Source organism: Paralichthys olivaceus, chromosome 13, assembly GCF_024713975.1.
Source record: "Paralichthys olivaceus isolate ysfri-2021 chromosome 13, ASM2471397v2, whole genome shotgun sequence".
Lineage (NCBI taxonomy): Eukaryota > Metazoa > Chordata > Actinopteri > Pleuronectiformes > Paralichthyidae > Paralichthys > Paralichthys olivaceus.
This window is the reverse complement of record NC_091105.1, coordinates 11,373,940-11,934,117: the sequence shown is the minus strand read 5'-3', so window position 1 is coordinate 11,934,117 and position 560,178 is coordinate 11,373,940. Positions and strand designations below refer to the sequence as shown.

At 41.2% G+C, this 560,178-nt stretch overlaps 32 protein-coding genes, 5 long non-coding RNA genes and 1 pseudogene across 114 annotated transcripts; 15 read left to right on the top strand and 23 right to left on the bottom strand.

Annotated features, from left to right (window-relative positions):
• Positions 1 to 14,143: 14,143 nt before the first annotated feature.
• twist1b (twist family bHLH transcription factor 1b) lies at positions 14,144 to 15,533 on the bottom strand. Its single transcript, XM_020092743.2, has 2 exons — positions 14,831 to 15,533; positions 14,144 to 14,660 (listed from the first exon to the last, which is right to left on the bottom strand). The coding sequence occupies exon 1, from the start codon at positions 15,359 to 15,361 to the stop codon at positions 14,849 to 14,851; it is 513 nt and encodes a 170-aa protein (XP_019948302.1). The 5' UTR covers positions 15,362 to 15,533; the 3' UTR covers positions 14,144 to 14,660; positions 14,831 to 14,848.
• A 13,107-nt stretch (positions 15,534 to 28,640) lies between these two features.
• On the bottom strand, positions 28,641 to 35,085 carry macc1 (MET transcriptional regulator MACC1). Of its 2 annotated transcripts, XM_020092555.2 has the most exons (5): positions 34,928 to 35,085; positions 33,153 to 33,275; positions 31,012 to 33,059; positions 30,587 to 30,775; positions 28,641 to 30,509 (listed from the first exon to the last, which is right to left on the bottom strand). In XM_020092555.2, the coding sequence occupies exons 2-5, from the start codon at positions 33,265 to 33,267 to the stop codon at positions 30,306 to 30,308; spliced, it is 2,556 nt and encodes an 851-aa protein (XP_019948114.2). In that variant the 5' UTR covers positions 33,268 to 33,275; positions 34,928 to 35,085; the 3' UTR covers positions 28,641 to 30,305. The 2 variants fall into 2 exon arrangements, with proteins under 2 accessions (XP_019948114.2, XP_069393610.1); XM_069537509.1 differs by lacking the exon at positions 34,928 to 35,085 and having other exon boundaries at positions 33,153 to 33,294.
• Positions 35,086 to 35,170: 85 nt separating this feature from the next.
• LOC109633517 (uncharacterized) lies at positions 35,171 to 66,137 on the top strand. 3 transcript variants are annotated; one of them, XR_011245899.1, is made up of 4 exons: positions 35,171 to 35,305; positions 39,067 to 39,254; positions 47,404 to 49,002; positions 63,801 to 66,137. It is a non-coding gene; the product is annotated as an uncharacterized lncRNA (long non-coding RNA). The 3 variants fall into 3 exon arrangements; XR_011245900.1 differs by lacking the exons at positions 47,404 to 49,002; positions 63,801 to 66,137 and adding an exon at positions 45,036 to 47,060; XR_002203004.2 differs by lacking the exons at positions 47,404 to 49,002; positions 63,801 to 66,137 and adding an exon at positions 41,701 to 41,861.
• On the bottom strand, positions 41,963 to 47,186 carry sp8b (sp8 transcription factor b). 3 transcript variants are annotated; one of them, XM_020093453.2, is made up of 2 exons: positions 47,067 to 47,186; positions 41,963 to 44,401 (listed from the first exon to the last, which is right to left on the bottom strand). In XM_020093453.2, exon 2 carries the CDS (start codon positions 44,366 to 44,368, stop codon positions 43,070 to 43,072), a length of 1,299 nt encoding a protein of 432 aa, XP_019949012.1. In that variant the 5' UTR covers positions 44,369 to 44,401; positions 47,067 to 47,186; the 3' UTR covers positions 41,963 to 43,069. The 3 variants fall into 3 exon arrangements, with proteins under 3 accessions (XP_019949012.1, XP_019949010.1, XP_019949011.1); XM_020093451.2 differs by lacking the exon at positions 47,067 to 47,186 and adding an exon at positions 44,869 to 45,029; XM_020093452.2 differs by lacking the exon at positions 47,067 to 47,186 and adding an exon at positions 44,585 to 44,860.
• A 22,755-nt stretch (positions 66,138 to 88,892) lies between the features above and the next one.
• On the bottom strand, positions 88,893 to 91,174 carry LOC138413489 (uncharacterized). The gene is made up of 4 exons (XR_011245848.1): positions 91,039 to 91,174; positions 90,043 to 90,120; positions 89,886 to 89,943; positions 88,893 to 89,766 (listed from the first exon to the last, which is right to left on the bottom strand). It is a non-coding gene; the product is annotated as an uncharacterized lncRNA (long non-coding RNA).
• Positions 91,175 to 91,268: 94 nt separating this feature from the next.
• si:dkey-233k19.3 (dynein axonemal heavy chain 11) lies at positions 91,269 to 150,232 on the top strand. 4 transcript variants are annotated; one of them, XM_069536979.1, is made up of 83 exons: positions 91,269 to 91,640; positions 91,768 to 91,911; positions 92,456 to 92,649; positions 92,749 to 92,935; positions 93,027 to 93,126; positions 93,252 to 93,463; positions 93,567 to 93,788; positions 93,872 to 94,039; positions 94,165 to 94,281; positions 94,399 to 94,536; positions 94,628 to 94,743; positions 94,872 to 95,082; positions 95,795 to 95,899; positions 95,979 to 96,374; positions 96,769 to 97,101; positions 97,302 to 97,556; positions 97,643 to 97,812; positions 97,887 to 98,109; positions 98,236 to 98,352; positions 98,473 to 98,559; positions 98,648 to 98,806; positions 99,021 to 99,104; positions 99,233 to 99,391; positions 99,475 to 99,597; positions 100,191 to 100,313; positions 100,774 to 100,998; positions 101,081 to 101,172; positions 101,267 to 101,393; positions 101,501 to 101,653; positions 101,749 to 101,982; positions 102,514 to 102,645; positions 102,984 to 103,144; positions 103,246 to 103,402; positions 103,512 to 103,657; positions 103,739 to 103,855; positions 103,935 to 104,073; positions 104,279 to 104,371; positions 104,457 to 104,651; positions 104,733 to 104,810; positions 104,918 to 105,050; positions 105,195 to 105,322; positions 105,597 to 105,745; positions 105,921 to 106,071; positions 106,171 to 106,302; positions 106,965 to 107,138; positions 107,732 to 107,936; positions 108,589 to 108,754; positions 108,885 to 108,987; positions 109,522 to 109,761; positions 109,844 to 110,005; positions 110,109 to 110,302; positions 110,537 to 110,699; positions 111,065 to 111,188; positions 111,331 to 111,473; positions 112,260 to 112,421; positions 114,087 to 114,320; positions 114,480 to 114,626; positions 114,732 to 114,845; positions 114,931 to 115,074; positions 115,798 to 115,980; positions 116,078 to 116,179; positions 116,269 to 116,403; positions 117,607 to 117,780; positions 117,936 to 118,171; positions 118,275 to 118,397; positions 120,684 to 120,888; positions 121,013 to 121,177; positions 121,391 to 121,531; positions 122,206 to 122,376; positions 122,800 to 122,922; positions 123,006 to 123,199; positions 123,278 to 123,426; positions 123,505 to 123,632; positions 124,242 to 124,469; positions 124,554 to 124,745; positions 125,695 to 125,823; positions 126,353 to 126,595; positions 126,892 to 127,074; positions 127,158 to 127,273; positions 127,709 to 127,821; positions 127,902 to 128,042; positions 128,157 to 128,273; positions 150,094 to 150,232. In XM_069536979.1, exons 1-83 carry the CDS (start codon positions 91,425 to 91,427, stop codon positions 150,138 to 150,140), a joined length of 13,314 nt encoding a protein of 4,437 aa, XP_069393080.1. In that variant the 5' UTR covers positions 91,269 to 91,424; the 3' UTR covers positions 150,141 to 150,232. The 4 variants fall into 4 exon arrangements, with proteins under 4 accessions (XP_069393080.1, XP_069393079.1, XP_069393082.1 ...); XM_069536978.1 differs by lacking the exon at positions 150,094 to 150,232 and having other exon boundaries at positions 128,157 to 133,497; XM_069536981.1 differs by lacking the exons at positions 91,269 to 91,640; positions 91,768 to 91,911; positions 92,456 to 92,649; ... (61 more) ...; positions 118,275 to 118,397; positions 150,094 to 150,232 and adding exons at positions 119,689 to 119,837; positions 119,969 to 120,048 and having other exon boundaries at positions 128,157 to 133,497.
• On the bottom strand, positions 131,925 to 150,234 carry LOC109633202 (rap guanine nucleotide exchange factor 5-like). 3 transcript variants are annotated; one of them, XM_020092844.2, is made up of 18 exons: positions 150,055 to 150,234; positions 145,754 to 145,893; positions 144,949 to 145,049; positions 140,995 to 141,073; positions 140,581 to 140,725; positions 140,408 to 140,505; positions 137,893 to 137,923; positions 137,613 to 137,691; positions 137,206 to 137,355; positions 136,549 to 136,646; positions 136,038 to 136,160; positions 135,580 to 135,758; positions 135,268 to 135,358; positions 135,113 to 135,163; positions 134,715 to 134,802; positions 134,542 to 134,606; positions 134,381 to 134,435; positions 131,925 to 133,866 (listed from the first exon to the last, which is right to left on the bottom strand). In XM_020092844.2, the coding sequence occupies exons 1-18, from the start codon at positions 150,232 to 150,234 to the stop codon at positions 133,748 to 133,750; spliced, it is 1,872 nt and encodes a 623-aa protein (XP_019948403.1). In that variant the 3' UTR covers positions 131,925 to 133,747. The 3 variants fall into 3 exon arrangements, with proteins under 3 accessions (XP_019948403.1, XP_069393093.1, XP_019948405.1); XM_069536992.1 differs by having other exon boundaries at positions 144,949 to 145,081; positions 145,768 to 145,893; XM_020092846.2 differs by lacking the exons at positions 145,754 to 145,893; positions 150,055 to 150,234 and adding an exon at positions 145,392 to 145,733.
• A 5,417-nt stretch (positions 150,235 to 155,651) lies between these two features.
• LOC109633024 (ferroportin) lies at positions 155,652 to 161,790 on the bottom strand. The gene is made up of 9 exons (XM_069536993.1): positions 161,638 to 161,790; positions 160,898 to 161,003; positions 160,734 to 160,801; positions 160,424 to 160,583; positions 160,044 to 160,159; positions 159,708 to 159,834; positions 159,262 to 159,516; positions 158,249 to 158,929; positions 155,652 to 157,284 (listed from the first exon to the last, which is right to left on the bottom strand). Exons 2-9 carry the CDS (start codon positions 160,998 to 161,000, stop codon positions 157,025 to 157,027), a joined length of 1,770 nt encoding a protein of 589 aa, XP_069393094.1. The 5' UTR covers positions 161,001 to 161,003; positions 161,638 to 161,790; the 3' UTR covers positions 155,652 to 157,024.
• Positions 161,791 to 163,009: 1,219 nt separating this feature from the next.
• On the bottom strand, positions 163,010 to 167,725 carry LOC109633025 (sodium-dependent neutral amino acid transporter B(0)AT3-like). The gene is made up of 12 exons (XM_020092612.2): positions 167,541 to 167,725; positions 166,530 to 166,670; positions 166,219 to 166,356; positions 165,938 to 166,119; positions 165,689 to 165,799; positions 165,493 to 165,605; positions 165,283 to 165,411; positions 164,830 to 164,986; positions 164,542 to 164,746; positions 163,560 to 163,719; positions 163,308 to 163,470; positions 163,010 to 163,198 (listed from the first exon to the last, which is right to left on the bottom strand). The coding sequence occupies exons 1-12, from the start codon at positions 167,713 to 167,715 to the stop codon at positions 163,025 to 163,027; spliced, it is 1,848 nt and encodes a 615-aa protein (XP_019948171.2). The 5' UTR covers positions 167,716 to 167,725; the 3' UTR covers positions 163,010 to 163,024.
• A 628-nt stretch (positions 167,726 to 168,353) lies between these two features.
• LOC138413488 (sodium-dependent neutral amino acid transporter B(0)AT1-like) lies at positions 168,354 to 175,548 on the bottom strand. Its single transcript, XM_069536988.1, has 12 exons — positions 173,546 to 175,548; positions 172,825 to 172,965; positions 172,444 to 172,581; positions 172,174 to 172,355; positions 171,942 to 172,052; positions 171,324 to 171,436; positions 171,104 to 171,232; positions 170,842 to 170,998; positions 170,527 to 170,731; positions 170,290 to 170,449; positions 169,886 to 170,048; positions 168,354 to 169,787 (listed from the first exon to the last, which is right to left on the bottom strand). Exons 1-12 carry the CDS (start codon positions 173,742 to 173,744, stop codon positions 169,578 to 169,580), a joined length of 1,908 nt encoding a protein of 635 aa, XP_069393089.1. The 5' UTR covers positions 173,745 to 175,548; the 3' UTR covers positions 168,354 to 169,577.
• Positions 175,549 to 175,765: 217 nt separating this feature from the next.
• LOC109633026 (sodium-dependent neutral amino acid transporter B(0)AT1-like) lies at positions 175,766 to 185,241 on the bottom strand. 2 transcript variants are annotated; one of them, XM_069536991.1, is made up of 13 exons: positions 185,128 to 185,241; positions 183,576 to 183,793; positions 182,995 to 183,135; positions 180,686 to 180,823; positions 180,416 to 180,597; positions 180,184 to 180,294; positions 179,401 to 179,513; positions 179,181 to 179,309; positions 178,919 to 179,075; positions 178,604 to 178,808; positions 178,367 to 178,526; positions 177,918 to 178,080; positions 175,766 to 177,819 (listed from the first exon to the last, which is right to left on the bottom strand). In XM_069536991.1, the coding sequence occupies exons 2-13, from the start codon at positions 183,772 to 183,774 to the stop codon at positions 177,616 to 177,618; spliced, it is 1,902 nt and encodes a 633-aa protein (XP_069393092.1). In that variant the 5' UTR covers positions 183,775 to 183,793; positions 185,128 to 185,241; the 3' UTR covers positions 175,766 to 177,615. The 2 variants fall into 2 exon arrangements, with proteins under 2 accessions (XP_069393092.1, XP_069393090.1); XM_069536989.1 differs by lacking the exon at positions 185,128 to 185,241 and having other exon boundaries at positions 183,576 to 184,944.
• Positions 185,152 to 272,340, top strand: fhod3b (formin homology 2 domain containing 3b). Of its 6 annotated transcripts, XM_069536983.1 has the most exons (30): positions 185,152 to 185,633; positions 194,054 to 194,160; positions 200,304 to 200,368; positions 237,609 to 237,676; positions 239,467 to 239,572; positions 251,393 to 251,487; positions 252,592 to 252,703; positions 253,372 to 253,466; positions 253,670 to 253,813; positions 253,979 to 254,226; positions 255,508 to 255,663; positions 256,500 to 256,667; positions 257,750 to 257,812; positions 258,220 to 258,327; positions 258,426 to 258,560; positions 258,923 to 258,973; positions 259,579 to 259,769; positions 260,418 to 260,990; positions 261,101 to 262,026; positions 262,627 to 262,785; positions 263,678 to 263,860; positions 264,702 to 264,821; positions 266,191 to 266,352; positions 266,644 to 266,834; positions 267,001 to 267,193; positions 268,477 to 268,500; positions 269,022 to 269,208; positions 269,526 to 269,687; positions 269,782 to 269,858; positions 270,027 to 272,340. In XM_069536983.1, exons 1-30 carry the CDS (start codon positions 185,469 to 185,471, stop codon positions 270,030 to 270,032), a joined length of 5,040 nt encoding a protein of 1,679 aa, XP_069393084.1. In that variant the 5' UTR covers positions 185,152 to 185,468; the 3' UTR covers positions 270,033 to 272,340. The 6 variants fall into 6 exon arrangements, with proteins under 6 accessions (XP_069393084.1, XP_069393087.1, XP_069393085.1 ...); XM_069536986.1 differs by lacking the exon at positions 256,500 to 256,667 and having other exon boundaries at positions 185,153 to 185,633; XM_069536984.1 differs by lacking the exon at positions 268,477 to 268,500 and having other exon boundaries at positions 185,153 to 185,633.
• A 332-nt stretch (positions 272,341 to 272,672) lies between these two features.
• On the bottom strand, positions 272,673 to 280,178 carry rxrbb (retinoid x receptor, beta b). Of its 7 annotated transcripts, none has more exons than XM_020092847.2 (12): positions 279,372 to 280,178; positions 278,181 to 278,374; positions 277,401 to 277,554; positions 276,948 to 277,139; positions 276,606 to 276,659; positions 275,887 to 276,047; positions 275,582 to 275,711; positions 274,962 to 275,088; positions 274,817 to 274,858; positions 274,612 to 274,703; positions 274,413 to 274,518; positions 272,673 to 274,301 (listed from the first exon to the last, which is right to left on the bottom strand). In XM_020092847.2, exons 2-12 carry the CDS (start codon positions 278,319 to 278,321, stop codon positions 274,154 to 274,156), a joined length of 1,347 nt encoding a protein of 448 aa, XP_019948406.1. In that variant the 5' UTR covers positions 278,322 to 278,374; positions 279,372 to 280,178; the 3' UTR covers positions 272,673 to 274,153. The 7 variants fall into 7 exon arrangements, with proteins under 7 accessions (XP_019948406.1, XP_019948408.1, XP_019948407.1 ...); XM_020092849.2 differs by having other exon boundaries at positions 276,960 to 277,139; XM_020092848.2 differs by lacking the exon at positions 279,372 to 280,178 and adding an exon at positions 279,129 to 279,329.
• A 1,500-nt stretch (positions 280,179 to 281,678) lies between these two features.
• LOC109633008 (macrophage mannose receptor 1-like) lies at positions 281,679 to 285,374 on the top strand. Of its 2 annotated transcripts, XM_020092589.2 has the most exons (6): positions 281,679 to 282,090; positions 282,632 to 282,991; positions 283,097 to 283,435; positions 283,560 to 283,634; positions 283,734 to 283,907; positions 284,001 to 285,374. In XM_020092589.2, exons 1-6 carry the CDS (start codon positions 282,021 to 282,023, stop codon positions 284,360 to 284,362), a joined length of 1,380 nt encoding a protein of 459 aa, XP_019948148.1. In that variant the 5' UTR covers positions 281,679 to 282,020; the 3' UTR covers positions 284,363 to 285,374. The 2 variants fall into 2 exon arrangements, with proteins under 2 accessions (XP_019948148.1, XP_019948149.1); XM_020092590.2 differs by having other exon boundaries at positions 281,801 to 282,090; positions 283,560 to 283,907.
• A 3,123-nt stretch (positions 285,375 to 288,497) lies between these two features.
• On the top strand, positions 288,498 to 302,979 carry c4b (complement C4B (Chido/Rodgers blood group)). The gene is made up of 41 exons (XM_020093531.2): positions 288,498 to 288,981; positions 289,174 to 289,363; positions 289,446 to 289,623; positions 289,730 to 289,800; positions 289,889 to 289,977; positions 290,066 to 290,148; positions 290,244 to 290,331; positions 290,466 to 290,589; positions 290,695 to 290,836; positions 291,500 to 291,612; positions 291,698 to 291,856; positions 291,936 to 292,103; positions 292,200 to 292,391; positions 292,710 to 292,853; positions 292,971 to 293,094; positions 293,429 to 293,500; positions 293,596 to 293,808; positions 293,910 to 294,024; positions 294,240 to 294,310; positions 294,408 to 294,547; positions 294,632 to 294,847; positions 294,984 to 295,035; positions 295,131 to 295,220; positions 295,304 to 295,507; positions 296,828 to 296,903; positions 297,634 to 297,826; positions 297,943 to 298,038; positions 298,397 to 298,559; positions 299,239 to 299,432; positions 299,528 to 299,683; positions 299,774 to 299,839; positions 299,912 to 300,002; positions 300,075 to 300,246; positions 300,358 to 300,448; positions 300,555 to 300,626; positions 300,698 to 300,800; positions 300,896 to 300,985; positions 301,422 to 301,526; positions 302,224 to 302,307; positions 302,417 to 302,549; positions 302,625 to 302,979. Exons 1-41 carry the CDS (start codon positions 288,911 to 288,913, stop codon positions 302,764 to 302,766), a joined length of 5,136 nt encoding a protein of 1,711 aa, XP_019949090.2. The 5' UTR covers positions 288,498 to 288,910; the 3' UTR covers positions 302,767 to 302,979.
• Positions 302,980 to 306,595: 3,616 nt separating this feature from the next.
• On the top strand, positions 306,596 to 313,301 carry tnxba (tenascin XBa). 2 transcript variants are annotated; one of them, XM_069536974.1, is made up of 15 exons: positions 306,596 to 306,716; positions 307,678 to 308,862; positions 308,958 to 309,056; positions 309,320 to 310,492; positions 310,598 to 310,720; positions 310,810 to 310,953; positions 311,050 to 311,169; positions 311,428 to 311,583; positions 311,673 to 311,785; positions 311,877 to 312,009; positions 312,105 to 312,256; positions 312,360 to 312,456; positions 312,556 to 312,717; positions 312,807 to 312,970; positions 313,064 to 313,301. In XM_069536974.1, the coding sequence occupies exons 2-15, from the start codon at positions 307,803 to 307,805 to the stop codon at positions 313,160 to 313,162; spliced, it is 3,795 nt and encodes a 1,264-aa protein (XP_069393075.1). In that variant the 5' UTR covers positions 306,596 to 306,716; positions 307,678 to 307,802; the 3' UTR covers positions 313,163 to 313,301. The 2 variants fall into 2 exon arrangements, with proteins under 2 accessions (XP_069393075.1, XP_069393073.1); XM_069536972.1 differs by having other exon boundaries at positions 308,958 to 309,089.
• A 423-nt stretch (positions 313,302 to 313,724) lies between these two features.
• Positions 313,725 to 317,213, top strand: cyp21a2 (cytochrome P450, family 21, subfamily A, polypeptide 2). The gene is made up of 12 exons (XM_020092799.2): positions 313,725 to 313,945; positions 314,128 to 314,298; positions 314,383 to 314,472; positions 314,561 to 314,715; positions 314,861 to 314,956; positions 315,202 to 315,312; positions 315,415 to 315,501; positions 315,748 to 315,831; positions 315,910 to 316,023; positions 316,110 to 316,276; positions 316,634 to 316,737; positions 316,823 to 317,213. The coding sequence occupies exons 1-12, from the start codon at positions 313,831 to 313,833 to the stop codon at positions 317,083 to 317,085; spliced, it is 1,557 nt and encodes a 518-aa protein (XP_019948358.1). The 5' UTR covers positions 313,725 to 313,830; the 3' UTR covers positions 317,086 to 317,213.
• Positions 317,214 to 319,290: 2,077 nt separating this feature from the next.
• On the top strand, positions 319,291 to 321,561 carry LOC138413487 (uncharacterized). The gene is made up of 6 exons (XR_011245847.1): positions 319,291 to 319,479; positions 319,562 to 319,846; positions 320,297 to 320,569; positions 320,677 to 320,768; positions 320,870 to 320,895; positions 321,357 to 321,561. It is a non-coding gene; the product is annotated as an uncharacterized lncRNA (long non-coding RNA).
• Positions 321,534 to 323,808, bottom strand: LOC109633199 (uncharacterized). Its single transcript, XM_020092840.2, has 8 exons — positions 323,668 to 323,808; positions 323,111 to 323,431; positions 322,763 to 323,029; positions 322,629 to 322,673; positions 322,378 to 322,560; positions 322,245 to 322,292; positions 322,082 to 322,141; positions 321,534 to 321,986 (listed from the first exon to the last, which is right to left on the bottom strand). The coding sequence occupies exons 1-8, from the start codon at positions 323,729 to 323,731 to the stop codon at positions 321,976 to 321,978; spliced, it is 999 nt and encodes a 332-aa protein (XP_019948399.2). The 5' UTR covers positions 323,732 to 323,808; the 3' UTR covers positions 321,534 to 321,975.
• A 531-nt stretch (positions 323,809 to 324,339) lies between these two features.
• On the top strand, positions 324,340 to 325,905 carry LOC109633200 (allograft inflammatory factor 1-like). Of its 2 annotated transcripts, XM_069536977.1 has the most exons (6): positions 324,340 to 324,438; positions 324,542 to 324,603; positions 324,680 to 324,746; positions 324,998 to 325,039; positions 325,155 to 325,320; positions 325,669 to 325,905. In XM_069536977.1, the coding sequence occupies exons 1-6, from the start codon at positions 324,420 to 324,422 to the stop codon at positions 325,754 to 325,756; spliced, it is 444 nt and encodes a 147-aa protein (XP_069393078.1). In that variant the 5' UTR covers positions 324,340 to 324,419; the 3' UTR covers positions 325,757 to 325,905. The 2 variants fall into 2 exon arrangements, with proteins under 2 accessions (XP_069393078.1, XP_069393077.1); XM_069536976.1 differs by lacking the exon at positions 324,340 to 324,438 and having other exon boundaries at positions 324,505 to 324,603.
• A 232-nt stretch (positions 325,906 to 326,137) lies between these two features.
• On the top strand, positions 326,138 to 329,354 carry LOC109633363 (casein kinase II subunit beta-like). Of its 2 annotated transcripts, none has more exons than XM_020093165.2 (7): positions 326,138 to 326,277; positions 326,661 to 326,736; positions 327,759 to 327,861; positions 327,949 to 328,064; positions 328,154 to 328,229; positions 328,328 to 328,517; positions 328,788 to 329,354. In XM_020093165.2, exons 2-7 carry the CDS (start codon positions 326,665 to 326,667, stop codon positions 328,876 to 328,878), a joined length of 648 nt encoding a protein of 215 aa, XP_019948724.1. In that variant the 5' UTR covers positions 326,138 to 326,277; positions 326,661 to 326,664; the 3' UTR covers positions 328,879 to 329,354. The 2 variants fall into 2 exon arrangements, with proteins under 2 accessions (XP_019948724.1, XP_019948725.1); XM_020093166.2 differs by having other exon boundaries at positions 326,140 to 326,277; positions 326,664 to 326,736.
• A 252-nt stretch (positions 329,355 to 329,606) lies between these two features.
• Positions 329,607 to 364,563, bottom strand: LOC109633361 (uncharacterized). 20 transcript variants are annotated; one of them, XM_069536950.1, is made up of 37 exons: positions 364,412 to 364,563; positions 359,015 to 359,185; positions 351,769 to 353,108; positions 351,097 to 351,381; positions 350,894 to 350,998; positions 350,363 to 350,481; positions 349,905 to 350,123; positions 349,632 to 349,719; positions 349,194 to 349,346; positions 348,551 to 348,648; positions 348,017 to 348,189; positions 347,821 to 347,928; positions 347,019 to 347,216; positions 346,678 to 346,803; positions 345,722 to 346,528; positions 344,852 to 345,082; positions 344,577 to 344,762; positions 344,267 to 344,491; positions 343,896 to 344,129; positions 343,555 to 343,785; positions 343,190 to 343,417; positions 342,849 to 343,079; positions 342,003 to 342,194; positions 341,632 to 341,865; positions 341,427 to 341,519; positions 341,209 to 341,307; positions 340,800 to 340,991; positions 340,020 to 340,225; positions 339,699 to 339,767; positions 339,534 to 339,578; positions 338,791 to 338,853; positions 337,288 to 337,467; positions 333,046 to 333,402; positions 332,431 to 332,553; positions 332,101 to 332,214; positions 331,931 to 332,011; positions 329,607 to 331,358 (listed from the first exon to the last, which is right to left on the bottom strand). In XM_069536950.1, coding segments are annotated over exons 2-37 (7,464 nt in total). In that variant the 5' UTR covers positions 359,016 to 359,185; positions 364,412 to 364,563; the 3' UTR covers positions 329,607 to 331,328. The 20 variants fall into 20 exon arrangements, with proteins under 20 accessions (XP_069393051.1, XP_069393053.1, XP_069393066.1 ...); XM_069536952.1 differs by having other exon boundaries at positions 359,011 to 359,185; positions 364,412 to 364,490; XM_069536965.1 differs by lacking the exon at positions 333,046 to 333,402.
• Positions 364,564 to 367,202: 2,639 nt separating this feature from the next.
• On the top strand, positions 367,203 to 371,869 carry kcnk5b (potassium channel, subfamily K, member 5b). The gene is made up of 5 exons (XM_020093454.2): positions 367,203 to 367,633; positions 368,233 to 368,344; positions 369,630 to 369,796; positions 369,886 to 370,054; positions 370,172 to 371,869. The coding sequence occupies exons 1-5, from the start codon at positions 367,448 to 367,450 to the stop codon at positions 370,843 to 370,845; spliced, it is 1,308 nt and encodes a 435-aa protein (XP_019949013.1). The 5' UTR covers positions 367,203 to 367,447; the 3' UTR covers positions 370,846 to 371,869.
• An 18-nt stretch (positions 371,870 to 371,887) lies between these two features.
• Positions 371,888 to 375,931, bottom strand: LOC109633519 (serum paraoxonase/arylesterase 2-like). The gene is made up of 9 exons (XM_020093455.2): positions 375,750 to 375,931; positions 375,590 to 375,660; positions 375,460 to 375,515; positions 374,480 to 374,642; positions 373,931 to 374,057; positions 373,625 to 373,828; positions 373,447 to 373,528; positions 372,484 to 372,612; positions 371,888 to 372,306 (listed from the first exon to the last, which is right to left on the bottom strand). Exons 1-9 carry the CDS (start codon positions 375,824 to 375,826, stop codon positions 372,145 to 372,147), a joined length of 1,071 nt encoding a protein of 356 aa, XP_019949014.1. The 5' UTR covers positions 375,827 to 375,931; the 3' UTR covers positions 371,888 to 372,144.
• Positions 375,932 to 378,297: 2,366 nt separating this feature from the next.
• LOC109633504 (casein kinase II subunit alpha-like) lies at positions 378,298 to 383,579 on the bottom strand. Of its 2 annotated transcripts, XM_020093423.2 has the most exons (15): positions 383,530 to 383,579; positions 382,699 to 382,790; positions 382,381 to 382,456; positions 382,122 to 382,250; positions 381,910 to 382,021; positions 381,703 to 381,804; positions 381,566 to 381,616; positions 381,421 to 381,480; positions 381,207 to 381,290; positions 380,979 to 381,089; positions 380,731 to 380,832; positions 379,870 to 379,970; positions 379,610 to 379,758; positions 379,402 to 379,491; positions 378,298 to 379,165 (listed from the first exon to the last, which is right to left on the bottom strand). In XM_020093423.2, exons 4-15 carry the CDS (start codon positions 382,220 to 382,222, stop codon positions 379,050 to 379,052), a joined length of 1,179 nt encoding a protein of 392 aa, XP_019948982.1. In that variant the 5' UTR covers positions 382,223 to 382,250; positions 382,381 to 382,456; positions 382,699 to 382,790; positions 383,530 to 383,579; the 3' UTR covers positions 378,298 to 379,049. The 2 variants fall into 2 exon arrangements, with proteins under 2 accessions (XP_019948982.1, XP_019948985.1); XM_020093426.2 differs by lacking the exon at positions 383,530 to 383,579 and having other exon boundaries at positions 382,587 to 382,727.
• Positions 382,664 to 387,908, top strand: LOC109633150 (uncharacterized). 7 transcript variants are annotated; one of them, XM_020092781.2, is made up of 10 exons: positions 382,675 to 382,804; positions 384,748 to 385,299; positions 385,782 to 385,843; positions 386,189 to 386,236; positions 386,410 to 386,460; positions 386,540 to 386,572; positions 386,683 to 387,075; positions 387,164 to 387,202; positions 387,319 to 387,387; positions 387,584 to 387,908. In XM_020092781.2, the coding sequence occupies exons 2-9, from the start codon at positions 385,292 to 385,294 to the stop codon at positions 387,363 to 387,365; spliced, it is 681 nt and encodes a 226-aa protein (XP_019948340.1). In that variant the 5' UTR covers positions 382,675 to 382,804; positions 384,748 to 385,291; the 3' UTR covers positions 387,366 to 387,387; positions 387,584 to 387,908. The 7 variants fall into 7 exon arrangements, with proteins under 7 accessions (XP_069393417.1, XP_069393419.1, XP_069393418.1 ...); XM_069537316.1 differs by lacking the exon at positions 384,748 to 385,299 and having other exon boundaries at positions 382,664 to 382,804; XM_020092783.2 differs by lacking the exon at positions 386,189 to 386,236 and having other exon boundaries at positions 382,676 to 382,804.
• A 4-nt stretch (positions 387,909 to 387,912) lies between these two features.
• On the bottom strand, positions 387,913 to 390,986 carry tyrobp (transmembrane immune signaling adaptor TYROBP). The gene is made up of 5 exons (XM_020092786.2): positions 388,867 to 390,986; positions 388,750 to 388,770; positions 388,517 to 388,660; positions 388,373 to 388,440; positions 387,913 to 388,264 (listed from the first exon to the last, which is right to left on the bottom strand). Exons 1-5 carry the CDS (start codon positions 388,901 to 388,903, stop codon positions 388,208 to 388,210), a joined length of 327 nt encoding a protein of 108 aa, XP_019948345.1. The 5' UTR covers positions 388,904 to 390,986; the 3' UTR covers positions 387,913 to 388,207.
• Positions 390,823 to 392,205, bottom strand: hcst (hematopoietic cell signal transducer). The gene is made up of 5 exons (XM_069537321.1): positions 392,048 to 392,205; positions 391,714 to 391,784; positions 391,502 to 391,522; positions 391,175 to 391,306; positions 390,823 to 390,986 (listed from the first exon to the last, which is right to left on the bottom strand). The coding sequence occupies exons 2-5, from the start codon at positions 391,757 to 391,759 to the stop codon at positions 390,943 to 390,945; spliced, it is 243 nt and encodes an 80-aa protein (XP_069393422.1). The 5' UTR covers positions 391,760 to 391,784; positions 392,048 to 392,205; the 3' UTR covers positions 390,823 to 390,942.
• A 3,427-nt stretch (positions 392,206 to 395,632) lies between these two features.
• On the top strand, positions 395,633 to 403,053 carry LOC109633028 (NF-kappa-B inhibitor delta). 4 transcript variants are annotated; one of them, XM_020092616.2, is made up of 12 exons: positions 395,633 to 395,819; positions 398,058 to 398,194; positions 398,309 to 398,342; positions 399,453 to 399,640; positions 399,719 to 399,894; positions 400,242 to 400,347; positions 400,435 to 400,581; positions 400,665 to 400,716; positions 400,826 to 400,983; positions 401,263 to 401,379; positions 401,484 to 401,648; positions 401,738 to 403,053. In XM_020092616.2, exons 1-12 carry the CDS (start codon positions 395,804 to 395,806, stop codon positions 401,807 to 401,809), a joined length of 1,368 nt encoding a protein of 455 aa, XP_019948175.1. In that variant the 5' UTR covers positions 395,633 to 395,803; the 3' UTR covers positions 401,810 to 403,053. The 4 variants fall into 4 exon arrangements, with proteins under 4 accessions (XP_019948175.1, XP_069393500.1, XP_069393498.1 ...); XM_069537399.1 differs by having other exon boundaries at positions 395,653 to 395,819; positions 398,312 to 398,342; XM_069537397.1 differs by having other exon boundaries at positions 395,655 to 395,819; positions 399,716 to 399,894.
• Positions 403,054 to 404,712: 1,659 nt separating this feature from the next.
• Positions 404,713 to 405,946, bottom strand: LOC109633018 (uncharacterized). Its single transcript, XR_011245875.1, has 4 exons — positions 405,807 to 405,946; positions 405,022 to 405,057; positions 404,825 to 404,899; positions 404,713 to 404,740 (listed from the first exon to the last, which is right to left on the bottom strand). It is a non-coding gene; the product is annotated as an uncharacterized lncRNA (long non-coding RNA).
• Positions 405,947 to 406,674: 728 nt separating this feature from the next.
• On the bottom strand, positions 406,675 to 414,705 carry LOC109633006 (FXYD domain-containing ion transport regulator 6-like). 4 transcript variants are annotated; one of them, XM_069537400.1, is made up of 10 exons: positions 414,486 to 414,705; positions 412,452 to 412,511; positions 412,280 to 412,306; positions 410,783 to 410,806; positions 410,514 to 410,537; positions 409,110 to 409,184; positions 407,377 to 407,413; positions 407,131 to 407,168; positions 407,013 to 407,046; positions 406,675 to 406,924 (listed from the first exon to the last, which is right to left on the bottom strand). In XM_069537400.1, exons 2-9 carry the CDS (start codon positions 412,501 to 412,503, stop codon positions 407,042 to 407,044), a joined length of 282 nt encoding a protein of 93 aa, XP_069393501.1. In that variant the 5' UTR covers positions 412,504 to 412,511; positions 414,486 to 414,705; the 3' UTR covers positions 406,675 to 406,924; positions 407,013 to 407,041. The 4 variants fall into 4 exon arrangements, with proteins under 4 accessions (XP_069393501.1, XP_069393503.1, XP_069393502.1 ...); XM_069537401.1 differs by having other exon boundaries at positions 406,787 to 406,924; positions 412,452 to 412,508; positions 414,486 to 414,621; XM_069537402.1 differs by lacking the exon at positions 412,280 to 412,306.
• Positions 414,706 to 418,768: 4,063 nt separating this feature from the next.
• On the bottom strand, positions 418,769 to 435,218 carry LOC109633394 (IgGFc-binding protein). Of its 2 annotated transcripts, none has more exons than XM_069537927.1 (23): positions 435,009 to 435,218; positions 433,450 to 433,497; positions 431,202 to 432,443; positions 430,761 to 431,095; positions 429,634 to 430,213; positions 428,937 to 429,535; positions 428,257 to 428,824; positions 427,738 to 428,003; positions 426,920 to 427,261; positions 426,176 to 426,749; positions 425,876 to 426,075; positions 425,388 to 425,529; positions 424,951 to 425,279; positions 424,278 to 424,857; positions 423,590 to 424,188; positions 422,702 to 423,269; positions 421,997 to 422,595; positions 421,343 to 421,910; positions 421,053 to 421,252; positions 420,508 to 420,888; positions 420,106 to 420,389; positions 419,205 to 419,254; positions 418,769 to 419,103 (listed from the first exon to the last, which is right to left on the bottom strand). In XM_069537927.1, the coding sequence occupies exons 1-22, from the start codon at positions 435,085 to 435,087 to the stop codon at positions 419,245 to 419,247; spliced, it is 9,093 nt and encodes a 3,030-aa protein (XP_069394028.1). In that variant the 5' UTR covers positions 435,088 to 435,218; the 3' UTR covers positions 418,769 to 419,103; positions 419,205 to 419,244. The 2 variants fall into 2 exon arrangements, with proteins under 2 accessions (XP_069394028.1, XP_069394027.1); XM_069537926.1 differs by lacking the exon at positions 435,009 to 435,218 and adding an exon at positions 433,584 to 433,785.
• A 3,995-nt stretch (positions 435,219 to 439,213) lies between these two features.
• Positions 439,214 to 445,681, bottom strand: LOC138413591 (zonadhesin). Of its 3 annotated transcripts, XR_011245970.1 has the most exons (8): positions 445,540 to 445,681; positions 444,940 to 445,459; positions 444,334 to 444,865; positions 443,944 to 444,140; positions 443,372 to 443,492; positions 441,191 to 441,706; positions 439,887 to 440,013; positions 439,214 to 439,351 (listed from the first exon to the last, which is right to left on the bottom strand). XR_011245970.1 is itself a non-coding variant. In XM_069537929.1 (7 exons), exons 3-6 carry the CDS (start codon positions 444,707 to 444,709, stop codon positions 441,192 to 441,194), a joined length of 1,209 nt encoding a protein of 402 aa, XP_069394030.1. In that variant the 5' UTR covers positions 444,710 to 444,865; positions 444,940 to 445,459; positions 445,540 to 445,681; the 3' UTR covers positions 439,875 to 440,013; position 441,191. The 3 variants fall into 3 exon arrangements, 2 of the variants coding, with proteins under 2 accessions (XP_069394030.1, XP_069394029.1); XM_069537929.1 differs by lacking the exon at positions 439,214 to 439,351 and having other exon boundaries at positions 439,875 to 440,013; XM_069537928.1 differs by lacking the exons at positions 439,214 to 439,351; positions 439,887 to 440,013 and adding an exon at positions 440,742 to 441,000.
• A 33-nt stretch (positions 445,682 to 445,714) lies between these two features.
• On the bottom strand, positions 445,715 to 448,815 carry LOC138413593 (uncharacterized). Its single transcript, XR_011245971.1, has 4 exons — positions 448,676 to 448,815; positions 446,544 to 447,684; positions 446,138 to 446,434; positions 445,715 to 446,045 (listed from the first exon to the last, which is right to left on the bottom strand). It is a non-coding gene; the product is annotated as an uncharacterized lncRNA (long non-coding RNA).
• On the top strand, positions 447,866 to 460,249 carry LOC138413592 (uncharacterized). Of its 4 annotated transcripts, XM_069537935.1 has the most exons (9): positions 447,923 to 448,017; positions 449,909 to 450,108; positions 453,834 to 453,894; positions 454,337 to 454,369; positions 454,869 to 454,895; positions 456,249 to 456,326; positions 456,450 to 456,518; positions 456,717 to 456,759; positions 457,923 to 460,249. In XM_069537935.1, exons 3-9 carry the CDS (start codon positions 453,843 to 453,845, stop codon positions 457,966 to 457,968), a joined length of 348 nt encoding a protein of 115 aa, XP_069394036.1. In that variant the 5' UTR covers positions 447,923 to 448,017; positions 449,909 to 450,108; positions 453,834 to 453,842; the 3' UTR covers positions 457,969 to 460,249. The 4 variants fall into 4 exon arrangements, with proteins under 4 accessions (XP_069394034.1, XP_069394036.1, XP_069394037.1 ...); XM_069537933.1 differs by lacking the exon at positions 449,909 to 450,108 and having other exon boundaries at positions 447,866 to 448,017; XM_069537936.1 differs by lacking the exons at positions 447,923 to 448,017; positions 449,909 to 450,108 and adding an exon at positions 448,754 to 448,893.
• Positions 460,250 to 460,527: 278 nt separating this feature from the next.
• On the bottom strand, positions 460,528 to 467,917 carry fxyd5 (FXYD domain containing ion transport regulator 5). 2 transcript variants are annotated; one of them, XM_069537931.1, is made up of 10 exons: positions 467,600 to 467,917; positions 466,213 to 466,258; positions 464,033 to 464,104; positions 463,358 to 463,477; positions 463,211 to 463,261; positions 462,572 to 462,634; positions 462,131 to 462,160; positions 461,469 to 461,543; positions 461,318 to 461,363; positions 460,528 to 460,963 (listed from the first exon to the last, which is right to left on the bottom strand). In XM_069537931.1, the coding sequence occupies exons 1-10, from the start codon at positions 467,651 to 467,653 to the stop codon at positions 460,945 to 460,947; spliced, it is 576 nt and encodes a 191-aa protein (XP_069394032.1). In that variant the 5' UTR covers positions 467,654 to 467,917; the 3' UTR covers positions 460,528 to 460,944. The 2 variants fall into 2 exon arrangements, with proteins under 2 accessions (XP_069394032.1, XP_069394033.1); XM_069537932.1 differs by having other exon boundaries at positions 467,483 to 467,645.
• Positions 467,918 to 469,090: 1,173 nt separating this feature from the next.
• Positions 469,091 to 532,498, bottom strand: nphs1 (NPHS1 adhesion molecule, nephrin). Of its 13 annotated transcripts, none has more exons than XM_069537918.1 (35): positions 532,108 to 532,498; positions 531,469 to 531,555; positions 530,033 to 530,122; positions 529,123 to 529,390; positions 524,881 to 524,970; positions 510,973 to 511,102; positions 508,339 to 508,432; positions 505,193 to 505,387; positions 501,803 to 501,925; positions 493,333 to 493,455; positions 492,591 to 492,672; positions 491,548 to 491,651; positions 489,167 to 489,288; positions 488,827 to 488,998; positions 487,384 to 487,541; positions 485,993 to 486,134; positions 485,494 to 485,618; positions 485,227 to 485,395; positions 484,576 to 484,705; positions 484,217 to 484,389; positions 483,362 to 483,502; positions 482,657 to 482,797; positions 481,011 to 481,132; positions 480,273 to 480,432; positions 479,998 to 480,154; positions 479,493 to 479,644; positions 475,944 to 476,055; positions 475,195 to 475,376; positions 475,001 to 475,051; positions 474,565 to 474,687; positions 473,939 to 473,987; positions 473,456 to 473,588; positions 472,351 to 472,432; positions 472,093 to 472,256; positions 469,091 to 471,994 (listed from the first exon to the last, which is right to left on the bottom strand). In XM_069537918.1, the coding sequence occupies exons 7-35, from the start codon at positions 508,400 to 508,402 to the stop codon at positions 471,902 to 471,904; spliced, it is 3,744 nt and encodes a 1,247-aa protein (XP_069394019.1). In that variant the 5' UTR covers positions 508,403 to 508,432; positions 510,973 to 511,102; positions 524,881 to 524,970; positions 529,123 to 529,390; positions 530,033 to 530,122; positions 531,469 to 531,555; positions 532,108 to 532,498; the 3' UTR covers positions 469,091 to 471,901. The 13 variants fall into 13 exon arrangements, 12 of the variants coding, with proteins under 12 accessions (XP_069394019.1, XP_069394016.1, XP_069394021.1 ...); XM_069537915.1 differs by having other exon boundaries at positions 531,676 to 532,495; XM_069537920.1 differs by having other exon boundaries at positions 532,125 to 532,224.
• LOC138413490 (uncharacterized) lies at positions 496,480 to 498,709 on the top strand (annotated as a pseudogene).
• Positions 532,499 to 560,178: the final 27,680 nt, after the last annotated feature.

Below are 560,178 nucleotides of genomic sequence, written 5' to 3'. Positions count from 1 at the left end.
GGTGTTAAACTAACTAAAACAGGACATTTCGCTTCTGTATTACGTGGCGCCTTCTTTGAGTCACAAGTTTAGGTCAAGGCTTATTTGATGGGTCGCCACATGAGGAAAATCTTCACATCAGAAACATCAAAAAACATGTGATTAGTGACAGTGAGCAGGTCTGGAGTGGTTATTGTCACAAACGGCATTATTTTAGCTGTGGTAGCGTGTGTTGAAACCCAGGTTCTTTACACTAATGGACACAGTCAGGTGTCAGTCAACGATACGCAGACAGAGGGGGGGAGTCGTGGCAGCTCCACTCCTCTGGTGCTGCACTTGGACGGAGATGAGAGGCTGCGGGGAGAAAGAGAGAGATGGAGGTCTGCTTTCCATAAAGTTCTGGTGTCCTGTGAGGCAGCTCCACGTCATAATCATAAATCGCAGGGATGGAAATTGGGGGTTCGTCATATCCCAACATAACAGCGAAATTTCAAAATCAAAAGATGGACTGGCAGCTCTCGTGACAGTTTAATATCAAAGGAAAAAATGTTGAAATTTCCCAAGGTTTCTGTTAGGTTTCATTTGAAGTTTTGCAACAACAGAAGGCGGCTAAGGAGTGTTTGGAGTTCACAGCAGGTTCACTTTGCTAAAACCATTTTCTCCTGATGATGGACTACTATTTCAGCTCATGTTCTTTTTTGCTCTTTTCCCGCAGAACTAATGGATGTTAAAAAAAAAAAAAAAAAGTTAATATATATGATTTGAGGTTGTGATAGACCCACTAGCTCCTTCATCTCTCTCCTGGAGGCTGTGGAGGACTGAAGTCCCCCGGCCTCTCCCTGGTTTGTGCTCCGGCCAGCTCCAGCCCATGCGTGTAATGCTGTTTGTAATGAGAAATCTAAACAGGGAACCGCAGTGAGGCATGACAGGAATGTGTTTCCATTGGAGGGAGCTCCATGCAAGAAAAAGAGAAGAGGGAGGAAAAAAAAAAGAATAAGAAGAAACGTCGAGGCAGAGATGTGTCCAGAAGGAGTGCTCACTTGGGCCAAAGCGGAAGACTAATGTTATTGTACACTGGCTGTCACTCTGCCAGCCCTCCCTCACCAATCGGTTCCTCGTCTCCCTACCAGTTTCTCCCCCGCCTTCATCCCTCCCTCCCTCTCTCTCTCTGCTTCCCCCAAGACTGTGTTTGCTCAGGTGGACAGTGACACAGTTGCTGAATGAGCCCCAGTCGCCCCCCCCTTTCTGCACGCATGGCTGTAGACTGTGTCATCGAGTCAGAGTCCGGAGGGGCCTGCAGAGAGCTGGAAGTGGAGGCTGAAACCTGGGATCACACTGGACGGGGAGGGAGCAGGAAGTCGAGGGACAAACACTAGGAGGAACAAAACAAAAACGGAGGGTAAATGCAAAGACATTAGGAGAATGATGGGTATAAACAGAAGGAGCACGGCCGGAGGAGAAAAGACAAAGAATGAGCGAGGGTGAAAAAATCCGACCACCCATTTTGAAAATTAGAGAGGGGTGGTTGTAGACTGCGGAGGCCGTCTTAGTTTATGGTCCATGGAGGATGTCTTGAAACAGTGCTGTTTAGAGTTTATTTTATCATGCCACGCTGTTTCAGAGCCTCTGTCAGGAATCTCATTCTGCAAAGACTAATTACAGTGTAAACACTACATTAAAGTCTGTGGGCCACTCCACTTCACTATTTACCCTTTCCTCCAAACAATCCTGACATCCCTGCACAGATTGATTTTGTCCACAGAAACCGCCTCTGCCGGTGCTTATTTGTTTTGAAGCCGGCTACGATTCCCGCCGAACTGCATGGATACAGATTTGAGCGAGAACGTGATTAACATATCTGGGTTTGAAAGATGGCAGAGTTGGTTCCCACCTGCATTTGCAACTTTATTTCACTCACTTCACATCTGAGCATAACCAGGTTTTTCCAGGAAAGAAAGAAGAAAATACCAGTGTTCACGTTACCAAAACATTCAACAGATACTGGACGTTTCATAACTGGTGACTGTCAAAGTGCTCCGGCACTCAGGGGAGGCAACTGAAAACAAAACTGAATATCTCAGTCCCAACATAAAAAAGAAAAGAAAAGTCAACCAGGAAACTGTGCTTCATTAGCACATGCATGGGTGCTGAGGAGTGGTCACTCAGTGTCAGTCACCTGCGAGGCCGAGCCAGAGAACTTAATTACTACCACATGGGCCCAAAGGGCCGGAAGAGGACGCTTTTAAGGCAGATGGAGAATTATGGCCTCCCAGATCTTTTAGCATATAAAACAAACAAGGGAACTGCTACTGCGTGCAAGTGTGTGTTCACGTCAGTTTGTTGCCTTTGCATTTTCTTCTTTTTTTCATGATAACTGTGCAGCACGCCTGAACGTGAACCCCCCCCACTCCTTCTAGAAGAATGCAGTTTACACTTTGTCATTACAAAAAACTGTATCACAGAAATACTGTATTACAAATAATAATCCTGCATTTGTATTGTACACAAATACAAAAGTGTCATCTGCAATTTGTATAATAATGATGAAAAGTAAGTATAAGTGTATTTGACAGTGTTGTGATTGACTTGCTATAACTTATGCAATGCGTTAGCAGTAATTTAATATTTTATTTGGCTTGTGTTTGTAATATATCTCATTGATTAATTAATGTATACACAATTTTTTTATACACGTGTCTATATTCCCATCAACCTGCCAGGGACTGCAGATGAAAACTAGCCTGCATGACCAAATCCCTGGCTCATTTACACGTTGGACTTATGTATTTTAATTTGCATTGTGCCTTTAAAATGAATAAACATACTTTAATTGGAGCGTAGGTTAACTGCCTTATGCTCTTAACAGTGTAATTTGTAACAATACATTACATCAGATGATTGATTGATATTCTAGCAACCACAGCTGTCAATACAGTTTAATAAAAAGCACAATATTTAAATATGAAATGTAGAACTATAAAACAGCATAAAATGGACATACTCAAAGTACAAGTACCTCATAGTTGCAGGTATTAGTTGCACTCTATAATACAGGTGCCAGTGTAATTTTAATGGACTAAAATAGGAAACACAGTTCACACGGAATCCTCTCGTATCCAACAATGTATGACCTAAAAAATGTGGGCCGAGCGTTTGCGTGTGTGTTGTGTGATTCCTGCCCTGACACCTGAGGAGTGTTGATATTCAGGCTGGGCCAGTATACCCAGCAGCTGCCTGGGAGGTGTAATAGGTTGTCTTACAAAGAACAGAGAGGAAATGAACCCTGGTATCTCGCTTGAATCAGCTCCATCTGGACCCAATTATTCATCTGGGTTGTTTTTGGCCAGTGATAAATGATTTAGTCACACTGCTGACACCATTTTTCAAGTATAAATATAAGTATGATATAGCTTAATGTGTTAGAAAAGAAAATCAGTTTTTTTGTCATTACATAGGGAGACTGTTGCAGTAATTCACCTGCAGCTGTGAGAACTATTAAATTATAGAGGAGGAAAAAATCATATCGCTATTCTCTTTGGACTGCATGGCTTATGGATGATTTAAATGTTTATTGGGTTGGATCATCACAATGCATTCTTTTTGCTTAATTCATCTCCATTTTGCGTTTTTTATCTCTTTCTATTATATCCACACTATTCCTCCTGTAATTTCAAACCAAAGCGAACACATTATTATCCTTATCTTGACACCGTGATCTGACGTCGAGGAGTATTCTGTTGCACTTGCATGCAGGGTGGAGGAGAGAAGAAACATTCAAATATCTTTCCAGGCCAAATAAAACACGGGCATTTCTGGTGTGACCACAGGAGAAAGCTTAATAGCTCCTTGGAGGTTATGAACTGTTGACAGTTAATAAGTCATAAAATTTCCCCTCTAAGAGGATGCTAGATTCCATCTGCAGGGCACCCAGTACAAAGAGGCGGAAAGCAAATATCTCGCCGTAGAAGTGGACTGGAATCTCTCACTGGCTGCTCGTGGAGAGTCTCTAGAGCATGTCCTTCAAGGTTTCCTGATTTCTGCACAGATGGAGGAAAAATGACCAAATTACTGAATAATTTTCCAACTTCTTCCTTTTTTTTGTTACTGTTGGAGAATATGTGGCCTTGAGAGCGGAGGCAAAGACACTGCATGCAACTGACCTTCATGATTACACCTCATATTATTGTGCTTGTCATCTATTTTCTTTGGCCCTTGGGATGTTTGCCATGGTAACAGCACACAGCGGGCTGTCTGAGCTGACCCATGCTGTCCTCCGCATTTCCCAGCTTGGCTGTGATGAAGGGAAGTCTCTGCCCATGATCCCTAACCCCTGATGAGGAGGGTTCTCAATTTCAGCTCCGGGTCTAGTGTGGGCCTCATATCCCTCTCAGAGTGCTCTGCCACCCCCTCCCCACTTTTCAACCACAAAGGGCATCCATTCCTTGCATAAGCAGCGATTTTTTAAATGTATTTATTTGGCAAACTGTTCCAGATTACTTAAGCTGCACCTTCTGCCCTCTCATAGAAATCAAGTGCTCGGTATTTAGTTTAAAAATGTAGTTTATAGACATTTTGGGGAAATACGCTTATTTTCCTTCTTGTTGAGATCATAGCACTTGTAGCTTTGCTTCTAGCAGTAAGACTGGAAACAGAAGGAGACAGCTTGCAAACCTTTGCCACATAACAAGTCACAAATTCCACTTTCTAATATCAATAATATGTTTAATCTGTACAATAGCCGAAGAATAAAAATGACACTTTTTCTTTGCCAGTAACTTTCTACATGTTTTGTCGTCACCATAAAGTTGCCAGTTCACAATCACAGATTAAATGTTTGAATCGAGTTGTTTGAAGTGTTAAACCAAAGTGCTTAAATATTACCCTTACAAAATTCAGTGATGCTTTAGTTGCCACTAATACATTGTCAGTGACTCATTAGCAGACACAATTGCCATCAAAATGTTGTCTTTCAAGATACATTAATTAACAATGTTTCCTAAATATGCTGATAAAATAATTATCTAAAAAAGTCTGTAACACAACATCAAATGTGTTGTTGCTTCATATCATTAAATGTATATTAAGATGGACGACCTGCCAGCTCCCCAAAAGTGGTGACTCGATGCTCTGGCTTCATTTCAACTGCAGGGATGAGAGAGGAGGATCAATCTTTTCATCTAAAACTCATCCAGAAAATGACTGAGGGCTTCTGCTCTAATTTAATTTAATAGTGCCTCCTGGTGAGCATAACTATCTGACATTATTTCCAGAGCAGAGTTTTCCAGCAAAGCAGTTGAAACTGTCTGTACTGTATAAGCTGCTTTGACAGGTGTCCTTGCCAAATGCCGTGACACAGCCTCAACAAGGCGTCCAGGCTACATATTGATGATGAAGTACAGACACGCTCACGCAGCTTCACCTAAGAGCAAAGCTAACAAATGTTTTGGCTGACTCTCTGCAAAATTGAGGGCATCCTTATCGTGGGACATCCAGAGAAGAAAAGTTGTGTTTTTTATGTCCTGTGGGGTTGAAAGAAGAAAATCTATTTACAAAAGCATGAAAATATTTTATCACTAGCAGCAGGGGCAGGAGTGTTTTAATGACCTGATCCGCAGGCCTCTGGCTGGCTGCAGGCTTTCTCAAACTGCAAAGAGCCCACTGGTCTGCCTGCCAACCCTTGGGGCAGCATTGAGATGAAACAGATAAGATAATTGTCTCTAATGAAATCCAGATCTCTCGGTCCGTCTGGACCAGGTCTCGCTAGGCCCTTTTCTCCTTTTTCTCCTTTTCTGAAGGGGGTGCTCCATATTGATCTTGAATTTGACGAGAGGCTGTGGAAGTCGCTCCCTAATTCAAACCAGAGCTCGTGCACGGGCCCTGGTGGAGCTTTGATACCGTTTGAAGTTCTGCAAGCGAACACGGCACCGTCAGCCTGCTGGACCCTGTTGTCATGACAACCCCAATTATCTTCCTTTACGGCCTTGTTTTTACACAGGAAGGGAGCCATTATGTTCTTTGGGCATTTGCATCTCTCTGGGGCAAGTGTTAAAGGTCAGGGAAATGAACCCAAATAACACATAATATGAATACAACACGGCACATGCATGTGTGTGGGAAACGGTGACTTGCTGCAACACATGGAATGGGCACCTCTTCTGTTAAACATTTCTTGAATTACTCACTTGAACATATGTTCCCAAGAACCTGGAAGCTCCCGCTCTCTGCAGCATTTGTCAGGTTTACATTAAAACTTTCTTCATATCAACTTTTTAAGTTGTCTTGCACAATTTCAACAAGTTCATCTTTCTCTTCCAAACGTGTATAAAAAGCACAAGAAGGAAAGTGCACGCATTGTGAAATAATTCACCGTCCTTTATGTTATTATTACTTTGAATTTTCTCCTGAGAAAACAGCAGCTTAATCACGATACATTACTCATTCTTATAATGTGATAATACACTCGTAACACAGAATAAACTCAGAGCTGTTTTTCCTGATGGGTTTCCAGTCGTGTCCGTGGAAAGTTAATGTGCCACATGTATTTCTTTGCTTTTGGACCGTGTGTGCTGGTACCAGACTGTTTGGTTCAAAAACAGCAGAACACGGCCCAGACTAAACTGCCGCTCTCGCACACGAGACGCTGCGGTTCTGACATCTTGTTCATATATTTTAAAAAGGGAAAAGTGAACGACTGCCAATCAGCTGCACCAAAGTGAGTCTTTGAAACGATAAACAAAGATTTGATTCATTGCATCAGAGATTTAAGCTTCATTTCCTCTTTTACATCCGTGGGATAAATACAGGCGAAACACGTGCCAGCCACTGGAGTGAGTTGTGCACAGGATGGTTTTATACGGTCGTGCTGGAGTGTTGTCGCAGGTACAAGTGGATTGAAACTCAAACAACCTTTCAACATTTGGAGCAGAATAAAATGTATTTCTGTCTATGAGAAGTTAAACTTGTTAACATTCACATAAGCTAAACTCTGCTGTAATAAATGAAGGTCTGAGTGAATGACTCTTTCAGTGACAGAGTGGGCTCTGACCTCTGGTTTCCAACTCTTTTTTACTTTCACTCGACTGTTCTTATTGTTTTTTTTTCCTGCTGTGCAACCGTGCATGAAAAGAGATGTGATCTTTGTTTTGAAATGCAAACTAATAAAAATAATTTAGTTTACTACACAAAGACTGAAAGTGGAGTCAGTTATCACCCAGATCTTATCAGATTGACCAGTGCGAGCTAAATGAGCGGCCTTAAGTGGTGTCGCTCTGCCAGTGGGGTCACGGAGAGCTGCGAATCAAAGGGGGAGCCAGAGGTTGACCAAACACACTGTTCTCCCTCTGCCCTCGTGTAAAACTATCTGTCAAACACCAGCGCTCCTCTTTGAACTTGATTTAGCACCGAGGTCACAAACAGCCGCTCCTCTGTTGAGGAGGATGAAGCCAGCGTCCCGATGACACCGAGACAAGAGCAGATAAGATGAGGTTTACGTTGTCTTACGCTGAGATTATCTTTGGGCTCTTAATGGGGGTCTCTCTTAATGGCGGTCTCTCTTAATGGGGTCTCCGACTGGAAGCATGTGTACAAACAGGCACACGCCGTTGACAACAGTTAAGACCTAATAACAGCTTAGACAGTTAAATAGAGAACTGCAAACATTTGTATTTTTTCACTGTTAAGGTCACAGAAAGTCACAAAATTTCATGTATATGAACATACAAACATTTACTTATTCACTTTAATATTACTTATGATACTTAAATATACTGGTTGATATTAAGTAATAAAGTAATTTTCTTGAAAAAAAAGAGAAAACTTACAACAGCAAACTTTTAATGTGCTGTTTGTTTTTTGATTTTTTAATTTCTGTACATCATGTATTTTAACTGTACAGTACAATTTCTGTAGAACATGCACCTCACTCTGACACGCTGCTTTTCAGTAATTGACATAAACTCTGACTTTATCAGTTTATCACAGTAAGACGCATCAGAAGTTATTGTACAAAAACACACATGTTGTTGTTGTTGTTGACGTCTTGGCTGTTTTCTGATCACATGGCTCCTCTGTTGTAGGACTGAAGGATCCTAACGACGCTCCTGCTGGGACATGAGGAAACACGATAAGTCATAACTTATATGAAACATTCAAGCCAGGAGAGAACATTAAGTTATACAAACTAAAATTAACCCTGTTTACGACCCAGCGCGACAAGATGATTCAACAAGTATCTTGATCAGAGAATGTAAGATTTATTCAGTCTTAGTTACATTAACTTCTAAACTTAACTGTAATATTTTACAGCTCTATAGTTAAAAATTAACTATATTTGATTTCTGTGTCATTATACCTCATTGTGTTTTGTTTCAGCCAAATAAATATGAAGCTGCAAACATTATCTTCAGGTCTAATAAGAAACAGGAAGGACATTTGAATAATAAAACATTTTCCATGCTGCTCGGGAAAACAATTGATTTCATTCAAATACACTTAACTCTCTCATTTCTGTATTTTATGCATAAAACAAAGTATCCACATAAAACTGAAGAATGTTGTATTTTCTGCAAAAAGGTTTTTCAGTGATGTGCAATCGCATTTTCTCTGCTTCCACCAAAACACCCTATGTGTGAAGAATCTACTTAAGTTGATGAGAATAAAGCGTTTGAGATGGCGCAGGGGGGAATAAGGAGATCATTGTGACTCGAGGTAACAACACATCAATTATCAGTGTACTGGTATTCAGTGTTGGTGGGACTGGTGGGCCAGCAGGTTAATGAAGGCAATGGGATTAATACCCGGGGAGTGGAGCGCCCTCAGGGACAGGAGCAGGGACCCTGCATCATTAGAGCTGTATTAGCCCCCAGGCGATACACAGGGACCCGCATGTTTCACTCAGGGCCTCAATAAGGGACAAATTGTGCTCTGACTCCGTTCACATCCAAAAAGAAGTTACTTAGAATTTGTTTCCTACAACTTCTATATTGACACTCGAGTCATAAACATGTTTATATTATAATTAAAATGTAGATAAGTTTAACATTTCACAGTGTACTGGTACATTTAGTCAATAGATGAGTAGTACAAGCTTCACTAGATGCTCAAATTCCAGAATAAGTGAGACACTTTTTTTTTGTTCTGAGGTTTTCTTTTCTCCTCTACCCTCAGAAAAGAATCTATTGTTTCAATGCTGAAGCTTGGGCTGCAGTTATATACACATATATTTGTCTACACACACACACACACACACACATACACACACATATATAAATATATATATATACTCCATGTTGATTGAACATAAACAGGTATGTTTGAAATCACTGCTCTGGACTCTGACCGCCCTCCACTCCATCTGTATGTTTATACTTCCTGTGAGAGGCCCTCTATTTACGGACAACTGAAGAACACAAATAATCATCCCCCTGCAGTGAAAAACCTGCTGTTATTATCTGCAAACTTTTGCAATGCCTTTGTGTACGCTCACGCTGCCTCCTGATTGCCTGTTTATTATTGCACTCTTTCTGCCGAGCCAATGGGGATCCAGCCAACTCCTAAAGGTGCCAAGCCCTCCTCCCAGTCTCTTTCCTGTCTGTGACATCATTGTGTATTCCTCTAAAACAAACTGATGCGTGTCTTGTCTGCTGCCTGGGTGGCACGCATCACACGCAACAAAAGGTTAAACACAAGGCGCACACGTTTCGACTCTGCCCTTTGGACATGCATCAAAGATCACTTTGGGTGCTGCAAGCAATCAGATGGCATGCCGGAATCATGGCGTCATTCTTCACGACCAGTGTACCTTTCCCTGTGATGAAGCACTGACCTGTTATGGCTCTGCATTTTCATTTGATATCTTCAATGTGCCAATTTAAACATGGCGTGTGTGTCCACAAGCCTTCAGCCAGCTTTAAACAGCCATTAGACATTTTCTCCAACAGCGTGCGATGTCCACTTTTTTCCAAATATCTTGAGATAATTTTACAAGGCTGAGGCTCTGACATTGATTATTTACCTCCAGGCTCATTCAGTTTTTCAGACAAGGCTTTATGTTGTTATATAATCTCTGGATCTGAATCTTTAAATCTGGATAATGAAGGTTTCTCTAAAACAAAGGAGACAATTCATTCAGTGTGTTTGTTCTTCCTTCTGCAACATGCCTGTTAACATATCTACACTTTAAAGGTCAAAAGAAGAAGAGAAGAGGATAATAGATTATGAGAAACGAAAAAGCAGAAATCAGGAAATCAAACATAAAATAAATTTCAGTTAATTTTACCAGTTTCTTTTTAAACCTAATCCCTCTCATCTTTTTATTCTCATGTATTGACTGAATCAATTCAGTGCATCACAGGTGTCATTTAAACATCAAATGCGGATGAAGCTGCACCAAAACTGTTTTTTTGGGCAGGAACACATCTTCAGTTCTCTGTCAGGTCACAGACGCTGTCTCTGATGAAACTGATTTACAGTTTATAAAGACCATGTTTTATTTTTAGGTAGAACATCTCTCTAAAGTTAGTTCCCCATTAGTTTGCACAGTGATGTTGATCAGTGTTATCCCCTGATGATGGTAATCTATACAAGGCCTTAAAGAATTAAGTTTTGGTTGGTTTTAATTCATTGAAAAATAAAATCGTAAGACCTTAGAAAGGCTTCTTAAGTTTCTGTGTTGTATTCATGAATGTATGATATGGTGGAATATAAAATTAGATCCTTTTTTCTATGATACAATTATTCATAGGTGCTTTCATCTGAAGTAAGTGCTGCTCATTCACAACAGCAGTAAAGGTCAGTGGACCCAACAGGTGCTGCCATATGTAAAGAGATGCACAACACTGATGGATGATGATATATTTTTAAGATTCATATTTTTCATGATTTAAATCAATTTACTTCAGCATTTTTATAATATGTTAAATAAAAGTACTTTTTTTCATTCATATTACAGGTAAAGAAGTCAGTGCTGCTATGATAAAGTCCCAAAACAATAAGTTTCCATGTTGCACCAAAAATCATGATGTTCCATTTTGAAGTCGTCTTTATAAGTCAAATGTAATGAGAGATCGGGCACAGACATTTAGATCCTTATGAACTGTTGCTCAACTGGTTTCCTCTTGATCTAAGTTGTCTTCGACTGATCTGACTTCTCACATGTGTGATGGATAAAATGCCCTCTCAACAAAGAACTGCATTAAAGATGCTAATGTATTCAATAATCAACAGAGTCCAGATGCAGGAGGAATGTTTGTCTGTTTCTGTTTAGTTCCCCTCTTTACTTCCCTGCCTCAAGTGCAGCAGTGTTGTCTGATCTTGTCTCTGTGCAGCTGAACTTCTCCTGAGTTTAACATTCCCTTTCTGAGACACTGTTAAAGATGTGGATCAAACCTCAAAACATTTCATTGTACTAACAGGAGGGACTTAGATTCTAAATGTAAAATCTGCTAATGCATTTAAAATGACTGAACAGGCCGTGAAGGTTGCACCTGCTCCTTTTCCTTTTAAGTTCAGAAATAAACCAAACAAAATAAAACAACATTTAATTTATCTGGTGCAGTAATTAATTCCACGGTGCTCTTACCTAATAAATTACTATAGTTTAATTTTATTTAAGCTGTGCTTGCAAAAAACTACGTTTTCTGAAATTTTATGAATACAAAAAAGTATGTATTTATTAAAATACTTTTTAACTGTAATACAGTACAAAACGTAAACAAATTTTTTAAAGAGGCAAAATTTGTAGAAAAGTCTGTTCTTGTCATTTAATTGAATGAAAAACGTGTGAGACATGATATATCACCTGTTAGCTGCTGGAGCCATGGGAATGGACTGTGGTTAAAAAACATATAATAATAATAATAATAATAATGATACTAATACTACTACTACTTATATTATTAATAATAATAATATTCTACTACTACTACTACTACTACTAATAATAATAATAATAATAATAATAATGGGGCTAGTACATTTTTTAAATAAACGTTTTCAAACAATTGTTTTTATACAAAAACTAATTTAAATTTAAATAACTGTTCACCAACACAACCTACATATTAAATAAATCAACGTTATTCTGTCTGAGCCGCACATAAGAGCAAATTATTCATTTGCAAACATTTGAACATTTCAGCCATAAAAAGGAACAAAGTAAAACAACAATGCGATAAAGTTCATTTGATCCATTTTCGCTGTTCATTCCTTTTTCAATTCTATTCGTCTCTAATGATACATCCTCGTTCATCTCTGACATACTGCTCTCTTTTGAGCCTCCTCCCTACACACACACACAAACACACACACACACACACACACACACACACACACACACACACACACACACACACACACACACACACACACACACACACACACACACACACACACTTTGAAGTGGTCAGAAACTTTGACGGTGTAGGCCTGTCAGTGTTTGACCGCTTTAAAAACACATCCCCACACATGATTTTACAGTTAAATAATAAAGCCTACACAGTCATAACTGACCGACTACAGACTGTCTGTAGCTTCATATATAACCCACCTTTGTCTGAGCACCATCCTCAGCCTGATCCACACTATTCCCCGCGGGGTGGCCCTCTTTTAAATCCACTTGGATCAGACCTGCTCTGGAGGATCGTGGATGTGGGACCGGGCAGCCTCTCGGTTCGTGTCCGTGTGAGAGCAGCTCTGCTCGGTGCTCGCTCTCGCTCTTGCTCTCGCTCTGTCTGCGGAGCTGCTGCACCGCTGAGTCCCTGCACCGTCTGAACATCTGCTCATTTCACGTGACCTTTTTTAAAAATACTAACATCTGTTCTAAATAGGTTTCATTCTGTGCCTCTGCATCGCGTCAATTGCCAACTCCTCTCCTCTGCAAAAGGAGCAGAGGGAACTTATTGAAGGATTTAGTGTTGCATAAGGACTGGATTCCAATTTCTTTCTTGAAAGAAGAAAAACTTGTTGTTTTTGTGATTATCACGAGGATGGTGCAGCTTTTATTTCTCGTGCAGCCTCTGTTTGTTGATGTGCTGCTGAGTAGAACCTTAAAACGTTTTCAGGAAATGTGTTTATTGATCTTCGGGCCTATGGACAGTGTTTGTGCAGCATTTCTCCAAACTCAGTCAGAATAGCCTCTGCAGCCTGTGTTACCTTCACGGCCTCCTTGAATTTCATAGACATCTGGGAATTCCATACATGCCTCGCAAGCCAATTACACACCTTCAAACGGACGCACACTTTGATTTGGACAGTGAGAAACACTTCTGAGGTCCATCAGTGGGGAAGATTTATTTAGTGATGAAAACAATACAAGGATGCAGAAAGTCTCTTTTGGAAAGTATTGTCTATAGCCCTATAATCCACCACATCATCCCTTTCCTGGTTCAGGTTCATTCTTGTTGGATATTATTTGCAGTGAAAGTGCAAGAATAAAACCAGTCATACGACTTCTTCAATGATAGACTATAATTAAATTTAATCTGTAGTATCATGAATAAAATGCACCAATAATAATAATAATAAAAACAACAAACTTTATTCTTATAGCACCTTTAAAAACACAAACAAGGGGCTTTTGATATTAAATGAAAAATGTAAGACAAACAATAGTTTGGTTGTTCAGCATGGATTTATAACTGCAGGTTGACTTGACGCCAGTTGTACTTATTTACTCATAATGTTGAGTTTCATGCCCAGACCTTAATCTAACTGTAAACAACCCCAGGAAACCAGAGGTTTTTTCATCTTAATTAAAAATCGTATTTTAGTCTGACTGTGAGTTTTGTTCTCCACAGTTTTTATTTTTCAGAAACCTTCACATTTTTATCACTGTATGTGTGAACAATTGAATTTCCTTTTATCACTTGTGTATATTAATAAGGAGTTAGGAATTTATCAAATCCTGGTTTATATATTATTTTTGGAATGTGTAACTTTACTATAAGCAAAAAAAACGAAGCTGTATGTTTTTCTAACGTTTTTACTGGAGCCAATAAAAACTCCATCTGTTTTCCCATGTGACTGCTGGCGGTATATTGTGGAAGCCTTTGTCATTAACGTTGTTTTGAAGTTGAAGCAATGTGTTGACATTTAAAAGTCACATTGGTTATATTTATTTTAATATATAAAAAACAAAAAAGTGACAAAAAAACAACCAAAAATGCAATTTCGTGTAATTGTCTTTAATGCAAAACAATATACAAACATTTACAAAAAAAACGATAATAAAAATAAGGAATGTGTTTGCATTTTTCAGACACAGGATCCATTCCTCAATGTTACACGTTTCCCCAATAAATAAATAAATGTTTTCTGAAAATATTTTTTTTTTGCACAGGTTAGATCCACACAGTCTGAAATGTGAGCTTCGCCACCAGTTGACAGCCTCACACCACAAGAACACTGCTTCAATAATGCACTTTGACCTCTGCAGAAATTAGTCCAAAGGCATGTAGTAAAAAAAGAAACACATGGCAATTTCAACATTCGTCGTCAACAACATGGAAACACATCAGAATGAGGTGTATGGAGCGAACACGCGGTGTCGGGCCTCTGCAAAAAAAACAAAACATCCCCGGACCCTTTCCTGTCGTCTTTGGTTTTAAATAGAGTGATCCCATGTATCCAGCATTGGACTCCAGGCTTGTCCCGTCAGAATGTGATGAAGTAGATTCAGCAGTCACCTGTGGGTTATAGACGAGGCACCAATTATCTCTGAGCTCTGCAGGAGAATTACGCACAATTGCGCCAAATAGACACCAGGCTGCATTAGGCGCAGAGAAAGCATTTTTCTTATAGTGTTATTTCTCCCACAGTGGAACCAGTTCTCTGGATTAAACAAAGACATTCGTACCATCGTTAGAAGGCACAGTTAGTGAGATGTTGACATGGACCAGGCGCCCTCCATCCTCCACACAGAGAAGGCGTAGCTCAGCCTCTCGTGCGCCACATAACTGCAGCTTGACATCTTGGAGTCCAGCTCGTCGCTCTGCAGCACCTGGTAGAGGAAGTCGATGTATCTGGCCGCGAGTTTCAGCGTCTGTATTTTACTGAGCTTGTCCGAGGGCAGCGTGGGGATGATTTTACGCAGCGACGCGAACGCCTCGTTCAGGGACTGGGTCCTCTGGCGCTCCCGCACGTTGGCCATGACGCGCTGCGACTGGAGCTCCTCGAAGGACTGCGGGCTGTCGCTGCTGCTGGACTTCTTCCCTCGTTTCCCCCCGGGGGTCGGGCTGTCCGAGTCCTCTCCACTCTTCCTGCTGGGCCTCCTCTTCCTCCCACACCTCTTGGGCTGCCTGTCCTGCTCCCCCTCGCTGTTGCTCAGACTGTCCACGGGAGAGACGGGCGAGCTGCTCGACTCTTCCCCCATATTTTCCTCAGACATCTCCACTCGGGCAGATGGCGGACTGAAAGTGTCCCCCCACCAAATAAAATTATTTCCCTCTCATGAAGTCAAAGAGTTAGTCCCCTTGTAGGTGCAGTGCGCGGCTTGGAGGAAACCAAAGTATCCATAGATAGAGTTCCTGGGAGGACAAGACTTTTTCTGATACTTGAGAAACTTAGGCAGTTCTTATAGGCTGCACGGCGTAAACTTTTTGGGGAGGGACAGGATTGGTCACGAAGATGAATTACGCGAGGAGAGGGGTGGGAGCATCTAAAGGAACCATCAGAAAGCCTCCTAATACTAAATCAGAGGAGGGAGAGATAACAAGGGAATGCTGCTCTGTCATGCCAACATTAGAAACTGAAATATGTTTCTGTATGAGAACAATAATTATAACTCCAGTTCGATTTTTATTAGACTTCTCAGACATGACATTATAAACTAAAATATATTTTTTTATATAAAAGTAATGATTTTACTCTAATAAGATTTTTATTACTTCTGAGACATTACACTGTTTTACAAAAATAATAAACATTTTATATAATGAAAATCTCCAATAAGATTCTTGCTAAATTGCTTTGTCATGACATTGCACTTTTAGTCACTTCTGACAGTTATGAGTTCACAGGGGAAATCGAAAAGTACATGGACTTAATACAATTATGCTAAAATTACTTTTTGAACCAAAACCACCTTAAAAACCATGCAAATAAAATGAAATTAAAATCTCATAACTACATTTATTTCCAGCAAGTCTGAGTGGATCCAATGCATTTTTCTATTTTTTCATCCACTAATCAAGATCCAAATAAAATGCCTGTTCCTTCATATCAATGCTTTATGTTTGCTGTAATTTCCAGTAAGTGCATGCAGCTCACACTTCTTTTTTAAGCCCAGTATTATGCAAACTTGGCACATCTCTGCAGAACCAACCCACATGGATTTTGGATTTATATTTCCATCTAGTCTTACTTAAACCAAGTGAGATCAAAAGGCTTTTATATAGGCAACACATGATCCCAATCTTACGTTTTTTGACATGTAGCCAGTGCTGCAAAGTTTCAAACTTTTCCTTGGGGGAGCACTGCATGCTCTAATTATGTTTCCCCACAAGAGGGCATTTGTTTTCTATACTGTAATACACCACAAAATGTATGTAAACTGTTGGGAAATAAAGTTTGTGTCTCTTTGTTCATCCATAAAACAATACAAGACGTGGTTATTCCCCGCTGTTTGCAGTCAGGAATGAGAAAAGGGGGCAGCTCTGTGGGTAAGGCCCTCTGGTATTTACTGGGTTGGTGATACAATATCCATCTTGTTTAGTGGAGGATTACTTTGTTTAGGTTTAGAAGGCTGTGGTCCACAGGAGCAGCATCTGGTTCAGGAAACAGGGGGGCAGCCGGGGTCAGGGGTCACAACACCAGCGAACATCCATTTACATCTTCGCGGAGGCCTGAGAGTGAGGTATTGTTCCAGGGGAAACACAGGCTTGTGTAAGTGACACTGTTTCTTTGTCAGTCAAACATTTCAAATCTCAACCGAAGACACGGTCACCTCTATCGCACTTTTCTGCATGCTCTCAAAGAGAATTCCAAACTTAGATTTCAGATCTTTCATGTATATTGATATGTTTCTGATGATACTGACTGAGAGAACCTGAGCGTGAGCAGCTCTGCACTCTTGAAGGTGAGCTTACCTGTCTGCTGGCCCTGTCCATGGTGCTGATCTCTACCTGCTGCTCCTCACAGGTTATCAGACCACCGGCCTTTTCTTCACTCTTCTATCTAACGGCAAGAGAAATAGATTTTATTTTAATATTTGCTTCTAATCTTAAACGTGTGGTATAGTTCATATAGAGAGTAAACAAAGTATTAATATTTCACAATAACGTGTAATTCCATAAGTACTTATCTAGCTTTAATGTTGCCTTACAGTTATGAAAGGTAAATATATTTACTCAAGTACTGGACTTAAGTACTTGTAGTTTACATGAGTATTTCCTCTTTACACCCCATGGTGCCTCTCCTCCACTACATTTCAGAGGACAATGCTTTTTAATCCACTACAATCATGTAACATTAACTCTTACTGTATGACCCTTCTGTGATAATGTCACAGATAAGGAGAGAAATTGCCTAAAATATAAAAAACAGAAAGAAGGAACAAGTTACTTTACAAATCACATACAAAACATATAATTCTTTTACAAATGATGAAACCTCTTTTGTAGATTTATAGGTTTCCTTTTTATAGATTAGAGCCTCACACAATATTGTACTGTATAATCAACTACGTCTCTTTACCAGCTTCTTCTACATTTAGAAGTTAAATCTCGACCAACTATGTGAGCTCTGCTTACAAGCATCACTGAGAATGATCCAGTAATGGTTATTAAGACTATCAGGGTTTCAGTTGCTGGACTTTTACTTGGAATGGATAATTTAGATTGTGCTGTAATGTATATACTATGAAGTTAAATAAGTCTGAGTGAATTTTAACCAGGTTTATTGCGATTTCATGGTCAGCGTCTCAGACCCTGGTCCTGAAGGACACGCCATCATACTCTATTTTAAAAAAACAATAATGCAAGAGAAAGTATTTACACCCACTCCACATTTACATTTCTTGGCAGATTTCTCTGTGGAGTTCTGCACTTTGCTGCTGAAGTGACTCTGAGAAAACACAGCTGCTTCTCTGGAATATGATGTCACCACAGGACAACTTCTCCAGTGTTGATCTTTAATAAAGACGAAACCTTCATCAGTCACTTACGGACTGTCGGGGCCTGACAATTACAAGAACATGAAGACGAGATAAACAGCGCTGATTGTTTTTCGGAGGGATTGGCCCCATGATGCTGTCCGCCTGGCCCGTCGCAGTGGCAGAGAACAGATGAAGAAAGCCTTTGTCCTTATCAATGAGCAGTGAGTGGGTGTTTTGATAAAGTCAAGTGTATATTACTGACTCATGCAACTTGACACACCAGTCATGAGAGACCCCAGAGCGTCATTAACCACCCCTCCCCGAGGTCACATCAAGGCAGACACTACTCAGGCTCTCACTCACTAAGCCCAGAGTCGGAGCCAGATCCACAGAGACCTGTCTATTTTCTCTGCTGCGGCCTTGGAAAGCAGTGTTTCTCTATCAGCCTACTCATATCTATTGAAATAACAAACCACAGTCCCCCACATGTACAAGGCTCCCACAATTGACAGTGATATTCATGTTCACTCCATTAAAGCTGAACCGCAATGAGTCCAATGCCAGCCAGCCAAGATGGATCAACTGCATGAGATGAGAAAAGACAGGGGTGCGCTCTTCAAAGAGAAAGTCCCAGATAGCCTCCAATCAACCCTCGGGACTAACAAGGTCAAGCAGCAGAGTTGGATGACAGTGTTTTCCCTCAGAAATAACTTCAAAATGTCCCATTCTGCAGAGAAATCCAGACGTTATATCAGGGGGTTATTTTCTGATAAGAGCAGTGGTGAGGAGAGAGGATTTGAAGTGTTGAATTGGCCTTTATATGCTGTCTGGACACATAGGAGCCAGGACTCCTGAAGTTAGCTGTAAAAAGAAAGCCTTTGAAAGCCTCATGCTTTGATGCTGCAGGTTTTTATCGTGGTTCAAGTCGGTTTTCCTGCAGCAAAGCACAATTTGACTTTGTCTGAGCAAATCCAGCAAGACTGCCAATTTTTATATAGTCTTCTATCATAAAAATTAATGATTTTTGCAGCACGAATGGTTGATTTAGTTCAAAAAGTGTAGTTGCACATGAGTATCTTCACGTGTTCGCGTGTAACAAATGAACTGCTAAATCCATTCATGTCATCCTAATGACTCTTTGGGATGTCAGACGGCTCCACCGCACAATGACACCTTATTAGCCACTAAGAACCAACAAACCTCCGGTATGTTTTCACAGCTTGGAAGCTCGGGGTGATGTGGGGTCGGTGGAAGAACTGGCATCCCAGCAGTATAATCTCTGTTTAAACACACACACACACACACACACACACACACACACACACACACACACACACACACACACACACACACACACACACACACACACAAAGCAAACACAGGGCTTCCTCCACGAGTTTCATTGGTCAAACTTTACTCACAAAACAACAACACAATATATACTACCCAGTGAGGAATAACCAAAGCATGCAGGACCCCTGAATTCTGCGTTCAACCCCTGTAGCTTTATTTCTGTCTTTCATCGAAGACTGCAAGATGAATATCAGCTCAAATACTTTGCTGTTGAATCTTAAACCCCATCGTCACTGAGCCGTGCCTTTTGCTGCCCGTAAAGCTTGCTGCCACCCAGCAGACCACACACACTTTCACCCAGGCTGCTGCAGCATGGAGACCAGTGCAATGACCCCCACATTCAAAATATCTGCTCAGACAGTTACAGTAGTTTTATCATGTCAGACCGTGAGAGCTCGACAGGTGCTGCTGTGAGTTTAAAGAGTACTGCCTTTGTTCAGCACACAAAGAAATACATCATTCTTTAAGGTTTTGTTGAAGGTTATAGAAAGTTGTTCAGTTTAAACTTTATTGTTGTTTTGTAATTTTTGGAGCACTGTTCTTATTCTATGCATTATTTTTACTGTTTGGTTCACCACACTGATGATGGAAGATGAAACTGAATTCTGGTAGCCATCACTTCAAATAGGTTCATATTGTACTTGACATTATTAAAGGGTATGTGCAGAAAGTTTTATGATTTATCTATTACTATGATTTCTATGGCAACCATTGTGGAATTCATTTTGTTTTGCTCTTTTGTTTATAACATGAAAGACTAGTATGGCACTCAGAAGAGCACATACCTCCATAGGCCCAACAGTCCCCTCAAATCCACTTACACACTCATAGATGTCAGTTCTAAATGTCTTTTTTTACCTCAAATAATTCTGTATTTGCCCATTTTTATAGATCTGAGCAAAAACGTAATGGGTTTTTCTTGGCCCATGACCCATCCTTACACCAAGTTTCATGTTAATCCGTTTAGTAGTTTTTGCATAATACTGACTAACTAACTAACTAACTAACTAACTAACTAACTAACTAACTAACTAACTAACTAACTAACTAACAAATGAACATGGGTGAAGAAGGTCAAGTGGAGATTTTGACCATCTTGAGAGGGGCGGGTCTAAACTCTGAACCTGGGGACTGTAAACACGCCCACCTACATGGCAACTGACAACACCATGCTCCTGACATCAGAACTAAGAACTGTAGCTGCTAACACAGTTAGCCTCCATAATCTCAGATAAAGTTCATGTCTCTTTCTTTATACAGTCCCTGGTGGAAGTGGTACATTCATGAAATTCAGCAACAAATTACCAGTCTCCAGATTTTTTATGATGTTCAGCTGATAAAATAGTCCCATTGAGCTAAGAATCAAAATATAAAACATGTGGTTCATCTGATGCAGAACGTAACAGCTCTCAAATAAAAGCTGCAAGTCACCTTGACCCCATTGTTGCTGCTTTTCATTACCAGATCAACTGTGCTGGAACCAACACAACAGAAAATAGGTCACGTTGCTACTTTGTGACTGAACTGAAGATAAACTGACCCACATGTGTTGTAGTGTAACATTATAAAAGTCATATTATTAGATTGATGTGCATGCAGATAAACAATGGGAATTCTGGGTAAACAATAATCACAATTACACCGCTGTCATTTCCCCATGAGCTTTTATTGTTTTTAATCTACTGAACATAACTGACTTGGCGAAGATGAAAACTTCGGCTGGAATCAATCATCAGTCATGTGCACAATATGAAATAATAAAGGAAGAACCTTTTTATCATTAGTTATGGCTTGAAACTCATTCGCCAATAAGCCTGGCAGTGGAGGAGAGCAGCGTAACACGACATGTCACATTGACTTATATATGTGATGAGCAGAACATCAGTCGTCCAGCGGCGGTTCTTCACTCCAACCACAAGTGCTGCGAGGAGTCCCACCACAGTCCCTGTTAATAAAGGGGTCTGTGAGGAGAGGGGAGGTCAAACAGAGTGCTGCAGCTGCACATGAGGATAAATATGCAGGGATGATGGGCAGAGGTGTGGGGGTGGCGACGCAAGGACCTGGGGAGTAATCAGGACGGAGAGAGGTCTCCCATCACTCGCCAAAACCAACAGAAGAGGAGTGAGGAGGATCACATCAGCTGCTGATACATGGACAGATGATCTATTTAGGTAGCTTTCAACCCAACAAGTGAACTGTGTATTAAATGCAACAAGTCATTTCTGAATTATGTGAGGTTGTAAGGACACCAACTCTCCTCCTGAACCACAGCTGTGTTCCCATCTCCCCGGATTTCTACTCACCTCTGCTCCTCCCAGTGTGTCAGTAAAAGGCGACCTCCTCTTCCTCCTCCTCCTCCTCCTTGAGTCAGGCAGGCCAATCTGTCAGGACACAATAAGCTACCTCTCCAGTTGTGTTGTTTTTGGATTGGGGACCCTCCGGCCCTGCTTGTTCTCCCTCTTGGTTGACAGAAATTTGCCAAGAAGAAACTTCTTTGACAGATTTATCTCCCCTCCCTGATCTTGGCTGGATTTGAACCCCCGCTCTCTCTCTCTCATGGGTGTTTACTTTTACTCATCAATGTGGAAGTTGTGTGATCATGGATGGTCTTTTCCGTCCACCCGGCATGATTTTCGCCTTCAGTATTTCCAATTACATGTGCATGTACAAAGTTGTTGGCGAGACTCTAAACATGCTGATGAGTCTGACAGTTAATAACTTCCGTATGAGGATGACCTACAGAGCTGTCAGGACAGAGCAAAGGATGAATAAATAGAGATCGATGACTCCATTTCTGTTCCACTGTCCAGAAATGAATCCAAAATATCTTGAAGTGAATGCTGCCATTTTGAGAATTTGGAGCCAGAGTCCGCGTGGCAGAGATCAGTAATGGAGCCACGGTAGTGAGGTCCCGCTGATACAATCCATACTAATCGTGAGCCAGTCTCAGCTGTTATTCACAACGTTTCACACCCGATTTATCACAATAAATATCACATTATAGCCAAACATACCTGACAGATTATCACATGAACAAACATCAGTGTGATAAAACTTACTTGACAGCTATATTGACTTCCTGGTTGGGTCCACGTCCCATCTGCTAACATAGATGTGGTGGGGTTTATGACCTATACTGCAGCCAGCCACCAGGTGGCAATCAAGAAGCTTTGGCTTCACAATTTGGGAAGCTGCCAAGTTGTCCATATCGCAAACAGACTATGGCAACATGCTGGGTATTTGCAACTTGCCTTACAATTTCGAGGGGGAATATTTAACTCGACCTAGCGCCTGAGATTTGAAGGTGCGTTGCATATTTTTTTATTGTTAGCTTTTGTTTTCAGGATAATGCCACTTTTAAAAGCAGGAAATTATTACTAGAAACTCAGTGATGTGGTCATTATGAAAATGTTATGCTACATTCCCATGTCTCATTCTCAGTCCTTCACCATCTGGTTTTTAGATTCTTGTCAAACTGGGAGTGTCAGGGTTGGTACATCAGACACACTCCTCGCACCTCCCCCGCACCATCATGGCACACCTGACAAAACTCTGTGTCAGATAGGATGTGATCACAACAGCAAAAATAAACAGACTCGAGGGGATCTGGACAAATCCTCTGTCATGGTTCCACTGAAGGTGAAGTAACCGAGCTGAATCGGAGGCTTTGTTGTGGTCGGAGGTGCAGATGCAGATGTTTATCAAAAAAATCCTGGGTTTATTTGTGTATTCTAAATTTCCTTTTATCACAGTTCTCTCCTATGACGACATTTGAGTCTCTGCGAGGCTGCTTGATGGAAAAAATGAGAGTGAGAGCAGAGTGAGGTGTCCAAGGATGTGGAGGGTGATTACTCACAAAGCTGCTCTGAACGCTGCCAAACACTTCAGGTTGTTTTCTCTCTCTCTCTCTGTGAGTCATTTGCTAACAGAGCTTCCTCCTTCTCAGTGGTGGTCATGGGAAGAGGCTCCAACTCGGCTGTTAGTCAGAAGAAAGGCATTGAACTCTGGGCAAAAAATCGACACCTTGTAACGCACACCACAAACATTTTCATCTAAAAGTGGAAACACAACAAACCAGCGCAGGTTTACTCACTACAACAACCTCTCTTGTTGTAGTGACCGAAAAGAAACACAAGCTGAAGTCCTGAATTTAGATTTTATTGTTTTAAACATCTTGTCTTCGATATTGTGCTTGAGTATGTGTGTGCCAAATCTAATACAATTGAAGTAAATGGTGACCGATTCTTCAAACAAAAAAAAGAAAACAGAAAATGCCTCCATACTGCTCGTGTGGTGACACCCAAGCCCTGATATTCAAATTAAATTTGAAACAGCATCATTCACACCATGTTTTTAGCCTAAAGGTTCTCTGTGATCCTTCTCTGGAGCCACGTGCTCGTGTGGAGCACAGCGGACATTTTGGCTAAAACGTGGTGTAAATTACACCATTTTGAGCCGAATTCAAATGTTGGGGCTTTCGGACTCTTGCATGACACCACACGAGCAGTATGAAGGCATTTTCAATTTTTTTTTCTGTTGTTTTTTTACATTTGAAGAAGTGGTCACCATTTACTTCAATTGTATTGGATTTGGCTTCAACACTGTTTACCCCTGAAACTCCAAAAGTGTTTTGTGGAATCAAACACTTCACCCACCCCTTCATAGGGATGAGTAGATAATGAAGGAGAAAAATCTGTGAACTATCCCTTTAAGTGTTACTGAGATTGAGAGTTTATTTATTTCAACTTTTGAACCTGAACATTAGATCATCAGCGACAACTTAGTGTGCTGGTGTGGCTGGTTTCCTCTCCCCTGGATATCTGCAGTGCTGGATGCTGTGCCTGGTCTCATGTGTTTTAATCCTTTCCTGAGTGACTAAAACAGCAGTGATAGATGAAGTGCAGCCACAGAAACAGTCGCATCTAACTGCTGAAATTTCTCTGCTTTCACATCATCTATTACCAAATTATTAGTGTCAATCTGAAAAGGGTGGCGGGTGGAGGACTGTGGTGGGTGGTGGTGGGCCATGGGAGACACCACCGCTACCTCTGCAGCACGCATAAATCACCAGGCTAATAAATTGAAAGCTAAATGACTTCTTGCCCTCAACATATATCATGGAGGCAAATCAAATGAAGCCTTATATACCCCAGAGGACAGAGGAATGCTTCTGTTCATAATAGTGATTTGTGGATGGCTCGCAGGGCTGCTGGCCTCAGGACCCTGTTTGGACTCTAAAGCACTTTCTTATAGTGACATGGTTCTAGACGTGCCTGTTGAATTTGTTTATTGGTAAAATAAAACTTGTAGTTATTATGTCTTTTGTCTTTTGGACAATACTTTTAATACCTAGCTAATTCTTTTGATTGTCACAATTCTGCAAAATTGAGTGAACGGATAAAGTGAGATAAAGTGTGTTGACAATGTTCACACTCTATTTCTCTGACATTTTACAATGTTGGGGGAGAAATTTTTTTTTATTGAAATTATTGAGTCTTATATTTTTCCATTAGATTGTTTCCTTGACAGATGGATGACATGTTGAGAGTATATTATATTTATATTTCTTTACTGAATTGTGATATTGGAAAAACATTTGAAATTTGGCACAATTGAACAAATGTTGACCAGCACTGAAATCATCCCAACATCAATACAATGGCGCCACCCAGTGGATTAAAAGTGTCCAGTTCTTGGTGGTGGCCTTTGTTTTTGTAGACAATAAGAACACAAAATGTAACATTAGAGATGTAACTTGTTTTAATGTGAAATATGTGTTATCTTGATTAAATGAAGACTTCAGAGTCATTTCATTTTATTAGGTTTACTGGGAAAAGATTAAAACATTTAGATTAAAGCAACAAAGTAATGGTAAAAGTAATCAAAACAACAGAAAGATAAATCCGTTTAAGAGAATGAAATAAATACCATAAGAAACATGTTTTAAGAGATTTAAAAGAGACTAAGGATGTTGCCTGTCTGATGAGCTGCTCCACAGCAAAAGCCCTGTCACCCTTAGACATCGTCTGTGATCTGGGAATAACCAGCAGAAAAAAACACTGTAATATAAAGCTTAGTTAATGTACAAATTCACATTCCTGGGAAAAAAATGTGCACAAAAGTACAAAATTGTTCTTGGCTGATTTCTGGGTTTAGAGCCAAATGAAACAGAACCGTCAGCATTTTTCCTCTTAAATTAAAATCCTGTTAACCTCTGTAATCCCACCTGGATCGAGCAGCTCAGATCCGTCAGGGACACTTCTTGAAATGCAATCTGCAGTGAGTGTGTGCCTAGAATGACATGAAGTTTGCAATGCAAACATGTCCTTCTCTGCACAGAGCAGAAAAAAAACCTTGGTGTCTTGGCTGTTTGCCTTGTTTGAAGCATTATGGGAATTTTAATGCTGGGGTTGGAGATACAGTTCAGCATGTGCAAATCTGAGAACATTTTCAGTGTCACATTTTGTTCTGCAAACAATCTACAGGAAACAGGAGGCTCTTTTCTTCAATACACTGCACACAATAAAAAGCTGGACCTTTGTGTTGATACAGGTTTATTGATTATTGATTCATTATGTTAATGTGTTGAGGAACAGCAGATGGAGCTCTGAGTGAAAAACGTCAACAGTCTTGAGAAGATAGATAGATGGTGAGATGTTGCAGCCTTTAAAGAGTAATAACTTTAAAAACTACATCAAAGTATGGACATGTATAGACACTGTGCTGACTGTGTTCATCTTTGTTTTGATCTTATGATTTAAAAGAAAGGAACCCATCCAAAATTTAGAGGAAAGATGTCAGAGTTTGCTTTTGCAACTGTAAGAGTTGGGCAGTGGAACATAGATGACGATGAGAGAAGTCGTACTTCAGCAAGTGGATAAGTGAATGTGGTCTGTGAAACATTGGCTGCTTAGGGCGCATTGTTGTGGTGGCTCTGTTGCGGTTTAGACTCTGGCATGTACGTAGACTGGGTAAATACCAGAAAAATCAGAGAAAGCAAAAATAGTTCTCTCCAAATGAGAGCGGAGTTATTCAGCATGGCAGTCTGTAATTATAGAGAGCAAAGGCTCACTTAATGGTAAAAAAACAAAGTACAGTGTCACAATTTTAGAACAATTACAAATATTTTAACACCACCAACGTCAGAAGGCATAATGGAAATTAATATATGAGAAAAGTTCTAATTTAATGTATGCAGATTTGTTTTTGATGAAACAGATAAAGAGGCACATAGAAGAGTTAGAGGAGTCCTGTCACTTAACATCCTTGTCTTTTGGATGAAAAACATTTGCTCCAAAAAGTCGAGGGTGACACAACTTTAACTTCTCCAATTCTTTCAGGTGATCTCAACATGCAGAGGTTTCTCTGTCCAGCTCAGCAACACAGAAACTGCACTCAGAACTTCAAGATCATCCAGATATAATAATATGATATGACGGTTTACATTTAACTTTAGGTTCTAACATGCTCTCAAAACTAATACCCTGGACATTTTCTCCATTTGAACCAATCACCTTCTTTTTAGTTATTTTTTTAAATTTGTCCTCAGAGTTAGAATTACTTTAATGAAGCACAAAAACATAGTGATGATGGTCATTCCACGGTATATAATGGTAATAATAAGCAGATTCCTTTAGGTTGTTATATAGATGTTTTTTTTTTCCTATTCCTCTGTTTGTGGGGAAGTAGAATTACATTATTAGCAGTTAAATGCTGTCTAAATAATCAACTGGTGAACCAGGTGAACTGCAGAGGCCAAAAATATCAAGAATGTGTTGTAAAATGTTGTTCATCCTGTTTTTCAGACTTAGAGCAAAGTGAAAGATATCAATACACTGCAGCTTTAAATAAATCTTAACAAGTGATTGTTAATGTCAGAGCACGGAATATTCTCCAAAACTCTTAACAGGCCTCAGTATTCATAAAACGGATCTGCTCTCTCACTGCGCTGCTGTGAAAACCTCCCAAAACAAAAGTGGTCACTTTTCATTAGTCACAAATTTAATGCCTCGCTGCATCTGAAAAACAGGGACATGAAAAGACAGTGTCCATTATAATTGAGATGGCCCAGACATAGTTTTTGTTTTCAACCTAATTCTTCAGTCTCTATCTGACAGCATCATGCACAACATATACAGACTTTTGTCACTGTTGTAACAGAGTAGTACATGATTTTACGGTCACAGAAACTGTGTTCAGTACTGATATTGAATCTGATTTTCTCTGTTTTCGCTGCTGTCCTCTATGTGTCCCCTGCACTGAGCAGAACTGGCTAGAGGACATCTAAATGTTGCAGAAGTCAGTTATTTAAAGCTAAAACCGGACAAGTGACTTCTGGAATTTCTCAGTGTGGTAAATGTGAACGCTTTTGTAAAAGAAAGATTGTTCAGTATCACAGTAGCTTTGTGCTATAATCACAAATTCTCTATATTTGAGGAAGAACATCACGTCCAGTTAATCTGACACTATTTGCCAAACTCAGCAAAATATGCTTTTCCAAACATTCAGTGTAGCACTAAGTATAGCTGCCTGATTTGTATTCACTTCCTGGCTGAGAAGTGAGGAACTGGGAAGGAGGTGTTACAGATTAATGAGGTAAAACGATATGACTACTTATCAGACAAAATATTTTACTGAAAAAAAACCCTCAGACTTGATGTGAAAAGAATTTCTTGTTTGACTTCACACTAAACACCAGATCTCATGTTTCACATCACTGATTCTGCCCTTGATATTCCTGCTCAACTCCTCCATGTTAAATTATCCCACACTGTTTATCACCAGCCTTTAAAAGAAATCTCTTTAAGTGCATTCTCGTACAATCAGTCTCATGTCGGAGATTGAATCAGTTCACCCTGTTGATATCGTTTTCTTTATTTGATTTACTTTTCCCAAGGTGCTTTCAGTGAGCCAAAGTAAAGTGGGTTCAGCGTCTGTTTGATAGAGAACCGGCATACAATGCTCTCGGCTGAAACTACCTTAAACAAACAGTGTGGGGAAAAGCAAACAGCCAGAGAAAATCAATGGAAAAGCTTCAGTGAGCAGACATTTGTTTCTATCAGATGATTAAACATACTAAAATTAAAAGTCTCACAGAGGCTGAAATGTATTAAAATAAGATTTTATATAACAAATATAGCAGATGGACCTGCACAAGTTTTAATGACAATTGGATTAGCTCAATGTAGCTGTTATATTTAACACCATCTTTAATTAGATATCTTAATGCAAGTTATATTTATTTATATTTCATGTAATACATCTCCATTTCAGTATCAACATCAATCTTAGTCTGTACTTCCAGTGACTGAACGCACAGTGAACTCTAATTACTCTAAATACTGAGGTTTTCATTTGGCAATAAAAACATGATGCTACAAATAAATATATAATGCTCACATTGTACACCCCATGAAATTGTCTGCTTTTTACATATATATAATTTTACATAACCGTATAAAAATAACAAATACACTAAAACAAAACAACAATAGTTTTTGACACATGCACAGTAAATCACCATCTTAACAATTTGTTTACTGGCATCAGGGAAACTTAAAAAGCGTGTTTCACTTTGGAAGAATATCGTCACCTTCAACACAAAACTACAGTAAATATTTATTTAAGTCAATGTATTGAAACCCATGAGGTTGTTGGTCAGTAATAGTGTTCACAGTGTCTATTGGGTTTCTGGCTCTGAATACATGTGGTGCAGAAAACTAGTGCTTGCAGCTCCCTCTCATACTTTAAGATCAGTAATGGTGACGTGTTTTGTGAGGTCACAGTGACCTTAACCATCAAAATCGAATCAGTTCATCAGTTTAAGTCAAAGTGGACCTTTGTGACAGACATAATGAAATTTCCTTCCTGGCAATCCCGAGATTTCTCATTTATGAGAATGGGACAGACATGTGGACGTACATACGTATGGAGAGACAGTTCTACAACCCCAAAACACTCTGAAGCACTTAAGCACTTTAGGCATATATGGTCAGACGTGTTTTGTAAGGTCACAGTGACCATAACGTCTGATCTCCAAATTTAAACCATCACTATTTTTAACCACCGTTCAAGTGGATGTTTGTGCCAGATGTAATGAAATTCCCTCCAGGCATTTTGGATATACTGTATCATTAGAAGAGAACAGCAGCAGCTGTTGACAGCACAGAGGCATGAAAAAAATTCTGATATCGAGAGAAAGGTTGCAAACGTGTAACAGTCACAAAAAGTAACTCATGGGTCCCTACTTTTGTAATTTTAACAGTCATAAAACAAGCATCTATAATAGTTAAGTTTGACTGGAGGGTGAACCAAACTTCTGAACAAAACATTTTAGGGTGAACGTTACTTTAACAATTAATTTCATAATGTATTTCACAATGTTTTAAGAGGCTCCAATCTGTCTGACAAGCAAAGTAGCTTTATGGTTGGCGGGCTAGCTCAATCTGTAACGTTATGAGACTGACAAACTATAGCTTATACCCAGGATGTACTGCAGAAATAAGTTTAAGAACGATAGCATTTTCAAACACTGTAAACTATCTACCAAAATGAAATTTTACTTTTAGTCTCTTTTACATTGGCACAATAAGGTAGACAAACGCCTTAATATTCATCTGATTGCAAGATGAAATGACGTTCCTTCACAGCTCAAGTGTATACTCATCGAGTGAGGTCTGGAGATTTAGTGCAAGAACCTGGCTGAATGTCAATGAAGTTGTATCTAATGCTCTTTGAAGACAAACATGAACACAAAGCTATGACAGACAACAGAAAGATTTTAACATCTTCATTAAATCCTTACGGCAGCGTAACAAAACCTCTGTCTCTGTTTACCAAAGTGCGTGGAGGTTGACGTCATCACTAGAGTGAATTTGCAGAAGGTTTAGCTTTTTGGGTACGCGGAGGCTCGAAAGAGATCCAGAGAGTTTGCTGTGATGAGGGCACCGGTCAGCTGCCTCCACTGTCTGGTGGCGGGGCTTTTCATTTTGTCTAGCAGCAGGTGCAGATCCTGGATCATGTCCCTGTAGCTGTCTCCATAGTGCAGACTCCAGGAGTACAGAAAGTCATAGGCAGGCTTCCACATTGACTGCAACAGAGCAGGACATAGTTAATTGATGTGTACAGTAACACGTAGATCACATTCAATGTATACAGTACGCTCACCTGGGGGCCGACGTCTCCACTCTTCCCTCGATGTGGTGATTCGTAGCCGGCGATCTGAGCACTGGAGAGTTTCCCCATCTTCTCTGCGAGCTCCCGCCACCGGACCCCGAGCTCCACAGCAGTGGACAGGATGACAGTGTTCTGAATGAGCTGAGCCACCAGCTTCACAGAGTCCATCTTGAGCAGGCCCTAGGATGAAAAACGCAGGAATGCTCATAAAAATGCATGGAAAACACAATCAGAACATATGAGCTGTGAAATTGCTGTAGCATGAGTGGCTCAATAACTGTAGATCACACCTTCAGAAAGAAAACTGGCCAAGCAAACAGCCCATTCCAAACAAGCGGGTTTCGAACAAGCACTACACTAGTTCTTCTTTCATTTGTATTTCTCAGAATTTAAAACACATGATTTTCTCTACTCACCACCATTAGTTCATGCAAAAACTTCCTGCTCTTCTCTGCGTGACAATCTTCCTTAAGCTTCTCCAGAACACACGCCACCTTATCCTCCTCGGTTTCAGCGTGTCTTCGTGTGATGGTGTCCAGCGACAGGTTGCTGTACCCTAAAGCATCAGCTAAACCCCTCCAGCTGGTGATGTGCTCAGTGACTAGCGTCTGGATGGCAGAGTACATGTAAGTGAGCTTCTTGAAGGGCAATGACATGTTGTCCAGGAGCACCTCTGTGGTGACCTTGATGCCGGTGAAGTCAATCACCTGGTCTCTGGTTATGATCTTGACGTTCTTGCAGTGAATCAAACCGGTCCTACCGCGCAGAAATCCAATATACCACTCTTTTACTTTCGAGTTACCAACTGACCTGACGGTATCTCTGGAGAGAAGAGCCATGGTGTCGCCCTTGAAGTACTCCAGTAAGTAGTCCACACGTGGCTGACGGAGGACTGACTTTAGGGCAACACCGTACCACTGCAGATTCACAGGTTTGTTTTCAAATTTGGGGAGATCTGGAACTCTCTCCTCTGGGATGGATACTGTTCTCGCTATTTCGGGTCGCCTTTCCAGCTGCCTCGACCCCCGCTTTTCTAATCGGATGGGTGGTGCGGGAGGGGAGGGCACCTGGAAATGTGCAACAGTCACAGTGTTTGATTCCTTCACTTGTAGATCTAATTCAAAGGGAGTCATTTCTGAATTACCGGCACAAGATAATGCAACAGGCAGATTCAAAACCGACCCTATTTTGAGCTGACTCTGTCTCACTTCTTTCAATTTGTCCTCAGGTTTGATTTTAAATGCTGAGCCTTTGATGTTGACTCTGACACGCAGGTCGTTCACTTTGTCGGGTTTAAACCGATGTTTTCCCCACAGCTGCAGCACAAGCGGAGGCAGGTTTTTGTTGCCTCGACATATATCTGAAAATGGAAGCTTTGGTGGAACGTTCTCATGACAGCAAACCACTATTACTACTTTGAATGATGGATGAATGTACCTGGGACCATAAACTGCTACAGTGATATGCCGGTCAAGGTAATCCCACACGGATGTAGCGGGCGACTGAATTGCAGAGGCCTCTGCGACTGCAATCACATAAAAATGTGTCTTCAGGTTCTGGAGCTTCATCTGCATCACGTTTTTGTAAATGTAACAATCGTCCACTTTTACATAGGGCCCCTCTCTTTTGTTGGACAACAGCCCGACCACGGTGGTCATCACTTGACTTAACGAGTCACTCTTCACCTCTCCGGACAGTTTCACCTCCAGAGACATACACGTCTTTGTGTTAATGTTCGTGAGAACTACCTCCAAAAGCAGACTCATGGTTGTCATGTAGTTGTTATTGAGTCCGGGAGGAGGGTCTAGCATTGCTTTCAAAGTAACTTCTTGTACTTCTCCAGGAGGAACGTGGCCCTCTGGGATATGCATGCTAACATCTGAGTCTGGTAATTGTACCGTGCCTCCAGCGTGGCCGATCCTGCAAATAACCTGAAAACCAGTGGCCTGGGTCTGAGCCCATCCGGGGCTCTGGCTCATCAGATTTAAGTCCAGGCACGAGCGGGTAAGCTGCCTGTGGCTCAGCCAGGCCATCTTATACGCCTCTCTGTCATTTTTCAGCCACTCAAAGTCTGGGTTCAGCACTGGCGTGGGCGGTTTGAAGCTGTCCTCCCGTTTTGGCACTTTTCTCTCCAGATCATCCAGGATGTCTGAAGCACTCCTCCATCTCCCTGATCTATTGGTGACTTTGTGTTTGTTTTGCAAAAAGTTTCCCACGTTGCCTTCATCGGACGACGTGCTGATGGCATCATCGATATTTGTGTCCTGATGTTTTTCGTTGTCTTGTTTTACATCTGATGTGTTGAAAATGTGTTTGTCTGTGCTGCTGTGCAAAATGTCATCTAAGAACGGGTTTGATCCAGACAGTTTGTTCCAGAAGGGATTGTTTGTCTGAGATGGTTGAGCAACTTCTGGCTGTAGAAGTGGCCACTCAGAGTTCTGTGGGATTCGTGTCACATGCCCACCTGTGAAAAAAATTGTTTGGTTCTGTTAACAGTACAAATATACTGGGATTTCACATTTAGAGCAAAACCAGCTTGAGGTTCAGAGGGATTTACCATTCAGGTTGTTGCTTGTTGATGTATTGTCACCCAGGTCAATCAGTGTCCCCTCAGATTTACTCCGCATAAGACTACCGGCACGACGGAAGGACGTTAATCTTCCAGATGCCATATTTTCATCTGTAAACATTAAACAATGTAGTTTTAATTTATCTGTATTTTGCCTTTTACTAGCAGCTTTTACTAATCTAAACATTATTATAATTCTAAGACTGGGCAATAAAACAATGACAATAAGTATTGCGATATATACCTTTCATCAATCCCAACATAACATAGGTGTAATATATATATAAAGCTTATGCAAGAAAAGTTAGGAGGTATTGAAGATAATTGATCAACTTCAGATTTGTAAAATGTTTTGCTGCTTATCAAATCACAACCTCCATTCCAGAGTCACTCTTTAAGAATTGTAATGTAAAATAAATAATATTTGATACTTGATAAAGTGATAATTATTATCTGACATGATCTTGTTAGCATTTTTGGCCATATCGCCCAGCTCTACTTTATTCCTTATATTACATTATTCCTTTATCAATCTTACCAAGAGTCCTGAAGTAGAATAAAAAGAATACATAATATCCTGAATAAAGATATTTCATACTTATTATAATAACTCATAAAGAGATTAAACAATTTGTCGACAATTTACTTAATCAACATTGATCCACAATATGTTCTTGGATAGATAGATATTAATCTTATATAAGTATATTAATAACAAATCAGAATATGTCAAATGGGACTCCTGGCAACTGATGGCATTTCTACATTTTCTACTTTTAAATAATTGTTACATGAATTGACCACAGTCATAGTTCCCTGAAGCCCAGAAACATCTGTAAGCAGCCATATATTTTGAAATGCTGTGACACATGTCACAACAGCTCCCTGCACAGCAATGAGACTAGCGAGCAAAGTTATTGTTCTGTCTCAGCTACATTTCCTTCAGCATAGTTGAGCCTCAGGGTTTCTGCAGGTCTCCTCTGTGTGTGTGTTTCACAGAAAACTGTTCCAACTGCAGAATAAAGCCTGAACTCTTCAGCCTGTCACTTGTTTGCGTAAAAGGACACAACCCATTCATGACTTGTCACAGTGAGTCAGTCATTAATAATGTGGTCTCTTACACCAGTGCACAAAAACAGGTTGGTCTTGTCAGGCCTATGACACAGTGTAGCTCTCCCAGCGTTGCTTGCTACTATCAAAGTGGCTACTGTACTACTGACAGGGGAGATGTCTGTCCTTCGTACGCCTACTGTATCTCCTGTGGTGCTGCACAAACAGGTTTCATGGTTTTAATTTAATCAGAAGTAAATATTCTGAAGCAAAGCTTACATTCATTTGTTGCTTTGGAGATCCATGCATGGGGAGGTTGGACGTTACCTGTTTTAAATCACTGCACATAGAAAAGTCTTTTTAATGTCTGTCTTTTTAACTGGTTGTAGTGGAAGATGTTTGTTCTTTTATGTCATCTTTATTATCTTTGTTTTGGTCTGTGTTGTTTCATTCTCCTGAACTTTGTAAAGCATTCTGTGACCCTGTTTATAAGAGTTATGGAAACAATGTGCTATTATTACATATTACAATAATAATCCAGATTATCAGCAGCACAGATTTAGACTTTAATATCTTTAACTTTAGCTACAGGTGTATGTTTATACACTGCGTACTTACATATTAATAAAGTACAACTTCTTAGCGTACTTTCTATTTATAAGAGTTAAAAACACATTCAACACGAGACGAAAGGAAGCAAAGTGTGATCTCACCGTCGGCATGAGATGTTTGTAGTTTTCCTCAGGCGCGTTGACAGGAGAAGAAACCAGTCCTCTGTCATTGACTCTTTTTTCTACCGAGTATCTACGAGCTTCACCTCCTCAGGTTACTCTGTTTGCTCTCCGACACGGAGAATCTCGGGACTGGGAGTTTTACTCGACTCAGGAAGCCCCTTCTGGAGGAGTGGCCTCTCTGGCTCGGCAGACTACAACTCCCACAATGCAACCGCTTTGTTTGCGCAGGTGATTTAGCCGCACCTCGAACTGAGTGATACTGCATGCCGGTTTCGACAGGGGCCGATGAGCGTGCTGCTAGTTGTTAGCTGCTACTGCTAGCTGCAAACTCAAAGAGGACGTCCACGAGAAGCGAGGGTGATTTACACAGTTAGCATTTAACATACAGATCCAACATTAAGCTGAAGTTATTTGAGACGACACAACTCTGGGAGGTTGTGGTTGTGTTAGCTAACGATTTGCTAATTACGAATAAATTGTTGTGGTGTATTATTGAGACAGATAAAACAACACGAAGCCTAGAAGTCATGCTAGTCCCTCTGATACTTGGTTATAATGGTGTTTGTTGGGTATTTATTGATTTCACTGTTTGCCGTTATCACTGCTGCTGTTTTTCCTGTGTAGATCAAAGCCAACAGGAACAGAGAGGTTGACATGTTAATCTGGTCAAGGACGAGTGACTATCTCACTGAACAGGTTGTGTACACATCTGCTGAGATGAGAGCCTGAATAGATCACTAACTGAGCCTGTTAGCGTCATATTTGATCCTTGTGGAAAAAATGCACAACAGGAAACCACTATTTTGACTACTGAAAGCTTAACCCTATAGCACAATAGTGTATGAAAAGTTATAACCAGAAGTTTACTATCTGTCTTAATGAAATGTCCTTTCAAAAGGATTTTCACAGGCTCTTAAAACGTCTAAAATTCAATAATCTAAATTTTATGCCTTGAAAGGCTTTTATGGTTAAACGTGTGTGTGTGTGTGTGTCCTGATAACTTAGAACACGGAACTGATAACCACAAACATCCTGGTTAGAATTTATCTCACTTTGGCTGTGAGAAAGACACCATTACATACTGTTTTTGCTTGTAGTTTTGTGAGATATAATGAGAGAGTGTACAATGATGGGACATTCTTCATATTTGCCGTACTTGACATGGCTCTTAACATTAATTACTATGGTCTCAAAAACATCTTAAAGTCTTTAATTGAACTTGTTGAAACCTGCAGAAACCCTCTGTCAGAGTTCTCGTGTTTCTTGAATGTAAGTCTTGGTATTCAAAAGGCAGTTGCTCTTAAGGAATGTCACTAAGCACCTCTGAGTAGATTATGAATTTTCATGTAACAAATATGGTCAGTGGCTGCAGCAGCATGGACTTTAGCATGACTTATTAACATGACTGCAAAAGTGGTTCTTTGTAGACTATATGATTTAACATGATATCCCATTATATTAAAATTATATTTACTTGTAGCTGGATTTCCTAATCACATTTGCATATTGTCCCGTGCTGTGCATGAAGGCAGAAGGTGATGTTTACTTTGTAAATTTGAAATGGACAAACCCTGCATACCTCACATAGTCTGCCAGTTAAGAATTATCTCAGTGTCTGATAACCAGTATCAAAAGACATCAGTGAGCATATTCTGCTCTCTTGTGGCAGCTTTTGAGAATGTTGTCAGCAGTCACCATTTTTCTTACAAATCCAATGAAATGGTCACAACTAACAATGAACTTGTTTGTACAATAAAGTGTCGGCTGTGGATCTGAAGCTTGATAAAGCTTATTCATCTGTGCCCTAAAAACAGTCTGAGAAATGTTTGCTTAAAACTACTTGACGTTTAGTAGACAACTTGTTTGACAACAGTAGAATAAGTCAGAAAGTATCAAGACCTCAGTTTGTTTGTTCAGAAGAATGTTGAATAATGGCACTTTAATGTTTTAATGCGATACGTTTTTTTTTTTTAAATACATTTATGTTGGAGCAGGAAAACCACAGATGCACATAATAAAATGAACATTGGCTTAATTCCTGCTTCAGTTCAAGGCTCCCAGTGTCACACATTATTGATAATACCTGTGCTTTTCATAGTATGTATGGCATGCCAGACTATCTGCTGTGAAAAAGGCCTTTTGTCAGTGTAAAGTTTGTTCTGAACCAATTATGTGGTTGAAAAAGAATGTTGTTTGAAATTGTGCTGTCACCCCACTGTCATGTTGCCTGTGAAAAGATAAGAAGATTTAAATAGCTTAACATGTTTGCAATATTTCAAAGCTGCACAAATCAGATCATCTGAATGAGGCTGTCACTATTTCTTTTATTTTTTTAATATTCTCATTTATTTGACATTGGCCCTTATTTTATCACTATTTTCTATAAGTCTTTTCTCTCTGCAACAACATTCACACATTAGAAACAGGCCTTTTACTACTAATTTATATCAGTACAAATTATGGATGTGTCTTGTATCAGCCAGTCTTTCCCTCACCAGTGCTTCCATTTCCCATTCCCCATGCACTGTAGATACATACATTTTTACAAGTAAATAGAATTTCAGGTTCAAAGTTACTAATGGTGGCTGCAGTTTATATTTGACACCACTTGGTGGCGCCGTTCCTCTACCCTTGAATCAGTGTGTTGTATTCTTCCTCCAGAGAGTGGGTTGAGGTTGCATTTTTCACCAATCCAACAAGAGAGAGAGCTGCAGAACTGTTGCACATAGACCAAACTGGAGCTGCTGAGTAAAACTTCATCACTGATGAAGATAAGCTTGTACTTAGCTGCTAAGAAGCTTTTTGATGAGCAAACAATCTAATTCTAAGCAACATTTCAATGTTATTCTACAGCAAAGAAATATAAATCATATTAGAATTATTTTGTCATCATTTAGACTTATTGTTTCATTATTAGTCAATCTATCGTTGGATCCAGAATAGACAATGGTGAAGAAAGTCGATCACAGTTTCACAAACATGGTTCCTTAAAGTTTCTTTTTGTGTCTGCAGATAATATCCAAAAAGAATAGATGTGTAATTCCCACTCTTGTAAGACAAGGGAAAGCAGAAAATCTTCATATTTGAAAAGCTTGAAGCATCCACTCTTTGACATCTTGCTTGTAAATTAACTTGAATTTGATTAATCAAATATCAAAACAGTCTCCAAATATGTCTGTTTAGGAATTGATTAATCAGCTAATTGTTGCTGTAATCGTAATATTTGATGTTACAGATCTTCCAGTATATATTGTAGTATTGCATCTGTCGGGGTCATGGTGAAAGAGAAGCTCAAGACCTGAAGTGTTGAGGCAAAAGAATCAGTGAAAGCTCCCATCACCCTCATCAGCTCGGCCTCACCTGCTGACTTGAATTTTCATCATGGGCGGACATGTTTGTCACTTCCTGTGTTTGTCACTTCCTGTTATCTTCTTTAGATAAACTTTTGGGAAAACCATGGCTGCGTTGAATGTGATCTTGTCTTTTGATCTCAAATCCTGGTTTATTCTTGAGGAATTAGATTTACATTGATCCCACAGGAGGTAAAGTACATGTATTTCCCTCCCTTTCATTGCAGATGTTTGTTTTCAGGCAGCAAAAGTGTTCATTTTGATTCTGCTGTGGACTTCAACGTATTGATTTTGTGGACATTGATGTAATGAAGTCATTAAACTGAGGTTACAATTCCTGCAAACCCACAGAGCTTTTTCTACATTGAGCCTGAATCTGTGCGTATTCCACTCAGACAGGTGAAACTCAGTCTGTGACATAAACGAATTGAAATTGCTGGACGCATTGTGTGAGGGCACCACTGTCAGTGTTACACCAATTACTGTTAATTATTTTGACTAAACTGTGAACCATGTCAAATTGCCGTTCACCGGAGATTGGCTGTTTTGATGACAATGACAGTGCGGTCAGGGTATTAACCACAAAATTGACCACAGATGCATCATTGCAACGTGTGACCACAACACTGTGATTTGCTGTTAGAGCAAGAAAATCCAATACCTCTCTTCATATCTGCTATTCAGCAGAATACCACCTCAAAACCACAGATGCATCTAAACTTCTATTATCCAGCAGAGAATACTAATATTTGTCTTATTATTTTCTAGATGACTGCGGGACAGCTGGATCATCGTGCTCCGACCGTGGCTGTTTCTGTGGCCTTCATCCACAGTTGGCAGCTCGTCCTCCTCATCCTGGCGTCCATGCTCTTCCTCTCCGGGGCCTGTTTGATTCAAATGAGGGCAGCGGCGGGACATTCCTCATGGACCATGTGATGTTGCAACAGTGAGGCAAGGTACTAATGACATGACAACAAAGAGCCATGCAGTCTGACACATTAACTCTATATTTAATGGTTAATATTTGATTATATTAGTAATCTGTTCAGATTGCTGAAATGTTCAAGACTCAAGTTTTTGGTTCCTTTTTCTTTTTGTAAGAAAAGTGTTTCTCTCACATGTTCAGGGCCTAAATCTAATCCTAGATCTCATCACACATTTTAATAGCAGATCATATAGATACAAAATACTGAGTGACTCTTTCCTGGAATTTGAAGATGCTTTCTTTAAATGCTTAAATAAACCATTGTGAAATTAACAACAATTATTTATCACACGTTATGAGATAAAGAGAACACTTGACTGTATAGTTATGTTTTGCCCTCAGTCCTATTCGTCTGAGTATATTTACTGCGATGAATTATGACTATCTTGTGACAGTCAGAGCAAAGACAACATCAAGCCTGTAGGTTCAAGGCAACAGACAAAACATTTGAGTTTGATATCTTTGTATTAAATTAAATTTTTGTGAATATTCAAACTGCCATTATTCAAGAGCCTTTTGAGCTCCTCTGTCTACTGCCATCGACTGTGCTGAAGTATCTACATAAGGGTCTCTTTAACACAATCCTTAATTTCAGAGAAAGCAAATGTGGAATTACTTTAGTCAAACACTTTTTTTTAACTTTATATACCTTCTGAATTAGGCTGAATTTCACTTCAAACTTTTCGTGCAGCATTTTCTGTCTAACTCCATGGGTCATCGCAAGAACATGTACGAAGGTGGAACTGTAGTGCATTAAGATGATGCATTTAAAGGGATTATTTTGTCATCATGGGGATTTTTTCAGTAATTCCAACAAAACTGTTGTAGACAATAGTGATGGACGCAGAGATTATCTAATATCTGCACCGCTAAATGAGGGTGAGTGACACCTGTATGTATTCAATTTCTTATTTGAATTTAATCTGAGTTAAAGCATATTAGGCTACATATAGAAGTTTGTATGCGCCTCAGTTTCCAGATGGTCCATCATCTCTGACCAACACATTTAAGTCAGACCTGCAGCACTTTGTCTCCTTATGATGCCCATACGGGTGAACCAGGCACTCTTTATTAATACACATTTAGAATTATGAAAATTATTTGGTGCTGCAGCACTGAGAGGTTCCCTGAAATAATTCACTGAAACTTTTTAAGTGACACATAATATTACCAGATTCTCAAAGCACAAGTTCCTCAGGACAAGTGGATTTCAAAGCAGGGAAAGCATTTGAAATTGCAGTTGGTTTTACTGCAAGCGCTAGATGGCGCTACAAAGCCGTGCGTAAAAAGCAGACTCAAAAAGTTGGAAAGATAGTGGTTTTAGTTCACTTCTCACTGTGAGCTCATGAAACAAAAAACACCAAATATCCCTAACATGTTAAAACACAAGTAGATAGAGAAATTATTGTATCTATATTTTCCTTCTAACGCAGTTAAAATGATCCATCAGTGGCGCTTCAGGACGCACGGCACCGTATCACTGCACGCGCAAATCTGATGAGTCAAAAACAGCAGAGATAAGGAGGTAATAACTTAGATCGGACAAACTTTTATCCGGGTTGCAATATTTTGATTTCTATTGTAAATGACAGAAAAACTAAATCGCTCGCACAAAAGAAAAAAGGCCGAACTCTGTTGGTTATATCAAAACGCATATAATAAAGAAAAAAAATACTATTTTCATTATTATTTGAATCAATTGATTAAACACTTGATATGTGTTGCAGCCCAGTGTGTAAATGCTCGCGGCCTCAGTTTTGATGCCAGTAATGAGAAAGTGATTTCCACGAACTTTTGCTCAGGTCAAATGATGCGCAGCCTGAAGGGGAACAGTATTCCTCAAGTTACACAAAGTCTGTTTCCTCCCTAATTGTTTTTATACTTTTTAATTATGAACAGACTCGTGTCAATAGTGGTCTAGTGTTAATCCTGCTACGCATTTTTTGACAGCACAATTTCAAATAAACGAAACTCGAGTATGATTCAGGAGAATGTCCGGTGAGTGAGGATTTGATTACAAAAAGTGTGTGGTTTTGTTATTTTGTAGAATAATGATGATTAAGAATTAAATAAAGAGCAAAAATAAAAATATGAATCTCGGCTATTCACCTTTGCACTTGTTAATTATAGTGATATTTATCCTACCACACCGTCATTGGGGATTAATGAAACAGCGGTTTAACACAGTTCGACGTGTAGTTTAGTTTGCGTGTTTGTGGCCTCAGAGAAATGTAAGTTTTATTTTCACGCTCAATTGAAGAAAATACATAACGAAAGAATAATGTGATTTAACCCTTAATTTAAATTGTGCAACAGATGATTTCCTTCCCTTGTTTTTTAAAACAGGTTCTCCATTAAATTGCTTGATTGTATTTTTCCTTAATATCTTGATTAAACCAATTTACATGTATTTCTAGCTGAGGCCTTCCTGTTGCTGGAGGCCCTTTTCCTCCTCGGCCTGAAGAACCTGTAAAAACCAGCAGCTGAACACGGAGATTTAAAAAAAAAAAAAAACTCAACATCTCTAATATTTCAATTTTAAAGCAGAAAATAAATGTCTAAGAAGATAAGATAATAAACTGTTGGTTAGCAAACTCTGATTTTAAAAGTTTCTGGTCTGCCGGTGGGAAAAAAGATGTTATCGACTCAACAATCAAATAAAGTGAGTCGATCAACTGCTTCTGAATTCATACTGACTTTATTGAGTGGCTTCCATAAAAAGCCATTCTCGGAGGAGGAAAAAAATATCATTGTAAAATTAAAGTCACTTTACAACATGCTTACTTAAATTAAAATGAGTGGGTAAACAGTAAATGATTTCAAAACCTTACAAATAAATTCAAAGTGCGCCTAATGATAGACCCCTAAATACAAGAAAACTCGTGGTTAAATATAACTCCCCACAAATACATTTTCATATCATGTCAAAGAAAAATCCAAGTACATATTCCGTATATTTTCAAATATTTACTAGAGTCCATATACAACTAGAAATACCTATACAAAATCGTCTCCTGGACAAATACATTACTCACCTTTACATCGGGCTGTAATTATTCTAACCTACATGTCTCATTCTATACAACACGTTTGAAGAGAAGTGTAAGTTTAACCTCGACTGGCCTACTTACAAATTTAGAGAGCACACTGTATAGGCTGTGGAGTGAACAGCAATATATGACAACCTTATGAACCTACAACTGCTCCTCCATTATGGGATCAGACGCACATAATGAAAACCACCCCTGTCCCATATCCTACCACACTCCACAGGTATTTGTTCCAACCGAGCAGTCCGTCCACAGGGGACAAAAAAAACGAATTCTCACTGCCAGATAATAAAGTGCCAGAGTTTGTTTTTTGAACAATATGAATGACAGCAGTTACACAACTTTGCAGGCCCTACATTTTTCACAGCAGTGTTTTCTAATATTTTGTGTCTCACATAAACCAAACAGTGCAGAGTGAGGATCAGGCTGCAGGGGAGTTTGAGTTGTGTCTCCCTGTCCCAGTGTGCCCACAGTTACTTGATTACACTTTCACACCGCAGATGTATTAATGGGAAGTTTCTGGTGGCAACAGCTATGAAATAATGCAGTTAGTATAGTCTTAAACACTTGGAAAAACAGTCAAAGAAACGCATAGGCCTATTTTCTCATTAAATGACAACACCCAGGGTGAAGCTTTGCGCATACACCAAAGTATGTCCACTCTCATGTCCTCAGGGACGAGTCCACCGCGACCACTTTGCTGTTTCACAGTTTCTGACTTCACTGAGGGGAGTTTTTAGAGGCCGTTCATGCCCACTCCCTGGGTGGACTCAGGTGGGTGCAACAGGTCGGGGGAATGGCACGGTGGGCTTCCCGGCGCGCTGTGCTCGCTGTCGGTATCGCTCCCCCTCTTCCCTCCGCTGCCCCCGGAGCCAGAACCGGCGGATCCCCCGGCGCTGTGAGTTTTTACATGTTTACTCAGGTGATCGCTACGCATAAATCTCTTGTTGCACACCGGGCAAGCGAATCTCTTCTCCCCGGTGTGTGTGCGTAAGTGTCGCTGGAGCTCGTCGGAGCGCGTAAACCTCTTCCCGCAAAAGAGCCAGTTGCACACAAACGGCCTCTCGCCGGTGTGCCACCTCAAATGCGCCTTGAGGTGCGACGTTTTCCCGTAAACCTTCCCACAGCCGGGGATGTGACAGCTGTGGAGGCCCTTTCTCCGGAGGCTGGCGCCCGCCGGTCCTAGTCTCTCCGCCTCCTGGCAGTTTGGACAGTCGCAGGTGGCTCTGCCCGAATACCGGCGGGCAGATGACCTCGGTGACCCCGCTAAAGATGCAGGTGGACCCCCGGAGAGCATAGTCCCCCCTGCCCCGGCTAATGGAGAGGGGCTTGTGTCCGGATAAGAGGATAACACCGGCTTGTAGCCGTCCATCAGGTGCTGGCCGGTTGTCAACAGGTGTGGAGAGGGACTTGTACTGAAAGCAGAGTGACTTAAAGTGGAATAATCAGAATTATATCCGCCCAGGGGAGAGTGCAAGGAAGTCTGGAGTCCACCGGAATGTAAGGACGTCTGTAGTGCTGCTCCATTAGGGTTTTGAACATCAATCCATCCCGCTCCCACGTCCCACCAAGCAGAGGCTCCGGTGGTCCCGACGTCACCGGTGGGGATACCGGGATGGGACGATTTGAACCAGGAATCGTAGGGATGCGCGACGCTCATCCTCGGATAGATGCCCTGCAAACTGTCGGTGTGCACCTTGGAGATGAAGACCGGCTGGTGGCTGGACTCCTGGGAGCTGCTGGAGACGGACGCTTGGAAAACAGAGTAATCGTTTCCAAAGTGGGAACTGGACGAGGTGCCTGACGTGAGGGAAAAAGCGCTGGATCCACTGGAGCTGTTGGGGGCAAAAGAGTCCGAGATGCCGGCTCCGTTGCGGGACACCCCGAAACCGGACAGGCCGGACCCGAGGCTGCAGCTGCTCGCGGCGGCTCTTTTCCACGGGTGGAAGCCTTTTCCAAAGGACGAGGAGTTATCCGAAATAGCCGACGGCGAAGGGCTCGGACTCCCTATTTTGTTGCATGTTGCAGCTAACATGGCTAAAGGAGTCGATCCTAACCTCGGCTCCTCCTGGAAGGGACAAGAAAAGCTGTAAGTGACAGGGTCAGTCCAACAAGTTTAACGGGTTCATCACAGACACTGAAACGCAGCATTTCACCTCCGAAGAGACGCTCGAAGCGGGAATGCGCGGAGGACTCAACAATCTTTCTCCTCACAAAGTCTAGAAATCATAAGATCGTGAACACTTCCTACCTGGACGAACAGAAAGCAGACAAACGCGACACACAGCGCCTACAAACGCACGCCAGACAAGACACCAAGGACAACATGCGTGTTTTTCTGCACCGGCGTGAACTTCTTATCGCATCTACGCAGCCTCGGCTCTCTGTCTCGTACACGAAGCGCTTGCAGGGAATAAAACAACCGACGCACTGGCTTCGCTGCAGCAGGCTGCTTTCTGCAAGTTTAATCCCCCCTCCGCCGGACAATGACAAGAACTAATTAAACCCGCAAGAAAAGTCCTTTTTAGAACTCACCCCTAGAAGTGAAGTTGCCATCCCACAAAAAAACCACTGCCCTCCTCAGAGGATCTTTTTATATTTATGAATCACAGCGCTGGGTTTTTTTTTTTCTTCTTTTTTTTTTTTTTTTTTAGAGGTGTGCAATACAATGACGCGTTCCGCCCATTCTTCCACAATTGTAGGCTCCTCTCCGGCTTTGAAGTGGCGCTGTGACACGGGCGACCAATCAGCGGCTCTGTCCCCGCACCGCCGCCGCACACTCACCGTGAGGTCATCAGCAGAGCGCCTCAGACATCAGCTCCACACCCACCCACCGCCCCCTCCATCATATAAGACAGCGGAAGGAAGGTAGAGTTAAATGAGAGTGAATTAGGAAGGAGGAATTAAGGGGCCACTTATTGAAATTTTTTTTTTTTTTTTTTTACAGAACATCACATTCCATAAATTTAGAGACAAGAGGGAGGAGGAGGAGGAGGAGGGTGATAATCCTGTGTCTACAGGGGGATAGTACATAACAGTAATAATTAAATAAATACAAACAGGCACCAACAAAAAGCTAAACTCACTTCAAAGTATTTATTTTTTGGCAATCTTTTAAGATCTCTTAAATTATTCTCAACAAGAAGAGTGTTTTTATTTGAACTCTTCTCCACGGTAAAAGGAGAGTAAAGTTTATGTGGACTTTCACCTATTCCACATTTATTTTTTAAAATCAGCTCAGAAGTTTTATTTTACAATATCTTAATTATCTTATTTTCACTTTTTCTTTCATCTTGGTCCTATTTGAAACTATATTCTGCGACTGCAGGCACAAGTTACCCCGCTGCATTTTCTTTTAAAAACTCCTTAAAGAGTTAATATACACAAACTATTACACAACATATAAAGGCTGCATTGTTCTGGTCGCGGGCCCATATTACCCCGTGCACTAACTTTCACATGACTGTAATTGTGTTCAATTATCCTGACAGTTTTGATTAAAAACTTGTAGATGGTGCATTCCGCAGGAGGATGATTCGTTTTTATTACGCGCTGTGTTTGTCATGAGGCAGAAGAGGATGAGGAAGATGAAGAGTTAGTGTGTGTGTGGTATATTGGCCTTAGGGGGGAAAAAAATCTGCCTTGTAAAAATTCAAAAATGTAGATTTCTTTTAGGTCTTATTGGCAATATAGATAATGTTGGAGGGGCACATTAACTGTGACTATTTATTAGAGTGGAGTGTGTCAGGCTGAAAATGAAATGATAAGCTGGTTATATTGAATAGGTTCATCACTTTGCCCGCTGACATTTGTTAAATCCATAGAGGAAGCTGCTGTTACATAATAAGAAGTTGTGCGTAAAAAGCAGCGTTGAACCCTGGGACTGTCTCTGCGTTTGAGTGTGTGTGTGCGTGTGTGTGCGCGCTATTAGCATGCAGTGTGCACTGGACGCATAAATTTCATTTGAATTTCAAATTTAATAACGCAGGAGGTTTTTTAATCATCCGCACTTTTATTTGTTTGATATTAACATGCTTATTGACCGGGTCTGTTGACCAGCGTGGTCATTACAGGACAGGGAAAAGTTAATTAAAACGACCAGGGATTATTCATCACATCATCTGCCTAACCCGTGTCGCTTCCTTTATTACACAGCGTGATCGATGGACTATCTGATTAATTCTTGTGTTTCTAGGATTGGACAACAGCTTTTTTTGGATTAATTTGCGCTGCATTGCCTTCAGCTGCAGGAGGAGTGAAAGGACGAAATCGTGCACATTTTACATGCAGTTATATTAATTATTACTCTTATAGCACATGTGGTATTTATATTTAGAAATGATGAGACGATTTTAGCAATTTGCCCGCATGCAGCAATTAAACGGATAATTCAATGATCCTATTTATTTTTAAATGATTCTGCTCTCTAACTCATCAAGTGCAATTATTTAAGGAAAAAATAGAAAATCACAATGAGCCATTAATGCATGTAGCCTAAAAGAGCAGGAGCAGATTTAAGATAACATGAAAACACACACACACCCTCTCTCTCTCTCTCTCTCACACACACACACACACATGTCCACATGTCTGATTGACGCTGTATCGATCCGTTCGTCTCTCGTTAATTATTTTATTTCCCCCCAAAACTGATCAGTCGCACAACATGGAAAAGCACAACATCATGTCGCAGAGAATGAAATGTGACACAGTGAGAATAAAAACAAACCTACCTATCGTGCTGCTCCGCTCCGCAGTGCACTGACTGACCCTCGACGTTTGCTCTCAGCAGAATAAAAACACATCTCCATGCAGCCGCTCTCACTCAGGACCACAGTGATGTTACACTCTCAGCCCTGTTGGGATTAAGTTTGGGAATAATCCACCAACCTCCTGTTTCCACAATAAACTCCTATAAAGACGCTCACATTATTTATTCAAACAGAATTTAAAGCTTATATTTCAGCAGAACACCAGATTGTAATTGTGGTAAAACTGGTTTCCCTTATGTCCTCTTCCTTCCTGTTCATTCTATATTATGATTTTCTTTTTTCTTTTTTTTTTTGGAAGGAGGGTGGGAGGACATTTGGATATCATCAGTGTATATGTGCTGCAGCTACAGGGGACATGTTGGCCTCTGGTGACAAATTACCAAGTGATCATATACCAGCAAAACTGATGTCAGAGGTCAGTGCGATAACCCACCACCACCACCACCACCACCACCCCACCCCTGCTGCTGAAGCCTCACAGCTACAAGAGATATTTAATCCACATCACTTTCAAAAATCTGATAATCTTATTTATTCCTAGGGCACCACTTTTCTTTAATAATAAAAAAAGGACCTTCCTTTGTGGCCTGTTGCGCTCAGCAGCCACACACACACACACAGACACACACCATACACAGAGAGAGAGAGGGTCGGTGCGAGTTCATATGGAGCATGTGCACAGGTTGTTCTTATCGGGCGGCTGTAACTGTAAGCCGCACCGAACAGATGTCCCCATTGAAGGCTTTCTTCTCCTACGCACATGGGCTATATTACCATCATGAAATCAAACTCAAAACCTGTCCCTTTCGCCACCATAATGACCGAGTTATTCTGGGCCGCTGAGCACGAACAAAGTGTGCTCAATATTGCGTGCTGCAGAATCACTGCGCTCACACAGGAGACCGGGGGAGAAAGGAGTCAGGCCATGAGATGCAGAGAGAACTATACTTTTTTTTTTAATGTGGAGGTTTACAAAGCCACTCGATTTAGTGTGAGAGGGCCTTCTCCTCTTCATAGGTTATTTCTGGAGGAAGACCGTGAGATGAAGGAAATCACTTGTGGCTTTTCCTCAGCAATTAAAAGACTAGGATGTGGTTTAGGCTGCACACTCATATATATATATTTTAGCCGTTTTTAAAAAAATACACAGGGTGTATTATTAAAATGCTGGTAATGATTTACAGCAATAATGTATTATTGCAGTTTATCCTGAAGTGTCCCAACAGATGCTATGAAACTATGCTATAGATAGATGCATACGTAGATAAATAGATAGATAAATTGAAATTGACCCAGCAGGGGCTATGAAACTGTATGCGATGGATGGATAGAAGGATTTGCAGGTAGATATAATTGTCTCCCAACAGATGCTATGAAAATATACGATAGATAGAAAAAAATGGTCTCAGAGACTATGTTACTCTGAGCAATAAATAGATGGACTATATAACTTTATGCAGTAAATAATGTCCCAACCAATACTGTTTAACTGTATGAGATAAATAGATAGATAGATAGATAGATAGATAGATAGATAGATAGATAGATAGATAGATAGATGGATAGAGATAGCAACTGTCTCAGCAGACACTGTAACTGTATAGACTAAAGTGTGCAGAGCAGGGTCTGTTGCTTGTTGTTTTCTCTATTCACCAGGAGGTTGGAAGAGAGCAGATGTCCGTCTGCGCGGTGAGCTGCCAAGTGGGTCCGGAGCAGGAGCAGGGGCAGCCACAGACACAAGGGCCCAAATGGTGAGACAAAAGATGCGCAGGAAGCCCCTCTCCGCCTGGGTGAGCCGCACAGAGAGTCTCCCCTTCTCTGCCAGCCTGCAGGGACACTCACAACACGAGCCAGAGTGGTGGCAGCAGAGCCATGTGTTACCGGCTGGGATGCACTGGTAACACCAACAACAACACTTGAGCTCACACAAACGTAAACACATGCATGTATATGCAGGAATGTGCACGTCTACATATATACAAGCAGGTCCATCCCGTCCTCCACTAATATTAGTTCATCTGCATGTGGCAAAAACACATACATGCTTCCTGTAAAACCTTTTTCTATTGCTCTATCGCTCTCATCTCTATCTCTTTCTGTACATCTATATCTTTTTTTTATCTCTATCTCAAAATCTCTTTATCTCCCTTTTATCTCTATATCTCTATCTCTGTCTTTATAAATATATGTATCTCCCTATCTCTGTCAGTGTCCCTATATCTATCTCTATTACTCTCTGTATCTGTCTCTTTATCTGTCTCTCTGTCTCTATATATCTCTCTATATCTCTGTCCCTCTCTCTATCTATCTCAGCATCTTTTGGGATTCAGAGACATGGCCTTATTTTTTTCCCTCTGCCCATGAGGTCATGAAAAGTGGGTGAAGAGGCCCTGAAAGTGTTCCAAGCACAGGTGTGCAGCATGGCCAGTACTGAAGATGTGCACTGAACCATAAACAATGATATAAATGTCTGGCAAATAAAATGGCTAGTTAACAATCTTTTGACTGCTCTAACCTCTGAGCTTTTGTCGGGTATCGATCAGCCAGCTGTTCCTGGCTTTGTCTGGAGAAGCCTCTGGTTCCTCCTGGGATGAATAGAGAGAGAGAGAGAGCCACTGGAATACTTTGCTTTTCAAGTTGTGTCTCTTTGCATAAAAAAAAAATCAAAACAAGACATAGTAAATCACCACCAGTAAATTGAAATCTATATATTTATCAAAATCACATCAGATAAAATCAGAAAATTAGCATTTGTGTGGTTGTTTAGAGATTTTGATTTAAAATGGATTTATTCAACAACACTGATCGCTGGCTTCTTTGTTCACAGTTCCTATGTTGCTGGTTTACATGGAAACCATGTAAATGGTAATTTGGATGGGCATAATTTGTCTCCCTATATTAAGATAATTGTATGTTAAATAACGAACATCCTGAGAATTGCAGTGGGTCTTGTCACGCAAATATGTCAGGGCAGGGTGCTAATGATCTGTCTCAGCGCCTGTCAGTCACAGCCCGGCTGACAGCAGCAGCAGTGACAGTCAGGACTTTTTATTTCAGGTTGTGTCGTAGCTCTTACTGCAGCCCTCCTGCCTGTGTTGGATCCCTCAGTAATGTGTGGGGATTGTTTGCTCTCCTCTCACCAAACGACTTTCTGACTATTATTAAAAAAAGAATTTGAATAATTTATTTTAGAAATTGTTGGGTAGCCTCGTTGGATGTTGTGCTCTGTTTTTCCCCAGGCCACTTGTTTGCTCGGAGGTGATAGATTACAGTGTTCCAAACACAGGCTGCTTATGATAAACAGAGACAACAGTGTATTTTGCCGCCATTTGGCTCGACCGCTACATCTGTGGGCCATGAGGTCTTCTTATTGACTTTCACTGAGCCCAACATTGCACTTTGTCAGTATGAGCGGCAGTCTAAGAGACAGGCGGGCGAGGCAGTCATACAAAGTGAAGTACTTAGGATTAGCCCTGGCTCTTCAAGTTTCAGTAATTATCCTCCTGGAGGCATTCTTGCTGTGTTGGATAATAATGGAAGTCTGGGTGCACGCCTGTCACCTCTCAAGTGTGGGTGGAGGAAGCCAACGAGAGGCGCAGGACAGAGAAATGTTTGCTTTTTTGTTATGTCATCCGAGGAGCACAAGAGTAAGGCAAACTCGTATTGTTCCCCGAGCACAGAGGAAGCCGCACAACAAACATTGATTTAACACGTTACACACAACTTGAATCTTTTCCGCTGCAGATGTGATAATGAAACATTCTCCGGAGGTGATAATGTGTCTTTTTTTGATCACGTGTAATCAACCAAGTGTCAGAGATGTGTTTTTTGATTTGAACCAATCTGTTAAAACACACAGTGGCATCATTTGTTCAGGGTGATTGACGTTGATTGTATTTGTAAGCTGCTCAAATACATCATACTTTGCATGCAGGAAGAAGAACTATGTATATTTTTTCCCATCCTGACTTATCTGTCACATTATCATTAAAGTTTCTCTCAAGTGCATGTTGGAATAACAGAAAGGTGCTTCTACCCAGCAGAGAAAACACAACGCTTTAATTAAGAGTCACTCCGATTTCCCAGAGGGGAGATTGTCTTCTTCCATTAACTTAGTTTATCATACAATAAAGAGGTTGCCTTGTCCTTCCCTACCCAGACAATTGGTTTTAATCAGCCCGCGGGCCTTTCATGGCTGATAATTTATGCTAAATTGACAAGGGTGGAGGATATCACAGAAAATCATTATGACAGGGCTCAGGTCACTGCCTGTCACCGTCTTGTTTTATCCTGTCCATCGCGCTCACGGACAACAAGGAAATTCAGAAAAGAATAGAGAAAAGAAAAAAAAGAGTGTGATTGAAATATTAGCCCTAGAGACTGCTCACCTTCGTCATGTCAAAGTATTGGACACATGCTGTCACCTTAAAGATTATAGGCCTGTTAAGAATTAAGATATGCTCAGAATCTTAAGAGGAAACGACACCTTAACAACAGGGTACAACCGAAAAGTGTAGCAACTATCGGTTTTTAAAATGCGAACCCGAATAATCCATTAAGAATCAACCGATTTTTCCTATAAAATACAATAATATCATGAAAGACAAATTTATGTTTTTTAGGTTTTTAAAGGAAAGCCACAACAAACAAACCAAAAATGTCAGTTTTTACTTTGCTGTTTAAGTGCAGACTGTGCAAGCGAGAAAGTACAAATTGTGATTTGAAGTAAGAGGGGGTGGGGATGAGGGTGGTGGTGGTGGGGGGCAGGATGAGCACGGGGAGGAAGCCGGGACACACTTCTCGCCTTGCAATTTAATCACTGTATACCCAGGGAAGTATTGACAGTTGTCCTGTGGAAGCTATTAAAGTTGCTGTCCAAGGTTAAATGAAATTGCAGTTTATCAAGGCAGCATTGAGAAAATAAGGGAATCTGTTCATGGCCGTTGATTAATGTGGAGCGTGATCAACACAAGGGGTTCATTAAGCTATACATCACCAGGGTAATTTAACATGTCATCGCGCCTACTGTCGCTCCCCTTCACACATTTTGTGCATTGTGTAGGTTCGGTGGACGCGTGCGTGTGTGTGTTGAAATCATGGACTTCTGACCTCACTTTCTGAGATGTGGATGTATCTGCATGCTTTTGTTTTTACATATTCAAACTTCAAGAAAAATGCAAAAATATCTCCAGAGACTCACATAAGACGGATCACTTATGTTGTACGAGAGTTCAATAAAAAAAAAAAGGTGATAGGCATATTTTAATTCCTGTGCCTATATTCAATAAGTTCAGCCAGATGGCGTTTCCTGCAGAATCACAACAAATCACGTTTTGCCGTTTACTCAAATCAAACGTTAACATGACCCCTTATCTTTCTTCATCCTGATCCTCATCTCAGGTTATCCCTTCATCAGCTGGCTGTTCACCTCATCACTTCCCTGCTCTGGTCCCTTGTAGTTGAACAGCAGCTGACAAGCATACATAGAGGTATGCTAATCAGGCCGGGGACTTGGAGCTGTGGATTTTCTTTTTTTTTTTTTTTTGCCTGGTGGATTTGTTTACTGGTGGATAATTGATGGTGCTTGAGGGACAGGCGTGAGTCGGACATGAATCACAGGCGACATGGCTCATGATAAGGAGCTGAAAGTCGCCTGTAATTAAGCCGGGCACTAGAGACCAATTGTTTGCGGAATGATTTGGTTGGGGCTAATTGACACTAATTGTTTAATCAGATTTTCTTCCCCGACCATACTACGAGCAAGTGTGCTCTCGCAGCACTTCATCCAACAATGAGGAGAGAGACGCCAAATCCTTGATGTCAGCTTGTAGAGGAGGGTGGGGGTGGCTGGAAAACATAGATGTGTGTTTACGATGTTTTATCACGTGAGTTATCATATGACTACAATACACATGCACACGAGCCATTTTTTACTCTTTATCTATCATGTATCCCTTCATACAGGATCTGATGTCACTCTCACTATGATTAACTATTACAGCGAATGAGAAACACAAGATTGACGGCTCTCCAGCAGCTCTTTATGGTGACACCACCCAAAAGTATCTCTGGATGAAGAGTACTTGATTGATCTTGTGTGCACAGTTACCAGATACTGTTCTATAACTGCAGTGGTGTTGATGAGCTGTTGAGCAGAGCAGATTTATGACATGTGGAGGAGGCTCATAAATTAGCACAGTAATACCCACGGTCCTCCCACACCGACTACAGGAACTGTCCCGTTCAGTGTACACTTGCTCATTGGCTCGTTTTGCACTCTTACATCGCAGTGCATACTGTAGGGAGGCCATTTTTGGAAGAAAGGGGGATAATTAGTTTTTAATATCTGTAAAACTTGATGAGTGTGGGTGAGCATCAAGTCCTGGAAAAGACATTTACGGCTCATTTACCAAAACTGTTGCAGCAAAATGACTTCAGATGGCTCACGCACTGGAGTTTAACATTTGGTAAACCAAGATCAAGCTGTTGTTTACTGGTGAACTAATAATTTGAGTAATGCTGTACATCAAATTCTGCATTTGACATTATATTGTTCCGCTTTTCCTTGTGTGGTTGCTTTTGTTGATATAGTAACACACAAAATAATGTTTTTTAAGTTTGTGCTAATATAACGTAACTTTCTTTTGTCTCCACTTTGCATTTAACGTTTATTTCTCTGAATTTTCTTTTTAAGTAACAGATATAGCAAATATCAATATTCAAGAAATAAACAGTGTCTAAATAAACACACAATAAAGCACATGTAAGCAATTAATTGCATTGGCAGAACACTTAATTGCTGCGTTTCATCATCAACGCTCATTTATTGTAAGTTGAGGCTGCGGCACGTGCAGGGAGCTGTTTTAGTAAGATTAAATGATAAAGTGGAGCAGATAATTAGAGACAAGTCTTCCTTCTCGATCTGATTAAATCCAGCGAGTCTGAGTAACGAGCTGCTGATGGCGGCAGCTGAACACGTGAACATGAGATCTAACATCATTACATTTAACGGCAATTAAACCTGTAGCTTTTTTAATTAACACAAACTATGATGGGAAATTAATGGTTATTACTCTGGAGCCAGCAGAGGGGAACAGTGGCTGTTTCCCTCCTCTGATGTATACGCCACAATGAGCAATAGAAAAAAACCTGACTGTCCTGAGAGGTACACATGCAGCTGGTCATGGTGTCAAACTGAAAGATGTAGTTATATAGACTTCTATTCATCCAATTTGTTGTTGATGCATTTGGTCTGTTCATGAAATGTCAGAGAAAACCCAGAGATCATTTGACCACATAAAAGAGAAGTGGAGGGCTGGGGGCCGTCTTACAAGACGCAGGGATGAATTATTAAAGGATCAGTTCACTAAAAACATACTTTGTCACTTACCACTATGAAACACTTGCCATTGGGTTTGCATTGGGTTTTATTACCTCCACCAAAGAGGTTATGTTTTCACCCCTGTCCATTGATTTGTTTGTCAGCAGGTTTACAAAAAAACTATTCAACGGATTTCAAAAATAATTGGTGGAAGGACGAGACATGAGGTGGATCTGGACAGATGCAGGATTTTTTTATTTTATTTGAGAAAGCATTTTTTTGGCTTTTTAGCTGCAACAATTCATGGCTCTTGAGAAAAAATCAGGCATTTTTAGGGGACTGATATCTATGTGTGTGAAAGTTGGTGCAGCTCTATCGACAGCTGGGCCTTGGCTGAGCTATGCCCTCTATTGACTGCTGTAGTTCCTAGAAGCCTGTCAGAACTACAGCAGTCACCCTAATGTGATGGAAGTTTATGGAGTTTCATTTGTGGTTCTCTTCAAATCTGTGTTTTTCTGTTGAAACCAAGACTGAAATCTTTCTTTATCTTAGTATTGAATCGCTAAATGGAACCATAAAAAAGTTTAGTAACTATAATCAAGTTGTCTGGGGGTATTTTCTGTCCTTTAGATTGAGTAGTCATAATTCATGTTTCTGCATGATATTGATAAAACAAAGTCCAGGTGGCATTACGTTTTTTCCAGCTACAAATCTCATTAGAGACAAGAATGCAGAGAAAAATAAACCCAAACCTGGATAAATCCAAGATAACTGACACTACAGGCATGTTTTTGGTCAAAGAAAAGTATGAACCAGTTTAATAATATCTTGTATATGTGCAGCTTGCTAGACTGAAATTTGTTTTCAGATCCGATTTGAGATTAATTGGATTTATCAATTACTGTATTTCGATGATGAGTTTGAATTGAATATTGTTTGAAATTTATGGGGAATGATTTTTAATTAAATACCAAAATGATCACAGTATTCTTCCCATGAGATGCAACCCAAGTTGGAAACATCCTTTCTGATTGTTTTAATAGTAATGTTTTTTAGTGTCACACATTATTCACATTCCAATTAGCATTCATCTTGTCTGTGACCCTCTTCAATAAAGTTTTCTGATTTATCGTGGAAGGCTGCCTTTACTTTGTGCTAATAATTGGATGCTATTGAAAGGATGAGTTTCATTGATTTTGTGGATGACTGGGAGCATCACTGGCCCAGACCATAGATTGTCAGCAAGGTCTGTGTTGAGCTGGGATCGATGCCGGTGAATCTTCCCCTCTGGTTTTTATTTACTTCTGTCTCCATTGATTGAAACATGCAATAGTTCAGGGGCCATTATCACACTGATGCTAAGTTTCTCTGTCTGCCCGTTGAAATAGCTCCCTCTGTTCCCCTGCAATATCTCACTCCAGCAAGTGCTCCCATCTTTCCCTTTCTAACTAATGAGTTAAGAGTATTGCTATGACCTGTAAACATCAATCATGGAGAAAGAGGGAGACAGTGACTAACTGCACCAGCAGGAGGTGGACAAAATGAAATGAAAGTGTACAATAAAAGAAACATTCAGCTCGTTGTAGAAGCTGAAATAAACAATAACAGAAATGAAGGTAATCGTGGAATGATTGCTGGTTTGTCGATTTACGCTAAATCGTCTCATATAAGCAGAAGAAACTGGAACTGTCCTATCAATTTAATGGAGGGAGACTAATAATGCCCTGAGACGTTGGCTGTATGAAACTGGAGACAAAGACACTGAAACGTTTTTGTTCACTCATTGTGAATTCAGTGGTGTGCTCTTAATCCAATTCAGGGCTCCTGGAGTTTGAAAAAAAGCCATGAATTTCCATTCAACTGTTAAAATTAAACTTCTTTCAAACAGATAACTTGCACAATCGGCCTTGTAGTGGCTGCCTCGCCAGATTGTTTCCACAATACAACATAGAGATGGCCCAGTGTAAGTGGTCTGTCCTGCGTTTACATATCTTATTCCCTGACAAGACGGCAGAAAGGTCAGCATCCTATCCAACTGGGACTGTCATGATTGAATGTAATCAGTATGTACTTGTTATTCTGAGTGCCGGGCCTTTCTTTTATTTGCTGGCCCAGAAGTTAATTTCCCTGGTGACCTTTGTGTAATAAAACAGTATTATCTGTTTCTGGAGCCACAACAAGGAAGCAAATTAGCTTCCTCAGCAGTGTTTTGTCACGGACGAGATCAGTTATAAGTTTATTTACTTTAATTAAATTAAGGGTGCAGTAAAGGCATGTGTCTGTGTGGGCATCATCCCTTGACTCCCTGCATTATCTGATTGTCCCAGCCCGTGGATCGGACAATGGTTACGCATTTAAATGGTTATTCACTCGACGCAGTCACTGGAGACACTTGCTTGAATTGGATAAGTGATATTTTGTGCAGCAAAATAAAAAGGAGAGAAAACAACCACTTTCTGAAAACCAACAGGCTTAGGAAATTATTTTGAATCAAGCTGGACGCTTTGCAGAACTTTTTGTGTAGACTCATTGCGAGAGCGTAGACCTTTAAAGGGAAATCATCAAGGTGTTGATTTCTCACACTTCTGCACGAACATGTGTCACTCGATACTGTGGAATTCCTCTAATCCTTCCCGAACGTTCAGTGGGAGTGACACTTTCCCTTTTAACCTGGATCTCTTTTTCTTAAGTGCACTCAAACAAGCTCCGATGAACGCCTTACATTTCCTCTTCATACCATCATGTACAATGCAACTTCTGACTCACATTAGTTATTATAAATCAGCAGGAGCTTTGATATTTGCCTTTTCAACAAGTTTCTCTTTAAAAAGTGATAATAATGATTTAAAAATGTTGATTTATTTTTTATACCTGGATTTATTTCTATACAGTACAACAACATTAACACTTCACTGATAGATTTGCTGTTTTAAATATATTCTATAGCAAGCTGTTGCAGTTTAGTCTAAAGGTGAATGTGAGAGGAGAGGCTGTGAGCTGTGGAGGCCAAAGTGAATGCAATGCTTTACTGACCCGAGGAATCTCTTTTATTACGGGCTCTTTGTGCCTCTCCCTCCGCTGCTCTGTCAGGCCATTCAGACCCAGTGGCAGCCACCTACATTATATCCTGGATAGGCAGGACATTCATGCCTTTTTAACCCATTGTCCTTCCCCCTGGGGTGAGGGCCCAGAGCGGGATGTGAGAACCCCAGGCTGGGTATTGTGTCCCTCTGCGCTCTTCACACACCCGGCGGGGGACTTCCTTTCTGGTGTCACCGAAACCTGTGTGGTGTAATCCGCAGCTCCCTGCTGAGCAGGATGGGAAGGTTATTAAAAGTGCCTCTAATGTCTCGTTAATAAATCGCTTCCATTTTCCGCTTCATTTCTAAGTAATCGTGTTGGGAGTGTGGATAGGAAGGAATGTGTACCCGTTCCCGTGTTTTCAGTATCAAAGCAGCATCAAAAAAATTAGCATTTCTTTTTATTGTCAGCAACACGTAGCACTGATGCACAAATACAGATCCATTAGAGAGGTGACCCAAGCATTAAAGATCGAGTATCTGGGCTCCATGTGTGACGGGGTCAGCCAGCAAGGTGTTGATGCTGCTGTGATTGCCGGAGGAGAGATTTTTAAATGTACTGAGTCCAGCCTAGGGGTTTCGGGTTAATGGTGTCTTATACTGTGACCCGGTGGATTCTGCGTTTAGGTCTCCTCTGGGGGTAGCTCTATAAAGCAGCAGAGGTCACTCCAGTTAGAGTGCTGCTGTGTTAAGAGGTTAGAGAGCAGAGATCCCCACGGCGTGGTATCACAAGCACTCTCCATGATGCGTTAAGGATGCTGATGGCTCTGATTGCCACAGTGGGACCTGGAGGTGAGGTTAGGGATGGCTGAGGACTGCTGGGGTAATCCCATTAACTGAGACTCCTGTAGCCCGCTCTCCCCGTGGGTGTGTGTGTGTCAGAGAGAATGATGGAGACAGTGTCGGTGTGTGTGAGTGTGCAGGGGGTGACCCGAAAGACATTAGCCAGCCCTGGAGGTCAAAGGACAGACGGAATTAAAATACATGTGAATCATTTATCAAATATGAGCGTCTCCTCTGTTTTTAGTGACCGCTAACAGCCAACGTGAACAATAAGGCCGTTTGCAGTGACCACATTCACGCATTCATTCTCCTGAAATTGTTTAATATCTCACTTTGAACCCACATTTCTTCTCACTGATGTTTCAACCTTTATTTCCTGCAAATTTGTGCATAGTTATTCATGAAAGCCTCTTTGTGTTCTATTTCTTTTTATAGTCATAAGTATTGGTCGTTTGCTTGTGGACAGTTTTTTGACAGATGGACGTGAGAGTGGCACAGAGGTGAAAAGAATCAGGTTTGTCAGTTTCATGTGTTGCTGCATAACTTAGTCATTAGTTAAGGAACAAATAAAAATAGAATAGAGAATGAATTTCAACATGTCCACCCTGACTCGTACAAGGACAAAGACCTCGTCGTCGGGTAATTGGCAGCAATTATCACGTGTCTCTCATTTTGGTGCACAACAATTAGTTTAAGTTGTGACGAGACTTGGAACAAAATATGTATTGACATCCCTGACAGGTGCTAAGATGTCACCATTGAGCTGGTTTTAACAGCATTGTTAAAGGCTTATAGATGGTGGCGATTATGCACTAAACACCACGAGGCTATCTGCGATGCTCTCAGTGAGTGAGTGAGTGAGTCAATGCAAGAGTGACTGTGGAAATATAAGTGGGGCAGTTGTGGCAAACAAAAAGCTAGCAGTGATTCTGAATAGAGGAAAATATACCGAGGGGGTCAGACGTCAATGGCAGGGAGTAGGAGAGTGTTTAGCATTGTCCATAATGGATTCTCACAGTGAAAAGCTTTCGGTGGGCGGGATGTGGTGGGCCAGAGTCATTCATGCAACAACACTATATCATGTACATACTGATAAACCACAGCAAACACATGATTAAGATGGAGGAGACAGTGTCTTCCTTTCCTCTGTGAACGTGGAAAATGTTTCTTTCAATATTTTGATTTTCACCATTTTTTTTTCCTTCAAGAACATTGTTTCTTTGAAAACCACAAACTGAAGGGTTGCTGTGCAATCGGTCACAATCAAAGTTTGTTTCTAAGCCTCTTCAGAATCAGAATCAGAATCTTCTTTATTGCCAAGTAAGTAACAGGTTACACACGAGGAATTTGACTTGGTGTTGGTAGGTGCATAGCCGTCAATAAGAAAATAATAATAATAATAAAGTATATATACATTAAGTAATCATAATGTTTTTACAGTAAAAGTAATTGGTGGTTGCCAAATCCCCTTAATTTGACCAGAAATGTATTCAAAAGAGAAATTTCAAAGCTATATTTTTGCTCAATATTTCTGAATTTTTTATCATTGCAATGACAATGATATTTTCCATATATGAGGATCTTTGTTATTTGAACCAAAAATAGTTTTTTTTTAAAATAATTACAGTGACACACAAACTCATCCATAGTTAAAAGGGCACATTTAATTATTTGACTGTAACTAATGCAGTGAAGACGGATATTCGGAGTTATTGGTATTTGGAACAATATGGTGAGTGTGTGTATTGATCAGACTGGAGTCTTGTCACGTCTGTCAATAACAGTAGATGAATCTAATTATAGTTCTTTTCTGTCTACTCAGTTAACTGTCAGCATGGGAGCCCTTAGTCTGTGTATGTGCTCTCACACATACACACATATACACACACACACACACACACACACACAGATCTATCACAACATTAGGGCCATTGACTTAGGGTCCCACCTCCTTCCTTAACATCCCACCATAAAGCCTTAACATTGGTGCCAAAGCATCAGCTGCTGTGATGCATCCCACTCATATACGGATGTAAATTAACCTGGAGACACACACTGAAGTTTTCGATCCATGGATGTTTTTTTTAAAGATATTAATCCTGTATCTTTTCTGAGAAACAAAATGATTCTCTGGACAGACAGCAAAATCATTCGCTCTGGAATCAGAAATCAAACATTTAACAATTCGTCATGCTTCAACATTTAATTTCCTGTGAGACTTTAGCTCAGGTTGTGTTTGGATACGACACAAGTTGTTGTGAGCAGATAGATTTTAACACATCCACTAAAAGGAGACCTACAGGTGGAGTCTGAATCTCTGTATCTTTGTGCAACTCCAACTAATTCGTTTTCTTGATTTTTAATTTTAGCTATACCTGCCCTTTGCCTTTTCATAGAGCATTATCAGCTCTATATTGTCATGATAATGTGTCAGTCTTATATAGGATTGTGCATTTGATAAAACTGTGTATTTGTATTTTCGTGCACACACATGGAAAAGAGAAATGGATCCTCTAAAGGCCCCTTTTAAACAAGGGGAGGAAATAAACTCTTTGGTCCTTTTATACAGAGATATAATGCAAGCGACAAAGTGCCACTGAGTTACAAAGTGACCTGTTACCAACATGTCACATAAACATCACTGCCCCATTTTCAGGGATTATTTATTTTCTGTAGAATCCATGCTTTCTCACACAAACTAGAAAAAAACAAGTTTTACACACAAGCCTGTGTCTTTGTTTGTGCAGCTTGTCATTCCACGCGGCTGCACGCGGCCGCTCAGGGACTCCCATATCTCCGCGGGTTTTGCGAGGGACAGTCATTTGAGTTCGAAATCTTCTTTGGCAAGTGCAGCACTTCATCAAGGGTGAAGACTCCCTGGCTATCAGAGATGTATCAGTTGGTCTGATAAAGCCCCTGCGCTGGTCCCCACACAGCAACATCCCATCATAAATAAAAGCAGCAGAAAAGGGGCCTTTGTCACTGTTTATCTGGACTGCTTTTCTTCCTCGCCCTTGATTTCCTCTTCAGAAAATTGATGCACCCTTAAATTGAAGCGGAGGGCTTGACAGGTAATGGTTAGTGTGATAACTGCTCAGATTTCATCAGCCTGGGCTTTTTTTTTTTCCTTTGTGTGCAATTGTTGGAACTTTCAGCTAGATTACCTGTCATCCAGTGCATCAGATAAAAATGCAGAGTTGAGGAGATACAGCAAACACTGGAGCAGATAGGAAGAAAAAGATCTGGATGGAGAATGTTGGATGTGAAAGGAACAGTGAGGAAACACGTTTACATTTATCTGGTGGTCTGGCAAATAGCACATATTATTACCATCACAATCACTTTCCTCTGGGCATAGAGATCTGTATTTATAGAATGTGCTTTAAATGGTGTAGATAATGATTAGCAGTTTGCAGTGGGGGTAAAAAAAAACATGGCTGAATTGGCCTTTGTGGCCTCCAAGCTTTAATTTCCACCGACATTTAAATGCAAATTACTATGAAACTATAATGTTTAAAGTCAGTCATTTTCAGGGGGTTGTGTCTTAAAAACAGGGGAATATGTTTCAGTTCTTTTTAAAAAAGCAGTTGTTGATTTATTTGCAGATAAAATCTTTATTGCTGCATGTTACCGTATTGATTATTTGTCAGAGAGAGAAAAATATTCAAGTCTCAAAAAAAAATCTGCATTTGCTCTCTTGCTCCATCGGTGTTATGGTAACCGATAGAGCTGAAATCTTTGGCAGATGTGTGGCAGCAATTTTTTCTCAGCTATTATAGCATTATAATCACTCGGTTAGAGTTACATAAAACATGCATATTTTTGACTGGGAAATTTTCTGATGAGGGAAACAGCTGTGCTGGCCTTACAATGCATTAAGTATTTCATCCCTTCTAGATGGTTAAATTGTGCATGAAATGTTGCTGGCGCAGGGTTCTCCCGAGCTGGACTGATTAGGCAACATCTGTTACATTGGGAGAAATCCGTGTCGTTTCTAATTAGCTGTCAGACTGCGGCTACGTTGTGCCTGATGGTGCCGAGGATCTGCCACAGGTTCCTCTCCTCGTCCTGTCACCTGCTTGTGCCCCCACCCTCCTCCTCCCTCTCTCCTTTCCCAGTACCCCTCCCCCTCTCCCCCCTTACTCTCCCACACACACACACACACACACACACACACACACACACACACACACACACACAGTCATCAGCTGTAATTAGAGAGCAGGGTCCATACAAAGGAGCGAGCTGGGAGCCAGGCTCGAGCCCATCTGTGCAACCCCATCATCAGGGAGCTCACAACTCCTCCAACACTGGGGGCCGCTCCCGAGCCGGGCCCCTGCACACTGATCATCTGATCACACAAACTTTCTTCCTCTGCCTCCCTCCCCCTCCCCTCCCTGCCTTCATCTTTCTGCTCCACTTTGCTCTCTTTCACTCTCGGGCACTGAAAGAAAATCTATTGCAGCCAGGCTAATTCATCTTGCTTTAATAAGGCTCGGATGCTGGTAAATATTAAATGTAGCTTCAGTGAGGAAGAGACAACACTGAGCAGCTATTGACAGAAGTCGAGCATTAGAGAGATGGAATGAGCTGAAATCCATATGGACAAATTAACAGACACAGGAGATGCTTACAACCTGTCGTGTTTTCATTCACACACACTGTGACTTGTTGTTTTAATACAGTTTACTGTTAAGACTGCAGCATCAAACCCAACTTTCTTAATCCTCTTATAGTTTATTTTTATCAGGATGTTAAACGTTTTCTTCCTCTTCAACATTTCATCGACCCTCTGGACTTTATCAGTTTCATTTCATTCACTACTAATCGTGTACACAATATGCCATCGCTATAGGTCAACTCCTGTACTGGTCATCACAATGTGTCAGGTAATTCATTTCAGTAGCTAATCAATGATTCGTGTTAATGTTTCACAATGAGAACAAATAAACAGAGCAACATTTTTATTTTCCAAGCTTTATGCTCTGAACAATAAAAAATTATGTAAATTTTTTCCCTGAATGCAAACGTGGTAAAACAATGTAGAGTCTTTTTTTAATGGAGACGTGGCCAAGAGGGCAGAATTCAAACAATATAACATCTCTAGAATGATACTCAGTATAGTGCATAACTTCACCAGGGCCCGGCAGTCCCCTTAAATTCATTCAAGCTGCACCAAATTGCACACACAGCTAGATATCAGTCACCGTGCCTAATTTCTTTCATCAAGATCCATGAATTATTCCCTGGGAAATCAGTGAAAAATGTCAAATCTCTCAATGATCTGACCCCTGATCCGTATCCGTGCCAAAATTCAGTGGGTTCTTTTCTACACTACATCCTTCCTATAGAAGAAATTGCATGAAAACTTGAGTCTTATTTTAGTTGCAAGTGTCTGCAGGAAAAGAAACTCTTCATCTGCCCTGATTGACACGTTTTTTATTATTATTATTTACCAAAATTCACACTTCTTCATTCAAATAAACGAAAAACCCTTTTTTGTCATTACAGCTCTGAAACAGAGTCAAACTTCCTCCCTCCACTCCTCAAGCTCTCAGTCTGACTCCTGCTCTGTCATGACATAGTCAGACAGCCGACACATCTGTCACCTTTGGCAATCTCCCTGACAAGTTCAACTGGAGAGCCCGCGAGCTGAGAGGAGGGGCTGCTGGCCAGAGCTAGAAGTTCTGCTTGAGTGGTGCCTTAAGGCGCCATGTGAGACACAAAGACAACGCTGAGTGGTTATCATAGACACTCAACCACAACTGAGAGATGTCCTCGCCTTGCCACCTTTAAAATCGAGAGGTTAATTTGAAAGCTGACAGGTACGACCTGTCATGTGCGGTGGAGTGTTAGTAACTCGTGTCCTTTCAGGTGCCAGAAACGTCAGATGTGCTCTTCAAAACCTCAAACCCATGACTTCCCGTCAACTCCGAGACAATTTGATGAGTGACTAATCCAATCCATATCATGTTCTGTCTGTTAGCTACATTGTATTGTGAGCTGTAGCTGAAAAACATTAAATACTGGATGTGACACAGACTTTTAAGCTATAAATTAAAAACCTCTGTTTTAACAATGTTTTCCTGTGGTTGAGGTTTCCCTTAGTGTATTCATATAATGAATTAGGTTGTCCTGAGCTGATTTATTAATAAGATAAATGCACCAGGTATATTTATTTCACAGACTCATTTAAAATATTCTTCATAAAGTGAGTAAACATTTTACACTGGCAGAAAACAAGTATTTCAGTTAAATGATCTGCATAGGAAGGAAAAATATTATAAATACGTAAGTAAACATATTGTTTACCATTTGTTTATTGATATTTATCAAATATTACATCAGGTCATCGTAGGATCCACAAGGTTTGCTCCCGTCCCTGCTGTATTTCCATTTCACATCTTCTATGTGAGAAATCAGTGAACCCACAAAATTGAAATGGAAGATATCTAAACCCAGACCTGACCCTGAGATACATAATAGTCCTCCGCTGAGTGGAGACGATGAAGAAAAAGTTAAGAGGAGGAAAAAAAAATTAGACTTTGAAATAGACGCGAGGCTGTCGCAATTCTGCAGCGAGAAATCAAGGCAGAGAGGAAAAACACTCTGTGACCAAGAATGACAGGCCTGAGAGAATGTCACAGCAATTGTGGGGTCATCACCGGCAAGAGATGATGGGTGATTGCTTTGCGTTCCACGGCAAGTCCATCCTGGAGGACATTGCACACCCTTGCTCCTCTGCGGCCCAACCTTTGGCGCTGACATTTAAAGTGTTGATTTTGGAGCACTTATGCTAATTGTTGTAATTTTCCTGATGAAGCGCCATTCTGATACCTTGATGTGGCCAAGATAGTTTTACATTTTCTATGTGGTCCTCTTTGCCATTTGCACTGTGTAGTGTCAGCTCGGAGTACTACTGAAAGCAGACAAAATTGCAAGCAAATTGCATCAGATTGCCAACATTGTGAAAAGGTAAATTGCTTGCAAATCTATTTAAACCACTGGCCTATTTTCATCAGCTATGGTACTTGGTATTCATGATTGCTTAATTGGCGACCTTTTCTATTGTGTAGTGCTTTATGGTGTGATGGAAAACGATCTTTACCAAACCAATTACCCTTTTTTTCCCTCCTCACTACTACATTAGAGCTGTGATTGCAACAGCTAGTCCTTTGTAAATGAACTTTCTGGTTTCACAGAATAAAGTGTCATTTGCGTGCATATGATGTTGTTGAGCGTGTTAGCTGTTTTTTCATTTGATTTTTTTTTGTGTATAGAAAGCCCTGCTAAAACGATGGACTGTTTTAGTTATACCCTGTCCAAGTGTGACAGTAATAAGCTTATAATAGCCTTATCCATGTGAGAGCCTTGCTTAAAAATATTTTGTCACCCTATCAATCATGTTCATTTACCTACGGTGTGGGCTTTATAATGCTTTGGATGTGGCCATTCAGATTTAAACAATCGTGGCCATTATAGCAGGTGGAATTAATAATAAACAGAAAACAGAATTTCAACTGTGAGTCCTGATGCTAAGATCCTGAATTCACTGACACTTCTGAGATGCACCAACACTAGACTTATTATTCATTTACATCACCAGGGTAACTGTTCTAAACCTCAGCGTTATTCCTTGTCATTAGTGAGTCCTCCTCGAACTGTTCTACAACATACTGTCACTTTTTTATTGTTTGCGTGGACATTGTGTGCAGAGCTTTCCATAAACAGTTTATGCAGAGTGAAGTTGTGTTAATCCTACCTGGTTTATCTGCAATGAAAATGTTATAGTCTAAAGGTTGAATTTGCTTTATTGTTTAGATATAAGTTTGAATGATTATCATAAATTGCACGTTGGCCATTTCAGAGCTCTGTTCAGCAATTGACACAATCTTCAGACCCACATTCAGAACTTTTCAAAATAAAAGTTTAAAGACAACTTGTTAAAGAGGAAGTGAATATATTAATGTTGCTGCCATGATGCAGATCAGCATCCGCGACATGTGAGAATGTCTGTGATTGTCCGGTTATATAAATATAACCAGATTATAAAGTCTGGAAGAAGACACTTTCAAACAAGTTTATTCATATTGAACGTATCTCGCAACCTTGGGCCCTTAACAATACACATGCGAGGTGTGAGGCAGATAAGAGGATATGCATTCAACATAAAGATATTTGTAGAATTAATGGGAAGATAATTAGTTTGGATCCATTTGTCTGTTGGTTTATAAAACACTGTCCAAGTCAAAACTTTGATAATCTCCTGAATACAGAGAAATTCATTTTTTTTCTTTTCCAACTAACATTTCTCATCTGACCACTCATCAGCTACAAACTTCCATTTTCATTCATCACTGTCTCAAAAGCATGATTATGAGAGGGAGCCCTCCTCCCCAGACAGACTCAGTATTCCTCTATTGAATGTACTGAAGTGCTGTCAGTCTGCTCGCTTCTCCTCTGCCAGACAGGCCAATAGAATTAACCCTGGATTAACCCGCCAGGCCTGAGTGCAAAGCAATGGCCTTGGCTAATGGCCGTCCGCGTCCGGTGCCAGGTACCACTGACTCTCGCTGGCACCCTTTGCTCCATCTGAGAGGGCAGCCTGACAGCATGGCCATCTCCTTACAGCTGGCGTCCGCGTGCCCCTGCCAGGCGGGGATAATGCTGCAGCCGTGCCATCCCGCCAGGATCATAAGTACCGCTGCTCTCGGCTCTTGACAAACGCGGATGGTACATTTATTTAATCTTTTTTGACTGATCTGACATATGTTAACTCTTCTCAAAAAAAGGTTGTGTGCCGCACACCCAAAACAGTTTGTCATCTATTCCTCTGATTGATTCTACACTTATGGGACTTTGAGGTATTACAGTCAATCATCTAAAGCAGGAAATGGGCACTTTGAGGCTGTGACAGGCTTTATTTCAGCCCAGTCATATTCTGCTCTGGCAGCTCTCTGCCTGCAGTTGCCTTCATATACAAACAGCTCTCATCCTCAGTTCTTTTGTGCACACGTCTTTTTCCTGAGGTGAGGGAGTATAATGCAGGCTAGAGGGGGTGGATGGGGGTGTTGAGAAAGAGGATTCAAATCAGTCTGAGCAAGGAAGCGGTCTCCTCCTCTCCTGTAGATTAGCTTATTTTAACTGCGGTCAGGCTTTCACTCCGACAGAGGATGGGTTTTAGTGTGTGTATATGTGGGTGTGGGGGGTGGAGGGGTCATATAAACCCTCCTGCCATTTTAGTGGACCAAGAGCTCACTGAATGGGAATGTGGAGGTTGGGGAGAGGGGGGGGCTATAAATTTCCTCTGAGTCAGGGCAAAGCTTGATTGATCTCTGAGTGTAAAATCAATACGGAGACACTGTCATTTTTGTAAAGGATGAGTTGGAAAGAGAAAATAAATTAAGACTCCCCAGATCGGGCTGGATGTGCACATGCTGGAGCGGTCGGTCTCATTAATTCAGTGCAGTCTGTATTTTGGTAATGTTGCGTCCACGGCTTCAATCTCACAGGTGCCTGCAGCCGTGGCAGCAGCAGACCCTTGATTATACTATGTGTATTTCATCGCAGCCGCCAAGAGGAATAAGACGCTCGCCCTTGCGCCTCCTCCACGTCTTGATTCCTGATGAATCTATTTTGTTTTCAGAAGTACGCCATGCCAGCAGCTGATTAAATCAGGAATTGAAAGCCATTGTCTTTGTTGCATGTCCTTTATCAGAACTATGTACCGGCTGTGGTCATTTGTCTTGAGTTGTTATAAGAAATAAAGACTGGTGCACTTTTCTCTTCCGCAAGATATTGCCAGAAGATTAATTTACTACCTCTCATCTCTTAGCTCCTCAGTTAACTGTCTGCTGTGATATTCCCTGTGCTTAGATATGCTGTTTTTACTTATTCATTCCTGTTTCACCTTGAACTTATCATCTTTTATATTACACTTCTTCCAAGTACTGAGAGCACAGTCCTCCAATCCCTGCTGGATTGATGGTTATAGAAACCATTGCATAATATCAACTTTCAGGAGGCCATTTTTCAACATTGTGCCCACCTATGTTTCGTTTGATCAGCGCTCGTGGTCTTCTTCGTGCTCACACCTCCAGCTGGTGTCTTTGTTTATATCCTTGTGCCTTGTGTCATGTAGGACATCATTGCCTGAGGCTGTGTATGCATGAGCGTGTGTGTGTGTGTGTGTAGCTTTTATCAGTTGGTTTCAGTTATTGTTGTGGATCCACTCATCACACCGCTGTCTGTGCTGTTTAGTGGGGCCATTAAGGACACATCAGGCTATCAGGAGGCAGCTCTTGGGGACTGGCAGGCATAAAATACACCCTTTGGCCTCACACCGAATAATCTACAGGTCAGAGGGGCTTTGTGTTTAGCTGGAGGCTTTAGAGTGAGCACTGCAGAACAGAAACCTGACAGACTGAAGGCTCGAACAGTCGCACATCATATGTGAGGGTCAACATTTTCAGTCGACTGACCTTTGAGAGTTTTTTTAACAGCGTAACCTTGTGGACGGACAATGTGTGGCGTTTGCCCTGAGCTTCATAACTCTCTTAACTACACTTCAGAGGAAGAAGACTAACTGGGGCAGATTCATCTGGAAACGTAAAACAAAGCAAATCAGAAATGCCCAAGAGATGCGGTGACATCTGTGTTTTGCCAAAAGAGTAATTCTTGAAATCAGGGGCAATGAAAGGAGATAATTTGTATGTGAAATACTCATTTAATTCACATTCACTAAGCAGGTTATCAAATTAAATCAGGGCTCTGTTAGGCCTGCCACTTGGGCTTTTGGGCCCAGCTTCATGTGTAAAATTGGCCAACAAGAGATTTGGGGGAGCGCTTTGCACGCCCCTGTCACGTCATCTCTTGGCTCCCCTCAGGAGGCCGATCCCAGGGTCAGTGCTTGTGGGGAGATGCCTGTATGGACTGCCGCAGAGCGACAGGGCCACAACACCACCTCCAGCTGGGCAACTTATTACAGCCCCAGTCTTTCTCACCCCCTCCTCACCTGCCCCAGCCATTCACAACATCATCAAGCCATCACTTATTCATGAAGCTGTGGCCTGGTGGAGTGTGTGTTTGTGAGGGATGGGTGGATGGGTGGGTGGGTGCAGGGTTACCAGTGCGGCGACACTGTGCGGTGGTTGTGGCGATGGTGCGGTGGTTGGGAGAGAGCAGTTGGAGACTGTAGGGGGGTGAGTCTGCAGGTGGCTGTCACATCCGTAATTGCCTCATACTTCCCTCTGCAGCGTAAAATTGTTTTCATTATGTGTCATGCACACAGTGCCAGGCAAGGGCCCCTTGAGAGCATTCCCAAGAGCCAGAGGGAGGAGGCACTCCACTTAAACAGCCGCTTAGCTTCAAACAAGAAAGGAGAAAAGCAGCGGAGAGAGGAGGTGGAGGAGGAGGAGGACAGGAGAGAGGGAAGGGGTGTGGAAAAAACAGAGGAAGCTCATCATTAACTGTGTTCGAACAACAGCAGACAAGTGTGAGCTCATGCACAAAAACCAGGCAGAGCTTATCCCAAACATCTCAGTTACCAGGGGGGTGTTGTGTGGCTTCAACCACACTGTGAGCTCCTGGAGGGCTTCCGTGGTCAGAGGGGGGGGGAGAAAAAACAAGGAGCGGGAAAAGAAAAGGAGAAAAAGTTTCCACCTGACTGGAGTTCCCATGGTTTGCCATGCAGGAGGGTAAGCAGGTTTCAGCAATAAACTCAGGCATTGTCAGGCAATAATGCTCAGTCAGGTCCCTCCATTGGGATTCAAGGGTGTCTTTTTCTCTGCTCCCTGTGCTGCACTAATCACAGGCCTACTTTGTTTAATTGCAGCAAAAGGGAGAAAATGTGTTCAAGAAGTCATCCTAATCCCTCCCCTTTACCCCCTGCTCCCTCAACAGCCCCCAGCTTTGCCTCTTCATACTCTGTCGCTCTCTTCTGCTCCCCACCCCCTTTTCCTTTTTTAATGAATTGTGGAACCTTACAGAGACAACAAACAACAGAACTGTGATAAATAAAGAGTAGAGCAGAGGGGGAAGTGTGGTAGGTAAGGGCCTGAGGTGTTGGCTGCTTATCTATGAAAAAAAACAACAACACTTCCGCTGAATTTAAGCGCTTGCAACATGTGCCACTGCACTACTTTTTGGATGCTGCTGCTGATGCGCGGGAGGTGGGAGGGCAGGAGGATCATTTGGAGAATAAATCCTGCATGCAGATAGCTGCTGGTAGCCCGCTGGGCATGCGGTCTCAGAGTAATCACCGCTGTAAAAGCACGTCAAGGCTCCTTCAATGGACACGAATTCGCTCCTTCTATTTTTCAATCGCAGATTTAGAAACTTAAGGTGCTGTGTATTGTACTTGATGACTCTGGGGTCACAGGCGCCAGGGGGGCCAGGGAGGGGGTTTATCAATCAGGACTCCTCGTCTTTCTAAAGCTGAATAAAAAGCGAACCATGAAGAGACAAACCAGTCCCCTTTTAACCAAAGGCTTTTCTTATTCATTAGATCCGGATTCTGGCTTCTCCCTTTACCTCCCTCTCTAGAGAACGAGGTATCTCAACCATAGAAAACCACTGAGTGGAAGGACACAAGATTCAAAAAGATCCATGAACCAAAGTTTAGCATAATGCCATTGACAATCAGTCTCTATGACTGACTGAGGGAAAACAATAATTATAATGATATAATTATAAGAGTAACAATATTTGATCAGATATCAAACAAATGGAAGACAACTCTACAAATGTTGATATACAATAAGCCATCCAAAATATGGCCACTAGATACCAGAGGATTTCAAGATAAATTTGATTTTAGAAGATAGCCTGTTGTCATTATCTGCTTATTGTTGGTTGTCAATCACTTTCATTTTGAATACGTTTAGCATCACATAAGAAAAGTTGAAATGCCAATTTTCTGTTTGTCAATCGGAGAAATACTTAAGACAATAATGTCTTAAGTATTTTCTACAAGCAGCCAGGCAATCACACAACTTTCACCATCAAGTGATTAATGGCAAAAACTAAGTACACTCAGTACAAGTTAATACACTCGCTTTAAACAACTCTCAAACTTTAAGCATTTAATCAATTTCAACAGTCTCAGTGATTTTTCATGTTCTTGACTAATTAAATACAAGTTATCCCAAACTTATGCACATATAGTCCCCATAATTAAAGAAAAGATATAATTCTATTCAACACTTTAAAATGTTATTCTCAATTTTATACTGACATCAAACGTTTAGGTGTAACAGAAAATGTAGTATTTATTTGGATTTACTTTCTGGCCTAAGTGGATAAGGGTTTAGGTGAGAAAATCCACCCTAAGTAAACGACTTCCAATGTGACCTGGGGCAAGTCACTTAACCTCTGTCCTCATGCCCACCACCCAAGTTTAAACAAGAGGATTGCTCAGTTTCATCCCCATACACTCCTCAGGTCCCCTCAGACCAAATCATTTTGCTGCGGGTGAAAAGCCCTCCAAACACAGCTCTCAAGAGTAAACAAATATACTGTTTTTATCACAATACCCAACATTTGACTACACTTGGAAGTCCCATCTGAAGCTTAACACAAATAAAACCCAGTTGAAATGGCTGCATTTATGGATTGTTCGTTTAAAAAATTCAACAACTGCTCCTTTGCTGGTTGAAGATTTTGGAGCAAACATTTTAAGTCAGTGTCCTCTGGTGCTCGGATATTCCCATTGTCTTAGTTTTGTGATTCTTTCCCTGGTTTGTCCCTTAACTATTGTGAACCCACCAGAGACTGTTGTGAGCCAATGAGGACCACCGATGCCTCTGAATGTAGCATTATGGTCCAATCTCTTTCTCACTCCCTGAAAGACTGTTTAAATGGTTTGGTTTATTATTGCCCAAGGAAGGCTAAAGGCTTCTGTCAGCATTTGGGAGAGGGAATCACTGCCTCTTTACTGGACAGCTGTTCCGGCCTTACCCCACTTTTCATATGGATATGTATGTTAATGACAGGCAATGGACTGGAGATGAAGAGGCCTGAGCGCTAGGCCCTCTCTTCAGCGCACTTCTAAAGCGTCCACAAAAGGAGCAGTAAAAGAGGCTGCAATGGTGAAGCTCCCACTTTTGTGCCCTGAATTAGTTCTGCAAGCAATGAAAGTGATCTTTTCTGGACGACAGGGGAAGTCTGCCGATGGCTGGACCGGCTCATTAGCACAAAAGTCTGTTGGGACATATAATTGACTGACACAGATCCCCCGCCTGTCACAACACAGCACAGGCTGTGGGACAAGGCACATACAGAAAAATACCTATCCTCTTCAAAACATACCTAACAGTTTACATTGGAGGTGCCCGCCCCCGTCTGTAGGTGCTGCTGTGTTTACTTCCTTCATGCAAATGTTGCATCCTGCCGACGGCTATGGAGCACTACTTCCTGTTGCTGTCGACACTGTTGATATCACATCTATTTACTTTACCCAGTGGGAAGAGAAAAACAGATATCACAGTGTTTGTGTGCTCCATCTAAAGACCTCTACATTTAGAACTCCTACAAATTAAGAGCGCAAAATTTAGCTATTTTAAATTATTATAACATTTTACCAGCATTACAGCGCTCTTTTATTTGCCAGTGCAATAATTGCGTTTGCAACAAATTGACTGAATTTTGTTTTCTTGTTTTTTGTGGACACTTTCTGTTTTAAGAGGATAAATTTGCTAGCGTGTGCAAATACTGGAATATATATGATATATAGCAGGACTTTCTCCCCCTCTTTCTCTCTCTTTGTGTCATTTATAGACCGGAGAGCCTGGAGTAACAAACATGCTCAGCACACCAGAAGCCTCTAATGGCTGCATCATGGTTAAATTGACTGGAAAATGCTGTTTTAATTTCCATGTTAATTGAAATGGACTAATTGTTAATATATTCTGAGCGCAAAGTACCAAAATGGAATAATTTCCCCAAAATTGAATCCATTTAGAAATGGCTCTGGAACTGACTGTGGTTGCAGAGTGTTTGCCTGGCTGGGCATTAAACAAATGAATTGCAGACAAAATAGTTCAATCACATAAAGTAACTTTTTGCATGGCAGATTTTTTTCTAGTAAAATTCAGAGACTTGGACAGTGTATAGGAGTCCACTTGAAAACAATTGCCATTGTTTTTCCATTTTAGAGCAAAAGAATTTTGTCAAGCAGCTAAATAGGGTATTCTTCATGGTCTCCCTTCTTCACAGCCAACTATAGAAATTAGCCCTACGTTTCTCGGCTCTCACACATGGATACACACGCTTGCATGGACACAAGAAAAATTTCTTTTCTTCTGTCAGCATTCCTGGCCAACAATGGCTAGATTAGTGGACGTGAGGGCCCCCTCGGGGGCACGTATTGTGGCACAGAATACCCTCGGCAGGAACAGCTGGTAGGGGTTAATGGCTACTGAACCTCTCAGCCGGAGCCCTTTCTCTATTGTGTGTTCCGCTCATGGGAAGGAAGGAGGCCACTGACAGCTTCTGGGGTGTGAGGAACCCTCAGAACAGCACCCGGGTCACCCCCAAATGGGGAGCAGGGCAGAGGGTGGGGGAAGCAATAAGGGGGAGGGGGACCTTGATGCCGAGGGTGGTAGGATGGTGGCAATAGGCAAGTCTCTGTGGACCACGAAACCAAAAGCTGCACATCGACGCAGCCAACAGTGGAATTAGCATCAGTGTATATTCAGCAGATAACAATAAGGGCCGCACAATGGGAGGGGCAAACTGTACACAAGGAGGGGGCGTGATGATGACAGTGGGGAGGGCAGGGGGCAGCTCTGCGGAGGCTGAGTGACATCAACTCATCATGTGATGTGATGTTTACACGAGACAAACCCACAACCAGTATCAATTTCAACTGCTACTTACCGTCTTCACCAAAAAATCTAAATCCGAATGACTAAGTTAATACATTTTCACTGTTAAAGGGTTTTTTAATCATCTTCTTAATACCGTTCAGAGGAAAGCTCCCGACAATTTGTATGTAAATATATACTGGAAAGAAAAAATCCCGCTGAAGAGGAAAGCATTGTGAAAGCTTCCTCTCACACACGATGTCTGCTCCAGCGTCTCAGTGCTTCCTAATGATGCTGTTGCCTCATTTCGGTGATAGCCCGATGTGATCTAGGGCTGGGGTCACTCTACCAGGGCTTCTCTTCTCCTGTAATGGCCCCATGCATTAGTATTCAGAGCTTAAGATACACAGGGGTAAGCAGTCCTTAGATGCTGTGTGTGTGTGTGTGTGTGTGTGTGTGTGTGTGTGTGTGTGTGTATGTGTGTGTGTGTGTGTGTGTGTGTGTGTGTGTGTGTGTGTGTGTGTGTGTGTGTGTGTGTGTGTGTGTGTGTTTGTGTGTGTGTGTGTGTGTGTGTGTGTGTGTGTGTGAGCCATAAGAGCAGCTCCTTCCTCTAGTCCTTCGGCTGTGTGTGTGTGTGTGGCCTGTCACCATGTCCCGTCAGCATCATAGAGCTCGAGCCTCGCCACCCAGAGGAGCCCCTCTGTCAGGGCCTTGAGGGACCGCACCTCGGATTTTAATCCCTCACTTACTCACCCCCCGCTGGGCAGCGTGGAGAAGCCCTTCTCCCTGATCCATCCAAGCCTCTCACACCATCGGCCACACTCATTAGACGGCTGATTATGATAGTGCGCCGGTGTAATGTTTAATCGAGTCTGACACCTGATTCGCCATGTTACAAATCCTGTCATGCAAATTGAGCCATTTGTGTTGTTTGATATGGAGAGATGGGCTATGAAATGAAAGATTAGCCCTGAAATGAGGCACGGGGGACGTGTGCCCTCTGCTCCTGCCGCTGTGATTACAAAGATGAGAACAAGCATCTTTTTCCCGTGCGTCGTGTGTCGTATGTGTAGGGCCAGGACACATTAAATGAGTGTTTTTCTCCCTGCAGGAGTCAGAGCAGCAGCCTATCAGTGAAAACGTGTCTCTCTATATAATGGGTCTCTGGGAGCTTTCTTTGAAATCACACCAGTCTGTGACAACTGATGTAAATAATTCAAATGTCTTGGTCCTCATGACTGAAACGATACAGCATCTTCTGTGGCTCCAGCTGTGTACATGAAATATTTCTGTGGCAAAACAAATGTAATTTCAATCTTTTCAGGAGTGGCAGAAGAATCACTGATATGCTGTGGGAAAGTATTTCAGTTTCATTGTGCAGACAGAACAAATTGCTGATCTGAGCGCCGCATTGAATTGAAATTGCAGGGGGTTGGTTGACATACAGATGGGGGGGGGTGAATTAAACGGGGGAGCGCACAAGTTGCCATTTTTCACTGGCCCGTAATGACACCTGTTTTAAGAGTGACCACTCCTCATGTGGAGCAAAAAAAGTGACAGTCTGAACAAGTGCCCTCGGATGTGTCATGTGGTCCCACTTATCAGCCCCCTTACCGCAAACATTTCATTTCCTCATCCTGTCAGAAACGTCTTTGTTGTCGGCTGTTGCTCGGGGCTTTAATCTGAAAGACAAAGTCAGCCAGATAGCTTCCCCCCCCCCCCCCCCGCTTTCTATTTGTCTTTTGCTTCCTCCTCTCTCATCTCTTGTGACAACCTTGTCTTTACAGCGACTTGAGTTCATGTTCCAGTATTTCTTGGCCTTGGCTCAGAGTGCAAAGGTCCTTTAAAATATGCTCTTTTAAGCGGTTGACTGTTTGTCTCTTTGTCAATCTGAGGTTACAGTGCCGATGTGAATGTCGCGGTCAACAATGGATTACATTACCGCAAACACTGTCAGATGCTTTCTCCCGCGTGCCGGGGTTTTTTTCTGTATTCGCCCCTGTGAGGATATTCGTGCAAATTAAACACTGCTATGATTTCAGTGTCTCTTGGCAGGCGGCCAGCGCTTGGTTGTGAGTTATTGCAGCAGCAGAAGGCTTTTATGTGAGTCAATTCTCGTCTCAGTGGAAATCTACCTGTTTTTACAAGTCGCCTCCTCTGAGAAACACCTGTACTGAGCAACAGGCTCATTGTTTTCCTCTCAGCTACGTCGTAAAGATTGAGAGACCAGAGAGACAACACCGGGCAGGTTTGCTGAATCACTCATCCTTCCTGGCGCCACTCGGCTGACTGAAGAGTTCCTGTCAGTAACACTCCATCATGACTGTTGTTGGAGCGGCGATGGTGCAACCTGTTAGTGCTGTTTATATTGGGCTGTTTTGCGCCACAGAAAACATAAGCTCATCTTCTGTAACCACTGCGACATGACGTCACTTTGATTGATGAGTGCTAAATTACCATTTTTTTCATTACTCACACGTTTATGTGACAAAACGCAAATGATTTATCTATTGATTGGCAGGCGTTTGATGGGTCTGTGCACATGATTTGAATGCATAAAGAATAATAATATAATTTAAAGCATTTCTGTTTATTTGTGGTAGAAAAACAGGTTTTGTCAGAAATCATTTTTTTGAAAGTTACTGTGAAGGACAAAAACGTGTCTCCAGCCAGAAGAGCAAACACAGTGTGACTTATTTTCAGTCTAAGTTACAGTCAAGCTCCTCTTATCCATAGTTTGAGTATAAAAGAGTGACTTGCTCTTTTCTGTTAAATATAAATGTTACTGTTTTCCCAAACTGCCTGGAATATTGCAAAGTTATTGATTAGTTGTCATGTTTGGCGCCTCTTATTGATGGCACAAGAATGTGAAAGTAGCTCGCAACCTGGATGTAAAGATCAGGATTTATTGCCCAGAATCTCTCGAACAATTTTATCAAAAGCCCATTCCACTGTGACATTTTTTTTCTCCCATAAATCAGCGAGGGGAAATCTATCAGTGGACAGTAGTGAGAGATAGATGAGCAGAGGGATGAGAGGGTCAGCAGAGATTTTTCACTGGTCCTCCCCGTCACAGCCGCTGCCCCATTTTTTCACCTTTATGAATTGGTCTTTTACTGACTGTCTGGGCTTTTAATTTGTTCCACACACTCTGGGAAAAAAAAACCCACAGAAAATTTAGACTTTGCACATAAGATAATGTATTGATTGTTAAAGCACTGGTGCATTGGGTTTCTGGCTCATATTTAGATAGCACAAACTTTAGATGAATGGTCCTCTAGATGCGGATCAACCCCCGTATTATTAATATCCAGGATATATTCCATTTTGGCAGCAAAGATATGAAGCATCAGGAGTTCTAATATGTGTAATTTGTAAAATCACCTCGGTGCAAATTCAAGCGGCTCGCATGAAGAAAAGAGCAAACAGACGCAGTTTGTGTTGCAGTCAACATTTTGCAGTCATGACAAGATGGTAATGTATGACATTATTAGTCAGAGATGCATCTGTGTCCTCAGGCACATGCAGGAAAGTTGCATTTCTCAATACAAGGGAGGTATGTAGGGTGAGGCATCGCTAGAAAAATAAAGGGAAAGCAAACTTACAACTGTTTTTTTGCTCAGTTTGTTTTAAATTATTTATTTAAATTATATATTTCAATGTTTAAGCATTCAGCCATGTAAACTGTTTTAAAAACAGTTTTTAATGGGAACAATAAGGATGTGAAAGCATGACTTTAACCTATTTGTTTCATTAAAGGTTGTTCTAACAGAGTATTACATGGTCTCTCTAGAAACGCTGTTGTATTAACCCCTGAATTTTTTCACCCTTTTATGTGATGGATTTATTCCTTTGTCATTACTCTCAGTGCAGTGTGCTGGTGCACCTATAGTCCATCCACCCAATCTGACTTGATTGAAGGCCTTCATTTGCTATGCGGCCATGTAAAGTAGGAGCCTTGAAATATCACACTGACCTTGGTGTTCCTTTCTGATTCATTTTTCCCTGACAACCTATCCTCAGATGGAATTTCTCAATACTTAGTCATCCGACTGACACACCGCTACTGTAACTCTTCCCGTAATTTTCTAAAAAATATAGTTGGGCAATGAAATACTATGAAGTTGTTGAGTGCAATCACAATTTAGTTCCGGCTTATTTTGTGTATTACACTGCTAAAATGTGTTTTGTGTGTTAAAATAAAGGATTTTCAATGCATAGTCTTTCATTTATTCTGCAGAGCACAACAAATACAATATTGTTGATAAAATCACCTTAATTAAAAAAAGAACATTAAATATCCAAAGTAGTTTTATTCCCTGACCCCTACTGGGAATTTTTTTGTGACATAACTTTATATATTTACATTATTAATTGTACTGGACGTTTTGTAAAAGGCCACAAAACTATCATTCACTGGAATATTTATGGGTTTTTTTACCTTTTAAAAAACAGTGCTACATGGACATTTGTTGATATGAATGATAATAAGGATTTAAGCAAAAACATGTGTAGAAATCGTCAAGTTAGACCAGAATGATTCAATGCATTGTTCTCTGATGTTGAGATTTTAGTGGTAAATATGTAAACAAACCTTAAAACACAACATATGTGCAAAGAACAACATTTTCTAAAAAACATTTCCTAAATATTACCACTTCTGATGATGTTGGAAGCAGAATTGTTAAGTATAATGTACATTTAATAGTAAATTAAGCAGTTAAATATTGAAGGAAATTGCACTCATAAGTTTGACTTTGTATAATATGTTTATATTATACTGTTCTGATTTACTTTCCAACATGTTACTTAATTGTGGAAGAATTGATCTTCTGTAAGTTTTGGAGAATGTCTTTCTGCGGTCGCACAGCTCCACAGCAGCAGCAGCAGCAGCCGTGTAAAATGGTTTTGTGGTAAAATGGCTCCACGGATGTTGTCAGGTGACATTGTTGGCATACTTCTCTGCTGTGCCCTGAGGGACCCGAGCGGGGAGCACAAGGGATGAGTGAGCCGCCTTGTGTCGTCTACCTGTCTGATTTACTGTCCTGCTGCGTTTGAAGTCCAACAGGCGGAATTCACTGCGCTCTGCTTCTTTGTGATCAGTCCTCCCAGATTACAGCCCAGGTGAGGCCCCTCGCTATCAACCACAGGATATAGGAAGTACCTGTCTCTCATAGCCCCTGGACATTGCCCCTGTACTAGCTTTCCAAATGTCAGCATGTTTAACGTTGCACTTATGTTCAAATGTACAAGATCCTTCTGCTCGTACATGAAGACTTGTACGTGTGTTGATCGACGGCAAAGACTGCAGTGTAGCTATCTCACAGTCCGTGATGGGTTAAAGTATGCACGCGGCATGAGAATAGCCTGGAGCTTTGGCACTGTTGTGTTTTAACGTGTTGTCGACCCAGACAGTACAACATTAGCCTGGCGTCAACAATGTTTTCTCTTTTGTTTTGTCAGACCTGTTCAGCTCATGGATACACAAGCCAATACTTGTGATGTATTTGGCTGTAGCTCTTTTTAACAAGATGAAATTTGACAGCAGTAACATTCACTGCTGCTGGCACCAGAATCTTCAGTGTTTATGTTAACAAACTGTTTATGTTTCTGAATCGACTGTTGGTGACGACACAGTGGAAACAATTTGAACATAAACAAAAGAGGCTGACCTGTTTTGGTTGTTTTTTGGGGAGGGTGCTGATACAGAGTGAAACATTTCCAATAGCGAGATGTTGGCCAATACATTCATACATGTGAAAAAATTGGATTTTGCAATCAAACCTTTAAAACAAGGAAATGTGATTAAGTCTTGATATTTTACAGGTTAACCACACCCAAACGTTAGAATAAAAAAAAATAATAAAGAGACATTTCTGCACTGTTCATCCCATAAAATATACGTTTTCATATTGGTGCATAGCAGCAAACATTAATGCAGATAGCGTCTCGATTTGGGAGACTTTTTTCACCCCGTGGATAAATAGGTTGGGCTCTACTCAAGACAGCAATTTGACATTATAGAGATTCAGTCACTATAGGCCCTGCAGCCCACATATGACATGTGTGCATCAAAACAGCCTTTCCTGCTGTTTATACAGCGTCCAACCGTTACTAAATATTTATGTTCTTTTCAATTCCCCACTCTTCCCACCTAATCAGTCGCCAGTGTACATGGGCTGCAGGGCAGAGTGATGCTGGCACGGTTTGGCTGATTAGAGTCAATCAACAGGGGGTGAAACCAACATTTCCTTCGAAATAACCACATAGATAGAGGTCTGGAATTTCTCCTCTCCGCAGATCTACTAATGGCGCGGCCAAATTTTCATAGACCAAATGACAGCTTGATTGTGAGCAGCACGTTGGTGTGAAATTGGGACACTGATTTGGTGCTGTTAGAGGAAATCCAGAGAAGGAAAAAAAAAGAGGCTGAATATTTCAATGATTGGAGGAAGAGGTTGTAACGGAGCTGATCCGTCCCAAGGACAAAAACAGCCTTAAATCTGACATTTTGAGGTGCAGCAGCACAATCAGACTGTTGAATCAACAGCATCTTACGTTGTCATTATGTCAAATTTGAAACATTGCAAGAAGCTGATATTCAGATGTGATTATGCCAAGTACAGGCAGGGAATTCAGTGTCATTCAATACAGAACCAAAGAAAACACTTCAACTAAAGGAAATACTGGAGTCAGTGCATGAGTCTGTGCAGTTAAAATGCTGGAGTTATTATTAACTCTGCCAAAGAGGTTCTGTCCCTTTGTTGGTCGTCTGTTTGTGTTTGTAAGCAAGAATGCACAAAACACATTAAAGGATTACAATGTCACTTTGTGGAAGGATATGATTTGTGTCAGGAAAGACCTCATTCAATTTTGGTGCAGATCTGGATCAGGGGGCAAATCAAGGATTTTACTTTCTTTAACTCTGGAAGACAAGGTGTTTCTCAACATTTTCATGGATCCTAATGTACAAACTGAGCCACATTTAGGAAAGTGATATAAGTGTGTTGAATTTGGTGCAGCTTGATTGAATTTAAAGGGACTGTTGAGCCTTGGTGGAGGTATTTATTCTCCTGCATGACATTCTAGTTATACTGTTGTGTTCCATGTGTTCCTGCATCTGCAAAATTACATAAAAATGTATTTCAGTTGAAGAAATGTAAATATCTAGAATGAAATACAGAATACTTCATGATTCCACCATGGCCAAACAAACATATATTTCTGTCTGGATCTTATAGAAAAATGTACATTCATGATACTCACAAGTATGTCCAAAAAAAATTTATTAATATTAATGAAAGTGACTAAAATAAGTTCATGGGTCCTTCACCGGCCTGTTTCACTTTCCTCCACTGAGTTTAGTGCAAATTGAATTTTTGTCGAATCCTGCTGACAAATGAGCAAACACACAAACCAGCAAACAGACAAGGCTGCAAACATCACCTCCTCAGCAGTATGAGCATTATTTACAGCAGAGTATTGGATTTGTGTAAAATATATTGCGATAACAGGGTCAATCTAGTTTGTCAGTGAGTTTCTCTATCTGAACCAAAACTGGTTTGAAGTGTTATTTATAGAATCCACATTACTTTCTGACACTTGCGTTACATGCAACTATTTATCGTCAAACTGGTTTTTTAAGCCACTCAGATGTTTTATCTGCCCATTTTTGTCTCAAGCCAATATTGCGTTCTTTACAGTTTAGCCCAAATCATGTTTTTTCAATGACAAAATGAGATATTACAAAACAAGTCATACGTTTTGAGGTCAGGGGTCAAATTGGGAATAAGGAGTTGAGATTTCACATGCAAACACGGCCACTCATTCAGCGGTGAAGTGGGTGACTGCTGGGAGATAAACATCACTGCAGTGACTGACATTACCATGTGTCAGATAAGAGACTTTCAAGTGTCTTTAGAGAACTAAATAACTGCCATTGATGTTTTAGCATCTCAATGGCCACCTTAACTCTCCGAGCTGTCATTGTTTTTATTTAAGACTCGGACCTTTTGCCGCCGGTATCAGTTAAGTTTCCCCATTGAAGAGGAAATCAAGGAGAAACCAACATTTAAATGAGGGATAAGAGGTTCCATCGTGTCAAGAGCTAAAAGGAGCTGTTTTTTTGTCTTGCAGCACTGTATTGCCTTTTCAATGAATGACCTCAGGGGGGAAAACAAAGTAATAGTGACCTCTCTCACTTTGTGCAGCCAATGAATATTTAAAAAAAAGACATACTTCTGCATAATTGATAACTCTCCCTTTTAATTTTTTTTTTCGTTTGGTAAAATTTAAGAGACACTTATTTGCTCTTATCATTAGTGGTAAAAGTTCTAATGGACTTGTGATTAAATATTTGTCTCATTATCTTCCCTAAGATGACCTTTTAAAATAAATGCATATTTTGTTTTTTGAGTGCATTCCACTTCACCTCATCCAGTTTTATAATGTTTGGTTAGAACAAAGGTTCACACACTTTGGGAGACAGAAAAAGGTCAAATCATATGAGGTTGTTTTAGGTCGAAGCTTGTTTTTTTTGTTTCACTTTTCCATCTGTAACTCTGCTAAACAGTCATTTGTTGTTGACTGTATCAAAATAAAACGTTTTTTTATTTGTTTGTTTTATTGATTATTGGAAGTGAAGTACTGCTGTTATTACAATCAATTCATTTCTTAGCCTATCTTTCAAAATGATCCTTTACACACTTATACACATCTAGATCACGGTTTTAATCATTTTCACAAGACAAAATTCAGTGAGCGGAGTCAGCTTCGTCGATGTCAGTTGTCTGATATCAGTGTGTATGAACTTACAGTGGATTGACGAATCTTTGTGTGGGGTTCTTGAGGCAGCAGCGATTCCCAAATTGAATTACATGCACATTTCTCAGCCACAAAGGGGAGCCATCACTAATTAAAACCATGTGATTGATGACACTGACGCTCCATGCCAGCGCAGGATAAATCACTCTCACAGTCACTTTGCTGCATTGGTTCCTGTGTCCACACCACAAGCTACTGTAAGTTCAACACTTTCTCAGCTCAGAGGAATAAACAACTGGAGGGACACGGCTTGTTTTTCAAATGTTTTGTTGTGCATTATGTCTTTAAGTCTGTAGCTTCTTATATGTGAAACAATCAGAGGAAGGCCAACACTGTTGTATGAATCTCTGTGTAATGTATATGAATTTGTCCCTGTATGAGCAGAGAGTACATGCTCTTGATTATGTTAAGGCGAGGGAAACTTTGACCTGTTAAAAGGGAAGCTGTCAACCTATCCATCCAGGGACAGCACTTTGTGAGTAATCGCAGTCTAATGGCTTTTGCACTGAATCAGTGTATTATACACACAAACCTATATGCACCTACACACACTCCTGCAGCTTCTGATCCTTCAAACCAGTCATTTTTATTTCCCGATCAGTTTTGTTTTGGCCTTTATAGAAAATCCATAACAGATTCAGCACAGGTTTGTGTTTTTTGACACAAACAGAGCTAAAGTGATTTGTCTTTACAAAATTAAATACAATATAATATCAAATGTGTTGCATTTTAGAAAATAAATATGGTAGATAAGTGATTAAAGTACAAATATTCAATGAGTATTCTTTAGCTGTATGTCAAGCAATTAAGTTTGAAATCTTGTTTATTGTTCAACTTTTAATTTTTTTTAATTTTCCAAAGAAGATATTTAAAATAAAATAGTAAGAAAATATTAGTCAGACCACCATAATGCTTGAATAGAGCATTTCCATACTAGTTCCACAGTTACATAATATATTTCAAATGTAAGTCTGACAGAAAACAGAGACCTGGCAAAAATAATGAGATGAAAATGTAACTACAGCTGTTTCTGTTAGAATTGGAAAAAAATCCTTCTAAATATGACCACACGTCTGCTGCCACATGGCAGTCAGAAAGTGGACCCCCTCTATAGGTGGACTATTACAGGGGTTTTGAAACTGCTGTCTTTGGCCAGGAACAATTTTGCACTCTTAAGCTGCATACAAGTCAGATCCTGTCAGTGGGTTAGTTTTGTTCAAAGGACCAATTAGTGGGTCCTACCTTAGCCTGCAGCTAAAAGGCCTAATGGTGGGGGCATCCACCTGAGAGGTGCAGAGCTCTCCCCACTGGGCTTTAATTTGAGAGAGGGGTGGGTGGCAGCTTCTGAGGCTTTTACCATTACACAGGACTTCATTGTGGCTGCTGACCGTTTGATCTTAAAATAATTTACTTAATGATCTCACCACGGGAGCAATTGGTGCTGCTCGATTAGTCTGCAAGGTCTAATGGACATGGGAAAGAAAAAGGAGGAGGAGGAGAGGGAGAAGGAGAAGGGGGTGGCAAAGTGGGGACTAAATGAATCTGCTGTGTAACCTTGGGGAGGTACATCTTTAGCACAAATTCAGAGGTGAAATTCTGACAGTACGACAGACATTTGGGGGATGTGACAATATGAGTATAAACAGTAGGTCAATACACTAAAGCAACACGGAAATGAATGGATAATTAAGTTGTGTATTTGATGCTTTAGCTTATAAAAATAAAAAGCAACAATCTACAAAATCACAGTTTCCATTTGTGTTTACTTAGATATAATGGTCACTGTATATATTGATAAGGTACAAGTTTTAATTCAAATTCTGAATGAATTAAACCCTAAACATTTATTTTTTGTATCCAACATACTATTTAAAATATTAACTTTTTATGTTAACATGGCTGTCTGTTTAATTGTAATGAATAAGTCATATTAATAAATATATAAATATAACATATTTCAGTATATTACACCAGTTAGTGAAACACTTGAAATACTTTGTCCCTTCCTATTGAAATATTATCTAACACAACTAACTATGAGGGTATAGAAGCCTAAACCAGATTGGCTTCAGGGATTCACTGTAAAGAGCAGAGTTGAAAAGGTCACTCCACTTTCAGCAAACTCTCTCACACAGCTACACGACTGTAAGCACTTCCTGACCGCTGCACCTAGGTAACAAGTCGGAGATTGGGGTGGGGGGTCTAATGCAGCCATTAGAAGACAAGACAGTGGCTGTTATAGGTGAGTTGGTAACAGTAATCCCTCTGGCAAGGCTGGAGAAGCGGAACAGGGAGGCTGGGTGATTAATACAGATCACTGTTATTAAATCATGCAAGAAGGTTGTTACTGCACATGAAGTTGTCTGTGACATGTCATGACAAAATACGGCTCGCTGCATAGCAGGAAGAACACAAATAAATGTCTGAATGGAAACATTTTTCTTCTATTCGCAAAGATACAACATAATTAGTGTCATCACATTTAATGACAAACTGTAGCTGGTTCTCATGTCAGCATTTAAACCTTATTCAGAAAAAATGTCTGATTAAAATCATAAATGAGAGCAGCTTGTGCCTTTGGAGATTGGCTATCTGTTTTCTTTTCCTTACACATTCCTAAACTTAAGACACATATGAAGGAAATTTGGCACATCTGAAAGAAGCAAAGTGTCATTTTCATTCATTCACATGATTATGAATCTGAAATTGGAGTAAACCACTTTTTCCCCTTTTTCATTTTTCAAAATCTATGAATCAATAACTTCAAAAGCATTATCTCCCAAAGCTTTGATTAAAAATATAAGTGTGTGTTAAATAATTTGTGGTGGCTGCAAAGAGAACAAACACTCGAGCTGTGAGTGAGGGGCATTCACTTTGCTCTTTGCATTTTATGCTGAGACTTTTATTGGGACATGAGCAAAGGTCGACCTCTTCACTTTAAAGTGGGCATTAACCACCCGGTCAACAGTGCCATAATTAACAGCCAATATAAGCTTTTATTTTGTACATTCATTTGTATGTATCCATAAGAATAGTGATTTTTATGAATTCTTTTTTAATTTGAATTTAAAGTGACAATATTTAAATAAACCACACAGTGTGTATCGTGATATTAATCCACATTGTTACTGTACCTCTGCTGGAAAAACACACACATGGATGTTTGTATAATAGCTCTCCAACTGTAAGGCCTCGGATGAATTTTAAACATTTATTGACCCACCCCCCCACCACTGAATGGCAGTAATCCTTGTGCCGTACTCTGCCAGAGACCACGAGGTGTGCATATTAAAAGTTTTTACTGAGGCTCCACAACACCTGTGATCTCTTACCATTGAGCCTTGCACCACGAGAACATAAATCACAGCTTGTGAGTGGAATATCTCACGGCGCGCCAGCATTCCCCAGCTCGTGCTGGGATTAGGAAATCAAAAGGGCACGCGCTCTGCAACTGCTCCACAAGGCCCCAAGGAAGCCAGCGTGTTGAGAAACAGCCAAGGAGGCTCACTCAGCTCTGTCATTTATAATGGTGCCGGACTGACAGAAGCCCGTGGGACATTACCGCTACAAACCCCAAACCACTGACTGCATGTGCCATCCAAACAAGTACAAATTATGGTCTAAACGAAGCGGAAGAGCTACTGCAAATTGCAGGAAGCGTTCTCCAGTGTCTTCATTATCCTGTTAGTTTTTAGATAAATGTATTTTCAGCAACATGTGGCTATGATCATCACTCCATAGGAGCAGTTAATCTTCCCACAGGGACAAGCAGAATTTCCCCGTTTTACTTCACATCATATGTGACAAAAATAATTTAAGAGGATATGTTTGCTCGTCATATATGAAAATATATAATCATATCTCAGTGTGTGTGTGTGAATAATGTTGCATGGAGGACATTTGTGATTTGCCCTCCATTATGCAGTTCCCTATGAAGGGAAACTGTACTGTGAGAAATCCAAGTATTTGATATGCAAAAATGCTCTCTATGTATCCTTGCCTTGTGTTAGTCAAAACATTGATGAGATTAATTTGCATTTATGGAGTGAAAGATTACACAAGTACACTATATGAGGAATAAAGGGCCCAGCTCAGGTTAAGGCTGATTGACAGCTGCATTGTCTGGCGGGGCTTCACTTCATTTTGAGGAGCCCACAGTGACCTCAGGCATTATGGCCGTGGGGGCAGTGCCAGTCTCTCAGGATGCTGATTAAGTGGGATCAACCAGTCACCCTCAGAGACACAAGTGGCCTGGCCGTCCTCAGGGGAGTCCTACCTACAAGCGGCCAGCTTCCTTCACAACACACTCACACCGCCACACCACACAAGCTGCACATTAGACACAAAAAGTGTTATGTGCCTTTTCATGATGCAGAATTTAATCCATTTACACATAAGAGCTACACCAAAAATGCTTCTCACAGATTGGATTTTATTTGGCTATTTTCATCCAAGGCTTAAACCTAGGCCTAATTCCTGCCATATGCTCCAGTTGGCTACGTATGTGTGTGTGAACTAACCAAACAATGGGGATTGTACTACAATTGTAGGGTAATGGGTGCCCTTAAAGCCTTTGTTTCCCTGCAGAGGAACACTTAAAACAAGCCTTTCATGATAAGCGGCCGGCTGTTGTGCTGCGGCCTCCACAGTCCCACAGGACAACATATCCATCACCAGATGCCCTCGGGTGTGGGCTAACAAATTTGTTCACTCTGGTGCTTACATAACACCCCAAGAGCTTTAGCACTATCTGGTAGGATTTTTTTGTTTGTGTGTGATCTGCCCACATGAGATCTCACCGTCAGGTTGAGCACTCAGCAGTCCAATGATTTTTTTTTTTACATTTCATTACAGGGGCGTTAATTCACTATACAGTACTAAAAATTCTCCACATGCAGGCTATTATTTGCCACCAACACATGGAAACTAGTTTATTGTGTCCTTGTATTTCCGGAGACAGGTGGAGCAATGACTTGTGACGGGATGACTGACAAGATATTATTATTTAGTCAATGTGATCAATTATTATACGGACGGGAGGTCACCAAACAACAGACGCACCCAGCGTGCTGCACCCGACATGTCTGTGTTTTTAAATGTGGCTTACAAATTGATTTTAGGACCTTTTTCAACCAGATGGTCCTCACAGACAGGCCTATAAAGATAATAATAATGAAAATAATAATAATAAAAAGTATTAAACCAAAAAGATCATATAATTTTATCTATCTATCTACATGAAAATAAATATATTTGATTTGACCAACTGTCTCAAAGTGTCCTCTGTTTTTCCAAGTCCCTCAGACCTCGGCCTCCATGAGGATCTGCCAAAAGAGACAAGCCAGTGCCCTCTACAGGCCGCAGCTGATGGTGACGCATGAACCACAGCAGAAACTCTCATACACCATGATTCTCTCTGTTGTTGTATTAAGTCAATGTTTGATGGATTTTCATCATCAGGGAATAAAAGAGTAAAGTATAAAATAAGAAGATCATGTCAGGCTGTTGAATGTTGTTCACTCTGAGATGAATGTGTGTCTCTTAAAATATAATATTACTTTAAAATGCATATATTTTATTTGCAAAAATAATAATGACCCACATTGAGAGTATTACCCAAGCTTAACTGAGCCCTGTGGAGGGCGTTCCTGTGGTGTGGACCTTCTGACATCCAGGGGTCAGATGTTATATGGACAATGCAGGGTACTGTTGGCATCCACTATATACTATACTATACTATACTATAATATATTATATGTGGTATAGAACTTCAATTTGCCTTATTTTCAGGGTTTTATTACATCTACTGAACAAATCAAGGATAAACAAATAGCTTCATTGTTTTGGCTGATAATTGTAAATCAATGTGATTTGGTAAATAGACGGACTAACTTCAATTCTTTAATACCACATCCAAAAAAATATAGCAGGACCCCTTCCAGACCCATTCAGTGGCTTTTCAGTGAACCCCCCCCCCCGAAACACAACATTTGTTCCAAATATGAACTAGTAAAAAGAAAATAACTGGTCTGCCCCTACATTGAGTCACTGCTCTGATATTTCTGGTTATTAACTTTTATATAAATCCACTGATCCCACTTCTCCTATAATTAGAAATAAAAGCCAATGTCTGTTTATATAAGAGCTTTTGGGAAAAACCTAAACTGTGATGTACTGATGTTTATACACAGTTGAGGTTCTCGTACAACAGAGACAACTTATCTCTGAAAGAAAAGTGCACATCATTAAACAAACATAACTGATTTCAAGTCTCAGATAATACATTTGCTCGCTCACCGCCGCTTGTTGGATTGACTGGGCCGTCGTGATGGAGTGTTGCTTTGTGATTCGGTTTGGGAATCAATACGGCATCATCAACACAGCTCTGTTGACACTGCCAGTCATTGATGAGCTGCTACATATTACAAATGTACAGCGTATAGTGATGCCTGAAGGCCAAGGTAAAGCAACATATACAATACAGCACAGACCATTATCTATTCTAATGTGTTATAGAGTATTATTAGTAGAATCCGAGAAAATATCAGTTTTAATACCGATGACAATGGCTGCAAGTGATCAATGAACTTGAATGTTCGCAGTCAGACTGCAGCACATTCGTTGTCATGGCAGACTGCACAACAAGCAGCGGATGGAGATGATAGGAGGGCCAGCTCAGCAGTGTAACAAGCCTTGGCAGTAAAATGGTTGAGGTGGCGGGTATAGTGCCAGGTTTGAACAGCAGTGTTTGCTCAGGAATAGTTTGGGGTTGCTTGGTAGGGCACAATTACAGCAGTCTGTCTTACACGCTTTGTGATGTTGAAGCTGCTGGATCGGAGGCAGGCAATGCACTGACAGGAAGTAAAATAGAAAAATGTATTTGTTTCTTTTTTTCAAACTATTATGAAAACAATAAAAAGCATATTCTTAACAATTCTCCATCCGTATTGTGATGATAGTTGTCTCATACCATTCGAGGCCATGGTGGTCTCCTTGGCCACGACTCCTGTTCTCGACCATGTTAACACCTGTACAGATTTTCAGAGTAAAATAAGCGTGTGGATTACATCAGGAGCCATTTTCATCTTAACTGCTTGAATGCATTGCTTCCAACTTGTTATTAACACCATAGCAACAGGCAGGCAATCTCCTCCCTGTAGGTGGTCCTGTCATTGCATGTGATGAGGTCCAAAACATACAGCCACCTGCAAATGCATGTTTGTCTCATTCTCATGTCCTCTGTTTCTTGACTTGAAATAAATAAATATCAAAGAGATAGACAGATAGGAAAGGATAAAACTCATGCTGCAGGAAGAAATGCAGTTATTGTACAAATATCTATCTATCAGTGCTTAAGGATAATAATAATAAAATGTTAAAAGATAAAACACCTTGCTTTAAGTCTGCAGAGTTATATCAGGATATCAGTCAGTTAGCTACATTTCTAAACTGCTTCAAAAGTACCGTCTTGTTATTTACACTAAGCAGTCAGACCCCTCTGAAATGAGGGGCAGTAAAGGGTCTTGTAAATGGCAGTTGCTGGGTACGGTGCTGTGCTGCTAAGACAACAGACAAACTAGTCACATTTTACTAGTCTATGGTTCCAACACATATGGGCCACACTGGGGGAAACACATATGCATCTGTTTAAACCTGAAATGTTTGAATTTTAAAAACTAAGAGGGGAAACATTTTTGCATCATGTATCTTTTCATTTTGACTATTTTAATGTTACTTCAATTGAGTTCCATCAGTGAGACTTGTATGTAGCCTATACCAAAGCAATTCAAGTTTACAACACATCCCAAACATTTCTTAGAGGACTCAGCCTACCTGATTACACCTTATTCACAATAGGTTATCTTCTATTCTTTACACATTCTAATTCTGCTGTTTTTGTATATTGTAGGTTACTAAATTTCTGTTCCTGGCTGGAGCGACTCTAACAAAACCCAATTTCCCCCCAGGAATAAATCAAGTATTTCTGATTCTGATTGAGTTATACTAATTAACTTTCAATCACAAAGCAGAAATGAAGTAAATTAAAGCACAACAGGACAGGGTACAGCTAAAGACCACTTTTAAAACCCCATATGGAAATGTAAATTTTTTGTTGATTTTACCTCAAGCAAAGGCCCATAATCCTCATTCTGGATATCCTCCTGCTCTAAAATAAGGTAGAATAGTAGATACAGTAAAATAATATCGAGGTAAATGAGCTGTTATATAAAGCTTAATGGTTTAAACTGTGAAAATAATCCTAGAATAAAGTTTTTTCAAACTTTTCATTGACTGGCAGTGATTGACGGTTTCGGCTGTTGCTTGGCAACGGGACGCGGAACCGCCCCTGTCACTGTGCAGCTCGAGCTCTCAGCAAACCCACGAACACAGGTTTCACTTTTCACACACGATGTTCACTCTGTAGAGGAAATCACCCACTTGTGACTCTCTCCCTCTTCCCTTCTCGTCTTGTCGGAGGAAGCGACGGTGTCATGGTCGCACAGGAATCATGTCCGACGACGAGAGCGCGCCCAGTTTCCTCGAAGACGTCAGGGTGAAGTTTGTGGAGGAGAAAGTTTGTGTTGTCCTGCGGCTGCAGCGTCACACATGGCAGAAGACAGCTGTCAACGAAGACTTTCAGACTCTGCTCGCACACTTCTTCGAAAAGGAGCCTGTTATATTTTTCTCCTCGGCGAAAAAAGGTGGCCTGGTTGCTTCTAAAGAGGTATGGCTCCAAAATCACCTACATGATCAAGCTAGCTCGCTACTGACGAGTAAGCTAGCTTTTGGAGATGTATGTTTGATGGTTGGTAAGTGACATGTTCCTGTGTGTCGTACGATTTCAAATCCAGGCCCTGTCTGATGGCCAGAACAAGAAGATCTATTTCCTGAAGAAGAGATGTGACCCTGTCAGCTGTGAGAACTACAGGGAGCTCCTGCTGTTCGGCCTCCTGTCTCCATTTCCACTTCTGCAGCTGTCAACCATAGTCGAGCAGGTGACTATTACACCCTCCATCACACATCTACCTCATATTATAGACATTTTACTGTATGTGCAGGAAGTGGAGATCTTCCCAAATCCATTTTCCCTTCCCGATACTGGTTCCCATACATTTTGCGTATTTGCCACAACCAAGTACCTATAAAACCAAATCAAATATACCTAGTTTAAATTTGTCTTGGACCAGAGTGCTAGAGCAGCTGCAGAACAGAAGATAGTACAACAAACAGCAAAAAACAGCACACAAGGACATATCATGTAAGACCAGGAATATTAATGCAGAATAAAAGTGAGTTGAATATTGCACCTGCTCTAAAAACACTTTAAAATGATAAAACTCTAAAGGTATATTACCTATCTGATACTGGTGCATTAAAAAAACAACAACAATGTTTGCATTTTAAGCAATCATTCTGGCATCAGTTTGATTTTGCATCAGGAATTTCCAATGCTGGTATCAGTATCGAAACATTTTATCTGTAAGTTGTGTTTGTTTATAGTTTGCTTTTTTGAAGGTTTCAAATTATTTTCTTTGCAAGGTATGCGTCCCTCTGCTGTCAAACAAAAATAACCATCAGAAGTGGCCAAAGGTGATGTCTGAAGATATCATTCGACATGTGGAGAGCATGTGCAGCACGATATCAGTTGTACGAGGACAGGTCTTAGGGAAAACCGTCCTCCCTGTCCCAACCGCAAAAGACTGGATGGAAGATTCAAACAGAACCATCAAAATGTAAGAAAAAAACATATTTAGATTTTCTTTAATATGCTGTGATCTTAGTTGATAGATATAGTATTAACCAACACTGCAAACATGAATTTTTACACTCAGGTTTACCTATGACCGGGCAGTGGCCCACACCTTAGAGACCCATGTCATCAACTGGAGCAATCTAATCCAGAAAATTTTAAAGGAGGATTCATCAGATCTACTCAGGACAGGCAGTAATCCAGGGCCCAGTGCAGAGCTGAAGTTTTGGGCATCCAGGGAGAGCAATGTACAGAATATCTATCATCAGGTATCATCTCTCTTTTCCTGATAATCTTCAATAAAGTTATTGTGTAATTTATCATTCTCCTTGTTAAAGTGTTTGGATCTTTTACTTGTAGCTTCAGAGCCCCATTGTTCAAAAGATGGCAAAGGTGTTAGAGATGATGGACAGCAGCTATCATCCAGCAATCAACATTCTAGTTGGAAATGTATCTGATGGTAAGAATAGCTGATTTCTTCCCAAAGTGAAAGTGTAGTTTGCAGCTTGTCATATTTCTGATGAACAGCATAATGTGATTACCAGAACTCATTAAGAGTGTCAGTTTGATTTCCTTATTCAAAAGCTCTACGAGAAGCACAGGACATTAACCTCTATATCCAGCCACTACATGCACATCTCTCTCAGCTGGAAAAGGAAGGATTTCCTCACCTGAAAAAATCCATCCCTGCACTGTTTCACACACTTTTTCTGATCTGGACCAACTGCCAGTCTTATCGAAGGCCGAAACGCATTGTGGTGTTGCTGCAGGAACTCTGCAATCTACTTATTGAACTGGTAAGAATCCTCATTTGATACTACGCATTCACCATAACATTGACATCAGTTGAGGGTTGTGAATGTGAACAAATTCAAATTGCTATATGTTTTCACCCTGTAGGCGTCCACATACCTCTCAGCAGATCTGCTACTCAGAGAGGACCCATTGGAAAGCCTGCAGATGGTAAAGAGAGTAATATTAGTCTTCAGGTGTTTCAGAGACAGTTACCAGACCCAGAGGGAGAGGTTGACCAACCATGTCAAACATGCACCCTGGGATTTCCCATCTGCCATGATTTTTGCACGTTTCAACCAGTTCCTTGATCGTATGCTACAGCTGGAGGTGGGGATGAGGCTTTTTCTATTCAGGTGTCACAGCAAGGCTGAATCTGCAGTTTTGTTTCAAATGCAGTGTTATCTTTGCAGGGCTTGTTTGAAATCACGCTGGACTTTCAGAGGATGGAAAAGCTGGAATTTGGTGGACTTCAGGGAAAACTCTACAGTGAGCAGGTCGCTCAGATGTATAAAGACTTCTGTAATCGCTGCCAAATGTTGAAGCACAGTGAAAACAGCCCATTCGACTTAAACTCTCAGGTGAAATGGTCTTATGATGGCATTTATAATGTTAATAATGACACATTCAGCCCAAGATTGATGATGCACAAATCTAAACTTCTGTTCATTTATAAACACTGTTGATTTCTTGAATTTGTCAAAAGGGTTTTGAACACGAGTACAAGGATTTCAAAGAGTGGATTGTGAACTTTGAATGCCACCTTGCCAGCCTTCTATGTTTGGCTTTTAAGGATTGTTCGGGACTGGAATCAGCCTCCAAAGTAAGCAAGACTGGGTAACACTGTGATACCAATGACATACTGTAGATACTCAAGTGACTAGCCAGTGATAGTGCTACAAAGTGGGACAACAACATCTTTTTGTTTTTTGTCCTGAAGCTCCTGACTGTTATTGGACCATTTCTGGTGAGAAAACAAGTTAGACAGATATTCAGCCCTAACTTCCTCGTGCTGCAGCAATATTTCAGAGAAGAGCTGGAGAAATGTAAATGGCTTTTTAAATCCCAGATCAATCAGGTAGGTTAAGTTAAACTTGGATGTTAGTAATATCAATTCAGGGCACATGAACAGAAACATAATTCCTTTTCTATTATTTTTTTGTTTACAGATAGAAAGTGGTCTGACCAAGAACATGACTCACACATCCGAAGCTTTGAAGTGGGCCAAAATGCTCAGAGAACGTATTCAAACACCATGGGAAAAAATCAGATCGCTATTTGATATGTTAGTAAAACATTTGACTGGTTCTTGTGAGTTGATTACCAACACAATACAAGAGCAAGCCAGGATGATTAAAAGTATCAACAGTATTATTATTGTGTCAGGCTTTAAAATGACAAATTATTCTCCAGGCCTGCAGGAGGCATGGAGATGGTGAGCGTGGAGATGGTGAACGAGAACAACATGTACATGGAGATGTTGCGTCTCCTGGACCATTATGAGGAGGGCCTCTACTCTGACTGGTGTGATGGTTTGGAACAGACCTGCTTGATGAACCTGAACCAGCCCCTTCTCTCCAGAAATGCCTCATCTGGCCTGGTCTCAGTCAACTTCAATCCAAAGGTAACTGATCCAATGTCCCTGCAAACCATATGCACAGTGTATAGGTTCTCCAATGCGGAATAATTATTCAACTTACTGTTTGACTGATGTAGTCTTTTCAAAGTTAGGTTCCCTCACAGTGGTGACGTGTGCTCAAAGTCCCTCAAAACTGGGAATATTGTTTCATATTTGAATAATATCCCTTGTATGGTGCAAAAATCAGATGAAGGTCAGTCGTCCCTTGGCTCAAGATGTATCCTCTTTTAATTTGAAAAATATTTATTCATACCTTTTTAGGCTGCAGACAGAAAAATTACGTTACCATCATAGCAGAGGGAATAGTTATTACGTCTGCCAAGAAGGTTATGTTTATTTGATGGTTGGTTGGGTTGTCTTTTAGCACTGTTACATAAAAACTACCACTTGGATATCCACAAAACCTGATAGAAGGCTGGGACATGGGCCAAGAAAGAACCTATTCAATTTTGTCTTGGATTTGATCAAGTGTTCGTAATTTGGTGCAGATCCAAATAAAAATCTGGTGCTTGAAGATTTAAATGTGTTTTCATAAGGGAACTGTTTAGCCTTGGCGGATGTATTAGCTCTACTGAGTGCCAATCTAATTTTAGTAACTGTATTCTCAAATGATTTATTTTAGCTAGAACAAACCATTTCCCCACCACCCTGCTGTGTTTATATATTGAGTTAATCACTGTTTCTTTTCACTCCTCAGCTGACTGAAGTCTTGAAAGATGTGAAATATATTCAGAGTCTCAGTAAGATCCAAATCCCTGCAGCTGCAACGACTGTTTTTGATAAGCGTGACATGTTAACAAAGGTAAGAAGCAAGCAAGTTACGCCATGGCCCCATTTACTCACATGTATTTATGTTTGAGGTAAACAATATGTCTTTCTAGTATGTGAGCAGTCTGCAGCTGTTAGTACAATGGTACAACAACCTCAAGCAGACTGTGCTAGAGGTCGAGCTTCCCCTAGTTCGTGCTGAGCTGGAATCCGTAGACCTGCAGCTGACAAGAGCGGAGAGTGACCTGACGTGGCAGGACCTGGACTGCGGGAGCTTCATCAGCACGACCAAAGACCTGGTCCAAGACCTTGTATGTCGAGTCAGCAGAGCAAAGGAGAACTGTGAAGCCATTCAGTCACTGATGAAAGGATGGGGTAAACAAGCCATGTTTCACAGGAAAGACAACAAGAGAGGTTCACTCATACAGTTGGAGGATAGAGGAGAGTGGGTCAACAGAAAGTACAACGGCATGAAGAAGGATGGAGATTCAATCCACATGCTGGTGCAGGTACATAGAACTGAATTTATAATAGAATTCACTCTTGTGTGTGAGAGATTTTTCTATACAATGCTTGTGTTGCTACACTGTTAGTAAAATCAAGCCACGAAAGTATTGCCATTAAAGACTTTGGCAGAGATATTGCTCTTCTTCTGATTACAGCACTTTTAAAAGACTCTTTTTACAAAATTTATTTTTTAGATTCATTTCAATTGTTATTTTTGTTTGGCTTTAGATTTTGTTTTCCAAAATGATACAAATAATAACCATTATCTCTCTGGTTAAATTCAAAGTACATTTATATATATATATATTTTGGATATCATCAGTTTTGAGTTTTGTGATCGTATCGATAAATGTATTTATTTATTCTCATAAAAACTTCAAATAAAAATGTCCCCAGGAAAATATGGTTCTTTTCCATGCTGACCCTGCTTCAGAAGTGTGGCAGTCGTACCTGGAGTACGTGGATGAGATGGTGGTTGAGGGGCTCTTCAGCTACATCAGCCTCTCTCTTCAGTTCTTTGTGGACAACATGGAGTCGTGGCCAAAACTGGCGCCTCTGTTCGCGTCTCAGTTGATGCTGAGTGGCTCAGAATTGGTCTTCCTCCCCTCACTGGAGCGAGATGCAGGGGACGGCCTCTATGAGCTGATAGAGGGACTGGTAGGAGACATATTCAAGACATCCGTGAATATCAATAGAGTGGCTGCTCATCTGAGCACGGAGACCTACCAGGTATTTTGGGATATTAAAAACCCTTTGTACACTTTTATAAACATATATCTTATCACCCTCCCAGGGATGGTTTGGTATTTAAACACATATTAAAAAGTATTCTGTATTGATCAAAAAGAGTATTCTCATGATTTACATGTATTCCTTTACAAATAGTACATACTCCAGATGTTATATGTTGTGTAATACACCTTTTACAGGATGTAATGGATGACATGCTAGATTTGTTGCACCTGAGGCATGAAATAATGGAGCGAGTGGAGAGCGTCCTGAAGAAAGCAATGAATTACCAGCGAAAGTTTGACTGCTACACTCATCTGTGGCAAGATGACAGGGCTGAGTTTCTCAGCCAGTTTCTCCTGTATGGACGTGCACTCACAGCTGAGGAGCTGGAGGCTCACAGAGCAGAAGTACTCCCAGAGCGTCCGCCTACGATTGATAACTTCAAAGAGCAGGTAGAAATCATAAAATCATAAATCACATTTTCCCGTGTATAACAAATGTCCTCATTTTAATCTTGTTTGTGATCTTACTTTTACAGATAGATTATTTTGAGGATCTCTATACTGAAATTTCCAAGCTGGAAGATTTCCGAGTTTTCAACGGATGGTTTAGGGTGGACATCAAGTTTTTCAAAGTCAGCCTCCTTAACATTGTGATGAAGTGGAGCTGGCTTTTCAAAGAGCACCTCCTGACATTTGTGACAAACAGGTACAATTCTGCATGTTATGAAATCCAGATGGAACTATCACATCGGCCGATCTCACACATGCTTTTCCACTCAGTCTCGATGAGCTGCAGATGTTTGTCCGAGCCACCGTTGAAGGGCTGAACCATCCTGTAGCTGAAGGAGACCAGCATAACTTGACAGAAGTTATGAGTCACCTGCTGGCTGTGAGAGACAGACAAACAGCCACAGACAAGATGTTTGAGCCTCTTAGAGACACGATAATCCTCCTGGAACGATACGGAGTGACCATACCAGACCAGGTCTTCTCTCAGATGGAGGTAAAGAAAGGAGTTAGGTTAATGCTAATACTCTTTCCTTAAATATCAATTGAAATGATATGACAACAAGGGCTACTTTATTCTGAGACAAATAGTCATAATGTCTTAAATCAATTCTCTCTTTAGGAACTCCCTGAGAAATGGTGTTCAGCTAAAAAACTGGCCTTAAAAGTGAGACATGAAGTGGCACCCATGCAGAATACAGAGGTGATGGTGTTACGGAGACGATGCATGGCGTTTGAGGTAAAAATTGCTTTAGATTTTTTTTATTCCAGAGAAAATTATAAAAATCTTTAAGCACTCTTTTGAAACTATTGTATTGTATATGCCAGTGTAAGGCGTTTTAAGACCATTATTTTTTAGGTCAAACAAACCAAATTCCGGGAGATGTTCGGAGCAACTGCACCCTTCACTTACAATGCACTGCATCCCTACATCAGTCTGGAGAAAGTAAGAGTTCAGCTGTTGTTTGATTATAGCATTAAAAGAACACAGTATTCTTCAGCATGAATAACAGATGTCACATGTTGTTTCCTAGTCAGAAAAAGCAATTCAAAACATGGAGAAAGAAGTAGCTGAACTTCAGGAGTCCACAAATCTGTTTGATGTTACTATTCCTGAGTACAGAGACATCAAGCTCTGCAGAAAAGAGATCACCATCCTCAAAGAACTGTGGGACATTATTGTATTTGTGCAGGTAAGTGGCTAATTGGGCTTTTTTACTTCAATTTTGCTATTCTTGAAAAAATGTGAATGCAGCTGAAGGCCTCCTCACCTTACCATGTCAGCCTTGAAAGAATGATTTGACCAGCGTGTCCTTGTGGAGGCTATCATTGATTCTTTTACCCTGAAGACTCTAAATGTCCCCATCAAGCCCATTGACCCCTCAGCATGCGACTTTATCTAAACAGAGCAGTGTGAAAAACTGGACAATGACCAAATGGAGGCAGATAAACGTGGACCAGATGGATGCAGAATTGGGGAGGTTTGCCAAGGTGAGGTCACCAACAGTGCTACATCACACCAGCACATCTCTCCTGCTGTCTTGCTGTCATGCACCATTGCTGTTTGTAACAGATGCCCCTAATAACTAATTATGTTTACCTACCTTCTGTTTGTGTAGGACATGCGGAAGCTTGACAAGGAGGCTCGTGTGTGGGATGTGTATTCCGGGTTGGACCTTTATGTAAAGAACCTGTTGACATCACTACGGGCCGTGAGTCATCTTCAGAACCTGGCAATACGAGAGCGCCACTGGGCGCAGCTTGTTAGGACCACACAGGTACACACAGTAGAGGTGCATGTACATAATTTTTACATGACAGAACTTTTCATTCTCACCATTATAATCTAATTCTCTAATAGATGGACATCACTGTTACTGACACTACCACCTTGGACGACCTCTTGGCCCTGAAGCTCCATTTGTTCGAAGATGAAGTTCGCAACATAGTGGATAAGGCGGTCAAAGAAATGACCACAGAGAAGGTTCTTCTTTATTTATATTTAATGGGGAAACACATCAAAAGCTCTGTTTTAATGATCTAATCCAGTGAAAAACATAGCTGGATAGTACTGTGTGTCTTAATTAATTTTTCATATATCTTTGTATTGCATGCAATAAACCAATTTAGCTAGCCATCTCCCATTCCCTTTAAAAGCCAGGTGAGCTTTGACGATGGCAGATTGCTATTACCAGGGCAGATTTTCCAGATAGTTTACAGAAGAAACTGCTTCACTTGACGAACAAGCAGATCATCTTTGTGTGTGACAAATAATTAAACAACTTGGGTGCTGAATGGTAAAATTACTGAAATCTGCAAAGACCTCTCATGCATCATGCTTGGAGCCACTTTATACTGGGTGTAGGCCCTCAAAAGTGTTTAATTCATAATGACAAATTATACAATGTAACATGCTGCAGTTTGTTGAATGAAGAAACATTGCTCAACATCATGATTGTTTCAGATAAACTGGAAATTTAGTTCAGGAATTGTTCACATACTCCAAATATTGTTGTAAATAAGGTAAGTTTATTTTTAACACTGTTATCATTAGGCTGTCCATTATTTGCATTTCAGGTTGTAACAGAAATTAGTGAAACCTGGGCATCAATGGAGCTTTCATATGAAGACCATTACCAGACCTCTGTGCCTCTTCTTAAATGTGATGAGGATCTTATTGAAGCTCTTGAGGATCATCAGGTAAATATTGAAGTTACTGAACTCGATCTTAGAATGAGTTGTCTGTGAGAAGCAGTAGTACTGAATAGAGATGAGAGTGCAGAAAGGGGCGCCCCATTGACTGTCTGACAGCACAGCTGTGGGTAGAGAGGTCCCTATTGAGACCTTTGATTTATAGCTGCTGTAGGACACAGGGCATTGTTTGGCTGTGGCACTCTTTGTACATGTACACCAGATGTATTGGGGGGTTATAGCCAGCAATTAGAAGTCTTGCCACTTCAGTGCCTCCATCTTTGTTTAAAAAGAGCCCTTTCCTCCCCCACTTTTTATTGTACGGCATGCTGGTGAGGGGGAATGTGTCTGACACGTTATGATGTCTGGTTATCAAGTGAGGACTTTTTCTTTGGTATATTTGAGTTTTACATCAGAGCAAATCCTTTCAGATGAGCTAAGCTAATGTCTCCATGTTCTCATCCTCAAGGTTCAGCTCCAGGGCATCTCGCAGAGCAAACACATAAATCACTTCCTGATCCAGGTGCTGGAACTACAGAAGCAGCTCTCTGTGGCTGACTCGGTGCTGATGGTCTGGATGGAGGTGCAAAGGACATGGGCCTACCTGGAAAGCATCTTTAAAGGCTGTGATGACATCTGCCAACAGCTGCCTGCAGACGCACACAGGTTCCAAGCTATAGATGGAGAATTCAAAGTATGGACTTACATGTCAGTCATGCAGTCATTATAAGTATGTTATTCTCATGATAATAAAAATGGTTGTTTGGCTCTTTCAGGAACTAATGTTGGACAGTGCCAAGACCAAAAATGTCATAGAGGCCACCAACAAACCTCATCTATTTGAGAAGTTAGAAGATCTACAAAAAAGGTTGATGCTTAGATTGACATACGCCTTTCATTGCATTTCATTGTTTTCAGTTAAAAGGTTTTTGATCTCTGTGGTGGAAACGTTTTTCCAACAGGCTGGCTCTGTGTGAAAAAGCTCTTGCTGAATACCTGGAGACAAAGAGACTTGCGTTTCCACGATTCTACTTTATTTCATCTGCAGATTTGTTGGACATCCTTTCTAAAGGGAGTCGCCCCAAACAGGTACACCGATGCAGAAGATGCATTCATTTTTATTTTTACCGTATTAATGTCGCTGTTGTTTCTCACTATTTCTCATGGGAAATGTAATGACGTTTTGTGTTTTGCAGGTAACCGTCCACCTCTCAAAACTGTTTGACAACTTGTCAGATCTCGAGTTTGCAGAAAATGATCGGGTGGACAATCCTAAACTTGCGGTGGGCATGTACAGCAAAGAGAGGGAACATGTCCCGTTCCAGACTGAATGTTGCTGTTATGGCCCAGTAAGACACTACATACATTCAGAATCGGATAGTTTAAATTATGTAATCACATTTACAATTATAAGTTTACTAACGGTTGAAATACTTTGTGTAAGGTGGAGGCATGGCTGGCTTGTCTTGAAGAGTCTATGAAGGAGTGTGTCAGGGGTCACTTATCTGAGGCTGTGTCCACGTACGAGGACAAGCTCAGAGACCAGTGGATTCTTGACTTCCCCGCCCAAGTGGCTCTGACTGGATCTCAGATCTGGTGGAGCAATGATATGGAGCTTGTATTTAAAAGACTGGAGGAAGGTTTTGAATCTGCACTAAAAGACTGCAACAAGAAGCAGGTATGTACAGTATGTCATGTTTAACACACACACACACACACACACACACACACACACACACACAATATATACTGTATATACACATATATATAACCTGAGCCGGGCTTGTGGAGCCTCAGTAGTGTTATCATTCTTGTCAGTTTCATCAGCACCCTTTAGGTTAGCATGTCCTTGGCTGCTGTTTGAATAATCTCTCTCACCCTTCAAGCGACTGTACTGCACTGATTGGATCTGCTGTTATACACGACCAGTGACAAATACAAGCCATCCAGTGATGTTTTAGTCCCAGTCTTTGATTAGTGTACACCGCTGTGTCTGTCATATCGTCTACAAGGTCCATGTTCATGTAATGAATGTATGTTGTTCTGCATGGATTGAACTTTTAACAGCTTTGACTGATTAACAATACAAATAATAGGAATTTGAACCAATTTGACTTTTGCCAATTCAGTCGTATGTGTGATTTTTAGATGAGCTCTCTTCTCTATTTCCTCAACATTGCTCTAAAGCGGTTATTCTTTCCTACTGCAGATTTCTCAACTCAACTCATTGATCAGCATGCTACTGGGAGAGCTGAGCCCGGGCGACAGACAGAAGATCATGACTATATGCACGATTGACGTCCATGCTAGAGACGTTGTTACAAGCCTCATTGCCCAAAAGGTTAACACAACTGCCAAAATTAGTGTTTCATTTAGTGATTTAACTTTGGAATTATGAAAAGGTGCTACTGAATAATTGTGTAGCATAAATGCAATGTTGTTTTATTTTTGCTTGTTTGCCGCTAATCAAGCTGCACTAAATTCCACACACAGATATTAGTCCCATAAACATAAAAAAATAAGTTCAGGAGGTAACAATGTGCCTTAATATGAACAATTAATGTCCTAATTTACACTGCTTACATCACAATGAAATAAATACACAAACTATAGTCTTAGACTAAAACTATTTTCATTCGTTATCACCATCACTCTTCTCACTGCGTTCTCTGTTCACAGGTCACCACCTCACAAGCCTTCCAGTGGCTCTCCCAGCTCCGACATTGCTGGAATGAGCAGCAGTGCCACTGCTATGTTAACATCTGTGATGCTCAGTTCCTTTACTCTTATGAGTACCTGGGAAATACTCCACGTCTAGTCATCACCCCCCTCACAGACCGGTAATGGTGCTATTTATCTGTTTAGTGTATGCATGTAATATTTCAACACCGTTGCTAAATTCAGCCTTGCTAACCAGTACTCATGTTCCTCTGTGGTTTAGCTGCTACATTACATTGACTCAGTCACTCCACTTGACTATGAGTGGAGCCCCAGCAGGTCCTGCTGGAACCGGGAAGACTGAGACCACTAAGGATCTTGGGAGAGCCATGGGCATCATGGTGTACATCTTCAACTGTTCTGAACAGATGGACTATAAGGTGTGAAATTCCATGTTCATACTATAATTATTTTCCTCACAGTTCAGCGCTTGATTAGATGTTTTAGTGTATGTTTGGATGCAAAATGTAATTTTCTTGTTATGTTCAGTCAATCGGAAATATCTACAAGGGTCTGGCTCAGACTGGAGCATGGGGCTGCTTTGATGAGTTCAATCGTATCGCTGTGGATGTTCTGTCAGTTGTAGCAGTGCAAGTCAAAACAATACAGGACGCCGTTCGCTCTAAAAAGAAAAGGTTGGAAATCAAAGCTCAGTACTTGAAACCTTAAATGTTGTAACAGTTAAACATTTATTAACACTTTGTGACATTTCACAGGTTCTTTTTCCTTGATAAGGAAATTGTCTTAAATCCCTCTGTGGGGATTTTTATCACGATGAACCCTGGGTATGCAGGAAGGACAGAGCTACCTGAGAACCTCAAGGCTCTTTTCAGGTGGGAATGATACAATAAGTTACCTTACACACCTTATGTACCTTCAACATGAAGATAACTGTCTGCATCTGTGTCCTAGACCCTGTGCCATGGTGGTGCCTGACACTGAGCTTATTTGTGAGATAATGTTGGTGGCAGAGGGCTTCCGAGGTGCTAAGCTTCTAGCCAGGAAGTTTATCAGCCTGTATACTCTCTGCAAAGAGCTGCTCTCCAAGCAGGTAGGAGAAAAGCACTCAGTAGCACTGTTACATTTCATAATGTTGGCTTAGAAGACATCATCAACAATAAATCTTTCCAGCTACACCTCAGCAGCTCAATGATGCATGAAACCATTCAATAACTCTCAGTGCTTTGTATGACATGATTTATGGTAAGCATAAACACTGGAGTACACATCTTCACTCTCCATCCTCACTCTATTAGGACCACTATGATTGGGGTTTGCGTGCCGTCAAGTCTGTTCTGCTTGTGGCAGGGACACTGAGAAGAAGAGACAAGACAAGACCAGAGGATCAGGTGACTTATTTGTGTCACAGCTGCAGGAGGAAGAAGCTTTGTTTTATAAGTTTTATACAAACTGAAAGTGACATTTACTTTACAGGTGCTGATGCGTGCTCTGAGGGACTTCAACATGCCGAAAATTGTGACGGAGGACGTGACCATCTTCTTGGGACTGCTGGGAGACCTGTTCCCAGGCCTAGAGGTGGAGAGAGAGAGGAGCTGTGAATTTGAAAAGGCAATCCGGAAGACTACACTGGAGCTCCGACTTCAGCCTGAGGAGACATTCATCCTTAAGGTTTGTCAATATGCTTTGTATAACTTTGCAAGAAATACTTCCAATGAAAGAGTATTTTTATAAACAACTACCTTTAATCAGGTGGTGCAGTTGGAGGAACTCATGTCCGTGCGTCATTCCGTCTTTGTTGTTGGAAATGCAGGAACTGGGAAAAGCCAGGTTGGAATGTTTTCATAATTTTTAATTATCAGTTGTTTTCAAAGTAAATGCTAAATTACATTTTGTGAAGCAGATGTTTAATATCAGGTGTACATACATTTTAACAGATATTGAGAGTTCTCCATAAAACCTATGTAAACTTGAAGAGGAGGCCTGTTTGGAATGACCTCAATCCGAAGGCAGTAGACAGAGATGAATTGTTTGGCTTCATCCATCCTGCAACTCGAGAGTGGAAAGATGGTAAGAAGAGCTGGTTTCAAATCAAAAAACTAAATTATAAAAAAAATTAGAAGACAAGAAACTGCTCTAAATCATACTGGGTGTAAAAAGTGCTTATACACTGCAATCTCCGTTGTTGTTTACATCCCTCAATCTCTGTGTAAGGTTTGCTTTCATCACTGATGCGAGAGCAGGCAAACATCTCCCACCGAGGGCCTAAGTGGATTGTGTTGGATGGAGACATTGATCCGATGTGGATTGAATCACTCAACACGGTGATGGATGACAACAAGGTACCTCCCCTCTGTTCACTCATACACTATTCTACAACACATAGCAACTAAGGTGGTATAGAGGGAAAAAGATGTTTCTTTACCCCTCCTTCAACAATCACTTCCTGGTGTGTGAGTACTTGGATGTATTTTTACAGAGCAATCAATCATGTCACAGTAATCTTGTGCCTTTTACCATTTACCTTATCGTCTGGGTAGAGTCTTATCCATCGCATTCACCATTTGAATGTTGTGATATTTGGAAATCATAACGTTACATGACAATTTTTTTCAGGTCCTGACTCTGGCCAGTAATGAACGTGTGCCACTTACCACGTCCATGAGACTGGTGTTTGAGATCAGTCACCTAAGAACAGCCACTCCTGCCACCGTGTCCAGAGCAGGAATCCTTTATGTGAACCAGCAGGACCTGGGCTGGAATCCGTGAGTTTGTATTCACATATCATCAAAAAAAAATTTGTGTTTCAATGCAATGCTGCTTTTATCTTATCTTCTATATCATGCTGTTTATATATTTGTGTTAATCTCTTCTACTTAAAAGCCTGATTGTGATCAGATCAACCCAGCATTTTAAATTGATTCCTGGATTGTTGCTCAGGTATGTTGCCAGCTGGATTGACCAACGTGAACGGCAGACAGAAAGGGCTCACCTCACCATACTCTTTGAAAAATATGTTCCTCGTTGTCTAGAAAAAATGAGAAACACCTTTAAGACCATCACTCCCATCCCAGAGAACTCGATGGTGCAGGTACACAACACACAAACATCCACAGTGGATTTATTTCCTCTTTTTTATCCTTATATAGTCTGAAAATCACTCTTAAATAAAAAATTTCTTCTTCTTTAGACACTCTGCGCTTTGCTTGACTGCCTTCTAACGCCAGGAGATATTCCATCAGACTCTCCACGTGAGCTCTATGAGACCTACTTCACCTTTGCCTGCATCTGGGCTTTTGGTGGGGCCATGTATCAAGATCAGGTATAAGTACCTCCTTCAAGGAGGTTATGTTTTCTTCATTGTTTATTTGTCTGTCTGTTTGTTAGCAGAATTAGATAAAAACTACTGGACCAATTACCACAAAATCTGCTGGAAGGAGTGTGTAATTTGGTGCAGATCAGATTAAATATCCGGATTGAGTGAATTTAAATGCAGTATTATAAGGGGACTGTTGGGCCTTGGTGGATGACTGTGCTTTGTAAGTGCCCTTTTAGTTTTGTTTGAATTCGAAATAAGTGTGGTTATTTTCTTTGCCATATGAACTTATTCACTATACAGCAACTAAAAGGGCCAATCCACAGAAGTGTTTATGTGTAAATGAGGGTATTAAACTTAATATTTTGGGTATTCAAACCTGAGCAATGGTCCCTCAACATAAATTGTGCACTTTCCACATAAAAAAAGTAACTGGCCATTACACCACTTAGTTATAACTCTAAATACTCCTTGCTTTGTCTCAAAGGTATAAATATAGCGGGCGGTGCGACACAGTGCCTTTTGTTAGGAGGCATGTCAAGAATGTCAAATGACCATGAATAATATATACTTAGCCGTCAGTCATTTGGACTAATAGTGGGGTTGTTCATCGGCATTGAAATAATATGAATTACTGCATGATTTTATATCTTGGATGGTTTGTCCAGCTCTGTGATTATCGGGTCGAGTTCAGTCAGTGGTGGACCAAAGAAATGAAGACGGTGAAGCTGCCGGCACAAGGGACGGTGTTTGACTACTACCTTGACCCTCTAACCAGACGCTTCCTACCCTGGACTGATACTGTACCGCCGTTTGAAATGGAAACTTGTACGCCATTACAGGTAAGAACACACAAACTAGGATCGACGTGAGAGTAATCCCCTTCATGTAACTCCTGAAACTTTTCAAATCAGTTTGACAAATAATCACATACACGTCCACAAGAAGCAATCTTCTATAAGAAGCAAAGAAAATAAGCAAAAATGAACAATACAGTCATACTGTGTGCCTCAGTGAGCATAATAAGAGAGGGTAAAGTCACGTCATGAGGTTATGGCAGGGGTGCTAAAATGGATGATAGGCTTGCCACTGTGTCTGATTACCATCTACTACACCCCATACCAGACTGTGTGGGGGTGAAGGCATGAGCAACAAGGCTTGCGCTATCACCCACGCTCTATTGTCTTTCTTTATGCTCCTGCGTACAGCTGTGAATGCTCCAAAGGCTCTTGCTGGGCCATAATTAGTGGGGTTTTGTTCTGAGCAAATGATGCTATTATGACAGAATAGTTGTGGTCTACTTGGGAAATACAAGAAATTATAAATCACATACAATTCACTGAACACATGTCTGTCAATAAATCACACTCAAAGAAAGCCATAATAACCATGTATGTTTCTGCTCTGTGTCTTCCTGCTGTTTCTATGATTGCAGGCTGTTCTGGTACACACAGCAGAGACTGTGCGACTCCGCTACTTCATGAACTTGTTGCTGGAGAGGAGACAGCCGCTGATGCTTGTGGGGAATGCAGGAGTGGGGAAGACTGCAGTTGTCAGGAACAAGTTAGACTGTCTGCCCGAGAATTACATGACCACAAATGTACCTTTCAACTACTACACAACCTCCCTCATGCTGCAGGGTGAGTGGGGGATTACTTTGTTTGCTCTGTGGTAGAACATCAGGTAAACTGCAGCACCATCTGCTGGTAATTTTCAGGTTGAAAAAGGTGGAAGGAGAGAAAACTTAGTATTAAAGGTACAGTGTGTAGAATTTTGTGATATCTAGTGTTGAAATTGCATGTTGCAGCTGAACACCCCTCATCTCACCCTCTCCTTCCAAACATAAAAAGGAAACTGTGGTAGACTTTAATTGTCATAAAAACTCAAAAGGTGTTTAGTTTGTCCAGTCTGGACTAATGTAAAAAACATGGCGGCCTCCGTAGAGAGGGTCCCCTCGATGTAAATGTAAAATATTTAAATATAAAGGACCTTTTCTGGGGTAAAGAAAACTACAATTCATACAATTTAGATGAAGCGAACTAGTAAAAACATCATGAGGATTATTCTACATTAAATAAATAGTTCCCTTTCACCTAAATCTTACACACTAATGCAATTATTACCTTAGTAATAAGACATTTCTGCATTTCCAAACTTTTTATTGACTGGGGTAAGTTCATTCTAGCATTTTTTAACCAGATATTTTTTCATGGTTTATGTGTTAGGATAGTAGTTTAGTTTATGTTCTTTGGTTGTTGATTCATGATGTTTCACTGTTTCTTTCTCTTGTAGGGATCTTGGAGCAACCGTTAGAGAAAAGAGCAGGTAGACGTTACTCCCCCGTAGGCAACAGAAGGCTGATATATTTTATAGACGACATGAACATGCCAGCTGTTGACAGTTATGGAACAGTGCAGCCTCATACACTTATACGACAACATCTGGATTATGGGCACTGGTGAGAATGTCCCTCACACATAGAAATCTACCAGCTCTCATTTGTGATTCTGTATCTACTGCCACAGCATAAAAGATTTTACCAAACTATAGTGAGTTTATTAAACTAAGCCTTTTTCCATTTCATGTAGGTATGACAGACAAAAACTGACCCTAAAAGAAATACACAACACCCAGTATGTTGCCTGTATGAATCCAACCGCTGGGAGCTTCAAAATCAACCCCAGACTACAGGTGTGTTTTCCAAAATATCTAGTGATGAAGATAAATTGTGCCATGATTATTTATTTTCCATTGCAAAACTCATCACATGTGTTGACAGATTCACACCAGCAACTTTTAAGTTTGAAGTGTAATTTAACTTAAGATAAATATCAATGAATTTCTGTGTGAATTAGCGCACAGGTTATCCAACGTTTTCCTGAAGCACAGTTCGGTCTTCTTCTGCAGAAACTCCCCCGTCCTTTCATCAAAGAAAAGGCATGAAGAAGAAAAATTTTCAGCTGCACAATGTCACAAGGAAAACTTATCTTAAATCTCCTGTGTGTTTTGGAGTATAAATAAATCATGCAACAGATTTTAAAACTTATACCCAAGTGCCAGCATGATGAGGGTGTACATTAATGATGTAGCAACTAATGCTACTTTTACAAAAACAAGCCTGTAGTGTGTTGTTAAAGTTTTTGTGGTCAACCTCAAACTAGTGTCTTTTAATAATTAAAATTGTTCACTGTTTCTGAAATGTGGTTGTTCATGTCCTCTCTACAGAGACATTTCTCAGTGTTTGCAGTGAACTTCCCTTCAGCTGAAACTCAGATGTCGATCTTCAGTCAGATCCTCTGCAGCCACCTGAACCAGCAGCTTTTCAATCCGCTGGTTCAGAAGACCGCCCCGACTGTGGTCCAAGCTGCCATAACTCTTCATCACAGGATGGTTCACGGCTTTCTGCCCACAGCAATCAAATTTCACTACACATTTAATCTACGAGATTTGTCCAATGTCTTTCAGGTAGCCTTGATAGTAAGAAAGTTCTGCAATTGGACTTTTGAATGAAATATGTAATATTAATTGTATTACCTGTGTTGTTCAGGGAATTCTCTTCGCTGGACCTGAATGTGTGAAGGACAGCACTGACCTGGCTCTGCTGTGGCTTCACGAGTCCTGCAGGGTGTACTCGGACAGACTCGTAGATGACAGGGACCTGCGGCTCTTCAGGAAGCTCCAGATGGAGACTGTGCATGAATACTTTGAGGTAAAACACAGATTTTGATGAACAGTGTTCACACATTGCAGTTCTTAACACTCAGATAACAACACTGACTGAAAGATTGTAATGCTTTGCTATGCTTATGCAGGGACTGGACGTCAAGAAGGTGACAAAGGAGCCTCTCCTGTATTGCCACTTTCATCAGAAGAGTGAAGAACCCTCGTATGCTCCTGTTACAGACTGGTCTGTGCTCAGGACCGTCCTCACTGATGCACTGGAGAACTACAATGAGCTTAATGCAGCAATGAATCTGGTGCTGTTCGAAGATGCAATACAACATGTGTAAGTATAGATGGTTCACATTTTATGTAACAATGACATTAAAATGATCACAGAAACTTACATGTCTTTAATAAAGGAGGGGATATCATATGAGTCATAGAAATATATTTAAATAGATGTGGATTATTGTTGTGGATAAATCATAGCACTATTTTAAGAGTTGTTCAGTGTAGATTTTAATATTTGCAGAGCAACATGTATTTAGTGGGATCCCATTGATTGTGTTGTTACCAGCTGTCGCATCAGTCGCATCCTGGAGTCTCCAAGGGGTCACGGCTTACTGGTCGGGGTCGGGGGCAGTGGGAAGCAGAGCTTGACTCGTCTGGCTGCCTACATGTCCTCTGTGGACGTCTTCCAAATCACTCTCAGTAAAGGTTATAGCATCCAGCACCTCAAGGTAAATATTGATGCCATGAACAGAATTAATTAAATATGCATTCATGAAAATGCAATTTATAGCTTGCTATGCAAATATATAAATATTTTCTCTTTCATCAATTTTTCTTGCGACTGAATTCAGTATATTGATGAAATTCAGTTTTGTTCTGCTTTTCCACTGATGCAGGAAATAATTGTCAGATACTATTAAAAGCCACTGAGTAATATTTCAATATCTCATTGATGAATCAAGTTTGTCAATTCAATCTTTTAATAGCCTATTATCAAGGCGTTATCATGGGAGTTGTGCTTTCTCACAGATTATTATTGGACAATTAGAAACTCTGTAGTAGAAACAGCACAGATTCATGTTATTTTCTGTAGATGGATCTGGCAAGTTTGTTCCTGAAGACCGGAGTGAAGAACCAGCGTGTGGCTTTGCTCCTGACTGATGCACAGATTCCTGATGAGCGGTTCCTGGTCATCATTAATGACTTACTGGCATCAGGTTAGAGACAAACTCCATGACAGTGGTGCTGTGTAGCCTGATAGACCACGGGTCGTACCTCTCTGTAAATTGATTCAGGATTAAAGTGATTACTGATTTCTACAACATCAGTTTGTGATTATTGCTACATTTTTCCTTCTAGGAGAAATCCCCGAGCTCTTCAGCGAGGAGGAGATTGAAAGTATTGTGTTGGGTGTGAGAGCTGAAGTCCGAGCCCTTGGAGTGCTGGACAACAGAGAGAACTGCTGGAGGTTCTTTACTGATCGAGTCCGACTACAGCTCAAGGTCTTGCATTCCAAATTTTCTCCGATATCTTTAATAATCCACCAGTGTCTCCCACATTATCAGTCTGAATATAATGATATTTTATTGGTCTTTAGATATTTGTCTTTATAAGTTGTTCAATTATGTCATCACTGTTCTGTGATAATTCCTAGGTGACCTGCTTTTGATCATCATCTTATTTTTTCTTTTAATATTCCCACATTTAGAAGGGAACCTAATGTAGCTCAGTTTGAGCCTGTGGAAATAGAGAAAGAGGTAGAAGGATTGTTTTTAAAGAGAAAGAGAAAACTGATTTTTTTTCATTATGGCTGCAACATTTGCCACTTTAGAAATTAGCAGCTGAAAAACAGCTGCTACTCTAAGGAGGACATCTTTGATCACACTTGAATGTGCTATCACAGCCGACAGTCAAAGCAAGAAATTAATGAGAAAATCTGATACACACACTTAAGTGTTTGAGAGAGAAAATTAAAAGCACAGCTGCTGTTTAATATTATTACATATGTTTGACAAGCAAACACACAACATACACACATGCCGCCAAGCTAATCTTTGCACTACGGCTTCTTGTAGCATCACCGTCTGCTCAGGCCAAGTGGGAATGCAGCTACTTGTCCACATGCCAGTCTGACGTGGGGCCACAGTAGGCCGTCAGTTATGGGTTCCCTTCTTCAGTGAATCTGTGATATCAAGGATCTTTGTTTTATTAAGAATGGAGATGCACATTTTTTCATTGATTTATGTGTTTCTTGGTGACTCTTTGTGTCCCTGCTCCTTTGTTTGTAGGTGGTATTGTGTTTGTCTCCCGTCGGCAATGTCCTTCGCGTTAGAGCCCGTCGATTCCCGGCCCTCGTCCAATGCACCACCATCGACTGGTTCCACCCTTGGACCACTGATGCTCTGCAGTCGGTCAGCCACAGGTTCATCCAAGAGATCGAAGGCATTGAGGTCAGGCCTCTGAATTTACTACTTTATGTCACCATTTCTAAATAAAATTATAATTTTTGGCTCAGTGTTTCCCACCACACATGTATTAACTGTCATAGATGCATCTGTGGATGTGATATACAACATTTCCCTCGGTTTGCCATGTACCAGCATACTCCAGACATAGTTAGACGTTAATGAACACCTTTTAATTACTACAGTGCAGCTGGATTAACTTTTCCATAGATCCCTCATCATTAGTTCTCTGCTGAGCTACTGACAAATTGCTGAACACATGCCTGGAGACTCACAGTGAGTGCAGGCATATCATTGTTTTCCATCATAGCAGTGGAACCATCACCACCCAGGATCATTTATGTTAATGAGAGAAGAGTGATTAAGCACATAACGACCCTCTAAGGAGGCACAGCTGTCACAACCAGGAAGTGTCATCACATATGTGAACATGTGCCAGACTGTTACTCTCCTCTCTGTCTGTGTGTGTGTGTGTGTGTGTGTGTGTGTGTGTGTGTGTGTGTGTGTGTGTGTGTGTGTGTGTGTGTCTGTCTGTCTGTCTGTCTGTCTGCCTGTCTCAATAGTACTGATAAAACTGTGGCATTGGTATGAGTATTTATTTTATTGTCATTTGTTTATTTATCATTTATCTTTCTTTTTGACATGCTTCTTTGCATCTCCTTAAGCACTTACATATACATTGTTTATATGGAAAGTGCTATACAAATAAAATCTGATTGATTAATAATAGTTGTACAGGTAACTTCTGCGTGAATGTCATAGAGAATAAGAAGTAGAGTCGTACTAGTACATAGGGTTAATAGTAAAACTGAGTAATAGAATTATACAAACATTTATAATTAATACACTTTTGTGGAAAATAAAAGAATGTGTGTGAGTTTAAATGAAGCGTGCATCATTAGCAAACTATTTTGAAAGGTTGAAACACATTAATATGTAAGACCTTATATCTAAAATCATTAATGATTGTTCATCTTCTTAAAGAGGCAGGAATACAAGAAATGAAATGATCATTTATTTAAAGTTAGAAACGCACAACCCACTAATAGTTGTTACACGAGGCCAATCAATGAGCAACTTCTTTCGCATCTCAACTGAATACTGCATGCTTTGTCAAAAACCATTATGTCAGATCTTAATTAATAATGATTTTTTTTCCTACTGGCTCCCTGATCATTAACAATGGCTTTTTGTGAATTATGGTTCGGCTTGATCCTCGTATTCTCCGCTCATTTGTTTTTGCTTTAATTGATTGCTAACTGTGTGATTAATGAAGGCTGTGTGTCATTGAGCACCATAAGATGAATACCTTGTTGGACTGTGGTGCAACAGCAACTGAAGACCGTGTTTAGAAAGTTGGAGGGCATCAGAGATAATGTAAACATTGTGTATGTCTTACAAGCTGCACATCAGAGGTCTAAACACATTATTTTCATAGAGGTTTCAAAGCATAATCATTCCTGGTAGCTGCACCTAAATTTCAGATTGAGTAAGTCAGGGCCAGCCAAGTAAGATGGCAAAACTTGTAGATGAATTCAAAATTTATGAAGATAATATTTCAGTCCCCATCAGGTTGGGGATGTTAAACTCTACTCAATCCACCTCGCCCTCTTCTCCCCTCTCCCCCCGCTTGTCTGCTTATTTTTACAGCCTGCCGTCCAGGAATCCATCAGTCTTTTCATGGCCTACGTTCACACTAGTGTCAACCAGGCAAGTGAAAAATACCAGCGCAATGAGAAGAGGTACAATTACACCACCCCCAAGAGTTTTCTCCAGCAAATCACCCTGTACAGAAACCTTCTGGAGAAGAGCCGTGCTCAGCTCCAGCACAAGATGAACCGGCTTGACAGCGGCCTTCAAAAACTCCAAACCACTGCTGCTCAGGTACATGTCTTTATTGTATACTGTTGTGGGATAATATCAGGGTTTACGGTGCAAGGTAGGATAATTAGAAATAGTACTCCTCTCTTATTTAATCAGTTTTTCCCTGACATTAAGCAAATCACCCACTGAAGTACATATAAGGATTTGTTCCTGTTTTAGGTTGAGGATCTTCAAGCAAAACTGGCGTCACAAGAAGCCGAATTGACCTTAAAGAACCAGAATATTGAAGCTCTAATTACAAAGATCGGACTGCAAACTGAGAGGGTTAGAAACAAAAGAGAGGCTGCAGATGTCGAGGCACAGAAGGTGAGATATCATGTCTCATGGTGGCTTTCATACTCTTTTCAGCATTGTTCTCTATTACTACATAATATGTTGATGATTTACCTCAAAATGTTTGCTTTTGAACAGGTTGCTGTAATCCAAGCAGAAGTATCAGTCAAACAGAAAGATTGTGAAAACGACCTCGCCAAAGCAGAGCCGTCACTGACGGCAGCCACAGCAGCACTGGACACCCTCAACAAGGTGCGTCATTTTATCAGACTGCACAAAATTCCTTCAAATGCTCAGTTAATCTAATGATTACGCAATGTTTATTATTGTTTTTTAGATGAATATCACTGAGCTGAAGGCCTTTCCAAACCCTTCAGGGGCAGTGATCAATGTGGCAGCAGCTGTGATGGTGCTGCTGGCCCCCCGCGGTCGAGTGCCTAAGGATCGGAGCTGGAAGGCGGCGCGGGCCTTCATGGGCAAGGTTAAGCTGTCACCGTGTCAATCACATCTGCCTGATTAATGCCAAACTAATTTGTGCGTGGGCCTTGACCCTGGCCCTGCCCAGCATCTCAGCAATGCTCACATTACAGCTGGATGGCTCTATGAATATGCTCACTCACTAGCAGAGCCAGCGTGTTAACCGTTTCTCACCCTCTGAGTGACTGTTAATACAAGTTTCAACATATAATGGTGTATTTAAAAAAAAAAAAGAGCTTTATTACTACTTTATTTAGTATGAATTTTTTTTTTAATTTCTAAAAGTGTACTTTGGCATAAAATATATATTAAATGTTTGAATTTGTTAAAAATACATGTACATCTGATACCTGCTTCTTATATACATTATTGACAAAAATGGCAGCATGAGATAAAAAACATATTTTTACTGTGGCCCTTAATGGCTCGTTGATAGGCATATAGTTTACATACGGATTCAAAATAATTATACATATAACATATATTATATAAATACATTCACATAGTGTTACCAGTATGCTCAATCTGTGAGTGTATTGCTGCAGATTCTTAAGTCTTTTTTGTAGAACATGGCATGAAATCATATCAAGTTGTTGAGATTTTAACCCCTGTCTTATTTAGTAAGGGATTTTTTGTGACAGTATCTCATGTAAAGTAAATAAATATCAGCACAAATTTCCAGTGTTTATATTAATGTATCCCGTGCATTTGTGTTTTTGTCTGTCAGGTGGATGATTTCCTACAGGCCTTAGTGTCATATGACAAGGAGCACATCCCTGAGTCCTGTTTGACTGTGGTGAAACAAGAGTATCTGAGAAAACCTGAATTTAACCCTGATCTAGTTCGGACCAAATCCACAGCTGCAGCTGGTCTCTGTGCCTGGACTATTAACATTGTCAAATACTATGAGGTCAGACAACATCTTCAGACCAGTTGTTACTATCTCTCGGATGCATTTTCTGCAAAAAGTTTGGTTCTTGTTTCTCATTTTTCCTCCTTTTTTGCAGATTTATTGCGAGGTCATTCCAAAGAGACATGCATTATCACAAGCTAATGCAGAGCTAGAAACAGCAACAACCAAACTGTTGTCGGTTCAAAAGAAACTGGCGGTGAGTGAATTCTTATTATTATACTTTAGCCACTTTTTTCAATTTTAGGTGTATCATTTCCATGGCCTCATTTTGCTTTGTTCCTCCAGGATCTTGATGCCAACGTCCAGAGCCTAACAGCACAGTTTGAAAGGGCTACAGCTGAGAAAATCAGTTGTCAGGAGGAGGTGGCGCGCACCAACCAGACCATAGAGCTCGCCAATCGACTAGTCAAGGGCTTAGAGGTAAACAAGGAGAAATAGAGGATGTTCGGTGGGGTCACTGGGGCTGACCTGGCATAAAGTAAACCGTTAATTTACCGGAGGCATGCATGGAGAGGTGCTGGTAAATCGAACTGCATCAATAATCTGGACTAGAAGTTGTTATGTCTTGGCAGGATGAGCTGACAGTTGTATGAGTAGATCAGGCAATGGGAGATTTTACAGCCTGGCCCAGCAGCATACTGGGGACTTGTGAGACAGGTAGAGAGGGCTGGACCACAGACAACGCATGGCTGAACTGGGCAACTGGCTCACTGAACGCTTTCCAAATGGAGAAAGGAAGAGAGATGGCAAGAACGCTACACTAACACCGCTCTCTGTCAGTGTGTGTCTGTGTGCGTACATGTCCTTGCACAAGCTCTAGTTTATCTTTGGTGTGACAATAATTCATTCTCCAAAAATGTTTTAACAAATTGTTATGGAATATAAATGTACGGAATATATAAATGTGCAATGCTGCACATTTTAATGATTTGTTGAAAATGATATTTAAGACTTTTGCGTCTCTGTGCCTGACTTTTTCCAGGCTGCAGCATCTATTATATTTATGGATGCTAATATGAAATAAAAGATGGCCATTTCAGTGGCTATTCTGCAAGTTCGACTTTCTTATTCTGCAAAATAAATGTGGTTTGCATGGAACAGCTTGGCTTTTAAGCATATCAAGATAAATGTTTTGTCTTTATGGCATTGACCTGGAAGCAATAGTGTTCAGACTAATAAATCAGGCCGTCTATATTTAATCATTAACTTACCTCAAAGCCTCAACAGCTGTTGGAAATTAACAGTGTCTCACCCCGGACTGAGTGATATTACAGGCAATCCATAATACATTAGAGTAAAATTATAGTGATTTTTAACTGTCTGAGAATTTATTATGTGACATATTCTACATCCACAGCCCCTTGTAAGAAAATGCCATGTGTGATTTATTGTTGTTGGGCTGTCACAGTCTTGGTATTGAAGGTTTAAATGAATGCTAAATTGATGCTGAGTGAGTCAAACTTCCAAAGCTATTCTAAGTGGATTGCAGCTGTATGCAGGTTGCCCAGCTTGTAAATTTCCCTGCATTGTAGATTCTGCTTTATTCCTTTCGTTTTAAGTGTTTTCATATGAATACCCTTTATTTTTTAAATGATACTGACGGCTGTTCTTTGTGTGTTGCAGTCAGAGAGGGAGCGATGGTCCCAAGCAATTGTTCAGTATGAAAAGCAACAGAAAACCCTGTGTGGTGATGTCCTGCTCACTTCAGCATTCGTGTCTTACATGGGATATTTTACCAGGCAGTATCGTGTGGAGCTTCTGAACAATTCATGGATCCCTTTCCTTCAGTCTCAAAAGGTAATGCCAGTATTTTTTAAACAGTTTTAGACTTATAATTGGGTTTAGAGTCAAATGTTTCTCTTTACAAACATCCACTGTGAAGTCTGTGAGCTGAAGCTCATCTGTCTCAGTTGTGCCTCAGGAGTGACATCACTCCCTTGTTTCTGTTCCAGGTCTCCGCACCCCTGACAGACGGCCTGGATCCCATCCTCATGCTTACAGATGATGCCACCGTGGCTGCCTGGCAAAACCAGGGCCTGCCAAACGATCGGATGTCCACCGAGAACGCTGCCATCCTGACCACCAGTGAGCGTTGGCCACTCATCATTGACCCACAGCAGCAGGGCATCAAGTGGATCAGAAAGCGGCTAGGGTCAGAGCTGAGGGTGGTGCAGCTAGGACAGAAGGGGTGAGAAGCAGCTATCTGTCTATTTGCAACCCCATTCTCTTATTTTAATATGCCAGGGAGTGCTAATATACCATAAATTCATTTTTATTTTGTTTCTTTGCAGATATATAGATGTGATAGAACAAGCCCTGACTTGTGGTGAAACAGTTCTGATAGAGAATCTACCAGAAAAGGTAGATCCCATCCTGGAGCCGCTGCTGGGCAGAAACACGATCAAAAGAGGAAGGTTAGTAGAAGATCTGCAACATTACATTAACATTATTGTTCTAAGATAAAAAACAAAAAATACATATAAGAAGCATCAAACCAGCTCATTTACCAAGAGTAAATACTTTGTTTTTCTGTTGCTCAACAAAAACAATTTGAATCAATGTTGCAGTGGTCTTTATATCCCTGTTGATACACAAGTCGATATGTCCACAGCCCATCACAAAGTGTCTGTGGTGTGAGACAATAGGAGCAGATTTGCCAGATGGTTGAATCTCAGTGAGCGCTGAAACACCAGTAAGACATGACTGAATGCATTATTATTGCCCACTCTTTAGATTATAAATGAATTTGCGGCACGTGCTCTGAATCCCTGTGGCCAGCATATTGATTGGCCCATCAAGACGGGTGATAGATGTATATTTGTGTGTTCATATTCTTTAGGTGTGATGAATATTGAACAGCTGGGCCTCAGTGTAAAAAGCCGAATTGAGGACAGTCATGGTTATGTATAAGGACTCCTGTCTGCCACAGAAAGCTGGCATGTAACACACTTAATTCACGGGTCCTCCATCATTATGGCAAACTCAATTCAGCTTCAATAATTTCACAACCCTGAGAGGTGATCCGTTGCCGTTTGTCTGCATTTATTTATCTGGAAACAGAATAATAAAATGACTGAATCAGCTTTATACTCGGTAACATGACTCATTGCCTGTGGATTATCCTTAAATCATAACTTGATGTCATTTGTCAAGTAGTGGGGACACATTTAGGAATTTTTTGTCATTTAATTAGAAATAAGGCTTCACCACTAACGCTACTTGATTTCAAATCTTTATCCGTAAGTCACACATTACGTCCATAATGAGAACTTGATTTTTAAACAAAACTGCTGCTGCCCACTCAAATCCCCATTCTTTTTTCAGTTCACACTTAACCCTAAACACACAAAAAAATTCTAAACCGGATAATTTACAGAAAGTAATTGTTAATACTCAATATTGACATTCTGTCTTCCTCACCCTGATCTCTGTATGACATGCATATCGAGCCTCTTGGTGCATGAGCTTCTTCTGAAGTCCTGTCCGTCCAGACGTAACAATTCATCACGGTAAATCTGATTATAAGTTTATCCCTTGTAGATGACCCACACACTTGTTTCTGTCGATGATTAATACAACCTGCTGGGGCAGCCATGATGGATCTGGTAGGGCTCCACAGCTGAAGTTCATTAATAATTGGAATGTTGTAGAGTGTGAAGTAATGAATACTAATTATTCCTTTCATGGCTGACGGAAGACTACAAGCCAATCCATCAGCAAGGACTTTAATTTGGTGGAGTAATGGTTCTATCAATAGTACATTAATTCTGGCTTGTGAAGATATAGAGTTGAACCAGACCCAGGCCATGAGGAACCTGTGCTGTAAAATTGGGGCCTTGCCTGACATCTAAGGGGTAATTAGAGAAAAATGAAAAGCCACCAAGTTCGTCAAGCCAGTGCTAATTTAATTGAAATGCAGGAACAGATAAAAATTGGCTCCTGCTCTGGCAATCTGTCATATTTATTCAAGATTATTTGTCAACAGTTAAGAGTGAAGTTCTGTCGCCTGTCGGAAGTTGGGGCGCACGAGTGTGAGGTCAACGAGCTCTGATGGACAGGTTTCAGGTTAGAGAGGGAGCGCACTGCCACAGTTCAAATGTTTATCGGCATCATGGTTATCATCATCATCGACATGGTTGTCATTAACACCGTTATTATCTGATTTGATAAATCAGCTGTTCTGTCCTTTTACTGGTGATATTTCTGATCACCCCTCACTTTGAAAGTTGAAATGCATTAATAACTGGAAAACCAAAAGAAACTGAATCAGATTTAACTTTGTTGTCATATTTGCAGATTTTCTTTGTATTATTTTCCATAATTAATGTTTTTGGTAAGTTTGCTTGTAATTACTTATTCGATGCTGGTTGTCAGGACTTCGATACCCCTGATCTCTACTGTGCAGATTTTGGCTCAAAATGGCAAAGATGGCAGCATTTGTATTTGGGATGTTTTAGCTTTATTTCTAGATAGTGTGAGGAAGTGGAGGCACTTCGTCCATTCTATGTTCCAAAAAACGAAAGGTCACTGTTTTTATTAGAGATAACAGACTTTCTCTACTGTATCAGCCTCACTACAAAATGTGGTTATGTACTTTTTGTCCATAACATTTATCATCAGTGACCTTTAGGAATATAACAAGATGGCGGTTATGTCAATATTTAGCTAATTTAAGAAACATGTACTTTTCTGTTTTCCAGGTACATTCAAATTGGGGGAAAGTTGTGTGAATACAACAATAACTTCCAGCTCATACTGCACACCAAGTTGGCCAATCCGCATTTTCCACCTGAGCTCCAAGCCCAGACCACCCTCATTAACTTCACAGTGACCCCTGTGGGCCTGGAGGAACAGCTGCTGGGACAGGTAGTGTCCCAGGAAAGGCCCGACCTGGAGGCCCTAAAGGTGACCCCCTTAAGCATCTCATGAAAGATTCCTACCATTTTCATTTTTCTGTATTTTAAATGCACAATCACAGTCTGTAATATAGAATAGTAAAATCTCAATTATTCTGTGTATGTTACCCAAGATGGAGCTGACCACACAACAGAACCACTTCAAGATTGAGCTGAAGAGGTTGGAGGACGACCTGTTGAGTCGCCTCTCTGCGGCCTGTGGTAATTTCCTGGGCGATATTTCTCTCGTGGAGCAACTTGAGAACACCAAGACCACAGCCGCTCACATTCAGTACAAGGTGACGCTTTTACACTAACAGGGTCCTTGCAGTTGTCGGACAGTAGTTTAGTTTTTTTTGTCACTCAAGTGTTTTTGAATGTCATGCAACAGCAAGCGCCTCATTTTATTGCATTAGCTACAAATGATATGTAGTTAGGAATATGTGTAATGAGAGGGTTTTGGAGCGTGACTGAGAGCCTAATAGCTCATTTTGTGCAATTGGCACACGCAGGTGGTGGAGGCCAGAGAGAACGAGACAAAGATCAACGAGGCTCGAGAACTATACCGCCCAGCAGCTGAGAGAGCGTCACTCCTCTTCTTCATCATCAGTGACCTCAGCAAGATTAACCCCATGTACCAGTATTCTCTCAAGGTGAAACCTTTGGGCTTGAAATGCTCTCAGGGAGCAAACACTACAGTTCTCAATATGCTTGACCAGTGTTATTAAATCTGTGCTGTTTGTTCTTCTTGTTTCTTTGGATGAGTAAAGCTGCTTCTTACATTGGAGTTTTTCCTGCCAGTCCCCTATAGTAAAAACCTGAATATCCAGATGAGCCCATGTAAGAAAAGAGCAGGATATTGTCCGCAAGATTCACAGCTAGCAAGGGTTGATGACTTTTCTAACACGACGGAAACAAAACTGAAAAAACAGATAAGAATACAGATATATATATATAAAAGAGGAGCCACACACGTTGAGGGTGCAGAAGACGCTGTCCACTTGGAAGAGATTTTGGTGATATGTGCCAACAGCACGTTTGATGTGCTGTAAACATAAACACTCAAAGAATCTCCTGCTGCCTTCTTTATATGTGAAAGGCAAACTCCGGAAAATGTCCAGACCCCATTTTTCCAGACTTCATGTCAGAAAATGGCTTGAGATTTTACTTATCAGAAAAAATCAGCTTAAATGTGTTTCTTTGCCCCAAAACATCAGTATTTGTTATGTGTTTACTCCTCAGCCGAGTGCAGAGCTTGGGTTCACGGCTTTATGTTTGCGTGATACTCCTTGTGAAAGCACTGATCCTCCCTTTTGTTGTGTTTCAGACCTTTAACTCGGTGTTTAACAAAGCGATGGAGCGTGCAGAATGGGACGAGGATGTGAGGACCAGAGTGCACACCCTCACAGAGGCCATCACCTATTATGTATTCCTGTACACCTGCCAGGGCCTGTTTGAGAGAGACAAGTTAACCTTCTTGTCACACACCGCCTTCCAGGTGAGGGACTCAGGGCCGCCCTGAAAGGTGGGGCCTCCTGTCATCCTCATCAATCAAAGCACTTTTCTGCCCCCACATTAACTTCAATTAAAAGAAGTCAGGAGGGCCATACGCTGCCATTGATTACCTCTCACACATTCCATCCATGGCTGCGGTTCAGACAGTTGGTTCTGACAAGGGGGTTGGTTCCGATGGCATAATGCAATTATCTGTCATTGCGGCAACTGTTTTTCGCCTTAGAAGTGGTGCTCTGACGTCTGTCCTTCATGTGGCTTTTTCACATTCACAGGTACTTTTTCAGCCTGTACGAGTTTACCCGATCCCCTTGTCAGTTTTCTTGTCATCTTCAGTTGTTGTGGAAATGATTGAACGGAGATCAATGCTACATTGATCAACACAAACTGCTCTCTGTTTTTTTATCAGATTCTACTCAAACAGGACCTGATTGATGCTGAGGAATTTGACTTCCTTCTGCGTTTTCCTGTGGAAGCGAGCAAACATAGTCCCGTGTCCTTCCTCTCTCCACATAGCTGGGGAGCCATCAAGGTACAGTACAGACTAACATATCACCGTATATAGCATTTCACACTGTCGAGAGAGGTCTTACAGTGTTTGTTCTTTGAGTTCAGACAATATCTACGATGGAGAACTTCAGTGGACTGAACAGAGACATGGAGAGTTCACCAAAGCGCTGGAGGAAGGTTGTAGAATCCAGTTGTCCTGAAAAGGAAAGACTTCCCCAGGACTGGAAGAACAAGAGCTTCTTGCAGAAGCTCATTATCCTCAGAGCGCTTCGCCCTGACAGGATGACCTATACTCTGAGGTGAGTAAATGACCGCGTTGCATTTGTAAGTGTTGAACAGTTCATCTATCTGATATAAGAAAAAACATTTACTGACAGGAACTTTGTGGAGGAGAACATGGGAACAAAATACGTGGATGCTGCCCGAGTGGAATTTGAAAAGTTGTTTGAGGAAAGTGGCCCTTCCACCCCTGTGTTCTTTATCCTCTCACCTGGAGTGGATCCACTGAAAGATGTGGAGAAACTAGGTACCATGCTTGTTGCTTGATATTTACACATCCTGATCACTTGGCTGGGTACATTTTCACAATTTTCTTTCTTTGCAGGTTTGAAGCTGGGGTTTTCCATCGACCAGGGCACTTTGCACAATGTGTCTCTGGGACAGGGGCAGGAAGAGGTGGCGGAGCGGGCTCTGAGGAACGCTTCTAAACTGGGCCACTGGGTCATTCTGCAGGTAGGGAGTTTTCATATTTAGTGACTAGATTACTGAGGTGACATCGGGCTAATCTTCAAGCCAGCTGGTACTAATGCATATAATCATATTATCTCACCCCCTGAGCAAATGAAATAAACTCAATTTGGTTCAATAAAACTCATAATTGGGTACATTAGCTCCATTAAAGTCTGCAGCCAAGTCACTTCGTACTTACTCAGAACACAGGGAGATTTTCATAATGAATCTTCCTCATAGGAAAAAAATATAACTTTAAACCAAAAGTAACTATATTTACGTATAATATAATATCCCTGATCTCCACCCAGGAGGTTATGTATTCATCAGTGTCTATTGGTTAGTTAGCAGGATTACGCAAAAACGACTGGATGTACTACCACGAATGAGGTATTCGCCAGGAAAGAACCCATTTATTTCTGGTGCGGATCCCGATCATGGGGTGCATCCAGGATTTGTCAGAGAATAATTCATGGATCTTGATGAAAAGAAATCAGGAACGTTTTGGGGACTGATATTTAGAAGTGTGAGCAATTTGGTGTAGATCCCCAAAAAAATCTATATCTAGTGCTCCTCTACTTTTCTTAACGTTTTTGAATTTCTGTTTTCCAGAACGTACACCTCGTGGCTTGCTGGCTGCCCTCTCTAGATTCTCTTCTGGAGACAGCAGCAGTCGACAGTCACCCCAACTACAGAGTTTTCATCACCGGGGAACCAGCGTCAAGTCCTGAGAAGCACGTGATCCCTAGAGGAATACTGGAGAACTCCATCAAAATCACCAATGAGCCACCCACCGGCATGAACGCCAGTCTGCACGCGGCCCTAAACAACTTCAGTCAAGTGCGTTGAAAATTTTAAATAATGTCTTAAAAACTGTAACATTCAATTGCATTCAGTGTAATGTTTCTCTCTTTCTCTTTCCAGGACACTTTGGATCTGTGTTCCAGGGAACAGGAGTTCAACTCAATGTTTTTCTCCCTCTGCTTTTTTCACGCTTGTGTCACAGAGCGCCGTAAATTTGGTTCCCAAGGGTGGAACCATAACTACCCAATCAGCACAGGAGACCTCACCATCTCAGCAAACATCTTGTACAACTACTTAGAAGCCAACAGCAAAGTATTTTTTGCCAATATTTTTCAATATTTTATTCACATTCACAAAAGTTTAAGTTTTTTTCTTTTCCCACTTTCTTACCCCCTGTAAATGTATTTTAATAATGGTGCTGGCGGTAGCATTATTGGCAGAGATGCTAAATTACAGTACAGTGTCTCATTATTTATTGAAATCTTTTGTTCAACTGTTATTTGTGAAGAAAAAGTTCATTCCTTATCTTTTTTTTCCCCTTGTCTTACAACACAACCTATAATTTAGCTTTATTTCATGAAGACAAAAAATCCATTCGGAGGGTGCTGCACCCCTCACAGCTCCTAATGCATTTCTCTTACAACTCCTATTACTCTGGTCACAACCAATTATGTCTCAGAGGTATTCTGCCCTCCAAAAACGAATGTCCTTCATTATGTTAACCAAACAGTAACCTGTATGTGCGTATACAGAGAATTCATTAGGAGGGCAATGAAGCGTTATCCTAAATGTAATTACATGCAGCCAATGTGACAGTTCACAACGCTACATAAGTGATCACTGCAATTAGAGCTGATGAAGGAAGCAATTTGCAAAACAATACAGGTACAAATGATTGTGAACCTCCAGCTTTTGTAATTTGTTATGAATCACAGATTCTTTTCTTCCTCCTTCACCCTCACGGATCATAATCTCCCACTGAGGAAAAGACACTTCTGTCATACCTCAGATCAGTTTGTGTAAAGAAACATAATTTTGTTACATTCCCCAGTTATCTTTATTTAAAGAGCTCATTTGATGTAAGAGATCATATAGTTACTGCTTGAAGTTTCAAAGAAGTGGAATAATGCAGAACAAATTGATATGACAAAGGTTTGTCCTTAGTCTTAAAAATTAGAGATGCTCCTAATTATTTAAACTCTATTATTATTATTATTATTATTCTAATTTTAATTTTATATTTGGCTCCAAACTATTACAGTCCATGCAGGTGCCGTGGGAGGACTTGTGTTTCCTGTTTGGAGAGATCATGTATGGAGGACACATCACCGACGACTGGGACAGAAGACTGTGTAAAACCTACCTGAAAGAATTCATGCATCCCAAAATGGTGAGTTGGTTTTCATGTTGTAGTCCACGAAAAATCTATTTTGGTTTTAACAAATCGAATGCACTATTAATTCAAACCAGTTTCACTTTATTATTTTCAACATTTAAAAAAAATGTTGATTTTATTCAACTCATTAATTTTTGATACAGACTTAATGTAGGATCGTGTTCAGTTTTGTGGTGAAGAAAATGTGCAGGTTTAAGTTTCTCTGTGGTGTTGTCAAGGTAAATGGTGCCCTCTTGAGATGTAAACCTAAACTGCAGTGTTGCACTTCAAGTCTTTGCTGTTGCTCTTGTTTCTGCCCTCATGACAAACGACTGTAACAGGCAGTAATAGAGGATTATTGGGTACTTTTACTTTGTAGGAGCTTCAACTGTAGCTGATGGAATTCAAACACACTGGATAAACTATTTACGAGGGCTGTTTAAGTTTAAATTTCACCATGTCAATTGTGGCTATGAGTAATATTTTAAATATTAAAATGTGCTTTCTCGCTAAATGTTTGTTTTCTTAAATTTTAATTTCTCAGTTCGAAGGGGAGCTCTTTCTGTGTCCTGGGTTCTTGGCCCCTCCGTTCACGGACTACAGTGGTTACCACAGTTACATTGACGAGCATCTTCCCTCTGAGAATCCCACTCTGTACGGGCTCCATCCAAACGCTGAGCTGGACTGCCTGACTGTCACCTCAGACAACCTCCTCAGGACTCTGCTGGAACTGCAGCCGCAGGACTCCTCCAGAGGAGAGGGGGCGGCTCAGAGCTCAGAGGAGAGGGTGAGACTATTACGAGAAAAAAGCAACGCTGACCTTTAGCAATCACTCACATTTTATTTGTATAGCCCATATTCACAAATCACAATTTGTCTCATAGGGCTTAACAAGTTGTGACATCCTCTGTCCTTAACCCTCAACAAGAGTGAGGAAGAACTAACAAAAAAAACTATTAACAGGGGAAAAACATAGAAAGCTCAGAGAGAGCCACATGTGAGGGATCCCTCTCCCAGGACAGACAGAAGTGCAACAGATGCTGCATGTATATACATACCTAACCATGTTTGTTGTATTTTTAGGTCAAGTCTGTCATCGAAGACATTCTGGAGAGGCTTCCAGAGGAGTACAATATGGGAGAGATGCTCACAAAGGCGACAGAGCGAAGCCCCTATGTTTTAGTGTGTCTCCAGGAGTGTGAAAGAATGAATCTCCTGCTCGCAGAAATGAGGAAGTCCCTCAATGAGCTGGATCTTGGTCTGAAGGTACAGTCTGCTGTAAATCTGCTGCTAACACGCATCTGTTCTATGAACAGTGAAATCTTTAATGAGGATTTCTCTGATCACAGGGAGACCTCACGATCTCTTCCAGTATGGAGACTCTGCAGTCGGCCCTGTTCAGTGATTCTGTCCCAGGCTCTTGGGCTCGACTGGCTTATCCCTCTACTAAAACACTTGCACAATGGTAACTGCTCTGTCCACATAAAACTGTGGTTTAAAATAACGGTACATTTACTTTATTTATAAAGCAAAGTCACAAGGTGCTTTACAAGTCTGAAACAGAAGATTGATAAATTGACTCAATAAAACCAAGCAATACAAACTCCAGAGAATTTATGGAATTGACTAAAAAGAAATAAAAACCCCAACAATGAAGATAAATGCTAAGTTGAGGAGCTGAGGGGCCCTGACCTCAACCTGAAGTGGGAGTCAGGAGCAGGCAGCAGAGTCCTGGCTGAGGATCAGAGGCTGAGCCCAGACACATAGAGGAGGAGCAATTCAGCAATAAGCCGTGAAGTAAAATCTGAAAATATATTTTAGATTAAAACAATGTTAGCATGACCCTTGTGTTGTAACAGCTTCAGGCACAATAGATTGAATTTATGTTTGTTTCCATTAGGTTTGGTGATTTGATAATCAGCTGCCATGAGCTGGACAGCTGGACTCAGGACTTTGTTCTCCCGGCAGTTGTTTGGCTCCCAGGTCTCTTCAATCCTCAGTCCTTTCTCACAGGTGAGGCCCCACTTTGTGACAGTGAATGAAGATGTGTGCACCAGAAATATTAACATGCAGATTGATTGATTCGTCTCTAGCTGTGCTGCAGAGCATCGCACGGAAGAATCAGTGGCCTCTGGATAAGATGACTCTGACTGTGGATGTGACAAAAAAGACGAAAGACGACTTTGGACATCCGCCGCGGGAGGGAGCCTACATCCACGGACTGTTCATGGAAGGTTAGAACTACCTCACAACCTCCAATACGTTCTACTGAATTCTATGATATCATATCGATTTTAAAAAAATATTTACACTGGTAAAATGAGAATCTGTGTCCTGTGTCCCTCCAGGAGCATGCTGGGACACTCAGGATGGCATTATCTCGGAGGCGGTTTTGAGGGATCTGACCCCGGCCATGCCAGTGCTGTACGTTAGAGCTGTGCCCGCGGAGGAGCAGGAACTCGAAGGTACTTACGAGTGTCCGGTGTACCGCACTAAGCAGCGCGGGTCCACGTATGTGTGGACGCTCCACCTCCGAACCAAACAGCCTCCTGCGAAATGGATTGTTGCCGGCGTGGCTCTGCTGCTGTCTGTGTGAGACGTCATGTGTGGCAGGCAGTGAGTCCCTCAGAGTTTCATACATACACAGTATATAAACTGGATTTAGACTCTGGGTGTAGAAAATGAAGCCAATGTGGAATTGCGTGAAACCGATGTTCACTTGAATGACCAGCAGAGGGCGACTGCACTGGTCAGTTTCTATCGAAGTCTGAGAAAATAACCCGACTTCAAGCATTGACCAAAGTGTCACAATTGCCCCCTGGTGGCTGGCTAAAATGTATCATCAACTCCTCCATGTTAGTGGATGGGACATGGACCAAACGAAAAAGTCAAAGTACATGTCTAATACATTAGAGATAGTTCTTATCCCACATGTATGATTTTCAAGTGTTGTTTTTTCTGGTAGGTTTCATTTGAAATGAGTTATTTGATGCTATGAAAATGAGGTGAAAGGTCATGACGGACAGCTGAGACTGACCCAGGATTGGTCTTGGCAAGACCTTGCTGCTATGACTCCCCCCCCGATCACTACTGGAAGGTTCTGGCTTGACATGCAGCGTTTGTATCAGGGATATTTTGGCTTCATTCTGGATAGTGGGAGGAAGCAGAGACACATCGTCCATCTTTAAAATCCAAACTCAGTGTGATTTTCTTCAGTATTTACCAACAGTATTCTGATATAAAGTTTTTTTTATATATATTAAAAACAAGGATGTTATAAAAATAGTAATTTTTAAACAGAATTGAATTATGTATTAGAAAAAAGTTCCCCTTATTCATGTGTGATAATTACAAATATATATAAAAAAAATAAAGATTGTTAATCTTGGTTTATGTATAACAACAGTTTTTGAATGTATGTTTGTGTTTTAGATTCAAAGATAAAGTAGAGATGATGAAGCGGAGATCCGTGTCGAACCTGTTGTGTCTGTTGTGCGACACTGTTGAACCTCTCCCTCGAGATGGTTCAGTCTCAGCATGATTTGTTGGGAGCTTATGTCTCCATTTGAGACCATGTAATTCTGGATAGGGAGCATATTTTATTGGAAGGTCAAGATTAAAAAAGCTCCCTGGCTGCCCTCTGCTAACTGAATGATACACAATGCCGTCTGGAGGGTTCCCGGACAGAATTCCCAGGAGATGATGTGCATGGTCGCTATTGACTTTTAAATGAGGTGCATTTGACATTGACCTTTTGTACGGCAGCGGCAGAATACTAACAGACTAGTGTAATTCATTCAGCCGGGGCCTGTTGGAGAAAAACCTATTCAAAGACTCTGATTGGGTTCCATGAGAAAGCAACACATTAGATTACCCATCCTTTATCTGTCTGCGGTCTCTGTTAGCATCTGATGAACTTAATAAGAACCAAATAAAACCTCTACAGACACAGTTTCCTTATCTGTTCTCACATGTTGTTTTTTATCTGATGTGGTCGAGTTTAATTAAAAACCAAGATGTTCAGATCAAAGTTTGACTGTTATGTAGATATTCTAAAGAAGTTGTGCATTGGAAGTTTATGCTTTAAGGTCCACAGGCAAGGTGGAGATCCAGGGTTCCTGCAGGGTCTTAAAAAGTCTTAAACTCAATCATCTCAATTTGAGGCCTTTAATATGTTCACATTCATTTAATGCTTCTTCTGTTGTGCTTTAGAGTTTTAAATGTTTTGGCGACATTGGCTCGGCTGTGGGAGTGAATACCATCTGTCTTTGCCTGAAGTTTGAGAGATAACGTGGGATTTCAAGTGGAAGTAATTTTAGGACTCCAATATTCCTTCATATCCCCGACACTGCTCATAACTCTAATTCATTATGGTCTTTAAAAGTCTTAAATATAAGTTGCTGCTTCCTGCAGAAACGCTGAGATCAAACCGCTCAGGAGAGAAAGTGTCAGAACCAATCATTTGCATTTAGGAAACAAAGCAAGTTTATTTTATTCCCTTTGTTTTGGTTTTTGCAAACAGACTGTGTGAGAGTCGTAGAAGCATCATGATGTTTACACCCGTGAAGAAACAGGTGCGATGTTATCTGCTGCGATAAACAAGTGACAATATGATGTACAATTTGGGGGGGGAGGGGGGCTTAGTCTTATCTCCTCAAATGAGATTTTCTCCTCCAGCACTAATAACACTGCTGTGCTGCTCTTAATTTCTCCCTGCAGCCAAAGTGGCTCCAGACAGACAAGTGGAGGACGGAGGATTGATTCCGTGTATTGTATTGCGCTGGGGAAATGAAGAACCAGTCTTCCTGTAGCGTCTCTTCATCTGCCCTCTCTTCCCCTCATTAGCGCACCATAGCAGCTAGCCAGTCATTTGGTGACAGGGAAATGATACAGTGCCGGCGGTGTTTGGGAGGAAATGGCAGGGTGCGGGGCGCGGCGCAGCAGGGGTTGTGCCACAGATAGTCATGTTAAAGGCCAAGCAGGACACCTGGTTAAAGGCAGCAAAGGGCATCTGGGTCACACCTCCGCCTCGCTGCAGCTGAGGAGGGAGCATTGTGTTCCGATGGTTTGATAATCCAAAAAAAAAAAGAAGAGAACAAAGATCTCACGTCTTTAGCTTTTTAGAAGTCGCTGATTATGTGAAGAAACTGGTTCTCACCATGTGCATTGACAGTGCAGGCCTCCAGCTGTAGTATTTTAATATACAAGAGTCCAACTGAAACCACATTTAGATTTACTAGACCTGGATTTTTATCTGTATCTGCACCAAATTACACACACTCATAAATATCAGTGCCTTAAATATGCCTGATTTTTTCCATCAACATCCATGAATTATTCTCTTAGAAGCCACAACGACCCTGCATGTTAAAGAGAGTGTAAACAAACCCTGGGTCTTTTCCCTGATCTGGATCTGCACCAAATTTGAATTTGATCTGTCTGACCCATATGACATCTTTCCACCAAGTTTCATGGTAAACTCTCCGTACGAGCTGGTACGGTTTCATATCATGGGAAATGAAATATCTTTCCTCATTATAAATTAGTACTATTACCAAAACCAGTATTTATTTTTAGAATAGTATATTCATACTTAAAAACTATTTTAGATTCTGAGGACCTCCTTGGAGCTGCAGTTAAAATAAAACATCTTCCCCTCTCTCTTTGTTGCATGTATTAGCAATTTGTTTGTGGTAACTCGTTTAGTAAAATGCACAATGTAAGCACGACATATAGATCCTACTTTTTCTCACTCACTCCCTTCAGTTTTCCTTTGTGTCACTACTGACTCTCTGTTAACTACATTAACTTTATATGTCTTAGCCTTTACCTCATTAAAAACCACAACACGAGAAGTTACTGATTTTACAAACTTCAGATTGTGATGATGTGGAATTACAACATTCACTGTTTTAATGGTCAAGATTATTCTAAATATAATTAAATTGTGATAGTTGATTTTGCATTTTGAATTAGCATCAGACAGTGGAATCAATCTCTAAAAAGACTGTGAGCTTTAACTACAAACATCTGATCTGTTTACCTGGATTCATCTTATAAATTCAGAATTGTGAATGTCATATCATATTCAACATGGAGAAAAAAGCTTTTACTCATGATGATGAAAAATATTTTATTGCATGCACAGTGGACAGCGGTGGTCGATCCATGGTTTGACCACTTCATGCAGACCAACCCAAACAGTGCTTACAAGAAAACAAATCAAACAGAAATGAAACTGTAATATCTGTAGAACAAATAAATAATTCTGAAATAAATAAATATCCGTATCCAGAATTTAAACATGTATATAAATATATACAGTATAAATAAAATGAACTGTACATTGTTGATGATAAAAATGGTAATTAAGGATAAAGTTCACCATCGGCTTTAAAATGCAAAAATATACAAAGAAAATAAAGAAGAATTTCACTGACACCTCAATTCTTCACCTCAGAATGACCTCATGTTGGAGCAAGAACATTTCTACTGATCAACTTAGAGACTAAACACCATCTTATGACTACGAGCTCTCCAGGTGTAAACAGTAAAACACATTGTTCACGAACAAATGGCTTCGATATTTTCTCCAGAAGGTGCTGCAGTTTTGATTTCGCTATTGCTCTTCAATCATAGACAGTTTGCTGTTGGCAAAGCTGTGTGTCTGTCTGCTGTCCCACATGTCGCTGCACCCCCTCAGTCCAAAAGCAAAAGCGAAACCTGAACGGATCAAAACAAAACTTCCTGCACGTCTGAACCTTTGAAACAAGGAAAAAATCCATATTGTGTTTAAATCTGAAGCCAATATAAAGAAACAAGATGTCACTGCTGTTTAATTTCACTGATTGTCCAAAGCTCAACTACATGGATCCTAATGTCGATAATGTCGCTAAAAGATTAGCAGGTATTTTTAATTTTGAATGAGCATTTTTATGGTATTTGGCACTAATGTACATGATTAGAACACACACACATTTGACGGACACTCATACACCAAACTATCTGAACTATCTGACCTGTGTAAAGGCTCAAAAACTTCACTGCACCTCAAACAAAAGGAAACCGTTTGAATAAATAATGAAAATGTTTGATAGAATGTTTAATAATAATAATATGTGTTGGTTTGATACTTTTCTCTGTGTCTTAAGTCTCGAGACGTCAGCTTGTAATACAAACACTGTGCTGATTGGGAGGTGACTGCACGTCCAGCTTCAGGCCGAGGGGAACATCTGGGTTGTACGACACTCTGAGGAAACAGAGGTGTGTGCACAGCACAGGACTGAAATACTCTTTGGTTAAATCTTGTGACTTTCTGTTGTCGCCAAATTCATTCACACAGTCTGTGGAAACATAAAGATGCAACATGTCTGATAGAGTCGTGTCTGTGACGTGGTCTGTTGTAAAGGCTCTGAAAAGGCAGGCGATCGGTCGAGAATGATCCAACTCGTTTTGTCCACATTCATTTTTTGTTGCTTTTTATTGGATGTGAGGGACTTGACCTGCCAACACTTCTTTGTGCAGGCCACTGGTTCACCACAGAGGGGCGCTGTTGGGCTATTTTCAGACCAGTACTCCTCTGTAGGACAGAGAAGCAGCAGCAGAGCAACACACACACACACACACACACACACACACACACACACACACACACACACACACACACACACACACACACACACACACACACACACACACACACCCACGGATCAACACCTGCTGCTTGTGTTGAATGTTCTCAGCAGGTTTACACAAGTCAAACCTAAGATGCGTCTTCTTCATCTTCCTGTCTCTGGTGAGAGATTCCTGATTGAGCGGCTCCCTCCTGTGGTCGGTCAGGGTCACGCAGTGCTCCTCTGACTGAGTCCTGAGAGATAGAGGAGATGGAAGGGGGGAGGATTGTTTCCGTGGCGATGAGAAGCACAGTGGGAGCTGCTGTCTAAGCACGAGGCTCCAGCCTGTGTGACAGTTCAAACTGAGTCTGCTGATTGTCGATGATATGAAGGTAATCGATGTAGGCTCGCACCTCAGGGCTGCTCTTCTGAGTGATGCCGTTTCCTGGAAGAAGAAGAAAAGGTGTTTTTAAGTGTTTCTTCCAGGGAAGCATTTCCTCTTCTTCTCCCACTTTTCTTAGGAAAGGATAAATTAATACTTAGTTTGTTATTAGCTCCGGCAAAGAGGTTATATTTCCCCCTGTGCATTTGTTTCTTGGTTCTTTAAGAAAGATTAAGCAAAAACTGCAGGACAGATTATCACTTAACTTGGTGGAAGAATGAGTCAAGAAACAACCCATTACATTATGGAGCGGATCTGGATTTGGGGATGCGAGATAATTTTCACTGAGAATAAAATTTATAAATCTTGATTTTTAAAAATCCCACATATTTAGGGAAGTGATTTCTATAATCTGTGAAATTTGAGAAAAGATATATAACTTATATACAGTACTTTTAACATGTACAATTTATATTTTACACATTTTATTTATACTGTATATATTTTGAAACATTACTTCACACAAAGTTGTGGTGTGTGGTTCCTGAGTATCTCACACCGTGACCTGAATACTGACCCATGTGATCTCTCTGACACTGTCGAATGAGCCGCACTGCGTCTGCGATCATGTGCTGGAAATAAAGATGAACACAGGCGTCATTAAACATGACATCTTCAATTCAGCACTCCTGTATGTTTCCTGCGCTGTTTCCATGCAGTGCTATAAAAATCACTCACCAGCTTTTCAAAATTGACCAGATTATCGTGAAACGTCTTGTTTCCCTCGTGGATGAATGTGATGTCTGAAACAGATGAATATTTTGTTAGTGTATTAGAAGTGTGGGTTTGTTTCTCCGGTCAGTTCTGCCAGATGTTGAGTAGTGAGCGAGGTGACAGAATAATGAGCGCACCTTTCAGTAGCAGAGGAAGAAAGGGGATCTTTGGCGCCTTCATCTTCTTGAAGGAGTCCCTGTAGGCCTTGTGGTTGAGCGAGGGATCCTGTGAAGACATTTTCAGAACGAATGAGTCTAATCCTCTGGGGGGGATGTGTGTGCCTGTGCATACATGCTTTGTTAGAGCTGAATTATGGCCGCGCTGGGAACTAATGATCATCTAAAACACCAGATGTTTCGCCTGATGTTTCCAAATGAAAAAAATGTTTGCTTCACCTTATATACACTGAAACACGGCTGCGTGTTCGCTGTTACACTGTAGATTAATGTCATTGATTTTCATTTCATGTCTTCTAAAGGCAACAGATGCGTTGTACTGTGTATTGTACGAACTGTGTGTCATGAGTCACACTTACTGTAACTGCCTCCAGCTCCGAAAAGAGCTTTTTGAATTTCCCCGGAATTTTCTGCAGAGGGAAAAGAAGGATCAGACGTCATGCAGTAAAGATTTACAGTGGTGCAGATGAAAAAGAATTCCTTCCCGTCAGGAGAAAAAAAAGGACATTCTCACCTCCCATGTCTGACTGAGGCGGCCGACCGCTGCAGCGTTCAGGCCCATTATAATGGCGAAGAAACAGTTGAGGTTCTTCTGTGCTTTACAGCTATAAAAGATCAATGGGCACACATTGCAGTTACTTCCAGGGGCTCGACAGCATATCCAGTTTATTGATCTGCCACTGGAGGGTGCAGCGTTCCCATGCAAATCTAAACCTCTCACCCTCCAGATCAGAGTTTTGGTCAGCAGCGAGAGGAGCAGCGGGTTTATGATCACAATCAATACAATACTAATCAAAATGCACAGGGATGTGAGCGTGCTACTCACTGGGCGGCGATCTTGATGAACTTCTTGATGAGTTGGACCCTCTTGCAGAGCGTCTGGCACAGCAGCACCTCAGTGACCACCCACAGCTGGACCTCATTGCAGCGCTGCAGCAGCAGCTCTAACGCCACAGTGTGGTGACTGCTGGCATGGCGGCTGAAGGTGAAGTAGACCAGTTCTTGCTGGAAAAAGAAGGATAAGTACGAGATGAACAAACAGGGAATGTGCTTCTGACAGTCAGGACCCTTAAGGACTGCAGGGATTTTAAGTCAGGACACTTTTGTCAAGATTTATTTGATTTCAATCATTTCAATAAGTTCTTTTTGGCGTTCATCCTTGGGTCATTTCCCACCCCTCCATGAAATGTCTCCGAAAATGGTTAATTACTTTTTGAATAGTCCTACTAACTAAGATACAAACAGGAATGAAAAAAAACCAATGTTTTCAACAGTGGGACAAACCTCATGTATTGAGTCAAAGATGGACCAGTCGAAGTTGGTCAGAGCGACGGCCACGTCCCATGTGTTTAACGTGAACATGCGAGCCGTCCTCTGCTGCAGCTCTGAGTTGTCTGTGAATGGATACTGGAAGAGGAAAATAAATGATTTCAATCAACGATCAAAGCTGTTATTCACAAATGTCACCTAAAAGAATGAAATGATCATCCAAAGAAACATTTTGACATAAAATTGCTCAAGTTTCATGTTACATTTTATGACCATGAAGTTATTAAGCTTCTAGCAGAACCTCAATTAAATACTATGTACACTGTCTGTATATTGTGTTGTATTTGTAGAGTGTCACCATCGCCCAGAACCAGTGTCCTGTCTTCTTACTCACTTGGCCAAATAAACCAGATTCTGATTTTGAAATATCATTATTCCTTGCCTCTAAGCAAACAGAGGTCACTACTTTGACACTACAGTAAATGCGTGTTGGGGTTGAAGTGACACGGAGCAGTGATGTTCCTACCTGAACTTCTCCCAGGTCCTTCCTGCATATGTGCAACCTCCCCACCGGCCGTAGAGAATCAGAGAAAACTCGGTCCTGAGGCTGCAGGAGGAGTCGACCTGCGGGGGGAGAAAAACACATCACAAACAACAGCGTGCTGTTAAAAAATAGTTGATGGCGTGTACGCAGTTATCAGCAGTTAGAGATAAGACTCTGTGTGTGTGTCAGGTACCGCTATGAGGTCGCCATGTCATTTCAAAAGCTGATAACAGACTGAGTTTGTATTACTGTGCCCTTTAAACGGTTTCCTCCTCAGGATATATTTAGGTCAGCTCTGTTGATTGCAATCACATACATACATGTCTGGGCTCAATATAGGAAAACAAGTGTGAAACATTGTGAGGAAGTGAGCGGTGTAATGACTTTTCTGTCGTGTCGGAGCCGATTTAAACAGGATTGCTGATGACTTGTCCCTCCAGTGTTGCTTATTGTGATTGATTATAGACTGGATAGTACATTAGCATTAAAATGTCATTCCGTGTTTTGTTTTTTATAAGAATATATAATGAAATCCACCAGGAAACACACACTTCATGTCTACATCATCAAATATGCATTACATTGTAGTTGTATGTAGGGTTCAGTGGTGTGTATGTGGTTGAGTAGAATGGTATCTACCTCCAGTATAAGTCACAGCTACAAGTACTAGTTCCCCCTGGGGGACATCCATCCTCTCTGCCAGCGCCTGCAGCAGCTCCTCGGCCACTACTCCAGCATGGGCCTTCGTGCTCAGGTACGAGTCCATAGTGATGTACACATGACACAGCACTGCAACAGAGACCAAACATACTTTCAGTACAGTCAATTATAAAATACAGAGCAGGTGAATCTGGCCTTTAAAAGAAGCCTTATCTGAAAAGGAAAGGGGAATTCAGAAGTCATAACTGAGGTATTTGCATTTTTTAAACCTTCTCTGGAAAGACTCCCATTGTTCTAATGTTCAGACTAAATGTCTCCCCTCAAGAGCCTCAGGAACAACGTATGACAGGAGGAATGTGCGAAGAACGCCATGTTTTACGACTTACCATCCTTGGTCTCCCTCTGTATGCTTCTGGACTGGAGCCCGTTCTCTTTCAGGCTCAATTGGTGGAAAAGTGCTTTGCTCTGAAAAGAAGGGAAATGCGTGGATTTTGACTTACATCCATGCTTCGTGGGAACTGTGACTTCAGCGGTTGAACCGCAGAACAATGTCTTCAGCAGGAAATGTGAGGACAATGGGCTCAACACCCAATTCTGAGGAACAGCCAGCTCTGTTCAATAAATTCCTTCTGTATTAGTGTCAAAAAAAGAGATTTTTTAACTCACCTTTCTCTGCGGTGAATATTCATCTACCGTACTGGAAAAAGAAGAAGAAATACATTAGTGACGTGCACCATGATGTACCTGTAATGTGCCTTGAAAAACCCGATCTGGTGATTAGTATAAAGTCATCATGCAGCCTTCAAGTAAAGTGAATATACATACAGTATGTACTCTTCTGCAGAGTCCATTATTTAAGCCCATGTGTTGAGGCGAGATTAGAGTGCACTGCAGATTTTAGACCTCTTCATTTAATCACCGTATTCTCATCAGTTACTCCCCGCTAGCATGATGGATAGCACTGTGTCCATTATCATCCCTCAGCTTTTACTGGGCCCTGCATCACAATAGGCATGTTGGCACAAAGCCTGCCCTGAGGGATCCCCCCCACTCTCCGGCCAGCAGCAGACCTGCACTAATGAAAAACCTGACTCCCCACGTCATGTCAACACGCGGCTCAAGATCACATTCGCTGGGTTTCTCTTCAAAAAGCAGAGTCACTGTGGATGTCGATAAGCTCGGTGAATTAAAAGGCCACGGGACGAGAGAGCGAAAGAGAAACGAGTGGTGGTGTGGTTTCAGGAGCTTTCAGGAACATTTCGACCTTTATTTCTTTTGCACCAGATGGAAGTCAGTGAGAGGATTAAAAGAGTCCTCTCTCCATGAAAAATGACACCTTTTAGCTTTCACTCAGCGGCAGATTGCCACAAAGCAGTTCGGCCTCGTCCTCCCACGGGATGAGGTTGATTGTGAAAAGCTCATAAATAGTAGTGTATGTCAGTTAGCAACACCCACACTATGTCCACTACTTTATAAGGAGTGGGTGTTGCAGAGCTCCCACCCTGGACATAAACATGAATAAAGCAGAATCAGACAATAGCGGCAGAGCCAGGTTGAATTATCTGCACTGTTTTCTAATGGGTGGCAGGTTGGGGCGTCCCCGGGGACACGGAGGATGGAGGATTGGAGGATGCAGTTGAGGGAAGGGGAGTTGGACAGGGGTGTGGCAATGTGTCTGGGGACTGGGGGGGTGATGATGTTATTTATTTTATTAAAACAAGGAAGCTGTAGCTAAGCAACAAAACAGATCAATATTTTAGATTGTTTGATGCCAATTGAAAGATCTGTTTGCTTGAATGTTACAGTGTTACATATCTGTTGTTATGAAGGACTGGTTGATGCAGTGATGTTTCTATCTGTTCTTTGTCTTGTCTATTTGTGAACAAGACTTATCTATACAGTACATATATAGTTCATATATATAATCTCCTCTGATATAGTGACCAATCTATAACTTGAAAATCATTCCTTTCTCTTCATGTGGTAATAAGAATTAAACATAGTGAAGGTGCAGATAGATTTAAATAGGTTTGATCGACACTAGATTATGTTTTCATCAGCATTACACAGAACTACTGGGTGATTATCAGGAACGTTGATGGAAGGATGTTTTATGAGTCAGGGAATAATTAACTTTTTTTTTCAATATTACATAGATCTTAAAGAGCATATCAGGCACATTCAGATCACATTTTGTGGCATGTGAGCGCCTGGTTACACTTCTGATTTTGGTTTTTATTCTTTATTTAAACTGAAATAAAGATAAACTGAATCTAAGAGTCCAGTGTGCATTTTATGAAGGCGTGGCACACTCTGGTCTCTCTCAGTAAAACAGAAGCTAAGATTAACTCAGCACAAAATCTGCAAAAGTGATTATTATCAGTATTACTTGATGGTAATATTTTGTATTACATCTGTCTGTATGTCCCCCGATACTAAATCAACTCAGTGTATCTACCACAGAGCATCGATAGTTTCTTTTTCCTAAACTGAAAATCTGTAAACCTCATTGTGTGTTTCTCCCTGGGATCATTTTCATGGAAGGTAACATTGCTGAGTTAGCGACCAGTCATAAGTGAATCAATATAAATGACAGTGGGAATGATGATGTTAATGTGGACCGGTCACATTACAGCCAGAACACATTCTGTTTTGAAAGGTCAGTAACAGAGCTGATAACAACCCAGTACATTAGATCAGTGCTGTGTGGGGATTATATTAGATTAAGGACTAAATCACACAATGATTTTATTATTATTACTATTTATAGTGATTAATACATTTGTGACCAATAACAACCAGCAGAAATGAATTTGTGTCCAGTAAACAATTGGTGGCGCTCTTTCCCTCTCATGGCAAGTGACTCATTTCTTACGGCTTTTAATTAATTCTCACAATTCCTGTATTTCTTCGACTTTTAATTCAAGATGAAAAGATCCATGACCTTCATATTTCAGCTCATGAACACTGCGATTACTCTTCAATGTCTGAAAGGATTCATTGATGAGGAGCTAAATAAAAGCACCAAGCAGAGAAGAAGCTCCTTCTTTGTATTCAGGGAGCAGCCAGTGTCTCTGCTTCTTTGCAGACTTCCAACAGTTACAGTTCTTATACTGGATATTTTACCCACCCAGACATTTCTGGATTTATATCTTATGTGAGTTTTAACATGGCCACTTACTGTCTGCGATGCAACTGGTAGAGTTTCTGCAGCTCCATCACATCTGTCTCCAGGGCTGGGTGCTCGTAGAGGTCGTCCAACACGTAACGGCACAAAGTCTGGAAGGAAATGACAGTTTTTGTTTCTCCTCACGCCCAGTTTCCACCCGTTTCCTTGAACATTACGTTCCCTACCTTCATGAAGAGTTTGACGTGCTCGTCGTCTCTCAGGAAGTCTTTGCAGAGAGACATCCACTGCGACGCCAGGTGCAGGACTTTTCGTTTCCTCTCCAGCGCCTCCTTCCTGTCCTCTTTCCCTCTGCATTTCTTGGTGCAATAGGTGGGGTTGGGTTAAGGCTTCAGCACAAGTGGAATACAGTGAGCGAGCTCTAGCAAATGCAGAATGTGAAGCCTGAATAGATCTAGTGTGTGTGATGTTGATGTAAACGCAGGTGGAAAGAAAGACAGTTTGCTTTCAGTCAGTGAAGAGTTGATTTTGCTTGTATAAAACATCCATTTGTGTGTGCAGCATCCTCTCATGAGGGTTTATACAGTCTGTGTGAATCTTTGTAATAATGTTCCCATAAAACCTCTCGTGTTCAAGGATATTGTCCCAGCAGAGCTTGACATAAATCACTGGTTGACATGAACACTGGGTAGGTCAGCAGAAGGTCATCCAGAAGTGTGTCTGCAAAGAGAAACACGTTATTAAACATGGAAAAAGAAATATGGTAAAACTTATTCTGATATAACTTATAACTATATTTCAACAGCCACCAGTTTCATGGATTTTAGAATGTGTCACTCTCTGTAAACCATTTGAATCCCATACACACAGCCTCATTAGGTTTGTACTGTGTTACAGGATGATAAAAGGAAAGTACATCAGTAAACTTCATGACAGCATGATTAATGTTTGCTGAGCTGTACGCCTGAACTTTAAACTGACTCTGCAGCTCAGAGACGTGGTTTCAGTTTCGTCTGTTCCATCTTAATAATATCAGAAGGTGAAACCATTCTTCGCTGTCAAATATCAGTTAACAAGCAGGGACATTTCAGAGGCATGCGTAATGTGAGGGACCTTTTGATGGCACATTATTCTTCATGGCTTTGTCTGGAGATAATGACTTGTGCGGATTCTTCCATCCAAACGAACCTTTACTTGCTTTTATCTTCAATCTCACACAGTCACTGTCGCAGGCAGTATGACTGACGATAAGCCAATATTGTTGATGTGTCAGCCGACTCTTGCTGACCTGTGATGAAGTCTAACATTTTCATTGTGATTATCTCGCTCACAGAAAAGTGATCTGATATTGCTTGGCCGTCACTTCAATGCATTTACAAGCAGCATTTTCTGACGCTGTATACTGTATTCCAAGGTTACACACACGAGAGGTGTTGGTAAATGGATGAACTCTAAGCTGTCACTGTCACTCGCTTTGACCCCATAACATATAATGCACTTATACTTTATTTATTTATTTTCACAGCAAAAAAACTAATTGTGACTTTCTTCATCCCATCTTCTCTTTTTTAAGCATACCAAGTCCCTGCCTCCCAGAAGTAATTATTCAAAGTAAATTATAAAAGTTTGTTTCGGAAATTGACATCATAGTTGCTAAAACACATTTCCAAAGGGACAAAAGAAAAAGAGAAGGACAGTAGCTCCCAGACGTGATGAACGGCCAGAAGTGCAAAGCTTTACAAATCCTATTAGGGCCGACCTCCTCTCAGCCACTCTGTAAGTGTGCCCCACACCCAGAATTGTAAATTCTTCCCCTTTAGTTTCACACTGGCTTCCCAGAGCCTTTGTGTGCGTTCTGGTCCAGAGGAGTCACTGACATCATAATGTTAATCCGTGCAGAGCAGCTGTGGGTGCATCACTCACTGCTTATGAGTGGTTAAAAACTAATACACATGTACAGTAGCTCTCGCAAAGAACAACGCAACAAACCCTCACACAAAGCCATGAAAACAGCACACATACTCCCTCCCATCCAGTGGTACACATGCTGATCACTCACGCTGCTGTGTGTTTGAGTGTTTTTTTTCAAGCTGTCTTAACTGAAGCACTTTCTCATGCTTACATACAACTCCCCAGGCAGTAAATGCTGTAAAGTTTTCTGAAGCTGGGAAACGGTGTAAATATTTAATTTTAAGACCCTGAGACATGTTCTCAAGGGTTTTCTTGGTAATACAGCAAAAGAGAAGCTTGTGTTTTGCAGAGTAAAGATTAAATACAAACTGTCTGGTGGACTATTCCACTAATAAACATATATATATATATATATATATGTGCATGGATTGTGCTTTATAGATTTACTATAAACTATCTATTATATCCACATATTAAATAATTTCTATTCAGGATTTTCAGTAAACATCATTGGTTGCACTGGAATATAAAATGCACAAATGTGTCTGTATTCTGCTTCCCTGTATAATACTCTGATACCTAATCCCAATTCCATGCAACGAAACCAGAGGAAATGCAGAATAGATTCATTGATCTAATGTCTCAATCTATCATGAAATCAATCAACCCGTCGATCCACCTGCCAATCCCTTTAGCATTTTAAATACTTGTACAATGGATCAATGCAGCCTTTGAAAATAAGCATGTTAATGTGTCACTTATTGACTCAGTAACCACCAGAAGCCATCACTTGATATAAAAGCCTTAAATTAATACAACAGTCTGTATTTAGACATTTAAAACCGTTGTACCCACTCGCTTAATGTAATTAGTTTAACACTACCAATAAAGGAGCTGGAACATCCTCTCATTATGAACACAAATGTTCCATTACATGTCTTTCAGAGTTGGTAGCGTGCAGTGAGAATCTGTGCAGAGCACGAATCAATAGCTGCACTTGGGCACAGGGAAGAAGCTGAACACTGAACATTACCCACAATGCTAACCCACAGAAGGATTGCCTAACATATGAGAGGTCTTGGCATTGCATTGGTCCCTGTTTGCTTCCCCTCAAACATGCCTGTGGTGCTTTCATAAAAGTGCAATCTCTTGCAGAAAGATATAAAGCAACTCTGCATTGTTAATGTTGAGTAAAGATGGAAGTTGGTGCAACCATGATGAGATACATTTGGCTTTCTAATGTTCTGTACTGCATGTAAATCATAAACACAATATCAATACATTGCCGCAATCATCAGTCATGTTGCTGCACGATCTTTCTGATTGATCTCCCTCAGAGAGACCAAGCAGACGCGTCAACTTCGTGGACGTTGAAATAAATCTGTTCTTGAAGAAATCAAGGATGTTGTGCCGTCGTGCTTCTGCTGGGCGGAACCTCTAAGGACACACTGTGCAGTAGCATGGGAGCATACAGAGCTTCAGTGCTCACAGAGACCACCACCGCCAGCTGGACTATTAAAAGTCACTGAGCGCAGATCAATTCCTGCTAAGGACTCAGTTCAGTCTGCTCGTCAGGTCTCTGGCTCTTTGACCCTGGGATATCGCACAGCATGATGATCCCTATGGAGACTTAACTTCAATACACTCATTGCAAATTGAATGATTCATCAACAACACACTGCCTATCGAGCCTATAGGAAATTAGCTAAAAGGTACAGCACAGATTGGTTTGTTTTATAGAAACCAAACCCAGACGCTTGCAGACATCTCCCTGCTAATGCAGCTCCATTGATATTAAATACTCGATTGTAGCAATAAAATATGCAATTCAATTTAAGACATAACTTGTGAATGTAAAATGCCTGATTTTGCAAATACAGGCACATCTCCTGAGAGACTATTTAAATCAATTCCCTTCACTTCCCCATCAGAATGAGTAACGACCTCTGGTATTGGGTTAGCCTGTTTCCATCACAATGAGAGATCATCTGTGACCACCTCCATCTCCAAGGAAAAATATGAACATTTATCTTCCATCTTCCACTTTCCTCCCTTTCACATTGTTTCTTTCTTCCTCGTGCTTCCCCTCTCCTTGACTGACTGTGTTGCTGCTCTCATTCATCACCTCTCATCAAGTCATCTTTTCCAGCTCCAGCAAAAGAGTCTCCTCTGCCTTGGCAACAGTGGCACATTATCATGTTCCTGCTGGGATAAGAGGAAATGTGCTGGTTTGTGGTCTGTGAGGCTTGACCTCACGTAACACAGTCAATTACAGCCTCAGACAATTGATACGAGTAACGTTTATATCTGTCACAGGCTTTTACATGAACAGGCTCAAACTTAGTGGCATTCTGGGAATGACAGCGCATGAACGGCCAAGTCATATAGTCTGAGGGGGGGGGGGGCTGCTGTCTCAGCTCCTTTGTGAAAAGGAGGAGAGAGGAGGGGAGGGAGTAAAAACAAAGAATAAAGGGAGGTATCCCTCTCACCACACACAAACAAAACATCTGTCGGACACAACATCAAACTAATCCATTCTTAAAGTTTTTCTGATGACCCGCCCACTCAATACAGCTGACAGATTATTTTTAATTTGACACCGAAATAAGAGAAACATGTTAATAAACTAAAAACATGCACTAAAAAACATATTTGTTGCAGGACATGAAAGTATATATGCTGACCTGACTCTTTGACCTGTGTCGTCCCCTGGTCATCGTCCAGTGTCAGATCATTCAGCAAGTGCTCCAGGATCTTCTCCGGGGTCCCTGATACCACCATGAACCTGTCGGACACAACAGAGTCAGTGGACGAGTCCTCCTCGATAGAGGACAGAGAGCGGCTACTGCTCCACTCCTCCTCTCCCTCCGTCCCCTCGTCGTCTATGTAGCGAAAGTAGGGGACGTCAAAGGTGGGCATCGTCACCGGCTCTGCCCGGCTCGTGCAGTCACTGCTGCTCTCCCCGGAGCCCTCCTCATCATCCTCGTCCTCCTCCTGCTCCACCAAGGCAGCGTGGAGCAGCCTGCCCTCCTCTTGCCATAGGTTCAGGGGCTGTGGCCGAGATCCCATCCTCACAGAGTCCCCTGTGCCCTATGTTGCTGTGGTTACTGTTGCATGCTCTGTTTACCTATCCATCCAGCCATCCGTCCACCAGCAGCTGATACAGTCCAGAGTCCACTGCTGTCTGTCTCTCAAGCACACTGAGATATCCCAGTATGATCACAGTGTAAAGCTCCTGAATGGGATGAAGGGGAGGGAAGCCAGCAGGGCTCTGCCTCACAGCCCAATGCTGCTTACTAACATGTATATGATGTAGTCATTTATGTGTAGAGAGTTGTGATGTAAGCATGCCTGAGTGAGTGTGATCCGGAGAGAGAGAGAGAGGGAGAATGATAAGAGGGAGACTGCTGAGGGAGAGACACACAGATGAGTGAGAGAGGGGAGGGAGAGAGAGAGGGAATCTAGAAAGGAGAGAGTGGGGAGGCTTACCTCCTGTTCCTCGCCTCCTCCCTCCCTCCAGCCCTCGCCGATGCGGAGAGGGCTGGCCGCTCTGACGACACTCTCTGGAGAACGAGCACATCGTGGCCCCTCTCCCGCAGACACACACGGACTGCCTCGTCACTCTGGGGCTGGAGAGAGAGAGTGAGAGAGACGGGGGGAGGGAGGGATGGAGCAAATGTGTTATCACCAAGGAGATTTCCCTGTATTTTCTCCCATCCACACAAATCACTGGTGATTTCCATTATAAAGCTCTGTGAAAGCCAGCACTGTAAATGAAAGAGGATTTCCATATATCTTTATTCAGTCCTTATCGGTGGAGCCCATTCAGGGATTAACATAAAAGACTCATACATATTTTAATTACTGAATCTTATGGCGAGCCTATTAAATTATGGGTGGTGTCTAGAGACAATCTGTTCATAAACCAACACAGGGTTCAACTCTGCAAGCAAACAATGGTTTAGTGGTTTAGAGTTTATAGTAGCTCCTTTTTGACTAACATAAGGTCTGTGAATTCATACAGTCAGTCCACTGTCTCCCTCTTCTCTCTCTGTCTCCCTCAGTCACACAATGTCACCCTTATCAATCACCTTCTTATCAGTCTAAGCCTCGGTAGGGGACAGTCTCCTCCATGTGACTCCTTAGACATATTTTAGATTTACTGACAAGCTGATTATTAATATGGTCATTGAATCATTTTAATCAGTTTAACAGTAGTCTCATAATTACACATGCACACGGGGGTGGTACCCATTGTAGGCTACAATGCTGGAAAGCTGAAATATAAAGCAGCAGTACTTACATTCAGCTTTTTAGCTTAAAGCAAACTCTAGTTTAAAGGGTCTGAAGCCGTACATTACCTGTCCGTGTGAACATTTAATTACTTTTTTACCTATACATTGTAAACACAATGGCTTGTTTGTTGCAGCATCTCTGAAGAGCAAAGATGGCTGCTTGACAATGGAGAGTGTGGATCAGAAATATTGGTCTTAATGAGGAGTTCACTGTACGGTGCACGCACCCTCCCCCCCAGTCACTTCACCCTCCCTCTCCTCAGCCATCAGTCAATGCTACACAAGCCGCTGTGCGTGCAATTAGCCAGGCAGACAGGCTGGAAGTGGTTGCAGTTTTCTGCCCTAATTGCCTTTTTGCAAAGAAGCGTCCCGAGACCTTCAGTTCAGCATGACTTCCCCTGCACACAAACACTTATCTGTGATCTGTGGACGTGTATACACAAACAGACATGCATATAGTTCTCACACACATTAAGACAACATACTCAGATCTAATACAACTAAAGACACACTATTGTGTCCATCCCTGGGTTGGCCACATGCAGTCACATCTATAAACAGGAGAGAGGCATTCAAAGACTCAGATAGGACCATTAATGGCAATGTTTGCTGGAGATTCCTTCTCTGCAGTGACTCATAATTCAAAGCAACGTTTAGATGTCTGTTAGCGGCATCTCATTAACTCCTTCCCTCTCTAAAACCACATGCACAGACAAAATTGCTTTCATGTACTAAGAATGTGTCCTGTGTAATAAAAGTATTATCTGGACAATATGACATAAGGTTGGAGTCTTGACAAAGGCCAAAGACCTAGAAAAGTTCCCAGAGAAGGAAGGCAGTGCTGATTAGCTTCCTGGTTCTTGGAAAAAAAAGACACTGGTGGTTCTGTCTTTATCCAGACATGACATACAGTGTACGCTTCATCCTAGTTTTGTTATTTTTTTTACTATAATTAACAGTGTCTGAGTACAACGCTAGGAGGTCAAACAGCAAACAAACCTCTCCAAACAATGAATTATTGATCCTGACGTGGCTGCTGCAGGCCACTACTCAGTATGCCTAGAGCTTTGTGGTTGCCACTCGCCAGTGTCCTGATAGTAAGAAACAATCAGGCCACTAGAGTGGATAATGGTAATGACACAGCACCGTGGAAGTAGAGTTCCTACTCGAGCCGAGAGGTGACCTTAACTCACTGGACTGGAGTCCTCCCAACATGGACACTGTTAGCAATAGAGTAAACACTACTTATCAGGCGTCTGCACAAAGTCATGCGGTCAAATGGTTTACTGTCTCTCTCAGGGTTCCAGAGGCATTCCGCTGGCTCGGGGGACACTTTCTGTTTTCAGTGTCTGTCTTTGTACTGCTGCTGCAGCTCTGGCACGTATGGTATGGAACATTTACTGGGACCTGGAAGACGTCAGTCCTGACAGGATGCAGATGTAATTTATCTCAAGGAATAGTGTGGATCATACAGGACTCAAAGTTCACTTCATTATAGTTATATCCAGCAATAATATGCTTGAATACCTTTTAAAAGCATTAAGCTCTGCTAATACACTGTAAACAAGTATAGGACTGTTAAGTAAAACAGCTTTCTTACTCTTCATGCTCTATTTTCCACACATATGTACAGAGCCAAGTCAAATGTAGCTGATGAAATAATCATAAGTCAAATCTTATGTAAGATATCAAAAGATGTCACCCGAAAATAATTCAAAAATTGCCAACAATTAAAAAGACAAAGGAACATACATGGGGCATTTATTGTGACAATATTGTTTGTGTGTGTGGAGAGTTGTGTAACTGTAGTTCAATCTGTGTGCGTAATCAGGTATGTAAGCATGTAAAAATTTTTATGTGACATTAGATGTGCAAGTGTATTGAAATTTGTTGAATTGCGTGCAAAGAACTGTTTTTTCTAGAAATCTGTAAATGCACACACAGATTCTGAATACACAAGTAATATTCTCACAGATTTAAAGTGACAGTGATGATAGTTTGGTAAAAAACATTTGTTATTATTTTAAAGTGGATTACATAACATCCATGATCTCCCTGCTTTAGAATTGCTCGTATCTTTCCACTGACATGCAGCCTACTGTATATTAAGCATCCCTGTTTCTAGCAGCTGGGAATTAACTGAATGCTAAGGTCGTTGATGTCTGGGCTTAGATATTTGCATCATGAGTCACATGTAATAAGAGTATTGGATTACTTTTTACTGCTATATAATCTCAGTAATCTTAATATTTCGAGATAATGGTAAGTATTAAATACAGGGGCAGCATTTCTGGCCATTACTGCTAGGATTACGCAAATGACACATGCACGTGTTGTCGGTACACTCCATTTTCTTTTGAATTCCCAGTATGAGAAGTGTGGTCCAAAGCATGTGACTGAAACTATAAAAGTGAGACAGATTGTTGAATGATGCAGCACTAACATTTGATCACACACAGATTAGCAGAGGCCTAATGCAGACAAAAGGTCATTATATTAAATGACAACATAGACAAAGAGATCGGGCCTTGTGTTCTGAGAAAAAAGGTCAGAGACCTGATGCACTGGAATCCACCCTGAAACCACACAATGTCTTGGCGTGGTGCTCTGGACACTTGCGTCAACTCTTCCTGCCATTGTTGAACAGGGTAGCATGCAGATACAGCTGGCAGGAAGGGAGTAGCTGAGCCCGCTGTGAGGTCAGCCAATCAGATGTCTCCTACGCAGCTAACTGGCAGGTGATGTAATGTTTTTATAAAGTGTACTTGAACATACAGTACTTGTAGTTACACTTTCAATAATGACAGATGGCACTCTGAAATGAAACCTAGAATACCAACTGCACCCTAATGCACATTCAGTTTCTGTATAGTGCATTTATAATGTACATCTTTTTACATTTGAATACACTGCACTCTAAAGTGTACTGTTCTGATATTTTCTATACAGTTGTGTAATTATAATGGGTTTTTTTGCAGCAGTCTTTTTGTGTTATCTTTTTATATTTGCATAAAGTGTAGAAAGGTTTGTTGGTTTGTCTGGACAGAATCTTAATAACAGCAGTTGCCCTCAGAGAAGGCAGAGGCATTATAGAATGTATATAGAGCAATAAACACAAACAATAACCTAACATCAGTTTGATTAATGAGACACTGCAGGGGGGGTTGCAAGAGAGGATGCTCAGGCTCAATGCTCTCAAAGCAGTAAAGCGTTAAAACACCACAGTGCAGCCCAGGGTAAAACAGACTATCTAATGTCCTCTCACTGAATATTCAAGGAGAAACTATGCTAATTGAGGAGGGTTCATAATGACTAACAGAGCACTATGTGATAAGCAGCTTGACTGATGTTTTCTCTCTTACAAGGCCACTGTTCAGTGAAACGCTTCAGAGTAGGTTTTCAAACTGTGGCTGCAGTTTTGTATCAATACAATTTAGATGTAGGAAACTTTAAAAGCATCTGTAATGAGTGCATCATTGTTGTTGTGTATCTCACCTCGCATGTCCTCTCCGGGCCCTTGCTGTGGTTCTGCAGGAAGCGGCAGCCATCCTTGGCCAGTCTCTGGACCATCTCCAATCTAGACAGGTCCTCCTTGTCATGAAGGATGCACATGCTCCCCGGCTGCAGCACGGGGGGCACAGAGAACATGTACCTTAGGCCACAATCCCACGACATCGCTGGCTGTCCACCAGAGCAAAACAGCAGGAAACTCTCAAAAAGTGCAAGAGGAGGTGAGCAGCTCAAAAATGACTGTATGTGTAGTGTGTGTCTCTGTGTGTGTGAGTCTTCTGTCCTTGTAGCCAAAGTAAATCTCTGCTGCTGTACACCTTGATCAGCTCTGAAGCAGAGAGGCTAACGCAGAAAAAAACTTGATCACTAGGACTCCAGGTATCTTTCTGTGTGTGTGTTTGGCTTTACTGAGAGTGAGTGACACAGTTCCTTTCTCTCTCTCCGTCCTTCTCTCGCCTTTTCAGTACCGGGGAGGGGAGTGAGTTATGAACACCGTGAGTTCAGGAAACATCTGGTTGAGCCAGACAGCCCCAAAAAGGAAGTTTCAAAATCTCACGAAAGCAGGAGACATTTGGGACCGAGCAGGATACTTAACACTGGAAGGTCAAACACTTGTTCGGGTGGAGCTGAATTACGTGAGAGGGGGTTTAAGGTCATTTGGGCACAAGCACTAAAGCAACACAACTGTTGTGAGTAGATACAATACAGTAAACGAAGCAAGTCGTAGAGTAAAAGCACAGAAAGGGGCATAGATCTAAGAATATTATCAATTTAGTAATGAAAATTTGTTAAATTATCTGAAGAATGATCAGCAAATATGTAACTAACTATTACAGTTGATCAGCCCAGTTTGAGTTGATGTTTTTTCCTTTTTTCCTCTTATAACCTGAACATCTGCAGGGTTTATGATATATCGGCACTTTAATATTTAAAAATTCAGTGAAATTTAATAGACAAAAATATTAGTAGATTCAGATTAAGGGCTTTTGATTAATCTTTAATGAATCAAATGAACAACAGTTTCCCAAGGCAAAGTCTATGATATCAAACTGCTAATTTTTTCAGACCAAGATTTCCAACACTACATTACACTACATTTTTATAACATAAGACATCAAACTTTAATGATTGATGATGTTAAATTATTATTATAACATTTGCTGATTAATTTGTGGGTGATTTATCAAGTTGTCTTGGCACTACACTAATCAACTCTAAATTTAATCAACCTTTTTCACAGCAGACACTTGTCACTGTAGCCCAGGTCTCCCTGATAACATTTAAGATGGCTCTGTTGTGTTCAAGAGCCCCAGTGATTCATTTCATTATTTACACTTGTGCTTTTCCTACTGTGACATGTCAAAATGTCCTCTGTGACACTGATAGAATAATACATTATGAAAATAACTGGCTGCCACTAGTGGTGCTGCAGAGGAATGTTTTATTAAGCTGGTGTACGAGCACAAAGGGTCTGTTTTTATTTAAATTCACAGAGTTGTCAAACACTTACTAATTAAATAAAACTTGTCAGTCACTCAGCGTGCTCACAGAGGGACCGGTGTGATCGTGAATGTATCGATCAGGGTGAGGCAAGGACATTCATTCTTCATATGAACACTTTCTCTATTATCATTATATCCTTTTCCTCCTCTGTCAGCAGTGTGACGCTTGACTGGCTCCTGGCAAAGCCATTCAATTGTGCTGCTGTTGCAAACTGCTGATGCAGCAAACTGCTGGATGAGAAAAGGTCCCCATCTCTAGATGGTGTTTCTCTTTCATATGAGGTGAGTCTCATCATTCCACTATATCCTCCTCTGTTGTTCCAAAGTAACTGGTTAGGAATGCCCTCACATTCAACATATATATTTGAAGGAGAATATAAGACTAATTCAGTTCTCCCACTTTCCTTACCCTTGTATTCTTTCTCCTCTCTCCCCTGTGTTTCTCTTTTAAACTCAAACCATTGAGGCAGATGTCCGACCATCCTGTGTCTAGTTCTGCTAGAGGTTTCTTCCTGTTAAAAGGGAGGTATTTTTTTCTCTCTCCGCATCGTGGAAACTGTTGTGTTTATCTCTACATATTGTAAGGTCTTGACCTATACTCTATAAAGTGCCTTTTGATTTGGCGCTATTGACACAAAACATTTGAATGGAAGGGAATAGCTAATATCTTTTAATCTTTATTGGAACATGTTCTTGAAAGGTCAGAATGAGCGCGTGAAGAATTCCCAATCAGTTGCAACTTCATTCCCTTACAACTATCAGCTCACTCATTCCACAAAAGTGACTTGTATTGATTGAGAATTAATCTTACCACATCCCATTTATAGATAGTAAACTTTAGCAAGTGAACTACCTACAAGTATTGTCTTTAGTTCACGTTATTCCACCATTGCTCTATGAGAGGTAAACTAAGGAAAAGCAATGGCCATGAATGTCTAAAAACAACTTTGTCCTCCTTCCTGCTGCTTCCTAGAGAACATCACACAAAGCCAGGAGGACAACTCCAGCTTTAATATGCTACCACTGACCCACTTTCTCAAGTAAATTAATTGCAAAGTGAGAACGCCTAAAGACTTGTTAGCAAGCTTGCTCTAATATGAATACCGTCTTTAACCAGGGACTACCATGACAACCACTCTCCTGCAAAACAGCAAAAGACTTAAATGGTGATGAAACTCTGGTGATCTTGTTACACTGTCTCCTTTACAAGACACCAATACCCAGCCAAGTACAGATATTCAGAAGCTGCACTGTCTTATAAAAAATTTAAAAAGGATGCTTAACAAACAAGAGACACAATAACAAAACCACACAGTGTAGGGATGATGAATGCAGGCTAATCTTTGTTTTCTACATTAGTGCATTACTGTATTTTGTAAGCACCAATCAAACTTACATACAAGAGACCAAGTGGAGACCATGTTGGGGACATCTATGAGGTTATACGTCAAAACAAGGAGGCACTAATGAAACAAAAACGTTTCTATCGATCTGGAATAAAAATATTTAACCTGTTTTCTACAGTAAATATAATGGAAGGTGACATACTGTATAATGCATTGGCAGTATAGGTGCACCTAAATGTAGTTTAATAAGCTAAATCTGTATTTTCATTAATGTTATAAACTAATTATAATAACTGATGGATCCATCAATTTTCTCTCCATCAAAATTAGTTTTTATAATTTCTACAGATGCCACAGTCATCTTCACCAGTTATTTAGATAAACGGTCTAAAATAATAATTTACCAGCATATGACAAAGAAAAGCAGATCACATTTGAAAACGAGACATTGTGGCAACTTTTAGTTCATTTCGGTCAATCGACTCATGTACTCGTTGATTTTTTGTTTTATAGGAAGCTGATATTTTAAGAAACAATTCGAAGGGAAATGTAAATGGACAAAAAAATATAGACAAAAAAAACCCTAATAATAAATTGATAATGGTGGATCAACAACCACACTTCTGTAACACACCTGAGAGCTGGTTCTGTCACTTCCGCTTCCATCGTACAAAAGAAGAGACGTGAAAAGTCTCCCGCCATGGATCCTGTTGATGTTTCTCATGGAAGCAGAAGAGTGTTTGTGAAAGTGAGTTTGTCTTCGTCAGTGAATTGTTGGGTAAGTGCTGCTTCCTCGTGTTGTTGTTGTCACATTAGCTCCGTGTTGCAACGGAGTTAGCGTGGCTAACGTTTAGCTAGTTAGCACTAGCGCGTGTTAGCTAGCTAGCAACAACATGTAAACAAAGCAGTCCTGCCCATCACGTACCATGAGCCACAAACACAACATCACCAATGGCAGCTGCCTTGTCTTGCTTTGGGTTGAAGTAGCATTTAGCTCCCGCCTCTCCTGTGGGTAGAGCAGAGGTGTAAACCTCACCTGTAGATTTAGGGATCACCTCCATCACTGTAAAAAACCTTCTTCATCTTGATAGACATGTGGTGAGAAGGTTTTTGGGCTGGAGCTCAGTCAAAGCTACAACCAACTGGCTACAGCTTAATCCCAAAAGCCTGTAGGAGACCTAAGGTGAGGCATTTGTGAATAGTAATAATAATAAAGTATGTTTATATAGCACTTTTAAAAAAACACTGTTTACTTTCCTTGCTTCAACATCAAACCATACCATAAAAGATTTTATAGTGGCACAAATATAAACCCAGATTTGGATTTGTCGATTTTTTTATTTTATTTTACTTTTTCACCAGCCAACTGATAAGTCAGTCAAATTTTCTTCTGTGGAATTGTTTTAGTATCGCTCTGGCTTTAGATGGAATTCTTTCTGTGAGCTTCAGATTTTAATGCAGAAAAAGATATTAGCAGATGACAATATCATTTCTTTTTAGTTCAATAGGAATTGTATTGACTGTAACAGACAACCTAGATCTCTCAAGTGGCTGAGGGATAAAATGAATGACTGACTGACTGACTGATTGTTGTAATTCATTTTCCAGCTTGATATCTATCAGGTCTGCAGTGATGTATAATACAGCATCAGCTCTAAGACAGTCCACTTGCATTTACCAGCCTAATCATGGCTTCTGTATATTGCCAAGGTAATGCTCCCACATACTGCCAGAGACTGTGATGGAAGCATTACATGCTTCATTTAGTGTAACATTTTTATAGATTTACAATGGTGGCAGGAGCTGGCAGTCAATATCATCATTATCATCATAGAAGCAGCCTTTAAGAATATGAGAAGCTTGCAACAGAAATGTAAACTCAGACAACTCCTGATTATAAACATAATTTCTCAGCTTTCTGTACATACTCGTGTGCTGTATTGATATCTTTATATACAGTCTGTGATAGAATCAATTCTGCTGGTGCACCAGTATTGAAAATACGACTAATGTGGGCTCTCACCAAAGTGATATTGGGACACTGTGTAGTGGATTCACGTCCTTCCTCTCGTAATGATTTCCCTTTTGTTGAACATTTTTACTGATTATTCTGTCCACCCTTGTGTATCCTCATTTGTCCTCCCCTGGATGATTGTCAAAAGTATTCAAATTACTCTTGGTTGATGATGGTATTTTTAATATAATTTTAGGATGAAGATACTATATTGCACCAAGGAAGCTTTGCTATACTGGCACAGTGATGACCCTCTAATGTGACATTGACCTCTACTGGCCACATAAAGCCATTACATTTGCATCTACTTTATCCTCCCTGGCTCCTTCACTATCCTTTACACTGCAGGTATTTCTGCCAACAACCATGAGAGCAATCTGGGTACTATAGCTCAATTCTGACCGATAAGGATTTTACTCCAACTCTGGCACTATATCTCAGATTATATAATATCTGTAGTAGTTTGACTGGAGCAAAATGTTAAGCAACTACTTGCAAGTTATAGGGATGTGTTTGTTTGTATTGAAACATCAAATATCTAGAGTCCACAAGGACAGAATGAAACCACATGGCTGTCCTTTTTATTGGAATGATTCCAGTAACATTAACTCATGAAGGTTGAAATGTTGACTTTACTTTGAATTAATAGAGCCTTTGTGCATTTGCTATGTCAAAAAAGACATTTAGCTGTGTAAAATAAATAGCAAGTCATCCAGCACAGCATGTGTAACACTTTATTTTACTTTACAAATATGCATTTGTTTATTATTTAGGTCACAGGACTTGAGGCCAAATCCTCCTCAGTCATCTTTATTATCATAAAAGTCAGTCTGACAACATACGATACAGAGATTTCACAGGGAAATTATACAAATATATTGAGATGTGTTGCTGGTTGTATGACAGACTTTGATGTTTTTTCCACTGTACATGAAGGAGATATGAAAACACAGAGTAGCTGAGAGTGATTCCCAAGTCATATTCCCAACAGTGTTCTTGTTCTTAGTTGAGGTAAGGTAAAGTTTAGTTCATCAGAACTACAAAAGAATAAAGCAAAGTCTAATACAATACTGCCAATAGCAGGGATGGACATTTGCTATCAACACATAGCTCTCACTGGTTTCAAACATGTCACACAATGAAGATCACTTTCCTCTTAGGTTTCTATAAAACTATTAATATCACTCTTTATATGGGAAGGAAAGAAAGTTTGGAAACTATTCTTATTTATCCAAGTACACAAGCAATTAGAATAAAATAGTTTTTATTGACTCAAGTACATGATGTAGTGTGATCTTTCGTTGTAATCCATAACATGCATAAAAGAAAGGCAAACGCTTGCTTGATTCATCCACAGAGAAACAAACCAGGGGAAGGAAATACTTCATCCTTTCACTTCTGTCCATCAAAAGGGGGCTGCCTCTCTGATTTTTCTTTTATAAATCAAACAATCTCACATCACGTTCCCTTTATTTTCCTTTCTGGACATCCTGGAATATTTCCAAGTGGACGGATCAGTAACATCGATGCCACTTGTAAAAGTCTGTCTCGTCTTGTTTTGTATTTTTGTGTATCACTGCTAAGTTTTTCTCACAACACCAGTTCCTAACTGAGTGAGTAGAAAAATCTCTCCATCCATCCACCCTCCCATCCAAAAAGCTATGTAAGTTAACAGACTTGTCTGATGAAGGTCTTGCGGTAATCCTACAGGGTTCGCAAAGGCATGTGCTGGAGCCTAAGCCTTAACCTTTTTGTACTGTTGTACGAGTAGAGTAGGACAGTTCACCTGGAGGTACCATTGCTGCATTTATTGTAGCCACCTCAACGTATGTACACATAGGGAGAGCGTGTCTCCCACTCTACTTCACCTGAGGTCTTGTTTGCTGCTGTGGCGCTTGGCCCTGCAGGAAGAAAGCAACCGAGGTGGGATAGGCACTCGCTGTGTTATGCTGAAATGAATGGCTACGTCAGGAGTGGAGTGTTGCAATAAGATTGCTGAAGGAACAGGAGGGAGACATTCATTTCACAGGTGCAGAGTGGAGTCAGTGCTGGTAGGCATCTCACACGTGAAGGTGTGGGGCCACGTCTGCTCCTTATGTGTTGAGGCGGCGTTTTCTCTTGGCTTGGTGTGCATACACGAAGTACATGGTGTGCCCGGTGGTGATGAATAACACAGAAATGATAACTAGGATGCCAAAGTGCTGTGGCTGTGGAGCGGAGATGACCATGATGAAGTGAAGCAGATCCATCAGGTAATTCATAGAGCTCTGCACACCGTTTACCACACCCCTCTCTGACTCACAGATGTTCTCCTGCAGGAGCTGGGTCACTGTCAGGTCAAAGGACCATAGACCTGAAACACAGATGTCATTGAGGTTTAAATGACATTAAATTAGTCAGTATTTTGTACAGCTTGGTGTTTTTTTTGTCCTTCAAACTAAAATTAATTGATTGAAAAAGTTAATGGGTGTTTTGGCTGATACCGACATTGATATTTTTATTTTTAATCGAGACTGACAGATATACAGATTGGCCAATAATACTAGCCTAATACCAACCAACCAGATCAAGGACATATCATCATCTGCGATTGTGTTTGCCAATGTGCTAAGAACACTTTTATTTTACATAACAAACAATACAGAAAAGATTTGCATTTATGTGAACATTTTACATAAAAAAGTATGTTTATTTTCTTAATTCAGGTTCTATATTTTTTGGGGATATCTTTTTTCTATTTAGTTGTTGTTAGTAAGTTTGATTAAACTGTTAAATATCAGGCCTGAATTACATTTCTTTGTCGTAAGGGTTTGATAATAACATTTTAGGATTGATTTACAATTTTTTGAATATATCTGCTGATATTGTTTTTTAATCCCTAATATCGGTCTTAAAACCTTTAAGTATGATCATTAAATATTGTAAGTGAAGGGCAATCTAGTTGCCACTATGTTGCATTGCATATATAAACATTGCATTTACAAAGTTGACTGTCACTCTCTGGTTTAAGTAAGAAACAAAAAGAAATAGGCCTAGATGTACTGTAATTTTCACCAATATATGAACTGAGTGGTAGATTGTACAGTGTATTGTCAGCGCTCTCTGGTGGATAAACTATGTAACTGTTAAACTTACTAAACCTTACATCTTTTGACAGTTTTTGTTATGCAGTTTTTAACGTATTGGCCAAGATAGATAGATAGTCCTGATAGGCTACCCATGTAATGACCATGCTTTACAGTTGACAGTATTCTCATTCATTGCATATTAATATATTGTATGCACTTGGTGTCTGCTTTAGATGTCTATCCACTCACCGATGCGTGCTGTGATGACGCCCAAGAACAACAGGATAATGGAGATATAGGACTCTGGTGCTGTGCCGGAGGGAACGTTGTCAAAAAGCACGGTGTTGTTGGTCCAATGAATGGAGGAGCGGTCAGGAAGCAGTGGTTGATTGCTTCCTCCCCTCAGTGGAAATGTGTGTTTTTGCCTTTGGCTTGCCATCCCTCCGAGCTCCGTAGAGGAGTTGGAGGTAAAGTAGGGCATCAGCAAGCTAAGATCCATAGGGCTGCCAGGGGCAAACACGGAGCACACACACAGCAGCAAGCAGCCGAGGTGGATGCAGCTCGAGATGATGCCTGTGTTAACCAGGCCATATGTCTTCCTGAGTCTGGTGAACATCACAGTGCCCAACAGCCCCGTGATCGCTGAAACACCCATCAGTAGACTAAGGAGAGAGCCGCTTATACCCTGAGTGTAGGCATAGCCAGTGGTAATGCAGTCAAAGCCCAGCACTGTTGTGTAGAGGAAAGCCAGACCCATTCCTGCCAGGAAGACAGGCTGCCGATAGTAGGCCCTCCAGCCGTCCTTACAGGTGCTCAACAACCAGCGAAACCTCCGGAAACACAGAGGCAGGTTTGTGATTTCTTTCAGATTCAGGCCTGTGTTGCAGTTGCCTTCTGTCAGAGGCTGAGGTTGTGCAACGATACCTTCCCCTGATGAGAGAAAGGAGTTTCATCCATCATTACTGTCCATCAGTAAGAATGAATGCTCTTATTAGGATTTGGCGATAGATCATTTTCATACTGTAATGAATACACAATACCTCTGGCACAATTTTTCTTTTTAATTTCAAAGGTCACATTTGAGTTGATCTCTCATAGCAGCTGTATTTTCATCTTTGTCAACAACAAGCAGGCCATGGTAGCATATTTAGTCAAATAAATTGTTGTAGTGTATATCTACAAGGTGTTGGTAATATTGAAATCTTGGTTATGTTGGTGATGGTAAGATGTATGAACACAGAAAAAAACATGTTTATCCATACCTAGTGACATTCTCCTCTCCAATCTCTGCAGATACACCTGATCCACCTCCACCACTGGTGGTTTGATCGAGAGAGCCGGGACGATGCGGTATACTCGTGACAAGAAGAAGAACTCCACAATGAGAGACACAAGGTTCCAGCCCAGGATGAAGCCACAGCCTACTACATTGGAGGCCAGGGTCATGACCTGTCCTACTGCTAGTGGGGCCAGGATGTTAGTCACCTGATCTATCCGCCTCATGGTTGCATTCATTCCTTTTGTTAAGATCAAACACACAGAGGTTAACCAGTGTCTACTAGAGGGTGTTCAGCAAAAATCAAAAATGGACCAGTGCCCAATATTCTCTATAATTCACATATTTATCATGAATTACCAGTGATACAAGCCCCTGAGAAACATGGACTATAAACCAACACGAGCATAAACAGAAATCAAATCTGCTCACCAGCTAGGTGACCTCGGTTGTAGCCTGTAATAACCACAATCCAGTCCCTCTGAATGGCAATGGTCAGCGCTGTGCTTGCAAGGTTTGCCACATCTGCCAGGACGATCACCACCGTATAACAAACCACCTTGTGTAAGTTTTGCGATGCAACATGTTACTATGACAGCACAGAGTTAGCCACAAGCTCAGCAGCAGAGACAACAGGGACACAGGACAGAGGGAACAACAACAGCAGCCATAACTCTGTGTGACAATCATGGTGTGCATCCCATTTGCAGATCAATAAAATATCAATGTATGAAATGTGATTATTAGTCAAGTGAAGTGTCTACTCACAGTGAGCCAGCCATCCCAGATCTGTTCAATCCTTTGCTTATATGAGAACACCAACATGAGCACAATGCTACATACTGTCACTGAGATGTTCTGAATGAAAAGAGATGCATGTGCAACTATAATAGGGAACAAAACAAAAACACTTTAAGAACATAGAAAATCTATTAATAAAATGAATGCTAGCTTTGGCAAATATGAGTCAGTGGTTGTGAATCTTGATGATGACACCTGAAACCTCAGGTGAGTATAATTTAGCACCTAGTTCCAGAGGAAACCAGCACACTTCTAGGCCCAAGATTGAAATCCACTGATCCATATCTCTGTTCTGTCATGTACCGCATGCTAAAATGTTCAGATTTGTGTTAAATCGCAGCACGTACCTTTATTCCTTGGATTGCGATCAACCCAGTCTCCAATCAAAGCTCCAAGCAGGAGCACTGACCCAGCCACTACCAATCCAAACACCGCTGTCAACAGCAGGTTACGGCCATAAAGCTCAATCAGGAACACGGAGATAGCAAAGTGCCACATGCGGTCACCCTGTTTAACATAACATAAAAGGTTATCATTATATGTTGTGTTAAAAAAGAGGCGGCCCGTACGTTTACAGTCAAAGTTTACAGTAATTCAAGTGTTCGATGTCTTAGCTGTTGCTCCGGCAATCTGCTTCTTCGGGGAAATGATTCTTACCCACATTGACAATGCTCCACTGACATAGATGAGAAACTTGGGGCCTTTGAGGTAGATCAGAGCTGAACCTAATGGGGGGAAATGCATGAAAATGGAATAATCACACATTATATTTGCTGCAAACGCACAACACAAATTCCCATAGGATATGAAATTGAGTTCACCTGGTATACTCCTTGCTTTCTTAGCTCTTGCTTCCCTGATGTCGTCAGACTCGAATTCGACCACAACCCCACCACACTGGGAGGCATCTGCTCGCTGGGACATTGCCTATAGAGTAGAATTCGGAGGTCTGAAAACCTGTTGAACTTGTCGCACTCTTCTTCCACAGTTAGTGTAACGATACTCTACGTCACAGTATTCACTCACTTATTTTTCAAAGACAGTTGTCCTACTACAGTAATTTTCTTATTTATCGCTACAAGAATTTATAAGTCACTTTTCAAAGTACTGGTTATTTAGCTGAAAACATACAAGTTAGTAATCTAGAACAATAGTAAAAACCACTACACTAAAAACTACACTTTAGTAATTCATTGAATACACCATTTATTTACTCAGCAGGAAACAAAGAGCAACAAATAATGGAACTTAATGTCCTTTTGAACTCAACAAACCACTTTAACCTCCACGTCATGACTGCAACACCATGATATTGTTAAGTCTAACATATAAAGTAATTGGTCACATTAGAATTTTGTTTTCAATTATACATTAAGGATAGATAATGGCTGCAAAGGCTCAACAAATCAGATTGTAAAGAATCAAGATAGAATAAAACATTTAAAGATGTGGATCACAATACTGGAAGTAGCATTAGCATGACACCTTGCACAGCTCTATAAATGCAGTGTAAAACTGACAATAACTAGTGCTCATACATCAGTGCAGGGTCAGTCATCACCTTTGTTCTGATGTTACGCTCAATCCTCGCAGTTGTTTCTTGACGATGAATCTTGTGCCATGTATCCTATATTGGGATGCTAGTCTTTCCTGAGAGCTGGAATTCAAGCTGTAGTAGTTTGAAAGGCTTAATAACATAGCAGTGTTCAAGTGCACCATTGTATGAAAGTGCCAGAAAAGCAGAACGGGCAGAGGGACAACAAAGGCAGCCAGCATATTCCAAAGCACGTGACACTGGGGGGCACAATATCACTGTCCACCCACACCACAAAATACACACACATGAGTGTGGCCAGTGAGCACATGCATGCGCCCTCACACATACACTAGGTGCTACTCATACACCCGCATGTTGACGTGCAAAAAAAAGTCAGACAAAGGACACATCATGCAACACTACATCCCTCTTTATGCTTGCATGTAACAGAGGGTCAAAAGCAGAAAGCTATATTATATCACAAAATGAAATAAGTTGCTTAGGCAAGATGATGCATAATGTTCATAAAAGACAGACAATTATTGTAATTGAACATACAAACAAAACATTTCTACAAACATCAGTCCGTGCACCATTTCTAGTAGAGATTTGTAATGAAAATCATTTGATTATTTTTATTGTGTGTATCGCAAACCATTTAGAAAAGTCAACACAGGAAATTAACTGTTTCTTTTAATAACACAAATCACACAAATCATTTCTTTCTTTCTCAAGGATATTGTCTGCCTGATTCGATCTGGCTGACCATGTTTGCATCGCCTTCCCCAATATAAATACACTTGTGTCAATTATGACAAAATGTGTGTTTTAATTTAGCAAATATACTGAAATTACAGCTGCTGCTGCCAGTGGAATATAGTAATAATGTGATTTAAAATTTCATAAAATGAGAAGCTTACAATATTGAACCATACAAAGATGAAAAATAATTGAAAAACAACTTTGTGTTTGTATTTTCAAAAAAATACAGTTTATACACCTAGAATGGTACCCAGTAGAGTGCATACCTCCTCCGAGGGCCACCAGTCCCCTTAAATTCAGTTAAGCTGCACCAAATTGCACACACTAAGTTCCCCTAATATATCTGGTGTCATCAAGCTCTTTGCATTGTCTCTTGAAAACGCAATGTTATAGGAGGTAAAAACTAATCTAGATTAGAGCTAGATCCGCTCCCTTAATCAAATCCACTCAAAAAGTTAATACCCAACCCTTCCACCATGTTTTAATTTAATAGTCTCAGTAGTTTTTGCATAATCCTGCAAACAGAAACAGCAATTAGTCCCTTGGCGGAGGTAATAAGATATTATTAAATGACAAAATTTCTGTAGCTCTGAACAAATGTCTGATAGAACAAAAAAAAAAGGTTTACATGTACAACTCCATTACAGAATTAATTTTCATATGGGTTTTGATTGTTCCTGTTCATGATGTAATTCTTCAGGAAGCCACTGAATCTGTAGAGAGCCACGAGAGGAATGGATACAACAGGAAGGACGGATAAGAGCACACTAATAACAAACACCCATTCAGGATAGTGAAGAACATCAGCGAGGGGGAAGTTTACCTGTGGGGGTAATGGAGTCGAAAATCAATGTTATGGTTTTTTTGACCCTTTGTGCTAGACACACCAAAATTTATGCTGTGGTGTTGTAGAGCTAAAAAACCTGTCTTACATAATCTGGGTTCCAGGATTTATATGTTGGTTGCTTTTCAGCCTCAACCACAACATATGCAATGAAAACCAGCAGTAACATTAAAGGGCTGATGAAGCGCCAGGTAGCCTGCCAGTAAAGGTTCGGCCTGTGACCTGTCATCCATTCAATGTCGTCATTAAACCTGTGGGTGCACAGAAACACCATGTTAAATCGGTCACATATGTTGTCATGCTGCAAGTATAAACTCAGTATAATTAAGTCCAACATCACCTATTTATTCCGTAGACATATACCACACTGATGATCTCAAAGAAAGCTATGACGAGCAGAGGCATGGATCCCACGTAACTGTTGAAAATCTCCAGCCAGTAGTTTCCAGATTCCAAAGTAAAGATTAGAGCCACAGTAAAGGAGGTAAGACAAATTAAACCTATGAGGAAAAAAATGAAAATATATATGGTATTTGTTATTCTTTCATTCTCAGGTGATCAATAAGCCAAAGTCACTAAAAGGAAACTAACAATCTACCCTCCTACCAGTCAAAAGAACACCTTGTTTTTTCTACTGAAGAACAATTAAAATATAATGAAAGCATAGAACAAATACATAATAAATGTTTTGAAAAGTAATCTTAAATCCTAAATTTAATCTAAATAGTCTCATTCAGCAGCCAAACACACTTGTGGAAAGTTCTTCCAACACTGTTGCAGAAGTTCCCATGTGTTTTGCTTTAACCTTCAGTTCATCTTCAACCAGCTCAATGGAGTCTAATTCTGGAGATTGTACTGCTCTTGCATTGTCTGGTTCTTTTTTTCTAATGCTTTGGGCCTTTGCCTTAGGATGAGCCCCTGACCAACCAGTCCCTCTTCCTTTGTTCCTTGTCTGGGCAGGTCCAGAGGGAATTCACTAGACTAGAACGGCTTACTTCTCAATAAAAACAGGAAAATTGAGTGTTAGTGTTCTAAAACTTTTGAATTTATAATAATCTGAAAAGCCCATTTGTGTCTGAAGGAATTGTGTGCTGCTTGAACAGATGCTGGTGTCCTGTGGGAACAGGCTCTGTTCACATTCTTCACATGTTATTTATTTCACATGGAAAAAATCTACATGGGAAAAATGAATATTTCCCAAAGGCACATTTGCTGTGAAACATCAGGTGTGCTGTGTGTTGTGACACTTAACTAGAGTTATCATTGCTGCAAAATACAATTATTGCAAGTGTCATATGAAGTTATTGGATCTTTCAGTTTACCTGTGAAAACCTCCTTAGGAATCCAGGGTGGAACCATGTGCAGGTCCAGCAGAGGAGTGAGGACTCCCTCTAGATTTCCAAACATAGAGGACAGGCCCAGGCTGAAGAGCATTACAAAGAACAGCACCGCCCACACCTGAGAGCCTGGCATCTTTATCACCACCTCAGTGAACACAATGAAGGCCAGTCCAGTCCCAGACGCACTCTACAGGTAGGATGTGATGTGTAAACTCACTCAAAACTTTGTTTGGATAACTGTTATCAGAGGTGATAAAATAATAGCTGTACCTGGTCAAGGAAAGTCTGAAGATTGCAGGTTTTTAGACTGAGGCTTTCAACCTCTGAGGGATCAGTTGTGTTGAGATAGTTAAACCAGTCATCGTAGTTTTCAAGAGTTATGTTTTCATCCCCAATGTTAAAGGCATTTGTCAAATGTAGAATGTTCCTAAAATCAACAAGAAATTCAGTCAGTCCATTAATAATACTATTTAAAACATCATGCTTCATATTATTAACTGATTTGAAATTGTTGACTGACACTTTAATCTAATAATACAATATAGTTCTGGAAAACACATACAAAACTATAATGTGATAAAGTCACAAGGGCAGATTAGTTTGGGATCTGACAAATTCTTGTGAAATCAGTTGCACATTAAATAATAATAATACTGTATAATTGTATAATTATAGATATGTATATGTACTGTGCAGCACCAAAATTACTTCAATGGTACATACCAATATCTGCAGTCATTATAGTTTTCATTGGCTTTAAATCCAAGAATGGCAAAAATAGGAATTGCCGCATATATCGATGTAAAGCTGTTTACACAGCCAACAATCAGGGCATCCCTCTCGCAATTATTCCTACAAAGATAAAATACTATCTCAGTTTTTTTTCATTTGTTCAATATCCTGTGAATGAACATTAGTTTAGAATTGTCTTACTTCTGGGGGTTATAACTGGAAAAAGCAATAAGTCCCCCAAAGGCCAAAGACAAAGAGAAAAATATCTGAGTGGCAGCATCCAACCACACCCTTGGATTCTTGAGGGTTTCCCACTGCGAGAAAAGTCATATGTGTACAGATTTCAGATCTTGCATTTTGTGAAAATATTTCAGTAAGATGCCAACAGCAAACTCACATTTGGAGTGAAGAGATATATTAAGCCATCACTTGCTCCAGACAGAGTCATGGCTCTTATCAGGAAGATGGTCAGAACAAGATATGGAAACGTGGCTGTGACATAAATAGCCTGTTGACAAAGTATAGACATTGATTTACTATTTAATATCCAACCTTAAAATATGACTTTCATGTGCAGATCTTTATCTGAATTCTGGCAATGAACCTGCTGGTTATCTTTAGACAGATACAGATAAACATGTTTTACCTTCCCAATAGTCTCGATTCCACGTATGAAGCAGATGTACACGAGGCACCAAGCAGATGCAAGACACAACACGAGCCCCCACTGTAAAGACCCACTGGTTTCGATATCTGGTGTTATGTTGAGTGTTTCACGATACCAAAAGTAGTTCACTGGTGAGCTCTTTTCACATTCAGTCACATACCCTGCATCAAAGACATTATATTATTAAATCAAGATGAATTAATTCTTTGGACTTTTTACCTCAGCTATAAAAATTTTTATTATTATGATGCAACCATTACCAGTATGATTCAAGTTTACTGGACAGCTCTTCCAGGGAAGAGGACTTTGAAAAGAGTGGAAGAAGTACCAGAGGATCCAAGCCAAGATCATGTTGTAGAACAGACCAACTAGGAAGGAAACTACCAAGGAAGCCACACCTGTGTATAAAACATAGATATCATCCATCATAAATTAATTTGCAGTAGAGATGGCATTGATCCCAATTCATTAAAAATTTAAGTTATATTACGTTCTGTTCTTTATTCCCCCATTTGGGCATCTTGAGTGAATCCAAAATCGGGCCAAGTTCATTGTTACCAAACATTCTCACCTAAACCTCCCAGATATGGGGAGATTGAGTTCCACACTCCAACACTTCCCATGCGGAGCCGTTGTCCGATGGCCAGCTCCATGTGCAACAGAGGAAGGCCCTCAAACACGAAGGCGATGACGTAAGGAATAAGAAATGCCCCTCGAAATAAAAATGGACATATAATTCTTTAGTAAGGTATTGACTTTACCTTCAAAAAATTAAAAGACATTGCCATTGGCTTTAAGGTCATACTGTTTCTGATTACTGAGCATTTTATTATCAACAGTCTGAGCTTTATCTGCCCTGGGGGGGGGGCAGATAAAGCTCAGTTGCTAGTCAATCACAAGAGAAGATTAGTTGAGCAACAACACTTGCATGAGCTACATTCACTTAATCACTCTCATCGGTGATATCATAAAATCCCTTTGGTTTGACGTGTTTTTGGATTCAATAATCATACAGGCTGGGTTAAGACATGTCAAGAATCATATCCAAACTATTAAAATCATACAGGATGAGTAAGTAATGTAGTGAATTGCAAACATAATTTCTGCGCATGGCAAATAAGACACTGCACGAAAATAGGGAAGTCATAACTGTTAAGTCATTTCTGCATCATATCTTCAGCCTTGTCTCATGCCCACTATTGAAATTTAGAGTAAGACTATTAACTGAGTCAGACAATGATAGTTAAATAAAGGCTAAGGAGGAAACTAAATGTAAAAACAAGGTTCACATTGCAGTAGAACGTATTCTGGAGAATATGAATAAATCATTTTCCAAAAGAAAAGTTTTTTTCATACTTATAATTGTTGTTATTGTCATAAAAATAATCAAATATAACTTATTTATAGGAGGGTTTTTTTCCAAGTTTGCTAATTTTGTGGAGAGAGCCTTTTGATAATCAAAATGTTTCTTGACATGGGAATCAGCCCAAGTGAAAAAACATGTTTTGGCCAGACGGTCAAACCTTACTTTTTTTTTCAACATTACAAAGTGCATTAGAAAATGTAAATCAAATGTTCTTACCTCCACCATACGTTTGACACAAATATGGAAATCTCCACACATTGCCAAGTCCCACAGCAAAACCTATGCAGCTCAGCAAATATTGAACTTTATTGTCCCATTTTGGCCTTTCGGTGATCTCTTTCTCTTCTGCACGTCCATCTTCTCTATCCACCACTTTTTTGTTTCTTGTCATTTTGGTATATTATATGAGGCAAGCACACATCTGTTCTTGCCTGTTTGACCTTCCCCTACCTGTTCTAAACAAAACCTGGTGACTTGTTACCAGTTTGTATCATGAAACGAGGGGCTGATATTTGCTTTATCAGCCTTATATTTCTTGCTGACTCTTGAAACTGTGGGAACAATTTGACTTGTTAGTTTAATAAAAAGCCTTTGTGTAAAGCCAGATATCAGATGCTGATAACAGAGGCTGTTGATTGTAACTCAAAGGAGTTAAATCAGGAACCCAGTGTGATAGTACACGTCTTTTAATCACTGTGTGAGTGTGTGTGCGTGCGTTGTGTGTTGGGAATTGTTAAGCTAAGGTCTGCCTGCTGCTGACAATTGTGCGCTTGTTGCATGAACGCCTACAATGTGAGCATTCTCTTGAGTTTATGCTTTGTTCTGTCTGCTGCAGAGGACGATTATTTTTTTTGGGGATGTTTTAAGGGGACGCAGACGGGGGCCATATTTCTCTTGTTGTTGCCGATTGTGAGCGTCCTTGTGTGAGAGCAAGAAAGAAAAGGGGGGAAATAGAATGAGTGAGCACTAAACGCAACTTTACACTTAAGCAATGATTAAAAACAACTATTCAGACATCCGTCATGTTGTGTAAACAAATTTATCTTCATTATGATATTTCGGCAGGACGAATACATTGCATATATACTGTATATATATATATATATAGTGTTTATATAGTGACCTATACCAGTATTTTTCAACGTGGGGGCCGCGGTTCCCTGGGAGGCCACCAGGTGGCGCTAGGGGGGCTTCAGAAAATTGGAGGGAAGATAAAAAAAAAAGCAAAAATAAAAAAATTGAATCTTATAAATTTTTTGAATCATTATCATAAAATATAATCTAATTATTATGTTTTAATCATTATTATAAAATATAATTTATAATAATATATCATATCGAAATGTTATTTGCCATGCTCATCTTTCTGATTGCCTGCCCGTCAAAACATCATTCATGACGTCATGTGTAGTATGACCTGGCGGTTTGTGCCATTTATCAAGCTGCTTTGCTCCTCAAGCTAGCGTAGCAAGCGCAAATTGGACAGGTTTTTGACAAGAAAGAGACCGAAGGAACAGACCAACAGCCCTGCTGTGGAGGACACTGCTGCAAAAAAAACTAAGAACTCCTGGCCAACTAAATCAGAAAGTATGAGGCAGCAAACATTAAGTATGGCTTTAGAGCCATACAGAAAAATGGCACACACACACACACTTGAGAGAGGTTTGATTTCATTTGTTCTGTTCTTATTGTCAACAGTTTGTTGAAAAGTTTGTTATTCAGTGGGAATATAATACATTGTTGAAAACATGTTAGTTGATAATATTCTTATACTAAACAAATGTAATAATTATTGAATAGTGAATAAAAGTAAGAAAAAACATTCTAAAAGTTGATGTTTCTTTACATATTTTGTAGAATTGTCTGTGGGTTTGCAAAGGGGGTCCCCAGCCAGAAGCTAATGCTGTTTGGGGGGCCAAGGCATGGAAAAGTTTGGGAACTCCTGACCTATACAATCTTAGACAGTTATTTAAGTCAATAACAATATCAAACATTACCTATACTACAGATAAAAATATTAAACTGGAAAAAATGGAATTCCTTCTCAGAAGTAGTCACAAAAAAACCCAATTCAAAATCAGTCAAATCTATTATTCTTTACTGATAATCAGAAAATAGTGTATCCTTTGGTTCACAGTAGTGTAGTTCACTTTACAAATCAGAGGTGAATGCAGTTAAAAGTTGATTAAAAATAAAAATTTTCATATATTAATCAATATATGATATCCTTCACTTCAATCTTTTTTAAGTATATCACACTGAGATTTTTTTTGGTTCACTGGTGGCTTCAATTTCATCTGACATATCGAAGATGCGTGACTGTTCAGTTTTTTTTGTCTTAGTCCTGATACATTTCCAGACTGCAACAAAAGGTATAGCAAGACTGGGTATTCCTGCCAAAATAAAAATGATTACATTGATCCAGACTGGATATGGCTTGTCCTCCAGTACCGGGAATTTCTCCTGCAAAGACAGACAGAGAATTTTTAACAAATCAACTCATAACAAATAATCAATACATTATGCTAGGTAGATTATCTCAAAGTAAAATTCATATTTACAGATTCCGGATCCCAAACTTTGTAGAGGAGCTTTTCAGAAACTTCAGTGATGAAGTAAAAGACCAAGATGAAAAACATGATGAGCGGACTGATGACTCTCCATGATGCCTGCCAGAAGAAGTTGGGTTTGTGTCCAATCATGAACTCAATGTCTTTATTGAACCTATAGGAGGACAGTGACACACATGGGACATTGTCATATGCAAAACAACAATTTATACTTACAAAGGGGACAATGACTAAGTCAAAGCTGGTGTTCATTCTCTAGGTTTATCAAAGCTTAGTCTGTTCAGGGGCACTACTGTCGCCTGGATTGAAAAAATGTCTTTGACTTCACAACATAGCTTGAAAAATGTAATTCCTCACATGGCATCAATGCACAAATGACTTTAATGGTATATTACCTATCTATCCCATATATGTATACCACTGAGAACATTTCAAAGAAGGCAACAACTAGCAGGGGGATGGATCCTCCGTAAGAGTCAAAGAGTGACAGCCAGTAGTTTCCTGAGCCTTGGATAAATATCAGACCCACCAGACAGCAGATCAGGCACGTTACACCTGAAGGAGAGAAATAAATTGACATATGTACCAGAATGCCTTGTTGATTGAGAATGACAGAACAGATGCAGACTTACCAGTGATGGCCTCCTTTGGCCATGACTTTGGGAAAACTTTGAGATCTTGCAATGGCACTAGAACTCCTTCAATGTTACCAAACATAGAAGAGAGACCAAGGCAGAAGAGCATGATGAAAAAAAGGACGGCCCACACTGGTGAGACCGGCATCTTGGTGATAGCCTCGGTGAACACAATGAAGGCTAAACCAGTTCCTTCAACTCCCTAGACAGAAACACAACACTGTGATATAGTTAAACATTACATGCATCATTTGAAGCTGCCGTCCTCGTGCATTAATAATTGTACTCCGACCTGCTCTGAGAAAATCTTACCTCACTGAGAAAATTATCCAAATTGCAGGTTTTTAGATCCATCTCTTGAACAACACTAGGGTTTGTTTCATTGAAATATTGAAGTGCCTCATTGTAGTTGCTTTCAGTGACAGCGCCCTCAGCCAGATTAAATGTATTTAGCAATTCTAGGATGTTTCTGAAACCCAAAAGTCATGAGGTAGAAGATATTTTACTGCTGAAGAAAAAATACTATATATTAGCTGCTATAATGTATAATCACGCAAAAAAGACAGAAACATACCCAGAAAGACAGCTGTCGAATCTCTCTGTTGCTCTGAAGCCGATAATGGTGTAAATGACAGTTGCAGAAAAAACGGAGGTGAAACCATTGATGATGGAGATGATCACTGCGTCCTGTTCACAGTTGTTACTAAAGGAGAGATGGATTCTTTTTATTCAAGGAACAGTACATATACCTTTAACTTGAAATGATGGAGAGTTAAACGAGATGATGAACTTACTGCACTGAGTTGTAGCTGGAGAAGGAAATGAGACCACCAAAAGCCAGAGAGAAGGAATAGAAAACCTGAGCACCTGCATCAAGCCATGTTGTTGGTTTTGCCAGCTCTGCAACCTGGAAGCGGTAGTATGTTAGGAAAATATGACATCATATGGCAGCTCTCGTTGTACAGAATGTAAGGTACATTTAGAAATATGTAATAAGCTCTGTTAAAAATACTACTGTATAAAATACCCCTGTAATTGCCAAACAGCTTTAGAACATGGTCTTTTTGAATGCTGCATATTCAGTTCATTCGGATTTGTTATCCAAAGGGAGACCAGTGTTTTATATCTACTAACTCCAGAAATCTGTGTCTGTCTGTCTGTGGCTCACATGTCTTGAGAGCCATTCATCTTATCTGCTTCACTATTAGCCTTTTGTATTGTTAAGGGCCTAGAACAAAATATAAACAGCGCTTTACAGCAGGGTGGATGGGGCTCATCAACAGAAGTTACGTTCATGAGTCCAACAGGTGGTCTTTACTTGTTACTTGTAAAGCAAACTCTAAACAGGATTAACACAGGCCAAGCAATGAACCCAAAAGGCATTGTACTAGGATTATAAAAGTACAACTTACATCTGGTGTAAAGAGAAACTTTAGTCCATTCAAAGATCCTTTCAGAGTCAGTCCTCTGATCAGAAAGATTGTCAGCACCACATAAGGAAGGGTTGAAGTCACATACACAGCCTTGGGAAAAATGAGATATTTACATAATTATTATTTAGCAAAATAAAAAATCTTATTCTTATAAAAATATGAATCTTGTAAAAATCTCTTCTTTGACATTGCAGTAAGCATTGATCCATACCTTTCCTGTGGTCTCAATCCCACGAATGATGCAGACATAGAGCATGGCCCATGCACAAATATGGCACAACAATATCCACCACTGCAGCCCACCGTCGTTCTCAATCCCAGGAGTTGTGTTCAAGGTCTCCCTGTACCAGAAATAATCCACGGGGGAGCTCTTCCCACACTCTGGGATATATCCTGACAGAATTTAAGAACAGTGTGTAACACCATGCCTAAAGCCACACTCTCTAACCCTTCTGCACAAGTACAGATGTATAGCACTAACCTGTTAAATTGGCATTCATGGGACATTGACTCCATGGCAGAGGCTCTTGGAATGAGTTGAAGAAATACCACATAATCCAGGCAAGGATGGTGTTGTAGTAGAGACTGATTGTAAGAGAAACACACATGGATGCAATTCCTGCAAAAGAAGGGTTTAATTGTTTTGCAATGGTTTCATCTGCAGGGTCTGTCTGTATGTACTGTATGTGTGAGTTAGCTGGATTACACAAAATCTACCAGAGAGATTACCACAGAATTTAATGGAAGGCTGTGGTATGGGTCAGGAAAGAAACCATAAATTTTTTTGTGTGAGATAAGTGCCAGTCTAGTTTTTAATTGCTTCTTTCTACTTGTAGTAATTATCAGGCAAAATGTCGCTTACCAATACCAACTAAATAAGGATGAATTGTAGCCCACAACTTCAAGTTCCCTTTTCTTATCCGTTGGCCGATAGCGAACTCGAGATGCAGAAGTGGGATTCCTTCAAGGACCAGTAGGATCAGAAACGGTATCATAAATGCACCTGGAGGAGAAACCAAGGAAATGTTAGCATTGTGACACTCAAACATTTCTGTACCTTTCGAAAACATCATTATCTGTTTTTTAAATCTTGGAAAAAAATATCAGAGAGCTGAGTAAGAATGTATTCCTGATGTAAGAGATACATTACAAAACCTTGTTAATTATTCATAGTGATTGCATGTGGAGTTATTATGCAATTCAATCCATTCAAGCTTTTGCAGCACTTTTTCAAGGATTTCCTGCCAGTAAATATTTTTTATGTGAACAAATCAGTAACAAGCCCACGTTTTGAGCTCAACCGCAAATATGAAACTAAAAACAGAAACACAGAAAAATCAATGTAACGATAGAGAATATACGAGAAGAACTTTCTTTTTTTTAAATTTTCTTTCTCTTTCTCACAAGCTGGCAACTGAAAATGTAATCCTGGTGGCATTAGCGGACACATACTTCATGCTCTTCCAGTTTGTCCTGAATTTGACTTAATGAGGCATGAATTCTTTTAAATCTACTCCAGCTGTATTGTTGAAAAAATAGTTGAATATGGAAGAAGTGCAGAAAACTATGAAAACATCACTAACCTCCTCCGTGACTCTGACACAGATAGGGGAAGCGCCAGACATTTCCGAGCCCCACACAAAACCCCACACAGGTCAGCATGTACTGCGTCTTGTTTTCCCATTTTGGTCGGTCTCCAGCCTCTTCTACCTCCAGCTTTTCCAGCTGCTCGTAGGACAGTAACCTTTCCTCCAGGCCCGGATTGGGGATTTGTAGCTTCATGATCGAGGAAACACTGGACCTGTAGTTGTTTTTTTGTGATAATGTGCTAAAATGTAAATTGTATTGCTCACACTGCGAGATGTACTGGACCACTGTAATAGACTGACTCAACTGTGCTGTCAGAGAGCATCAGCAGGAAGTGTGCAGCCTTTTAAGTGTGTCCCAGCAAGAACACATGGCAATCAACCAGTGTCTTATCTAATAGGGAAGGGTTGTATTACAGAGTTCACTGTTCCTGTGAGGCTTACTGGAGATAAGAATGATTTTTATAGGATTTATTGTATACGAGCACCTGTATCAGTCACCTCATCCAAATGACAAAAATATTTTTACTTCCTGTAAGCATTAAAGTATGTAATCTTGAGTTGGATATCGAGCCTAATGTGATATTTTATGATAAATGAGACAAAGACTTAATCTCTAACATCATAATCTAAAATAAGAGTTGTAATAACTGCAAAATAATTTGAGCTACGTAGACAGTTTAGTTTTATTTGCTCAACTCTTCAGTTGTCTATCTGATCTATCCTGGTTTATGATATATCAAACATTATTACTTCTCCCATAACAACCTGCGTATAAAGAGTTACCCAAATCTCATGCAATGTACACAAACATAGATGAAATTGATCAAACAAATACTTCCAAAACAAATGATTCCAGCATTTTATTAAACAATTATCACTTATTCACAGGTACGACTCATTCACAGACACTGATAAGAAAAATTAATATAATAAAGACATGTTCAAGGTTCACTCTAGATCACAAAACTCTTAGCTCACTACATTTTAACGTGTCATAGTGTCATAAACTCATTAATTATTTATTCTCTATCACTTATATGCTCAATGGGGTGCTTTTCATATTTAACCGTAAATCATCTATTGTGGCCTTTGAAGTGCTTTTTACTTTGATTTGTTGTTGCGTTTTGTGATTTGTCATTGGGTCTCTTGATTTGCTGTGTTTCGGGATTTCTTGTTTCTCATTTGCAACTGTGTTTTTTTTATTTGCCATTTTGTTGTTGAGTTTGGTGATTTGCTATTGTGGAGGTGAAGGGGCGGAGAGAGCACCTTCACCTGCACCACAGAGGATCAGTCAGCACAGGTGAGAGCTGTTAGCTGATTGATCCTCAGACTTGAAAAGGCAGCAGCAGAGCTGCCTCTAGAGAACACACACTGGGGAAGAGAGACTTGGTGAAGCCAAAGGTTAAGTTCCATGTTTTGTATGTTCTGTTGGCTGCAATAAAAAGATGTTGCTGAGCAAGCAATGGGTGGACTGGTTTGTCTCTGGCTGTCGTGATGGGAACCCCGTGGCATGGTCAACTGCCACAGCTATGTTTTGTGAGTTACAGATGGGGATTTGTATTAGAACCCATCGAATCTCAGCACAACTTGACCTGTGACCAAACTGTCATTGCCTTATATTTCCATACAGTTATTTCCACCGTCAAAAGCAGAATGCATTTTACTGTATCTCTGCATTGTTGTGTTTTCCCATTTGCTTTTATAATTTGCACTTCAGGGCCACCGTGGTCATCTGTTTTTTTAGCCATTTAACTAATCTCCAGCTTCTGTATTTGTCTAATATCTATCTGACCGCGTCTCTCACGGAGTTTTCCCTGAATGTTACTTCAGTGCGCACTGTCCCGAGTCCTCTTCGCTGCTTGTCCCTTATAAGAGGTTGCAGGATTTCAGTGCTGCAGGAGACCTGCCAGCAGTCCGCTGGCCGGGGAGGGCTGTCTGTCACAGGCTGCAGCCATTCATTTATTCTGATCATCTCCAAAACTGCTGTGCATGGATACATCATGGCTACGTTCATGTGCAGGGTACAGTTCTTAGATGATACTGATCCATTCAACAGCACCAATTTCCCCGAGCCCACCAGACCACCTCTGTACACTTTCAGGGAAGATATTCCTCTGATCAATCAGATTGCTGGATTTCACAGGCTGCTGAAAGCCCCACAGAAGGTATGCACTTTACTTTTCACTCTCATGATTATGTTCATTTGTCTTTAAAGGAACAAAAGATATCACCTGTAAAATTAATAATTAGCCTGAACATGTTGAGATTTCCACCAAACAAACCCAATGGACCATTGGTAGAGTAAATGACTGTGATGCTGATGCAGCTTCAAAACAAAGGAAAGAAAGCAAAACAGGAGGATTTCCTGATTAAGACACGTAGAGTGTAATTAAACTATTGAAATTGTACATTATTATTGTTAATAATGTTTATGTTTGACTGTCAGTGTAATTATCAGTGAGTTACAAACATCTTTCCTGCACATGGTAAATAAGATACAGCATGAAAATCAGGCTGTCACATCTGTTCAGTCCTATCTTTAGCCGTGTGATGTGTGACGGCCACATCAGCAGCTGCCCACCAGTGTTAGTATTTATTTAGATTTCATCACATTCTAAACCCAAACATTGTCAAAAAATGACAAAACTTTTCTTTTCTTTTTTATGTCCTTTATTTTCAAATGTAACACTCTTTATTCAGTTTGTTTTCTAATTTTGCACAATCAATTGAGTTACCATTCTGTCACATGGTCTTTTGATTGTTGCCAACACTTACCTTTTTGTTTGTCTCACTCAGCTCCTCTGGTAAAAAGCCTGAAGCCTGGAAAAGAGGGGGGGGACTTTGATTTAAGATTTCTCAAATCCTTTCTTTTTATGGTGTCTCTATTATTAGCTTAACACTAAAATGTCTTTGTATATAGTTTTCTTTTAATAATTTATGTTTGCACATCTTGAGTTTGTTAGTTAATTAATGTTAGTAGTTAGTACAGTCCCCCTTTGTTTGTCTAGGACTAGTCCATGTCTTTATAAACTGCCTGGGTCATTTGTGAGGAGGTCAGTTTGGTTATGTTTGGTTGAGTTAAACTTGTGTTCTTTATTACTTAAATGACCTCTTTTTGAGTAAGTTCCCTTAATTCTGTAGCTCTTTTCAACTTTCTTATGTTACACAGAATTTATTTACTTCTGTAACTTGCTAGAAATGTTTGAACACTTCCAATATTAAAGGAGAAAATGTCCTTTTTTATATGTGCCTTTTGGAATGGTCTCTAACATCATGCCACCTATTGAAATTTATAGAGTCAGACTATTAACTGAGTCAGACAATGATGGTTAAATAAAGGCTGAAGAAAAAACTATGTAAAAACAAGGTTCACGTTGCAGTAGAACGTATTCTGTAGAATATGAATGAATCATTTTCCAACAGGAATGTTGTTTTGTATTGCCATAATTATTATTGTCATAAAAATAATAAAATATAACTTCTTTCAAAGGTTTTATTTTCCATGGTTGCTAATTTTGTGGAGAGAGCCTTTTGATGACCGTAAAATGTTTCCTCACATCGGAAACACAGCCCAAGTGAAAAGCCACGTTTTGGCCAGACTGTCCAACTTTTGTGTCAACATGGCAAAGTGCATTAGAAAATGTTCTTACCTCCACCATTATTATTGATGAATCAATATATGAAACAGTTCAACAGAGAGGTGTATCTTTTTATTATATGGCTACAAGTCAGATTCCTTCTGAGGCAGAACTTCCCTCCAGTCTTAGAATCAAATTGTTTGATTACATGACTGTAGCTATCAGATCATATGTCATCTTATGTTCATTAGATTTATCATTTATCAATTCCTCTAGTGTAGTTAAACATTAAATATAATTAAACACAGTTAATGAAGTCTAAGTCAGAATTATTGGGTCCTAAGTTACACAGGGCTATACAACATAATACCACCCATTATAATAGCCAATACAATATTGCCTTTTTGAAGCTATGCCTTCTATTTAAAAATGTCATGGATAAAATCATGATATACTTCACTTCAGTTTTTTTTAAAGTATATCAGACTAAGATTTTTTTGGTTCAATGGTGGCTTCAATTTCATCTGACATATCGAAGATGTGTGACTGTTCACTTTTCTTTGTCTTAGTCCTGATACATTTCCAGACAGCTACAAAAGGTATAGCAAGACTGGGTATTCCTGCCAAAATAAAAATGATTACATTGATCCAGACTGGATATGGCTTGTCCTCCAGTACCGGGAATTTCTCCTGCAAAGACAGACAGAGAATTTTTAACAAATCAACTCATAACAAATAATCAATACATTATGCTAGGTAGATTATCTCAAAGTAAAATTCATATTTACAGATTCCGGATCCCAAACTTTGTAAGAGGGCATTTCAGAAACTGTATTGATGAAGTAAAAGACCAAGATGAAAAACATGATGAGCGGACTGATGACTCTCCATGATGCCTGCCAGAAGAAGTTGGGTTTGTGTCCAATCATGAACTCAATGTCGTCATTGAACCTATAGGAGGACAGTGACACACATGGGACATTGTCAACAATATGCAAAACAACATTTCGCCTTACAAAGGGGACAATGACTAAGTCAAAGCTCATGATCATTCTCAAGGTTTATGTAAAAAAGACTTAACATCACTGAAGTAGTTGAGATCTCAATTTAAAAACATTTGTTCCTATTCTAAAAAGGCAACAGTAGTGCAGCTATATCACTAGACCTATTATTATAATGTTCACATCCTGGTACATGATATATAAACAAAGTTTTCAAACTACTATTTCAATATTACCTATCTATTCCATATATGTATACCACTGAGAACATTTCACAAAAGCCAACAATTAGCAGGGTGATGGATCCTCCGTAAGAGTCAAAGAGTGACAGCCAGTAGTTTCCTGAGCCTTGGATAAATATCAGACCCACCAGACAGCACATCAGGCACGTTACACCTGAAGGAGAGAAATAAATTGACATACGTACCAGAATGCCTTGTTGATTGAGAATGACAGAAAAGATGCAGACTTACCAGTGATGGCCTCCTTTGGCCATGACTTTGGGAAAACTTTGAGATCTTGCAATGGCACTAGAACTCCTTCAATGGTACCAAACATAGAAGAGAGACCAAGGCAGAAGAGCATGAGGAAAAAAAGGACGGCCCACACTGGTGAGACCGGCATCTTGGTGATAGCCTCGGTGAACACAATGAAGGCTAAACCAGTTCCTTCAACTCCCTAGACAGAAACACAACACTGTGATAAAGTAAAACATTACATGCATCATTTGAAGCTGCCGTCCTCGTGCATTAATAATTGTACTCCGACCTGCTCTGAGAAAATCTTACCTCACTGAGAAAATTATCCAAATTGCAGGTTTTTAGATCCATCTCTTGAACAACACTAGGGTTTGTTTCATTGAAATGTTGAAGTGCCTCATTGTAGTTGCTTTCAGTGACAGTGCCCTCAGCCAGATTAAATGTATTTAGCAATTCTAGGATGTTTCTGAAACCCAAAAGTCATGAGGTAGAAGATATTTTACTGCTGAAGAAAAAATACTGTATATTAGCTGCTATAATGTATAATCACGCAAAAAAGACAGAAACATACCCAGAAAGACAGCTGTCGAATCTCTCTGTTGCTCTGAAGCCGATAATGGTGTAAATGACAGTTGCAGAAAAGACACAGGTGAAACCATTGATGATGGCGATGATAATTGTGTCCTGTTCACAGTTGTTACTAAAGGAGAGATGGATTCTTTTTATTCAAGGAACAGTACATATACCTTTAACTTGAAATGACAGAGAGTTAAACAAGATGATAAACTTACTGCAATGAGTTGTAGCTGGAGAAGGAAATGAGACCACCACTACCCATACAGAAGGAATAGAAAACCTGAGCACCTGCATCAAGCCATGTTGTTGGTTTTGCCAGCTCTGCAACCTGGAAGAGGTAGTATGTTAGGAAAATATGACATCATATAGCAGCTCTCGTTGTACAGAATGTAAGGTACATTTAGAAATATATAATAAGCTCTGTTAAAAATACTACTGTATAAAATACCCCTGTAATTGCCAAACAGCTTTAGAACATGGTCTTTTTGAATGCTGCATATTCAGTTCATTCGGATTTGTTATCTAAAGGGAGACCAGTGTTTTATATCTACTAACTCCAGAAATCTGTGTCTGTCTGTCTGTGGCTCACATGTCTTGAGAGCCATTCATCTTATCTGCTTCACTATTAGCCTTGTGTATTGTTAAGGGCCTAGAACGAAATATGAACAGCGCTCTGCAGCAGCTGCGGATAGGGCTCATCAACAGAAGTGACGTTCATGACAAGTATAGTGACTATGGGAAGTTTTTGAGATGACCAGTTCACTATAGGACACTTTAAATATCGTGTGTCTACATGTTAATTGATGAGAAGAAAGAACTCAGGCCAGTACTCTTTATGCAGGAAAGGAAATGAAAACAATTACAGTACTTCTTGGTACAGTGTTGAGTGTGAAGCTGTTTGGATGATGTGCCCGAAAACCAAACTCTAAACAGGATTAACACAGGCCAAGCAATGAACCCAAAAGGCATTGAACTAGGATTATAAAAGTACAACTTACATCTGGTGTAAAGAGAAGCTTTAGTCCATTCAAAGATCCTTTCAGAGTCAGTCCTCTGATCAGAAAGATTGTCAACACCACATAAGGAAGGGTTGAAGTCACATACACAGCCTTGGGAAAAATGAGATATTTACATAATTATTATTTAGCTAAATAAAAAATCTTATTCTTATAAAAATATGAATCTTTTAAAAATCTCTTCTTTGACATTGCAGTAAGCATTGATCCATACCTTTCCTGTGGTCTCAATCCCATGAATGATGCAGACATAGAGCATGGCCCATGCACAAATATGGCACAACAATATCCACCACTGCAGCCCACCGTCGTTCTCAATCCCAGGAGTTGTGTTCAAGGTCTCCCTGTACCAGAAATAATCCACGGGGGAGCTCTTCCCACACTCTGGGATATATCCTGACAGAATTTAAGAACAGTGTGTAACACCATGCCTAAAGCCACACTCTCTAACCCTTCTGCACAAGTACAGATGTATAGCACTAACCTGTTAAATTGGCATTCATGGGACATTGACTCCATGGCAGAGGCTCTTGGAATGAGTTGAAGAAATACCACATAATCCAGGCAAGGATGGTGTTGTAGTAGAGACAGATTGTAAGACACACACACATGGATGCAATTCCTGCAAAAGAAGGGTTTAATTGTTTTGCAATGGTTTCATCTCCGTTGGTCTATCTGTCTGTGTTAGCTGGATTACACAAAAATCTACGAGAGCGGTAACCAAGAAATTTAGAGGCAGGATATGGTTTGGGTCAGAAAGGAAACCATAAAATGTCTGTGTGTTACACCCACTACACATGATTAGCACAAGCAATAAGGCTCAAAAAGCCAAAGGGATTGATAAGCAATGATATTATCATTGGTTACAAACATATAAAGATCATTTGGCCCTGCTTTCACCTACTCAGAGTCTTATCTCAGTCTTTGGAGTAACAGGTCATGGGCTAAATGCCACTACACAGCACACTGGTGCACACTGAGTGAATTAACACATTTAAAGGTCGCACGTGTAATCATTTCATGGCAAACCTTTTGAACCCAACATTCCTGTAGAACCCCTCCACACTCCAGGCCCACCCCGACTGCCCAGCTGAGACTTGACCCACGCACAGCTCAGCAGTGGAAGCAGGAAAACAAAAAAACAAAGGAAAGAAAATTAATCCGCTCCAAGAGCAATCCCCACCTTTTTACTGCCCGTTACCGGCTCACTTGCCAGGGTGGACTAAACAAACAAAAACAGACAAACAAAAAAATGTCCTACAGCAAGAGCAGAAAATGGTCCCCCTGCCCTGTTATGGCGACTATTGGCCGCTTTCCACCCAGCGGGGAAGCATGTCAGTTGTTCCTCTCCTCTCTTGATGCTTCATCGGCGCTCTGATGATGTACTAGTTCTAGACAACAATAAAATTGACTAAATCCTTACATCAGTAACCCCCCAAAGAATAATACAGTAAGTAGAATAACAATTCATGATATTGATTCCTAAATTACTGATCGTGGCAGTCGAGACAGATTGGTATGTTTTCCTGCAGTACTCCTAGTAGACCTACGAAGGCCCCACATCACCCCTAAGGGCTCTTCTGTCTCTATGTCCTCCTCCTCTTCTCCCACAAACACCTCAGCTCCTGACATCGACTCCTCACAGTCAGACCCCACCAACAGCACTTTTTGGATGTTAAACGCTTTCCCAATATCTCCCCTCTCCACCTGTTCTTCTACCGAATCCTGGCCGGCATCTGACCTCAGTCCACCTGCAGGCAATTCTCTTAACTCAGTTCAATGCACTTGCCTTACCAACCCACCCTGTACTACCAGAGTGATAGAATAAATGACACCACGGTCCGGGGGCTACAGTACCACCTGGTAGGGGATCGGGTCCAACGCATGCTGAATCTTATTGCAACACTTCAACCCATGATTGCTGACATAAACAAGGTCTCCCTCATTTAAGGAAGGATCTTTGACTCAGGGCTCCTGCTTCTGGTCCAAGTACTGCCTCCTCACAGCCAACCACTGGCGTACATGGCCTCCTCGAGTGACTCTTGGTGCTCCTGCATCCAGTCCTGCCCCTGGCCCTCTTCCCCCTCTTATGCCTCTGCCCTTTACAAAGAATCTACAGGCAAGCGAGGCTCCCACCCAAACAGAGTCATGCAAGTCCAAGGTGACATGGCAAATATCTCTTCTGGTCCGGGGGTAGTTCACACTGGTCATTGCCATGAGGTTGCTAAGGAGTTGTTGGATTTTTTCTAACTTTATAGACCTTGTATAACTGGCACTCTGATCCTTGGTGGGAATGGCCTGGGTATATTTAGAAAACACATCTCTCAGGAGCAATACATTCTCTCTGAAATTTGAGGCTGGTTCTAAGACAGTGAAGTCTATTGCCAAGAGCTCATGCGGGCGAGAAGCCTGCAGACTGCCCATATAAGGTTTAATCTTTGCTATACAGCTTTAGCCAAGACACATCTTCAGCAGTTCTGACACCATTTATCCACATCTCTATGCATATTGGGATAGTAGCAATGGGAATGTACTAGTTTCAGAATAGGTTCCACCCCCCCTGATGGCACCGCAACTGGTGAACCAGCTCCTTAGTGCCAATTACATATTGATGAATCCCAGTTTTGATCATCAAAAGTTAGTACACACAGTTTAAGCCACTTTTATGTGTGTGCACTGTTTTTGAATGAGTCCCATTATTGGGCCTTGGTGGATAGTACCCCACTGAGTGCCATTCTAGTTTTTAATGGCTTCTTTCTACTTGTAGTAATCATCATGCAAAATGTCGCTTACCAATACCAACTAAATAAGGATGAATTGTAGCCCACAACTGCAAGTTCCCTCTTTTTATACGCTGACCGATGGCGAACTCGAGAAGCAGAAGTGGGATTCCTTCAAGGACCAGTAGGATCAGAAACGGTATCATAAATGCACCTGGAGGAGAAACCAAGGAAATGTTAGCATTGTGACACTCAAACATTTCTGTACCTTTCGAATACATCATTATCTGTTTTTTTTAAATCTTGGAAAAAAATATCAGAGAGCTGAGTAAGAATGTATTCCTGATGTAAGAGATACATTACAAAACCTTGTTAATTATTCATAGTGATTGCATGTGGAGTTATTATGCAATTCAATCCATTCAAGCTTTTGCAGCACTTTTTCAAGGATTTCCTGCCAGTAAATATTTGGAGCTCTATTGAACAAGCAATATCAAACAAAAAACCCACAGCAAATGATTTTTCTCACAAGCTGGCAACTTAATGCTCTTCCAGATTGTCCTGAATTGGACTTAATGAGGCATGAATTCTTTTACATCTACTCAAACAATATTGTTGAAAAAAATAGCATAAAACTATGAAAGCATCACTTACCTCCTCCGTGATTCTGACACAGATAGGGGAAGCGCCAGACATTTCCGAGCCCCACACAAAACCCCACACAGGTCAGCATGTACTGCGTCTTGTTTTCCCATTTTGGTCGGCCTCCAGCATCTTCCTCCTCCAGCTTTTCCAGCTGCTCGTAGGACAGTAACCTTTCCTCCAGGCCCGGATTGGGGATTTGTAGCTTCATGATCGAGGAAACACTGGACCTGTAGTTGTTTTTTTGTGATAATGTGCTGAAATGTAAATTGTATTGCTCACACTGCGAGATGTACTGGACCACTGTAATAGACTGACTCAACTGTGCTGTCAGAGAGCATCAGCAGGCTTTTAAATGTGTCCGAGCCAGGACACATGGCAATCAAACAGTGTCTTATCTGATAGGGAGGGGTGGTATTACAGAGTTCACTGTTCCTGTGATTCTTACTGGAGATAAAACAGATTATTAAAGGATTTATTGTATACCTGTATCAGTCTCTTCATCCAAATGACAAAAATATTTTTACTTCCTGTCGGTGTAAATAAATATAACAGACATGTTCAAGGTTCACTCTAGATCAAAAAACTGACTATCATCTATTGTGTTGCTGTCGTGTTTTTGATTTGTTGTCTAATTTTCTCATTTGCAGCTGTGTTTTTTTATTTGCTGTTGTGTTTTTTAGTTTTTTGTGATTTACAGATCTAGGGATTTGTATTAGAACCCATGAAATCTCAACACAACTTGTGAATTCAAGTTTGTCCAAACTGTGATTGCATTATATTTCCATAACGTTGTATCTTGACATCATACATTTCCTGCGTAGTCTGTTATTTCTGCTGACAAAAGCAGAAAAGCAATGCTTTTAACTGTACCTCCACATTGTTGTGTTTTCCCATTTGCCTTTGTGATTTGTACTTCAGGGCCACCGTAGTCATCTGTTTTTTCAGCTATGTATCTACTCTCTAGCGTCTGTATTTGTCTAATATCTATTATCTAACACCCACTGTATCTATCTAACATCCACTGTATCTATCTAACATCCACTGTATCTGCGGTGGCTCAGAGAGCTCAACACGCTGCAAATTAAGAACGAAAAAACACTTAACAAATTAATTTGATGACACATGCGCTGCAAAAAGTTGTGAAGTTTGTAATGTTTTTAAAGGCTGCTACTCCTCAGTGGTGATGGAACTTCACAAAGCATTGAACTACAGCCGGGTTCTTTTTTGTGTCCGGTGGAAACATTTCTGTTCTCCCAATTTGCAGAGCTTCTGTATTTGCACGTGTTGTGACTTTTTGCAGCGCGTGTGTTGTCGAATTGATGAAGTTTTTTTCTCAATTTTTTTGTCTATTTCCCTTTGTTTTTTTTATTTGCAGATCGTTGAGCTCTCCGGGCCACCGTATGTATCTCTCCACGCATCCTTCGTTGACCGCTCTCTGCTTGCTTCAGTGCAGTGTGCGCTCTGTACTGCTTCTCTTTGACCACTGGAGGTCGACATTGTTGTATCAGTAGCTGGCCCTGCAGAGCTCTGGCACAGTTCTCTGGAGGAGGGAGCTGCTCACCATCGCTGTCACAGGGCGCCAAGTGTTGCAGTCCCGTCCGCAGTCTGCCTCAGCACCGCCCGCAATGCCCTTGGACACCGCCGCCCCGCACACTCCCGCAGCGCCCTGACTGACTACGTCTCTCACGGAGGTTTCCCTGGATGTTACTTCAGTGCGCACTGTCCCGAGTCCTCTGCGCTGCGTGACGCGAATGGAGAAGGTCCAAGGATAACAAGAGGCTGCAGGGTTTCGCTACTGCAGGAGACCTGCCGGCATCCGCTGGCCGGGGAGGGCTGTCTGTCACAGGCTGCGGTCATCCATTTATTCTGATCATCTCCAAAACGCCTGTGCATGGATACATCATGGCTACGTTCATGTGCAGGGTACAGTTCTTAGATGATACTGATCCATTCAACAGCACCAATTTCCCCGAGCCCACCAGACCACCTCTGTACACTTTCAGGGAAGATATTCCTCTGATCAATCAGATTGCTGGAGTCCACAGGCTGCTGAAAGCCCCACAGAAGGTATGCACTTTACTTTTCACTCTCATGATTATGTTCATTTGTCTTTAAAGGAACAAAAGATATCACCTGTAAAATTAATAATTAGCCTGAACATGTTGAGGTTACCACCAAACAAACCGAATGGACCATTGGTAGAGTAAATGACTGTGATGCTGATGCAGCCTCAATATACAAATAAGTTATTGCATGTACTGTCAGTACAGGACAGGCCCATGATATGACATTATGTTAATAATAATATGAATAATTTGTGGCTTTAAATTATATTGGAGTTGAAAAGACATCCATTATTTGTCTTGGGGGAGGCAGGCATCTGTTAATGTTTACCTTAACCACAACACTAATCCCCTTTCAGCTGAAACTTCTCACTATTCATTATCCAGACTATGAGACCTTTCAAAACCTGGAAAAGTTTTTGTGTGTGAGAGAAAATAAAGAACCAAGGAAACAGAACACTGAATATATTAATAATGATTAGTTGGCTTCACTAAAAAGCTGAATACCCCTTCAAACTTAAATTAAATTCTTATTATGTTCACTATGTTCTACTTTGCAATTGTGCTAATCATGAATGGGCAGACTGAAGTCTATGTAAGGAACCACTTCTGCTGCTGTCACGACACAACCCCAGTCAGAGTGCATGGGGTCAAATGGCCAGTTGGTCAGTTGTTGAGGGATGGATGAGGGTAATTTCTGACCTGGATTGACCTAGATCTGGGGATTTGTTCTAGAACCCATCTGATCCCATAACAACCTCTGAATCATGTGTCTAAACTTTCTTTGCATATGTTGCCATTACATTGTATTTTGACATCATGTATTTTCAGCATATCAACGTTTTCCATCGCAAAAGCAGAAAGCATTTCCTATTTTGTTATGTTTAATCAGCACTATCACGTCAGGCTTCATTTATTCCTAAATCTTTGAGAAGGTGAAACTTTACACATTGTTTTTGTCCTTCCCAAGATCCACAACTGCATGGCCAATTTGTAGACGCTCAAAATAACTGAATGTTCCTCTTTGGTATGGTGTAATTGCTGTGTTTAAGTTTCCCCAAAGAAACCCAGTGACAAATATTGTATTCTATTTTTCTTCACCTAGAGCCTCTGATGGCTTATCTTGAGAAAGTATCAATTCCAAACACATTTTCATAAGGCCTCATCTACTGTCCTTTAATTTAAACAAAGCAGAGGGGCCATAGCATATGAGGTTAAGTCTTTTATTGAGCATTCATCTTGGTCTGGTCAGGAAGTTGAGTAAATAGAAAGTTAATTTGGGTCTTTCTTCACTCTGTCTGATCAGGGGCATCTTGTTGGAGTATAGAGTGGGTAAGATAAGTCATGGATTCCTTAGGATGCTGTGGATCACCACAAGCCTGGCTCTGGTAGAGCAGGCCACTCAGCCGGACCGGCAGGATGGGATGGGAATGCTGTTTGAGCGAGGAGAGGGAAGCGGGATGGAATTAAAAACACAAACAAAGATCAGATGTACTTTGAGCAGTCGTCATGTCTCAGTTTAGCAGAAGGCCAGCTGGACCGCAAAACTAGACAGAGAGGGAGAACCAGTGGTGGGCTCAGTGCCTGGTGAGGGAGATCTGGTCTCATGGGCTTTATTGGTTTGCATTAACTTGAAGAGCAGCTTGTGTTTTTCAAAAATAAAAATAACAGGTGGATGACGAGACTGTGTCGCCACATTTGAGCAATGAGTTCTCCGATTGACACCCTCAGACGTTTGTGCGTTTGGTGTCAAAGTGAAAAGACCTCTGACAACAAACCTGTTGTCTTTGAGCTCCGTCTCTATGGTGCAAGTCAATCCGGTATAAATAGCACACTGCTAACACATGGTGCCGAGGGAGTCAAAACAGCTAGCATATGCTGTCCCTGGGCTGGTGCTGTCAGTTCAGTCTGCAGTCTGCAGTCTCAAGAGGGAAGTGTGTGCGTGTGTGTGTGTACTTGTTTTTGTCACTTCCTGAGGACCTTTTCCAGCATAAACACTGACCTTGTCAGGACCAGTAGACCACATGGAGACCAAAGCCCAGTGTTAATGAGGCAATTTCTTTTTTTTTTTTTTCACATCTTTTTATTCGTTTTTTCGTTCATTTACAGCAATAAATCACACATACAGTATATGCAGTATATATATGCAGAAATTCTTAGCAGTAGACAATAGTGGTAGGATGCCCTACACGATGTATGGTGATAACAACAATGTGATTGAGCTGAGCCAAAATGGCTTCTATGAACCACATTTAACCCTTAACCCTTCCCACCCACTGACCAAAAACAAAACAAAGGAAAAGTTAACTAATTGCATAATTAGACCATACATACTTTATATTACCAAAACAAAAAAAAAATAATAAAAAAAATAAATAAATAAAAATAAAAGATAGGAAAGGGGGGGGGGGGGGGGGGGGGCATCTAGTCGCTTTCTGGGTGAATAGTGGATCTGTTTAAGTACTCTAGGAAAGGCTGCCAGGTTTTGTTAAAAGCAGTATCAGAACCCGCCAACGAGGATCGAATCTTCTCGAGTTTGATATGTGTGAGGACCTCCCTAAGCCAGCTATTGTGTGAAGGTGGAGTAACTTGTTTCCATTTAAGCAAAATAAGGCGTCTGGCCAATAGAGTAGTGAAGGCCAGTACCCGGCGTTTCGATGCAGGGAGACAAAGTGTCATAGGTGGGGGCAGGCCAAACAGGGCCGTGTAAGGCTCGGGGTTAAGATCTACTTCAAGTACAGTTGCAAGTGTATCAAAAATTTGGTACCAAAAGCTGGTGAGGTTCGAACAGGACCAAAACATATGTGTGTGATTAGCAGGCGACTGCTTACATCTATTACAACTGTCATTGGTGCCCGGGTAAATCTTCGCCAATCGGACGTTTGTGTAGTGCACTCTGAAAAGAACCTTACATTGTAATAAGCTGTGCCTGGCACATATAGAGGACGTGTGAACCAGCTCAAGGATTTGGACCCATTGGTCGTCTGAAACTGGAACTCCCATCTCCTGCTCCCAGGTCTGCTTCAGGCGAGTTGTTTGGTCAGGGTTGAGGGAGTCAATGGAATTGTAAATCACAGAGATGGAGCGCTTTTGAGAAGGATCGAGGGCGAGCAAGGAGTCACTCAGAGACCCGGGCGGGTGGTTAGGGAAGTGTGGATAAGCAGTTTGGACAAAGTGCCTGACTTGAAGGTAACGAAAAAAGTGAGAGTTAGGTAATTCAAACCTGGCTGCGAGCTCTGTAAAATCAGTAAATTTATTTTCCTTGTAGAGGTCTTTGACATATAATAAACCTTTGTCTCGCCAGATAGTAAAGGTGGGGTCAGATGAGGAGGGAGGGAATAGATGGTTTTTAACAACCGGGGCCAAAGTTGAGGGTTCATTCAAGCCATAATGTTTACGAAATTGATTCCAGATTTTCAGCGAGTTAGTAACAACAGGGTTCTGTGAGACGTTGTGGATCTTGAGGGGGAGCCGCGCGGTAAGGAGGGACGGTAAGGAAAATTTTGAGGACCGTAGTTCTGTCAGAACCCATGATGGGCCTGCGTCGGCTCCTCTGTCCAGCCAATGACCGATTTTGTTAATATTACATGCCCAATAGTATTGGATAGGATTGGGTAGTGCGAGACCGCCCTGCTTTTTGGGGAGCTGTAGAACAGCTTTTCTAATGCGGGGCGGCTTATTCAACCACAGAAACGACGATATCGTCCGGTCCAGTTGCTGAAAGAAGGACCGTCTAATAAAAATCGGAATGTGTTGGAACAAATAAAGAAATTTGGGGAGAATCACCATCTTAACCAGGTTAACTCTGCCAGTTAGGGAGAGAGGGAGGGAGGACCAGCGAGTCAGATCAAGCTTACACTTGTCAATGAGAGGGCGGAAATTTTTATTAAAAAGGTCCCTGAAAGATGCAGTCACAAATATGCCAAGATATCGAAACCCCTCTGAAACAACTCTAAATGGGAAGGAGGATGGCGGCATCTTCTTAGATAGCTCGTTTATAGGAAGAAGTTCACTTTTATTAAAATTTAACTTGTAACCAGAGTATCTGCCAAATTGGGTTAAAATGTCTGAGATAACAGGGATGGATGAGGCTGGGTTAGACACATATAATAACAGATCGTCGGCATAAAGGGACAGCTTGTGGGTGGCATCATTAATGAGGCAATTTCTGAGGTCCTGGTGAAGGTTAGGGTTAAGATGTGAATTGTGGTGCAGTTAAGGTTAGAGTTAGGCATGAATTAGATTGATTGAGGTAAGGGACAAGGTTTTGGTTTGGCTGCAATGAAGTGACTGCAAGGTCCTATTAGGGATGGCTGCACAAACCATTGTGTGTGGGTGTTTGTGTGGATATTTTTGACTCTTTGTGAGTGCTGGATTATGTTGTACAAAGAATGGCACAGTGACTGTGCTACTTCACCAACTCAAACATCAATTAGTATCAACTCTGTTAGTGTTATGCATCAAAAGCTTTGTATGTGGAGTTTAACTGTGACACAACATGCTTGTTTGTCAGCACATTTTACACCTACTTTGAGTTTTTCATCTCTGGGGGGGGTGATGACCTTCAAAACACATCATTTTCAGTATAGCTGCAGCATCGCATCTTTAAACAAGCTTTACTGTTGTTATTGTTGGTAGAAAGTGCTATTAATCACTCACTACCTCACTCAGCTATATGACTTTGTCATGAATATTACATCGTCCTTGTCAGATGACGAAATGTGCATGCTGTTCAAGATCTGTTGGAGTAAGTCCAAGTCTGCAGTTTTTCTCCACACACATCAATAGACCCCTCGTCCTGCTTGTGCTTTCCTCTCTGCTTTGCTCAGTCTGCGTCTCTGTGGCCTTGAGGCCCTGCATCAGTTTGCAAAGCAAAATGGGAAAATGTGACCTTGGAGAATGGACTCTCACTTTACCAATTTCAATTTCAGCCCAGTTGTTTTCCTGCATTTTTTTGCTTCTTTCTTGAGAAATTACAGAGTTTCATTTTGAGAAGTTATGTTAAATGCTGTAAAATACAGGTTTTTCCTTTATGCCTGTCCAAGCTCCTTTGAATTCCTTTACACATTGTTATGCAGAACTGAGGTTTTGCTGGACTCTGTGTTTCAGAGGGTTTTCTTTGCAGAAGAATGCTGCATCTGTGGACAGACTCATCTTCTGAATGATTCACAGGAAGTTTAGATTACTGTTGCGGTTTCTCATTCATGCATCAAGTTTGTTTTAATGCTTTTTAAATCACTTTTCTTCAGAGAAACATCACAAATACTACGCTCACCTGTATCACTCTTTAACCACTCTTTGTGATTTAACGTCACAGAAACACATAGTTAATATTTTTTTTAAATATGCACAATCCAGTGTTGTTGTTATTATTTCGTTATTATGAGTTTCAAATCTAGAAGTTGCACACAATATATATGCTTTCACAAATCTGTGTTCCCTTGTGGAAGACAAAGACATTTGAAGTGAGATAGCAGTTTTAAAATGGAAATTGCATGGTGTTTATTTTTAGTCCTTTCTGCCTTAACTGCCTCCCCGGTCAGTGGACCACAGTATGGTGGTTGAAGGGAGAGGCCAGACCTCAGTGTGTGAGCAGAGCACTTGTGGTTACTTCTGGACTTGGCCATCACAGGGCCACCGTGGGTTCACGTCCTGGGTGCAGGGACAGCTAAGGAAGCCTCTGCTGCTTGTAATCTCTTAGTACTGTTCCTGGATTAAAGACCATTTATGCGTATCAACCTGACCTGGTTGTACATGGCATGACCTGCAATCAGTAATCCAGGTTGCTTATATAATGAGAACCTAAAGTGACACAAGTTAAAGGATGGATGAATGCACAGCTCAGTCGATAGTTAAACAGATGGGATTTGATTAATGGACAGACCTGCGTAGTTCACATAGATTTTTCTGTCCTTTCGTGCTTTTGGTCTGTGAGTTAAAACCCTGTGTGGAGAAATGCATTTCTTGGTTCCACAGCTTGCTAATTACTGGTTACAGCTGCAAATTCTGCCCAATGTTTTGTCTATTTCAGGTTGTGACACAGAGCGTGAAGCTTGAGAAGTACAAACATTTTTCCTCTTCCTTTTATCCAAGGAATTTCAAAAAATACTTTTAATTGAATGTGCATATAGTAAAAATAGCAACTTTAACTAAGATATTAAATCAGATTACAATTCATAAATTGACAGGTTTGAAAGCTTTTACACTTGCAAAATACTTGGATACTGGATTGTAAGTGATTTTATTTCTGCCACAAGCATTTTATTTTGAGTAAACAGAAGAAGAAGAAGAAGCTAGTGGAGACTTAGAATAAGCAGTGATGCACAGAGAACAACAAACAAGACAAACAAGAGGGTTTAATTTAAATTGACAAAGTGGATTTTTGATTCAGACATTAGGAGAACTCCTGGTTGTACTAAACTGACAAGTTTTCCGTGGTTTAAAAAGTTTTCCTTGGTTTAAAAAGTTTTCCTTGGTTGAGTGTCTCCCAGGTTATGCAGGGCCAAGCAACTGGTCAACGTATATGATTTAGCATGTCTCCTCCGTCACGCTACATTTCATATTACTGTCACACCCATTATTTTCAAAGGCATGTCAGTCCATATAGGCATAAAAATAGTGGGCCTAACTTTGGCTCCTATGCCTGGATTTCCTGTCAGTCTAAAATCTGTCCTGTAATCTGGAGAAGCACTTGCCTCCCCCCATCTGCCTCTGTACAGTAAAGCTTTGTTTCTTTGGCTTCTGCTCTGTCTACCTGTCTCACTTTCTCTCTATCTTTGTCTCTTCCTATCTCTCAGTCTGCCTTACTGTAAGAGCATAAACAACAACCTTTAAATAAGTCCTGTCACTGTCTTAGAAACAATAGGATTACTTGAGCAATTGAAGTTCTTGCCTACTGGATCAGCCTCATGCTTTGCTCATCTCTTGTGTCCTCTAATGAAGATACGCAATCCTATAATCTGTCCAACTATTATATCACCAGCAAACTTCTGGTTTAGCATGGAAAGTAAACAAGATGTCACAGAGTCGTAAGCTGCCTTCAGACATGCACTGAACTCCGGATAATCACCCATAACGATCTGGGGCATTTCTTACAAGCGACCGACACAAAAACTGAAAAAAAAGATAAAAAGAATATAAATATATCAGGATGAAAAAGATGTTCCAAACATGTAGAAGATGCTGATGAGGATGTCAACATGGAAAGATAAATGTATTTGAGAGCTTTGGGTTATAAGGGACGACGCCAATGTTGAAGCCCTGCCTCCTGCTTGCTCTACCCAGGCGTCACCCCTCACCTGAATGCTCTGGAGATTTTCCAGTTGCTGTGAGCATGTCTGACCCAAACAATCTCCTAATGCGTTGTTCATATGTGAAGAGTAAAGTCTGGATTATGTCCGGACCCAATTGTCAGGACATTTTCCGCAGGTCATAAAAACAGGTTATCCTAACTAACCACATGTTTTGTTTCACTTCTCAAATATGACACATGCAGTCTTTAAGTGGTGTAGTGCAGTAACACAAACAGAGTGGCTGAACACATCAAAGCCCTCTGACCCATAATGTGTTTTCCAGCTTTTTTTCCTTCAGGTTCAATTAAGTTACTATCGTATGTGGGAGGAAATTGAACTACATGGCAGTAACTGGTCTGATTAAAAAAACACATGGTTTTTGCATGTTACATATATGTTTGCTTATGTTCTTTACAGAGAAATAAAAAGTCTAATGCTAATGCTAATTAATCCAGGTGTATCACAAGCTTTGATGCCCCACAAAGTCATCAGAGTGGGACTGATGAGAACAGACAAATTCAAGGGGTTCAGTGACAGTCATATGCTGTCGTTTTACACACCCTGACTGTTGATGGAGTGCTCCCTCAACTTAAGTCATATTTTTGCCCTACTGTGATGGTATTTTGTTTTCCCTGTCCACTCCTCCACTGTCGGAGCCGCTGTCCTGCAGAGCTGACAACCCCGGGATATAAATTGGTTAATATCTCCAATTTGGAGGTCAGGCAGACACACGTGACGAGACAGGCTCATTCTTCATCTCCTTGACCGGAGACGGCCGATGACAGCCAGTCAAGCCCAGACAAATCATAGCTCCTCTGAAAAATCTTCACGTGTGATGATAGTTTATCAGACAAGGAGTGCAGGGAGACGAGAGGCACCAGACTCTCAATGCTGCTCCAGATCTGCTTGACTCCTCTCCAACCCTGCACAGCTCGTCATTCCAGAGTGCTGACAGGAGCTGATAGAAGAGAGAACACCCAATGGTCCAGTGCAGACTAAAGCTCAACACACTGCATTTAGGCAATGATACATAAAGGAATCACCTTCTACTTATTTACTTTTCAAGCATTGTCTTTCCACTTTAATGCACTGAAGACTAATCAATGTGTAACTGTGTCTTCTCGCTGTTTAGCCTGATGACTGTGCCCTTCAGCTGTCCCATAATGGAAGCTACCTGGACTTGGAGTCTACCCTTGCAGAGCAGAGGGATGAACTGGAGGGATTTCAGGAGGAAGGAGGGTAAGGTCACTTCTGTCTCTCTCTTTTTTCCATTTCAAAGCATTATCCAACTCTGCTCTAATCTTAAAAAACAACTAAAATTAGACACTTTATATTAAAAGAAATTTGGTCATGAAATTCCATCACTTCAAAAGGTATAGTTGAGACTGGAGGCAGAACAGCTTGGATTGAAAACACATGACGGACCGGCAGGTGGATACTCGGTTGTCTCTGATTGGCCAGGAATAGATTATTCACATTGTTGTGGTCAAATGAGTAAATGATTAGAAAACTTATGGTTAGAACAATCAGGCTTTTATAAATACTCAAAATATTTCTTCTGCTTTTAACAGTCGGACATAATCAGAACAATGTGATTTTTGGAGAAAGACAAATTCAGGCAAGTCAAGAAGGAAAAGATAGTCTTTAAATCTTTGGCCATGGGGTATGTATTCATTTCCTGCTTGCTTTATTTGCTTTGCCTAATTTGATTCTATTACAGCGATTGGAATCATAATGATACCCATTTCATTCCAGGATGATTTAGTGAAATAATCCCCTTTCCGGGCCACAGCAGATTGAGCTCTACTGCATAAAAGCTTCTCACAGGAGGTGGTTGGTCTGTGGAAGAGCTGAGGGGACTAGCTTTACCCCAATGTAGGAAATCTCCATTTTAAAATCCTTGAAATTTTACAGTGAATCAGTGTCAACCCAACAACAAGTGTCCCAACAACAATGTCACTGAACAAGGAAAGATCATACAAGTCAGTAGAAGCACGTGTTGCATTTTTATACATCCGTCCTGGCATGTGACGTTGATGTGGTCGTGAAGCATGAACTCAGAGTTTGGTATGTTTTTGTCATAGCCGATGATTACCACCTGGTGGCTAAATAAAGACCATAAATCCTGCCTTCTCCATGTTAGTGGATGGGACATGAATCAAACCTAAAAGTACACGTCAAATAAAATGTTGATGTTCGATGATTTTATCAGTCCTATGGTTTTATTCATGCCCTTTTTCGTAATAAACTAAATGCCTCTGTGTTTCCCATCCACTCGTGCACTGTACCTGGCCAACCATGCAGAGTAGCAGCAGTGATGTCATCTAAACCACTTATGATATGATATACTAAGTGTAGCCACGTCTCATGAGTAATCTCCCTCATCTCTATTGAATGTTACCTCAGTGCTTTCATTAGAAGTGGCTGAGCTACAGTTGCACGTACGCACTACACCATACGTCTCTCAGCTTTTAATTTAACTCTGTTGTTTCCCCGTAATATGAGGCTTTGTCTCGTCACAACCCCAGACCTGGATGAAGAAGAGAAAGGTTTATAATTGTGTTAGTTTCATTTCAGTTTCATACACTTTCCTTGGCCAGTCACTTTATTGACTCCATATGTTTTTTCATGTACTGTGGACGATGTTGATATATCATTCATGTGCTGCCCACTTAAGACGATCACAAACCAAAGGTTGGCATGAGAGTTCCTGGTTGGCTGGACCACAAACTTGTATGGATTTATTTGTCTAACTTGGAATTCATAAGCTCGCTCTCTGGCGTGGTGTTTCTATTGGACGTCGAGAGAGCCGTCCTTTCCCAGTTCCATCTGAAATTGTTAGGAGCTTATGGGAGGCTATTGAGAGCTGTGAGGTTAAAGTGGTCCACTTCTTCGCTTGTCGAAGAGCGAGCCTGCCAGGGCGCGTGTCGTGCCAGCTGGCACGGGGTGGTATGGATGTGTGTCATTAAACCCACACAGTGTTGTCTGAGGAGGAGGCTGGGGGTGAAGGTGGTTAGCCAATTATTTTTTAAAAATAGGGTAGTTCTGCTTGCTGACTTTTTATGGTGCTGATGTGCCCAGGATTGCATCCCACATTGCTTGGTGTTGTCGATTTGATGATTATCGAGCTAATAAAATTTCTGCTGAGGCATTTCACCTCTACTTGTTGCATTTAATTTTGTTTTCTCTCCCACTTTCACTGCATAAGATCTGTCAACAGCAGTCTCCAACTCCAAAACATTAAGAAGTTGTGTTTTTCCAGTATTCTTTTCATGATTTTTACAGCATGATGTCAAAGTAACAACCCTCCACTAAGTTCAGATAACAAGCTTCAAAATGGTGCTTTCATTATTTTTGAAATTTTCACGATTTTGAGCGCAGCCACCTACTTCTTGGCAGGAGAATTGTACCATATTCGTCTTCTGCCTGAGCAGCTGAACTCTCCCGATCATTGGACACTGAATCCAACTGTAATTAATATTAATGACAGGTTACATTCCTGAGGCGCCTGTGTCATATAGTGTCTTTACAATCAGATTAAAGTATGATCCTCTGACAGAGCACTGCAGAGCCTGGAGATATCCATGTCACGGGAGCTTAAGGGCCCTAATCACTTCCACACCGTGTTATGAAGCCGAGCTATAGGAGATTGTGACTAATAAATCCCCTGTCCCATCTCTGATATAGTCTCACTTTAAGTGATAAACTGACCACACAGCCCAAACATGTGCTTGGACATATCTGCACAGTTTTACGTAGTTGGTGTGTCATTCAAGTTCTTAGCTGTGATGGATTGATTGACCCCATACACACAATTTCCTGCATTCGTGGCCCTGAGCTGAGGTGGAGTATGGGGGACATAGTTAAGATCAAATGTCCCGGCATGTGCTTACAGACATTTATAACCCTTGAATATTTGTGTGGATTACATGGATTGAAGAGCAGGAGCCTGCTGGAGCATTTCATGGGAATTTGGGTCTGAAGTTGGAGAAAGAATGTTGTATTGACTTCATGTGTGGACTTAATGTGTGGGGCGTGATGTTGTTTTTACTCATTATGTGACAGTGATTTGCAGATGATTAGTAAAGTAAGGCATCAAGGACTTGCTTGTCTTTAGAAGACTGTTGTTTAGAAAGTGGATTTAGCGTGTGAAATCCACAGCAGAGAAAACGCGTTTTGATATTTCATTGTCCTGTTTGACACAACATCTGTACTCCCACATTAATGATCTGGATATGCCCTTCTTGGTTTTAGTGCATGCTCTTGATGTGTGCTACAACAAGTCAGAAGTCAAGCATATTAAAATCCAACTGTTCTTGCTCTGCTGGCCTCAACTATTCAGAGTTTCTCGTCTCATCCTTTCTTCTTTCGCAGGACAGCTCCTCTTTCATTATTTTAATTTTTTTCCGACCCACTTGGACAATGTGTCATAGACTTCCACAGCACATGAGATTCTCATTTGAGAAGAAGAAGCGCATTTGAAAAGAACCAGAGAAATTGTCCAACACAGAGCAGCTTAAACTTCAAGGAGGGAAATAAAACACCAGTTGTCCTCTTTGTGTTTGCACAGAGCAGTTTAAGGGTATTATTAACAGAATAGAACAGCTTGGTGATTGTTCCGTGTGTAAGTGTGTGTGTGTGTGTGTGTGTGTGTGCGTGTGTGTGTGTGTGTGTGTGTCTGTGTGTGTGTATATAGACGTTTGAGTTTGAGACCTGGTCAATGGTTAGTGAAGCCCCTCAGAGGGAAATTAACCCTGTAGATAGTACTCGCATCGTTCTCCAGCCCCTTTACCCCACTAGGCTCACTCAGGCACTGAACGTCCTTTCCCTACACACTGATGCAGAACTCCCTGCAGGGCACGGGGGGTCACAGAGAAGTGCTGAGTCAGCAGACCTTCTGTGGGGCCTTCTTGTCTGGCATTAATTGGCCTTCAAGGGGAAATACTGGCTTTTACTGTATCCCAACTATGTGTGTTCACTTTCTGTGGGTACACATTTTGTGTTGTTTTATAAACAGAGCCAGTAATGCTGCCTTAGATAAAGTCAGAGAGGATGGAGCTGGCAGGAGTCCACTGGTCCAGTTGCTGCTGCTCTGGGTATTAAGACAGAGACAGATCTTTATGAGGGCGCTGCACAGCTGAATAGCACAGGGTAAATAATTGGCATGTTCAGTTTGTAAGGTTTGACGGGCAAACTGATGGCGATAAATATCTGCTTCATGCTATTTAGAAATGGTTTATTGTCTCACTCTTTCTCATCATTTACAGTTAGAATGAAAATGGCCATATGTTTTCATTCAATATCCTATAAAGCAACCTAATTTTGACCAGTTGCCTTGGCTTATGGTCAGGAAGTAAGACGTAAGTAAGAGGTAATGTGTTTTGGGTAACCGTCAAGTTTATTCATTTCATTATTAAAAATAGTCATGGTTATTCAAATGGTAGCAACTGGGGAAAATCCGAAGCCTGATGTTCCTCTTGATGAATCAGGTTTAATATGAGCTTGGCTTAAGTTAATTATACGGTACCACAGCTGGAAGAAACCCAAAAACTCTGGCTCTGAAGAACATAGACCCAGGGATTCAGCAGGTATTATATCCCAACATGTAGCCAATTTGTTATATGGCCCACATTTTTTTACAGTCTGATTATTTCTGTAACGTCCCTGCATGTAGGAGTGTCGAATTTTCATGTTTAATTGTTGAAGGTGCGGGGGGGTCCTGAAAACCTTACTTATATTCCAGGCACGTTTGTTTAATTTGATAATGAGCATGTTGGCCTGCGTTGCCTCAGGTCTTGGTTAAGCACAGGGATACTGTTACAGCGAGGCGGAGAGAAAGCAGACGTTCGTGACAAAACAGCATCACAGAGGATTAAGTTCCTGTTCGCCGTCTCATCTCACCAGCGAAAGTCCATGTTGACAGATGTTGCTCCCGCGTCACCTCTGCTTGTTTCTGGATATTACATTTGATAAGAAGTGAGCATATGCAGACTTCCGCAGCCATGTTATCTACTTGTGTGTGTATGTCAGCACAGTTTCCGGCTGACTGGTCAGGACAGGAGAGATGTCAGTGTGTCTGTCTGTCTGGATGTGTGGGGCTGTCATACAGTGTTGCTGCTTGTTGATGGCGAGACAGTGGCATAATCTGCCTTCTGTGCCAATTTCCTCTCTCTGTCAGACCCTCTGCGGCCTGATTGTGACTGACAGTGACAGTCTGCTGCGGCGCTGCACCAGTCTGAACCGTCGCACTGCCTTTGTGCAGGAAGCATAAAGGCCCATTTGTCAGGGAGCTGAATTAGAAGAGGGGGGTGTTGCGCAACTCTACCTGCTGTGAGCTTGTTCCAAGTTGTGTCTACTGGGTTTGTTTGTGTGCTTCTTTAGCCAGTCAGGTGGTTGAAGGCACAATCTGCGATTCCTGTCGTAAACAAAAGGGCAGACACAACGTGAAAATATTCAAAACACTTGATTGGAATGTGATTTCTCTGTCAAATGCATTTAGATGACAAAAAACTACAGGGTCATTATTAATCCCTAACGTTTTTACATTTTGGATGCACAGGCAGAAATTGATGAACAACAATTAGATATTCTTTAGAGAACCTCACCCATTCTTCACCTTGAACATGAGTAGTGTAGTTAATTTTGTGTCAGTTCCATATACACTTTCCCACTTTTTTAAATACCCACTCATGTATTGTTGGTCTTTTCGTGAGATTTGTTGACACGTTTTTCTTAATCCATTAAAACCTCACATTTCACTGATTTCAGATTTCACACACAGCAGACACTGGCCTTCTCAGTTGGCAAATGTTGCGTTGTATGACTACAAACTACACTGCTCTCACATTAACGTCCCCGAATGAATAGAATGGAGACGCATTGTTGCCATCTTTGTTTGGGATTGTCATTCAGACATTGTAAGCAGTTGACAGGATGGTGATAGGGTCTTGGCATATCTCCATTAACACAGGGGGCGGAGTTGACCTCTGACTTGCTCCCATTCTTCTTTTGCACCTATGGAAACCTTTCCCCTGATCTGTTCCATGACCCGTTCCCTGTTCACACTGCAAATATTGATGGGTCTGGTAAATGGTATTATTTGGAGAGCAAGGATTCAGGCTGAAGATAATTTTGCACCTCTGCACAGTAGCCATTCAGTTTAATGTTCTTGTCAGCACTTGTCTGCTGCTGGCATATTGATGGCTGCCTTAGATTCTCTTTCCTTATCTCTATACAATCTGTGTGTGCACCCCTAACCCCAGTGCACACACAGCATGTATGCGCACACACACACACACACAGATTGAAACAATCACAGTAGTCCAAATGTCCACACACACTAACATTTGTCTTTTCTCCATTTGTCTTTTTGTTCTTCACAGGAGAGGGAAGAAACACAGCATTATTCTCCGAACTCAGTTATCAGTCAGAGTTCACGCCTGCATCGGTGAGTAATAAACTGCACCATAATCTAAACTGTCTGTTTGTAACGTCTCGCTTATGGTCAATTATTCTTCCTATATCACCAGTGAGGTTTGGGGCTTTAATTACCTCTAATACCTGTGGATTATTTTATTAAGGTCCTTGTTATACTTACACAGTGGCAGTTTTGGGAAATTGCCTAGAATCTAAATTTGAGTGCAAATGAACATCATTTCAACAACACGGTGAAACGACAGCACTGGCACCCAGCAGAGACTGAAAACATTTTATGGGGTACTGTGTCTGTCACTTTGTTTTATTGAGCCCCCTGGTGTCTTTGAATAATGTGAGGGGAACTGGCACAAAGAGCTGAGTGAAAACATATTAAACATGCATGTATGTAGTCTGTGTGTCAAATCTTCCTGTTTCAGGCTAAATATGTGTTAATCATTGTGATCTAAGAAATGCACATCAGCCCTAGTAAAGTAACTCGCCAGAGACTTAAAGGGAAATTTAGGAAAGGCTACTGTGGTTGACAGCAGGAGAATGTAGAGAAGCCCACATTCTCACACAAAGACACACAGTGCCTCCTCTGCAGCCTTCAAGCGCAAAAATAACCTGATGCCTGGAAAAGCTATTAGGTTGTAAATAGTTCGATTTTAAATTTGGGCTCTTTTTTTGTACTCGTAGAAGTCGACTAAAAGCCCAGACATTTTTCAGTCAAGTCACTATGATCTGAGAACTATCTTCGAAAGTCGTCCCTGATTATTATTCAACCTACTGATGCAAGACATGTAATGGAATGGTTTAAAAAGTAATTGGTGCTCTGAGACTATTGGTGAGATGCACAAGGAATTACAAAGACAGAACTTGATGAGGTCTAGTTTTACTTGTTGGTTGTGCAGGATTTCTTCCTAATGCTCTTGCCACTGTAATTATGTAACTGATACATTAAGCTACCACGTATCGGCAGTTTTTTTTTCCATTCGTTGCTAAGTACCTTTTGTTACCTCTGCCAAGGAGGTTATGTTTTCTCCTCTGTCCTTTTGTCTGTGTTTTTTTTTCTATGCAAGGTTACACTAAAACTTAACGAATCTCCACAAACCTTGGTGGAAGGATGTGGCATGGATCAGGATCAGGGGGAGGATTAAGGAGTTTTTATTTTCACTTTCTTTAACATTGTTAGTTAAGGCGTTTTTCAACATTTCCGTTTGATTTCTCAGAAAATAATTCAATGATCTTGATGGGAAAAAACGCACATTTAGGGGACTGATATTTATAATTTTGTGATAAAAATCTGGATCTAGTGGATTTACATATGGTTTCATAAGGGGACTGTTTGGTATGCACTCTACTGAGTGTCATTTGAGTATATTATATCGCTATGTGATGCTCCCTGATTTTATAACACTGAACAGAGAAAAAGACATCCCCATGTCTGATTTAGCAAGTCACATCCTGAGCATGGCTGTACCTGGGAATGTTTGTATGAACATTGACCACACTCTGCTCTGAACTGACTTTACCTTATTCTCTTCTCCTGCTGGTGCTTGGCTCAGCTTAGCGGAGCCTGGGGAGTGGCAGACAGACCTGCTGCTCTTCTCTAAGTGGATGATGACCCTCTCTTTCTCTAAGTTGACAGCCACCTGTCGCCCTTAGTCTCCCTCAGCGACTTGCCCGTGTGGCCAGCTGATTTATTTCCTCCGAGTGAGGTGGTCACTGTTACTGTAACTTCTCTAGACATTTGAGCCTAATTGTATCTGACTTGAGGGCTTACCTCGCAGCCCCATGTGTGCAGAATTACTGGGTGATTTTCCTGCTCTGCACAAGGAGATAATTCTTTAGTCTTCCAAAGACAAATGGCATGGTTTTCTTTAGGCTCGCACTTGCTGTGTATTAAGGGATTGAGCATTTCCCTGCTGTCAGTTCATGGAGGCCAAAGTCTCCCCAAAGAGAAGCCCCCTTCTTGCAATACTCTTTTGTCTCTCTGTGATGAGAGATGTCATGCAATGAAAAAAAAGCCACACTTACAATATGTGTTTGAAGAAGAGCCAGTACACAATGTACAGAGGAATCAGATTGGCTTTGACACCATGATTTTCCAAATCTCTGGAGATCTTTTTTTTAATGCTCCTTTTGTTTAAGTCAGGCAAGCTCAAAATAATAGGGATAATTATGGAAACAGAGTAAAACATGCTGTTTGGACACAAGCTGTTAAGAGTTTACTAACATATCCCATTTTGAATTTATCCTCCCTTGAGGTTAGATACTGAGTGAGCACACCCATGTTGTTAAGATTTTATTCATCCCAGAGGTTCCCTCCATGATTACGAGTGATGAGTTGGTTACAGTAATCTTTGTCATTTATCTCTAATTTATGGAAAATCCATTGTGTGTGTGTTTCAGCTTTTAATAGAGCAGCAACATAACTTTGTTTAGGTCTTCTGGTTTTAGAGGTTTTCTTCAAATTAACACATCACACGGACAGCCTTCAGTTTTTCTGCGTGTGTATGTGTGCGTCTGTGCAACAGTGTACATGTGTCACGAACCACAGCGAGACCTAATCCAGGCTTGTCTAATCACAGTCATTAGCTCTCACACACATATGGCTCTGCGTGGCCAAGGCAGAAACCTTTGCTGCAGAGTCACAGGAGGAATCGAAATGCTCACCCACAAGAACTAATGGTTCATTAAACTGCTTTTTACCGATCCACCTCTGGCACAGTGATTTGTTGTAATCACACAGTGAAGCAGTCCAGGTTTTCTGTCTACTAAAAGAGTCTGTCAGGTACCACACAAAGGTTTATACATGGGTGTTCTGCACAGTGCAGCCTCATTACCTTGACCTGTTTTATTATCACTAACCCAAACCTAAATGAAGCCCTAATTTTGTCTTCCTATATGAACCCTCTTGGAGCTCAAAGGGCAAAATCACTGCTCCCAGATGAGAGATGTGAGGAAACATGTACTGTAACATGATGCCCGGTGGATATTGCATGTTATACAGTGTTACATGATCCAATGTGCATGCATCCTTTAGGGACAAAAAAAGAAAATGGGATTTATTTTGTCTCAAGATAACTTGATTTGTGTTTGTCTGACCGGCACAACATCCTGGGATGTAGAAAATAAACTCAACTTGTCCCTGCATGCGTGTCAGCTTCGGCCACAGCCTGTTTACTTTGTCGGGCTGTTATTGTTGTCGGTGGAGTAGATGCGGTAGCGAGGGCCTGATTAAAGCAGCTCCGTGCTCATTTTGGTGTTGTCTACAAGTACAGTAGGTCCTCTTTATATGTGCCATTTAGTGTCTGAGGTTGCACGAGTTGCGTGAGGTGGTGGTGTGCGGAGTTTGAAGACGGGGAGAGAGGCGACAGTGTGGGCTGCAGAATGTTTAAATGGGGACACCAAGTTAAGAATTAACAAATGTCACATGTAATTATCAGCAGCTCCTGCAAAGTGACGCATCCAAGCAGGATTTTGTAGAGGTCGTACAGAAGTACAGTCAGAAGCTGCTCCTCTGAGAATTAATGGCATTTATGTTGGACAAACATCTGATGTAGCAAATCTATCTATTGCAAATTCTCCTTGATCTCCTGAAAATCCTCTTGACATTGTCCTTGTTATTTAAATCACGCCAGAATAGACAGATTGTTTTTTTATTTTCTGTTTAGAAGTTCTTATTCACAAATGTATAAATCGCACTTTTGAAAGTTATGTTTCGATTGTATTCCCCATTAATCAGAAGGTTCATCTGTCCACACATTGATCCTGGCTGAGGGGTGACAGCCATAATCCGAGGTGAAACATTCTAAGTGGATTATCTACCTTGTCTTTTACAACCTCTTATAATCCAGGCTCAGAGCTTGATTCATGATTGTGGCCACTGTTGAACTGTGTTTCTCCTTTGCGCCATAATTTTTTGACAAATTGATAGTTTTGATCCTCATGGTGACAACAGAAAACTCTGTGGTTGTTCAAATGGAAGATGCTGAGCAGTAAATTCTCCCTCCCTCTGCGAACTGTGTTGGAATATGTTCCTGGCAGTAAACTGCATGGCTGCATTCAAATACTCTTGTCACAAGTGTGGGCTTTTCACTGCTTGCTGATCTAATCTATGCATTATTATGTATATGCATCTGTGTGGGATGTCAGCACGTTGATTTAAGGTGATAACATCACCTGTGGGTTGCGGTGCTCCCAACCACAGTGTCTTTTCCACACACTCTGCCAAATCTCTGCTAAGACATGTGCACTTTTGTAAGCACACGAAAAAATAATTCCAGTAGTTACCTATTAAATAGATGAACTAGAAATGTCTGCTATCAATTTTAAAAGTGCCAAGTGAGGTGATTATAGCCAAAGTTATGGGTCTTATCCAAATCTTTGCATGAGCTAAAATGAATTCAGGGAAAATATACATTTATGTGACATTTATATCAGGGTTATATCTGCATACTGAGGATCCTCAGAATTCCACTACACTTTAGAGTCATATTGAAGCATTCAGATCAAATCCAGTCGTGCTTCTGTGACCAGAGAGTGCCAAGCAAGTGCGGAATAATAAAAACATGCACATCACGTGGCACCTGTGAGACACGCTGGAAGAACAAATGACCTCTGCTCTCGTCTCCTCGACTCCCCTCAAAGACACTCCAAAATGGGATCAGGGACTTAGACTCACCCCTGGAGGCCAAACTAAACAACACTGTGCCAAATAGGAGAAATCTGAGGCAGCAAAACATCTGATAGCAAAAGTGGATCAGGGAACAGTTTGATGGTATCACTCACCTCACACTTTGGCTTGCTCTTATGTACTTAATGTTTGGGTATGAGCCCAACAACCCCATGCAGAGAGATATTATCAGCATAGCTTAGGTTAATGCTTCATTTATGTGCAACAGAACAGGATGATGTTTCCCCTCATTTTGTTCTCGTATCCTCTCAACAACTAAAACACAGCATTTTCCATCGTTTGGCAGAATTACAGCTAATTGTTTGCACTTTTGTAGATTTGTTTCACATACCGCATGAGGCTGTAGACAACTAACATTAATTTGTGTGAGCACACTCACACGCTCACATGCACACACTCATGCAAAGGCATGCACATATTAAGTAGCCATCTGGTTCCAGTTGTGGAGCCCCTCAGCACTTCTCCTGAACCCGTCCAAAAAGAAGAGAGCTATCTCCGTTTTCACCCAAGAGGGGAGTATTTTTTTCCTCGGCATGTTTATAAGACGGAGGGAGAAGGGTGAGCGTGCAGCCGGACCAGGGGATGAAACTGTTTTCTTCTAGACAACTAGGGATTCTATAGCCACATTATTGAGTTTCATGGCTGTAAATAATGATCCTCTGTCTCTTTTTATAGTGTCAGAGAAAAAAGCCCCTGTTAGAAAATTTGATGATTGGTTCAAAATTGGAATAACGTACACTTTATAGTCAGCTCATAAGAAAATATAGCTTTTCAAGGTGGCACATGGTGACATATGAGTTGGGCTGCTAAAAGTGGATTCTATGTGAACCAGAGCCGCTCTGGGGTTTACCACTGCTGTGAGACTGCAGCAGGCTCTTGTTGAAGTGGACAGGTGTGTAACCCAAGTAGCCACAGACTTTAAACAGCTGACTGCTCGCAGGGAAGAAGATTTGGAAGGAATCCGTGTTTGCTTTCGCTCAAACTAACATTTATTTGATGTCTGCAGTGTGTTGTTTATTGTATATTTACACAGGGGTCTGTGATGGTTTAGAACTGAGGTTTGAGGTGCCTCTGTCACCGTGGGCGTTTGCCCTCGTGCTGTGTCCTTGATGGAGGGGGGGGGGGGATGAGGAAGAGCAGATGGGAAGAAAATACACACATGGAGTAGTTGCATTTTTCTGAATGATTTTGAACAATACTGACTGATTTGAATTCAATGAAAGTAAATAATCTGTTCTCTTTTTTTTTTCTTTATTAATTCTAACAGCACAGTATAGTTGAAAAAGGTCATAATATCCTCAATCATAGGGTCACTTCCACCACAAGGTGTTCCACCTTTGGGAGAGGATTTCGGTTTCTTTGGTCAGTGTCTTTTTATGCCTTAAGGATTTTTCTCTAAGTTGACATGTGCCACCTGTGTGTGAACTTTTTGCAGAGTTTCAGAAATTGCTTAATTCATCACCTCTGTCATAGTCCAGTTTTTAGTGGGGGTTAGACCAGTGTCATATGTATAGTGTTATACTACAGTATATGGGCAGGAAGACGTTGAGTACCAGTATTAACTTGAAAAAAAGACTGACCTCTAACTCAGTACCCCACTGGCCTGCAGCAAATCCTAGTGTGCCATGGAATTCCTCCTCACATCCTCTCACATGTCACGCTGGCTCCTTTTCTTCACTTCAGCTTTGATGTCCATGTCTTTGTTAGGAAACATCTATTTCCCTCTCTCTGCATCCATCAGGAGAATATGAGCAATGCTCACGAGAACCAAAACACTTCTCGTTTTCTCCGTTTGCCGTTACATTAACTGTCACTCATCCAACGTGCTATGAAGCAGTGTTGTTATTCCTTCTCTCACCTTGGATCAAATACTGTTGCCACAGCTGGCTAGCTTTGAATCATTTACGATGGCTGTTTTGCTTTGAAGGAGGATTTATTGGATTTTTGTCACATTCATGTGCAGTGATTGATTTAGTCTTTAAGCTGACGTCGGCTGGAAAAATAAAGATTGATGACCTCATTAGGTTTAAGTTTCGAGGGAAGTGACAGTCCCTTTTGCACAGTAAAAGAACTTGATCTCAAACGTGTGGAGAGACATTGTTTTGGTATTGAAGAGCCTGACACAATCATGGTGGAGAATTTGAACAGTCTCTCATCATGCACAGCTAAAAATACATGAGAAGTTGTCTTCCACTCTTTACCTGTCATCGGAATCTGTAGCGCAGGAGAGCGACATTTGTGCGCATGCACATGCACATAGATTGTATGGGTTCTCTGGGAAGCACTGCTATGTCTCGTTATTTATTTTTTTTGCTTTTGTCCTAAATAAAGGACTCACAGTGGTTTCCTTGTGCCTTCCACTTTAGTTTGCCTTTGCATCTCTCTGCATCCCTCTGGCTTGTCATCTTTTCATGCCCCGGGCTCATGTAATTTTGCAAACAGAAGAGCCTTTCAGATTTTATGTCTCTATTTTATCAGGTAAACAGTAGCGTTTTCATTTCACTGCATAAGACAAATTAATACTGTCTTTTTAAAATCTCTCTATGACTCCTTATGGTGCTGTAGCTCTGGAACACCTGTGGCGTACCATGTTTCATATTGCATTGTGGTAACTGGCTGCGAACCAACAGAAACTCAAGGCATATTCATCATGAGCCATTTGGCAAAGGTAGAAAGTATGTGGCGTTTTGTGGTGACGTGTTAATGCTTTGAGAGCCGTCCACTCGAGTTCTGGTTCACAACAGTGTACCCGGAGGGGAGACGTGATCCACAGCTGTGGGGTTATTATGGATATTGTAGACAATACTGTGATCTATTGTTAATATTAGCAAGACCAACAGGTATCTGTTTCTTCTTATCAGCTTCAAACATGTTCAAGGCCAAGGAACAACTACACTTGTTATTTTTAGAGCTGATGTAAGCTCAAACACAGGCCAGAAGTGGGATAAGTAATATTTATCTTGCAGAGCCTTTAATGAAACATAATATTCCTTTCACCATAAACCTCACAACAAGTCATTTTCTATTCAGTGTATACCAAACAATGAGGTGAAGGAGAGATTCAGGAGATTTTGTCAAGCATGTAAAACACAAAGTAAATAAAAGCAATACAAATGAAAGACGTTACGGCAGTGCTCTCACTTTGCTTTAGATTTAGCCCACAACCGAAGCTGAAATACTTGATCCCCTTAACACCATTCCAGGCGTTGTTGGGTGACTGAAGAGCCCAGCTGAAATAAAGAACTCAAGCACCAGGAGAATCTCTTCCAGGCCACCCATGGCTCTCAGGGGGACCACTCAGAGTGGCCTTAACAGGAGAAGATTGGACAACCTTTGTTACGTTCTTTAAAGCAGAAGAAAAGAGCCATAGATAGAGAAAAGAGAGAAGAGGCCCCAGTGCCTTGTATGCATTTCAGCCGAAGAGCCTCATTAATCGGTTCAGGCATGTTGGGCAGTGGGATGGCTCCATCTGAACTGCAGGTTACAAGAGGATTCAGTGTGTCTACCTGAAACGTGTGTCACACGTGTTGGTAAATGTCTCAACGCAGAATGCTAATGCAGAGCAGATGAGCACATGTACGTGTGCATAATAGAGCCAAACCAATATAGCTTTTATTTTACAGAATATACAATGCAGTAAAGACCTGCTTCATTTTTCCAATTTACCTACAAATGTAGTTCATTTTCCTAATTCAAGCTCTGTATTTTTGGTTTTATTTGATTTATTTTTTAATTATTTATTGTAAAGTTTATATAAATATAAAATATCTAGCCTCAGTTATATTACTTTGCCATAAGGGTTTGATTAAATTGGCCACCAAAATCTGCATGGTCAGGCTGTAGTTAATGGCACTGATGGAACTGTGAGAATTTTTGTGAGAAGAATGTTCTTAAATTAATGATTTCTCAAATTTCGTGGGTAAAAATAAATTCCTTTCTAATTATGTTTGAACAAACATCTTACCCAATGTTTCTCCGTGGTGACAGCAAAAGAAACAATGTCTGTTTTTGCTTAGTCTAGGTTATAAAGAGGAGTGAAAATCTCCACTGGTATAAACCATAAGTGATGTTTCCCAAAGCTGTGAGGAAAGCGAGCCATGTTTGCATCATTGTTGTGGTTAAAGCTGTGTAAAGTTAAGTCTCATCTTTCAGTGAATATGTCAGACGTTGTTGTGATCCATTCAGATCTATTCATATATGTTGTGCGGTGGTTTTCTCGGTGGTCACTTAAGGATCATTGAACACACAAAACTCTAAAATGTTTTGCTTAGACCTCTTGTTTATAAGATAAAAGCCTGTACATAAGCCTTTAATCTCTGTGTTTGGAAATGTGAAAAATGTTTGAATCTCTCTCTTCAGTGTCTGAACCTCAGAATCCAGTGACATCAGCGGCTGATCTCGCCTCTTGTTCTCAGCTTGTTCTGTGATGAAGGCCTTTTGTATAAGTGAGGTTCAACACAAAGCTAAGAGAGGCTGGGTTTCATTCAGAACTTGCTGTTTCCAGACAATGCAGGGGGCGGACGATATACACACATCTTTGAAATACAAGTGGAGGCATTATAAGCTTACTATCTTTATTTTATTTTTTTCCCCAAAGGTGGTTAGTAAGTAAATGGTAATAGACATTATATGTCTTTATATATATGTGCCATTCTAGTTTTATGGACCCTTCAAAGTACTTTACAGTCGCATACAGTTCATACATTTTAGACACAGCCCTCAGGAGCCATTTGGGGTTCAGTATCTTGACCAAGGTAACATCAGACACTGCAGACTAAAGGTGCGAGGAATCGAACCCTTATCACTCTTGTTAGTGGATGAGAAGAAACATCACCACAATCAACTGTCCCAATTAACAGCTTTCTAACACAGTGCCAACAAATATTATACAAAGTTTTATAAAAGTAATAAAAACATGAGCAAGCAACAAGATTTAAGACGTGCATAAAGTTTAAAGTTTAAAAAGGGAACATGAGGCAATAATGCTTCTTGATGAATAAAAGCTCAATAAAGTGCAACATTCTCATGCAAAAATTATTTGCAGTCTATAGGTCCATTTTTGTTTCAAGATAGGCAGGGAGTTTAATCCATGCACATACGTTATGCCGTTGACCACTGGTAACCTTATATGGCAAAGATGGCAAGTATTTTCATTTGGGCACTTAATGCAAAGAATGCAATAAGTGCACATTTTGTTCCATGTTGTGTCATCGTGAACCACATTTTAGCTGCAGACTCCTTCCTAACTTTCCACTCCTGCAGCTGAGCACAGCCCATTGTGGCAGGCAACAGACACGACTGTGCTGGAATAGAGTCATGGAGTCAAAGAGAATGATTTCCTCTGTTCCTAGCTGTTTTCTTCTCTTGGAATAAAAAGAGCCCGCTAGGTGAAGCTTTGACCCTGGAAATGAATTGCTTTTGCTCAGGTGCAGTGGATGATTAACGGTGCTGAATTTGGTGATTCATTTTTTTGAGAGAGGATATAATTAATACAAAAAAAGAATTAGAATGCAGTTACTTGTCACCCTGATGCCTGAACACAACAATGTATTTACATGGTCTCAGTAATGCGCTTCACACTGATCGGTTAAGTCAGGCCTGTGCCATGTGCTCTTCATCTACCAACAGTCACTTGCACCCAGACTACCTAAAATTACTGTAAGGAGACCCCCCCCCCCCATCCCTGCCATGTGCTGCCATCTGAGACATTTGTGTCTCAGCATTTAGAGGAAGTGTTTAAACTCAGCCTGCCACGGCAGACGTGTGCTTCTGCTGAGGCTTGTCTGAGAAAGAGATGCTATTGTTTCACTTTACTGGAACAAATACAACTTCTATTTCAAACCTGGCGTAGACTAATAGGAGCTACATTGAAACAAAATGTTCCGGCATGATGACAAGTTGATATAATGACATTTAATACCATGACAATGTGTAGAAGTCGGTGTAATTCAAACACAGTTAGGATTAGAGGGTTCTGGTTAGAGCTCAAGCTATGACGATACTGATATGAGGGGTTAAAACGTCTCTGATACCAATATATCGGCCAATACATGTGTGTTAAAACAATTTGGCAATGATTCCTAAGAGGTCTACTTTATGACAAAGAAATGTAATTGAGGCTTGAAATCTTACAGTTTAACTATAAACTCTATAAACACTGATACCGATTTGTCTGTGACTGGCAGATTTTGTTGACCGATGAACCAGACAGGCTGTATTCTTGATGCAAGGCAGTTTAGTTTCATACCAAAGTCTATGATGATGCATGTTTGCATAGACAAAATACACACAACAGGCTCTGGTCAGGAGCCTTCATTATGATGGACATGCAACATTGTTCTAGTTTCCTTGACAGGCTAAGGGTAGATCTACTTCTGACAGCGGAGAGCCAGGGTCGACTGGGGTTAACCCTGTCTATCCTTCTGGGCCACCTGGAGGACCCCCCCCCCCCAGCTCTCCAGGATTATCCCACACCCCTGCGCACATATTACAGGTCATCGAGGTCAATGCTAGCTGGCTTGCTCTCTCTCCCTCTTTCTGTCTGTCTCTCTCACCCTCACATACACTCCGTCTCGGTCTTTGATGCCAGTGTTCGAGGATGCTGATGCTGTAAATGCTATAGGATGAAAGGTCTGGTTTGGCGCAGGCCTTCCTTGACCTCTATAGCTTCTGCTATGGGAGCTGGCTGCACCCCTTTTTGTTTGGGTTGACGCTTGAGGGAAGCTGTCACCCCCGAGGTCAGCCAGTGGCGGTGGGCTGACTGACTAGAGGACCACCTCCTGTCACTATGGAGTGATTTATGGAAACAAGACAATCCCAGCTGCTGTAAGCAACGCTGAATAGTAAAGCAATAACATCATTTCACTCCTCCGCTGTCCTCTTTGGTGTTTAGTATGGCATAGTTGGAAGGAAAGTATTTTAAAAGAGGCATGACTTGTATCGACTCTCTTCCAAACTACCTTTATTGGAGATACAGTTCCTGCTACCCTCAGAGATTCTGATCGGTAATGTTCAGCAATGGTAACTTTCAACAATTTTTAAACTTCTTTTTCTTCGGCACACAGGAAAAGAGGAGATTAAGTGGAATTCGGTCTCATGTATTTCTTCCTGTGGAAAGTTCCTGAATAGGAGAAGTGATTTTTCATCCCGTCAGTCTGAGGCATTTCACATAGGTCGGGTTTTTTATGGCTTTATTTTGCATTAATCTACCGCCCAATAATTTTTGCCCTAAACCACTTTTCGTGCCCCCCGTTTCTAAATCGAGAAAGATGGTTTTCGATGGAGAGAAAAAGACATGGAAGAATGTTCCCCTGCTAAGACGTCATGTGGTGTGTGACTGTGCACACCGCGAGGCCATGCAGGCGTTCCAGGGCCCTCTCAGAGAGACAAGCTTTTCCTGGAATTCTCAATTTACCTCTGAATAAAAATAAAGGGACAATAAATCACAGATTTGCACGTCGACATGAAACAGGGAGCTAATGGGGAACAGGAGCTATTAGTGAAGAGTTACAGTCAGATGAGGAAATGCAATTGATTTGTTCACGTTTTTGTATTCGATGACATCTTTATTTTTCTTTACATTTGATAACATGCTTGAGAGTCAGCAGAACACGCTACATCTGCTTCTTGTGCATTAAAGGAATGCACTCCTCCACAACTGTTGGTTCCTGGTTCTCTCATCTATATTGACTAACTGTAGACCTTAAAGACATATCACGTAGTACAGTGCTATGGATCTGAGGGGCTGTCTTGAGCCAGCTCTTTTTGGTCTGTTCCCCATCAGGCAGGCTGCCTCAGCAGGGCCTCAGCCTGCCTGTGAGTGGAAATCTTTGGCCCATGTTATCTTTGGAAAGTGTCGAGTCCACAGAAACCCGGGAGCGAGGAGTCCAGTGTCAGCTAGACATCCCATGCTCACTATTAGTAAGGAAGGATGGAGACATTGTGCTGCAGCAGAATGAAGATGAATGGAAATATAAGCTGCTGAAAATCAGTATACAGTTGCACAGCAGCACGAGGACTATCTGTACACATGTGTGGTCGTGTCACTGTTCTTGATGAACACTGGTCAGTGTTGAAGTTTACTGACCATTTTTTGGAATCACACAAGACCACAGCCATGTTTAAGATGGTAGGACACGATAAGCACTCTCTGACATTGAGAGCTGCATTGTCCATTCACATGGTCTAATATCAGACGTTGCTTTCAGCTGACACAGGCTGGGGTTTTATTTTTTTCTTGTCATGAAAAAGCTGAGGGAATGTGGGACAAAGAGCTCCATATGTGTAGTAGACTGTAGCGTAACCCAAGTCCTGTAGCGAGGAGGGCCTCATCCACTTAATGCAGGAATCCATCTCATTCTGTCTTTCTATATTGCTGTGATTTTTTTTTTCACCCCCTTCATAATGACCCCCAAGAGCCAGCAGGAGATTGGATGGCCTCCTACACATTCTGCATGTTGTGGCGGTGCATGACAAATTAGCACCCTGCAGAAATGCTGAATTTCTAAGGATGTTTGTCTCATCAAAACAGCATGGCCATTTCCTGACTTGGCAAACAGTGGTTTTTGGTATAATGAAACATTCATAAGGCTTTAAGGCAGAGACAGTTTCTCATCAGATACTCTGTTTCCTGTTGATACATGATATTCATTATTTATATTATAAGACACTTTGATACTTTGATCATTTAGTGTCAAATCTGAACCATGAAGTAAACCAACATACACTGAACACCGCTCCGTGTCCCTTCTCCAAGTGTCTAGTATCACTTTTTACCTCAGGCACTACAAACCTGAATATTTTGATGTGGTATTACTTTAACCTTATTGTTTAGCTCTGTGATAATATATTGTGTTACTCTTAATGTATGAGATTAAATATCTATTCACGTCATGAAAACTGATTTCAGACATACATCTGTAAAGTAATACAGCTATGTTTCTAAACAGATACAAAATGATATATACTGGATTACCAAAGATGCCAACTCCAAATGGGGAACAAGTTTAGAGTCAAGTTTACGATTAAGTGTGTGATAAATAAATGTAAAAACTAATGACAAATGCTTATCTCAAGTTAGATGAGTAAGACTAAAATTGAACAGAGCCTCAAAGTTTCTACTCCACCTTTATCACCGCAGGATTCCCTTTTCCCTGGAGGACTTATTTAAAGAGGCAAGAAATTAAATGTGACTATTACTCTTATCATCACCAGACCCAGCGGTCTGTGTCACTTGATCAGCTTTCCTGACCAAAATAACACATCAGCTGTGCTCATAATAGAGTAGATATGCTTCTAAAGATAATCTGAGTTAGATAAAGAGCAGTAATGAAAGAGGGAGCTGAATATTAACTACAGGGCTTTGTCATTTGTTGTTTGCCTTTTTAAGAAAAGCTGGTGATTAACAAGCTAATCAAAACTGCCACATGTCTAATGCAACATACTGTATTTTTATCTCAGCTTTTTTTTACGTGTGCTTGTGTTTATATTTAGCGTAACTCCCCGCATCTGTTTTTACTGCTCAGCTGGTGAGTCATTACAAATGTTTGCAATGGTGCTAATTTATTTCTTGAACTAACCCATATATAATCTTGGTGTCTCACTTTCCTCTCACATGCATACGGCATGTCTTAACCGTATCAGCTCTCTCCAGCTGATCAGTTTAGTAACGTGCTCTATGTATAGCCAGTCATTTTATCAATAGGTCATGGTGATGTGTGCAACCCCATGTATAAACTAGATTGGCACTCAGTTGAGCGCATAACTTCTCCAAGGCCCAACTGTCCCCTTATGAAACAAGATCGAATTTCACTATCTCTGGATTTTTATTTGGATCTGCACCAAATTACACACGTAGAGATATGAGTCTTCTAAATGTGCCAGATTTTTTTTTATCTCAACAAGATCCTTGCATTGGTCTTTGGGAAATTGGTGAAAATGTCAAAATACATCTCACACTGTCAAAGAAATATAAAAGTAAATACCAGAAAAAATCCTGGCCCAGCCCGTTAGTCCAGATCCATGCCAAATGTGTTCATTCTTAGCCAAGAGTGGTTCCATAATATTAGCTTAATCCTGCTAACAGACAAACAAACAGTAATGAAAACACTGGAAGGTCACTCAGGAGAGCGTAGACCTCCGTTAAGGATGCAATGTTTAGAAACTGAAAAAGAAATCCTGGAATTCCCCCAATTAAAAGAATCTGCCCCAAAATTGTATGGAGTCTTCCTCAGCCCATACCCCCTCCCTTCCACCACGTTTCAATAAAATCGGTTCTGTTGTGTAATCCTGTTAAAGGACAAACAGACAAAAAGACAACAATGGAAATGAAAACATAATTTCCTAGGTAAAAGCAAAGATGAAAACTTTACACAAATGACGGTGTGATGTCTTCAAATAGTTGCTTATCATGTCCTCCTGTCCACAATCCATTCCACCCATATATACATTATATAGCACTGTAATGTAGGACTGGTATGTGTTTGAGAGTTTGTACTTCATATTCTCTTTTGAGTCAGAATTCCGACTTTTCTGCCATTTTCAGTATTATGTAACACAGCATCTGTCTCCAGTCACATACCTTTGCCAAGGTGTAGCACAAAGTTGCTTACGCTGCTGTTCGGGGGGCCAGTGAGTGAGGCAGTGTTTTCTCTCTGCCTGGATGGGTTATGCTACAGTATTCCTCTACCCGTTGAATGTGACATGAGGGGAAATCAGGTTGATGGCTTTACAGGATGTCTGAGGAATTTTCGGTCATGCTCAGTAAAGCTCAGGAACAGAGGAGAGCAGGGAAAATCATTTTTGAGACCTGTCTTCCGTTTTGCATATTGTCTACATGTGGCAGGTGTCTGTCAGTAATAGACACATCTTCGATTGCTTTAAAGGTACAGTGTGTTGAATTTTATGGTATCTAGTGTTGAAATTGCATGTTGCAGCTGAACACCCCTCACCTCACCCTCTCCTTCTAAACATGAGAGAGAAACTGTGGTAGCTTCAGTTGTCATAAAAACTCAAAAGGTGTTTAGTTTGTCCAGTCAGGACTACTGTAAAAAACATGGCGGCCTCCGTAGAGAGGGTCCCCTCGATGTAAATATAAAGTCTTTGAATATAAAGGGCCTTTTCTGGGGTAAAGAAAACTACAATTCATACAATTTAGATGAAACAAACTAGTGAAAACATCATGAGAATTATTCTACATTAAATTTCTGCCAATAGTTCCCTTTCACCTAAATCTTACTCACTGGACCTTTAAAGTATTCCCAACTTTTTTAAGTGGAGCCAATTGTATTCCACTCATTTGTTCAGCTCACTTAGTGTGCAGATTGTTTTTTGTGAGCAGATTCAATATGAAAGTGCAGGGAAATGTGTTTTCACTCTCCACTGAAGCGTTGGGATTGTTGGGACAACTAAAATCCTTACTAATATTGATTACCTTAGAGGGACTGGGGCCATTTTTCAGTCTTTCTAACAGCATTAATTCTCCATGCAATGCTGCAATACAAGCAGTGAGCCGTGTGCATGGGGAGATTTGACCGTGAAGGTGTAGGAATTCTCCCTGGTATTCATGAAACCACTTTTGAATTTGTCTAGCTGTGTGTATAGGGGCTTTGCCATCTCTTAACATACTGGGGGAACAATGCATCAAAAGTGCACCTGGTCCTGCAGAAACACATATTTCTTGGTGGTTGCACCAGGATGAAGAAGTCACACCAGACCTAATGCCTGGCATGAGGTGGCTACAGATCCACGACTTGTCGGACCATATTACTTTTTCCATCTTTCTGGGGTTACAGATTTGTACGTCAGTGTGAGCTAACCTTGGATTTAGGCCTATAGAAAGTAGGTCCAAATGGGAGTACAACTGTAAATATATTTTTGGTGTAGCTGATGATATTTTTTGTTTAGAAATGCAAATATATACACCTTTCAATATGTAAAAACAACTTGACCTATGTTATAGAAATTTCATCGGCAAAGGGGGTGAAGACAACAACTCCCATGATCCTACGCTCCTTCACCACATTGTTAGTTTTGATTGAGAGACCTCTTGTGGCTGAAGTTAACCCTCCAATGATATTTGCATTATTGACTGAAGCTGCTTGTACACATTTGACACGTGATTTCTTTCTTATTGCCATTTAAAATACTTAGGTAGGCTTGTTGACAGATGTAAATTGCAGTTTGTACACAGCTCACTGGTGCTGGGTTAAGTTGTGTTGAACACTCATAAGAAATTGCTGATTGTCAAACCTCTCGTTGACTCTCTAGTAATTAGCATTCAGCACACCACTGCCATTTGTAGCTACATTTTATGACTGTAATTTAGTTACTCCAAAGGTAACATCCTCTCCCTGTGATGATTCCAGTGTTGTGTACCAACAGAATCAGCTCATCGCCTTGACAACACCAAGCACACAGGGTGCAACATGTCGTCACCTTGGAGCGTTGCAGTCTCCCCCGGGCCAGCCCATCACAAGCATGTCACATTGAACTCGAGCTTTAATTGTACCTCTGCAGTTATGAGAAATTCCCCTTAAAAATCTTGTCAGTAGAGTTTGTTTGTGATAGACGGATGGGGAGGTGAACAGATGGAACTGACACATTTCACTGCAACACAAAACAATGCAACAACACAAAAATATGGGTCAGCAGAATCAGATTGTGTCCCATGGCTCACAGTATCGTATGAACCGATCCAGCTGTTTGGAACAGTCCGTGGTGTCCAGAGGGGAGATGGTGGGACACAAACTCAGACTCCACACCCAGCGTTGCTACTGACAGTCAGATTTAATTTTCCCTTAAAACATTTAAACTTGCTTGAATTAGGCAAGTGTAAGTAACTCATCACCTTCATCATCGTCAAGAGGTAACAACTGTAAAGCAGTCAAATTACTGCTAGCAAGCAGTTTGAGTTCTAAACGTGTCTGCAGCTTCGTGCCAAAGAACTTTGTTTTACAAAGAAACCAGCACAGCTTCCAACAACTGTTTCACACAAAGAGAATTCACATGTCCATTTCCTTAATTCCGTGGGAGTTTATTGGTGTTATTTGTGGTTTTGTACATGTCAGTTAGATGTAATGAATATGATCTTTGTAATTTTTTAAACCATTTTATTGTTTGTTTGTTATACTGTTGTGGTCACATATTGCTGGGGCGAACATTTTTGCTATGTTAACCATGCACTGAAGAATACATGAGGTTGTCATTATGTCTTGATCTGTTGGGTATTTAGTATAAACTTGTCAAACAAATATAGCACTTTGTACTTTAATGATTATTTAGATATTTCCCTTGACATTGTCTAATTTTTGGGTGTGTTGCAGTAGTGGGTATTCATATAAATGTGACAGGATGAACAAATTGACTCAACGTGGGCTTTTTGACTTTTTGGAAGGCAGCTCTGTGGTTTTGTGGTTTGCATTCACATTCACAGAAATATGTCAATGTTAAACTAATCGAACCCAACCCAAAATGGTGCTTTCCATGAATTTACCACCAGACTGCTTCACAATGTTGTGTTGAGGTACGGTCATACGGTGACAACTGGTCATGTAGAGCAGGTAAAATAATAATACGAGTGATAAAAACAGTATTACATGGAGCTTTAGTTTGTAAAGCATCATATGGTTGTCTTACTCATATGCATTTTGTTTTGCTCTGAGATGCCCTCAGAAAGAGAATGTGCCTCTGACAAGGGAAACTGCACCTGATTAGATTTTGCCACTTGCTACAGCGATATGGCGACACACTCCATTCATGTCAATAGTCTTTGTAATTTTAGATCTCACCTCATATACATACTTTTATTGTAGCTTTTAGAATAAAGATGCCGTTCATACAGTTTTGATGTCGATTGGTGATTTGGAACTTCTTAAAAATGAGAACATGGCATCGGTCCTGCTGACTTACACCAGAAAACGTATGTGTTTGATACCAGCCACGTCTGTCCATCGTCTCTCTCTGCAGTGTTTGTATGTTCTGTCTGTGTGTTTGTGTGGGTTTCCTTTGGGTGCAGATATATGGGTCAGATGAATGAGAAACTCTAAACCTCACACAGGTGTGAATGTGGCTGGAGCTGTGTTTGTCTGCTTGTGTTATCCCGTCCAGAGTTTCCCTGCCTGTAGTGCATACGCTCCAGTTCACCACAACTGTGAGCAAAACAAAGACACAATAGGCAGAATGTGTTAAATTCAAAAAATGTTCAGTATAAGTATTACAAAAGTGCCACAACTATATTTTTGCGGATTTACCCCCCAGTGTCAGTAAACAGAGGAGAGAGAATCAGGCAGATGAGGAGTTTAAGGTTCCTGGGATCAGATATTCACCTGTAGCAGCTCTCGACTTGGCAGTTTGGATAAACAGTGGAGGACTCGCTCTGACCTTCCTGTCAAACAGACTGATATGAATCACCTCAAACTCCTGTGAGCACTTCCAGCCTTCTCTGTAGGCACCAAACGCATCTCATTACCTCTTATGTTCACTGAGATTTTTACCGTTTCTATCCACAAATAGTGATGTTTAAAACCCCCGCCCAGATTTAACCCCTAGATAATATTATACTGCCACTTTCAAATGACTTTCTGCTACTTCGCAGAAAATGTGACTTCCATTATTATAATTATATCATATATATATTTGCTAAATACATAGACAAGACTAAAGCGCAAACACGGAGCGATTATAATAAAAATCTCACCATAAATGCTAATTACAGTTGCAGGTTTTTTGGCTGGTATGATAGAGTGGGCCACAGGGGCCCTGTGAACCAGGATTGCAGCTGTCACATAGATTGCACACATGCAGACTTTACTTTTCTCCTTCTCTTTGCCCACTGATGTGGCCCAGTCATCCCAGAGACAAATGGGCCCAGACATGGAAGACATTAAGACTAGCTAAAAACAACATGCTAAGTACAGACTTGCTCTCCCGCAATGCAAACACAAAGTGTTCACTCTGCGGCAATTATACACATTTCGACATGGACAGCAGGGCAGACAGTTTTCTTTATATTTATGTAAAACGATTGCTTCGGGGAAGATGTGGCGACAGTTTGTGGCATCAAGTGTCTTAACATTACAATAAAAGGGTTGAAAAAAACAAATTATCTGAGCATTAACCATGGAGATATGGTGGGTTATTCAATAACAAGATGCCATGGGCTGCAGTATTCCTGTTTCCTGCATTCAGGCTGCATGGAAAGAGGAGACACATGCAAGTTGGCCCTCTAGAATAAATCTCCTAAACCCAAAGCCAGCAGTGTGAGGAATGCCCCCTGACCCTTCTCCAGTTTCTCCAGTCTGACCTTTGTAAATACATCTATTCTTAACACCTAAATTGATTCTAAATCTGAGAGTGCAGCTGGCTGGCATGATGTTGCACTTTGCAGACTGCAGAGCACATTTTGCCAGCACTAGATTATCTGGTTATCTAGTGTGTCAAATCAAAAAGCAAATCTGACTCTGGATTTTACGTTTGGTGAAAATGCTCCGGAGGACATGCCAGAGTAGTTCAATCAATCTATGCTTTACAGTTGTGGGGGGGCAAGAGCTTGCTGACATGATCGGTAACAAATTACTTACTGTGGCACTGGGTGGAGAAGGGGGGGCTTCCCCCTGTGGATCCTCTAACATAGTGTATTTTCTTAAGGGAGACAATTAGCTCTTGATGAGGCAGCCTGCTGCTAGGAGCTGCTGGTTTCAGGGAGTCAAAGGTCACTATTTGAAGCGGAAAAGCCAGTGGCATGGACCTGCTACTCCACTGGGAAAACATACCTTTTCTGTCTTATTTACATGCTGAGAATTTTGGGAGTAGTACCAGATGCTGATGGGATGTTAATTGTTATATATGGGTGACACATTTAGGTCAATGCAATAATATTGGTCGTATCTATAAATAGATTTTTGCAAATTGTATTTTTTTATATTTAAGAAAAAAAATCACATCCCGATTCACAAAAATTAAGTTTATATAAAGCAATAAAACATGTATTTTTAACCAATGCTACCGGTGTGACTCTAGGAGGTGCAGTGTCTGTTGTGCCACCACTTTGGGCTCAATGATTTATGATTGGATTCCCACTAATTTTTATTCGTAGTCATGGTTCTCAAGCAATCTTTGGACTTTTTCTCTTATGCCACCATGAAGTTCACTTTGCAATGAAATTTTGTACAAATGTTTACGGTGCCCAGAGGATGAATCCTAATGACTTCAAAAATCACAAGACTTTTGTTGTGTAACCATGAGGTTGATATATGTTGTGGTTTTGAGTAAAGGTTTGAAGGATGGATCGACATGAAATTTCATTCAGACATTGGTGTCTCCCATTGTTATCTTTGGTGATCAATATAACTGCCATCTTTGGAACAAATTAAGTCCTTTCCAGTGCTTGTGAGAAAAAATAATCAAATACAGACACAAATAAATGTCTGTTTTTCAATAACATTATCTGATACAGAGGATTTTACAAAGTTCCATCAGCAAAACCATTTTATGTTGAATAAACAGATGTAAATAACATAACCAACAAAGGGCAGATCAGGACTTGGTTTCAGAAGTCAAAATATGCCACATGCTGATACTGTTTAAACACAAGCACCTGCAATCTACCAACAAACCATCACATGAAACACCATCTTCCAAATGATAGCTTTATCTACAGCAGGCACCTCTTAATGTTCTATTTAACTTTAAAATTAGCTGGCCAACAACTTACTTGGGTTGGCAGTTATAATATATACCTAATAGCAGCAACTTATATGCTACTATTAGTTATGTATTATAACTATTGTTATAATATACTCCCCTCTTTCCAGACATGAATATTACAGCAATAATAAATGAATAAATAATCATAAAAAATCCAATCTTCCCCAATCTTCAAACATATCACCAACAGTCCACTTGAAGGAGAGCAAATGAAATAGTGCAGCCATTACCAGAACACAAACATGTCTGTTTCCCGCTCTGGATGCCATTAGAATGTTTCAATGTTTGTTTTAGTCATTGAGCAGAATGTGTTCTTTCTTCCTCTTCATTTTTCAACAGTATGCAAATCATAGCATTCATCCACAGGCCGCCATTGTTCTCCATCCAAACACAGCTTGTGTTTGTAAGTCTGTAATTGTGTGGTGTACCCTGCTCTGCTTATCTAACCTCCCCTCTTTCTAATCATGTAATATTTAGAATATATAAAAGTTATGTTGTCCGCCGGTTACATCCTGCGGCTTTCACAGAGAGTGCAAAGGCCGCTTTGAGGCCTTTATGAAATCCAGCTGGCTTGGTCCAACATTTCCAAAGTTCCACATTTATCTGAACCAGACCGGAGCCAAGCTCAGTCCAGTCCAGACATCCACCTCTGCGGCCTTGAGAACAGAAAGAGCATATTTTTCGAGAGAACATGAACACATTTGTAAAGATTAAACACTGGGATCTTAAAGTTGTTTTCATTCCAGTATCTATCGTACCTTATAGTGGTCTGACATGCTGACAGAGGCTTCTGGAAGCTGAAATGTGACTCATTCTAAATCCTGAACAGTGAAATTTGATCTTAATCAGCGAAATAACACCATTCATTGTCTGTGATACGGCAGCTGGTGAATATGAACATGCACCCCCCACACACACACACACACAGAATCCTTCCTACCCTGACTCCACCTAAAGTGCTTTAACCCTCCAACACCCGTCAGCAGGTGTGGGGCAAACCTTTTACAAGAACCTCATTCTGTAATAATTCCTGTTCATCGTTTATCATCGTATAATACTACCCCCTGAATGTGGGTCACACTCAGACTTACTTTAGAACTATTGTTTCTAACAGGGGCTCTGCAACATAAAATAAAAAAAATAATAGATGTGCATTCCACTGATGCATGACAGGTTGTCAAGTGCTCCCATTTACATGCATCTAACTCCACCATGAAACACATTAATGAGAACGCCCTTTCTGTCAGGTTCTTCCTGTCCTCTGCAGCAGCTCCCAGAAGCTTTGTGCCGTGATTGAGTGTAAGCACTACCAGGTGTACTTGGAAAGGTTTTGGTGAAACTGGCACAGGGTCAACATGGGGTGGAAGAAGTAGTGGGGGGGTTGAGTAGCCTACAGATGAGTGGAGTTGTATGAAAACATCAAACGGTCTAAGTCTGGCACAAGACTGTTAGGCTAAGGTGTCTGAACTTGTTATAGTGCGATTGTGCAGGGCTGTTGAAGTCTTGTCTCACGCAGTCCCAGAAACCCAGAGAGCCCCCCAGAAAAAAAACCTAAGCATGGGGGGCGGGGGTCGTGTGGAGTCGTAAATATTGTTTTCAAGAATTGGCTCCCAAATCTGGGCTGATTTTTACGGGTTAATCAAAATGAAAGACAAATGAGGTGAGTTGCAAGATTTACAATCCATCATATTCTGTGTGAGCGAGCCCAGTGGGGCAAAAAAAACAAATCTTTTTCTAATCTAAAACAATATTAAATTTTTAAAGAGCTAAAAATTCTTCCATTATGACTTTGTTCTGGCAATAATCAGTTTGTTGGTGAAATTAGAACAGTTCGGTCATAAAGAAGCTTATTCCTAATCGACAGCAGCAAACTTTATTTTCTATTGTTCAGACACACATTAAATATACAAAACATTCATGTACTGCATCCTTTTTATTTTCATATCTGCCAACATGTGCAGATGTGGTATATCTGTGATATGTCAATTTATTATAACCCAAAATATATTGAGCTCTACCTTTTCAGGGGGATAAGTTGAAACAGCAGAACCACACTGTGACCTCATCAGCAGTATTATGCAGGAGCTTGGTCTGAATAGACGTAGATGCAGCCATGCATTGAGCATACCCCCTGCTGTGCACAGAGCAAGGTCCCTCCCTTTTTTTTTCTCTGGCTTTATTACATGGGCCTCCCGTCCTGTTGGGAGAGTTAAACCTGTTAACTCGTGCACGGTAATGCTTGGGGGGGAAAAGAACACCAGACAGAGACCTCTAGGGGAAAGGATGGTAAAGACACCCACTCTGCATGGATCAGTGATAACCAAGGTAGTGGAAACATTTCAGCTATTTTACTTTGTTGAGCTTTTAATCAAGTTCTCTTTCATTTTATTTACTGTAACATGTTTAGTTTCCAGTCCCACATGTCAGTAGTTTTCCTTTTAAAGGACTGCCAGGAATCTCTTATCTCTGTCATCCTGGGAGATGCACAAACAAAGTCCTCACACGAAAACACACTCTTACACAAGTAACAGACTTGATGCCATTGGACAAAACAGCAGTTACATAAGGAGTATGACTGCGTCGGTAATATGAATGAGGTCGTTTTAACCATTAGTGTTGAAATCTGATCCATCATTAGCTGGGAAGTGAGAGATTAAAGTTAAACTGCTCATTCTGTCTTTTGTCATGTTTGAGTGTCAGATTCATACACTTGGGAGCAGATTAAATGAATCTGGCATTAATCTTTAAATACGTCTCCCACTTACTAGAGTAAGAGGTGCCATTTATCTGCTCCATCCACTCCATGTGGTTCCTCCCTAAATAATGTTAGTGTTTGGCTCTGCACACCCCTTGTCATCCTCATACCACAAATATCTTTTCATTACTTCAAGGTATGTTTTGTTGACATTGTTTTTTATAGCTCCGGATCATAATCTTGACATCACTCCTCCTTTTCTATTGCCTGCTCTGTGATGTGATGGCTGGCTTTGGCTAAATAAGGCAAGAAAGCACTTTGCATTCTTTCTTGCCAGAAGACGGCTGATCCTCTGTAGTGCTGCGAGCCAGAACGCCTTTTTATCCTCTCAGAAATTGAGGGTTCTGTGGGTGTGCCAGCCAGTCCCTCTCCACCTTGACACTGTCATGCTACAGGGATGCATGACTGGCTCCTAATGGTGGTTTTCAAAAATCTCTTAGTGTGATTTATACTGCTAGGGCATGTTTTGCTGAGAGCCAGGTATGTCTCTCTTCAAAGTGAGCAGCAGTTGCTGGTAAAGCACACCTTCTCTCATCTCACCTGCAGTGAGGCAGTCATTTTTCTCTTTTGTTATGCACTAAGGATACGGGCCTTGTTTAATTTTCCATGCATGCATATTTTCCAAAAATAAGGGGAAGTCATTGGTTGGTACATCAAAATAAGAAACGGATAAATAAAGTAACATAACTATTTCTTCTTTTGTTTTTATATATAGCTGAGATCTGCCGTAACAGATGGTTTCCCTGGTCTTTTTCAGGTCAAGTTTTCCACCAGAGAAATGTGATTTGCTATTTGCAGAAAAGTGAATTCAGGAAAGTAATTCTTTTAGAAACATTAAACTCTAAACTGTTTCTCATCAACATTAGAGCAAAATGAACCCAACAATGCAGGTCATGGCTGAATTGGCACATAAAGGATTGTGCACAGTGGAAAGGCCTGAGTTTCCTCCACACAGCTGACCGGCACTTAAATACTCTCTAATGTGACAGATGATTGATGAGCAAGAGACCCAGCTTGTTGCTGAAAAACGTCGACATGGAGCCTCCTTTCAAAATACTGGACCAGCTCTTCTTTACTTTCCCTTTTACAAGAGAGGGCACTCATATCTATCAAAAGGGCTATTATCATATTTTATCTCAAATTTGGAGACGCCCTGTATCTCCTTTCTTCATAATGTGGATGAATGTATCTGTGTGTGTGTGTGAGAGTTTGATGGATTTGAGCTGCAGTTACCTTTCCTCTCAGAGACAGGCCCGATGTGGTACAGTGGGTACTGTATCACTATATTTGTTAACACCAGTCCACATATGTCAGGGGTGCAATGAGGCCCAATGACAGTGGAGAATGATGATATCTGACCCTCCCCAACAAGGTGACAGGGAGGATGGCAGGCTGGAACATTATATATTATATAACAACAACAAGAGAAAACAGCGAACATGTTTTGGGATTTGGTAAAATGTGGATTTGATGGTATTAGTGCTTTATTGTGTTGAATTGAATTACAGTTAACATTTTTATGAGTATATTGAGCAACATGTGTGCATTACACCAGTTTGTACTGAAGCAGGCCAACAAAGGTTAAATCAAGGCCCACATGAAAACAAAAACATTATTATGCCAATACTCTTTCGTTGACTGTACTCACTTGTCTTGCCAAGCAAATATTTAATCCTTATCTGCTGGCACAATCTCATGGGTTTAAAACCTCATGAGGAATAGAACAGTGAACACATGAGTCATTTGGCCTTGTTAGGTTGGATCTTTGAAGAGAAAGCACTCCGTCATGTTGATTGTGAGTTTGTTCCAGTCGGGCAAACATGTTGGCCCCAGAGGACAAACCAGTCCTTTGAGTCTCTTGACTATCTGTGCCAAACGAGGATTATATTCATTTCAGTGGCACCTCAGAATAAAGAAGTGTCTATCCAAACAAAACACCTCCTCAACAACAGAGATAATTAAGGATTCAGGTTGAAACTGTCACCTCTGAAGTAAAAGAAATGTTCTGTTTTAGTCCATTTGAACAAGTGTTGGACTGCATCTCGTCTTTAATATTGACAGCGTTAAATCTAAGTCGGGGCCACAAGCATATATTGCACGTGTCTAATGACAGTATTTCCATTGGCTTTCATTATATCTTTGCATCTTTGGTCGTCAATAGAAGTGCTGACTCGACCCTTTCCCAGGCTCTGCCACCTGTCAGCAGTTAGATCACGCTTCACACCCAGCGTGGCATAGCAAAGTCTGTGCCAAGGTACAACATGACAGGGCAGTCACGTTATCATGATGTTTATGATCTCTGAGTTGCGTTTGTGCTCCATTTTATGTCCACCAACACCTATTAAAGCTTAACAGATAAAATTCCTTCCCCCTTGCATGTCCTCCCTGATTTAGAAATCATTTGACTGTGAAAACTTTGAAGGCCAGATTCTAATGGGAGAGATTACTCACACACACACACACACACTCACTGTAGAAGCAGTCTCATGCACTGGCTTGTTTGATGATCGTACTGTAGGCCACATCTGTGCCAGTCTGATTGTGGAGCTGGATCAAACATAATGAAGCTCTCACAGCCAAGAAATGAGTCGTGTTTGGAGATGTTACACAGAATGTGAGAGAGTGAGAGCCAGGTGTTGCTGTTGTTTCTGTCTACAGTACTTAACTTTCCACACGAACCTCTGCTACATTCAGAGCCTTTGTTTTCTTCATTCTGGAAAACTTTGGAGCACTTCTCGGCCCAGGCTTCGTTTTACTTTGTACCTAGAAAAATAAAATATGTTTTCATATGTTGCTTGTTTCCTTTGTGATATTTGGGTAATATACACAGAGCAACATATTAAAACCCCCAAATCCTCAAAATTGGAAATATATATAGTTTTCAATACTCTGAAGAAAAAAATTCTGAAGCTCAGATTGTCCTCCCTTCTTGTCAAATGTCAATCTGACTGGTGGAAGTAATTACCTGGGGTCATTATGGATTGAGAGCAACACTGATGACAGGGGGCTGCTCTTATTAGTCTGGATGTCAGGTTAACTAGATTGTGTCCTCACCCAAACCACTGACAGATGGGTGCCAAAGGTCTCCCTCTTCTACTGAGACAACAGGAGGAAAAACATTTTGAAGAAGGGTGCTCACCAAGGCTAATAACCTATCTCTCCATGTTAAAGAAAAAGGTTGTCATGCCCTTCCTCTGACAGCATACACTAAAATCAAGATCCATGCATTTGTCTTGTTCTCAAATTTAAAAAGAAATCTAGATCCAAGTAAAAACTTCATGCTTTCTGTCTCGGCCCCTGTCTCATCCTTCCACCAAGTTTCATGGAAATACGTTGTTTTGTTGTTGAGTAATTCTGCTGACAAACAAACAAATGGACAGGGGACGAAAACATAACCTTGGAGGTAAAAATAAGGAATTGGATTTAGATAGTAATGGGTCCCATTTGGAAACAAATCAGGTGTTTTGACAGAAGGACTGTGAGAGATGGAAGAGCTTTTTCCTCATCTCTTTTCCATTAAATACAGTCACAGCGTGGCCAGAATGGAAACGAGACGGTGTACTGTCACAGCTGTGTGTGGGTCCACATCGGTCTGCTTCCTATTCCAAGAGCTGAGTCTAAAATAGATGTGGTCTCAGCACAACTGTGTTTATTGGACAGAGTTTGCACTCGTGCATTCCCCCACATGTCAGGTTGTCGAGTGGAGGAGGGAGCGGAGAAAGTCAGAGGTAGAGACACGGCCAAGGGGAGTGAGCAGGAGGAGTGAAGTAGGTTAGGTGGAAAGTCACTGAGGTCATTGTTGACAATATTTTCCAACTCGAACGAAAAAAGAAAAGAGCTTTTTGAAAACTTGTTTAATTTTTGAACTTGAAATGAAACTATTTTGATGTTAGGGATAATGGAGTCTAAATTGAGAAGAACACTTAGCTTTGTGGAGCTGTCTTTTATGGATAATAAGATACAAAATAGAACCACAGCATGTGTACACGCATGTGATAGTAGGGGAATATAAGGACTGAGATTTTAGACCTTTTTAAGGATCTGGTCTTGCATCTATATGCACATGGCTGGTTTTTACTACAGAAAGAAAAGCTGTTTGGCTGCAGCAGCTGCCAAGCAACATATGGGGAACGGCCTTGGCTAAACCTTCATCCATCTTAGAGTTTAAGTTTTATAAACAGACTACTACATGAACGTTCATCAACAAAATCACAGATGTAACACTAGTAACCAGATTCAGAAATGTACTCTCAATCACTGCGCCTCTGTGACTTAGGGATATAACGGTGCACACGCAATGAAAATGTTCAGTATGGGCCTTTCTGTTCAGCACCCATGTGTACCGAGCAAATGCAGCCACTGCACATGAAGAACTTGTTTTGTGTATGGAACCGAGTGCAATGCAAACCCAGCGACCAATGCCATTTAAGCAGCCTTTGCTAACAATTAAGACTGGGCCAAAGCACAAATAACAGAGTATAGCTCGGGTCCCAATTTTCTGTCTGAACCAGCTTTTAAAGACTTAAATCGAGCCCAATGATGCATTTTGTGATTTGAAGCCAGGTGCAATGGTGATAATGCATGACACCCATTGTCTGTTAAGTATAGAGTTTTATATTGTTTTTAATATTCAGCCAAATGTTTCTTGTTTTTTGCTTTAGCAAAAGCATAACCTCAAAACTGAGGAAATTCCCAACATGCTTTTTGTCTACCCTCTACCCTTTGACTGCATTATAGCAGATTTTGTGACCACCACCCCGACCAGACCAACTTCAGTCTGTTGATCCCCTTGTTTATATCTGTGTCAGGTCTTTGTCTGGTCTGCTGAATGAGAACATGCCTTCAGTCTCCTCTCCGCTCCAATACGTATCTGTGTCAGCGGTGGCGACTGTAGGGAAACCCTGCTGAGGAGGTGAAAGGGGGGCAATGGCTACAAAAAAGCAGAGAGAAGAAAAGCAGGCTATTTACTAGGGGGATGCAGTGAGGGGTCACCCCACCTGGTAGCTAAGGAATGACTCATTAGACAGGCAGGCACTAATGAAAGATTTGTCTGTCCTCACATTGGCCTCGCTGTCATGACTCTCTCCTCATCTGGAATTCTGCAGATTCCACCTTCGCTTTCCTCTACTGTTTCTCTTTGACAGCATTAGATATTATCTTGATGGCTGGTTTAACGTAGAGTTTATTGAAGAAACTTACCAGGAGATAATTAGCCTGGCCTTTAAGTGCTCAGCTCAACATGTTAAATCTCTCTGGAATAATAAAAGGGTGCACAAGGCTAAACAGTGGGATTGTGCCCCGAAATACTTAACCACCCAAAACTGGGGGGGATGATTGCAACTGACAAAAACATAAACTTTCACTGAATGTCCTGTGTAAACACATCAATAAACACAACAACCCCCACCCACCCCTCTTTCCATCAGGGGACAATGAGCGCTGTTGAACTCTTGGAGCCAGGTTTTGTGTTTATTGGAGCTTGGTATGCCATGTTATCGAATGCCTCTGCCAGGATCGTGTGTCACAGGCCAGAAACCTGATCTCCTCACTGCTCCCGCGAGACACGATGTGTAGAGGAAGTCCAGGTATAACATCCGTGAAGGAAATCAGAATGAGTTAGCGTGGTTTATTTGCATGTTCCTTACAGGGCTAGTAACGTAAGAACATAGTCCAAGCATGCTTTACCACAAAGTTTTTGTTAAAGCTCTTCATGAAGCAGGTATCTGTGTTAAAGATGGCAAAACACACACACAAAGGCAGCAGTCCTACACTGCAGGTTAACTGTTTTTCTCATCTCTAGATTAATCCCAGATTTACGAGCTGTTTTAGTGATTTTGTTCCCGTCCCATGCCTTGGATGTGTGTCTGCTTAGAGACTTTCACGCCCTGTGGGTCTTCGCCTTCCTGTGGGCTCTGCTCCCAACGACAGAGGCTTCTTCACTCTGTGTGGCCCTGGACTCAGTTTTCTCTAATCTAAACCATGATCTCCATATGTCTTCCATCACAACTTCCAAAGCATTTGAATAAACTCCAGGCAACAGGAACAAATTAATTAATGTCTGTATTCCTCTGTGCACTTTGCAGACAGGCCAGTGTGCAGCGGGTGCGTATCCTTGCATGTGTGCAGCGTGCGCAGGCACACGCCCACTCACATTTTCCACATAATTGTCTTGATCAACCGATTGGTTGCACTCAAAACCCAAACATGTTGAAAGTGATCTCATTCTTACCTGCATTCCCGCTTAATGATTTACACCTGAGTGCTATAATCTGCCTTTATTGACCCATCACTCACCTCGTGTTTTTGTTCACGGAGAAGGGGATAAAAAGAGCAAAAGAAAAGCCCAGTCCATAAAGTAGCATGTTACAAGCCGATGCACACGTTGTGAGGTCTCTCACCTTAATAACTTGTGTTTCCTCTTCATAAATTTTTTCATAAAGTTTGAACAGGAGTTTCCCCTAACAGAGCGAGAAAGGAGACAGGGGAAACAAAATGAGAAGGAACTTTGTCTATGCTGCCGTTTCCTGGCTGTGTGCAGAAGGCCATTACACATACTGTAAACTCAAGCATTTCTCATGAAAATGGGTCTCTGTATCCTGACACATGGAAGACAGTGATGTGGCAATGCTAGCTCACACGACACTGTGCTCTCACAGATGGCTACAGTTTGCCTGACCTCAGTCTGACCACCAGTACCTCTCACAGACTCTGTGGCCTTCACTGTCCAGTAGAGCAGCCTCGAATTGCTTTAGGACACAGCTAAATGCAGACATGGGCAGGGCACTGGCTCGGGGCTGAAGTTCCTGACCAGACCAGGGGCCATATTCCCATAGCTTCATTTTACAAACTGTTGCACCAAGTGACAAAACTATTTTTGTAGAATGACGAGACTAGATCCTAGTAAAGATACAAGTTATTCATAAACCATCTTAAGAGATCTTCAAAGGAGAAAGGAGGACTTTTATGAGATGAGAAAATTGCATTATTTATTTATTTACAATTTGACATTCCCCTGCAGATTTAAATAACTGGTATATCATCCATCCATCCATCCATTATCTGCTTATCCTTTTGAGGGCCAATCCCAGCTGACTTTGGGCAAGAAGCAGTTTACACCCTACACGGGTGCCAGCGTTTTACAGAGTCAACATATAGAGACAAACAACCATTTACAGAACATGCAAACTCCAAACAGAAAGGACCCGGGCAAACTCAGCATCAAACCAAGAACTTTCTTGCTCTGAGCTGACAGCACTAAACACTGGTATAGCCCTCACCAGAAAATTTTAGGCTTAGTTAGAATCTTTCTTAGAATATTCTCCGGAGTTTTGCAACTGAACCACCTAAGCGTATCTTTTCCTGAAGGGTTAAATGCTGAGCAAAGAAGCAGCACCAGTTATGCTGCCATGTGAGAAATTCTACTTGCATGCTTGCAGTACTGTATATCCTAAGGATTGGGTATATACCGTATACTGTATATTTATTTCAACTGACAATCTTCTACCCCCTATATTTATTCTGCTTGCAGATAATGGTGCGATGCTGCTTCTGTCACTCCTGCACCTCATTTAAGTTTTTTCCAGGTTGTAAAGTTTTACTGTCATCACTGCCGATGCCTGTGGGCGTGATAAAGTCGAATAAACTGGGATTATCTGTGGAATCATCGCTGAAATAATTTGATTGGATGCAACAACATCTCGATTACTCTCAGTGTTTTTTATTTTATCCCATGTTAGTTTGCCAGTTGCCACAGCGATGGCAACAGACCACATGCAAGGACTGGCAAAGTGGGTGATGACAGACTGACGACTTTGCGTACCGCTGACCTACTTTACTTCAATATCAGTACCCTGCTGTGGTGGGTGTGACAGATAATGATGAGGAAAGATGCAGCACAGATAGAGCACATCCACATTTAAGCCTTGCAGCTATTTTCTAAATCATTGTTTTGCTGTTTCCTCTCAGCCTGGTAGTAAATGCCCCATAGTCTCATTCGTTGTGTTTTCTTCTCAACCTCAACTTCATATACAATCACCAATATGATGCAGGGATCCTCCTTCCTGTTTGAGCTACTGAAAGCAAACCCAGTGAAAAAACCCTGCTGCATGAAGGATGAGTAATGGTAGTCATCCCTTTCATTTTATGGCACTTTCTGGAAATAATGGAAACAGAAGAGCAACCGAGCATCACGGATATGTTTGTATGCGGAAAATGAGCAAGGCTAATGCTGGAAACCAATTTTGTTAGCTGTCCAGCATTGAGTGGCAGGGACTGGTCTCAGGTTGAGATCGGCATGTGGAGATAAACAAAAAGCCACCCATGACTCGAACAGGCCAGCATTACCGGAATGTGCTAGCACTGACATTGACAATAAGAAGGTGTCTGAAGCAGCACAAAACACATTTGCTTTTAAAAGTTGTCTTCGTAGCAGTCGCACAACTGTCACGTCTGAATGTTTTCAGGCCCCCACAGCAGGTTTTTCTTCACTCTCCGGGCATTAGAGCACATTCCTGATGATTATAGAAATTCCATGAGTACTTTTATGATTGTTATAATTATGAGAGCATTACATCCCTGTAGCTGTTCCAGCTGAGAAAACGTGACAGTGTATTGCAATTTTAAGAGGAGAAAACAGCTGCTCTCTGTGGCACATCAATACAAGCCATCAAAGAAACACTTTCACTCTGTTGAGTCATTCCACTGTCAGGTAAAAAATGTGCTGCTTGTCCTTAGTTGCACTCCTGCGTTCTTTTGTGGTAAGAGGAGTGACTGACAACATGATTTGACGTCTCAATCGACATTTACAGAGTATATTGAATTAACTTAGCTGCTGCAAACTGTTGGTATTGTTACTTTAGCTGGATCATGTTTTGCGGTGCCTCAACTTTATCCATCCTACCTTCCTTTGTTCTTCTAGTCCTACGTTTGCTTTGGCCCAACAACGAATCCATGACAAATGTAGTGAGCTATTGGGTTTGAAGTTTCAGGTGGCTTTTAGGGTTTCAGGTGAATGTGATTTTGAGAGTTGGGGTTCACAAGCATTTCCTCTCAATAAATAAGTGCCTGGGATCTTTTCCTAAATAGGGAAATGAAAAAGACCGACTTTTTGGGTGCATATCTGTGCCAAATGGTATGGAACTAATCTCCACTGAGATATTTCTCATTAGAGGGAGGTGCAGTGGAGTGTGGACCACGTACAGGGAGAGGGAAGGAACTTTGTGTTCCAGCAGATGGGCTTCATTTAGAGGAATAACTTTCTGACAGTTTTTTGCTTACTACAAAGCTAAGCAGAGGAACTCAAGCTCTTTGAGAATGGCAGTAGAACTGAGTCTTCGTGGAGGAGTTTCTCTGCAATGTTGTTGCTGATTAACACATACCTGCACCATAGACTGTAATGATGGACAATATGATGGCTCCCAAACGTAAAGCAAGATGGAAGTATTCATATTCGGAAATGTAATATTTAATTGCTATATTTATGGAAAGCGAGAGGAATGTCGTCCATCCATCTTTATATTTAAATCCAAGATGCATTGTTGTTGTGCTGCTCTGCTGTGAATGACACAGAACTATCACTGAGCACTGCTGAGTGTAATTTATCTGTTGCCTGATAAACATCTAGTGTCCGTGAGGAAACTCAGTTTAGAGGAAAAAGTGAACACTGATTCAAGACCTGTGTTGAAGTTGCAGCACAAATCAAGTTTGGTTTTTATGGTGAAGGTGTGATGAGTAACACAGAGTATCTCCCATCTGTCTTTCCGCTCCAGTGATCTGAGAGATTGTCTGTTTGGAGATCTCTAACCTAATGTCTGAGTCTTCTTCCTGACCACAGAGCCGTGCGACCATAGAAGAGGGTCCAGTATTAAAAAGCTTTAGTTTCTTGGTGACTGAGCTGTTACTTTGTCCAAGCCAGAATCGTGGAAATTGGTTTCAGTACCTGTCAGCTGCATAGACCTCAAATTAAAATGTTAAACGATATATAAACATGTCCAAGGAATTTATTTTAGATACATAAAAAATGACAAAACATTATTTTGTTTTCTACATTTTCCATCCAAGAAACTGAATGTACTGATGATTAATAAGTTATATATGCTTTTTATCAGTAGATCATTTACAAAGTGCTTTATCACACACAGCTATGATGATTAATATAATCAGAAGTTTATAAAAGAATAAATAAAATACAACTATCTTCAAAAATGTGTCTGTTTTGAGAAGCCGACTTTGGCAACCTCGATTTGCTCAAGCTGGGAGTTCCACAGTGGGGGGGCCAAACTGGAGTCCCAGTCACAGCTCCTTCCTGTTATTTATAAACGCATAAATCACCAATATCGTGCTGCTTCCCCTCCTAATACCTCTGGACTTGTTGAGATTTACTCCTTGAGGATGTGGGTGCCAGTGACTTACCAGTACTCTTCCATAAAAGACCAACACTCATCTACTCAACATGTGTCTGAACCATGTACGGCGCGGAGTGCACGAAACATATAAAGCTGAGCTTCACTCATACCAAATACCACCAGAGTCATAAATTAGAAACGAGACATCTCCTATAGATAAGGGACTCTGTTGTAACTGGATTGCGAGGTGTTTGATTTCAGCAGGCAACATCAAATCTGAGCCAGTTAACCACATATGGCTCAGTCCCAAGCTGTGTGTGACACAGATGCATCTCCAGTGTCTTGTATGTCTTTGGCAGAATGGATTACACCAATAATATGTATGTGTAGTGTGACACTGCGGTGGATGTCCTTTCCCTGCAATAACATGCCCTGGGAAAATTTAACCCCAAGTTTGACTCATATTTAAAGAATATTATTTAACAATTCTTCATAAATATGTCTAAATTAATTTATATTGTTGACTTTAACCTGCATTTATATCAGCATCGAACGATCCTAGCCAGTTAGCCAGTCGGCTGTTTTTTCTTTCCACTGTTTGTATTGGCCACTCGTAATAGATCATGATTATTCACTGCCGCTTGCGAACTGCGTGTTCTGTCCCAGTAAAGCACAAACACACAGTGAAACCCAGCGACCCAAGAAGACTATGGTACAAGAAAGGGTGCTGAAGACAACAACCCCCATGAGTGGGTCTTTTCTTTTATTCAGGGGTCTTTTGTTATTGTTTTGATCGAGAGACCCCTAGTGGCAGAAGTTACATAATGTTTGTTTAACACCATGAAAACACAACCTTATGTCAAGCTTGTTGAGCTGTTTTCTGTGAAAAAGATTTGTCTTTTCATGAAGATTTTTTATTTTTATTTTTACGTAGTGAAGCTTGAGTCTGTTGGCCGCAGGTTCATTCTGTAATGGGCCCTCTGCTGTCTCACTCTCTCGTCCTTTCACACTTAGATTCTGTGCTTTCAAAAAATAAAAAACATTTTACAAAGCAGAATGATTGTTGCCTCACTGGACCCACATATACCAGCTGTCAGTATGTGTGAAGTTTGAAGTGTGTTGTGAATATGTTGTGTGTCACCCTGTTCCGGTGTCTAGAAGTAGCCTGTGCGTGTCCACAGAACTGCCAACACACTCCTTGTTTCTCTCCCTCTCTCCATCCATCTCTCAGTTCATCAGCTGAGGGGATTTACTCTTTGGCTGAGGAGGAGGAGGCCAACAACAATAATGAATAGAGGCTTGTTGCTCTGAATCCCAAGCGAACGCACACATCAGTGTGTGTTTCTCACACTTCTGAATAGAAGTAGCAGCAGCTGTTTGTAAAGACAAGGAGCTCATCGGTACAACTGTGTGCTCTTGTGTGCATGAAGGGTGTACTCAAGGCAATATGCACCTCTGTTTAGCTGCCTGTTGGTTTCTTTCAATTGCATGTTTGGGTGTAAAAGTTGTAACTCATCCACACTCATGCACCAACAGTGATAAATCATTTCCCTGCCCATCTGGATAGGATTGTAACATCTGCAAGGCTGCAACACATAGCGACATGCTAGTCATGTCTTAATGTAGCGATATGGAGGGAAAGAAAGAAAGAAAGGCCTAATATCCTGATTAATTGATTACCTAATCAACATTAATCTCAACAATTTAGTTTTATTTTAAATGCCCACAAGTCAGTAGCATCTGCTACATAGATAAATAGGTAGGTGGGTGGGTGGGTGGATAGACAGGCGGTTGGGTAGGTAGGTCGGTTGACCTAGGTAGGTAGGAAGGTAGGTAGGTAAGTTGGTAGGTAGGTATGTAGGTGGATAGGAAGGTAGGTAGGCAGGCAGATGCACACTAAACATAGTAATTTGAAAGTGAGGGAATAAAAAGAAATGTTCAGAGAAACAAACTGTTTCATTGTGTTCTTCAAGCAATAAAGTATCTGTCAAATACAATAAAAACAATTTACCATCTAAATAAAAAGCAGGCATGTATAACAGCGTAACACAGAGAGTGGCTGTACTGAACTGTAACACTCCTCTGCATTGGACTGGAGTGTTGCTGTATGTTGCTGTATCTGCAGCAGTAGGTTTTGCTGAGTCAGAGAGAGAGAGTGTCAGCGAGCTACTGAGATTGTGCTCAATGCTGCCCCTCCCTGGCAGACTCTAGCGCCTGCACATAGGGCATAGGATTGTCAGGCAGTTGCAGGAAATGTTTGCCTCCATCACAAGCATCTGTCATCAGCCTCGTCCCCTCCTATATTTCTCTTTGGAGCTGCCATAGCTCATTAATGGGTGTATTGTGTATCACAGCCGTTGTGGTGGCTATTGGCTTGAAGTTTCCTCAATGACTTTGGATGATGGTAAACTGCAGATATGACTTTGTCAGCAGAAAACATCCTCTGTTTGCTAATTCTCTACAGATGTGCTCTGAGTTTCTCCTACTGTTCTTTCCCTTTCACTGTTCCTCTTTTAGGTTATTTTTTCTGATTCAGCTAGTCGGGAAAATTGCAGCCAATGATGCAGATCACCAAGTGATTTTTAAGGAGAAATGTGTGAATGATCCATTAAAACACTAGCAGCTATGCACTTATTTTTCAAGAAAAGTTACAGTCATCCTAAATCTCCTCCAGGATTAGTGTTATTTTCTTTTTGTGTGACAGTATCACAGAAAGATGTGTGACTTGTCAACTCATCTCTCCATTCTCTCCTTTTCTCTCTCCACACAGAAAAACTCTACAACTCAACTGGACGGGAGCTACGAAGAGCCCTCTTCTCACTCAAGCAGATTTTTCAGGTATTTATTTCCTCTCTCCTAGTTCTCATTAAAACAGCAGCTCACAAGATCTAGTGTGTTTTGTCATAATCTCAGCAGCAGTTCTTGTGAAGTTTACCTAACAATGCTTTTTCCAGGGGAACTGAGTGTTCATGTTCACATTAACGTGAAAGGGCGAAGTGTTACGTTCACTCAAACTTGGACATGGTATTGTTTTCCCGAGGCAGAGTCTGCCTTCGTGGCACACACACACACACACACACACACACACACACGCACACACAGTGGGCTGGGCTGAACTGTTGGGCAGTCGACTGTAGAGGGGGAGGGTTAAGTGACAGTTGGATAAAAAAGAAAGCAACAGATTCAGAACACATTAGAATGGCTCACTTTTAACATGTGGCTCTGCAGGGTTTCAGTTTAACAGAATACTGATCATTCTTGTTTTTTAATAAAATGTCCACTCGGTTTGATTTATTTCAGTAATATTTCTCTACAATACATCACAGACTTGTAAATGTAGGAGTCTCAGAGCTGCTGTTCATTCTATTTCTGTAGTTGCACCCCTGTATATTTAGAGCGTTTGCCAAATGACTGGAGTCTCCATCACAGATCTACGGTAAAGCTCTTCTGCAAGCACTTACACATCCTCCTGGGAGAGAAGGAGCCCTGACCAGCTCCCTGTGTTTATTGCTCCTCTTCCTCTGTTTCCCATCTGAACAGTAGAATATCAGAAAATGTTTAAACCTGTAGAAAGCCTCCTGCTTGGCCTTAAATTACCAAGTCATGGGCAGGTGTGACAGATGCAGGTGGTTTTGTCATTGAGGGCTAAATGTGGGATGAAGTGTGGAGAGCCAAAACAACAGGAATCCATCTGAACAAGCTGCAGGCAGATCGCATCACTCAATGCACTTTCAGTGGCTGTTGGTTAATTTAAAAAGTTTAAGTTAGATTAGATTTATTCAGCTGAGGAGGGAGGAATGAGAAGTGTGCTCGAGCCCTCTGGCAAACCAGAGAACACATAAAGAAGTGTGAAAGCACGTTCCCTACATTACCACTTTTAGACTCCTTAATAATACTGTGGTAAAATGTAACACATGTTGTGTAGCATTGTTTAAGTTAAAAAACAGAAACTTCAGTTTTTAGTTATCTATATATAATTTATGAATAATTGGTCATATTTATAAGCTGTGAACATTGGTGTAAGTAAAAATCACGACAGCAATTCTGGAGTTTTTTTTGGGTTGATTTACTTCTTTACCACAACTCTTAAAGTAAACATGTCTGTTTGGAATGGGCTGTGGTGATGCAGGTTAAAGCTTTCTCTCTGAAACTGTAAAAGTGACCTGCAGTAATTAGCCTCGGCAACTAAAGACCGACTGCAGGACTCAGTACGCAGAACCCTGAAGCTGCTTCACTGCTGCTGCACAAAGAGCTGCTTATTCAAAGTTCGGTGAAGTGCGAGAATCAGTTGATGTCGTGAACGCACTGTTGTTATGATCGACAACATCACTTGGATTGAATAGCGCCTGTTTATTAAAAGTTTTGAACATTAATCAGATCACTTGTCCACATTTGACCAAATTTCGACTCTGCACTTAATTGTCTCTCAACAATACTCATGACAAGTGTGGAGCCGATAAGACGAACAGTTCTCGGGTTCTGTGTTCCACACACACACAAGATTTCTGGAAATACTAGACAGATCATCAGACAGATTGTCAAGAGTTGCGTGAGCTATTAAACAACAGGTTTCAGTTTGTTTTTTCTCTGCAGGCTCTTATATTCTTAACCTACTTGCTTCTTCCCAGGATGACAAGGACCTGGTGCACGAGTTTGTGGTGGAAGAGGGCCTGACATGTTTGATAAAAGTGGGAGCTGAAGCCGACCAGAACTACCAGAATTACATCCTCAGGGGTATGTCAGCTGCAGAAGTGCACCTATAAACAACACAGCATGCTTTCCTCTCTTGTACTTTCTCACACCTCAGTTCTCCTCGCCGCTGAATCGAGGATGTTATTAATCAATCCAGTAACACTTTCCTTTCCATAAACCTATCCAGAACCACATGTGTTTACATGCACCATGTGAATTGATGATTCTGCTTGATGACCTCACACTCACACTCTTATGGTAGATAAACAAACTCCAATGTGTGTCTCAGTTAAGACTGAAGTTAGGCCAAGGGTTAATTTATCTGTCCCATGTCGGTGAGGTGAAAGATCATACGTGTTGAGGTCGGGGAGGGCAGCATGTTCGGGGACACTCGAGGACAATAGCAGTCCAAGGTCACAGCCATTTAACAGCCTGTTGTGAAGCGGCGGGCTACACACTTAAGTGGCTAATAAAATTTCTGGCAGGATATTGCAGATCATAAAACTAATTTTCCCTCCTCTCCCTCTTTTTTAAAAAAAATCTTTCACTCATGTTTTATTTTTTCTTGTGTGTTCCCTCAACTGTCGATGAACATTTGTTGCACTTCTGTTTTTTTACCTGGTGTTATTGCAGGTTGTCTGTCTGTTGGCAGGATTACACAAAAGCTACTAAACCTTATTTTTCAAACTTGGTGGAAGTGTGGGATATGGGCCAAGGAAGAACCTGTTCACCTCCGGTGCAGATTCAATTTAGGGTTCAGGATTTTTCACTTTCTGAGACATTATGAGATCCGTCATTTGTTTTGGTATTTTTGTGAATTTCTCAAGAAATAATGCAGAATTTGGTGCAGAACTGATAATGATCCAGATTTTGTGAATCAAAATAAATACTTTTAGGGCTGTGATCTTTATTAAGTTACAATAACAAATAATACTTTCAATCTTAATCAAAAAATCAACATTTTGCCTCCATTCTATGTAAGATGGCCAAATTTATGAGTACATAGTACTAGCCTATATTTATCTGACCTCAATTCATGTTTATGTGATGTGATGTGGCAAATCAGCCCAGGGGAAGGCATTTGCTCTCCGAGTGACCTTATAGTTAATTCCTGTTTTTATGAACAGAATATAGTATCAGATGTAAACATTGAAATATGCAGAAGCTTGTATTCAGCTTTTTCATTTAACTAGTTTCATTTAGTTAATCACTTATTTATTTCTTCATTAAGCTAAATTGAGTCACAGTGTAGTTGACCACCATGATTTGGTTGTACGTTTCAATCAGATGTCAGCCCCAGTCATCTTTAAATAATTAGGTGCTTCATGTCCCTAAATACTTGTAAATAATGCTGTAATTTGTGAACTTCGATGATCTTTTCTGTCACTGAACAACATGAAAGTGCAAAGGACGGACGTCTGTGACAAAGTAATGTTGTTGCCTCCTGAGCAGGATATAAACATGAACATGAACCATGCCTGGACGGCCTCCGTTGGCTCTGATCTTTTAATGTTTGATGCTTCATCTGAACTTGGCCTGGTCTCTGACTCAGACAGATAAATCACACAGGTTAAGTGGCCAAAAACAGTGAGAGAGCAGGAGAAGCACAGGCTTTTCTCCAAACTTCAGAATTGACCACATTCTCATCAAGCTTGTTGTATCTTTTCACTCCTCCTCATTGTTCGGTACTTTTCCCCCTTCACCTCCCAGAGAATTCTGATAAAACATCTGTCAGTACCTTTCTGTCTGACTTTTTTTATTCTTTCATGTGCTAATTTATGGTTTAATCTCTGCAGGCTGCACCATTTTCCCTTGTGTGTCTCCACATCACCACAAGAAACTAAACCAGGCTGCCCCTCTCCCAAAAGCCCTTTTAACCTGCTTCAACCCTGTTTCAACCCTTGAACTAATTTCTCCTGACCAGCTGAGGAAATGTGGGGTGTAGTAGATCACCCTCCCTCGTGAGCCATGTGTTGGAGAACACAAGTCGAGCATGTGCTGGAACGCAGATGCACGGGTCAGAAATGTATATAGATCTGGCTGCTTTACTCTTGATGACTTCCAAGAGGAGCTATGTCATAAGGATTCCCCGGAGGAAAGTAAATTAGCTGCCTGAAATTTTCACACGTGCACACAGAGAGGAGAAGAAGAGAGCAAAGCATCTTTAGTAACTGCTTTGGTATCAAACTCTGATCATTTCTAATATGGTATGTTTTTTTGCTGTACTGTCTTTCAAGTTGAGGCCAGTAAAAAAGAAAAAAAGGAATGCAGCCTTGAACCCATCTGTCTGGTGTACATTAACCTCACCCCCTCCTCGACAAAACAATCTTGCTGTCTTTCATGAATAAAATTCAATCTTATGGGTCTTTTGTAGTTGAAAAAGGCACAAGTCACACGTGCACGCCACTCATAATGCATTTTACAAGAACAGGTTCCCAGCCTTCGCTCCCTGGAACATTGCCGTCATTGGTACAGTTCCTGCAGCTCTCCCAGTAATCTACACCATGTCACTTTTTTCTTTCTCCTCATTTTTTCACTCAGTCTTCTCAAAGACCCTGGAGGTGTCTGTGGCCAGTTAGTGCTCCCTCAGTGATGTGGGTATTTTCTGGGTCTGCCTGGCTGGGCTCTGGCCCCTCTCTGGGGCCCCTCGCACCTGGCTCGGAGGGCTTCCAGACCTGGACTTAGCTCTTTGGAGGCCTGAGTTTCTTTTTCTTTTTGGGCCCAGGGGAAGGCTTGTATGCCTTTATCACCCCATCAGAGGGGCAGGGTGTGAGGTCACTGTTCCAGAGGTGCCTTTGCCATCTGGAACTCCTGTAAGCTTCACACTCAGCCTTAAGTAAGGTGGGTAATGAAGGGTTGGTAGTGACATTCATTTTTCATTTTAAAGTCAGCATTTGCATTTCTTCGTTTTAGGAACTAATAACAGGTTATGCTAGAATATTTTTTTAGGGGGGGGGTGGTATAAAACAAATTTGGTCACGATGAATAAGTTTGCCCATCTGTGGCTCCACTCTTAAACCAAAACTTTAGTAAAGACCTTGAAAGCCTCTTTAAGTTAGTGGTATAGACCAAATTGCAGATGCTTCAGGTGCTCGCACTGCAAAATATTTGGGGGGGTTCTGATATTTTGTGCACCCAAAATATCTTTTTTTTGCCATTTTTATTGTAGATTTTCTACTTTTTTTGTTTTAAGGCACAAAATAACACCAGCAGCTTGTGCAAAAGGTCAACAAGGTTTTGGCACAAAGCTCAAACTTTTTTCATTGTGGTTATAAGAAAAAAGAGGCCTATAGTCATAATTTTCCTGAGTGAAACAGGGAAATGAGGTGGAATAACAAATAACAAGTTTCCTGGATTGTCGTTCCACTTGCAGTATTTACAGGAAGAGCTGTGACAAAAGTAACAACTTTGTTGTAATTGGTAAGTGTAAAAAAATGCGGGCAGCAGATTAAAGACAAACCAATTACAGTCGACTTGAAGCAATTATTCCCTGCTTTGAAATGTTCACTGTTGACATTCCTCACCATGACCTATGTTTTCAGCTACACCTTCTGTGTTTGCACTTTGTAAAGGCCGTGCCACATCTGTCTGCACACTGTTGTTTACAAAACACTGGCCATAAGTGTCGGTGGAATCAAACTGGTTTTTCATCTATAGGAATTTACCGAAACAGCCTTTTTCTTTTTTTTCCCCTTTTCATCTTGGACCCATTTTTGGAAAACACATTCCTAAGCTTTGTGTAAATTATCGTCACACCCAGAAGGCCATATCTCAGATCACATGCTGTGTTATGTTGTATATACAGAGGCTTACATGCTATAACCTATATGTGAATTTATAGCTTCCACCAAAATAGGGGATGCAATGTCCAGAGGTATAACTGTATCACATAAGTCATGCCCGTTTTTAATTTTATGCTTTTATCTCCTCCTTTCCTTCTCTCTCACATATGTCTCTTTCTATATGTCTATCCCTCTATCTCTCTCCCCTCTTCCACCATCTTGAGCACCCCTGTTTTTAATGACACCTCCTTACAATTAATGCTCCTTGATGCTGTGGAGGGTCTAGAGGGAGCTGCTCACTGGGCCTCTGTGGGAAAAGGAGATGTGCACTAGTCAAGTGTTTCATTGCCTCTTAAACTGTCTGGGACCTGGAACACTGCTCCCAACGCAGCGCTCATTGCAGCTTTTAGTGTCGCGCACAGCAGTAACTTTAGTGGGCAGCTGTCTTTTTCACAAAGCTACAAGTGCACCTGAAACACAAGGCTCTTTTCTTCAAACTGCAGTCGGTCTCTGTGGTTTTGTGTAGCGGCATAACATTTTATTTGTTTCACATCAGCAAGGCAGTGACACATCTGTGCAGCTGTTTGTGCATGTATGTGTGTATATGAGTGATCCAAGAGATTGTTCACAAATAAAATAGCTGATAATGTCACTTCTTAACTCCTCCTCTGTGGCTGAAGAGGTCTCATCAGTAAAACCAGCGGTGAACCTTTAGACCTCTGTGACACAGAGCAGAGAACTAACTCTACAGTAATAGTTTATATCTTTTACCTATGACTTTGAAACTACAGATCATTTGTAGATTAACTAAGAATCTAAGTAACTAGAATGGACATTCCCCTTATGAAACTATAGATCCAGACTTTAATTTGGATCTGCAAACAAATTATTCCTCGGGAAATAAAAAAAAAAAATGCAATGTTTAAGAAAATTAGGCCTGAATCCACCCAGTTGTGTCGATCTCCACCTAAATTGAATGGGTTCCTCATTGGCTCATGTCCCATCCTTCCACCAAATTTCATGGAAATCCTTTCAGTAGTTTTTGCCTAATCTAACCAACAAAACAAATTGGCAGGGGTGAAAACATAACCTCCTTGGTGAAGGTAAGTGCAGTTCAAAAAAATGTTTACCAGAGCGAAACGGAATTCTCCCCCCCGCTGGTTTGACCATTTCACTGAGCAATAAGTGAAAACCCAGGCACAACTGGGTTAACAGCGAGGTTGGAAGCTCCTGTTGGAAACAGTGTGTATTGTGTTGTCTGGCTGTGTTAAAAGTCGTCTGTTCTAGAGGGGGGAGACCTTTTCTACGGTCTATCGTCTGGATAAACATTTCCATTCCGTCTGGGCTGGGCTGGACCTGAGAGGTTTCGTGCCAATGCATTGGTATACAGGGCCATATATGCTGGTTAATGTAGGTTTAATCATTTCCTTGTTTGCATGACCATGCGAGAATAATGCTTAGGAAAAGATGAGGGTATGCTCTGTTAAATCCTCCAGGATGAAGGAAATTTGAGAAGGAAAACTTAGAGAACTGCTGACACATATTGAAAGTGGACAATCAGGTTTTTAGTGAGGAGGAGATCTCCAGGAATGCCCATGTCCTACCAACAGAAACGCAAAACTCCAGGTTTGTAATGAGATCCCATGGGAACACATGCATGTTTTCCACCAGATCTCTCCTGCAGCTCTCTGAGCCAGAGCCACTTCTCCTGCTGCCCCGTTGTACAAAACTTTTCAATCTGAAAAACACTCACTCACTCTCATAAACACATGCACACATCAGGGATAACACGCTTGTTATTCATTCACACTTACTGTTCAATGTGCTGGTTATGACCCAAAGGGGACACAGGTTTTGTTTTATTTACCTCATTCTCCTCATACATCCAAATATTTATTTTCATTGCTTTCAAGGTTTTATCCTCATGAAGAAAGACAATAATAGTTTATACATATCCAGGCTACTTTACCTGCCTGACACTTTTCTCTATTTTGGGATGACGGGAATAAATTCACTTGGTCAGAGGAAATAAAAGAAATGAGCGCTACACATGGTTTTTAGCCCACAGCCTTTCAACTACTCTTTTCGCTCCACTGACAACATTACTACTGTCAAATTAAATCACCAGCTTTCAAATGACATATAGAGTGCTGCTCTAAAAGCTGCACTGCTGTATATTCCATTTACTGCCATTTTAACATTCTTTACATATAAGTTCAAATTTTTAAAAGGTAAAACTAAAAAGAGGCCAGTCAACCTTTAACTGAACAGAAAACATAATCTGTTGTTATATCTGTCATTAAGCTTCGAGTCACGTTCCTACAGGATACATCCCGACGCCCCCCCCCCCCCCCCCCCCCCCCCCCCCCCGTAGGCCCCTTCAGCTCCCCCTGACATGAGTAGACAGCTTACATCTGAACCCAATTCAACCACACCTGTGTGCCCTATTTTCTGCCTCCCTTCATAGAAGGTATCAGCCGGAGCAGAACCCACTGGCAGTGGAATTCCAAACCCAATCCTGGAGCTGGTTTTACTGTAACAGACTTCAGTATACAAGCCAATTATATTATAAGAATGTTTGATTTGGTTCATTTCTCAGGCTCTTATTTTATCATCTCTGACCTTGCTGTCTAAGATACATAAACTATAATTTGGAAAATAAATAAATCTTTTGCCGTAATGGAGCCACAGCAGATAGACTTGAAATCCTCAGAGTTTGAGTGGGTTTTACAGCTGATTCCTGTGAGCTGAGTGTTTTTTGGGACTGAATTCAGAATATGGCTGGCCAGAGCCAGAGTGAATCACATCACTGCTCTCTCAAGAGCAGTAAGAATTTACCACAGCTCATCTTTCAGTTCGCTGTACAAGTGGGTGGATGTCCATGCAGGAGCTTTTTTTCAAAAGTCTTCCCTGCTTGGATAAGGATGGAGAAGCTCATCTTTTTGGGCCTTCCCCCAGATTGCTTGTCCAAAAATGAAGTACAGTAGAACCTCAAATGTGTTACATGTTTCCTATTTTGCACACCGAGGAAATAAAGGGTGATAGAGAATAACATATGTATATATTTTTTCAGTATTTTATTCCCCTTATAGTGTAATAGTCTTGTTTTGCCCTGCTCAGCATTGCAGTGGTACAGCAGGTCTGCAGGGCCTGTGGGGCTAACTCAGCCAAACACTGGAAAGACATCCCTGCCTCACCTCATGCTGTTGTTCCATTAGGTCTGTTTGTTTGTCTTGAGGGAATTTGTTTTGGCTGAGGCCCACAGTAAATTGTGTCAAATGCTGGCAGACATGTATCCAGGTAAGAAAATGGATGCACCCCCCCTGTTGTTTTATTGTATGGGGCTCAATGTAAGTCTGGCAGTCAGTTTGGTGACTGCATCGGGCTGTCAGGGCCGGTTAGTCTGGCTCCAGTAGTATATGGGTGATTAGCTGATTAACGAATGGAACGTAACCCACTAACATGTCTTCCCCAGTTCATATACACTGAGGACTGTTTAATTGGCCTGAGTAGTAAGCTTGTCTTTATTGTATTGTATTGTCAGCAATGATAAAAGACAAATCTGCCAGATTTTTAACATCTTCTAAGTGTCATTAAAAACAGTTCTCTATAGGAATGCCAGTGGGTCTGTCCACCGCCTTGATCCGGACTGAAATATCTGAGCATGAGTGTAATTGATTGGCATTCAATTTGGCAGAAACATTCAGGCCCGCTTCTAGTGATCCCCTGAGGTTTTATATTCGTTTTGGAAATATTCTTGGCATAACGTCCTCATCAACTTGTAAGTTTACAAATTGGGCAGAGTAGGTGCTCAATATGGCTGCCTGAACGATGTCAGCTATTTCAACAGACTGCTACCCTGCAACACAACTTCAGTAACTGATGTAATCAGAGAACAAACTTTTTTTGGTGATCTGTATCAATGCTGCAATACGCAGACTATGAAAATCAAGAAAATCAAGTGCATGGCCGTCAGTCAACTTGGTCTTGTTTGCCTGACAGAACAGATTTTTAGTTTGTTTTGTTTTTGAATAATCCTGCTGACAGTCAGACCAACAAACAGCAATAAAGACTTAACCTCCTTGAGGGAGGTAAAACGTTTTGCAGAGCTGAGGGCAACTGAAGTAAGGGTGATGTTTCTCTGTGGGTTCATCACTGCAAGTGAACCACTATCACATACAGGTGGTCATGAGAACTACTGCTAAACTGAAAGTATTGCTGCTTTCAACGCTGACTTAGGAGGAATGTTGGACGTGTTATGTGGTGTTGAACCTTCTGTATGTTAGAAAATGTAAGTCCATATCTTAGCTTGTTCCAAGTATTTTTTATGAGTAAAAGTTTGACGACAATATTCCTGAATATATCTGATGACTTTCAACAATGACCACCAGTAAAGAGAACATGAGAAATCGTGAGGTCAGTGTTGACTGCTGTCTGTCTCACTGCCCAGAATCCAGTGTGGACTCTCCACTCATGAAATTCAAATCATTGACGATGTTATTACTGTTACATGTTAGAACAAGAATTTACATTAAAAGTCTTTTCCAGACTTTGCAGTAGAGCAGGTCCAGCTCACGTGGGTACAGTGGGGCAAACGTCTGAACTATGAGTGCAGCTCCCAGCTAATGCAGAGCATAACAAGATAAAGTCTCCAAACTGTGCTGCATGGGATGGAGATTTGGCCTCTATCCCATATAGTCCTGGTAAAATAAATGTTGCACGCTGACAGACAGTTTGGCTGACCCAGTTTTGACAAATTCCAAAATGTAAATGAAACCAAAGGGGCAGAGTGGGGAGAGCGAGCGGAGGGGGGGACAGGTTTGTAGAAGGGAAGCTGTTGAGTCCTGCATCTCCACAGATAAGATAAGGCAGATAAGATGTATTTTCTTTTAAAACGTCTCCATATGACTCAGCTGGCTCGTGTTGGTGCTGCCACCCAGACGTCGGAGTGCTTCTCACCTCGGCAGTGGTCAGGGAGCAGCCTTTCCTGCACATTCCTGGAGCTGTGGAAGATAATTGCTGTGGTTTATGAGAGGGAGAGGCCCTGAGGAAACACTTCCACCAGACCTCAGTTGCTTGCATTTTTACTTCTCTCAGAGTTCTGGTTCAGACACCGGACCAGGCTCTGTCTCCTTCAGGCAGTGGGTCTGTGGTCCCCCTCGTCAGCCTGTAACAAAACCTGTTTTCTCATAAGGCAAATGTAAAAGTATTGAAAGAAATGGAGTGTAAAAGTCCTGCACAAGCAGAACGCTGCTCATTGAACACTTCCAGGTTTCTTTTAAAGTAAATGTTTCATCCTCGGATATCCTCTTCTATTTATATTCTAATCACAGTGCTCCGAAGGCAGCTCGTCTTCTGCCAGCTTCTCATTACGTGACACACATGCAAAGCGACTCAGCAATGTTATTGTTGTCCTTTGTGTGAGGTATTTTAGAGCTGCTCATGATTACTCGAATGGAGGCCCACATTTTTGGCCGCAGATCAGTGCTTGAAGTGGAGGAGTCCTGCCCAGACTCAGCCCTCACATGCTCTTCTTATTAACCCTCCCCCAAAGTTATTGATGACTGTCTGTTGGGGAGTTTCAAAGCAATTCCCAGGTTCTAGATCTGGACCCACAGTCTCAGCTAACCACAAAGGCCCGAAGCCTGGGAGATACACCACAGTTTCAACACACGCACACACACAGGTAACTTTTCATTTTCCGCAGCAGTTTCATGACTAATTTAATCACAAGTGGGTGGAAATCAGTTCCAGTTGCAGTTCACAAAAGTGATTGCTTTGGGAGTAATTAGATGTTTCCTTCCAATGGTTTCTGACCAGACTCTGAAGGTTGCACTTTCCCATAATGAAAGGTAATTTTATTTTTTTGAAAACAGTTATGGTATCATTTTACCTATAACTGTTCACAGGGTAACTGCAGTTTATTTGGTTTCTGGTCCTTCAAGTCGAATTGTTCATGAATGGCAGCTGGCATTGAATAATTCCATGAAGCAGCAGTTTTAATGAATCTGAGAGAAAAATGTAATGATTGTGTGGTTTCTGGCCTGGTTCACAAGTGCTTTAATATCATATAATTTCTGTATCTTAACTGCTCGCTAAATTTAATTCACATATGATATAAACATTCGTTCTCATTCTTTTTTTTTTGCTTGGCTACATGCTGAAAAGCCACACGCTCGCGTTTGTTAAAATCTTGAAATAAGGTCCTACGATAACATGCGAGTGATCTAAAAGTCATTTCATTTCATTTTGTGGTCGACGTTTGGGACCGATCACTAACGTCAGATCTGTCAGCAGCTGAACATTCACGTTTTGTAATGACACTTTTAAAAGTCTCATTAAGGCCACCTATCTTTTCTCACCCCTGTTTTCAATGGACATTCCTCAGAGCCTCGTTGCACCAGGGGCAGATACTGTACACAGGTGCAGTCGAGAGATAAAAGACCGAGCGGTGATGATATTGCAGGTCAGACATCGGCTACCAATTTGAAAAGAACCATGCAGCTCATTACTCATCCAGCAAAAGTCACAGCTGTGTGTGTATAAAGAATCACTGCAAATCATTATTTTAGACAGAATTGGTTTTTTTGTAAACAATCTACCACAGGAATTCGTTCTTGACACCAGCTGTATGTCTTGTCATTACTGCTGTCACTCATCCGTCATCAGCCGTCCCATACAAAGTGTGTGTGTGGGGAGGGTTAATGGACATGGTGACACCTTGGCCCACGCTGAGTTAGGGGGATAATCATGTTTTCATAAACACACTTCGGTGCCACTGCTGTGACACACACAGCTCCGAGCTCGCATCAAGGAGAGGACTGCCAGGAATGCTGGGGCCTGACATGCTGTGAGTAATTAACCCTGATCGATAAAAGACGAAGTGCCGCTGCAGCAGCAGTGAGCCAGGCACACACACACACAATTGCATGTATGCATACACCCACGCACCATGCACACACAGCAGCTGCACCTGGGAATTTTGGCTTATCCACAGCATATTCACGATTTTCATGCCCTAGAGAAGAGGAGGGGAAAAATATGACAGAAGCTGCAGCTACTCACCATAACACGTCAAATATAAACTGCTCTAAACAGCAAGAGGAGAGTAGATGGTGTTTTTTTGAAGAGCATTGTTGTTTTTCTTTTTAAGCAAAATTATAAATTTTCACTGTTATCCCAGAGAATAATTCATGGATCTTGATTTTAAAAAAGGTACACGTAGAGATCGGATATCTCTGAATGTGTGACATTTAGTGCACCATGAGTGAATTTAAGGGAACAATTGAGTGCCATTCTATCTTAATTATTATTTTCCTGGATTTTTGGATTCTTTTGCAGCATAGCTACTTGCCCTGTTTCACTGTCACTGTGATTGCGTGTTTATGTTTCAGCCTTTTCCCCCGTGTCAGCTAATGTATCACCTGACGTTGCAGCGGGTTAAAGCTGAGCTCGTCTCGTTTGCTGTTTTCATCTCTGTTGACTGTATTAATTCCTCATGTGTGCTCGGCCACAGAGATGCCGTTCTAAGGACTAAAAGGGAGACTTTTGTTTTCTTCCCCACCCTTGTCCTCCAGTGTTTGCCTCCCTTCCCCCATCTATATGTTCTTTAACAGAAGTCCTACACTTTTTTACTGCCCCTCACTTTGACCGCCCCCCCACTGAGATCCCTTGGCTCTTATGTTCTTATTTATGTATCCTGTTACCGATGGAAGTCATGTCAGCGTCCAGTGAGGCGCTCTGCTCAAACATTTCACCCCCAGTTGTGTTCTGTAACTTGAGGGATGGGGGGGGGGGGTGCTGTTTTTTGTAAAATGTACCTCTGCAGCAGCTCCAGTTAAATCACTGTGGACAGATATCATTGACCCCTTTTTACTAACAATACATGAGTTTGCTTGTTTGTGTGAGTGTGCCTCTGTGTGTGCATGTGTCTTTTTGCATATGCAGACTAATATCTGGTCTGTTGTATATTTATATGACATCATCAATCAATTAAAAACAGATTGTTAAAGTACCAGAAAACAACTGGAATAGCAGATGATTAACCAGACCCCATCTCTCTCCCTCTCTCTCTCTCCAGCTCTCGGTCAGATAATGCTGTACGTGGACGGGATGAACGGCCTAATATCTCACAATGAAACGGTCCAGTGGCTTTACAGCCTGGTCGGATCCAAGGTAAAGAAAGATTAATGTTCAGGAGTTCCCTGCCTCATCTCTTCAGAGGATGATCTTTAAAGTCAACTCTGCAGCATCCTCTCATTGGGACCTAACCAAGCTGAAATAACCAGATAATTCACTACCTCTGCTTTGTAAACATGCAGGCAACTCTCATGTCATCAGGGTCTTCAGCCCTCTAGTGGCCAGACTGTGTTACGGTGCAGATTTGTCTCTCTCCTCTTCCCATACTGTTTTCTGTTCTCATGAATTTTCTCTTCTGCATTCCTGTGCAAATATTAACATAATCATTGGCAACTATTATGTTTTGATTTTTAAATCATGATACTGTCATGCTCATCTTTCTGTATGGCAAAGTTCCATCAGCAATACTAATGTTGACCCCAATTATTTGGCTGTTGCTTGTGCAGTCTTCTTGCTGATGTGGCATCTGTTCACAGGTGATGAGTTAATGCTGAAGTGTTAATCACCTATTTAATTATGTTGATTCTCACTCACTTACACTTTACGTGGCTCCTCTTTATAGTTTACTCTCTCTAGAGGTCTTCACAGCTCCACCCCAAACCATAAGACTCAAGGCCCGACTCGGGATCTGCATGAGTTTGAATCAGTCAGTACAGTCAGTCGGGTCGGGGTTTGGTTTCGATTTCGGGTTCTGTAGAACATTTCTGGGACTTTTGGGACCCGGGAAGAACTCTCCTTTTTCCCATTCACATTTTGTAGTGGTTTAACATTTGTCCTGCCTTTCCTTATACTTACTGTATTTCAAGACTCATTTGTGTTTCACTATTTAATTTCACTGATATTATTTGATATAAAGATTGTCATTTTTACCTTTGTGGTATTTGCATAGTGCTTGACTATAGAACAATATGTTTCACTGAGCTGTCAAACAACACTCAAGATTGTTCAGACTGGAAAAGCTTCTCTAAGACAATATTGCCCTTTAGTATTCAGGGCTAATACATGCTGTGTTAAGTTGTCCCATGGTTGTTTAGATGAAATATAACATGTACTGCTGAATTTCATGATTTGTCTTTGTATTTTGTTGCTGGTGGTGCTGCTCATTATTTTCTGTGTTAACTGTTTTTTTTCTTTGCACAGTTCCGTCTGGTGGTGAAGACGGCGCTGAAGCTGCTGCTGGTGTTTGTGGAGTACACTGAGTCTAATGCTGCGCTGCTCATCAAGGCTGTGAGCGTTGTGGACGCCAAAAGCGGTAAGAGCTCAGGAAAACCAGCCAATAATTCAAAATATAGGATGTGAATCACCTCACAGCACATCATCACTAACAGACTGGTTTAATTCCGCCTATAAAACCAACCACAGCAGCTGCAGAGCTGTCCAGCTGATAACAGATCAGTCTCCTGTTACACAGTGGTCAGATCAGTTGTCCTGAGCAGCTCCTCAGCCATGCATGGCACGAGGCTTATCAAGACAGACTGTAAACTCCCGCCTGCAGTGGGGTTCAGTTACCTGCCGCTCTGAAGGCTCTACACTGCACTGTGGCATGAAACATTGGGGTTGAGGATCAATGTGAAGGGGTCAGGTATCTCTGCTGTGTTTTATCCCGTCACTTCTGCTGTTGCATAAGAAGAACTTGATCCGCAGTCCCCTGATGAGAAGGGGGTGGACTTGACCCTCGTGGCTGAGGCACAGAGCTGCTTCTCTCTCAGTGCTGTTTGTCTTCTGTCACTTTTCTAGAGGGAAACTGTATTTCACCTCAGGGAGCCATGAGGTGACATAACAGTTGATTTATTTTTCTTTTTTTGCTGCACAGTAGTGGAGCTGAAAGGTTGCAGCAGTTTTTCACCCTATAAGATGAATACATCCTCTAGACTTTATTGTTTTTCAGTGTTCAACAGTGTCAGTTTTGTGCTTCTGCAGTTACAAAGCTGTGGTCAAACGTTGTGGAGATCCTCGATGAGAAAGATGGAGTTGACACGGAGCTGCTGGTGTATGCAATGACACTCATCAATAAGGTCAGTGAATTCTATTTAGTGAATACTTTCCATATGAATACTGCATGTCCCCCCCTGAATTCCAATACTCTATCCAACTCACAGTGCATTTTTATCTTTCTGAAATGTCAACTTTCAGACCACATTTACAAAAAAAGTTTAAATACAAGGCAAGAACACAACTTTTATCTGAGAAGTTAAATCTGTATGTGTTTGTGGTTCAGACTCTGGCAGGCCTCCCAGACCAGGACTCATACTATGACATGGTGGACTGTCTGGAGGAACAGTGCATCGAAGCCATGGCCCAGAGACACCTGAGCAGGAAGGGCACGGACCTCGACCTTATAGAACAGTTCAACATCTACGAGGTTGGAAAAGCCAACACTACCACTGCCATTCTCCCATCACAAAAAACTTTGATGTAATATTAGTCAGTTGTTATAATAGGCTCCGTACCAGTAATTAAGTGTGCATCAATGAACAACACACACAAGTTCATTACTCCGTTTCTCTTTGATTGCTCGTCCTCCCAGACGACATTGCGCCATGAGGATGGTGATGACGAAGCCCAGCTGCCTCCCAGCGGCCGAAAAGACCGCAGACGGTCCAGTGTTGGCGGCACCAACGAAAGACGCGGCCTTGAGAGAAGACGCAGCCGGAGACATTCGCTCCAGAACAGCAGAGGCCACGCGTCCGCCCCAGCATCGCCCAGCAGCCCACACACTCATGCAAGGGGCTTCCTGCCATTCGGTGGCCAAGGTGTTGAAGACATCAGTGAAAGGTGAGACGGGAGGAGGACAGAGAGGAATGGAAAAATGGAGGATGTCCAAGAGAAGAAGAAAAAATATTGTCCTTGCTTCCATTTTAGCTTGAATTTGAGTTAATCCTCTTTATTAAGAGGAGCTTCAGACTGTTGGATTTGTTTTATATTTTAAACCCGAAGAGGTAACTGCAATGAGATAGGAATCACAAATTAATCCTGGGTCTATGAAGTATTACTCATTCACAGGAAACATCCTGACTGGAAGTGTTGTATTAGGTTTCAGTCACACTGATCCAGATCCAATTCAGAGAATTTAATTATATAGTAATTTAAAAGAAAAGACAAAGAGGAGACTGCTCCTGCATAGTGACATTTAAATTAATTTTCCTCACCATCAAAGACATTCTCCTGCCACTGATGGAAACAGGAAGCTTCTGTAAACACATGATATCTGCATCCTTCAGTGAGAGTGCAGCGAGCCTCTACTCCACACTGTCGTCTGTTTTATATACAACAAACCAAAACTCCAAAAACCACAACCGGTGACTCAGGCAAAAAGCTAATTACAATCTTGTTTAATTATACAGTCGCTTGCTCTGTGCTTTATAACAGCAGCAGAAAAAACGAAAATGTTAAATGTTACACTGAAAATTATGCTTCACCTAGATTTTTGTCTTTAACACCACTACTGATTACTGTCTCTCTCAGTGCTGCATAAAGTAGCATACCTGCTAATATTTCTGGTAGCACTAGGTAAACTTAAATTCAATCCAGCAGGGTCATATGATACCAGACTAGCTTCTTCCAGTCCACCACAGGAAATTCAAGGCGGCTTTGAAGTTCAACATTTTCCGTGTTGTTAATGAAATCCAGACACCCACAAGGGATCTAAATGGCTGCAGACGCATGTATGACCATGTATCTGTTCAAACACAGAAGATCTGCCCTGCAGCTCAAACACTGCTTTCTGAATCTCAATCTCATTGTATTTAATGAAAATTGTAGTTTTTTATGTTAACGCTATTGTAGAGGTTGTTCCTGAATGTAATGGTAACTATAAATCATTAATACTTGAAGAAACAGTCTTGTCAAAACCTACTAATCTTCTCTTCCTCTCACTAATATGTCTACTTCTCTTCTGACAAGCATGTTTTCAGTGTCATCTCTGTGTGGTGTCTCTTCTGGGCCATCGTCTTCTGTGTGTCTTCATTTTGTCCTGTCCAATCTCTCTCCCTTCTCTCGCCTGCCTACATCCTCCCTTCCCTCCTTTCAACCCTCGACCCCCTTCTCTCACCACAGAGATGAGGAAGAGGAGGAGGAAGAAGAAGACGAGGAGGAGGAGGGAGAGGAGGAGGAGGAGGGAGAGGAGGAGGAGGAGGAGGAGGAGGTGGAGGACGAAGAGGCAGATGATGAAAGTCATCCAGTCACTGAGTCCTCTAGACAGGGCGCTCACAGGTATTTTAGGTCAACAGGTTTGCTGCAGAGTGACCCAATCTCTCATTCCCTTCACATCTGCATAGTTGCTCTGACTTAGACCCTGTTCAGACCTGGTGTTAACATCCATCCAGACTGAATCGATAGCATGTGATCAGCGTTCAGTGCAGGTCTGAACGCACCATCATGTGTCCTGAGATGTGATCACTCAGATGACATTAGGAGGAAGTTTGGGACACACAGGGGCCACATTGTTTTCGCTGTGCGAACGCAAATCTGTCCTGAGTTACATATGAAACACGTCCTACTGGGCTGACCTGCCACAGTTTCACTATGAAAATCGTCCTGCTTCCCAGTGTCCACACGTTGACTTGTTTGTGGCCACTGCAACAATATCAATTCTGATCAACACATAATGGATAACACTTTTCTTAAATGGTCCACAAGATCCATTCATTCCCCCCGCCCCTCTCTCTGTCTATCTAGCTTACTCATGCCAACACACACACACACACACACACACACACACACACACACACACACACACACACACACACATCGACACACACAGTGACATTGTACACATCTGTAAACTCTGGGTAAACTGGGTAAATGACCTACATGTTTGTTTCACATAGAGCGAGGTTGGAGATCCGATGACAAGTGCGATCACAGGAGACACATTCAGGATGCATTTTAATGCCTGATGTGAGTACACGTATTTAACGCTGTCCTCTTGTGATTGGATCTCTCTGGACAGATGGTACCACCAGGTCAGAACAGGGCCATAGATTACCAGTATGATTCTTTCCCTCTACCCATTTGGACTCCTGCTCTCTTGTATTTTGTCATCCTAGTGTGGCTCCGGCTGTAGCAGACTCTCCTATCATGTGTTTGAACTTAAAGTGTATGACCATCCTCCCTAAAGCCAGTGACCCTGAAGGGCAGAGAGATTATCTCAGCGTCAAGACCAGGACGTCCTCTCCTGTGTCCGTCGCACCTAAAAAGAGGACCTTTAGTCCTTGGTGTGTTCCCCCCCCACCCTCCAGCCACCAGACTGTGTCTCCCCTGTTGCTTTGAGTGGAATGCCAGAGTCTGCACACCCTCAGTGTCAGTCTACACCAACCTCACCCCCCCTCCTTCCCTCTCCACTGACCTCCCCCTCCATCCACTGACCTGAAACAGAGCCAGGTGTTTGTAGAGTTTGCAGAGAGAGTGAGAAGGGCAAAGACAGAGAAAGGCAGTACAGGTAGTGGACAGGAGCTAGTGTACATTACACACCTCACAATGTGCAACACACGATCCTCCCCCATCACTGGTGTCTGCATCTCTAACTCACTGTACATTCAGCAGAGACACATATCAGCATCATAAGAACAGCAGATTATTTTAATGCCAAAGGATTATTGTTCTAATAGTATTCTTTTAAATTGTGTTACACTGTTGACATGCTTTAGCTTTGTTCCTCTCTACCTCCTTCATCCTTTAAAAATGTTTTCTTGGTCATAGTGACCAGAAACTATTCAGATGTGATTAATGCTTCTTCTGTCATCACCAAAGATGCTCTCCTCAGTTGCTGGAAAGAATTATTTAACAGACGTTTGCCGCTCATCTGTCTTTGGTTGTGGCGTCTACACCACAGTTAATCCGAGACAAATCAATAAATTAATTCTAAGCATTGACTCAATGAAGTCACTTGTCTCGAAGTCGTTTGTATTACAGCAGAGATCTGTTGCAGTAACAGGCAACCAGATCTGGATTAGCAGAGCAGTTCCTCGGGGTTAACACCTGATGCCGTGGCAGCAGAAATCTTTCCCTGTTTCTGTGCAGTGGACAATAATACACAAAGCTTTTAAAACGTTTTCATTTATTTAGATGAACAATAGTTTCACTGCTTTCTAAACAGCACACAGAATAGATGAGACAAAGTAGAGATAGATCCCGCCCTCCCACTGTCAGCCTCATCGTTGTGTGGTCTTGCAGCCCATTAAAACCTTCTACCACTGTCTCACTATCTTGTCCGTGTTTCTAACATTTAACTATTTCAATCTTTGGGGTTTCTGATCTGACTGTTACTCTCTCTTTTCTATTTCACTTCCATCATCAGTCTTACAGATACAAACAGCTCTTCTCCATCTTACACAGCTAGAAAGCCTTGCTGGGCTGAAAGGTAAGAGGTCAGGGGACATGGTGTACAGTTTCTGAGGTTTTTAATTTTTGTATTTTTATTATTTTAAATTTACACACAATGTATTGAGAAACTATTCTCGGACAAAATTAGCACAGTTTACTTTTGGATTAAACACAGCAAGGACAAGGCCCCAGAGAAAAAAGTTATGCACAGACATGGAGGAGCGATGCACCTGTTTGATTGCATGAGTTTCTTCTTGTTCAGATGCTTTGGGCTTGAGCTCTGTTCTTTTATTTAACACAGTCATATCTCAGTGGAAACTGTCCAGCCACAGGACATTGGAATTTACATCACATCACAGATTCTTGAAGTGCTGTCGTTTCTGTCCTCAGTGGGAAAATATATTAGGAGAGAACAAAGCCTTTATTTTTCCCTTCTTTTTACAGAATCAATGCCAATGGCACTCCATACCCCGGCAGGCACCAGGCTCCCGCATCTGCCGTCCATCGCTTCTCTAGTTCAGCAACCTCCACACCGGACCCCAAAACCGACAGGTCGGCATATCGACTTTGATTTAAATAAACACACAAACCAATCACTCAATTGTAAATATGTAATCACATAATATTCTTTCTTTCCCTTTGGTATGTAGACCCACTTTAGGGGGCTTGCTATCTTCATCGTACCGACAGCATCAAGAATCGCTGGCTGCAGAGAGAGAGCGGAGACGCCTGGAAAGAGAAGAGCGTCTGCAGAGAATTGAAAGAGAGGAGAGGAATCGCTTCAAGTCAGTCTCACCTTACAAGTCAAGACGAAACACTGCATGACTTTATATGACAGAGGACATATTTATTTACTTGCCAATTGAGACATTCGATTTTAGGGCTAGGAGGGATAATTATAAATCTCCAATGAGTCTAAGAGACACTGAACTATCTTTTATTTTCAATAGAATGAGTCATGGCAGGAGGACAATTATCTATTGAGTGTTGTCTCAGCATTTTATGATGCTCAGTTTGCTTTATTTGCTGTTCTCACTCTCGGTTAAGTAATCATCACATTTTAAAAGAAAGTCATAATTTATGTCGGCTATGAATGCAGGTTCTAAATTGTCTCTCCTCTGGCTCTGTTCTCTTCGTTCTGTCTCAGTCGAAATTACGCAGACAAGCTGGAGGAAGTTCGACAAGCCCGAGAAGAAAGGTGTGTTTATTGTATTTCATGGTTTTCAGGTTCACAATAGTGCTGCGCTAGTGAAGGTAGATCAAAAACTTGAGGTGGTTTTTAAATGCTTTGAGATCTTTCTTCTAAAATTGATCGCAGATGTAAAGTAAGTTGCACCCAAGCTCTGACTGAGTTATAGTCGTCAGGGCCCCCCTCTGGACCTGCTCACCATTAAGACGTCCAAATGTTAACTGGACAAGTGTGTAATTGTGTTTTGCCATGGATGTGGTGTGGTTATCTCCCTCTAACCGTGTCTAAGTCTGTGTGTGTGTGTGTGTGTGTGTGTGTGTGTGTGTGTGTGTGTGTGTGCGAGTGAGTGCATGGTATAATTTATAGCCCTTTCTCATGCCACACCTTCTTTCTTGTGAACAGGAACAGGCATCTCAATTTAAAAGTGTGAACTGAGATCAGCGAGCCTAGGAATGTTAAACAGAAAAAAAAAGAATAATTCCAGTTTGCTTGTACTATTTTATGTTTCTACTTCATTATACCACAACCACCAAATAGCTGAGTTGAGATTCAAACAGACATTAACATTTACTGCAGATCAGCATACATGTGAATCCCACGTGTTATGATTGCAGGTACAAGGCTGTGGAGAGGTTAGCTGCAGAGGAGTTTGAGCGGGAGCGGCCCAGAGCGCCAACACGCGGACGGACAGAGATCACGTTGTGTTTGAGTTCCAATCCCGCCAGCCGTTCAGCATCCCGCTGTGCCACGCCTTCGTCCATCATCTCACAGGAAGACACCGTCACCACTGCACACCAAACGTTAGGTGAGCCGTTTTTTTTCATCATTATTATTATCAGAGGAATCAGCCTATGATGCTTTCAGTGATTATGGATCCACTCTCTGGTCTAAGGTCTGCTACATCAACTTCTTCTTTCAAAAGCAAGATTTTAATTAGCTTGTTGTGAAAGAGTACCCGGCTATTCGATTTATTGCTGAATGAATATTTTTTTCATTTCCTTTTTAAAAGTTATATTATATTTTTTATGTCTTTTGTTTTTAATTTTGATATTTTAATTTTCATGTATTTATTTTTTCTTTCTATTTTTTTTTTAAATATTTTCTTATTTGATATATTTTCATCTCTTTTTTTCGTAATTTATTTGTTGTGTATCTAAGATATAAGTACTCAACTCTATAATGCATATCAAATTTTATACTTATTATTATGAAATATAGATATTGTTTGTTATTGAAGAAATTTGAGTTGTATAAACACACCTTATTGAGGTTCTGATTCCTTTTTTAGGAGTTTTGTGAATCACTTCTACAGTCTGAAAATGTACATTGTGTTCAGACAATCTCTCAGTGCAATTAAGGACATATCAGGAAGCAATTTAAAGCTGTTTCACGCACATAACTGAAGTATTTAAAGTAACTTTTCTTTCGCTCATTGTTTTCATTTCTCTTCCAGGAACAGACCACATCTCAGAGCCAAACCTTGACCCACAGACAAGGAACAAAAGTCCAGCGCCAGAATTAACAGTATCGGGACCTCCCCCCACACCTCCCTCCCCCGAGACAGAGAAGCAGCAGACTAAGTCAGAGTCGCCTGCAGAGACGGAGGATGTTGCTGAGTCTCACCAGAATGTAGTGGCAGAGCCGGCATCAGATGAACAGTCCGGCACGGAGAGAGAGATGAGACCGGAGAGACCGGAGCAGGAGAAGCCTGAGGAGCAGGAACAGTGCAGGGATGAGGCAGAGGTGCAAGAGCAGGTAGAAGAAGTGGAGGTAGAAGAAGCAGAGGTAGCAGACGTAACAGAGGTGGGAGAGACGGATGTGGAGGTGGATGTGGAGTTAGAGGAGTGTGAGAAGGAGCAGCCGATGGAAAGGGATGTAGAAGACAGTGTGCTGCTGAGTGAGAAGGAGAGACAGAATGAAGAGGTGAATGAAAAAGACAACTGCTCTGCATCTAGCATCTCTTCAACGAGTAGCACTCTGGAGAGGGAGGAGCGGGAGGAGAAGCTCAGTGGTGATATTGACGCAGGTATGATTGGTGCAAATTTTATTATTTATTTTGATTTTATTATTATTTACTTTTATAATCTATTTTTATTTCTCTTTGAATTAAAATTGTGTCCATTCCAACATCAACAGGTCAATGGACTCAGTGCATTAAAGACGCAGATGTGAACGACCAGTGCAACAAAATTCTCAACAGCAAGCTCTTCATGCTGGACATGCTCTACGCTCAGACAGCGCCCAACGTGGATGAAGAGAATGTCGGTGAGACAGAGAAAGAGAAATGTCAGTGCGAGAAGGAGACAGAGGTCAGTGACTCCGCTGTGGCTAGTTTGGCCAGCAGGATCTCCACCCTGGAGGCTCACAGACAAGCCAGAGAGGAAAATGTGAAGAAGATGGAGGTGGGACATCTAGACAACCAGGGCAGTGTCCGAGCAGTGGCAGAGAAGTTTGGAGATTTGGTCAAAGGCTTGACATTTCCTGAGGTGGAGGCCTCAAAAGAGCAGCAGCAGCAGCAGACGGACAAATCCTCATCAACCGCTGCTTCATCTGCTTTACCTCCAAAGAAAGAGTCGGATTATATCTGGGATCAGCTGATGGCATCTCCCAGGGAGCTGCGGATCAAAGAAATTGACTTCACGGACCTGAGGGAGGAGGACGACCTGGACATTTTAGATATGGACAGTATGATGGGGTCAAGTGACCTGATACCACCACCTCCCCCTCCTCTGTGCAACGCTGCCCTGCCACCACCCCCACCACTGTTTGGGTGCCCACCGCCTCCCCCTATGCTTGGCAAAATGATGCCGCCACCCCCACCGTTCATGATCCCTATCCCTCCACCCTCCCCTCAGCTCAGTCGAGGGGAGGTGCCTCTCTTCCAGAAGAAGAAGAAGACAATCCGTCTCTTCTGGAACGAGGTGCGTCCTGTGGACTGGCAGTGTAAAAGCCATAAATTCTGTAAGGAGTCCCTCTGGTCCAAACTGGAGCCAATTAAACTGGACACGTCCAAACTGGAGCAGCTGTTTGAGTCTAAATCCAAGGAGCTGCCTGTCACGAAGGTAACTCAGTACTGTTCTGTTCTCACAGTAGCATTAACATAGCATTTTGAAGAAAGCTGGTTTATTTCACAGTCAGCTCAGGCCTTCCTGCGATCAGACATCTAAAAGGATAATTGTGTGTAGAGGAGCCCTTCTCTCTATAAGTGAGATAATTCAGGGCTGAAATTATGGATTCTAAGCTCTTCACTAACTCCTTGTTAGTTTTATTTCAATGACACCTCCTGCAGCACCAGCATCAGGGCAAATAATCCCCCGACACACACACTTACACACACACAAGAATCAAAGTATTCAGAAATCCCATGACTGTAAGTTACTGTCCTTAAGCTCCACCCGCGGTTTGAGAACTCTTTCATGCTCACTATAAGACAATGAAGCCTTTTGATTTTGTTTTTTAAATCAAAAAAGCTTATCCAATCATCTCGTCTTCTGTAATGAGAGGAACAGACGACTTTGTTGTAGTGAGCGACATCTCCATTTTGTGAAAATGTTTTTATATGTATTGCATTAAAGTATTTGAACTATGAAGAACTCTGTCAACCTTTCAAGATACATGATTTCATGTTTTTTATTTCTGATGGCATTTTGTGTTTCTCATAGAAAGCAGCTGTTGATGGCAAACGACAAGAAATCATCGTCCTGGATTCAAAAAGGAGCAACGCCATAAACATAGGCCTGACCGTCTTACCTCCTCCCCGCACCATCAAGACTGCCATCCTCAACTTTGATGAGTACGCACTAAACAAGGAGGGAATTGAGGTAAGCATTGATTGATTGATTGTTTGATTGATTGACTGAATTGCTGTTTGTCTTTTTTTTAAACTTGGTGGAATGGTGGCATATGAATCAAGAAAAAACCTTTTAACTTTTGGAGCAGATTCAATAAATCTTATTTCTTCTCTATCATTGCAAGACAGGGCTTTACCCTTGGTGGAGCTATGCGCTTTCTGAATGCCCTTTCAGTTTCTAATGGGATTCTGTCTCTGGACACATACATTAAAATTTGCTCTGCATATTCTAAGTACTGACTAGTGCAATCACATCACATTAAACCCATTCATGCTCTTTGGGTCCAAAATAAATACAGTTTTCATGAATGATATTTAACCCAGCACACTAAAATACACTGGTGGATTCCCCTGAACTAGAGATTTAGCACTGGACAGCACACAATGTTGACATATCATGTGATTTTCTGGCTGCAGGGCTGGATTTTTGCCTGATCTCATTAATCACAGAGATTTTCAGCTTGTTTTAAAAAGACATACAAACCTATGGGGGACGTCAGCAGGTAATGGTCGGTGTTGTCATCACTTTGGTGTTATATAACCTGCAGGTTTCAGAGCTCCTGCTTGAATTCATTTTCAGCAGAGAGGAGGTTTCCTCTCCACCTCTTGTCTCTGGAGGGATATTCAGCCAGACAACGAACACGAGGTTGAAAGTTCAGATGTCACACAAGTTTGTGGGGAAGCTGGAAACATCGTAGATAAACAGAGTTAAAAATGCCAGCATTGTTTTTTTCCCCCTCCATCTTTATGATTTACTCCCTGACATATAATGTAAAACCTTTTACACAGACACTGAAAAACAGGAATCTATGAGCCTGCTCCGTTCCTAACCCCTCCTCTCATTTCTCCCTTCTTTGGTCCAGAAAATCCTGACAATGATCCCCACAGAGGAGGAGAAGCAAAGGATCCAGGAGGCTCAGCTGGTCAACCCTGATATTCCCCTGGGCAGCGCTGAGCAGTTCCTGCTCACCCTCTCCTCCATCACAGAGCTGTCTGCTCGCCTGCAGCTGTGGGCATTCAAGATGGATTATGAGCTTATAGAGAAGGTCAGACTCATTCCTGCTCACTCTGATCACATGCAGATACATCACACTTCGGAGCACCACACATTATTGTGGTTTTTTTTTTCTTTATAATATACTGTACATGCTGTTGTGAATTTCTTGGGGCATAGTTGCCTCCATGCCAGGAGTTACAGAGGAATGTTGATAACACTTTCAGGTCTGGGAGGTAGATATGAAGCTCCAGAGATAAAGATAGAGGACAAGTCTCCACTTATTTGTGAAGATAAAATGTATCCATGTTCCGCGATCAACATAATTTTGGAGCCACATTCTCCGACCAAGAGATAGAGCTGTGGTACGAGGTCCTGCTGATACACACGCTTGACCAATCACAAGTCAGTCTTAGCTGTCAATCATGCATCAAATAAGACTAATATCATGTGATCTGCCAACATAGAAGAGGCAGGGTTTATGAACTATACTGCATCCAGCCACCAGGTGGAGATCAAGATGATTTGGCTTCACTTTAAGGGAGCTGTCATGTCGTCCATCTTTATATAAAGTCAGTGTGGGACTGTCTGTTGGCCTGGTGACATGACTGTGACAGAGTAAGGCAACATTAGCAGTGTCTCATGTTTCTGTTCTTTATATTAAGCCAAGCGAACAGACTACAGACTTCTGACTGTAGCTTCATATTTTCCATACAGACATGACAGTTGTGTTAAGTTTTTCCTCTAACACGCTAATAATTGTTTTAAACACCAATTCCTCTTTTTGATCATCATATTGTGCATCTTGATCAGGAGAGAAGAAGAGCAGAATTAATTAGCAGAAATGCGAACAGGTAACATCCTTATTGAAATGTGTTTTCATACTGTTTCAGGAAGTGGCCGAGCCTCTACAGGACCTGAAGGAAGGGATGGACCAGTTAGAGAAAAACAGGACACTCCGCTACATCTTGACCACACTGCTGGCCATCGGCAATTTCCTCAACGGCACCAGTGTGAGTGATCTTCAAGACTTATATGGCTTTGACGTTCTTCTGTTCACTCTCCCTGTGCGTCGTTCACTCACTTCCTCCATTTCCTCCCACACGCCTCCTCCCAAGCCAACATATTTATTTGGCAAGCATAACAGTGGAGTCTGTGTGTAGAAGAATGTGCTGTCAGACTGTCTGCAGCAGGCGCTGTCCTTCTACAGTATAAAATGCTTGTGGAGGATTCTGTTGAGCCTGCCTCTTTCTGTGTTTGTCTGTCTGTGTTTGTCTGTCTGTCTGTCTGTCTGTCTCTCTGTCTGTCTGCGTTTGTCTGTTTGTCTGTCTGTCTTTCTGTCTCTGTCTGTCTCTCTGCCTGTCTCTCTGTCTTTCTGTCTGTGTTTGTCTGTGTGTCTGTCTGTCTGTCTGTCTCTCTGTCTGTGTTTGTCTGTTTGTCTGTCTCTCTGCCTGTCTGCATCTGTCTGTTTGTCTGTCTGTCTCTCTGTCTGTGTTTGTCTGTTTGTCTGTCTCTCACTCTGTCTGTCTGTTTGTCTGTCTGTCTGTCTGTGTTTGTCTGTCTGTCTGTCTCTCTACCTGTCTGTTTCTCTGTCTGTTTGTCTGTCTCTCTGTCTGCCTGTCTGTCTGTCTGTCTGTCTGTCTGTGTTTGTCTGTCTGTCTGTCTGTGTTTGTCTGTCTGTCTCTCTACCTGTCTGTCTGTCTGTTTCTCTGTCTGTTTGTCTGTTTGTCTGTCTCTCTGTCTGCCTGTCTGTCTCTCTGCCTGTCTGTCAGTGTGAGAGGGAAACGGATGAGGGAGTTGTGCAATTGTGTGTTTTCTGAATGTGCCTGTGTGGCTGCTTGTGTGTGAGCTTGCATCTGGTTCTCTTATTTTATTACTTTTGATTTTTTTTGTGTGTCTCACTTTGTGACGGGCATGTCTGTGTTTACTGCAGCCCTGCGAGTGAACATCTGGGATATGAGACCCAAACATGCAAAAGGAAACATAAGTCATCAACATCAAAACAAGTAGTTCCTGCACATAATGGCTGTATTTATATTTTGCAGTAAGCCATTTAAAACTGGCACGAGAACAAGGGAGATCCTGTTCAGATTATGATCCTTCGTGATGCATTCTGGCCTTTTTTTATTTTTTATTTTAGCCCTGCTGTGCTGAGCAGAGCGGTCGGTAAGGACTGAAGTAGATCGTGGTTTTGATAATCCCAGTTTAATGAATCTACATATCTACTTGGCACACTGCATTGAGCCCTTTTTTCCCTTTGACTGCACCAAATAGGAAATTCACTGCAATTTGGTCTTGGAGTAGAGGCCCTTGATTTTAATCTCAGACAGTTGTTTCTGTTTCACATTGTGAACGTGTTGCTGTGTGTTCATGCACCTTTAGGCTAAAGGTTTTGAGCTGAGCTACTTGGAGAAAGTCCCGGAGGTGAAGGACACGGTTCACAAACAGTCTCTGCTGCACCATGCCTGCGCCATCGTGGTGGAGAAGTTTCCCGACAGCACTGATCTCTACTCGGAGATAGGAGCCATCACCCGCTTGACAAAGGTCAGCCTGGTTTACTATTCAGAAGCACATTGAAAAGCATGGGTTTGGATTTTTATATACAATATCAGTCGCAGTAATGTTAAACTAGACGGGAACACGGACAGCGCCTACCCCCACCAAGGCTTATTGGCCACTTTATCACCATGTTGCATATATATGATAAAAATCAGATATATTTACCATGTATGAAGACATTTTGTGAAAACTTTTTACAATTTCAGCTGTTAATAGATTTTAAAAACTCTATATATGCCACCCCACAATCGAATCCACTGAATTCAATGTTGTCAGGTGGACTCTGACCAGCTTCAAGACAACCTAAACCAGATGGAGCGAAGGTGCAAAGCATCATGGGATCACCTCAAGGTCATTGCAAAACATGAGATGAAACCAGCGTTGAAACAAAAAATGTCCGACTTCCTCAAAGACTGCGCAGAGAGAATTATCATCCTGAAGATTGTGCACCGGAGAATCATCAACAGGTATATTCTATGTTGAATTGAATTAAAACTTAAAATGCATTTTGCTAAATGTTATAATCACTTATTTTAGTTTTTGTAATTTCAACTGTGACTTTCACTACATATTTTTGCAAGTTTAAGCATTGTTTCCACCAGAGTGTCTCATGATGACAACATGTTTTTGCAGGTTTCATGCCTTCCTGCTGTTCCTGGGCCATCCAATATATGCGGTACGTGAGGTCAGCATTCATCGTTTTAGCAAAATCCTGAGCGAGTTTGCCCTGGAGTATCGCACAACAAGAGAACGTGTGCTGCAGCAGAAACAGAAGAGGGCAAACCACCGAGAGAGGAACAAGACCAGGGGGAAAATGATAACAGATGTAAGTGGTCTTCAGTCACATGTGGACGTTCTCCATTTCCTGATCCTTGTCTCTGTTTAGTTTGCATTTTCTCAATTCTAGGAAACAATATGAACAATCCCCTGACACTGGTTATATTCTTAATCTGGTTAAAGCACCAAACGTGGCCGTTTGTGACATGCACACGGCATACATTTGTCATGACATCAGCACAGTTTCTCGACGCTGACATGTATAGGTTACTGTAACAACAATCAAGTGAATTGTTTTTGGTGTATCCCATTCTGTAGCTGCAGCAGGCTAAGAAAATCCAAAGCAAATACCTCCCTGCATGATTAAAATCCCTTAAACCCAGAGGAGTCGGCTGCTCAGAGCGGACTCCGCGGCGAGAGCGCTGGCAGGGGCCCCTCGGTCTTCAAAGGGACGCTAATTCAATCACTGTGTGAAAATTCAAACCTTTGGATGTCCCTGAAGGAGCAATAACAAGACCCACACCTTAACTGCGCTCTTTCAGAGGTGTTTAGTCTTTGTTTCTTAGCTTGTGCGTATCCGTTGTGTTTTCGATCTTTTTCTGTCGTGTTTGAAATAGTTTGACATCTTGTGAAACACCCTGATTCTTATCCAGGGTTAGTTGAGTAGATTGATACAACTCTGTTATCTGTTTGAAATTATACTGACAACAGTGGCTGCTCATCTTAGCTTAACCAGACTGAAAGCAGATGATCACAGGAAGCATTGTTAAATGCAAAAGTACAAGGAGCCAGCTTCCAACTAGATTGACACAGCCAAGGGCTCAACTTGCAAAGTTAAAGACAGCCCATGTCCCCTCCTTCCATTACGTTTCATAAAAATCTGTTTATAAATTACTGATAAATATCAGTTTCCTGTGCCACATCCTTCCACCAAATTTTGTGGTAATATGTGTTGGTTACCACAAAGATTAATCAATTCCAAAGTATGATTAATCTGCCTTTGAGGCGGTTCCCCCTCGTTTATGGTCTTTATGCTAAGCTAACTGACCCATGAATCCAGCTTCATTTTCATCATTAGATTGGAATCAGTCTCCTTATCGCAGCATAAAACCAAAATGCCAAACTATTCCTTTAAATTCATAACTAAACTGTGAGCTTCTTTATGATTTGAGAAAAAAAACGCTGCGTCATTATGTGAATGTGGTCTGTCTACACGTCTGAAAAACCTCAGACTGCTTCCTGGAAGATTTTCACTTGACACCAGCCGTGAACAGTTCTTTATTCACAACACACCTCACTGCATATCTCTGTCTATCTCCTTCATCTCTGTAGAGTGAGGATGACGATGATAGTGAGGTAGGGTGGGGGGGGTGAGTCTGTGTGCAGACAAGTGCATGCTAACTTTGTGTGCTGATTAACATGCAAACAGACTGTAACTTTGAACAATAACTGGTTAATTAATTATGATTGAGGAGTAACAAAGGATGAGTCATTAATAAGATTGACATGTGTATGTCTGCACGTATATGCCTCTGTGACCGCTCATGAATGAGGAAGCTTGATGGTGTTGACAGGGAGAGAAGAGGCGGCTGCATGATATCAGCTGAAGTGAATCTTAGTAGGAGGAGCCTGAGATACTTCCTGGTGGAAAATAATGGCGCTCAGGAGGAGTCAGAGCTGAACTCTTCAACCTGGCATGTTTGCGGTGTTGCAAGAAACTGTCATGAAGCAATTCTGTAGCTCTTTGAAATGACTAACTGTGTTGGAAATTTGCTGTTTCACTTGTTGACCCGTATAACAAGTTTGACATTTAAACCCTTCACTCGAATAACTTTTATGACATTTTGCAATGCGGGCTCTCCCTCCACCCCGTGCAGAGTGGTAAATTTGGCAGTTCCCCGTCAGATGCACAGGAGATCCAACCTCAGGGGATCCAGTGCGCTGAAGACGCAGCCGAACATGAGAACATGAAGGCCGTGCTGAAGAGCAGCCTGTCTGACGGAGGGAGTGGGACGTCCACTGTGCCGGGCCTCCGCACACGCACCAGAGCAGCCAGCGTCAGAGGTCCGTCTCACAAACATTTGTCACAACCCCTACACAGCTTCTGTTGTCATTTCATCTTCCTTCCAAAGAATTGAGACTCGCTTTGTGGCTATAAAAGCTCCCGGAGCCTTTTTGTTCTCCCGATCTCATTCTACCTGAAGCTTTCAAGCTAATCTCTTACTAGCACTAGTTCATATTAACTGCATGATATCAACATGAAGATGTCAGGCTGTCCGATATGGATAAACATGACAAGATTAAGTGTTAGGTATATGCACTCACATAAACACCTCAGCTGTATGACACTACACCTGCTAAGTATTGTTCTTATGGTTTAGGGCGTGTTCCCCCATGGTGCTCTGCCAGTGATGACCCAGTCAACTGCACAGACGACACTGCTGATGAGATCATGGAGAGGATTGTCAGGTCAGCCACTCAGGGGCCCAGCCAGCGGACGCAACCTCGAGAGAGGAGACGATCCCGCGCCAACCGAAAATCACGTGAGACATGTCAGCTACACAGCAACACACAACAAACACAAAAAGCTTGTATTTATAACATTTCCTCTGTGCGTTTATTCTTCTGACGGCACAGTGAGACGGACACTGAAGAACGGTTTGACGACGGAGGAGGCCAGCGCTCTGGGCTTGTCCAGTGGTTCGGAGATGCAGGTATGAGATGGGCCTGGATCCCATTGGACATTAAAATGCCTGGAAGCCCTTTTACTGCCCCCTCCAATGCCCACCACCACCCTGGCATCCCTCTGCTCCCTGACTTGGCACTTATCCCCCTTAGCTTTGATGAGTTGATCTCATTTTTTTTGCCTTTGGTTTACATAGGCTTGACGCAAGTGCTTCCTGAGGAGAGAGGATAGAAGGCTGAACCAAGATTTTATTCACAAGCCAGCAGGGCGGAGGGAGCAAAAACAGAGTGCCGCATTCAAACCACCGAGCTTTGCTGCTGCTGGATAAACATCGTCGATCTGCACTCACAAGGCCTAATCACCATCACCCTTCGAACGTGACATCGCTCACAAACACCCGCGCTTAAAGTGTATTTTTTGAGGACAAGGTTGTGAAAAGAGCTGGCAGGGCGTGAGCTTCAATCTCCGTGGCCTTGACTGAATCAAGACGGCTGAGAGTGTGGTGCAGACTCTTCACTGACTCGGGTTTAGTGTCGGTCCCGCAGCTTTAGCATCAAAATGAATCAAAAGACGTTTTCATCTATTGAATAGATGGATTTGTGCAGAGCTATTCTGTTATATACTACTGTGGTAGTTTTGTGTTTCTGTTCCATGTTGCTCAAGAAGGTGCTCAAATAAGAAACAAATTGCACTGGATGCGAAAGTATCAATGGAATGTGAAATCCCTTGACACTGATGAACCACTCTGACATCTGAATCTGAAAATACACTCAACAATTTACCAGCAATTTAACAGTAGCACAGTTTTTAATCAAATCAATCAACGTCGACAGGTTCAAGGCATGCGTGTATTAGTTCACCGGCTGAGAAGGAATTTACCGGAGAGACGATCCAAGTTCTCTTTGAGGAGAAAGAGACATCTCAGACTAATGCTCGTCTCAAACATATTTAGTTATGTGTCATCACGTGACCTTCTCTCACTGACGGTTGGGGACAGGTTGAGTTTGGGGCACAATGTTACAGGTGAGCAACATTCATAAGTTATGTCATTTTATTTTCTAGAAACTATGAGCTGCACATTTCAGAGTGCCTTTCAGAGACCGTTATTTATTAAGATGTTTTCAGGGAAATAAAAAAATAAAAAAATCAAGGAGATGTTACTACAAATGTGCAGTCTGTGAGGGGTGAGACCATCATGTTGCAATCATCACCATGAGCTGTGATTTATTTTTAAACCAGTGTTTTTAAAACTTGTCCTGACAAGAATTTCAGTTCTTCTTTTAATTTCCATGTTATCTCTTGGATCAAATAGTTTTGTTATGAAGATAGCTTTAACGTATTTATGACAACTTAGGGTTGGTTATGCACATTAGCTGTATCCTGTGGCCTTACTGTAGAATATGGGCGTGTGTTGTTCCATTCTAGTCGACATCTAGGTACAAATGTAACAGTTAAAAAAAAATAGATCAGGCCCAATTAACATGTAGTTCACTGGAGATCTCAGTTTGTCATGTAGAGTATTCTTTCATTATTTAACTATGAATGTGAACATCAGGGGTTACATGATAATCAGTAATATGGGCGCACAGTAAAATCTAATTTATCTACGTTAAAACGTGTATAGAAGTGAATAAGGAGCCTGCAGTTCTAACTTTTCATTATGTGTTTGAACTGGCAATGTGCTTTTAATTTGGAATGGCCTTGGTTACACTATAACATGTTTCCTTAAACTCAATATCATGGCTTGTAATTTGCAAAGTTAACTCATCCACTCGCAGATTTTTGTGATGGAAACATAGCCATTTAGAGGAAACTAGCGCAACACCATGCTAAAGCTACAAGAGAAAAAAGAAACACACCAGCAGTACGTTGTTTTTGTTTCATTTAGATTTTACTGAAAACTATTCAGCACCTTAGACTCAATGTGTAGCATGCAAAGTAGACCTGAAGTTACGAGGGAAGGGCTCATTGTTTTCCCAGATTGTACTGACGTTTGTCAAAAACGAGAAATAATAGATGTGTAAAGTAATAAAGGGCAATGCTGTAAAATGATGTACATGTCATGGCGATGTCTTTATGTTCTTGTGGGTTTTTTTTGCTCCATGTGTAGAATAGTGTATTATAGACTAAAAGCAGTATTATTCTAAATATAATTTAAGGTGGTTTAAAAAGGTGTCACTTCTGCTTGAAACAAAGGGAGGTTCACTGTGGTCGTTGGAGCTGTAGGGTTTGTGTGAGTGTTGATGAAAACTTTTTACTTCATGGACTGATTTTAAATTTACCAGCTACTCCTGTGGAATCCCTTAGAAGCCTTTAGATTTCATTGCACCCATCGTTTTTGTTCTTTTCATTTAACGTTCGCTAACCACACACTCACACGTCGCTGCCTGTGCCATAACATCACTGTGGAACTTGGGACACGAGCACTACACAAACAAGGCTTCTGTTGCATCTCTGTGCCCACAGCAAAAACTATGTAACAACTACAATAAAAAGGCTCATTAAAATGTCTTGATTGTTTATTTTAATTGTCTTTCATTATGTTTTCACTGCTTTGTTTGTCAGCAAGATTACACAAAAACAACTGAATGGATTTCCATGAAACTTGGTGGAGGGAAGTGGTGTGGGTCAGGGAAGAACCCATTACGATTTTTGTGTAAATCAGGGATTTTTGTATTCACTTTGAACTTGCGGTTGGTAAGTTGTTACTGATAAACACTTTTTATCTTAGTTAAAATCCTCCTCAAGGCGTTTTAGCCATCAATCAATAAAGCCAAACTAAAGTTTGTGTTGTTTTCTTCATTTCCTCCAGGAAAAGGTAAAGGAAAAACACAAACCAAAAAAAACTTAAGCCTCTTTATTTTTAGTCCACACAACCCATGCTTCAAGTCACTTTATGATCAAGGTCATACAGAGGTCAATGACAAGCTTACCAATCCAGCTCATCGGGTGTTTACACATGGCCATCACACAGACCTCAATTTGGTCTTGTTTAAACTTCCTATTTCCACAGGTGTTATGGATCTAAATGTGATTATGGTTTGCTTTTAATAAATTGCAGAAACATTACAACGAACAAGACAGCTACCTTTAAAAAAAGGGGAGGGCGGTGGGGTGTAGGAAATACAACTTAGCATCAAAAAGGGGGAAAATTTAGCTGAAACAGTCTCAGCAAATCCAGTGCAACCCAAGACACGTTCTGCTTTATACTAGCTGAAAACTAAAAACAAAGGGAACATAATAAGAATTATATAATTTGTATCTCCTAATCATAATTCAAATTTATCAATGTACATTTTCCCTGAACAATTACTTTTGCACAGTACCTTAGAATTGTATAGATAAATTACAAAATGGAGTATTCCCTTTCCACCAGACACGATTTACTTTGTAAAACCCCTGAATGACGGACAGGCAGAAAGCTCTTTTTTACATTTTATATTGCTACATTTTCAACAAAGATTAACAAAAAAAAAAGAAGGATTTTCAGTTTTGCATATTTTTCTTAGGTTTGTGGTTCGATGTGCATCTGCACCAACGTCAAATTATCTCTGAAATAGCACCAAAAGACAAACACCTGACCATTTTCAGAGGCCAGGGGTTTATTAAAAGTATGTTTTAGAAATAGTACATAGCAAGTGTGCAGTGCAGTCTAATCGTCAACCACAAAGTGATTAGATTTATAAAATGGCAAAGAAGTAAACAACACTACCTGTATATTACTAGACACATAGCTGATCCTCAATCAACATGTAAGAGTCCGACCTGACAGTTTAAATCACTGACTTGTCGTCCATCCCAGGGTCACTGTTGGAATTTTAAAATTCTGCAATGGATTCAAGAGAACTCAGAGCTGCTGTTGTCTGGTTTGAATTGGAAACTATAGAAGAAGACCACATCCTTGATGGATACTCACAATTCAGGTTAACTTCCTTTTTAAAAAACTGTTTAGGTATCAGTTCATCTTGAGAAACAACTGAAGCTTAATGTTTAAGGTGTCTAAAAGTTTATATAAAAATGTGTACCCAAATTATAGCTATTCCTGTGAGGGAAATATGTAAATGTTTACATTGTTTTTAAAAAATACTTTTTTAAACCATAGTTACTCATGAAGTTATTTCAATATACAGCACCAGCATGTAGATCATGCCATGCCTTGGGTTTGGTCTAAAGAGCAAATCTGTGCTGCACTAAGAAAAGTGTAACCCAGAGAGAAGTGAGACAAATTGACATATCTTCAATGAACTTAAAGTGCCACTCCAGTCCCACTCCAGCTTACTAGACTTCAGCTATCTCAACCTAACCACAGTACGCATTTCCTATCTAAGACAACTGATGGGGAGCTTCAAGCATTTCCATGAGGAAAGTGTCAATAGGTGTGTCACCAATCAGCTTGAAGAAGAAGAGATGCTCCAAGCACTTTAAGCCAATGGATCGTAGTGCTGGCAGTCGAAGAAGGAGCTTGGCAAACCTACAGGGAGGAAAGAGGAGGTTGTTCAGTTTGACAAAGTAAACAATGCACCAGGGATGTGAAGCAAATGAATCGAACTCTGCTAGGTTTGTCAAAGCTGAAGTCATTTACCTTCCCTGCTGCTCTGGGTATTTCTGTTTGCAGTAAGCTTCCAATGATGCATAGACCTTTTCTCTCAGGAGCTCCACCTCACTGGTGTTGGAAAGCCCTTTAGCATCTGCAGGGAGATGCAAAATATTTTCATTAGGAACTTAAAAAAAAAAAAAAATCTCTCACTAAAATATCTGCTGTGTCTTTCACTGAAAAGTACCTGGATTGAAGAGGACGATGGCTCGGAGGCAGCCCAGCTCTGTTTTGTCCATTTGCATATCTCTCATTTTGTTGACGAGCTCAGTAAGAACCCTACAAAACAACAAATGGAAAAAGTGAAAAGTTGTACATGTAAAATTCAAAGAGAAGATGACAATAACACTCTCATAAATATTTAAATAATAAATGATATATTATAAAATTACCTGTCAAATATGGCGCCGACTTCTGCACTCTGCACACTCTCCCTGTGTTAAATAAAAGCAGCCGTTATGCAGATAGTAAACATACACACAACATAACACAAAGGCATTACAATAAGCTGCAATTTTTAAGTCTTTATTAAGGTACCTGTCGAAAATAGCCCCAACTCCTGCACTATGTGCACTGTCTCGCTGCAGCTCCGAGGCAAGGAGGACTCCATCTTTCATTGCGATGGAGCGATGGGAGAATGAGGCGATGAGGAGCTCATTCCACCCTGACGAATGAAATACAAAAAACACAGGTTAGTTATGCAGCTGTTGTGTACATTTGTTCGGAAAAAAAACAACTGGACAAACTCTTGCTCAACTTCATAAAATATTTTTTGTGCATTCTTTTGCTATATTCTTATATTTAACTGAAACCATCTTTCCATCAATTTAGGTGCACAACGACCTAATTTAGGGTTTTTACTCTTGCTATTCAAGTTTTTACATTTAAATTATTTTAAATAAGTCAAACCGTGAAGTACAATATTGTTATTATTCTTTTGTGTCATTGGTTCAATGCAGGTTTAACTTGAAACAAGAAAAAAACTTCAGAGAATGTTCTCAGCCTTGTTATGTTAATCATCCAACATAAATGACTGCAACATTCATAATCTTCCAGTTTGAAACTTGTAAAGAGACGATGTAGATCTGATCTCTGTTATTTGTGTTGATTTTAAAGATAAAGTTTCATCATTCATGACTACAGGTGCTTGATCGTACCTGCACGCAGAAGGATGACCTGGTCATCAAGGGGCAGTTCGGAGAAATGAGGGATTCTCTTTGCCCATTCCACCAAGGCAAACAGCTGTTTGTCGGCAGTCTGACAGATGTTGGTGACTGCATCATGGGGCTGAAACCAAACAAGATTAAAATGGTTATATATCTGTGATGACAAGTTGATGACAGATTTATAATTAAGAAATCTTCAAAAATTGAGCTAAAACTAATCGTGCTGCCAGGAAAAGTTGATGACTGACACTAATCACTTATATACAACCACAGATTGCTTTGTTCCAACCACTCACAGAGTTGCCTGCAGAGCCTCCATCTGAATGAAGCTCGGTCTTCTGCTCCACTGCCGTCTCTGCCTCCAAGATCTTCTCCACGGGCATCTCCTCATTCACTCCGACGCTGAATTCCAGCTCTCCTTCGCGCTCTCGGTTCCTCTGGCGCTCCTCCTGGACCGCTGCAGACAAAGCATAAGGAAACCATAATGGTGAGAAAAAGGGAATGAGATAATGGTAACATGAAAGAATTACTGCTGCATTGACAAAATCCAGTTTCCAATTCATTGCACTCCCTCTCTGTCCTTCCCACTCCCCATTGGCCACGTCAGTGTTTTCAGTTTTGAACCATCCTTGCAGGCAAACAGATCTCATCAGTTTCAGCTGTAGATTAGCATGTTCCCATGAGGGGCATGCTGTTCTCAGCAGTTAGCCAGTCTCTCTGTGTAGCCTGTCATTCAAGCCCTGTTGCACATGACATCAAACTGCATGTGTTCACTCCCCTGCCCCCCTTTACTATTTCAATACAAATCCACTGCATCAGATTTGTATAGTTACACACATTCAGCAAAGAACTACAGCTGGCTAACTGTTTACTTTCTAAACTATCACACTTACACACATTTTTGAGTCATTTTCACTCAGAAATCCCCCAGGGAAGAATTTTGCATGTCTAACACAATGGGCTAATTCTCTGAGTAACATTTAAATACAATAGCTTTAGCATTTTAGTGCCATACTCATCCATCCCTCATCTTTTCCATCTTCTTTTATCCATTTTACATGTTTGACCACTATTGAAAGATGGAGAAAGGGTAGAGTAGGAGAGAGTGAAGGGGAGAGATGGAGAGGGGGTTAGTTGTATAAACCATCCCCAATAAGCCCTACTCCACCCTTTAGAGAATCTAATCAAGCATCCACCCTCACATAGGTGAGTTCTCCATAGGTGAGAGTGGATGCTTACGGATGATCTTAACTCTTGTTTGTACAAATCTCTGATATACGTCCCCTTTTCGCAGCAGCATGACAACTCACAGGAAACCAAGCAGGCTCTCAGTATAAATATAAACCTCTGATACAACCTTCTTGCATACCTTCCCTCTTCATGCCCATGGCCAGGCACTTCTGGTAGCGGCAGTACTGGCAGCGATTGCGCTGGCGTTTGTCGACCAGGCACTCTTTGTTATCCCTGCAGGTGTAGCTCAGGTCTTTACGCACAGTTCGTTTGAAGAAACCTTTGCAACCCTCACAGCTGTACACGCCATAGTGCTTGCCTGTAGATTGTAAACATTTTTTTAAATGTTAACTTTGAGGCCAATAGGAGGACCAAACACAACCAATCAAAGTGAAGGTCTGAGAGACATTTTTTATTTTCATTAGGTACAGTAACAGATTTATTTTGTTAAAATGTTGAGGAATCACCAGCAGAGAAATCAAATAGTAAAGGATTATCCACACTATAGTTGCCAAAGAATAAAACAGTGTCCAGCTGAGGCTTCACTTCTGCTAATCCTGCTCTTAGTGCACTAACTCACCAGAAGAGCGGTCTCCACAGATGACGCACAGGCGTTTCTGAGACAACATTATTCCAGGGCTGTGGGCTGGCATAGGCCTCAAGCCAAATGGAGGCTTGATATCCTCTGAGCTGCTGATCGAGTGCATCCCTGATATGGACGCTGAGGAAGAGATCTGGACAAAGTACAACAAAATTCAACTTTTGAACACTGTATACAGTGGTTAAGTGTATGCAGTGATAACATAGCTTATTTGGTTTTCATATTTAAATCACCTTTAATAAGGATAAATAACGATGAAAAGAAAGTGAAATAAACAAAGGCCATATTGCGCTGGAAAAATTAAAAACCCTGTAATAGTGTGACTAATGCATGGCGAAATATCCTTCCTTTACTTCAAGGTAGTCACCCCAATCAATGCGCATTTTTTATTTCTGCCATGCACACTAATAAAGGCTTGTTTATTTTCCCTTGGTTTATTTTCTTTCTTTTTTGAATCAAGATGTAACACACTGGCACCAAAGAGCACCTAGTGGAATTTTATCCAGAACAGACGTGCTGCTTTTTTGTTTTGCCTTTCTACAAGGATGAATAGTGTTTTAACATTAGTGTGTCTAGTGTGCACAAAATGCATCTGGTAACAAATAACATGCAAACTTATATTCACCACATGTGTGCATATTGTAAGAAAATGCATTGGGGTATACCCTAAACTAGCATGTGTAGCATCTGCCTCTCGGAAACAACATGCAACTTAAACACCTAAACTGAGTGGAGTGTGACATCAGTTCTCACACTTACCTGACTGTTGCTGATGGGTCCAAATCCCAGAGAGGGGGAGACCACGGGGGAGTTAAGTGAGGGACTAATGACTGAGAAAGGAGAACCCAGGATGTTGGTGGGGCTGTTGGACGCTGAACTGTTGGGCTGCTGTGAGGACATGGCTAGTGAGCAACCCAGTGGAGAGGAGGATGTCCCGTCTGAAGGATATCAGTCTGTGGGGGACGACACAAGAAGATCGTTGAGATGTTTTGATTGACCATAGGAATAAAACCAGCAGACATTTTAAGATGTTGTTTTCCCTCTGTGTTATTACATTTAAGAGACAAATCATAAGAAGCAAGCTGAGTTTTAACACATAATGACGACACTTATCCATTTTAAATCCCCCGAATAGACCACGCACAAACAAAAATGGTGCTTTGAAGGACTAATGTGATGGAACCACACCATTTACACGCTATACTGGATCACACGATCCGCGTTGTTTAACAATATCACCAACAGCTCGGGCAAAAACACACTGATGGTTAATAACACTGAGAGGAGCTTTGTTAATTCGGAATAAACCACAACACACGTTACCATTTGCTTTAGTCTGTGTTGGAGTAAGTTAGCTGCCTCCCGTTAGCATCGCAATAACGTTACACGTTTGCTAAATGTTGCTAACGATACGCAGTTGCGCTGACATCAACGTCACACTGAGCCGATTAAACAGATTAGAAGACACAAACACAAACCAAACAGCCTCTGACAGGGAGTTTTTACACGAGCCCACATGTGTAATAATCACTCACCATGAACAACACCCGTATGTTGCTTTAATCGTTAGCTAGTTAGCTAGCTGCAAACGCGTAAATGTTGGAAAGACCCCGGCTAGGTAACGTTAGCTAACACTAGTGGCCATACGTTTGACCGCTGCTGAGTTTTTTTTTTTTTCCGTTTTATAAAACGAAGATTAACACATACCCGGTTCTTCATAAAAAAAACATATGTGGCGATCGATAACACGACAGCGTCCGGACGACTTCAATAAAACTGCACAACTGGCGCAGCGTTCTCTGACGGTCTCTGCGATTAGCCTGCTAGCTAACGGCTAACTCAGCTAAGGTAGCTAGCATCGGGCTAATGCGAGGCTCAAGGTGATCGTCTGGAGAAGCAGTGGCCGACAAAAACAACCGGCGGGGCGGTCGGAGGGTCCGGATCACTCACCAGACACTCCTTCGACGCATTGTTGGGAACCACTTGACGATGCTGGTCGTGTTCGGGGAAGAACCAGAACGAGAGGCCGACACTCACATCCAGTTTCCTTCAACTTGACGCTGCCGCTGCTGTTGTTGTTTACAGGCCATGGCGGCTCGGTGCCAGCATCCCCGGAGTCGAAGCTTCTCATGGGACCACCCAGAACACTGGTCATATGATCCTGCTGCACCACATGCTGCTTTTAATCACGCTGACTTCATTTGCCTCCATTAGTTTTTAATTATATAAAAATGTATTCACACAATTCTGATAACACCATTTGTGACTCGTGATATTCTGAGATTTGAGCAAATGAAAAGTCATCACAGCTGGATACCTCTGATGCATTCAAGTGTGCATAATGGAAATGACTGGGACAACACATCTGTATTTACTCTGATGAAGTTTCTATGCGTGAACTCAGGTGCACAATGACAATACTTGTTGTATAAGTATTGTAAATAGTCTCTCTTTACAATTATTTCCTCGTTTGATAGTTTTCAAACCATTGTGTTTAAAGTCAAACAGTGGAGTACAATATTGTCATTATTCTTTTGTGTCATTAGTGTAATGCAGGTTTACCCTGTAACAAGAAAAAACATAATTTCAGAGAATGTTCTTGGCCTTGATATTTTAGTCGTCCAATATAAAATACTGCAACATTCGTAATCTGCCACTTTGAAACTTGTAAAAACATGATGTAGTTCTGATCTGTGTTATTTGTGTTGAATTTGAAGATACAGATCCACGTAATAAAAAAATAAAATGTATTAAAATAATCATAATGCCATGTGTGGTTTGTGACTCATGATATTCTGAGATTTGAAGTCATCACAGCTGGATACCTCTGATGCATTCAAGTGTGCTAAATGGTAAATGACTGGCACAACACACATCTCTATTTACTCTGACAGCAGTCTAAAAGTGTCTTACCTTAATAAACTTTTATTGTTAAGTTTAGATTAACTAAAATATGAACATAAATCCAAACAGAGCTGCTGTGTAGTTGATCTGATTTGAGCTGCCACACCTACACAAATTGCTGGGATGTTTTTACCTGTGAGACAGGAGGAGAACAATGTGTTTTTGCTCCAGGTGTTTGGTAATATGTTCCATTTCCTATTTCAACACAAAGGTTTCTTTTTTCTTAATGCTCCTCTTTAAAATTCCTCATCCTCCAGCAGGTTGATGATGATGTTTTAACCTCAGTTTACAGAAGTGAGGTGTAATGACTTTTTAGCAGCAGTTATGTCTCTTTTCCTATTCTCACGGTTAGATTGTTTAAAGTAATAATTTGGGGATCAAAATAAAAAAAAGGGGTTTCTAAAAAATAAAGTGTAAATTTACACAAGAGCAGCCCCCGCAAAAAACATTACATCACAGTACTTTTTCTATTTATAATGATGTTTTTTCAAATAAGATAAGATAAAACTTTATCTTTATCCCACACTGGGGAAATTCCCTTGTTGCAGTAGCATAAAGGTTAGAATGAGGTAGACAAGAGATACAAAAATATAAAAGAAGTCAACAGAATAATATACACTCTGCAGAAATATTGTTCGTATAGAAAAAAAGTGCTTTATTAAGGTGAGATTAAAATATCATATTTTAATAAAATATACACACATTTCCTGGACACTTACCATGACCCATACAGACACTGGCTGATGCTATTTACCCACTTTTGACTTATACTTGGCCCAGGCAGCATTACATTCATGAAGTATATCTTCATAATCTAATCAAAATCTTAAATTGTTCAGCATTTTACGATTTTGTTGTCTTTAAAGTCTAGACTGAATTAGGAAAGAAAGTTTCTATAATATTTGGCACCTATGCATGGACTCATTTACAGACTCATTTTCAGCTTCAAAACCTTCTAAGACTGAACAAGTCTAAGGTTCTGGTGAAATCTCCTGAGTGCAATCGTTTTATGTGATGATAAGTTTACTGTTACAAATCCATGTGTTTGTCTGTGAGATACTTTGACTGTTGAAACTATGTTGCTGCTATTCTTGGACAGGTCAAAAAGAGATTTTGAATTTCAATGGGACCAACCTGGATGAATAAAGGCTAATAATAATAATAATAAAAAAACACAGAGATGTTTTCCAATGGTCAAGGGGAAAGTGGTTTACATGTTTTGCCCCTGTTATCAAAACAAGGCCGGTTCATCTTTACTCTTGACTCGTCACTGGTTGGCAAGATGTCAAAGACTAATTGTCATTGCTGTCAGCTGACATTTGCAAATACTGGAGAAGTCATTAATTTATCATTAGACTTGTAAAGTGATCCATGTGTGATCACTGCATTTCCTGGTGCAGGTGGAGCTTTGATCATGTCGTTTCATTTCATCTCTACAAACCAGACAGCGATGTACCATGTGCAGCATGAAGGACAGTAACTTGAAAAACTGCTTTGCCTGTAGTTGCTCCCCGGGACGTGTCTCTTAACAAGCTAAGTGGCATTCTTACTTTGTTGAGCAGTGCACTGTGGACAGCCTACTGCTCAACACAGCAGCACAGCACCTCATGTTCGGACCAGCACCTGCTCATAACACTATATTACATTAACATATATGCTTCTTTTAGTATTTTCTTCTCAACGTTTTTGTTTGTTATGATCATGACCGAAAACAGATTCATCCGGATGAAAAGGAGTGAAATTCTTTATCTGATCTTAATCTCAGGTTTGTATTTTGCATTATTCTTCCTGCTTTATAATGTAAATGTGTAAAATGCAGAAATGAGGTGTAATATTTAGTATTCTTTTAAGAATGTAATTTCAGATTAAGGTTAGAAATCATCAATATAATATCTTATTGTTGTTGTTGTTGTTGGTATTCAAACTGCTGTGAGGATTGTTCCTGCTGTATGATGTGAATGTAAAATGTATAAAATAAGTATAGACATTGATATTTTAAACACTGATAAAAGTTTATTTTTTAAGAATGTATGTGATGTCAGATTAAGTTTAGAAATGATCAATGGATAAAATAATATTTTTGTGGTTGTTGTTGCTGGTATTCAAACTGCTGTGAGGATTTGTCCTGCTGTACAAGATAAATGTAAAATGCATAAAGGATTTACAAATTTTGAATAGAGAAGAAATGTCACTTATAGGAATGAAAAATTATGTCAATTTAAGGTTAGAAATAATCAATGGAACGAAGAATATTTTTGTGGTTGTTCTTGCTGAGGTTCAAACTGTGTCTCCTCCGCTGTCTACAGGATTCAGCTTTTTTACTGTGGAATCCTCAGACTTTCATCTTATTGATCAATCAAGGTCCTACGAAGACGCAAAGAGTTACTGCAGAGAGACGTTCACTGATTTAGCCACAGTTCACAACTTGGCCGACATGAATAATTTGACCAGTTTAGTTTCAACTGCCGCTAACAGAGCCTGGATAGGACTGGAGGCCGGAGCTGTGAGGATGTGGCACTGGTCCTGGCCTGATCGTCCAGTGGATTTTTTAAACTGGAAGAAAGGAGAACCACTAAAAACCAATAAAGATGCATGTGCGGCAATGGATGAAGGTGGCAAGTGGTTTGAAAGTGACTGTGGAAGCAAGAGGAGATTTGTTTGTCGCGGTAACTGAAACTGTTTCTTTATTTCACATTTTAAAAATCCTGTTTGAATGCAGAACCACATTGTATTGTATGTGATAAAACAATGTAAATTCTTGGCACTTGCAGGCAACAGTGAATCTAGTCAACTCGTGTTTATCTCCAGCCCCAAGTCATGGAGGAATGCTCAGACTCACTGCAGGAACCTGTTGCTTGATCTGGTGAACGTACTCTCAGAGAAACAGAATGAGGCCGTACGTAATGTGTCCATGTCACAAATTGTGTGGATTGGCCTCTTCAAAGATCCCTGGAAGTGGTCGGACGGAAGCAACTCATCGTTTCGTTACTGGAAACCCAATCAGCCTAACTACCGTGAAGATCAGGACTGTACTGCTGCAGTATTCAAAGACAAAGGGCAGTGGAATGACCTGAAGTGCAGGAGCAAACGCAAGTTTATCTGTGGTGGGGGTAAGTTGTTGGTCTTTATTCATGGAATACTGTAGAAATGTTTTATTTGAAGCTTACGCAATATACAACAGAGCTGCATCTGTCCTCCTCTCAGTGTCTATTCATTCATTACTGATTTTTACAGCAAGGAAATTATTTCCAACCACCACCAGTCCGACACTGACCCCAGAGACTACGACAACAATTCAACTGCCAACAAGTACGACGACTCCTCCCAACACCTCTCCTCAAGAGGTCATGACAACATTTACTTCCACTACTCCAACCAAACAACCAAACACGACTAATGATTCCACAGAAGGAGAAACAACTGCCGCTGACACGACAACAGCAAATACCACAGATGTCGTACACAGCACCTCAAGCACTGAGGTCAACAGCACGACTCATGAGCAAGTGACCACCACAACACAGAGCACAACACGGCTTTCAACTCTAACTTCCAGAGGAAACTATCAGTCTGTTCTTCCAGGTTTGTTTACAGTTACGTATGTGTCATTTGATAATTTTGCATATGTTTTGCAACACAGATGCAAATGTTTCTCTTTGTGTGGTCGTCCTTAAGGAAATCAGATACTAATCCAGCAAAACATGACATGGATTGATGCCATGACTTACTGCAGGGAGCACCACGATGACCTCGTCCACGTTACCACCAAGGAAATTCAGGAGGAGGTGGCTGAAAAGGCAAAAAACGCCACCTCACCTCACGTCTGGCTCGGCCTTCGCTACACCTGCAAGTTTAACTTTTGGTTCTGGACCAGGTCGACGTCTGCCTGCTACCAGAACTGGGCCCCGGGACAAGGCCCTGAACGGGCATATGACTGTGGTGTTACAGGCGCCATTAAGGCCACTGGGAGGCAGCAGTGGGTCGGCTTGCCTGAGACAGAGAGACTGAACTTCATCTGCTCTACATGTGCTGGCTGAGTGTAGGGCCTGTGACACTGCAGATGTAGTAGAACCTGCAGTTTGAATGATTCTGAGTGAAGGAATAACACCTTTGTGCTGGTTATGTTCATATTGTTTTTCATGGTTGATCTAACATTCATGATTTGGACTATTGAGACGCTAAGCCAGTCAACTGTGATGGACTTCAGCAGAGGTATCACGGGTGTTTTAATATTCACGTATGTCGCCATACTTTTACCTTTGTTAAAATACAGCTGCCTTCTCTATTGTTGAGACTGAATTTCATTATATATGGAAAAACTTGCTCGGTGTGTAGGCGTGCACATTCACAGTCATGGGCAGCAAGAGTAATGTGAGAACACTGATCCGCTCTATGCCTTTCACTCGAGGGGTTAATATTTGCATGTTGACCCCCTGGGTTGGGCCCCAAGATTGTCTTTTTTAGACCACCAGAGTACGGCCCTGATTCAGACGGCCTGCTGTCCTCGCTGACCTGACCTTCGCCGGCAGCCACACAGAAGACCGAGCTCAAAGACCCTCACCGTCCTCACTGCACACTGGAGATACACGGAGCATTTAAAGTCATGGAGACCTGCAATGCTGCATTTTTAGAGATGAAACCTGCAGTTATTTGATCTCAAACTGTACAAAATGAATTAATCTGTGAACAGACTCTTTTCACTCTCGTCACACTGGCTGGTTCATGGAATTTATTTTTGGCTGTGAAATGTTTTTATTGTTCCTTTTTTTTTTACTTTGCACAATACAGTACAAGCTCCCTTACTTTTTTAAAATAATATCTTCACATACATGTTGGAATGAGCTTCAGTTGTCAGTTTGTACATGTTAACATCAACGCTCCTTCTGGTCTAAAAAAGAAGAAACTGTGTCAAGAGTGATACAACACAGGAAATATTCACTGTGACGGCTGTCTGTTTAAACTGTTGTAAAATAAATGATATTTGGTCTTTGCTGACGTGACTCCTCAAATAACCAACCGACAATAAAATGATATGCCTGTATCACAAAATATATCTTCTGTGTATTTCTGTTTGGAAAGAAGTGAAGGTAATGTTTTTCATCACCTTTAATAGTATCCAGACGTGAGGATACAGCACCAATTAAAACTGTCGTATAAGTATATGAGTATGTTTGCATCAGTGAATGGAATAATCCCATATAACCGCTGAATATTGGTGCGTATATCTTGTAATCCGGTGCTGAATTTGGATTTCGGCTTTTGCATGCTCAATGAGGGCCTTGTCACTTCTCAATTACCACGGACCATTACACATGAGTGTGTCATAGCTTAGTTTCTCTCTGAACGGCCATTGGTCAGCGAGCCTCCCATCAGTTCAATGTTAATGTCCCATTGGGTCCAGTCAGTCGGAGGCTGCGCCGCCTCCCCCTCACCACCTTTTCTCACCCTCATCTCCTCTTGTGTGCTGTCCAGCTGGCTCTGACCTCTGACCCTTTCACCCTCACTCCTGACCCCTGAAGACATTCCCACGCCACACCCTTTTGTGTACATCTCCCCATGGTAACCCCGTGGTCAGTCCATCTGCATTTGTAGAGATTATGGTCATAAACATAATTCACCTTCACTTAGATCAATGTAATGCAACCTAATTCGGGCCTAATCCCAATTCAAGTGTGAGGCACTAAAAAACTAAAAACTATATATTAATTGAAGGTGTGAAAACATTCTTACCAAATACAGAATAAAAACATAGAATATTCTCTATATATTGTTTTTTTCATAAAATGTATTTTTTTTAAAAACAAAAGGTTAAATGCGGGAAGTGAATGAAGCAATTTTAGGTTAAAAACCCTGGACTGAATTTATCCATGACCATCATGAGAAAACACACTTTCTGGATTTTGATTTAATTCAGATAACTACAAAGTTGAAACTTTTTAAAAAAGAGTGCAGATATTGGTGTTTAATTCTACATCTCTCTACCTGCCATGCACGCTCCTGTCTTTCTCCTCTCCCCCTCTTCTTTTGAGTCTTCACCCCTCCCTAGATCCCTCCCTTCTTTTCCTTCTGTCACTTTCACAGTTAATTGTAGAAAAAGAGATTTTCTCCATTGAGGCCCAGTCTCTTAGGTAACCCCACTCCTGCATGAAATGAGATGGATAGAGGGGAAGAGACAGAGAGGGGGACAGGGACAGGCAAACTGAACATGCAGCGGTCGAGGACGGACGCAGAGGAGCGTGGGCTTAACGATATTTGAACAACATTAGAATGAAAGAATAACACTTTAATATTTCATATGCAAAAGGACACATGATTAATAGATGCTTCTCTGGGACTATTACCATTGATGATGCATAATGTAAGTATTAAAACAGTTTATTTTCTACTAGTAAGAATGAGTTAATTCACTAATACAACATTTTGAGTACATAAAATAGAGGGGATTGGTAGATGAAGAATATGTGCAAATAAAAACAATTCAACATTTCCTGGTAAAATGTTTTAAAGAAAAAGCTACTCTCGTATTTTTGATTGTTTCTTTTGACAGCTCAATAATTCTTCTCTCTCCAAACAAGCAGCAACTACTGAAACAAATGCTTTTTAAAATTATAGACATTTTTGTATCTGCTTTAAATCATCTGTAATATTTTATCACCCTCCATCCTCTGCAGGATTTCCTCCTCGAGCCAAGAGATGCCACTGACGCTCTTCCAGAGTTTGACAGGGATTCTGGCGTTGATTGTCCAAACGCAATTCTTGTATCACTTGTCTGTATCTAGGAGTTGTGGATGGACATCATACCCCAGACTCTCATTTACTCAGTTTTATTTCTTGATGTTATAACATCGAGATCAACATCTGATTTGATTAAATTCTATGTAGCTGTGCGCAAAGAGGAGACTTTTAATCATTGCTAAATGAATGTTGGTTTAACAGGGCTCAGACTGAATTGGGAACATTTTTAAGTGTACTATAATTCAATATTTGTAATTATCAGAAAATCAGACTTATTAAAATTTCCAGACCCTGGACTTGGACATTTCAATCCCATGAGTCAACCCTTGTGGGCTCCTTACCTTCTCCAAAGCTGCAGCGTTGAATTACATTTCGCAATTTCTTATCAATTTGCCTAAAACTGAAACTGTTATATTTGTTTACGAAACTGAACATGTGGATCAGCTGCTTATCTTATTTAGTGGACTGCTAAATGTGAAAAAGTTCAATTTGTATATCTTGCTATGTGCAGCGTATACAATTATTAATGGTTGAGGAGATCATTTGGCACAGGGCCACATGGTTTGCAAAGTAAAATGGAGGCTGACGGATCTTCCATGTGCTAAAAGAATCTTTGGATTACTTCTCTATTTTCATTAAGATTTTGATTAAAAACTTTCCATAAGCAAATTTAAGTTCATATTACTGCCATTAAGTTTTTAAATCATAAGTTTCTGGGTTGTCTATTTTACACAATTCTATTTTTGTTTCACATATGTACAATTTTGGATATGAACAGAATATTGCATAAAAAGCAAAATATTAAATATATATATATATAGATTAAATAAATAGTACAATACATTATAACTCAGTTAGACTCTATAATCAAAATGATAGAAATCTTCCTACTTTTAAATGAGAGTTTAAAAAGCAGGTAACTTTCTGTCCCATGTTTTATGTTGAATATCTTGATGCCTCCTGTAACACAAGACAGTCATTTCATGACTTTCTTCACCACATCTGTCATCGAGCTTTTCATGTGGATAAATAAAGTTCCTGATATTGTCTGCGTGTCTTTGTCATTCATCACACTTCCCCATTTGACCAGTTTACAGCAGAGTGTGGCAGCTTTTGCCCTTCAGAGTACCATCAGTTAACTGATTACTACATGGATAATGAAGATTAGAGTAATTATGAGTAAATATTTATATTGAGTTATATAAGAAGCTTGAGCAGCTATTGATATGACACATTAAAAGAATGTGATTCACAGAAGTGAAGCTACAAATAAAAACTGTTCCTGGATCATGAGAGTAAACTTTGCTCACTCCTTCCTCACTCTGGAATCAAAACAGAATTTCTTGTAAATCACATGATTTAAGGGAAATAGAACTTGCAACAACCAATGGGAGGACGAGTACACATTGTGAAACAAAAACAAACTCTTTTTATCTTGCACAATGAGTTGTGCCATGAAATTAACTTCAATAGAGTCAAACATGTTTTAATCTGAAATATAAAATCTGATCTGTATTATTAACCTGGTATTTTACATAAATCAGTTTAGATCACCTACTTTCATTTAGGCAGAAATTGACACATGACTGAGCCATATAGTATATGCCACTCATTAGTTTATATTGGTAAACATAACATGTGGCAGTAGGATGAGTTTATCACTTTATGTATTTCCATTTTGCGCATGTGACTGAGGAAGGATTCATATTTCTAAGTTTTCCTAAGAGGGAAAAAATAGAGGGAGGGCACTGAGAGATCCAAAGATTGAGAAACACTGGGGTGGATAATGCACAAAATCCCAGTCGATCCACACATTGTGTCAGAGCAGGCAAAGAAACAGAAGCTGCACAATGAAGTGTCCTGCCGTTTCATTGCTGCTCCTGATCGTCGCTGTGGAAACAGGATGCTCAACAGGAAGCAGGTAACACCTTATTATAATGCAATGTAATGCCAACGTGGCTTGATGCAAAGAAAGTGAATTATTTATGTATGTTTAATATAATGAATGATTATTTTGTCATAATGTAATGGATAAGACTTTGCAGATCTTAATCCATAGCTAAAGATGTTATTGAATATGAAATACGAGATCCTTTTCCACCTCTCTGCACAGATTCTTCATCTCAGCTCCAAATGTGTTTCATGTGGGAGTTAATGAGAAAGTGTTTGTCCAGATGGGGGCGCCTCATCTCAACAGTCCTGTCACTCTCTACCTGGAGCATGAGAGCTCCAACACAGTTGTGTCTGAGAAGAAAATCGTCAGGTGCTTCGACCAACAGGACAACGAAACAGCTGAGCTCATGGTATTGACTCACACAAAAAAGCAAACAATCAAGACAGGACTGAGATGTCACTAACTCAACTTTAAATCTGTATCTTTTACAGATAGACAGTAGAATTATGTCAAGATTTCCGCCTCCAAAACATCAACCGTTGTACCTTTTGTTAGTGGCAGAGAGCCCAACCTTCGATAAAAGGAAGTTTACCAGGGTCCTTGTATCAAAACACAGGGGTTATATCTTCATTCAGACTAATCAGCCAATGTACAACCTAAAAGAGAAAGGTAAGAAGAAAGCAACAAATTGAAATTGAGATGTAAAACAATGTGAAATAAATCTACATTCTATATCCATATTTAAATCAATTTACGTTGACATTATCTCTTCAAGTGAGTTACAGGATATTCACTCTAGACCACACGCTCAGGCCTTATGAGGGAACGCTGCACACATCAGTATTTGTAAGTACGCACATTTTCTTTAGGAATAAATTGCATTTTGAATTGAAGTTGTAAACAAATGTTTCATTCTTATATTGTTTTCTGTTAGAATGCAGCTGGAAACAGAATAATGAAGTCCTCCAGGAAAACACAGGGAGGTATAATCAGTGACACTTTCCCCATACCTGATGTTTCTGGGTACGTTTAGACATAATTGCAATAAACCTTTACTTACACTAACAGCACAAGCAACTTTGACACAACAACACATTTTGTTTTTACCAAGAACGGGCACATGGAAGATTACAGCTCACTATGATGAAGACGAAGCAAATGCTGCTACTCGAGAGTTCAAAGTCCAAACATTTGGTAAGCTTCGAGTTCTGTTGAAGTATACATTAAAAAAAAAACTGTGATATACAATACTTCAGTCTAAGAATGTTTTATTGTTACACACTCTATAGTTTTACCAAGTTTTGAGGTGAACATCAAAATGGAGCAGAAATACGTTTTGATGAAGGCTGAAGAGTTTGTCTTCACTATCTCGGCCATGTAAGTGTTGATCAATACGCCATTAAGTCTGCTTATTGTCGAGCATTGGTTGACAACAGAGGCTAACCTTAAACTTAAATGTTTTACATTTTGTTTCTGCCTTAACCTCAAAACTAACAAGATTTTCTCCCTAGGTATTCCCATGGTGAGAAAGTTACAGGAGCTTACCACTGCAAATTTGGCGTGTTAATAAAAGGTGGAGCTTCTGGTGAAAAAAGGAAGACTGTCATTATTAGGGGACTAGAGCTGACTGGCTCGGTAAGAAAACAGATTTCTATCCAAAATGTATTAAAAGATCTGATCAGATTTTTTGATTAAGCACTTCATTAGCTGAAAAGCAAACATTTTTGCCATTTCTTGCAGGTCCAAGATGGAACGGCCACAGTTTCTCTCCATAAAGCACAATTAAATGAGCGACTCCAGAATGACATGAACCTGACCCTCTCAGATTTACAGCAAAATGAAGCACAAGTCTATTTGGGAATATTCGTCACCAACATAAACAGTAAAGGACATATTACATATTACATACCATTGTTCAAGTATAAAAACACTCAGTGGGGTTAAAAATGTAATTAATAGGCATTTTTCTGAAGAATATGTTTCCATCAAATATCTTGTTTGTTGACCTATTATGTCGTAGAGAAAGAGAATTATATTTATTTACCAATTTGTATAATATGTTGGGTTTTGTGTACAGCGGCATGTGCTCTGCTCTGTAAAGTTGATGTTTGGAGGTAAATGGCCAGATGACTAGATTAATATTAATTAATAGTTTTAATATGGTGTCCAATAATTTAGGACACATCAATGTTTCATTCCATTTGTACACAACCTGTTGTAAACTTCAAGGGTGCTGACACTTTTGTAGGTTTCATTAAATATAGTCATATATTTTTTGGGATTATAGCTACAGAAATATTTAAGTGATATAGTAGCTAATTAGGAATCCTCAAGTACCCAATTTGACTGAATAATTAAACATTGAATATTACATATTACATACATGGTATCACTATATGTATATGCATATTTATGGAAAAATAAATTACATGAAAAACTGTCTATATCCTCAACAAACAATTATAATAATAATTTATTTAGATTTTGGGAGTGATTGTGATTTTCATTGCAGCTGATATAACTGTGTGTAATTTCTTTTGCTCAGGTGGTGAAATGCAAGAGGCAGAAGTTTATCTTCCCGTCCTCTCCCACAAATACACCATGGATCTCTCTCGAACTCGCTCACACTTCGTTCCTGGATACACACTAGATGTGGTGGTATGTATGTCACTAATGGATACATAGCTGAGTACGTTACTGTTGTGGCTTTCTATGTAAAAGATTGTGTTTGTTGTTGTTACAGGTGATCATGCGTCTCCCAGATGGGTCTCCAGCACCTAATGTGCCAGTCAGGATTGTCCTACCAGAATCTTCAGAGCTACCTAAGCAAGACACTACCAACCAGGAGGGGGCAGTGTTTCATACCTTTAATATTAACAGTGCAGCTGCGATTACTGTTGAAGTTAGTTTCCCCCAAACTCAGAAGATCTCAGATTTTTTTTTGTTCAGTTTTAACTGTTTCCATCTTTTGGCTTCAAAAGGTGACTGCAGACGACCTGCATCAGAGGAAAACAATTCAACCTGCTTCATCTCCAAGTGGCAGCTACCTTTACATGAGTATTACCAACAAGCTGTACTCTGTGAAAGACATACTTACAGTAACCTACAACACCTTGAATGGCCCAACAGATGGGTATATATACTACATGGTGAGCCACATCAGACTGACTACCACACGATACATTTTAAGAAAGAAGAGCCGCAGTTTGTCATGAGAAAAACATTTCTGTCTGTCTCTGCTGCAGGTACTGAGCCGCGGCACCCTGATTACAAAGGGATCCGTCCCAATTGGCAGCTCAGTGAAGAACGACCTGCAGATAACACATGATATGGTTCCAACCTTCCGACTGATAGGCTACTTCCACAACCAGCGTGGTGACATCATCTCTGACTCAGTGTGGGTAGATGTCAGGGATGAATGTGAGATAAAGGTCAAGGTGAGTAAACAGAAGAGATAACAGTGGACAAACAGAACTTTAACTATTTTGAATAGACTGTGTGCTTGAAAAGAGTGATTCAATCTAACTGAGACACTTGTTTTATAGTTTTGAATTTGTTATAAACGAGGTAGAGGGAGTGTCACACAGGCAAAATAATCTGAAGACTGTAAATTGACTTGGGTGGGTGCCATCTCAAAACACATAACCCTACAACCCTAACCAACGGGTTTTCATGTGTATATCTTGATGTTTTGTTTTAATCTGACCTTTGTCAACAACATTTAAATGTCTCTGAAATGTCTTTGCTTCATTCAGGTTCAACAAAAAGGAAGCTCTGAACCTGGAAAACCTTCGAAGCTAGAATTTGACCTACATGGTCAGAGAGCCAGAGTTGCTCTGCTCGCTGTGGATAAGGCCTTCTACGCTCTCAATGCTGATAATAAACTCACAGCCAAACAGGTGGAACTTTCAAAAGCACCTTGTACATACTCCCTTCAAACACATAGATCTTGTTTTTTTTTATTCATTCTATATTTTAGAATACATTAAATACAGGAGCTTGCTCCCCTCTTTCAGGTGTTTTCTGCTATGCAGTCGTACGACCTTGGTTGCTCATATGGTGGAGGATCTGACTCAGCGTCCATATTAAAAGATGCTGGTCTGTCTTTTGTATCTCAGTCTCAGTCAGTGTGGAGAAAAGGTAAGACAATTTTTTTTTTTTTTAATGTAAATTTCACAACCTATATTGACTGAATACTGTTTCACTGATGAGAAGTTGCTCTGATACCAATGAAACATTTAGTTATACCTTGATGCCATATTGAATAGAAATTAAATTATAGTTAAAACTGTGTTTAGTATATTTAGATATTTATTGCTATTGCTAACCAAGGCCTTAGGTATCTGCAATCACCACTGCAGAAATCATAGTTTCAATCAATGATTATACCAACAACCATCCACACTTAAACATAAAAGAAACTATTCGGCCTATCCCATGAGCTTTTCAATTGTTATGTAAACTATGTTTCCAGATCTTCGCTGTGGTTCACAATCTGCACGACAGAGACGCTCTTTGGACCTTCAGCTGGAATTGATGGCCTTGAGTAAGAATTTGTTGTAGCATCACAACTTTAGTTTGTGATAATGTGACATACTTCTGGCAAAAACATTTTACAAAAATGACATTTTTCACTTTCAGAAACGAACTTTTCCGATGAAAAACTTCAGGACTGTTGTAGTCAAGGGTTTTCTCTCATCCCCATGAGACTGACCTGTGATGAAAGAGCAAAGAGGGTTTCTCTGGTGCAGCAAAATGAAGAGTGTGTAAAAGCCTTTTTAAATTGCTGCCTGGAGGGAGAGCGTCTGAGGCACAAAAAGATACAAGAGGATGCCCAGAAAGGACTTGGCCGGAGTGAGATGAAATCACATCTAATATCTCATATAAAAGCTGTGGCATGAATGTAACAGAACTAAGAAACAAACCTTTCATCCTCTACTGTCTTTCTACTTCAGCTGCAAGTGAAGATGACATTGAACAGTTCTTCTTGGACACTGCTGCTCAGTACATTCGACGATATTTCCCTCCCAGCTTTGCATTCACTGAATTTGACGTAAATGATAGATACTGGTAAGAGGTCTCTGGTTTTAATATAATATTTTACAATGAAATATTGTCAATAAAGACATTAAAACATTTGCTGACACATCATTTAGTTTATATCCTTTACATTTGTTTCCATCTGTCGCTACTAATATCATCAATGTGAGAATTCCCGCTTTTCCTACTGTTTAAGAGTGTAAATGAATCTGGATAAATCCATTTAACAGCGTTTTATCTTTTAGGTATCCTCTGACTCTGCCCGACTCCATCACTACATGGGAAATTCAGGTCATCACATTATCTGCAGCCAATGGTGATACAATGCTCCCAATTTCACAAATGCATAATGGATATTCAGCTAAAGTTCCTTATTAATAACTGCAACTCACTGACTCTGTGTTTCATTTAAGGTTTTTGTGTGGTTCAACCGACTGAGGTCAGAGCCTTTAAGAAGACGTTTGTGTCTCTGAGACTGCCTTACTCAGTGAAAAAATACGAGCAAATATTCATTTCACCTGTTATCTACAACTATGGCAATAGCCCGCTGGAGGTAGCTATAACCTACTGCTGATGTTAAGTACCAATTAAACAGGTCAAATTCAAAACACTGAAATTCTCTGTGTTTTTATCACAGGTGGCTGTTCATATGGAACAAACCGAAGGACTCTGCTCCCCTGGTTCCGCCACCACCACCGGGTTTGTTAACATCAATGTGAAGCCACAGTCTTCCCAGTCTGTCTTTTTCTCTGCAGTCCCCATGGTAACAGGCTCCATACCCATCAAAATACGTCTCTATGATATAAAGAATGAGATGGGACTGGATGCAATTGAAAAGACTTTGAATGTGTGGGTGAGTGACAAAGAATTTGTCTAGTCTCATAATCTAAATCACCTTTTTACAATAGAGACCAAAAGAAATAATAAAAGAACAAATATGGCGACATGTAGGGGAAGCGAAGTAATTTGGCTCCTGTTATTTTATGTAGACTGAAGGATTACAAAAGAGAGTAGAAGAAACCCGAGTGATTAACTTAGATGGTAAGTTGTTTCAGTTTTCATCAATGCTTAGTCATTATTATTTTTCTCAGATACACCATTTGCTTGAATCAGTTTATTTTTCTCTGTCATAACAGGGAAGAGCACAAATACCATCTTTTATGATGGAACACTACCAGATGAAGTCATCCCAGAGTCCAGCTCCAATATCTTTATTTCAGCAGAAGGTATTGCTATGAGAGATACACCTGCACCTCACAAGTGTGTGTAGATGACAGTGTCTTGATTTTCCAACCTTCTCACTCGACAGAGAATGGATTTCAGGCACAAGCCAAAAACCTACTGAATCCGGAGAAAGTTGCCAGCCTGATCGTGTTGCCTACGGGATGTTTGGAACAGACAATGGTACGACTTGCTCCGACAGCTTCAGCCCTGCGGTACCTTGATCTGAGTGAGCAATGGTTGCACCTTCCTGCAGGTGCCAGGGATGAGGCTATTGATAAAATTATCAAAGGTACGAACGCCTTAATCGAATAACTTCTCCAACTCTTGGAACCATGCACACACAAAGTTCACAATAACTCACAAAACTCTGATATTATTGCTAAGGCCCTCATTAAATGCTATTTTTTCCTGACCCTAAAGTTGACTATGTCTGCTTCTTTAGCACCTTCACAACAAGGTGTCTTGAGAACCACAGGCCACGATTGCTATGAGATTCACTGTGGAGGCCCATGGTGCCCACAGAAAGAATTCCTTTTGACCTCTTGACCTACAGCATCAAGCCAAACTTTCCATTTGTGCTCAATAAATATAAAAATAAGACATACAGTATATCTTATTGCCGTGTTAGAATGACGGATAAATAATGAGTCAAAAAATAAGCATTTGAATAAATGTTTAAACTGCAGACAACAAACACAGTTAAAACTGAAAACTGAGGCATGAAAGCATGATGGGGAAAAAAAACCTTGAGATTTGCGAGTTTGCTGACCTGACCCTCAGAGCGAGACTGTTTCATAACCTGTGAACCAGGACAGAAAAAGCTTTGTGAGCTTTTGATGAGTCTTTTGATGAGTCTGTAACTTTGGGTAAACGATTGTTGTGATGACCTTAGATGCCTCATGAACCTTAGAATCATTATCTCATTGACACAAGAAGCACATTATTGGAGTCCATCTTATAAATCAAGTTGATAAATTAACCTATATTAGCTCTTTACTAAAATGCACATTAATAATTATAGTATAGATATAAATGAGATACTCTACTCTCTCTACTGAGTTTATTTTTTGTCAATTTTATTATTTTATTATTACAAGTTTATTTTTCAACCTATAAAAAGTACATTCCTTGGTGTTTGAGGAAACATTAAAATATTATTATTAGATGCCAGTAAATCATATAGAATATTTTTTTTAATTCTCAAATATTATATTATATTTGTTAGAAACCTGAGAGTAAAATCAACTGAATGTTTAACTAATTGTACTGGATCCTCACCTCTCACTGTGTACGTGAAGACTCCAGCAAAACATTGGGCAAAAAATTCAGTGACAGTGACAACAAATCAGAAAACAAAGAAAACTAAAACCAGCTAACGGCTGCATAATAATGATGTTTCAGCCTCTAGATCACTCAGAAACACAAGTCTACAGTCTAAAACTCCACAGGGAGGCTTCAATGTATTCTAACTGAGAAAAGTTCAACTAGGAGTCTATGGTGGCCCCAGGGCCTCTGCTTCATCTTCTTGTTTCACATTTGTATTGTGGGATGTTAAGGACATTGCCCCCTCTACAGGTCACTAACAAGGCTATACATTTCTTTAAATCAGGTTATACCAGGATTTTAACCTACAAGAAAACAGGTGGAGCTTATGGAGCATGGTACTCTGTGCCATCCAGTAATTGGTGAGTTTTTTCCCCTGTATCATAAATGATCTTGTAAGCTTGTTAACTTCTGCTTATATTGGAGCCTTCATTATTGACACTTATATAATTCCTGAAATGTTGAGCACTTCACATGTGAGACTTCCACCACAGAACACATGTCCCAAGAAACCCAGCCATTCAAATTTGGCAGTCATATTGTGATGAATGTATTTGAAGGAAGTTTTGGTTCAGCAGCTCACCAAAACAGTTTGCATTGAAATAAAAAGGTAAAGCTATAACATTTATACACATAAGATTAAAGCATTTAAAAACCAGGACAGTCTTAGATCTTACAAACAGTAAGTATTCAACTTAATTTAGCTGGTATTCTCATCACTATTGTACTATTGTATGTCAAGTGGAGTTGTGTGACAAGAATTCATTAAAATCATTCTGGTCTTCCAGAGAATTCTTGTCCTCCATCAGTCACCTCATACAGGCATCATACAGGCATCTATTCTATAAATACCTAGCAACATAAAAATTATATCTATGGCAAATATACTATTTGAGATGGATGCTTTCTATTGGAAATGAATGAGAATCTGGTCTTCAGACCCCATGTCTGTGCTGTTTTGATTGGTTGATTAAATATAAAATCACATATCTCACATGATAAATCTATTTTCTTAACTTCTAGTATGTCAACTTGTTAGTCAGCTCATTCCTTCAACTTTGATTCCTTATTTTTCTTTTCTTTTGTCCTCAGGGTGACTGCCCTCGTAGTAAAAGTTCTGTCCTTGGTGGCACAGCGTCAGACAGGGGCTTTAGGACAGCAGGGCCGGATAACTGGGGTTGTGCCTGCTGAGGAGATCACAGACTCAGTCAGTTACCTGCTCTCAGTACAGAAGACAGACGGGTCATTCATTGACCCACATCCTGTGTTACACAGAAATGTCCTGGTAGGTACAGTGTATAGTGTACATGTCAGAGTATATGAATGAGAGCAGATTTAGATGCAGTGACAAACTGAGCAACAGTGATTTAATGCAGCATTGTGCTTGTGTGTTTAATGTAGAAAGGCAATGACCAACATGCCTCCATGACGGCTTTCATCACTCTGTCGCTGCAGCTGTCCCGTCAGTTCCTGCACAGTCAAACACGAAATGCTGTGGTGAGATAAAATCTTGTCGTACTTATTATTCAAAATTTAACTTTTTTTAAATGTATATTGCCCTGAGGATAGATCCTGATGACTGTGATCATCCCTGACTTTTCAACATCAAGTCAAAATTAAAATTTCTTCAGAAACTTTCTTCTGTCATCAAATATCCAAATGACATTTCCATCGACCTCAGCTTTACTTTGTCCATGTTAGCTTTACCTCAGCACAGCCTCCCAGAGCTGCTGGTGTGACTCTTAGAATGCTTATTGCTTTTAGTGTATTTTAACACACTGTTGTCAGTTCATCTTCTGTGAGAATGGTTTAACGAGTGGAAGGCACTGACTGCCTTTATGCTACTTTCTACCAGGAGGCAAGTATTTCAAGATCAACAACATACCTCATGTCCCACTTCGAGACGCTTCAGCATCCATACGCTGTTGCCATCACTGCCTACTGCCTCGCCGTTTGCCTGCCAGAGGGAACAGATCTCTCAAGTGTCTGGACAAAACTTCAAGCAATGGCAACCGAAGGCATGTCCTACCAAAACAAATAGGCGGTATATTGGTATGGGTATAGGCCATTTCATTATTTATTCCATATCATCAATGGAACATCAACTGAGAAATGACTTGAAGATAAAATCCAAAATAATCAAAATATATGTTTCAGCAAATCCAGAAAGGTTTCGTCACATGCATCATATGTGAAGGTTGTCATCTTGTAAATAATAAAACAAAATCAGTGAATATGTTATCCTGGATACGAACTGTACATTTGGAGCCAGAATCTGCACAGTAATGATCATGGTGTGGGGCAGCAGTATCAAGGTCATGTGCAATACACATGCTCGACTGATGAGGCTACTGGATAACTTAGCACTTGCATATACAGCATAGTGATGATAACTACCTAAAATGACAGAGACATCTTTGGAAAAAAATCTATGTAACATGTAATTTTACTTTATAGTTTGACCAGTATCCCATCTGCTAACATGGAGGAGGTGGGGTTTATGACCTATACTGCAGCAGGGGGTGATCAGGATGAGTTGGCTTCACTTTTTGTGAGCTGTCGTGTCATCCATCTTTATTTATCTTTAATTCCATGAGTGAAATACTATTATCATCGTATCACCAAACCCCCTAAGCAACCATTATATCATGTTTATTTAAAGGAATGTTTACTTATTGTCTATTTCTACACCATCAGGGAAGGATGGCTGTTATCTGTGGACAAAAGATGATAGCACACAGAATCAAAATGAAGCTGACGGCATCACAGTAGAGACTACGGCCTACGCCCTACTCACTGCAGTGGCACTTCAGAAAACCCAGGATGCTGACAAAGCAGCATGCTGGTTGGTCACCCAGGAAAACTACTTTGGAGGCTATAAATCATCACAGGTGACAAGATTGACAATGACTTACATTCATGAAGTCCAAGTTTACTGTCAGATTAGTGTCTTAACATATTATTAATGTTTTATTACCACGTCCAGGATACCATCATGGCACTGGAAGCCCTCGCTGAGTATGAGCTAAAGAGGCCTGGCTATCCCGATTCAAATATTATTGCAGAGTTCACTGTCCCGGGAAGGAAAGAATTGGTAAAGCTTGAGCTGGTAAATCGGGAGAAGGTGGAAACAGACCTAAAGGTATTGCAGATCATTGCAGACTAAACTCAGACACACACAAATGTTTTGCCTCATAACTGACCTTATGTCCTCTTTTGTCTGTAATCACAGAAACTTGGGGGAGCAGGGACAAACATCAATATTCAGCTGTCAGGAAAAGGAGCGGTCAAACTAAAAGTAAGTTTTAGTCATTTTCTTTATACCGGCTGAATAAGATCCATAATTTACTGAAAATCAATCTCCTCGCAGATTGTAAAGGCTTTCCATTTACTGGATCCCAAGGACGAGTGTGCCAAACTGTCTATCAGTGTCTCAGTGGAGGGGAAAGTAAAGTACACCGGTGGGTTTTTGTCACTGATATTAAATCACAACTCAATGTATTGAAAGCCACATTAAAAATCTGTCTCCCTAGCTAAGATCATAGAAACGTATGAATACTATGACGACTACAACAACAAAGAGGAAGAAGAGTTGACAGTGCCACAATCAGCGATTGCTCAGTCTGATAATCGCACCCGGAGCAAGAGAGATGTCGATGCCACCGGAAATTCAAACACGATTGTCACCTACACAGTCTGTGTCAGGTCAGTTCTGTGACACATTCGCTCTATAAGCATTCATGAAGAGATGACAAACTCCAACCAGTGTCTTTCTCTGACTATATTTTTCATTGTTTTGTTTGTGTTCCTGTGTAGTCACAGTGTGAACAACACTCTCACAGGAATGTCGATTGCTGACATCACACTACTGAGTGGATTTGAAGTTGAAACTGAGGATCTGGAAAAGGTAAGTGGATTTCTGCCTCCTCCTCATTTGTGTCATCCTTCTCAATGAAAGTGGTTGAAGAGATTTTGCACATCATGTAAAAAGTTAAATTATTTCCTCCTCCCAGCTAAAAAAGTTAGAGCAATACATTTCCCATTATGAAGTCTCCCATGGAAGGGTGCTGATCTACTACAATCAGGTGAGGCTGAAAACCATTTAAATTCACAAAGTCTTACATTTCCTATACTAATAGAAATCTTTCCTCTCCAGCTCTTTAAGCCAAAGGAATGTATTAATTTCGATGCCGTACAGATGGTTCCTGTCGGCCTTCTGCAGCCTGCTCCAGCTGTGTTCTATGACTATTATGAACCAAGTACGATTTTTCTATTTTTAGCATTTTTTGTCACGATAGGTGGGACATTTAAGTTGAATGTAGGAATTTTGAGCTAATTGTGCTTTTCCTTGAAGGCCGAAAGTGTACCGTGTTCTACTCTGCCCCCCAGAGAAGCAAGCTGGTCTCCAAACTGTGTTCAGAGGACGTGTGCCAGTGTGCAGAAAGTGAGCCTTCCCTCCAACACCCATAGAGACTAAACAGCTGTGAATAAATGTAGCTTTAAAGGTTCAGTGTGTAGGATTTAGTGACATTTTGTTAAGGTGAAGTTGCATGTTGCAGCTGAATCTCACCCTCCCCTTCCAAACATGAAAGAGAACCTGTGGTAGCTTCAGTTGTCATAAAAACTCTAAAGCTTTAGTTTGTCCAGTCTGGGCTGCTGTAAAAAACATGGCGGCCTTCGTAGAGAGGACCCACTCCTGATGTAAATATAAAGTATTTAAATATAAAGATCCTTATAATTTAGATGAAACACACTAGTAAAAACATCACTGGGATTAGTTTATATTTCGGCCAATAGATCCTTTGAGCTAAATCTTACACACTGGACCTTTTTAAACTTGGGGTTTGTGTAACTACTGAGAATGTTTGTCTTTTCTTTAGGACCGTGTCACAAACAAAAAATTATGTTTGGATCTGAAGGAACTGGAAGACTGACGAAGAATGATCGCCTACAACATGCTTGCTTCTTCCCCACAGTAGATTATGGTCAGTACTACACAGACGACAATATTGTGTTATTTATTTAAATATAAATTCCATTCTTGCATGGCTCAGATTAATGGTTTTCACGCCTCCATGCTAACGACAGCCAGTACCCGGAGGTATTATGCTTTTAGGTTTTCCCTTTGTCTCATTCTTATGAACACGATATCTCCAAAAAAAGGCCTGGGGGTTTTTCCTTTATATTTGGTACAAATGTCTGGTTAGAATATGGATAGAAGCCGCTGTGACCTATATCTCAAGAGCACTTGGAGGGAATTTGTTCTAGTTTTCTGGGGTCAAAGTTCAAGCCACTGTAATCTCATGTGAACTATAATGAATGTCCAAAGTGATTTTCGTCACATCTGGCACAAATATTCACTTGGATTGAAGGATGACCTGATTAGAATTTGAAGGTCAAAGGTCACTGTGACTTCACGCAACACCTTTTACCTCTTGAATGTGTTATCTTAAGCACATAATATCTCAAGTCTGCTGTTAGGACATTTCTTCACATTTTTGACCAGGTGTCACTTGAACTCAAAAATGAATTTATTTGATGTCAGTGGTCAAACGTCACATTGACCTCATATGCGTCTGAGAAGAAAATGTATATTAACTGAAACTGAACTGGTTAGCACAGTCATGCAACTACAGGGTGTTGATTGTAATTAATAATTGGTTAATTGTATTTCATCTGCAGCGTACATTGTTGAAATTGACAGTGTTTCAATGAAGAGCAACTTTGAGATATACAACTCTAGAATAATCGATGTTCTTCGATCAAGTGAGTAAACCGTTACTACAAACCTTCACAGATCAGACTTTGTTTTTTCCTTATTTGATTCATACTGAGAAGACCCTTCATGAATATATTATCTGTCATCTGTCGTCAGATGGAGATATGCTTGTTCGTGAAAATTCAGTTCGAGTGTTTGTTAAGAGGCGTCAGTGCAAAGGAGAGATGATTCCGGGAAAGAAGTATCTGATCATGGGCAAAGATGGCTCCACAACCGACTCCAGTGGAGCGTAAGTATAGTCAATGATTTAACGGAAACAGCGCTGATCGACCCTTGTTTTTTCACTCGCTCCTTCTTCTTGTAGGATGCAGTATCTGTTGGAATCAAACACCTGGGTTGAAAAAAAGCCTTCAGATGGAGAGTGTAAAAGATCTGCTCATCTGGCTGCCTGCAGAGGCTTTACAACATTTGTGAACGACTACAAGCTGGACGGCTGCAGACAGTGAATCAAATCTGAGAGCTCTATTCTCATGTATTACGATATTTAACCTTTGCATAATACATGAAGAGTCTATAACATGAAAGCATCTGCAAATGCGGAGACATTATTGCTCGCCTTATTCAGTCTCCTACATAGTATCACTTTAACATGTACCGCTTCTTCATTTCTTTATGTCTGAAAAACAGCAACCAGTTTTCGAATAAAAACATCAGCAAGGGGCTTTGTATGTGTATTTTTTTTCAGCTAGTTGTGTGAATTTGAATGAAATTCAACTTATTGTCACCCAAAAATGTACATTTGCTCTTTAATGTCGCTCCAAACAGTGCGATTCAGTTTGTTGTACTGGGCTGATTTAGCCTTCCTGTTGAATATATAGATATATTTTCTTTTACTGGCAGTAAAGGATCTGAGAGGGGTCTCTGTGTTCAATGCTGCCCCTCTCAAACTTACCCCCTCCCTACTCAACATCTGCAAGGTGAGGAAAAGGAAGAGGGGGGTCTGAGGCTCATGAGACTGGCTCACTTGCTCCCAGTAGAGTCTTGCTGGATTAGAATCAATTATTACCTCATAAGGATAAAAGTATTCTATAAGAGAAAGTTGATATCCGGCCTCTCAAATATGGTTATAAACATGCTGCAAAAAGATTTTCCATGCAATTATAATGTACAAACTTGTTGAGCTTGTGCTGCAGAGAGAGGTGATGGGAGAAAACCAGGGGGGCAATGGGAGGGAGCAGTGCCGAGGGAGAGGGAGGGAGGTTTGGGTGGAGAGGTGAGGAACAAGCGAAGGCTTATGTGCTTATATTATTCTAATCTCTGAGGCCGGGTCCAATGTAAGCAACACGGGAGCACTGACCATCACTTCAATCACAGCCAGATCAATGGCTGCACTGTTTCAGCCATCAGACATTTCATTAAATTTGAATCAATAAAGGGTAAATAAATACGCAGACGTCAGCATTGCACATTTTCATCTCAGGATGACTTTAGTGCCTTGTTAGTAGCAACAGTGTATTTGGAAAAAAACTTTTTTTACTGTAGCCTCCTTAAAGTAATCTATGGTTTGTAATGTAATGAGTAAACATAGGTAAACTGTCAGGAGTAATGTGTTACATGTTTCATTTTGTCACGTGGTTGTTTATGCATGTACAGTTTTGACCCGGGCTGTGTGTGCAGAATTATAAAATATATGAACTACATAGACAGAGTGACAGAGATCTACATCCAGGTGTAAATCACCACAACATATTTATTGTAGATGCACATGTTCCATGAGTACGTGTTGACTGACACTGACACACCAAAGAAGCATCAGTGAAAACTGAAATATGTTCAAATGACCAGGTGTATTTTCTCAGGTGTGCAGTACAGCCTTAGGCACTGAAGGGGAGTCTACGGCCATTTTTTCCAAAGGGCCAAGGCCGGGTCAGCGGTTTGAGGGTGGTCTATGGTGCAGAAAGAAGTGGAAGGAAGGCGGAGCTGTTTACTGGAGGTTGCTGCCAGATGGAGTCACTGATGGAGTGGGACCACCCACGCAGGTGTCCACATCACACTGACAGTTAGTCTTATCTTAATTTAAATGTTTTGTCTTATTATCCAGGTGAGTTGAGCTATTACCAGAGCAAGTCACAGTGTAAGAAGCACAGGTCTCTAATGAAACCATTTTGACTATAGTACAACAGTTTCAGAGTCCTGGTGATGTGACTGCTGACACACTGCTGCAGCTCGATGGGACATTTTAATTAAACAGAACTAGTATAATTAGAACATGTGTTATTCTCAACTCTTACGAACCAGATTATCTGATCTGTAAAAAAAAAAGTTCTACATAGGCCGACAAATTTTATTTCAGTATGTGAAATGTTTTATCCTTGAAATACAGATTATCTTTATTTACATGATCAGACTTGGTTATATGGTTAGAATTAGTTTTAGGTTAGGGTTAGACATTTAGTGTGGATGGTTAAGGTTAGGGTAAGAGGCTAAGGAATGCATTATGCCAATGAGTGTCCTCACTAGGATGGAAGTACAAACGTGTGTGTATGTGTGTGTGTGTGTGTGTGTGTGTGTGTGTGTGCACATTCAAGGGGCACTCATCATGCACAGAAATACACTGTATATACAGTATATTTGGACACAAACAGGCAGTGGTACAGATGTATTTATCCGTCTGTGTATTTTCTGATGAATCTATGTTTGTGCATGTGCACTATGTGTTTGCAATCTGTATATAATTTATTATTCTTATTATTTTATATAATTTTTTTTCTATTTTTTCGAAAATTTAACCTCTATTTCTTTAGGATGCTCTTTGTCATTAGTGGTTTCTGTTTGCTGATGTACATCATTGGATGCTTATAGTATGAACAGTATAGTCACCACTATTCAAACTTAGGGAAAACCACAGTGCATTTACATTTAGCAGAAACAGCACACAACTGACAACACTAGAGCTTCAGTACTGTCGGAGACCTTGTGCTGCAACAGTGTTGGTTAGTTGTCTGTCAGTATCGGTACACACTGTACTCACCAAAAAAAACTTGCTATCTCAACACAGTTGCAACTAAAATACCTTTGGGTAAATACAATGTTTACTGTGTGGGTTCTCACTTCCCTGCAACATATCAGACTGTGAGCACATGTGACAGAATATATGAGAGTTTCACATCCATTGTGCAAAATGGTTTCGCATGCTCACACTCATAGGAACAAAAATGATCTCAGAGCAAAATAATATTTTACCACGTTAGGACTACAGCAGTAAAAAATAGAACAACACATTAGGTAGACTCATGCTACAATGCATATATATCTTATATTAACAATCAGTAAGCTTGCAGGATTTTTCAAGGCTTGGCCATGACAAATATTGATGATTCTACTAGTTACCAGGAAGGCTTCTTATTATATTTGAAACTAATGTTAATAAATGTAAACTACAGCTTTCATTGGTTGAATACTTGTAGTCTAACAAAAATAAAGCATAGTGTAGAAAATTATATACATCTTTGATGTTCTTCTGTAAAATTCAGAACATGACACTTATGCCCTGTTTGCTCTTCACAACTTTAAACACTCTCCTTCATGTGGTTTACAAAAGGTGGGATGGTGGGTGGCCATTTGGTGAGAGATGCAGTGCCTTCACAGAGCATTCCTTAAATCTGGTGGATATTTGGCCACTTACATAACTCCCACGTAGTTTCATCTCATTACCTCCGACAAACGGCCGATTCATATGGTCAGAGGTTCCTGTCCCCCAGAGTCAGCACTGAATACCTGCAGTGTTAATGCTGTGTATTCCAGCTGAATCATGATTCTCAACCCTCTGGGCTTTATTCAATCACAGACAGTGTCGAAGTGTTAGCAATGTCTGGAATATGTCAAGACACTGGGATGGCTGTCCGGGGCAGTGAAAAGCTGAAACATGCACGCAGGCTTTCTTTGTGTTTTCATTTTTGTGTCCTAAACGTCCCACACAGACAGGTCAGTCCAATATCTCAACATTTTATGTTTTTAAATGACATACAAAACATAAATTATGTTCACACATATGTATTATGTATCTTTCAAACAGAAACAAATGACCCTGGATTGTTGGGATCGTAAAACATTTACCATAAACACTTGAAAAATGTGTTTTAAAAAGAAAGTGCTATAACAAAATTCAAGAGAGCAGTTGATCGTATTTGATGCAGAAATCTGTGTAAAAATGTCACTCGTTTCAAAAGTCCAATACAAATATTTTCCGTTGTGGTTGAGAGAGTGGGACCACTAGGCGTGGAAGAGGGGGGGTCCTTAAGTAGGAGCAGACTTTATCACTCTCCTCCTTTCTAGTGGTGGTCCTTTTTCTCACCTCTCTCCTCCCTCATCATAACCAGCGAGTCCATGTGAGCTTTTCCAATCAGATGGAGGGAGCAGCACAAAGGCAGAGATAAAGAACTAAACCTTTACTCTGGTAAGTGATTTATTTCTCCATGTAATTGTTATAATCTCAGAATGGTAACAGCAGCCAGTCGAATCAATGCACGTCATCATCATAGTTAACTTTATGGAGAGTGTGAAAATATTTTGATGTTTGTTACTGAGGAAAGAAAATCTGCAAAAATGTTAAATACTGTGTTTCAGCTGCAGAAAAAAGTGTTTGAAGATGGAGGTGAAGAACATGACATTGATGTTTTTTGTGTGCACACATAAGATAACAGTAAATAAACCTAAATCTCTCCGTGAGTCGAGTTTAATTTATAAATTCTTAAGTTAGATTAACAAATGCGAGTGCCCAATACTGCAGCCTCATAGTCAATTAATAAATGTGCTCTGATGCAACATTTCAAAGTTGGAGTGCTGTGTAGCAAAGCGTTTGAATGTGTTTACCTGTTGCACAAGTTATTTGATTTTCTACAGATTTAAGGCCAAGGCTGGAAATATTTTTTTTAGTGGTTTTACAGGTTGTGGGTTCAGTGGATTATGTAACCGTCTGTATAGTGAAAGACGTACAGTGTCCCACAGTTCTATACAGTGAAGCTCTGTTACTGCTCAGCATCATCTCTCCAGCAGCACTCTCTGCATTTCCCACGCAAGTCACCTTCTTCCTTCCTGTTCCGAATCAGTTCATTTAGATGTTATTTGTTTTGGCAGGCCACTGAATCAACTTTTACGGCTGACTGGAATACTGCTGCATTTCTTTTCTTCACTTTTAAATGTGTACCAGCATTTATGGTTTACTTTTTTTTTTTTTCAGTTTGACTTAGATTTTTAGTTGGAGTTGGAGCATAAAAATGTGACAGGTAACACACTGAATGCTAAAGCAGTGAGGAATCAGGACAGAGCAAAGCCTTTCTTGAGTTTAAAGACGTGTCTGAAGGGATTTCTGCATTGAACCAAGTCATAATTAATGTCTTTCATTTTTTCATCTGTAGGAAGATCCTGGCCAAATCCCCCTTCACAACTCAGAGAAATATAGAGAAGGGGTTCATAGTTTTACAGTAACGTACATACAGATTCTCCAAAGGCAATACCATAAGTGGTACAGTGCTGGCTCAAAATGCTGTTTACTCTGGGACTTCTCCTCCTTCTCACCCCATTTCCCTCCTTACAAACCACGACCAATGAGAAGAGAAACTCCACAGGAAGCGATGTGACCAAAGCCAACGCCGTTTTCACCCTTTCAAAACCAAAAACTACTTCTACTCTCCCCAAACAGACCGCTCGCCCCACCCTGAAACCAAACGTAGTCAATCAGACTCTTTTATCGGCGCCAACTTCCAACCAAAAATCTCCGACCTTCAATGCTACGGTGACCACCAAAAGCAAAGTCAGCCCGGCAGTTATTCAAACTGCGGCAGCCAGTGGCACCATAACCAACAAAGAAAAGCACACAGTCGCAGCCAATCAGACAGTTTCAGCTAAGTCTCCTTCAGCCGGTGAAGTGAAGGCCAGCAAAGACAAGCCGGCCCCCACGGGAGCACCAAATGTTCCGTCAGCATCCACAAAGTCTGCATCAGTCAGCGGTGGTAAAAACCCCAAAGAAAAACTCCAGCCTTCGGTCAATCAGACTGTTTCAGTGAAATCTCCTTCAGCCACTGATGGGAAGATTGCCAAAGACAAGCCTGCCCCCACCGTAGTTCAAAACGTTCAGTCAACATCCTCAAAGTCTGCTCCTGCCAGTGGAGCTAAAACCACCAAAAACAAGCCAACAGCCTCTGTCAATCAGACTGTTGTAGCTAAGTCTCCCTCCACTGGTGATGTGAAAAACTCCAAAGACAAGCCTGCCTCCACTGCGGTTCAAACTGCTCCGTCAACACCAGCAAAGCAAGCTACTGCCAGTGGTTCTGCAGCCGACAAAGACAAGGTCACAGCCTCTGCCACCACCAAAGAGAAGTCTGCTCCTTCTCAACCAATCAAGGTGGTGATCAGTGATGGCTGTGACTTGAGCAAAGCCAAAGAGCAGGAGGTGAACTTGAAGCCTGGTGCTCCCCTGGTGATGACGCACAAGATAAGCTTGGTGCCCGGTGGGTGCGACGGGGCATGTGAGACTGAGATGGCTGCACTGAAAGGACGAGTGGCCCGACTGGAGCGTGAGATGTCCCTCCTAAAAGACAAATGTATGATTCCTTCATATTGACATGATCACTCTCCTTGACACAACTTGTTAGAGATGTGGAATCAATAATTGTGGTTATTTTTGTTGCTTCCCCAGGTCCATGTTCTGCAAATTGTCCAGATGACTGTAGCAGTAATGGTGAATGTGAGAAGGGGAAATGTGTCTGTCATCAGGGCTTCATGGGTCCAGACTGTAGTAAGTGTGCCCAAGGGACAGAGTGTAATAAAAGTAAGTGCTTAGAATTTTAAAAAGAATTGGTAACACCCAAATAAATACGTTTTTTCATATTAAGGTTAAAGATTGTGTTAATTTATTATCTTGACTTGAGCAAACCTAATTAATCTATGAGTTACCAATTGAAGTAAAATGGTCCAACAATTTTTTCAGTGTAGAGATTCATATTTTGACCAATATGTCTTTCACACTTTACTCTTAAAATCTCTGCTTTGAAATTTCAGAGGCTCCCAAAGGAAAGGCCAAACAGACAGTGGAGACAGTGACTCAGCAGAAAAAGGACCAGAAGAAGGACAGTGAAGCCAAAGAGTTTGACGGCAAAATCAGAGTGACCACTAATGTTAAACCAGGTCCTGTTAAAACACAAGTGAAACAAGAAGTTTCTGTTAAAAAAATAATCATGAAAGGTTCCTCAAGTGCCACAAAAACCAGTCGCCCAACTGTTGGACAAGTTCTCCTGAAACATGAGGGAAGGAAGCAAGAGGAGGCGCGCAAAGGCAAAACCATCCAGGCCTCTAAAAAGGTTCTCCAAAAAACTGACCTCAAGCTTGTTAAGGAAGGAAGTGCCAGTAAAACATTTCCTAAATCTGACCAGCTGAAAGATGAACCTCATAACAATGTAACTCTGCAAGGTAGCGTTAAGAAATCTAATGGCACAGCTAAAATTGTGACCATTCTGTCCAAAGGCATAGGAACAAACAAAACCAGAACAGGAAAGGAGACTCTGGAGCAGTCAACACTGGCTGACAAGAATGTCACCCAATCATCTGGACATAAACGCACTAAGATGATCAAAGTAGAGAATACTAATGTGCAAACTATTGACAATAGAAACACTGAAGCTGGAAAGGAGAAAGTCACACAGAAGAGTCAGTACCTAGTGAACACAAGCATCATGGCAACGACAGACGAGGCTCGAGCTTCGCAGAACAAAACAAGCATCCATGGCTCTGGGGTGAGCAGAGGGATGGGAGGATCTGGGTTAGGATCTGTCAAGGTGGTGAACATCTCGTCCTACAGCTTCACCGTCACATGGTCAGCACCACAGGGCATGTTCAAAAATTACACCGTGGTCAGGAGAGAGCCTCGGACCGAGGGCGATGAAGATGACCACGAAGACTTCGAGGAGGAAGCTCTTGGATCAGACAAGATCTCTGCAGCAAAGAACCCGTCTGAGGTCCAGGTACAGACTGAGAGCACAGACACGACTGTTTCCTCCAGTAAAACCATTGGATTAAGAACCAAAGTTGAAAGCAAGAGGATTTCCATGGTTGTGCCTGGCAGCGTACGCTCTGTGGAATTCAGCAACCTTCGGGCAAACACTCGTTACGTCCTGTACATATATGGAACTGGTGCTGAGAGAAGATCGAAGATTCACAGAGTATCTGCAGTTACAGGTAGTTGACAATCACCAGGAACACAATCAGTACCAGGAAACAACATATTCAAGGATGTCTAAAGATAAATGTAAATAAAAATCGCCTTCTTTTTTATCTTGCCAGGTCCTGAGCCAGCCACAGAGATGGTTTTCAGCAATGTAACGGAGTCTTCCCTCACTGTGTCCTGGTCCAAACCTAAGACCACATTCACTGGCTTCAGGGTCTCCTATACCAACATTGTCACAGGTCAGTGGAATAAACTGTAGGTCATTAGCCTCTTGTTTGATGTCACTGTGGATCCATACTTATGATATTTATGCTGTGTCCTGCTATAGGTGAGAGCCGCTTTGTTGTCGTGGACTCTCAGCAGTCTTTCATGGTCCTGTCCAAGCTGTCCGCTGGAGCCTCCTACATCATCTCTGTAACTACCACTTACGCCAGAGTGCAGAGTGACGCCCTCATGGCCGTTATCACCACAGGTATGCAGTTAGATAAGTTCACTCTTACGTGCTGACTATTTTATATTATATTAAAAAACAACAATAAACACTGTATGGATTGTCTCTTGACTGCAGTGCCCGCTCCTCCAACACATCTGCAAGTTGTCAATGTGACAGATACCAGAGCCGTGCTGCAGTGGACGCCCAGTCTGGGGAAAGTAGACCGCTTCATAATCAGCTACGAGTCCTCTAAGAGTGAGTGTGGCAGCACTGATATACTGATGAGTGATGAAAAGCTCCACACACACACACAGACATCAAAACATGTGTGTGTGTGTGTGTGTGTGTGTTGGCTCCTATGAGGACACAGAGGGGCCGGAGAGGATGAGGGACACATCAGTTTGGAACAATAGGTGGCGTTAAAGCCATGTTCAACCCATAAATGTGAATTTTTTTCAATAAATTTGGTAACAAATGTGATTCTTACTTCTTTAATTCTCCTTCGTGCCACAGCTCCTAATGTGACGGTAACAGTGATGCTGTCTGGAAACTCAGTGGAGCACCAGCTGAAAGGTCTGCAGAGAGGCACCCTGTACACAGTCAAAGTGCTGAGCCAGAAGGACAGTCTGCAGAGCATGGCCATCTCTACTACATTTACCACTGCTAATGGTGAGTGGAGAGGCTGGGGCAGATCAGTGTTGTTTACTGGCTGAGTTCCACAGTATTTGCGAGTAACCTGGATAATCTGTGTTCCTCAGTGGTTAAAGCCAGTGAGGTGGGGGCTCGCTCTGCACTGATAACGTGGAAAAGCTCCACTGTTGTCTATCACAGCTACAGAATTATCTATCAGGTGGCAGGAGAAGAGGCAAAGGTGAATAGTATCCCTCCATCAATGGCACTTGCAGAACAAACACAGCTTTTTGTAACTTAACTTTGCATGTGTGTTTCTGCATATACATCAGGAGGTGACCCTAGACTCAACCATCACAGAGTATAAGGTGACAGGGCTGCTGCCCATGTCCCACTACATAGTTCTGGTGCAAGGCGAGAGAGATGGACACTACACGTCTGTTGTCACCACAGAATTCATCACAGGTGATAAATAAATGTGAAGTAATGCCAGTTTATTTGCTTCACGAATACTCATAATCAATAATCACCCAACTAATGCTTTTCCTTCTGTTCCTTAGGTAAAGTGCGATTCCCTTTCCCAACTGAGTGCTCTCAGGAGCTGCTGAACGGAGCTCTGCAGTCAGGTGAGGTGGACATCTACCCACAAGGAAAGGAGGGACAAGCGGTCAGAGTCTACTGTGACATGGAGACCGATGGAGGTGGCTGGACGGTGAGACAAACTCCTGCTGCTTCAACAAGACTAGATTAAATAAGAAAAGGGTAGAATGGGTTTGGAAAGTGGACAACAATCTGCCTTGATGTGGTGTTTCTAGGTCTTTCAGAGGAGGATGAATGGAAAGACAGATTTCTACAGAACATGGAACGAATACAGCGCCGGCTTTGGAAACCTGAGTGAAGAGTTCTGGCTCGGTATAGTTGGAAGAAACTAATTATTATCCCATTATCACAAGTATTAACTGGTAAATGAGCCTGTAATCTACATCTGCTCTTTCTTCCTACCTACTTTAGGTAATGAACTTCTCCACAACCTCACCAGCGTCGGCCCGGTGAGTCTTAGAGTGGACATGCAGTCTGGAAACGACACAGCTTACGCTCACTATGGCAACTTCTCCATCGATTCCGAGGAGAGGCACTATACTCTCACCGTGTCCGGATACACAGGCACTGCAGGTGAACACTGTGAACATGTTGAATTTTCCAGAACATGTGTAGCAGTGCATACTATATTTCATTCCTTAACATTGCTGTGTGTCTGTCAGGTGACTCTATGAGATACCATAATGGACGTTCATTCTCGACCCGGGACAAGGACACCGATCCTCTGGGGATCCACTGTGCCCGGGCCTACATGGGAGGCTGGTGGTACAAGAACTGCTACAAGACCAACCTCAATGGTCTTTATGGAACCAACAGTAACAATCAGGTAAGGATTTGTCTCCAAGGTTTTGGTTTTAAACAGTTTTATCTTCAGTGCAGCACCACATTGACCAGATATCGTCCCTTTTCTCCAACACAGGGAGTCGTGTGGATAGACTGGAAAGGCAAAGACTCCTCCATCCCCTTCACCGAGATGAAGTTCAGACCGTCCAGGTTCTCCCCTGCAACTCACGGCTGAGGTTCACCAGTGTCCATCAGAAAAACTCACATCTGATGTAAAAAATCAAGAGGAGGGCGGATCTCACAGTCTGATTCTCCAACTGAAATAGCGTGTGCAGTGGTTTTGATCGCTATAATGACGGCTATCACTACATTTGATTCAATGTGTGTATGCAATTTTTTTTTCTGGAGGAAAATATACCAAAAGAGAGGTTAAAATTTGAATTGCAACTTTTTGTATACGTTTCTATTGTTCTGCCTGACCCGTACATTATCACACAGTTTAATACCTTCTGGTGCACCGCCATGCCACCCCACTACTACTGTAATTAAATATGCACTGTCTCACTCCATTGGAATAAACGTGGCTGTTGTGGGTCTGAAGTGTCGTTGTTTCATTGTGTGCTCTCTTTTTCCCCACAAGATAAACCGAAGCCTGTGTCAGCTCAGATGTGTTGTTTTGCCCTTCAGCACGAAGCGGCCGTGTTTATCAGGCTGTCTCTTGTTACATGTGTTGCGTTCATCTCATTGTAAGATATCCTGACCAAGAAAATATTTAGACATCCTTGAATTTTGGTGAAAACATCAACATGCAGATATGCTGAGAGACAGTTGAGGTGACAATAAATGGAATGAGCAGCGTGACCATCTGCTTTCTGCAGTGGGACACCAGCAAGAAGTCACAACATGGAGCTATCAATGGTCAGTGTGGGAGCTGTGTTCATAGTTTTACTGCTGCTGATGGTACTCAGCTTCATCTCAGCTCGCAGAGACGAATCTGTACAGCGGAATCGCATGGGAGGTAAGTCAACAGGAAAATATGTGTTTGTTGTGCTCATGTGCATGTTTGACTGCACTGATTATTCCACATATGAATAACTACAGATCACAGAACTAGATTATTGGTCAAATGTGTTAATATAATTTCACATCATCCTATCTCTCTCTGTCTAACCTACCTTTCTCTTTACTAACTCTGTCCAGACGCTCAATCTGGACGTCTCCCCTGCTCCTCATCTCCCTTGCTCCCGGGTCCCCCCGGCCACTTTTTCATCGGCAATATGATGGAGCTGGCACACGATCATCTGCCGATTCAATTCACCAATTTGGCAAAACGCTACGGGAACATTTACCGGCTGAATTTTGGAAACACAAGTAATCCTTTCAGATTTCTTTACTGAATATTGTTGTAATCAGGTTTAGATGGTCACCACACCAAAACCCTGTTTTTTTTTCCAGCCATGGTGGTACTTAACAGTAGTGAATTTATAAGAGAAGCACTGGTGAAGAAATGGTCTGACTTTGCGGGGAGACCAATCTCATACACGGGTAAATGACTTTAACTTATTTTTCCATGTAGGAATGCAAGAATAATGAGTTAGTGTTTGTCCTTAAAACCACTACTGACTTGTATCAGGTGACACTGTGTCCGGAGGAGGGCGCACCATCTCTCTTGGGGATTATAGTGAGGAGTGGAGGGCCCATCGACGTCTCGTCCACAGCACGTTACAGCGCTGCTGCCAACAGTCTTTGCATAATGTGATCGAGAGACAGGCCTTGTTTCTGAGAAAGGTATGAATAACAAGAGGAACAGGGTAATCTAAAAATCTTAATAGTCTATAAAGTATAAAGCATAGATCCAGAATTCAAACTGAATGTCGGTCTGTTTCCAAAGTGATCACATAAAAAGGTAAAGTGTAGTTTGTTCACTGTTCAGGTTTTGATGGATTATCAAGGAAGTGCTGTGGATCTCTCTGAGGATTTCTCAATGGCTGCCAGTAATGTCATCACCACCTTGGCTTTTGGAAAAGAAGTGAGAATCTTTCACTCCACAGTTTGGTTTGTGTCTATAAATTAGCTTTTCATCAATGAACAGTTGTGGTTGTGGCAGAGCAGAGCTTCCGATGCCTATTTATGCAGGAAACTGGGGAATTCCACTGTTTATGTTGCCCCTTTTTAGCAGCTTCCATTACCTGTGTATTCACAATGTGCTGCTCAGTTGCTGTTACAGTGCATTTCATTTGCAGTTTTAAAACATAAATCTCTGTGTGTTTTTAGTATGACAAGAGTTCCTCAGAGGTGCATCAGCTGCACGACTGTTTGAATAAAATAGTTGCTCTGTGGGGCTCCCCCTGGATTACTGCTCTGGACTCCTACCCACTGCTCAGGGTCAGTAGATATGAACCCATCTGACTGTAGGAAGCACGAGGAGACTCACATTCATGTGCACAATGGGAATTCACACACATTATAACATCTGTTCTCTCTAAGAAACTTCCAAATCCAGTGTTCTCCCGTCTCCTGAGAGAGGTGGCCAGGAGGGATGAGATTATAAAACAACATATCAACAATTACAAGGTCTGTAACAACAAATACCAAAGAATAAAAGGCATCAAAATGTGTTGAGAGGGCTAACCAGTATGAGACACATTATCCTCCAGATGCTAATGTAAAAGTAGGTTTTTAGAGCAAAAGACAGAATAATAATGAGAAATCATCTCAGATAGATTCACCTTTCAAATCAAATATTCTTTGCAGAACAGTTGTTGAATCCCAGCTCTCTTCTGTTCACGATGATCAGCTGTGACTTTGTTCTCTGTGCAGTCACAAGACAAAAAGAACGAGGGCGCCATCACAGGTTCCCTCCTCCAGGGCCTTGAGGAACAGTGCAACACAAAACAAGGAGTGGTGAGTAGTGAACCCAGGAGGTCAATATGAAATGTGTTTAAACAGACTATGAACTGGATTTTATATTGTTTGCTACAGCTCCTCACAGACACTCACGTGCACATGGCCACTGTGGATCTTCTCATTGGGGGAACAGAGACCACTGCAGCCTGGCTGAACTGGACTGTTGCCTTCCTCTTGCACAGGCCCGAGGCAGGGAACATTTTTATTAACACACCATGAACACATTTATAAAGTTCATATCCATATATCTGTCCTCTGTTGTTTAAAATCTCCAGGTGCAGACCATGGTGCATGAGGAGTTGTGCACAGTACTGGAGGACCGATATCCCAAGTACAGTGACAGACAGAGACTCCCCGTCCTGTGCTCTTTAATCAACGAGGTGCTCAGGCTGAGACCCGTTGCCCCGTTGGCTGTGCCGCACAGAGCCATCAGAGACAGCAGGTTCGCACAGAGACGAGAACAAAGCATCGACTAGAGGAATGCATACAGTCCCCAAATGAAACCACATTTAAATTCATTAGATCTGGATATTTTATTTGGATCTGCACCAAATTGCACACACTCGTATATAGGTGCCCTAAATATATCTGATTTGTTTCCTCAAGATCCATGAATTAGTCAATCATTGAAAATTTAGAAAAACCCTCAATCTCCTACAGTTAAAGTGTGCCTCACGTAACTGTGTGTGTTTCTGAAGTGAACATTACATTATCATTAAATAAATAACGTTTAATTTATCTACAATATTTGATCTGCCCTTCACTTTATATGATGACAGATGTATAATCTCATATTCAGCATTGCAGGTTACTTCATCCCTAAGAACACAGTCATCATTCCTAATCTTTTTGGAGCTCACCATGATCCTGCAGTGTGGACTGACCCATACAGCTTCAGACCAGGTACTGCTCGTACTACCGGGCAAATTCCTTTCACTTGGCTCAGCAGCAGACCTCAAATAAAGTAGCTGCTTTCTCTCTCCCACAGAGCGCTTTCTGGAAGGAGGAGAGGGAGGAGGATCCACCACCCGCTCCCTGGTGCCTTTTGGAGGGGGCGCTCGGCTCTGCCTGGGGGAGTCTGTTGCCAAAATGGAGCTCTTTCTGTTCACGGCCTACTTGTTGAGAGATTTTCAGTTCGTCCTTCCCGAGGGCCAGGCGTCTCTGCCCGACCTGAGAGGTGTTGCGAGTGTGGTGCTCAAGATCAAGTCCTACAAAGTTTTAGCACGTCCAAGACCTATGACTGATCCCTGAGCTGCAGAGGGTGCATACGTTTACTTGATTCTGAAACATTAGTTGCATCTCTGTGCATGTGAATGAATTGTTTTCTGTTTCTCTGTAAATAAAACAATAAAACAATACGTTTCCTGTGGCAAAGCAAACTACAGCGTGGTTTCACATGGACTTCAGTTTTAGTGAACTTTGAACCATGATATTCACTTTACATTTGTGTTTATGAAAACCCCAGAATCAATTTGATTTCTGCCAAAGCAAACTCTATAGTGCAGGTTTAAATGTTGTATTTGATGTGTTCTTTTACTTGTCCTCATGTTTTTTATTGTACAGCACTTTGATCAACTCACTGTTGGATGTTTTAAATGTGTTTTATAAATAAACTTGACCTAATTATGAGGTTATATAGTCTCCATGTGAATGATCAGTGATCAGTGCTATGACAGTCATCACTGATGGCATCAAGGCATAACACATATATAACAAGGAATTACCACAATATGATCAGCTGCTGTCTAAGACAATCAGAAAACTCTGCAGTCATGAGTGATCATGTACCCTTCAGTAAAGTCCTCATATACTGAGACTGAGTATTGTCCTGATGTGTTAAGCTTGTTACAGGTTTGACCATAAACAGGTCAGTTGTAAAGTACTTCCTGTTTCATCAAAAAACAGAAATTCCACATCACAGACCAGATCAACCAAAACTAAAAACCTTCTCATATTAACATTGTCTTAAGACCACAGAGGCAAAATTTGATGTTGATCGGATTGTTCAATATGTTTCCTAGTAAAAGTTTCTTATAAGTAGGAGGTCCAATATTGCATGATTAATGATATTGATTTCCAAATGACAGATTTCCTGTTGGGTTGAGGGTTTTTGCTCCAGGAGCCTGTTTAAAGGCTCAATATGACGGACGTGTTTCCCAAATTTCATACATCTAGAACATATTTAAAACAGGGGGCTTTAATTTTGAAAAATGCAATCAAGCCATTTCACCAAGGCCACATGTACAACCCGTAAATTATAAACACTTGTCTCCAGACCAGATATGTTAGTTCTTGAGCATGTTTAGGCGCAATCTTTAAAATGAAGGGCACATTATGGTCTTTGCTGTATTCGTTGCCAGATCCTGATTTATGTGGAACAGCATGTGACTCAAAACCTGAATGAGAAGCTGAGGTTCTTGACCTATCCAGGATTTGTTCTCTAATTCATGGATCTTGATGAAAACAAAATTCCAGGTCTAGTGAATTTAAATGTGATTTCATTTGGATGCTGTTGGGCCCTGTACTCCACTGATAGACATTCTACATGCAACTGTAAACTGCTCAAACTCAATTTATGTTGCAACAATAAGGATGTCTGTCATTGGGTCTGATAGCACCACCTAGTGGACAAACATGGACAACAGCTGGGGTTCAGTCACTTGGTAACTACAAAATGATTATTAATTATCAATGATAATCTTTTTTGATTCATTTAATCTGTAGTTAATTTATTGTGGGATACGGTTTGATAATTCCAGGCTTTTAGGGTCTGTTATCAATTCACTTTTTTATATCTATAATATCTCACTTTATAGAAATTGAACTGAAAAGTTTTACACGTACTCTCTATGAGCTAATTTTAAAAGAAATTTGAAACCTTTACTGCAAAATGAATGCACAGTTAAAATGAATTGAACTGAAACACATATATTCACCATCAACTGAGTTACAGTATGTTAAGGGTCACTGGTATCAAAGAACTTAAGTTTTTAGCTCTCTTAATGAACACCTCCTTCCCTATAGACAGTGTTTCTTTGCCATGTGGGGTTTCCTCTATCAGATCGTGTTCCTCTGTTAATTGGAGCATGGCTGGAGAGTTTGGTTCAGTCACTGAGGTGGTGAGAGCTGGAAGAGTGAGCGCTCCAAACCTCCACAGGTTGGCCCTGCTGCAGGAATGCTCTCTGGAGATCAACCGCCCTGTGCTCAACGATGCACAACTTTACTCTTGTGACAGTGGAGCTCTCAGGTCAAGTGTTTCCCTTCTGATTCTTCAATGTAAGTGACTTCATTCACCCGGTCGCTCGAACAGTCCTTTGATTTTATAAATTGCAATATTGTGGTCACATTTTCATTCACCAGTTACTGAGAATCCAAGTCCTGCAGAGGGCACAGTGGAACTTCAGTGTTTCCTCAACACATATAAAGGACACGTTGCCTGTAACAACGCAGGGTTTCACATCATGTGGAGCGCTGAGGATAACACTCCGATAAATGGAAACAGATTTCACTTTGAAAACCCGTCTGAATGTTTCTCTAAACTGATCATCGAGAAGAAACTGACGGACCGTCTTAGGAAATGGAGATGCCAAGTGATTCAGAATGAGGTTGTTAAAGCCTCCGTCAGTTACACGACAACAATAATAGGTAATAATCTGTGCTCACTCCAAATGAAAGATGTCGTTTCTCATCTGTTTCACAAGTGTAACCATGGCTCCCTTTGCCCCAGATGGTGTAGAGGAAGTGTTCACTGTTGAGGATGAGTCAGTGTCGTTCCCCTGCAGCAGCACTTCCTCTCTGGGCATTAGTGGCAGCGTGAGGTGGGCAGTGAGCGGAAGACCAGTCACACATGATACCTGAGTTGAAAAGGGACAATCAGAGCCCTTTCATTTTAACAAAGACTCGTCACTGCTCATCAGTGAAGTGAGGGCTCTGAATGCAGGAGACTACCAGTGTTCAGAGGCCACTGATGAGAAAAAAGTGCTCAACAAACTCAAACTGCACACCCTCGATGGTGAGTACTACATCTGTTCAACTTAAAGGTTCAGTGTGTAGAATTTTGTGATATCTAGTGGTGAAGTTGCATAGTACAGCTGAAACCCCTTCACCTCACCCTCCCCTTCCAAACATGAAAGAGAACCTGTGGCAGCCTACAATTGTCATAAAAACTCAAAAGATGTTTTGTTTGTCCAGTCTGGGCTACTGTAAAAAAAACATGGCAGCCTCCGTAGAGAGGATCTCCTTGATGTAAATATGAAGTATTTACATGTAAAGGGCCTTTCTAGGGTAAAGAAAACAACAATTTGTACAATTTAGAGGAAAAACACTCAATAAAACATCACCAGGATTTTACATTCACTTTCTGCCAATAGATCCCTTTCATCTAAATATTACACACTGGAATTTTGAATAAAGCCACATTAACTGCTATTAAAACTTTTCTGCAAATGTTTTGTGTTCACAGTTATTTCACAGTGCGGACCAGGAGGACACAATCTCACACTGACGTGTGTGCCACACACTGACGTTACCTGCACTAACACATGTGACAAAGACTTTAATCTAACTTGGTCTGGAAGAGGCCAAACTATCCGACAGAGTGTTTTAATAAACCACAGTAACACTCTTGTAAACAAGCTTATTCTCCCAATTTGTTCTCCGAGCTCGGCTGAAATAAAATGCTCTGTGCACAGAGAGGGTGTTGTGATGGCAACAAAGGAGTGGCGCTCTGTCAGCTGTAAGTATGTGTCATGATATTGTTGCACTTTTCTCCTAAATTAAACCCACATGATGCTCCATTATTTCTGAAACAGGGTGAAAACGATAATTATTCATTGTCCCCAGCTTTGCAAACACCAGCATGGTTATTCCTTCCTCTGGGCCTCGGGATGTGTGTAGCTGCTGGAGCAGTCTATGTTAAGAGGAAGCGCAACAAGGCGAGTACTGATTTAACTCTGGTTTCATGAGCTTTTCTGAGCCTTGTTGTCAAGGAAACATTAACTACATGGCTAATGTTTTCCTTCATCTCTTTTTGCAGCACATGAACAGTCAAGTATTGGAATGGTAAGCTGAAGAAAATAGAAAGTCACTCTGTGGAGCACATACCTCCACTATGGCCCAACAGTCCCCTTATGAAACCACATTTCATATTTGACGCAGATTTTCATTAGGATCTTCACAAAGTTAGCCTACACTCATAAATAGTGGTCCTGTTAACATGACAGTTTTTTTTCATCAAGTTCCATAAGTTATTCTCTGAGAAATCAAGGAAAATCTTAAAGAAAGTGAAAAGAAAAATTCATCAGGCCCAAAATGAAATGGCTTCTTCCTTTAGTCACACCCTACCCCTTCACAAAATGTTTTAGAAATTGGTTGAGAAGTTTGTGCTGCTAATAAACAAACACAGACAGAAACATATTGATGGAGACAACAAAAAAAAAATAGAAATAGCAGAATAATCTTTTTGTGCAGCTGAAATATCCTAAAGTAAAAACGTTCCTTTTTTTTCCAATTCCTCTTCACAGACTCATGTGTATGAGATTATTCAGGATGTAAACAATACGGAACTACAAGAGAAAAAAGAAACCAACAAAGAAGCTGTCACCACAACTGACAGTTTCTATGATTTATTACAAGCTGTGACCTAGATCTGAATTTGTTTGTGTCCCTATTTTAACCTAAATAAAGCAATTTCACAACCATCAATGAAATAAAAACTTTATTTTCAAAGAATGTGTGATCATTCATCAACCTGCAGATATGACTTCAAATTGGATGAAGTGAAGGATTTTAATGAAAGATTATGTTGTTAATTATTTTAAGTAAAATAGAAGGTTACAAATGGGGAATATGGTCACAGTTACTCTTCTTTTCAAAACTAACTCATAAAATAAAGTTTAATTGAAGGCTTTAGCTCTTGTGACATTTCAAACTGCACTAACAACATAAATAGGTCCAACCGAAGGTATTTATTTGTTTCTGTATCTGGGAAAGAGGAAAAACAGCTAAATCCGAACTCCAAAATACTGTATTTCTAAAATAAACTGTCTCATATTTTGAAAACTTCTTGTTTAGTTGATGTCACAGATGTTTAGATGCACCATCTATGTCCACGAGCAATCCAGATTAGACAACAAGCAGCTTTTAATAGTGAACTGTAATAAAGGTGAGAAAAGTTGTTATTTGGTCATTTCATCATGAAGAGACTTAAAGTATGCTTCTGTGATTTCATATTAAATGTACCACTTACACGTGCAGATGGTTTCATCCCCGACTTGGTAGATACTGTTGAATCGTGAGTTTGAGGGATCTGTGAGATAAAATGAAAGGTTGTCAGTGGACAATACAACCAAGCTGGTGGGGGGGTCAGGTGACAGAGACAAAACAGGAAATGAGAGAAATGCGGTTCTCACCATCTGAGAGTGATATAGTCTCATAAACATCACACTGAGGAAGTGTCCCTGATCGACAAAAAGAGAAAAAGCAACTGTAAGGAGACTTGACACTGCAGTCGTGTCAAAGCTGAAGCATGTGCACAGATCAGACCTGCTGCTGGTGACCTCTGGGTTCGCTGAGGGACTCTCTGGGTGTTACGGCAGGAGTAAATTAAGACTCCTATCACTGCAGCAGCGACGACAATCCCAATAACAACTGAAGTGACAACTGCAATAAGTGTTCCCTTGCTCTCCTCCGGCCCGTTTTCTAAGGGAGGCTCAGTGTTTGTCAGCACTGAAGGACAAGAGTAGTGAATTAAAGAAATGAACTGACAGGATGTATACACAAAAAAGTAAACAAACCTTGCTGAGCGACTGGAAACATTGTGACCTCGACAGCACCTTCACCTTAATAAAGGAAAGAGAAAAAGCATTGTTATGTATCGTCATTTGTTGGTGTTAATGATGTTGCCAAATATAATTGCTTAAGAAATTACCTTGGACATTAATTTTGATGTCAAAGCAGCGTTTAGCTTGTCTGTAAATGTAATCACATCTGTACCACGCGCTGTCACTTGCTCTCATAGGCTGGATAACCAGTGATGTGTGGTTGACTTGAAACCGGTCAGAGGGGAGGGGGAGAGGCTGACCTCCCTTTAGCAACAACCAGGAGATATTCTGGGGCCTTGATGTTACGTCCACTGGGAAATCCAGTTTGATGGGTGCGCTGGGTGCTGCGTTCATAGCTGGCAGGAGTTTGCAGTCTGAGAGAGGAGAGATTTTTTTATACGTGATTCATTTGGGATTTATTTGGAACATAATGAGAATAAAACGTGTCATCTCACCTTTTACTCTTAAAGAAATGTTTCTGACCAGCTCACAGTCCCAGCCTTGGCACATTTCACAGCTATAGAGTCCCTCATCAGATTTTTGTACATTTGTGAGAAGGAGAGACATCTGTTTTTCCCCATCCACTTTTAGTTTCACACGTTCGGCGTGCTGGGATTTATGAGACCAGGCCATGACCACTTTCTTCTGACCAGCGTCTGCGGAATACTTAATCCACCTGACTCTGTAGCAGCTCTTCGGATCCGTCACGTTTGCATCGACACAAGGGAGAGTAACATCCTCTTCTCGAGAAGCCAACACAGTCGGTGGTAAGTCAGCTTTGAAGTGATGATCGACAAAAAGAAAAGTATTTAACCAGTTTGAGAAGCATATAGTGGAAATACTGTTTAGTGTATTTGAAAATGATCTGCGTTCAGTATCAGAAATGTAAGACTAAAAAAGTTATAAATGATATTTACTGAATACTACAAAAGGAGAATTGTCTACTGATGGTTAGAAAGAAAACAGATTTTACTGATTTAATCTGATTAAGATTATTCATTGACCTACTCACCTCTGCAGTCTGATATGATCATTACGAGACATGACAAGAGACACTGTGGATAAAATGCTGCCATTCTCCGTGCAAGCTTAGACAAAATGCTTTATCTTTTAGACTTGCAGTTTCTATTTTCAGTTCTTCAGGTGTCACAGAAGTGTCATCAGGAAACTACCTGCACAGTGAGTCCTTGCTCTGTTGACTTGTTTACTTGGCTAATAGCGCCACCATGTAGCCAGGACTAATCATTACATCAACCTGACCACTGGCCATTATAAAGCACACGTTATCATCAAGTTAACCATGGGGCTCAGGTTTTAAATGTGAGTAGGGAAAGTAAAAAGAGAAAGAGGAATTGACTATTTCCTCAATAACAAAAAAATAATTTTGCCAAACAAATGCCTCATAAGCTAATGAATTATTAAAGTTATGTGTATTTATCTCTGATCTTTTTTTCTAACTAAATTAAAATTCAATCTTATAAGAGCTTATACATTTGAATAAATCCATCCTCAGCTATTACACAGTATTTATCCTTCAAGCAAACAAATGTCAATGAAGTGTTACAACAGAGCTTTTAACTGTGAATATTGTCATATGCATCCTCCAGTTGACCTCAAGTTGCAGCAACCTTAAATACGAAATAGGAACCTCACTAATGCAAATGGAAACTTTGTCGCTGCACTTCCTGTTCTGACTCTAACAGCACCAGCAAAAGCTTTCACTGTGTCAGTGGAGTTTCCACAGTGGCTCAGCTCTGCACAGAGATGGACAGCAGGGTTCAAGGTTAGTCAGATTTCTTTTTTTCTTTAATTTCTTTCATTGTGTCAGTGCAGTTAAAACAACAGTAGGGTTTGCATTTCTTGAATGGATGATTTGTTTCTCACAGGTGGTAAAGCATACGGTGTCCTCAAGTCTCATCAGGAAGAAAAACTGAACTCTGTTAATGAGGTATAATCATAATATCTTCATGAAAAGTCGCCAGGTTATAGACATTAATTTGTTTTACGTCCTTGTGCTTCTCCAGGCCTTTCTTTCAGATCCCCAATATGCAGAAGAGGAAGAGCTTGCGTCGAAACTTGAAATGTTTAAAAGTGAGGGCCGCCAATCTATATTCAAATGTTTTCTTTCCTACAGTGATTTTTTTATATTATGGTTCATGTATTGTGTATATTATGTGTATGATGATTTATTGTTTGTTTTGTTAATACATAAAAATAAAAAAGTAGCAGGTGGTAGACAAATCGACTATGGTACTATAGCATTCACAGACGACTTCAGTTAAAGTTTTAGTTGGTGGACTGTCAAAATTATTTTGAATGAGACTGTGCTTATTGTATTACAGAAAAATACATGGAGTTTGATTTGAATGACAAAGGAGAAATAGGTAAGAGTGCTAATTTTTATTTTTGTGCCAAAGTGAGCTAGATTAGAGAATGGATTATATATTTATCTAAATCTGCAATAATCAGTATAATATTTATGAATTATTATTTTCATAGATATAATGGGGTTAAAACGAATGTTGGAAAAACTGGGTCTGGCCAAGACTCACCTGGAGCTGAAGAAGATGATGTCAGAGGTTATTGGAGGGACGTTGAAAGACACTATCTGCTACAATGACTTCCTGAATATGATGCTGGGAAAAAGAAATGCAATACTAAAACTGTGAGTATGAAATAGGGAGTGTTTGGACACCCAAAGTTGGTTAACAGGAGATATAGTCCTGTTCCCAAATTGCAAAAGCTTAATTTGAAATTTTTTGAAATTTGTGTTACCTTATTGGTTATGTTGATTTCCTTTAGTCATAATCCAGCTGATCAAATTAGAAATGTGTTACAAAATCAGATAGTGTCTCAGTCTTTAAACCTGAAAGACAAAAGAATAATTAAGGCTTAAAAAGTATCCTATCTAATGAGATATTTGAGACGTCTGATAGTTGGACTGAATCCAAATCTGTTGAAACTTTATGAGAACGTCTTTTAAAGCAGCTGACTCATTATTTTCTTATTGAAGGATCTTAACATTTGAAAGCATGGGGAAGGAACAGGAGCAGAAAGATCTTGGACCACCTCAGCGCAAAACCTTTTCAGACCTGCCCTGAACAAGCTCTCCATCCTAAACTGGAGTGAGTCTCATTGAGACAGTTTTTTTTATGTTAACACCTAAATGCTTTTAAAGTTCATGTCAACAGAGGAAAATCAACATTGTAAAAATACGTTCTTTTTATTAAATAACTGAATCTACGTAAAATTTGTTGTGCATTCTGTGTTGTGTGATTGTGTACCTACATCCTTGCCATGAGTTAAACATAAGGATATCAATTTATATTATATATATTTTGCTTATTTTGTTTGCTAACATTTGAGATCACATTTTTTTTCATTTATTGAAACGATAATTAAATCTATATAAACATAATATACAAATCATAATGAAAAGTAAAATAGAAATAGAATTTGTGAAAATAAAAAAAAATACTTTAAAGTTTTTATTTTGTGGTTTTATTCCTGTTCCTGTGGCTTTATTTTGAAAACCTCGGGTGACCGGAAGCCGTGCTTGTCTTCCGGTGGAGGAGGTCAAAGGAAACAAGTTGTAAAGTTTATGTTTATTAATCTAGAGAAGGTGAGTACAGGGATTTTATATGAACAGAAACACTCATACAACAGAGGGGACTCATTCACATGTGATCATGTCCACACTGTCTGCTGGACGTTTCTTTAAAGTTCATCTCTGCTAGCATACAAGCTAGCGTGTAAATCCAGGGCTAACAGGCAGCAGGTCTCACACACACACACACACACACACACACACACACACACACACACACACACACAGAGGTACATTTAAGATTCCATACAGCGCACATCGCATCGTCAGTGTGTCACCATTTACCCTTTGGCTCATATTGTGTAAATCAAATGTTAAACCCGTGCTTGCACTGTTGACATCGCTAGAATTTGAAGCTCAGCTAGCCTTTAGCTAACCACTGTGTTTTGGTCTGTGAGGAGGATGAGCAGCTCCGAGGAGGTGTCCTGGATCTCCTGGTTCTGTGGGCTGAGAGGGAATGAGTTCTTTTGTGAGGTCAGTTTCCTGGATTCATGTCAATCTTACACCGGATCTTTTAATCTCCTCTTGTTCCCTTCAGGCTGTGACAGCTGAGCTCAGCACGAAGCCATCTCAACATGTAAACACTGCATGATCTTACTGCCTGTGTGTAGAGCTGGAACGAGGAACCTTTCAAATACTCAGTTATTGGTGACTAATCTGTCAATCAGTAAATTCATCTGCAGTTTAAGTAATTTACACACACATCAAGCATTTGCAGGTTACAGCTTTTTGGGAGAATATACTGCTTTATGTAATAGCAGCTTGAATGTAGTTTGGCCATAGTCTCCTGATGTGAACATCACTGATAACCAGTGGGTGAATCATAAACATCATAACCCAAGATTATATAAAAATGTAATGTAAGACTGCAATGAAGAGTGGGTGAAAATTTCCCATTCAAAACCAGAAAAAGTCATATTCACCATTACTCTTTTTTAAGTTAGTTTCATTTTACTGGAAGAGGAAATTCAATTTCACAACACCGCACATTAACCCCCCACAAATCACATCCCCTTTCAGGTTTTACTTTGGTCCTAAGGAAAAATATTTAATCTCAGATGTATCTTGAATCGATGCTCCTGGACTTGCACTTCCTGTGTAACAGCACGTCACATATCCTTACCTTGAACATATACATGGCAACCAAGACTAAGTCAGTAACAATGTAATCAGTGCCTCTTACTGTTCATCCAACTGCTGTTTGCTGCTAATCTTTCCCACTGAAGCACACGGAGCCAGACTCACAAAGCACCTTAATGAGAAATATTAAAGGAACCCTTAAAATAAAAATACTAGGAACAGTGTCTGTTGGCATCAGTGTGAGCCACAGTTCAAACTCTAACTTTAACCCCTTGCTTTCTTTATTGGCAGTATCAAAGTAATCCAGTTAAGCTCTTATGTGATGTTTCCACACCAGCGTGCCGTGACAATGTGCTGCTGCCACAGTAATTAATGCAATTAATTGCCATTCCTTGTCGCCCACTGCTTCGTCACAGGTTGACGAGGACTACATACAGGACAAATTCAACCTGACAGGTTTGAATGAGCAGGTGCCTCACTATCGCCAGGCTCTGGACATGATTCTCGATTTGGAGCCAGGTGAGAGACCATTAAGGAAGTTGTCATGTAAAATTAGACAAAGCGGTGAGAAGAGATTTAACTGCCCGAGTTTCTTTTAATTGACAGATGAGGAACTCGAAGACAACCCGAACCAGAGCGACCTGATAGAGCAGGCTGCAGAGATGCTCTATGGCCTTATACATGCACGTTACATCCTCACAAACAGAGGCATTGCACAAATGGTAGACAGCAGCTTCTCTTACACACTTAACTTCAGATTCGTACGTACGTAAGAATCAGCACTGATTTCTTAATTTGTTGTTCTCCGCAGTTGGAAAAGTATCAGCAAGGGGATTTTGGCTATTGCCCCAGAGTCTATTGTGAGAATCAGCCAATGCTTCCTATTGGTAAGTCTGACTTTTTCTCAGCCTTCACAGCATGCAAGAACTTTGCTGCACTTAATTTTGTGACCAAGACAAACTGTCGTCATTCATCTCTGGTGTAGGTTTGTCCGACATCCCAGGAGAAGCAATGGTGAAGCTCTATTGCCCAAAGTGTATGGACGTGTACACCCCGAAATCCTCCAGACATCACCACACAGATGGAGCCTATTTTGGAACAGGGTTCCCCCACATGCTGTTCATGGTGCACCCAGAGTATCGTTCAAAGCGACCAGCCAACCAGTTTGTGCCAAGGTCTGTTTGACTTGACACTTCCTGTCACTTATTGTAAACGTTATCCAGCATTAACTAAGTCATTCTTTCACACACTATACTTTATTAACATGTTTTCATCAGTTTAATGTAGTGGTAATGTTAGAAAGCTGAACTTGCATCAGATATTTATTCATGCAAATGTGGACCTTTTACTGACTGATATCAGTACTTGGTTTCTTATCACAGGATTAAAAATATATATCTCTATTGCGTTCAGGAAGTGATCATATTTTTGTTTTGTTTTTTTAGGCTTTACGGTTTCAAGATTCACCCGATGGCTTATCAACTTCAACTTCAGGCTGCATCAAGTTTCAAGAGCCCAGTCAAGACAATTCGCTAGAGGTCCACTTTGACAAAGATGGTGGACTCAAAGACTTTGTCGTTTACTACTTGTTTGGAGCAACAGATTACACACTCCCAATAAATGCCCAGTTCTCCAAACTCACATCTGTCTATACACTTTTTCACAGTTTTTCAACAGGTTTTTCTGTATTAAACACGTAATTATTCCTAAAGGATCAATCTCTTCATAGATTTTTCAACTAATGTTTCTTCAGTTTGATTTGAACAGAAGTTGCTGCACTTTGCTGCTTTGTGGTTCATTTGCAGTTGATTGAGTGTAACAGGAAATGTCACCACCTCCCCCTTTCAATACTTACAAGTTGATATTAAAATGCTTCAGCTCGTTTAAACGTGTACTGCAGAGCAAATATTGGAATGTGCATGAGATTTTATTCTGTTAATTGCAATATGTATGTAAACGGTGATATTTCTAAGTATGAAACCAAATGGAATAAGAGCTCATTTTTAAATCGACCTGTCTGATTTCACTTCTTTTTGGCAATGTTTAGTTTCCTTGAAAATCAGTGGCTGTGCTTGTCCTTGATTCTTAGGCTTATTTTCCATTTTTGTAGTTTCATCCTGTTTACATTGCAAGCTAGACACATTTCTCCTCAAAGTAGATTGAGCATGGCACCACATCCACTGTGAGAAAAGTGAATTGCATGAAATATTTATGTCTTACCAAGAGCTCATTAACATGTGCTTCACTCACACAGCCCACCGGAATGCAAAATAATGCGTATTTTATTTTTTTCATAAAAAGACGGATAAGTCACAAAGCAACAATATTTTCCATCGTCTAAAAACTAATTTTCTTCAAGTGGAATTCTACAATTTCTTCCAGGGGATTTTGCTGTTGTTGTCCATGTAACTACAATACCAATGACTTCTTTTTTGGGTAAAAAAAAAGTTTGCTAACAAATATTCTATCTAAAAAGGGATCGAATTGAAATTATTTCCACCTCTATGGAAAGATCCAGGAAAACAGCAAGTGAGAGAGCAAACCTACTAAGACTATATGGTAAAAAGGCTTTTACAAACTTGGTTGATAATGAATAGAATATTTAACATTGTGACATCTTCAGTGGAAACCAGCTTGTGTTGAAACATCACAGTACATCAACTCACATGAAACATTTCCTACTTTACAAATAAATTACTGTATAGTAGAACATGTAAAAAAGACAACTTGTGCTCCTATGAGAGAAAAGCCACATATACAGGGAGAGCTGCCTTCACCTCTTATACATGTGTTTACTGTGACAGACAAGCTTTTATATTAATTGACCTCACTCAGCTGAACATAAATGTACATTAATGTAGGGTAACAGGGATGGATATACATATATGGACATTTCACATACAGTCATGGAGGTCTGTAGTCTTACAAAGAATATCAAAACCTGAGATAAACAGACCGCAGCTTGAAAAACTTTTTTTTTTAAATTTTTTTTTTAAATCAACCAAATATATTGAAAGCAATTTTGACTTCTATGCTACTGAATAAAACAGGGCTGAGGGAAGCACTCCATTGTCATAAGTAAATTGTGAAAGGTTTGATAAACTTGGTGGAATACAAGAGGAAACGAATAAGAATGATTCAGGGCATCAGGCAAGACTTAAGATTTGAACAGCACATTGGCAACCTACAATTTCATGAGAAGATGGATATGAATAACTTAAAAACCTGGATTTGTACAAATACTATAAAAGCATCAATTCTATAAAATAGAGAAATATTTCAAAATAGATCAATTTGTAATTCAAACTTTACAATGACACGTAGGCTACCGGTTCCTTTGCTGGTTTGGGAAAAAAAAAGATTTTAGGTTTTCGTTTTCGTACCTGAGCAGTGAACTAAGTGAACAAACTGTCCAAAGCACAGAATATCTTTGTTCACATATTAATGTGAGGTATGTCATTTCATTAGAAAAAAAAAAGCTCTCTCCTGAAATAAATAGACAAGCAAGCAACAAGAGTTACCTTGAATGTAGTCTTAACGTTCCCTCGCAGCACCAAGGGGATAAATGCTTAAAACTGTGTCTAAACTAGCACGAAGACAGTGCATTTGTATAAAATTAACAATTTAAAAACAACTAGGAAAATAAAAGCATTTAAAAGCAAACATAACTGAAAATGCTGTCTTTCAACCAATAAAAGTGTATTTGCTAAGCTTATTGTTCGAACACCAGGATAAGCATTTAATAAAAACTGAAAACCTGTGCTGCCGCCTTCTACCTACAATGAACAGCTCGACTGGGAAATAAAATCAAATCGACATTTTATCTACTCAGGTTATTAATACATTTAGTTGCAGATGTGTGAGATATTTCTTTTTGGATATTTGTGTGCGGAGATCGAGCTGGTCAGTGAGTGCTGCTCACTGCACTCCAATGACGGGGTAGCGGAGGTGGAGAGTTGAAGAAATAAATGAAAGTGGTGATTCGGTTACAATGCTGATGCTCCGCCATGTTTCTCCTGCAAGATGGGAAAAGTCAAAACTGCCGTCATCATCTGTAGAAACACTTTACTGTCGAGAGTTAGATGAGACAATTTAAATATGAAGCTACAGCTAGCAGCAGATTCGTTTAGCTTAGCTTAGCATAAGGGCTCCACAAAGTCACTGCTCCCAGCTAAAGACAAAAGTGAAGCCAGATCATCTTGGTCGCCCCTGGTGGCTGGCTAGAGTATAGGTTATACACTCTGCCTCCTCCATGTTAGTGGACCAAACTAAAACATCAACTTTTCCTTGAAGGTTTTATTTAGTTATTGAATGATATATATATATATATATATATATATATATATATATATATATACATATATATATATATATATATATATATATACACACACACTGACTCGTGATTGGTCGAGCACATGTATTTATAGGATGTCGATACTGTGGCTCTTCGCTTTTCTTTTACTTTCCCTGTATCCAGTACTTATGCGAAGCTAATTCATGTCCAGGTTCTAGCTTCATATTCAAAAGACAGCTATCCCATATTCTGACTGGTACTGTTTTAGTGTCCTGGGTGGAGGGTTCATACCTTCTCTGGCTGAATGTCAGAGTCTGCAGTTATGACAATCCTCTTCTCCACACGAGTCTCTGAGGATCCACCTTTCACTACCTGGTAGAGGGAAGAAAAAATATGTAACCAAGAGGCAATTCAAATTATACTTCACTGAAGAAGGCAAGTGCTGGATTTGTCGTGCTGACCTTTGAGATGTGAGTGGTAGTGGTGGTGACCGTGGTGCCACTAGTGGTCTCTGAGGTCTGGGAGCTGGACACAGTTGTGCTGTCTTTGTCCTCGTCTGTCCCATCAACTGTCACCTGAGGACAAACAGCAAAGAAAATGTGGACTGAGTAATCATTTTAGATCATGTGATCCCTGAGCTTCAGCCAGGGGTGTTTCTATGCTGCCTCATGCTCATTGTGGAGCCCCTGGCCTGGTCCTCCCAGACCTGCCGATAGTCAGCTTGTGCTGCAATCCCCTCCATGCTATGCAGCTGAGACAGATCTGGGCTGAGCAGGTGCTGGAGCCCCTACCTTTGAAGACTCATAGGTGATGGTCTTGGTTGGGACGATAGGGACCTCTGTGGTGGAGATGCCAGTGGGTGAGGAGTTGGAGGCAGCCGTGATGGTGACTGTCTGGGTCTGCACCAGAGGGGGCTGTGGATGGGAGCATAGCTCCATGAGTGGCTGTTTAACCAGACACTTGGCACCACACAGCAACCATTTTATCTCATTTTTCTCCTCACCAAATTTCTTTTGATTAATATTTTTAGAAACAAAAACCTTAACAACTGTTAATTCTCTTCCCACCACCAGCGATCACAGAGGAATGGGAAACGGAAAATATAAAGCTAGAAGTGGGTTTGGAAAGATGATGAAAGCAAAATAAATGCATAAAGAACGTGTTCATGTTAGCGACCCGTCACCTCAGTTGAGAAGAACTTAGCACACCACTGTGCAACACATCTGCAGCAAGCAGTTACATTTGACCAATAAATGGCATAATTCACACCACAACTCTCCCAATACAGATTCACAGATTTTATGTCATGGTGCTGCAAAGAAGTGAGCAAGTGTGGCTGCCATAAAATCATACAGAGGCCAAGCAGAGACAGAATCAGCATCACCCTGAGGGAGTCAGGAGACTACCTGGAAGCAGCGTATGACCTGTGGACCATCGCTCCTCCCAGAGCGCTCCGACACTGCAGGACATGATTCTTCTTCCTCCTGGGTCTCATCTAAAGATTTACGGTCGAGCTCGAGGGAGGCAGGCAACTGTGCCATCTCCACCTCTACGATGGGCACCAATGAAGTTTCAAAAACTACAACACCATCTTGATCACAAAACTCTTCCTCAACAGGAGCACCGTGGGCCTCGACTCTATCAGGCTCTGTCTTGAGGCACACAGCGGGCCTGGGTACGCCTGATGAGCCCAAACTGCTGCTGGTTTCCTCACACGCAGCCTCTGTCTCTGAACCATTGCAATGGGAACTAATGCACACACTCTAGAAAAGACAAAACATAGTCACCATGTGATCATGGGCAGGTGAAATATTTCTTATCCATATGGTATAACAAGTTGAATTTACAAGGATTAAAGATATTTATACAATAATAAAAAACTGTGAATAGTTTCACACAGTATCCATTTTAACAGACCTACAGGAAAAACAGTAGTGTTCAATCTTCACTTAATGCCTGACCTTGAATAAACATGCCAGTGTCAGTTTAGGGAGACAGATATTTATGAGTGTGCACCATAGACTGTATATAAAGAGGTGTGCACACTTCTGTGCAGATCCAAATGAAAATCCAGATCTATTGAATTTAAAGGTTCAGTGTGTAGAAGTATTCAAATATAAAGGGCCCTTTCTAGGATAAATATAACAACAATTTGTACAATAAAGATGAAACACACTAGATGGAACATCCCTAGGATTATTTTATATTCAATTTCTGGCAATAGATTCCTTTCACCCAAATCTTACACACTGGACCTTTAAATGTGGTTTCATAAGGGAACTGTGTCTAATGAGTGACACTGTGTCGGAATTAAATAGATTTTCTTGAATCTTCAAGAGGTAGAGATTACAAAAATGACATGATATATTGGTACAGTCATAGACTCCAGTCTGAAATTTGAATGACAAAATCTACGCTCCCTGAAAGGAACAAACACTCATTGGTACTGAAGTATATGGAATGCCTTTTATTCTTTGGTCAAAGTTGATTGTCAAAAACATCATGCAACAAGAAATCTCTTTAAAGTCTTGCCAAGAACCAGTGAAGGACAAAGAGATTAATAAGTATTACAATTAAGCTGCCTTGACGTCTCCGTTCACAGGAAACACTTTACTGTGACAAAGAAAATTCCCAGTAACCAGAATAAAATTAGGTCTGAGATTAATGTTTTCCAGTGATTGCGTCATGTGTGTTCAAGGAAAGAATTTAATAAATACCTAAAAGTAAATATATACATAAAATCACATCACAGTGATCAGCTTATCCAAGGACAATATCAGAAGACAACTGACATTACAAATGTACCTCAGAGTGTGTATAAAATCAGGCTCAAAGTGATATGGTCTGACATTACAAAACAGATAAAAGTCAGGTAATCATGGTTGGTATCTTTTAGGTTGAAGTGAAACCACAGAAAATGCAAATAGTAGACGGTTGATTGTCATTTCAGTCTGAATCAGTCTTTGGAGCACCTGTCTGTTTCTGCCTGGAGAAACCAGGGAAACTGTGCTGCAGTGGGAAACAAAAAGTAATGGAAGTCTTTTCCCACGGAGGCCAGAACAGAAAAAACAGTGGGGGGGGGGCAGCTTCTCGAGTGGAGCAGAAGATGAGAGGATGAAGAATGCTACAGTGATGTTGCAGAGGAGGCGAAAGAAGGAGGAGAAGAGAAAGCGAGAGGTTTGATGGGTGGATGGACTAGGTGCGACTAGGTGCGGTCTCCACGGGTCACACTCACACCTGTGTGGGGTTTCCGCAGGGTCGAGGCTGCCCCTCAGCTGCGTTTGGAGTAGAAGTCTAGCAGGGGGCCGCGCGGGAGGCGGATGACAAACTGAGGGGGGAGGGAGGAGGAAGGAGGGAAGAGAGATGAGAGGGAGGAATCTTTTTGAAATGTCTGTAATGACCGACAGTGAACTGCACTTGTAAGACCTATCTTTAAAGATCTCGATCTCTCATAGTGTAAGTGTTTTTTTCCAGGGCATGGAAATGTTATTGGAACATGCATTTTAACATGCATTTTATTTCCATGTCCTACATTCCACTCAAGACTGAAAAGGCAGCAAGTCATCCACACTGGTAGGAATAAAAAAGAAGGCATTTTACAGATTTTGTGAGAAGAACTATTACAATAAGCCAAGATTAACTGAGTCCCTCTAGATTTCCTGTATCGTGGTGTGTTAGATGTAGCTTGGAGCCTGTTGCAAGTGCATTTTGTTATTAATCACCCCCACCATTTAAGGGCATTTTCACACCTGAAATATCCCAAACACTAAATATTGGTCAGACTAAGTCTTGGCCCCCTGTGAAATGTCCCTGACCATGGTCTGAGGGACGTATCACATCTGTTAACTGAGCTCGGAATAAACTGAAAAGTCTAAAAGGTTGAACCAATCTTGATATGTGTGGTCAGTCCCCTTTGTTAATTAATTGTGCCAGGCCATTTCTATTTACTTCAACTAAACGTTATACAGAAAGACAAATTAGCTAACAAAGCTGAGCATAAACAGTGAGTGTCCACTCCACTTTAACATTTAACAATTTATTATTATTATCATATTTTGAACTATTCTCCATCAAACACTTTGTATGTTAGCTTAGATGACCAGCATCACTGCAGGCTCCAAGTCCTCAGAGTAGCTTTACTCTGATTTCAGTGAAACTTTAATGCATCCTGACAACACAATTATACTCTGGGGTCTTAATCTCCAATTGGTTTATGTCCAAGCTGTTACGATGTCTCTGAGGTGCATGCAAAATGAACACTAAACTTTGTTTATTCATGAGACAGCAACTCAACTAGATTGCTGTTGTGCTTCTGGTCCACTTAAATTTTAAAGCTTTAATGTAATAATTCTAACTGCACTACAACTATTAATGCCAGTAATAGCACAATTGTACTGGTTACCTCTGCAAAGGAGATTAGGTTTTCAACCCGGTCCATTTGTTTGTTTGTTGGATTATTTGTCTTCAGGATTACGCAAAAACTAATGAATGGAATTCCATGAAACTTGTTGGAAGGATGGGACACGGGCCAGAAAAGAACCCATTCAATTTTGGCACTGATGCAAAGGATCACTTTCTCAACACTGTTTTTTATTTGACATTTTCACCCGTTTTAAATTTAAATGTGGTGTCATAAGGGGACTGTTTGGTTTTGGCAGAGGTATGCACTCAACCAAGTGACATTCTAGTTCCATATTGGAATTCATATTATCACTTACTATAGAGAGAACAACGACTGAGGCCTTGTCTCGAAAAGGAAAAACAAGAAATGCTTGGAGGAAGCAGCAGCCAACAAAGGTAAAAGCAGCATGAAAAGACTTAACATAAATGTTAAGTGTTAAAATAGCTTCACAATGAAGGAGAGGCAGAGGAGAAGGAGAGGGGGTAAGGAAATTCTGCTCAGTGTCAGAACGTGCAAAATATTCAAGAGAGTGGTCATCTCTGAGTCATGCAGTACAATTTCAAAAGTCCGGACTGTCAGTCATGCAATACGAAGTTGTCAGGGTTCAGATGCTTCCAGTGCAGGTAAGAGGAACCAAAGTGAAGCTCTCAAGAGTTTTAAACACATCCCAGACTGCTGCAACCACTTCAGTCACATCAGTGAAAGAACAAGAGTACAGACCCTATTCAACAAGTCAAACCGCATTCCTCATACACATGCATGTGTTACATACCACATGCTATTGTCTTGAATAGGTCTGTACATGCACACATGATCCACTCAAAATGTCAGAGAACAAGAACAGGAATGGCAACTTGAAGAGCCTGATTCCCCTCGTGCCTCAGATTGTTTGAATGTTCAATTTATACAAATGAATATACTATTCTGCAACATTTAATGTTTTAAATTGTAGTCAACCACAAGATGTGAAATAGAATTTCAGGTTCTTCTATTCCATCACAAATCCATGCATACTGCTCATATTAGTGTTGTGATTTAGTTTCCTATGGAGTACAATAATGAAATGAATCTGAAATTGTAAAACCATGGAAAACAAATGGGATGAGGCACAATAGTTCAACTTCACAAAAGTCAGTTCAGGAATTTAAGACGTTATTGAGTTAATTTATTGAAAATTTATTTATTTGCATGATTTCATCCAATCCCAGAACTGACTGACAGCAGGTGTTCTCTGTGACAGACTTACCCCATCTGCACTGGGCAGAGGTTGACCATTGATACCCAGGGTGCGGAACGGAGAGTGTGTGGATAGGCGCTTGTCCCACTCACTGGGCCTGGGGTCCGGGACAGCTTCCATGAAGTTCTTCTTTAGCTTACTGATACTGGCGTGATGCCTGATCAGGTCCTCCTGAGGCTTATCGAACTCCTGTGCAGAGGAAAGTCGAGGGGGAAGGACAGTGAGGTGACAGTGACGGTGGTGGTGGGGCAGAAAGAGGGCAACAGGAAGTGGACAGAGGAAATGTATAAAGAGAGGATATGTGGTGAAAGTTGGATGGGGAGTGAAAGGATAGAATGGTGTGTTCATAGTTGGGAGAGAAGGAGAGATTAACAGACAGGAGAGAATAAAGTCAGATTATGTTGCTTTTCTGCAGAATTTGTTGATTTACTGCTGATTAAATATATAAGCAGAAGCAAGGTTAATCTGTGATTCTAAATGAACATAAATTAGAGAGGCAAATTAATATGAACGATCATACTATGTGGATTCTTGATAGATTATCAGCGACTCCTTTAGTGTAATTTAATTCTGGCAGTGAGTAATGAGGCCAGACTTTGATTTATAGAGGAAAAAGGTTTAGAGGAGTCTGTGCCGTGATTTATCAGAGTCGATTATCACTTGGCGTTCAGCATGGGTGGAGTCTATGAACTACACAACACAGCATTAAGGATCTATTTCACAGCATTAGGCTCACAGTGAAACATGTTGTGAAAGAACAGGCTGCAAATGAATGAGCAGGAGACAGTGGCAGACATGGTAAAGTTGTCAGAGACGAAGCCTCAGAATGGAAACCTGTTCATTCAGCACAAATGAACAAAAGCAACAGCAGCAGCATTGATTTGGCAACAGTTAGCATCAAGTTGATCTGTTCTACTTAACGAACACGAGTGTTTGTTCACTTATTGTGATGCCGAAGAGCAACTTAATGGTAAGTGTTTCTCCAAACCTCATTTATTTCATACATACCAGTAAAATTCCCAATTATTTAGATTATAATTTGTATGGTCAAAAGATTGAATTTGTATAATTGCTGAGAAAATTGCAATGCATTACTAGCAAGTTAGAAAATAAAATGGAGGTAGAGAAAGCTGAAGCAGGAACAGGAGAATACTGATGATCTGGGAAAAATATAAATATCATATAACAATGGAGCAGCTTGTGAATCCTGGGTTGAAAATCAAAAAGCGCTCGCTGTCTGTGTTTAGACCACATCATGATCATTAGTTTGTATATCAATGCAAGAGTAGGAACCCTGATCACAGGTTCAACAGCACTCTCCTGAAAACAACCAGATTAGAGTCACACATGTTGCCACACACATACACCCATTTATCATGTAATCTACATTAAAACTGATGCAAAGAAGTGTGAATCATGCCACATGCAAGCGTGATATTAAAACAGGAGCCACTGTGCCAAAGAGCAAGAAAATACAACTCGGGATAAGACGTCTCCAGAAGGGATACAAACCTCCAACATTAAAAGGCTATGTCTGATATAAATTGAGTCACTCTCAATTTTCTTTGCTCTTTTCTGTGAAAAATGAAAAGAACAAAAAAGTGTAGGTTTGGTTCAGTATCCGTGTAAGCAGGCTTCAAACCGCCACACGTCGGACATGCACACTACAAAGTTCACTACCGTGTTAATACAACAGACAAGAGGAGCTGTGAGGAGACAGCATGCAAAATAGTTTGGGGACAAATGACCATTGGGGCTGAACTGAAATGTTCTAATGAAGCAATGAACTTAAGGCTCTAGGAGAAGATTGACACAAGATTACATTTTTATAATGAGCTAAGAAATGGTGGACTGAAAGAAATGTGATATAACACCATGTATCATGCCCCTTTTTAGTAATCTATAATCATGCATGTGTACATTCCAAGGTTTACAACAGCAAGCAATGAGAAGAGATGAATGTTTGTTAACCTTTAAAAAGCTTCTATGTGTGAAACATATTTTAGACAAGCATGATCTGTTGATATTAAAGTTATGTTCACTCACTGTGTACAATATCTATGTGAACATTCTTCTACCTCTTATAATATACTGTATGAGCATCGAATCTGACGTGGGTTTCACTTAAGACCTAGTCGTATGGAAGCACAACATGAGAAGAGGGTGAAATTAGTCTTTTGGATGAGAAGCTCGATATCATCAGAATGGAGGCGGAGAAATGGCTACAGAGACATAGACGAGGTTCAGAATCTGACCTTTCGCATTCGCACCACCTCCGTGCTTGTGACCTCTGACTCGTGCTACCCCAGGGAGGAGAGAGGGTCACAAGTTAGCATCCTGTGCTTTTTGGCTTCAACACACACAGCTGAAATCGTGTATTCTATGGATTGACATGCAAGAGGCTAGTGTCTGACACTAACCTGAATGTCCCCATTGATGGTGGATATCAGTGAAGAGTTTACTTCTCCCTGGTCCCTCCACACTGCTGGCTACAGCAGCAAGAGAGACACAGTTCATGCTCAGACACAGAGAACAATCTCTGCTCGCTGCTTCAGCATCTATCATCGTTAACGGCTATAACGTATTTCCTATGTCTATAATCATCTATAGTCAAAATACCTTAATCACTGTAAGGACACATCATAAATAATTTGTTGATTTTTCACTGGCACCAGATATCCTCTTAACTATATATGATTTTCCAACTTAATGAGATAACAGTAATGACAGGAATCAATTACCTTGTCCTCAGTAACGTCCTCAATCTTTGAGGGCTCCACGGTTTCTACAGTGACTTCCAGCTTTCTCTCCTCCTGGCGGCTGGTTTTGATAGGAGTGGAGGTCTGGGGCTGCTCAAGGGGGGCCATGGGGATCCCTGCCTCGGCCAGAGCAGCCTGGGAGAAGACCGGAGCACTGACAGGACGGGTACCCCTTTGCGTGATCATTACTGGACACAAGACAGACCAAATGGAAATGTGAGCAAAAGGAAACATCTTTTAGCTCAATGTGTTATCGGGAGATAAGAATCTATAAACAGACATGATCAAATCCTCAGTGAGTAAAATGAACATTGAAATAGCAACTATAACACATAGAGACACGGACAACAGCGATACGCAAACTTCATACTTACACTCTCAAGCCTTGATGTGATCGAGTTAAAGCAGACACTGCAGGAGAATACTGTACCTTAAACGCTTTGTTAACTTGGGCAAGAAGCGAATATTCACAAAGAGGAATGAGGGCAAAAGCGCAGTTTAGTTCTTGTTACCATCCAAAGATGGATGCAAAGGCAGATGATGTTAGGCTGCAAAGAGCTAAAAAGCTCACTGTGGTTGAAACTGATGAAATGCCGAGAGCGAGAAAACTCGTTCTTCAATATGTAAAACAAAGCACGTGAGAAGGTTCTTCAACAGCGAGGCTGCAAAAGTTAATAAGCGATTCATGGAGTGAGAAAAGCGTGAACATGTATAAGCTGTTCACCTGCAAACCAAAAAAACAAAACATGTAGACAAAAATACCTGACTTTTTGCGGTCAACATCTAGCAGAACAAACCAATCCTCATTGACATGTGTCTTTATGAACGGATGTCTTTCCTCCAGGATCCGTTTCTCGAACTGAGGTCTCGTCTCGGAAATAGTGACCCTCTTTTTGGCAATGGCAGTTGGAACTCTGACCTCTGCTGGTAACTGGATGCGTTCAGCGACAGCAACTAATTCAAATGTACAACCAGGTTTTATTGTGGAAATAAAGTAAAAATGATTAGGACACCTGCATTAACAGTGAGATGACCTTACAGCTAAATATGAGTAGAACTGTTACATGACTCATTACATATCTGTCGTCTGTTCAAATGTCAAAGAACAATATACTAAAGCTAAAATGGAAATGTTTGTATGTTTAGCTGGAATAAATCATTTAAATTATACCTGATTTCTTAGGAGTCAAATCCAGAAGAATAAACCAATCATCTTCCACTTTTCTTTCAGTGGTTCCCACAACAGTGACAACATGCTCAACCACAGCAACTAACACAGAAACATAAAGGCAGGTGCGCATCAAATGTAAAAGAATTACTGTGAATTGAAAAATACACTAAAGTAGAGCTGTCTGTGTGCATAGCAGGAACAAATCATTCAGTTAATACCTGATTTCTTAGGGGTCACATCCAGAGGAATAGACAAAACATCCTCCACCTTTCTCCCAGCCAAAACATCGACAGCATGCTCAACCACAGCAACTAACACAGAAACATGAAGGTAAATAAATCTGATGCAAATATTTTGACGGAGCTATTTCAGATTTCAGGCTTTCAGCAAAGTGTATGCAGACCCTTTGGAGATATGAAGTACCTGGTGGCACGAAAACAGGTTTTTTGTGGATGACGTCAAACACGACAAACCAATCATCTCCTCCCTCTCTCTCTGACGGCGGTGCCGTTTGGATTGGTCTGATTTCAGACAAACGTGTCTCATCTTGCCTGCTGTCCACACCAATTATCATCTTCTTCCATGTTCTAGTCTCTGTGGTCGTCACCTCATCCTCAAGCGTCTTCCTCAAATCCACAATAATCTCATCAGGGGAAACTGGCACAAATAGATTAATGTCAAGGGAACTGAGAGACACTAGTAAATCCAATGCACAAGTGTTCAGACAAAAAATGGCATAAAATATGTTTCAGAGAGCATTCTGACGTGGGTTCAAATATAGATCAACTGAATACCTGAAGGTACCACCACTGTTTCTTCACGAATAGCATCGAACAGCACAAACCAGTCGTCCCTCTCTGGCTGTGTCTGGGGCGGCTGCGGTCTAATCGGGTCAAGTTCAACCTGACGCACCTTCATCTCTATGCTTTTCACTTCAATCTGAGGTTCAACACTTGGATAAATTTGGCTCGGCACTGCCAGAGATACTGAAAAAAAACAACTTAAACATCAGCTTCAGCCAAAAGTGAAGAATCTTATATTTTTCTGGGTTGTTTGTGTGAGTCTAAAGCTGCTTTCAGACATGCAATGGTGTCCACAAATGTTCCTGAAATCTTCAAGAGGGGCTGTGCATGGGAAAAAAAATCTCCAAATCACTTGCTCCCAACATTTTCTGGAACTTTTCCTGCCACCCCAAGTAAAATAGAAGATGTAAGAGCAAGAAAGGAAAACTCACAGCAACCAAGTAGATGGGTTGTGATGGACATGAATCAGAAATATCTTGTGATGAAAAATATGTCAACTTGGAATGAAGATGGGATTCTAGAGCTTTTTGTGATAAGGCCAGACGGAGGGGTCAATGTGCTGTTAAAAAAAAACCCATGTTATTCCCAAAGTGGATTTTCTACGTCATGTCCTGCCTCCTGGCTGCTCTACTCAGGACCCATCACCTTAATGTCCCGGAAACTTTCCTACTGTTGTGAAAGCATCTGACCCAGACAATCTAATACTATGTTCTTCATATTTGAAAGACAAACTTTGGAAAATTGGACTGGACATTTTCCAGAGTTCATGTCTGGAAACAGCTTGAGATTCTCCTTTGGTGCAACATGTGTGAAAAGACATTTAAAGGCTGTGTGTACCTGGAGGCACATATGTAGGTTCTCTAGGAACAACATCCAGCAGCAGAAACCAGTCATCATCTCTCTCTTTCACAGGCTGAGATATTTTCAGCTCTGAAGTTATTGGCATGGGCAGCTTCTTTTCTTCTTTTTGCACCACAATATCTTCAATCTCAACTTCCTTCTTGGGCTCCACTGTTATTATTTCAGCCACAGAAATGCTTTCCTCAGGATAAACCTGAATCATGTTAACTAATGATAAAGACAATGAATGAGCACTGTGTCACAAAAAAGTGACAAAATAGAAATGTGAGTATTTATGGAGGGACAAAGAAGGAGAGTAAGAGAAGTTTGGCAAATACCTTGTGGCCCAAATGCTGTTTCTCTAATTGGAACATCCAGCAGGATAAACCAGTCATCTTCTATCTCTTTCGCAGCCTGTGGCAGTGCAACTATTCGTGTTTCACTGAGCTCTTGTTTTGTGTCTTCTACTTCAACCTCCACTTGATTTTCCCTCTGTTCAATGGTTGTGATTTCAACCAGAGAGACAGTTTCTTCTGGTGACACTTCAACATGCTGCACAACAGCAACTATGACAAAGGAGATACAAACCCTCAGACACCACAGACAGAAGCTCTTATTAAGGAGTAACAGCATCTGCAAAGCTCAGGGTAGTTCTTTACTTTGATAAAGCTGCCAAGCATTTGTGGGTGATTTTTAGCGGTACCTGGCGGAACATATGACGTCTCTCTAGGAACAACATCCAGCAGCAGAAACCAGTCATCATCTCTCTCTTTCACAGGCTGAGATATTTTCAGCTCTGAAGTTATTGGCATGGGCAGCTTCTTTTCTTCTTTTTGCATCACAATATCTTCAATCACAACTTCCTTCTTGGGCTCCACTGCTATTATTTCAGCCACAGAAATGCTTTCCTCAGGATAAACCTGAATCATGTTAACTAATGATAAAGACAATGAATGAGCACTGTGTCACAAAAAAGTGACAAAATAGGAATGTGAGTATTTACGGAGGGACAAAGAAGGACAGTAAGAGAAGTTTGGCAAATACCTTGTGGCCCAAATGCTGTTTCTCTAATTGGAACATCCAGCAGGATAAACCAGTCATCTTCTATCTCTTTCGCAGCCTGTGGCAGTGCAACTATTCGTGTTTCACTGAGCTCTTGTTTTATTTGTGTGTCTTCTACTTCAACCTCCACTTGATTTTCCTTCTGCTCAATGGTTGTGATTTCAACCAGAGAGACAGTTTCTTCTGGTGACACTTCAACATGCTGCACAACAGCAACTATGACAAAGGAGATACAAACCCTCAGACACCACAGACAGAATCTCTTATTAAGGAGTAATAGCATCTGCAAAGCTCAGGGTAGTTCTTTACTTTGATAAAGCTGCCAAGCATTTGCGGGTGATTTTTAGCGGTACCTGGCGGAACATATGACGTCTCTCTAGGAACAACATCCAGCAACACAAACCAGTCATCGTCTCTGTCTGTCACCGGCGGCTGTGCAATTGCTTGTAGACGTCTCGGTGCCCCTTCTATTATCCTTCTCTCTTCAACAACCGCAACTTTAATCACCTCATCTGATGCAGTTCCAACCACAGAGACAAAACTCTCTGCCTCCATCTGGTCTCGCTCCTTCAAGATAACTGATATTTTAAAAGAAACAGTTAAACACAAGTGGCGAGCACAGTAAAAAGGATGATATAAGGTGTAAGTGGATTTTAGCAGCACCTGGTGTTACATAAGGAGTTTCTCCGGTAATCTCATCTAGCACATGTGCGATTTCTTGTAGACGTCTCGGAGCCCCCTCTTTTATTTTTCTCTCTTCAACGACTACTTCTCTAATCTCATCAGCTGCAGTTCCAACCACAGAGACGATACTTTCAGCCTCCATCTGGTCTCGCTCCTTGATGATGACTGATATTTCAAAAGAAACCAATTTAGCACAAGTGGCTCAAGCACAATACAAAACATAGCATAAGTCATAAGTGGATTTTCGAGAGTACCTGGAGGTACGTAAGGAATTTCTCTGGGAATCACATCCAACAACACAAACCAGTCATCCTCTCTGTCTGTGATGGTCTGTGGTGGTGGGATCTCTGGTGCACTCCATCCCTGCTCTTCTCGTATTATTCTCTCTTCTATTTTTATCTCTGTTTTCTCTTCAACTGCTGTAATCTCAGGCTTTGAGATGAAATACTCGCCTTTTTCTACTTGGGCGTGTTCCACAGCGACAACTAATAAGAGTAAAAATACACAATATTTGAACATGGTAGCAAACATATTTCATGTTTAATTTAATGTATTCAAAGAAAAGAAACAATAAAGTTGGTTAAAAGGTTAAAAGGAGGTGATGTTTTCTTAAATGTTTGTTTTTATGCAAGATTACGCAAAAAGCATTTACATTAAAGCAAGATGAAAGGAAGAAGCGGATCGAGATAAACAGACAGATCCAGGATTAGTTTCACTGTCATGACCAGATAAGGCTTTAGCCTAATCGGAGTATTTACTTTCTGAGTTACTTTTAGTTTGTTGTTTTTGACATTGAAAAACCTGGGTCAGTGATATTCTCAGTGTCCCCACCCCCCTTTGCACCAACAGGACATTTATATCAGATGAGCTTAACTGTCATCACTTCCACTACAGTAAGTCCTACATATGTAGAACTTTACTCTTCAAAAAAAACTTTCACTTTTTTTTTTTTAAACGCAAAAGGGAAGAGCATCTAAAACGAGCTGGTTACCAGCCTGTTCACTTCTCCTCTAACTTCAGATTAGACTGTTAAATGTAAACGGCACACCAGAGCAAAAGGGGAAGCTTTCTAATATTAGAGATTAGTAGAGATCTAAAGCTGTTTGTACAATAAAAAACTGTACCTGGTTTATATGCAGGACGGTCAAAGTGAATTAACCAGACATCTTTATCTTCCATCTCAGTCTGAGGCCTCTCAGTAACCTCTCTCTCCATCCTCTCCTCCAGCACATCTGTCTTAAGCCACATCTGTTTTTCTACCTTCTCCTCTATTACCATAGTCTGAACCTCTACGTCTTCTTCATCTTTCTGTTTTTGATCTCTCTCATCTACAATAGTCACTTTCTTCTTAGTCCTACGCACCACCTTCTGTTGGGCCACTACAGATGTGGTGCTGAGCACATCTTCAGGGCCAAACCTCTCCTTCACATCTTCTTGCCATTCCTTTTCTATCCGACTTAGCTTCTCCCTCAAGCTGTCGTCTAACAGACTCACATCAATAACCTCTTTTTCAGCTTCCTGCTTCACCTCGGACGCTTCCTCTTCAGGCAACAAACCTTTTAAAAACACCTGCTTGATTTGCTCTTCCAGTTCATCCACTTCCTCCTCCTCTGCCTCTATCATTCTCACAGATTTCTTCACCACTCTTTCTGTTATCTTCTCTACATCACCCTCCTCCTCCTCTTTTAACTTTTCTACCTCCTCCGTCCCTAATTCTTGCTCTATCACTTCTTGAAGTTTCTCTGCCATCTCATCCACTTCTTGGAGCCTTTCCTCCAAATCCCTCACTTCCCTTAGCTTCCTTTCCAAAGCATTTGCCTCTATCAGCTTCTCCACCAAGGTCACCGTTTCCTGAAGCCTCTCAATGACCTTCTCATTGGTCAGCTCCTGCTCGTCGTTATCCTGGACCTGCAACTGTGCGTGGGGAGAGACTGGGAGGAGCAAAGGTGAAAGTAAAATTATGAACCATGTATCAAAGATTTTGTCATGCAGACAGATCACATATTTCACAAATTGCATTCAAAATCCATTAATGTTTGCAGGTCACGTGTCCACACAAGAGTCACACCAAGAAACTCACATGGTTTTTCAACAAGTGAAGACAGGCGGGAGATTCGGTCAAAATACAGGAACCAATCATCTTGTTCTCTCAGTGCAGGACGCAAGAGCTTGTCCACATAGCTCATGTTTGTCAAGCTGAGCTTAGCTGATAAAATCAGACACAAAATACTCAGCACTTCCATAGATGAGAAAAACCAAATCAATTCTCAAACAGCATAAGCAGACCTGCTCCACCTGTGTGGATTCAATGAAAGCCTTGGGGGTGAATGTAGCACACACACACACATATGGCAGATGTATCTTAGGTATTGCAAGGTTAGAGTTCCTGATGCCAAACTGTTAAATTACAAGTGACGATACCTGGCTGTTTCACAAAATCAAAAGGTGGGACAATGGGAAATGGAGGATGGTGATGCAGAAAGGTAGACCCCTGGCCTTCCACTGTCTGGCTGATGGTTTGAGAACCAGTCTGACCAGTGTCCTGCCAGGTCACTGTGACCGCCTGTGACCACTCCTCCTCCCCGGACTGAATGAAGGTCTGATTATACTCTCCTCTGGCTGCAAAGATATGACAAGGTCACTGTAGTTATGTAATGTTTTGCTGGAGAGACCAAGGCAGATGCCAAGCATTTGTACCGGACAACTGTTGAAGGTTAGTACAACGCTGAAAGAACGATGCCTCTCATTCTTTGAGTGGTTAAAGTTCTAGTTTTCATGGCAGCAACTGGAGAAGTAATGAGTGAGTGAGCAAATTAAATTTGTTGTTGTGCAACACACATCAAGCAGTAACTTCTTAAAATGCAAAAAAGAGGAAGAGTAGCCTCAAGACTGGAAATGCCGTTGTGCAGCTGAGCATGTGAAGTTCCTTGTTCTTTCTTTCATAGATCACTCAGTGACCAAGGCAATGGGGCAGGATCATGACAAGGAAAGTCCAAGGTGGGCGTCACCATCCGCATGTCAGAATAGGTCACCTACCTGACAATGAAGCATCCGTGCCAAAGCTGAATGACAATGTCTTCAAATGTTAACGAGCATGAAAGCAAATGATCCAGAAAGGATGGGCATGTTAAATGATGCGATGAGGCTTTTAGTGCGCAAGAGGAAAATAAATGCTGCATCTATGCCAAAAAGCGTTGGCGGACTCCCACACAGTTTCTTGTACCTGGGAACTCAGGAGGAGGCTGAGGTTTGTCGGACCCCAGCATCAACCACAAATCATCATTCTCAGACATGGATGACGCTGAGAGAAACTGGAGAGTGTCATCTCCAGCTGCAGGAGCGAGACAAGTCAGAGAGCAGCTTTTAAATTCGAGATACATGTGCGGTACAGTGATAGCGAAACTCGTTCAGACACTTACCTCCATCTAGGTTACGCGACAGCCTCTTGCTCGCCGAGCGTGTGAAGCGAGGGGCTGGGCGGTCGATCATGGAGCTCGCCTGGCGGGTCTGGGCCTGTGTGCGCCCGCTGTACCGGAACTTTGAGCCTAAGACGAGGAAGCGACGTGATGAGGGAGGCTCCACTGTTGAAACCCTGAGGGACAGATACACTCATTTAATATCATCCACCCAACACTTTCATCAATTTAGCAAAGCTAAAAACAAGGGGTTCAAAAAAAAAAATAATAATAATAATAAATATATTTATAGATATTGTTATGCAACAAATTTGACCCTTTATCTCATTCAGAGAAAACCTTTGGAGCTTTTATTCCAAGGTTAGGACCATGTGTATGTGGCTTTTCATCTGTGGATGAACTGCCATCGAGCCAATATAGGGATTAAGCTAGAGACCAGTGAGCCAATTATCTAAGGATAGGCAGAACCTGCAATTGACCTCTGTTACCAGGCAGGGAAATGTCATTCAGAACAAGGTTAGAGTGACCAGCTCTAACCTGAAGAACGTGTGGTTTTCAACACAGACTTTCCACAGCTTCTTTGAGGCTTTGTAGTTGGGCAGTTTAAAACCGATTGTGCTTTCGTACTGCTCCTGCTGTGAAGGTGAAGAAACAAATAAAGTCAGAGTTGCATATAATTTATATGTTCAAGTAATAATCTGCATAATGAAACATTTATCCAAGAGCCGGATTTAAAAGAACAAACAATGGATCATGTCAATTCTGAAAGTCTCGACATCAAAATATTAAAACATTTTTAAAAATTGAATAAATAAAACACCATATATTAAGAGGCTAATTTACAGAATTGTCTTGTATCAATTATTGAAATCTATTAACTTTTATTTGAATCAATTCCATATTCAAATTGATTAACCCAGTTGTTAATTTAAGTTAAACCAATTTGTTTATTCAAAAACAGGCACACAACAGTTCTAAAATAGTTCAGAATAATGTGAAATACAATAATGGGATAATAATCCAACACTATAAATTCAACATTAGCATATAAAATGGGATTACTCCATCTATAAATGAATTTAAGATAATTAGTAGGAGTACACCATTCCAAGGTGGGATGTTGGTGGAGTGGAGCTGTAGTTAGGATGAGGGAAAAAAACTAAATTGAATTCAGATTTACCTCTGACGGCCGGATCTTGATAAAGAAGCTGCTGCGTTTATAAGAGATCTTCAGCACTTTGGGCCAAGGGAAACGGTTGATCCTCAGCTTGTCCTTGTAAACCATCAGACCACTGGAGCAAACCCCCAGTGTAATGTCGACACCGTCCAGATCCTGCATTCACAAAAACAGGTGGAAACTGTTCAGCACTTCTAGTAAACAGTCACCAGGGGGCAGAGTTTCTCACATGGTGAGGGCATGTAGTTTGAGGTCAGTGAGTTTGAAACGTTATTAATCTCTGCTTTTTTTCTGCGAGGGGACTAACGTCAATTTTGTAATTAAAATCCAGATGCTTCTGATGTAATACAAGCATGCTACTACAAAATAATGGCTTTGGCATTCCCATAAAACCCCACAACAAGTATTAATCTAGGCAGTAAATACAAGAAAACACTTTACCTTGGCTTGGTGCAGGTCAACTCCATACATGGCGAGTTTCTTGGCATTTTCAAGAAACAACATGTCTGCCTGGGCGGGGCTCATTGACCTGGAAGCATACAGATGAGAAGAGTCTTTTAAAAGATAAACCTTGTTGTTGGGATCATTAAACACTGACAATGAAGAAGCGCTGCAGAGTTGCTCTCTGTTGAATTGTACTTGATGAAACGTATTGGTTAAATTAACAGAAGACTGCCATTGCTGCTCTGTACAAAGACCATACTCGTTGATTACCTGTATGTGCGGTGCAGCTCCATCACTTTTTCCTCCAACTCTTTGCTCTGTCCAGGGGCCAGACTCAGATCTTTAACATAGTCTGCTCCATGAAGCTCTGGGTCATACTCCCCAAGCTCTGACTGGGCCGCGTAGGAGCCAAGCAAGGACAGTGTGACAAAAGAGCAGGGAAGAACTCCGCGCATGATGTCCTTCCTCAGCTGGAGACATAGAAAATACCTGGAGAAGACGTGAGAGAACAAATAAGATTGCTTTACGAGATATTAATAACATTTCCTTAACCACTGCTCCACTTCTACTGTGAAAGCGGTGTGATGCAATGGAACCACGATGCAGTTCTGCAATGGATGAGCAGCATTTCGGTTGAAGCCTCAACACATATATGCAACGCCAGCATCAGCAAGACAGGGAATCAAAAGATTTTCCAAAATTATTCTCTTATCACTCGAAACACTCACCTGGTGAGGTCTTCAGTAAGCTGTGCTGGATCAGGAGGGTAGAACTTCACGTTGAATGTAAACTCATAGACAGCACCTGAAACCTGCTTCCTGATCTCTTTTGCGGGTTCCAGCCATGTCTGGAGAAAATAAAGGGAAAAAAATTAACCATCTGCTCACAACCAGTTTATTATCAGTGACTATGTTCACATGAATACACAATTACTATGAATATGATGTTTATGAGTTGCTTATAGAATATTACATTCATATTTCCGTTTACATGTTACAGAGCATTGATGACAATGACTCACACCATGTCCGACACATGGCACACTTACAGTTTCTCCACTGCCTGAATTTTGTTAATGCTTATTCTGAGTTTACAACTTTATTCGGGTTAAGTTTATCAGAAAATGCTGTTTAAATGGCAGTGTCTTAATAAGGTTAATATCAGTGTCCATGTTAATTTGTCAGCTGACATTTTAAATATCTCGCTCCTCTTTTGCAGTGCAACCTAAAACTACAGGAGGAGAAAAATAAACAGGATACCTTGTTGGTTGGAGTTTCCCAGTGTCCCAGGCCAAAGTAATCTTTCTCCAGCAGGTTGACATGGTCGTACACTTTTGTCAAAAGTTCCTGGCCTTTAGCATGTTTCTAAATGATAAACAGAGACACAGTGGAAGACAGGTGTTTAGCTGAAGAGACATATGACACAGAGAGACACATGGAAACAAGTTTGGGAGGCCTCTTACATCAAGCTCACACTCAAACTGAGTGTCGTCCAGTAAGGTGACTTTGCATTGCATGGTTTTCTGACGTTTGGGGCCTTTAGCCTCTTCAGTCTTCTTCTCTGTTTTCTTCTCTTTTGCAGGCTTCTCCTTCTTCGCTTCTGTTGCCTTTTCCTCGCCTTTTTTAACTTCTTTCTCCTGTTCCGCTGGTTCCTCCTCCTTCTTTTCCGCGTCCTCTTCCTTCACTTCTTCCACCGCTTCAGGCTCCTTCTTTGTTGCTGCTTTTTCCTTGTGTTCCTCCTGAGCTGGCTGATGAGAGTCAACACAAGACACTTTGCAAAAGTATGTCGAAGACAGATCAAAAGAATGCGGGAGAACATGATGTTCAGTTTTTTTCTTTTTTGGAAACAATGACAGAACTATAATTAAAACAACTACAGATCTTGAGTAAACAGCAAACATACTGCTGCTGTTGATGCTCTAGTTCTCAGCAGCATGGATCATTTTTGAACAGGCATTCAGCACAACCCAGTTACTTTCGCTGAGCAAGCTGTCGCCATTATTAAAAATTCAACAGGAGGACGAAAACATGCAGTTGTCTGCTACAGTTAAATCTGCAGTATGGATTAGGTCCATTTTTCATGTGCGCAGAAAAGTGACATTTATATCATATTTCCTAAAGTAATATTCACTCACCTGCGTCTCTCCGCTGCTGATCGAGTGCTGATCAGGAGCCTGCTCGATATCCGGCTCAGTTTTGAGCTCCGGCTCTGGAGCAGCAATCGGAGCTTTCACCTGCTCCTCGCTTGCTCCTTTCGCCTCCTTCTTCCCTTTGTTCTTCCCCTTCTCTTTTTTCTTCCCTTTTTCCTCTTCCTTCTTTGGCTTCTCCTCCTCTTTCTCCTTGTCCTCCTCTTTATTCTTTGCCTCTTCTTTCACCTTCTCCTCTTCTTTCTTTTTCAAATCCTCCTTTGGTTTCTCCTCGTCTTTCTTCTTTGCCTTCTCCTCCTTCGCCTTCTCCTCCTCTCTCTTCTTTGTCTTCTCCTCCTTCGCTTTCTCCTCCTCTTTCTTTTTGGCCTTTTCCTCCTCTTTCTTCTTGGCTTTTTCGGCCTCTCTGGCTTTTTCTTCGTCTTTCTTCTTTGCTTTCTCTTCCTCTCTCTTCTTCACTCTTTCTTCCTCTTCTGCTTTCCTCTTGGCTTTTTCCTCTTCCTTCTTCTTTACCTTTTCTTCTTTTTTCTTTGTCACCTTGTTGTCAACCTTTTCCTCTTCTTTCTTTTCGCCCTCTGCCTTCTTGTCTTTTACTTCAGCAGTCGGCTTATTTTCTTCATCTTTAGTCTCTGATTGTTCCTCCTTCTTTTCAGCAGAATGCAATTCTTTCTCCTCCTCTGTCGGCTCTTCTTTATTTTTCACAGTTTCCTCTTCATTTTTCACCTCATCCTTTTTCGCTTTCTCCTCTTCCTTCTCCTCAGCTTTCTTCTTGGCCTCTTTCTTTTTCTTTTTACTGCCCTTCTTCTCAACTTTTTCTGTCTCCTTCTTTTTTTCCTCTTTTTGTTCTTTTTGTTCTTCTTCTATCTTTTTCTCTACTTTGACCTCAGATTTCTCACCTTCTACTTGAGCTTCCTTGTCCTCACTTTTCACCTCTTCCACCTTCTCTTCTTCTGTCTTGTCAGCTTTTTCCTCCTTATCTGCCTTTTCCTCCCTGGCTTTCTCTTCCTCAAACCCCTCACCCTCAGAGCACTGTGAACGGCGTTTGAGGAAAGATGAGAAGAGGCGAGAAAGGCCTTTGCCAGCGGAGGTCCGGGTACGAGGCTTCAGCTGCTCCTCCTCAGGTGAGGTAGCGACGTCAGCGGGCCCAGGCTGGGAGGCCTGTTCCTGGGCCTTCTGGCTGCTCGACTGCTCCCCCTCCGGCTCAGACGCCGCCGCCGCCGCCGCCTCCGGCTTCTGTTTGTTCTCTAATTCGGGCTCGGCGCCGCTGGCCTTCTGCTTGCCCTCAGTGTCCGCCTCACTCACCGCACTTGCCTCTGTTGTCATGGTAGCCACTGCGAAGGAGAACAGAAGGGAGTCAGGGCTGGAGAAAGGTCACGGTGCTGGACAGTGTGACACTGCACAGCGCAGCTATACTTGGAACACATCAAACAAGATTAGGAGCAGTGGACTATTAGCCTATAGTCAACATTACATTTCCCTTTGCTGTGAATGGCAAGTGCAACGCAGGGACTGAACTATACGGTTACAGTATGTGATGCTTACAATAATTATGATCACTATATGAACATCTTTAATTTTGTGACTGAACAAAACAAGCATTTAGCTAATTTAGGGACTTTTTTCCCAACTTAACAGATCAAACTATTAATCCATCGATTAAGATTAATATTGAAAATAAATTGGAAACAACAAATAATAATCCAACATGTCATTTTATGTTTAATCTGAAATGTTAAAAGAACTCATAAAATTTGTTTAGATCATTTTTCTACATGTAATGATACACAAAAAAGGTCATGCTAATAGGCTAATCTGTATGCATGCATTCATCACACTCACTTAATACGTTATAATTTTAGCTACAGCTCTTAAAGGGAAATTTACCATGCACAATTTAAACAATAAGTAATTTACATTTCTGCTTAAATGTATTGTTGACTGCCTGTTCTCAGCAGAGATTCATTCCATTAAACATGAAGCCGACTGCTACCCACAGATTATATTTTAACTGAAACACACACGCAAACATGCACGCGCACACACGCACACACACGCACACACGCACACACACACACACACACACACACACACACACACACCTTCATCACACAATGGCCCTCCTTGTTAAGGAGTGTCTGTGTCTACATTGAGTTCCGAGGGTGAGCTCACAACACTGCCAATCACAGACTCATTAAATCTCACTGACACAAAGGAGGCATTTTGTTTCAGAGCTCCCCATTAGCATCGGCGGGATCATCCAGGCCAGGCATGCCTGGCTCCTCAACACACGCCCACCCTGCACAGGTCAACTCAGGCATCTACATACACAGAAATTGGTGATGGGATGATATTAAACACTGGCATGATTTAAATCTCTTAGAGATTTCTTTTTACAGTGTTTACAGAGAGGTGGATCTGCTTTATTGCAATATAGAACATGAATGATTTTTGCATAGATGTGTGGCTATATTATATATATTATTATATATAAGAACATGGCTGATGAATTATCTATAATCTAATATGTCATTTATCAAACATATCAATAATTAGTATGTAGCACATTACACCAGTAACAAGAATTTAAAGAATCGAAATTCAAATTGTTCATGTTGGATTTAAAAACAAATTTAAATGTTAAAAAATGTCATACTACGACATCAGTATCAGCCTCAAATTACAGTATTTATGGGTTTGTATTACATATACTTGGGATCAATTTATTAGCCTGCTGCAACCATCCCTTTCTAAATGACTTAATTGCCAGTGATGTTAATCAGAGTTCAAGGACTGAGTTTAATGAACATGACTTTGTGTCAATGTGACAGCACAAGGACCAATTAGGTATATATAGAAACTTCTAACCAGCTGATTAAATCACACAAATACACTGGAGGTATTATGCAATCACACACACACACACACACCTAAGTGAGATCACTTACAGTGGCTCACATCACGATCAATTCTTAACTTTAATGAGACATGCACGCATCCTGTCTGGACGGGGCCTTGTGACTAATGTTGCTGTGTTTGTCTCTTCCATATGTAGTTCAAGTCCCACCCTGCCTTGTATGGTGGTGGGGGGAGGGGACGTCCTAGACAGGCGGGCAGGCCAGTCTTCCAGATGTACAGGCCGCCCCAAAAGGGTAGTGCAGCCTCGCCCTCTATACCATACACTTCCAAGTGGCACTGCAGGACAGCAGGAGAGGAGGAGGGGGTACGCACACAGAACAAATCCTCTTTAGCCCTCCCATTGTTTGTGTCCAGTGACCAATAACTGTGCTGCACACTATTACTAATCCTGCCATCCCTTCCCCCCACAAGACCCCCCATAGGCCTATTCCCTAGGTCACAACACACACACACATATGTGCACACACCCACACCAGTATGCATCACTGCTCACGGGCTCCTCTGGGTCTTTTAATGCTCTGTCATCTCAATTCTGATTGTCAGGAAACAGACTTGGTCCTAATGGACCAGCTGAGCTTGTGTCTGCTGCCTCCTCCATTTTGTGTTTCCTATCTAACATCTCTGCCATCAGCCAGCTGAGCAGGACTAACCTGCATCGTGACTGATTGAGACGGCAGCAGCCACACCACGGGATCTCTCAATATAGCATCAATCTCTCATAATATGAAACGTATTTCTTTTTTTGATGTGGAGGAAATTAGATGAAATATTGCGATACATGTAGAGAAAAAAAAACTGCCCTCAATACTACATAATTAGTGTCGGTAATGAGCTGAATTATAGATGAAGTAGGCCACCCTCCAGCTAGATTGAGAAAATGCAAAGAGCTGCTGGATCAGGTGCAAACACCAGAGCTAAACCAGGATCTGATTTAAAGTTAATGTGACCTTTGATTAAATTTAATTTTCCCACAGGAAGCTCATTTGAAATCTGAAGAGCTTTGATTTGACTCAGGAAATTTTACTTAAGGGAATGAGAAATTTAAATTGACTGTTTTGGGGGAAATTAAATATTTTATATGCTTAAATTTACGGTGTGAGCTAAAAAGGTTTGAATTGATGATAGTCCAATTTCTTCGCTAGTAACACCCACTCTAATTCGCTGCTAACCCAAGTCATCAGATTTAAAAACATGTTCATTTTAAGGAATTTGTCTAGACACTCTAATGGTTTATATTATTTGCTGCTGTTTGAATGTGTGTGTGATGAGATGAGAGAACTGAATGGGGAAGAGCTTGCAGCAGAGGAGGAGGAGGTTCAGTATATAAATAGCTGCATGTGCTCAGGATGCAGGGACTCATTAGTTAGCCTTTACAGACAAGCTCACATCTATTTCTGTTTACAGTGCACTGCACACAACACGCATATGCACATGAGCATACATGTATGCACAGCCACAAACGCACACAGTACTGAAATTATAGTCTTGTTTTTAAGAAAGAAGAGGAATGTGCAATTTGTTTTGAATAAATTCACAGCTTGTTCATGATCAATATCAGCCACTGACTGTCAATTTCCATAATAACTTTACCTTGTAGGAACACTCGGACATAAGAAAGCATGTTTCCTGGGCACTGAGAGAAGGCTTAAGGAATTAGAAGGAGTTTAGAGTTAATCAGCCCCCAAGTGACCAAGTAAGATTATCTCCATCTATCTACCTGCCTGCAGAATCTATCTCACTGTCTCCCCCCACTTGGCTTCTCTGTCTCTTAGTCTGCCCCCATGGGTGTGCATGCATCTCTGCATGTGTGTTTGTGTGTGTGTGGGAGAGGGAGAAGAGCTGGCAGAAGCACAGTGGCGATCAGCTGTGCTGATTCATGGTTTTTTGCAGGGCCCCGCCTACCTGGCTGAAAATCATCAGAAATGAACGAAAGGGCCAACATATCAGTCCTCTGGCCACATGGTGGCTCCTATTAAACCCTCTAAGTAAACACAGACAAACACATGCCAACATACACGCTAACACGTGCCAGGCTAAACTGTCTGTACACTCAGCTAACGCACACAGGTCTGCCCAGCAACATCATGAACGCACAAAATGGGCAAGAGCTAAAGTCATCATGGTGCAAATATTTACTTCATTTTATATAATTCTACTAAATAACAACACATGCTGGATGTGGATTTTAAAAAAGCGACCAAGCTTTGAATGAAACACTATAATGAGGGATTCCATGACACTGTCTCTCTTGTGTGAACTGGGGGACACTCAGGCTGCAAAGGTTTATTTGAGTCAAGCTCACTGTGTAAACCTATGCCAAACCCACCTCTGAACTAATCAATACAGACAGATGGTCTGAGAGCCAACATGAAACATGAACCAACATGGGAAAAGAATGAAGTAGCTAGATTGATTTACTGCGGTCGCCCTGAAAGCATCTCTGAATCCATTTCCAACCTGACCTTAGCCACAGACCATTGAAGGAACAGTGTGTCTGTGCATCATTGAATATTATGAAAGAGTTGTTTTTGGATAACACATAAAATCCAAATCTCTGTCAGATATATTATTTTGTAGAGTTCATTAATGGATCTAAGTCCTGTATTGTTTTCTCAAATTAAATTACTAAAATAAGAGAATTGGATCAGACTTGTTTTGTTTGTTTTTCCTACATGGTCTTACAGTCAAATCCAGGCACTCCCTGATTCATTGGGAAAAGTCCACAGGAATCCGTTGTGGAGTCTGTAGCCTGTTTACTAATGCTCATACATCGGAGTAGTCGTCTAACTGCACGAATGCATCATAACTCCCAAAAGAGGATTAACACCAGCAGGCTCTTCTGGACCTTGATGACCTCACTCTCACACAGCAGAGCCAAAAACATCCTCCAGCTTCACTTCAGCAGCTCTGTATTAACATAACAACACTGCTGATTCAGCAGTGGAGGAGACGCCGAGTGCCCAGGTCTTATCTCTGTCATTTTTTAACCACAGTGTTTACTTCTGCCGCTCATGAAAGCACTTCCCAGTCCACCTAACGCTGCCTCTGTCTCTCCCTCGTCCTTCCTACGTCATATCTGCAGCGCTTCATAAAAGATTATCTGACTATATATATCCAGCAGTATCATCAATGGAGACGAGGCTTATTGGATGAGTTTCTCCATGAGTTTGTTGTAGGGTAGAGCAGGCATGTGCGTGCACAAACCCATTAAAACATACGTCGCCCTCCAGCGAAGATGGATATTTTTAACCCATATGCCCCTCCTGTGGTAAAAGCAAGTTATGTCGAGCAGAAAATGAAATCCAAACAGCAGAGCTGTTTCTGCATGAAAAGGCAACAAACAACCAAACATCTCAGCAGACGTGTTCTTGAAAACAACATACACACCTCCCCTCACCTTCGAGACATGCTGACACAAGGGGGACACACATGAATCATCTGCAACAATGACTAATTAACATATGTACAATTACAGGGCGGTGAATTATGACAAGCACATCACCTCCTGCCAATTTATAATGTTATTTTTAGGATTTTAATGTTATCAGACTTATTGTTAGGAAGCATTGATGCTAGGGCTGGGCTATATGGCCAAAAATTATAGCAAGATAAAGTCGCTCATATTTGTAGACATTTATAATTATAACAATAAATGTTCCATTATTACATTATTATATTTCTATTATTATTATTTATAAGTTTGAAGACAGATTTTTGCTACTGAGTGAAGGTTGTGATTTTAAACTTAAAACACAAGATAAACAGCAAAACATTTTACAAATCTGACATAGATCACAATATGTTTATTTGTAGTTAAGCTTTATTTCAGACTCAAAAAGGTCCATGTTAGTATTAAAATATGAATTTAAAAAAAGCTAAATTATAATAATCATCATCTACAGTTTGTGGTGAGTTTTCCTATTTACTATGTGCAAACTGTGTGGTTTCTTTGAGCAGAGTGATAACTGGTCCATTCATTTCCACATAAACAAGTCACACATCTCTGCTCATAACCTCCACCTTTACTCAGAGGGATGCTCTTTAACTACTGCCAGGCCCTTTCAAACTGGACAACACTGCAGGTTATGTTGTTTTAGGAATTATACATCGCAGTAATATCTCACAATACGACTTCTGCTCTCTGCTTTTCATATGTAAACCGCTGAACAGCGCAGGGCTGAATCGGAGCCAACGTGCCAGGGTATTTAAACAAATCTGAGTATGAAAATGGCGCCGAATGTCCAAGAAAACAAACAAACACTAACTCATCCTGCACCGCGCGAGGAGCTCGCGTCTTTTTTGAAATGTTCGTCTTACCTACTCTGGGGTTTGCATCAATGGGAGAAGCAAACTGCGCAAAAACAAATCCCGCAGATCTGTGTTGGATATTCCGCTCGTTCACTGGAGACACAACGTTGCGGAGCCGCACATGCTTTGTTGTGCCGGAGGTGTCCGATGCTCGTAAAGGGGCGGAGCCTCAGAGAGAGCCGGACTGGAGCTGACCAACGGAGAGGCGAGTAACACACACACACACACACACACACACACACACACACACACACACACACACACACACACACACACACACACACACACACACACTAGCCGTCTCCATTGACTTACATTGATTTCCTAGAGACACACTTTAACCTTATAACCCTGACCCTTTCTTATATGCAGATATAATATGTACGTTATATTTTACTGAACCGAGTTTTTGTGTGTCCTGTTATTATAGAAATTCCTCTGGATTTCTGTCCCTTTTCAAATGGTAAGCTTTGTTTGTTAACTATTATTTATTATTTGAATCCTTTTTATGTCATGTTAACATTCAGCAGACTTGAGCCCTGAGAAATTGAATAACAGGCTGTAACTCCTGCTGCCCCACCTGAGTCTGGGATCCTTATAAAACCTTATTCTATTGCTAGTTCCCCTCGTAGCACTCATGAAGGGTGCAGCATTTTAACTTAAACCTAACTTTAATCTTAACCTAAACCTAATCTTAAGACATGTCTTCACTTTACAATTTAATTTTAATTTAATGTTTACGTTATGGGGACTTGCTCTTTGTCCCCAGTGGGGAGACACATCCCCATTATGTGAATGTACACAGATTTAGGTCCCCACAACATGAGGAATACCTGGTCAACACACACACCACATGTCCGAGGTGGAGAAGGGCAGGCAACTTTAAAGTGACACTGATTAGAAGTGCCCAATGCCTCTAAATATATACATCTGCTTTAGAGAAACACATGTTCACTGTGAGATCCCTGCAGTAATCTACACAAGTAATCCTAAACTTTCAAAATCTCTCATCGAGTGCATATTTCCTGCTGACCACAGCATATATTTCTATCAATTGTCCGCTTTTAATTCACAAGTCATCACTGAGTTGGAACAATACACAAAGCCTCATTACAAAAAGTCCCAGCAGGCATGGAGGAAGGCCAGAGAGTACAATCATTAACAGAGCAATGTCCATAAAAGAGGAGGGAGGGAGGCAGACAGGCAACAGGAATACAACAGTGAGTCTGGCCCAATCTTTTTCAAGCAGCAACACGGTGCATTCATCTGCACAGTATGAGGGTGTGAGGAGCGCAACCCTGAGCCAAGTGGAGTGATATTGAGAAAGGCACACTTTCATGTGGAAAGAGGCATCAGCTGAAAATACTGTGTATGAGGACACCACATCTTATCTAAATCTAAAATCGCAAAAACAAACATGTGCGTCTAATCACTCACACACACACACACACACACACACACAGAAGCTGTCTTTATGGACCCCGGTATGGTCCCCACCCATCTGCCTGACCCCATTAGGGCTCGCAGAGGCAGAAGGGGGAAGCAAGCGGGTTCATTATTCTCTTAACCACATGGGGTAAGGCACCATCACCTTTGTCTCACAGATACAAGTTCATGTGGCATGCACAGCAGTGTCACATGTCATTTCTGGCCAATTGATCTGCTATTCACTGAAGAAAAAGTCTTACCAGCGTAAAGGTCACTCCCCCAAAGTCCAACGATTTGACTTGTTTTAAAGTCCAAAAGCGGTTAAAAGAAAATGAGAGATGCCTAATGGTAAGACAGAAAAGCGAATAGCACAGTCGATAATGGCATTTTTTCCTCTTTAGACTTTGCTCCAAGAGCGAGACAACGCCAGCACGCAAGAGCTTTCACACATGCTGCTGTTAAACATTTACTGAGACAGATAACACAGGGAAGAAACAGGGAGAATCCGACTTCTGGGTGTAGTTAGTCTGTTTTCTTACGCTTTAGTTTCAGGTGGAGTGAGGAAGTCAGGAAAGAGCGGAAGAGCGAGGGAGACAAACAAAGACTATGTGAAGCCACTTGCGTCGCCTCCAGTTGCTTAGAAACCCCTGCCCTGCCCTGCTCCTACTGCAAGGAGCAGGTGTCGAGCTGGACCCAGGAGAGGGAGGAGAGACAGTGGAGAGGGGAGGAGAAGAGGAGCAGCACTCACAGACCCACAGTCCCTTGAGACAACAACAGACTGGAGCCACAGACTCTGAGACGACCCACTCACAGAGCAAACACACCCAAAACACTGACTTTCTCTTTCCCCCACTGTCACTCTTCCCCCCCATTTGTTCAAGAGCACGGGCAAACACACACACACACCGATGGAGCAGAGCTTTACTCCAGCTGAGTGCATGGGGGTTATGTTTGTTTGGAACATCTTTATCCCTCTCTGGCTCCATCACTCACTGATTACATAACGTCCCATACCACTTCCACCCAATTCATCTCCCTTTGACTTTCAATACTGCATCTGGGTACGCGTCACACACACACCCTGTGCTGCCTTCCCCCTCCCCACCGTATCTTATGTAAAATAACATGTGCTGCTCTGAAAATGCTTTAAATGTGAATTTTGAGAGCATGTGTTGGAGACATGGTTGCAGGGGTTTTATTTGTGCTCAGAATCTGAGCTCTCAGAAGCACTAACGGGATAGATGGTAACAGGGCATCAATATTCATAGTGCACCATTATGTTATGAAGAATTCATGAACCTGGAATGTTCCATGTTTCTGCCCCACCCTCTTCTTTAGCCTGAATTCTCTCACACCTTAGAGACTTTAAATTAAACAACACGATGGAAAAGATTCAGGTTATGTTTTGTTGATCTTCCGTGCATCAACCTAATACAGAGAACAAGATAAACAACTTTCCCATATAAATTTTAAAATATTTTTTGCACCTACCATAAAACTACCATAATATTTGCATCCACAGATGATGCAAAGTAATGTTACTGATTAGGAAATAATTTTTAAATGAATATTCACACATCTCATCTGAGATTTAAAAAGGACTCTGTTCCGAGCCACGGGCCTCACAGCACAATGAACAAATTGCAGCAGACAGTTCAGTCCACCTAAGTGCATGTTGTATTATGTTTCAGCTGACATGACTGAAAATGCTCAAGTTGTCTTAGATAACACTGCCTCCTGGTGGAGAGATGGTGACTCAATGAACTAGTTACAATCGTTCTGCTGATCTGACTAAAACATTTCTGGGATGGGACTTTAAAACTATCTTTCTATTTCTATCTTATTCTATAGCACGTCAATATAATTATTATTCTGAAATATCCCGTATATCGACACATTTTCAAATATACAGTCTAATCTGGATATAAATATGATTCTCTTTTTAAATAAATATTTAAAAGTCCACTGTGAAAAAATATATATATATCCTTGATCAAACATTCATTATTCGTCTCAAGAGACGGAATCCCCGCCAATACTACTCTACGTTAACACAGAGCTGTGATGCATGCTGGGAACATGTGTTCATGAGAGATAAAGATGTGTTTGCGCCAAGATGCCAGAGGGTGAGCCATTTCTGCTACCCCTCCCAAAATAGTCTGATGTGGACAGCAGGTCAGAAAAAATGTTCACCATAAACTCTGCTACAGTTTCTCACTGGGATCCTTTACCAATGTTTTGTCCAACTCTCTTTAAGACAGAATATCAGAAATATGTTATGCATTTGTGATTATAAACGAATTATAAAATAATGTACAACACTTATTTTCTTACTATAGGAAGAAATAGTCATGGTGGAGAAATAGCCCTCTCAGTAGCACACTCTTTTCACTCTATTTAGTGAAGGACTAGACATATTTTAAACAGGCATCTGTAGTTTACACATGCAATACAGATGATACGGATGGAATCTGAAGTCAAATTCCATCACTTAAAATCAATCAATGATGTAGTTAGTCTCTTTCCCAAACATAAATGATATGTTTCTCTGCAACTGAGCAGTGTTATGTCATTAAAATGGCACGGTTTGAGCAGGAGCATTGTGACCACAGAGCTTAAACGGTATCTGATACTCACATCATGTCCATGTAGAAGGCCATTGTTCAAAGCACGGTCAGTCCCAGTGTGAGCAGGTCGGAGGCAGAGAGACACACAGAGAGAAAGAGTCAGAGCAGTAACACATTTATTCATGTGACAGGACAGAGTTAAATCAAATAGGTGACAACACACGGAATTCAGGTGAACATTTAGTTTGCATTTTGTATAACTCGAGGCTCTGATCTTACCAATTGTTTTAATCATTTTCTAATACTTTATTCTATTTTTTACTTTTTTCTCTCATGTAACATTCTTAATCTAATAGTTGTGATCTTATGTTGTCTAAAGCTGTTTGAGCTTCTAATTGCTTCAATTCATTGTCACTTGTTAAGCACCTTGTAACTGTGTTTTGAAAGGTGTTTTATATATATCTATATATATTAGGTTAACTATTATTATTATAACTTATATTCAACTGCATGAAACAGCTACTAATGTCTCACATAGCTGAAGGGTCTGATTCTGAAGATGAAAGGTTTTATAACAGTAAAGGAAATAGTTCCAGCATCGTCTTGACAACAGAACAAACTGAGGGGAAAACAAAGTAACAAGGTTAAAGTTAATCACCAAAATAATTATATCCCCACATGTTTTATTTCAGATTCCTACTTCTGTTCTACTTCTATTGTCTGCATAAAAAACAGAACTGTACAGAGTCAGGGCGATAAAACAATACCACAAACATATGACAGAAAAATGTGCAATATTTCACAAAATAATCTGCACCATCAGTTTCATTAATTGCAGTGTAAAAAAGGCCCAATATATATATCTTAATAACACTCGTGCATATTGTAAACACGATGAGGACAACACATCATTTATCTACCCAATGTTTTACTGTCTCAAGATTTTAAAACCACAATTTTAAACTTTAAAAAAATACAAATTAGACATTTATCGTTTAAATTATCGATATCAACTGATTTATTGTCATGTCTCATATCGTCCAGCCCAACCGGTACACTCACATTATTCCTATGAGGCTTTTTAAATGTTGTCTCACATGATAAGACCTGTTGGGTACGGTCTATTATCTGGTTCATGAAAGTGTTTTGGGGAGCAGGCTCTCCAGAGCTGATGAAACCTGACAACAACATATTTTAAAAACACTACATCATGTTCGGAGTCCAGTGTGTTGCTCATATGTAGGCTAGCAGCACAAATAGCCCCTGACCTCGTCGCGTTTGACATAATCCCTCTAAATACAGCACCACGGTGAACTCTGCACGAACCGCAGACAAAAACACGTCGCTGGAAGAAGAAGAAGGAAATCAAATGTGTGGGATGTAGAGATGGCAGCGGCTGTGTGAGGGAGACCTACCTGTGTTCACTGCTTCACCTGAGCGCCGTGGTTCCGGTGTTTCCTCCAAACAGGAACCTGCAGACGCTCGGTCAGAGTTTCCTCACGGAGGCGGTGACGCAGCAGCAATGACGAAGGAGCAGGGGGAGGAGAGCTAAGTACAGTCTAAGTACAGTCTATGCGAAGTATATGTGCAGTATATGTCAAGTCTGTGGAGGAGATCAGAGGTGGAGGCTGCAACTTTCCACTGTCACAGATTACACTTCTTAGCAAGATGCATCCTTACAGTCATTGGATTTGTTACTTACACACATCTTAGTGTTGTGTCTGCCTGCCCTGAATCACGTCTCACACCCTGAAGGCCTCTGCAGGAAAGCTTTAGATGACATGTGTTCTGTTTCACGAGTCTGTGGTCGCCATCCTGATAAGGTGATAACCTCAAGAGCAGGGGTGTGCACAGACATTTTGAGGGGCCACTGCGAGTCTAGAGCCGTTTTCAGACATGAACAGTAAAGAAAAAGAGGGACCGTATTACACCTGGGTTGCGCTCCCTCCACTGGCTTCCTGTTTGTTATAGGATCGATTTTAACATTTTGTTGTTAACTTTTAAATTTGTAAAACTAGTCCCATAACCAGAGGCAGCCGAGCCTTTGCAGTAGAGGCCCCAAACCCACAAACTGTTTACCACTCCATATTAAATGTGCCCCCTCTCTCACACACTTCAAATCATTGTTAAAGACACATCTCTTTTTTTTTATCCCAGCACATTCTATATTATTTTATTATCATTAGTATTTTGATATATTATGTATATGTATTGTCTGAAACTCTACCAGAGGCGCGGGAGTTTGAGGGTTCTGCTCAGTATTTTAGCTGTTCCCATATATAGGACTGTGCTTTTCTGGAAAGAGGCTTCATAAACCTGTAATCTGCTGGAGCCACTCTCCCAGTTTGGGGGTTACAGCCTCTAATGCTTCTACTACCACAGGGATCACATTGCATTTCACCTTCCACATTTGTTCTAGCTGTCTTTAGACATGCATGGATTAATTATACATATAATTTCGACTGCAGTACAGTGGTTGTTGGTAAGTAATCTGCAGAACATTATGTAGACTAAATGCACCTGAGGAAAAGTGAAGAGAATAGTTCTCTTTTTTTAAATAAAAAAAAGTCAGCTCATTACAGAAGGGGTTTCACGGTCAGGACATTAAAATGATGTGCGCTCAAAGATGAAGCTTTACATCGACTTCAGGCTTTTCTCTCGGTTTCACAGTGCTTCCCTGACAAATAAGTCTGATATCAGCTCAATTCTTTCAGCACGCCCCTCACACCACTTGTTTTCAAACTGCACTGGGTACTCCACAAGGGGGAGCTGCTGTGTGTGTGTGTGTGTGTGTGTGTGTGTGTGTGTGTGTGTGTGTGTGTGTGTGTGTGTGTGTGTGTGTGTGTGTGTGTGTGTGTGTGTGTGTGTGTGTGTGTGTGTGTGTGTGTGGAGGTGAAGGGAAGTGGCTGCTTATTATGTTTAGGAAGTACTTCACTGTGAGTACACAAACATACTTATTCCTATAGTCCCCTTCAGGAACTGAACAGAAACTAACAGTTGGTAGTTTCTGAATATGAGCCGTGGAGTAGTAATGGATGTCTTATTTTTAAACATTCAACACAAGCTTTAGACGAATATGTCGTCTTATCACTGACATTTATGACTGTTTTCTAAGACGGCCACTGTGACTTTTGTTGTTTGTTGTATGTTTGTCTACGTGATGTCAATTTGTGAATAAGGCCAGTCATTTGGTGTTAATTGTTGTATTGTCGCTTACTTTTATTTAAGAACAGAAAATGCAAATAAGCTATATTGCGAACTCTTGCATGTCAATATGTTGTTGTCCTTGTTAAATAAAATAATTAATTAAATAAACTCCATTTGATGACCCTGGATATCTCTTGAAAAAGAAGAGTGAAATCCCAGAGGTGGCTGTAGATCTCAGTCTCACAGCTGCCACAGCTGGAACATCTGTCACAGCTGGAACATCTGTCACAGTAAAACACAGAGGCCAATGTTCACAGTGTCCTGGCCTTAAACGTGTTCTGTACATGTATATATCCTGACTTTCAGAATCTTACACCATACTCAGGTAATTCAATAACATCTCTGACAAGTTGAGGATTAATAGATGGAGTAGCCCATACAATTTTACACTGAAGACGGCATCCCTCATCTATTATCATGCAGAACAGCCAGGGAACACCCAGCGTGGTTAACTCTACACACTGAACTCCAGCCCTCTGCACAGAGATAAGAGCAACTGTCATCACCAACGCAGACACGTTAACACACATTCATACGTACAGTATCTGTTACCCCCTGTTGAGTGCCTTCATAACGTAGATAGATGGATGGATAGATAGATAGATAGATAGATAGATAGATAGATAGATAGACAGTACTATCTACAGTACTAGACAGTACTGTCAGTACTTCTTTATTCGAGCCCCCACATTATGGACTTTGTTCCCCCACTGAACTTAGACTTATTTTCTAGCTTATTTTAAATTCTGTTTAATCATAGAACTCCAGCCTATTTCTTTTATATATCAATTTTAGCTAAAGTATTAATGGTATCGAATATATTTGCAATTTTACATTACAATTGATGAAACTTATGTTGCAGATTATTTTGTGAAATATTGCACATTTTACTGTTTGTCATATGTGTTTTCTTGTTGTCCTGAAATGTTTTGTTGATTTTCTAATGTCGTGTAGCTTTTCCATTTCGTCCACTATCAACAGGCTGAAAATATAAATATTGAAAATTATATTTAATCTTAAACAGATCGTTTAAAGATTGACGTCATTATGTGATGTAAGGTTATAGATCTTACAGATCTGTAAGTGAACAATAGAGGTGAGTCTCCACAGAGCAGCAGCCTGGAGGCAGCTCCCTGTGTTTCACCAGGAAGAGAAGCAGCACAGCGGCCAGGACGCACAGCCCCAGTCTGCTGTGGACGAACATGAGCCGCCCCACGTCGTCACACTGAAGTTATGACTTGAATATGGCCGATAAGGGGCCGTTTTTAACCTCATGTATTATTTTCTACCTGTCGATCGGGGCCGCAATATTCCAGATTCTCGAAGAACCAAACTGGATATCGGCCAAAGACAGATATATCCTGCAGAAAGAAGACGTTCTAAAGAAGTATACCTGCTTGACTAAAGAAGCTCTGGATGAGATTTTGGAGGTATGGACTCATCAGTTTTCAGTTCATGACACAGAAGAATAGAGTTTCCCATTCATCTTAAGGGAAGTTAAAATAAACCTAGTTTTTGTAACTTTACGCACGATTGACCAACAAACAGAGGAGCTCCTATAAACTGTCAAGAAGTTAAAAGTAATCAAGTAAAACCAAAGTGCAGATAGTACGATACTGTGTTTCAGTGACCATTGTCAACTTGAGCCTTCACACACATTGTGTAAGAGAGGTTTGTCGCCTGTGCGCGTCAGGACACATCAGGACTTGTCTTTCCTGATCACGAACAGAAAACAACCATCAGGCCTGAAGCGGATCAGGTGACAACACAGCTCGTAAATCATTCCTCTGTTTCAGTTAGAAATCCCGCATTTCTCAAAAGAAAAGAAATAAAGTTGTATTATTTAATCAAGACCGGACGTGACTGCACAAGTGTCCCTTCCTCAGAAATATTTTAATGTTTGCGCAAGGTGTGTCCAGGTGCAAATGGCTGCACGGTGTATGACTTTGAGCCCAAGTACTAGAGACTGTGGAAGTGAATAGCGTTGTTACAGTCATTTGTGAAATGATTCACTGTGCACTCACCTCAGATCGTGTCGGAGGCTGCAGGTCAAGGTGTGACCATCACTGGCGAGAAACATCGAAACACGTGGGACTGGGTCAACTCGGTCGTTTTCGCTGCCACCATTGTCACCACCATAGGTTTGTATGAGACGTAGGCCATGCAGTGTAGTAGCTTCTATGAATTAAATTCACATCAAATATATGACTAATGTTTACATCAATCATTTGGCTCACACATATCACAAATTCTCATCTCAACATTTTAATTAGGCTGACAATTATTCCTATCCTATTCGAAATTTAGAAATCATTAATCCTGAATGATGAAAGAAGCCTACTGACATCTATGCTTGATTATAATGATAACCAATGTAATATACATATAGGAATAATAATAACTAGCACCAGCAATGCTTCAGTATTATAATATTGACTTACAATATGAATTTATTGCAATCATGCATTTGCAATGGTTGTATAATCTTTTTTTATTTTTACGTTTAACATATCCTTGCTTACAGAGTTTGTGCAAGTTAAGGTTAAATTTTAGAACTTTTTAAGATCACAATGACTGAAATTTAGATGGACACTCAATTCATACCAGAAGTGAAATTACAGTGTTTCAGCAGCAATTAAAAACATAAAAACCCAAGACTCACATGACATATAACCCAGAAAACACAAGCAGAGGTAAATATGTCCAGGACATGTGTGCAGACTTAAAATGCTAGAGCCAGATAAATAAATACATAGAATAAAAAGGAATTGGTATTTGTGCCACTTTCAGGACAGTAAATAGGATAAAATAAGAGCTCTCAATGTGCCACTAAAAGTATGATGGGTAAACAGTGCATTGCAGCTCAAAAGGTGATTCTCCTCTTTCTGCTCAGAGGGGAGTAGTTATAAAGTGTGATTACAGTGCATAAAAACTCCTACGTCATGACCGATGAAGAGATATCAGAGAGTTATTTACACTTCATTGAAGATAAGGTGAACAAAGCTTGACTTACCTGATTATCTTGCAAATTCAGAAAAGGAAGGTATCCATGTCTTTTGCCACAAGCCGAGTGTACTGCAGTAAATTCTGACCGAGCTGTTTGTAGGTTATCAGTTCCATGGTCTTGTTTCTTTTACACTATTCTAATACCTGTTGAGAAAGAACTACAACACACAGAGACAGTACAAACTGCATGGCCAAAACATTCCCTGAAGTAGCATTTTATAAGGGTTGATATAATCAAGACCTAACAAATTTTAAACCTTGCATGTTATGTTTTAATGTATTAAGACTCTTTAAGGATACAAATTCAACATTTTCAAAAACTTCTTATGCACCAGGGGAAACCCTATTTCTTTAAAAAAAAAAGAAAAAAGTCCATATTTCTGTTTGCTGTGATTCAACATTTTCTCTTGTCATCCACAGGTTATGGCAATGTCGCGCCCAAGACTAAAGGTGGTCGTGTGTTCTGCATCCTGTATGGTCTGTGTGGGATCCCCCTATGTCTGGTATGGATAAGCGAGCTGGGTTCGTTCTTTGGAGACAGAGCCAAGCGTCTGTCGCAGGTTCTGATCCGTAAAGGCGTTTCAGTGGTAAGGAATGACAGAAAGATGGAGTTAGTATTTGTTTTAGTGCTGAATAAAGTTGTAATATCACATTTTTACTTTCTTCCTCATGTCAGAAAAAGGTCCAGTTAACCTGTACGGCCTTGTTCCTGTTATGGGGGCTGCTGGTGCACCTGGTGATCCCTCCATTTGTTTTCATGTCTATGGAAGGATGGAGCTACCTGGAAGGCATCTACTTCTCTTTCATCACTCTCACAACGGTTGGTTTTGGAGATTATGTGGCAGGTAGGTTTATTTATGACTCTATTTATCTAATTTCTCTGAGTTTATTCTGTATCTGAACTTCTTTTGTTTCCTTTGTAATGAAAGCAATGCCATTCCATATATCTATTTCCATTGCAGGCGTAAATCCAAACATAGAGTACCCTAGACTGTACAGAACATTTGCAGAGATATGGATCTACATGGGCCTGGCCTGGCTGTCTCTGTTCTTCAGCTGGAACGTCAACATGGTGGTGAAAGCTCACAAGAAGCTAAAGCAAAGACGACACAGGTACCGAAACTTGGATGACGAGGAGCCCCAGCTAGAAGGGGAAAAGCAAAACCCAGGCGTAAAGCGGTCTGTCATCGACATCTTCAACTTCCTGTCTGAGAAGGAGGAGGACTACAGCACCGTCATCAACGATATTGGACTCGGAGCAAAAAGAAGGAACCCTGAAGATAAAGTAAACCGCTCTAAGAGCTGCAGCGACATCTTGGCCATCCAGACTCTGGATCACTCACCGAGTCACAAACACATGATCAGTATCAGTCAGGTGTTCATGGACGCTAAGGTTGATCCTCCACAAGAGAACAACAGAGACAGTGAACCTCCAGAATGTGCCAGGACGTCAGGTAGCGTGGAGAACAAGGACAGTTGTGCATTTGAACCAGAACATGATGGTATCATCTTCACTGTACCTGACAAAGATGCTGCAGAAGAACAAACTGCACAGCAGGCTGGTGGAGGGGAGAGTAGGTTCAAAATATCCAAAGTAAATGAAGATTTGGTTTTGGACAAAGATGAAAAAGGGTAAAACAACACTGTTGTGTATCAAGGCGACAAACTGCATCAGTGCAATTCAAGCCTGGACTGTTTAACAGTCTCCTGCTTTACAACAGCATGATTTCATGCAACTTTTCGATTTTTACCTGCGCACAGTGAGACAGTTTCTTCTTCGAGCAAACACTGAATAAAGATTGTTTTTATTTATTTTTAGATCCCATATCCATCAAGATCTTTCTATACAACATTTCTATTAGCGACCAGAACACTTCAAATCCCAGCACACAGCTTTACAGAGTCAATATGCAACTTTCTCTCATCGGGAACTGCTACAGTGGAGGCAATTATCACACGGTCGTGATCAGCGTACTCCTGATTTGCCATTGGCTGCTCTGAGCATATGTACTTGATCGGGATGACTCAGAGGTAAAAAAAAACAACATAATAAACAATAATGCATCATTTTGAAATGAAGAAAAGTAACCTCAGAGCCAGGTGGATCTTCAGGGTCAGCTACACATTACAGTCTTTGAATTAATTATTTAGGAACCATCAGGTGTAATGCTTAATTTTCAGATTTTCACTATTAGATACATTTTCATTCATTTATTGAGGAGTGATTATTTTGTGAACAGACCCTTTCTTCATTGTTCTATAGATGAAATGCTCCACATTATTAGTCTTCCATTACATCTGTGTTAAAACTTTGTCATGTCAAGAGCTGAAAGAGCCGGGGTGCAGCTTTCCTCAGATATGCATCTCGACTGGCATTTGCTCTGTGTGCAGCAGATCTGAAATGTAAATTTCCCTGCAGTTTCAACACAGGATGAAGGAATCGCACGATCCTTCAACCCCTGATTGGAAAACTCTGCACATGAGAAAATGCTGACCTGTGATTTAGCTTGATGAGATAAATAGAGAGACACTTGGTTCAGAGTTAGGTCAGCTAATCACAACTAATTTTAGACTTACATTCTTATGAAGGAAAAACAATCTTAAAGTACTGTGCTGTTCAGTAAAAGCAATCCAGTAAAATAAAATTATTTCATGATAAACGGCGAAGCACTAATATGAACTTTTTACATATTTTATTTGAAATATACCCACTTATTTCACAATAGGAGATCAGTTCAGTGTATGCAACCATTTTCCAAAATGCTGATGTACCAGCAACCATGAAAAAGTCAGGAAAACGAATTGCATCCATCTTCTTCCCAGGAGAATAAGAAAAACCTGCATTTCCCACATAGGAGCGGTGTGATGTATGTTAATTATCATTCAATCACCATTGTCCGCTCTGATTGTGAGACTTGCCAAGAGGTGAGTCACCCTACTCCAGATCACAGATCAAGGCTTTGTGGAACACAGTGCCAATGAGCAACTTTCCCCCATATGTCGCTGCTACAGACGAACCCATGAGCACATGACCATCGTCTTCATACACCTGAGTCACCACTGGCTGGTCAGAGTCAATCTTCTGGATGCGGATGACCTGCACAAAACAGTCACACGACAGAAAGAATTATAACAAGATGAAAAAATGTAAAACGACTGGTCATCTGTTTAAGTGAAGAGAAAAAAGGGGCAGAAATTAAACACATAAAAACATTTTGTTTTGCAATGTTGGTCATCTCACAATTTGCAAACTGATAAAAGTAAATGGACAAACCTCTGATCCAGGTGGGTTGTTGGGGTCAGACAAGAAAAATTTCCATCCATTAGGGTGACAGCCTAACCACAGGTCGCCTGTTTCTGGGTCAACTTCAATGTTGTCACAGAGAGAACCCAGAGCCACAGACTGGTAACAGGATCAGAATGAGATATTTATCATTAACCTCAAATGACAATTCTTCCACGACCTGACTTTGTATTTGAAATTACCGGCGTTTATGTGTAATTGTCTGGAAACATTGTAAGAGCTTCATCTAAGTTACAATTATGAACAACTAGAATAGTAGTAGAGCGCATAGCTACGCCGAAGCCCAATAGCCCCCTTACATTAAAGGTTCAGTGTCTACAATTTAGTGACATCTAGTGGTGAAGTTGCATGTAGCAGATGAATACCACCTCACAATGCTCCTTCCAGAAATTTAAAAGATGTTTAGTTTGTCTGGTCTGGGCTAAAACATGGTGACCTCCTTAGAGAGGACCCGCTCCCATGTGAATAGAAAGTATTTAAATATAAAGGGACCATTCTAGGGTAAAAACACAACAACAATTAGTACAATTTAGATGATTACAAACTAGTGAAAACATCACTAGGATTATGTTATATTAAATTTCGGCCATTGGATCCCTTTAACCTAAATTACACACTGAACCTTTAATTAATAAACGCTATAAATATCAGTCTTTCAAATATGCAAGATTTTTTCCATCCATGCATAAATGATTCCCTGGGAAATTAATGAAAATGTTTTAAAAAATGGTCTTTCTCGCAAAGAAAACTTCAAGGAAATTTGTCCATTACTTTCGGCGTAACCTTGCAGGGGTGAAAACATGATTGCCTCTACCAACATAAAAACACTTTTGTTTCACTTAATAAATTACAGATTAATTCATAATTCCAGAAGAGCAATATTTAAAAATAATAATACTGACGAAGCCCAATGATCAAGTCTGTAATATTTACCTTCACAGTGACCAGGGAATTGTCTTTTTTTCGCTCCAACACGTGCACATTGTGCTCTAACAGATCTGCCACATATATATGTCTGTAAATTAAAAAAAAAAAAAAGAATACAACAATGAAGAAATCCAACACGTAAAGCATGAATTATCACACACATGACCATGAAGGTCACTCCTACCTATTGTCTGGTGAGATGTTGATTCCGTTTGCCATGGAGTAACCTTCAGAGACGACTTTCACATCTGTGGGACTGTAGTACACAACATTAGACCAAGACAGTCCCAGCAAAGGCTCCACCAAACTTTTCAAGATCTCATGGGAGAAATAGTGGTCATTTGTTGCATAGAAGCTATCCACGCCCACTGCAACAATATCGTTCACACTGGAAAGAAAAAACAGAATTCACACATTATTTAAATGACACGTAATAAGCTCACTACTCAGTAAGTCGGTGCAGTTGACAGTAGGTGTCACTGTACTGTACCTGTGGAGAAGTTCATGCTTTATAGTTTCCACGTGCACAAGGAAGTTGTTGTCCTCAACATATTTGAAGACCTCGACTTGGCTTTGTTGTTGTGGATGATTGACAACAAACAGGTAAATTGTATCATCTGATGAGAAACAAGGAGAACATAAATAACAAAATTCCAGAGGCAAAACCTGCTCATGCATTCTTTGTACACATGAACACAAGTGGCTTAGTTTAGTATTAACACAATGGAAATGTACTGATCGAGCAAATACAAACGCACCCAGGTGTAACAATCTCAGTTATTTCTGTTAGGCCACCAGAACAGGTTTGTCCACATATACCAAGCAGGCACACACAGGCTCATATTCAACAACTCCCTTTACTAGTCAGATGAACTAGACAGCCACAGAAACTGACAATTGAATAGATTTTTCTGTTGTTAGATTAATGGAAATATGTGAAACAGAAATGTCTTTATTTCTGGATCAAATTGAGAGACGAGCATTAAGGTTTTTACCCTTTGGGACAGAACTGTGAGTAAGATATACTGTGTGCTTTTACCTGTTGGATCGATGTATGCACTGATGCCATGAGGGTTAAATGAATCCAGGTCGAAGTTTCTGGGCATGCGCAGCTCAACTGGTTTCATCCAAGAGTCTTGTAGGTTAAGGGAGAAGATCTTTCCTGTCGCCCCTGAGACTGGAAAATGAGGTAACCTCAGACCCTGGAGATATTAGAAATACATGAAATTACACAGATGTCAGACCAATGAAAAGAAATACTGCACAACAAAATAAAAATTACCACTGATCAAGGACAGGTGGTTGGAGACCAACCCCCCGATTTCTAATAATAGCTACAATCATTTATATAGCATCTTTCATACATAAAATGCAACTCAACATTCTATACAAAAGTCAGATAAGTGAATAAATAAAGTAAAATAATAAAATGCATACAAGCATATAGAGGTACACAAAACAATAAATCATGCTAAGATGTTATAAGGGACGGTAGTGTTATTTGCAAGGTGCTGTCATTAAACTCAACACAGAGGCCCAATTTATTTAAAATCAGGAAGGACAGTTTAAAACAATTGCCAAGCAACATAGAAGAGATTAAAAAGAGTAGAATAAAGGAGATTAAAAGAGGTCAAAGATGTGAAAAGGCCAAGATCTGTATATATATTTATAAGAATGACTGGACAAAGCTAAAGCAGGAACAATAAAAAGATACAAGCCTCTGAATAAGTAGCTGCATGTTTTGTAGCTGCAAGTCATGCATGCAGGTCAGGTAGACTAAAAGAGGAAAACACATAAACAAAGGGACCCTAATGGAAAGTGAATATGGTTTTACATGGGATCAAGAAGGGTTTTAACAAACACTGATTCAGCATTTCATAAGATTATTGTGAACACGGTTAGTTTTTCTTGTTGAAAACAAAGTTTGGTCACGTGTTTTATCCGCGGGGCTTTAATTCCTTCAGTTACTTTTTGTGTAACCTCAGATACACTTGGCAGTTCTGCAACTCAAACACCCACAGTGCTGATAAAGGCGAGTCCGTCTCCCAGGATCGTGATGTCCTCCGAGCCAGAATCTGAAAGCAGCGCAGTCGAGCTGTTAACTCTGAGTTTCCACTGGTTCGTTGGGTTTTGAAATCTCTGTACTCACCCAGGTGTTTTAACGCCACACAGTTGGGCAGGTGGTTCTGCAGCGGCTCTCTGGAGGCGAGGGTCTTTTTCCTGCAGAGGTTTGAACACAAGGCTGCGACTGAACTTTCTCTCCACAGGGAACAAACATCGTAAACTCACATTTGTAACTTGTGATTTACCTCAGGTTGAGGATCCTCTCGCCCAACAGCGCCGCTACGGCCGCTACTACAAGTGAGACGCACACGAGCTTTCCCATTTCGAAATTATGAAAAACTCAAATCGACATAAAAAACCCCAGAGTGAACTACAGAGGCCGAGGAGGGACACGTGCCACTAGCGCTGCCTTCATGACGGTGGAACATCTGAGAACCGACGTTTCGTGTCTTCTTCCGGGTTGCCAGGTCCGAGCTGTTCCCGCGGAATTTGGCTTCTTTTAAATATACAGTCTCTGTGATCTCAATCCCAACCTGGCAACCCTAGTTACTGTGATTAAACACACTAACTTCAGTTTCATACAATGACCCTAACCTGACTCATTCAGACACAAATTATACCAACTCTACATACAATAGAAGCTTTTTTTTCATGTGCAATATTACCTCTTGTGCAATATTACTATTCATGTGTCATATTACTATTGATTTGCAATACTATGATATCTGTCTAATATTACCTCTCATGTGCAGTTTTACTATTTATGTGCAATATTACACCCTAATGTGATTTATTACTATTCATGTGCAATATTACTGTTAAATCAAAAAGAACTGCACCCAATACCTTGTCATCCAAAACGTTGAGCGCAGTTTAAAAGAGATTTGTCTGAGAAGGGGCACAAGGACAGAGAGGGCTGGAGGCCTGAGACTGGGGATTGTTGGTAGGACATGCGCCAGCGGCTTACAGTCCCATCACATATTGTCACAATCACCAAGACCAGACCTGATACTCTGGTCCAACACCCTTCATAAAATTGACAGCACCCTGGGAGAATGCTAATGATGTGATTGAGAGGAAAAGGCTGCGGTATGCAGACATGGTATTTGAGGCTGAACAACGTGGCTGGAAAGCAGTAAGTTGCCCTGTAGAGGTTGACTGCAGGGGTTTCATTGCAACATCCACCATCAGGTTGCTGACAGATCTGGGGATCAACGGACAAGCCCTGCACCAGACCATAAAAGAAACAAGCTGCTAGGGACATACACTAAGGTCTGAACAACCTGCAGTGGGCCTGCCTTAGAAGAGCGTGTCTTTAAAAAAACGAAACGCCTACTGACGCTAAGTTACACAACTGAAGACATGTCACTGACATCCACTGGTGGTCACTAGCATCTGCTAACATCAACTGGTAGTTGGTAACTTCATTTGTGTGGAAGACCTTTAAACCTACAAGGGATATTCACCATTCTGTCCTATGTTCTAAAATTCATGGACAATATTACTGTCCATATGCAATGTTACCACTCATTGACAACATTTATAACATGAAAACAGGATGTTTTTTCCCATCATGTTATTTCTACATCAAGTGAATTATTCCACATCACTTATTCCCATTATCGTTACCACTCTCTGCCACTTTTGTTTAATATTTCTGTCTAACTTTTATTTTACTCTCATTTCTGTTTGGCACCAGTTCGGCATTACTCTATAAACACTTGGTATTTTTATTAAATTTTTCTTAGACTTTATATCCTATTGTTTTATTCACTGTGCTCTTACATATTATGATACTGTAATCTTGGATCAAACTGGCACAAGAATGTCCGTCAGGATTAATAGAAATCTTATCTTATGTTATCTCATCTCATAGCTGTGTGTAGCTCGTCAAGGGATTCAAGATTCAAAGGACCTTTAATGTCACTGTACAAGTGCAATGACATTTTGTGCGGAGCAGAGGCCTAACTGGCAACACAGAGTTGAATTAAAACTACAAAATAAATATATACAATTAACAGTAAAAGCTAAGAGTAAGAAAATAAAGTGAGATAAAAAAAAACAACTTCAAAATAGAAAGACAATAATTCAAAATCAAGACAACAGTGCTGAAATACTACAGTGGTAGAGCAGAGTGCAGTAATAGTACTGCAGATGTAATAGTGAGAAATAGTACAGTAAAAGCACTAAAGTCTGTATTTCTTGATGAATGATAAATCCCATTCATGCTAACAGAGCCACTAAACTTTGTGGTGTTTGATTTCTGGTATCCTGTGAATGTAGCATGATTTCGAGTGATTAGGGCAAGTCATATATTCAATAGTCTGCATATTTTGGGATTTGTTGGTTCTAAGTGGTTCTTTATGAATCTGAAAGATGCCCTGAATCACTGAACCATAATTGACATTTTGACCTTCCATTTTACAATATCTAATTGTGAGCCTGAAGGGGTCCTTGGTTTATATGTGCAACAACCATTTTGAGCTGCAATATTTTCAACCATCCCTGAAATATGAACATTTACAGTTTTCCTGAAAAACAATTTACACATTTTCATCTACATACTCTCACACACAATCACATTCATTTTGTTCAAACTGATCAAAATAATAGGGATGTGAATGTACGGACATAGAGCTATGGGATCACCTTTGCTCTGAACACACCATAAATCACCTGGTGAATAAATGATCCAAGATAAACATCTTGAGGGATTAGAGGACTGTGCAGTTGTTTTAAATTCACTCATTAATACTAGTGCAACATAGTCAATGACATGTAGTGCCTGCAGAACCCTGTTTAAATTGTTTATTTTTGAAGTTGTTTTATTGTAGGTGATGACTCCCTCCCAACATAAAACAAAAAGTTACAAAATTGTCTATGTAATCAAAATCATGTGTAAGAGACTTCATAAAAAACAAACATGAACACATACATACACATACAGAAGTGAAAGTAGAATAAAATTGGCAAACTATTGACCCTGTGATATTCAGCATTGGGTGCATGCAACCTGACAGTAACTGTAGAATATCTACAAAAAGTCCAATTAAAGAATGATAGCATCTAACAACTTCAAAACACCAACAACTCCTGCACATTACATCGTGTGCAACCAGCGAGCACTGTTAAGCGGGGGAGGGGGGGCACACCAGATTCCTGACGCTTTGTTTTGTGAAGTCGTGTAAAGGTTCACAGTGTAATACAGCAGGATCCCCATCAAACAGTTTCAAGCAAGACTGTATATTTGGAACATACAAAATAAATTTTATTATCCATTCTCTTCATGTCTACATCTTATTAGAATTTCTAGACAATGGCATTGTCAAAGAACACACCCAAATTAATTCTAATAATCCTGACAGGTGCAACAATACATTTCTGTCAAGTCCAGGTGTCAAAATATAACTGAATGTGAAAAGCAATTTAAATTTTCTTCTTTGTTATTTTCCAACATAAAAAGGAGAGCCATGGCCCTGGGCCGCAGTGAGATCTAGGCAGGACATGGCCATGAGCACACATTAAACACAGGTGGGGGAGTGGCTTCAGGGTTGGGCCCCTGTGGCTGCAGGGACTTGTGTGGCCAGAGTGTTGGGGGCAGAGATGACAGGTGATCCAGCAATGTTAGCCAGTGGCTGTGAGGAGGACATTGAGGTGATGCCTAGAAGAGACAGGAGGCTTGTAAATCATTTGGAAATGCTTGTATTTACATGTCATCACGTTCACAATCAAGAGATAAAACTTAATGTGCAGCCATTCACAATCTACTTATATTTGCAAATTAAACATGACGGAAAAACAACTTCATTCCAAAAGAAAAAGTCTGTGAAAAGGCCATCTGCAAATGTAGATCATTCCTCCTCCTAAGGGCAGTTCATTCCAGGGAGGATTACTCACCGGCCATCATACTTGAAGAGCTGACTGGTGTGGAGCTTGCAGCCATCCCTCCTGGAGTGGCCCCCCTTCCCTGATCTTTAACGATGGGATCTGCAAACACAAGTGGATTTGAGCAACTCGTAAACCAAATTCATGCCTTGACAAGAATCTGGCCACTTTAAATAAAGTGCAAAAATAACATAGGAGAAGCCGAGAACAGCGATCTTACAGAAGTAGGGATGATCCATGGCCTCTCTGGCCGTGAGACGGGCTTGGTGGTCGTAGCGCAGCAGTTTGTCCAAGAAGTCTAAAGCCTCTGTGCTGACCAGGTGCTGGTTCTCGCTGTGCACAAACCTCTCCCACCTTTTGCGGGAGTGTCTGGAGAACAAACCAGGGGCAGAGTTGTATTGTGTGGTGTTCATGAGCCAAAATTGTGCTCAAAATACACAATGATATTGAAATTGAGGTCATATAGCCAAAGGGTTTTACCTTCCCAGAATGTCATTGAACCGTGGATCCAATTCAATGTTGTACTTGTCGATGTAGTCATACAGGTCCTCTGTGCCAAGTACTTTTGCGATCCGCACCAGCTGAAATTCAGATTTTTTAAAGATACATAGACATTTGTTGAATCCTGGGAGAGGGGATTTGTATGAATAATACATATGTTATGACAATAAAGTTGTTATTGTTGGGGGGGGGGGTGGAAAATCTGGATTTAGATTTTGTTGAATTAACAATGTATGTGCTTTATTCAATATCTGTCAAGTGTGTTCAGTTTAAGAACGCACATTTCTCTATTATAAAATCTAACAGAACAACTGATTTTCCTGGTGTAAGTGTTCCCTCTATTATCAATGGTTTATACTACTCTGCAAAAGAAATACTATTAAACCATTGTTTGATGATTGTCTTATTTACTTTCATTCTCTGATTACGGCAAACTTTCTTCATTTACAGGCAAAACAGGTTCATTGCAAATTTCTAAAACATATTACAATATTTGTTTGACTATATAAACACCACTTTAACACTAGAGTCACACTGTCCTAGTGGTGGCAGGGAGAGTGGGAGAAAACGTGATAACATCATGTCCACTAGTACAAACACATCTGTCTTTAAATCACTTTGTTCTACATTCAGAGCATTAAAGCGTCAAAAAGATAATGTCTACCCTTGCTCAATGACAGTTTGATGTGAGCTTGAGAAAAACCTTGTTGAAAACATCTATTGTAAGAAGAATGTGGTTTGTGTGTAAAACTTAAAATTATGTACTATTAGGCCTAGACACGGCAAAACTTGAGCCACAAGGTCTGTGACCAGACCCACAGAAGACTGTGTTCTTCATACCTGATCATAGTTGTCATGACCGTGAAAGAAAGGCTCCTTTCTGAAGATCATGCTGGCAAGCATGCAACCCAAACTCCACATGTCCAAGCTGTAGTCATACATCTACAAAAAACATAAAAAGGGTAAATGCTTGAGGTGGCATCATGAATATAAAGGAAATAAAGTAAATAATACAAATCCGACCTTGCATTTTGGCCAACTTTGCCAACTGGCATTTGATATGCAGAATAAAAATATATGAGGCTCACCTGGTAATCTACCAGCAGCTCAGGTCCTTTAAAGTACCTGGATGCCACTCTCACGTTGTATTCTTGGTTTGGGTGGTAGAATTCTGCCAGACCCCAATCAATTAGACGGAGCTGGAAGTTAAAAAGTGAAATATATTTTAGATCATTCACATAATTCACGTTGATATCCTAATTGATATCAAATGGGAAAGATAACATTAAGAAAATGCCTGACGCATTAGATAATACCTTTCTGTGTTCATGATCAATCATTACATTATGTGGCTTGACATCTCTGTGCATTATCCCCATACTGTGGCAGTAATCCAGGGCCTAAATGGTAATCGAGGAAAAATAATGTGTTAGGAGTATTTTCAAATGATAAGTATCTGGCAAATGTTAAAAGAACCAATGAAGGCATAAAACATACAGTTAATATTAAGTATCAAAAGCTGTTTCTTACCTTTAGGATTTCATACATGTAGAACCGTATGTCGAAGTCAGATAGGGTTTGGTACAATTGCTGTAAAAATAAAAATGCATGAGGCATCAGAATTTATATATTTTAATATTCCCAGATGGCAAATCAATAGAACGCTGATCTTTACCTTGAAGTCTGTGTTGTTCACATGTTCAAAGACCAGAGCAGGGGTTCGTGACTAAAATGAGAAAAAACGTGTTAGTACATATATGTATAAATATATTAGTCCAGAATTGTCATGGTGCAATAAGGAGAAGAAATTACCACAGGATCTTTGACAATATCTAACAGTGAGATGATATTTGGGCCACCCCGCAAGTTCTCCAGGATCTTTATTTCTCTCTTGATTTTCTTTTTCTTGACCGGCTGTGAACAGGGAAAGTTTTGTGAGGTACATAAAATCGCCAATAAAGCGACAAAACATGAACTTTTTTACAGTTAGAACAGCTGGTTGTGTGATTATCTCCATACCTTCAGTATTTTGACGACCACTTTTTCATTGTTTGTGATGTTTATGGCTTCAAACACTTCACTATATTTGCCTCTCCCCAGTTTTCTGACAAGCTGATAGTCGTCTTGGTTTCTAAAAAGAGGAAGAAAATAACAGTTCATCTTTAGAATATTTCCCTGACAAAGCCAAATAAAACAAATACAGCAAACAATCCAATCAATCTTTGCCTTACCCCCATTCAACAACATGGGACTCGTAGTCCCAGTATTCCCGAGGCCTCTGTGTGTTTACATCAGGGTAAACTCGAGAGCGGCTTGGAACAGGGCCAGACATATTCTACACCAGATCTTCTCTATATCTCCTAAGCAAGAAAACAAACAATGAATTACAAATACAACAAAAAAAAACATGTTACCATTAACTGGGCATCCTTACAGCTACTGTAAGTGCTAAGGTGCAATTATGAATAATTGTATAAGACAACACTATACCTGGGAGGATCCCTCCAGGATTTTGGTGATGATGAATTGGAGCAGGAGTGGTTGAGATGCCTTTATGATAGGAAAGCTGCAGATGCACAACGTTTAAAAAAACAACAGTTAGAGACTGTAACACAACTGCCCAACACCATATGAGCAACGGATATCACAGTTGATCTGAATACGAGCCTTTCAAAAGAAAATGCACAGTAACTTACAAAGTAAAACAACAGCATGTGTGTTGAACGAGCACAGACGCAAACACACGAGATAACACAATGAAATGAGTGCTGGTGTGTCTGAATATGGTGGCGTGTGAAATGGAGAAACCTGAATGTTAAATGGGGGCATCCAACCAGTCTAATCAGGAGGTACAGAGTGCAATACAGTCATCACTGGGGGCTACACCAAGGCTGGATCTCCTGTTGGAAACAAAGTAGGTTGATTAAAATCAATGCTGTCAATTAGGCAAACACGAGCAAACTATGTGAGCCATCGTACGCCAGCCCAACACAACTAATCAGGCTGCGGTACATTGCTGTTTGTGAGCGGCGTCCAATCGACACATCGTTTTGTCCGGTTCAACGTTCTCGTTCAGTTCGGCCCGATTTTCCCGCTTATCACTTTCATTAAAAAGCAGAGAGTACGCAGACAACCCCGGTGGCCCCGGGCCTGTTCAAGTGCAGTGGGGCTAGCAGCTAGCTATCAGGCTAACCGGGCAGCTGGCTGGCTAGCTAGCTAGCTAGATGGCTAGTTAGCGTTAGCTCGTCAACAGCAGAGGGAAAAGCCGGTCGGAAAGTCACAACTAGCTCCCGGCTACAATGTGGGCCCGTGGCGGAAAGAGATCCAACTTCCAGTTAGAAAAATAGTCAAACCGTCATTCTGGCGGTCGAAACGGACGCGGAGCTAAGCAACAAGCTTCGAGAATTATATTTCACAAAGCTACAAAGTGCTAAGCTAACAGGCTAGAGGAGTGAATAGCCTGCTGGCTGGCGAGGCAACTGGCTGACAACGCCTTGAAAAAACATCCTGCAAACACCGTGTTCGAGCGAAGGACCGGCGCCGCGACGTGTGGGGCTCGTTCCCAGCTCTGCCCGACACGTAATTCAGTGAACCGAGGCTTCGAACCTGCGATGATTTGCCGTTAAAAAACACGATTACCTCTCGGCGGCTGTTGGGACGTCAATATGGCGATGCTTGGGATCAAGAGCTTAGTGCGAACAGCCTCTCCCGCAGGGGGCGCTCTGCTTTTTCCTTTTTCGTACAGGGGGGAGACTGGGGCCCCCTCTGCCACCAACAGGTCTGATCGAGACAGGAACTCCAGTCTGCGGACACACAGCACATGTGCAGCCGCACATCTGTTCAGTGACTTATCTGTTAATGAACCTCCAATCAAACTTTCTTTGTATAGCCTATATTCACACATCACAAGTTGTCTCATGGGGCTCAACGCTGCGACATCTTCTGCTGAGGAAAGACCACCAAAAACCTTATCAGGAGAAAGGAAAAACAAACCTCAGAGAGAGCCACGTGTGAGAAGATGCTGTAGAGCACATCAACAACATAACAATAATTACTACATTCATGAGAAAAGACAGCAAACATAAAATACATAAACTGAGAGGTGAATCAGAGTATTAATAACAGAGTTACCAAACAAAAAAGTGCATACAAGAAAGATAACAATCGTCAGGATGCAACGTAACAAGAAAGCCACACGACAATGGTGAGGTGGCCAAAAAAAAGTAGTGTTCAATTTACATTCAAGAAATAAAAATAGGTTCTAAGAAGTGATTTAAAAGAAGTCACCATGAGCTGTATCCTCTCAGGTACGCCGTTCCAAAGCCGAGGAACCCTGATGGCGAAAGTTCCGTCACCTTTAGTTTTCAGCCTGGACTTTGAAACAGCCAGCAGGGCTCCACCTGAGGATCTAATGGGTCGGCTTGGGGCCAGACCCTGGCCTGCTTTGAAAGAGTTCAGTAAAATCTTCATCAATTCTGAAACGGACAGGGAGCCGATGTAGAGAAACAAGGGTCGGGATGATGGGATATCGTCTGTTTAAACCAGTCAGAATAATGAGAGTATATGTTAGAAGGCACATTGAATATCTGAGCATTCCAGTTGTAATAATAACTCATGATCCGCTGCATCAATCCCCCACCAATCCCTATCATGATCAAACCACCAGCAGGCCACCACAGACTCAGAAGCCATAAAATGATGTAGGCCTACATACTTTTAATTTAATAGTAGTTGTCCCGTGCATATTAACAGGAAGCCTTTAACATTCATTCTGTGATTCTGCTCACATATAAAAACAGTTCTCAAACCTCACACTGCACGAGCCTGCATTTCAAATTGTTGTACTCTTCATTTCAGGATATTTCTACCACACTGGAGTCATTTCTATACACTGATGTCCAGCTGGGCCTGTGTGTTTTTTTTTTAAAAGCTCTTTGTTCAGACAATATATTGAGCTAACACCAGCTAAATGGACAATAGTGAAACAGTGACAGAAAACAATGCACAGCCTATGGCATCTTTTTAAACGGCTACCTCAGTCATGCAAAAAGCCACGGGGCATTTTCCTGAAGTAACCAATCACCTATAATCAGCACAAAATACACAGACACACTAATTCTTTTTTTTTTTGTATGTATGCTGAGAACATTTTGTTTCTCAGATTATGAATAGACCTTTGTAAACTAATCAGGAGCCGCAACCTAATTATTGCTTCTCTGCTTGCGAGTCGCACACTGTTAAACACAGACAAATCTCAGCTTTAAACATTGGGTCTGAATCTATAATTAACCAGGACGAGAACTATTAAAGGGTAAAAAGCAAGATATTGTGACAGTATTTAAAAGCTGAAGAACGCTGCTGCTGCCAAACAGCACGATACAGCCGGAGACTGCAGTCAACAATGAAGCTGTGAGTATTGATATTGTGCACTGTAGATGATTGTCTTTTTAATCACTCGCTACATTAAAGGTCCAGTGTGTAAGATTTAGGTGAAAGGGAACTATTGGCAGAAAGTTAATGTAAATAATCCTCATGATGTTTTCGTTCATTCCATCTAATGAATTGTAGTTTTCTTTACCCCAGAAAAAGCCCTTTATATTCAAAAACTTTATATTTACATCGAGGGGACCCTCTCTACGGAGGCCGCCATGTTGGACAAACTAAACACCTTTTGAGTTTTTATGACAATTAAGTGCTACCACAGGTTCTTTTTCATGTTTGGAAGGAGAGAGTGAGGTGAGGGGTGTTCAGATTCTACACACTGTACCTTTAAAATGTTTTTATCTCTGAAAGCTGCAAATATAGAACTCTATAATGCCATACACTTGATATATACACATGCATCTCTCATCTAAACTTTGAAGTAATTGTGATTCTTTCATTCGTTTCAGCTTCATTCATTGCCTCCTTCTTCTGCCATTTGCAACTATGGTGTTAGCAGCTCCAATCAGAGGTAAACACATCTGAAGAAAGAAAAATAATCTAATACTGTTGTTTTGAGCTCACTCAGCTTTTGTATTAAAAGTATATTTATTAATATATATATTATACACATGTACTGAGATGTATTGTTTTGAAACAGCAACTTAATATCAGATAGTGAAAACCCATTTCATCAGATCCTGAAAATACTTTTTGTTCCTCTAGAACAGAAACAGGAGACTCAAAGCCCAGGTTACAAACGGAAACTGATACAGTACATGTCATTTCTTTATATAACTTAATATTCAGGGTGTATCTGATTGTGACTGTTTAAAACTACAGAAACAGTTCTCACCACATATTTTCTCCTGTCTAGTACAGAGAAACCCTCCAAGTAAACCTTTGAAAGAGAGAGACTCTAGAGGTACATGCTCATACTTCTCTAGAACTGCACAGTAATTTGTTATATATAAATTCATTAATAACCAGAGCTTTGGGCAGTCATTAAAGTTAGTAATACACAGGCCACACATTAAGATATAAAACAGTTGTGGATGCATGTCTTTGTCATTAGTATGATTTCCTTTTCATTCACAGATACGTCAAATGCACAATCCACAGAGAGTTTGGACACGAATGGATTTACAGGTGTGTGGTTTTTGTTTCATGTATAAATGTAAAAAATGTATCTAATATTACACAATTGCACTTTTCTTTTATATTACAGGAGTATCTGGTAACAATGGAGGTGGAGGCACAGGTGCAGTATCTTAAATCTGAGCTTCAGGTTGTAGTGATGATAATGTCTGATACAGTGCAGACAACATATTGGTGCAGCTGTTAAATACATTTCACTCTGCCCACATACAGTCATAGACCTCAGGAGCCATGAGATCATAATCCCCAAAGCTGTGAGAGATGAAAACACACCGTCACCAAGGAGAACAGGAGCAGACAAAGACAAGATGGACTTGGTGGATATGAGCAGAAGACTGGATCCAGACCAGGCAGGCAGAGAGCGGAGTGATCTTCACAGAGAGGAGGCAACGACAGTGGATACTCAGCATGGAAAACAAGTTAACCACTTGAGTGGAGGCCAAGTGAGCGACGGTGCTCATCTCCAAAGAAGAGGAGCAAGAGTTAATGGGTCTAATGGTACACTGACCCCAGGCCAAAACAGAGAACTGCAAGACCGGAACAGTTGGGAGCAGAACAATGGCAGAGTGGCTACAGTGGGAAACAGTAGATATACAGACTATGATGGTAAGACCAGTTTCTACATCACAAAATATATATAAATATATGCAAAGAGTAATCAAACACTGAACAACTGATCTTAATATTTCCATAGAAACCAGGGAATACATCAGCTCTGAAATGTACCCATTAGGTAAGAACAGGTTTTATGTCTCAATACTGTAAATGCATTGTTTGATTGATGATGCAGATGGTGTTTGACTCCCTGAAAGATTTCACCGACTCTCTCTCTCATACATGATTTAACAGGCGCAGAACAAATACCCAGTCACTTGTCTGTTCCAGCCAAGATCTGAGCGTCCCACTGATCATGTGAAGGTCAGTATTTTCTGTTTGAATCATGTTTTCTGCTTATATTTCTATCCATCCAGCCCAATTAACACAACATTTTATATTCTTTATGTTTCATCTTCATCTAATTACAAGTTGGAATAATATCCCAGATCTTGTTTTGTTATTCAACAGTTGTGCGTGTTGTTCTGAATAACAATTGTTTTTCCTGTCTTTCTTTCAGATTCTGCTTCTTCCCCATCATGAGTCAGGGGCAGCCATCTGTTGACTCACAGGGGCCAGACAGGATTCTTCCACATACAGTCACTTCTGGGACTTTTTGATCCAAATTTAGGTTTTTACATGTTTTGTTTTGTTTTGTTGACTTGCCCAGAAATATAAGAAAGAAAGAGGTTTTAACAATTTTGGAAACTGGCCATCTAACTGAGGCTTGAATTATTTTTTATTTTATCTCTGTATCTCCATAAGTCTTTGTATAGGTTCTGCAATGTGAGAATGTGTAACTAACCCTCGAAAATATAAAAAGAAAGATGGTAATTCATTTCCAATTCCTTGGTTTTAAGTGTTTAATATATAATTTCTTAAATACAAATACATATTTTGACACGTTTTAATATTTACAAAAAAAGAGAATGTAATACAGTGAACAACACATGAAACACAACACAATCATCAATGAATATATATGAATCCATTTCATTCAAAATAATATATATATTCTGTTATTACCTATAATGCTGCAGAAGTGTAGGTAGGTCAAGATTTGTTCGAGCGAGTGTGTAGTATATTGTGCTCATAGCTTTTGAAAATAGTTACAGACTTTGTTGGGAGTTTTTTCTCCTCAGTTTCATTTCCTAAAGTGCTGAAGCTCACTGTACACATCTGACTGGACTCCATGTAACTCCTACAAAACAGTAAAAGCATTTCATCATGGAAAAACTAAAAATGCATCTTAAAATGTTAAACAGTAGAACTTTCACGTTAAGTGTCTATAATCGTAATTCCGTTTTACCTGGTAGGGAGATTCTGTGACCTCTGCTGCCATTTTCTTTGATGCAGATGACGGCAGGTTTCTTCTACCTGTTAAAAATATTCACCTGTCAGTTCATGTCCCATCTGACGTATCACCTCCACCAAACCAACATCTAGTGCTCACCATCAGGAGAATCCCACTCTCTCCTCCTCTTGTGATAAATCGCGAAGCAGAACACGGAAACAGCAATGAAGATGGTTAAGATAATGTCAGAGGCAATAATGGCCACCACAGACCCCATGTTTATCAGGTAACAGGACTCACATCCTGGCAAAGAATCAAAACATAAATGGTTAAAACACAAAATCCAAAATGCAGCTTCCTAGAGGAGGCAAATGTTTGCAAAAGCTCAATACCTTGTTGTCCTTCTGCAGAACCTGAAAGACAAAGAGTTGGTAAAACCTCATATCATTTATTGAGAGAGTGTCTATTTTTCTTTATCAATCATTAAAACACAAATAAACACCACTCACCAAACAATGAACCCACAATACAGACAGCTTCAAACATCTTTATGTTGGTTTCTACTGAAGGAGGAAAGGAAAGAGTTAGAGGCTGATGGTCCTCCTGATCCGTCTCTGATGGCTGTGCCAGAGGAGCGGGTGCTCACGGATGAAGAACAGTCCACAGGCTGTACTGTCTGCAGAGTGCGGGTCTGTCAGCATGTGACTGTGTTCAGAGGAGGAGGCGGCGTCCACCCAGAGAAGAGGAAGCTTGACATTTGGTGTCTTCTGTACCACTCTCGTGTCAGGGTTTCTGGTTACATACAAACATAAATACAGGATTGAAGTTTGATGTGAAGGATTTTCAGGGCTTCTTTTTTTGAACTTTTTGAACAGCATTAGAGATGCTAAGATAAGGAGCTCATCTTCAGACCATCTGCAGTTTCAGCTGAAACATGTGATCGGATCTCCAGATCGAGCATTTCCTCATGGCCTGTGGTTTCAGTGCAGGTGGGTCAGCCATACTGACTGCTACTGCTTGTCTGAGCCAATGCTAAACCACAGGTTTATCAGTAATGATGCTTGACTTTCAGTGAAATGAAAGCAATGCTGAATTTCCCCAATAATAAGAATCAGTTATGGTTTATAATGTTTAAATACAATGATTCAAAAACAACAGCAATTATAATATCTATATTGTAAAGTTTGGTGGCATAAAAGTAATTAGATAAAAATACAAATTGAAATTGATAAAATACAAATCAATAATAAATTAATAAAACAGACCCATATATAAAGTTAAAACATATAATGAAACTCTCTGACTTTCTGTAAAAAAATTGGGCCTCTGAATAAATCTATTATCAACATTTAAAACATAAACAGGTCACACTTGTGTGTATTGTGCGTGCATGCGTGTGTGTGTGTGGGTGTGTCTGCGTGTGTGTGTTTGAGTCAAATATCAGCAGTTTATCCACAACATCTGCTCAATGCACAGCAGGACTTTACATCAACTGTCCCCTGAATATAATCAGGTCACCTGAGTTTTTGAAGCTGCTCAAATGTCACTTAAAGGTCCAGTGTGTAAGATTTAGGTGAAAGGGAACTATTGGCAGAAACTTAATGTAGAATAATCCTCATGATGTTTTCACTAGTTCATTTCATCTAAATTGTATGAATTGTAGTTTTCTTTACCCCAGAAAAGGTCCTTTATATTCATATACTTTATATTTACATCGAGGGGACCCTCTCTATGGAGGCTGCCATGTTTTTTACATTAGTCCAGACTGAGTTTCTTTTTCATGGGGTGTTCAGCTGCAACATGCAACTTCAACTCTAGATATCACACAATTCTACACACTGTACCTTTAATAAAACATTTGATTTGATGATGAACAATAATTATAATCACTTTCTAAGCCAGCAAACAATCAAGGGAACCAATCACTCACACAAATTCACATACATTTTAAAAAACATATTGAACTTTGAAAAGGCCATTCAACGTAACTCTTACCAGACACAAGTTTAGTTTTAGCAATTTAACAATAACATTATATTATTAACTTGTGAGTTGCTAGACTGTAAAATATCTATGTACAAATCTATATATTTTGAAATTTGTATGACTAAAAATCAACTGCTGTATGGTTTACTTACTGTGACAACATTGGTAGAATTCATTTTTGATGAACATGTTGCACATGAACATGTTTCACAAATGTAAACTTCTGCTGAGAAATGTGATAAACCTTTAATAATATCATAAAATAATAAGAATTATACTATTAGTTTTTTTGGCAGATGGCTGTGGAGACTTTTAAGTAAAATACAGTTAGTAAATACAGCAAAGACAGCTGTAGCGCCTGTGTATTTCTATGGAAAGTCAAATAACTGTAAAAAAAAAAAAAAAAAAAAGAGGACTTAAGACTGTGTTTATAATATGTCTGTAATAAAGCAACCAAAAGAAGACACTAAAAGACAACCTACATGTATATATTGTTTAATGTAAAATCTGTTCAATTTAATCTTGCATGTGTCATATGTTTTAAAAAGCAGTATATGAAAAATTCTACATCATTTCATGATGTACTTCACATTGTTAGATCAGCTCTTGCAGTTGGCTCGTACATTCATGTACACTTTGTGAGCTGTGGAGAGAGGAGAAGACAGAGACACACAATGTACTGTCAGAGACATTATAAACCACAGACACAGGAGCCATTCAATTTTAAAAAATAACAAACAAATCTTATCAATGCTTCCAAAATATCAGCTGTGCACTAAAATAGAATAGTAAAAACCCTCTGAGAGAATCCTCTCAGCCCTGCTACCATACCATTTTCTAACTTTTCACGCCGATTGCTGGCACAACGGTACGTGACAGCGACGATGATGAGGGTCAACAACACGTCTGTGAAGATGATGCCCGCTATTGTCCAGGGCTCAATCCTCCAGCATGTAGTGTTGTCTGGTATACAAAGACACACAGGGAAAAACCAGAGTGGGATGAAAGAAAGGAAACTCTGTAGGTGCAAGTGGAAATATTGACTGATAAGAGGTGGTTGTCTGTCTGGCTCTGCATTTGTGTTGCTGTTTATCTATTTGTCTAAATGGCAACATTCATAAAAACTGAATTTCTGAGTTGTCCTTTTAAATTACATACCTGCAAATGCCACAGCCAAATCTGAGAGAAGAAAACAAAAGAAACAAGAGCTTGTTAATGACATTATGCAGCAACACCTCTGTCAGTTAAGTTTCCGCTGCATATGCACAATTTTGTTTTTGTGGTTTGATTTTCCTGTTTGAGACCACCCTAGTGTCGCGCATGTGTGTGTTTGCACAAAGACGAGAAATCTGCTGTAAAATCAGACTTACTGCAAAAGAAAAACAGCCCAACCATAAAGTATTTGTTGTGTGCCATGTTTCTTAGCTCAGTTAGCTGCTTTCTGAAAGACAAAAGATCATTCGCATGTTATATTTCGCATCATTTTGAAGGTTAAATCCCCTGAACGTTTAGAAACAATAGCGTCGATGATGTGCAGCACAGAAAATTCAACTCCAGAGTCAAAATGAGGCAGAGCTGTGAAGTATTCTTGGCGCATGTCTTCAATCTTAAACTACACATCATGGTGTGACTTGACAGACATGAAATGGTTCAATGTTGGGATGAGGAAGAGTGTGTCTGTCAGTGTAAATGAAGATCTCATACCTTGCTCAGCTCGGACTGATCTGCTGACTGGAACTCAAAAGAAGATGTGACTCTAGTTTCTCTTCAGTTGTTTGATTTTGAGGTTGACGTCAGCGCTCCTTCCCACTCTGCTGCACCGATTCACTTTGACTCAACACGGTCTGACATTTACTTCCTGATAACTGGTGGATTACATGACAAATTATAGATTATAATAGGACAGAACAGAATACTCCTGCTCTTACTCTCTTATGTAATTGTTAAGTTTCACACACACTGTCTCTTGTCTTCTCTGGGGCATAGTAAAACAGGCTGTTGTGTTTGTGAAGTGCGAGAGCTTGGCGAGGGTCAAAGGCTTCGCTCCCTAGACATCACAGATATGAGACTGCGTAAGCAGGCAATACTGTCTCCATCACTAGAAATACATTTGATTGATTAGGAACACACCCATAGATTGAATGATCTGTTGGGGTTTAAAGTGCGACTGCAGGAAAGCAGACTTCAGAATATGAGAGAGCATCATGCACAGATGTTGTGTGGATGAATTCTGATTTTCTCCTTGGCCAAGCTTCAATTAATATTTCAACATTCATTCAATGCTTTCTTCAATGATGAGTTGACCATTGATCAGCAGATTTTCCACAACAGTAAGTACATATAAATATACACATACACATAAACAGACAAGTAAACATTCACACACAGTCACACACATTAATAAATATACACACTTATGCATACATACATAAACATACACAGACATACACATAATGTACACACACACACACACACAGTGTAAATGTGAGGACACTTGAATGCTGGACTTTGCACTAAGTTCAAAAATGTATGATTCACAGGCCTAAACATGAGAAAAAGATTAAGAGAAAGTATTACATGTAGTACAATCACATAACACTTGGCTGTCGTACACACCCCCCTCTTCTCCGTTGCCAACACATCCAGGTACAGAAATGTCTGCTGTTGTTCTAGTAAAGTTAGATGTTGTCTGAAGTATCTCACAGTGGAGAACATGAGCTGGATCCTCCTCAGGGCCTGTTTCCTGATGGTCTGAGGGGAGATCGTCCTCACACAGAACTGAAATGTGAGGGTTGTTGAAATATCACCCGTGTGCTCATTGTGTGGCTCTACTGACTCTTAATGGCCGCGCACCTTCAAAATCAAACAGCTCTTTTTTTCATTACAAGACACAAGTGACATTCAAGAATTAAACTAGACTTTCAAACAACCATTTTGGCTCATGATGGTCCATCCTTCTACCAGTCAGCCAGTTGGAGACGAAACAATTGACTTCATGTGTGTGATTCGTCTTTAGTGTTAGTGGCTTTCCTTTGTGTTAGATTGATGTTGAGTGAATTTAACAGCAGAGGGAGCTGTGAGGCTTCCTTCACACAACATGCAACACAACAAACTGAGAATCTCTCTGTAGTGTGTAGGTTTCACAAACTTATCCTCTTTGTTGCATTCTCCTTTTCCAACTTCCAGCTCTTTCTTCTTTTGAATGAAAGGCATCGAGATCTGTGTTATTCGTAGCAGATTGGTAATAACAGCCAGATAGTCTTATTATCTTATTCTAACAAATACAGAACAAAAACACATAAGAGAAACACATAAGTTAATACATTTGTCTTAGTATACTGTGAGATAACGATGTCAAAGAGAGATTAAAACATTAATAATGAATTCAAAAAAACCAAAAAAACATTTGTTTCTTAATAACTTATTTTGTTTCTTTGCTTACATTTTCCTTCATTTCTTTTCCTCTTACAAATATATGTATTTGAACTTTTGGCAGAAATTGAATATAAAATAATCCAGTGATGTTTTCACTGGTGTGTTTCATCTAAATTGTATGAATGGTTGTTTTGTTCACCATAGAATGGGCTTCTATCTGAAAACGTTATTTTTACATGGAGGGGGGTCCTCTCTGTGAAGGCCACCATATTTTTTACTGTCGTCCAAACTGGACAAACTGGACAAACTGAAACCTTTTGAGTTTTCATGACAACTGAAGTTCACCACAAGTTCTCTTTCATGTTTGGAAGGGGAAGGTGAGATAAGAATTGTTCAGCTGCAACATGAAACTTCACCTCAAGATATCACTTAATTCTACACACTGAACCTTTAAAGATTTAGTTTATTTAAAATCCAGCTTAAACTGCAATGATAGGTCACTCATGCTTTTAGGCCAATTATCAGTTCTTCTGGCTGATCTACGTTCTACAGGAAATCACCTTTAAGTTTCCCTGTTTCCCCTTTAAAAGAAATCGAGAGCCTAAAACTGTCATTATCAGCATTTTCACCAAAACGCTCATTTCTCTCTGTGATCAAATTTCCTGCAAATTCATCAGCAGGAATTATAGCATCATTATATGTCTCCTTTTAAATTAAATGAAATGTCTCCACAATGTTGTCTGACAGGTGTTTATGGAACCATTTGACACTAAAATATTAGTCATTTGGTAAAAAGAGATTTAATCATTATTTGTTCCAACATCATGTATTTGAGGTGACACAGAAGTTCCTGTGAAGCTGCAGGGCTTTTACCTACAAGAGGAAAAACACTTTATTGAAGAAAAATCTGAGATCATATTAAACGCAATTATCAAAATTCAGAACATAGATAGGACTGAAATATAAACATATATATATAAGAAGAACAATATGTTTTTCTCAAGTTTCAATGTTAATTTACACTAATATTGAAACTTTGCTCTCATTAATTCAAAATTTTCATCAACACTATGTAAGTAAATGTAAGTAAATATCCTCATGGGGGACTAAAGAAAAGACATAATTGTAGAGTTTATTGATTTTTAGAAAGTGAACTAATTAATTGTGTTCAACATTATGCTGCTGTTTTATTATGGTTATTTACTCCTGTATCTATTGTTTTCTATCGATCTACATTGATAATAAACATATCACATATTTATGTATTCAATGATATTCAATATTACAACCAGGACTAAAGGCATTCAGTGCATATGCTGACTGGCTAGAGTACAATTAATCTTAAACTTATACTAATATTTCACAAAATAAACATGTGTTCCTCTTATAACATTTGATACATTATTATACATTCATATATATAACAATTAACTAGTTACAGTTTGTTCAAGTAACCTCAACCTTGAATTACTACTTAACATTAAAGGGTTACCTATACTTTATAATGTCAAATATAATGGTAGAAACTGGAGGCACTCATACATTTAATGCTTAAATAAAAATTGGATTGATTGAACTGAGTATATATATATATGTATATATATATATATATATATATATATATATATATATATGTATATATATATACACACACATATGACAGTAGCATACTTTATATTGTTGTATTGCTACTTCACATTGAATTATCTGAATACTAGATTTACTGAGAATAATGATTGTGATTTTGTGTTTATTTGTAACAGTTGTTTTTCACAGAGCTGTAACCACAGCGCTCATTATTTTCTCACCATCTCCTCAGTTCCGTGTTACGCAGTACCTCAGTATCTCTGGTTTGACATAATGGTGAGTGTGTGCTTCCCCTGTTTGAGGGCGTGCCACAGCTGGGGGGGCGGATGGGGAACAACGTGTTCTGTGTGTACAAGCAGCTGAGGTGAGACAGAAAACCAGACGCACACGTCAGTACACCACTGAACATCACAGAGCATCACTGTGGGAATCAGTTGATCCAGATTGGCGGCTCAGAAAAGACCTGTTGAAAACTTCAAGGCAAAAACCGTTTCTGACATGCACTTTGATAAATGTGAGTATGTGCTTTTAATTTTTCACTGGCATCATATTACCAGCTGTGTATTGAATGGTGTGACAGTAATGATGACAGCTCCATTCATTCATCCACAATAACAGCTTTAACTAATACTAAATTTTAAGTCATTGCATTTATGGGCAATATAGATCACCGTACTTGTTGTCATGGCAGCCTTAGAATGAAAACTTGAATTTAGATTGTGACTGTCTGAAATTGGAGTTCTTTCAGATATTTTCTACATGACAGATTTGAGTATGTACTAGTGATAATGTGCATCCAGTCATTTCACTGAAATGTTCATGTAATCTCTTGGTTTTTATTGACTGAAAGCACAATTTTGGTGAATCCAAGAGGCACAGCATCATCAGGGGAAACCCTGACACACCTCAGCACCTTCTTCTCTCTTGTTTTCATTTCCCCTTTATGTTCAATAATACCAGACCAGTGAGCTGTGTGACGTGACGACTTGACTTGCTTTGCTCAACTCTCATTTCCGGGCCTCCACTGATACAGGCCAGAGCTAATATTTCTGTTGTGTGTACTGGGTCTGTTAAACCACAAAATGAGGAAGCTGCTCTTTCTGCTTCTTTCTTTCACTGAGGGCTGAGCCAAATGAGAAAGGTCATTGGAATCCCCAACCTCCCAAGCACATGACTCAAGATCCAGGGGTTTCCACAACCACTATTTGACTATGGCACTGAATAGCCCCAAGCAGTGTGTGGGAAGTTAGCACACACCAAAGATCTAAGCGCATGTGGGCTAAGTTGACCTACTCCTGGACAAGCTTTAAAAAGTAGTTTCACTCAGCTGATGTGTCACAGCAATCTGTAAAGTGTTGAGCAAATTCCTTCTACTGGTAACTCACTCAGTTACTCTTTAGAGGTGACAGAATTACATCATCGGCTTAAAAGGCCAAAGGTGGAGTTTTTTTTATAAAGATCAAATGAGTCAGGGTTGAGTAACACATAGTAACACCTTACGAACTTGATAATGAAGTCTACCTTTTTTATGTTGTGAGGTCATGAGAGTTTATTGTTTTAGGTTTTTCAGCTCAGAGCCAGAGAGAAAGAAGTGGCCACTGGAACCGTCACATCCATGAACTCACATTTCTCTCTCACTGTTTGAATTGCATGTATATTTGATATCTTTGATATGCTGTGGTGAATATAGAGCTGTCTTGTCTCTGTGTTGCTCACCGCAGCAGTCAACACTCACACAGCTAAAACAAAAAGAGGAAAAGAGACAAAGGAGCATGTCATGAACCTGCCTCCCAGATGCGTTGGTGCACTAGAAAGCACAAGGCAGATACACGTGTTGAGGTGACGTGCCTGTGAAACACCAAAGGCAGGAAGATGTGGTTTTAGCTTTTCTGTTTGCGTAACGGAGCGCCACAGGAAGATGTCATAGAAAATAAGTGGTGGCAATCCCAGTGTGTTCGAATGGCGACATGATCTGTGTTCCTAATGGAGGAGGGCTTTTTTAAAATCTCTGCGCTCAGGTTCCACAGACATGGGTGGAAATATCACGTGTGGGGTGAAGTTGTGATGTGGTCACATAGTGTCAGCTGGAAACATCCGAATTCTGTTTTGTGATGTGTTTTTCCTGTTTTTCAAATTTCCTTTACCTGATCAATGGAAATGAATTTCAGAGGGGAAAAGTACTCATAAAGGATTCGGTGTACTTTGTTTGAAGGTGAGCAGAAACATGTTGCCATGGAGAAAGTGAGCAGGCTGTATCATCCATCTGATAACAAGTTAGCTGACACTTCAAGTAAAGCTGAGCCTTTCTTGATATACACATGTATTCCAGTGAGAGGGAATGAGAGACTCATCCATAATTTACATGATCTAGTTATTTACAAAAAGAGAAAGCTCACTTCTCAATGAAAGATCCACATCTGTCATTAGAGACTATGATCAATTTTCAGCTGACTGGATCACATCACTTCACTGTGCATTGGATTTCTTTCCATTTTCTGAAAGTATTTACCAAAGAATTGATAAAAACATTTAAAAAATCTAAATATTGTTAGTTCCAGACCAGTGTTCTTGATCTCAGATATGATACAAACATGAACAAAATATAAAACCACACATTTATTTACTTTTAATCTAGCCCTGATCTTGATGACTGTTTGAATCATTTTATAATGTTTTACTTTAGTTATATCTTTTTGCTCTTTTCTTATATTTTTATTCGGATGGGCTCTAATGTCAGACTCTGTAATTTCAGCACCAAAGGAGAAGCCGTGTTGCACTCTGCCCACAGTGAAGAAACTCTTGGAGGAGAAGAGGAGGCGTGAGTCATCGCCTGTGCCAACGTCCTGCTCTGCAGCGAGCACAAGTCCTGGTCCCTCAAACACTGTGACAGTAAGCCATCAAACACAGGGGCTCAGCATCTAAATCATAATAAATATATATTTATATAATTAATAATACAGTAAAACTGTGGTTACTCATCACTTCTTCTGTTCTCTCTACCAGCAGTTGTCCTCGTCAGAAGTATTTACCTGTACAGGTAAGAGCCAACAAAACCTATACACAACCGTCCTTTTATTTGATATTTTTTCTTATTTCCCACAAAAAAGGCCAAAACTAAAAATAAATGAATTCCAATGTGTGTATTATGTGTTGAGCTAAAGCCTCAGCTAGAGTCCAGACTATAATCAACTGGACAATTAAACACCTCATGTTCTTCAGCACATTCAAGGAGAAATAAAAGAATAGTATAACTGTGTTACAGCATTTTAAAAGTGATGTAAACACTTAAATGTAATATAAATTGTTTTCTTCTCAAACTGAATGAATTGAACCACAGAGCCTGGTGATAATAAATGTATTTACGTCCAAACACTTGGTCTGGACTGTGTGATAGAACTCCAGTATTGTCCAATCAAATCACTAATCACTAATGCGCCACATCCACGGCAGAAAATAGTCCAACTTATTCTACTGTTGAGATATTTGCCAAAAGCTACAATGTACAGCCAAGTTTGTATTTATGACCTGTTTCTTATATATTCGTTTAGGAACAGTATGTTATGTTGAGTACTGTATTTATATTCAAAACGCTTTTTGTTTTTTTTACTTCATTGCTGTTTATCTTGACCAGGACTCCCTGGCAGAAGAGATATTCTACCTCAATGGGACCATTCTGGTTATATAAAGAACTTGAAAACAAAACAAAACAATTGGCATTGACCTTTAAATGGGACTCGTTGACAAGAACAAAAACTCAGACCACTCTAAACTATTTTGAATGAGGGTCATATTCTCTATCATTCAAACATCCCATTCTCACACAGCTGACGGGACATTTGTGGGCCGGTGTATTGAGAGAAGAAGAATCCTGCACACTGTCCTGTCCTGCAAAAAAACGTAAAGCACAGTGTGTGGGATTCCTCTTCTCTCACCTGCATGTGCTTTTTCTCCTTCGCACCTGTCCACTGTATTTTTGTAGTTGTGCATTGGCCTCTTCAGTGTTTTGGGGACAGAGTCTTGCCCGTGGACTCCTGGACCGGAGCAGACAACCCGCTCCACCTGCTGAGCCACAGCAGCCCCACACAATGTTGAGTGTAAGAGTGTGAATATCACAGACTCAGTCATCAATCTAGGCTTTCCATTCTAGGTGCATCATCAAGCAGCTACTCAGACATGGCAGTGAGCTTTGAGCCGTGGACCTCAGCCCCAGAACCAACACTCGGTTTCTATGGCAACGATCCAGGACCCAGCTACACTCCAGCCTTCAGCCTCCCCATGTCGTCAGAATACAGCACACAGCAGCAGCTCTCTGGATTTGCAGACACAATGACATATGTAAGAGGACTCCCATCTTCATGACCTTTCAAGCATAATCATATGTGCTGTTGGCCTTAACCATACTGTTTTTAGCAGGATTGCCAGATGCCTGTAGCAGAACCCACTTCATCTTGGTCACCTCTGGGTCTGAGTCAGAACACGCAGATGAGTTTCGGTTCGTCGATGGATGCCACCAAACTGGAAGAGGCCAGGATGCTGCTCAGCGGGATGGATTACAGCAGAACCACCGGGCAGGACGAAGACGGAGACACGTGAGTGCTAATGAGGCAATACATTAGTTTCAGAATGTGGGTCTGAGTTTGTCTGTGCCTGAACCCTAAAAACACAAACATTAGTTAACTACTTGCGAGCAGTTTCGTTTTCAGTCGTGAGTTAGAACGAGAGCCACATGCTCAGAAGTGTAATCCTAGAAAGTTAAAGAAAGTTGTTTAAGAAAGACAAAAGAAGGTGATGAGTCAGTCCCCAGCTCTAGATGATTAGAAACACAGCTAAAAATGGAAAACCAAACAGTGAAAGGGAAAAGTGTGGGTCGGGATTACCACAATTTTTTTCCCATCCTCATTTATAACTAATTTATCATGTGCTCTCGTCCTGTCAGCATCCTGCACATCTACACTGCCAAGGGACTCAGGGAGTGTGCCTTTGCTGCTGCAGAGCGGCTGAGGGATGTGGGGAGGCTGGACGCCAAAGAACACAAGGGAAAGGTATGGAAAATATGCACAATCTTCCAAAGGGTGCAAAATGCTGTTTTGGCTCCAGTAAATTAATAATTGTATGATAAATGTGTGCAGACTGCCTTACTGGTGGCAGTGACTGCAAACCAGCCAGAGATTGTACAAGATTTACTGTCACTGGGAGCGGAAGTCAATGCTTGTGATGTCAATGGACAAACTGCCCTGCATCTGGCCGCCCACTATGGTTTCCCAGAGGTTCTGCAGGTAAAGCATTCATACCACTGGATCACTTTGGCATCAGATGAGTTTTACTGAACACACTTTAATGATATATAATTTTTTTGCAGGCAGTTCTGTTCAGCAGACGTGCTGTCAACCTGGAGGCCTGCAATTTTGACGGTGATTTAATGTCTTGTTTTTTGTTTCTATTGGCTAACCAACAGGGAGGTTGTTTAAAGGTTGCCGTGCATTATAATTCACATCGTTAATGTCTTCTTCTTTGCCTCAGGTATGACTCCTCTGCACTGTGCAGCCATCTCTCACAGTGCCACCATGAAGGTTTTGTCCACCACTGGTCTGACGGATGTTGGTCTTCAAAGCAAGGCAGCGGAGAAGCTCACCTGTGTGCAGATGCTGCTCAATAAAGGGGCGTCCTTGTGCAGCCAGGTACAGTGCAGCTCTCCCTTTCCTGAAAGTCACATGAGCTGAGCAGATGACAGGATGATTACAGAGTCATCAAAGTCAAAAACTGCTAAACCCCAGTGAAAAGCAGTTCATACAGGGGAAGTGCCCAAGTTATATCTAAGTGTGATAATTTCGTAATCCAGGCAGTTTCCCTCCCAATACTCTTTTTTTAGTTTTCTCTTTCTTGCTCAACACTTAAATGTTTCATTCTTGTGGTTTCATTCTATTTTTTCCCTGTCACTTTCAATTCTCCACTTCCAGGAAATCAAAAGTAACAAAACTGTGCTGCACTTGGCTGTGAAGGAGGGGAACATCGATCTGGTGTGTTATCTGCTGAGGATTCCCCTGCCCAACATCAAAGACTTTGTCAACATGAAAGTAAGTTCCACTCCGGTGGACTTTCTACACAAATGTGTTTGTGCAAAGAAATACTGGATACACAAACAGTCTGAGTAATGCTGCGTTTTCTTTCTTTTACCAAGGCTCATGGTCACACAGCTTTACACATGGCCGCTGGTCTCCATGGTAACCCCCACCAGGAGGAAATCCTGCGGCTGCTGCTGAGGAGAGGAGCTGATCCCAGCATCCGCAACCTGGAAAACGACCAGCCGGCTCACCTGCTGCAGAGCGGCCCCCAGGGAGAGCAGGTGAGCCGCCCCCTCATTTGAGCATTCACTTCTGCACCATGCAGAGTCCTTTTCTTTTAATATTTATCACAATTTCTTTTCATTTCCAGCTCAAGCTGCTGCTGAAGAAACGGAGCGCCTCATCCCGTCGACGCTACATGTCCTTGCAGGACCAGGAATGATTTAAACCACTTGTAATCCTCGTTTGGAGGGAATGAGAATGTTTCCTCTGTTGATAAGGGGATTTACACTTTATTGTTTGGAGGTACTGGGAGTACCTGGCCAACATGTTGTTAACAAACCAGTTTGGTAAATTAATCCCTTGATATGATTCACATTGGATTTGACAAATGATGCTTTAATACATCAAGCTTAAATTACCTGTGATTTAGTGTCTGTAAGCATGTCATGCTTTATTTATTTATCTACGCACAGGCTTTGAGCATTAATATGTAGGTGAAGCATCTCATTCCAAAACAGGATTTCCTCCATGGAGCCTTTTAAAAAGATGCTCCTGCTAAAATTTGTGACTAACAGAGACATTATAATTCATCTGTTTATCTTTGTGATACTTCACATTTTGAAAAAAACACATTCAGAGAGCATTAGCATTAGCTCTCTGAATGTGCTGTGGAATGTGGAGTAACATTCATTTTCTGATCAGGCCACACTCCCAGTTTTATGTTGATTTCTGTGAAATCGTTGTTATGAGCCCCCGGGGACAACGTCCCTGAAACCCCACTTTTCTTTCCAAACCCCACCATCATGATAAGTTATCATATTGATACACTGAGTGATGGTTTCAGTTTCAGTCAGCATGTGTGCTTATGTTAAGAATGCGTGTGCTATAGAATGAAAATAACCGATCATGTAATTTAATGTTCTGTCCGTATGCATCATACTTCAAGTGGTATCATTTTCGTAATGGAAGAAAAGAAACTTTACTGTGTAAAACCGTATCTGAATTTGAAAACCGAATGAATGACGAATGTTCTTTCTCATCACAGGTACATGTGCAGTGACTATCTGTACATTCTTGTCATGAGTCATGAATAAGAGCATAATAACACTGTGTGTAAAGCAGTTCCATTTGATTGTTTTGATCTTCAGGATGGAAAATATGCCACCCCACTACAGAGAGCTGAGCATCTACACCAGTTATTTACACTCTGTTATTGTAAATCCTCCCTGACCTTTGTTGCCATGACAATCAACCTGAGTCATAAGTGAAATCAAGTTTTACTTCGAGTGTAATTTCAGTGATGAATAATTCCTGAGCAGTGTGTCATCTCTTTTATTAGACATTCTGTGAATTCCTGTGAAGCAAGACAAAGATCACTGTCATTAATAAACAAATGATATTTTCTCATGTCTCTCACTCATATCAAACCGCATAATCAGATGATTAAAGGCACTGATAAAACTGTGTTGAGTCGACAAGAGCTTTATTGTATTGGGTTTGATTTCTCAAACTTTAATTCCTTTGACTTGAAATAAAAATAAACTTCTCATACTAACACATAGAAACAAACATTTAAGATACAAATCTTCTTTTGTATTTTTCAAAACATATCCTAAATAATACATTACTGTTCATTTTCATCAAGATATTATGGCAGCTGCTTAATTTTAGCGAGATCATTTAACAACTTTGTATTTGATTTGTTCTTGTCATTAGTTTCCTCATTCTGCCATTAATTAATGCTTCACTGAAAGCCAGAAAAAGTAGATAAACAGAAATAAAGTTAAAGGAGAAGAAAATAAGGGAAAGTTTGTTATTTAGGCATGCAGTTCACAGGTCATTGATACAAAATGGCCAAGTCTATATATACTCATGCTCTTTATTTTACTGTAAAGGATTAGAGACATAATTGTTGTTTCTGTCTCTCTGTGTGTACAAGTTTTTTTTTACATGTATTCATGTTTCTACTACTTATAGTAACAATAATCACACAATACTGAGCAAAGTATACAACACATTTTTTGTGCACTTAAGACTTTCTGCAGCGTTAAGAGAAGAGGCATCCAGGGCAGGGAGAGGAGAAGCTGTGGGAAACTCCGCATTACTCAGACATCCACATTGGTTGTGTGAGGAAGCATCAGAAAACCCTGTTTATTGATCATCAAGCTGACAGAGGTATATGAGCCATAAAAGGAATTACCGTTAACAAGTGTGGGTGTGTGTGTGTTTGTATGTGTGTATGTGTGTGTGTGTGTGTGTGTGTGTGTGTGTGTGTGTGTGTGTGAGTTAGCTGGCATGCTTTCTCTCTCTCTTTCAAGTCTATATTCACTATACAGTTTGAGGAGGAACTGCAAAAGGAAGAGACACAAAACACATAAGTACATTTTAAAGCACGTAATAATAACAATAATAATAATGACCTGAAGCGACTGCCTGCAGTTAAGTGAACTTACCCTCTGTCTTTGGAATCTGGGTCCCAGACGAGCTGGAGCTGAAAACACAAATAAGGAAGGAAATGAGTAAATATTCCTATTTTCAATTTCATCGTTATAACTGATAATCAATCACTGGTTTTGCAGTTTGAAACCTGTGGCCACAAGTTCAACTCAGGGGGATGCATTTAATCAAGTGTCTCCATCATCAGGATGTCAGGAGTCAGTTGAAGCCACAGGATTCTGAGTGAGTCAATCAATAACTATTAAACAATATCCATTTGTTATCGTGCTCAAACAGCAGCTCTATAGTTGTTCTTCCTCTCTGGCCATTCAAGCAACATGCGATCAGCCGAATGCACACGGCCACACGCTCACTACCAACACATGAGCAGTGTGATGCATACGTTTAAATTGAATTCTTTTCAAGAACAAGCACACAGTTCTGGGAAATGTGAAAGCACTGCCCACATGTAAATTGTCATGTAAACTCTTATGTGCTGGGAGTGTGTTTCAGGGCTGTGTGTCAGCAGAACAAGGGGGAATGGGCATTAAGAGAAGATGCACCCAGGGCAGGGAGAGGAAAGGCTGTGGGAAACTGAGCATTAGTCACATAACCACACTGGTTTCCATCTTCAAGTCAGAGTCACACAGCATGCACAGGCAGGTCCACATGTCTTACTTGGATGAGGATTTTACACATTTAGTGAATTTTTTACCTGTTTGAGGAATGATAAAAGAGTTAGAAATTTGATAAAGCCTCTGAATTAGAGATATATATTTAAACCAAAGTCTGAACTTACTCAGGGCTATTAAAATGCCAGAGACAAACATAACAACAGCGAGGACAACCCCTGTGGTCCGCAAAGTCTCATAATCTACAGGGGGACAAAATCATTGAGTTTACCACACAGACGTTCCATGATGGTGAAATTAACTGTAATAAAAAAAAGATGTGGGTCCTTTGGTTTTTCAGATCTGTAAATGGTGTGAATCTTACCGTAGTCAAAGTCACTTCGGTCTGGAAACATTGTTTCTGCAGAGAGAGAATCTGGTCAGTTACAGAACAAATAAAAATACTAAAATAAAGATGACGAGTTCAGCAGCAATAAGCTCCAAGTGTGTGATTTTAAATCCAGCAGTAACGAACAAGGAGCTTTGCAGCTCTCTGGATCTGCAGCTCCTCAACTCCTCAGGGGTTTTTTTTTTCACAACTGAGAGGCGCTCAATGCAGCATATGTGCTCAGCAGAAAAAGATGCACCACCAAAAGTGGGTTGGGGGCCAGCAGCAGCAGCAGCCAGGAAACAGGGATATCATCACAGCAGCAGAGAAGAGAGATGGAGTAGTGAAATAACATGAAATGTGTTTGAGATATTTCACGATGATAGATTAGACACTCAGCCAATATATAGAATTATTTTGCAGTAAATGTGCAGCCTGTATCAGACTGTTAAGATATCAGTCTGTCAATAATGTTGCTGAACCTTCAGTGCCAAGTGGCTGAGCTGGCAGTTTGCATTTCTTCCCATGTTTTCCCTCTGGCACAAAGACGACTCAGTTTCCAGAGAAACAAGTAAAATATCTTCAATATTGTTCACTTGTTTATTTGTTCAAATGCAGTTGCAGAATTGACGAGTATGGAAATAAAACCAATTAATTTAATGATATGAAAGAAAACATCACAGATGGCTACGTTTTTTTTTTCAATCTGTAGAACTTGAGTTTGAGGTACTTTATGTTGGTCCCCTGAATAAAGCTAATAAAGACAGAAAAGAGAATCAAACCTGAGGTGGCCATGATGCACAGCAGAGATGCAGCAGTCTCCCAGAGATTTAGCAGGTTGCAGATGAAGCCTGGATGTGAAAGAGGCAGTCGGACAGAACAGCAGAGAGCTGTGCAGTGAACCTTCAGCGTGAAGTCAGCAGGAGCCCTCTGGTGGCTACACCCGAACAATGCATTCACGATGCTGCAGCCCCAGGGTTCACTCCCCTGTGACACCTCTGCCAGGGTGCGGATTACATAGAGGTTTACCACAGTAGCCCAAAGATAAAACAAATAAAAGCAAAACGACAGATAAAAACATCTGATCACAAAATAGATAAGATAATTTAACAATTCCAATGAGCTACTGGAAACCATGCAGTCTTCTGTGGCCACTAAGAATGAGAGGTGGGGGGGAAAGGGATGACAATATATTCTTGTTTTCATATTTCTATGGCTCCACTATTGCTTGGAGTTTCTTACTTGTAGAGTGATGTGTGTGCACACGCTCAAAATGCACCAGTTAATGTGCATGTGTTTTCTTTTGTGCAGTGCAGTGAACCTGCTCCTGCAACTGTGGGGAGGAAACAGAGACATCTGCATCCTCAACTGACTCCATACAACAAGAACTACAACCCACCAATACACAGCATCGAAAAAAGTCATCTGTAAAATTAAGAGTTATCATTTTTAATAGTCTTCTCCGAGGGCTGCACAATGCAGCATAGATCATTCACCCTCTCGCTGCAGCTGGTTACTGCTGCATGTGTAAATGAAAGGTCTGCAGTGTCAGCAGAAGCAGGGGTGCAGCACAACAGCTTCCTGCACTAGTCCAGTTCTAATGGCAGAGGAAATGAGGTGAGGTTGTCTTTATAAAACAAGAAAGCAAAACCTTTTCAAACATTTGATTTATTATTTTTGCTTCAGTTTGGAAATCACAAAAAATACAAATGAAAATCACACTATTGCCAGCATTAAATTAAGTTGGTACATTATCGAATAAAAAAAAAGAAAATAGGAAAAATAGAAGGATATTAACATTGTGAAATTGGAAAAAGAAAAGCTTCATGCGTTCATGGAAAGATTGTCCTCAGCTGTGATTGTGGTGTTTGCTGCCACCTACTGGCATCACTCTGTAACACTGTGGAAAAGAGGAAGATGATTTAAAACAATCTCCCTGAGCTTCCCTCTGCAGAAAACAGGTTTACAGAGGTTTGTAAAACACTCACCTGATCTCCACTGCTCCTCATCTCTGTGTCTAAGCTGAAGAGAGAAATTCAGATTTAGATTTGTGTGGAAAAGCATTTATAAAATGTTTATATATTACTAAGGAAGAGAAAAATTTACATCTTGGAACACCTGATTCTGCATCAGGACCCTTGGATCTAAAAAAACACATTCAGTGTTAATGAAGCAATTCTGCAACTGCATTTGAAATTAAAAAAGGGCCCGGTCACACATATGCAAATGTTTCAGAGGTATCATTCTAGTTATAGAATGTATATATATATATATATATATATATATATATATAACAGAAAATGAAATCCTTTATAACTTCGGTTTGTTTCACCTGACTTCTGCTCAACTTACCGTGACTTCTCTCCTTTCGAACAGGTACATTTCCGGCCTGTTCATGGGGGAAAACACAAGAGACATTATAATACCAGTATACGACATGCAGTACTAGTACTACAAGAGGTTGCTTTGATACTACATGAATACAGTCTTTGTGCAGATAAGCCCGTCTGGGCTACGAGCCTCAGGAGGCTTTAAAAGCTCGCAGCTTAGTGGCCCCAGCTCAGCAGAATATTCGAGTACCTAAATCACTGCAAAGTTCAGGTGTTGAAAGTAAAACTACAGGAGCCAGTAGTATGAAGTTAGTTAGTACTTGTTTTGCGTGTAAGACGACCAAAGCACTTTGATATTCAAGCTCTTCTGGATAAGGAGGCATAGATGAAGCTGTGTTTACTCATAACTTCAGCATGAGCCCATCAAATGCTCCATCAGAGCAGCGTCTTGGCGTTAACACATATGGAACTAGAACAGAGGATTGTTTGCACCAATAAGCCAGTTGACCTTCGTAAACCAGATCATACAGGTTTCAGCTAACGCAGCATCGTGCACAGTATCACACTGTCTGCACCTGATGTGTAAGACAAGATGAGCACTGGCCAGAAGAGTCGCTGCTGCGAGCCAAAGAGTTGGAAAATCCCAGGCAGAGCTGGTGACCTACATACTCAGGACTAAGAATAAAGCATCTTGAAAGGTAACACTCATCCTCAGTTCACCCGCTTTCCCACCGGGGTGGGGGGGTTGTTTTTATGCAATATTTTTAAAATGCCAAATAATATATTTCGAGGATTTTCTCCCTATGTCACGCTAATGAAATCCTTCTTTTAAGTTTCCAACCACATTTAAGTGTATTTACAGATGTTTTGTTCAGTTTTGGGTTGAATATGATAATTGATAATCATTGGTATTTCAAGCTAGTAGCATGTGAAACCTAGAAGTGTAATAATCATAAAGTGTAATATAGTGTATAGGTTAATGATGATTTAAAATAATAAAACATAATAAATAGTGTGATTCAAAACAAAATATCTGAGAGTTAAGCAATAAGCTTTATCTGCTAGTTTTTATACTTATGTGAATTCCACCACTCATAACCCATAACACTGACAGCTCTTCATAGAGTGCAGCTAGGAGTCCACAGTGATCTAACAGCAGCAGAGTGTGTGTGTGTGTGTTCTAATATATATTTGTGAGGACCATTTTGATCATAGACCCTAGAGAGTGGGGACATTTTGGCCTGTCCTCAGTTTTTCAAAGAGTAGGCTATGGTTTTAGGGTTAGAATTAGGTTTAAGGTATTTAGTTGTGATGGTTAAGGTAAGAGGCTGACGTGCATTATGCCTGAGTGTCCTCACTAAGACAGACGTACAAGAGTGCGTGTGTGTATGTGTGAATTATTCATTGGTCGGTTTTGGTTTCAGGGCTCCCCCTTGCAGGAACAGTGTGTGTTGGCAGGTAGCGAGGAAGAACCATGGAAGGACACGGTGAGTGAGAAATGGATGATGTATAAAGAGCTGCTGTGATACACGGAGCATGAGAGCGGCGAGTGCTGAGCCTGTGCGAGAAGCCTCTGTGTGTGTTTGTGTGTCTTCCTACCAGACAGTCTGAGAGAAACACTGGCCTGCTTGTTTTTGCAGCAGTGTACATTCGGGAGACTGTGAGGTCAACTCGCACTTACTGGGATCACAGTGTGTTGAAAAGGACACTTGACATTACACATCTGCTGTGTACTTATGGCGGCAAAACACTTACTGACGATGAGGGCAATACCCAAGAGGAACAGGACCACTGCGAAAACCAGGCCACCGATTCTCAGAGATTCATAATCTGAAAAGAGGAACAAGGACTGTAATGTGCAGTGATTAGCAGCACATGAAAGCTTTCAAACACAAAATCCCCCGGATTCTAAAGCCTGTCGAGGCCTTTGTCAGGAATTTAACCACAATTTCATTCAAGGACTGCACTGCAGAAATGTTCAGCATGCCCCCTAATGGTCATGTCGGGTCATTGCAAATTCCTGTGAGCTGCAGTCACTAAAAACGTGAACACCACGGTAGAGTGTCACAGTGAGCAAGGGTCAAGTGGAGCAAAGGAAATGGGACTTGTATGATTCTTTAACATAAAGGGGGGAAAAACGTATAAATAACAGCTAAAGAAAGAAAGAGAGAAAGCCGAGCAGGCAGCTGTAAATTTGTGGCATAGATTGTTTGGATTATATGTGATGCGTAGCTAATCAAATATTATTCTATATATTATCTATATATATTTGTATTGTTACCAATTTAAATCACAGATTTGTTAACATGCATGTGACACATGTAGTATTTTCAACTAGAAATTAGTCTAATAACAACTTCATGCATTTGCATGATTAAAGCAAATAAATATTGAGAATATTTTTTTCTGAATTAAAATGTTTTTTTAAATAAGGAGGAAATAAATAGCAACAGACATCCTGTAATCCACAGGGTGTGTATATTTAGAGGCCTGCAGAGCTGAAATCAGCCTGAGAGAAAAAAAGCAGTGAGAAATATATGAATTATTTTGTTTAACAGCTGTAACTTTTTTCCTTTTTATATAATATATATAATATATAATATAATATCTTGTGACCCACTCAGTTATGTTGTTGTAGCTCCTGAGGGGTCACAAGATATAAACAGGGATCAGAAAGATGCCTGAAGACATGAAAGCACCAACAACTTTACAAGAAAATGGGCAAAACAGATGAAGGTCAGTGTAAAGTAAACATTATGTATGAAAGAAATATGTTTTTCCTTGAGATCTCATGACTTGAGATCTCAGATTTATTTCTGGAGCTCCTGTGGGCCTCGAGCCCGAAGCTGGGATCAGGACATGTCACAGTGCACGTGCCATGGTTAGGGATGAGACCACGATTTGCTGCCCACAGAGATTGAAACGACTACGCTATTGGTGGTAATTGTTCATAAAACATCAATGAAGATGTTTCTTTGTTCTGTCAAAATCAAACTTAGGGCAGAGTGGACAGGATGAGAAGAATTCGCAGTGGGATGACTTCGGGGTTGTAAGTTTTCCATCACTTCTATAAAAAAACAAGTGGAAAAATGCAAACTCATCTCGACCTCCCAGATGTTTCCGACGTTAAAAAAACAAGTTCATCTGCTCAACACTCACCGTAATGAAAAGCGCTGTCGTAGTCTGGTGGAGGGAGAGAACAGAGAGAGAGAGAGCGAGAGAGAGAGAGAGGGGAAAAGAAATGAGAGATTTAGCTGCTGACACACTTCAGAGAGCACTTACGATATGACTGCTATTCAGCACTTTTAGAGCCATGGCCATTCATCTATTCATTAGCCAGTGTGGTACCAGTGTTAATTTACATGAGCCAGGGCCCAGAGTAGTATCTTAATTTGACTTTTCCCAGCTTCTTTTGGAATAATACCCACCTTTGTCGCCATCTGCTGCGGAAGCTGTGAAAAGAAGGAGATAAATCATTATTCTTAAAAAAAAAGACATTCACAGGGTTGAGTATATGGAGAAGATTCACTCTCCAGAAGTGTGTACACCAGCTCCAAACTCAACTACACTGCTTTCAAACAGGCGCTGAACTCTGGATCTTCTGATATAATCAAGGGGAGCTGCGTGTGAGAACGCAAATGTCCGAGTGAGAGCCTGACGAATATATACCTCACGCCCTGCTCCTTCCTGCTCTACACAGGTGCCACCCCCTCACCTGAATGCTGCGTTCTTCATATGTGAAAGTCAAACCATGAAAAATGTCCAGACCCAATTTCCAGACATTTTCTGGTTCATTTCTGACACAGCTTAAAGTGTCAGCCATCAGTGTTCGTCACAACTTTCACAACAGACATGTACCTGTTCCACTTTCTTTAGAGTCAAATGATCTCAGCTTATGTGTGATCCTGCTCTGTTTTCCTGCTCTGTGTTCGTTTGTGTCACGAATGTGGGAAAGTCCAGACCCCTCTGCTCTGTCTCATCCCTCTGCTCCCATCTGGGAAAACACACTGGCTGCTGTGTTCATGTTGCGTCTCCACCACTCTGAGATCTTGCTACACCGCTCATTGTATTTGGTGTTAGTCTAAAATCATAAATCCGCCGGGACATCAACAAAACAACAAGAATAATTAAAAGAGACAAGATGACTCGGTGTGATAATAAAAACACAGAGGAGTTGAGAGTGAGAACTATGTATCCACACAGCGGCAACATTTCACATCATTATTTTTTTACAGCTCTATTTTAAAATACTCCACTGTGACTGTGAATGGCAGCTTAAAATGTCAGTATGTTCCAGTATAAATACCAACAACTGAAGCTGAAGACAGTAAGAGGATAATGTGTGAAATCATTTCCAAGTGTGGGCAAACACGATGTGATCTTTTAACTTTTACAATTTATCACAGCAGCTCTACATGAAATTCAGATTCTGGAGACATTTTTCTAACACATGATAGAAAAAAAATCATGACCTCTTGAAACCTTAAACTCTAATATATGTTATACTCCTGTTTTGCAGAGTAAGTGCTGGAGTTAACTGTCAACTTATTGTTAGTAAACAGTTTATCTGTGAAACAAAAAACACACGTTGTATTATACTGATGCTGACAAGCCTCAGGACATAAGGTCTAACGGAGAGGATAAAAATCTGCTTGTAGAATCTGCCCAACATCAAGCTGAAAACCTGCAGCACGCACAGCCAGACCAACCGAAGATCTGCGTTAGCAAAGCTGGCAGCACTCGCTCCTGCACTGTAAGGAAATATTTACACTGCTCTCACACAGTCTTCACTCACAGCAAAACAATGACATGAAGTGGAAAACATTCAAATGTAAATGATGATGGGATTCAACACCAGCATGGACCAAAAAAAAAAGCTAGAGGCCATGCATTGCTGGTGACAATTCTAATGCAAGATAACTTACCCGACATTTCCCTGCCAAACGCTGATCCTGTTACACAGACACACAGCTGGTTTAGCACAGAGGGGACTTATAATAAAGCCACAGAGAGAAAGCTGAGCAATGGAACGGCAGATTATTCCCAAAGACGACACAAAGATCCCAAACAGAAGTAATGAAAACAAAGGAAGCTCACCGAGTGCAGGAGCCAACCAGGAGCTGAACGCCAACAACACCACGAGATCCATGGTACCTGCTGGACAGAGAAAAACACAGAGCGACGAGGAGAAGTGATAAACGCATCAATGTGCTCACACATGGGGTCACTGCCGTTTCATGAGGGTACTGTGCCAAAGTGACACGTGAAATTTGATGTGATTTACAGAAAAACTTTACAAACTTCCTTCTAACTCTGCAACTTAATCTAACAGCCTTGTTCACAGAGAGGAACCTGTTTTAAATTGAAGAAAAATCAGAAATGACCAGTCAGCCGATTAAAAGTTCAACTTGTTTAACTGAATTACATTGCTGCTTTAAATGATGCTGTTGAAAGAACAGTCCGGCCAAAAAGAAGAGCCAAATTATTTATTTATTTATTTATAAAATTCAACTTCTATATATTTGATTGTATTTATTTTCATTTATTTAAGTTTATGGTTAAAGTGTAAAATCAAGTACGTTTCTTTGTTTGACAATGGCATCTTAGGATTCATCGCCAATTATTTTTACATATATAAAGTGATCAGTATCAGACCCCAATATTGGGGCCAGCCCCCATAATTCCACATTGGTGCATCCCTGGTAGGGACACACTAATCTTGGTTGGATGTTACATAACTGTATCACTTAAATGATCAAGATCTGCTTCTTAGTAACACAACCCCCTGACTCTGAGTGAGAGAAGAGGGTCTATTTCGGACGGCGCACCTCAGAAATATGGGGGCTTGGTGGAGGAGGGGTGTGAGTCACTGTCTGGTGTTGGGTTCCACTTGATGTTTGGCCAGTGGGTTTGGACTGGTTTCTACTGGGACATCCACTCTACTCAATCTGATCGACTCAAACCACCTGGAGTCGTTTTTCTGTCTATATATTGTCTGGAACATTCTTTAAGATTCTCTTACATCCAAATATTTACAGGCTAAGGTTCCACTACCGGGCTTGTGGCTGGAGTTACAGGGGATCTGCAAATGTAAGGACACAGCATGACCACAGAACACACTGGTTGTAGTTTCCTCAGCTCCACAGCAACATTCTACCAATAAAACTACTAGATATGATGCAGGTAGACGCAGCCTTAGCTCCACACTTGCAGAAAAGTGAAGCCATGGAATAAAATGCTATTGCAAACTCCAAGGCCTGCATGTACAGGGGCTTCACTGGCCCAGAGCAGAGCTGTGGATTCATGCACGAGGAGAGTGGGGGTGTGAAGAGAAACCAGTACTTCCACCCTGGAGCAGGATTAACAACAAAGATCTGCCAATCAGTTTTAATTAAACAAATACAGGCAGAGTTTTTCTAACAAGAGCCGAGCCAATAATCTTGTTTGTTAGACTTCTGAGTCACGTAGTCGAGAAGAATGGGCAGAGAAGACCATGAAGCAGCACTTCAAAACCACAATTACCATGGATTAAAATAAAGTGGGATTATCATGGAGTGTGTGCAAATAAGAAGAATGTGCTTGTTTAACTTAACCCTTATAAACAAGCCCCATTGGAGAGTTTGCAAACCAAATCATCAGTGTGCTGCAACACACTTACAGATAGAGTTTTCCCCTCAAACTGTGCAAGATGCATTCAAGACATTGAATGCACCGCAGACTGGAGAACACTTCACGGTCTGCTGGCAGTGATCAGTGGGGAACTGAAGCTCTCAGATGGCGTGGCATTTTCTGAGCAGGAAACACTCTGACGCCATCGGCAGCCTGGAACCCACGGCTGAATGTGGGGGGAGAAAACCCGCGCAACTGGCGCGTTTTTGTGACACAGACATAACGGTGATTTGAAGCAATTTAATGGTCACATGATCACGCAGGCATTTAGAAGCTGGGGGGGTTGGAAGTTTGTGGTTTGCAGCAGGAGCAGTAGAAGGGAAACACAAGACAAAGAAAAATGTGGAAGCAGAGAAGTATTTGGGATAAATCCTGAGCTGCAGGTTTGAGCTGTTTGTGATAAATGAGGATGCCTTCACTGTCTGGAAGCTCAGAGGTGGATTTCTCTTTAAAGGAACTTACCGTGTTTCAGCCTCCAATAAACTCCCAATGTGGACTTCTCTCCGCCCGAGCTGTGCGTAAAAGTTTCACTCTCAAGTTAAAAGAAATCAGGAGGAATCAAAACCTTGTCGTGTGAGTCGAAAACAAATAAAACCACTGATTAAAAGTGAGTTATTCTGCGTTGCATTGTGTGGAGGTTGGTTCAGAAGTCTTTGCGCTCTGCTCCTCCTTGGGACTCGTCTGAGGAATGAGAGATCGAGGAGGGGGGCGGGGTGCTGCTGCTGGGAGCGCACAGGAAAACCACCCTGCTGAGATGTAAACAACAACAACGACTGTAAACTAAAGCAGAGCTGCAGTCCAGTGCTGCTGAGAGGAGACTCTATTCCCACGTGGATTGGTGCGATCACTGTTTAATACCCTTCAAATCATGCTCACTTCCTCCAAAAGACACACACGCAGTAGGCCTGTGGCACAGAGGTATAATGGGAAAGTGGCTCAGTGCAGTGAAGTGGAAGCATAAACATCAATGTGTTTTTTAACAGCCAGTCCACTCCTGTCAGTAGTTTTCCCCTCGGCTATTTAAAAACTATGTCCCACCCATAGACTGTAAATAAAGATGGACGTAGTGTCCGTGACGTCACCCGTTGGTTTCTGAAGAGTGAAAATCATTGACTGTATATAAAGATGGACGTAGTGTCCGTGACGTCACCCGTTGGTTTCTGAAGAGTGAAAATCATTGACTGTATATAAAGATGGACGTAGTGTCCGTGACGTCACCCGTTGGTTTCTGAAGAATGAAAATGAGGCTCGCAGTGGGCGTTTCACCCAGCGCCATCTTGCCGGGGCCTGACTCCTCCTAGTTCCTGGCTAACCCATAAATGGGCAAAGAGGAGGCGCGCGAGTGGACGCTGGGTGGGCTGAGTGAAGACTGACAACTGAGCCACGCCCACAGAGCGTATCCTTACCTGGTTCGCTCAGGCTAAGGAGCTAGGCTAAATGCTACCCTCTACTGCTAACCAGCTAGCGCTGTGGTGTTGCTGCTCCAGAATGGTCGCGGTCGTAACAACGAAGCGAACAGAGGTAAGTTACCCTGAAACTATACAACAACAAAACCTATTGATTTATTTATTATAATAATCATACCACATATGCTTACATGCCTCAAGTGGTTTTTGATGTGACTGTGGTAATTTAATTTAAAGGGTTGTGTTTTGTCATTTGATTGTAATTTTAATAAGTTAATATAAATAAGCTGTTTATTTTTTCATTAACGTTATTTCTGAAACAATAATCTAATAAAACATTATTACTGAAGTTACTCACAGTAACGTAGTCAAGCCAAATAGGTTGGCGAGCTGAACAACTTTACATAATGTTAGATATCTAACTTGGTGGCGCTCATTCACTAAACACACAGTCGCCTTGAATTTAAAAGATTTATCGCTATAAACTCTAATGCTTCTCTCTCCACTGTGTGGAACGGTTCACGTCGGTTTAATAACTCCCGTCGCTCCCGTTAGCATCGCCATTACTGCTGGTATCTTGGCTGGAGGTTAGTGGCGCTAAGCTAACCAGCCAGGTACAGAGACAATGATACCTGCTCATCACTACTGACATGTAAATAAAATACAGTACATTACATCACCACAGACACTGGAGCACAGACGTCTTCGACTTCTCCATCAGGACAATCAGCCGAACAACAAACGATAATATTCATCCGACATGTGAGTGAAAACTCCTCCACAGACTCCGCTCGTGTTCGGTGATGGGGATTAGCCTGTTAGCTCAGGTGAAGCGGAGCAGACCACAGGCTAACAGCCAGAGTGACAAGCTAACGGTGACGTCACGTGTCAATCAAGTGATAATTATTCACAATTTCAAACCTCTATATCATCTAAACGAGCAAGTTAGAAAAAAATCCCCTTCCCCCAACAGTTGTCATGAAGGAAGAACTTACTGATTGAGATTAAAAGCGTTTCTTGAACCAGGCTGTAAACAGGTTTAATTCTGCTCTAAAGTTGGGCTTTTTAACATGGGAGTCAATGGGAATTGACTCCTTCTTGGAGCCAGCCTCAAGTGGCCACCCAGTGAACTGCAGTTTTTTGGACTGCCGTATTGGCCTCATCGCTCGAGTTGTTGCCGCTTGGTAGGAAGGAGCGTAGGTAAAGTGACATCCTTTTTGGTGGATCAACAAAAGCATAATGTCATCAAATATCACATTTGTAACTGCCCTTCCACTCCAATCTTTCCGTTTCACCCGCTCTTACCGTGATATTGTTGAAAGTACCACCAGCAACTGCTGCCCCAACACCTTTGGCATCTGTATACCCAACAATGGCGCTGTCCTGACAGCTGCCATCGTCCATCAGCTTTTCCACGAAGACTTGCCAAGACATGTTCAAGAAACTGGTGCTAGGTGTTTTTTTAAAAAAAGGATCCCTACAGCTGAGGAGGAAGGCAGCTCGCCAAAAACCAAAAGATGAAGCCGAATCAGGAGGAAACCTGCAGGTAAAGATGGGTCGTAACGTGCTGATGCTTCGGGGTGTGTGTCAAGAAATCCCAGAAGTTTTTAGTGAAGTGCGTATCAAGGCTTATGTCATGCAGGGCGAGTGACGTCACTGATGACGTTCGAAGCCTCGCTGGTTCAGGAAGTGGTTCGAGTATTGGCACGATTTATGAACACATATATACCGCAATGGATCAGCTCACACTTTGTTGGTTAGTGTTGGCGATTTGTTGGTTTGTGTGTGAAATAGAGGTGCATTTGGTTCTATTGCTGCGTATTTGGATGGAGCCTGTGAGAAAGAGGAATCTTTCTCCTGTGTGGGAACGTTTTGATTTGATCTCTCCCAATAAGGTAAGTACACTTTTTTTAACATTACGATTTTTTTAATGTTTATTATGCAATGTACTACATTTTCTCACTGTCATTTCTCATAATCCAAGGTGAAGTGTTTGTTGTGTGCAAAAGAACTGGGGTACAACACCTCATCCATACTCCGGCATTTTCGTGCTTTGCATGATTACTATATTTAAAAAAACTTGTCACCCTGTGAAAGGGTGTTCTCTAAAGCAAGAGAAATTGTATCCAAAAGAAGGAATCGTCTGAAACCAAGCACAGTTGAACACATCTTGTTTTTGAATAAAAATGAATAAACCCCTTAAGTTGTTCAAGCACTTTCACTGCCCTCTTCATGTTCACAAGCACTCTCACTGCCCCTCACCTTGCTATAACACTGAATCAAACAGAATAGAATTTTATGAAATTAATTTATTAAGCTCAATTGATTTATTTTACTTGGTAGTCATTCCTATGGCTCTACTGTTAAAACATATCTGGCTGTTTAACAGTCCAACCCAAGGCCTCTCTCCTGTCCAACAACAAAATGCCACATTCCCTCAGGCAGAGCTGAGTGGACTGATGGCAGCGGTGGACTCCGTCATATATCATGAGTTTCTGGTCACTGGTTGTGGTTTGTTATTCTGTAAAAGTGTTGAATTGTGGACTGTGTATTCTCCACACCAAAAGACATTTAGTACAGTTACCAAGACATCAAGTTTGCACAAGGTTTCTTCGCTCCACAGCAGTAATCTATGCTTTTAGTCCCCATGTGACTGTATGAACGAACACACGAACACGCAGGAACACACACGAACACACACACAAGCAGCTATCCTTGTAATGACTTTGCATTGACTACCATTCATTTGGAAAGACTAACTAAAACCTTATCCCTAAGCTTAACCATGACCAATTCATACTGATCCCTCCCTTAACCAGGAGCTCAGAAATTGAGTTTTACCTCATTAGGTCCAGGCCATGGTCCCTATGACGTCAGTGTTTATACTAGAAAAAGCCCAAAGAAGGTAACAAAAACAAGTATAAACACACATCTGTGCAGCTACTCTTTTTGGGACATTGCATTGACTTCCATTCATTGTGTGAAGCAAAATCAAAACATTATCTCTCAGATCAACCATGACCAATTCATACCTAACCATAGTTCACATCTTACCCCTAACCTTAATATGCTCAATTGCACCTAGTCCTAAAAAGGACACACACACACACACACACACACACACACACACACAGACACACACAGACACACACACACACACACACACACACACACACACACACACACACACACACACACACACACACACACACACACACACACACACACACACACACACACACACACACACGTCATGCCTTTCTAATTTAGACTGTTGAACAGAAGCCATTCTAGAGGTTTTGTGAGGACACATTTAATAATCAAATCCCTGACACACACTGAAGTGAGACCTCATTTATTGGTACGAAGATAAAGAACATTTTATACAACATACACATTCACCACACAAGTACAACAGTTATAGACTTGTGATTGTTTCTAGTTTCTTAGCTGGAGTTATGTAGGAAAGACATGATCTTCTCCACTAGATGGAGGTGTTGATCAAGAATGAGATAGATTTTTTGGTTCATCAGAGACGAACAGTAGAGAACTCAGGCTCTAGTGCACAACTAAAAACATTCCATGAACCAGGAGGAAAGCAAAGAAATATGATGAGTAAGGCTGGATGTAAACAAACCAACTTCAGCCCAGCGACTTCACATTCTTCTTTTATCCTGTTTAATGGGGGTAAAAAGCAGGGATGTGAGCCACATTCTACAGCTGCTTCTTTCACAACCAAACATCAGTTCATAGCTTTGAGAGGAGACAACTTTACCCCGTATAACAGAAGCTTGCCATCACCAGGGCCAACATCTCTACAGGCCACTGAAATGAAAAAGGAAAAAAATGCAGTCAATGGGCACTGAAGCAAAGTCGTGCTCACTCAGGCACAACAGAGATTACAAGCAACACTTCTGAACATTGTATTTTAAAGGTAAAAGCAAATGCCCGGGAGTCGGCGGGTGTTTTCTAGTGCTCATCGAGGTCGGGGGTGAGGAAAATTCCTGAAAATAAGACAACTACTTTGAATAAAGAGAGACCGAGGGGGGGGTTCACAAAACTTAATTCTCTGAGGGAGCAGCTTAAGGCTAGAACACAGAAGTAAGGGCTCAAATTAATATTGTACCCAGATGAGTCTTAAGTGTCCTTGGATGACAAGCTGTGATTGGATTGCAAGCTTGGTAGCTTTTGATGGCCATGCCTGTCAGCCTCACCTGCTTTTTAATCAGTAATTACCATAGGGGATTCTCTGGTATTTCTTAATTAAATTGGATCAAATGCAATTAAAAACCACACTCTCATTCCTTTAAAAGGGCTCGGTGGAGTCCTTGTTTAGTTCTTGCTGTTAAGAGAATAAGCGGTTGAATGGTCATGGAGGCGTCCCATCTCTCGCTGATCTGTACTTGATTATTTCAGTGGTCAAATTAAGTCTGGAGTTTGCATAATAAAGGGCAAAGTGAGGTTCAAGATTAAAACTTCTCCTCTAACTAAAATTGCAGGTTAAAAGCGTAGACTAGCAGGCAAAGATGTTATGCTATTAAAATAATTAAAGTTAACATCCGGAGCAATGCGAAGCGATCCTGTGTCTACTTTCATGATCCCAGCACTAAATACAGCCATGTTTCTCTGCCCATTACATTCACACAGAGGGAGTGTTGCACTTTTCCCATACTCACCACCTAGAAAAGTCACCGGCACTCCAGGAGTCGATAACCACAGACACATCTGTGGTAATTTTCCCATCTGCAGTCATCATATCGTCTTTGGAGTTGTGATTGTAGTTGCCACAGGCGCCGCACACTTTGCCAGACAGTGCGCTGTCAATAATGACGGTGACCTCCTGTGAAATTGAGTATGTGACCCTCACAGCAGACGCCCTCTCAATTATCACAGTACTCTCAGAGATTTTGACAGATAGATTGTTCACTTTTCTGGGAAGAGACACTTTCCTGCCGTTTACCTGGAAGACATGAAGAAGATGAGAAAGATGAAAAAATACAAAATCAGTTGGGACAGATTTTAAAAACATTTAAGTCATAACTATGATGACTTAATAAACTTTCTTTATCCTTTCTCACCCAGGTCACATGTTGGCTGTTAACCGTTACGACAGTTTCCTTGAAGAACATGTGCACAGTGGCGACAGAGGGAGATGCTCCTTTACTGCAGACCCTGACGTCCACGACCACACGGAACCACAGGTCAGTGTTCTCGTCACACAGAGACGCCACTTCAACTGCCCCATGAGCTCCGATAGCTCCGGACATGCCGTCGAAGGAGGCGAGGTGTCCAACCTGGCTGACACTGCAGTGTCCCTCTTTGACATGGCAACCTCTGACACCATCTCTCACACCGCAAACCTCACGATCGTCACAGGACAGCTTTTCACACTTCACCTCACCAGAGGCCTGGCACTCACACTTGGACTTGCAGTCTTTGTCCACCACAGCTTGGCCCATCTGGAAACACACAGTGTATATTATTAAAAATGAGTTAGCTTCAAGTTACACAAACACTGTGGCAAGAATAGAAAATATTAGTCACTTTGAGGCAAGCTGTATATATTTTAGTAACTAACTGTAGCAAAGAAACTATCTACAACAACAAAGAAACTCAGTTTTACCGTCAGATATTTCCCGTCGTGCACACACCCACAGTTGTCCAAGCCAACACATTGGATGCCATCAAATACAAAGCCGTCATCACACTGGCATCCTTCAAAACATTCTTCAGAGCAGTAAACAGGGTAAATAAAGCTGGCACAGGTCCCACCACACGTGTTGGCACACACCTCATAGTGACTGTGCTGAGGGCAGGAAGCAGCTAGGAGAGAAGAAGATATTTATAAGACTCTGAAAAACACCTAAAAAACAAGTAAATTCTTCATCTAAAATGCAGTGTAGTGTAACTCACGGCAGAAGGAGCTGCTCCTCCATGACTGAATCTGAACTCCTGCACTCTGACAGGCCAAAGCATAGGCCTGCACACTGTTACACAGAGTATCTTTGTTGCCATCCACAGCGCACACGTCAAACACGCAATGAGCCGCGTATGCTGCTGGGTCGATTTTGCTGTGACAGGCTTTGAAAGGCCCATTAGGTGCACTTATGATGCCGCAGGAGTCAGGTTTTCCGTACATTGTAGCCTTGGCCTGCTCACAAACTGGGCACTGACCGCCACAGCCACCACATACATTCCCAGGCAGGTCCACCACCCACGCCTTTCCAAAGACGTCAACGTTTGTCGTTGATTTGCCACCAGGAAGTATGAAGTCATCATTGCCCTTCTTGTTGTAGTTGCCACAAAGACCACACATCTTACCCTGGTATGTAGACGGCACGATCACCTCAACGTAATAGACGGTGTCGTAGAGGACTGTGAGTCCAAAGCCTGTTCGGATAATTATGTTGCGACCTTCCTGGGTGATTTGGAGACGCCCGTTGTCCAGGGAGAGAGGGAGGTTTAGAAGTTCATCATCGACCTGAAGTACAAAAGTTAAAATCACATTAAAATCCCATACATAATAAACATGTTCAAATGTATTTTGGATTAAGACGTTGAACTCACAATGACTTTCCAAGGCATTCGCTGCTGGATATAAATGTTAAAACCATAGACCTCCACTGCAACCGACCTGGTAACAGCCACTTTTCCATTCCCGTACTTCTCATTCCCCTGAGTGACAGTGAATGGCGTCAGCTGGCCATTGTCATCATCACAAACCTTGGCCAGTACATAGACACAGGTACCCTGGAAATCGAACCTCTGTCCATCAAAGGAAATGTAATGAGGGTCACCGGAAGCGACACACTTGCCCTGCCCCTCAGGGTGGCAGCCTTTCACACCATTTGCAACCTTACAGATCTCCCCAGACCGACACTTGGCCTTCTGGCAAGATACAGCACCATTCTCTCCACAGACACACTGCTCCACGCACTCATTTTCAGGGTAGAAGATGTCTCCTTTCTTGTAGTAGTGACCGTTGTAGGAGCAGCCACAGTCTCTCACAGGCACACAGGTGACCCCGCTTAGTAGGAAGCCTTCGTCACACTCGCAGGCTTCTGTACAACGCCTGCGACAGGTGGAATGGGAGGTTAAGCTTGCACAGGTGGCTGGACAACCCGCGGCACACAGAGTATAATGGCTGTTAGCTGGGCACACCATTGCTGCGAGAGAGGATGAGAAGAGAGTGAGAGGAAGACTTTTAACTTAAATAATTTTAATAAGATTAAAATATGAAAACCAAATATGAAAACACCATCACAAACTCACGACAGAAGGACTCTGTTCTCCAGGAGCGGATGGCGATTCCTTGGCTCTGACAGGCAGAGACGTACACGCCCACTGCTTCACACACCGACCCGTGGTGACCGTGATAGTGACAGGCATCATACACACAGTCCTCCAGGTAGGGAGTGGGATCCACGTGACTGTGACAATCTCTGAGAGGCCCTGCTTTGTCAGCGATAATACCACAGTGCTTCATGGCTTGGTACTCTTTCCTCTGGGATTTTGAACAGGCCTGGCACCATGCCCCCTGGCAGGCTGATGAGCAGCCTGGTGTGACGGCCACCTGCCAGCTCTCCCCCAGCTTGTCTCCATCATGGGTGATCTGGCCGTTAGGCATGGTCAGGTCATCCTTGCCGTTCCCATTGTAGTTGCCACACAGGCCGCAGACTGCGTCCTGGTAGTTGCTGGGCAGAGTAACGCTCACTGTGCTCCTCCAGTCAAAGGTCACAGTGATACCAGCGACCGTCTCCACAACAGCTGTCCGACCACTGAGAAACACCTTCAGCTCACCATTGTAATCCAGTGGCAACAAAGCATGCTGCCCATTGAGCTGAGGAGTGGAAAACAAGCAAGGGAGGGAGGAATGTTTACAGGAGATTAAAGATTTAATAATTGCGTGGTCGTTAATATGCAATTAAATATACAATATGCAGAAGAACATGAGGGATGTCAGAATTAGCACAACGACAGAAGGCATTATCATCCACTAATGTAAAATGAGGCTCAGAGTATCTGTGCTGCTTTAATATTCAGAACTGTAACTACATGCTGTGTCCCATTTCATTTCTCCCCCAAATCCACATAAAAAACAAGCCTGAATCCTTCTACAGTCTTTCATCAAATGCATCCCATTATCCACACCATACTAACCAGGACCGTGTAGGGGTATTCTCTGCTGATGGTGATGGTGATTCCATATATGGAAAAGTTGACAGTCCTTGTGTAGGACACAGCCTTGCTTCCCCGGTGGTCATTCTGCACAGTCACCTTGAACGGCACAAGCCCATGCTGCTGAGAGCACAGTCCCACCAGCTGATATTCGCATGTTCCCTGGAAGTCAAACCTGCGGCCATCAAATGAGCGGTAGTGTGGGTCACCTGAGGCTGTGCATGTGGCGTGACCGATGGGTCCGCAGGCTCGCTCTCCGTCCTCTACTGTACACCTTTCCTTGGCAGAGCAGGACGCCTCGCGGCATGTCACCATGCCCAGGGTCGAATCGCACTCACACAGACGACGGCAGGCCTCGTCGGCCCAGAAGTGCTGGCCTGGCTTGTAATAGCGACCCTGATAGGAGCAGCCGCATGTTTTCGCAGGCACACATACACCAGCGCTGAGGACATAACCTGCATCACACACACAGCTCTCAACACAGGTACCTTTGCAGGTCTGCTTTTTTTCGGGGAAAGGACAGGATGGCTGGCATGGCTTGGCACACTCCTCATAGTGGCTATGACGCTGACAGTTCATCGCTGGATAGAAATTTAAAAGACATTAATAAAAAAAAACAAACAAATAAATAGTTGATTGAAATCTTGAAAAAAAATTTATAAATACTCACGGCAGCCAAACTTTTTCCTCCAGCCCACGATAGTTATTCCTTCCTCACGACATTGCTTACTGTAGGAGGCCAATGCTTGGCACAGCATCTTCTTGTCTCCCTTATTTTGACACATATCGTACACACAGCTGTTCATAAAGGCCTGCGGGTCCAATTTGTCATGACATTTCTTGAACACACTGTTTGTCTTGGCTGCAAGGGCCCCACAGAAAGCCTCCTTCTTGTAGACCTTAACCTGGTTACTATCACAGATTGGACAGTTTTTCTTGCAAGTGTCCCAGCAAGGATGGTCTTTGTCCTGGTCAGGTGTTTGCCAGCTCTTGCCCCACTCTATCACTGATGCGACAGCTTTTCCAGACGGATTCTGGAGCTCGTCACGGCTTTCGCCATTGAAGTTTCCGCACAGGCCACAGACACTGTTGTAGTAGCTGCTGGGCAACTTGATAACAAGTTCCCAGTTCCAGTCATAGGAGACAACCAGGCCAAAGTCTGTTTGCAGCACTACAGTGTGACCTCGCTGAAACACGGACACTTGACCGTCACCCAGTTGTACTGGAAGATTCAACAGTTCTCCGTCCACCTGAGGGAAATAGAAGAGATGGATTTACAGGCTGTAATATTTACACACACAGCTACAGGTCAAACACATCAGACACAGAAACTAAAATATTACCGTGACTCGACCAATTTGGTTCTTGCCCATGAGGACGCTGAACCCATACGCAGACACATCCACCTCCCTGACGTAGGAAACTGCTGTGTTTCCTCGGTTATCATTCCGCTCTGTGATGGAAAACGGCACCAGACCTTCCAGATTCCCACAGGTCTTGGAGATGACGTACTTGCAGGTGCCCTGGAAGTCATAGTTGTAACCATCAAACGTGTGGTAATGGGGGTCACCCCAGGCCCAGCACGTGCCTGTGTATTTTGGAATGCACACAGCTTCACCATTCTCAACACGGCAGGTCTCCTTCACACGACAGTTGGCATCTTTGCAGGGATCTACACAGGATGCACAAAGATGCAACTTAACTCAACAAGTATTTAGATGGTTAATAGGTTAAGAATAGTAAAAGTTGGATGATATAAATACATGGTTGTTTGTCTTGCCTGTGTTGTAGCATGCCCGTTTTCCTTTCCTGATCATGCATTTGGTGTGTTGAGGGCAGGAGTGCTTCCCACAGACCAGACCTTTGGTGGGATCGCAAGTGCACTTTGAGTTACAGTCTTCCTCGTACACAACCTCACCAGGCTGGGGACGCAGAACAGGTTCATTATACAGAGAAAGAAAAAAAAACATTGGAAACAACAGGTTCAAGAAGGATCTACATTATTCCATTGCTCATTCTACCTTGTAAAGAAACACAAATTTAGACAATCTGCTAATTAAGACTCAGGAGAATTCCTTGGTGCACAAATTTAAAATCCAGCTGGCTAATGTCCAACAATGTGGAAAATAAAAACTCTAAACATAAAACTAATGGCAACTTTATTGTTATGTCAGCATGAATATTGCCATGGATACTTGTTTAACCTACTTTGACACAAAAAGTTTATTTCTTGTACATTACCACATGTGAAACCATGTTGAATTTTACCTTGTAAGTTTTTCCATTCTCATAGCAGCCACACTCAGTCTCTTTGACACATATCTGTCCATTGAATAAGAAGCCTGCATTACATTCACAGCCTTCTGTGCAGCTGGTGGAGCACTGGACCAGCTCTGTGAGGCCTGAGCAGGAATCAGAGCAGGTTTCTGCACACACCTCATAGTGACTGTTGGCTGGGCATTTCATGGCTGAAATAAATTAGTTCAAGACAGAGAAAAGTGCATCAGAGAGGCAATACAAGGCTGATGTGGAGAAGAAAAAGCAACGTGAATTTCTCTCTTCACTCACGACAGAACGATGGCGTCCTCCAGTTTTTCACATCCACTCCTGCGTTGTGACAGTTGAAGGCGTAGGCAGCCACGCTGTTGCACAGCACCTTTCCATCCCCATTGGAAGCACAAACATCAAACACACAGTCATCAAAATACAGCTGTGGGTCCAGTTTACTATGGCAGACTGCAAAAGGACCTTTGGGTGCTGTAAGAATACCACAGTAAGTGGGCTTTGAAAACACAGCCCTGCGAGCTTGGTCACATTTAGGACAGAAATCGCCTTCGCAGCCATCATTGCACACCACACCGGGGATGGTGACCTTCCATGATTTTCCAAACAAGTTTACACTCTCTGCGATTTTGTGGTTGGGCATTTGGAAGTCGTCCTTTCGGTCTCCGTTAAAGTTGCCACACAGGCCACAGACCTTATTGCGGTAGTTGCCAGGTACTGTGACAGTCACATGGTAGACCAGATCATAAGTGACGAGCAGTCCAAAATCTGTTGCAATTACATAATGCTGGCCTTCCTGATAGACCTGCACAGCTCCATCATTACGACTCAGAGGAAGGTAGTTAAAGATCCCGTTTACCTAGAAAGGGAAAAGAAAAGTTGTGATTTAAAGAGAATGATGATTGACAGTAATGATCTAAACACATTTGTCAAAGTAGTTTGACATCTCTCATGTATTTCTACCATCTGCCACTACATACTAGAAGTTTATTTAAATTCTACTGGATCAAATGAAGAGCAAGTGTTCACCAGGACTCCAAACATGTTGTTCGTCATGATGAGAGTGAAGCCGTAGACCTCCACAGCAACCAGCTTAGTGACCGACACAACTTTGTTGTTCACCATCTGGTTCCACTGCACGTTCTCCACGTCAACAGAGAAGGCCACCAGGTGGGTGCCTTCCAGCCCACAGCTCTTAGAGAGTGTGTAGGTGCAGGTGCCCTGGAAATCGAATTTTCGCCCATCAAAGGTGAGGTAATGGGGGTCACCAGAGGCATGGCACACAGCCTTGCCAACAGGGTGACATTTTTGGACACCGTTCTCTACTTTGCACTTTTCATTAGGGCCACAAGTGAACTTCTTGCACTCAACCTGAGAAAATTTGAGAAAGAAGAGAAGTTTGATAAAAATCCAACAACTGCAAGTTCACCCTGAATATTATCAAATTCGTATTACCTCCGCCAAGAAGGTTATGTTTTCACCCCACTACATTTGTTTGGTGGTTGGTTTGTTTGTTAGTTAGTTAGAAGGAATACACAAAAAACAACTGGAGGAAGAACCCTTTAGATTTTGGAGTGGAATAGGGTCAAGGGGCGGATCCAAAGATTTTTTTATTTCAAAATGTCTTTGATAAGGCATCTTCATCTAACATTTTCATTGATTGCAAGGATCTTGTGAAAAAAAATCAGACATGTTTAGAAAGATAATTATGTGTGTGAAAATTGGTGCAGATCCAAATGCAAATCTGGATCCAGTGAATTTAAAATGTGATTTCTTTCAGGGACTGTTGGGCCTTGGCGGAGGTACGTGCTCTACAATCTAGTTTTCTCCACTTCTGGATTGATTACCTGTCCATCTTGTGAGCATTTACACTCCTCCTTACACTGACCAAATGGATAAAACACTTGTCCGACGCGGTAGTAACGGTCGTTGTGGACACAGCCACAGTTTGAGAAGGGAACACATGCATGTCCACTGAGGATGAACCCCTCGTCACAGGAGCAGCCCTCCTCACACAGATCCTGGCAGCCGGGAGGAGGAGCCAGACTCTTGCACGTGGCAGAACAGGAAGTAGCACAAACTTCATAGTGGCTGTTGACTGGACATGGCAATGCTGTACACAAGAGATAAAAGACAATGTGAATGTTATTTTATATCTATGTGTTGTGAACAGATTCCAAAGGTCGGCAGTTATTTCAAAACTACATGAAATCCCAGAGGGGGAAAAACAAAGGCTTAGCTCATAGAACAGTAGAAGAGGTTTTAGTGCACATATATATATATATATATATTATCATTACACTTTCTATACAACTATAGTAAATAATTATGTAACAGATTTTTATTAAAATGAATGCATCTCTCACCACAGAACTGGCTGGTTCTCCAGCTGTACACCTTGGCCCCTGCAGCTTGGCATGCAGATGTGTATGCTGCAATAGCCTTACACAGCACATCCTTTCTGCCTTTATACAGGCAAACATCATAAACGCAGTCCTCAAAGTATCCAGCTGGGTCCTCCTTAGCATGGCAGTCACGGAAAGCCCCACGGGGGTCTTTCAATATACCGCAGAAATCTCCCTGTTCATACTGAACCTTCTGGGTAATGTCACAGTCAGGACACACCCCTTTACAGCCTTCCACGCAGCCCGGGATCTCAGCCACTCGCCAGCTGGTGCCGAAAGCTACCGGTGCAACAATTTTGTCACCGCTCTTTGGAATCAGATCGTCCTGGGCTTTGCCGTTGTAGTTGCCACAAAGGCCGCAGACAGCTCCCATGTAGTTGCTTGGCAGCTTCACGAACACAGCACTTTCCCAGTTGAAGGAGACTTTGAGGCCAAAGTTTGTGGTAACGACAGCATACAGGCCACTCTTAAACACAGACACCTGTCCTCCATCCAGGGTTACAGGCAGGTTTAACAGCTCATTATTCACCTGGAGGAGAAAACACCATATTTATAAATTATACTGAATAACCCAATATAGACAACAATGACTTAGTAACTTTATTTATTTTTTAATTTATTAAACCTTATTTAGTTCTTACCATTATCAGGCCCTTGTGTGTCTTTGTGATAACAATGCTTAGGGAATACACCTTGACTTCTACTAACTTGGTGTAGGAAACCACTTTGCTGCCCCGGTGATCATTCTGCACAAGCACTTCAAACGGCACTAAATCTGGGTTGTTGGAGCACAGTGCAACCAGTTGGTACACACATGTGCCCTGAAAGTCGAACTTCTTCTTGTCAAAGGTCATGTAATGTGGGTCCCCTGTGGCCTGGCATGTGCTGTGGGACACTGCTTGGCACTTTCTTATGCCCTCGACCACCTTGCACTGTGTCCCTGCCCCACAGCCTTTATTCTGACACTGGACTTGTCTGCTTCCAGCCAAGCAAATACACCATTGCTCACAGCCCTGGTCGGCCCAGAACGACTCTCCGGCAGGGATGTATCGACCCTTGTAGGTACAACCGCACTGATCGACAGATACACACTGACCTCCGCTCAGCACAAAGCCGTCATTACAGGTGCAGGTCTCCACACAGGGGCGTTTGCATTTGGAGGCAGCGTTAGGATCAGAACAAGTGGCAGGACAGGCATTGCCACAGAGCTCATAGTGGCTGTTGGCTGGACATTTAGTAGCTTTAGGGGAGAAAAGAAGAAGAAAGTGCGACAAATGGTTTGATTGACAATACAGAAAAAACACAATTAGTGATTCATTTTTAGCAAACATTACTTACGGCATTTTGCCATCTCCCTCCAATCTTGAACCTGGACCCCAGCAAGCTGACAGGCTTCAGTGTAAGCCTCCAGTGCCCGGCAGAGGAAATGTCGAAGGCCGCCTCCCATGCAAACATCGTATTTGCAGTTCTCCAGGTAGGCTTGTGGGTCAATGACGGCGTGACATTTGCTAAAGGGCCCATTTACTATGAGTGTGATGAGCCCACAAAACAGGTCACCCTGCCAGATCTTGATCAGGCTGTGCTCACAGCGCTCACACCCACCCACACATTCGTCTCTGCACACAGCATTTTTCACCAGCCCCGGCACCTTCCAGCTGCTGCCGAAGGCCACAGCTCCAGTCGCCTGGCTGCCAGAGGGCGTGGTGAAATCATCGTTGGGGTTGCCATTGAAGTTGCCACAGAGGCCACAAGTCTTACCAGCATAGCTGCCGGAGAGTGTGACCACAAGCTGGTGTTCCCAGTCATAGCTCACAGTCAGGCCAAAATCCGTCTCTATGACCACAGAGCGGCCTCTGTGAAACATCTCTAGTTTGTCATTGTTCAGGGTTACAGGTAAACTCCACAGAGTGTTGTCAATCTGAGAAAGAAACCGAAAAAATACATTATGAAGAAATTAGATTTCTATTAGGTTTCTCCAAATCAGTGTTTATAATTTAGTTATATCTAGTGGTGAAGTTGCATTTTGCAGCTGAATACCCCTCACCTCACCCTCTCCTTCCAAACATGAAAGAGAACCTGTGGTGAACTTCAGTCGTCATAAAAACTCAAAAGCTTTTTAGTTTGTCTAGTCTGGGCTGAAAAAAAACATGGCGGCCTTCATAGAGAGGACCCGCTCCTGATGTAAATGTAAAGCATTTAAATATAAAGGTCCATTCTAGGGTAAAGAAAACAACAATTTGTACAATTTAGATGAAACTAGTGAAAACATCACTAGGTTTATTTTATATTAAATTTCTGCCGATAGATCTTTCACATTGGACCTTAAAGCATTTTAATATGTCAACTAATATTCAAAATGAATTGAATCAGTTTGTTATAACTATACATTACTCATTTAATGGAAATAATAAATTACTTATTTTTCATGCTAATAATCTCTTATGAAGAGAAATAGAAAACCTTACCCTCACACGACCAGTCTCAGACCGAGCTACTATGATGGTGACGTCATACACCTTCACAATGACCAGGCCAACATATGACACCCTGAGGCTTCCCCTGTTCTCATTCTGGGCAAGGATCTCAAAGGCTGGGAGATGATCCTTTCTGCAGTTTTTAGCGATGACATACGTGCAGGTGCCCATAAAGTTGTAGTGTTGTCCATCAAAGGTACGGTAGTGAGGATCCCCCATGGCCCAGCACGTACCAGACTTGGGGACACAGGAGGGATATTTTCCCTGCATCTCACACACCTCATTGGCACTGCAGGTGATACTGCTGCAGGATAGAGGTCCACTTCCTAGGAGAAAACATTTAGAAATATAAAAGCACATTATTTATCAATTCTGTTTGGAACAAGCAGATTTTTTTCTTACAGTGAACAGCTATAATAATGTGCTCCTTACCTGGCTGTATACATTGTGCTGGGGCACCATAACCATTCATTTGGCTTACTCCTATACTGTAGAGAGCAAAGCTGGAAGCAGAGCTGGTCACTGTATGTCTCTTGTGGCCAGGGGAAAGTTTGTAGGGCATCATCGCCCAGGAGAATTCTGTCCCTTCAACTTTTTTCCACTGCACATTACGAGGCAGGTTAGTGTCATCAAAACGCAGCTCGGCCATTGCATTAGTCTGTGCCACAATCAGAGCTTGGTTGTTAAAGTCCTCTTGGGCATGAAGTGAGTAAGAGCTGCAGAAATGCTCTGTGGACAGGATGGTCATCAAGAAGGGGTCATAGTACTTATTCCAGCCGAGCTTGATGCCATTGAAAAAAAAGAGGACTTGAATGCCGTGATCGGCCTGAATGAACTTTGTTTCTGAATTTCGGATGCGGATTTCCCTGTTCTGCCCCCTGCTCATAGTGAAAACATCTTGGTGCTTGCCATTTTGGACAGTGACTCTGGTGGGCTGGGAGGCCTGGACATAAACACTATCATATCTTTTCTGAAAGCTCACAGGAGGAACGATAAAGCTGGTTCCCCAGCTGCTCACTGGCAGCAGCTGTTCATAAACATGGTTACATTTTGAGAAGCGCCAGGTGCAAGTGTGACCCGTGAAAACAGCGACAGGGTGCTGCGAGGCTACTCTGGTGCCGGAAAGATCCTTCCAGCTCTGGAGCTGCACACTCTCATACGGCTGTAGATCTATAACCATGCGATGGCCACGCTGATAAAAATGATGTTGGAACTTGAGTAAGCCCTGTGGGAAAATCTCTACTTGGTTGCTCTCTTTTCCATTTGTCACAGCGAACTCTGTGAAGGAGAAGAAGGTGGTCCTTGCAGGTGTAAAGATGAAATATTCTTTACCCCAGTCAGTGATGGGATACACCACAGAGGTGTCTGCTGTGTACAACTTGTAGTTGATGGAGGTCACAGTCACATTTGCCGAGGCTTGAATGTGTACTGTGTTAGGAGACTTGGTGGAGCCATACATCTCAACATTGTTGGGGAGGGTGATGGTGACCCCTTCTCCAGCATTTAGAATTTTTTCTTGCTTGAAGTTTAAGGGAGGCACTTTCACTGTCACTTTAGCATTTGCCTGAACAGCGGTGATGTAGAGCTGAATGCGAGGAGTGTCATAATTTTTAGCATAATTTTGCATGAATGACAGGGCGAACTCCCTGCCTGCCCATCCAGCACTCGATGGGCCTGAAAAAAAAAACACACGTCCAAAGAAGAGCTCTTATTAATTTACCCAAAATGAGCAGTCAGCTACAAAACTGTTTAAACATTCTTGCATAAAAAGAAAACAAACAAAAAATTACTATTTATGCTAAAGCAATCAAAGGATTCTTGGACTGGCAATACAAACTTGGCTCCAGACATCTTGAATCACATGCATAGCACAAAGAAACAATGTGACACCAAAGGGAAAGTGACTGAAAAATACCTTCATTTCAAAGTTAAAAAGCAGGGATGAATGCTGGCCTGTAATGGATGGATTGCTTTTTTTTTGATAACCATTGTGAGAGATTTAGACCGAGGAATAGTCACTTGACTGCTTCTCGGCAGCACTCAATAAGTCACTTTTGCAGACAATATAATTGCATAATGGAAATATTATCAATATCTGTGCCTATTCTGTGAAAAGAACATTTTCTGTGCTCAGTCAGAGCCTGCAGGATTTAGATTACACTCCTGTTTCAGCTATTCAATATAATGGTTGAAACTCAATAGCAGCTGAAGGTAAATGCTATTCCCAACAAAAACAAATTTCAATTTAGATGGCTATCCTTTATGTGCTGCACTCTCAAACGCTTCACCCGTTTAACATTCTGTTTCATTCACACAAGCACCTGGTGTGGCTGCACAACAATGCTCCACTGATGGGGTTGACAACCTGGATTAATTCCTCAAATTGAGCGATCACTTGGCTCCACATTGCGCCGGGAAATTCAGAGCCAAGGTTTTGAGGTGCGCTGCTGTGATTGATTAACTAAGCTCAGTCCACGTTTAGTCAGGTTTAATAGCCGTTAATGGTGGGGCTGGAGTTTTGATAGATATTTTAAAATTTTGATTTGTTCATCACTTCTGCATTTGTTCAGTTAAAATACTCAAAATCATGACAAATTGGAAAGATGATAACCACAGATACATCACATATATTCTGCCAATGTGCAAAAAGAAAAATATGAATATGACAAAATATACTTACAGCTGAGTAAAGCCCCCAAGGCACAAAGCAGCAGCAGAGTACCCATGGCTGAAAGACACATTTTAGTTTTGGTTAGTGAACTATTTAAATTTGAGTAATATGAGAGAAACAGTTTGACCAGAAAATCAACATACCTGCTACAAGTGAGGTGAATTTCTTTACACTCATACTTTTATATATTCTGATGGACAAAACACAGCCAATCAAAAACATTAAAGCTCAACAGCCATCAGTTAAGAAAAACCCTTCCTCTAAAGCAAATTAAGGCAGAACTTGGCATGGACATAAGTATGTTGATATAGGTGTGAAGTCCAATACCAACCACGGTATGTCATTAGTTTAATCTTTTACAAATAACACACCCTGTCATCCTGTTATTTCTTTGAATATCACACCAAGTCAGCTGCTCATCCTGTCATTTCTGTGGAATTGTACCAATATTTGAGTTGTTGGTTACATTTGTTTCCAAGTTCAAAGTTATAGTTAAACCACAGAAACATCATGAATTTTTTGATTTGCCCACACTCTCCTATATTGTATATTCTGGTGTAACCAAATAATATTATCCATTTTGGACTGGGCAAGGCAAGAATGTGATAAGACCAAAATCAGAACTTATCTTCCAAGTTAGCAGAGTCTCTGAGAAGCCATCGTAGTTTCATTACAGGGCTGGGTTGGTTGATTGCTCACATCACAGCATGTGTATTTTTAAATGTGTTTCTGCTCAATTTAAGTACATTATCCAACAATTTAAACTAAAATGTGACTTAATTCTCATATGTACCCTTCATTCGTTTGCTTTGGTTTCAAAAGCTCTATTGCAATTTAGTATTTGTCATTTTTTGTATAACATCTAACATATAAGCCCTACTTAAATCAACTTCGGACATTGTTTATATTGTGTCCTTAAAGCCAGTTACACCCTGTAAAGCTTGAAAAAATAATGGATTAATCAAGGAACTGATCCATTATATTTAAACCAGCTTTTGTGTGAAATGGCAGTTGTTTTTAAGAAGCAGTTTCTGTTGGGTTTGTGCATCGCATTAGAAAAGCACCATGTAGTGGAGGGTGCAGTAGTTATTTGTATTAAGAGCCAAAGTAAATTGAGTATTTGTTATTTTAATGACTAAATTAGCTCAAATATTGAATTGGTGATTATTTAGCCCGAAGCCTTTGGGCAGGGCAACAGTAAGCCTGTATATACTGTATACAAACTGTAGAAAAAGATTAGGGTGCGCCCTCTATTTTTTTGTTCAATCATAATCCACATTGACCTGAGATGGCCTTGTTTAAATAAGGTGTATGGGTCTAACTGATAACAGTGCTACATTATGCAGAACATAAGGGAAGGGCTTGCACTCAGTTCAAATGACTGTTATTGTTATAGGGTTTTTATATTTGAAATAGACATTCAACCAAAGACAGCCAGGACATTATAACAGTCAGTTATCATCCAGAGGAGCGACTGTGAAATAAGCAAATATAATTTATTAGTGTCTTATACAGTGCATATTACTGAATAACCATGCAGTACTGTTGTTGTGGAGAGGATCACTTACCAGACAGGAAAGTCATGGAGAACCCACGACTTGACTGAACTGTGTGAGTGGAGGTCATTAAGGTTTCCACAGAGACCATACAATTTGCCTGAGTACCAGAGAGGGACTTTGACTGTCACCATGGTAACACCAATCTTCATCTCCAACTCAGAATCCATCCCAGTGTTTCTCCTCAAGATCACTATGACGTCTGATTTGTCCTGGTTCACACCAGATGACAGGGACAAACCCGATGGTGAAGTGGAAGGGAGGGACACAGAGTGTCTGTTCACCTGTGGGATGAAACCACAAGGTCAGACAAATCATTTCTTAATGTTTCAATTAATGGTCATTAAAATCCTCAGTGGAGCTATACCTTCACTTGTCTTTCCAGTATGGCAACTGACAACCCACGCAGGAAGATCTGAAACACAGTGACAAGCCTCGAAGAGCTGCTGTCACATTGTCCACGATAAGAGATCAGACTGAACAACTGAGCACTGACCTCATCGCAGAGTGACATCAAAGAGTAAGATAACCCAGGTTCCAAGTTCAGCTGCTGTCCACCAAGTGTGGAGATGTGGAGGCCATCCCACAGTTTACAGACTTCAGGTCTATCATGACAGCCCCAGAAAGCATCCCTCAGAGCACACTGCTGCCCTGGGCCGCAGCCTGCATCCTCACATATTGCAGGGTGCACAGGGTCACACTCCCTCCCACAAATGCCAATGGAGAGCTGTCTAGGAGCTATGACTGCCCAGCTGTGCAGGAGCTCTGCAAAGTTTTTCAGTGAGACGTCTCTCAGTAGCATATCATCATACTTGTCTTCGTTGAAGTTCTCACAGAGGCCAGAGGCTGTGGCATCATATAGCTGAGGTACAGTTAAACTGAGGTACTGAGTAGAGGACAAGTTGATTCCCAGCCCAGAGTGTGTAATAATCAGTCTATTGCCAACTTGGGACGCTGCAAGTTTTCCATTCTCAAAAGGCATGCTGTGTTCTTCTCCATTCACCTTAAATGGAACAAAAACAGTTCAAGAACGTTTTAGGAAATCTTTGCAGCATTAATTGGCATTCATACAGATTGAAAAACTTACTTGTAATTTCCAGAGTCTCGGGATTGACTGAAACTTCTAATGACTGCCAATAAAACACCAGTTTGTTAATTGTGAGTAAAGCAGAGAATAGTCATGTATGTTTTTAGATTTGAGGGCTGACACTACATAGGTACAAGCACCGTGGTGAGGAAGAATAACACTGTCAAAGGTGATGTAGTCAAAGCCAGCAAAAACTTGGCAAACACAGTGCTGAAAAAACAAAGCCATCCTTTGCTGAACAGCTTTCCATGGGGCTGCAGGCCACATCTCCTCTGTTACAGCTGCACCTTTGGCAGCTTTTCTCAGAGTAGAATTCTCCAGCAGGGAGATAATGTCCGTCATACATGCAGCCACAGTCAGAAAGCAGCACACATTGGCCATCGCTCAGGACATAGCCAGGGTCACATTGGCAACCCTCCTTACAACCTCCACTGCAGTTTGCTGGAGAGGACTGCTCAGCACACAAAACGGGACACAAGGGTCCACAGGGTTAGGGTTAGCTCATTCTTATGGCAGGACAAACCTACAGGGAGAGAACGTTAAAAAGCATTACTTTAGAGTCAAATGCCAGTTTTAATATAGCATGTCTCATTCTACAATTTGTTCTCCACAAAGACTGCAGGTGCACATCAAAACGTAACCTCTGTCAGTATCATAGGACACAAAACATAATGTATTATTATCTTCATAAATATACCAGGTAAAGGAAGACAAATAAAGCACATAGAAAATAATATTTTTATTTTTACCAAACAAAATCATTGTAAGACAGTGCAGAGAATAAAAACTGAATTCATGTGACAATTTAGAGCGTAAAAAGTGTTGTTCAATGGAAGGTCAAATTAGATGCAAATATATTTATTTACTTTATCCATTCATGTTTCAAAAGAAATAACTCATATAAGAGGCTTTATACTATTAAACTTGCTCTTTTATGTATGTGGTGCTTTCCAGGTTTTTGTGTATTCCCATTTTATTGGGGTTTTTTTTTGCATTACACCAAGTTCAGTGTTTGCTGTCCTGCATAGACTGTTCATGAAAGCCTGAATAATCAATAATGAATACGTGAGCCCCTGTGTCCTTTTCACAGTGGTAGTGCTCCAAATCCAGACAGGATGTTTGTGGTGTTGCTGTGATAAGCAAAAAGTAACTTGTACTCACCACAAAAAGTGTCACTCCTCCAGTGTCTGATTGGCAGCTGAGCTGCTTGGCAGGCAGCAGCATAAGATGCAATGGAATTACAAAGTGCTGAATAGTGTCCAGCAAAAGAGCAGGAGTCCACTACACAGCTGTGGAAGTAAGGATTAGGGGTTACCACTGTGGCACATTCTGCAAACGGCCTAAGTTTATTCAACAACACCCCACAAAAACCACTGCCTTCGCAATGCTTCTGTGCCTGAACAGGACAGGAGAGCTCCAGCTGTGGTCAAGCTCTTCAGTCATTTGGTTGTCCTGAGGGTCATTGTTTGCATTCCCACAAAGCCCAGAGATGGAGGAGCCATAACTGCTGGGGAGGACAATCATTAGCATGCCACTGTTATACATTATCAATTGTAATCCAACATTCTGCTGGTAAAGTAATTTCATTGGGTTTCTGCTCACAACCAGTGCAACAGTTAAGGTCCCCATCAAAGAGCTTGTAAGCCTGAGCAAGCTCCACACTTGTCTTAATGGGAAGGGAACCAGGTCTGGCTGCAGGATACTCATCTTTAATATCACTATTAAAATTACCACAGAGGCCATCCACTTTGCCCTTGTAGCGTGGATGCAGTGTAACAACAAGTGTTGAGTTAAGCCCGAAGACTAGCTGCAAACCGAAGTCCGTTTTCAGAAGAGTTTTGCCTTCAATGTGAGAGACCTGTATTTTACCCTGCAGCAGATCAACAGGAATGTAAGTCACCAGACCAATAACCTCAGTTAAAGGGGAAAAGTGAAAAGTTGTAGTTCAACAATCGGTACACAAAGTTTCATTATAAAACCGACACTTACATGTATCTTGCTCTTTTCACCACTGAGCTTTATGATGAACCATTAAGCTTGTAAAGTTACCACCTGTGTGGAGGATGCGGCTCTGTTGCCTTTGCACTTGTTCTTCTTTGACACACTGAAGGGCGTCAGATCACATGCTGGCCTTTTGCTGGATGTGAACAAATAGGTACAGGTGCCCTCAAAGTCATAGCTGGGCCCATCGAAGGTGTGGTATTGCTGTCCTCCCCAGGTCCAACACAGACCCTGATGGCTCTCACATACAGGAACACCACAGTCGCTCAGGGAGCATTTCTCTGTTTCATCACATTTTCCCCTCACAGAGATCTGGAATCTTCGCTGTATCAAAGATAAATATAAAATTTTAACTACAGAAAGTAGTAATGCACTAGCAGTCAGATAAAGATCTAAAAATGGTTCTTCAGTTTAAATAGCATCCTTATGGCAGCTCACGATTCCATCTAGAATTGTACAACTGTGCAGTGGAGGACAGAAGAATCTCTCACAAACAAGAGGAGGAGGTTAACAGTGCAGTTTTGGAGAAGTTTGTACTCAAAGGCCTGAAAAAAGGAACATAATTTGAACAAGTTAATCAAAGAAGGTAGAATATATTTAAATAAGATTCTTTAACACCGTTTACTCCTCAGGAATGAGGAGTAAACAGTGGCACATTGGCTGTAGTGGCTGAACTGAGGACATTGATGAGCTGAAAAATAAAATGAGTAAAACTCAGTGTTCAGTATTTAAGTATTTCATTTAATTAAAACAAATGGACAACATTGATGAGACTTACCACAGCCTGTGGTGTTTGTCCAGAAGTCAGTCATCCCTCCTGCTTCCTTACGTGCTGCATCATAAACCCACAGTGCCTCACAAAGGGCCCTGTGCTGCCCCTTCGCAAGACAAACATTTTTCATACAGAGTGAGTAGTATTTCCGGGGATCCACTAAATGGTGACAAGAGGAGAATGGTCCCCTCGGGTGGGTGAGGAGGCCACAGTACAGGTCAGAGCTATACTCTGGCATAGGGCTCTGGCAAAGTTGACAGCTGCTGTTACACGTGTCGCTGCAGGACGATTCATTAGACAACTTCCAAGATGGCCCAAAAATGTCAGGATCTGCAGTCACAGTGCCATTTGGCAGCTGCAGGTCATAACAGATTATCATTGTAGTTTCCACAAAGGCCACAGGTAGACTGGTGGTCTTGATGATCAAACCATTTCTCTGATGTACACACTGACATTGTTCTGGGAGAATTGCAGATTCTCATACACTCCATTTACCTAAGAAAAAGGTTTTAAACATCAAACAATACACTGAAAAAATGCAGTGTGTGATAGCTGATAAACAGAAAGTCAAATTGAAATAATTCCACAAATGACCTGAATTCTTCCAGGAAAAGCTGTTGAGACCTCAAAATATGTTGTATTGACTTGCAGATTGATCTGCCTGCCTTCAGTGTGGTTGCCATGTGCAGCGATAACAACAGGCTCCACATTCTGTTACTTTAGAGAGCATATCTGCACCAGAGTGTAGTTACGTGAACCCTGAAATTCAAATGCCCATCCATCAAATGTGGTGTATTTGGAGCTGTCAACAAAGCAGTGTACCACTTTGGGTTTGGGGTGGCAACCTTGAACTCCCCTAATAAGCTTATACTCTTCATACTCTCCACAGGAGACATGATAAGTCATGTTTCCCCCAGCATGACATAAACAGCTTTGCCTGCATGTAGACACCTCTTGTCCTGAGGTGAAGCCATGGTGAAGGCAGCCACAGTTTTTTCGGTAGACAAAGAGGCTGCCACTGTGAACTCACCCTGCATCACAGAGACAGTTCTCCCCAGTGTCAGGAGGCATCTCTACCGTGTTATTCTTCCAGCCAAGGCAGAGGTGAACGGAGGCAGAGCTTGTGTTGTAACTGGTACTGGAGGGAAAGGACAGGTCTGTGGAGATACAGAAAGACATTGGTTACTAAGGGCTGAAAGAAAAGGAAATGTTGTAAAGGTTAGGGATGACCAGTGATGTATTAGTACCATCTAGTGGTCTGATAGTATCTTAAAAGGTTGTGGCCACCATAGGAATGAGTCAAAGCACACTCCATCTAAAGTTATACTAAGACTTTTAACGTGTAATAAATAGACAAGGGAACAAATATGAGCTGAAAGCAAATAATCACTATTCAGTTTCCTCATGTTAGGTGATCAGTATCAACAATCTGAGCATGATGAAATGACTGCTTGCACACTTTTGCAAACTCTCCATATTTCATTTGGTGTGTGATGATGCTGAACTTCAAAGAGCACACAGTTACAACTGAGAAGGAAAATAATTCAATTCACTGGCACAACAGAGCTGGGAGTAAATTAATACTCATAGCAGAATCCAGGGCTCCTCCAGGTGTAAACTGTAGCCTTGTGGAAATGACAGAGAGCCGTATACTCTGCCAGGGAGTGACACAGTGCAGGCTGGAGACCTCCATGAAGACACAAGTCACTGACGCAGCGCTTGTAAAAGCTGGAGGGGTCCACTTTGACAGTATCTGAATGGTCCATTAACCTGCAGAATTTTCCCGCAGGCCTCGGGTTCAGAGATGCGGGCCAGACCCTCAGATGAACAATTCGGACAACTTCCTCCAAGACAGCCCTCCACACACCATGGATTCTGCCCACTTATCTAAGCTTTTCCAAAATACTCAGGGTTGAGCTGCTCCTGCGTTTCATTTGCTGTGAGGTAGTCGGCTGGATCGGAGTTGAAGTTTCCACAAAATCCACAAGTTGCATCCACATATTTATGGGAGAGGCTAATGCTGACTACTCCCTCTATACTGAGACTAAATTCAAAGCCTGAGTCTGTGTAGATGTAAGTGTGCAGGCCTAGAGAGAAAACCAGCGCAGTAGAGTTCAAGGCATGTTCCTTTTGACACCATCAACCTGTAGGGGGTGCCAAAATTACATTTGAAAGTCACCAAAGTGTAACACATTTTCAAACTTAAGCACTGCACAAGCTTTAATTATCAGATTATCTATGACCTATTACAATGTCAAACGTGCCTTGTGTGACTTAATTTTTTATTTTTTTTAAATGTAAGAAATAAATAGTAACAATGATTATAGCACTCACCTCAATGTTCTAAGTGTAGTTCTGACGCTAGGTGTCCATCTGTCTGTACATGAACTTTAAGCGCAGCCAGCCCTTGCTTCTGTTCACATATGCCCAGCAACTGGTACTGACAGGTGCAGTGTAAATTATAGTCATGGTGGTCAAAGGTGATCACATGATGTCCGGTGTACATGCAAGTCTTCTGCGCGAGGGGGATACAGGTTCTGACTTCATCTTGAAGGCTGCAGTTTTCATCAGGGCCACATGAATCTGAATTGAACCTTGTCTGGCGGGTGTGGGGGTCACAGACACACTGTTCAGTGCATCCCTCATCAGCCCAGAAGGTCTGGTTGCTGTGGTAACTTGCCCCATTGTGATTGCAGCCACACTGGGACAAGGGGACACAAACCCGGAGTTGCACTGGCAGGTCTGCACGCAGGCCTGGGTGCAGGGGTTTTAAGGCAGATGGGTTCTCACAGGTGGCAGGGCAGGCTGTGCCACAGGACTCAAAATGGCTGTTCAATGAGCAGGACATGGCTGATGGGAGACAAGAATAACAAACAACAACATGATGAAGAAACAGTATATATTTTAACACAAGCAGCCGCTGGAGCATTAAATATAATGTGTGAGATTGGGGCAAATTAAAACAGTTGTATTTAGTCATGTGATAGAAGATCTGCACATACGCATTTTAACAAATTATTAATGTGTTGACTTTCTGACATTTAAACATTTTAAAATTTCATAATTAGCTCGATCCTGAAACAAATTTGCTCACGACAGAAGGTGCTGTTGCTCCACTCTGCGATCTGAGCGTTTCGGCAGGCAGCAGCAAGGGCCTCCAAGATCAGGCAGAGGGTCTTCTGAGTGTCATTACTGGAGCACAGCTCAAATATGCCAACTCGTGTACAGATGTTGGCGTAGCTTACAAATTCCAAGCACATGTGGAAAGGACTTTGTGGTGACCAAATGTACTCGTGAAGAGAGATCCATTGACTGGTAAAACTTTCCAGACGAAGCTGTTCAGCAGAGCAGTGTGGGCATGCAGCTCTGCAATCTGCTTCACACTGAGTGTCCTGATCAGGAACTCTCCAACTCCAGCCAAAGGCAGTAGCTTCAACTACCTCACCATGTGGGGTCCTGACTCCTGAGGTCATCCTCTTTGATGCCATTGTTATTCCCACACATGCTCCACACCTTAGTTGCACTAGAAAGGATGATGATAGCAATATAAGACCAGTCATACTTAATTTGGATGCCCCAATTGGTATCCATGACAACAAACATGCCAGTATGATTGATTCTTGCCAGTCCAAACTTTAGAGTCACAGGGAGTTGGTTTTTCTCACCATTTATCTGTTGAGAGCACAAACATCTTGTATTCTATAACTTGATTTAATTTTTCATTCATATTTGTGGAAGACTTTAAACCTTCATCTGCTTTACCAAAAACCTACATATAACTATTGCATGTTTATATAGTTAGATGATATATTGAAGAAATTGTAAACTGACAGTAAGGCTTGATTCTCTATGCTCCAAATTCAAACTCACCCAAACATAGCCTTTTTCCCCCTCTGTCGATAGTAATATTGTCTTGAGCCACTTTGGCATGAATAGCTTTAAGAGAGGACTCATTGTGCGTCTTGTCTTTCTGCACCCCAACCCAAACTGTGTTATTCTCACTGGTGTCATTCAGTGTATGGACTAGGGTGTATGTACAGTTTCCTTGGAATTCAAATGCCTTCCCATCAAAAGTTTAGTAGTGGGTGCCTTCCTTCACCCAACACTGGGTTGGCTCTGGTTAGCACAAGTCTGCCCATTCTAACAGAATTTATATTCATTAGCTGAAATAAGAGTGAAAAAAGTGTATAACTGGCAGTTTAGGCAGAGGACAAATGTGCTGGAAATGTCTGCAGACAATAAGCACATATAAGACACATAAGTTGGAAAAAAGGTTGGTGCATTATTATTTGTGACTGACAAAAAGTGCAATTAATCTGAGGCCTCCAGGCAGTGCATAACTACAAAATTACAGGACACTGCTGTGTATGAGGTGCAAAAAAACGCCCTTACAGTAAATTAACGTCACATAAAACTGATAATATGAGACTTGAGAGTGTTGCCTCGTGCAGCTGAGTGAAAACAGTTAGCCTGTGAGGAAATGTCACCCAATCCGGCTGAACCAGCTGGGCCTACCTTTCCTTGCACAACCCCAGGTATTGTTAAGGGTGCAGCTCTCACCCTCGGGGCAAGAGACTGGCTCACAGCGCATGGTGGAATTGGTGTAGCATCCCTCAGTCCATGATATCTCCCCAAACTGCAGAGAACAGTGACTCACTGTTGGTGTGTCTCATCCAGCTATTCTCTAAACACCCAGCAAAACAACAAGCACCGAGGATAACACAAAGGCCTGCGATCTTGAGATTAGACATGTGTCATGCATTTAGGTGAGGCAAACATTTTGCCAAGACATGAGTCACATTATTAACGGTGCATGGAATAACCAAAAATATATCACATGTGTAACTCAACTGTGCCAACATGTTTGGAACTGAATGTGCAATAGGGGTCACATGTAAATGTGTCAGCACACCCTCGGGGCAGCAACAGATTTATCAGAAATCAAACAAAGCAGCAATATTCAGGTCAGATCTCAAGCCAAGTATTTAGTGTCACTGCTTTAAGAGGAAAATAATTCATTCATTGTCGTGACAAAGGGAATATGTACATACAAGTTGGTAGTAGCCAAGTAATGTATAACTACTTACCTCATAGTCGTGCCCATGATAGAAACAGCCACATTGCTCAGGTTTGATGCAGCCATTTCCACTCTGCATGTATCCGGACTCACACTGACATCCCTCATAACAGGGCCACGGACAGTGGATATCAGATGAAATACCACAGGACTCAGGGCATGCACTGACACATATACTGTACTGAGAGTTTTCAGGGCATGAAGGTGCTGTAGGAGGGGGAAAAAAATTAAGATACTGTGCAGAGTTCATCTAGTCTTACATCAATCTTACAACTTCAAAGTATTGAGCTTGCCAAAGTTCTACAAGTACAACAAAAGCATGTGTTCAGACCTGTGATTTACTGGCATATCACCACACTAATGAAACAACATGTGTAGAGTCAAGATTAATGATACTCACAGCACTTCTCACTCCTCCATGGTTTGACTTCAGCTCCTGCCCCCTGGCACGCAAAAGTGTATTCGCTCAGACTCCTGCAAAACAATTCTTCATTCCCATTAGAAATACACAAGTCATTCACACAGTTTTGAAAGAAGGGCTCTGGGTCCACAGCAGAGTGGCATTCACCAAATGAGCCTGCAGGAGAAAGCAGCATGCCACAGATGTTATCAGATGCTAATTCAGCTGTCCTGGTAGAGTTGCATGCTGAACAGAGATCCGTTCTTCCGAAAGTGACCAGGAAGAAGCAAACAGTGAAACATTTCTTGCATGGCTGCCATTCAGACTGTTTCTCTTCTGTAGCAACAGCACTGATGTTTCCACACAAGCCACACATTTTTCTATGAGAGGCAGGAATGACCACTTGTGTCAGGTGAGGCCCTCCATAATTGACAACAACCCCAGTGTCAACAACAACTTGAGTCAGCAGGCCAGAAAGGAGTATTTCCTCATGATCTAGTTGGACAGGAAGACTCCGAAGAGCACCATCGACCTGAAAATTTGAATGTTATAGTTACAAAGAAGTCACAGAAAGTAGAAAGCGTTTCAAAATGTGCAATTCCTTACTTTTACTTTGCCTAAATGCTCAATTTTCAATGATATGTTCACTCCATGGACCCTCAGGTGCAGCTATCCTTTCTGAAGAATAGGCTCAGATTCTTCCTCATCACAAACCTGGGATAGAACATAATTGCAGTTTCCCATATTAAAGTCAAAGTTTTGTCCATCGTAGTTTCTGAAGTGTCTGCCACTCATGACTGTGCATTTAACGGGCTGTGATGCGTGGCATGCCCTGTGACCCCTGACCCTGTGTGGTTGGTACACCGCACCGTGTTGTGGCCCACACAGACACAGTGCAGCTGACAGCATTCATCAGGGAAGAAGTTATCATGAATTTCATGGTAGATTCCATTGTAAATGCAGCCACACTCATTGTCGTGACCACATTTGCCACCACTATGGAAAAACCCAGGTCTGCAGAAACACCCCACTTTGCATGTCACTGCTAGAGGACTTGGGTTTTCAACACAGTCAGAGATGTGACTGGAGCATAGTTGGTATTCACTGTTAGGTGGACAGGTGAGATCTGAGGAGAAAGAAAAAAAATATTTGTATTTTTCCAACATTTAATATTAGGAAAAAATTAGATTTCACAATGCTACTTACTACAAAATGCAGAGGCCCTCCATTCATCCACTATAGCGCCTGTTTCTTGACACACAGCCACATAACTGGACAGAATTTGGCACAGGGTTGTCTGGTTACCATAACAGAGATCATGAACACAGTCATCATAGAAGTCTTGTGGATCTGCTGTTTTATGGGAGCTCTGAAACGCTACCTCTGAATCCAGTATCCTTCCACAGAAATCTTTACACTAATAAAGAGCTGTATCGTGTGAATTGCAAGCTGAGGTGTTATTAGGCACAGCCACACATTCACTGCTGGTCTGCCAATACGCAATAGCCTGAAAGATATCAGGATCATCATCAGGCATCAGATCGTCTTCTGGATTAGCATTAAAGTTCCCACACAGGCCACAGAGGGTACAATGGTGCTTCGAATCGTACTGCAGAGTCAGACCAAAGTTGGTGTCCATGAAAACCCCAGAGCCACTTGGATAAAAGTTCAGGGACCCATCTCCCAGGTTGACGGGCAGGTTCTTCTTCTGTCTATGTGAATACAATAATAAACACATTACACTACCACATTAAAGTACCACATAAATATATAAAATTAATTTAAATATGTTTACTGCACTCACCTTGACATGATTTTATCTCCTTTAACTATAGAGATATTAAAGCCCTGGATACTTATCTCCACTGTGTGAATGCAGGAGACAGTGGCTTTATATACAGTCTCCTTTACAGGTAGTCTGAACGTAACGTGTAGTTACAGTTTCCCCTCAGGACAAAACCTCTTCCATCAAACATGCAGTGGTAAGAGTCACCCCATGCAGAGCATATTTTAGTTTTCAAAGGAGAACAGAATGGTTTTCCATCTTTGATAATGCACTTCTGTTTGAGACCACAGCGCAACTCTTCACAAGATGCTGCAGCTGAAATAGAAAAAAAACAGACGTGCTCATCTCAGGTTAGTGTTACAACAGTTTAACAAATTCATCAAATGTTCCAGCAGTTAATGATGCCAAGTGGCTCAATACATACCTTTCTCACACATTGCAGAATGTAGTCTTGTCATGGCGTTCACATAACGTCCCACATCTGTGTCTGTTTGAGGAGGAATGAGCGGTGCATTATCAGACTGATTAATGAAGTGGGCCTTCTGGGAGAATTTAACACTGGACTTTAAATCTCATGAGTGAGCACTGTTATCTTCCTGCTGAGTCATATCACTGGAATCAAACATAGGTACAGACTGGCAGATATCCTCCGCAGAAGGCAGCAGTTAGAGTTGAAAACCTCAGTCCACGGTCTTGTCTGAAGTAAATAAGCTGAAGAGCATTGTCACTAGCAATGTGGATTTTATCTGAGGTCACAAATGGGATGACCTTCATAATGTCACCAACAAGAGAGACCTTCTTTTGTCTGGTGCTGCTGGTGACACTCAGATCAGAGTTGAAAGGAGCTATTTCCAAAAGGAAACCAGAATGAATTCCTGTGTTTACAAAAGCAAGGAAAATGTAATCCAAACTCCACTAAGAGACAGGTTTCAGTTCAGCAAAGCTGCTCAAACAATACCCAGATGAGTGTTTGGAGCAGGTAAAACCAACTTCAACGCCTACAGCTTCTGGGGAATTTAACTCCGAGCCAGATAGGCTGGTGTTGCTCTCGATGTAAACGCTCTGCAGCTCCCCCATATTAAACTTAAGGAAACTACCACTGGGGTACTTATTGCCATTAAAGAGAGCATCCCCTGAGAGGAGAATGTTCACTGGTGTCTCATGGTCTGCGCTGGTGATCACCATCTGGCTAACAGCAGTCTGGTTAGGGAAGTGAGGAGCGACGGGATAGTAGCGCGTCCCCCAGGAGGACACGTCACAGAGAAAGCTGTGGTCACAACCAGTGTGGGTTCATAATGAGGCAAGGACTGTCACAGGCTTCACAGACATCACACTGAGGAGATAGGAGGAGCAATCACTGGCCATTCCCACGGACGATGGCAGGTGAATCGTCTCTGGCTGGCAGAGAGGAAGATGTGCTGCATGAAGCTGGTCTCCAGAACCTTTACAGTGATGGAGGTCCAAACACCAGTGGCTGTGATCATCACTTGATGGGTAACATTTGCTGCTGGGTCATTATGAGGGGGAAACATCATCAGTCCGACCAGGACTGGCCCCATATAGGCCTGCAGAGGAGAATAAATAAAATCTTTAATTCTATATCAGACATTGTGTTTCTGCAGGAAAAGTGCAGTTGTTAGTACACACTAACAACATTTAGTCACTGCACAATGTGGAAGTGTCCCAGTAAGCACAGTTACACTAAGAAACAGATAAGAGGGCGGTGTCATATTTCAACAAGCTCAGCAGCCAATGGAGGACTCAGTTCCTGGTTCCTGACTGAGTACACCTGTGTTAACGTGCACACTCACTCCGGCAGTTTCCATGATAACAAGGATCTTGGTGTGGAAGCAGTGACAGATCAGCAGAGAGAATCCTAAACAACAGCTCAGTTAAATGTAAGTTTAACTTTAACATTATCTGTATCTTGAGTTATTTGCATAAATATATTGTTTACTTTGTGTCAGGTTGATCTTAAACACGTTTACATTGGATCGGTCGTCAGTGTAAACAGCAGTAAAAGTTACAATTTTAATATATATCTATATATATAATAAATAAGAGGATTGTGTACTTTATGTCACAACTTTTTTGGTGTCGCGCTTCACATTTTCAGATCCAGTTGTGTTTATTAAATTTAAAAACGAAAAAAGGGCAGCCGAGTTATTTCCCAAGAAGACAATTACAGACAATTATTCCCTTTAACAGCTCACTGATTATCTTTTGTGACCACGGGCTGAGACGTAGCCGCACCCGTTGATCACTCAGACCCAGGCAAATACAAGCGCTCGAGGGGGGGGGCAGCAGAAGTGTTGAGACTTGACAGATGCAGGTGAGGAGGCGAATGAGCTGAGGGAGAACAGGTCTGTGTGTGTGTGTGTGTGTGTGTGTGTGTGTGTGTGTGTGTGTGTGTGTGTGCGTGTGTGCGTGTGCGTGTGTGTGTGTAAGAGCAGAGAAAGGGTTAATACAAACTAGTCTGGCTCTTAGTGTTGATGCAAATGTCGCCTGATCAGGTTTAACTACCGCAAACAGCGGCTCGTGAACCGCGACACTCACCGAGTCCCAGGAGTGGAGCAGCGGCAAGAACCGCATTTCTGCACCGGAAGAGACAACTTACATGCACGAAGAAAGAAACCCCACCATTACCGTCCCCCTGCAGCTGAGAGATATATTAACACGGAGGGAAAGAAGCAATATCGCTGAGTACTGATCGACTGAACCAAGGCGCCGACAGAAACGTAGTGGTGACGTCAACCAATCAGCGCCCGTACTCGGTAAGGTTGCTGATGACGTTATCAGATGTGGACAGCAGGTGCCAGGTGATCTGCATTGGCGTTGATTGGCCGCCACGTTGCGTTCACGTGCTCCTCGGACGTTCCCATTGCACATTTGGCTTGTGACGTCATTGTCGGTGTGTTCATGTAGAAAAAAACGAAACAAAAAATGGACGTTTTCAAAAGTGAGTCAGGAGCGTTTAAACAACACCTTGCCACCTTTTTCCAATATTTGCACGGTAACAAAGAGCAAAGTAAAACACCCAGAAGGCCTGCACTTAGAAGCCAGGATTGAGTTATCAAGATAAGTTTGACTCTTCAGTTTTCAGTAAGAAGCTGGTTCACAAAGACTGGAACCTGTAAACAGCCAAAGCTACTGACCAATCAGATCACTGGAAAACCAGTCATCGATCTATAGGATCCAGATAGGGACAAAAGAGTTTAGGGCACAGTAGTAACCTAGAGTTTAACTCTTGAGTTTTCATTCTGAAGCTGGTACACTTCTAACCAGGGTAAATCGCCATGGTAACTTCAGAGCAGGTTTAGTTCGAGATAAGAATCAGAACCTGTCAAGGGCCCAACTACTGACCAGTTAGATCACTGGAAGTCATCGATCTACAGGATCCATACAGGGACAAAAGAGTTTAGGCCACAGTAAAATAAGAAATAATGTCAGCAGACATCTTCATAGAAGACGAGAATTGTTTTGCTGTTCCAGACTTTTCATGTTAATAGGTTAATAAGTGATTACGTCAACAACTCCAAACACTTGAGATTTCACACCTGTGAAGTTTCCCATTTGGAACTAATGTGTGCATTTACTCCAAAAACGCATGAATGCAAAAATAACTTGCCTACAATTTAACTTAGAGGGAACACTAGTTTTGTTATAATGTGTAATTTTTCTAATCCAGTTAAAAATAAATGAATCACCAGTTATTATTCAACTTCCCGTATAGGCTACTTAACTCTTATATTGTTGTGCACATCAGTATTTTAACCATGTTGTTTGCAGGAAGCCAGAGAACTGCAGTTCTGAGTAAACACAGTAGGTATTTCCCGCTGACAACAAGTGGTGAGGGGCAGTTCAGCTCTGAATGAGGTGGCTGTGAATCCCCTCATATTGTAGGTGAGAGAAAAGTTGAGCAGCACACAGCAGCAGCAGTTCTTCCTGAGAACAAGCCAGCTCATCTGCTCCACTGACCTTCATCTCTGGTGAGTGTGTCAAGTTTCAGGGCAGAGAGGATATTAAAAAAAAAGACGTTTTTATCTCAAAAGGAGAACATTAGAACTGGCTTTCTCTTGCATAGGTAGGTTATTGATTGTTTTGAATGTAATGTAGTACACAATTACTACCAGGGGCTGTTTTTGTTTCAGTCTATATCCTGCAGTTCAGCTTTTTCATTCTATTTCCTCCTATTTTTTATTATTTTTTTTGTCTCACCAACTTCACCCAACTGTTCCCGAGTAACTTTTCAGAGTGTGGCAAGATATTTCAGCTCTAACCAACCGCAGCTGTTTGTTTCATAGTGTGTCGGTTAGACAACTTTTTTAAAAATCCATTCAAATGTGGAAACTTCCTCTTGAAGGTGAGGGTGCAGTAAGAAAATGAAAAGAAGTGACTTAGTACCTATTGGCACACACTGCAACTCCCCTAATTTCACTTCCTGTGCATGTGCATGTTCATGTGAACTTGAGTGTTAATTTCCCACCGAAATGTTAATGTGAAGTCAAATAACGGTGATGTTTCTGCTGCTGTTACTTGTGTCAGAGGTGAAGCAGATGGCACCAGATAGTGTTGATCTTCTCTGCTGAGTTTTGTGTTGCTTGTTTGTTGAGTGAGCGATGAAGCAGCATTGTCAGACAGCTCAGCGTGTCTGGGACAGCAGCTTTGTCTACATCTGATAAAGAAGTAAATCTGAGGTGTACGTGCCCAGTGTGCCATATGTTCAGAATCAGACTATTTGCTCTGTTTTTGGTCAAAACATAGAATGGAGATGACTAAAATTTCATGCAATCATAGGATATGTTGAATCTTGTGTCTATCAACAGAGAAAGAGAGAGAGAGAGAGTTGCACAAATACAGGATACCCAATGCAGCTGTCATTGTAACACACACACACTCATATCCTCTGAGTTGTTTTACTCTCGGCCTTCTCCTGCTCAACAAGTCATTCACAACCCATTTGCGCTGAAAACAACAACTCAGTTTGGAGACTTGTTGTTTATCAGCGGTGGATTGCTCACTGGCATGCACTGCACCGACTGAGGTATTGTGAATCTGTTTTATTTTTCTGTGGTTTATTTCATCATTGCTTTCCTTGTTACTTTCGTCGTGGTCCAGTGGCAGCTCACTCAGATAAATAGCCACTGTAGAGATGGAAGAGTTGAGCAAACATTTCAATAAGAATATTTTCTCTCTTCATCGGAGCAGAGTGAGCTACCACTTTTATAAAAATTGATGAACAACAAATGATCTGAGTGCTTTTCTCTCCCTCCTTGTTGTGCTCAGTCTTTTTAGAGCACGTCTGTTTCAGAGTTGACACATCGCCGCAATAATCTGAGTTTCTCTCTGCTATCTTCTCCCTCCTTTCTCTCAATTCTCCCGCTTGTATCTGTTTTTATGAACTCCGTGGGCCACAGCAATTATGATATCTTTGCATGTATGCACCTCCTATCGCCGGTGTCAACGTCTTGTCAGAGGTGCACAGGGGTTGAGCAGATGGTTGTTATCTGAGCGAGCAGATAAGAAAGAGGTAGTCTGTGTCTCTGCATGCAGGTCTGTTTATGTACATGCAGCAAACCTCTGTTTGTGTGTGTGTTTTGTTGATGTAGATTGTATTGGGTGGGTTGGAAGGAGGTGGAAGGTGTTCATCATTCACATTTAAACTTGGTAAACAAGATTTAGGTGTTTTCTGCGGGCTGGCCTGACCAAACAAGAATGAGGTTCAGGGTTAATCCTGTCAGTGGAAAAGTGCACTGGGGAAAACTGAAAAAAAACAAGACTCCTCCACCCTCCAGCCACAGCACAGTATATGCCTTTCTTGCCGCACTATGCTCTCCAGTTGTATGATTTGTACGTTTCTAAATTTACTGACTGTGATCTTTTACATCTCCAGCCAGAAGGCAACTGGTATGTCTGGCTCTGGCTTTAATTCAATTGGTATTCAAATGTACAAGAATATATTACCCAATCTGAAAAAAAACTAATACAGGCGTCAGGAGCCATTTTAATGTGGAAGCAGTGGGCTGGGTTGATAAATATTTCCAAATTGGATCAGCTTATTATTTCACCCAAAGTGACTCTGAAAAGCAAATTGGATACAGAGGGGGATTTTATTTGCGGCTTCTTAGGTTATTTGTGTTCGGAGATTTAGTGCAGCTATTCAGGAGGCCAGAACAGCCCACACTGCACTCCCTCCTCAATCAGCCTCACTCGTGTGATTAACATCTTTTTTTTTTTTTTTTTTTTTTTTTAATATAGCCAACCGAAATAGTTCTTGATGCTGTTCTGCTAATTTAGCATGAACATAATCTTGTTGTGGACTGTGCCACACTCGTTTCCTGCGCAGGGTGGACATTTGTCTCGCATGAACCACATCAGCGCCAACAACCGTGGCAGCATTTACGGATAAGATTGCGGTTTAAGGACAGATTCCTGATTCTGTCGTCTTTCATAAAACTGCCAAAAACCTTATTATGAAAATAAATTGATGTTGAGTAGTGTCTCCGTTCTTAATATCCATGCCACTTCCTTTTTCATTTACCAAATATGGTTATTGTGAGTATAATCCGCTTCCTTAAATTGTAGGAAACTGTGACGGTAACTGCAGGGAGGGTGTTCAGAGGTTTGCTGCTGCTGCCTGTTTGAGACCCCTGCTCCTTAGCAGCGTGGGTCACTCCAGTTCTTTTCCCAGTCATTAACTATGGAGGAAACAAGGACACAATGAGCATGGCGAACAATGAAGAGGTGTCCTCAGTACGTTTAGCACAAAGGTCATTGGGAGAGTTCTCTCTGTGTACACTATCAAACGTTGCATGAATGACTATTGGTTCCTGAGCCCGTGCCAACCCCAGTGGTTAAATCGGACCAATGAGGCATCATCCGGGGCATGGACCAGAAGGTCATTCCCATGTTTTCCCATTTTAAAAATATCAACATTCGTATTGTGTTCGATACAGCTGGGGCTTTGTTTGGCAGCCTATGAACATCTGCGTTTCACATCTACAGCGTGGTGACTGAGAGCGGAGGGAGGGTTTGTCTTGGGCCGTGTGCCATGAGGAAGTTAGGACTTTTTCCTTAAGAATAACGACACACACAAACTGGAATCTTAGCCAATGTAGGCGTAGCATTTAGTTTCCTAAATAAGACATAGTTGGCAGATGCATGTATGTTTATATATGTTAAATAAAGCTTTTTCCTTTAACAATTTATTTGACAACAATATTGTTTAGCAGGACACAATAAATTAAAGAAACATAAACTTGATTCTTTTTTTTTTTGGTTAGCAGAACACCTGACCTGGCACCTGAGCTGTAGATAGCGAGGGGAAAATGTTGAATAGACACTCGTTGCCAGCCGACAGTGACAGAGATCTCAACACTTTTTTCTGCTGAGCACTATGGGAAACGAGGCTGTCATTCACTGACCCTCCTCTCTCCGACGCCCACCTCAGATTGCAATCTAGATTTGCATACATAGACATGCAAAACCTGTTACAGTAAAGAGACTGGTTTGCTCGGGAAAGTTTGTGGTTTTCCAACGACTGGCAGAATGTGATTCTGAAACTCAAGAAAAGCCCCAATAATAGGCAGTGTTTCTGCTTTCCATCACAGTCCCATCTTTGAACCAAAACACCAAGATTTCACACACATCAATGGCTCTGAATATTAATAGCAGGTATTTTTAACTTGACTTCTCTCCCCCCTTCTTTGCACAGCATTTGAAGATGATGCGATTGCTGTTCCTGTGTCTGCTGCTGCTGCTGCCAGCCGCTACTGGTATGTTCTCATCTCTGTGACGCTTTCAGGTGATAAATATCTAATCAGGGTCTGCACGTCCCTGCGCTGGCATGTTTTTCTCACCTACCTGTGTATGAGCACTGTGCTGCGTGCAACGCAACTAAAGGATTAGTGTATTCACTCCCTTTAGAATTATACTGCCACATAAAACAAGAGAGGGTACTACAGTGCAAAACAACAAAGTGTTGGCACACCTAAGAATAAAATTAAATAAAAACAAACAGTGCAATTAGCAAAATATATTCCCATTGCTTTACTTGGTGGCTGTAACACATACCAGAGAAGTGCAGCATGAAAAATATTAAATTAAAGGATGCCTTTAACTTACTATAACTAAAATACTTCATGCATAAGTTCATTCTGGGGCAGAATTATAATGAATATTAATCTTTGAAAATTGTGTGTGCTTTTTTTGCATCAGTGTCAGAAGAGAGAGAAGGATCGGGTGATGACGGTACGTGATTCATCTTCTTTATGAAACAAGAAAAACCAGAAATACTTTAGGAAGCTTTTCACTCAGCTTGGTGCACGTGTCGTAGCTGCACTATTTTATTTAATGCAGTTGTAGCTCTCCCATTTCTTACTTAATAGTTTCCCTTCCTCTTTCTGAGTTTTGTTATCCACTAAGTTTTGGTCTCTATATTTACTCTATTACTCCTTTCCAATCTTGTTCTTGCCTACACTTTAGATTTCTTGTGCATGGTTTCCTATGTGCAATATTGATTCTAGTTTATAGTAAATGTTTTGCTTTCAGACCTCTTGGCCCTAAACTGACTTCATAAAACCCTCAATCAATACTGTTGCTAAAAGATTAAATGTGGTGTCTATATGCTGACTCTTATCCAGGAGGAGAGGTCTTGCACTGTAATGATCTGCCAAAATGCTCAAAATGCACAACCAAGAAGAAAGCATTTTTGTTTGATAGGCAGTTAATTTTTATTTTTATTTTCCAGATATGGACGACGAAGATTTTGAAAAGGGTGAGTTCTCAAGAATAGATCTGAGAGCAGTATGATTTTCTATATTTGTCGGCATCACACCCACAAACACTATAATGGCAGCTATCCAGAGGAGAGTATGTGAACTGTTCTGGCCTCTGTCATGTTGTCAGTAAGTCAGCATTATGTATAGCGTGTTCCAGAGATGTGTAAAGGGCTGTGGCCCCTGTTGGCTCTCCCTCCGCCTGACCATTAAACGCTGAACAGAATCAATTAGCTCCCAGGAGGAGCCCCGCGGATTCTGCTGAAAGGCCAATGAACACGTCGACATCGCCACCATCCTGCCAGTCAGCTAATCAACATTGGCATTCTCATTCTCTCTCCACGCCTCTGTCTGTCACTCCTCATCTTCCCTTTGATTGACATTTGATAGAATCACAGATCTGTTTGGACCAAGGCTGCAGATGCACGGTTCTCGGAGAAGCAGCCTCTCTGCAATGATTCCTCTGAAGCCTCAAGCCTCTCAGGACGCAGACACATGCACATTAATTCAACTTAATATACGTCAACATTAAGTTAATTCCACGTGTTTGTCATTTTTCCTCAAGTAAATAAAAATGAGTCAAGCAACACTCAAGTCAAGATGATTACCTGCAGGACAACATTTTGGCAAATATGCTTCTTCTCTCTCTTGCTGAGAGTCAGATAAGAAAATTAATACCACTCTCATATCTGTGTGGTTAATATGAAGCTACAGCTGGAAGTCAGTTAGCTTAGCTCAGAACAAAGAGTGGAAAAGGGGTCACAGCTTAACTGGCTCTGTCAAAAAGTAACAAAATCCACCTGCCAGCACCTCTAAAGCTCACTTATTACAATGTTGAATCTTGTTTATTTAATCCAGTCCAAAAAAAACCACATATTGTGGTTTGTGTAGCCGACTTTGGCTTTTGAACAGATTAGCCAAACAAGTGTATTCATTCATATCAACAGCTGGCAAACTGACTGCCAGTGAAAATTATCAGCTAGCTCTGGTGCATTTACATTTTTATGACTATTGATTAATGCACATTGTCCCTTTTCAAATAAAAAGAAAACAATTAATTAGATGTTGGTTGGTGGGCTGCTGGGCTGCTGGCTGCTGGTAGCTTCATGTTTATTTTACAGACACTAGTATCAATCCTCTTATCTCACTCTCATCAAGAAAGCGGATCATCATGTTTGCCAAGCTGTAGAGCGAGAATGACTCCACACCTCAAACGTAGCTGGTACTGTTGTAGTAGAAGTACTACATTAAGTGTAATTATACGTGATTGAAATATAATGTGAAAATTGAAGTATACATAGTATACAAGTATACTGAAATTGGCATAACTTCTCTGTGTTCTCTCTTTGCAGGGTACACAGGTGCTCCCAACCAAAACTCCCCTGGTTCTTCATTCGTAAATAAAAATACAGGTGGCGAAGACAAATCAGGTTAGACATATATTTTATTATAAATGCCAATATTCAGCAAAAGTATTAACAATACAGATCAATAAATATGAAGGATTACCTAATGCCCCTTGTTCAATACACCATGTGTGTTTCATCCTGTAGATCAGCTCACCCTGATTATCATCATTGTAGCTGTGACTGTGTTGACTCTCTCAGTTGCAACAATAGTCAGTAAGTACTCTGTGTTTTGTCTGTGAAATGTGAAATAATGGTTGTTTCATTCACACAGTTGACAAATGTGCTGCAGTAGAGACCTTCATTGTTTGGCCTGAATCACCCTGTGTGCCTGTAAACCTGCTAATACCTAAACAAATAGGAACTTTTCTCTTGCGTATCCGTGACCTTTTTCCATTTTCCCCCCCCTTGTAGCTGTAATATTGGTAAGACGCCACATGCACAGTCGACAGCAAGGGTAAGGTCAAACGTCATCACTTACAAAGTTGATATTTGATTATACATTTTCTTCTGTTTGTCGTTCTCTTTTGGTCATTATATTTATTTCATTTCTGCCACCATTTTCTGCTTTCTCTGTACAGCTAATGCTCATATGTTATCTGTAAGACATGCGTGTTCCATTAGACGCTAAGTCTGCCTGCAGGTGACAGAACCAGTCTGATGGGTAACAGCCTTTCTGCTGCCTTGCACATTCGCCCTACTTCATCCTACTTGTCAACATCAAAATCCAAAACAAAACCACTTGAAAATCCAAGCAGCATCCACCCATCTGAGCCCGTCCAGACTTGTACAGCAATTAGTATCACCGCCCGAGGCCTTACACCACCACCACTGAACATTCCCCACCTCCCGCCCTTTCCATCTTAGACATCAAACAATAGCCATGAGACAGGGCCACCGGCTCTGTATGACCGAATGGGACAGGACCTAACCTGCACCAACGTTTACCTCATGAACCTCAGCGAAGCCCGAGGTTATGACTCCACTCAGGAATCAAACAACCCTATAAACATGATCTTGGCGTCATGACAACAATCTGCAAAGAGCGATCAGACAGCAGAACAGCCTAAACCAGTTATACAGCGAGACGCTCTCTCCGACGCTGCTCTCGTTTAACCACAGTTAGCCTAGGACTCTGCAAAATAATCAAGACGTTTTGTTCTGGCTTGCAGTCGTACGTGACCTGCAGGTTGGGTCAGAGAGGTTACACATGCAGTTCAAGTTAGTCCGAGGAGATGCTCACACAGTGGGGGGGAATCGCGGTTGTGGAGCAGACACCCAAATCAATCTGCAAGGGTTAAATTCCTCCACAGGATTACTGGCTGCCTCCCAGGGCTGCAGTCAGCTCTGGCAGTGTTTGGTGCTGACTGATCGCTCCACTGAAAAGAGGCTTAATCACACAGCAACCTCTGGCTTGTTGGATCAACAGTGCCTTTCCAGGTTTATAAGTCCCACCTGGGGATGAGGTGTATTTTGAGGTGATGCAGTCACTGTGCACCCGATAGGAGCCCTGCAGCACAAGGCAGACATGTTTTTCCTTAATGCTGACACAGGGGGTGAGGGGGGGCGGCTCCTTGTATATCTCTAAATGATGGCATGCTTCTGTTTCTGCCCCTTCAGGGTCTACTCCGTGCCCACAGAGCAGGACCACAAAGGGGCCGTCTAGTTCCTGGCGGAGCTGCAGTTCTATAATAACCGGGAAAGAGAGGAGCGATGCACTGGGCTACGTCATCTCCTGCTCTCTGACTCAGGACAGTCAGACTTCTTTGCACAACAGCCTGCTACTCACCTTTCAGTTCATGGCTCACTCCTACACAACCTCCTATCAATGCATATGCAATGTTTTATGTTTTCTTTACTGTTGTATACTTTTGTCTGCATGTGTTCCCGCCATTTTGTACTCCACATACACACGGTTAAGCCCAGGACATTTGGAACACATTCAAACCTTCTAATTGGATTCTATTTGAGGAATCCAAATCAGAGCCAGTGGAAATGGCTTAAAACCTCTTTTGTTAAAACAGATGATTTTGCACAGCCAGAGCTCCCACTCTTTTTTTACTACCTGATACAAGAAATGATTCCCACCATCTCTGCAGTGAAACTATATTTGCATTTGATTTGGTACATGTGGAACAGACCTGAAAAATGGTGGTTGAGAGAGACAAACCATGCTAATCCACCCTAATACAGCCCAACTCTCCTATTCACCTGTCTGACATCCTCTGTTCCCGACCCATTAGGAATAAAAAGAGGCAGTGCAGTCGGAAGCTAAAAACCTGTTCCCCGTTTTCTCAGCCACTGAGGGAAATAGCCTTATTGCAAGGCAGCATATTAATCAGCCGCTGTGAATGAATTGTTTTCTTTTCCGTTATTCCTTTTGGTTTTGAAAGTCTTTCACTTCTTTCTTGCAGATTATAATGGCTCTGAATGTTGTAGAGGGTTAGATTGATGCCTCACACACTGGTAGAGAGAAGCTGGGTGTGAGGGAGGGATCAAATCTTGCAGATCAAATAAAAGTGTTGGGGGTGATTGGGTAAATACCAACAATGCCTTTGTTTCAATCACTCAGAGCATGATGGCTTCTCTGGTTTCATTGAAATGAAAATCAATCATGGCTCCGTGAAGGAAAGCACTCTTTCTCTCTCTCTCTCTAAAACCCAAAGCGCTGGTTTGCTCTGATGCAGAGAGGGGAGCACTCTCTGTTTAAAGTGGAGGAGGTGACACACCCCTGTTCGACACGTCAGTTTTTCATTTGTGGCTTCATGAGGAGTCAGCAACACTGGGCAGGCCAACGCTGGCTCCACTCCAGACAGACGTGAGGCCAAAAACAATTAAGTTACGTCTTCATCAGGGTTTGCAGCAACTGTAGGTCTGAACCATCCCAGTTTATTTGAACATAGACGAGCAGACCGGCAGATCCTGGTGATGCTTTTGTTTTACTGTTTTTTCGAGGCCCCTTGTTGTGTTACATTGTGTTACTTACTTAAAATTGTAGCGTCGCCCAATAAGCCTTAAGATCGGTGCCAGCATTTCAAAGGCAGGACAATTGGACAAGACAAAACATTTCAGTTTTTTATGTTTATATGGTCTATATAATCAGATTTACGTATTTTTTGCTTTGAATTTACTCATATTTCTGTCAGATCAAAACAACACAGTGCAACATTTGAATGCAGCAGTGTGTTGTATGTGAATGCTGTCATCTAAATGTAGGAAGCACAAATACTTTTACTTACATATATTTTTTTTTTACAGTATTTTGTCCAATATCTTCTCTGCACCTCTCTGCTGTGACACTACTCATGTAAATCTATTGTATCATATGTAACTATTGAGCTTTGTTTCTATCTCAGCATGATGTATGTGGAAAAGGTCATGTTTTTATTTTTAATATCTGATTCTGTCAATATGATCATATGCAGTGATTCTATCTTTTAATCTAATATATTGAATTATCAGATTTACTGATCCATGCATCTGTGTTCTGATGGAAAATATATTCAGCGAAATAAGTGTTTTGTTTTTTAAAAGTTGAGTTTAAGGGGCATCGTCTTCACTGTTCGTTAACAAGCTGTGTGTATAAACATTGTGGGTGGGAATCAGTTATTTGCCTCTAAAAAGAAAAATTGGTCTTAATGTAAAATACATGTTTATATCCACTATATGGTGCAGATGAACCCACATGTATTATTTGTGCCAAGGACATTTACAGTAGTTTTTCCCTTATAGAATAATTGACAGTATGTAACAAATGACCCTATATCACACCAGAAAACTATTGCAGCAGGAGATTGTATATGAATTAATTAATTCCATTTGCACAGATGAATTATATCCTCGGTTTTGTTCAGTTAGCAATTAAAAACACTGATTACTATATTATTATGTAGCTATTCTGACTCGCATTGTGTTTATTTTTACCATTAAACCTGTTATTAAATGTGTTTGGTTTCTCTCGGTTTGTTGTCTCCACTGTTTTGATGCCATATGGATGCAAAGATAATGCGCCTGTGGATATTGTTTAATCTACGGCTTAATTCACTTACAAGCACAGAGCCACTAAGAGGATTTGACACCGCTTACCAAACATCAGGCTTTTTTTTGTTCTGATTGAAATTGTAGGGTAAGCAGAGAGAAGTGACCCAGCTTCACTTTACTGTTAGATCCTGAACAGAGCGTATAAGTGTTGTGCAAGAATGACAAATAAGGGAACGCCACAGGGTTATTCTTCATAACCTTTAATAACAATCCTGGCTGTGTGACTCCGGCGCTGATGGCTGTGTTATCAGCTATAAGATGCAAAGGTCATTAGACACAAGGCCGCTCCATGGCTGAAGGTGTGATTAGAATTATGATTCCTCTCTTCATTATTTGTCAGTATAAATAATCACTTTACTTTTTTTTTTAGAGGAGAGTAGAGAAATAAGTGACACAAATGAAGCCGGGCGATGGTTCCACCTTTTCTCGTGTTTGCATGATTCATGTGTGACACTGCTACACACTCGGCCCACATGCACGCACACATCGCTAGGTATTGGTTGAGTGTTTTTCTGCTGATGGACTCCTGACTGACTGGTTTCTGGGTCACACGCGCTTTCTCTCTTTCTCTCTCTCTCTCTCTCTCTTTCTCTCTTCATCTTCAGTCCACTCGATATGACCTGGAAAGCAAATACACAAATCAAACACTGCGCCTCAGTTATGAAAACAAGCGAGGTGGTGTGCAGTTGTTGCAGCTGCTCCGTTACGGTTTTTGCCCAACAAATAGCTCAATCATAATATTTCTGATCTATTAATCATCACAGAGGTTTTAGTCAGCATTCTGTTGAGCAACTATGGTCTGTGTCCGATGTGACTGATTGTTTGCCATATATCATCCAGTAGCCTGTGATGTAAATTACTTCACTCGCTCAACTGCAGCATGATATAAGCACCGTGCACAATGGACTGTATATTATCCACTTTTTGTTTTTCAGCATTTAACATCATTCAGGATTAAGACTGTGCATATTCACCTTGAAGACCTCTTGCAACACTTGGGCGACCGACAGACCTTGCCACCTGCAGTTAGAGAGAAGAAAAGGAGTGAGAAGGGCGGTTGGATACAATTACACTTGATTACAAGGGATTATAAAACACAGAGGTGGTTCTCAGTGTTATACTTACAGCTAATGACCATTATGCCCATGATGAAGAGCACTGCTGCGATGGCCAGGCCAGCGTGGCGCAGGGATTCATAATCTGGAGCATGTGAAACACAAATCAAACACTCAACTAGACGCAACGACCAATAACAGAAAGTAGAACGGCACAACCACTAGATCTGACTTTTTGTTTGGAGCTGCACTAAATTGCACACTTTCGTAACTATGAGTCCCCTAAAAAAAATATCTGATTTTTTTCATCAAGATACATAAATGATTTCATGATGAATGACGTATCTCAGCAATGTTAAAGAAAGTGAATGTAAAAACATAATAATAACTATTCATGTCCTTCACTCAAGTCCCACCCCTACATAAACCTTCATTAAATCCTGCAAACTAACAAAAAAAAATTTTAATCAAGATCCACGAATTATTCTCTGAGAAATCAACGTTGAAAGAAATCTCCTAAAATTAAATGATTCATTTCTTGACCCATTCCGCAATTCTCCAATCAAGTGTCAGGGTAATCATTAATAAAGTTTTTGTGTCATCATGAGAACTAACAAACAAACGAGGCCCAAGTGCTTTAGCAAAGTAGTAATCCTGCTTTCTAATAAACAAATAGATGAAAACATAACCTCTCTGGCAGAAGTAACAACACAGTCAATTCAATCTTCTTACCATAGCTGAAACCATCGTCCCACTTTGTATCTATAGGAAGCAAAAGTAGAAAGAAAAGCACAAAATTAGGTTTGCTTGTTGAACACAGGGAGCCTCTGAAGGAAATAAAATGAGAGCAAGGATCAGCAGGGAACAACATTCAGAGATGGCGTGGCAGATCTACTGGCCCCTGTGACATGCTGCTGCTGGTGTATCAAATCATATCTACAGTATAAGCCGGCACCGTGTGAGGACACAAACGTCTCATCTCTCCCTGCATAGAGTACAATCAAGCATTAATGTGCTGGCAAGAGAGGAAGTGAGGTGCTCTGTTCTACCACTCTGCTCTTTGTTTGGAAGAGGGGGAATAGTGACACTGTCAGTCGGCCCCGAGGTAACAATAAAACTGCGTCGCCTGTGGCATTTAAGGTAACTATATGGAGCAGGGAAATTTTTACTTACTCCAGTCATCAGCTTGATGGGTGGTTTTCTCGGTTACGGATCGGAAAGATGTCGCTGTGGATGCTGAATAAAACAGACATTGAAAACATTAGTGTCTTCTGCTCCTTTACTCCATTCATCCAATATTTCATAAATCTAATATTCATAATGAACACTTTTAATAATACAAAAGCATAATTTCATATATTGGAACATATTTTTTCTGGGACATATTGACTTCTTATCTTTCTAGTCCACGCATAATGACTTCCTGTTAAACTGCAGGTACGTTCCTATGTTTAACTCCATTTTTAATTGAATCTCTGAATATTTCAGTGTGAGGAAGAAGATTCAGGCTGAGACTTTTTTAAAGCACATCAGTGTCTCTCTCTTTCTCCTTCTCTCTGTTTCCTCTGGTGCTGCAAAACGTGGCAGAAACACTCCTCCATGTATCTCAACAAGGACAGGGAGTTTAACATTTTCTAATTAGCTCTTAATGAGTTTTAAACCTCGCTGCATGCTTGATGGGAGGCTTGGCTATACTGGTGTGAGGGGATGTTGTAGTTGACTGGAGTGTTCTCAGTCTGATATCTACCAGTCAAACTCAATGGCTCCACCAGCTGGTGTTCAAAGAAGTGAGGGAGAGGCTCAGACTGTTACCTGCAGTGGATGTGGGCTCTGGTTGTGGTTCAGTTGTTTTCTCTGTGGGAGCTAAAGGGACAGAAGCAGAAAAATAATAATGAGCTTAAAGTAACTTTACTGATGTTATGTAAATATATGTTCTGTGCTAACGGCACACGAGTCCACCTGAAGAAGACTTTGAGACGTTCGCTGGGCTGCTGGTGCTCACATGTTGTTTTTTGGTTCCTTCAGGTTCCGGAGAAAGGTTGACAACATCTCTAGTGAATCTGGTCAGGTCTAAACTTCCTGTCACACAGAGGAAACAACTGAATATATGAACCTGAAAGAAAGAAAGACAGACAGAAAGAAAGAAAGACAGAAAGAAGAAGAGAAAAGAAAGACAGACAGAAAGAAAGAAAGAAAGACAGAAAGAAGAAAGAAAAGAAGAAGAGAAAAGAAAGACAGACAGAAAGAAAGAAAGAAAGAAAGACAGAAAGAAGAAAGAAAAGAAGAAGAAAAAATAAAGACAGACAGTAAGAAAGAAAGACAGAAAGAAGAAAGAAAAGAGGAAGAAAAAATAAAGACAGACAGTAAGAAAGAAAGACAGAAAGAAGAAAGAAAAGAGGAAGAAAAAATAAAGGCAGACAGTAAGAAGAAGACAGAAAAGAAGATAAAAAGGAAGAAAGCTGAGTCAGTGGATAGATGGATGGATAGTCAGTCAGACAGGTAGAAAGAAGAAAGATAGATGGATTGGTGGCTGGACAGATGGACAGACAGATAGAAAGATAGATATATAGATAGATAGATAGATAGAAAGATAGATAGATAGATAGATAGATAGATAGATAGATAGTACAGTACCAATTGTGTTTTCCATGAAGCTGCTCACAGGCTGCATGCGATCTGCGGTTATCGGAGTCTGAGCCCTCGACACTGTGTGGAAAATAGAAAGGACACATTTGAATCACGTAGAACTCGAGTTGAGATGAAGCCTCACGACGAGGCCTCCAGACTCTACACCTCACAGGAGGAACAATGCACATCCTTGTTTATTATCCCAGTGACTTTCTCAAACAATGCTGTGATGGATTCCAGACTGGAGAATGCGTCTATCCATGGAGGGGAGAGAGAGAGAGGCCTGCAGATGCACGGAGAGCAGGTCACAGTCATAGTCGTGTGAGCGGTACAGTCACAAAGACGTGGCTCTTAGGAAAACCTCTGACTACAACAGAGCTGGTTTGTTGTGTGAGACGACGGCACAGTGAGGCCGTTGTGTGTCTACTCACTCAGCACCTTCCAATTAATGCTGCAGCTTTATAAAACCTCCACTTTCTCAGGCTAATGCTCTGAATCCAACTACTTTAATGAACCCACACTAGTGTAACATATAGCAATTACATTGTTCTATGTATGCCTCCTACTGTGTAATTTACCTATTTTTATACATATAAAATACCATATCTGCTATAATACCATACCTGCAACCGCCTATAGTAAACTAATATCTAGGGAGTCTATATATGTCAAATATGTATATGTTCATTTCAATATTGTCTTATACACAATGTGCAAATACAACATACTTCCTTGTGCAATCATCCTGTTCCACTGCAATTTACTCAAGTGTAATGTTCTCTGCATTTTTGACCCATTTTATTATTTTGTTATATCTATTTCTATTATTCTCTTGTAACTTGTGAATTTCCCCAGTGTGAGATCAAACATGTTTATCTAATCTTATCTTAATGTTTTATAGCCAGCTCAGTTCTTTAAACTGTGAGAAAAATGAAACCTGGATTTTTGTCCCTGTCTGTTTCAGTCACTGAAATAAATATATATTTATATATTATTGTGTGTGTGTTAGAGAGAGAGAACCCAATGTCCCACAATGTAATGAAAAGTCAGTATTATATTGTAACATTTATAAATTTGTGAAAAATCATTATACAAATTCTTTTAAGGGGAACGTCCACCTATTTTTCATTTAAAGATCAGTTTATCATAACCAAGAGTTCTACTTATCCTGTGAAAATGTGGATTCATGTTTTCTGTAGCTCTGGGGCACCAAATAACCCTTTTAATGTCATATAGACATTTACCAGGCTGTTATAGGGTCTATCTCGGCTTTTACAAGGGACTGATGTGTTTCTGCCCTCTGGCCTCAGGGGGAAAAGACAAAGAGTAGTAATCATCATGATACATTTTTTATTATTTCAGATTTTTCCCACTGAGTGAAAGTTGAGGTTTTAAAATCTTCTTTATGATAAACAGCAAAACATTTGATCAATCTGAAGTGGACCAAGTATGTGTTAGACCTCCTCACCGTGTTTACACAATCTTTAAGCTCTATATCAATAAATATTGGACTTTTGTTGTATTGCTGTTAATAATAAATGTGATAATTATTGATATTGTTCTATTTCCCAGACCTAATTTCTACTTTAACTACTGGTTAAATTACACCACAGTGTTACGAGCTAGTGCACAGTCTTTTTATACAGCTTTTCTATAGGAGCTTCTATTGTCTTGAAGCTCATAACATATGTTTAGTTTACAGATGTAAAGCGTCTCTGAGAGAAAACCCACACATTTTTCATTCTTAAACATTTTCATCTTGTTTTAACAGTATCTTCAGAATCCTCAAAGCCTCTGCCAACCATCTGGATAAAAGAAAGAAATCGTCTGTCCACTGCACGATAACAAAGATTTTCACTTCTCATCCCAAGTAATGACCCTGTTTCCTACAGGTACTGGCGGGCTGCCATCTTTGTCTTGATTTGCAAACAGAGGTGAAAAATGTGTTTCATTGTTCTGAATATTTTTTCATCCAGATGGTTTGAAGAGTCTTTGTGGTGATCCTGAGTATCACGCTATAATGATTCAAATCTTGGCTTGTCAAACATCGGTGGTGTGTTTTAGAGGAGATTATGGCTGCTCCTCCGACCCAGACGTACGCTGGTATAGTGATTTGTGGACCAGGAGGCCGGTCATTAGTGTCGCTTTGTGATTTCTCTGCGAGTTAGTTCAGGTTGTTAACTCACCTTCAATCATGACAAACAGGAAGACGGTCAGGGAAGCCAAGTGTGTCTGAAAGAAGAACGTATGAGGATGAGGAGGTGAAATACTGATGTGGAAAGAGGAAGGCCTGGTCATATCTCTCTCTCGCTGTCTGTATTTTGAACAGAACCTGTGGCTCTAAGACTGAAATGACTTCAGCCACTTTATCTAATATCGACAAAGAAATCCAGAGGCGCATAGACATCACACATTACTCCGTTAATAAAGACGGATCATATAAATGCTGCAGAGGATGGAGCAGATAAGAAACGTTCGCTCATTAGCACTCTGCCACTTTATACACAGTCTCTGTAGCCATGTTATAATAGTATAGCCTGGCACTGGTACTTTATAGAATCAGAAAAACTGGAACATTTTGTTCACTGTAAATCCAGCCGATAGGAAGACACACTCATTGAGGTTAGCACCACGTGGCCACTTCCTCCTCAAGCACGCAGGCACCCACACACGCAGCGTGACAGAAAACTGATTCTCACTTTGAATGTCAAACCATATAAGATACACATATTGAAACAGTCGGTTTTTTTTCTGTCTTCATTTGTCAAAAAAAAAAAGAGTGAGTGAAGATGCACACTGCGAGCGCCATCCTCCCACACGAGCATGTTTTGAGCTTTGTGGTACTATTGATCACACTTCATCCCATTTTTTTAAGCTGCCACTGTCGCCAATTAAAAAATGACATTGGAGGATGTGTCAAAACAATTATTTTTAACATAATGGAGATCCTGCGCCGGTGAGCAGCACCTGCCCCCCCCCCAAAAAAGAAAAAAGTGGAAAAACAAACTTCTTCCTCCCCCTCACAACACACTGACCCCAGCTTGAAACGAGACAATATATAGGAAAAATAACCTGCACGATATTGTGTAAAACATTTTTTAGTAGTGCAAATAAGAACTGCCAAGCAGGTACAGCAAAGGCAGGTGGGGTAACAGATGGAGGTCTGGGCTGGTGGCTTGTTTAAATCCACCCCCGGCACAAAATGAATCGATCTTTGACCTATCCTGGTGGCAGCTCGTCCTCCAGGCTCGCAGCAGTGTGACAGGTGAATGTCTGTGGCCGTCATGAGCTGTGACAGCTCAGATTAGCCGGGTCTTGCCAATCTACATTTAACTCCAGAGCATATGTCAAGATGAGGCCTGTTTCCCCTGGGCTGTACAGGCATCTCCCTCGCTCTCTCCCTTCCCCTGGCCTGACCCCCCCTGCCTGTTTGTCGCATCCAGCTCACTCACTCACTCTCTCTACATCTGTCTGTTCATCCGTTTGTCTTGTCATCCTCCATCAATCTCCTCCTCTCAGTCACCAAAACACCCCCGGGCCCTCTGGTATTTAGTCCGGGCTGTTAGGCCTTACCTTAGTCTCCATCCTGTTAGGTGTGGCCGCCCAAAGATTAATCTGCAGCCCCATCGTCCACAGTACTTCCCTCTGTGTGTGCGTGTGTGACGGGTGAACTGCTCACCAACCACACCCATGAGTGAAGTCATCATCCCGACTTCCTCGTCCAATTGTCTGAACTCTTGTTTCATTCTTTCGCTCACCCACTCTTCCTCATGGCCTCCTCCTCCTCCTTTCTGTTGTTCATTCTCACTATCTCTGCAAACATCTGTGTGTATGTGTGTGTGTGAGAGAGCTGTGTCTCAGCATGATGGCTTCTCTTCCCTCTTTATTTCTGTATTTATTACACCACACTCTGTGGTTTGGTGCTCACGTGTTTGCCTGTCTGTCATCCTGTCTGGTCGACCTGTCTATTTCCATGTTTATACAATCTTTCCATCCACATGTCCGTCTGCCATCTATCTCCAACGTTGCTGTCTCAATGTCTCAAACATGTATTACCTTATTATAATGGGAGACTGTTGATGTGTTAACGTTGCAAAAATGCTGCACATGTTATTGGATATATTAATTATACAGCCTCTTTTTAACAGTGAAGATTCTTATTAGATAATTTCCATTGCATGTACTGACACTGGGGGTGATCTGATGTGCAGCATGTGTGGTTGTGAAGTTCTGTTCTTGACTTTATATATATCATCCAAAGAAGCAATTCAGTTCCATCAGTAGGTTTCTGTTCTGCCACCAAGAACTCGAGAGCTTTTTAAAACCTCATTAAAAAGTCCATCTTGCTTTTTAAGAAACGCACCTAACTCCATGACACATCACCGCGGTGTAGTGCAGTTACTCGGCGACATAACCAACCTGTTAAATCTAGGTTTTTGTTTTATTTTTTTCAATTATGGCTTCAAGGCTGCAGGATTGGTTTGTGTGTGAGTGTGTGTGTGAAACAACAGCATGACCACACAGAGAAACACAAACCACGACTGTTACAGCAGACAAAGCCTGCAATTCATCCACATTCTCAGAGGACAGTCTTTGTCTAGAGTGCCGAGGACGCTTTTGAGTCAGCTTGTCCCCGAGTAATTTTCTCTGAACAAATATTCAACACTTTATAATAAACATCTTAAATAGTTTGCTTACATCCTGACCCTCTGTACTGGAATTGTCTCAGACACAAAAAATGAGGTGACTCATTTAAATCACATTCCTGCAACATGATGTACCCGAAATGTACCCAGACAGAAGTAATTAGTGACCGATCACAATCTGTTTAAACACTGAAATGATTAGAGCCACAACAATCTATTTATAGATATCATTTCATACATCTGTACTTTTATCTGTTTTTCCTTTGATCACTATCTCAACCGGTTTCTCTTATATTCACACCTACAGTCAATTTCAATCTCTGATTAACCAAACCACAATCTACATGAGTGTCTGGAGAATACCCACACAGACACGAGAACACAGACATGAGAACATGCAATATTCTGGCCGGGCAACTTACAAGTCAACACCATTTATTTTGGCAATGTAATTATTTTGTGCATGGATACAGGTTTACATTTATATATAGATAGATAAACATTTGGAAATATAATTCAGGCATGCAGTGGAGTTTTTCAATAGTAAATATAAAAGATACATCCAGGTTAGAGCAGGGCTTGAAAAATAAAAACAAATACAAAGGAATTTAGCTTTAAACCAGGAGAGTAACGTCACCCAAAGAATCATAGCATTCTTGCCTCCCACTTATTTTTCATTGACTGCTGTTAATTATTCTGTAACAGTCTTTCTTCCACACTGAAGGGCAAGACACATCCTCAGTGCAAAAAACAGGACATAAGTCATAATAACTGGCAGTAAAATCATTTCAAAACTGATTTCAAAACTTTAAAACACAAAAACCTGAAAAACGAGAGCAATGACAGCGGTTCGCAGATATTCGAGTTAAGTTTGAGTTAGCTCCCCACTGGTAGCACAACCTGTTAAAGTGATATTAGTCAATCTCGTATCTGTTTTTAAAAAAAAACATCCAGGAGAGGAGTGAAACTGAGCTGAGGTTATTAAAGTCTCATTTGTTTCTCTTTGACGTGATTGCACACTCATGCAGCCACTGTGTTTGAGCTTCCTTCAGGTTCTTATGAACACAACATATTAACACAAGATGTTCATGACACAGATGAGGAAAAATAGAAGTTGTCATACAGTATTGAGCTGTCAAGCCTTCAGTTTAGCAGATTACCTCTCCCGCCTGATCCGAGACGATGCATCATGAGCAGTCTTTGGTATGAACGCAGCAGTCGGCTTGACAGGAACTTAAACAATTGCTCAGTAATGAGACAAACACACCTTGACAGCTCATGATGGAGAATAGTGAGTGTAATTGAGAGAACGCAGCCTAGTGAAACATTGAGATTTATCTCCAGGCAGTCAGGCCCCATTGAGGAAACAGAATTTTGTAGGTTAGACAAATGTGTGGACCTAACAACTTCATCAGGATTTAATGCCATCTCTCACACAAAGTAATTAAATATTTCCATAGCAGTAATGACACAATAAGAAAAGAAGCGGGTTCTTATTGAACAAAATGTTGTATGTGTTGAGTGTAAAGAGTGCATGTGTGTACTCATGACTCCAATGTTGTGCTGGAGGATAAAGCAGAAGCTGGAAGCAGAAGCAGGGCGTGTGCGTAACAGTGTGCAATAAGAACCCAATAATGAAGCAGGAAGCTAAAAGGACCAAGGAAACATTGAGGAAGTTTCTGATCTCTGGACACTAAAAGATGAAGTTACACAAAAACACAGAGAACACAAACCCTATTAAAATAACACAGGTAGAACTACAGTACTCTGAGTGTTCTCCAGCTGGTGTCAATGTATACACTGTATATCCTGTGTAGGGTTTCATCCTAAGTCCAGCACCCTGAGACTGTAAAGAACGAGTGAGCGTCAGAGCCACTGTCCAGGATGAAACAAAGATCCAGTTGTACATCAGGAAGAATGATAGACAGAATGAACTCAAATCCTGTGGGACGACCAGATATAGACAGATAAAATGGGGAAGGATTACCAACAGGAAATCGTGGTGGTCGAAAAATGCAATTGCGATAGATGTAGTGATCCAAAGCGGCAGCAACATCGGGGCAGTAACCTCCAAACTTGAAGAGGAACAACATCTGAGATATCTGATGAGGAACAGCTAAAATACTGCAGGACCCTCCGGCCTCGAGGACCAATCTTAGATTTCATTTTTGCTTTTTTAATTTATCGTTTTCAATTTGCAGTCTTGCGTTAATCAACTTTGGTTTTTAACCAATAGAGATAATCATTGTTGCCCTTTTTTTTACTTGAAACCGAAGAAGAGTAGATTTTGTTTTTGTAGCCGTAACCATAGCTGCAGCTTAGCCTAACCCTCTCATCCTGCCTCTATCTCTCTCTGACTGCCCACAGCCACTGAGACAAATTCTCTCTATGGTTTCCCTCTCTCTCGCTGATGTTGCGAACTGAACTTCAATTTGAGAGAAAACAGGATTAGAGTGTGGCCCGAGATATGGCTTTACCTTCTGAAGACATTACCATGCTAAATACCACTCAGTACAATCCTGTTGTCAGGATTCCCAAGGACTAACCGTGAGATCCGAAACTTTGTATCACACGAGGGGGACGGACGGGCGATGTTGTCAGGTTCTCGTGTGGGTGCACGTTGAAAAATGTTGGGATGGTTTAAAAATGATGATATTTGCTTGGTTTGCTTTGTGAGCTGCACGATGCGCCGCTTCTGCCTCAGTGATGTTCTTCTGACTAAAACTGATTCATGTCTAACTGCAGGCCAAACAGGGAGGGGGAGGGCTGTGGGTAATGACGAGCACTTGGCTCCAAAAAGAGGGTAAAGGAGAAACAACAGATCAAGGTCCAGGAAGCAGGAGATGGAGGAGGAAATGAGCTGGATAGTGTGACGTATTTGAGACTTTCAAATCTTTTTTTTTCTTTTTCAAATCATGCTGCCATTCTACCTTGCTTCTTTTCAGTCTGTTCAGTTTGCCATACTTTAATAAAGCTGAACTCAAACCTCTGAGGAAAACATTCAGTGTTCATAAAGTCATTGTGAAATTTCTGACATTGTCACATCAAACCTCTCTCCCTCTGTTATGGTCTATGCACAGGTTCAGGCAAGGTCACTCTCGAGACGCTGACTAAAAAGGATAAAATAAATCACATTGTGCTGAATATCTGCTCTGCATCACCGTACTTGATGACTACCACGGGGTCTCGAGTGTGTCAAGGTGTATTTGTTTGCTCCGACCTGCTCTCTCTAGACCAACTCGCCTCGCAGTTCAAAGGGAACATCAGAAACTTGCTGCAGTTGTTGAACATCTGCAGAATCCCTGGCTCTCTCAGCACCCTGCTAAGAGACAGAAAACATCTCAGTAACTGAAGTTTACATGAGTGTGATCTTGACAATGTAAATCATAAATTAAATAAGCTGAAGCTTTGTTTACTGACTTGATGGTCTGTTGATGATCTCCAATTGTTCCACTGATGAGGCAATCTGTTGTTGAATGAGGAAGGAGCAGAGGACGCCGTGATCTCCTGGTACAGACCCCTGTCTCTTACATCTTCATACACGGGGTGGTGGGCGGCCTCTTGGAGAGCAACAGGGAGAAACACTTTGAATGGAAGACGCATTTCCTTAGTGACTAAAGTTTAGACATAAAGTGTTTACTGTTGCTTTGTTTGCTCTTAAGTGTATTTGTGTCTCACCGTGCCTTTGTGTTTCCTCAGGGTGCGGACTGAGAGCTGGCATGTAGTCAACGGTGGGGTAATAATAAAAGTGGGAACTTTCCTGAAATGATTGCAAAGGAGGAGATAGCATCAGATCAGCTTTAACCTCACTGAACTTCAGGTAAACAACAATTCCACGTATTACTCCAGAGCAGAGGGGGTTGCAGTGAATTACTGGAGGGTCTGTTCACCCAAATTACTCTCTGACTCGCCTCTAAACGTGTAGAACCATACAGATAGGTTTGATTGTATTTGCCTTGCTTTAGATAAATATCTCTGAGGTACGAGGGATGAATTTCTGCCTCTCCTCCAATATGATAGAGGTGAATAGACTTTAAAGCAAGTCTATCAAGGAGAATGGACTTAGACTTGACAGATGATAAAGTCCCTATAAAAATGGTAAACAGTGAAGTTAAGAATATTCAGAGGATAGATTCTGTATAAAGATGGACGAGTCTCCACTTCTTCCTATTCAGAAATGAACTCGGACATCTTTGCTGATAACGTAATTTGGAGGCGTGGTCACGACGTGCCGCCAAAACACATGCTCGCCATTTTTAACAGTATTAAATGACTAATTAAATAATGAGAGAAACTATCTTTGAGAAAAATGTATTTTGTGTGTACTTTGACTTTTAAGTTTGGTCCATGCCCCATTCACAATCATTAAATCAGGGATGAGAGAAAACCTTTCTCTGTGGGGATGTGAGGTTTCATTATACCCCACCCTGACAGCAGCACAGCGCCGTCTGCTTTCTTTCACCTCGCTGATCGGCTTTCTTCAAGGTTCAAATCCTCGTTGGCCTTTTTAAAGTACAAAATGATAATTTCTCAGAGATCGATGCGTATTTTGAATGCTAATTGTGAAGTATTGATCTATGTTCCGACTCTGTGCACAGCTAAAGGTTTCATTAGTTTATATTTCCATTTTCCTTGTTATGGCTGAATTCTCAGCTTCCTCTTCTGCCAGATCCCCTTACCCTCTGCCTAACCTCCCACCATTCTGTTTACTCAATCTTCACTCTCCCAATTGCTTTTTTCTCTTTCCCTCACCCCAGTCGGTGCCTTTTTGTCCCATTCTTACCGCTGCGTAACTCTCATAGACGTTGCTGTCTGTTTCTGATCCAGACTCGATGAGGAGGGTGCGCTGGGCTGCGGCGTTGAGCTTTTCTCTGCTCTCATACTTGTTGGAGTTGTTCATAGTTGACTGACTGGACCTACATGGAAATATTTTGCCATTCCATTTGAATTGAAATTCATTGATTTGATTTAATTTCAACTATAAATCCTCAATATGAAGCAACAGAGATGCGGCACACAGTGAAATGTTTTACCTGCATACATTAAGTACTTCATAACAATGTATCACATGGTATTTACACCCATTTACTGCAGGATTGTGGTGCAAGTTTGATGACACTAATATAAATGGATATTGACAGAAGCTTGTTGTTTTGCTGGCCTGGCTGTTTTAGTAGCTGGGTCAGCCAGTGGATCAGGTCTCAGTCTTAAGTCTGTGGAGTGGATTGGATGTGTCTATTACTTCTACCGCAGGGCTTTAACTTACTCCTCCTCCTCATTCTTCTTTCCATCCGATACACTCCCTCCTCCACCCCCTACAGTAGGAACAGAAACAGGAGGAAAGAGACGCGGTGTAGGGAAATGAGAACTTAAAGAAAGGATCATCAGCCTCGTCTCATAAGCACCGAAATTGATCAGAGCAATAAAAATGATGGAGAGCAAGAGTGAACGAAAGACAAGTATGTCGTGAAAAATCTTTGTAAAAACCAGAGGGCAGAGGAAGGTGACGAATGAAAAATAACCGACTGAGAGGAAGAAGTTAAAAGTTAGACTAAAGAACAAGTGGAAAGAGACAGAATGAGAGGTAGAATAAGGGCATAAAACGAGCAAATGAGATAAAAGATGTGGACAAAATAGAGAAGTGAAAGCTTTGAGGGATGAATGTGGCAGGAGGTGGAAGCTTAGAGGATGAGCAGAAGGAGAGGCGACAGGATATATGGATGGAAAGAGGGACACGGAGAGATGAGGAGGGAGTGAAAGACTGCGCTGACAGTTGCATTGCGGTTTAGAGTAATCGCTCAAGAGTGTAGTTGAAGAATCCGAAAATTATAAAGACAGGGAAACACTAGGATGAAAGATGAAATCCATAGATAACAAGGTCGTTACGGTTACCTGTCTGGCCTCGCCTCTTTTTCCACCTGTGTCCAAAGAAGCAGCCCAGCGAGTTCAACACCAGCAGGACTCCAAACACCACTGTAAAGACCACGGTCAAATACACTGGAAGCTCTCCTGCATCTATAGCTCACAAAAACATTAGAAACATTAGCTCTATGCATTAGAATGAAAGTAATATGGAAATTCTGGGAGATTAAACCAAAGTGAGACAGACCCAACCACTCCCTCAATTGTCTTTATTGATTAAACCTAGCAGCGGGTAGAAAGTATGGGTGGGCGCCATGACAACCGTTACTCCGGTAGAGCAAACATTAATAGCCTTGGAGGTGCATACATTAACATGATTTAGCCAAATGAAGCTAGCTGCTGTGCAAACAGCAATTTCCAGCTAACCTTAAGAGCTTGCTTCAGAGAGTTGTGATAAAAGACTTACTCTGTGAGACTGAGTCATCATCTGCTGGGATTTCCTCCACTTCTGGCCTCGCTATGATGACAGAACAAACATGAATAAACCTTACAAGCCACCACTTCTAAACACAACAAGCAGATGAGACATTTATTCTAAACTATTTGATACTGGACAGTAAAGTCCTCTCAGAGTCAGGCTGGGGGTTAGTCTAAACTGACCCTTGGTGGTGATGGTCAGTACTGCATTGTTGTCAGCATAGCCACTCTCCCCCATTGCATTGAGGGCATTGACAGAGAAGTTGTAGGTGGTAGACGCCTGCAGGTCGGTGACAGTGAAGGTCGTCGCTCTGGGAGGAAAGACGTCCACGTACAGGAAACTGACGGACTGATCCCAGCGGTATCTGTCGACCAAGATACACTGTCAGGGAATATTCGTGAAAGGGTTTTAACAAGTTGGGTTTAAGACTTTTTATGACCTTAATGGATCTGATTAAAGACCTATGCCAAGTACATCAGATATGAAGGAAGATCAGAGTACCAGGATTTTTTAATGCTTCTCCATAATTAAAGAAAAGGTGACATAGAAGAAGTAGAGGAAATGGATAAAGACAGAGACAGCAGGTATCCAAAAAGCCAAGCTGAGTGTACTGAGGTATTTGTAGAGCTAGCTACTAGTTCCATGTTTATCTTGTTGGTAGTTTTATTACAGCGTGCTGATTTCTGTATCATTAATAAAGAACTACAACACACAGATTATAAACTATGCATGCCGCCAAAAAAGTTGTAAGCGTTAAATGTACATTAACATAATTAAGACCTATCTAAACATATTTAAGAACCACCACATGGCATTTTAGCATATTTAAGACTTTTCTAGGCCTAAATTCAGGTAATTAAATTTTACATTTGTAGGACCTGGCAGAAACCATGTTTAAGTCATTCACCAACATCTTTCCTTGACATCTCACCTTACACGAAATCTTTGCCGCAAGCCTCCATTGAAGCCAGGGATCCACTCCAGAGTGACAGAGTTGTGGGTAACAGTGACTTGGCGAAATGAGGAGGGAGGATCTGGGTGACCTTGAGGAGGGTGGAAAAAAAAGGAAAGAGGAAAAATGTGATCTTGATTTTGTGACAGAGTGGACACTCGACGGGACGCTGTTTGAAAAGGTTTTAGGTGCTGAGGAATTGAGGTGTGTGCCATGAGATAGTCAGGTGATTATATTCGCTGTCGTTGGAATGACACACAGGGGCTCTGCTGGCCTAGCAGGCTGCGACTCCCCTACAGCTTCACACTCACTGCTTTGGAGATGTTTTAAATGATGTTTCTGAAAGTGAGCGGATGTTCTTCTTGATGGAGAGACAAGAGGAGGAAGAATTATTTGAAAGATTATTTCTGATTTATCTGACTGGTCACTTTTTTCACCAGGGGTGCCTTCACAATCCTGTTCTCTTCAAATGAAACAGACAGGAACTGTCACAGAAAGATGACGTTGTAGTTCTTATCAGACAAAAGTGGCAGAGGACAATTATGATAATTTGCCTCAGAGTTGATTTGATCGATATTTGTGGGTGGAACAATGAAACTAATTTTAGCAACAAAAACATTTTGGGTGCAGTAAAATTAATGAAGGAGTTTGACTTTAATTACTGATGATAAATAATGAAAAAAGTGAATAAAATTAAGTCAGGGGGAAAATATGATCACTGTGGTAGAAACTTGTCAATGACTCTCCAAAGGCTATTTGTTTTTTAACAAATGATCTCATTTTAATCATAGTTAATTCCACAGGCTGCCTTTGACAGCAGCATTTTTTTCCCTCCTCATCTGCTTTTTTCTGTACGATGCACTATACGGATTATCAGGAAACATGGGCAAAGCTATGGCTGATCCCCTTCAGAATAGAAGCGTCTGATTTGTCCAATTTATCCATCCAACATCGTGCAATGAGGGATGAAGCCTCTTGATTATTATCAATATTGTGAGCAAAGATCAAAAGACACTAAACAGGCCTTCAGTCTGACACAAGGCACCGCTCCAGTCGGGCTAGTGAAGCTAAAATGGATTATTTTGCATTTGGAGCATGGAAAAAAAAGACGAGTGGTTTCGGGGGCAGAGAGAGAGATAGTCAAGGAGAGAAGGAGAAGAGATAGTTGAGCGGCTACATAAGATGGGGCTGCTCCGCTCGTCTCATGGCTCCAGGCTGCTGCCCAGTTTGCAGAGTAAATAATTCCCACTATCAGCTCCTCTCATAAGATTTCAGGGCAAGGAGGTCAGCCTTATTTGGATCTCAAATCCAAAAAGCACAGTGCTAAAAAAAAAGAAAAAAACCCCCTCTCTCTTCCTCTTGGGCTCTAAAATGATAAGGAAGCATATAAAATTTATTATCACTGCGTCAGATTAATTATGAATATTCACTGCACTAAAAAAACTGACTGGGGAAAACAGGGCCAATATGGGATTGTATTTTATGTTTTTTATAGTAAACATTAAACGTGTCCAATGATGGCTGTGGGCCTTTGCTTGGAGCAGGGCTGTGTTGATAATGGTGGCAGTGTATGGGTACACTGGCAGCTTGCAGGCAGAGAGGTCTAAAAATGCTGGGAGAGCAGAGCGTATCACTGCAGCATTTATCTGAGGGAGAAGTGACATGGTGCTATAGGCTCTGTGATAAGGTAGAGATAGAGAAAAAGAATACAGTCCCTTAAAAGCCTGATACTCTGGAGCAGCAACTCCCTCCAGTTTACAGGATTCAGCATGTTTTACAGTACTCCCACACTATTGTTATGTAGCTGGAACAGGATGTTGAACCTTGAACAATTATTTTAAGATGCTACAAAATTAGAACCGAAGAAAAAAAAAAGTTCTCTCCTGCCAAGTAGGTGATATGCATAATTCCAATGTGTCGGGTTGCCTAACCACAGACTGTGATAAATGCCATTTATTTAAAGCTGCCCTAGGTGATATTTGACCACTAGGGGAAAAAACGCTTAAAAAACAAATAGCCAATACAATTTGTACAAACTGAGCAGGCTCATAGCTTTGTGAGTACCAATATAAATTCAAATTTCACAATTTGTTTAGTTCATTAACACCACTGATCTGGGTCTTTATCAACATTTTGACTTTGTCCACAATCCCCTTTAACGTACAATATGTAACAATATGGCCACTAGGGGTCTCTCAAAACAATAACAGAAAGCCTAGTTTGATGTCGTCGTGAAGTAGAGTGAGATCATGGGAGTTGTTGTCTTCACTGCATACATCATCCAGCTCACGGATGAAGTAATGTTTTTATATTTTAATTTATGTTACACAGCAAACAGCAATGAATAAACGTGACTAAGAAACAGTGCCTAGCAGAGTGTTTTTCTTTCGTCGTATGTTGTTTGCCACAGAAGCTATAGCAGAGACAGACAAAGCCATGAGGTATCTTTAAGGTAGTGTAGACCCTGTTTCCTGGCTGGTTTTTAGAGAGAATGAGGCATATAGTCTATATGTGTATATGTACATGTATGCTATCCAGATGACAAAACTATGAAAGCTGCTTTAGCTTTGTGCAACTTCAGAATTAGAGTTTCATAGTTTTTTCAGTATTACTAGAGAAAAGTTAAAAGATAGAATTCATTTAATTTAGTTGAAAAAAAATTCCACTTGTGAATTCAACATAAGGATTAACCATTCTTTTATGAAATGAGGAACATTTTCCTCGATCTGAAACTAAATAAACTATTCGAGACATTATCTGAAAAACTGCTTTGCAGCAAGGCTGAGAAAGAGTTCTTTTTCGTAGCTCATGAAATGTTGGCATTTTCGATAGACAAGGTTTTTGCAGGAAATTGACAAAGGGGGGTTGTAAAGACAGCCTTTGAAACCCAAGGACTGGCACGCATGCGCGAAAAGCACGCTTGCTGATATCCACTGTCAACAGAAGCCCCAATATATGAGCCACTCGCCCAGAGGCTAATTTTTCTTCAGTAAACAGTTGAGAGGCTCTAATGTAGGTATTCTGAAAGCTTCCAGATTTGGACCAAACAGACAAAACAAAGCAGTAGATAGATAGATAACTTTATTCATCCCCGAAGGGAAATTAAGTACCATGTTGTTGTTATTGTTGAAACTCTTGACTCTGCGCTGCTCTCTAGTGGATATATTGTTTAACAACCATGCAGGCAAATAGGACTCATGGAAGTACAGTATTTTGAAAGTGACAGCAACATCATTGGAAATATCTCTCTTTGAATGTAAAGGCAGTATAAATGAGCCTTTACCCCTGACCCTAACCTCCACCCTGAATAAAGGACAGACTAATTAATTTTTTTATAACACTCATGGTCCCCACATGCCTATGGCCCTCATAACGCTTTTCTAAAGCGATGTGGATTTAACTCATCCAAACCCCCTTTTATAAGCAGTTGTTGACCATGAAGAGCTAATTTTTGTCCCCACCAGGATATAAAACAAGCTCACACATGAACGCACATATGAACAAACACACATGTACATGTTTAAATACTTGTGCTGACGAGCTGGATGTCTAGCTTGTCTTCCCCGAGTGCGTTGTGAGCAGTGCAGCTGAAGACAGCATAGTCATGAGCTGCAGTCACATTTAATACTCGAACTGTGCTGGTATGGAAGGAGCCCTCCCTCACGGTCCGCTCCTCATACCTGCAGTGCACACATGCACGCACGCACACACACACACACGCAAACAGAGAAGCAGAGTAAGAGATAAATCCTGAGCGGGTGACAGCAGGGATTGTGATGTCCTGCAGATTGCACTAGTTCACCCAATTTCACACATCAAAGAAGCATTAAACAGGTATTTGCATAGTGAAAAGCAAAGTATAAAATGCACTAAATCTGGATTTAATGGTGAAATAGCACGAAATGGCAAAAGAATATATTACATTAGGGTAGAATCTAATGTAATTGTGAGGATTCCTCAATATGTAACCAAATGCTGACAGTAGCAGCGGAGTTAATGCAGGAGAAGATTGGAATAATGTCTGCTTTCAGACCTTGGGTTTGTAAAGTCCATGCGTAAGCCATTTTTTTCCCAGGAGAAGTCGACACGAGGAATGCCGTCTGCCTGACACACAACCTCAGCTGTCGTGGTGCCATCCCCTCTGCTCCCTACCTTCCTCCACTGGGATCCTTTCTGAAGCTCTGGTTTGACTACACAAGGCAAAATAAGCATTGGAGGTTATTCATTGAGAAACCATGTACACAGGGAATAATTGATCCAAAAAACATGTGTATGTCCCTCTCAGACACTGAGAACAAATACACTCACATTGCACTACCAGCTGCACATCTACTCTGGCAGGGGGTTCTATGCCATTATTGGCTGTGCACTGGTAAATACCAGCATGAGCCCGAGTCACATCATGGATGGTCAGAAGGCCTGATTCGTCTTCCTGGGTCTCCTCTCCCATCTCCACCTCCCCCTCTCCCTGTGGAAGACAGAGTGAGCAGCAATAAGCAGACGACAGCAGCAATCCCTCAATACTACACTCCCATCCTCCTGGGTGAGGGCTTGAGTTTTGGGCGGCTGTTCGAGAGTGAGACAGGTAGACAGTGAGGGAGAGCCGAGCCGGAAACCATCAGGGCTCGAGATTGGGGATGGGAAGGGCACCGGGGGAACAGGCTCAGACGACAGAGAAGGATAAGGCCACGGGTTGAAGAGCCACAGGGAAGGAGAAAAGGAAGGGCTGCACAGGTTGAGAGCGGGAGACACAGCACTGCCAGAGGGTGGGTGAGACCAGAGAAGGCATCAGTAGATGCAGAGACCACGTCACATTGACAAATGTGCCCTTTTGTCGCAGGGCAGTAATCAAAGCTATTTTTCTGGATTTGGGTTGAGTGCAGAGCAGGAAGAGGTGGGGAGGAGGGGTAGTTAGAGTTACTGAAATTTGGTGCATCTATGCATTTAAAAGGCTGTGGATAAATGGTAAGAAGAGATAAAATAATAGAAAGGAAGACAAATAAAGGAAATATAATCTAGGGGGTGATTGCATTCTGTGTTTCTCACCAGCCATTTCCAAGAGAACATGTCAGGTGTGATGGGGTTGGCATCTGCCACACATATCAGGTCGGCTGTTTCCCCCATGTTCACAAACACTGGCTCTTTCTCTGCCTTTACACTCGGAGCATCTGAGAGTAAGAAAAAGGGAATGGAGCTGAAGCAGGACCAAAGGTTAATATGCCAACCTGGGGCAAGTCATTCTCCAAACCATTAAACAGGCATGCAGCGTTGCTTTAATTATTCTTATACTCGTTTCCCTTTGAACGTTTCCATAACCACATCTTAATTGGCCTCTCTGTTTCAGATACAAGGCCATTAACCCTCCTATATGTTGAGGCATTGCAGATGCTTTTGCAGCTAATCTGAGAATCGGCCATGTGACCCACACAAAGGCCCTGGGCTAACAAACGCTAACCAATTCCCCCTCCCATGATTCCACTCTCCCTCCATCTATCCATCATCATCTCTCCTCCCTGACTGCACGGCTCCTGCTCTTGTCTTTGTTCGCCTCTACCTCACAGGCTTTTAATACTTCTCATGGGTGCCATGTACTTAGAGCAATAAGGCCATTAGTGCCTGCTTGTCTAAACCTGTGTTCACACTTGGAGAACAGTGGTGGGAAACAAAAGAGAGACACTGACCTCCGGGTGGGTGGCATCCACCCTTGTTGGCCCGCTAACCAACAGCGACAATGTTAAGTGGGCTACACCGTCACCCATAAAAGCTACTACAATCCTCCATGCATAATGAATACCTACAACTGTCAAGTCCAGTCATATCAGAGCAGCAAAATCCATTAGGCATGTACCATGGGCTTTGGTAAAGCAGGCAGACCTACATTTTCAACGCTTCCATTATTAAATCATCAGAATCGGGGCAGTGGGCCTACTGCTCCAGGCAGGGCCTCGGGCAACAGTGGAGGTGCACAGCCTTGCATGAAGGCCTAATGAATGAGGCATGTTTACTGTGAAGGAGCTGAAAGTCAATGTTGTTGTCTGGGTGTGTCAATGTGTTTGGATGCTCTGACAGTTGTGTTACTTCACAGCTTTAGACATGTTCAAAAACACTCTGTTTGCAAGCTACAGAATCAAATCCAAAGCACAAATCAGCCAATTATTAGCAAAAAGAACTTTGATCGTTCTCAACATTTAAAAGAAGACAATCTTAAACAGAGATAAATGATGTAGTTGACCCACAGGGCCTAAATGTATACCTGGTATATTAGAACCTGAAAAACATGAATTATAAATGGACTGCTGCCAAGTAAAAGTAATGATTATAAAAAGGTACCATTTCTATATTTTCTCTCCCATTTCTCTCATTTTCTGTGATCTGGAATAGCTTCTTTACTCCCTCGAAACTGCTGTATACTATACTATACTAGCTTTCAAATGTAAATACAAAAACACAGGAGAAAAGAAAAGGAATCATGGTGCAAAATATGTTATCTTTCACAAGTTCAAGGTAATCTACAGGTATGGGTATTCACTGCTTTGTCGTAAAAATGTTATTGACAATCATAATAAAATCTATTTTGTTTACATGGAATACCTACTTAGACATGAAGTGCAGAGTACCAGACAAAATCAGGACATGTGTGGGCACAAAGATGTGTGTGTCTGCTCTTTCATTCTTTGTGTACAGAATCTTACACTGAACATCGAGCATGATGGAGGTTTGGTTGAGACCCTCTTGATTTTCACACATGACAGTGTAAACTCCTGCATCTGTCCTTGTCACATTCTTGATCTCCAGCGAATACTCGTCTGACCAGTGGTAGCGCAGATTCCTCTCTTTACAAAAACAGCCACAAGGAAAGACACACACACGGACACACATGCAAACCGATGTTAAATTAAGTATTCATTACATGCTCATCAACCGCATGTCCTCTGGCCACTGGTCTCTAAGTGACATCTAATCCTGCATTATTGATTGGCTTGGCTGGATTCCCACATCAAGCCAACAATAGGCTGCATTAGAGACACCTTCTGTACCGCAGCACTCAGAATGTAATAGGTGGCTTTCTACATTCAGGATACAGTCATCTTATGGCGCGGGCGTTTGATGGAGCTTACAGAGTTAACAGAGAAAGAGAGTGGGTGCTGCGGGGCCCTGATGACACCGGCCTGGAAGAGAAGCCAGGTTTAGAACCGTTGTGTTGTATTCAGGCAGACAGCAATCCTCATTTAGACTGCATACATTAGAGCCATAATGAGAATCACATTTGGCAGGGTCCCATGCTGGCTAACCTGCCATGTTTTATTCAGACCCTGAATGGCAGAGCTGAGTGCTTACTTGCTGGCTCAGCTCAACTAGGACCTGGTTTATAGAACCATCACACAGCCCTGGATCACCTTTGACCAGCAACTCCTTGCGATGCAGCCAAACACAGGAGACCTCCTCTGGGTTAGCGGAGACCAGCAGAGGAATGGCTGCCATTTCGTCCTCCACCACCTGGACGTGTGTCGGCTGGTGAGGGCTGAACTCTGGTGGGTCTGGCACAGAAACGGCACACAAACACAGAGACACTAAGTTGGAGTTATAGCAAAAAAATTCATGAGCAGAAACTCAGGCCGACAGAATGACAAAAAAGAAAGGGCCAGCACAAGTGCAGAGACACACAAAACATTTTGAGCATGAAAGAAGTAAGAGACACTAATGAGAGTCAGACCAGTAGAAAGTCGACATCCCACCAATAATTCCAGATCTAACCAACTTCACACAGTAAGACGAGGGGGGAGTGAGGGGACGTGGGAGGAGGAGGGACAGGCATTAAAATGACGAGTGACAGTATTGTTGTCCAACTGCAGCTCCTCACAAACACACAGTGACATTCCTTCATGCTCATACACAGCACCGAGCTTTGAAACAGTGGCTGGCTGCTGTCTGTGAAATGGCATCAAAGACAAACATGGCCATGCAGCAAAGCAAATGCACAATTAGGACACACTGCTGCAGAGCTCAACAGACCAACAAATCACAACAAAGGTTTCCAGTACAGAAAAAAAATTAACCCACACACACGCAACACAGTGCAAAAGTACCCCAGCAAAGCAGCTTACATCTCCAGCATTATAGATCATCATTATGCATCGTTTAAGATTTATGCAAACCACATCTCTTGGTCACTCGCCAGGAGGAGACAAAGAAAGAAACAAACAAACCTAGACAGAACGAAATGGAAAAAAAACAATTCATCCTCTACTTACAAAGGACGTTGAGTTTGAAGAATGTGTTGGTCCCCTCGACGAGCACAGGGCTGTAGGCCTGGCAAATGACCTTCTGGTTGTGATGCTGTGAACTCAGATTCAGAGATAAAGAACTGAGCACTGAAACGCCGCCATACTGAGCCGCCCTGGGTGGCTGCTCCACTCCCTGGAACCTAGCACACAAATCCCATCCAGCAAATCCAATCAGCTGGGGAATTAAAGTTCACCAAAACAATCGTGCATATTACCGCGTTTAAATGGATAAACATCAGTAATTCAGACTCATTCTGACAATGAATTAGCTCACATCATTTTGTCATTGTCTATCATGGGCCTTTCCACCTGCAGACTAGACAAACCTTTGGAAGCCCAGGCTCCAGGAGATGTTGGCCTTGGGGTTACTGCTTCCAGCCTGGCAGTCCAGAGTTACCGTCTGCCCCTGACGAAGCTCCTCCTGTGAGGTTGTGATCGTCATACTTAATGCTGTAACTGGAGAACAGTGAAATAAATAAATAAAACTATTTAAACTCAAAGGTAACAACATGAAGAGACTAAAATACTTTGGCTAAACATCTGCGTGTATGTCAAATATTTGTATCTGATTGTGCTTTTTTCTGTCAGCCAAGTTAAACTAGAATATATGTTGTTACCCCTGCCAAGGAGGTCATGTTTCCATCTACACTTGTTTGTTTCTTATTTAGCAAGATTACGGAAAAACTACTCAACCGATTGCCATACAATACATGACCCAAGGAAGAACCAATACATTTTGGTGCGGAGCCAGGATTTTTTTAACATTGCAAGATTGCATTTTTTAAAAATATTTGTTTATTATAATATTCATAGACCTTGATTACAAAATCTGGCACATTTAGGGGACTGATATGTATGAGTGTCTGCAATTTGGTGCAGATCAAAATAAAAATCTAGGTCTGGTTTGGTAAGGGGACTGTTGGGCCATGGCTGTGTGCTATTCTAGTTTGCATGTGTTGAGCTCTGGTCTGACTTACATTGAACCGAAAGCTTCGTGTGGGCAGAGACAGTCTTCTTTGCCTCATTTGTGGCATCACAGCGGAAGGTAGCCATGTTGTCACTTGCTGTCAGGACCAGGACCAGCTCTCGAGCCACACCCCGATCAAAGGAGGTCTGCTTCATTGCATAAGTCACTGGCTTTCCATTCTAAAACAGGTTGGACATTAAAAAGACAATTGTGAGCGTGTTTCGACAAACTTACACACACATACAAACAGACGGACAGACTGAATACACACACTAACCTTGAACCAGGTCAGAGCCCCAGTGGGATTCCCTCCAGTGGAGAAGCAGGTGAGACGAATTTTGGTGCCTGCATGAAGGGGGACATCTTGGGGAGGTGCATCAAGCCAAACCTTCTGAGGGGGATCTGTTGTAAAATTATCGAAAAGGTTTTAAATTTGTAAGAATATATAAGCTAGTTATGGTTAACATAGAAGAAGAAAATAGATGAACCCAGTTATTACCAGTTATACTTAAGATTTTCAATTTGAAAATTTGTGCTGAAAACATTTCCTCTCAAACAAATATGACAGAGCGGGAAGAGAAAACAGTTGTTTATTCTGTGTCAAGGATTATATTTGTGAAGAATTATAATTACAACTGACTCCTCCTGAACCATAACGCATGGGTTCTTGATAGCATGCAAAAACAAATTGTACCAAATTGTATTTTCATTCTCCCTCCTGATTTGTTTCTGCTAAAAATACAACTGTTTCAAAAACTAGAAATGAGCTCACTTACAGTACACAGTGAGTTTGGTCATCTGGGTCTTGGAGAAGTAAGTGCCCTTGTTGAAGGCCTCACAGGTGAGCTTGAGCCCATCCTCCTCCCTGGAGACCTGGTGGGTCATGTTGGACATGGTTGTCATCCCACCATTGACTCCCTACAGACACAAAGCACATATGACAGTTCAGTCGAGGGGATGGACAGCCATTGTCAGGCTCAGGAGAAAAAAATAAGAGATAAAAAAAAACAACCCACACTGGTTTGTCTTGGCAAATACAGGAAAATTAGCTGCTGCAGAAACTGAATCCTGCTGCATAAATTACGCAAAGCGTAATTTTGCACCTGCCTGATAGTGGTCATGCCTATGCAGCACATCTGGTTATTAAAGCCATTATTGTGATGATTACTGTAAAAGCCACAGACAGATAGACTAACAGACACACTGAACGGGAGCGTCAGTCTTCATTAACCTCACACTGTTTCAGATGCATTAAAGCTCACACACAGCACACTGAGTGCCTCCTGTAAGATCAAATGAAAATGCTGCTGCCAGATGAATAAAGAGCTTGTTTAATAACGCTCATCTGCTGTGTCAGCTTTTATTCACTTTGATCTTATTAACATACACAAAAGAGGAGACTCTTTTCGGATCAGCAGTGATTTGTTTGTAAGCTGCAGCAGGTCTATTCAGTACGTGCTCATGTCGCAGTGTTTTCTTCTATATAGGAAGGTCAAATTTGTTATGGAGGATTCTTTGAATTCAGTGGTAGATAAGTCAATAGTATTTGTTGATTCCCTATAGGCAACATTGATTGAAGCAAAAGGCTTTTGCAAATTATTTCTTGTGACTTCTTGTTCACAAAAACGAAACAGAAACACACACACACAGTAAATTAATTTAGATGTTGGTTTGTTTGATTGGTTTGTTGTTTGATTGTAAGCAAGATCATGCAAAAACAAAAAGACGAATTTCCACAAAACTTAGTGGATGAGGTATGGGTCAGAGAAGAACCCTTTAAATTTTAGTGTGGATCCAGATCAGGGAGAAAATCCAGGAATCTTTTATCTCTTTTGTTAACATTGTAAGATAAGGCTTTTTTTGTTGCTTTTTCACAGAGTTGCCAGGGAATAATTCATAAATCTTTATGAAAAAAATCAGGCATATTCAGGGAACTGATATCTATGAGTTAGTATAAAATGCTGCGGCTTGACTTTAAGGGGACTATCGGGCCTTGGCAGAGGTATGTGCTCCACTGAGTGCCATTCTGTTGGAATCTTTACTGACCAGCATGATCACCAATTACAACCCAGTGTGTACACCGTCTCTGGCCAACATGTGTATAGTGTCTACCTGCTCAGTTACTGCAGATCTATGCATTGTTATCTCTTATACTGTGCGGTCTCACCTCTTCCATAGTGACAACAGTGTTGTTGAGCTCCTTGTAGCCAAGCCACCAACGAATCTGGACCAAGGGATTACTGGAGGAGGCGAAGCAGCCCACGTTCAGCTCCTGTCCTTCAACAGCCGTGAATGAACCCAAAAGAATCACTTCAGCAGGTTCAACTGATGCACACATACACAAGAGAACATACGAAGACAAAAAAAAAGGATATCAGTAAAAGTATCGCCCTGTGAATAGCACATTCAACCGCTTCTTATTCTGATCACAGTGGCAGCGCGACTATTTTTGGATGTAAAAACATGGAGCTGTATCAAGGGTGAGAGGGAAAATCACTTTGAGTGGCAACTTGTTTTCTCGGGAGGTTTTCAATGTGGTTTCTAAAGTCTGCTTCGTTTCAGCCACGGGGGGAGATGGTACAATAGCTACAGGCAAAGTGATGCAGCTGCATGAAGCCTTCAGGGGAATACAAAGCCTGGGGACTGAGCTGGCAGACACGGGATAGGAGAGGTCATGTATGAAAATCTTATACATATTTGTGACTGTCCCACAAGGCGCAGAATGCAAGCCACACACAAAGACTGCTGAGAGTACACAGGTGCCATATAGTAAAAGAGGCATATTCATATAACACCAGCGAGACGTATTCTGTGCCCTCCAGCTTCTGCCAGTGCCTAGAGCGCAGTCAGGGAGTCAGCAGCTCATTTCAACATCCCTGAATGGATGACTGGGAGGCAAAGCACCAGCGCCTGTTGGGGGCTCGGTGAGTAAAGGAGGAGCATGGGAGTAACTTCTGCCACCTTTACAAAGCATGAGCAAGAGATTTCTGCGAGGGCCAATTCAAATTCAGATCATAATTACATAGAGTAGGTGCATCAATCCCACAGCACTTAAAGCTCACATTGACTTACATTGTCTGGCTCTGTAGTGGAAATCAGGCTATTGTTAGACACTGAGGCTACTGAATATTAATTCTTATTTGTTTTAATGTTGCTGAAACAAACATTTTAAATTCAGAGAGAAAAGTATAATCTATTAACCATGGGCATTACTGTCGCACAAAGTGCAGGCTTTACTGCCTCAGGACTGTACATTGAAGCAATTCAGCTAAATTAGTGGAGCAGCTATGAAAGAGCATGCACTGATACTAATCTGGAGGCATTTGGAAATATGGGCTGCAGCCATAATAACCATTAGTTTCATTAATGATATTAACATTACAATTTATGCTGGGCCAGCAAAAGAATTGGTTTTGGAGGTAAGATTCTTATTATATTCCTCTGCCGCATGTCCATATCCTTAATAATCTATTGCTGCCAGGGCTGTGTGTGTGTGTCTGTATGTGTGTGTCTGTGTGTGTGTGTGTGTGTGTGTGTGTGTGTGTGCGTGTGTGTGTGTGTGTGTGTGTGTGTGTGTGTCCTGTGCCCAAGCAGCAGTATTTTCACTTACAGAGCACAGTGATTTTGCGGCTGACAGAGCGAGGCAATAGGAACACCAGATTGACACTCTCACAGCACAGCTCTGCCTGGTTATCAGCAGGGGTGATCTTCAGGTTGAGGACACTGCTGGACTTCTGCGCCACGATGTCCTCTTCCCAAGTCTTGGACAGAACTTTTCCATTCTTACACACAGATGAACACGTAAAAAATAACACCGAACAGTTGCACGCTCCCATATGATGCAGACTATAAAGGACAGAAGCTGCTAACAGTGGCCACTAAAATGGCACATTTTGTCATTGTGACAGTCTATTACAAAGCTTCCTTAACAGATGGCGTTGAAGATTTACCTTGGTCCATTGGAGAGTGGCTAGGGGGTTTCCACCATGAGACACACACTCCAACGTGAGCGTTCTCCCTGCTTTGACCTCGTCTGAATCCAGACCCACAATAACTGGAGGCTGAGGTGGGACTGCCAGGGAACAAGAGACAAAAATAAAAATGGGCTTGACAAAGGGGAATGGAACAGAGAGTGACAGAAAACTGCGGAGAAGAAATTGAGAGAAGAAAAAGGATGTAGTAACTCAGGGGAAATAGTGTGGGTGGAGTGACCATCAATAGGATAACATAAAAAAGTCCTGCACTGCGATGAGAACACTCTTGGCAATTGATTAGGGAGCATCCCTATTTGCTGAGACAGGGCCAATAAATTGGGCACATTTAACATGACTGTGTGTGGATAAGAGGTCCAGATCTGATGAAAGCATTAAGTATTAAGGGAGCAGTGATCTGGATCCAGTCCATAAAGCAAAATAACAGATGTTCAAACAGTAATAAGTTAACGTGAAATATGAATAAATTACAGCCTCCTTGAATAAAATATATGCAGTAAAATAAATTAGAGGAGGAGGACGGGCCTTTGTTATTGCTGCAATCAGTTTCAGGGAGCAGGCTGCAGATCCTGGGCCAGCATGACAAATTGCCACCTTGCTAACAATCTGGCTGGCTGAAAATGGCCACCGCACTGGCTTTGATGGGTTGGCATGCTGAGCAAGATAGCGGCGGTGGTCCCCAAGTTCTGCAACATTAGCTCTCACTGCAGAGTGCGTGTTGTCTAATACAGAGCAGGGAAACAGAGAGGACGGGGAGGAGTGCCCGCGGTTATCTGCGATTGTTAAAAAAGCAGCAGTGGCGTCTAATGTGGAGGGGTATAGATACAGACAACATTAAGGTGTCTAGTCAGCCTGTGGGTAATACGGCAGCAGAGCTGGAGGAAGTGCTGGCTGCCGAAGGTGTCAGCAGCCCTGCTTCACTTTAATCAACAACATGATTTAGGCCTGGGAGAAGCAGGTGGGTAGACTCTCGGGCCTAAGCAATCAATTACTTCAGCTGATCAACAGAGTAGAAAATACTAAACCTACAGTAGTAAACAGCGGCTGCGGCGAGACACTGTTTGTGCATTCAATAAAAGCAGCTTTCATTGTTGCCTTGTCAAATAAAAAGGAAAAAGAAATGCCAAATGCAGTGTGAGACTGAGACAGTGTGCGTGTCATCTCACCTGCGAGCACTGCAGAAAGATTTCTGTTATATCAAATCACATGGTTCTGTGATAATGACATGAAAGAAAAAGCAACAAAATCCAGCTCTCCACGTGCATCATTGGAGTGGAATTTTAATTTGAGACAATAGTTTTGTACAATTCATTATTATTGTCAACTGTAGTGGCTTTAGCGTCATTCATTAGAGATCAGTCCTTGAAGCCTCGCTGATAAAATCCATCTCAGTTACTCTAATGATCGGTTTGAGTATTTTGGTTAAATGTATAATATGTAACTTAGAGTTAGAGTTCTCTCAGTTAAAACAATTATAAAATACCTAGTTTGATGACATTGAAGGAGCAGCGTGGTATCATGGGAGTTGTCTTCTCCACCATTATCAATGAAAATCTACCTGACGAGACTCAGGCGTAAATCATATTCAGGGATGAGCTAATGTATTAAAGTTAAAGCAAACTGCAAAGCAACCGACTGGCTAACAGTGTGTTTTTCCTTTGTCATACATTGTTTGCCCTGCAAGTTACAGCAGAGAATAATAAAGCGGATATTAATTAAAATAATTAAATTAAAAGGCGACCAACATAAAACATCACGTAGCCTTGAATAAAATTGTGGATTTCTCTGGGTTGAACATGGTTGGGAACATTTTGGATAATATAAGTACACAAGTCAACAAAATATACAGGTTGTTTTTGGAAGAATTGTTAGATATTATATGTTTAACATGGGGAAATAGGACAAAGGGCATAAAAAGTTTTATTCATACTAAATAAAATTGTAAATATAAATTAAAACAATTAAAATTCCATAGAAGGGTTGGTATGATAATACTCTCTTTGTCACCGCTGTTTACACTAATGTGCTTTTACTGTAAAAAAATTAAAATAAAAAAAAATACAGCCTTCCCTTGGTCATATCAACCCGAGCCCACCGGGGGCAGCCTTGTGAATTGGAGGCAGTCTCACTCTAGTTGTCTTTGAAGTAGGTGAGAGTTTGCCTTCAGGTTCAATCTCTCCCCTTGGTCGGCTAACACACACTGAATGCACAAGGCCGACCCTTGGGGATCCCTGAGGTTGGGTTTCTGTGTGGTTGAGTGTGAGTTTGTGTGTGAGTGTATGTTTTCTGAAAGAGAGGGGGTGTTGACTGTCAGTCTTCAGACAGTTTGAGACACTTACAATACACACTCATGGTCAACGTGGTCTCCACGGTCTGGAAAAGAGGGGAGTTCTTGGCGCGACATGTCAGCTGCCTCCCGTTGTCAGATCCCAGAGCGGTGACTCTTTGATATAGAAAGAAAGAAGAAATAGAAGCATAAAAATGTGTTATGTTGACTCAAAAAAGGTGCTTTAAACATCACATTATTGTTATGTTTGGCCAGTGGTGGAAGAAATATTCAGATCCTTTAAAACTGCAAATACCCTGTAGTCAAAATCCTACTGACGGAATTCACTGATGCATTTGCATTCACACAGCAAAACGAATGTGACCACTTGCGTCCCAGTTCAACTATGAATGTGTTTTTTGAATGTGTTTTTAACTTCTTGCGACATCTTAATCTTGGAGTAAAAGTAGCTTTAAACTAGTAGAAGTATTCATACATGTCACCTCTGTTTGACCATGTGACAGTAAATTCAGTCGTGCACGTTATTTGATGGACTGCACACTAGAAGATCTAGACTCCTCTATGCAGTGGATTTGCTCTGCTCTAGTTTGCTTTTTCAGTTTATTTCCTCTGTATCAAATTACTTTACAATGTCAAGCGGAACAATCACACGTGGCCCACTGTGTACGCTCATTGTGAATATGTGGATGGAGCATCAATATTGCTTAAACCTCTTGCTGCTCTGCAACAGAGCTGAACAACGCTGCAGCTCCTCAGTACCAATGTTATCTCAGGATATGACAAGAGGTTATTATCTTTGACACAGAGGAGACAGGTGGGATTAAAGTAATCTATGGTCCTGTTTAATGTATAGGCACCTGGCGAACCGGTGAGGATCGGATCTGTCTCGCAGCCGGAATGTAATTTTGTGCGTTTGACAGAAGCTAATTCAATCTTGCAGTGCCAAGTAATAGAAATTTATTGTGCTCACTAAGACAGAAGGAGAAAATAAGAGCGGGGTGAAAACAAGGGGGGAAAAAAGAAACAAAGACAGACTTGGAGAGACTGAGCAGGTTTGCTGAGAAGAATGAGTCTGGCAGGCAGGCGAACACATACGTTACTTCAGCATGCGTGTTCAGGAGCTTATCCTTTGAGCCAGACATGGTGAAAGACTCTGCACCTGTCAGCTCGACTCCGTCTAAAAGACACAATAGGGGGGAAGGTGCATAAGAAGGGAGAAAGCTGTGTGTAAATCTGTTCATTTGACACAGCAACATCATTGTTATTCTCACGTGGTGAAATTGTAAATACCGAAATACAACAATATACATGTCTATCTGTGTATGTGCAGTGTACATCTATCTGTGGCACAGCAACCCTATATACAACTGTCTGGCTTTAAAATAAATTAATATAATGACAGAAAATAATTTTGAAAACATCAGAAATGCAGCTTTTAACAAAGGAAAATAGAGAAAGAACACATCTCAGATATGCACAATATAATTCATGTGAAGGGGGACCAAAGGGTAAAAACAGAAGATGGGAAAATTGCTGCTTTTTTGTTAACAACTAGGAACTTGCAATACATCTGTACAAGCAATTGCAAACTGAGTGGAAACTGGAAATTCAAATGTTCAGGCTATTTCCTCCCACACAGTGCTGTGCTCTTTTCAACTCTTCTATTTGAAGACTATGAAATAAGACATCTCAACTAAACCACAGCAGTGTTTTTATGAATACATATTCTGGACCTATGGAGATCTCAGTATGTAGAATATCAAGGCTGTTGCCCTCTGTTGCAGCCGGTCGGCCTCACATCTCTGTCAAATTTAGTGCCGTTGAAAGAATGACTCACCTTTATAAAGTGAGATTTCAGCCATGGGCTTTGCCTCGGGGGCAACACAGGTGACGGTGTACTTCTTCCCTGCGACCCATGGTGTTGCCATGTCCAACTCAAAGTATGGGCTCGATGGAGGAACTGTACGAGAGGAACAGAAGCTCAAGTTTTCACATTTATCACATCAGTACCCTTATATCCAACATGCTGATTTTGTGGAAGCTTCTGCTGTCACAGATGGATATTAGCTTATGCAACAATATGATAATAAGCACTTGTAACATTTGGGAGAGACTGGAGTGTCACGCTGCCAGCTTTTGAGTGATTTACAACGGCGAGGTTTGATGTTCCGTTGAGTAAGAATACAAATTGTGGACAAGAAGAGAATGCAGAGATGAAATAGTGATGAAACCAATCCAGTGCTAATCTATCATAGCAAACACCAAACACTTCTCTTCTCAGATCACCCCGAAGCTAAATATGTGCTTTCTGGACTGATCAAAGCACTCTTCACTTCTCCACTGTTCTACTCTAAAACCCCTTTTATCTGACCATAAATAGGAATTCCAGAAAAAAAAGATAGCTTTTAACAGAAGAGACAAAAAATAGTTTGGAGGTAATTAAAAAATCTGTCACCATCAGTCATCAAAAAGATTTCTACAGATCTGTGAGCCGCTCTTTAGCAAGACTATCAGTTCAATCATGCACACACTACACAAACCTGTACTCATCTATTGTGCCAGCCTTTGGTGAGCGGGTGAGCCTCTAGAATTAGAAACTGGTTACTGTTAAGGTTGTTTTTCTTTCATCAGAGATCAAATGCAAAGCACTGTCTGAGTTCAGAGACGGAACAGGGTATTGGAAAGAACAGGAATGGTACGTGTGTGTAAGCGCGCATGTGTGTGTGTGAGAGAGAGAGATATAGTGAGACAAAAAAAGACTCTGGCAGAAAAGTAAAGAGATACGAAAAGAATGTGAAGTGAGTGGCTGCTGAGGAAAGGACAGGAAGTAAGCTGCTGCTGCGGCTGGATTTGGAGATAAATCCGCTGCTAATATGTGGGTAAACAGCTGGACGACAAGCAACCAGACCAGCCAGCCATGAAGCTCCTCTTCACTCACTTTTGGCAACACAAAATCAATTTCCTGGCCACTAGGAGGAGCTGTTGCTGTGTGCACAGTCCCCCTTTGGCTCCATGCTGCTATTGAGACAGATGAGATGTGGCTGCTGCTTCAAACTGATTTAAAAGAAGCAATTGAATCTGTGTGGACTGTGATGGGTTACCAGAGCACTGCAGAGGAGCGCACTGCAATAATGAGATGCATTTGTTTGTTTTTTTTCCCCCCTCTTCCCTGAGAAGATGACTGGGCCATGCATCTATTGACAGCCCCTGCACTCTCTATCTACTCAGGCCCACACGATTCACATAAGCACATCACTTGTTGTGCTCCAGTAGCGTCTGGCAGGCTAACAAATCCGAAAATAAGAACAATGATATGTTCGCAAATGAGGCAGGCAGGTATCTAATTTTTTCCTCGCTCGCTCATGCTGGCCCATTCCTTTTATCTCTCATTCACTCCATCATCCCTCTGTAGCAGCCGGGGCCCACCCCTCTCTCTCCCCACGCTATCCTTCTTGACCACTGCAGTTAAACTGCAGAAGTGCGGGGGACGGTGTGTTCCAGCTTGGACTGGGAATTACAGCCCTTCATTGATCACATCTACTCAGACAAACCATGTGACCCAATCAGCCCAGTCAGAACTTGCACATACACATTTGTGCAAATGTGGTTGTGCATGTGGACAACAACGAAACACATATTATGTTCAATTTACCAGACGTGCACTCAGAGGAAAGAACAGACAGCATACACGCTGTTCTCTTAATTAACTCTTTCCGCCCCTCCTTTGTCTACTTGCCTGTCTGCTTTTTCATTTATTCTCCCTATCTGTCTCTCTGTTCTCTGCTTTCCAGCACCATCTCTCTTATTAAGGTACATATATAGGAACACAAAAATAGATAGACACATTTTTTCTTCTGCTGTTCAGATGAGAAACAGTGAGCTGCAAAATTTGATTCATTAGACAAATACAGATGGGTGGATGGATAAGGCAGATAAGAAGCAGATTAGCAGACATACATCAATATGCATAAGCAGCTTTTTCCACATATCGTTCTCTCTCAACACACAAACCTCTTTTCTCCCTCGCACAAACACCCAAAGATCAAGTCGACAGTGTAGCCAGATTTGCACGCACAAAAACACTGACACAGGTGAGTGAATGTGCAGACGAGCTGCATTCATCTCACTTGACTGTAAAAACAGAGTGTGCTCTGTCCAACATGTGATACCAAGCTGATTTTCTGTTTATGTTTTTGGGAGAAGGCCCAGAGGATAAAACAGTCTCTAAAAAAACATTTTATTATACAGACTTAAGAAAACGATGGAGAGCAGAGGATCAGACTTCTTAACCACAGACAGACACAAGTCTTCAGTTTTATCTGTGGAAAAAAAAGACCGATTGACTGGAACCACACGTGCATGAGCGTGTACATGCACAAGGGTTTGTTTTTCTTCCATAAAACACAAAGACACACTCGTTTGTTGTTTTGATTGTTTTTTGTGGAAGACAATGATGTCTATTAATATATATATATATATATTTTTTAATTATTATTTATTTTATTTTTTTCTGCATGTCCCCTGGGGCGAGGGTGTGGGGTGGGTGGAGGTGGGAGAAAAGTTTGTTCTTATACTTCTGTATATGTTTCATTTTCAATTGTGAAAACCAATAAATAAAGTGAAAAAAAAAAGGTCAACTGATCCGTTTCAAACTCAGATTTTTAATTTGGAGCCTTTCCCATGTTTATTAATTTAAAGGTCCACTGTGTAAGATTTAGGTGAAAGAGATTTCTGGCAGAAATAATATATGATATATATATATATATATATATATATATGAAATAATCCTCGTTATTTTTTCACTGGTGTGTTTCATCTAAATTGTGTTTATTTATTTTTTCTTTACCATAGAATGGGCCCTTTATATTTAAAAATATATATGTAAAAACATATGTATATTAACATGGTGGTGGTGGTGGTGGTGGTGGTGGGGGGGGGGGGGGGGGGGGTTGTTTGTTTCCCTCTGCTTAATTGGCCTGTGAAAATGTGTGTTTACTATAGGTTTTTTTCCAAACTGGACTCCAACTTAGTCACTTTTGATGGGCTGTATATCACCCTCAAAAGGCTAAAAAGGCAAATCATGGCCCAGGAGCGCCTCAAGGACAGAAATAGTGACTTGCAGATCTCTGTCATTGTGCGCCGCATTCTGAGTACCAGAGTAAAGCCTGCTGGCAGGAAGTTCATTGTAGACCGTTCTGACACAGCTGTGGTTGGATCATCTAGACCCAAGGATTCATCTCCTTCCATGTCACTCGCCCAACTTGCCAAGATGGCCAACCTGGTCGATGCTAATGCATCAGAAGAAGACAAGATTAGAGCCATGATGTCACAGTCAAACCAAGAATGTGAATCATTACATTATTCCAAGAAGGAAGTTGGACCTCCACCTGCTCATTACATCTGCCATCGTTGTGGAAAGGCTGGTCACTACATCTGGCAGTGCCCCATGCTGATGGTCCAGGACAAGAGTGTGGAGCGTGCTAAGCTTGTCAGAATAAGTAAGGGGATTTCTCATAGTTCCATGGTGAAGGCAGAGCCTTGCTCCAAAGGAGCCATGTTAACCTGCACTGGGGAATATGCCATACCTGCAATAGATGCAGAAGCGTATGCACAGGGCAAGAAGGAGCGTCCTCCATTTGTTCCACATGACCAGTCATCATCAGAGGATGATTCAGACCCTATCCCTGATGAACTTCTGTGTCCAATCTGCAACGACCTCATGACAGACGCAGCAGTAATACCCTGCTGCAGAAACAGTTACTGTGATGATTGTATCTGGACTGCCTTATTAGATTCAGAGGAGAACATCTGCTTCACATGCAAACAATCACGTTTCACCTGATAATCTGATCGCCAACATATTTCTTCGACAGGCTATTAATAAAATCAGCATGGGAATCGGACAGGTTTACAAACACAAGCAGACCAAACCTGCAGCACTACCTCCACCACCCCTCAGTTGTCCAGACCTGCTGCACCTCAATCACAGGTCCAGCCCCCTGCAGCTCTTGATCCTCCTGCTGCTGTTGCTGCTGCTGCTCCTACTCCTCCTCATGCTGCTGCTGGTGAAGGTCCAGATGTTTCACCAGCTTATTCACCTGTCCCTGACCAACATTCTCCTATGCACTCTACCACCCAGGGCGAACCACCCCCACCTCGGTCCTACAAAGGTAGATGAGAACACCCCCCCGCCCAACTCCATACAGCTCCACCTCCTTGACCTGCTCCTCAGGTGTACCCTCCTCCATCCCTGTACCCGCCCCCACCACAGCCCTACCCTCCTCCCTACACTTCTGGCCTTATCCCTCCTCCTCCTCCAATTGGTTACCCACCCCAGCCAATTTATGCCCAAGGACCACCGGGGCTTAACCCTCCCTGGATCCCCCCTGGTGTTCAGTCCCCTCTAGCCCTGGTGACTTCTGAAGCCGCAACCCTGGTGGACGGAGGCCACTTCCTCGGGAACTGCCGCCATATGAACTAAAGGGACCAAGTCCTGGAGGACATGATCACTGGGAGAGAGATCGGTATCAATGGGAAAAGGAGTACACAGACTGGTGCAACAAATATTACAAAGATTATGACCACCAACATCCCTCACTACATTACAGAGGTCGTGGCAGCAGAGACAGGGGGAGGGACAGAATGTCTCCGTTACCCAGAGATTACTCCCCTCAGGACAGAGGAAGAAGAAGGAGAGCAGAGAGAGGTGCTCCCCCTCACCATCCTCCATCCTCTTCATCATCATCAGGGGCTAAGTCCAGCACAAAAGTCCTTAAAACATAGAAAGTAAAAAAAGAAGAAGCTGGGAGGGAACCTGAGCCATCACAACAGTCAGCAGACAGAGGTGATGCTACTCCTGTCAGAGACGAACCACTGGACGAAATCCCCTCCATCAATAAAACGCCCCCCCATCACCTCAGAACCTGCATCTGGCTCCGAAGTCGCCAAAGCTCCTACTTCTAAAAGTTTTGCTTCACCTGTTTAACCCTCAAACAAGACTAAATCCAAGACCCAGTCTGATAAGAACCAGGAAAGAGAAGGGTCAGAAAGTAAAACCTAAAGTGAAGATAGAGGGTGTGAAAGCAAAGAACGACAAGGTAAAGAAAAAGGCCGGAGAAGGAGTGGCCATCAAAAAAAAAGACTCCTCGTCCTCGTCTGTCGCTAAACCAGTTAAGACCATGGTTGCTTCAGGAAGTGGTTTGGCACAGAAATAGGACTACCTGCAGGGGGAACACAGGTATTGTTGTTGATTCCGCCCGGAGGAGTGAGTCGGGTGCACAGCTCGGGCAGTAGTAGTAGTAGTAGAGAAGACAGGAACTACTGGTAGGCTTGAGGCTCTTTATGTTGTTGTGTGTCAAGCGGTGATGTTGGATGTATTCTAATATCTGTTTAATAAAGTGTTTTAAGCTGTTTTTTAAGTGCTGTTTTTCAGTCATCCCTTCCTCCCTCTTTCCCCCTCTCCCTTCTGTGTCTCCTCTGTTAGGGGTGGGGGGGAGCAGGATTCTAGGACAGAAATAAGACCCCTCCCATCCACACTCAGCCTCCCCCACCACCCCTCCTCCTCCCTGTCCCACTCCTATAGTGTCTCTTACTTTTTGTTTTGGGTCCATTACATAACGGTCAAATTTTCTACTTTCTACATCCTCCATCTCCAGAGTGACCATTTAAAGAAAATATCAGACACATGCAAGGTCTGAGCCGACTCAATCATTCAATCATTATCACCTTAATAATAGATTCAAAATAGTTAAAAGCAAACTCTTGGAATGGCTCCTTTTACTATATAGCAGAACCTCCCCGCCCTAATTGTAAAGACCCTGACACTGTAACATCAGTCTGGCACAGTAATATGCACAGTGTACAACACGTCGTCCTCTGATGGGGTTATATCTTGGGCAACTGTCAGAACTTACCGTGAACGAAGAAGAATAAAGTCACCATGTTCTACGTTGCTTGTGCCCCCATTTATAAGTTGTTCCATTATTCATAACAGGGAATCATGAAATGAAGGCTCATTATATACTCTTCAAGTGCTAAACTCATTAGCTACCGCAAAACCTCACCATAGCCTTGGTTCCTAAAATGTCCTCTAACCTCCAACCAACACTGATAATAAGCTTACACACACACACACACACAGACATATCTCTGTAAGACCCGACTATGGCAACCGAATGAGTAACAGAGTCTAAAACCAGAACACATCAAATAACTGTTTTGAACATTTGCAGCAGGCATCTGTACAGGCATGCAATGCGGCAGCGAGGGAGAGAGTTGTTCATTAACAGGATTAAATGCTAAGGCTAATGGTATAAACCGAGACACAGGATGTGTCAGGTATGTGACGGGCACAGTGCGGGGTAAGTTTTAGGAGGGGAGGGGGGTTTCAGCAGAGGGGGTAGAGGTTGTTATTGTCATGGATTACTCAGTGCCACTTGATCTGCCTATTGCAGTAATCCCCTATCTAAGCCCTGCAGGAAAGCAAAAACACACAGGAGTTATGTTGCACCAATGGAAATGTCTTGAAAACATCTCTTTGTAAGCCTATCGATGGGGCTTATTGACATTTTGCCTCCATCCTTGCTATTTACTGCCAGTGGTGATCCATCTCGAATTAGCCAGTCATTATACCACTCCCCCTAACCCGAGAATCCAATTATATGACCAGCAATCTCTGTTTTTTTCCGACATTCCTCCCCTCTCCACCTACTGTATCTCCTCATAAAGAGTTTATAGTGTTTTGATTCGATGCAGGGCTTGATGGGATATGCCCATGGTTGACTGGCCAGGGGTGTGGGCCTTGGGAGCTGTAGTTCAGTGATGGAGAAGTCCACAGGGAACTCATCAGAGACAGTGCTCTTCAAAAGGATGCACAGTTTCTAGTCCCAGTTCAGCACTAACAGGAGATTGAATTCATCAGCTAATTATCAAGCCCCAGATTAGTCACGTATTTTGAATCTGTTGAGTTGGTGGGGTGGAACAAATGTCCCTTTAGGACCAAGGCTGCAGAGTGCTTTTTAAAGTCAGTCGCTTCATGCCATGCCCTTTGCAGCAGTACAGCTGCAACTGTCCATCTTAAACAGTCAACAGCTGGAAAGTGTTCCCCAGACACCGAACAGAAAGACCAGCTGTAATGAGCAGAGAGGATGCAGATCTGAGCATGTCAGGAACACAGGGAAACAGTAGGTTTCAGTCACGGTAAAGATGACCACTATGATTCCCACACAGCTTGACCTTTTCCGAAAGCAATGTTTTCAGCTTTGTGTATGTGGGCGCATCTCAGGACGTAATAAATGTGGGAGTCAAGCCTGCTGTGGCTGCAGGTGTAGGCCTGCCGTAGGACATGAGACTGCTGCAGTGCACAACAGAAGCCAGCCGTTCAAAGACGGCGTCTGCGGACTGTGCCTCTTCCTATCCCACAGCACCCCGCCTTCTCCCCCTATACCAGCCCATTGATGTCAGAAAAACCTGCTTTCTTCCCAGAGGAGACTGAGGCCACTAGAATCGCCACAGCAACAACCCCCCCCTCCCTCCCACATACACAAACACCAAAAAAAAAAAAAAAAAAAAAACTCTTCATGGTCACCAAAGAAAAACGAGAAAGCTTGAAAGCGAGGCAGAGAGGGAGGAATTGTGCAATGGAGAGAATGGGGAGGGGGATGTAAGTAAATGAACCGCGCCTGGAGAAGAAAGGTTCTTTTAGAGTCCTTTCCTTGCCACATATGGGCTCGCTCCCACCAGCACGAGGGATAGGGAGAGAGAGATAGGGCTTGTTAAAGAATGACAACAGGTGGTCTGATGTAGTTGCACAATTTGTCTGTGTAGGAACTTTTCAATCACCTCCGTTACAATTTATTTCTGTGCAAAGGGGGAGACACGGATCGCCCTGAGGCTTGCCAGGGAATCCAGGCTGCACTGATACTTCATATTGTGTAGCTGCTGTGTAAAAGCCATGGAGCTACTGGAACATGCAGGGATGGCACAGCACTTGTGAAAGAAATAAATACTTTCTTCATGGTTCATACATGCTTCAAATATGATTTACGCTAGAAGGAAACTAAGGACACACCAAATTACAGCCCGGATTCAAACACAGCTGCCTTATCTTAAGCAAATTAAAGCTCTTTATCAATAGAAATTAATATTTAACATCTCTTTATATGCTGATTACCAGACAAGAGGTTGTGTATGTTAGTGGAGTACAGAGGATGCTCATTGATCCTTACTATGCAAATTATTCCATTATTCTGTCAGAGAAATACATGTTTATAAGCCCCAGCGTTCCCTGTGTTCATGTTTTTCCTCACTTAATACGTTGACCCAGGCTTTACTGGAGACAATTGCTCGACTGCTCTCAGACTGGCCCGCTTGACATTCATAGGGGGCGTCGTCTTCCAGTTGGGCCTTTTCAATCTGAAGATGATACTGCCCTGGAATAGAGATGGAGGGATGAATTATTTGTATGACATATGCTGTGATAATGACATGCACACTACATAGATGTAAATAATTACAAAGAGGAGGGGTTTGTATAGTTGTCCTGCAAACACTCCGCTTAATATAAAACTCGCTGTTTCCTGTTGCCTGTTCCCTGCATGTGTGTTGATAGAGACCTCCCGTATCCTCGTTTTCATCTGTGGATTTCAGTGTCTTGAATTATACTGAAGGCAATTTTCTACTTTGAAAACAGAAAATTTTACAATAAAAGCAATTTGTACTATAATAGCCTGCCATTTCAATTCAGTACAGTAATATACTCTACTTCTGATGTTTGGGTGCCCGATTTAGTTAAAAATAAACTGCTTTCTTATTTCTCTAGAATGAAAACATCTCACTTGTGGAGAACCTCCCGCTGCAGGCGTTTCCACTGACATGCAAGTGGTTGTCTACACTCATGGCAGATGCATTTTGTTTCAGAATTAATTTCCAGTATTGCAAACAAAATCCAATCTCAGATTCACAACAACGACTGTATAAACTGTCTATTAATTGATGCCAGGCCGAATCCTTCTCTCCGTATCTCTCTTCTGAGATTGGTCTTGCCAACAGGGCTTGATTTGTTTGATGCATTGCCATAACCTGTGGGGATTAGACGATGTTCAGTGTTGGTTTTCCAGCTCCTGATTCTCTGGCTTACAGCCTACTAACATGTGCAAAATAGTATCTTAGTCTGACAACCACCCAGTCCTAAAAATGCATGTGTCAAGTAAGCTGGCAAGATAATTAACACCAACCAGAAGCAATTTTCGTGTCCAAGTTATCATCGAGTGCACAGAGAGAGAGACATTGAAGTTATTAATCATATTCCTCTTTCCTGAAATCACAAATACGGGAGTGCCATCACGCTGCAGAGAGGGTGTATTTATAGTGGGGGAGATGGCAGATGGCTGCAATGTGATTTGCCTACTTGTCCATTATCCTGTATTTATTTCGAAATTTACATAGCCCATATATGAGCAGCAGAGTATATTATCCCCTCTGCAAACCTGTATTGTGCCTTAAAGCTGAAAATACATATTGTTAGATAAATGGGAAAAGCTGATGTCAGTTAACTACATTTTGTTAACATTTTGCCTCAGTCAGACACAAAACTATAATCAATACATTTGGCTATAGTTTGTTTCTCTACATTTTTGGGGGGGAATTGTAATGTATGTGCAATATGTTCCTGTATGTTTAGTGCTACTGTATTATCCTTTTTAAATAAATACTGTACATGTATCAGGTTTTGGGTCGAACCTGATGCCCGGCTGGGGTCTTTCTGTGTGGTTTGCATGTACTCTCAGAGTCTGCAAGTCCAAGGAAGCTGAGACTCTTAACTTGCCCGTAAGTGTGATTGTGAACATGAAGGTTTGCTTGTCTCTTACAGTATATGTCAGCGTTGCAATGAGTGTACCCCACCTTTCGCCCAATGTCAGATTGGATTGCCTCCAGCTCCCCTGCGACCCTCAAAGAATAGGCAGTACACACACAGATATACATATATATGAAGAGAGACAATATATATTATGTATATATAAACTTGACAGGTGTGACATTTTAACTGTTTCCAACATGTTGCATACAAATCCCAAGTGACAGATAACATAGCGGTTATATATAGGTGTTGAGTTGATAATTATATCACTCATAATTAGAACTTGTCTTATTTATTGGGAGCATGCCAAGTACTACAATTAGAGTGTACCTTGTAGATCAGTCATTGAAAATATATGACAAAAATCTCCCTCGAGTCTCTGCTGCCTTGAATAATGCTGTTTTATCTGTTGTTCTGTGTGTGTTTGTCTTTGAAATTCTACATCTTGGCTCATGTCGATATTTACATTATGGCTCCAGCTCAGGGAAAGTACAGGTGCTACATGTACTGTAAGTACGAAATCAACGCTGGCCTCTCCTGAGTGCGAGCTCCAATGCGTGATTTCGGGCTTTTTTAAGCATCCCTAAATACCCCTGATGGAGACAATCAGTGAAAACTGGTGGAGTAACAAGTGCAGTCAAGTGCCATCTTAAATGATTCTGCTCTTTGTGTGCAGTGTAAAGTGATTGCATACATCAGCCTGCAGTTTGCAGTCTCTGTCCTGGTAAAGTGTACCTGCCCTGATGGATAATTTATTCCTGAGTGTATGTTTGAGTGTTTGACAGCTTGTGTATGTGGTCTGGTCTGTACACTGTATGTTTTTATTTTGTTGTTACCAATATTAAAGATCATTTTGTCCAGTCCTGTAGCTCTGCAATTTTCTCAGGGACAACTTATCAGCTGACATACACAAGTCTTTTTTTGTGTTTTATAAATGTTGTTAAAAACCTTGAGAAAATGAATAAGCATGGACAATGTGATAGGACATTTATGTATTTCCTCGTGTTTGCGTGTCACTGACAGTCTCCAAAAATGTACGACAGTGAAGTGTGGCTTGTCGAGTTGCAGGCTGAGCAGGAACAGATGCTCTTCTCTTACTCAGGATTGCCTTCTAATTGGCTATTACTTTTTATAGACTGTAGTGCAGATTCTGCAACACTTTATTCCCAACCACATTTCATTGATTTGCTGACACTCTTGACACTGTTGCTTAAATTAAATTTTTTCCTCTGACTTTACATGTGAGTGACAGCGGGATGTGTGTAATGCTGTTGACAATCACATCACCTCCTTGGTCCCAGATGCTCCCTATATTGATAGCCAGTGTGCCATAAGGTTCCCATAATGTCTGTTTTGCTTTATTACAGCATTTTGAAGCCATAGCAACAACATCATCTCATTTTCTTTTATAGTGGCCAACATCAAGCTGCGCTGTTGGAAGCTTCCTCAGCTGACAGTGGCATTTCATAATCTAAAATGTCACAAGAAAATAGAGAGGTATATCGGATTAATGTAACACTGACGGTTGTTGTTGGGTTACTTTCTTTGGAACATGATAATTTCATTTACTCTTTCCATTTCTGTTTTGGCCTGTACAGCTTTACCTCCATCAGTGTGTTTTTATCTTTTTCCACTCGACTGGATCTTCTGTGTTGATCATTTTTATGAGATTTTTTATTTTCTTTACCAACCTCATAAACAGGAAGCCTGGTTAAGGGAGATTTATGTCAATTCCAGGGTCTTTTTGAGTGATTTTGAAACAAGTTCATTTATTTAGCTCGGATAGGTCTATCAAAAGCCAAAAGGCCATAGACCTTATTCTGCATGTGTCCCTGTTTACCTCTCTTGGGGTTTCCAATCATGCTGTAGTGTGGAAAGCCTGGCAGGCTTCTCTGAGGTCCCAGGAGGAGGCCATCTTTCACCCACTGCACAGTCCCTGAGGCCCGGAGCACCTCACACCTCAACACAGCTGTGGCTCCCATCCGCACAGTGAGGTTCCTGGGCTCAGTCCTGAAGGCCTGCTGGGCCTGCATGCCTGGAGACATAAAAAGAGAAGAAGGAGAGCAGCTGGAGTGGATGTAGAGCAGGAAAAGAATGTGATGGGGATTTGATGTAAAGATGTGGACAAGAACAAGGGGTGGGTATGTGTGAGGAGTGTCAGGAAGGAAATAAAAAGGAGAAGAGGGAGCATGACATAAACACACACCGCAGGGGTTCAGTCTCGTGGTCTTTTGTCTGAGAAGGCACCCCATTGTGTCTGGCCACATTATTCATCCTGGCATATGTTTTATTGATGGGAAACTGCAGTGATACGGCCCTGAAAATGAGTCAATAAAGTAATTACTGCAAATTAAATCCCCCCTTGGCCATGCAGATAGGGTACTGGGAGGAGGAAAAAGCACGGGGTATCAGAGACCTCGTTCACCTGCGGTTTTTCTTCAGCGTCGGTGTCCCACCAGCTAATTCCTCCTGGGAAGAGTAATGATTATCACTTTAATCCCTGTTGTTTGTCATAGGTGGGGTTCAGCCATCCTTCAACCAGGCTCTTTGGTGCCATTCTGTGGTGCAATGAGCTGGAGTCAGAAAGGTAACCTTAAAGCAGACCTCCAGTGCGCCTCTAGCGATGGGGCTATAGGATTATATGACGATTATACACAGGCGTTTATGAGTAAATTCAAGTTCAAGGAGCAACACACAACCGCATACTCCAATTAGGGCCTAATATCTAAATGTGAATCTCGTTTAAACAATGCCCCACAGAGAAGCCAGCCAGATTGTGCTAGGCTGTTTGAATCTTGACCTTCATTGAAGCAATGACCAAGTTGTTTGTGAAGTGCATGCTCTGTTGCGTCTGACAACATGAGTGAGAGGCAGAGCTCTCAGATCAAGGCTGAACCAGTCACCTCACGTCAAATATGAAGGGCAAGATTGGCCATTACAGAGGATGCATACAAACAACCAAACACAGGGTGCATTTGCATACAGTTTACATAAATGAATACTCAACAGTGATCTACAGTGGCTGCTGAAATAGGATTGTACTGTATTATTTTGAAATGTAGAAATGCTTACGACCATATTAAAAAGTAGTGATGAGACTTTTCATGTCTAAAAGTGAGTGAGAGTGTGTAACGTTGCATGATGAACAACACGATCTTTCTCTTTCAACAAGTGGAATTCATATTTAAATTGAACCTTTGCTCAGTTCATTAAATTCAGAAGTTGTGCCACTATTGCTTTTGCTTAACTAGTAGAGTCTGGTGGCTAATATTAGTTCATGTTATCTAGTGTTGTGTTAGCATGCCACAAGCTAACATTTTAATGGTCTAATCACAAAAGTAAAACAAGTAGATACCTCTACAAGAGTAGCATTTGTTATTTCCTGCTGGTGGTCCCATTCCACTGCTCTCCTAACTCCATCAGGTTGCCTAATCATGATGTCTATGTCTCGAAACCAAAAGAGTCAGTTCAAACTAAGGAGAATTCAATATCCCATTACCATCAGTGGCAATTTCGCCACATTTCACCAAAAGTGTTCAACTGAAGTCTCAGTATTAAGGGTCTATGTTTAGGGGCTGGGCAGGTGTATTTTTGTGCTGAAAACTGCTGACTGGTCAAAGTGACAACCTGGAAAAAAAAGTTGATGACAGCAGTGATACTGAATGGAAACATTAAAGCAGGCTATAAAACCAAAATAATGAATGACAGTAAAAGATGCTCAAAATGCCCTGTAAAGCTAGAGGGGGATTTCAGGGACATGTAGAAATTCTCTGGAAATTTGTTACAGCAAGCATCTCCTTTTAGAAGTATTTCAATTTCGCCTTTTTCCGGAAATACATTCCCTCTGGATTTTGCCTTTCACATATGAAGAACGTAGCAGGAGATTGTGTTATTTGCAACAACAGGATAATGTCTGGGACATTCAGACAAGTTGTGGCATCTGGGTAGAGCATGCAGGAGACAGGACCTATGTAGATCACGTGTTTTAGTCTACAGCATTTCAACATTGCCGTTGGACAATATCACCAAATGCTCTCGATTCTCCTCTTCCAATTTGACTTCTTCAGTGTCTCTGACTTCTTTTTTCAGTTTTGTGTTTGTCTCTTTTTAGGAACAAGCTCAAGGTGAATTTCTCCATGCTGCATTCTCACAAAATACTGCACTTGTTATTTCTGGTAAGTGCACAAAGGCCAAAAAAAGCCACATTATTATTATTTTGAGCTTGTGAAATTATTATGAGTGAGTGACCAACATCAGTGCTCTGTTTGACTTAAGTTACCAAGGAACTAAATATTAATATTTGTTGTAATAACATGCAATAGTAAACGCTGTTTTCAGCTGCAAAGCCAAGAACAACATGGGCAAAAGGTGCAGCTTTCGTTTTCTTATTTGAATGAGTGTGTGTAAATTCAAAATGGTCAGTATTTATATAGCACTTTTTTTTAGTCTTGATGACCACTCAAAGTGCTTTACAGGAGAGTTTTACATTCACACACAAATTCATACAGTGCATCTATGTGCAGCACTTTTCTCTATGAGAAGGGGCCATTTGGGGTGCAGTATCTTGCCCAAGGACACAAGCATTCGGAATGGGGAAGACTTGGATCGAACCGTCGACCTTCTGGTTAGAGGACGACCGCTCCTTCACCGGAGCCACAGCCGCGTGTGTGTGTGTTGGTGTGTGTGTATACTACAGTAAGCCACTAAATTACTTTAAACAAGATTTTCACAGAGATTAAGAGATAAGTATGAGATTACCGGATAACCAGGTTAATCTAACTGTCTTACATTGACACTGTCAACCTTTTGTTACCTGAGCAGCCGGATAGAGAAGGTAACTCATGCATGTATAGCAGCTCTTATTCTAAACTTAACATTAAATGAAGTTTGTAAGGTTCAAACTGCTTGGCAGAAAGCTTTAAACGTGAATGGGACCTGAAAAGGCCACAGTTACAGTAACAACATGATGACGTCTGATTCTCTTACCCCAGATGAGACAGAGAAAAGGTAGAGCTGAAGGAGACACAATCCACGCTGACAAGAAGTCCATTTCACCACGGACACCTGACCTCCGACAATCCTAGAACAATCAAATAGAAAAAAATACACACAAACATAAACACCACATCCTCTACAGCATGAATATTTTAGGCACTTGCTTTTCAAGGGCATTTATTAAGTCCAGCAGTTTGGTACTGTACATGCTGCTGCCAATTTAAAATAAGCCTTTTTATTTTTCCCTGATTTCTGACATACAAAACTTGTGTTTGTAATAGTGTTCCCGGATCAATTTAACAGGTGACTCTAAAGCTTAACAAGATTCAAAGCACATTGGTACAACAACTTTAAATCAATCAATCACTCAATCAATCGGTCCATCAATCCTGCATCAGACTGCAATTAAAACACAACTCGAAACAACCAATAAAGCAATTTAAAAGGTCTTAAGAACAGTCTAATCACAATCTTAAAGGGGCAAAAATCTCTTTCACAAGCATAGAGTTGGTGATTTGTTTTTTAGATGCAAAGTTACTGATCCACTCCTGGATGTAGTGTGTTCTTCCTTGGCCAATACGCCACCATTACACCATTCAAAAAAATTGTCTCAGTAGTTTTTGCATAATCAAACAAACAAAACAAAGAAACGGAATGGAAATAAGTGGAGGAAAGTATATTGCTTGTTTAGGTTATTTGTATTTTGAATGGACATGTATATGTAGAGTATAATAATTGTATCCACTGTCATTATCATGGCATGCTTTTGTTGTGATTGCTGGAAAAAGTCTGTGCTATCTAATACTTTTCCTTATTTGACCAGGAAGAGCTCTGTGGATTTTAAGTCAGTTTGTAATCACTTCAATTTATCTGCTGCAGGAGTGGAACAAATAATAGTGATTTACTTAATTGAAAACTAAATATTTTCTCATCTGAATAGACAAAATGAATTGAAGGCAACAGCTCTTTGACGCATCTCCCCGCAGTCGATTAGTTGCACTCCAACAGGTTTTGATAAGAATTAACTCACACTCAATTATTTTTTCGCTCTCAAGACATTTGTGTATTTCAGAGCCCACAGCATACTCTTTGAACACACAAGGACAATTACTTCCCTCTTCAGTGAATAGAAATTCTTCTCTGAGGTTAAAGGAGCCAATCTTCTCTTTATCTCTGTCTGTTCTAATGCGTTGTGTCGGTAAACACTCAAACACAAAGACCGCATCGTGCTGAACGTAACATTTCTCCGTATATGCATTGCAATTTACATTTCTCCATCGCTCAATAGGTAGAACTGGACTTTTTCTGCACAACAATTATAAAGAGAAGTATTCGGACAACACAAAAGGTTGCTGCTGACCTCATGAGTCATCAATTTCATTTGGCCTCTTAATGAAAGCAGACGCAGCCTGCCTGACCTCCCAACGTTCCCAAGTCAAACAACTGCCTTAATTGCTTTAAAAATACAGCCAGTCATGAGAATGTTGACTCACTGATGCGTGTTTGTTTTCTCTGCATGAGCAACCTGGGATAGAGAAGCATTAGTGGAAAACTGTGAGATGTCATTTAACAGTTGCTTAAAATATAACATTTGATAAATTGCAGGTTGAATTTTAATTCAATCCTCAGATTTAGGAACAATATTTTACTACAGCAGCACTCATTGCCAGAGGATTTTTTTTTACCTTGTTCTCCACCAGCTTCTTACAAATGCAAATTGGAAAGCTTGATTTGAAATTTGATTTGCTTGCAGAGACAAGGCTGCCACTCTCCCCACAAGGGCATCGGAGGCAGCTGAACCATCCAGCGTGGCCCCAACAGGTAGTTTTTTTAATGGCGTCTTTCATAACATCATCAAACGACTCAATACACTCAATCATAGACCAATTTAACGTGAAACCCCATGAAATCAGTCAATGTGCAGAAAATGAGGTTTCAGCCTCCAATCCAGCTGCCCAATTCAGATGTGGTCCTACATCTTAATACCAACCTAACCTCTTACCAATCTCTCCAGTTGCCTGTGGGCCCAATTACAGTAGATTAAAGAAGCAGTGTTGTGAGCCATTACTGCTTTAACACTGAACTGCAGATGAAAAGGGTTTCTAAAAGATGCAGATTAGATTATCTGCAGGATCTAATCACATCCGAATCATTGATTGTGCATTAAAACATGGCATTTTTAAGCAGTCTGATTAAAATGTGCTAAACACAGACCTAATAGTAGCCTACTCAGCCTCCAGGGAAGACAGACCAAATCATATCAGCTTGGTCCAGCAGTTCAGCAGCAGCTTTCCAAACCCAAGTTTGGTGTTTGTGTGTGCACTTTGTCTTCGCTCCCTTCAGCTCAAAGTGTTGAGAGTTTACTGGATTACTCTGACTTCGCTACACACACTCACAAACATGCTCTCCCCAGGAAAAAGTTGAGACAGAGAGGCAAAACCTTCTTTCAACCTCCACCAACTCATGCACATCTGCCTGCCTAGGGTGCACAGAGAGAAAGAAAGTGAGGAAGGCAGACAGACACACACTCGCACACATTAAGGGCGTACCTCCTTCTTAAAAAAAAAAAAAAGGATCTTTGAATAGGTGTACGGATTTGCATGTGAGAGAGGGAGCTGTGCTTACCTGTTGAGTGACGCCAAGGCTCAGGAGCGTCTTTTTGTCTTCCTGATCTACAGATGGCTCTCTGAACACAAGTGAGCCACGGAGATGTTAAAGAATGCCAATGGGACTCCCCCTTCTCTCACTCCTTCGTCTGAGACAGAGGAAAACAGATAAAGAGCGAGGCAGAGAGGCAGTCGCAGAGAAGAAGAACGAAGGAAGGTGTGTGCATAAGAATTGCTGGTGGAGATGGATGCAAAGGGGCAATAACCTAAACAGCAAAATAGATGTCAAAAACAAAATATCAGTGTCATGGGTGCCCCAAGGAGTCAAAGGATTTTTTGTTTTAAAGCCACATGGAAACAGACAGATTAAAAAGTTGTAGGTCCTCTTGTTTCAGCAGAATTGAATAAATAACTGTAAAATCTTGATAAAGCTGCAGTAAGTCAGTAATACGATTGAAGGAACGTGCCTGTAGTTTCCTTCAGTTCTGCCATTCCGGGGAGTATTCACAAATCCCATGATTTAGCATTTCACTGTGCTGGGTTGGAAGCGGCAGAGCAGTCTGATACATAGATATAGAAGCAGCATGGATGTCCTTACAGCCGCTAGTTTGTAACATTTATGCTCATACATAATGAATGAAATAAGAGAATTCACATCACTGTATTTCCTATACTCAATACTCCTGGGGTGAGCTAGTGATGGAGACAGAGACAGGCCAAAGAACCCCCCTCCCTTTTTCAATTATATACTCACAACTTAACGGTGGCTGGAGAATACCGCCATTTTCTCAGCGGAACATATTGAAAGCTTTTCTAGCAAGACAACTTAAAGGTCATGTTTATTTTTTGTGTGCATGTATTTTTCATTGGATTTGCTGATAGTCCACACTTGTGCAATGGCTCTGTGGCGTTGAGACGTACGCGCTATTTGCACAGTATAAACACAAAAGCAGTTGCAGGCTACTGCTGCATCCATGTTATCACTATGGGTCAGCTGTGCAGTAATGGTAGACCAAGCACTGTCTGCGAGAACAGTGAGAGAGGGAGAGAGACTCCCACGTTTGTGCAGCAAGCAATAAAGAGAGAATGATAATGACGCACACCCTCATAGTGGCACAAATTCAAAGACTGTAACTTTATTTTATGCACACTGCTGAGTGCCAGTGTACAGTATCTGGTCTGTGTGTAGTGTGTGCATGTGTACAGCCCGTGTGAGCCGGGTGTGTGTGGCCCAGATGTTAGCAGCTGGGTTGTGTAGTTAGAGCTGGCCCCACAGACAGTCATTAAGCCCAGCAGCCCAGGGCTGGAAGGTTAATTCCCCTGCCTGGAGGGGTATGTAGGTGGGAGGCAGGAGGAAAGAAGGGAGGGAGGAGGAGGATGAGGTGGAGAGGCGGCAGAGGGAGCAATGGGAGGCGAGGGGGCTGTGAAGCTCAGCACTCAGTTCACACAAACAGCACTGTCAGCAAGAGTGGAAGCGCTCCACTGCCAGACGAAGGAAGAGGAGGAAAAGAGCTGGGGCCTGACAGAGAGGTGGTGAGGAAGAGAGGGGGAGGGAGACGGACAGAGGACCTGAAGATGAATGGCAAGAGGGGAAATGCAGTGAAGAGGAGGGAGATACAGTAAGAGGGTAAAAAGAATGCATGTCAGGAGGTTGGACAGGCAGAGGATAAGATGAAGGGGACACGAACGGGCAAGGTAATGGAGCGAGAGAAACGGATGGAGGAAGGAGACAGAAAGATACTGTAAAATGGGCTGTGGAGTGATGAATATAAGACAAGGGTGGAGCAGGAGATTGGGGGGAGAAGGGAGGAAGGAAGGTTGACATGAGGAGTTGTTTTGAAAACCAACAGGAAGTCTACTGACTCAGACCAGTGCGGCAGGGAAAGCAAGATTAATCAAAGAAAGCAATAAGCACTACGGTGGAAAGCAACACAATATGTGGAAGAGGAAAAGACGGGGTCATGTCCAGGAGATTGATTCAAAAAGTGGACTGGGAGTGAGACTGCATGCAATATTTTTTTGTGTGTTTCAGTTCCTGTGTATGCCTGTGGGTGTGTATAGTATTTGTTAGGATGGTGCATGGCGCAGGGAGGCGGGGGCAGGGGGAGTGCTTAAATCATCTGTATTGCCATAAGCAATGTTGTAGCTTAGATTCTGTCAGTTATCAAAAAATAGAAAAATGCTTAATTCCAAAATGAATATGACATGTTGGAGTCAGTATGTAACAGTTTAAAATGCCAGAGATATTCAGCGTACAATATGCGATCCACGCCAGGAAGAGGATTTAACTAGTTCAGTGCCCACAGTTCTTAGGAGGCGGTTAATTTAATGAAAACGGGTCTTAGTAACCACTCAATAGTGCTGAGGTCTCCAACAAAGGCCTGCAAAATTGTCTTCATGCATTGAGCTGGAGAGTATTGCATCCACAATCCGAGCCTCGGCATTAACACAGCCATCTGACCCGGCGATCTGATTGGAGACCCATCTTCTGTTGCCCGCCACAGTGCAGCTGCCATATCAGCGATGCTTCAGTGTTCTAAATCTGTAGACAAGGTCAGCATGTTTTTATAACCCCCCCAGGCCGATCTGGCTACCAGTCGACCACAGGAGGAGATTCAACAGGCAGCGACAGACTGGGAGTCGGATGGATCAGAAGAAACCAGAAATGACAATTACATGGCATCACTCAAATAACAAGTAGCAAACAGAGATAAGAGGGCTTTCACAAGTCTGAGAGCAATAATCTGCCTCAGCAGCACTTTCTTCAAAAGTCTGTCATAGTGATGAAGTCCGAATAAGGACAAGAACCTTGCCCCGCTGCTGGCATGTTTGCAAGACGAGATTCTCGAGTTGCTGTCTCTGGGTGACCTGTGGGCCAAGCGATGCTGGAGCATGTGGACCGTACATGTGTCAGGGTTAAGACGGATTTGGAAAAACCCAATTAAACACACCGATACACTCTTTGCTGTTCCCCTTCAATCCCCCGTCCCCGTGTCCCGATGCATGTTGGCAGCAACATGGGAGTACTGAGCTGGGCATGTGTTTGTGAGTATGTGCAAATGTGTGCGCATGTGTCTGGATGGATGGAGAGGCTTGAGACAACCAGCTGTGGTGTCCAGATTGAGGAGGGATTATTTCCCAAATCTCCCCCATTTACCTCAGATGCCTAACAAGCTCCCATGTTACCATGTTGATTCACCAATATTGCAACTCAGATTCTGCTTTTAATAACAAACACAGTGGACCAATCAAATCAGAGCGTATTGATGAGGTGTTACACAGATCTTTTTGTATGTAAAGTACAACAGGAGGAGGCTTACTGAGTAAGTGTGAAGGGGTCTATTGATCAAGGATTAGATACAGGGGTATAATTGATGGCTGAGTGATTGAATTAATTAATGAAAAAGACAGTATAAATAAGTAAATATCATTGAGTTGCTAGTGTCCAAGAAAAAAAGCAAAAAGCTAAAAAGTACCTGACTTCTTTTGGAAAGTGGAATCTTCTATCTAATAAATTCCTGTGTGAAGTCATGAGGTCAGAGGCTGGACAGGATCGCTGAAAACAATATTATTAGGTCACTGAGGGAAGAGGAGCGGGGTCAGATAATGAGACTCAATGTGGCTGAGTGAAAATGCATGGGAGGGAAAGTGCTGACACCTCCCTTGCTCTCGCTCATCCAATTCCACAGCGCTTACTCTGTGGCACTGATATTCATGCCGAGCTGTCCATCCACGGCCCACAAACTTTAACGTTCGCCGTCTCCACCGCCCCATCTATCACCCCCGCGGTGGCGATGGACGAATGGAGAGCAAAGCGGAGAACGGTGGCGGTGGGCAGGAGGGGAGGGAGGGTGGCCGGGCAGGCAGGCGGAAGAGACATAAGGGGACAATATTGAAATTTGAGGTCAGAAAAGACAATTGTTGTATCCACTCTTGTGTGTCCCATTCACTTATTCAGAGCAACCTCACCCATGTACAATAAACACACACACACATTCACAGAGAGAGAAAGAGAGAGAGAGAAACACACAAAGCCAGGACCTCCTATCACAAGCAATTCAATATAAAGATACGCACAGCTCAGGCAATAACCTGATCCTGGTGAGAGATGTTATAGGCTTTGACAGGCGGGGCTGAGCCACACAGCCCAGGCTGTTCTCCCAGTGTCACTAACAAAACAGAAGGATTAGAGGATGAAACCGAGCTAAATCTGGGCAAGCTAAAAACGGGGGCAAAAACAAGGCATGGAAAGAAACGATACTGAATGGATCCACAGCAAGCCTGTGACAAAAGCTATTAAGCAATAAAAGGCCACTTTAATAACAAAGCCCTTGTGTTCTATTATTTATGTTCTGCTGTCCACAAATACAGCCACACACATAAACACTGCATGTATACAACATGAACAAATGTGCATGACACACACACACACACACACACACACACACACACACACACACACACACACACACACACACACACACACACACACACACCTCTTCTATCAGGAATCCTCAACAGATTAGACTCAACCTTTCATAACTCTCACAACCATAGATTTAACTACAGTGAGCCAAGGTTAGATGTAATGCTCCTCCCCACCTCTCCATCACAGCATTAGTATTACAATAGAGGTGAAGATTTAGCAATTTTGACCCCAGGACATTGGGATTTTTTTTTTATTATTGAAGGCGGTCTGGTAATGTAGTTTAACGAAGGACTGACTCAATGATTCAAATCTAGTTTACACTGTGTTTGATTATTTGAGGCGTTGAGAGGTGAAACCATCTTTGAAGAAAATGTATTAGACATGTTCTTTTTCCTAACATGGAGGAGGCTGATCTAATGAACGCATTAAGTGTTTTCATAGAGAAAAATCAATGCCAATCAAATCTGAACTCACCATTGTCCCTATTTCACAACAGTGTCACATCAAACCAATTTTGGAGCTGCCATTTTGCGGTTAAATGTGTTGCTATACTGGTCAAAATCTGCAAAAGACACTTTCAAAAAAGAATAAGTACACAATGGTTGTCTTAGCCCCATCTTTGTCTTTAGTGGTGCTTACACAAAAGGAAAAATGTGTAAGAACCTGGCCACCTGCTAGTGCGTCTCATATTTTATCGACTTAAACCATCAAACAGAACTGCCCAACTTTAATTTTAGCTGTGCTGGCTGAAAGCTACAAGGCAAAAAAAGTCAATAAGCTGCTGCAGATTGACCTACACACATTACCTGCTGCAGACAAAGCCATTTTATAACATGAGAGGATCAAGGAATTGCAGTCGGCTTGTTGCATTATATGATGCAATATTTTAATGATTAACACTTCATCTTCCTTATTTTGGGATCTTAAATCATGATGCTGAATTTTGTGGATCCTTTTAAACAGCCACTTAACTTTACTAATCACAGGCCAAAATGACCTATATTCACAAAATGTTTTAATTCTGGTTCTCACATGGATAGAAGTACAAGAGCAAAGAGACATTAAAAACACACAATCAGGCCCAAATACACCTCTGCCAACAGATGGGCTTATGGCTTTGTTGAGGTGGAGTTTGCCATCCTGACCGCCCCATTTTCCGAAAATCCACTTTAATTAACATATCAGAGCTCCAAACGAGGCTAAACCTCTTCTCTGCAAACTGTAATCTGCCCAGTTTGAACTGACCAACCATAGAGCCTACATGATAAGGCTTGCCAGCCGAAACACAAGGATAATCCAGTTATACCTGCTTATACAGCGGAGAGCTAAAAGCACTGATCTGACAGTCTCTCAGAAGTGCGATAGCTTGCATTTTGGTCTAACCAAAGCATTTTGATTTACTTATATCGTGTGGCTCGATCTGATGGGATTCTCTAAGTGACTTTAGCCGCATTCTCTGGCATGTGCTCCACTTGAACAATAAGATTAAATATATGGACTGGGAGAGGCTCACACAACATGCGCCTTTCTTTTATTCTTCCCCTGTGCCTTCTATCATTTCATTCCCACCCATGCAACTTCCTGCCACCCCATCACTCCATCCAAATCATCTTATCCTTAACCAACACTCCACTATAACACTTAATTCTTCATAAAATGTACTTATTTTCCTTCTTTTGAGTTCCCTCCAAAACACGTTCTGCCATTCCCTCCACTGCCCTCCTTCTGAGCATTTATACTGGTCTGAGGGTGTCACAGAATTAACGGCAGGGTGGCTGTGGTTTACTCCGCCTGCAGACTTGGAGCCCCCAGAGGAATCGCTGGGGGAAAGTTGAAGGGGCCAACAGATGGAGGCTATTGTGTGAGGGAGGGTGCGTGGCGGCAGGAGACGTAGGAAGTCGTGAGAGTGTGTGTGTGATTTCAAGTGTTTCTGCGTGTGTGTATATGAACTCTACACTTGTTTTTGATGTGGGTGCAAGTATGTTTTGTGTGTATGTGCCATTGTGTCCATTGTGTTTGTGTGTGTGGCTTTGTGTGTCTGTGTGTGTGGTGGGGGTGGGTGGAGGGGGGCATGGCAGTTTAACACAAGATGTTTGAAATCTGTTGGCCTGACAGCGTGTCACAAGACTGCTTGGTTAATAGAGTCTCCTGGAATGTCCTGTCCTGCAGTTTTAATGAACCCCAAGCCAAAAGGCCTAATGAAGCGTGCTCCGTTTGCCAAAACAGTCCCTCGGCTTGACCTCCGCTGACCTGCACCACTCCCACGCCACTTAAAGGTGGGTCTCCATGGTGACCGGCCTAAAGAGTCCATTGGGCCAAAGTTGTCAAAAGGACAAAGAGGGAGCAAAGTATAAGAAAAACCAAGCAGTTAAGACAAAATGTGTCAGCACATGTGCCTGCATACGTTTTAAAGATGGAGGTGGTTTCACTAGTTGAAAATTTCAAATACTTCCTCCTTTCTTTATTATCTTGGCAAACGAAGGCCAGTTAGCAAAAAGCTGCTGTTTTCTAGCCAAGAAAACATTTTTCTTAACAAGCTCTTCCTCCTTGTCAGCATCCAAAAAGATACACATGCAGTATACACAGACACACACACGCACGCACGCACGCACGGATGCACACACACACAAACTGATCCTCATTGCAGTTAAACTATTCTTTGCTCTAGCACAGCAAGAACCTCATTATTCAATAAGTTAGGGCTGTAACACAGGCAGTGTTGTGTGTATTTAGAAGGGATGCTGGTGTGTGTGCGTGTACGCATGTGTGTTAAGTATGAGTAAAGGACTAATAAAGTGTGAGGCACCTAATTAAACAGTTTTTGTTTATGGTCTATAGCAGTGGTATAAACTCAGCAGGCATAATGCAGGGTGGTATGCCAGGTCGCTCTGCTCTCATTTGAATAACTACAGACAAAAGCGATGGGAGAGAATGGGGCAATCAACTTCAAAAGGAATTCTTGCTTAATTGCAAAAGCGAGAGAAAACCAGCAAAGACAAAGGAGAATGAGCTGATCAAAGTTGCTATGCACATTGTTTGCAATTCCTACAAAACATTAAGAGTCTGATCTCTTTTTGCGTTGGCTCGTTGAAGATCTGCAGGGATGCAAGTGTGATAGTTAATATATAATTTTATGAGAAGCCTTTATTTCCCCTTTTTCTGACTACATAAAAAAGGACGATTTTTAGACTGAACAACTTTTTTCAATGTTTTATTTTACATTACTACTGTGAACTGTTGAAGCACAAAACTATTAAGTTTTTAAAAAAGGTACAACAGACATGGGTGAACAGTGTTTCCCTCCCAGTGCCAAAAATATTTGGAGAAAAAACTGTGCATGGATGAATGGACTTTATTAATTACAATGTGATTCGGTCCTCAGACTCCATCGCCAACCCCCCTTTAAAAAAACAGGGTGGAAAACCTGAACGGGCAATCATCGCTGTTCCGGCTGTGCACATTCCTGAATTCAACTCTCTAATGGTGCCATTCATTATAATCCTTATTAAAATAAACACAGACTTTATGATATAATAACAAATAAGCTAGGCAGCACACTGTCATAATCAACAGAAATTAAAAGTGCCAAGGAACACTACATTACCTCTGTAACCTGTCTGTTTCTCTCCTCTCTCCCACACGCAAACACATGCGCCCACTTATACTCACACACGTACACACACACACACACTGAAATAAAGTAATCAAGGTTATTTAAATGAGTGTACCCGCTGCATAAACAGTGCAAACGGTAAAGAACATTACGAGCTGAACGTGTCTATGCATTCCTGATCTGGCAAAGTGGTGAGATGGGGTGGGTGGTTAGGGTCAATTTACTGACAATTGTAACTGCAGGTGGAGGTACACGCATGTTAAGGCAAGAAATTAGAAGATATTTACACACTTTCTCAGTAAATAACATCTACTAGAGGAATTACATGCATTTGGCTTACTTTGCTTAATCTGTTTTTTTTTTTATTCCTGTCTTTTGTCAGCAAAGTTAAGAGCAATCTACATACTGCACATAGACAGTATTCAGAAATAAGGGCATCTGGGGATGTTGGGGGAGGACAAGAGATTTATTATGATCTGCATGTGTATGTGTGTGTGTGAGAGAGAGAGAGAGAGAGAGAGAGAGAGAGAGGATCTGGAGGGGTGCCTGACTGCTACCAGCTGACATTCCCATGCAATCCAAAGACTAATTGATTAAAAGGGCTATGAACATGTGTGTATGGAGATGCTATTGAGTGTGTGTACATGGTAAATATATGCCATATGGGCAACGGATTGCACCTCAATTACTGTGAATGGGGAAACTGTGCTATGTTTTATCAGCGCCACCTCTTTGGCACACATACCATCAGCTTAAATCTTCACAGTCAGGCTTAGGATATTGTGGACTCGTGAACAGACGTGTTAAATACTGTATGTCTGAATAAATAATCATGGAGACCCCTGACCAGAATGGATGTGAAAACTGTGGGAAACATGTGATTTTTATTATCTGAAACCATTAACTACAATGTATAGGACCATTTCATGATGAAGAAAAATATATTATGCAGAACAAAATATGTTAGGACTATCACAAAATAAGTTAGGACTATCACACAGGCAGTGTATGTCAGAGGGATGCTGGTGTGTGTGTGTGTGTGTGTGTGTGTGTGTGTGTGTGTGTGTATGTATGTATGTATGTATGTATGTATGTATGTATGTATGTATTTCCCAGTTTGCAGTCTTTAGGCTAATAGTCTCCTGGCTGCAGCTTCAAACTCAACAGACAGATATGAAAGTGGTATTGATCTTCTAACTCAGCAAGAGCCACAAAAAGTATATTTCCCAAAATGTTCCCACAAGCGTCCCAGACCACCTCCGAATGTTGTCTGAGTGATTGGATCTCAAGCAAATCCTCAATGCATCTTGGGTTCACACCTGAACTTAGTTGTCCACTTATGATCGGATCACTCTGGACTTATGTTACCACGAGGTCTGAACAGGACCACAGACTTATTACTATTATACTCTTAATTTCCTTGAAACTTAAAACACTTCCTGGAACATTCCTGAGGTGCTGTATGTGAGGACGCATGTCAAAGTCAATTACAGTGGACATTTTCCACAACTTTTCTTGCCAGCCACTGAGTAAATTGAGAAAAAAGTGAGACCATGTGGGAATAATACAGCAGCAAAACTTCCACAATACTCACAGTGAGCAAGTTAATGACCATTCTAACACACAACACAATACTGGAAGAATACAAATATTTATATATATAGAAGACACAGACAAAGAGGTCAGCTTGGGAACACGATATGAGAGCTTATGTGTCAATGTGATTTTAAAAAAAACTGTAGAATGTATAGGAAATGTTCTGCCTTCTGCATACTCGTCTCTGGCATCTCTCTCACCTGAATGTTCCAGAAATTTTGTCTGACATGGACAATCTCCTGCAGCGTTCTTCAGACTTCATTAAATGTTTCAGAGATTTTCCTAGCCTTATCATGAGATAACCTAAGCTCACACACAAAACAAAAGAATGAGCTGCATACCCAGAGTGCATTTGAATGACACTGTGGATTGTGGATTTATTCAGTGCTCGGCAGAAGTTCCGCACTAAAGTGAGGATTAGGCCTATTTCATAGTGCTGTGTTTTATTGTAGCGAGAAAGTGCACTGGGGGGGCTGCTTCTGGATGAATCGACGCTACCAAATTGAACTAATTGCACTGTTGCCTGCCCAGTGGACCCCGTCTGGGACTCAGGAGAGCAAAGAGCTGAGAGCAGGAGAGTACATTACTGAATCCGACTAATTGCTCACACCTGTGCCTGCCCAGCTCGCTCTGCTGGGGATTCTGGGGAATGATAGAGCAAAGCTGGAAACATACGGGTGTGGCGACAGGGGTTTACAGATCCTGTCTGTCTGTCTCTATCAATGCTCATTGTGTGTATAGGTCTTCGGCACCAGCGTTTCAGTCAGTCTAACAGTGTTGCAGATGTAGCATCATGTTCCACCCAGTTACAGGTGGTGAATGATGCTGTGCGTTTACAAGAGTTTTAATTGCTCACTTTGGTTAAATGAAACTGCTTTGTTTTGTCACCAGTTAAAAAACCTTCTCCTCAGCCACCTCTCGCTGAGGACCCGAGGAGACTAGAGATGAATTCATAGCTGCAGCCAGAAAAGAAAGCAATGAATACGGACGAATCAGACTGTTTCCAATTTCAGCCCCATCTGCCCCGCATTACCTGGAGTGGATAACCACATGATGGACATTATATGGAAGTTACAGGACATAAATAAAAAAGAAAACAGCTGCGATGACAATCCTATTGAGATGGGGGGTTTGTAAGTCAAGTCTGATCTTTTTCACAAAAGGGCTTTTATTGTTCTAGAATTTCCCCGAGAATTTTATTGTCACGTTATATTGTAAATCATAAATCTTTCATAATTTTTTTTTCCAAGTTCACAGTTCATTTATTTTGTTTTCACATGTGGATCATGTGACGATCAACAGCAGGTAAGCAGAGAGAGGTTAGAGGAGAAGGAAGGGAGAGGAAAAATAAAAACTGAGAATAGACGGAGTGTGCTGAGAAAGCGGTTGTCTGACCAGAGGCTTCCTGGGCAGAGCAGAGATGATCGCTGAGACTCCCGGCATGAATTCCAGACACCTTTCACCACACAAACAGCACGAATCCTGTGCAGCGCGAATGTGCAGCTTCTGGCTCCCCCACAACACACGATGAAACACATGAACAAAGCATTACTCCAAGTAAAACCTCAAACTGCTATTCTCAGTTTCCTCATTATCATCACCAAAGAACTCACCCTGAGGCAAAACCTCCTAAACATCAGCTCAGAGTCATAAAACAGCTGCCCAACTGTCATTTAAAGCAGCCAAATGCAGGCAAAATCCACCCTCATGTATTCATCGGCCACTTGACAGTGACTTTTACCAGGTAGGAAATGACTCTTACTGCTTTCAGCTTCACTTACCCCTGGCCATAGTATAAAAAAGTGCAGTAAACACAACTTTTGCTGTGTGTAACCATCTGTTCAACTTTACTGTTCTAACTAACTTTTTGTCCTCACCTCAGGATTCATACATCTGCAGGCACAACACATATTGGCCGTGTTTTCCTTTGTACGACTGCGTAATTTTGGGTCCTGTCCATTGTTGTTTGTGACCCCACCTTCATTATTGTTACCCCTTCTGCTTGTACCTTGGTAAGGTTAACACATCTCTCAAGGGGTATGATGCACTGGGTCTTAGGTACGAGATCTAACAAAGAGAACACCATCTGTATGAGTTTGGAAGAAAGGGAGGTTTTTGTGTTTATGTGTGTGCACGCAACAAAGCCATCCCCTTATGGCCCATTGTTTTGGAAGGGTATGACTCTTGCACCCCTCCTATGGATGTTAGGGGAATAGAGCACAGTCTGGCTAATATTTAACTAATGATTGTACCTTCCAGACTCGACCGCCCTCCTCTCACCAACTGCCAAACCTGAGCCATCTCTGCAGTGAACGCCACTGAAGTGTGGCTGTGTGAAATAGAATGTGGAGGGATGGGGCTCTGCACAGTATCAGGGGAGAAGGGTACGGGAGAAAATAACTGTTGGAGAGCCCATAAAAGAGCTGTGAGTGAGGGAGAAATGGATGCACACTGTTGTGTGGGAGGCCAACGAGTCCAGCAGTCTGAGAGAATGCCATATGCTACCTTGAGGCAGGCAAAGTCTGGCAAAAGTGAAGGAGAAGTAGAGTTAGACAGGAGTGGCTGGTTTCCATCAGCACTGATATTATATGTGTTTGGCCTTCACATTTCTCATCAAGGAGCACATTTATCCCCCCGGTCTCCCTTATAGATAGAGGCTAAGCTACTGACAGCGGGGAAACAAGAGACGGGGCTGAAAGAGGCAAAGGAAGTAGGGACAGAGATAGGAAGAATGAGTGAAAAGGCATAATTAGATAATGAGGTCTGTGTTTGTCAAGTGGGAGAGACATAGGAGGAAAACAGAAACCTGTCAGGGCAAAATCACAAAAAGAGTTGAAATGAAGGGGAAGTTAGAGAGACGGGGAAAACTGGAGAGGGGTGGATAGATAAACTATAAAAGATGCAGCGGGGCTGATTATTGTTATGGTGCCACCAATTTGGACCGAAGCCCCTGGTGCTCCCAGGCAAATGTAGTATTAGTCACTTCAATAATTAATCACCCTGGGAGCATGTCGTTGCAGTCATGCACTGACCCATTTCTCGAATATTTTTCTCAACAGTAACATACCCACAGAGCCCCTCTTCTTCTATACCGTCATTTAGCGAGGTGGGGGTGCAGGCCCAAATCCTCTGGGTCAGGCCTGGTCATTTATTAGCCACATTTCTCAGGAGAAATAAAAGTAATCTCGCTGCTCTTCTCAAAGGCTGTGGAACCATGCAGGGAGACAGAATAGTGGCCTCGGCTGTGGCCCAATGGGCCTGGCTGGCTGACTGTCCTGGTGAAATATGAGGCCCATATGTAGGACGGCCATCTGAAAGAGAGACCCAACAGGGCTCCTTCAGGCTTTGATGCTCATCACCACAAAAGCAGATGGCGGTGTCCTGGTCTTAAAACTTTTTTACAACAACCCCCCCTCTTCTTTTATCCAATCCTATCCGGCCTATTAGCCCCCTGCCTGTCATGGTCTAGCAGCCTATGCTTAGACCCTGGGGGGGCTTCCACAGCTATGGAATGAAGTCAAGCTTCCCCATTGACACAGGTCTCACTGGATGGCTTTGAATAGAAGTCAACCGAGTGAAAAGGCATGTTTTAGAGGACAAAATGGAATAAGGTGTGGGATGGATCAATACTGCAGGGTTGTTTGGACTTGAAATGCTTTGCTCTCTGTGTGCTCAGACAAAGCAGCGCTGACTGCAGGTGGCAAAGAATTTTTCCGGACATTGGGTAAAAAGTAACAAAGGGCGTTAAATGGAAGAAAAAACTGCATGCATCTGTCTGAAAGATTGAGATCAAAGCGGAGAGAAAACCTGCTGTGTGTGCTCTATATACATCCCTGCCCTCCTCACTTAAACGGACAGGATTTGTCACCGAGGTCCAATCGCAACCTGTGTGCAGCTCGCACCCAAGCAATTTCTGAAGCAGAAAGGCAATCAGGAACTTAAAGTCAGGCACAATGCAAATAGGTCTGAGAGCCCATCTGTAGTAATCCAACAGTCCCTCCTGCAGCAGTCTGCTCTCCATCTCAGCCTCTCTGTGGCACAAGCCAATTAACTGTTTGATTCAGAGCTGGGGAAGAACACCCTAATTGATTACATGGCGATAGTCAATTCAATTATCAATTTAGGCACAAAAAGCTGAGTGGAGACGTGGGGCCCGGGAAGTTTGCTGAACAAGTTCTTCAGTAACTTGGCAGCACAATCATTGTGTGTGTTTGTTTAAGCGTAGGACTGAAAAGTACAGGAGGAAGGCAGGGAGGCAGAGGAAGAGAGGCAGGAAGACTGACACTTACTGTAGCTACTGCAGGTTGTTTACTTGCAGGCTCTGACTTACACCTCTCCTCTGCTTCTGCTTTCTCCTCAACACAAACACTCTTCGCTGCCTAAAGCGCACGAGGAAACACACACAGACAGAGAGGAGCACACACACGCATATCAACACACACACAAACACATACATATTTGCATTAATACAAACACTGAAATAGTATATCAATTTGGACATGGTCATACATTCAAATTAACATACGATCACACACACACAAACACAAAAAATATAATTAAAACAAAGACAAACCCCCTTAAAATTTCAACTTGCAAAACACTCATAGGTGCAAATGCTTGAACAAACAAATCCACATGGGTGTTCAGGGATTTGCAGCAACTGAATCACATGAAAAAGAAAACCTTCTTTTCCTCATCATCCCTGTGATTCTGCTTTGTTTACTCTGTCATGGAGAGCTGCTCTGTTCGATCAGGCTGGAGAGGCACTAGGTTGGGTGGTTGTGCTAACGAAGTCTCAATGTGCCGTCTGTCGACAGGGTAATTTCCCAGGATAGCTGTGTATCTCGCTCCTCGAGGTTCCACTGGTAAGATATGAGATCAGCACCAGAGTCGTTGGAGAGGAGAAACCGAATGGGTAGAGATTTCTACCTCAATCCACTGTCCTCCCTTAAAGCCTTAGCATACCTGTGTCACTAGCCTATCATCTTTACACAGTCCATACAATTAATATGCTCATGCCACTGAGCTATTATCATTGTGGTAGCTCACATAGCACTCCAATACTATAGTTGAAACACATTCAATGAATACAAATGATCAAACTAAACATTTGTTAGGCAGAACGGGTGGACAGCTGCATCGTGTTGGGGTTGACCTGAAAGCTTTTATCCTGCAGATGTTGCCTTTTCAATTATCATCATCCAAGTATTTGAATGATCGGTTTCATCACTATTATTGCCTTTGCCAAGGAGGTTATGTAATCGTCTGCATTTGATTGTTGGTGTTAGTTAGCAGGATTATGCAAAACCTACTGGACGGATCACCATGAGACTTGGTGGAACAATGTGGTATGGGTCAGGTAAGATGTTGAACCAATTATATTTTGGTGTGGATCCTGTAGCTGTTTTATTGATCATGCTTGAGTGTAGTACAGAGAGTCTATTATCTTGGAACTTTCACATCTGCAAAGTTTCAGTCATTATAGAACCAAAAAGCACATGGGTGCATCAAGAAGAGAAGAGACATTGCTTTTCAATAGAACCGATGGATGCACAGACTACACCAAAGAGCTGCACACAGCTGAAACAACTGCAGAGCATAATATTTAAAACTTTGAGAGGTATATGGAGGCTGCTGGTGTCATTTGGATGATCACACTGATCGAACAGTGCAAGAGGCACAGAGTGGCCTTTACTTCTTTCTTTAGGCCTTTATTCACCTTTCTTGCTTTATAGACCGCTGTCAGGCATTGATGACTTTTTGCACAATGACACAAAAGTTATACCCCTTTTCAATAAACAGAGAATAGTCCAGGGACAATGTGTTACTCTGGCAGGATGGAGTCAAGGAGGTGGTGGGTGGGAGTGATGGGGACACCCTCTCTGTGTTAGCAGATTTTTTTTAAAAGTTGCTGGGGACAACAAGTGTGCCAAGTGGACTTCTCCATCAATCTGACAGGGTCCTCCCAGGCCCTGCATGGATTTCTAAGGATGCTGTGTATGTATGAATGGGAAGGTGCACAGCAGGCATTACATTGAAATAAGGAACTGCAAGTGGTCCTCCCAGATGGTTGTGTCCTGCTGCTAGTAGGAGGTCTGCAACCTTTATCTATGACAGGCGGTAGGTCTTAACATCCTCCACACACACTGCCCTGCTGCAGGCCTGAGGCCCACAGGGCTGAGGTTATGAGAGAGGCAGGGTGTCCCAGTGCAATTCCCTGTTTCCCCTCAATCTTTTTTTTTTTTTCAAGAAAAAGAAAGACCTAAATGACAGCCACTGCCCAGAAATGCAAGGGACTGAGGATGCTCTGTTCTTTGTCAAGCAGCATCTTCCCTAACTGCCACACACGCATGCCCATAAATGCCAGCACACACACACAAACACTGACACGCACAAATACCCCAGCATGACTCTTTGCTCCTCTGAGGGTTGAAGCTGATGCAGAGCATCAGCATTGTTGAAGAGGCTTAGTGAAGGAAAGAACGGAAGTCTACTAGAGGAGGAGCAAGAAAGCCTGTAGGAGAGAAATGAAGAGACAGACAAAGAGATGCCAGGAGACACTGAGCCACAACACATCCCTAATCGACTTGCTGCCGACTTGCAAATCCAGCATTCTCATCTGGTTAACGCAAGGTCAACCGTGAGATGTGGAGAAATAAACTGAGGGGGACGGAGGAAGAAAGAAGGGAAAGGACTGGATGAGTAACTGGTGCAGTGAATAACTGTTGTTTATAGAGAGAGGTGACAACATCTAGATTTAGGACAGCATGTCTGCTGCTACATAAGGTGAATTTTAAAAGTTGTCTGCTTCAGTGTCCTCCACAATGCCACCTTGTTACCACTCAAGTCTCTGATAAGTCATTTTTCAGAAAGGCCGGCGTGTGTGTCAGCGTGTGTGTTATAGCGAATAGGGGTTATTCTTTTATCCTTTGACCCAGATTTGAGGGAGAACTGAACAGGAGACATGAAAGACACAGACCTCCCAGCGGAGCCGGGGTCATGTGCAACCTGAACACAGGCGCACACCGGCACGGCCAGTCGAGCAGAAAACACCATTATGCATACACACAAGTCCATACAGACACACAAAGGACACGTGCTCGCAAAAATGCAATCATGCACACACACCTTCAAAAAATTTTTTTTATCAAGATCACACAAAACTGGGCATCTCACATGGAAATTCTTTCAGATACACCTGCCACAGCACCCAAGGCGAGCGTGTCCCTTCTGCCCTCCATGCACATGCACACAGCATATTAGTTCTAATGAGGGAACATGCAATCACATATGTGCAATCGCTGATTATTACTGGCAAAACAGCCCTTCCACAGATGAATACTCACATTCACATGCAAATACTGCACTCATCCACACCTGAGCGTTTGTGCATAGACAGTTGTAGCTCTGCATTCATGACATTTTTCAGTTATACAAGCACACACATTGACAAACTGTGAACAAGCTTTAGCTGTAAGCGTGGCAAAGGTGAAGGAGAATGATTGCAGTCTGTACTCTCTATAGATGCAGCCTAACTGTGATACAACAGCCTGCAAAGAAGGTGGCGTGGGTGAAATGAAATGGGTTGCATAAAAGGACAGGGGTGAGTAACAGCATGTCAGAGGCGGACTTTCCGTATGCTTCCAATGCGAGAGTAAGAGAGAGAGGATCTGATAAGACAGCAACACAAAGAGAGAAATAAATCTTAACTATTAGAGCAGAATGATGCAGCTGACAGACATGCTAAAGTTTATAGACTATCCGTGTGTACATTTCCTTGTCAATACCAAAGGAAATGAAAAAGAAATGGGGAATATTAAATGAATATAGAGAAAAACTGCACAGAGCAAAATGAAAAAATATACAGTAGGAAGTGGGAACATTTGCAGAAAGAAACCTGGATGCAGCGGAGACACATTACTGGGCTTCCGCCAGTGTTAAATATGGTCCCTCACCTACAACCAGATGGTTCCTCACTTCTGACCACCACTGCCACTCTTCTTTCCCTCCATCTCTCAATTTTGGTCCCCTACTGCTCCCTCGGGGAAGGCAATAGCTAAATGCTGTAATTTCAGCGGCTCAACTCAGTGCCATAACCGATTGTGCTGGCACAAAAAAAAGTCTTTACTTTGGATTTGAGTGACAGTCTTTGGCCAGGCTAATATGACTACTCCTCATGACCACAGAAATCCCTTAAGGTACAGTCCTTGTTAGAGGTGACAAGTCAGCTTGGAGAAGAAAGCCATTACCGGGGAAGAAAGGTATCAGGCTGCCTCCTGCTGCTATAAATTGAAACCAAATACAATGGCTCTGACCAGGGAAGTATTCTGGGAAATCTAATAGCTCTGCTGGTAATTCTAGTGAAGTTTTCTTTACCTTGTATGAGAAATGTCTTGGCGAGATTCGTCTCTTTAAGAATTAAACAGGATGCCTTTTTGTTTTATTAATTAATTTATTCTCTGTGCCAATATTTCTGCAGTGTTTTTTCCCACTTTATTAGATTAGATTTGATCAAATCCCTCATCACCTACTTAGCTACTGCAGCCCTCCTGTCTTGCTCTTCTCCAGTCACAGTGAAGCCTGGGAGCTTGGCCACATGGTTCATGCCTGGGCTACAATGCACAAGGACGAGGGGGGATGAGGAAACTAGTGGGGGTTCAGAGGCATAGAAGTTCCTTTCTTCTCCACCCTTGCCTCTTTCTTTGAGCCAGAACAGAGGGTTGCCACGGCGATGAGGTTGGTCTGTCTCCCACGGCGTGGTCTGGGAAGAGCAGCAGCTTGCTCTGACATTTACCCAGGCTGGAGGAAACAGACGATAGAGGAGAAACACACACAGGCACACACAAAGAATGAGAAGAGAGAGGGTGACGCATTAGCAACTGGCAATTGCAGAAAGTGGACAGATCAAACAGTAACACCTGTAACATCAGAGGGTTGTCACATCGATGGAGAATACGCTGTCACTGTCTTTATCAAACCCTTTTATCTACTTCTCAGTATCCATTCATCCAACAACTTCTATTCCTGGCCTCCTTTTTCATTTGCTCTCATTTAGATCTCGCCAGCACGTCAGTAATCCAACGCATTTTTCCATCCTGATCATTTTCACTGCCAAAATCATGCACACAAGTTACACAACCAGTGCAAAAACATGAACACAAGCAAAATCGACAGTTCAGACACACAAACACATGCATACAAAACGATGGCCATCCCACTGAGAGAACAACCACCAACAACTACAACAAGCTCTGAAGTCAAAACTGACAAACTTGGACAGATTCTAGTGTACACAACTGCTTTTGTTTATCATTTCAGCACAGGAAGAGTGGGCCCAGCAAAACAGCTATTGAGCAGATTCCTTTACATTGCCTTGCATGCATGCTTGAGGATTTAGCCATGCCGTTCATTATGCATGCAAGAGATGTGTTGGCTTTGGACCTTGAATCCACCAAGCAGTCATTATGGGAGATCTCAATGGTGAAGAGCTTGAGATGCTTGAAAACCCACAGTGAGTCTAAAACACCTTTTCTGTTTCAGAGGAGAAAAAAAGTTGTTCAAACACCGTTTCTGATTAAAGGAGACAACAGGCAGCAATGTCAGCAAATACAAACAAGGAAACAGAGATAAGAAGGATATGACTGATGTGATGTGGGTACTAAAGATAAGCTGAAGTACAAAATACAATTTACTGTAAATGTAGAATATAGTGCTTTTTTTCTAAAGGATCAGTTAGCATACATCCCACATGAGGCAGAGACAAAGGAGGAAATGCATCACAATTTGCCACAATGTGAGTCATGCAAGATTTGACACACTGATGATGGAAGCGGCAGCATTTTACGAGAGATACATACATATGTGCCTCTTGCGGGAACTTCAGTCAGACTATGTTAATGTGCACTTTTCTGTATCACACTGAAATACACAAGGCTCTCTGTCAGTTGTGAATGAGCTTTGTATTCCCTAAGACTGGAGCTCTATTGGAAAGGTTCACTTTTAGCCTCCTTCTGTCTCACTGGAATCTAAATAAAGGCAACTTCAGTGGGAATATTCTTTGTGACCATGACCCACATGAACACAGAGGGATAAAGACACAGTTCTCCCGACATGACAATAAATATTCTTTTTCCTCTCAAAGTGCTCTCCGTCAGTATTTCCTGTAGATCGGACTCAGTGGCACTTGGTCTGTGTTGCTCCAAGCAGGGTGGAAAAATTTGAAATGCTCAATAGCAACATTTCTTCAAAATAAAAACGACAGCGATAAGAGACTTTGTGGTGAAAAGTTTGCGAATGACTCTCTTACAAACCGTTTATACATTTACATTGCAGGACGAAACTGTCAATAAGAAGGTCTGTGCGTCATCATGAGCAACCGTGTCACTACTTCACAGAGACGCTTTGGTCTGCGAACTTTCTCTTAGCCTTCCATCTGCCTGAGTAAAGTTTGCTCTACATTTGATGGGCGTAGTGACCACAAAAGAAAAAAAAGCATGAGCTGAAAGCTGCTGATTGGATATTGATTCCCAGTGGGTCAGGTAGTACTGGCAACAAGGTGTAATTTAAATCAACAGCAACATCTAAAATACTTACTAATGTGGCTTAAGGTAATCCTATGAAGAAAAATTATGTTTTAATAAAGATAGTGAAGCATCAAAAATGTGTTGATCTTGCATATGTATAATTAAATGCAAGATGTTTAATGCTTATGTGATTTATTTATCAAAATGTAGATTTTAAAAGGCCTACATGCAGAGTGCACATAGATGCATATGTTATCTTTAATTTGGTTACTTATTGATGGATGTTGGTTCAGCATAGCACATTTTATTCCTACTGGTAATCATCAATAATATTAATAATTATTTTGACATTACCTTTGAAAAATGGCAGCATCATCCTTGATTTCCTGTAGCTTCTTCATCTAGAACTCCCAAGTCTCCTTTAGCAACAAGCCTGGGCCCCTGAGGAGACATTAATGAACATAAATCAAGCTATAAAAGATATATCCAAACTATCCACACACAGTGTTTTTAAAATACCAAAAAAAACTTTCATAACTGCCTCTCACAGCAGAAACTTACTTTCTCAGTGAGTTGGTTATGTTTTCCTGTAATGACTGAAACAGCGCCCCCCTAATTTACACCCGAAAATGCGAGTGGTCAAAGTTGATATTGCACCCTTGAATCCATTGGGGGAAATAAACAGTGTGAATTCGTCAAAAAAACTAACTAACCAGCGTCTAATCTTAAAGAGATGAGCGCGGTCAGTGTCAGTCAGGCTTTATGAATGAGCCTGCCATACTGTCACCTCACAACCGCATCGTGGAACTACCTGTTTGCTAGCTTGTTTTCCAGTGCGGCTAATGCTAGCAGCTAAAGACAGTTCAGCGGGCAGAGGAAGAGACACGAGGCCTGACGACAACCACAACCCAACAACAGTGAGCGTCCCCGCGGACAAACACGCAGGGTTCACCCCCATCGCAGGAAGGATAATGGATTCAGAATTAAAACAACCTGAGTCACATTCTCACTCTGTCCAAGTCCGTCTGGGAGTTTGTTCCCCTGATGGTTAAACGTGGCTCTGCTTCTGTCTGAGAGTGTGTAAGTGCGTGACGTCATGTGTACGTTATGGAGGTTTATCCTCATCACAGACTGACGTCACATGTTCAGGCTCTGATGTGTCATCAGCACAGAGGTCATTTATTCACTTACCAGTTTCTGTGCACACCAGAACTCTCTGATTACTACTGCAATAACTGTGATTGGTTTTGAATGCACATCTTATGTTTATATTTTATTTTAGCCATATTTCTACTTTGCCTTTGCAAACAGCTACTGCAGTTTTGCACGCTTGTCTCTTATTCATAGTTTGTCATCTCTTGTATTCACTCTCGTTCTTTGCTCTAAGTGCTATGCCCTTGACAAGTTGCTGTAACAATCATTTCCCAATTTGGGTTCAATAAAGTACACCTACCTAGCTATCTACCTACCTATCTATCTATATATATTTCTATATATATAGATAGATATATACTGGTCTTGTAGTCTTTGCTACTCCACAGTGATGGGATGTAATGAAGTACATTTTACTTAATTGTACTTTTTTCATGTATCTGCACTTAAGTAGATTTCTTGTCAGGTACTTTTCAAAATTTCTCTACCACACATATCAGCAATATCTCTACTTTCTTCTCCGCTACATTTTTGCAATGCATTGCATTTAATGTTCATATGTGTGGGGGCAGTTCACATTAGACCCCTTCCTCCACCTTCAACACCTGCAGCATCACTGGTGAAGAAGAAATAGCTCAAATTGATTTGGATGAGGCCACCGCTCAGACTCAACCATAATGATGTAGTTGACACATGCATTAGGAAGTAGAAGTACTTATACCTATAATAATGAAAGTATACTTAAACGCAAGTACTTACAAACTTTTGCTCAAGTAGAAAATGTAACTTTTTTTGGTTAGTTATGTGTATTTTTACTTACATAAAATGTTTGAGTACTTCCTCCCCCACTGGTACTTCTGACATATAGATGAGAGTTTAAGTCGTGTATCTATATTTATGGTTCTTTACAACTTTGCTGACTTGTCTTACTTGGCCTCTGACACATCTAATGCTTCGACGTGTCATAATGTTTCACCAGAAAAGGGTGCAGCATCAATATGTAGACTTCCAAAAAAAGAAGAAAAAATTAATGCATTCACCCGGGTGTCATTTTTTCCCTCACTGACTGCAGATACAAAAACGAATCAACTGCAGGCTCATTTGACCTGGGAGTGAATTCCGTTCCTATCCATTCCCGCTGCAGACAAAAGCCAGATGTACAGTACATGAGTGTTAGCAGGTTTTTGACCACTCTGAATAAGTTGGGTATATGATCTTTAAATCAGTGCACTGGTTTATAGCTTTATAGTTTAGCTTACTGCTTTTGTATGCATGTTTCTGTATTTTCATATCCCCAGTTATGCAATTTTCAATTGTGCCTCAATATTTTACTGCATATCAGAAAAATATAAAATTACTTAAACAATATCAGCAGCTTGAATTTTTCTGATATTTTAAAATTGAAGAAAAAAACAATAATCATCAAAGCCGCTCACATTAAAATGCAGTCATGCCACAACAAGGATCTGTCACAATAGTGTCATTAATTTAGATATGAAGTATTTCTTTGTTTTTTATCTGGAGGCTGTTCTCTTCATTTGTCTTCTCCCTGCGATGAACACATGCTGACTTGGTCATAGCTTCATTTGAACACTGGGTTTCTCCAGTACATGTGGTCACTCCCACGGTGATATGGGGCACAAAGGCAGACCAAACGATGCTTTGTAGTGGATTTGTCCTTCTTTGCATATGATCTTATCACTTGCCGAAGGCACTTTGCTACAAACCAATAGGGGTCTTCAACTTGTTCCCCTCTCTGCCACGTGTCCCTTCTACCCCTCATTCTCAGGGGGTCAGTTATTCTGCCGAGGCTGAACTCAGGGGGATAGAAGCAGCAGGAGCGAGATGAGCCTGGAGGGGATCTTCTCACCCTGAGACGAGTGATTACTTCACTGGGACTAAGTTATGCTAATGTATTCATCTCCAAAAGCACCGTGATTATTTAGAGTTCCTCACCAACTGTTTTAGATTTTGCTCGCTTGCTATTTTATGCAAAGATGCTTTTTTTCCTCTCCCCAGCGCTCTGTTGGCACATTGCTTGCCGAGCTGAAGGAGATAAGAGCGTAGAAAATTCAGAAGATTGTTGAATTCTTTGCCCTCATTTTAATGTGCCCTTGATTTGTGAATGAATGCAAATCAAAACATGTCTACCTTTTTTTTTCTCCTGAAAGTATTGCGTGTTGCAATTTTACAAAATGACAGTGGAGTGGGACAGAGCAGATCATATTGCATACAGTATATCATTTCCGTTATTTCTCTTGCCCTCTAAATTGCTCTATGTTTTATGTAAAAGGCTCCAACACTTTCACTTTAATACATACAAACTTGGTGTATTTATTTCCCTCTGCTGAATCAGAGCTGAACCCCCTGTGGTCCCATTTGGCCATTTTTGATGCCGTATTCCACCTGGTGCTCCGCATGCCGTCTGTGGTGAGGTGGCATCCTGGTCCGGCTCTGCTGCCCCTGTGAAGCAGTGTCGGGGATATCAGGATAATACCAGAGTGAATATGTTAAAGCATTATTCACTTTAATCCTGAGCAAACCGTAATCATTGGAGACTGGTCTTCCCACCACCGTGACTGCAACAAACACATGCCGCTGGTCTGCTGAACTGTGCAAAGGTGTGCAGGACTGGGAGAGGTGTTTGGACGAGTATTTAAGAGAGGTTACAGGGGCTGGAAGAACTGAAGGCCGTGCAAAAAAGCAAATTATTGGAGAGGAGATTAAATATTTCAGTTTGAGATGCAGAAGAGAAAAGGGTTGGGGTAAGGTCCACATTACAGGAATGAGGAGGAGGTGATGGTCAAGAAACAAGGGGAAATAAAAGAAGTTGCTGTGAGATTTAAAGGGATTCTGAAGGCCTGCAGGGATTTGCAGAGAATTTGGAGGAGATTTCTGGAAATGAGAGCACTGCCCAGATGCGCTGCAGAAAGCAGCATCTGCAGCATTAATTACAATAGCCCCCTCCCCTCCCTCGCCCCCTCCGTACTCCGCCACCTGTTTCCTTTCAATGGCCCTGCTATACGTGAGTGAAATCCAGGAATCCGCATTCACCACTGTGGCTGATGCAATCACATACAACCTGCATCCCCTCTGCCACCCCTCCATTTCCATCCACCCACACACTCACACACACACCCACATACATGGATACACACCACCACAAACAATTCCCTGTGGATATCTTGATGTCTTATCTATTAGGAAGTGAAAGTGAGAAAGAGAGCAAATGAAAGCTCTCTGTCACCGAGGATGTCTTGTCTGTGTGGTTTGTTTCTACCTTGCCGCGGAATTGATTTGGTGAGTGAACCGCTTCACTGATGGGGAGATTGTCGGCCCCAAAAGGACAGAGGCGCACTCTGTTTTGCAGTCTGACGTGCACGTTGCCATGTCAGAGCCGTGTTGTGCCAGTGTTACGGTCACTACATATTGCTGCTATCTGAATCCCAAGATTACATCTGCTCAGCTGGGATTGTTTTCATGCCCCTCTCATCTAAGGATGGCAGAACTGTATCACAGATTAGGCTCAACCTATCTCACAAAATTCTGGGGGCGGTGATGAACTAAGATGTGGGTCGATCTTGACCTTCCAACTTCTCTGGTGAGAGGAGGACAGCGTCCATAAAGTAACATGGTTTGTAATACTGTGTGTCAAATGTCTCTAAAAGAGAGATCTGCAAAGAGGATTTGCGTTGAAAAAGCATGAGATCAACTCTTGGTGTCTGCAGATTTCCCTCATAAGACAGAGTGATAAAGGCCCGGGCTTATATGAATAGAGGTGAAGGATTGATGGGGGGGATGGAAAAGCATTACAAGCCTCTTATAATTGAAGATCTCTGGCAGAGAGAGAGAGAACATGCTCACGTGACGAACCACACCTCCCTGCTTAACCTGCAGGCTGTCAGCTCTATTTCCCCTTCTGGCCTAAATACCGCTGGGCTTTTCCAACTGATCAATTAAATAATTTACTGGCAATTTAGAAATTCGCCATTTAGATGTTGGATCAATGGTATGGATTCAAGAAGTCAGAGTTGCATCTGAAATGTGGCTGTCAAACAAGCGCTGTTGAGAAAAAAGCAGCATATAGTACTCCTGAAGGATTCTGCCTCTCTCTCTTATAAACACATAGACTCATGCACACACACATGCACTGTACTAACCCTAACCCGTGCACACTGGGGGATGCTGGGTTGAAGAGCTCAAGCAGGAGCGAGATATGCAGAGTGAGATCAACAACAGAGGAGTAGGCTGCAATGAAAATAATATCAGATGTTACAACACTAATGAACACCAACACAGAGGCAGAATAGAGATGGAAAACTACATTTCCTTTTTTCCGCTTGACCTCCTGCTGAGATTCAGAGCCTTTAATTCTCCTGGTGATGCTGGGATCCAAACAGCTACAGTGAATAAACAAGATTACCCATTTGGACATGCCAGTAAATCTTATCATATTGGAGCAGGGAGAGGAGCTGGGAAACAGGACCAAAGCAATAAGGTTGACAGAGGCCAAGACACAGGCAGCCATGGTTGCTGAACACAATTCCTCCCTCAAAATAATCTTCCTGCTTCTTTCTGTGTCTTACTATACATTTTGCTCATGGGTTGTGGAGAGACGGTGGTGCTTCGCTTGTTACGGCAGCAAAAAGATCACTTTTCATAGACGTGAAGCATGTACTGTATCAAATATTATTCTCTGTGAGATATTAAACATCAGTGGATTTGCAGGGAGGCTTCATTATACAACCAGTCATTTTTCTTTCTTGCCCTCTCTCATGTTTCATACTCGAAACATAAAATCTTGGCAAAATGGAGCTCTCTGAAGGTTTCTGTCGGGAAGAAAATGTCTTTGCAGAGAGCTTTACAACCATTGTACTTGAGGATGCCCTCATCAATTCGAACTGAATTTGGTGGAGATAAGAGGGATGAGTCTTTCTGGCTCTCTATATGCTTTGATTGTAGCCTAATTGTCTTGCTCACCATAAAGAGATGCAGCGCACAAGCCTGTTGTTGTTAAGCAGCCTTGTGCCAGATCTGGTTCTTAGCATGAGACAAAAACAGAAGCTGCTCGGCGTGCTGTAGGGCCGGGCACGATGAAGTCAGAGATGGCAGAGGGAGTCAGTGGAGCTGTGCCACAGACAGGTTAGTCAGGGAGTGATTCTTGATTCCATCATGAATGTCATGCCTCATCATGATGCATTCTTGTTACTGAGATCATCAGAGGCAGTTTTTATGGGACCATAACCTGTAAGTAAGATGATTAGAATGGCAACATAATGTAGGCTTGGAGGGGGGGTGCTGGATAAGAAACATCACTGTTCAAAGCATACACAGCAACAACAGAGATAAAGGATTTAAGGCTTATGAGAGCAGAAAGATGTGGGACTTGTTACTATTTGACATGAACATGCAAAGAAAGATTATGAGGAAAGCGCCCCTCCACTCTGCACTTGATATTGGGATGATTTTTTTTTTCTTTTTCTGTCTCTGAACAGTTGCTGATCTGCTCAAATCCCCATGTATCTCATGTTAAATCTGTGCAATGTAGATTAGGACCCATTGAAACATATATAAATATATAGTTATGTCACATGAACAGATTGGGGGAGACGTCTCTGCAAAATCCATATTTTTTTGCTCTGGAAAAAAAGGACAGTGATGTAGATAGGCGATATGACAACATATAATGTCAGATTTATTCAAAATGTATTATATTACATGTTCAGCAACATACAAATGACATCGTCTTCCATTTTTGCCCTGCAATAAAAACTCCATGACTTACTACCATCACTGTCAAAAGTCAAGTTATATTTTTTATTTAAAAACAGTATTTTAGACCAAAAACAATTTCCAAGTCTCTGTTTTTGGAGCTTGAAAACTCCAGAGTCAGGTGTTGTAAGCACAGCAACAGTGATTGAGTGTTATTGTTGATGATGTCTCACTAGACACATTTACATGGACACCAATATTCTGATATCAACCTGATTAAGACAATAATCTAAATAAGACACACATGTAAAGAGCATTTTTTTGATGACCTTAACCAGAATGAGGTCATACTCAGAATAAGCAATAATCAAAGTAAGACGTGGAGTATTCCAACATAGTCGCATTATGTAGACATGTTAACATCTGAATCACATTATCACCTGCATTTTATTTATTTATTTATTTATTTCTGTTTAAATATGTGTCTAGTAAACTTGAGAGCTAATCAAACAAGCACAAAGTAAACTATTGAAAAAGTAAAAAAATTGATGTCTTTGTAGTCCCCCAATTATCCTTTTAAGTTAGTTCCAGGATACTACTTGCTTTCTTAAAAACTAGCTCCTTATCCTGGATCATTTCTGAAATCTGTATTCTGGCTGTTATCATCATATAATAACTTTCATTCATGTCGTGGTTTTCCTGCTGTGAAAATAGTTATAAAAACCACAACTGAATGACAAAGTAAAAGGCAAAAACAACAACATACTCCTGCAGCAAACAAGGCAGAAAAAAAATGTAAATATTTTCCTACCCAGAGAAATTAATAAATAACCTGCTAGCCCTTCCTTACCACGTGTGCTGAACACCTGCTAGATGCTGCGGATTTGCAGTGTCTCAACCTGTGATGTTTTCATCCCACAAATAAATAGAAGCCGGGTGAAATTGGTGTTTTCTCCTGACTCCACCTGGAGACCGGGCTCAACCCACCAAAAGAGCTGGCAGCTGTTGTCTGCAAGCGAGCATACGGCTGGAGAGCTGGCGAAGTAATGAATACACCAGACCGGAGTGACTTAGACTTTCTAAAACCTGCTTGGAATATTTGTATAGATATTACAATTGCAGGGTGTAAATTCGGTTACCCCTGGCACCCCTCACCCACCTCGCTCTGTGTCTGTACCTTTTGATCCCAGCAGAAGAACAACGATGAATGAAAAAGTGTCAGGTAGACAGATGAGCAGACAAGAATAGACGGAAAGACTGTGTTTGTTTGTGAGAGAAATATTGAGCATGTTGAGGGCATAATGCATTCATCGATTATATTTGATTTATGCATGAAACAAAGTACTAATATCCCCAATATTTTGTTTCATACATCTCCATCTTAGATGTCACACATGGTGCTCCTTACATTTTAATGCAATCCACGAATAGTAAGATGTTATGAGTGTGTGGGGCTGAATTTTTAGGGGGTGGGAGGTGAAGTGAGCTGTTTAGATACAACCACTGATCCCGTCTTGGCAGGAAGAATGACCACGCTTATTGAAAGGCTGCCTCAGTACTCTAATGAGGTAATATTACCACACCAAATGATAAAAAATTCATGTTACAAGTTGGTGTTGGTGCAGACGGCTCTCAGGAATTTCATTTGCTGTTTGATATTCTTACTTGCCAGCTCAGCAGGCGCTATTGTATGATTGGAACAGAAAAAAATCACACTTAGGGCTGAAAGCCCAAGCTATTACCGTGAATAGCCTGTAGACGCAGCAACACAAGTGGAAAAGTGTGTTTGTGTGTGTGTGTGTGTGTGCCTCTGTGCTTTGTCTATGAGTTCATGTACTGTAGGAGTATGTGTGCGCTTGTTTGTGTGTTTTTCTATCTGTGGGTAAGAGTGTGTGAAACACAGGGCAGCGCAGGTGAAGGTATGCATACTGAATGCTAAGTGATCATCCTGCCCATCTCATTGGCAATGGAGAGCTTGTACAACTCTGATAAGGGCATTTATGGAAAAGTCAGCACAGCTTTATCTCGTCATTGCAGGTTAGATCACAGATAAAAGGATTGGACTCTGAAAAGTAAATAAAAAAAATTGGGCCTGAGATAAGACACCAGCTTCTAAGCTACACGAGTTTGCTTCAGACCCACACTGCATCGTGACTGCTCATCACTATGGCCCCATCACTAACCAAGGACTCTGTATGGGGTCTCACTGAGACCGCTAAGGGTGGTAAGATAACATTTTCTTGGAGGAACTACTGATGTTAGATTGTGCTGCTTATAGTCGTCTTGGGCTCAGTTTTGAAATCTCATGTTTAAGAGTTTTCCCCCTCAGGCTGCAGAGGAGCAATCATCTTGGGTAGAATTTTGCTCGTATGTAAATTCAGAAAGCGACACCCTCAGAGCATTTAATCCCACTCCACCTTTTTCAAATTCAGACTGTTTCCATACACATAGGTCTCCATTTCTCTTCCCTTCACGACTCACCACATCTGTTTTCTTCAGTATCTCTTTGATAATTCCTTCCTCCCATCCATCTCAATGAGTTGTTCTGAAAACACTCTTTCTCCTTTTCTGACATCCTCATCCTTTTCAATGCCCCCAAACCTCTCTGTCCCCCGCTCTCCTCTATGTGTCGAAATAAGGCTCGAGCAGTGGACCCTTAGGGTGATGGTGATGGAATGCGTTTGGGGGGCCAGCAGCTTTCTCTCTCCAACCTGCATGCAAAATTATCCCAATGGGGAATCACTGGTTCCTGTTTACAGCCCCGAGAGGGGTGCGAGCACCATGGTAACACCACTGCTCTCCCTAAAACCCTTGGCAGATAGGTCTGCACAATCACCCCCAGTTAAAACGTTTTAGTGTTGGATAAAGAAAAAAGCTAAGGAGAAAAAAATTGGCTGAAAGTGTGCTGGCGCATATCCAGTCACAGTGGAAGTCTGTTTTTTAATTCCTGTTTCATGTTTCTTGACTTAGAAATTAAATTTATGAGCATGGCAGAATGAAAGATGCCTTTATAGTTGCATAAACACATACTGTAAACATAAATCCTGCTGGAATGAAGTCATGCACTGTACACACAGACACCCAAAAAAAGTACAGTCAACTGTGCAAAAGGCACAACAGAGGGTTCGCAACAGAAAATAAAGAACACACATATGCAGCCGTGCACACAGGCGTAAAAACTCTCTCACACACTCAACGCTGTCAGGAATGACTGCTTTTTCCTCCTGGCAAAGTGCTCAAGAGATTAAGCTCGGGGTAATTTATAGTATTTTTGGTGAGACTAAATGCTTTACCCAGGTTTCCATTTAAAAAAACAATTTATTGATTTCCACTGTGTATTTTTTTGCTGAGTGACCCTGGCAGTTAAATATTCATAAGCCATTAAATATAAAAGATGCACATTTTGTATGTTTGACCCTTTGTTATGTACAGCTGAGTCTATAATCTGTTCAATCCAGAACACTGTCCCACTCAGAGGTGAAGCGGGTGCTATTTTCCAAACAGAAAAACACCATTAGTTTCCACACATGTTCAGCGTTGATTAGAACTGGATGAAAGAGACTGCAATCTCCTCATTTGGCAGATAGAGAGGCCCACAAATATCTTCATAACATTATGCCGTTGCTGTTGTTCCAAAAATGCCGTTTTTCTCTCCAGATTTAGAAAATTGCCTTCCATTATAGCATTTAGATAAGATAACCAAAGAGGAATACAAAATGAAAATTAGGGAAGCCATAAAACCTTTAATTAAGATGTGGATAAGTTTGAGGAGAGAGAATTACAGCGTGTGTTTTTGAGCATCCCTTTATGGAGAATGAGGGAGATGAAGGAGAAGATGTAGAGAGCAGGTGAAATGGGAGACATGAGTAGGGTAGTGAGATTTATTCCCTTCGAATAAGGGGAAAGGAAATATCCTGCTCCTCTTTATCAATAATGTGAATGTATTGATATTGCACTAAACTGGTCCGTCTGCCTGAAAGAGTCAAGAAGAAAAGGCCCAATCTTGTTTTTCTCTCATCTGCTCAATACTGTCTTATTTAGTTCTCCAATAAGCTTTTCACTTGTCTTCCATTGCAGGAAAGGGACTCACTGGCTCAGTGTGAGTCCCTCCATCTTGAGAAATTATGCATTGGCTGCGATGCTCCCCGCTGAATCCCTGCTGGGGCTGAGCGGTGTTCTGGGATGCAACCCAAGTCTAATCATCCGATACAAGTTTAAAAGTAGCCATGGGTAGTTTTTCAGCGGCGGGGAGGAGGCGACCACCATGAGGGGCCCTGCAGTAATGCTCTGCAGAGGCAGTGGGCAGCTTTACCCGATTGCCCTCGCATGAAGCAGAGCAGGTAATGACAGGCAGAGACATAGATGAGTGATCTGCCTGCAGGACTCACCAGTCTTGATTAGTGTGTGTGTGCTCGTGTGTGTTCTGACTGTGAGTGTGGGATTTATTTCTGCATTCATTAAATCACACCACATTACATAGCATTTGCTCCCAGTGACTATTTAGTTTGGGAACATTTTGTCCATCCTGAGCATCTTATACACATGATGTGACCATCCTGTGTCACCATGCAAATGTGTGCACATAATCAGGAAACTCATTTGGATCTTTTTGGAATTCATCATCACACTACAATTGACCATATGAGTAGAAATGGGGTTTGCTTATTTATTCCCTTAGACATCCGAAATTACTATATTTTTATCCTGCGTTTAGTTGTTGTAGCTGTTTGGCATGACTGTAGCAGCGTGAGAGCAAATGAATGCACGTTGTGTATACCACATTGGAGCCCTCCAAATCAGAGTTATCCATAAGCACTGGCTGTTGGCCTGATATCATGACATAAAATGTATTTTAGCAAACTGTTTCATGTCATGCAGCTAGACGATTTGTTAATTTTTACAAGGGTGGATGGGCCCAATCCCTCCCTGTGCGGCTGATAGTCAGCCTGTGTGCTGTTCTCTACAGGACACTCTCCTGCACACACAAGATCTCACATTATTTGGGTTCAAACCACCTACTGCTTATATCTCAGAACATGGTATATATATATATATATATATATATATATATGTTAGTAAAAATATAAAAAAGTATTGTATACAAACAATACAGCAATAGTAGCAGCATCTACATCAGCAAATATTGAATTATTGTGGATAGAAATAACTATATGAAGAAGATAGAAATAACTGGTCTACAGGAGTGTAGATGTGCACTGCTTTATCAGAGTAGTCATCTCACTGGTGTTGATCTGCCTCTGTGTCCAGTGTGTGCAAGTAACCAGGCCTTCCATGTGTGAGGCTCAGAAGGATTTGCCTCTTAACTTGGGATGAGCCCAGATCAGGACGCTACAGTTTTACTGGGTCATTGGTGTGAGCATGTGATTGAGTAAGTGAGAGGCAGCATTTCCTGACTGATACAGAATCCACACAGCACTTCTCGAAGACAGAACAAATTCAAACCAACACTTTCAAGATGGTTCATAGCCCTTTAAATAACCACCTAGCCCCCACCATCTGAAGGACAAGAAGCAGAACACTCTTCCCCTCCTTACTGTCTCCTATCTCCTATCCCTTTATCCTCTTGTCATTTACTCCTGATCCCAGATTTCTTTTGTAAGCCGTCTTCAGTCGGATAACCCTGTAAATGCTTGGAGATTCAATGAGGTTATCACTCCTGAATACGCTTAATTACAAGCAAGGCTGTGGATAACATGGATGTGTTTACGCTAAATCACAGAAAAACACAAGGAAAGGTAAACAATGAAGATATAGGGCAGATGACAGATGACTCAAGGTGGGTCTAACATGTTTTAAGCCCATCGCTCAAAAACAGCAATAAGCTGTAAACCACTAATGCATATTATTATACCCAATCAGAAAGTAATCAGTCGCACGTCTCCTTCACTTCGTTGTGTGTTGTGTTTTTTGGCACGGATTGTGTTTGAAAGTGACTGTGGTTGGAAATTGGAGTTGACTGTTGACTCCTGAATGACTTCCAGCTGGAAATACAATTTTAATAAAGCGATACAATCCGTTTCTGTTTCCTTCTCCTAGCCACTCACTTCTTAACGAAGCCCCACACACAGCCGCATGCTGTGGTGTGCACCTCCTCAGAAATACAATTACAGTACACATCAGGGCTACAGGGATGTGTGTGGAGACTGAAAGAATTGTGATTGACCTTCTTGAGCTGCTTTGTGTTTTCCCCCACACATTTCCATGGCTAGCAGTGTTAGCTGATAATGGAGACAATACACTGTGGGTTGAAGACAGACCAGCTATGAATTCTCTCTTATAATTTTCTCCTTTGAAGCAATGATAGAGTAATTGCTATTTTGTTATAGCAATGCTATTTCCAGCTTACACCATCTCCATGTGTTGTTTTCACAAAGTAAGTGAGAAACTGAAAACATGATTGTATTTAGAGACGTGCAATGCTGCCTGATGATGCAGGGCACATTTATCATTGTGGTGCCACAGTCAAATATTCTGTAATAACCATCAGTGTAGGCTGAGAAACTAAACTGTGGCATCATTGTGGCAAAGCATAATTCAGCATTCCATTTGTTCATGCTTGGGGAGGAGCTTCTTAGTTGAAGCAGGCAATTCACCCCTGCAAATTATTTTACTCTTTTAGTGACTTGTGTTTTTTACAGCGGCAGCTCTTGACATATGGAGCCGTGCTAGGGAGAACTAACAGAAAGTTAATCTGCCCCTGATTCCCATGGCTTGGCCAAACTCCCCCCTTTTAATAAACTAGGTCACAACTAAGCAGAGCCAATCTTGGAGAAGAAAAAGCCCCACCGACTAAAAATAAAAAAATGCATTAGAAAAAAGGGAAAGAAAACAAAAACATTAAGGAATCAAAATTGGATTTCTTTGTTATGATTTGGATCATTCACAACTTCATTCTTACACTGCGGTGCGGAGGGGAGGGAACTGCTTGCAGGCCAAGAATGCCATTGTATTTGGACTATAATAAAAGAAGAAAGCCCTGCATAGCCTACAAACACAAGTCAACCCACAGCCTTACACGGGAACACCGAGCTGGAGTAATCCACTATAGACATAAGCTGCAGGATGTAATTGAAACAGTGCTGACAGCAGTGTAAAAGACGAAACACAGACACAATTGAAGTAGGGTGAAAATGGCAGCAGATGGCAGTTTCCTCTGGGTTTGTGGTGCAGTGAGAAGCGTGTGTCTAGTTTTTCTGGGTCATCTGTTGTGCTGAAAATACGGTGGACAGATTTCCTCTGTCACCTCTGACAACACAATAGTTAGGCTTGTGTCTCCCAGACCTCTGGCCACCTCTTCACGTCTATCCTCTACTGGGTCCTTCCTGCACTTGTCGTGGCAACCCTGCAGGCATGCTGTCTCTCCTCCTGAGCTCAAAGACTCTGCAGCACCTTGGATGTGCCTCTCGTGGGAAAGAAGACGAAAAAAGAGCCTAAGAGCAAGAGAAAAAAGTAGTGAGGGAGAGGCGAAAGATGCGATAGATGGGGAAAATGAGTTGTGTTTTCATGTTCACAGCCTGTCCTTTTGATGTACATACCAAAACAACCTGAGGCCCACAGCAGCCTGTCCCAGTGGCTAACATGACAGTCGGCTTGGCAGCCACTCTGCACGCTTGAGACTCCACTCCGCCTCTATTCCCGCCCTGTCCTGCCACCATGCTCACCAGCTTCCCCTCCCTGTCCTCCTGACTTTCTCTCTCTACCTCCCCACTTTCACACTACCCATCCCTCCATCTCACACGCCAAAGCACATTTGGCACCCCAGGACCAAGCCTTCAATTTCTGCCAACCAGTCTCTGTATGATGCCAATGGTTTTGGAAACAACTCCGCACCATAAAACTGGCAAACCATACGCAACAGAAAATACTGGCCACTAACACTCAACTTTCTAAGTAAAAACAATAGGCAGGGAGAATCCTCTTTGTGCAAGAAATCTCCATTGGACTGATCCAATAAAAGAGAAACAAGAGAGGGAGGAACAATGTAGGGTGCAGACCCACATTTGTTGGCACTGTATCAGCTGAGCAGCACACAAACACACATATAAACACTTTAAGCATTATACAGTTTTATTACAGAATTCATAACAATGATAAGGCCAGTGCTGAATAAAAATGATTACAACAAAGGGAAGAATACTAATTAAGATATGGATAATCATTATACGCACAAATGGCCAACAGTGTTGTGATCATCTCTGTTATTGTTTTTTATTGTCTTTCATCTCTGTTAAGAGGCGATGGAAATCAATGGCAGGCTCTCCCTGAGGCTTGGCAACCGATGGCAACCCATTGAAGAGGATGGAGATGGCTCTCTGTTATGGCTCTCTCCTTCAACACAGACAGTCAGGCACATCCACATGTGTACTCTTATACTGTACACACACAGACACACACACAAACTTCTCTCACCATTGGCTGCTGCAGAGGGAGATTGCCATCAGGGTGAGGCAGGGTTTTAATTGATCTTGGTCACAGTTTAATACGAGGCAAGGATTAGCTGTTATCGGTTAAAGGGAAAAGGGAGAGGGAAGGGTTTGGGGAGGAGATATCACAGTCCCTGACGTTAAAACCCGCCGCCCTTGATGACAGGAATTCTGTGATGTGACCCACAAAGATGTGAAAGTGCTGCTGGGAAAGTGTGAGTGGAACGCAGGGCAGTGGAGAGACGGGCAACATCAAGCTGAGCTTAATCCCAATTTCCCTGTGACATTTTGGGCCAGATCTTGGCTATTTCTAGCCATCTGAGGAGCGAGGGATAGAGCTGGTGCCAAGGTTCGGCCTCTGCTATTTAAATCCTCAACTTAATATTAATCTTTATTGGAGCATACAAGGCGTGAAAGTGAAGCACGTTACGATTATTGGCAGGTGAATCACCAGAGAGCTAAAGGGCATTAAGACGGCCAGGGAAGAGGTATGGGACTCCCTTTGCATCAACACACAACAAGCATCCAGAGCCTGAGTTCTTGCAGTCTTTGTGATTCCCTGAGGTTCAATGAAACAGGAGATAAATAAGGTATAAGGCAGACAGGGTCAACATTGATCTGCAAATTACACAGGTTCAAAACATAGCGTTGTGTCCTGTGGACACCACACATCAGTGGGGATGGATATAACTTTTTTTTGAGCCATGAATTTCAAAGTGCTTTGCTGTAGCTTAAATGCCAGGACAACATGAAAAAACAAGAGAGAGTGCCAGTTGGTGTAGCTTCAAACTGAATGAGGGAGAAAAACATCACAGCTGAATAGGGATGGCTGCTTGGTTGTTTTTTGTACCAAAGAGAACATGGTGAAATTCCTAATCAGACAAAAGAAACTGGGAACTGACAAACAGACACTGAAAACAACCCAGAGAGCAGAAAAGCTACATCGTGGCAAGTGGTAAAGCTGCTTTAACTCACCCATCCCATGATGATGTGCATGGTATGGAGCTATGCTCAGTTTTGCTCAAGTGTATTACCTTGATAGTGGAGCCTGGCAGCTTCAGGGGGTGTAGACAAGCAAAACAAATCATCCCAGCCACGAAGCTGTTGCTTCTTCTGCTTCTCTTTTCTCCTCTCGGACAGTTTTCTCATTCAGCACTCTCCACTGACAGTAGACTATAGTTCAAGAGCCTCTTAACAGTCTCCCTCACCCCACTCCACTCCTAGCCGCATGCTTTTCTCTGAGTTCCCAAGACAACACTTAACCCAAAGGATGGATGAAAAATCAGAGACAGCAGAATGTTCAATTTTTCCACAGAGGATCTCGTAAATGAGGCAGGATTTGATTTGAGAGTGTTGCATTAGATGTATTTGTAACTTTGTTGTGCAAATAGTCAGTAGAGTATATAGTAATAGCATCCTCTGCGAGACAGACTGAGAAACAATCAAATATAAACAATCAAGTCCTTTTCTCACACTGAACTCCTGATTTATGATGTATAACACGCTAAACTATGGTTGACATTCTATTTATTTTCATATCGTATAAGCTAATTAAATTAGGAATGTTTTATACCCCCTAGTATGAAGCAGTATGCTGCACAGTTTCACACACTCACACACACCTTTATGAGCACCAAACATCCCCGTGCCCCAACTCATTCAGGGCCATAAAAACATATTTATGAGAGCATCAGGCCATTGAGCCACAGCAATGTTTGCCATTTTCTGTGCGCTCTATGATTCCATCCAAGCGTCAAGATTGATTCTGAGAGCGCCTACTGTGTCACCCTCCATAAGGAATATGTATAATTCAACAGCCTGTTTTTTTACCCCTTTCTTTCTTTTTTTTTTAATAAACATACACTCATACTATTACCAGCCCTCAGCGACGAAGCCATCCAAGGAAAAAAGAGGATTGTCTGCTTGGGGGACAGAGCAGAGTGGTGGTGGGGGAGTTGCTGGTGTTGCTGGATTGGTGCAGCTTTTTATTCCCCTCGATGCCCAAAGTGCTGCGAACATAAGTCCCACGTTGTTCTTCATGCGGAGACACTAACAGACTGTCACATGCTAGGACACCGCCAGCTGAACAATCACCAACACCAATCCAGCCTGGCAATTGTCAACCTGTCATGACTAATGGCCAAGGCGGGCCAGATGCTCACAGGCAGGGCAGTCGAACACATGCAGTAGCCGGGGCTTTGTACCTGAACCTAGTAGGGAAGCCACTGCTGGACTCTATGCATAGGCACTGGTTTCTATTGTACAAAGGGAAACAACTGTACAATAAGATTGGTGTTTATTTGTGAAATTGTGTGTGTGCATGCATGAATGATGTACACGCATGGTGTGTGTATGAATTTGTGGGCCCAGTAAGTGTGCGTTTCTGTCAAGCGCCTTCCCAACAACGCAGGGCTCACTGGGCTAGGCAGGACTACAGTCATTACATCCACACTCTCGCACAAACAGATGGCAAAACAGATGATCCTCGCTCATCTCACTCATGACCATCCATATTTATTTCATGGTTGCTGGCCCACAGACTCCCCATGCCTATCACTTCTCCATGAGTGCCTTGGCAGCGAGAGGGCTGCCGATGCACACAAGTGTTTGGAAAACAAAATAGGCATGAAAAAGGAAGCAAGTGAGAAAGAAAACAAGTGAGAGCAAACACAAGAAAAAGCTGTGAAAACCTGTGAAAAGGAAAACAATAGTACTCGCCAATGGTTGCCCATCAAAGCTGTTAAATAACTTCACATTGATCAAAAACAGCAGCAAATCCATGTGTTGTTGTGAGCTACTGTTCATGAATAAGGCCCTGGTCGATGCTGGCTGACGTGATTTATATCGCTTCTTGGAGTGGCAATAAATGGAAGGTCTGATTGACCCAGTGTAGAACTGGACAGAATGGCTCTTCATTCACAGTGTTTGATCTCCTGTTACTTACTGAGGAAATGAGCTAGCTAGTCAAAGACAAACTCACAGAAAGCCCCATATATTACCCTTGTATTCACTGGAGCTTGGCCAGAGCTAAAAAGCAAAAATTGCTCTGCACCAGTACTGTTTAATTGAACTTGGTATGAGAAGAGGCCATTTTTAAATCCACTTGACCAACTCAATATAGACTGTGTGATATCAATGCAGTATAGCTTTTGCTGAGGCAGGAAAGTTGGACCTTTTACCTGGTATCCTAATTATCTTCATCCTCGCTTTTCTGTTTTATGTATAGATGTGCACATTAATTGGTGGATTTATTCTGCCACCATCATCAAATCTTACATTGGCCCTCTGCTCACCCCTCTTCCTTTCCTCTCCTTGCTCTTTTATTGTGGGTGTCTCAACACATACTTCATGGCCTTACCAGATCTGGCAGCGGTCCTGGACGATGGATGAAATTTAGGTTAATCATAGGAAGTGACATAGAGGTGTCCCCCAGGGCCAGTGGCTGAGTGAGCAACTCAATTAAGAGCAAACTGTCTCAGACAGGGCCACCCATGCAGGCTTGATCTCCTCAAGCTTTAGGGGAGAGGGAGGGGAGATATCAGCAAAGTCTTGCCTGCCCTCTCTATACTCTCCCTGGGCAGGCGATGGATTCAGCACTGGCAAGGCAGAACCAGGGGGCAGAGTGACCGTGTGCTCCAGTTACTCTGTCGCAGATGATTCACCATAACTGGGGGGGGCTTCAAGCACAACATGTGACACTCACACACAGCTGAGTAGACGGCAGCTTTGTTTCATTATCAGTCAGCCATGGGACTCAGAAAAAGAGGGTGGGAAGCTGAAAAGGACAGCGAGAGCGGGAATCATATAAACATTATCCAAACCACAATTTCCTCCCTTTACCTTCGGTCAGACCCGCAAAGGGGGCTATCGTAAGGTTAGTTATAAGGGCAGATTGTGGCCATACTGTTAGCAGGGATATATAGAAGAGCCAAGAGGCACATTATAGATAGCTACTGCTACCAAGGCTAAGAAAGGGCCCTTGAGTCTAAGTGCCATAATTTCCAATAGCAACAAGCAGATAAAAACAGCTGGTGCCAGTGGCATAACTCTGCTGCTGATTTGTTTAACCCAAGGACAGAAGACAGGTGAAATACAAAAAAGCTGTGTTGCCAGAGTAACAGAAAAATATAATTTTCTCTGTTCCATTAAAGTTGTGGAAACGTGCTAAGATTCACAGATGAACAACTCTTGACAATTAAACTATTCAAGATTGCAAAATGTATTGACAGTGCTAACTATATGTCAGAAACCTATATCATGTCAGTTTAAGGATGAGGACCCATGAGTCTTAAAGAGCTGTGTGTCTCTGGCTGGACAGTACATTAGTAACTAGCAAAGTCTATAACACACAGCTTTACTATGGAGATTGAGAACATGGCAAGAGGAGCATTGCAAGATTGGCTTCTTCATTGTGATACATGGCATGCAGAATGTCCACCAAAGAACTCAAGGGGCACATGGTACAGGACACCTGAGATACAGATACTAGAGCAGAGTGGGTGCAATTGGAGATTCGAAGGAGCAGATTCAGAATGGGATTTGGCAGGTGGATTATAAAAACTGTGCATCCTATCTTTTCATCATCTGTAAGACCATAATATTAACTTCTTAGTGTGTGGGCGAGACTCTCGGGAGCATTATCAGGGCTCTCATACCCATTACAGTCATAAACATGCTCACAAAGTAGAGCTCCATAGAGGCAAGAACCCTGAAGATGGATGGAGTCTGGGTCATTTATGTGCATCTTGTAAATCAGTCTGCTTGGGCCCTTTGCTTGGGTCCACACCAAAGAACACTGACTATTTTAGCAGAAAGATCAAGTAAATTGGGAGATTTTCTAACACTATTTCTAATGGTGTTTTTAAAGAATCTCTACATTGACATAGGCCTACCACTTAAAATATGAGGTTTGATGTGCAACTCTCTTTTTCACATTGATTTCACTTTCATTTTGTTGTTGTTCCGGAGAGTTTTTAGTCAATTATATGCAGGTTACAATCGGGAAAATATGTCATCTGTCAACCCAACAAAGAAAAAGTCCGAACAGGTTCCTATCTGTATTGCTCATTCAGATATAATGACTAAGTAGCCTGAGTCAAGTCTTTTATCAGCTCAGGTGTATCATTGTCACATTAAGGCCCTCTAACTCATCCACAACTTTGGCATATGGAAGAATCTATAGTAATTACAATTTGATTACAATATACTGTTATTCATCAAAGTGGATTTTTCCTCAGGACAAAACTTTTCATTGAATGCATGTAGCTTTTGGAAATTGCCCCAAGTCAAGACTTGTAATAGCAACTTTTAAGAGCTTGTGGACTATTTCTAAACAGATTATCACAATCAGTCACCCACGCTCAAAGTGACTGGCAGCTGCCGCCCCCTCATCTTATCCATCTTATCTCCTGTTGGCTTGGCTGACTAGCAAATATGATAATAGCAAAAGACAGTAATATGCCATCTAACATCACCTCTGAGTTCTGTTGGACTTGTTGCTGTGGCGATTGCAGAGGGCAGGTTGTGTTGCTCTGACCTGTGGACTCTCCAAAAGGATAATGAGCCTCATGGCTCCCCAAATGAATAGTGTGGGCGGCCAAGGTTCAGTCTGTTTCCCAATAATGAGCTTCCATCCTTTCAACAAAAAGCCACAAGGCTTTCTTAGCCTTTTTAATTTCTTTCCCAACCCAACTAATTCTATAAGAAATAGCTATGGCTAGAAAGCAGAGTTCAAATATGGAAAGAGCCTTAAGCATGATCATGCACACCAGTGTGTGAAATTGAGAGAATAAACAATAAGAAATGCAACACCAGCTGACATTTTGAGGTTAGCGTCATTCTGTTCTTCATCTCCGGCTCCTCAGCATTCCTGATTAGCTGTACTGGCTTTGAGGGGGCACATTCTGTTTGTCCATGGAGCTAATTAAGAGCGACACACAAAGCAACAAACAAAACAACATATCAGCTATATTAAATCTCTTCTGAAGGCACTGAGCAATACAAACATGTCCCTCACTCAACCCCCCTTCCACCCCACCCCACCCTTGGGCTGTGGTGTGCCCACTGCTGAGGAGACAAGGAAGGTAGACTGTGCAGTGATTTTGGCCATCAAACACGTTATCTTCCCTGAGTGGGCAGGGAACAGAGGTGGCCGAGGGAGACAGTTGTTGTAGTACACGATTGTGTGATGGGTGATGAAAAGCAGTGTGTGTGTGTGTGTGGCAGGGGCTGAGGGAAGTAGATAAGGGGTAGACAGGAGAGAGAGGACAGTCGCTCAAAGCATAGGGACTTTTAAAGTGTAAGCCTGTCAAGCATGTACCTGTGACAGCCACACTGGACTCCCTGTGAGCTACTGTTTCCTCCGCCATGGTCAATATTACAACAACCTCTTCCACACTGAACAAAAAAAAAACACCCAAAGACATCTGCCCTTTGTCTTTAAGTCTGTAAATGGTACAATCAATTTCGATCCTACATCCAAATGACCCTGCAGTATTGCTGAGCAGTACTTCAGTTCATCTTGTATACTGCTATAAATTTCCCATGTGATATGAATTTTTCATATAGGCTACTGCCATACCATCGCATAGCTGAAACAACAATGTTGCAAAGGCAGCAAAATAGATGATATTATTCTTTGACTATACCTAGTGCAGTGAGAGGGGACAACTAGTAGTAATGCTTATCCTTATAGGCTTACTAATGACTAATGTTATAGCACAACAATTAATTAATTAATCACAACTTAGTCTCAAACTGGCAAAAAACACCATGGCACACATAAAAAATATTCAACACAAACATTTAAAAACACTGATAATTGTACTAGCAATGGGCTCTTTGCATTGGAATACTGGACATACTAAACACCTTTTAAATGTTTATGAGAACTAAAGGCTACCACAAGATCTCTGTCATGTTTGAAAGGGGAGGTGAGATGAGGGGTATTCAGCTATGACATTACACTTCACCACTAGATGTAACTAAATTATACACACTGAACCTTTAAGACTGAATGCAAATAATTTTAAAACACATGTTTACAGTGTCTCACATGGAGCTTCAGTCATTGAAAGAATCAACTAGAGGAGGGGAAGATGACAGATTTATTTTTCAGCTCACTCAGGCGGCTCAGGATGCAGAGCAGTTTATCTGCTAACCAGTGGTCAGTGGTTTCATCCAGACCAATGTTTGTGGGGTGGGGGAATCGTAGAAGAAACCCTCTATATAGAAGAGCTGTATGATTTACTCTCAGCTGGAACAGAAAGGTAAACTTGTCTACTGGCAAAGTGAGGTTACCTTTTTAGAAGGTTCACCAATGAAAACCTGCATAACCACTTTATTGTTGGTCTAAAAAGAAAATGATTTTCCTCACTGCAAAGGCCACCAACACGGTTTTGCTAAATGTTTTCTTAAATCAGCATGTGTGACACCTGAACTCTCCTGGTGAATTATGCAAGCATGTATTTATGAATTAGAATTTCAGGTCTGTTAATGGTTGTACAAAAGCAAAGAGAGTTTGTATAACAGAAGGTTTAACAAGCATATTTATAGGAAAGGCATATTATTTTATTTTATTTGTGTAAGAAATTATGAGGGCGCCTTACTAAGGACAGGATATAAAAGCACTAAAGACACTTGTGGAGCAGTGGTTTAAATAACCTCTGTGATACCATCATGAATTTAAAATGCCTCCTTTTCTCACCTTATTGTCTGGTAATTAGTCGCAGAAACAGGTGTGAATTTGGCCTAACGGAATGAATAGTAGGAGCGGCGGTTGATGTATTGGTCCCCATAGAGCACTGTGGAATCGAGGGAGATCTGGAACCTGGCCCTGCAGCCTCTCAAACAGCCCTATAATGACAGCTCTCAGCAAGACTCTGATTTCATTGAGGCTTTGATGTGACCGCTAATGGCTGCTGACAGATCATCTCACACCCCGGTCATCATGCTGCTTCTTATTGTATTTCCCCAGCCTGACTTGGACCAAGCTCTGGCCTTACCAAGAATTGATTTAATCTGACCTTTGCCAGAGTTGTGTTAAATCCACATTAACTCGTTTAGGATTAATGAAGAGAGAAGAAAAGAGCCTATTTGTTAAAGTGATCCAACAAAGATGACTCAAACTGGTGACATTAAATGAGGATGTGATATCTCCCCATGTACTATTACATTCCACTGGTTCACGTTAGCTGTGTCTGTCTCTGGTCAGATGTTTGTTTAAAACGTGCAAATAGATGTTAGGGAACACTCGGCTTCTGACAAGTTATATTATGTTTTCTGTCAGCTAAGGAAAAATACAGCCCCTTATTTCACGCATACATCAATATGTATACAAACACGCACACACATGCTTACTCTGCCAAACATGGACGTGCAGTGTAACACACACACACACACACACACACACACACACACACACACACACACCCTCAATCCCATAGTCGACTGTTTGTTTATATCTCTCGTACCCTACTTGAGCTGAGGCCTGGCCAGCCAACTATAATATTTACCATGTGGCAGTCACAACAGGTTTGGCTCTATATTCAGCCCAGTCCGTGCACATTGAGTTAACAGGTTTCAGCTGCAGTGCGGGCATGTCACCCTAAGAATGCACTAATCAATCATATTTCACTTCAAGCACGCTTGGGCTAAACCGCAACCCACCATCATCCTCCCTCTCCCCTACAGTTCCTCCATTCTTTGCTTTCTCTGTGTCTCTTGAACACAGTGCGGGAAAAGCTTAATGAATCAGACAAGCTGTTCACACGTACAATAATGAGCAGGTTTTGGTTGAGGGGAACCACAATTTCTAGTTTCCACCAAGGTACTTGAGCTAGTGTAACAACAATAATGAATAGTACCACAGGGATCTCTGTTAATATACTCTGATTAAAAGGTCAGTGCTACACCAGACTTGCATAGGGAGAAGTGTACAGCAAAGCAAAATATGATATGCAATATTCTATGTTACTAACTTAACTTGATGCTAACTGTCTTAAGAATGTTATTTTCTAAGCTCTGTTTAGAAATTCCTGTCTGCAAACCAAACTGGGTTATACAATGTAAACAATGAAAAAGCATATCTGTAGCATCAAGCCACTTTAGGAGGCTTTGATGTATTCATGGGTAAATTGCCATATCCCTCACCCCCGTGCAGTGGCCCCCAGGACAGCATCCTAACTGATATAAATCAGCTTTACTGCAACTGGTCAAAATGTACTTATTCACATCAGCTTTCAAGTGATCATCTATCAGCGAAACTAATCTATTTTCCTCTCAAAAGGGGGCCCTTTTCATTTCAATTCATGGGTCCACTTAATGTGAGCACGACCTGCTTTAATACAACACGTATTATGTGGAACAGTTGTACCCTTGAGCAGTGTACTTTACCTGTATTTCTCTAGTGCAAAGCAAAGCTTTGCAAATGGGTTCCAGAATTTGTGAGTCACTTGGGATGAAAGTCTATGCCAAGCCATGGAATAATAACACTAATATTTACATAAGGTCTCAATTCCTCCTACCTCTTTTATTGTGTACTAGGTATAATGGTCTGAACACTGATTGACAACTCATGTAATCTTTCTGTAGTGGCCGAGCTTTTGTCAGAGCCTACTTACAACCTCCGGTGTAAAATAAAATAAAGTCATGGTGGTAATTGGGGTGTGTCGCTGTGCAATTAGAGCCATGCTGCTTTGGTGGGCAGGGGCACGATGAACTTTCTCTCAGATCCTTGTTTCTCAAAGCTCGTAATGAAGACCTACAGGAACTGCTAGGGAAAGTACACAACACACAAGAACTTGGGACGCAGTTGAGACAGGAATGAAAAATGCAATCAGGAAATACTGGAAGGAAGGCAACTGCCGAGAGTGACTGGTCAGCTAATAATAGAGCTGAAAACAGATCAGAGTAACCCAAACAATACACACTTACTGCGTATTTAGTGAAAAATTAGCTCATCGTATCTCTGCCAGATCCCAAGAACTGGATGTGCAGACGAGGATGAGGTACTCTTGTTTCCTAATAGAAATAGCCTACAACAAGATTAGAAGATTCACATAACTAATTCAGTTTTATAAAATAAAATGATCAGAGATATATGAAATGCCAGTTGGGTGATTTCAGTGCTGCAAAATCATGTGCCACTTTTGGCAGACAAAAGCAATTTGGTGTTTTTACAGTTTTACAATCCTGACTACAACCCTCCAACGCAATCTCCAGTGAAAATCATAATTTGTTATCTCTTCCACTAGGCGAGGTCAGGAGATTAACAGGAAGCCTATGTGGTAAATCACACTTCTTTTTGAGTCAAAACAACCTTTTCCTCATCCTCAAGCACAATCTGTTTGCTGCCCTATCTCCAGAGATGTCCTCAGTAACAGATGCTTATCCTGAGCCTATTGAGAAGAGATGAGGGAATGAGGCGAAAGGAACCTATTCTCCAGATGTGTAAAAAAAAATAAGGGGCCATGTTTTCAATAGCGCAGGATCGGACTTTCCCCTCCCTGTCTGTGATTTATTACTGTTTCCTATTCAAACTGGAAACAACACAATCTTTGCTTGTATCTGATGTTACATTGTTGACTTCACGATAGTTCAGCAAAGAGATGAAGCTCGAATCCAATTTTTTTTTTACTTAGTATTGTCTGTCATAACATTGATTTACCAGTGCTGACCAGTCAATGGCAGAACAGTGAGGGTTGTCGGCTCATTTAGTGGGATGGAAAGGATCTATTGACCCTTGCGACAGCTGAGGTACACTTGTAGATCTTTCGCTCCCTTTCTTGGCCAGTCTTTAGCCCTGAACACAAGGGACCTTTGTGTCTTCCTCGCTCCTTTAGCTGGCAGCTGTGGGCTTAGCACTCATCCATAGATCTACACATTTGCAATTTTGAAGAGGTAACACCAGTCTATCATTTTCCCTTCTCCTTCATTCCAATCTTGGAAATGAGGCACACTAAGCACCGCCAAGGGAAGTTGATTATTCTAGCTGTGTATTTGCGGGGTTTTTTTGTGAAAAAATACTTCTTTTCCTTTCCAAAGAGAACCAACACAGCAAGAAAACGGCGAGTAGATGAATGGTGGACAGTAACAAGACAGTCAAATAATCTGCAGAAATCTAATGGATTCACTTTTTATTAGTACCTCTAAATATTCATGCTTATGGGGAAGCACCATGAGACGATTACTGCAAATGTGAGTGGTTATGATAATCACAGGAAAAGTAAGATCCATATTTATGCTTACACTGAGAGGAATGTGGTATTGATTTAGAGCATGTGGGTATTAACTTACTGGCTCTTTTGACTTAAGTAGGGGATATAAGTATGCTGTGGTATATTTTGTTTATATCTTCACTATATTCATGTAGGACCGTGAAGGTATGTTGTATAAGTATGCCAAAGCCATTCCAGATGTTGCATTTTAAATCATGTCATCTCCACTCAGTGTAACAGTCTGGGAACTCCATTTGGAGTAAATGCCCCTTAAACAAGATAGTTTTGCAGGGTATTTGGTGGGATCAGCAGTCTTTGATCCACACTCTTCCTCCCTGCCTCTTGGCTCCCCTGACCTTTTGCAAACCCAATGTGACATCCACCTTTAAGCTTAGACAATTTGACAAATAAGTGATGACCGTTCACATTTTTAATTTAAGAGTATGATGAAAAATTAACCATGGCCAACTCAAGACCTTGATTTTTAAGCAAGTCACTAACGTCCTGCCCACCTTTCCCACCCTTCTTTTCGTTTCCCTCCACCATCTATCACTTGCGCTCAGTCCCTCCTCTGTGCCCACCTCTGCTGATCTTTTCCTCCGTTCCCTCTCTCCTCCCTCCCCCCTTCCTGCCCCATAACTAATCCTCATTATGCCTCTCACATAAACTGTGGGTCTGGCACCAGGCTTCCCAGCCACACAAGCTAAGGAACAGGGTGAGAGAGGAAGCTGGAGGAGGATTCTGAAGTTGCAATAGACCAAGTGGCACAAAAGATGCCCAACAGACCCTGTTTCTTTTCCTCATTTGGGACTTTTTCCATTATATTCCTCTGTCATCCCCTACTCAGCATAATAACTCCTGAAAGGTAGATAACTATTAATAGAGTTCGCACAGCACTGCAGTCATATGGATTGCCCCGCAGCGCGGTGACTAAGTAGAACTGATGTCTCCTGTGACAAGCGCTCGTGTTGCTGTCATCCAGGACGTGCAGACACTCTGCATACATTACTGACTGCTGGCTTCCCCCTCTCCATCCCTCCTTTTGGATGGCACCACAGCTGTCCCAAAGTGAATCCCAAATGAGAGGATCTGTCAGGGTTTGTTTGCTGCAGGCCTTGATTTGATGCTATTACTCTGCAGATGGAGAGAGTGGCTCAGTCTGCGAGAGCCGAGAGCTGCTGGTGGACAACACTTGCCTCAGGCCTGGCCTGGTGGCGCCAAAGCACATTTTGAACAAACAGAGAGCTGGAACCAATAACGGGGTGGAAATAGATTTCACTTTCTTAGTGTCGCCCCCTAAAACAACATCCTCCTCTGATTCCTCAATACACCCTTGTGTTTGTGTTGAAGTGGCCAAATGTCTACATCTTTCTCATATCCCCTCAGCCAGATGTTCCTCATTCATTTTTCTCAGACCCAGCTGCATATGTAAATAATCCATGATTTCTTCGGCTAGATGGGCAGATTGGGGAATATTGTGCGTCTGTTCAAATAAGCAATCTCCTCTTTTGTGCCAGGGGTGTAGACCTGTTTTCAACTCTAAAGCCATGGATTCATGGGCGACAGAATGTCTGTCTCGAGATGATGAGGTCAGTCCCTAACCACAGCCCTGGCTGCACCTTAGCATATGATTTTCAGCACAAGGAGACTGATGACATCTTCGCTGAAAGTGTAGAGCTACCTGTTCGAGGTCAAGCCAGATTTCATGTTTTTGCTATTCCAGCAGAGACTTGCTGTATCACCCATCTTGTTTCAGGCCCCCAAAGCATCTCTTTCTTCTCTGTGGCAACCATCAACTCCTCCAACCCATAGAAAGACTGACAGCCGACCCGCCGAGTAGGTGTGCAGGCAAGTCGACCAGAACAATAACAAAACTGGAGTCAGAGGCAGAAAGGGGAAGAGGATAGACCCTAATAATGGCCAGGCCGTGGCTTGACATGCTATGAAAAGTGACAGTGGACGAGTCATCCATTATTTATAGCAGTGTAGAGCTGGGTTATTTATTTTTTTCAGCAGCATGAGCAGCAAGGGATCATGGCACAAAACAAGCAGCCAGTCGAGGCCTATTCATGTGATTGTCAGCAGACAGCGAGGCAAGCCCAGTGATGAAGGAAGCTGTGACTGTAGTTCTGTCCTAGTATGGACACTGCACACAGGATAGGATTCACCTTGACTACAACCAGCTCTCTGGGCTCCATTTCAACAACATAAGCTCATGGGCTAAAGCTCATGGTGCAAGTGAATCCAGAGTGTGTCCAAATTCTACTTCTGCTAGTTTAAATGCGGAAAAAGCTGATGCCACATCAGACACATTGTCCAGAAAGATTATACTCCATCTCTTAACTAATCATGGGTGTGTTTTGGGCGTAACAAGCATCAAACCAGAGTATCATCTCATGTCCCTTATAAAAGGTCCTCTGGCATAATGGAGGATTTCATTTACAAGGACAGATTTGCTAGGTAGTAATAGAGAACACTTCTCTGCAAAGGAAAGTGTTTGCGTCTCTGGCCCTCTAATTGTCTCTCTTTCTTTTTCTTTT

Excerpts from the sequence above, each read along its gene's own strand:
- LOC109633200 (XM_069536976.1), top strand. The coding sequence starts at position 324,520 with ATGGATGATTTGTTTCTCACAGGTGGTAAAGCATACGGTGTCCTCAAG. Across the intron at positions 324,604-324,679 it reads AACTGAACTCTGTTAATGAG|GCCTTTCTTTCAGATCCCCA; the intron begins GTATAATCATAA and ends GTGCTTCTCCAG. Across the intron at positions 325,321-325,668 it reads AGAAATGCAATACTAAAACT|GATCTTAACATTTGAAAGCA; the intron begins GTGAGTATGAAA and ends TTCTTATTGAAG.
- fxyd5 (XM_069537931.1), bottom strand. The coding sequence starts at position 467,653 with ATGGGGCTGCAGATTAATCTTTGGGCGGCCACACCTAACAGGATGGAG. Across the intron at positions 466,259-467,599 it reads CTAACAGGATGGAGACTAAG|ACACACTTGGCTTCCCTGAC; the intron begins GTAAGGCCTAAC and ends TTCTTCTTTCAG. Across the intron at positions 464,105-466,212 it reads CCTGTTTGTCATGATTGAAG|TGTCGAGGGCTCAGACTCCG; the intron begins GTGAGTTAACAA and ends TTTTCCACACAG.
- fhod3b (XM_069536983.1), top strand. The coding sequence starts at position 185,469 with ATGGCTACGTTCATGTGCAGGGTACAGTTCTTAGATGATACTGATCCA. Across the intron at positions 252,704-253,371 it reads CGTTGTGGACGCCAAAAGCG|TTACAAAGCTGTGGTCAAAC; the intron begins GTAAGAGCTCAG and ends GTGCTTCTGCAG. Across the intron at positions 267,194-268,476 it reads GGGGGAAAATGATAACAGAT|AGTGAGGATGACGATGATAG; the intron begins GTAAGTGGTCTT and ends TCATCTCTGTAG.
- nphs1 (XM_069537918.1), bottom strand. The coding sequence starts at position 508,402 with ATGGACTTCTTGTCAGCGTGGATTGTGTCTCCTTCAGCTCTACCTTTT. Across the intron at positions 476,056-479,492 it reads CATCCAGCTCGTCAGCACAA|GTCACCCAGATCCTCCCTCC; the intron begins GTATTTAAACAT and ends ACCCTCCTCAAG. Across the intron at positions 473,988-474,564 it reads AAAGAGGCGAGGCCAGACAG|GGGGTGGAGGAGGGAGTGTA; the intron begins GTAACCGTAACG and ends TTCCTACTGTAG.
- LOC109633363 (XM_020093165.2), top strand. The coding sequence starts at position 326,665 with ATGAGCAGCTCCGAGGAGGTGTCCTGGATCTCCTGGTTCTGTGGGCTG. Across the intron at positions 326,737-327,758 it reads GGAATGAGTTCTTTTGTGAG|GTTGACGAGGACTACATACA; the intron begins GTCAGTTTCCTG and ends GCTTCGTCACAG. Across the intron at positions 328,518-328,787 it reads GCCAACCAGTTTGTGCCAAG|GCTTTACGGTTTCAAGATTC; the intron begins GTCTGTTTGACT and ends TTGTTTTTTTAG.
- si:dkey-233k19.3 (XM_069536978.1), top strand. The coding sequence starts at position 91,425 with ATGTCCGACGACGAGAGCGCGCCCAGTTTCCTCGAAGACGTCAGGGTG. Across the intron at positions 101,654-101,748 it reads AATGTTGCTGTTATGGCCCA|GTGGAGGCATGGCTGGCTTG; the intron begins GTAAGACACTAC and ends ACTTTGTGTAAG. Across the intron at positions 124,470-124,553 it reads CCCTAAACAACTTCAGTCAA|GACACTTTGGATCTGTGTTC; the intron begins GTGCGTTGAAAA and ends TTCTCTTTCCAG.
- cyp21a2 (XM_020092799.2), top strand. The coding sequence starts at position 313,831 with ATGGAGCTATCAATGGTCAGTGTGGGAGCTGTGTTCATAGTTTTACTG. Across the intron at positions 314,473-314,560 it reads GAGACCAATCTCATACACGG|GTGACACTGTGTCCGGAGGA; the intron begins GTAAATGACTTT and ends GACTTGTATCAG. Across the intron at positions 316,024-316,109 it reads TCCTCTTGCACAGGCCCGAG|GTGCAGACCATGGTGCATGA; the intron begins GCAGGGAACATT and ends TAAAATCTCCAG.
- LOC109633006 (XM_069537400.1), bottom strand. The coding sequence starts at position 412,503 with ATGGATCTCGTGGTGTTGTTGGCGTTCAGCTCCTGGTTGGCTCCTGCA. Across the intron at positions 410,807-412,279 it reads GTTTGGCAGGGAAATGTCGG|CTTCCGCAGCAGATGGCGAC; the intron begins GTAAGTTATCTT and ends TTCTTTTCACAG. Across the intron at positions 409,185-410,513 it reads CGACAGCGCTTTTCATTACG|ATTATGAATCTCTGAGAATC; the intron begins GTGAGTGTTGAG and ends TCCTCTTTTCAG.
- LOC138413592 (XM_069537933.1), top strand. The coding sequence starts at position 453,843 with ATGATGCGATTGCTGTTCCTGTGTCTGCTGCTGCTGCTGCCAGCCGCT. Across the intron at positions 454,896-456,248 it reads CGACGAAGATTTTGAAAAGG|GGTACACAGGTGCTCCCAAC; the intron begins GTGAGTTCTCAA and ends CTCTCTTTGCAG. Across the intron at positions 456,760-457,922 it reads ATGCACAGTCGACAGCAAGG|GGTCTACTCCGTGCCCACAG; the intron begins GTAAGGTCAAAC and ends CTGCCCCTTCAG.
- LOC109633519 (XM_020093455.2), bottom strand. The coding sequence starts at position 375,826 with ATGGGAAAGCTCGTGTGCGTCTCACTTGTAGTAGCGGCCGTAGCGGCG. Across the intron at positions 375,516-375,589 it reads TGTGGCGTTAAAACACCTGG|ATTCTGGCTCGGAGGACATC; the intron begins GTGAGTACAGAG and ends CGCTGCTTTCAG. Across the intron at positions 374,643-375,459 it reads GACTCGCCTTTATCAGCACT|GGTCTGAGGTTACCTCATTT; the intron begins GTGGGTGTTTGA and ends TAATATCTCCAG.
- twist1b (XM_020092743.2), bottom strand. The coding sequence starts at position 15,361 with ATGTCTGAGGAAAATATGGGGGAAGAGTCGAGCAGCTCGCCCGTCTCT.
- c4b (XM_020093531.2), top strand. The coding sequence starts at position 288,911 with ATGAAGTGTCCTGCCGTTTCATTGCTGCTCCTGATCGTCGCTGTGGAA. Across the intron at positions 289,801-289,888 it reads CGCTGCACACATCAGTATTT|AATGCAGCTGGAAACAGAAT; the intron begins GTAAGTACGCAC and ends GTTTTCTGTTAG. Across the intron at positions 296,904-297,633 it reads TCTGTGCCATCCAGTAATTG|GGTGACTGCCCTCGTAGTAA; the intron begins GTGAGTTTTTTC and ends TTTTGTCCTCAG.
- LOC109633150 (XM_069537316.1), top strand. The coding sequence starts at position 382,710 with ATGGGGGCATCCAACCAGTCTAATCAGGAGGTACAGAGTGCAATACAG. Across the intron at positions 382,805-385,781 it reads GATCTCCTGTTGGAAACAAA|CTTCATTCATTGCCTCCTTC; the intron begins GTAGGTTGATTA and ends CATTCGTTTCAG. Across the intron at positions 387,203-387,318 it reads CTCTGAAATGTACCCATTAG|GCGCAGAACAAATACCCAGT; the intron begins GTAAGAACAGGT and ends ATGATTTAACAG.
- hcst (XM_069537321.1), bottom strand. The coding sequence starts at position 391,759 with ATGGCACACAACAAATACTTTATGGTTGGGCTGTTTTTCTTTTGCA. Across the intron at positions 391,523-391,713 it reads TGGGCTGTTTTTCTTTTGCA|ATTTGGCTGTGGCATTTGCA; the intron begins GTAAGTCTGATT and ends TTCTTCTCTCAG. Across the intron at positions 391,307-391,501 it reads TTTGGCTGTGGCATTTGCAG|ACAACACTACATGCTGGAGG; the intron begins GTATGTAATTTA and ends TTTGTATACCAG.
- LOC109633025 (XM_020092612.2), bottom strand. The coding sequence starts at position 167,715 with ATGACAAGAAACAAAAAAGTGGTGGATAGAGAAGATGGACGTGCAGAA. Across the intron at positions 165,800-165,937 it reads GAATCGAGACTATTGGGAAG|GCTATTTATGTCACAGCCAC; the intron begins GTAAAACATGTT and ends CTTTGTCAACAG. Across the intron at positions 164,987-165,282 it reads TATAATGACTGCAGATATTG|GAACATTCTACATTTGACAA; the intron begins GTATGTACCATT and ends TGTTGATTTTAG.
- LOC109633504 (XM_020093423.2), bottom strand. The coding sequence starts at position 382,222 with ATGTCTGGCCCTGTTCCAAGCCGCTCTCGAGTTTACCCTGATGTAAAC. Across the intron at positions 382,022-382,121 it reads TCCCATGTTGTTGAATGGGG|AAACCAAGACGACTATCAGC; the intron begins GTAAGGCAAAGA and ends TCCTCTTTTTAG. Across the intron at positions 379,166-379,401 it reads CTCTTCAAGTATGATGGCCG|GCATCACCTCAATGTCCTCC; the intron begins GTGAGTAATCCT and ends TGTCTCTTCTAG.
- tnxba (XM_069536972.1), top strand. The coding sequence starts at position 307,803 with ATGCTGTTTACTCTGGGACTTCTCCTCCTTCTCACCCCATTTCCCTCC. Across the intron at positions 312,010-312,104 it reads CACCACAGAATTCATCACAG|GTAAAGTGCGATTCCCTTTC; the intron begins GTGATAAATAAA and ends TCTGTTCCTTAG. Across the intron at positions 312,257-312,359 it reads CCGATGGAGGTGGCTGGACG|GTCTTTCAGAGGAGGATGAA; the intron begins GTGAGACAAACT and ends TGGTGTTTCTAG.
- LOC109633199 (XM_020092840.2), bottom strand. The coding sequence starts at position 323,731 with ATGGCAGCATTTTATCCACAGTGTCTCTTGTCATGTCTCGTAATGATC. Across the intron at positions 322,674-322,762 it reads CATCAAAATTAATGTCCAAG|GTGAAGGTGCTGTCGAGGTC; the intron begins GTAATTTCTTAA and ends TCCTTTATTAAG. Across the intron at positions 322,142-322,244 it reads GACTATATCACTCTCAGATG|ATCCCTCAAACTCACGATTC; the intron begins GTGAGAACCGCA and ends TTTATCTCACAG.
- LOC109633028 (XM_069537397.1), top strand. Across the intron at positions 399,641-399,715 it reads TTGCAGACACAATGACATAT|CAGGATTGCCAGATGCCTGT; the intron begins GTAAGAGGACTC and ends TACTGTTTTTAG. Across the intron at positions 400,348-400,434 it reads CCAAAGAACACAAGGGAAAG|ACTGCCTTACTGGTGGCAGT; the intron begins GTATGGAAAATA and ends AAATGTGTGCAG.
- LOC138413488 (XM_069536988.1), bottom strand. The coding sequence starts at position 173,744 with ATGAAGCTACAAATCCCCAATCCGGGCCTGGAGGAAAGGTTACTGTCC. Across the intron at positions 172,966-173,545 it reads GTGTCAGAGTCACGGAGGAG|GTGCATTTATGATACCGTTT; the intron begins GTTAGTGATGTT and ends TTTCTCCTCCAG. Across the intron at positions 170,450-170,526 it reads GCCAAAGGAGGCCATCACTG|GTGTAACGTGCCTGATCTGC; the intron begins GTAAGTCTGCAT and ends TCTCTCCTTCAG.
- LOC109633202 (XM_069536992.1), bottom strand. The coding sequence starts at position 150,234 with ATGTCGTGGGATTGTGGCCTAAGGTACATGTTCTCTGTGCCCCCCGTG. Across the intron at positions 136,161-136,548 it reads AGGACCTGGGAGAAGTTCAG|TATCCATTCACAGACAACTC; the intron begins GTAGGAACATCA and ends TTCCTCTTCCAG. Across the intron at positions 134,607-134,714 it reads TCTTCCTCTGCTACTGAAAG|ACATCACATTCATCCACGAG; the intron begins GTGCGCTCATTA and ends CATCTGTTTCAG.
- tyrobp (XM_020092786.2), bottom strand. The coding sequence starts at position 388,903 with ATGTTTGAAGCTGTCTGTATTGTGGGTTCATTGTTTG. Across the intron at positions 388,771-388,866 it reads TATTGTGGGTTCATTGTTTG|GTTCTGCAGAAGGACAACAA; the intron begins GTGAGTGGTGTT and ends TTTGTCTTTCAG. Across the intron at positions 388,441-388,516 it reads AGAGTGGGATTCTCCTGATG|GTAGAAGAAACCTGCCGTCA; the intron begins GTGAGCACTAGA and ends TATTTTTAACAG.
- LOC109633024 (XM_069536993.1), bottom strand. The coding sequence starts at position 161,000 with ATGTCCCAGCGAGCAGATGCCTCCCAGTGTGGTGGGGTTGTGGTCGAA. Across the intron at positions 160,802-160,897 it reads GAAAGCAAGGAGTATACCAG|GTTCAGCTCTGATCTACCTC; the intron begins GTGAACTCAATT and ends TCCCCCCATTAG. Across the intron at positions 160,160-160,423 it reads TCGCAATCCAAGGAATAAAG|TTGCACATGCATCTCTTTTC; the intron begins GTACGTGCTGCG and ends TCCCTATTATAG.
- macc1 (XM_069537509.1), bottom strand. The coding sequence starts at position 33,285 with ATGTTTACAGATGAAAATATGGCATCTGGAAGATTAACGTCCTTCCGT. Across the intron at positions 30,776-31,011 it reads TTTTGCATGAACTAATGGTG|GGCCTGCTCAAGATGGACTC; the intron begins GTGAGTAGAGAA and ends TTTTCATCCTAG. Across the intron at positions 30,510-30,586 it reads GTGGAGACGTCGGCCCCCAG|TCAATGTGGAAGCCTGCCTA; the intron begins GTGAGCGTACTG and ends GCTCTGTTGCAG.
- LOC138413591 (XM_069537929.1), bottom strand. The coding sequence starts at position 444,709 with ATGTGTGGCTTGTGTGGAAACATCAGTGCTGTTGCTACAGAAGAGAAA. Across the intron at positions 443,493-443,943 it reads ATCATGGGCACGACTATGAG|TTTGGGGAGATATCATGGAC; the intron begins GTAAGTAGTTAT and ends TGTTCTCTGCAG. Across the intron at positions 441,707-443,371 it reads CTGGGGTTGTGCAAGGAAAG|CCATGTCCTGCTCATTGAAC; the intron begins GTAGGCCCAGCT and ends GTCTCCCATCAG.
- LOC109633008 (XM_020092590.2), top strand. The coding sequence starts at position 282,021 with ATGATCATGACCGAAAACAGATTCATCCGGATGAAAAGGAGTGAAATT. Across the intron at positions 282,091-282,631 it reads TTATCTGATCTTAATCTCAG|GATTCAGCTTTTTTACTGTG; the intron begins GTTTGTATTTTG and ends CGCTGTCTACAG. Across the intron at positions 282,992-283,096 it reads GAGGAGATTTGTTTGTCGCG|GCAACAGTGAATCTAGTCAA; the intron begins GTAACTGAAACT and ends TGGCACTTGCAG.
- kcnk5b (XM_020093454.2), top strand. The coding sequence starts at position 367,448 with ATGGCCGATAAGGGGCCGTTTTTAACCTCATGTATTATTTTCTACCTG. Across the intron at positions 367,634-368,232 it reads CTCTGGATGAGATTTTGGAG|ATCGTGTCGGAGGCTGCAGG; the intron begins GTATGGACTCAT and ends CACTCACCTCAG. Across the intron at positions 368,345-369,629 it reads CACCATTGTCACCACCATAG|GTTATGGCAATGTCGCGCCC; the intron begins GTTTGTATGAGA and ends TGTCATCCACAG.
- sp8b (XM_020093451.2), bottom strand. The coding sequence starts at position 44,889 with ATGGCAACTTCACTTCTAGGG. Across the intron at positions 44,402-44,868 it reads TGGCAACTTCACTTCTAGGG|GAGGAGCCGAGGTTAGGATC; the intron begins GTGAGTTCTAAA and ends TGTCCCTTCCAG.
- LOC109633026 (XM_069536991.1), bottom strand. The coding sequence starts at position 183,774 with ATGAAGCTACAAATCCCCAATCCGGGCCTGGAGGAAAGGTTACTGTCC. Across the intron at positions 178,527-178,603 it reads GCCAAAGGAGGCCATCACTG|GTGTAACGTGCCTGATGTGC; the intron begins GTAAGTCTGCAT and ends TCTCTCCTTCAG. Across the intron at positions 178,081-178,366 it reads TACATATATGGAATAGATAG|GTTCAATGACGACATTGAGT; the intron begins GTAATATTGAAA and ends GTCCTCCTATAG.
- LOC109633361 (XM_069536950.1), bottom strand. Across the intron at positions 343,080-343,189 it reads AACAGCATTTGGGCCACAAG|TTAACATGATTCAGGTTTAT; the intron begins GTATTTGCCAAA and ends CTTTATCATTAG. Across the intron at positions 341,308-341,426 it reads TGTGACCCCTAAGAAATCAG|TTGCTGTGGTTGAGCATGTT; the intron begins GTATTAACTGAA and ends TTTCTGTGTTAG.
- rxrbb (XM_020092847.2), bottom strand. The coding sequence starts at position 278,321 with ATGTCCTCACAGCAGCCCAACAGTTCAGCGTCCAACAGCCCCACCAAC. Across the intron at positions 274,859-274,961 it reads GTTGGGGCTATTTTCGACAG|GGAGAGTGTGCAGAGTGCAG; the intron begins GTACCTTAATAA and ends TATTTAACACAG. Across the intron at positions 274,302-274,412 it reads TACCCAGAGCAGCAGGGAAG|GTTTGCCAAGCTCCTTCTTC; the intron begins GTAAATGACTTC and ends TCCTCCCTGTAG.
- LOC109633394 (XM_069537927.1), bottom strand. The coding sequence starts at position 435,087 with ATGGTCTCTGTGGAAACCTTAATGACCTCCACTCACACAGTTCAGTCA. Across the intron at positions 432,444-433,449 it reads CTTGGGGGCTTTACTCAGCT|GCCCATCGAGTGCTGGATGG; the intron begins GTAAGTATATTT and ends TTTTTTTTTCAG. Across the intron at positions 424,858-424,950 it reads ACCAAATTGGTCGAGTCACG|GTGGACGGAGAACTGTTGAA; the intron begins GTAATATTTTAG and ends TATTTCCCTCAG.